This window comes from Bos taurus, chromosome Y (genome assembly GCF_002263795.3).
Source record: "Bos taurus isolate L1 Dominette 01449 registration number 42190680 breed Hereford chromosome Y, ARS-UCD2.0, whole genome shotgun sequence".
NCBI classification, from domain to species: Eukaryota; Metazoa; Chordata; class Mammalia; order Artiodactyla; family Bovidae; genus Bos; species Bos taurus.
Window position 1 is genome coordinate 42,400,512 of NC_082638.1, and position 576,716 is coordinate 42,977,227.

At 41.4% G+C, this 576,716-nt stretch overlaps 1 pseudogene; it reads right to left on the reverse strand.

Annotated features, from left to right (window-relative positions):
• Positions 1-368,188: 368,188 nt before the first annotated feature.
• On the reverse strand, positions 368,189-377,372 carry LOC132344548 (uncharacterized; annotated as a pseudogene).
• Positions 377,373-576,716: the final 199,344 nt, after the last annotated feature.

Sequence of the window (576,716 nt, forward strand, 5' to 3'; positions counted from 1 at the left end):
TGGGAATTCTCAAAAGGTATTCCCTGCTACACAACGACTTGTACCTGCTCCGTCAGGCCATTTCCACATAGTCAACAGCAGTCCTCTCCCAGGATCCCTCTAAATCCCTTCTTAATTCCTTTTCACTCAGGTATGTCTGGAACCCACATGGGACACTCTGGTGAGCAGGGCATTCTGCTATTTGATGCTGTGGGAGAACTATTGCCCTTGCAGAAGTATTATTTGTGATCCATTTATTGAGAGAGTTGCATTTCACATCTGCCTACATTTCTGCCTTCTTGGAACTTCTAAGTTTTTCCTGGAAAGCTCAATTATTATTTTTTCCTTGACAGAAAAACATGAAACATTAGTTGCCATGAATCAATCTGTTTGATGGGACATTGCTTACGTACACACGTAACTGGTACTACTTTGACTTTCAATATGCAATCAAGCATATTGTGTTGTCTTTTTTTCTTTCCCCCTTGGAAATTTCTCTTAATGAGGAATTGTCATCAGCATGAAGAAATGCAGAACTTTCCACATAAAATATAATAGCAAAATTGGGCTCAAAAAGGCAGCACTTGAATATCTCTAGCTATTTTTTGAACGTTCCTGACATTTTCCCAGCGTACAAATGTCTAACTTCAGATCTCAAAGCGCAATTCCATTCAGTAGATATCAAAGGTGAGACTTCCATGGGCATAATTTAATTATTGTATAATAAGACGGCAAGTTCATAGGAAATTACCAGTTGGTACTTGACTACTTGAAAAAAGAGAGAAAACGACAGCAATGACCAAAAAATAAAATTGAAAAAAAAACAAAACAAAACAGGAATGTGTAGTTAGTTATTTAATTATAAGAGGTACACATGAATTGATGTTTGTATCAGAGAATAAGCAAGGAGATAGCATACAATCATCTATATCTGCTTAACTGTCTCTGCTAATGACTTGGACACTGTGGATCACACACAAACCAAAAAAAAGAAAGAAAGAAAGAAAGAAACATAATTTTGTAAAATTCTTAGAGATAAGAATACAAGAATACCTTATATGTCTCCTGGGAATCGTGTATGCTAGTAAAGGTGCAGCAGTTAGAATTGGACAGGGGACAATGAACTAATTCAAAATTGGGAAAGGAACAAGTCAAAGCTATATATTGTTGTCCTGATTATTTAACTTCTGTGCAGAGAACACCATGAAAAAATAAAAATCTAGATGAATCTCAAGTTAGAAACCGAATTTATGTTGGAGATATGAATAACCTTAGTTATCCCAGTGACAACACCAAAATGACAGAAGAAATATAATAATTAAGGCGCCTCTTGATGAAAGTATTATCTGTTTCAAATATAGACATCTGAAATGAGATAGTCCTACATAAAAGATGAAATTCTCAGTTTCACATATGAAAACCTAGATAAAGATTTCAGGGTGTGAAACATGAAATTCTCCATTATTCACATATACAAATCTGGAGAAAGATTTTCCAACATAAAATACGAATTCTCTGTACATCATACATGAATGTACGGACACGAAATATTCTGCAGAAAATGTGGAATTTTTTTACATTAGAGTTATGAAAATATGGATGCAGATTCTTTGACAGGAAATACAAAAATGTCTGTTTCACATATCCACACATGGTCACATGAAACATGAATTTTTTCATATTTGTCATTTGAAAATATTTGTGAGGTCTTTCCTTCATGAAATATTGAATACTGTCTATTTCACATTTGAAAAACCTGTGTTAATTTTCCTACAAGAAATATAGAATTTTCCCACAGATTTTCATGCTTGGGCTCTGAAATTCTCTATCTTTTCATCAAGAATGTTTGGAAGGTATTCTGATATGAGATTCGGAATTCTGTGTATTTCCCATTTGACAATCTGGGGAGAAATGTTCTCATATGAAATATAAATTCTCAATTGTTCACATGTGAAACATTTTCCAGATTTGTACACATGAAAGAGAATTTCCCGTCATTCAGAAATTAAGATCTGAGCTAAACCGCAAACATCAAACAGCTATATTTCATGTATATCCTGAATACCATATAGAGTTTTCTGTATTTCTTTGATAAAAATCTGGGTGAAGATTTCCCTATAAGAAATAGGGAATAATATATTTTACACATGTAAAATCAAAACCCTTATGATTAGACAGTGGAATTGATAAATAGATGCAGGGGATTCTATCTGACAGATGAGTGCCTGAAGACCTATGGATGGAGGTTAGTGATATCGTATAGGAAAAAGTGATCAAGACCATCCACATGAAAAAGAAATGAAAAATGGTAAAGTTACGAGGCCTCACAAAGAGCTGAGAAGAGGAGCGAAGCTAAACAAAAAGGAGAAAAAGAAAACAATAACCCTGTATCAGATCAGATCAGATCAGTCACTCAGTCGTGTCCGACTCTTTGTGACCCCATGAATTGCAGCATGGCAGGCCTCTCTGTCCACCACCAATTCCCGGAGTTCACTGAGAGGAGACAGCAAAAGAGACACAGATGTATATAACTGTCTTTTGGACTCTGTGGGAGAGGGAGAGGGTGGGATGATTTGGGAGAATGGCATTGAAACATGTATAATATCATATATGAAATGAGTCACCAGTCCAGGTTCCATGCACAATACTGGATGCTTGGGGCTGGTGCACTGGGATGACCCAGAGGGATGGTATGGGGATGGAGGAGGGAGGAGGTTTCAGGATGGGGAACACATGTATACCTGTGGAAGATTCATTTTGATATATGGCAAAACTAATATGATATTGTAAAATTAAAAAATAAAATAAAATAAAGCAAACCTTAGAGGGAAAAATGAACATTCACAGTGTTGTGTAACTATTGACACTATTTCTGGAATGTTTTCATCATTCTTCCTGCCAGCCATGTTAAAGGACAATTTTGCAACACCTATAAATGTTTTTATTTTATTTTAAAATGCAAAATATTTTGATTCATTGTTTTAATCAATTTGGAACATGTGTTCAAATAGAAAATAAATGTTAACTGCTTCCTCTCAATCTGTATTTATATAATAATAAATCTGGATAGCACATAAAAAGAAAAGAAAAGAAAATTATACACATTTGGATGAAGATCCCCAAAGAATTGCAAGGAGAGGTAAAACCACCCTCAGTTATCAATGTCAATAAATAAAGCAAATCAATAGAACTGGAAAGTCTACTGATCTCTTCAAGAAAATCACAGATACCAAGGGAAAATGTCATGCAATCATGGGCACAATAAAGGACAGAAATGGTATGGATGTAGCCAAAACAGAAACTGTTAAGAAGAGGTGGGAAGAATACATGGAGGAAATGTGCACAAAAGATCTTCATGACCCAGTTAAGCACGATGGTGTGATCGTTCACCTGAGGACCCGATGTCCTGGAATGTGAAGTCTAGTGGGACTTAGGAAGCATAACGACAAACAAAGCTTGTGGAGGTGATGGAATTCAGTTGAGATATTTCAAATTCTAAAAGATGATGATATGAATGTGCTGCCCTCCATATGCCAGCAAATTTGGGAGACTCAGTAGTGGCCAGAGGACTGGAAATGGTCAGTTTTCATTCCAACCACAAAGAAAGGCAATCCAAAGAATGTCCAAACTACCACTTAATTGCACATGTCTGACACACTTGCCCAGAACTGCTCAGAATTCCCCAAGCCAGGCTTCAACAGAATGTGAACCATGAGCTCCCAGATGTTCAAGCTGGATTTATAAAGGGCAGAGGAACCCGAGATTCAATTGTCAACACCCGTTGGGTCCTCCAAAAGGCAAGAGAACTCCAGGAAAGCAGCTACTCTTATTTGACTATGCCAAAGACTTTGACTGACACAACAAAACGACACACACACACAAAGTCACATCAAAACGTGGAATATTCTTCCAAACATCGGAATACATGCCTCCTGAGAATTCTTACATCCATGTAAATAAAATAAATATTTATCAACTTGGAAAATTTTCTCAGTCAATAGGAAAGGTGAATTATGATAGTAGTGCAGGTTATAGAATGTTGTTGAGTAATGTGTAGAGCATTTGATTGGTTATTACATTTCTTTATTGATAATTCAGTAAGCACTTAAAATGTGTCATTTTCAGGCTCTATGTTTCAGCTGTTGTGAAAGATACATAAAGAGGGTAGACCCAAAACACATTGAAGATATCTGTACTCTCCTTCGTAGGAGGGCAAACAGTAGTTCCTTCCAACCGCAAGAAATAGTTGAGACAAAGTTGTTAGAAGGGGCTTAGCATAAGGTAAGGTAAGGTTAGGTAAGTCACTTCAGTTGTGTTTGACTCTAGGCGACCCCATAGACGGCAGCCCAACAGGCCCCCACATCCTTGGGATTCTCCAGGCAAGAACACTGGAGTGGGTTGCCATTTTCTTCTCCAATGCATGAAAGTGAAAAGTGAAAGTGAAGTCGCTGAGTCGTGTCCGACTCTTAGCGACCCCATGGACTGCAACCTACCTGGCTCCTCTGACCATAGGATTTTCCAGGCAAGAGTACTGGAGCGTGGTGTCATTGCCCTCTCCGAGGGCTTAGCATGACTGAAAATAATTTGTGATTGTAGCTTCAGAAGAGAAAGATAATGAAATGACTAAGGAAAACAGATATCATGTCTTCCAAGAACTTTGTAACCATGCTGATGTGCTGCAGTAATGACCAGGAATTTATTCTGTCTCTATGGGGACAGATAAGCAACATCTAAACATGCATTTGAAATTATAGGGTGGAATCTTGGTGTCAGGAAATAGAGACATGGCTTAAGGACAGCAGCGCAAAAATGACCCTATAGAATACCACTTGTAAAGTACATAACTTGTGCTGACCATGGGCCAGTCACTGATTATATCATGCTATCTTTTCTATCACAGTGATGGTATAATTGTGATCATGATTTTGGATGTACTACAATATCTATATTTTCAGGGACAAAATTAATTTCTATAATGAAAACAATCTGCTGTCTAATCTTTAAGACTCTACCAGTACCTAATAGAATATAATATGTGAATGTGCTGAAGATCATACTGTGTATTTTTATTTATCTAATTTTATTTGCATCTCTTTCTTCACCCATACCATCCTAATTTAGACACCCCTTCATTTCAGCAGGGATGATTTCAGAAATCACTTTACATCCATTACCTCTTTTCCCTTGCTTCTCATTTTCTTGCTTACAAATATTATATCAGGTGTCATTTACCTAGGATGCATAACGAATGCTTTCTTGAACTGAAGCGTTTGGAATACCATGCAGTAAAATAGTAAACCAATGAACTAAAGCCTCATTTTCTCTTCTTTGTTTAAAAATTGAAAATGAAACTATGAAGATGAACATGTAAATTTATTGTTCAAATACAGGAATGGTAGGTATTTGTTGACATCTCCCAAAGTAACGTTCAATCTTCCTTAGGCTCCATAATCTGACACGTATTTGGTAGGTCAGTTTTAATTAGCATGGTTTCCATATAATGGTGATTGTTGATGAGTTGACTTGAAAGAGAGGAAGCAGATGTGTAAGTGCTTGTTGGCACTGAGAACCACGAGTTGCCTGTCTCTTGCAGGTTAGGAAAAGGATTGTCATGGCCTGACATATCGCTATGCCTGACTGGAAATTTAGAAGGCTCCACCATCAGTCCAGAATAAGTGCTCTGTAATGGGGATACAATGTGGTTCTGAGAAGTAGATGTAGTTGTAGTAGCAAAGTCCTCAATGGGGCCATTTACTTGAGTGTAGCTGCTATGTGAATGCCAATTAAAAATGCTCAACTTTTTTAAAACAGCAGGTTGATTTACCAAAATCTGTTCTGTTTGTCTAACCGATATTGGTGATGGGTGGTTAGGTAAGTCACATGGAGATAGGGCATTTGTATTAGTGACAATCTGGATGGTATGAGGCTTTTGTATGAAAGGCACAGGTAAACTTGTGGAGGCTGAAAATGCGCTCTCTCTACTAATTTCTGGAATAAATTCAGAGTTACGATCATCTTCGTTGACACTTGTTTTAACATGCTTCTTGTTATCTTGCACTAATGAAGATATTTGAGACACATTATTAATCCCAACTCTTCTTTCTCTTCTTTGCACTCTTAATAAAAGTTGAGGATGACCTCTTTTGAAATTTGGATTATAGTAGGTCTGTAACTAAAATCAAAGGATTACATTATTTAGTTTCTTTATAAACCAAGGTAAAACTGACAAGCAAAGCTAAGTTATAAAAATGTATTCCTTTAATGAAACCAACTAAATAGCATCAAATAAAACACCTCCATTAGTAGTTTAACAGGTAACATGTTAGAAAGAATATGATCCTCAATGAAAAATATATTTTATATATACAGTAAATACCACTTTAAGTTGCTTCAGGACTTATATCTGGTTTCACAGTGCTAGGAAAGTTTGTCAAACATCCAATATTTTAACATATCCAGCTGTTCTCAACTTCAAAAAATAAAACTTTTTAACGATTTGTTAGCTCAAGTTTAAATTCGGTTTTAGCTACATATGTAAATGCGCTTTCTAGGTCACATGATTTCATCTTACATATTGCCAATAAGTGAAAATGTTGGAATACCTTACTCAAAAGAGAGATGTTGTTTTCTTCTTCCAGAAAGACAGGTAGTGAAGCAGATCTTTGAAAAGTTTGTCGCTTTTTACTAAATCCATAAAGGTTAAGCTGTCGAATTAAACTCTTCATACTCTTGGTTTCAAATATTCTGAAAGGTGCCTTTCTTTCCAAGACTTCTTTCTTAAAGAGTTCTTCGTGGATCACTATACATGTGCCTCTCTCATCCCACCAAATAGATTCAAACTGATCACTTTCAACTATATTCCAAAGTTTTTGTGGAAAGGTGAGTGAAAGAAAATTAGTCACCTCATCTGTTTCAGATACAGAATATTTGTAGCATGGCCTTTTTATCACAAGATCCTCAGACAAAGCCTGAAAAGCATATTCTTCAATCATAGATCTCAAAACTGAGTCCCTAGTAAGTGTATAATCATACAAAGATCTAATGGAGGTTTCTGAATCAGTTGATTCATCCTTAGGAGGCCCATCTTGAATTTCTGAAGGTATATGTGCCATCTCAGAGAAATCTTTCTTCAGATCCTTTTCTCATTTGTCTGATTTTACTGACCACTACTTCAAAAATTGCTTGGCTGGCCAACAGAGAGAAACTCTCTAGACCATCGCAGAGGTCCTCAAAGTCAAAAGGCTGTGACATCACAAAATCACTTGTCTCCTAGCAATCAAAGGGTAGCTGTGACATCACAAAATCACTGGTCTCCTAGCCATTGAAAGGTGATGTTCAGCTAGGGTTTACTTCAGCATCAACTTAAAAATACAGCCTGCTTACAGAAATAGTAACCCAAACCATGAAGCATGCAAAATCTCATTCCTAAAGAATTTTTACACAGAAAAATCACATCAATAAATCTACTTGGTTTCTGAAATACAAGTGATTTATCACCCTTCTATACACACATTTTTCATATTCAGTACTGTTACCCAAGCAAAATTGGTCTACTGGCCTCTGCAATAAAATCTTTTAACTGTCTGGTTTCAACTACTCTGTGGTCTCTGTACTTAACTTTCAGCCTGGCTGGGGCTTTGGCATCTCTAAAACTGTTCATAGGATAATGCTCAGGATGTTATTGATGGCCCTTGAGGAGGAACTAAAGACCCTTGAATTTGACTAATGGCTAAATCATTATTATTCTCTATCACTTGATTATTATCCTTAGATTCTGTCTTTTCTAGCCTCACTGTTTAAAATTACTTTTTTTTATTGTTTTGTGTGTATTTTATTTTATTATTTTTTATTTGATTTTTTAACTTTACAATATTGTCCTGGTTTTGCCATACATCAACATGAATCCGCCACAGGTATACATGTGTTCCCCATCCTGAAACCTCCTCCCTCCTCCCTCCCCATACCATCCCTCTGGGTCGTCCCAGCACACCAGCCCCAAACATCCAGTATCGTGCATCGAACCTGAACTGGTGACTCGTTCATACATGATATTATACATGCTTCAATGTCATTCTACCAAATCATCTCACCCTCTACCTCTCCCAAGAGTCCAAAAGACTGTTCTATACATCAGTGTCTCTTTTGCTGTCTCATATACAGAGTTATTGTTACCATCTTTTAAATTCCATATATATGTGTTAGTATACTGTATTGGTGTTTTTCTTTCTGGCTTACTTCACTCTGTAAAATAGGTTCCAGTTTCATCCACCTCATTAGAACTGATTGAAATTTATTCTTTTTAATGGCTGAGTAACACTCCATTGTATATATGCACCACAGCTTTCTCATTCATTCATCTGCTGATGGACATCTAGGTTGCTTCCATGTCCTGGCTACTAGAAACAGTGCTGCGATGAACATTGGGGTACACGTGTCTCTTTCAATTCTGGTTTTCTCAGTGTGTATGCCCAGCAGTGGGACTGCTGGATTATAAGGCAGTTCTATTTCCAGTTTTTTAAGGAATCTCCACACTGTTCTCCATAGTGGCTGTACTACTTTGCATTCCCAGCAACAGTGTAAGAGGGTTCCCTTTTCTCCACATCCTCTCCAACATTGATTGCTTGTGGACTTTTCGCACCCATTCTGACTGGTGTGAAATTGAACACCAGGAGGTCTACAATCTCCTACCTCTTTCTCTCGGTTTTCATACTTTTCAGTCTTCAGAAGGGACTGCTTAGAACACGAAAGGAAATAAAGTGTTGGACTTAGAACTCAATCATAAATGTGACAGAAAATCTCAGTTGCAGGTTCGATTTCTTTTTCAGGTTTTCCAGCTCTTGGAGTGTTTCAATCAGCAACAACTTTGGCTATTTCCTGCTGAGATGGAGCCTGGAGTTGGAAATAATTCTGAAATCTAAGTTTGGCATCAATATTTTCTCTTATGAAAATATACTTCTATATTTTATATATGATATATATGTATATATAAGTCTATATCTGTCTATTTTTGTCAAAACTGGACAAAAATTTGAAAATTGGTAGATCTTTATTAAAAGCAGAGAGGTGAGTGATATAAAAGAGTCCTCATATTTTACATTCAGCCAAGAAAACATATTTTGAAGTATTTCTGCTTACATATATTCAACAACCGAGTCGACTTTTTAATCATTCTTCATTTGGGTTTTAATTTTTTTCCATTTCTATTAAATCTAACAGGAGTTAAAAGCCATTGCACCTTTTTTATACACACACTCATACACACAGGTGTATATATGTCAAAATATAATTTTATGCAACACTATTTAGGTGGCCAAACTCATTGCTTGCTCCCAAGATCTTAAATAAACTGTTTGGGAAGCCTTACATTACTTAATAATTTTCTGGCTGAACAATTCAGATCCTGTTGCTGAAAAGCTCTCCTTTAATCTCGCTCATCTTCCACAATTCTTTCTGTAATAAGAGGTAGGGCTCATACTTATGGGGACACCTTGAACGCATAAAATCACAACTCTCATTTACTTAGATATATTGTTCAAAGAACGCTGTTGCTCTCCTCACATTGGACACAACTTTATTTTATTTATTTTCAATATAAATATATGTATTTTAATTGGAATCTAATTGCTTTACAATATTGTACTGGTTTTGCCATACATAAATATGAATCTGCCACAGGTATACATGTGTGCCACCTCCCTCCTCATATCATCCCTCCTGGTTATCCCAGTGCACCAGCCCCAAGCATCCTGTATCATGCATTGAACCTGGACTGCCAGTTTGGTGACCTATGTTATTATACATGTGTCAGTGCCATTCTCCCAAATCATACCACCCTAGCCATCTCCCAGAGCTCAAAAGACTGTTTTATACATCTGTGTCTTTTTTGCATTCTCGCATACATGGTTATCATTATCATCTTTCTAAATTCCACATATATGTGTTAGTTTATTCTATTGGTGTTTTTCTTTCTGGCTAACTTCATTCTGTATAATAGGCTCCAGTTTCATCCACCCCATTAGAACTGACTGAAATGTATTCCTTTTAATGGCTGAGTAATACTCCATTATGTATATATCCCACAGCTTTCTTATCCATTCATCCACTAATGGACATCTAGGTTGCTTCCATGTCCTGGCTATTAGAAACAGTGCTGTGATGAACATCGGGGTACACATGTCTCTTTCAATTCTGGTTTCCTTGGTGTGTATGCACAGCAGTGGGATTGTTGTGTCTTATGGCAGTTCTATTTGAAGGTTGTTTTTTTTTTTTTAAAGAATCTAAACAGTGTTCTCCATAGTGGCTGTACTAGTTTGCATTCCCACCAACAGTGTAAGAGGGTTCCTTTTTCTCCACACCTTATCCAGCATTTATTGCTTGTAGACTTTTGGAGCACAACCAATCTGACTGGCATGAAAAGGTACCTCATTGTGGTTTTGATTTTCATTTCTCTGAAAATGAGTGATGTTGAGCATCCTTTCATGTGTTTGTTAGCTATCTGTATGTCTTCTTTGAAGAAATGTCTGTTTAGTTCTTTGGCCAATTTTTTCATTGAGTCGTTTATTTTCCTGGAATTGAGCTTCAGGAGTTGCTTGTATATTTTTGACATTAATTCTTTGTCAGTTGCTTCAGTTCAGTTCAGTTGTTCAGTCATGTCCGACTCTTTGCGACCCCATGAATTGCAGCACGACAGGCCTCCCTATCCATCTCCAACTCCTGGAGTTCAACAAACTCACGTCCATCGACTCGGTGATGCCAACCACCATCTCATCCTCTCTCGTCCTCTTCTCCTCCTGACCTCAATCCCTCCCAGCATCAGAGTCTTTACCAGTGAGTCAAATCGTCACAGGAGGTGGCCAAAGTACTGGAGTTTCAGCTTTAGCATCATTCCTTCCAAGGAACACCCAGGACTAAACTCCTGTAGGATGGACTGGATGGATCTCTTACATCAAGAGTCTTTTCCAGCACTACAGTTCAAAAGCATCAATTCTTCCATGCTCAGCTTTCTTCACAGTCCTACTCTCACATCCATACATGACTACAGGAAAAACCATAGCCCTGACTAGATGGACCATTGTTGGCAAAGTAATGTCTCTGCTTTTGAATATGCTATCAAGGTGGGTCACAACGTTCCTTCCAAGGAGTGTCTTTTAATTTCATGGCTGCAGACACCAACTGCAGTGATTTTGGAGCCCCCCAAAATAAAGTTTGACACTGTTTCCCCATCTATTTCCCATGACATGATGGGACCAGTTGCCATGATTTTCATTTTCTGAATGCTGAGCTTGAAGCCAACTTTTTCACTCTCCTCTTTCACTTTGATCAAGAGTCATTTTAGTTCCTCTTCACTTTCTGCCAGAAGGATGGTATCATCTGCATATCTGAGGTTATTGATATTTCTCTTGGCAATCTTGATTCCACCTTGTGCTTCCTCCAGCCCTGTGTTTCTCATGATGTACTCTGCATATAAGTTCAATAAGCAGGGTGACAATATACAGCCTAGACATACTCCTTTTCCTATTTGAAACCAGTATGTGTTCCATGTACAGTTCTAACTGTTGCTTCCTGACCTGCATATAGGTTTCTCAAGAGTCAGGTCAGGTGGTCTGGTATTCCCATCTCTTTCAGAATTTTCCACAGTTTATTGTGATCCACACACTCAAAGGCTTCCACATAGACAATAAAGCAGAAAGAGATGAATTTCTGGAACTCTCTTGCTTTTTCAATGATCCAGCAGATGTTGGCAACTTGATCTCTGGTTCCTCTGCCTTTTGTAAAACCAGCTTGAACATCTGGAAGTTCACAATTCACATATTGCTGAAGCCTGGCTTGGAGAATTTTGAGCATTTCTTTACTAGCATGTGAGATGAGTGCAATTGCATGGTGATGTGAGAATTCTTTGGCATTGCCTTTCTTTGGGATTGGAATGAAAACTGACCTTTTCGAGTCCTTTGGCCACTGCTGAGTTTTCCAAATATGCTGCCATATTGAGTGCAGCACTTTCACAGCATCATTAAAAGGGGCCAATAGCTCTAAATAGACATTTCTTTAAAGAAGACATATGGATGTCTAATAAACACATGAAATATGCTTAACATCATTCATCATTAGATAAATGAAAATTAAAATTGTAATGAGCAGTCATCTCACACTGTTCAGAGTGGCCATCACCAGAAATTCTACAATCAAGAAATCCTGGAAAGGCTGTGGAGAAAAGTTAACCCTAATACACTGTTGCCCGTAACACAAACTGGTACAACCTGTATTCAGAACAGTTTGGAGATTCCTTGAGAAACTTGGACTAGACCTGTCATATGACCCAGAAACCCCACTTCTTTGCATATACCCAGAGGGAATTAGGATGGAACATAACACATGTACCCCAATGTTTATTGAAATTGCCTTTACAATAGCTATGGCATGGAAGTAATCTAGATGCACATCAGCAGATGAATATATAAGGAAGTTGTGGTATATATACAAACGAAATATTACTCAGCTACAGAAAGGCATATATTTGTGTAACTTTTAATGAGGCAGTTCAACCTACAGCCTATTATTCAGAGTGAAAAAAGTTAGAGAGAGGCAAATATTGCTCATTAATGCATATAAATTGGATTTAGGAAGACAGTAACAATAACCCTACCCACGTGGAGGCTAGTAAAGAAGACCCACATATAAATAACTCTTAGACTGGGATGATTTGAGAACATAGCATTGGAACAGGTATATTACCATATATAAAAGAGATGATCAGTGCAAGTTCAGCATATGAAAGATGCACCCAACTCTTGTGCTGTGGAAGAACCCAGAATCATGGGGTAATAAGGAAGGTTTGAGTTGTGTTCAGGATAGGGAGATACATATTTTCATGTGGCTGGTTCATGTTGATCTATATGTCAAAAACCATCACAGTAATACATAGTAATTCTATTCCAATTAAATAAATCATTTTTGTAAAAAGAAATTAGAAGAAATTTTAAAAAATGCATTTAGAAGTAGCATGGACATAATCCAGAATACAACCTCAACAGTTGTTTTATACCTACTCAAGAAAGTGCTGTGATGAACATTGGGGCAGCACTGTTTATAATAGCCAGGACATGGAAGCAACCTAGGTGTCCATCAGCAGATGAATGGATAAGAAAACTGTGGTACATATACACAATGGAGTATTACTCAGCCATTAGAAAGAATAAATTTCAATCAGTTCTAATGAGGTGGATGAAACTGGAGCCTATTATACAGAGTGAAGTAAGCCAGAAGGAAAAACACCAACACAGTATACTAATGCATATATATGGAATTTAGAAAGATGATAACAATAACCCTGTGTACGAGACAGCAAAAGAGACACTGATGTATAGAACAGTCTTATGGACTTTGTGGGAGAGGGAGAGGGTGGGAAGATTTGGGAGAATGGCATTGAAACATGTAAAATATCCTGTAAGAAATGAGATGCCAGTCCAGGTTCGATGCACGATACTGGATGCTTGGGGCTAGTGCACTGGGACGACCCAGAGGGATGGTATGGGGAGGGAGGAGGGAGGAGGGTTCAGGATGGGGAACACATGTATACCTGTAGTGGATTCATTTTGATATTTGGCAAAACTAATACAATTATGTAAAGTTTAAAAATAAAATAAAATTAAAAAAAAAAAAAAAAAAAAGAAAGTGGACTTAGGGCCCTTCCCCCCAGCCCATGACCCGCCTCCGGCCCCCGCCCTCCAAGTCCAACCTCCTATCTGTTTAATAAGAAGGCGCCTGTGTCTGGCAGAGCTGGTGTGAGACGAAGAGTCAATCCTTCCCAGCCACCGGGATAATCAAGAGTTTGGCGGGACCTTCAAGCACACACCGAAATAGTGAGGAGCCAGATGAAAAGCACAGACTCTGGCGCTGAAATGGATTAATAAGGAACTTAGTGATTTGGCCCGTGACCCTCCAGCACAATGTTCTGCAGGTCCAGTTGGGGATGATATGTTTCATTGGCAAGCCACAATTATGGGACCTAATGACAGCCCTTATCAAGGCGGTGTATTCTTTTTGACAATTCATTTTCCTACAGACTACCCCTTCAAACTACCTAAGGTTGCATTTACAACAAGAATTTATCATCCAAATATTAACAGTAATGGCAGCATTTGTCTCGATATTCTAAGATCACAGTGGTCTCCTGCTTTAATTATTTCTAAAGTTCTTTTATCCATTTGTTCACTGCTATGTGATCCAATCCCAGATGACCCCCTAGTACCAGAGATTGCACGGATGTATAAAACAGACAGAGATAAGTACAACAGAGTATCTCGGGAATGGACTCAGAAGTATGCCATGTGATGCTTAAAGTCAGACTAACCTGCATTATAGCTGGAATAAAATTTAAATTACTGTTTTTTTTTTTTTTCTTATCTGGCTGCTCCCCTATCAGACCTCATCTTTTTTAATTTTATTTTTTGTTTACCTCCCTCCATTCATTCACATGCTCATCTGAGAAGACTTAAGTTCTTCCAGCTTTGGACAATAACTGCTTTTAGAAACTGTAATGTAGTTACAAGAGAACAGTTGCCCAAGATTCAAAATTAAAAAAAAAAAAAAATGGAGCATGTGTATTATGTGGCCAATGTATTCACTCTAACTTGCTTATGAGACTAAAACCATTCCTCACTGCTCTAACATGCTGAAGAATCATCTGAGAGGGAGGGAGATGGATGCTGAGTTGTCACATCAAAGGAAGCAGCATTATTCTAACAGCGTCCATTCTTTTTTAAGCCTTCCACTGTTAGAGATTTGAGGTTACATGATATACTTTATGCTCATAACTGATATGGCTGGAGAATTGGTATTGAATTTATAGCATTAGCAGAACAGAAAATGTGATGTATTTTATGCATGTCAATAAAGGAATGACCTGTTCTTGTTCTACAGAGAATGGAAATTGGAAGTCAAACACCCTTTGTATTCCAAAATAGGGTCTCAAAACATTTTGTAATTTTCCTTTAAATTGTTAGGAGGCTTGGAGCTATTAGTTAATCTATCTTCCAATACACTGTTTAATATAGCACGGAATAAATGATGCAAGTTGTCAATGGATGAATGACCAACTAATAGCTCTGCTAGTAATTGATTTATTTTTCTTCATTAAAGTTGCATAAACCAAAAAACAAAACAATAAAGAAAGAAAGAAAGTGGACATAGGAGGGGCAGACCATGTGTGCTGGTATAGAGGCTGAAAGTCAAAGAAGATAAGCTTGAGATTGCAACTATGTTTTTGCAGCATGACCTCAGTATCATAGTCTAAGTAGTGGAAGATGCATGTGGCAGAATGCAAGCTTAGTAGATCGGCATGCCTACTCTGGAACAGAGGTTCAGTAGGAGTTAAATGCATGCACTTGAGCGTCGTTTCAGGAGTGACGGTATATGTGTTTCAGAGTGAAGATAAATAGGTGCAGCAAAAGTGCTCTAAAATGTTGGGAAATACTTGTAAGAAGGCAGGTTCAGAGTGGAAGCTCAGTATTTGTGTGACTAATGTTATAGACTTAGACTTAAATTGAAGAAAGTAGAGAAGACCACTAGATGATTCAGTTCAGTTCAGTCGCTTAGTTGTGTCCGACTCTTTGTGACCCCATGAATCGCAGTATGCCAGGCCTTCCTGTCCATCACAAACTCCCGGAGTTCACTCAGACTTATGTCTATCGAGTCAGTGATGCCATTCAGCCATCTCATCATCTGTCGTCCCCTTCTCCTCCTGCCCCCAATCCCTCCCAGCATCAGAGTCTTTTCCAATGAGTCAGCTCTTCACATGAGGTGGCCAAAGTACTGGACTTTCAGCTTCAGCATCATTCCCTCCAAAGAAATCCCAGAGCTGATCTCACTCAGAATGGATTGGTTGGATCTCCTTGTAGTCCAAGGGATTTTCAAGAGTCTTCTCCAACACCAGAGTTCAAAAGCATCCATTCTTTGGTGCTCAGCCTTCTTCACAGTCCAAGTCTCACATCCATACATGACTACTGGAAAAAGCCTAGCCTTGACTAGATGGACCTTTGTTGGCAAAGTAATATCTCTGCTTTTGAATATGCTATCAAGTTTGGTCATAACTTTCCTTCCAAGGAGTAAGCATCTTTTAATTTCATGGCTGCAATCACCCTCTGCAGTGATTTTGGAGCCCCCCCCCCAATAAAGTCTGACACTGTTTCCATTGTTTCCCCATCTATTTCCCATGAAGTGATGGGACTGGAGGCCATGATCTTTTTTTTTTTTTTTCCCTGAATGTTGAGCTTTAAGCAAACTTTTTCACTCTCTACTTATGATTCAGGTATGACCTAAATCAGATCCCTTATGATTATATAGTGGACGTGACAAAAGATTTAAGGGAATAGATTTGATAGAGTGCCTGAAGAACTACAGATGGAGGTTCATGAAATTGTACAGGAGGCAGTGACCAAGAACATCCCCAAGAAAAGTAATGCCAAAAGGCGAAATGGTTGTCTGAGGAGGCCTTACAAATAGTTAAGTAAAGAAGAGAAGCAAAAGGCAAAGGAGAAAAGGGAAGATATACCCATATGACTGCAGATTACCAAAGAATAGCAAGGAGAGATAAAAAAGCCTTCCTCAGTGATCAATGCAAAGAAATAGAGGAAAACAATAGTTGGGAAAGACTAGCGATCTCTTCAAGGAAATTAGCGATACCAAGGGAATATTTCATGCCAAGATGGACACAATAAAGGACAGAAATTGTATGGACCTAAAAGAAGCAGAAGATATTAAGAAGAGGTAGCGAGAATCTATACAGAAAAGATTGAAGAACTATACAGAAAAAATCTTCATGATCCAGATAATCATGATGATGTGATCACTCACCTAGAGCCAGACATCCTGAAACATAAAGTCAAGTCAGCCTTAGGAAGCATCAATACAAACAAAGCTCGTGGAGATATGGAACCCCAGTTGAGCGATTTCAAATCCTAAAAGATAGTTCTGTGAAATTGCTGAATTCAATGTGCCAGCAAATTTGGAAAATTCAGCAGTGGCAACAAGACTGGAAAAGGTCAGTTGTTCCCGTATATGTATTTTAGAGCTTGTTCTCTGTAGTGGTGAAATGTGTCCCACAAAGTGTTAGACAGGACTGAAGCAAACGAGTGCAAAATGTTGCAAGTTTTTTTTTTTTGTTTTGTTTTCACCTGTGGCAGCTTTTCTCCAGTGAGAGTTAATTGTGAAAGTGGAGCAGGTGCTTGGCTTTCAAGGACCCTGGTGGTGCCAAGTGTACAGGGTTCAGGGACACAGAACTGACTAGACCACAGGAGTTATGACCCTATCAGAGTCTTTTTTTGAGCTTCTTGTAGCTGGCGATCAGAAGGCCTCTTTTGCCAGTCTTTCTCCCTAGTTCCACCCATTGAGGCACTTAGAAGGCTTCATTGCCTGGAATCCTTCCCTGTTGTTCAATGTGTCAGCACATAGAGATACCTCCCTGGCTGGGGTCCTACTCTGTAGATCAGTGCATCAGGCACTTAAAGAAGCATCGTGAGTAGGGTTCGACTCTAGTTTTGTGCATCAGGCACTTAAAGGAGCACCTGGGTGGTGTCCTGCTCTGTATTTCAGTGTGTTCAGCATTTGATGGGTCAGCCTCACTATTGTAGTAACTGCTGATGCTATCATGTGGAGAGAGAGAGGCTATGGTGATTGCTCCACCCCCATACATGTGACTCAGTGATATCGCCTTGCTTCCTTGGCTGCCTGGCTTTCCTCCACAGGCGTATCCTAGCACAGTTTCCTCCCTCACAGCCCCTCTCTCCATCTCGCCACAGTAAACAGCAGCCTTCGCCCAGGAATCGCTCCAGAATCCCTCAATTGCAGCTCCCAGCCACTGTGCCTTTCAGGAGACACATATCCTTGGCTGGGGTATGTACAGCTGTAGCAAGGACTCACTGATTCTCATTACATCTAGTTATCCACAGATCAGTTGTCTCACTCTCAGCTTTAAATGTTTATTCTATGATTCAGACAAGCCCCCCAATATGGGATTAGACCCCTCCTTCACCCACTCAGGGCTGATTCAGTCCTAATAAGACTCATGATTTTCCCCCCAGTTCTTTCATCCTACTGAGTTTTGCGTGGTTCTATATATTCTTTTCCACTGGTCAGGCACTCCTGTCTGCTTTCAGCTGATGTTTTGATTACTTGTCTGTGTCTGAAGGTGTATGCCTGATGTATCCACAGAGAGATGTATTCCACATCTACCTACAGCTCCACCATCTTGTTCTCTCATCTCAAGATAGTTTTAGAGCACAGAATCCACAGTGGCAGTAGGTGTGCTATAAAATGTGAGTTCAGACATACACCTGAGGGCAAGCTTAGTGATTTTAGCACAGCTGATCTAAAGCATTGATTTACTATTGGCCAGACACATGGCTCAAATATTATGAAAATTATTTATGGTGTGCCAATTCTAGAGCACAAGATCAGTCGTTGTGTAACATTTGCTGTAGAATGCAAGTTCAGTTGTGGAAAGAGGTATGCTCCACAATGCAACTGAGACGTTTTAGTCATCTTGTGGTAGAGTACATGCTCAGTAATGGTAGGAACTGTGCTCTAGTGTTCATTCAGTAGTGGCTGGAAGCATGTTGCCATTGCCAATGGGATAGCTTCAGACAGCCTGTTCTAAAATGCAAGCACACTAGTGGCAGAATGTATGCTCCAGATTGCAAGCTAAGTAGTTTCAGTACTTCTATGCTAGAGCTCAGACACAGTAGTGATGTATGCAGGCTGCAAACTGCCATCCTACTATTTGTATCATGTCCGCTCTAGAATACAGTCTTAGTACTGGTGGGGAGAATCCTCAAAAGTACAATCTCAGGAGACAAAGAACAAGTTCTCTAAAGCAAAGATTCAGTATTCGAACCATACTTGCTCTAGATCATGGTTCTGTATTACCAGGGGTGTGTCTAAAGTGTGCTTCAATGTTGAGATGCATGCTGAAGAGCTAAGTTCAGCAGATGAAGCATGCCTGCATTACATGTGCTTCAGAGTGTTGTCTCAGGAGTTGCAGTACACTTGCTTAAGAGTGCACACTCAGTAAGTGAGGGACATATTCTCTTGAACGCTGGGTTTTTATTTTTGGATGCATATCCAGAGATCAAACTGAGAAAATGTGATATGCCTGTTCTGCCACACAAGCTCAGTAGTGGGAAGATAAGTCCTCAACAGTGCAAGCACATGGGTTGTGGCATATGTGTGTTGTGACACATGATCAATTGAGGCAGGAAATATGAAGTATACACCAAGTCTCTAGTTGTGGAAGATCATCCATAGATGTAGCTGTGGAACACAGGTACACTACTCACAACTTATACAGTCTAGAGTGCTGGATGGCTAGCAGCATAATGGCTGATATAAAATGCCACTGGAGTGATGGTTGCACACACCTTCTAGAGCAATACTTCAGGGAAGTGACTTTAATGCTTCAGAATTCAAAGTCACTAGTGGTGACACAGTTGATCTAGAATGACGGTTCACTCGTGGGTAGGATATGTGTTTTATAATGCAACCTCCACTTTCCTGGAATAGGTCCTCCAGAGTGCAAATTCAGTAGCTGGGACACATGCTCTAGAGTACAGGAAGAAGAGTTTGGGGAAATATGCAACAGCGGGCAAGCCAAGTCATTGGCAAATTTCAGCTGCAGAGTGTGGGATCACTACTTTAAGCTCACAGGCCATGGGGCAAGATTAGTAGTAGTGGAACTCATGGTCTATAAGGCAGGCTCAGCAGTGATTAAATAGTGTAACAGGGTGCAAAATCAGTAGCTGAACCGCTTACAAGTGGCAAGACACATGCTTCAGAGTGCAAAATTAGTATTGGCCACACACATGCTCTAGGCCACATGCTCACTAGCTGTGCCATGCCTGCTTAGTGTAAGGACTCAGAAGTCACAGGTGTGCTATAGTACTAGGATTGATACTGCCGGGATGCATGATTCAGTGTGCAGGTGTGTAGCTCAGGCATTCTTACTCTACAGCATAGTCTCTGTAGTGTCAGAACATTGGCTCTTGAAGGCACACACAGTCATGATGGGAGATATGTTCCTGAGTAAACCGCAGTAGTGCAAAACCCATGATAAAATGTGTGCACTCTGTAGTCATGAGAGCTGTACTCCCAATTGCAAGTTCAGTTACTATGGAATGTGTGAAACTAGAGCATGTTCTCTGCAGAGCCCGGATGCCTGCCCTTGAACTCATGCTCAGTAGAGGTGTACCATGTCCTCCAGTGTTCAAACTCACTATGTCCATAGGAGTGCTGGCTCAGGTGTGTCCAGAAGTAAACAAACATCAGAGTGCAAGTTCAGTAATTGTTTAGGCACACCTGAACTACAGCGCAGGTTGAGTAGTGGCCTGACTTACCTATAAAGCAACAAGCTAATTATTGTGATTTTTATTGTTTAGAGTGAAAATTCAGCAGGCAATGAACTCTTGTTCTGGAAGGCAATTTCAGTAGTGCAGGGATGCAGAATCCAGAGTGTAATATACCAAAAGTGTATGTGTACTTCCAACAGGCATGTTTTAGGGACAGGCTCAGTAGTGGCAGGCCATATTCTCAATAACCCGGGTTCAGGAGTGATGGGATGTATGCTCTACTGTGCAGTCTCAGTGACAGCAAGGCACTTGTTCTAAATTTTGTCAATAATCTCAATAGTGGCAGAAAGGGTGATCCAGATTAGAAACTAAGTAGTTCTAGCGTGCGTCCTCTGATGGTGGTCTCAGTATTGACAAGCGCATATTCCAGAGTGCAAAAGTCTTGTTTGTAGCATGTGTGCTTTGAAATCGGAGAAGGAAATCGCAACCCAGTCCAATATTCTTGCCTGGAGAATTCCATGGACAGAGGAACCTGCTGGGCTGCTCTCCATAGGTTCGTACGGAGTCGGACAAGACTAAAGCGACTTAGCATGCATACATGCATTGGAGAAGGAAGTGGCAACCCCCTCCAGTATTCTCGTCTGGAGAATCCCAGGGATATGGAAGCCTGGTGGGCTGCTGTCTATGTGGTCACACAGAGTCGGACACTACTGAAGTGACTTGGCGGCAGCAGCAGCAGTGGTTTGAAATCAGGGGTCAGTAGTTGTGAAAAGCTTCTTGCATTTTCAGTTGTTACGGCATCCCAGGTCCAGAGTGCAGGCACACTTGGTTATGATACTTATGCTCTAGAGTTGTAATGTATGTTCCAGAGTGCAAGCTAATTAGTATACCTGTTCTAATTCAATTCTCAGTAAAAGCAGAATGCAAAGTCCTGATTTCAACCTCAGTAGTTGCTGCATGCATAATCAGAAGTAGTGCTTCATACACTCATGAGTGCCAGATCATGAGCTGCAGCATAATTGTCACAGAGTGGGGCACAAGTAGTTGCTGGATGCATACTACAGAGGGTGAGCTCAGTAGCTTCGTTACATGCATGTTTCACACTGTGAGCTCAATAGTACTCGATGGTACTACATTGAGAGTATTCCTACTTTAGAGTACTTGCTTAACAGGGGCAGAATGCATACCTTTGAATATAAACTCGGTAGACTCGTCCTAAGGTGACAGTGACATATGAGAAGGAGTTCAATTTTTCCCCAGTAAATACCTCAACGGATTGTCAGGATATGGAGTAACTTTCACTAAACCATTTCTATATGCTGGCAGAGGACACCAGAAAGGCCAATCAATTTGCTCATAATGAGGGAGGAGAAGAGATAAACAAGAAAAGAGAGACAAAGGATTTAGGGATAGAGACTGATTCTAGAACCAGATACGCAACAATGGACTGGTTCTGAATTGTAACCCTGCTTATTTAAATTAGATGAAGAGCACATCGTGTGAAATGCCAGACTGGATGAAGCACAAGCTGGAATCAAAATTGCTGGGAGAAATAGCAATAACCTGAGATACATAGATGACAAAACCCATATAGCAGAAAGTGATGAGGGACTAAAGAGCCTCTTGATGAAAGTGAAACAGGAGAGTGCAAACGCCAGCTTAAAACTCAACATTCAAAAATTAAGATCATGGCTTCTGGCCCCATGATTGAGAGATTTCACTTTTCACTTTCCTGCATTGGAGACGGAAATGGCAGCCTCCAGTGTTCTTGCCTGGCGAACCCAAGGGGCAGGGGAGCCTGGTGGGCTGACGTCTATGGGGTCACACAGAGTCGGACACGACTGAAGTGACTTAGCAACAGTAGCAGCCGCAGATGGGGAAACAATGGAAAGGCTGAGAGACTTTATTGTCTTGGCTTCAAAATCACTGTAGATGGTGGCTGCAGCATAAAATTAAAAGATACTTGCTTCTTGAAAGAAAAGCTATGACCAACATAGGCAGGATATTTAAAAACAGAGATATTACTTTGCCAACAAAAGTCTTTCTAGTCCAAGCTATAATTTGTCCAGTAGTCATATATGGATGTGAGAGTTGGACTATACAGAAAGCTGAGCCCTTAAAAATTGATGCTTTTGAAGTGTGGTGTTGGAGAAGACTCTTGAGAGTCCCTTGGAGAGCAGGGAATAAAATTAGTAAGTAAGACATTCAGTCCTGAATATTTATTGGAAGCACTGATGCTAAAGCTGAATTTGGCCACCTGATGCAAATAACTGACTCTTGCAAATGACCCCAGTGTTGAGAAAGATTGAAGGCAGGAGAAGAAGCAGAAGACAGGATGAGATTGAGTCCATCACTAACTCAATGGAGATGAGTTTGAGCAAGCTATGGAAGTTCGTGATGAACAGAGGAGTCTGGTGTGTCACAGTCCTTGGGGTTACAAATAGTTGGACATGACTGAGAAACTGAACTGAACTTGTGTTGGGGAGAGAGAGTCAATTCCTATGCAGATTGATAAGAAGTCTGGCCTACCCAAAGAAGAGAAAGATATCTGGATTCTTGAGGAGGAGGTAGGGTTCTGGAATTCTCAAGGAGGAGAATTGCTTGCTTGTTTGTTTTTCTCTATATTCATTAGTCTTAGTCACAGAAAATGTTTTGTTTTGTTTTTTCTTTAAACCTTGAAATGATGATTACACAGCAAACAATTCAGTTTAAACTCTGTAATTAGAATTATATAGCAACAGTGTATCATGCTTGAGGACAGTTTCTCCTCCCTGAAAACCTTCTGACCAATCCTTATATTTTAGAAGCTATATTATGGGAGTGGGTCTGGTAGGATCTTTCTATTGTTAACTTCTAATCCTGTTATCCTAAAATATAAATTGTGGGAGTAGGTCTGGTAAAATTTTCACAAATTTCAGACATGCTTTTGATGTATTATAATAACTAAATTAAAATGTATGTAACTCCCTGGCTAACACTAGCAAGGGGGGCATTCTCTGGCCCCCTTCTGATGTCCATGTCAGAAGCTTTCTCTGTTCCTTTTCTTACTTTAATAAAACTCTGATATACAAGAACTCTTGAGTGATCAAGCCTGGTCCTTAGTCCTGAAGTTAAATCTTCTTCTCAGAGATCATGAATCCAGCACTATCCATCTTAAGCTTTTAGAGAAGGAGAAGTTTCCATACCACAGGAAACCCTCTCAGAGGTTGATTCAGTGGACCTCTTTGGAATCTCAGAGGGTGGTATAGCCACCCCACACCACCCCAAATCCAGCACTATCCACCTTAAGCTTTTAGAGAAGGAAAAGTTTCCATACGACAGGAAACCCTCTCAGAGGTTGATTCAGTGGGCCTCTTTGGAATCTCAGAGGGTGGTATAACCACCCCACACCACCATCTCAGAATTCAAGCCAAAAAAGCAATTTTTAGTGGGGAATTGCCTCACAGTCTCGTGTCCACCCACAGTGAGTGGGGGCTTTGTACAGGGGCGCCCTCTGCATCTTCAGTCCTTAGAATAAAGATGGGGTTTGAATGCTCTACAGACACTCTGAGAGAACTAATGTGATGTAGCAGGCGGAAGCACATAATGCCAGAGAGAGAAAAATAAACAAAGAAAAGGAATGTTCCCACGGGAAGGCTCTAAGACCACACTGCAACCCCTGACATGCTTACAGAACAGACTATGCCCTAGTATTTACTGAAGGAGAGCACACTAGCTTTCCTTATGGACCTCCCAGGAGGCAAAAATTCAGAATGTTGACAACCAGAGGCAGAAGGCCATAACCTTTTAGGCCCAGGAGACTGCATCTCCTGCCAAGCTGTGAGCAGACTCTATTCATGAGCAGCCACTAACCATGACTTCCTGAGATCTGGGACAGTTTATGGCTACCAAGAGTGTCATAACCTGAGAGCAACTCCTCTGAGGAGATGCACAGCTCACCATGCATGGACTGTATCCTTGTGGAGTATCTGAGAAACTGACCAGAATGAACCTGAGCAGTGCACGAAAAACATGGTCCACCAGGAACTATGACATCACAGCTATCCTGAAAACCTGAGTGGCTCTCTGGAAGAGTGTACTCTGGAACATTCTGGAACCTGAGCAGCATGGACCTGGAAAGTGCATTAGACAAAGGGCCCACCCGGGACTATGCTCTGGCAGAACACCAGGCCACTTTGGCCTGGGAATAGCAGGAGATGCATGGCTCAACTGGGACTGGGCATTCATAGAACACCCAGAAATATGAGCAGCTTGGGCCTTGGAAGTGCAGGAGACAAAGAACCCACCTGGGACTGTGCCCCAAACAGAGAACTGGGGAGTCTGGACTGCTTGGGCCTGGGAAGAGCAAGAGATACATGGTTCAACTGCGGCTGAGCCTTCATACAACACCTGGGAATCTGAGCAGCTTGGACCTGGGAAGTGCAGGAGACACACGGCCAACCTGGGACTTCACGCCTAGCACAGGATGGACCCTAGGTAGCTTGGGCCTGGGAAGTGCGTGAGATCCATGGCCCTTCTGTAACTGTGCCCTCAAGGGACACCCAGGAGCTTGAGTGGCTGGATCTGAGAAGTGTACATCACCTTGGACTTTGGCAGACCCTGTGCTGTCCATTCACAACAAAGGCTACCCACAAATCCCAGTGGTATTTGTTTGCAGTGTTCCTGCCTCTCCACAGCAAAACAGAGCAAATGACCCTGAATAAGGGTCTATTGTCACCTCTTCCTATCAGGGCTCAGATTAGACACTGAAGAGACTTGCAAGCAGAGGAGGCCAGCCTAAGTAAAGATAAGACAGGGGAACCACTCAAGAAGTGGCAGGTGCAACAGATTAAAATTAAGCAGCAAAATTGCATTTAAGGACAATTGTGGACTTTGAGAAAAAGTGCAAGCTAGAACAAGGGATAACCTGACACTGAACTGACCCCAGAATATTTTTTCTAATTTTTGTGTTCAATTATGTTGCAGTTTATTTTATATTGTACATTTGGGAGTTCAAATTCTAGTCTAGGTTTTTTAATTTTTGCTTTCTGGAATTTGTTATGCATTTTGTAGTATTAAGAGTCTATTTTTTAATATCCATTTTCACTCAGGGATTTGATTACAGGCTTAATTGCTCTCTTTCCTTTTGACTTTCTTTTCTCCTCCTGATCACCTCTATCTAGCTCTTCCCTCTTCTTTTCTATATATAATGCTGTGGATCTCTTTGACTTTCCAGGATGTGGAGTTATTTCACCACTAACATGGGGTTTTGTCTTCTGTGCAATGTTGAAAGTGTAGTCTTGAGGTTACTGCAAGAGGGGGACCAAAAACCAGAGGCAGGTAGCTCAGCTCCAGAACTTTGGATCATCATAGAACCCCTGGCCCCAGGGAAGAGTGATAGACAAGATCCCATCCAAAAGGATACATGCCTACACTGAAAGCAAGCTCCATCCAAGAGCAGCAAGCTCCAGTGCAAGACAACCCATGCTAATCTTCCAGCAAAACAAGAACACACTCAAGAAAATTACAAGGCACTCTTCTAAATTCAGTCATTCAGTTGTGTCTGACTCTTTGCAACCCCATGGACTGCAGCACACCAGGCCTCCCTGTCAATCACCAACTCCCAAAGTTTACTCAACTCATGTCCACTGAATCAGTGATGCCATCCAACCACCTCATCCTCTGTCATACCTTTCTCCTCTGGACCTCAATCTCTCCCAGCATCAGGGTCATTTTAAATGAGTCAGCTCTTTGCATCTGGTGGCCAAATTATTGGAGTTTCATCTTCAGCGTCAGTTCTTCCAATGAATATTCAGGACTGATCTCCTTTAGGACGGACTTGTCGGATCTCCTTGAAGTACAAGGGCCTCTCAAGAGACTTCTCCGACAATACAGTTCAAAAGCATCAATTCTTTGATGCTCAACTTTTTTTTTTTTTTTCAAATTTTATTTTATTTTTAAACTTTACATAATTGTATTAGTTTTGTCAAATATCAAAATGAATCCACCAGTGGTATACATGTGTTCCCCATCCTGAACCCTCCTCCCTCCTCCCTCCCCATTCCATCCCTCTGGGTCGTCCCAGTGCACTAGCTCCAAGCATCCAGTATAGTGCATCGAACCTGGACTGGCATCTCGTTTCATAAATGATAGTCCAACTCTCACATCCATACATGACTACTAGAAAATCCATACCTTTGACTAGACAGACCTTTGTCGGCAAGATAATGTCTCTGTTTTTCAGTATGCTGTCTAGGTTGGTCATAACTTTCCTTCCCAGAAGTAAGCATCTTTGAATTTCATGGCTTCAATCACCATCTGCAGTGATTCTGGAGCCCTTCAAAAGAAAGTCAAACATTGATTGCCCTTCAATTTGCCATAAAGTGGTGGGATCAGATGCCATGATCTTAGTTTTCAGCTTTAAGCCAACGTTTCACTCTCCTCTTTTGATTTCATTAAATGACTCTTTAGTTCTTCCCTTTCTGCCATAAGGGTGGTGTCATCTGCATATCTGAGGTTATTTCTCCTGGAAAACTTGATTCCAGCTTGTGCTTCATCCAGCACAGTGTTTCTCATGAGGTACTCTGCATAGAAGTTAAATAAGCAGAGTGACAATATACAACTTTGACATATTCCTTATCCTATGTGAAGCTAGTCATTCCATGTCCCGTTCAAACTGCTGTTTTCCAGCTTGCATAGAGGCTTCTCAAGAGGCAGGTCAGGTGCTCTGGTATTCCCATCTCTTTCAGAATTTCCCAACATTTATTGTAATCCACACAGTCAAAGTCTTTGGAATAGTCAATAAAGCAAAAGTAGATCTTTTTCTGGAACTCCCTTGCTTGATTGATGATCCAGTGGATGTTGGCCATTTGATCTCTGTTTCCTCTGACTTTTCGAAAACCAGCTTAAACAGCTTGAAGTTTACGGTTCATGTATTGCTGAAGCATGGCTTGGAGAATTTTTAGCATTACTTTACTAGCATGTGAGATGAATGCAAATGTGCAGTAGTTTGAGCATTCTTTGGCATTGCCTTACTTTGGGATTGGAATGAAAACTAACCTTTTAAAGTCCCGAGCCACTGCTGAGTTTTTCAAATTTGCTGACATATTGAGTGCAGCACTTCCATAGCATAATCTTTTAGGATTTTAAATAGCTCAACTGCAATTCTGTCACTCCCACTAACTTTGTTCATAGTGATGCTTCTTAAGGCCCACTTGACTTCACATTCCAAGATGTCTGGACCTAGGTGAGAGATCAGATCATCATGATTATTTGGATTGTGAAGATCTTTTATGGACAGTTCTTCTGTGTAATCTTTGCCAACTCTTCTTAATATCTGCTGCTTCTGTTGGGTCCATACCATTTCTGTCCTTATTGTGCCTATCTTTGCATGAAATATTCCCTTGGAACCTCAAATTTTCTTGACGTGATCTCTAGTCTTTCCCATGCTATTACTTTCCTCTATTTCTTTGCACTGATCACTAAGGAAGGCTTTCTTATCTCTCCTTGCTATTCTTTGCAACTCTATATTCAAATGGCTATATCTTTCCTTCTCTCCTTTGCCTTTCCCTTCTCTTCATTTCACAGCTATTTGTAAGGCTTCCTCAGGCACCCATTTTGAGTTTTTGCATTTCTGTTTTCTTGGGGATGATCTTGATACCTGTCTCCATCCATGGTTCATCAGGCACTCTATCACACCTAGTCCCTTAAATTTATTTCTCACTTCCACTGTATAATCATAAGGGATTTGATATAGGTAATTCCTGAATGGTCTAATGGTTTTCCTTACTTTTTTCAATTTAAGTCAATATGTGGAAATAAGGATTTCCTGATCTGAGCCACAGTTAGCTCCTGGTCTTGTTTTATGCTCTCTAGGAGGAGTAAGCATCTTTTAATTTCATGGCTGTAGTCACTATCTGCAGTGATTTTGTAACCCCCCACCTCCCCAAAATAAAGTCTGCCACCATTTCCTCTGTTTGTGCATATATTTTCCATGAAGTGATGGGGCAGGACGCCATGATTTCAGTTTTCCTAATGTAGAGCTTTAAGCCTACTTCTTCGCTTTCCTCTTTTATTTTCATCAAGAGATTGTTCACTTTCTCTTCACTTTCTGCCATAAGGGTGGTTTCATCTGCATATCTGAAGTTATTGACATTTCTCCTGGCAATCTTGATTCCAGTTTTTGTTTCTTCCAGCCCAGCATTTCTCTGCATAGAAGGTAAATAAGCAGTGTGACAATATGTAGCCTTGAGGTACTCCTTTTCCTATTTGGAACCGGTCTGTTATTCAATGTCCAGTCCTAACTGTTGCTTCCTGACCTGCATACAGGCTCCTCAAGAGGCAGGTCCGGTGGTCTGGTATTCCCATCTCTTTCAGAATTTTCCAGTTCATTTTGATCCACACAGTCAAAGGCTTTTGCAGAAGTAGATGTTTTCCTGGAACTTGCTTGTTTTTTCAAAGATCCAGCAGATGTTGGGAATTTGATCTCTGGTTCCTCTGTATTTTCTAAAACAAGCTTGAACATCTGGAAGTTAACACTTGATGTATTGCTGAAGCCTGGCTTGGAGAATTTTGAGCATGACTTTGCTAGCATGTGAGATGACTGCAACTGTAGGGCAGTTTGAGCATTCTTTGGCATTCCCTTTCTTTGAGATTGGAATGAAAACTGACCTTTTCCAGTCCCGAGCCACTGCTGAGATTTTCAAATTTCCTGGCATATTGAGTGCATCACTTCCACAGCATCATCTTCTAGGATTTGAAATAGCTCAACTGGAATCAAAGCCATAATAGAACCCCCTAATTCTCTCATGAACACTGCATTGCCTCTCAGAAAAAAATGAGATCCACAGCCATCTTCTATAACAACAATAAAATAATTCCTTCAACTAGAAAACCTTCACAATCCACTGGTCCCACCACATTCACTGGGAGGAGTCTAACCAATTAACAGCAATGATGACCCTCCCGTTTGCAGAAAATAGACCTCAAAGACAGCCATCTAAACAACATGAAAAGACAGAGACATATCCAGCAGGTGAAGGAACACAATAAAAGTCAACAAATCAATGAAAGAGGAGGAGATAAGAAGTCTACAGGAAAAACAATTCAGCATAATAATAGTCAAAGTCTTGGAAATAAATGGAGCTACAGAAAAATAGACTTTAGACATGTATTGAGAAGATCAAAGGGGTGTTTTAAAAGGACCTAGAAGAAGTAATGAATAGTCAATCAATAATGAACAATGCAATAACTGAGATAGAAATCACCCTGTACAACAAAAACAGTAGAGTAACTGAAGCAGAAGAAGGACTAAGTGAGCTGGAAGATAGAATGTTGGAAATAAATGAAGCAGAACAGGAAAAAAAAAAAAATAGAGAAATGAAGACAGCCTCAGAAACTTCTGGGACAATGTTAAATGCCCCACATTTAAATCATAGGTTTCTTGGAGAAAGAAGACAAAAGGAAAGGGCATGAGAAAATATTTGAGGAGAAAATAGCTAAAAACTTCCCTGAAATAGGAAAGGGAATAGACATCTAAGATGAAAAACCCCAGAGTGTTCCACAGGGATAAATCCAAGACAAAACATATCAAAATACACATTAATCAAAATAAAAACAAACAAATAAATATACACAATGAACAAATATTCAAGGAAACAAAGGAATAACAACAAATAACATAGACGGGAATCCCCATAAGCATAACAGCTGATCTTACCCTAGAAACTCTTCAGCTTAGAAAGGAATGGCAAGATATACTTAAAGTGATGAAAGGCAAAAACCTACATCCAAGATTACTCTATTCAACAAGGATAGCATTCTAATTCAAAAGAGGAGTCAAAAGCTTAACAGACAAACAAAAGCAATTAGAATTCAGAACCACCAAACCAGCACTTCAGGAAATGCTGAAGGATCTTATCTAGATTGGAAACAGAAAAGCTTTACAAAATAAATCCACAAAAATATATAGTAAATGGTAACAAGATCATACTTAGCAACAACTACCTTAAACATAAATGGGCTAAAAGCTCCAATGAAAATACAAAGACTGGCTGAATGAATATAAGAATATACTGCCTGCAAGAAAACCACCTCATAATTAGGGACACGTACAGAGTGAAAGTGATGACCAGGAAAAAGCTATTTTGTGAAAATGGAGAGCAAAAGAAAGTGGGAGAAGCAATACTCATATCAGATAAATGGGCTTTAATCAAAGACCACTATAGGAGACAAAGAAGGTTGCATTACCTAATAATCAAGGTATCAATCCAAGAAGAAGCTATATGCACCCCATGTAGGAGCTCCTCAATACAAGGGACAAATGCCAACAACTATTAGAGCAGAAATAGACACTAACCAATAGTATTGGGTGATTTTAATACTTCACTCATAACATGGACAGATCATCCGGACAGAAAATCAATAAGGAAAACTCATGTTTTAGATGATACATTAGACCAGTTTGACCTAATTGATATCTACAGGGCATCCCACCCCAAAAGAATAGATTTCACTATTTTCTCCTTATTCTCAAGTGCAAATGGAACATTATCTTAAGACAGATCACATCCAAGGTCACGTCTAACCTTGGTAAACTTCAAAAAATTATATTTTCAAGCATATTTTCTGATCACAATGTTGTTAGATCAGATATCAACTACAGGAGAAAAACATAGAGGAAACACAAATAATTTGGAGGCTAAACAGCTGCTGCTGCTAAGTCACTTCAGTCGTGCCTGATTCCGTGCGACCCCATAGACGGCAGCCCACCAGGCTCCCCCGTCCCTGGGATTCTCCAGGCAAGAACACTGGAGTGGGTTGCCATTTCCTTCTCCAATGCATGAAAGTGAGAAGTGAAAGTGAAGTCGCTCAGTCGTGTCCGACTCTTAGCAATGCCATGGACTGCAGCCTTCCAGGCTCCTCCGTCCATGGGATTTTCCAGGCAAGAGTACTGGAGTGGGGTGTCATTGCCTTCTCCAAAACAGAAGAAAATTCAAATTTGAATTCAATAAAATTCAGAGATTTTTATGAAAAAAAAAAAAAAAACTCTGCCAAAGTAGTCATAGATGGAACATACCTCAACATAATGAAAGCCTAATATGACAAAACCACTTCAAACATTATTATCAATAATGAAAAACTTGAAACATTTCCTTTAAAATCAGCATTAAGACAAGGGTGCCCATACTCATCACTACTAGTTTTGGAAATTCTAGCCACACTTTTCAAAGAAGAAAAAGATATAAAAAGAATCCTGATTGGAAAAGAAGAGGTAAAACTCTCTATATTTGCACATGATATTATCCTTTACACAGAAAACCCAAGAGATGCCACCAGAAAATTACTGGAGTTAATCAATGAATAGAGTAAATGTGCAGGGTATAAAATTAATACACAGAAACCCTTATATTCCTATACACTAACAATGAAAATTCAGAAAGAGAAATTAAGGAATAATCCTGTTCATCATTGCAATGAAAGGAATAAAATAACTAGAAATAAATTTGCATAAAAAGACAAAGGGCTTCCCTGATAGCTCAATTGATAAAGAAGCTACCTTCAATGTCGGAGACTCCTGTTCAATTCCTGGGTCAGGAAGATCCCCTGAAGAAGGGATAGGCTACCCACTGTAGTATTCTTGGGCTTCCTTTGTGGCCTAGCACGTGAAGAATCCTCCTGCAATGTGTGAGACCTGCACACAATGTGTTTGAGCCTTGGGTTGAGAAGATCCTCTGGTGAAGGGAAAGGCTATCTATTCCAGTAACCTGGCCTGAAGAATTACAAATTCCATACACTGTATGATCCATGGGATTGCAAAAAGTCAGACATGACTAAGCAACTTTCACTTACCCAGAGAGATACAAAATAAGCATTGATGAAAGAAAGCAAAACACATATAGATGGAGAAACATACCATGTTCTTAGATTGGATTAATTGATATAGTTAAGATGGAGAAACATACCATGTTCTTAGATTGGATTAATTGATATAGTTAAAATGAGTATACCACCCAAAACAATCAATAGATTCAATGCAATACCTACAGTATTTTTCATAAAACTAGAACAAATTATTTTATGATTTGCATGGAAACACATAAGACTTTGAAGAGACAAAGCAATTTTGAGAAAGAAGAATGGAACTAGAAGAGTCAAACTTTCTGATAAGACTACACCACAAAGATATCAAGAGAGTATGAAACTTGCACAAACATAGAAATACAGACCAATGGAACAAAATATAAAGTCCAAAGATAAATTCATGCACCCATTATCTTTGACAATGGAGGCAAAAATATGCAACCGAAAAATATATTTTCTTCAAAAAGTGTTACTGGGAAAACTGGACAGCTATGTGTAGAAACTAGAACAGTATCTAACATCATGTTCAAAATAAACTCAAAATGGATTACAGATGTAAATGTAAGACCAGAAAATATGAAACCCTTAGAGTAAAACATAGGTATAACCACTCTAAAATAAGACACAGCAAGATCCTCTATGACCCATTGCCTAGAGTAAAGGAAATAAAAACAAAATTTAAAAAAAAGCAACCTAATTAAGCTCTATAGCTTGTGTACAATGAGGAAACTATAATTAAGGTGAATATGTAGCCTTCAGTTTTATGTGATTATGGTTTCAGTGTATCTGTCCTCTGATGCCCTCTTGCAACACCTACCATCTTTTTTGGGTTTCTCTTACCTTGGTCATGGGGTATCTCTTCACGGCTGCTCCAGCAAAGCGCAGCCATTGCTCCTTACCTTGGATGAGGGGTATCTCCTCACGGCACCTATCCTGAAATTGAACATGGAATAGCTCCTCTAGGCCCTCCTGAGCCCACGCAGCCACTGCTCCTTGGGCCTGGGGTTACTCATCTGAGCTGCTGCCCCAGCTTTGGGTATGGGGTAGCTGCTCTTGGCTGCTCTTGTGCTGTCGCAGCCTTGCACTGTCCGCCACAGCCCCTGACCTCTGACACGGTTTAGGTCCTCCCTGCTGTGCCCCTGACCTTTGACACGGGTAAGCTTCTCTTGGCTACAGCCCCTGACCTCGGACATGGGGTAGCTCCTCCCAGCCATCGCCCCTGACCTCAGACGTGGGGTAGCTCCTATGGGCTGCTCCAGCGCTGTTGTAGCCTTGCTCTCTCAGCTGTTGGCCCTGACCTCGGACATGGGGTAGCTCCTCTGGGCTGCTCCTGCGCTGTTGCAGCCTTGGAATCTTGGCCACCGTCCCTGACCTTGGACATGGGGTAGCTCCTCCCTGCCACCGCCCCTGACCTCAGACGTGGGGTAGCTCCTCTCAGCTATCCCTGCACCTTCGCAACCTGGCACCCTTGGCTGCTGTCCCTGACCTCGGACGTGGGGTACCCTCTCCGCCATGCTCTGTGCGCCATTGCAACTGCCGGTGCTCTGTGCCATGCCCATGGGGCCGCCCAAGATGGACGGGTCATGGTGGAGAGGTTTGACAGAATGTGGTCCACTGGAAAAGGGAAAGGCAAACCACTTCAGTATTCTTTCTTTGAGAAACCCATGAACAGTATGAAAAGGCAAACTGATAGGATAATGAAAGAGAAACTCCCCAGGTCAGTAGGGGCCCAATATGCTACTGGAGAGATCAGTGGATTACTAACTCCAGAAAGAATGAAGGGATGGAGCCAAAGCAAAAAAAAAAAAATACCCAGTTGTGGATGTGACTGGTGATAGAAGCAAGATACAATGCTGTAAAGAGCAATATTGTATAGGAACCTGGAATGTCAGGTCCATGAATCAAGGCAAATTGGAAGCTGTCAAACAAGAGATGGCAAGAGTGAACATGAACATTCTAGGAATCAGCGAACTAAAATGGATTGGAATGGGTGAATTTAACTCAGATGACCACTATATCTACTACTGTGGGCAGGAATCCTTTAGAGGAAATGGAGTAGCTATCATGGTCAACAAAAGAGCCAAAAATGCAGTACTTGGATGCAATCTCAAAAACGACAGACTGTTCTCTGTTCATTTCCAAGACTAACCATTCAATATCACAGTAATCCAAGTCTAGGCCCCAATCAGTAATGCTGAAGAAGCTGAGGTTGAACGGTTCTATGAAGACCTATGAGACCTTTTAGAACTAATAATCAAAAAAGATGTCCTTTTCATTATAGGGGACTGGAATGCAAAAGTTGGAAGTCAAGAAACACCTGGAGGAATAGGCAAATTTGGCCTTGGAATACAGAATGAAGCAGGGCAAAGACTAATAGAGTTTTGCCAAGAAAATGCACTGGTCATAGCAAACACCTTCTTCCGTCAACACAAGAGAAGACTCTACACATGGACACCACCAAATGTTCAACACCGAAATCAGATTGATATTCTTTGTAGCCAAAGATGGAGAAGCTCTATACTGTCAACAAAAACAAGACCAGGAGCTGACTGTGGCTCAGATCATGAACTGCTTATTACCAAATTCAGACTTAAATTGAAGAAAGTAGGGAAAACCACTAGTTCATTCAGGTATGACCTATATCAAAATTACTTATGATTATACAGTGGAAGTGAGAAATAGATTTAATGGAGTAGATCTGATAGATAGAGTGCCTGAAGAACTATGGACAGAGGTTCGTAACATTGTACAGAAGACAGGGATCAAGACCATCCCCATAGAAAAGAACTGCAGAAAAGCAAAATGAGTGTCTGAGTAGGCCTTACAAATAGCTGTGAAAAGAAGAGAAGGAAAAATCAGAGGAGAAAAGGAAAGATAGAAACATCTGAATGCAGAGTTCCAAAGAATAGCAAGAAGAGATAAGAAAGCTTTCCTCAGCGATCAATGCAAATAAATAAGGAAAACAAGAGAATGGGAAAGACTAGAGATCTCTTCAAGAAAATTAGAGATACTAAGGGAACATTTCATGCAAAGATGGGCTCGATAAAGGACAGAAATATTATGGACCTAACAAAAACAGTAGATATTAAGAAAAGGTGGCAGGAATACACAGAAGAACTGTAGAAAAAAAAAAAAAAAAAAGCTTCTGCACAACAAAGGAAACTATAAGCAAGGTGAAAAACCAACCTTCAGAATGGGAAAAATAATAGCAAATGAAGCAACTGAAAAACAACTAATATCAAAAATATAGAAGCAATTCCTATAGCACAATTTCAGAAAAATAAATGACCTAATCAAATAATGGGCCAAAGAACTAAATAGGCATTTCTCCAAAGAAGACATACAGATGGCTAGCAAACACATGAAAAGATGCTCAACATCACACATTATCAGAGAAATGCAAATCAAAACGACAGTGAGGTACCATTTCATGCCAGTCAGAATGGTTGCGATCCAAAAGTCTGCAAGCAATACATACTGGAGACGGTGTGGAGAAAAGAGAACCCTCTTACACTGTTGGTGGGAATGCAAACTAGTATAGCCACTATGAAGAACAGTGTGGAGATTCCTTAAAAAACTGGAAACAGAACTTCCTTATGACCCAGCAATCCCACTGCTGGGCATACACACCAAGGAAACCAGACTTGAAAGAAACATGTGTTCCCAAATGTTCATCACTGCACTGTCTCTAATAGCCAGGGCATGGAAGCAACCTACATGACCATCAGCAGACAAATGGATAAGAAAGCTGTGGTACATATACACAATGGAGTATTACTCAGCCATTGAAAATAATACATTTGAATCAGTTCTAATGAGATGGATGGAACTGGAGCCTATTATACAGACTGAAGTAACCCAGAAACAAAAACACCAGTACAGTATACTAATGCATATATATGGAATTTAGAAAGATGGTAATGATAACCCTGTACGTGAGACAGCAAAAGAGACGCACATGTATAGAACAGTCTTTTGGACTCTGTGGGAGAGGGAGAGGGTTGGATGATTTGGAAGAAATACTATACATTGAAACATGTATAGTATCATATATGAAACAAATCACCAGTTCAAGTTCGATGCAGGATACTGGTTGCTTGGGACTGGTTGCACAATACTGGTTCACGGGGACGACCCAGAGGGATGGTACATGGTGGGAGAAGGGAGGGGGGTACGGGATGGGAACACGCGTATACCTGTGGTGGATTCATGTTGATGTATAGCAAAACCAATACAATATTGTAAAGTAATTTAACTCCAATTAAAATAAATATATGTATACTACAAATTAAAAGATCTTCACGACCAAGATAATGACTATGGTATGATCATTCACCTAGTGCCAGACATCCTGGAATGTGATGTCAAGTGGGCTTTAGAAAGCATCACTATGAACAAAGCTAGTAGAGGTGATGGAATTCCAGTTGAGCTACTTCAAATCCTGAAAGATGATGCTGTGAAAGTGCTGTAGCAATATGCCAGCAAATTTGGAAAACTCAGCAGTGGCCACAGGACTGGAAAAGGTCAGTTTTCATTCCAATCCCAAAGGAAGGCAATGCCAACAAATGAGCAAACTACCACACAATTGCACTCATCTCATACGCTAGTAAAGTAATGCTCAAAATTCTCCAAGCCAGGCTTCTGCAATATATGAACCATGAACTTCCATATGTTCAAGCTGGTTTTAGACAAGGCAGAGAAACCAGAGATCAAATTGCCAACATCCGCTGGATCATCAAAAAAGCAAGAGAGGTCCAGAAAAGCATCTAATTCTGTTTTATTGACTGTGCCAAAACCTTTGACTGGGTGGACCACAATAACCTGTGGAAAATTCTGAAAGAGATGGGATTACCAGAGCACCTGACCTGCCTTGGATAAATTTATACGCAGGTCAGGAAGCAACAGTTAGACCTGGACATGGAACAACAGACTGTTTCTAAATAGGAAAAGGAGTACATCAAGGCTGTATATTGTCACCCTGCTTATTTAACTTGTAGGCAGAGTACATCATGAGAAATGCTGGGCTGAAAGAAGCACAAGCTAGAATCAAGATTGCCAAGAGAAATATCAATAACTTCAGATATGGAGATGACATCACCCTTATGGCAGAAAGTGCAGAGGAACAAAAAAGCCTCTCGATGAAAGTGATAGTGGAGAGTGGAAAAAGTTGACATAAAGCTCAACATTCAGAAAACGAAGATCATGGCATCTGGTCCCATCACTTTATGGAAAATAGATAGGTAAACAGTGGAAACAGTGTCAGACTTTATTTTTCTGGGCTGCAGATGGTGACTGCAGCCATGAAATTAAAAGACACTTACTCCTTGGAAGAAAAATTATGACCAACCTAGATAGTATATTGAAAAGCAGAGACATTACTTTGCCAACAAAGGTCCGTCTAATGGTGGCTATGGTTTTTCCAGTGGTCATGTATGTATGTGAGAGTTGGACTGTGAAGAAAGCTGAACGCTGAAGAACTGATGCTTTTGAACTCTGGTGTTGGAGAAGACCCTTGAGAGTCTTTTGGACTCCAAGGAGATCCAACCAGTGCATTGTGAAGGAGATCAACCCTGGGGTCTCTTTGGAAGGACTGATGCTAAAGATGAAACTCCAGTACTTTGGCCACCTCATGTGAAAAGTTGACTCATTCGAAAAGACTCTGCTGCTGGGAGGGATTGGGGGCAGGTGAAGAAGGGGACAACAGAGGATGAGATGGCTGAATGGCATCACTGACTCGATGGACCTTGAGTCTGAGTGAACTCCGGGAGTTGGTGATGGACAGGGAGGCCTGGTGTGCTGTGATTCATGGCTTTGCAAAGAGCCGGACACATCTGAGTGACTGAACTAAACTGAACTGTCGCCTTCAGAATTGGGAGAAAATAATAGCAACTGGAAAACAAACAAAAAAATTAATCTCCAAAATATGCAAGCTGCTCAAGTATCTCAATACTCAGCTACAAATACTACTCAGAAAAACAAACCAAAGAAGATATACAGATTACTAAGAGACACAGAAAAGCTGCTCAGCATCACTCATCATAAAAGAAGTGCAAATCAAAACCACATTGAGGTATCATTTCACACTGGTCAGATTGGCCATGATTAAAATGTCTACAGTGTAATTGCTGCAGAGGCTGTGGAGTAGAGGGAACCTTTTTAAATTGTTGATGGGAATGCAAACTGGCACAACCTTTATAGAGTACTTTGTGGAAACTCCTTAGAAAGTTGAAAATAGAAGTGCCATATGACCCAGCAATCCCACTCTTGGGCATGAACCTCAAGGAAACTAGAATTGAAAGAAACACAGTATTCTAGTGTTTACTGAAGCACTGTTTACAATAGCTAGGACATGGAAGTGACCAAGAGGTCCATCAGCAGATGAATGATTAAGGACATTTTGCTACATATGCATATGAAATATTACTCAGTAATAAGAAGTCATGCATTCGAGTCAGTTCTAATGAGGTGGAAGCGTGTGAAACCTATTACACAAAGTGAAGGAACTAAGAAAGAGATAGACAAAGCTGTATATTAATTCATATATGTGGAATTTATAAAGATGGCCTATACGCAGGCCAGGAGAAGAGACAAATATCTAAAGAACAGACTTTTGGACTCAGTGAGAGAAGGTGAAGGTGAAGATTTGAGAACATAGCATTTAAATGTGTACAGTGCTATATGTAAAAAATAGATGACCAGTGTGAGGTTTTATAACATGGGTGCTATATAATACCCATGTCACAACTTCTGAACTTGCAATCTAATACATGCATCAACCACCAATGAGCCCACATTCTAGTGCACATCATGCACGTTCTGAGCTTGCAGCCTGGAGCTCTCATTTTCAACCCCACGATCCAGGGTAGGCTCGTAGTAACTGCTGAATTTTCACTTTCGGGGAGGCATCACAAACTTATTAAACCCACATTCTAGTGCAAACATGCTGCATCTTGAACCTGAACTCTGGAGCAGGCATCTTGCCACTACTAATACTGTTTATCATCATCTACTCTTTCACTGTCATGACATGCTTCCGTTGCTTCTTCATCTCCTCTGGTCAACACACTGAGTTGTTTATCATCATCCAGTGTTTACTTCAGTCCTGTAACCTGTTTTGAGTGCTTGTTCAACCCACTCCAGGTCAAATATATCTAGTATTCAATGCTGCGACAGGTTATGTGTTTCTTCATCCTCCTCTGTTTAAACACACTGTAATTTACCACCCTTTGCGTTTCAGTTCTGTGACATGCTTCTATCCACTCCAGGTCTAACAGAGTCAGTAGATTATCATCATCCAATGATTTAACTGTGGAACATTCCACAAGTCTTCTTCATGCACCCCATGTCAAACATACCCAGTAGCTTATCACCATCCCGTGTTTCAGTGCAGTGACATGATGTAAGTGTTTCTTCATTTTCTCCAGGTAAAGCACACTCAATAGTTTGTCACCAATGTTTCACCTGTGACATGATTCTTCTTAATTTATTTAGTTGGCTGTGTTGGGTCATAGTTGTGGCACGTAAGATAGTCCTTGAGACAAGCCAACTCTCACCATGGCATGCAGTCTCTGGAGTGTGAGAACTTCAGTGTTTGCAGCTGTGCAGGTTTAGTTACTCTGTAGCATATGGGATGTTAGTTTCCCAGTCAGCAATTGAACCTTCATCCCCTACACTTCAAGGTGGATGCTTAACCACTGAACCACCAGGAAAGGCCCTGTGACATGCTTTAAGTGCTTGCTTTTACACCCTGTATCAAAAAGACACATTGTTTGATGGGATTATATCACCATCCAGGGTTGCAAAGCATTTGGCATGCTTCAAGAACTTCTTCATCCACATTGGTCAAACACAACCAGGTGTTTATCACCATGCAGCACCATTCCATGCAATGTGCTTCCTCATTGATTACTCGTTGAACACTTCCAATAGATTATCATGATCTACTGTTTCAGTGCAATGACACCTCAAGTTATTCTTCACGCACCCTGGGTCAAACACATCCAGTTGTATATCTCCATCCAGTGTTTCTTCATCCAGTGAAAGCTGTGACATGCTTTCAGTGTTTCTTTATCCACCCCAGGTCAAACGTACTCAGTAGCTTATCATTATCCACACTTTAAAGAGGTGATTCAGCCGCATCTTGGTCCACCTGACCTAAAATAGACTCATCAGCTTATCACCTTTTGTTTTTCACTGCTGTCACAAGTTCAAGTGCATCTTTATCAAACACACCAGTAGTTTATCACCATCCAGTATTTCCAAGCTCTGACACAACTGCTTTATCATCCAGACTATAAAAATACATCCAGTAGCTTATCAACGTCAGTGTTTCAGTGCTGTGATGTGATTCAAGTGCCTATTCATCCACACTCTGGAAATACACACTCTGTAGTTTATTACCATACAGTGCTCAGTGCCTTGACATGTGACATGCTCCAAATGTTTCTTTGTCCACCTGGTGTCAAATACTCAATAGTGTATCAACATCTATATTTCAGCATATGCTTCTTTGTCAATCCTGGCCCATCACTTCTAGGAGTTTACCACCTTCAGGGTTTCAGTGCTGTGATATACTTCATGTGCTTCATCCTCTCCTGTAAAACATACTCATTTGTGTATCACCATCCCGTATTCAGTAGAGTGATATGCTTCAAGTGCTTAATAGTCCATATCAGTCAAACGTTCCCAGCATTTTATCATTCGCCAAGGTTTCAGGGCTGTAACTTGTGGCATATATTAGGTGTTTATTTGACTCCCAGAGGTCAAACTCAACAAGTGTTTTTTCACCATTCAGTCTATCAGTGCTGTGACATACACCAGTGATTCCTTATCTACTCTGGGTTAATACACAAATCCATTCTTTCAGTGCTGATTAATTCACAAGGCTTCCTCATCTATCCTATTTCAAATACATACAGTCGTTTATCAACATCCAGTGTTTAAGTGCTGTGACACACTTCAGGTGCTTCCTTATTTACCCATGACTGATGTTTTTTGGTCACACAGCCATGTCCAGCTCTTTGCAACCCCATGAACTACAGCACACCAGGCTTCCCTGTCCTTCACTATCTCCTGGAATTTGCTCAAATTCATGCCCATTGAGACAGTTATGCCAACATTCAACTATTTTATTCTCTGTCACACCCATCCCCACCTGCTTACAATCTTACCCAGCATTAGTGTCTTTTCTAATGATTTGGCTCTTTGCATCAGGTGGCCAAAGTATTGCAACTTCAACATCAGTCCTTCAAATTAGTAGTCAGTGTTGATTCTCTTTAGAACTGACTGGTTTGAACTCTTTGCAGTTCAAGGGACTCAAGAGTCTTCTCCAGCACCACAGTTCTAAAACATCAATTATTTGGCATTCAACCTTCTTTATGGTTCAGATCTCACATCCATGCACGACTACTGGGTAAAACCATACCTTGATTATATGGACCTTTGCCAGAAAAGTGATGTCTCTGGTTGCATATGCTGTCTAGGTTTGTCATAGCTTTTCGTCCAAGAAGCAAGTGTCTTTTAACTTCATGGCTTGAGTTACCATGCACAGTGATTTTGGAACTACAAAAATAAAAATCTGTCACAGTTTCCCTTGTGTCTTAATCTATTTGCTATCAAATACTTTGGCCATCTCACATGAAGAGTTGACTCATTGGAAAAGACTCTAATGCTGAGAGGGATTGGGAGCAGGAGGAGAAGGGTACGACAGAGGATGAGATGGCTGGATGGCATCGCTGACCCGATGGACATGAGTCTGAGTAAACTCCGGGAGCTGGTGATGGACAGAGAGGCCTGGCATGCTGCAATTCATGGGGTCACAAAGAATTGGACATGACTGAGTGACTGAACTGAACTGGACTGATGGGACTGGACGACATGATCTTAGTTTATTGAATGTCGAGGTTTAAGCCAGCTTTTTTAATTCTCACTTTCATCTCAGCAAGGAGCTCTAATTCCTATTCTGCTTTCTGTCATCCGCATGTCTGAGTTTATTGATATTTCTCCCAGAAATTTTGATTCCAGCTTGTGCTTCTTCCAGTCTGACATTTTGCATGGTATACCTTGCAGGTAAGTTCAAGACAGTCTTGATGTACTCCTTTACCAATTCTGAACAAGTCCTTTGTTCCTGCCTGATTCTGTTACTTCTTGACCTGCATACAGGTTTCACAGGAACCAGGTAATGTGGTCAAGTATATACATCTCTTTAAGAATTTTCCACATTTTCAGTGACCCTCGTATGCAAAGTCTTTAGCATAGTGAGTGAAGCAGAAGTAGATCATTTTCTGGAATTCCATGCTTTGTCTATGATCCAGTGAATGTTGGCAATTTGATCTCTGATTCCTCTGCGTTTCCTAACCCTATTTGTACATTTGAAAGTCCTCAGTTCACATATTGTTGAAAACTAGATTGAGGAATTTTGAGCATTACATTGCCAGCATATGAAATGAGCACGATTGTGCAGTAGTTTGAGCATTCCATCACAATTCCCCTCTTTGGGATCAGAGTGAAACTGACCTTTTCCTGTCCTGTGGTCATTGATGATTTTTCCAAATTTCCTGGCACATTGAGTGCAGCATTTTAACAGCATTATTGTTATTGTTTTAATTTGAAATAGATCAGATCAGTCGCTTAGTCGTGTCCAACTCTTTGCGACGCCATGAATCGCAGCACGCCAGGCCTCCTTGTCCGTCACCAACTTCCGGAGTTCACTGAGACTCTCGTCCATCAAGTCAGTGATGCCATCCAGCCATCTCATCCTCTGCTGTCCCCTTCTCCTCCTGCCCCCAATCCCTCCCAGCATCAGAGTCTTTTCCAATGAGTCAACTCTTCGCATGAGGTGGCCAAAGTACTGGAGTTTCAGCTTTAGCATCATTCCTTCCAAAGAAATCCCAGGGCTGATCTCCTTCAGAATGGACTGGTTGGATCTCCTTGCAGTCCAAGGGATTCTCAAGAGTCTTCTCCAACACCACAATTCAAAAGGATCAATTCTTCGGTGCTCAGCCTTCTTCACAATCCAACTCTCACATCCATACATGACCACAGGTAAAACCATAGCCTTGACTAGAGGAACCTTTGTTGGCATAGGTAAGCTTCAATTCTATCACCTCGACTAGTATTGTTTGTGGTCATTCTTCCTAAGATCCACTTGACTTCACACTCCAGGTTGTCTGCTCTATGTGAGTGATCACACCATTATGGTTATCTAGATGATTAAGTGGAGAAGGCAATGGCACCCAGCAGCAGGTGATTAAGACCTTTCTTTGATACAGTTCTCTTATACTCTTGCCAACACTTCATCACATTTTCTGCTTCTGCTAGGCTCATACCACTTCTGTCCTTGATTGTGCCCATGTTTGCAAGAAATATTCCCTTTGTGTCTCTAAGTTCCTTGGCAAGATTTCTAGCCTTTCCTATTCTATTGTTTCCTCTATTTTTACTGGCCTTATACACACACAATATCATATCCCCATTCAGTGTTTACATTCAGATATGCTTCAAGTGTTTTTTAATCCACTCCAGAAGAATGTAGTGTGATAGTTTATCAACATCCTTTTTTTCTGTATTGTGACATGTTTTGAGCCTCCTTCATTCCCTCCAGGTAAAACACACCCTATAAATTATCATCATTCATTGATGCTGTGCTATTACAGACTTGAAGTGTCCATTTGTCTGATTGAGTCAAACACTCCCTGTAGTTTACCACTATCCAGTGTTCCAGTACTGGGGCATGCCTCATGTACTTCGTTATCCTCTCCAAATAAAATATGGTCAGTAGCTTATCACAATTACTGTTTCGGTTCTATGATGAGTTTCAAGTCCTTCTTTAATTCATTCTAGATAAAACACATTCAGAAGTTTACCATGGTCCCAAGTTTTACTCTGTGTCATGCTTCCAGTTTCTCTTCATTCAACATGTATCAAACACACTCAATAGTTTATCACCATCCAGTGTTTCCGTGCTGTTTACTGCTTCAACTGTTTCTTCATTCTCTGAAGAAAATACACAACCAATAATTTATCACAATCCAGTGTGTTAATTCTGGTATATGTTTCAAAAGATCCTTTGTCCACCCAAGGTTGACCGCGCTCTTAGTTTATCACCATCCCTGGATTCAGTGCTGTTACATACTTTCATCAATTTTTCAACTACCACAGGTCATCATACACAATGATTTATCACGATCCAGTTTCAGAGTTGTGACATGCTTCATGTGCTTCTTTCCCTATACAAGAACAAAGAAAGACCGCCTAAAGTGTGAACATACAGTGTTTCAGTCGTGAAACATACTTCAAGTGGTTCTTGATTCACTCCACGTTAAATGCAGCATATAGGTTATCGACATTCATTGTTTCAGTGCTATGACACATTTCACTGGCTGCTTCACTAACTCCCGGTCAAACACATTCAGCATTTTACCACTATCTAGGGTTTCAGATCTGTGACATGCTTCAAGTGCTCCTGAAACTACTCAAGGTCAAATGCATTCAGTAGCTTTGTTGTTGCTGGTTGTTATTTGTTGTTCAGTCACTCAGTCATCTCCAGCTCTTCGTAATCCCATGGACTGCAGCATATCTCGCCTTTTTGTCCTTCACCATCTCCCGGAGCTTGTTCAAACTCAAATTCAATGGGTCAGTAATGCCATCCGACCATTTTGTCCTCTTCCATCTCCTTCTCCTGCTCCAATCTTTTCCAGCATCAGAGTGTTTTCCAATGAGTTGGCTCTTCACATTAGATAGCCATAATATTAGGGCTTCTGCCTCAGCATCAGCCCCTCCAGTGAATTTTCAGGATTGATTTCCTTTAGGGTTGACTGGATTCATTTCCTTGCAGCCCAAGGGACTCACAGGAGTCTTCTCCAAGATTGCAGTTCAAAAGTATCAATTCCTTAATGTTCAGCCTCCTTTATGGTATGTCTTGCTTTGGCACATGACTACTGAAAAATACAAAAACATAGCTCTGACTATATGGGTCCTTGTTGGCAAAGGAATGCCTCTGCTTTTTTACATGCAGCATGGGTTTGTCACAGCTTTTACAAGAAATAAGTGTCATTTAATTTCATAGCTTCAGTCACCATCTGCCATGGTTTTGGAGTCCACAAAAACAGAAGTCTGTCACTGTTTCCATTGTTTTTCCATCTATTTGTATAAAGTGATAGCATTGGATGCCATGATCTAAGTATTTTGAATGTTGAGCTTTAAGCCAACTTATTCAATCTCCCATTTTACTTTCATCAAGAGGCTCTTTAGTTCTTCTTATCTTTCTGCCATAAGGGTGGTGTCCTCTGCATATTTGAAGTTATTGATATTTCTCCATCAATCTTGATTCCACCTTGTGATTCCTCCAGCACAATGTTTCTCATTATGTATTCTATGTAGAAGTTAAATAAGCAGGGTGACAATTATACAGCCTTGAGGTACGCCTTTTCCTATTTGGAACCAGTCTGTAGTTCTATTTCCAGTTCTAACTGTTGCTTCCTGACCTGCATACAGGTTTCTTAAGAGGCAGGTCAAGTGGTCTGGTATTCCCATCTGTTTCAGAATTTTCCAACATTTATTGTAATCCACACAGTCAAAGTCTCAATAAAACATAAACAGATTTCTTCTGGAACTGTCCTGGTTTTTCAGTGATCTGGTGGTTGTTGGCAATTTGCTCTTGGTTCCTCTGCCTTTTCGAAAACCAACTTGTATATCTGGAAGTTCACGATTAATGTATCACTGAAGCATGGCTTGGAGAATTTTGAGCATTAATTTAGTAGCGTGTGAGAAGAGTGCAGTAGTTGGAGAATTCTTTGACATTGTCTTTCTTTGGGATTGGAGTGAAAACTGACATTTTTCTGTCCTGTGGTCAGTGCTGAATTCTCCAAATTTGGTGGCATGTTGAGTACAGAACTTTCATAGCATCATCTTTTGGGATTTGAAAGAGCTCAACTGGAATTCTATCACCTCCACTACCTTTCTTTTTAGTGATGCTTCCTAAGGCCCACTTGAGTTCACATCCCAGGATGTCTGGCTCTAGGTGAATGATCACACCATTGTGATTATCTGGGTCATGAATATCTTTTTTGTACAGTTTTTTCTGTGTATTTTTGCCACCTCTTCTTAAAATCTTCTGCTTCTTTTAGGCCCATACCATTTCTGTCCTTTATTGAGCCCATTTTTGCATGAAATGTTTGTTTGGTATCTCTAATTTTTTTGAGGAGACCTCTAGTCTTTTCCATTCTATTGTTTTCCTATATTTCTTTGCTTCAATGGGTGTGGCACAATTCAAATGCTTCTTTTTCCACTCTGGCCAGTCATAGCCAATATTTTGTATGAACCAGTGTCCAGTGCTGTGACATATGACTGATTTCAATTCATCAGTGAAGTGAGTAAAAAAAAAAAAAAAAAACCTCCAGGAGTTTATCAACACAGTGTTTCATGACTGCCACTGGATTCGAGTACTTCTTCACCCACTCCAGGTTAACATAGTCATTTATCACCATCCATTGCTTCACTACACTGACATGTTTCAAATGCTTCTATATTAATCCTGGTGCAAAATTTCTAGTAGTTATAAACAGCCAGTGTTTTAGTTTTGGAGCATGACCCAATGGCTTCTTCATTCTCACCCATAAGCCAAAGTCTAGTGTTTACATACTGTGACATGCTTAAAGAGCTTCATCATCCACCCTAGATCTAGACAGTCAGCATTTCATCATCATACCAGCATTTTAGTGGTGTTACATGATTTTAAATTTTGTTTCCCCACACTGAGGCATACACAGCCAGTACTTCATCATCCTCCAGTGTTTCAGGCTTTGATAAAATTAAATGTGTTCTTGGTCCCACTGACATCAATATACTTACCATTGATTACCATCTGGTTACACTGTTGTGACATAATGTCAACTGCTTCTTCATCCATTCCTGTGTCAAACAAACCCAGTAGTTTTTTCCCCATCTAGTGTTAGTGTTCAATACTATGAAATGATTTCTGGAGTCTCTGTGTCCATCCCACCTCAAACATAGTCAGTATTATCAATCAATGCTTCAGTGATGTCACATGCTTCAAGTGCTTTCTTCATTCACTCCATATCAAGTACTTTCAGTCATTTATAAGCATCCAATGTTTCAGTTGTGTGACATGCTTCAACTATTTCTCTAAACCACTTGAGCTGAAACATACCCAATATCTTATGACCATCCAGTGTTTCAGTGCTGTGACATGCTTCAAGTGCTTCTTCTACTCCATGTTAAACACAAGCAATAGTTTATCACCATCAATTGTTTCAGTTCTGTAACATTCTTTAAGTCTTTTTCCATGTACTCTGCTTCAAATACACTGGGCAGTTGTTCACCATCAAGTATTTAGTTCTATGATATGTTTCAACGTTTTCTGTACCTACCAATTCATACACACTCATAAATTTATCACCATCCTGTGTTTTAGGGCTGTCATATGGTTAAATGAGTCCCCATCCCCACCCCAGGTCAAACACACCCAGTATTGATCAACATACAGCCTTTCAGCTATGTGATACATTTCAAGTGTTCTATGATCCAATCTTGGAAGATACATCCAATAATTTATCGAATTCCAGTGTTTCAGTGCTCTGAAGTTTTTAAGTGTTTCTGCATCCAAATAGCTCAGGCATGATTAATAGATTATAACCATCACTGTTTCAGTTTTATGACATGACTTGAGTACATCTTCATCTACTTTACACTCAATAATTACCACCATCCTGTAAATCAGAGGTAAAATATTCTTGGAATGCTTCTTTGTCTACTGTGGGTCAAACACACCTAGTAGTTTTTCACCATTCAGTGTTTCAGTGCTGTGACGACTTCCACTGCTTCTTCGTGTACTACAGGTCATCGCACCAAGTATCTTGTAACTACGAGCTTGCACTCTAGAGAACATATCTCTCCACTACTGAGACTGAATTGTAGAGCATGCATCTCACAATTACTAAGACCCCATTCTAAGTGCACATGACACTTCTGCAGTGCCTAAACTCTGGAGGAAATGTGATGACAGTATTGTCACACAGTATTGATCCTGTATTCTAGAACACACATCTTACCAGAACACACTGAACCAGTGTTCTACAGCAGGCTTAGCACAACTACTTAGCTTCCATTCTGGATGTATCATCCTACCTCTACTGAGTCACTACTATATGGCATACGTGACCCAACTTCTGAGTTTGCACTATGGAATACACATTATGCCACCACTGAGCCAGCTCTAGTGTACACATGACAAAGTACTGATCCCCACGTCAAAGGGCAATGCCGAACATTATTCAAAGTACTGGACAATTGTGCTCATTTCACATACAAAGCAAGACAATGCTCAAAATTCTTTGAGCTAGGCTTCAAAGTATGTGATCCAATACACTGGATTTAGAAAAAGCAGAGGAATGAGGGCTTATACTGTCCAGCTCCATGGCCTACTAGAAAAAGTAGGAAGTCAAGAGATACCTGGAGTAACAGGCAAGTTTGACCTTGCAGTACACATGAAGCAGGGCAAAGACTAACAGAGTTTCCTAAGAGAACTCACCACTCATAGCAAACACCCTCTTCCAACAACACAAGAGATGAGTCTAGAGATGGTCAGTGCTGAAATCAGATTATGTTCTTTGCAGCTGAAGATGGAGAAGCTCTATACATTCAGCCACAACAAGACTGAGCAGTGACATGGCTCAGATCATGAATGCCTTTAAGCAAAGTTCAAACTTAAATTGAAGAGAGTATGAAAAACCCCTAGACCATTTGGGTTTGACTGAAATCAAACCCTTATGATTACACAGTGGATGTGACAAATCAAATTGAAGGATTTGATCTTATAGACAGACTACAGGGAGAATTATGGACCAAGTGTCATGACATTCTGCACGAGACAGTGATCAAGAGCATACTTAAGAAAGATAAATTCAAAAAGGCGAAAGGGTTGTCTGAGGAGCCCTTACAAATAGCTTAGAAAAGAAGAGAAGCTAAAGGCATAGGAGAACAAAAAAGATAATCTATTTGAATCCAGTTTCCCAAAGAACACCAAGGAGAGACAAGAAAGCCTTCCTCGGCGGTCAGTGCAAAGAAATAGAGAAAAACAATAGGATGTCAAAGAACAGGTATCGCCTCAAGAATGTTACAGATACCAAGGGAACATTTCATGCAAAATTGGCACAATAAAGGAGAGAAACAATATGGACCTGACAGAAGCAGAATCTCTTAAGAAGTGGTGGCAAAAATACGCAGAACTGTACCAAATAATAATAATAAGAAGAAGATCTTAATGACCCAGTTAGCTGTGATGGTGTCTTTACTCACCTAGAACCAGACATCCTGGAATGTGAAATCAAGTAGCCCTTAGTAAATCACTATGAACAAAGTTACTAGAGGTGATGGGTTTCCAGTCGTGCAGTTTCAAGTCCTGTCAGATTATACCATTAAAATCCTGCACTCAATATGCCAGAAACTTTGGAAAACTCGGCATTGGCCACAGAACTGGAAAAGGTTAGTTTAAAGTCCAATCCCAAAGAAAGGCTATGCCAAAGAATGTTCAAACTACAACACAATTACATGTATCTCACATGCAAGCAGAGTGATGCTCAAAGTTCTCCAAGCCAGGCTTCAACAGTACGTGAACCCAGAATTTCCAGATGTTAAGGGTGGGTTTAGAAAAGTCAGAGGAACCAGAGATCAAATTGCCAGCATCCATTGGATCAGAGAAAAAGCAAGGGAGTTCAAGATACACATCTACATCTGATTTGGACTATGCCAAAGGTTTTGACTGTGTGGATGACAACAAACTATGGAAAATTCTTGAAAAGATGCAAATATCAGATCTCTTTAGCTGCCTCCTGAGAAATCTGTAGGCAGATTAAGAAGCAAGAGCTAGAACTGGACATGGAACAATGCACTAGATTCAAATTGGGAAAGGAGTACATCAAGGCTGTATATTGCCATGTGGCTTATTTAACTTATATTCAGAGCACATCATGTGAAATGCCAGGCTGGATGAAGCCCAAACTAGAATCAGGATTGCCTGGAGAAATATCAATAACCTCAGATATGCACTTGACACCACATATATGACTGAAAGTGAAGAATAACTAAGGAGCCTGCTGATGAAAAGAAAGAAGAGAGTGAAAAAGCTGGCTCATAACTCAACATTGAAAAAATGAAGATCATGGCATCTGGTCCCATCACTTCATGTCAAATAGGGAAAACATGGAGAAAATGGAAACAGTGATAGACTTTATTTTCTCAGGCTCCAAAATCACTGCAGATGCTGACTGCAGCCATGAAATTAAAAGGTGCTAGATCCTTGGAAGAAAAGCTGTAACCATCTAAAGAGCATATTCAAAAGCAGAGGCATAACTTTGCAATTATGGGAGAGTTGAACTATACAGGAAACTGAGCATGGAATAATCAATGCTTTTGAATTGTGGTGTTGGAGAATACTCTTGTGAGTCCTTTGGACTGCAAGGAGATCAAAGCAGGCAATCCTGATAGAACTCAGCTCTGAATATTCATTGGAAGTACTTTTGCTGAAGCTGAAACTCTGATACTTTGGCCACCTGATGCAAAGAAATGACTATAGGAAAAGGCCCTGATGCTGGGAAATCTTTAGGGGAGAAGGAGAAGGGCCTAACAGAGGATGAGATGGTCAGATGGTACAACTAATTTGATGCACATTAGTTTGAGCAAACTCTGGGAGTTAGTGATAGATAGTAAGGCCTCGTGGTGTTGCAGAGAGTTGCTATGACTGAGCAACTGAACAACAGGAGAATAATACATTTCAGTAAGAAGTGAAGACACAACTTTCAAGAAGTTACTCAGAGAAAAATTATCAATCCACTGCTCATACAGCCATTTTTACTGCTATTGAAACAAGTTTTTCCATATTTAAATGTGACTTTCCTGAAGCATGTGAATTCTGTTTTTGTTTTTTAATCTCAGAGAGGTGTATTGATGAAATCATGATACACAGAGAAATGTCAGTTCTCACAGATTCCCTTAATAAAATCATGATGTACTTAAGGAGTTAGCGGTTTTTTTTCCATAGGAATGAAATTTTTTGATGAGTAACTTTTTAATTCTTTAGAAAACATTAATTACTATGATCAAATTAGTTTGGAATATTTGTAGTCTTTCCTTCAGTTTCAGAAGATACTACAGCCCTAATAATAATGCAGGATTTTCCAACTGAAATCCTGAAACAGAATAGCTCACCACATTCTAAAAGCACTGCTACCCCTATAAAGCTAACAACAGTATTTTTCACAGAGCTAGAACAAATAATATTTCACAATTCATATGGAAATACAAAAAAACTGGAATAGTCAAAGCAATGTTGACAAAGAAGAATGGAACTGGAAGAATCAACCTGCCTGACTTCAGGCTCTACTACAAAGCCACAGTCATCAAGACAGTATGGTACTGGCACAAAGACAGAAATATAGATCAATGGAACAAAATAGAAAGCCCAGAGATAAATCCACGCATATATGGACACCTTATCTTTGACAAACGAGGCAAGAATATAAAATGGATTAAAGGCAATCTCTTTAACAAGTGGTGCTGGGAAAACTGGTCAACCAACTACTTGTAAGAGAATGAGATTAGAACACTTTCTAACACCCTACACACAAAAAGACACAAAATGGATTAAAGATCTAAATGTAAGATCGGAAACTATAAAACTTCTAGAGGAGAACATAGGCAAAACACTCTCCGACACAAATCACAGCAGGATCCTCTATGACCCACCTCCCAGAATATTGGAAATAAAAACAAAAATAAACAAATGGGACCTAATTAAACTTAAAACCTTCTGCAGAACAAAGGAAACTACTAGCAAGGTGAAAAGACAGCCTTGAATGGGAGAAAATAATAGCAAATGAAGCAACTGACAAACAACTAATCTCAAAAATATAGAAGCCACTCTTGCAGTGCAATTCCAGAAAAATAAATGACCCAATAAAAAAATGGCCAAAAAAACTAAATAGACTTTTCTCCAAGAAGACATACAGATGGCTAACAAACACATGAGAAGATGCTCAACATCACTCATTATCAGAGAAGTGCAAATCAAAACCACAATGACGTACCATTTCACACCAGTCAGAATGGCTATGATCCAAACACCTACAAGCAATACATGCTGGAGAGGGTGTGGAGAAAAGGGAACCCTCTTACACTGTTCGTGGGAATGCAAACTAGTACAGCCACTATGGAGAACAGTGTGGAGATTCCTTAAAAAACTGGAAATAGAATGGCCATACGACCCAGCGATCCCACTGCTGGGCATACACACCGAGGAAACCAGAATTGAAAGAGACACGTGTACCCCAATGTTCATTGCAACACTATTTATAATAGCCAGGACATGGAAGCAACCTGGATGACTGTCAGCAGATGAATGGATAAGAAAGCTGTGGTACATATACACGATGGAGTATTACTCAGTCATTAAAAATAATACATTTGAATCAGTTCTAATGAGGTGGATGAACTGGAGCCTATTATATAGAGTGAAGTAAGCCAGAAAGAAAAATACCAATACAGCATACACATGCATATATATCGAATTTAGAAAAATGGTAATGACAACAGTGTAAGCGAGACAGCAAAAGTGACACAGAGGTATAGGACAGTCTTTTGGACTCTGTGGGAGAGGGAGAGGGTGGGATGATTTGGGACAATGCCACTGAAACATGTTTAATATCACATATGAAATGAGTCACCAGTCAAGGTTTCATGCATGATACTGAATGCTTGGGGCTGGTGCACTGGGACGACCCAGAAGGATGGATGACCCAGAAGGGTAGGGTGGAGGGGCGGGTGGGTTCAGGATGGGAACATGTGTATACCTGTGGCGGATTCACGTTGATGCATGGAAAAACCAATGCAATATTGTAAAGTAATTAACCACCAATTAAAATAAATAAATTTATATAAAAATAATAAAAGCACAGTAGAAAACTGTTAAGTTTCTATTAAAATCAGTGAGCATTATATCCAAATTAAAGAATGGCAAAAACAACTTGAAGAACATCACTAAAGCCTGCTGAAAGAAATACAGTACAGGGTTAATGGTATGCAAGTTTAGGGTACACAAAACTTGAACTATAGTAATGGAAAATATATTAAAAGTTTCCTAGTGTGTGGGCAGAATGAGAAGTCTCCTCAGAAACTAAAACAAAGAAAACAAATCTTCACATTCTTTTAGAAAATCCAAATTGCTTCAGAAGGAAATATAAAGACACAGAAGAGAGAGCTAACAGCTTAAGTAGATCTATGTATGCTCGAATTATATAAGCAACATTATGTTTCATAGGCTTTTAGGCATTCATACCACAAATTTGAACTCTGATGGTTGGGATACCCTTACATCTCATCTTGGTGAACTATTGCATAGAATATTTTTATTTTGTGGCAAATTTGTTTTAATCAGTATTGTTCTATCATGTTTTAAAAAATAAGTATTTTTGTGCTTTCAACATTCAAGGTACATTTGCTTGTTGCTGCATATATGTAACTACACTTCTATGTTAAACAAACTCACTTTTTTAAGGAACTTATTTATTTTATTATTTTTTAAATTTTATTTATTTTGGCGGGGCCAGGTATTCATGGATGTTCAAGGGCTTTTTCTAGCTGAGGCAAGTGGTATGGTGCACTTTGATATGGTGCATAGCCTTCCCATTGTGATGGTTTCTTTTGTTGCAGAACACTGGCTCTAGTTTTGGCACATGAGCTCATGAGTTGTGGCCCATGAGTTTAGTTACACTTCGGCATGTGGGATCCTCCCAGACAAGGATCACTGGGAAGCTGACTATTAACCAATGGATCACTAGGGTAGTTCTGAACAAACCCAGACTCTGCAGGCTAGAAGTTTGTTCTACTTATCTACTTAAGTTGTACTTATCTATCTTAAGTAGATACTGTGTTGCTTTGGGGGATTCTCCTGGTGGCTCAGTGGTAAAGAATCCACCTCCCAATGTGGATGACCCAACTTTGAGAAATCCCTGAGTTGGAAAGATAGATCTTCTGGAAGAGAGAATGGAAACCAACCTCAGTATTCTTGCCTGGGTAATCCCACGGGCAGAGAAGCCTGGTAGTCTATGGTCCATGGAGATGAAAAAGAGAAGGAAATTACTTAGCAACTAATCACGACCACCACCACTATATTGTTTTGGGAGATAAAGTAAATAATTTGTTTAAAAGACCTTTTCCTGGAATGTCTGAAAAGTAGTCAGTGTTTTTGATTATTCAAACTATGCATAACTAAAAGGCATTTATTTTTATTGTGTGTAAAAATCTTTTCAATATTGACCGTGATTTTTTATAATGTATTGCCAGAGAATTTAGCCAGTCATTATATACATTTATTTAGCTCTCTTTTGAAGCCATGTCTTACAACAGCAACTGATTTCAATTATGTTCTTGCTTTAATATTCATCTTGAATTAGATTTTTTTTTCATTTTTTTTCATTTTTGCAAGCAGCATTTCAGTAGATTTAAATCATTTATTTAATCATTTAATATCTTCACTACAACAACTATCCTCTAAAAAGGGAAATGACACTCCATTTCTCCTGTGATTTTATAGGGACAAGAGAGTAGTAAAGTTCATTGCTTAATGTATTTTTTTCAGGGTTAAAATACTCTAAGGCAGACCTCCAAACTTCAAGCTTTTTGAGCATTTTTAAAAAATCTATTTTGGTTTCTGGTCTGCTTAGTCTCACAGTTATGTCTGACTTTTTGTGACCTCTGGACTATAGCCCATCAAGCTCCTCTGTCTATGGGGGTTTTCCAGGCAAGAATACTGGAGTGGGTTGTCAGGCCACTCTTCCAGCAGATCTCTTATAGCAGGTGAATTTTTTACTATCTGCACCTCCAAGGAAGCCTAAAGAATATGGGAGTGAGTGACCTGTTGCTTGTCCAGATAATCCTTCCAAACCAGAAATCAAACTGCATTGCAGCAGATTGTTAAGCAGGTGACCTACCAGGGAAGCCCTAGTTTCTGCTTAAAAGTTCCAATTGTCATTCCTTATTATGTGGACTCACTGATCATATGTCATGATTAAGTAAGAGATAACTTTCAGTACAACGTTTCATACTTGAAGTCAAACACATTTTTTTTCCTTTGAAGGAAATTATACCATATTGATGAAAATACCCAACAAATTATATACTAAAATTGGAAAAAATATTCAAACAAACTCAAGGGCCATAGCCTGGTAAATGGTCTTTCATACAGTTTTAAGAGGAGTGTTCTGAAGCTGTAGGGGCAGAGCCAGTACACACAGAAATTTCTTTAAAGTGGAAAATACATGAGTGAAACATATATCGTGGTAAAAAGGATCCTGTTAACCACAAAATACAAATATGGCAAGCAGTGATGTTAGTGTTTTCCTAGGCAAGAATCTGGAATCATTAAACTTCTTAATTATCTTAACTGACTAGGAACACACAACTCCAAAGCACAGAAATGCACAATCTCATTTTCGTATCCTGATTTTCCAGAGGGTACACTGATGACAGACAACTACAGTAGATTTTTACCTCCCCATTCAAGTGAATACCCAGTGACTATTCTCCATGGTTAAAGCAGATGTACAATATTTGCTTCACAGGTCAAAAATAGGGTGTCTAGCATAAAGTTCAAGCAAAATTATATCTAGCTAGAATGTTCACTAATGCTTAAATAGGTGAAAAGGTCTTCCATCACTATGAAAAACAATACTAAACATTTTATTTCCGAAGAGAAGGTATTTTTGTTCGTTTGTTTGTTTGCAGTAACTTTAAACTTTATTCCATCACTCCAACATTGGATACACAGACTAGGGGCTCTACTACCGCCACCACCAGTCCCTAGCTTACTGGACCTAAATATTTCAAAGAGAGGGATCTCTAATGAACCACAAGAGGTTCCTGTCTCCCAAACACAAGAACGTTTGTCCAGGTCCTCTGATAGATATATAACCTTTCTCTTTAATTCCTCCACCACTTGTATTACGCTAGATTTCTAACAGAAGCATCCTGATGGAATTTGTTTCTCCAAGAAGGAAGACAACGGATACAATTTAAGTGAAGAAATGGTCAGGCAAGAGCACTTATTAACAGGTAGCAGAAGTCTGTTCAGTAGTATGAGTTAGCTCAAGCGGTTTCTAATTAGGGAAATGCACGCAGTCTTCATTACATTGACACATCTCGTTTCAAGCTCAGCGCGGTGTTCTCCAAAAATATATCATTCTTTACTGGCATCGGACACAGCGTCCCTCACAGTGTTGAGTACCAGGAAGTCAGTTGGTTTGGACTACACGTGCTCCGTAGGGCAGAAGAGACTGTGCTTGGGGGATAGGCCGGTAGCGTCATGCGCGAGAAAAGTGACGTTTACACCGTAACACCAGCCGGGTTGCCATTTTGTTGCTGCTAAGAGTGGCCGCGTGCCAATCTCTCCCGAGTTCTCAATTCAGAGAGTGTAACTTAGTACCTTGGAAGCCTCGGAGGATTATCTGGCAGCGGAAGCAGCACAGGAAGCTGCTTGGAAACAGTGAGCCTGCTGCTACAGCTCTGCCCAAGAATAAAGGTAATGACTCAGTTTCCAGGAACCACTGATTGCTCAGCCACCATCAGTGGTATTTCCTCCTCCTTCTGGTTGGCTGATGTTTTTGAGTGAACTGCACAGTCCGCATAGGGGCGAGAAGCTGCTCGTGCTTCCTCTCGCTCTGTTCACATAGCGGTATAATTTTCTCTCCCTTTTTGTCAATTTTACACCGCGGGTAAAATACTATTAGTTTGGGATTCATGCCAGTTTAACTGCAGGTGCGTTAGTAAACTGGCAGAAGCCTACTTTTGGTCAGTGGAGGCTTCGCCCCTCTGGCCTTCATCCCTTCCCAGAACTCTCCCTTAGCTGTTGTTTATGACACCCTGATTTTTTCTTTTGCAACTGTTAAATATTTGTCTATACTTTACTTTGTGGACAGTTCGCTACTGGTGAAAATAACTGCTTCTTTGTAAGTGAAGTGAAGTGAAGTGAAGTGAAGTGAAGTTGCTCAGTCGTGTCCAACTCTACAACCCCATGGACTGTAGCCTACCAGGCTCCTCGGTCCATGGGAGTTTCCAGGCAAGAATACTGGTGTGGGTTGCCATTTCTTTCTCCAGGGAATCTTTCTGACCAAGGGATGGAACCCAGGTCTCTCACATTGTAGGCAGATGCTTTACCATCTGAGCTCCCAGGAAAGGGTAAATCCATGTTGCATGTTTAGGTTCATGTCTGCCGGTTTACTTTCCTCTACCTGTCACAAACCTTAACCATTTTTTTTAGAAGGCACACATATCCCAACGTGTTCAGCCTTCTTTTCTCGTAAAATCGATGCTGGCACTATGCGTTTCTACTTATCTTTATTCTGAGGCAGACAGTTCATAAATAATCAGATTTGACAATAACTTTACTTGTAACTTCCAAAACGGTACTTCTAAGCTAATTGAAAGAGGGCAGTGGGACAGTTATTCCTTGAATTCTCCTTTTTACAGACCTGAGTTCTGCTTGGGTCATGGTTAATATCCTTGAAATGCCTCCTGGAAAACTGTAACTGCAAGGAATGAGAATACATCCTTCAGAATAGGACCATATTTCACATTCCACAACAAATCTCTCTTCATAATTCATTCCTTGCACTTCATTTTAGCTTTCAAGGCTTACTTAACCTTTGTCATATTCGGTCACACTTCTTTGCCTTTGACTTCAGTGCTCTCTAGAGTCCCCAAACTGACTGGTACAGCCTTTCTCTAGCAAATGTGTTGCTGCTAACTATTCAGGGAAACTCTAAGAATGTCTTTTTCAGAATGTGTTAGGTAAATTACAAACCACTTCCACTTTTTTTTCCCCTAATTTAATTAACTTTTAACTTACAAATGAGTATACATTTCCATACATTCCTTGTTTCCTCCTCTGTTTCTAGGAATGAAGTTTCAGGTGCCCATGTTGGCTTGTGTATTCTATAAGAGACTAGTAATTATTTTATGAAAGCAGAATTACCACAACTTGGTGCTTAGTAGATGTTCAACACATTTTTGTTAATGTTATCTTCCTCAGTTTCATTGCAGCCGTGGGTAACTCCCCCTTCCATCTGAGGGAATTTTAAACCAGCTGCTTCCTCTCAGGCCAAACTGAAGACATTTTGACATATGATTTTTCAGTTTTCATTGCTTTATAAATATATGGACTATTTTGGTTTATTAATTTGCAAATGAATTGTAGAAGGGAATGTATAGAACCCGGGTTTAATTGGAAAACATGGATAATAAAAAATGCTACAGGTTATCTCTGGTAATGGGTTATGTGGTTGATTATGTATTTATCTGCTAAGGGATTTAGAAGAAAGCCATCAGCAAATTTGTACGTGGCTAATCAGTAACAAATTAGGTTAAATTGTAAATCTCTTTTGAGGTCTGTTAATATTTTGCTGCTATTTAAATGATAATCTGTTTGTTTCCCTGTTTATATAAAGTTTAACAGCTTATGTTAGCTTGTTTGATGAGTTTGTAAACTATTATACAGATAATTAGATCTCAATATTTATTCACATTTTAATCACTGAAGTAAAGGAGGCAGAAACAGGTGCAAGGTTAAGGGAAACAAATGTGAAAAAAAGATACTTCGTATTTAAAGAAGATGGTCAAAACAAGAATTCTTTAGCTATTTATACCTTTTATAATAATGTGAATTTCAGAGTTTAATCTGAAACCTACCTTAGTGAAAGTCCTGAGGAGTTGTCTCATAATCTCACTCTTTTTTTTTTTTTTAATCTAAATGCTGTTATTTGCTTTTATATATATATATATATTTGCTTATATATATAATATATTATATATATATATATATTTTTTTTTTTTTTTTGCTGTACTGGGCTTTCATTACTGTGGATGGGCTTTTCATTATTGTGGATGGACTTTTCTCTAGTTGTGGGGAACAGGGGCTTCTCTGTAGTTGCAGTGCACAGGATTCTCATTGGGGTACACTCTCTGCTTGTGGAGCATAGGCTCTAGGGAGACCAGGCTTCAGTAGTTGCAGCACGTGAGCTCAACAATTGCAGCTTCCAGGCTGTAGAACACAGGCTCAGTAGCTGTGGCACAGGGGCTCAGATGTTCTGAGGCATGTGGATTCATCCTGGAGCAGGGATCAAACTGGTGTCTGCTGTATTGGCAGGTGGATTCCCTACCACTGAGCCACCACCAAAGCCCCACATAGCTCCATCTTTTCCCCATTTTCATTGTCATACATTTTACCAGAATTTCTTTATTAAATAATTCATTTTACACTGTTTCTCATGGATGCTTAATGGCATTTCTGTAAACAAAGTGTTCTGTTTTTATTCTATGGAAAAAGATGGTATAACTGAGAATGAATTTTAAGGTTTAGAGCAGAGTAAGGATGTCTTCCAACATTGAAAATTCCCTACCATCGTAATATTTTTCAATAGACTATGAGACATCCGTGCCAAGACCTCAGACCATCAGTGCTACAATGTCACTAGTGCATGATCATATTTAATAAAGTAACCGAATAACTGACTCTTAAGTAAGTGCAGACTAAACTAAGAGTAAACTAATTGACTGAAGTACCTACATTTTTCCTTTTAATGAAAATTTAAGCCTACAGAAACGTTGAAATGTGAGCACAAATCCCATATGTTTTTCACTTAGACTCACTAATCTTTAATGTTTTCTTTTTGTACTTTTTTTCTGTACATGAACATTTTCCTTCTGACATTTTAAACTTTGTTATAGGCAGGTCTAGATATTTAGTTATAGACTTTAGCCCTAAATATTTCATCTCCTAAGAGCGAAGCCTTTCTTTATATAATTCCAGGAGAATGGTTACAAGAAATTTAACCTTACAATTCTCTTGTCACCTAGTAAACCATAACCTTGACTAGACAGACCTTTCTTGGCAAAGTAATGTCTCTGCTTTTTAATATGCTATCTAGTTTGGTCATAACATTCCTTCCAAGGAGTGTCTTTTCATTTCATGGATGCAGTCACCATCTGCAGTGATTTTGGAGCCACCCAAAATAAAGTTTGTCACTGTTTCCACCGTTTCCCCATGTATTTCCCATGAAGTGATGGGACCAAATGCCATAGTGTTAGTTCTCTGAATGTTGAGCTTTAAGCCAAGTTTTTCACTCTCCTATTTCACTTTCATCAAGAGGCTTTTTAGTTCCTCTTCACTTTCTGCCATAAGGATAGTGTCACATGTATATCTGAGGTTATTGATATTTCTTCAGGCAATCTTGATTCCAGCTTGTGCTTCTTCCAGCCCAGGGTGTTTCTCATGATGTACTCGCATAGAAGTTAAATAAGCAGGGTGACAATATACAGCCTTGGTGTACTCCTTTTCCTATTTGGAACAAGTCCATGTTCCATGTTCAGTTCTAACTGTTCCTTCCTGACCTGCATATAGGTTTCTCAAGAGGCAGGTCAGATGGTCTGGTATTATCACTTCTTGACCAACATAGATAGCATATTAAAAAGCAGAGACATTACTTTGCCAACAAAGATTCGTCTAGGCAAGGCTATGGTTTTTCCAGTGGTCATGTACGGAAGTGAGAGTTGGACTGTGAAGAAAGCTGAGCGCTGAAGAATTGATGCTTTTGAACTGTGATGTTGGAGAAGATTCTTGAGAGTCACTTGGGCTGCAAGGAGATCTAACCAGTTCACCTTAAAGGAGATCAGTCCTGGGTATTCATTGAAAGGACTGATGCTGAAGCTGAAACTCCAATATGTTGGCCACCTTATGCGAAGATTTGACTCATTGGAGAAGACCCTGATGCTGGGAGGGATTGGGGGCAGAAGGAAAAGGGGATTACAGAGGATGAGATGGTTGGATGGCCTCACCGACTCTATGAACATGAGATTGGGTAAACTCCGGGAGTTGGCAATGGGTAGGGAGGACTGGTGTGCTGCTATGCATGGGGTCGCAAAGAGTCAGACATGACTGAGCGACTGAACAGAATTGCACTGAAGTACTTTTCTAGAAATGTTGATTGTGCTTAGTCATGTCTGATTCTTTTTTGAAATCATGGATTGTGCCCCACCTGGCTCCTGTCTCCATGGGATTTGCAGGAATAATACTGGAATGCGTTGTCCTTTTATTCTCCATGGGATCATCCTGGCCCGGAAGTCAAATGCGTGTCTCCTTTGTCTCTTGCATTTGCAGGTGAATTCTTCATGGCCCAGCCACTGGGGAAACCTGTTTGTTTTTTTTGTTTGTTTGTTTGTTTTTTTTTTTTTGTATAGCCACTAGCCATATGTGGATGTTGAAATGAATGGAAATTTAAATATTGTTCAATTCACATGTATACTTTTCTCTTAATTGAAAATTCTATTCTTCATTGTAGAGCTGGTATATAAACTCCATTCACATTTGTCCATTTGTTTCAGTAATTTACAGCACTTCTTAACAAAGCCTTGCAGTTATTCCTGCATACTGAAAGCCATTAAACCCACACACAACACACACACACATACACACACACTAACACACAAGCACAAATAATTTATTATTTGGAACATGATGTGTGGCTAAAGATAATCTGGTCCTTGAACTTCATATTTTTCCTTACATTAGAAGTGTGTTTTCATGGCCAATTTTTAACTTATCGTCTTCTTTTCTTTGCTATTTTCTTTTGTGTAGTAGTCCTGAGTACTAAGCTAGGTTCATGGCCTTTTATCCAAGGAACTCTCTAGCATGTGAATCCCATTACTTTTCAGGATAATTACAGATTAGACTAGGAGCTCTTTGGTCGAGTTGTTATTCAGTTGATAAGTCATATCTATGACTCTGTGGGACCCCATGAACTGCAGTACACTAGGATTCCCTGTCCTTCACTGTCTCCCTGAGTTTGGTCAGACTCATATACCTTGAATCCTGTGATACCATCCAACCATCTCATCTTCTGTTGTCCTCTTCTCTTGCCCTCCTGCTTTCCCTGCATCAAGGTCTTCTCCTTTCAGTCAACTCTTTGCATCAGGTGGCCAAAGTATTGGAGCTTTGGCAGCAGATCTTGCAGTGAATGTTCAGGGTTGATCTCCTTTAGGATTGACTTCTTTGATCTCCTTGCCATCCAATGGACTCTCAAGAGTCTTCTCCAGAACTTCCAGTGAAAAGCTTCAACTCTTCAGTGTCCAGCCTTCTTTATGTTCCCAACTGTCACATCCATACGTGACTACTGGAAGAACTAGATATTTGACTATACAGACCTTTGTCAACAACGTTGTAGCTGCATTTAACATGTTGTATAGAGTTGCCATAGCTTTTCTTCCAAAGAGCAGTTCAGTTCAGTCACTGAGTTGTGTCCGACTCTGTGATTCCGTGGACTGCAGAATGCCAGGCCTCCCCGTCCATCACCAACTCCTGGAGTTTACCCAAACACTTGTTCATTAAGTCGGTGATGCCATTCGTCCATCTCACGCTCTATCGTCCCCACCTCCTGCTGCCCTAAATCTTTCTCAACATCAGAGTCTTTTCAAATGAGTCAGTTTTTTTGGCATCAGGTGGCCATGTATTGAAGTTTCAGCTTCAACATCAGTCTTTCCAATGGACGGCCAGGACTGATCTCCTTTAAGATGAACTGATTGGATGGCCTTGAAGTTCAAGGGACTCTCAAGGCTCTTCTCCAACACTAAGTAAGAAAGCATCACTTTGTTGGCACTCAGCTTTCTTTAGAGTCCAACTCTCACATCCATACATGACTACTGGAAAAACCATAGCCTTTACTAGAAGGAACTTTGTTGGCAAAGTAATGTCTCTGTTTTTTAATATGCTGTCTAGGTAAGTCATAACTTTCATTCCAAGTAAGTGTCCTTTAATTTCATTGCTGCAATCACCATCAGCAGTGATTTTGGAGCCACCCATAAAATAAAATGTCAGCCACTGTTTCCCCATGTATTCCCCATGAAGTTATGGGACCAGATGCCATGATCTTAGTTTTCTGAATGTTGAGCTTTAAGCCAACTCTTTCACTCTCCTCTTTCACTTTCATGAAGAGAATCTTTAGTTCTTCTTCACTTTCTGCCATAAGGGTGATGTCATCTGCATACCTGAGGTTATTGACATTTCTTCCAGCAATCTTGATTCCATCTTGGGCTTCATCCAGCCCAGCATTTCTCATGATGTACTCTGCATAGAAGTTAAATAAGCAGGGTGAAAATAGACAGCCTTGAGGTACTCCTTTTTCTATTTGGAACCGGTCTGCTGTTCCATTTCCAGTGCTAACTTGCTTTCTGACCTGCATACAGATTTCTCAAGAGGCAGGTCAAGAGGGCTGGTAATCCCATGTCTTTCAGAATTTTCCACAGTTTATTGTGATCCACAGAGTCAAAGGCTTTGGCATAGTCAATAAAGCAAAAATAGATGCTTTTCTGGTACTTGCTTGCTTTTTCAATGGTCCTGTAGATGTTGTCAACTTGATCTCTGGTTTCTCTGCCTTCTTGAACACCAGCTTGAACATCAAGAAGGTCATGGTTCACATATTGCTGAAGCCTGCCTTGGAGAATTTTGAGCATTACCTTTCTAGTGTGTGAGATGAATGCATTTGTGCGGTAGTTTGAGCATTCTTTGGCATTACCTTTCTTTGGGATTGGAATGAAAACTGACCTTTTCCAGTCCCCTGGCCACTGCTGAGTTTTCCAAATGTGCTGGCATATTGAGTGCAGCACTTTCACAGCATCATCTTTCAGGATTTGGGATAGCTCAACTGGAATTCCATCACATCCACTAGCTGTATTCGTAGTGATGCTTTCTAAGGCCCACTTGACTTCACATTCCAGGATGTCTGGCTCTAGGTCAGTGATCACACCACTGTGGTTATCTGAGTCCTGAAGATCTTTTTTGTACAGTTCTTCTCTGTATTCTTGCCATCTCTTCTTAATGTCTTGTGCTTCTGTTAGGTCCATACCATTGCTGTCCATTATCGACCTCATAACATGATAGACCATCTTATTTAGTAACTTTGGCACATTTATTGATCATATTGTTTTAAAGTTCTTTCAACCCTAATTTTTTGGATTAAAAAAAACAGTTTTTTCTCTTGAATCATTCTTTTCCAGTTAGTGATTTGGGTCCTGAATTGATGTAGATTGGTAACTAGATGGCTATATTTGTGTGGATGAATTATTTTCATTTGTTTAAAATAACTAAAAATTCCCAGAGTGATTTGTGAATACAAGTAATTTATGTGACAAAGAACTATGCTTTTGTAATTTTAAAAGACTTTAGTTGAGGTAAAATTACTGTATATATATTTTTTTGACTTTTAATTATTTTATTTATTTTTTCTCTAATTTTATTTTATTTTTAAACTTTACATAATTGTATTAGTTTTGCCAAATATCAAAATGAATCCACCACAGGTATACATGTGCTCCCCATCCCAAACCCTCCTCCCTCCTCCCTCCCCATACCATCCCTCTGGGCCGTCCCAGTGCACCAGCCCCAAGCATCCAGCATCATGCATCGAACCTGGACTGGCAACTCGTTTCCTACATGATATTTTACATGTTTCATTGCCATTCTCCCAAATCTTCCCACCCTCTCCCTCTCCCACAGAGTCCATAAGACTGTTCTATACATCAGTGTCTCTTTTGCTGTCTCGTACACTGGGTTATTGTTACCATCTTTCTAAATTCCATATATATGCGTTAGTATACTGTATTTATGCTTTTCCTTCTGGCTTACTTCACTCTGTATAATAGGCTCCAGTTTCATCCACCTCATTAGAACTGATTCAAATGTATTCTTTTTAATGGCTGAGTAATACTCCATTGTGTATATGTACCACAGCTTTCTTATCCATTCATCAGCTGATGGACATCTAGGTTGCTTCCATGTCTTGGCTATTATAAACAGTGCTGCGATGAACATTGGGGTACACGTGTCTCTTTCCCTTCTGGTTTCCTCAGTGTGTATGCCCAGCAGTGGGGTTGCTGGATCATAAGGCAGTTCTATTTCCAGTTTTTTAAGGAATCTCCACACTGTTCTCCATAGTGGCTGTACTAGTTTGCATTCCCACCAACAGTGTAAATTACTGTATATTTTAATAGACTACATTAGAAAATTTGACCCAAACTGAACTGCCTAACTTTAGTTTTGCTTAATATACTCTAACTATCTATAACTAGACTTTGTCTCATGGACATGAACACACACACACATCATACACATATACCTGCACATACACACAAGACACACACACACACCACATGTCTGTAGTTTTCCCCCAATCCTTAGCAGATAGTTTTCACACGCTGTGTGAATTGTATTTTTTGTATCACGTTAAGTATGGCTTAACATCAAACACTATTGTTTGTTTGTATTTTAAATGTAATATACTGTGAGTTTTATTTTATAGATTTGGATAAATACTTCAGATATTATATTGATTGGTCTTTGAGACTATCAGGTAACAATTACATTTAAATTTATAATGTTCTTGAATTTAAAATCATTAATATCATTATTTCACTGATGTGATAAAATGCATTTGACCTGTCCTGGCCAGTTATGATTCTCATCCTTCTGGCATCAAAATTTGTTATGATCCACTTATGTTTAAGATGATAGGATTCTAGCTGACTTACGGTATATGTGTTCTATGGGAAGACTGGTTGTTTCTTATCTTATTTTAATACAATATGCAATACATATTCTCTTATAATTTTAGATAAATACTACAGCTCATCACTCTGTCCTCATTTAAAGTCCAAGTGTATTTAAAGATCTGTGCTAGGTTTTCAGGGTTTATGCTGCAGGCTGACTTTTTCAGTTTTCTGTAGTAAAACGAAGATATCTTTGTATTTTATGAAATATATTTCACAGAGCTAGAGTATTCATTTTCCATTCAATTTTTTAAATTTAATTTTTGATATTACTGCAGCTTGTGGGATCTTAGATCCCCAGTCAGGGATTGAATCCAGAATACTGCTGTGAAAGCCCTGAGTCCTAATCTTTGGACCACCAGAGGACTCCCTACAGTTTTGTTTTTTAAATATTTTTTGAAATGAGACCTTTGCTGAAATAAGAACAGTAGCATATGACAGTGATTTTCATTAGTATTCTCTTTCATCAAAAGAAAAAAAAATAGTAAGTTTATATTGGGTTCTCAGTTATGATTTTTAAATTTAAAGATATCAGATCCAAGTTTGAGAAACCACTGTTGTAGATGATGCAATTAAATAAGGCAAAACCTCTATCTCCAAAAAATGTGGGGTTTTTTTGGCTCATATGACAAAGCTAAGACATAGACTATGTCTTTTTAAGTGTAAGTTATAAATCTGAAATAAATATTTACAGAAATACTTGGTAGTGGCCCAATATGGTCTTAATGTTTGAAATATGACTTGTGAAATAGAAATCCTTTAGATTTCTGGGTCAAACCCATCACTTGTGCTTAATTAAATTTTGAATGAAATAATTGCTGTTTCTCTCTATTCTGTTATCAGGTCATGTTTTCTGTAAATACCTAAGACTTTCTGATTTGTAAAGTTTCAGTCTTTTGTTTCCTTGTTGATTTTTTTTTTGTTGTTGTTGTTGTTGTTCTATTAGTGATTTACCGTGACAGTTTGAAGTCAACCACTCCACTTTTCATGTCCACTGGTTTTCTTTTAAATAATCTGTATATCCTGATTCTCTAGTGAAATATTCTTGACAATTATATTGTTTCTTGTATTCTTTTTATCTATACTACCTGATGTAAAGTCTCTGTTAAGTCCAGCCTCTGGGCTTTCTGAGCCATGCTTTGTATTACCTACTTATTTCCTTATGTGACCAGACACATCCTATTTCTTTGTGTGTCTCATGTTTTGTTGTTGTTGTTGTTGAAAACTAGAAAATGCAGATATAACATGGTGAAATGGGACATCAGATTTCTTGTCCCAGAGCTTTTACTTGTTGTCATTTGTTGGATGATTTCTGAAACAGATTCTGTATGGTATGTATTTTTTCCTTGTGTGTGACCACTGAATGCTTGTTTATAACCTAGCAGACAGCCTATGTTTGAGGTTTCATTAAAAACCAGCAGCCCTCTCAACCTCTGTTTTTAGGCTCTGTGCAAGGTGGGGCGTACCTTTAATACTCAGCCAGGCAACTGATGATAGTTCTTCTTTTCATTTCAGGCTTGTGCAGAAAATCCAGGTCACTCAAAGCTGAGAGATTAGGAGCATCCCTGAACTTTGATGAGTTTGTATTCAGTCCTGATTCCACATATAAATGAGGTCCTGCAGTGTTTGCTTTCTCTGTGTGACGTGTTTCTCTTAGCAGACTACTCTCCAGGTTCATCCATGTTGTTGCAAATGGCAGGATTTATCTACCTTGGCTGTTAAACCCTTATTAGTCATATCACTTGCAAATATTTTCACCAGTCTGGTACACTGTCTTTTTTGTTGTTGTTGTTGACAGTGTCCTTTTCTGTGCAAAATCAATTTAGTGTGATATAGTTTCACTTACTAGGTTTTGCTTGTGTTGCTTATGGGTTTGGTGGCCTATAGCAAAATCAAAGAGCAAGAGTGGCATTTAGTAGTTGTACAATGTGTTTTCTTGCAGTAGTTTTATAGTTTCAGCTCTGTGTTTAAATCTCTGATCTATTTCAGGGTAATTTTAGGTAGATTCTAGTGTAAGAAAGGGGGGTCTACTTTTATGTTAAGTATTGTTTTTCCAGTCCTGTCTATTGGAGAGGATGTGTTTTCTACACTGTGATCTTGGTTCCCTTCATAAGTGTTAGTTGGGTGGTTTTGAAAAATTGTATTTCTGAGTGCTCTGTTTTGTTCCAGGACCTGCATTACTGGTGGAATCCCAGTGCCATATTGTTTGAACAGTTGTGTTTCAAAAGCAGGAAGTATGTGTCCTCAAGCTTTATTCTTTCTTTCTTTCTTTTATTATAATTGTTATTATTATTATTTATTTATTTTACTTTACAATATTGTATTGGTTTTGCCATACATCAACATGCATCCGCTATGGGTGTACACATGTTTCCCATCCTGAATCCCCTCCCACCTGCCTCCCAATACCATCCCTCTGGGTCATCCCAGTGCACCAGCCCCAAGCTTCCTGTATCCTGCATCACCTGGACTGACGATTCGTTTCTTATAGGATATTATACATGTTTTAATGCCATTATTCCAAATCATCCCCTCTCCCTCTCCCACGGGATCCAAAAGATTGTTCTATACATATGTGTCTCTTTTGCTGTCTTGCATACAGGGTTGTTGTTACCATCTTTCTAAATTCTATATATATGCATTAGTATACTGTATTGGTGGTTTTCTTTCTGGCTTATTTCACTCTGTATAATAGGCTCCAGTTCCATCTGCCTCTTTAGAACTGATTCAAATGTATTCTTTTTAATGGCTGAGTAATACTGCATTGTGTATATGTACCACAGCTTTCTTATCCATTCATCTGCTGATTGACCTCTAGGTTGCTTCCATGTCCTGGCTATTAGAAACAGTGCTGCAATGAACATTGGGGTACACTTGTCTCTTTCTATTCTGGTTTCCTCAGTGTGTATGCCCAGCAGTGGGATTGCTGGGTCATAAGGCAGTTCTATTTCCAGTTTTTGAAGGAATCTCCACACTGTTCTCCGTAGTGGCTGTACTACTTTGCATTCCCACCAACAGTGTAAGAGGGTTCCTTTTTCTCCACATCCTCTCCAGCATTTATTGCTTGTAGACTTTTGGATCACAGCCATTCTGACTGAAGTGAAATGGCACCTCATTGTGGTTTTGATTTGCATTTCTCTGATAATGAGTGATGTTCAGTATCTTTTCATATGTTTGTTAACTCTCAAGATTGCTTTGGCGGTTTGGATTGTTTGAGGTTCCATATAACTTTGTCTGGGGAAAAATAATGCTACTTGAATTGTTATAGGAATTACATGGAATATGTACATTACTTTGGGTAATATGGATGCATTAATATTACAACAGATTTAAGTATATCCATTTTATATCCTGATGTTTTACTCATTTTTTTTTTTTTTGTCATTTATATGTTTTGTTATCTGGAACATCCATTGATAACCTTTCTATTTTTGTATTTGATAACTAAAAACATAGAATCTGTCCATAAAACTGTATCATTTTCATGTCCATTTATTTTGGATTAACTACATAGAAACCTGTAAATGGATCAAATAATAGTTAATTCCCAGTTAAATTCTCTGTTTGATGGGCAGTGTAACCACAATTATATTAATCCCTTAAGCCACAAATAGCTCTTCTGATTTTTAATCTGTTGTGGGTAATTACAAACCCTTGCTACTCAAATCATAATCTAAAGATAATAGCAGCATCACTACTCTATGGAATTGTATAAGCAGGTTATTAGCTTATCTCTTCACTACTGAGTTACACTCAGAGTTTTAACAAAATACGTATGTGTTTTTGGTGCACATTATAGTTTGAGAAGTGTTGGTTTGTATTCCACTGCAGTTTTATGACTGATATTTTCAGTTGTCTTTCTTTAGGCCTTTTCTAGGTTAGTTGTAAGCATTCATAATGTTTTCCTCTGTCAGTGACTCAGCTTCTTTAAAATGGAGAAAAGTGAACCCCCTAAAAGGCAGTAATTCTCAGGCATATTTACATCATAAACACACAAAGAGTTCACTTCAGGCCTGTCAGGTTTTAGGAAGATAACGGTATCTTTTTTTAAAGCACCACAGAGAATTCAAATCGGTAAGATACTCGAACAACTATGGGTTATAGAAAGGTTTCTCTTGGGTAATAATACCACTTTCAGTTTGAACTACAGTGTTAGAGTGTGAACAAGACCGCATTGCCACCCCACATGTTTCCTTTTCTTTCTTTGATTCAGTGCATTGTATTCATAACTTTCCTAGTCTATACTTTTTTTGGTCATGCATGCAAACTTCATCATGAGGATTGTGTGTGTGTGTGTGTGTGTGCAGATGACACAAGGAAGGTGAGAGAATAGTGAGGATTTTCTTAAGTGTGTTTAATTTGAAAGGAATTTATGAGACAACTGATGATTCTTTGCCTAACCAGTTTTGATCCTTCCTTGTTTTTCTCCAAGGACCACAAAGCTGATGTAATTTTAAAGTACAAAGCAGATGAAGTTAGAAATCTGAAGGCTTATGGAGAGCTTCTGGAATATGGTAGTTAATATCAAAGTTATTACATTTCCCTGTCTTCTCATAGTGTTTGCTACTTAGTATTTAGGTGAAACAGTCATTTCAGAATTCTCTCTTTTCTGTATTTTTTCATAGATGCTTAAATTTGCTTTAAGTAGGTATTAAATACTTCAGAATATTAACAACATAGTAATGGATTCTCTTCCTAATATATGTTCCTTTGGTGGGGAATTAAAAAGCTCACAAGTCCTAGACTTGTACATAATAATTGTTAAAGGAATGCCTCTTTTACACTCTTAAAAGTAATTCTTAAGAGATGATACCTGTTTTCAGCTAATCAAGGAAAACATTTATGATACTGGTATTGATGTTTCGGAAAAGAGTATTCAGTTTTCTCATGGAGCTTTGTGGACAGTGTTTCTGAATCCCTTTTATTTCTTAGAGACAAAAGTATTTTATTCGTCCTCTAGTAAGCTTGGAAAAATTAAAATAAGTTTCTACTAACAACAAAGAGGAAGTGTACTAAACTCACATTTTGAACATGATAGCAATTTTTAAAAATTCTTTTACAGTGTATTTTATTATATAAAGTTATGAGGTTTTTTGTTTTGTTTTGGGGGTGGGGCTTCCCTTGTAGCTCAGTTGGTAAAGAATCTGCCTGCAGTGCAGGAGACCTGGGTTCGATCCCTAGGTTGGGAAGATCCCCTGGAGAAGGAAATGACAACCCACTCCAGTATCTTTACCTGGAAAATCCCTTGGCAGAGGAGCCTGGTGGGCTGCAATCCATGGGGTTGCAAAGAGTCGGGCACAACGGTGCAACTAACACACTAATACCTGAGTTTTTGAGTAAGAGTGAAGATTCTGATGACATATAGGCCTTTTAATAAATACTAAGATAATTGGGAATCAGATAAATACTTACTTGGCAGTGAACTTCTTTTAGCGGTTTCATTGTGAGTTTGTTCCCTGTGATATGTTTGTAGTTAGGAAGATTTTTCTGGAATAAAACCGTTGAACCAAAGATTGATTAAAAGCAGTTTCTTCTACAGTTCAGTGTTTTAGTATTTAGAACTTTAGTATTTAGTATTGAGAAAACTATCTGGTTGGTGTCCTTAACTTCAGTTCAAAAGGATTGATTTTCTAAGTAGTGTAAAGAAGATACCTTATGTATTATTACAAGAATTAATTTTTTTCTGTAGATCAGATGTTCTTGTCACATCTGAATTGAACTCAGTTGTCTGAAGATCATTCTACAGTTTGAATTTTGGTCATCACCTTTTAGAAGAGTAAAAAACTACAGTATGAATATAGTTTAAAGCACACTGTGCCTTAATTAAACAACGGTGTATTTTCATTGTTTTAAAGTATCATATTTCTTTTAAAAAGTAATGAGGCTGAATTATTTTGAGGAAAATGTTAACTCTTGGTTCTTTCAATAAAATGGAACTTAGGTGTAAAGACCAAAATATCTGCTGTGAATACACTGGGAAGAAAGAAAGAAGTGAAAAGATTCCTCTCCTGTTTTACCTCCAGTAAACAGATGTTTTGAATAAATTGTCTCACCATCATAAGACGAGTATGAACTCGTCTGTTTGGGAGTCTTTCTATATATTCCACTTATTTAGATATTTTCTTGAGATTTTTGATAGAATTTAAGGAAAGCAGAAATATGCATTTGAGGTTAATAAAAGGGGTTTTCTTACAGACACTGCCCAAGTGTTTTACACCATTTGCTAACATCTATTCTTTTCATCATTTTGTGTTGCCACTACCATAAGAAGGGCGTTTCCAGAGTGAAGCTTTCAGAAGACAGAGTGGAGTCATAATTTTCACTTCATGTGATTAGAAGTTGCAGACTTTCTATACTAAGTAATCCTCAGTTTTCTTAACATTGAAAGTTTTGATCTGTTTGTTGAGAGTGTTTTTACTTAGCATTTTAAATATTTCTCAAGTACAACAACCATTAAGGATAAAATAACTAGATGATCCTTTACAGATAAAATAGATTTTATGTCATTTCATTCTCTAAAGTTATATGTGTTGTAACCAAATAGTGCTGAATTTGATAAATCATATAATTATGTTGTTTGAGTGAAAATCTAATTTCATAACTAAATTCTATAAACTAAGACCTTCATAAATGTATCCCTTAGCTGACATAAGGGAAAGGAAGGAAGAGCCACTGAAAAATTCGAGAAAGTGTTGCACGCAGTGTATTTTGTCCTTACTCTTTGTCACTGGTGCGTATTTGTGTGTGTGTATTTTCCTGCATGTTTAGATACTACCCTTGCTTTTTAACAATGTGCTTTGAATATATCCTCTGTAGTAAGACGAAATGAAGTTCAGGGCTAGTTCATTAAAGTCAATACAATTATACTCGTTTGTAGTGAGAGACCATTCATCAAGTAATTTATGAAACACATTTCTTCTGAGAATTTATACGGAATACACATTTAGCTGGTTTCTCTAAAATAAAAACAGGGGAGTAAACCCTCAGAGGGTTTCATTTCACTTTGCTAGAGTTTTCTTTCCCAAGTTTATAAGCTGAGTGTATACATAAATAAATCCAAGAAAAACTTCATACATAAATAAATCCAAGAAAAACTTCACCGATGTGGTCTGTGGTGTTTCATCTGTGGAGGTCCTCAACCCTTATATGCTGAATGTATTTGAGATGGAGGATTAGTTTTAGTATGCTGAAGAAAAATCTTGAGAAGTTGACTTCATGGATAAACAAAACTTCCTGGATAGTTAATCTTTTGACATATCTTTCTTCAACCCTTTGCCAAAAATTTCAGAATCTGCACACATGACAACATGAAAAACTTTCTCTGTGGACAAACACATACAGGTTTGTCCAAAGATTTAATCTACACTTAAATTGTGTTCGTTAGTTGTCATGGTTCGACTGTTGTACACTTGTTTTGTTGTTGTTGTTTGTATCTTCCTAAAAATTGTATACTGATGCCCTAACCCCAGAAGATGATAGTATTGGGAAGCAGGCCCTCTGGGATGTCCTTTTGCCACCATAGAGGAACTGTTGGGAAAGGAATCTCTCCGTGTATGAAGGAGACCTCAGAGGGCTCGCCATGAACACAGGCAGCAAGAACCCAGCAGTTTGCAAATCAGAGGAGGATCTACACCAGAACCCTAACCCTACCAGCACACTGATCCTAGACTTACCACAACTGGAAGTGAAACTTTCCATTGTTGAGAAGCCAGTTTGTAGTATTTTGACGTAAGAACTTGAATGAAGTGACACACTGGTGACAACACATTTTATTCTCACTGTTTAGTAACTGTGAGGCATAGTGTTTCATCTTGAGTTGCTTATGTGCAATTTTCCATGGAACAATTATTTTGATGCACGTCATGTAGAAATGGTATAGGTACATTTTTGTCAGGCCTAGAAACTTTATTCAGAATTGATTGCCCCACTTTAATTGGTGCTAAAAAGTGAGTGATGTCTTTTGTTTCCTCTCCAGTCACTTGAAACATTCTGTAAGATGCCCTGGAGGAGAGTACAAAGTAATATTTTAAAGGAAACTTAGCAGTTCTGTTTCATAGGATGTTAGAATATTGGAACACGGCCCTTGGCATCAAAATGTGACACTGCCCTCATTCAAATCAGACATTGTTACATACGTTCAGAAGATATGCTGTACCATGGACTCCCAACACTGAAATTTCAGAAAGCAACCCTTTCATTTTTTTAAATTATTTTAATGGGAAGATACTCAATTTACAATATTGGGTTAGTTTTTGCCTTACATCAACAAGAGTCAGTCACCGGTACATACGTGTTCCCGCATCCAGAACCTTCCTCCCACCTCACTCCCCAGACTATTGTTCTTTGTTGTTCCAGAGCACTGGCTTTGGGTGCCCTGCATCATGCACTGAACTTGCACCAGTTATCTGTTTACGTATGGTCATGTACATGTTTCAATGCTATTCTCTCAAATCATCCCACCATTGCCCTCTCCACAGACTCCAAAAGTCTGTTCTTTCCATCTCTGCCTCTTTTTCTGCCCTGCATGTAGGATCATCGTGACGATCTCTCCAAATTGCATACATGTGCATTCCTACACAGTATTTGTATCTCTCTTTCTGACTTTACTTCATTCTGTAGAACAGGCTCCTGTTTCACTCACCTCTCTAGAATGGACTAAAATGCATTCTTTTTCACAGCTGAGTAATAGTCCATCGTGTATATATACCACCACTTTCTTATCCATTCATCTGCAGTGGATATCTAGATTGCTTCCATGTCTTAGCTACTGTAAATAGTTGTGGGACGAATATTGGTGTACACATATCTCTTTCAGTTCTGCTTTCCTTGGGGTGTATGCAAGCAGTGGGATTGCTGGGTCATATGATGGTTCTATTTCCAGGTTTTTAAGAAATCATATGGTTTATTGTGGCTATACCAATTTTCATTCCTACCAACAGTGCAAGCTGGTCAGTTTACCACTCCCTCTCCAGTGTTTCTTGTTTGAAAGTTTGGGTGATGGTCATTGTGACCAGTGTGAGATGACATCTCATTCTGGTATTGACTTTCATCTCTCTGATAATGAGAGATGTTGACCATCTGTCCTGTGTTCATTCAGATCAGATCAGATCAGTCGCTCAGTCGAGTCTGACTTTCTGCGACGCCATGAATCACAGCACGCCAGGCCTCCCCTGTCCATCACCAACTCCCGGAGTTCACTGAGACTCACGTCCATCGAGTCAGTGATGCCATCCAGCCATCTCATCCTCTGTCATCACCTTCTCCTCCTGCCCCCAATCCCTACCAGCATCAGAGTCTTTTCCAATGAGTCAACTCTTCGCATGAGGTGGCCAAAGTACTGGAGTTTCAGCTTTAGCATCATTCCTTCCAGAGAAATCCCAGGGCTGATCTTCTTCAGAATGGACTGGTTGGATCTCCTTGCAGTCCATGGGATTCTCAAGAGTCTTCTCCAACACCACAGTTCAAAAGCATCAATTCTTCGGCACTCAGCCTTGTTCACAGTCCAAATCTCACATCCATACATGACCACAGGAAAAACCATAGCCTTGACTAGACGAACCTTTGTTGGCAAAGTGATGTCTTCTCTTGAGAAATGTCTATTTAATTCTTCTGCCCACTTTTTGATCGGGTTGTTTGTTTTTTCTGGTATTGAGTGCATGAGCTGCTTGCATATGTGGGAGATTAACTCTTGGGCAGTTGTTTGATGTGTTGTAATATGCTCCAGTTCTGAAGCCTGTCTTTTCACCTTGCTTATAATTTCCTTCATTCTGCAGAAGCTTAGAAGTTTCAGTCAGTCGCTTTCATTTCCTTCTGTTTTTATTTCTATTACTCTTGGAGGTGGAACATAGAGGAGAAGATCTTGCTGTGATTTCTGTCAGAGAGTTTTCTGCCCATGTTTTTCTCTAAGAACTTTATAGTTTCTGGTCTTCCACTTAGGTTTTTAATCCATTTTGCATTTATTTTTCTGTGTGCCATTAAAAAACATTTCATTCTTTTAATGTGGTTGACCTGTTTTCCCAGAACTGCTTGTTCACGAGGTTCTCTTTTTCCCATTGCATATTTATGGCCCCTCTGTCAAAGACAAGGTGGCCGTGGGTGTGTGGCTTCATCTCTGGACTTCCTATTTTGCTCTGTTGATCTGTATTTCTGTCTTTGGCCCAGTATCTTACTATTTTGATGACTGTAGATGTGTAGTATAGTCTGAAGTCAGGAAGTCTGATTCCTCCGTTTCCATTGTTTCTCAAGAGTTATTAACTCATTGGAGGTCTTTTGTGTTTCCACACAAATTGTGAAATTATTTGTTCTAATTCATTGAAAAACACCATTGGTGTTTTTATAGGGATTCCATAGTTGAATCCAAGAATATCAATGGTGAATGAATGTACCAATAGATTGCATTGAGTTGTATACTTACTGATGGTCACTATATTGATTCTTCTAATACAAGAACATGGTATACTTCTTCATCTACTTGTGCTATCTTTGATTTCTTTCAACATGGTTTTAGAGTTTTATGTACCAGGTCCTTGCTTTCTTTGGAGGAATATATTCCTAAATATTTGAGTCTCTTCATTGGATCGTGAATGAGATACTTTTCCTTAAGTTCTCTTTCTCCTTTTTCATTGCTGGTGTATCAGAATGAAAGCGATTCCTGAGTATATATTTTGTATTCTTCAGCTAACTCTATTCATTGATTAGCTCGAGTAATTTTCTGCTGGCATCCTTAGTGTTCACTGTGTGGAGGGTCATGCCATCTTCTAACAGTAATAGTTTGTTTGTGTTCAATCTGTATTCCTTTTATTTGCTTTTCCCCTGATTGTTATGTCTAGGACTAATTTAAAAACTAATTCCAATGTGTTTTTCACCTCAGAAAAGCTTACTGATGAAATTACTAAGCACTGAGGAATCTCAATTCTACCAGATTCCCACAATAGAATCATGAAGATCTTCAGGAGTTAGGGGTAATTTTTTGGGCAGCAGGGAAGCAGAAACTGTTTAAGTCTTTAGAAAAATGTATCATAATCAAATTAGTCGGAATATTTGTAGTCTTTCCTTCAGTTTCAGAAAACTCTACATCCCTAAGTGTAATGCAGGGCTTTCTAACTGAAACCAAGAAACTCACCAAGACCTCACCAAACTCTAACAGTGCAAATTAGAAAAGTTGTGTTACTGTGCTGTTAAAATTTGTGAGCTTTATAGCCAAATTAAGAATTTAACCTTCAAGATGGTTGTGCTAAAGATCCTGCTAAAACAGGTGTGGCCACAGGGCAAGGGAAGAGGGAAGGTATGGGTGACCCTTGAATGAAGTGTGGTCTGGGGAAGAGGCAGGCTCCAAAGGCACAGCTGAGAAGAGTCCGGCAGGGCCACACCTGTAAGTGCCACAGCCATGACTTTGGGTGTGTCCCTCAGGCCTGCATCTGAGGAGGAGCAGCACCCGAGTCCAGAAATGACCAGAGACAGTACACCAGAGCAGCCTCGGCAGACAGTTATTGTTGTAAATGTGGATGATCCCGGGAAATATCTGAGAGAGCGGGAGTCCCACTACCCATGCCCGTCAGTCAGAATCCCTGTGTTTGCACTCACTAGTGCAGTGAAAAGGCACAAGGTGGAACTGGAAGGGGCTGCTGTTCTCATCTGCTGAGAGTGCCAGACCAATTCAGACACACACCTACCATCCGTTGTGAAGACAGGACACAGGTCAAACACTCAGGGCTTTCTTGTTGAAGGCACACACACACACACACACACACACACACACACACACACACAGGCACATTACCCCCTTGCTTGAGGACACAGTGTGCAACAGGGACTGCAAATCCTGACCAGTTAAGCAGTGACATGACACTACCCAGCACACACAAGTCAGGAGGAGGACAGTAGGTGTGAGAAACAGCCCCTGGTTGGGGGATGCAGACCACCTCAGATGCAAAACACCAGAGGGGACACGGAGCAATGAATGTGTCTGATGGTATGGCAGGGCCGGAGGCATCAGTGTTGGCTGGGCAAGTGGAAGAACCCAGCATCGTTGGAAACTCCTGTTCCAGTGTGCTTCTTCTACCCAAGACTAGGACTGTTGCTATTGGATCTTCTGGCCCAGCATGTGCCCTGAATGGCTCCTTGACCTAAAGCAGATTATGAACCACCCTCAAGTTTCTGTCATGATCAGCAACCAAGATAAAGACTTTCTTAGCTACAAGATTGAAGGTCAGTGAGGGGGACTGAGGATGGGTGGGTATGGGACCTGGCAGGGAGTAGGAGGATCGTGTTAGCCATGTTCCTGCACTGTGAGACTTTGCAGAGGCATCGTGGAAGCTGTTAATGCCTACCTGGGTGACAAGCTGAGGCACCTAGCAGCTTGCACCTTTACCCTCGTCCCTATCCTGCCAGGTGCAGATGCAGAACCATCCAAAATCCCGCTGCATGCTGATCTTTTCATTTGGGGACAAATCCTACTTCTGGAACACGATGATCGTTAAGGAGTATTACCTTGACATCATTGGTAAAACGTGGCTCCAGGGTGGTGAGTGTAGGTGTGTAAGGAGGTGAATGATCCACCTGCAGAATCCACCCTTGTGTTCGCTTTCTGGAGGTTATAGGGCACGATATTCCACTCCAGTCCACTGGTACTGGGACTGTGAATGAGGAGCACAAGCCACAGGCTAGAAATCAGGAGCCTTAAATTTCTCAGCTGGTTGTCAGGCGACTACTGCCCAGAATCGAACAGGATTGCTGAGGTGCGGTTGCTTTGGGCTTGCATACAGGTGACGATTGATGTTGGAGTTCTTGGATGCTCACGGGTGGGTTGCGGGCCTGGTCAGCCCTGGACTGATCTTGCTTGTGCCTCCAGCAGATCATTGACAAAGACGTGTGGACGACCCTGTGAAGTATTACCCTAGGAAGGAAGTTTCTGCCATGAGGAGTAACTGGCAGAAACACATGTGGTGAAGGGGTCTGGAGGTGGGCCCTGTAGTGACAGCCATGTAGTGGCCGGGACACTGTCCTTTCCCAAATGGGGATGACTCAGGCACATGCAAGCTGTCTGTGGAGCCAGATTCTGGGCCATGCATGTGGCAGATGACCTGCTGAGACTGGGGGCTTGGGGACTCGGTGTGTCCGTGAGTGAATCAAGTCTCCTTCAATTTAACTGTGGTTGCAGTGCAAGAGGCCTAGGTGATACTACTAGAGGCAGGGTGAATTAAGTATATTTGTCAGAATCATCCTTCCGTGGGTGCTGCCATCCCCCAGCCTCCTGTTGCTCACCGAGTTTAAGATTGCCTGGGCCTACACTCCTGCACCTTACCCTGGGAAGGCCTGTCATTGCAAGGGCATCCTCTCCAGGGTCCCAGTGCACCTCTGTGCTGACTTTGGGATCTTCTGTGATTTTGCACATCCACCAATCAGTGTCTCACCATGACCACACTTGCTGCACTGGAAGAGGCTTCAGGCTGCCTTCAGAAAATAGGGAAGTGTTCGGGGAGGAGGTGGACAGAGAGCTCCAAGTGCAGGACGTGGTGCCTACTGATGCCATCTCAGACATTGCTGGACATGGGCATCTTCAGCTCCTGAAACACCTATGTTCCCTGTTTGTGTTTGTGTCCCCATATCGAGCCTGTGTGTGTATACACATGTGTGCTTGTGTCGCCTGTGTGTGTGTGTGTGTGTGTGTGTGTGTGTGTCTCCAGCCCAGGGAAAAAACAGAGATAAACGCGACAGGAGAGGAAATGCCAAGCAATCAGAAGAGGAGGCACAAGGCGTCCCCAGTGTGAGGGTGATTGATCGCCCTATCTCCGCAGGACCCTGTCCAGGATGGGAATGAGGAAAGGATGGTCAGAGATAACTCAGGACCTTGGCTCCAGAAGTGCGCAATGAGACAAAATGCAAAAACACGCTCACTATTTCTCCGTGTTCTTCTATGTGTTTGGACCAGGAAGAGCGGGTGCATGGTCTGTGGATTCACCCAGGGCATATCAGGTGGGGTGGGCCTTTAAAACCACCGCCTGTGGAGCCCACAGTTTGTGGGGACATAGGCCGTCCTGTGGAAATGGTGGATGTGGATACAGAGGACCTGGGATGTTGAGGAGGCTAAGGTCTTGCTGAGAAGGACAGAGACTCGAAGGAGAAAGAGGCACAGATTGATGTACTGGAGACTTGTTCCGCACATGTGAGAAGGAGACCCAGGAAGGTCCTGGGCGAGTGCTTGCCAGGATCAGCCCATCAGCCAGCACCCTCTCTCCATGAGGGTGGCACACACTGGCACAATGTAACACAAAATGCGAGACATGCTAAGGTAGGCTGTCCGTGCAAAACCACAGGCATCCTAGGAGAGACAAGGCGAGAGCGTGGCATGCCTTCAGTCACTTCTAGCCTCCCTGGCTGTGCAGAACGGCGAAGAAAGTGCAGGTGTTGATGTACGTGTGTGCTCCTCTGCCGGGGTATGCCAATGAGGGAGGGAAAAGGGAGGAAGCAAGGATGGTGGGCTTATTGCATGTCTCATAGGAACTCGAGAGAGTGGGATACAGGGAAGCCCCTGGGGCAGTTCGGGGCCTGCTGGTTTTCAGGGTCCAGGGGAAAGGCAATAGCAGTCCTGCCAAAGATACCCCATGGCTCGTGCAGAAAGCCCTGATATAAATTCCCTCTTTCTTCTGGGTCTTTCCCTTGGCTTTGGGCGCCTAAGGGGCAAAGGTGAGTGTCTGCACCTGGGGGACGATTTTGGCAGTCTCTCTGGATCACAATCTCTGATTTTGTTGTAGGCAATCTGCACCAGGTGACACTCAGAGGGAAGCTGCATTCCAGGTGACAGTCTTGGATGTCCATGTGCCCAACCAAGGACTGGCTTCCTTGGCACGTGGGCTCTATAGGTAAGCAGGGATGCCTGGCTGTAGGGAGTCCTACCAGGGCTTAATGAACCCAATGAAAGAGAGTATTTGCATTTAGCAAATCAATGAGGCCTGGTTGGAATCAAGCCCTCTTGGTGTTTTTGAGATAGAAAAGCTGCTTTCTGCCCAAGGGAGGGATGAGCTGTGGGCCCAGAAAGGGCAGGATTCCCAGATCATCATCTGTTTGGGGACTCCATGGGTCTGGGTAGGAATAAACAGAAGGGACCACCTGTAGGAATGCCACCTTACCATTATGGCTCGGGTTTCATGCCTTGTATCAGAAGAGACCATCTATCTATGTGCACCTTCTTCACAACATTGGATCAAACCCAAGCCTGTCAAAGCCTCTGGGGGCCCTTGGAGGCTCGGGCATCTCTTTGGCCTTTTCCTGCTAAAGGGAGGTAGCTCTTGGAGGCACAGTTAGACAGGTGAACACAGAAAGCTACACAGGTAGAAAGAACAGTGGGCCTCACTCAGACTGTTGGGGGTGGTAGGCTAGCAATAGGAACACAACATTGACCAGGAATGACCTAGATAGGAACACACTGAGAAAGCAGTTCTCCAAGTCAGCTGAGCCCAGACGTCCTTGTTTTCTGGTCTCCTGAAAGAATGCACAGGCAATGGATCAGGCCAGCGTGACTGGTACTGTGAAGCTGTCCAAGGTGATGGGAGAATGCAGAAAGCAGGCACAGCTCATTCAGCTCTCCAGGGCGAGCATTTCCAACCCTGCCTGATGCTTTGCAGATCGGTCCCTGTCAGGAGCAAATGCCAAAATTTTGTAACCTTTGAGGCTAAGTCACAGAGCTGGAAGTGCAACCTCACATGTTCAATGAGAAAGTGAAAGAAAATAACCAGGACAAAAATATAGGGTGCTTACCAAATTTGATGCTTCTGGACAAGAAAGTTTGTACTTCTACATATGTGCAATTCCTCTTAGGGATGTTGGTGTGTACACAAGCATGTGTGTGCATATGTGCATGAAAAGCACCTGATGGTATGTTTGTGAGTATGAGGTGTAGAAACTGACCTAACCAGGTGATGGAAGTTGGATAGCGAAACCGTGAAGGTCATAGGGAAAGTACATACTCTGGCCATCAGAAGCACTGGAGCCAGGGTACCAATCCCTGTTATCTCACTGAGTGAGCAATTTCCAAGTGGAATTACAGTGGTGCACCCAGGATGCCTTGCAGAAAGGAGAGGCAGAAAGAAAGTGCCTGGGGGTGACCAGTGAGAGTGCCGAGGATCTGAGACACAGAACAGGCTGCAATCCCAAGACACAGAAGCCATGGTGGGTGATCCCACAGCCCCTTGGACATGCAGCAACAAGGGCCTTTCTATCCTTATCAAACTCTGGGATTTCTTTCCCTGACATTGCCATGAGACACATAGACACCAGCCCTGGTACATACACAAAAGGATTGCCCCAAACAGTGCTGTGCCAGAAGCAGAGATAAAGAGACACAAAGTGAGCTCTGTACCCTAAGGCTGTGGTGTCCCTGAACAATAGAGATCAACTGCTGCAAACGGTGGGGTTTTTCCCTTCTCCCCTAGCATCTGGACAGCATCAGGTACTCTATCCCATGGAGAAAAGTATCCAGCCACTTGGAGCCCCTGTCTATCATTTGGATACTCATGGAGAGCTCCCAGTTATTGAAGGTCCTGTGGGACACAGGAGTGTGTTGTTCAGATTGTGGAGCAGGAACCCGTGGTTGGAATTTCCAGATCCAGGTCAATGACAGCGCCTGAGGTAGTGGCAGATGCAAAACCTGCTAGCTCCCTAGAGCAGAATCTGGCCATATGGTGCAGCTGGAGCCCAGGAACCGCAGAAGATGTCCTCCGGTCTAGGGGTGTGTCCATAAGGGTGCCGTCCAGTACCCTCTCAGCCATTGGTCTAGATTTGGGCCAGCAGCATGTGCGCGGCTCACAGCCTAGGGCCGTGCCTGTTTGGCTGATGTACCAGAGCTTATTCACCCGGTCCTGGGCTCACCACCACCCCTTTCTTCAGCCTCAGGCCACCCCAGACACACCAGCCACTGCCTCCCGATCATACCTCTCACTCCCCACCCCGAAAAAACAAGTGGGTCCCACAGGTTTATTGCAGCCTGGGCCGCCATTGCACACAACTTGCTTTGGTGCTCTTATGTCCCATCCTTTCACATCTGACCCAGTCTGGGGTCATGGCCAGGACCAAGAATAGCACGAGAGGTGGTCAGAGGAATGCGGGAGAGTCTTGGGACCCCGGACCTACTTAGTTGTGAGCCCAGATGCTCAGGGAGATGGGGCCCTGCAGCCTGCCCTTGTGATGCTGTGCACGGCTGCGACCCTGCAGCCACCAGTTGCAACAGCAGGCGACAATGCGACCCACGTCAGCGTGGAGGTGGCAGGGGATGGCGGGGCCCTGGTGGACAGAGACGTGGCGGGGATCAGGCGGGTGTTCCAGCTGCTTGTGGAAGACATCATGGAGGAGGTGGAGGTTTTGGCTGATGAGGAGCAGCAACGGGGGTCCTCGCAAGACCTGAAGGAGAAGGTGTTAGAGGATCAGGGCAAGGAATTGCCTGGAGCCCCAGTGAACTTCTGGCACTAGATGCGCTGCAGGCGCTGGCCACCCTGCAAGTGGAACTGAGCTCTGACCATGAGAAAAACTGCAGGGGCTATGTTTCATTCATGTGCAAGAGCCATCAGAGGAGGAAGCATGACTTGGCTCAGAGGAGTGCCATTATCCAGGGCATCTCTGGTTTCTGGGCCAAAGTGGTATCCTTTCTGCTGCTCCTTGGGGTCTGCTGCTCAGGAGGAGGAGGAGGTGCAGAAGCAGGAGCAGGAGGATGGTGGGGACGAGGGCGCAGGATGGGTGCTGATGGACCCTGTAGGAAGTGTGGTACTGGGCAATTGGCAGGCTCCAAAGGCACAGCTGAGTAGAGTCCAGGCAGGGCCACACCCCTGAGTGTCGCTGCCATGAATTTGTGTGTCTACTTCAGGCCTGCAATTGAGGAGGAGCAGCTCCAAGGCCTCTAAGTCAGGAATGACCAGAGACAGTACACCAGAGCAGCCTTGGCAGACAGTTATTGTAAATGTGGATGATCCCGAAAATAACTGAGACTTGGGAGTCACACACACGTACACACAGACACACAGACACATACTCAAACACACACTAACTCCTTTGCTTTTGGACACGATTTGTTTCAATGACTGTAAGTCTGACCATGTAAGCAATGACATGCCACTACTCAGCATACACAGGTCTGAAGAAGAGTAGGGATCAGAAACAGCCCCTTCTTGGGGAATGCAGACCACCTCAGATACAGAACACCACAAGGAACCCAGAGCCATGAGCGTGCCTGATGGTATGGCAGGGCCTGAGGACATCAGTGGTGGCTGGGCAAGCAGAAGTGCCCAAAATCCTTGATGATGCCTGTTCCAGTGTCCTTCCACCCCAGACTAGGGCTGATGTTCCTGGCTCTCCTTGGCTTAGCATGTGGCCGATATGGCTCCTTGACCTAAAGCAGATTATGAACCACCCTTAAGTTTCTGTCATGATCAGCGACCAAGATAAAGACTTTCTCAGCTACATGATCGACTTGAAGTTCAGTGAGGGAGACTGAAGATGGGTGGGTATGGGACTTGGTGTGGAGTGAAAGGATCATGTTATCCATGTTCCTACAATGTGAATGTTTGCAGAGGCTTCGTGGAAGCTGTTAATGGGAGGCAAGCTGAGGTCCCTAGAAGCTTGCACCTTTCTCTTCTGCCTATCCTAGCATGTACAGGTGTGAGCCATCCCCGGTCCCACAGCAATCTGATCTTTTCCTTTCGGTACCAACCCTACTTCTTGAACACAGTGATCATTAAGAAGTATTACCTTGACATCACTGGTAAAACGTGGCTCCTGGGGTGATGAGTGTGGGTGTGCAAGGGTGTGCATGATTCACCTATGGGGGTCCACCACACCCGTCTCCCCTGTCTTTCTTCAGGGTAAAGGGCACATCATTCCACACCAGTCCATTGGTTCTGGGACTTTGAACAGGGAGGACTCAGCCACAGGCTGGTCACCAGGAGCCTTAATTTTCTCAACTGGTTGTCAGGCCACAACTGCCCAGAATCAAACAGGATTGTTGAGGTGGACTAGTTTTGGTCCTGCATACAGTTGATGATTGATGTTGGAGTTCTTGGCTGCTCATGGGAAGGTTCGGGTCCTGGTCAGCCCAGAGGTGACATTCCTCGTGTTGCCACCAGATCATCAGCTAAGACGAGTGGGACGATCCCCTGAAGTACTACCCCAGCAGGGAAGATTGTTCCATGAGTGCTAACTGACAGAGACACATGTGGTAAAGGGTCTGGAGGTGGGCCGTGAAGGGACAGCCATATTGGAGCCGTGACACTGTCCTTCCCCAAATGTGGATGCTCAGGCTCATGCAAGCTGACTGAGGAGCATGGATTTGGGCCATGCATGTAGGAGGTGGCCTGCTGAGACTGGGGCCTGGGCATTCAGTGTGTCCGTGAGTGAAACGAGTCTCCCTCAAATCAGCTGTGGTTGCAGCATGAGACTCCTAGGTGATACTACTAGAGGCAGGGTGAAGTAAGTATCTTTTTCAGAATCATCCTGCTGTGGGTCCTGCCATCACCCGGCCTCCTGTTGCTCACTGAGTTTGACATTGCCTGGGCCCTTCATTCCCGCCCCTTAACCTGGGAAGATCTATCATTGAAAGGGTATTCTCTCTGGGATCCAAGTGCACCTGCGTGCTGACTTTGGGATCTGTGAATTTCCACATGCACCACTTGGTGGCTCACAAGCACCACACATGCTGCGCTGGAAGACGCTTCAAGCTACCTTGGGAAAATATGAAAGAGCTCGTGGAGGAGGTGAACAGGGAACCACAAGAGCAGGGCATGGTGCCTACCGACTACATCTCTGACATTGCAGAGACAACCCACCCTTAGACTGGGGACGCCTCATTCCTCCACGTATGGTAACTTGGCACCTCCTCTCCTGTCACCTTTATCTGTGTGTCTTCTCTGGGCCACACACACAAACACATACACACACTCACAAACACAGCCGACATAAGCACATGCGTGTATACACACACATGCTTGGCATGGAGACACAAACACAATCAGGAACACAGGCTTCTGAAACACCTGTGTTTCCTGATTGCATTTGTGTTCCTGTGCCGAGCATCTGTGTGTATACATGTATGTGCTTGTGTCGGCTGTGTTTGTGTGTGTGTGTGTGTGTGTGTGTGTGTGTGTGTGTGTGTGTGTGTGTGTGTGTGTGTGTGTCTGGCCCAGGGCAGACACAGAGATGAAGGCGACAGGAGAGGAGGTGCTGAGCAACCATAAGAGGAGGCACGAGGCGTCCCCAGTCTAAGGGTGGTTGGTCACCGTATCTCTGCAGTACCCTGTACAGGATGGGAACGAGGAAAGGATCGCCAGTAATAACGCCAGACCATGGCTCCAGAAATCTGCAATTAAACGAAACACAAAAACAAGCTCATCATTTCTACCATGTTGCTGTGTGTGTTTGGACCGGGAAGAGGGGGTGCATGGTCTGAGGATTCACCCAGGACAAATCAGGTGGGGTAGGGCTTTGAAACCACTGGCTATAGAGCCCTCAGTCCGCGGTCACATGGGGCAGGCCTTTGGAAATGGTGGATGTGGCTACGGCAGGACTGGGATGGTGAGGAGGCTAAGGTCCTGCAGAAAAGGGCAGAGACCTGAAGGAGAAAGAGCCACAGATTGTCTGCTGCACTGGAGACTTGTTCCACACACGTAAGTAGAACCGAAAAGGTCCTGGGCCTGTGCTGCCCAGGATCAGCCCAAAAGCCAGCACGCTGTCTCCATGAGGGTGGCACACAATGACACGATATGACACAAAACGCAAGATACGCTAAGCTAGGCTATCCGTGCAAAACGACAGGCATCCTAGGAGAGACAGGGTGTGAGTGTGGCATGCCTCCAGACACTTCCAGCCTCCCTGGCAGTGCAGGTAGGCAAAGAAAGTGCAGGGGTGAGTGTACGTGTGTGGCCCTCTGCCGGGATGTGCCTGTGAGGGAGGGAACAGGGAGGAAGCAAGGGTGGTGGGCTTATTGCATGTCCCAAGGGAACTCCGGGGAGTGGGAGAGGGGGAAACCCTGGGGGCAATTTGAATCCTGCTGGTTTTCAAGGTCCAGGGTCTAGGCAATAGCGGTCCTGCCAAAGATACCCCATGGTGTGTGCTGAAAGTCCTGACGTGAATTCCTTCTTTCCTCTGGGGTCATGCCCCTGACTGTGGGGTTTAGAGGGGCAAAGGTGTGCGTCTGCCTCTGAGGGAGGATTCTGGCTCTCTCCCTGGAGCAGATTCTCTGATTTTGTCATAGGGGATTTGCACCAGGTGACACTCAGAGGGATCCTGCCTTCCAGGTGACTGTCTTGGATGTCTTTGGGCCCAACCAGGGACAGGCTTCATTGGCACTTCGGCTGTGTAGGCAAGCATGTATACCTGATTGTATGAAGACCTACCTGGGCCTAATGAGAGCAACTGAAAGGGAGTCTTGGCATTTAGTCAATCAGTGAAGTCTGGGTGGTTCTAACACTCTTGGTGCTAAGGTACAGAGTCAGAAGTGCAACCTGAGATGAGCAAGTGAAAGAAAATAACCAGGACAAAGAAAGTTGGGTGCTTACCAAAGTTCATATTCCTGGAGAAGAAAGCGTGTACTTCTGCATATGTGCAAATTTCCTCTCAGGGATGTTACTGTGTACATGCACATGCACACAAAGAACCACCTGCCAGTACGCTTATGAGTATGAGCTGTCGGAAGTGACCTAACCAGGTAATGGGAGTTGAATAGCAAAGCATGAACGTCATAGGGAAAGACTCCACCTAGACTCCAGCCAGCAGAAGCACTGAAGCCAGTGTACCAATCTCTGTTATCTCACCGAGCAAGCAAGTTCTAAGTGGAATCAGAATGGTGCACCAAGGATGCCTGGCAGAAAGGAGAGGCAGGAGGAAAGTGCCTGTGGGCGACCAGTGAGAGTTCAAAGATTCCAAGACACAGAACAGACAGCAACCTCAGACAAAGAAGCCAAAGTGGGTGACCACACAACCCCTTGACCACCTGGCTACAAGGGCCGTTCTGTCCTTCTGAAGTGCCAGGCATACTAGGCTTTCCTTTTTCCTGTGCTTTCAGTGATGGACCAGAAGTGCAGCATCAGGACCTGCTACCTGCAGAGTCTTCCAGTTTGAAACATTACTAATTGTACTCTTTGCAGAACACATATATTGGTATCAGGATTATAGGATGGTTGGCTTAGCTTGATCCTCTTACTGCTTCCGGCCCCACAGGCTTGGGCGACAAGGCAGGCTTTGGTGTGTTCGCACATGGAGAACAGAATCACATTTGCCAGGAGCCAATACGGGAGACCCCATGCATGACAAAGGTCATGCAAAGAATACCTGACAGACAAAGGCGGATCAGGACTCGAGGGATTCCCTGGACCTGCTCAAGCATCCGCCCGAAACCAAAATCTATCTGTCTGCTGTTTACTATATTATGCCTTTCATCAGTTCTTCTGACATTAACAGGGTGCTCTCCAAGACCATCATTCTCTGAAGAAAATCAACTTAAAGCTCTAGTTAATAAGTCTCCTGGGCTTGAAAGGAGCATTTTAATTCTAACCCCTCTGTTCCTGTTTTAGCTTTCTTGGCAGTTTTATCCACACTCTTTTATCTAATGCACATGATTGTTCACAACACCCCAAGCATAACCTTCGAGTGATAAAACAGTGTTATTAGAATAATACTGCATTGTTGAGCCAATGTTTCCTTCCGAGTTTCCTTGTCCTTTACCCAATTTGCACCTGGAAGTGCATTAGCTAATATAGTTGGTATGTAAGAAAAACAAGCAGTAGCCTTGGTATTAGCAACATAAGACATGCATTGGAGAAGGAAATGGCAACCCACTCCAGTGTTCTTGCCTGGAGAATTCCAGGAACTGAGGAGCCTGGTGGGCTGCCATCTATGGGGTCACACAGAGTTGGACATGACTGAACTGACTTAGCAGCAGTAGCAGCACAGAGTTGGAAGTGCAACGTGACATGATTAATGAGCAAGTGAAAGAAAACAACCAGGACAAAGAAAGTTGGGTGCTTACCAAAATTCATGTTCCTGGAGAAGAAAGCTTGTATTTCTGCATATGTGCAAGTTTCCTCTCAGTGATGTTACTGTGTACACACGCATGTGTGCACATAGAAGTCCCTGCCAGTACGCTTGTGAGTATGAGCTGTCAGAAATGACATGGCCAGGTGATGGAAGTTGGATAATGAAAACATGAAGGTCTTAGGGAAAGGTACATAGACTCTGGCCAGCAGAAGGACTGAAGCCAGGGAATCGATTCCCATTATCTCACTGAGCAAACACACTCTAAATGGAATCACAGTGGTGCACCCTGGATGCCTGGCAGAAAGGAGAGGCAGGGGGAAAGAGCCTAGAGAGTGGGCCGAGGAAAGGCCACTACACCTGCGGTTTATGAAAAGTAGAAAATGTACCTAATGACCTGGAAGGAGAAACTGTATCTTATTTATTGAGATATCTAGCCAAGGAGAATTCCAGCCAAACAGCCAAAAGTGCTTCCTGGTTTCTTATTGCTGCCTATAGTAAAATATGAAGGGAAATTTTAAAAATAAATAAATAAGAGAAGGACTATTTAAAAAATAAGACAGAACTTGCTGATTTGGAAATATTCCAGTCTTTTAAGATGACAGAAGATGCTAAAATAAATGGCTCTCAAGCAAGGTCATTTCCAGGGCACTGAGATAAGATGGTCTAAATATAACATTTTACATCACCTATAGGTCATTCTTATTATTTTTTTTTAAATAAAGGTTGTCTAAAGATGAGTGTGACTGTAAAATTCTTTGTTAAGCCTCAGAAAGCTGGAAGGGGATGCTTCATGACATTATTTAGGCAGGCCAATGCCCTCCAAAGAGTTTAGGGGTGTCACTCAGAGATCATTTCAGTCATACAATAAGACTTCTACCAAGTTTCAGGGTGTTATCCCTCAGCTATCTCAGTAGAAAACCAAGACAGAGGAGGACTTTTTATGAAAACATGTGATTGTGGCTTTAGAGTGGGTGCTTTGCCATGAACACCAGTAAGATTATCAGGAGGCACACCAAGATTTTAAGATAACATATATATATATGTTCAGCTTGGACTGAAAGAACTAGAAATAGTACAAAATAAGAGAGCTCTGGACTTCTACCTTCGACAAGCAGGAAGCAGGCTAGGGAGACTGTTTCACTGTAACCATATACTAGCCACCTTTCATGCAATGGAATCATATCAGAGGGCAGAATTAAAAATTCAGAGACTGAAGCCTAGGAAGTTTCCAGGCCTTAAATCCTAATCAAAGGACTGCCAATAAGAACCCGTGGGATTTCAGAACTGCTACTATTGACTCCCACTCCCCTGCCCTTTCTGGAACTGGAGTGTCTATAAAGGTTATCTATGCCTGACCCAGCACTGTATGTTGGTTGTGAAAGTGAGCAGATTAACTCAACTCTTTTGTTCACAGATCATCAGATCTAGAGGAATTACACTTGTATAATTTGATCTGGTGTGTTTGAGAAGACTTGAGAGTCTAGTGGACTACAAGGAGATCAAACCAGGCAATCCTAAAGTAAATCAGTCCTGCATATTCATTGGAAGGACTGATGCTGAAGCTGCAGTTCCAATACTTTGGCTACCTGATGTGAAGAACTGACCCATTGGAAAAGAGCCTAAGGGGGGAAATATTGAAGGCAGGAGAAGGGGACAGCAGAGGATGAAATGGTTGGATGGCATCACCTACTCAATGGACTTGAGTTTGAGCAAGCTCCTGGAGTTGATGGTGGACAAAGAAGCCTAGCATGCTGCAGTCTATCGGGTCACAAAGAGTAGAACACAACTGAGCGACTGAACACGTGAGATATTGCACAAGTAGACCCTGATCCATATCTGAAACTGACTTAGATGACAAGGTCCTGAACTACAACTTAATGTTACAGTGCATAAATTATTTGAAAGCATTGGCAGGAAAAAGCATTTTGGACATACAAGTATGTAAACAATTTTGTGGCCATGTGGGTACCACGTGGTTTTAAAGGATGTCCACAAGTCCTTTCTTTCAAGGGTGGATCTTTATACTCCCCTTCACATGTGGGCTGGACTTAGTGGCTCACTTCTAATGTTAGAATATTGTAGAAATGAAAATGAAGTGTCTGAGACTAGGTCATAAAAGACACTGCAGCCTCCTTGCTCATCCTCTTGGATCACTCTAGAAGGCAGTTTAGTAGTATCTTGACAACACTCATGTAACCCAGTAGAGAGGCCCATGTGAAAGAACTGAGGCTTTCTCCCAATAGCCAGAATGGAAACTGGTTTCAACAGCTATGTGAGGAAGCCATCTTGGAAGGAAATCCACCAGCCCATGTCAAGGCTTCAGATAATGACAATCTCATGAAACCCTGAGCCAGAACACTCAACTGAATTACTCCTGGATTCCTTTCAGCAGCAGTATGAGATAATATTGTTTTAAGCTGTTAGTTTGGGGTAATTTGTTATGTAGCAGTAGTTCATTAATGCACTGCCAACCTTGGGCCGTGTATTTATCCCGGGGTGCCTGCCCATTTAGTCCAATCTACGTCAGAATCTGCTAGTTCAGTTTAGAAAACATACCTCACCCTTGATCTGACCACTCTCAGTATCAGATCAAATTCCTTATCACTCACCTCAATATCTTATCAGCCTTGCCTAGCCTCAGCAATGATCTTCTCAGTTGAACCAGAATCCACCCTCACCCTTATGGCCCTCTTAATAAGTTTCCATTCACTGACACCCACTCTGTTGTTGTTGTTCATTGCAGTCTCCCAGTCTCTGTTTGCAATCCCATGGACCCACCCTGTTCCATAGCTATAAATCCTAGTTGTGTCCCTACTGGAGTCAGACTTAAGCTCAATGTCTCTCCCCGTATTATAAGACCCAGCTGTAGTACTCTTACTTTGAATAAAGTTTTTCTTACCACTTTTAGTAAGTGTTATGAATAATTTTTTAACATTTCCAAGTTCTGTTAGTACGGATTATTCTCAAAGGAACACTTTTATACCTTTACTTTTTATAGTATATTCATTTGGGAAACAAATTTTTAGAATTAAAGCATTTCATGTTTTTACCATACAAACAGAAAATAGCTTTTAAAATACATTTATATATTCTAAAAAAATTTTAGTAATCCGAAAAGGATGTGTATATAGACATGTCAGTGTATATACACATATACCCTCAGAGCTCCAAGGAAAACTTAATTCTCAGTAAACTATAAATTAAAACATTCAGCCTGCAAAGAGTGAAATCTTTGGAATTAACTTGCCAAAAAATCGTAGAGAATGAAATATTCGTTTAAAAAATGTATACATAAAAATATTTGGGATTTAGATAAAATTTGCTATTTAAATAAAGTTAGGTCAAGCCCTAAACCATCTATTTAAAAAAAAAGAAAGAAAGACTCTGCATCATGTAAAAACCTACATTGGAAAAGAACCTAAAAAAGAATAGATATGTATCTGTATAATTAAATCACTGTGATATACATCTGAAACACAACATTGTAAATCAAATATATTTCCATGAAAATTTGTAAAGAAAGCTTTTAAAATACAAGGTTATAAGGAAAAAATCTAAAGAAAGTAGAAGGTATATATGAATTGAAACAAAAATAGAAAACAACAAAAATAAATCTCGTTGGGATAATAAAACAAGAGCTGCTTCTTGGAAAAACAAAATCAGAAACACTGATACAACTGTGGCAATCTAATAAGGGGAAGAGGAGGTTAATTCCAATACTAGAAATGAGAAACGGAATGTGGTTCTGAAAGGATAATGTTCAAAGGATAATGTTCAAGTCTGAATGGAATTACTTTTGTTTCAGGAAAGATCCAGTAAAGCAAAAACCTGGGGAAAGAAAGAAAGAGGAAGAGAGTCAGGGGAAGAAAGGAAGAAAAGGAAAGAAAGGGAAAAGAAAGAAAAGGAAATGTCTCAACAGATGTTGTAAACTCTCCAATAAAACAATTCTCTTTAAAATCTAAAAACAGAAATAGAAATTCATTAAGCCGTAGCCTCATTGCACTTGATGGTACTAAGAAGAAGAAAACCCATTTACACATCACTGTTTAGAATTTCTGGCAAACACAATATGATTATTTAAAAAAATAGAAATAGAAATATGCCATGTTATTTGTAAAAATATGGACAGCAGAAATATTTTTGTAAAAAACATTTTATTTCTATAAATAGTAATTTTACTTAGAATGTTTTGGCAACATTAATAAAACAATAAATTTTACCTGAAAGAACAAGCAAAGTAGACCATGGAAATTCCCAAAAGCAATTACAAAATAGTGATCTTGACAGATATTCAAACATTTGTAAACAAAACAAAGTGTCATTGCCTGAAAAAAATACAGAGATATCAACAGAAAAACAGAGGAAGCTCCTGAAAGAACTCAACTCGCTATTAACCATATTTTATTTGCAGGCACAGAAACTGACTCAAGTTAATTCTAAGAAGCAAAGCCCTGATGTTATTATCTCTTCTCAGTTTGTGTGTGTGTGTGTGTGTGTGTGTGTGTGTGTGTGTGTGTGTGTGTAAAGTAGGAAATTTAGGCTGGAGAGGTAAGAAGAGGGTAGAGACTTAAAGTGCCTTTAAGGAGGAGGAGGAAATGAAGAGGGTTGAGGATTTCATTGTGTGATTTGAACAGCACTGGTGAAGCTCAAACAAGGGAGGTAGCAAGCCATGCAGGCCTAGGGGAAGAGCATTTCCAGAAGAACAGCAGTTGCAAAGTTTTTGGATTGGGAAGAAATGTATTTGCTTAAGGAAAAGCAAGGCCAGTGTTGTCAAAAACAGGGCACCAGTGGGGAAAATAGTAGAGTAGAACGACAGAGAATGGAAGAGAGGAATTAGTCAGGGACCATATCACTGGGACCTTTTTATTTGGCAATAAGTACAACTTGTACTCCTTAGGAGCATACTTCAGAGCAAACAACAGTAACTGTATTCAAAATACTAAGCAACAATAAAAACATATAAAGAAAACATTTCATATTTTTACTATAGAAATAGAATAAAGGAGATAATAATGCAATGGTCTGTACATTTATTTATACATAGAGTTTTCACCTGACACCAGGACACACACACACACACACACACACACACACACACGCACACACACACACACACGCACACACACTTTATACACCTAAAAGTGGTTTAAGCTGACATTTAGCAAAGTGCGTGGGCCCAAGCAAATTAACTGGAAAGGCCTAGTAATATATTCAAAGTGCAAATCAATCAATGAAGCATTGAATAAATAAATACAATCTACTTGTATTTGAATTTACACTCAGGAAATTACCTAAAACGGAGACAATAGACTTACTACAGCTTAGTCATCTGTAGTCCATCCACTTCATGTCTGAGACGGATGCTAACACCTTGGTGATTACCACTTTCCAGCATTTTGTGAAAGCTTAGAGCATTTAAATAAATTGTGGAGGGGGAAAACAAAAGAGTGGGGAGAGACAAAGAGGAGGAGAAAGGAAGAGGAAACGGAGAGATTTCTCCGGGCATAGATATACAGCCAGGATCCCAGGTTCCTTGAATGGTGCACAGAGATTGCTAGGTACCTGTGCCAAAAGTGGAGAAGGTATGGCATTCAACTCGAGGAGGAGACTCAACTCCAGGAACCCACGGAGGAAGACAAGTGTGCTGATGTTCAGGAACCAATACTTAGAGGGTACACCACAGGTCTGTGAAAGAGCTCTTGGAGACCCCCAGAAAAAAGGTTTCCACAAGTATAATCACAGACTAGATAGTTGGATAGAGTAGAGGAAGGATAATAACTCTATCACCTGATAATTACTGAAATAAACGAGAAAATTCCTGACACACAGACTGTGTCAAGTAAGACTGAAAATCAGTATTAGTTTGATAAAATGGTAAATTACACACACAAAGAATTAACTGTTAACTGCAATACATTCGTGTTCAAGGCAAGATAAGATACAAAACTGAAATCTTCACATGTTCAACTAGGGTAAGATACATGTAACTGGAAAAGGTAAGGAAAAGTTCTATAGAGGGTTTAATCACCCTGGACCCTTTGTATCCACTACATTTACTATTCTCACACAACTCCATTGTAGCTTAAGGGTAAGAGAACTAAATTTAGCCCAATTCATAAACTGAACAGATTCCCTGTGTTTGATCCTTTTCAGTTAAAACTATGGGTCCAGTGCAAATCAAACTGGATGTCAAGGCTTTTTTACTTGGGAATCTTAACTGGCTTTATTACTGTGACTGAGACAGATATGGCTACTTCACTGTGGCTAAAGGCTAGCCAAATGGGAAAGGGGATGGAATGAATCCAATTCCCCTTTTGATCACTCAACAGGAGGTCCACAGGCACCAGGTCCCATTCTCTTAACTATCTGTGCTTCTCCAACTGCAGTCAATGATAACACAGGGCCTGCTTGATGCTTGCAGGGGCCTCTCACCAAACACAGGCATTTAAATGGTTGGCTTCCTTGAGATGTCCCTGGGCTAGGTAAAGACACTCTGAGACAGTGTTCCTTCTGCCTTGGCTCCATGGCTGGAGTGAATGCATACCTCTTCCTCCAAAGGGACAAGGAGCCACAGCTCTGCATTGACTAAATCCCATGTCTGGTCCCAACTCACATCATAGCTTCTCCATCAACTTCTCCACACCAGGCTTTTGGATCCAGGGCCCTAGATCAGCAAAACAGAGGCACTTCAGAGAGTTCAGCACCACAAGGGACCATACCATAACAAAGCCATTCTAATCTGGCTATACGAACTCTTCCATATTTTCCCAAGGCAGCTTGAAGCTGCTTCCAGTGCAGCGTGTATGGTGGTGGTGAGATGCCGAGTGGTGAATGTGGAAATTCACAGAAGATCCCAAAGTCAGCACAGAGGTGCACTGGGAGCCTGGAGTGGACACCCTTTCAATGATATGCCTTCCCAGGGTAAGAGGAAGGAGTGAAGTGCCCAAGCAATCTCAAACTCAGTGAGTAACAGGAGCCAGGGGATGGCAGGACCTGTGGAACAATGATTCTGAAAAAAGATACTTAATTCACCCTCCCTCTAATTGTATCACCTGGACTTTGGCACTGCAACCACAGCTAATTTGAGGTACACTTGCTTCACTCATGGACACACCGAACCCCCAAATCCACAGTCTCAGGAGGTCACCTGCACATGTCCGACCCAAATTCAGGCTCCACAGCCAGCTTGCATGAGTCTGAGCATCCCGATGGGAAAGGACAGTGTCCTAGATACTACACGACTCTCCCTTCAGGGCCCACCTCCACACCTCCTCTCCACATATGTTTCTGTCAGTTACGCTCATGGAAGAACCTTCCTCCCCAGGGTACTATTTCAGGGGATCATCCCACACATCTTTGCTGATGATCTGCTGGCACAAAGAGTAAGGTGAACCAGCAACCAAGAATTCCATAATCAGTCATTAACTGTGCAGGTCTCAAACCACCACTCCTCAACAATCCTGTTCGATTCTAGGCAGTTTTGGCCTGACAATCAGCTGAGAAAGTTAAGGCTCCTAGTGTCCAGCCTGTGGCAGGGTTCTCCCCGTTTGAAGCCCAAGAATCAGTCGACAGGAGTTGAATGACCTGCCCTATACCCTGCAGAAGACAGGGGAGATGGGTGCGGATCCCACAGGTGGATCATCCACACCCTTGCACACCCACACTCTTCACCCCGGGAGCCATGTTTTACAAACAATGTCAAGGTAACCATACGTAGTGGTCACCGTGCTCAAGAAGTAGGGGTGGTCCTGAAAGGAGAAGATCACCTTGCAGTGGGACCATGGATGGCTCTGCAACTGCACCTGCCAGGGTAGGGAGGAGGGAAAAGTTTCCTGCTCCTCCTCCTCCTCCTCCTGAGCAGTGGACTCCAAGGAGCAGCAGAAAGGATACAGCTATGGCCCAGAAGCAAGGGATGCCCTGCAAAATGGCGCTCCTCCGAGCCAAGTCAGGCTTCCTCCTCTGATGGTTCTTGCTCATGCACCGAAAGTAGGCCCCACAGTTTTTCTCATGCTCAGACCTCAGTTCCACCTTCAGGGTGGCCAGTGCCTGCAATTCATCTTGCCCCGGAAGCTCAGTCGATCTCCCAGGCCTTTCCTGGCCCTGTTCCTCCACCATCTTCTCTTCAGCTCCTGGGAGGACCCCTATTGCTGCTCTTCATCTGCCAGAATTTCCACCTCCTCCATGATGTATTCTACAGGCAGCTGGACCCCCTGCCCAATACCCGCTGCATCTCCATCCACCAGGGGCTCAGTGTCTTCCACCGCCTCCAACCTGAAGAGGGTGGCCTCTTTACCTGGCATTACAACTGGTAGCTCCAAGGTCCCAGCCACGAAAAGCATCAGGAAGGCAGGCCATGGGCCCCAGCACCCTGAACACCAGGGCTTACAACTAAGATGGCCTGGGGCCCCAGGACACTCCTGCATTCCTCTGAACGCCTCTGACGCTCCTCTTGGCCCTGGTCGCGAACCCAGGCTGGGGCAGATACAAAGGGATGGGTCATAATAGCACAACAAGTGGTGCACAAATGCGGATCAGGCTGCAGTAATCCTGTGGGACCCACTAGCTCTTTGGGCGCACAGAGTGAGGGGGATGGTAGGGAGGTGGGGCTGGTGTGTGTAGGGTGGACTGAGGCTGAAGAATGGGTTGGCAGACAGCACAGGACATAGTGAAAGGGCCCTGGGGAGATCAGCCAATAGGCGGGGCACAAGGCTATGAGCCATTCTCTGGCTGCTGGCCCAAATTAGTGCAAAGGCTGAGAGTGTGGTGGGCGGCACCCTTATGGACATGTTCCTAGACCAGACGGCATCTTCGACGGTCCCTGGGCTCCAGCCCACCGATGTGAAATATTCTGCTCCAGGGGGGTAGTGGGTTTTGCATCTGCCACTAGCCCAGGCGCAGTCATTGATCAGGCTCTGGAAATTCCAACCACAGGTTCCTGCTCCACAGTCCAAACAACACACTCCCGTGTCCCTCGGGCCCGTTAATAACTGGGAACTCTCCCTGAGTATCCAAAGGTTAAGCAGGGGCGCCACGTGCCTGGATACTTTTCTCCATGGGATAGAGAACCTGTTGCTGTCCGGATGCTAGAGAAGTAGGGAAAAACCCCACTGTTTGCTACAGTTGATTTTCACTGTTCAGGGACACCAGAGCCTTAGGGTACAGAGCTCAATCTGTGTCTCTTTATCTCTGCTTCTGGTATAGCACTGTTTTGGGCAATCTTTCTATGTGTGTACCAAGGGCTGGTGTCTGTGTGTCTCCGTCTCTCCATGTTGTGCTGTTGCTGTCTGGCACTCTCTGGACACCAGCGCTCATATGAGAAGCTAATCCATGGCGTGAAGGCAAGCTCTTCTCCTTCTTAGTGAGTTGCACCAATGGGAGATCCAATTTTTTTAGTCCACGCGTTCAGATAGTTCTTTCTCAAACTTGAAAGCCAACAGTCGGTGGTCAATGCTGAACTGCAGAAGGGGCTTGGACCTTCCTTCCTTTGCTGGACAGATGTGAATGCTGCACAGGCCTGAGGTGGCTTGGCCACTCTTGGCACAGATTGAGAAATGGGGCATGCTCTCCTGGCATAAGGGAACTCCATGAACATCACTTGAAAACCTGCCAGGCAGACGGTAAGGACAGCTCCCCTTTAAGTTCCACGACCCACCGGTGCCAGAGACATGCATGGCTACCCATTTACCCTATCAAGGCCCTTTCAACTTGTGCCGGTGTCCAGCCCCAGCACCATTCAGGGATACCCTCAGGAAAAATGGTGTCAGCAAGAGAGAAAAGTAAAGGAGAGAAAAAGAGGCTGATATTCCCTGGTTTACACAGAAAGCCAATAAACCCCTTACACAGGACTTGCTGTGTTCACAGAGGCCACAGGCGCCCTCTAAATGGAGCGAAGATGCAGAGCGCCTTCTCTATTGGGTTTTAGATGCCCAGGCAAAAAAGTGAACTCAGAGAGCCTCTGTGCTCACGGGAATCTGCCTGAGAAAAAGAGAGAAAGAGAAAGAAAGAATGTCTCGGGGAGACTCAGCTTAGGTGAAATGGGTCTGCAGCTTTATTTTCAAAAGGGGCTTTTATACCCCGAGTTACACATTTCCAGGAGTGAAAGATACAAAGTCATGCAGAATCAGCTCAACATTCCATCAGTTTTACCTTTAACGAAACCAGGACATTTTCTGCATAACTTTCCCCCAAAAAGGGTCTTATGTTATGTACATTATCTTCTGGCCCTGTGGCCTGTTAACATTTTGTGACTCTTTCTTGATAAAGTTTGGTCAACCAGAAAACCTGATTTCCCTTTATCTTTCCAGTTTGCAGTCCCCCTCAGGAAACAGAGTTACATTCTCATGAAGCAAAGGTGCAGTGGGTTACAACAAAGAAAGTACTTATTAACTCAAGGGTTTTATGTTGCTAATACCAAGGCTACTGCTTGTTTTTCTTGCATACCAACTATACTAGCTAATGCACTTCCGGCTGCACACTGGGTAAAGGACAAGGAAACTTGGCAACAAACATTGGCTCAACAATGCAGTATTATTCTAATAAAGCTTTTTTTTTTTTTTTAATAACTCGAAGGTTAGGCTTGGGGTGTTGTGAACAATCATGTACGTTAGTTACAAGAGTGTGGATAAAACTGCCAAGCAAGCTTAAATAGTAACAGAGGGGTTAGAATTAAAATGTTCCTTTCAAGCCCAGGAGAACTATTAACTAGAGCCTTAAATTGATTTTCTTCAGAGAAAGGTGGTCGGGGAGAGCCCCCTGTTAATGTCAAAAGAATTGGTGAAAGGCATGATATAATAAACAGTAGACAGACAGATTTTGGTTTCGGGACAGATGGTTTAGCAGGTCCAGGGAATCCCTCGAGTCCTGATCTGCCTTTGCCTGTCAGATCTTCTCCGCATGACCTTTGTCATGGGTGGGATCTCCCGTTGTGGCTCCTGACATCTCTCCTTTTTGTATTTTTTAAAACAGCCAGATGTAACTCAGTCGCGAGCTTCTGAGTACTCTGACAAAGAGTTCTGACAATACAAGGAAGAATAATTATGAGAAGCAGAATTAGAGTGGCCACAGCGGCATAGCTAAAAATCGTAGACAGAATGTTGTTTTCCTGAAATAAGGTTTGAAAATGTATGAAAAATGGTCATTTGCTGCTCCTGTGGCAGTAAAATCCAATCGGGAATGTCCCATGGTCTTTATCTTAGTGTGAAGTTTTCCTAAATCTACACTAATGCTGGAGCTATTCCATATCCCCGAAATATGATTTCTTATTTTCTCCCAGTTATAATCTGTCTCGTTTATTTTCAGGTGTGTTACAAAAATCCACAGGTAGTTGGCATGATAGGACAAGGACAATTTTTCTTTAATGCCTGTAATTCAGTCCCAATATGCATTACAACTTCCTCCAGGGCATCTACCTCCATTTCTAGTTTCCTATCTATAACTTCCTGACAAAGCTAAAGAGCCATTTTTAGACATGAATGTGAATGTGAACGTGAAGTCGCTCAGTCGTGTCTGACTCTTTGTGATGCCATGGACTGTAGCCTACCAGGCTCCTCTGTCCATGGGATTTTTCCAGGCAATTTTAGACATAATATTAACATATTGAGCAGTATGCACTTTTTAAGTCAATGATATTGACGCCACAGTGACAGAAGTAATTGCAGTTATTAAAGCTGATATTCTCAAGAAAAGCAAGCTCACAAACCTTCACGATCACATCAAATCTTGTAATCGTTGCAACACAGCAAGACTGCAGTTATCATACCAATAAGTGATTACAGTCACCGGCACTATAAGATAGGGTGGACTTTGCAACACTGCAAAAGAGCAAACATTATATTGAGGGTTCAAACAAGATGAGAGCATACATTGTTCACAAGATACTATGTTAGGTCCACCTGAATAATTTATTTGAATATTAAGTCCTTTGGAGTCATTAGTGAAGAGAAAAACATAGGGAGAGGGTAGGCAAGCTAAAATAAAATAAGTAGACTCATTTTTTGGTCGGGATAGGGTTACATCAATTTGCCAGAGAGCATTAGGCTTAAGGCCTCGGAGATTTACTCCTAACGGTGGATATGGATTAAATAGTGGGCAATTTGAACATAACTTAACTCTTTGTCTAGCTGTTTCTTTTAGGGATATGAAATTCATACCTTAAACCAGCTGCATTTTGATGGTGAATTTTGTGAGAATTTTTGGCTTTGTCCATCTTTTTCTGTAAGTTTAAAGCAATTAATTTAGTCAATGCATCTGCCAAAGCATTTCCTTCATGTAAAGGGCCAGACAAGCCAGAATGGGCTCTAATATGTCCCACAAAATATTTGTTATCTCTGTGTTTAATCTTTTTCTGTAAATCAGATAACAAGGAGAATATGGTAGTTTTTTTTTTTTTTTTTTTTGAATATTAACAGTCCCTATATGAGGAAACAACCCTACAATATATTGGGAGTCAGTCAAAAAATTGAAGGTGTGGTCTCTTAAATGTTGAAGAGCCCAAATAACTGTTCATAACTCAGCTCTCTGGACAGATGTCTCTTCAGTTACCTGAACATGGGATATTTTATCAATAATTGTGTCTGCTTTAACGTTAGAGGAATCATCTGTGAAAACTAAAATTGTCCCTTCTAAAGGTTAAAGTCCAGCAATGGTAGAGACGTCTGCTCCAGTATCTAACAACCCTATTTCATTTCCTTGAATTAAAAGGTCTTTTGAAGGCCTAGAAGCTGTAATTTCCTGAACCCAAAAAGCTAGATCACTAGATCCAAATACTCTGTGGCCTCTAGCTTGAGAAGTCAAGTTTTTTACCTTTCTGATAATAACTTAAAAGCAAAAGCTGTGTTATTCTTTGACCTTTATTAATTTGCACAGTTTTGGTAAGTGGCAAGATCAAAACTTTAATTTCCCCAATATAATCAGAACCTACTACAACAGGCACCAGTGAAATTCCTTGAAAAGACAGCGAGCAACGCCCAAGCACAAATCGTACAATACCCTCAGGTAGGGGGCCAGCCACTCCCGTTGCAATTGGAGTAACCAGCATGTCCGGGGTTAATATTGTTGTTAAAACCCCTTACCATTCCGCTTCTCTCCTAGCCTGGGTGAGGCCCCCCTGAGGGGTTTTCTCCAAGGAGTATGCTCTGCATATTGTGTATGCGTATGCTTTAATAGTTCTGTTGTGCAAAACACTTTTTATCTTCTTCAGCTTTAGACAAGACCTTTGCAGGCTTTGGGAGGCGCAAACGGAAGGTGGCGGCGATCACCTTAAATCAGAAAGTGGTAGATAAGTCTTTAAAGGTTTGTGCAGAGGGGGAGGGGGCTCACCAGGGCGCCTGACCGTAGGGTCCTGTAAGCCCCCTCCTGTTCATCAATGGCAGAAAATATGATCTGCGCAAAAGTGGAGACCCACCACCGACCGCTATAGCCTCCCATATGGGCTGTCTAACAGCCTCATGACAAGGGTCCAGGACATTTCTAATCATGTTTCACAGAGCAAACGCATCTAAAGGAATATTTTCTGGCCTATGCAAAGTATAAAACAAACATAGAAATTTAGACAGTCTTCCTGTGGTTTTTTTAATGCCTCTATTGGCCAACATGTGAAGTAATACTTCAATAAACATTTGTCTATTCTTAGATGCAGAGAAACCTATTTTTCTAGATAATATTCTTATTCATTCTGTACCCTCTTCACCCTGCTGGCAGTTAGGCAGGTACAATCCTAACCGCCCCACATTATGGTCTCAAATTATTTACTCTTCAGATTTATGAGCATGATCTAAAGCATCCTTAATCATATTAAAAAGAGAAAGGGTGTCAGTGGTTACCTTTGCTGGGCAATGCAAAGTGTAATAAATTTTTACCTGTTTCCCTACATTTTCCCAGGTATCTAGGTTATCAGTGCCCTCTTCTGGAAATCAAAGACATTGCTCTTGTACAAATGTAAAAAAAGGATTGAATACTAGCCTTCTTAACTTTAATTCCTCTTTTATTTAACAATTGCAAGATTACTCCTATAAAGGGTTGTTGTTCTTTTGATTTGTTGTTACCCGTGTCAGTGATTTCTGTCTTCAAGGAAAGATTCAACACTACCCACTCTTCCTCACCCTACCTATCTTATGCAAAGTGGTTTGCAGCACCCTAAGTGGAGTCCTAGCCATCCCCAAAACTGGACAATGGGGAGACTTAACTTCAGGTTCCTGTTCTGGGCGCCACTTGCTGGGGTCCAGCCCCAGCAGGATTCAGGGATACCCTCAGCAAGAGAGAAAGTAAAGGAGAGAAAAAGAGGCTGATACTCCTTGGTTTACACAGAAAGGCAATAAAGCCCCTGACACAGCACTTGCTGTGTTCATGGAGGTCACAGGCACCCTCTCGATGGAGCAAAGTTGCAGAGCACCTTCTCGATTGGGTGTTAGAAGCCCGGGCAAAAAGAGAGAACGTAAAGGAGAGAAAAAGAGGCTGATATTCCTTGGTTTACACAGAAAGGCAATAAAGCCCTTGACACAGCACTTGCTGTGTTCATGGAGGTCACAGGCACCCTCTCGATGGAGCGAAGTTGCAGAGCACCTTCTCGATTGGGTGTTAGAAGCCTGGGCAAAAAAGTGAACTCAGAGAGCCTCTGTGCTCTAGGGAATCTGGCTGAGAAAAAGAGAGAGAGAGAAAGAGAGAGAGAGAGGAGAGAAAGAATGACACAGGGGAGACCCAGCTTAGGTGAAACGGGTCTTGCAGCTTTATTTTCAAAAGGGGCTTTTATACTCTGAGTTACATATTTCCAGAAGTGAAAGATACAAAGTCATGCAGAATCAGCTCAACATTCCATCAGTTTTACCTTTATCGAAACCAGGACATTTTTTGCAAAGCTTTCACAAACAAGGGTCTTATGTTATGTACATTATCTTCTGGCCCCATGGCCTGTTAACATTTTGTGACTCTTTCTTGATAAATGTTGGTCAACCTGAAAACCTACTTTCCCTTTATCTTTCCAGTCTGTAGTCCCCCTCAGGAAACAGAGTTACATTCTTATGAAGCAAAGGTGCAGTGGGTTACAACAAAGAAAGTACTTATTAACTCAAGGGTCTTATGTTGCTAATACCAAGGCTACTGCTTGTTTTTCTTGCATACCAACTATATTAGCTAATATCCTCCCAGGCGCAAATTGGGTAAAGGACAAGGAAATTCGGGAGGAAACATTGGCTCAACAATGCAGTATTATTCTAATAAAGTTTTTTTTTTTTTTTTTTTTTACCCAAACATTATGCTTGGGGTGTTGTGAACAATCATGTGCATTAGTTACAAGAGTGTAGATAAACCTGCCAAGGAAGCCAAAATAGTAACAGAGGGGTTAGAATTAAAATGTTCCTTTCAAGCCCAGGAGACTTATTAACTAGAGCCTTACATTGATTTTCTTCAGAGAAAGGTGGTCGGGGAGAGCCCCCTGTTAATGTCAAAATAATTGGTGAAAGGCATAATATAGTAAACAGTAGAGACAGATTTTGGTTTCGGGCAGATGCTTGAGCAGGTCCAGGTAATCCCTCGAGTCCTGATCCACCTTTGCCTGTCAGGTCTTTTCTGCATGACCTTTGCATGCATGGGATCTCCTGAGGTGGTTCACAGCAAATGTGGTTCTGTTCTCCATGTGAGAACACACCCAAGCCTGCCTAGTTGCCCAAGCCTGTGGGGCCAGGAGCAGTAAGAGGATCAAGCTAAGCCACCCATCCTGTAGTCCTGATACCAATATATGTGTTCTGCAAAGAGTTCAATTAGTGATGTTTCAAACTGGAAGACTCTGCAGGTAGCAGGTCCTGATGCTGCACTTCTGGTCCATCACTGAAAGCACACAAAAAAGGCAAACCTTACTCATGCTCATGGCAAGGTCAGGGAAAGTATGCCTGGCACTTCAGAAGGACAGAACGGCCCTTGTAGCCGGGTGGTCAAGGGGTTGTGTGGTCACCCACTTTGGCTTCTTTGTCTGAGGTTGCTGATTGTTCTGTGTCTTGGAATCTTTGAACTCTCACTGGTCGCCCACAGGCACTTTCCTCCTGCCTCTCCTTTCTGCCAGGCATCCTTGGTGCACCATTCTGACTCCACTTAGAACTTGCTTGCTCAGTGGGATAACAGAGATTGGTACCCTGACTTCAGTGCTTTTGCTGGCTGGAGTCTAGGTGGAGTCTTTCCCTATGACGTTCATGCTTTGCTATTCAACTCCCATTACCTGGTTAGGTCACTTCCGACAGCTCATACTCATAAGCGTACTGGCAGGTAGTTCTTTGTGTGCATGTGCATGTACACAGTAACATCCCTGAGAGGAAATTTGCACATATGCAGAAGTACACGCTTTCTTCTCCAGGAACATGAACTTTGGTAAGCACCCAACTTTCTTTGTCCTGGTTATTTTCTTTCACTTGCTCATCTCAGGTTGCACTTCTGACTCTGTAACTTAGCACCAACTGTGTTAGAACCACCCAGACATCACTGATTGACTAAATGCCAAGACTCCCTTTCAGTTGCTCTCATTAGGCCCAGGTAGGTCTTCATACAATCAGGTATATCTGCTTTCCTAACAGCCAAGGTGCCAAAGAAGCCTGTCCCTGGTTGGGCCCAAAGACATCCAAGAAAGTCACCTGGAAGGCAGGGTCCCACTGAGTGTCACCTGGTGCAAATCCCCTATGACAAAATCAGAGAATCTGCTCCAGAGAGAGAGAGCCACAATCCTCTCTCAGATGCAGATGCACACCTTTACCCCTCTAGACCCCAGAGCCAGGGGCATGACCCCAGAGGAAAGAAGGAATTCACGTCAGGACTTTCAGCACACACCATGGGGTATCTTTGGCAGGACCGCTATTGCCTAGACCCTGGACCCTGAAAACCAGCAGGCTTCAAATTACCCCCAGGGGCTTCCCCATCTCCCCTCCCCCGAGTTCCCTTGGGACATGCAATAAGCCCACCACCCTTGCTTCCTCCCTGTTCCCTCCCTCACAGGCACAACCCAGCGGAGGGCCACACACGTACACTAGGCCCTGCACTTTCTTTGCCTACCTGCACTGCCAGGGAGGCTGGAAGTGCCTGGAGGCATGCCACACTCACATCCTGTCTCTCCTAGGAGGCCTGTCATTTTGCACAGACAGCCTGCCTTAACTTATCTTCCATTTTGTGTCACATTGTGTCAGTGTGTGCCACTGTCATGGACATAGCATGCTGGCTTTTGGGCTGATCCTGGGCAGTACAGCCCAGGACCTTTCCAGTTCTCCTTACGTGTGTGGAACAAGTCTCCAGTGCAGCAGACAATCTGTGGCTCTTTCTCCTTCAGGTCTCTGCCCTTTTCTGCAGGACCTTAGCCTCCTCACCATCCCAGTCCTGCCATAGCCACATCCACCATTTCCAAAGGCCGGCCCATGTGACCACAGGCTGAGGGCTCCAAAGCCAGTGGTCTCAAAGCCCTACCCCACCTGATTTGTCCTGGGTGAATCCTCAGGCCATGCACCCCCTCTTCCCGGTCCAAACACACACAGCAACATGGTAGAAATGATGAGCTTGTTTGTGTTTGGTTTAATTGCAGATTTCTGGAGCCATGGTCTGGAGTTATCACTGGCCATCCTTTCCCCGTTCCCATCCTGTACAGGGTACTGCAGAGATACGGCGACCAACCACCCTTAGACTGGGGACGCCTCGTGCCTCCTCTTTTGGTTGCTTGGCACCTCCTCTCCTGTCTCCTTCATCTCTGTGTCTGCCCTGGGCCAGACACACACACACACACACACACACACACACACACACACACACACATAAACACAGCCGACACAAGCACACACATGTATACACACAAATGCTCGGCACAGGAACACAAATGCAAACAGGAAACTCATGTGTTTCAGAAACCCGTGTTCCCTGATTGTGTTTGTGTCTCCGTGCCGAGCATGTGTGTGTATACACGCATGTGCTTATGTCGGCTGTGTTTGTGAGTGTGTGTGGTTGTGTGTGTAGCCCAGGGAAGACACAGAGATGAAGGTGACAGGAGAGGAGGAGCCTAGTTACCATAAGTGGAGGCATGAGGTGTCCCCAGGCTAAGGGTGGGTGGTCTCTGCAATATCAGGGATGTAGTCGGTGGGCACCATGCCCTGCCCTTGTGGCTCCCTGTTCATGTCCTCCACGAGCTCTTTCCTGTTCACCTCCTCCACGAGCTCTTTCATATTTTCCCAAGGTAGCCTGAAGCCGCTTCCAGCGCAGCATGTGTGGTGCTTGTGAGCCACCAAGCGGTGCATGTGGAAATTCACAGAAGAACCCAACGTCAGCACACAGGTGCACTGGGATCCCAGACAGGATGCCCTTTCAATGATAGACCTTCCCAGGTTAAGGGACAGGAATGAAGGGCCCAAGCAATGTCAAACTCAGTGAGCAACAGGAGGCCAGAAGATGGGAGGACCCACAACAGGATGATTCTGAAAAAGAAACTTACTTCACCCTGCCTATAGTAGTATCACCTAGGAGTCTTATGCTACAACCACAACTGATTTGAGGGAGACTTGTTTCACTCACAGACACACTGAATGCTCAGGCCCTAGCCTCAGCAGGCGACCTGCTATATGCATGGCCCAAATTCATGCTCCTCAGCCAGCTTGCATGAGCCTGAGCATCCCCATTTGGGAAAGGACAGTGTCACGACTCCAACATGGCTGTCCCTTCACGGCCCACCTCCAGACCCTTTACCACATGTGTCTCTGTCAGTTACCACTCATGGAACAATCTTCCCTGCTGGGGTAGTACTTCAGGGGATCACCCTACTCGTCTTAGCTGATTATCTGGTGGCAACACGAGGAATGTCACCTCTGGGCTGACCAGGACCCGAACCTTCCCATGAGCAGCCAAGAACTCCAACATCAAGCATCAACTGTATGCAGGACCAAAACTAGTCCACCTCAACAATCCTGTTTGATTCTGGGCAGTTGTGGCCTGACAACCAGTTGAGAAAATTAAGGTTCCTGGTGACCAGCCTGCAGCTGGGTCCTCCCTGTTCAAAGTCCCAGAACCAATGGACTGGTGTGGAATGATGTGCCCTTTACCCTGAAGAAAGACAGGGGAGACAGGTGCGGATCCCGCAGGTGAATCATGCACACCCTTGCACACCCACACTCATCACCCCAGGAGCCACGTTTTATCAGTGATGTCAAGGTAATACTCCTTAATGATCACTGTGTTCAAAAAGTAGGGGTTATACCTAAAGGAAAAGATCAACTTGCTGTGGGACCAGGGATGGCTCGCACCTGTACCTGCTAGGATAGGGAGAAGAGAAAGGTGCAAGCTTCTAGGGACCTCAGCTTGCCTCCCATTAATGAGAGAGTCATTTACTAGGCAGGTTGATAGGGAGTCTAGGGGTCCCCAGAGAGGGGTCTGGAATTCTCAAGGAGGAAAAAAGGACAAACTTTTTTTCTTTCTCCACATTCCTTAGGATTATATACCAATAATGTATCCTGCCTAAGGACAGTCTTTGGATTCAACCTTCTGTTATTTTAAAAAGTTAATTATGGGAGTATACCTGGTCTTTACAAGGATGTATCTTGCCTGAGGACAGTGTTATCTTAAAATGTAAATTATGGGAGTAGGTCGGAGGAGGTCTTTACAACCTCCAGACATTCTTTGGATTATATAACCTCATTATTAACACTAGCAAGCGGGTACTCTTTCTGCCCCCTTCTGATGCCTATGTCAGAAGCTTTCTCTATCTCCTTTATACTTTAATAAAACTTTACTACACAAAAGCTCTGAGCGATCAAGCCTCGTCTCTGGCCCCGGATTGAATTCTTCTCCTCCGGGGGCCAAGAATCCCGGTGTATTCGCGTGATTCAACAACAACCTTTCATCTTGGGGGCTCGTCCGGGATCCGTCAGGACAAGGTAAGGATGCTTGGAGCTTTAGTTCTTTGTTCTCTTGGCGAACACGTTTTCTGCTGTGCTTTACTAACTCTACCGTGTGCTTGTGTGAATGAATGGCATGCCCTGCGTGAAACAAGTAAGGAGCTCTGCTCTGCGGTTCCACGGTGATCTCATAGGGCTTATGGCAGAAACCTGTCGGGGCGTTATACCGACATGCCAATGCCAAGAGGCACCCAATGTCTCCTTCGGGAACCGACCAGAAATGGGCAAAGTGTGTGGACCGAACTCTCCTTTCTCGGTCAAACTTTTCGGTCTCTTTGACCATTTCATAACTCCTTGGGAATTAGAAGTACTAACCTAATCTATCGGATCATAGACTTTCAAGGGACTTGTGATATATACTGTTACTGTGTACTGTGGCTTAGGTCCCAAACTTGGATTCGTAGTCAAGAAAGTGTCTAGCCTCGCTAGGAATCGAAAGTTCGGAAGCTAGATGGAGCTCTAGCTCCCAGAACATCTCTGAGGTTAAAGGTTACTCAGATTGGGACTGCGATGTGTTTTTTTTTTTTTTTCTTTGGTAATGCCGGCTCTTAGTGGATCAGAGGAGGCTGTTATACTGGTGTGGTGATGCTTGGAAAGAACATCTCAGTTTTATGTTCGCGTCGGTCTTATTGTGGTCAAGAAATACTCAGGGTCGTGCACAGGCACTCAGGTGACGAATGTTTCCCACAATGGTCTTAGCTTGGGAGGCATTCCGGAAGGTTACTCTGATTCACCCCGGGTGACATCAGAGACAAGCAAGGTTAAGGGTGAAGAGCTGGACGTCAAGTAGGGATGCTATCAAGTCTACCCCTGGTACATCCCCACCCCATCTCGGTGGTAGAACCGGGAGGGACGAGTACGGCGCCTGCGTCGGTAAGGGACAGACTAAGTCCGACCAGGAAGGAAAAGCTTTTGGTGTAAGGTCTGTCTACACCCCCATCTAGAGCAGGGAGGGACGCCTCCGGTAGAAAAAATGGCGCTGGTCGCTTTTTTCTCTCTTACAGATGGGAGCTAACAATTCCAGCCTCACTCCTTTGAACTGTATCCTGAAAAACTGGGATAGATTTGATCCCCAGGGCTTAAAGAAGACACACCTGGTCTTCCTATGTGATACTGCATGGCCACGGTATCCATTGGAGGACGGCGAACGGTGGCCAGTTGGAGGGTCTCTTAAGTATAACACTGTTCTACAATTAGACAGGTTCTGTAAGGAACAAGGGAAATGGGTAGAAGTAGCATATGTGTTGCCCTTTTTCTCTCTGCGAAATATGCCAGACTTATGTCCTAAGGGTATAGATTTGGGTGTGAAACCTTCAGCTCCCCCCTATCCTCTTCCTTTGCCCCCGTACCTGGGACTCCAAACTGGGATTCAAACTGCCCACATGGAGGTCCAAACAACTCCTGTCTCAGTACGACCTCAGACTACTCTGGTTTCAGTAGAAACTCAGACCATCGAAGTAAGAGATGAGATGGAGGACAGGAGACAAAGAGAAGAAGAAAAACAGGTTTCTCCAATCTATCCCTGAGATCATATGCGCAGAGCAGCCAGAGAGACTGAGGAACAGCCACACAAGCTGTTGTCTCTTTATGAAACACCCACCAGGAGAAATAGTCTGTGAGAGTTAATAAGCCTTTTTCTTATCAAGAAATACAAAGAATCAAGGAGGATCTGGGAGACTATTTAGAGGACCCAGAAAAATATATTAGAGCTTTTAAAGGTGTTACTCTGCTTTATGACCTCACTTGGAAGGATGTGATGTATATCTTGGGACAAACGCTGACTCCTGAGTCAAAGACTGGAGTTTTGGGAAAAGCGGTTGCTTATGGAGATGAGTGGCTTGGTAATGAATCAGTAGGGAAGAGGGAGAACAAGATAGCGGCCCTCCCCACTGGGAATCAGGCAGTCCCAACTATAGAACCAGACTGGGACTACAACACAGCTAAAGGAAGATGGGATCAGAGTCATTTTGTTAGATGTATTCTTGAAGGACTTAGGCAGGCGCGTTCTAAGCCTTTAAACTATGGCAAATTGGCAGATACAGAACAGGAGGAGAAAGAAGCTCCTGGTAAATTCCTAGATAGACTGAGAGAAGGCCTTCGCAGATTCACTGAGATTGATCCCGAAAGTGAAGAGGGAAAAGTGATCTTAAAAGATAGATTTCTTACTCAGTCGGCTCCAGATATCCGCCGTAAGCTATTAAAACAGGCGTATGGACCAAATCAGTCTTTAGATACTCTGTTACAACTGGCTCAGACAGTCTATTATGGTAGGGAATATGAGGAAAAGAAAGAAAGGCAAAAAAAGACAAAGGAAAAGGCGGAAGCCTTCGCCATGGCTATGAAAAACGTTCTTAAACAGCCTGAGAAAAATGCCCAGAGGGGCCCAGGTGAAAAGGGATGGGCTTGCTACTGCTGTGGAAAGGAGGGGCACCTCAAGCGGGATTGCCCTCAGGCATCTAAGCCGCCCCCGGCTCCATGTCCGGTCTGCAAAGGACCACACTGGAAGAGAGACTGCCCCCAGAGGTGTAGGTCTCCAGGGTCGGACTCTCAAGACAATCAGGACTGAAGGTGCCCGGGGGTCCCCACACAAGCTCTTGTCCTAATTACACCTGAGGAACCCCGGGTATTAATAGTTGTGGGGGGCCAATCCGTCGATTTCCTTTTAGATACTGGGGCAACTTATTCTGTGCTTACTGAAGCCCCTGGCCCACTTTCTTCCCGATCCGCTTCCGTAATGGGACTGTCTGGACGAGCCAAAAGATATTATTTCAGTTATTCTTTATCTTGCAACTGGGATTCTGTGCTGTTTTCACACGAGTTTCTGATTGTGCCAGAATCTCCCTCACCCCTTTTGGGAAGGGATATACTGAGCAAGGTCCATGCCTCTGTTTTCATGAATATGGAGCCCTCCCTTTCTCTCCCTTTAGTTGAACAAAATGTAAATCCTAGAGTATGGGCTGATGGAAAATCTGTGGGTCGAGCACAAAATGCTATTCCTGTAGTTGTTAAGCTCAAAGACCCACACGTATTTCCACATAAGAAGCAGTATCCACTGAAACCTGAAGTTAAGGAAGGGTTAAAACCCATCATCGAAAATTTAAAGGAGCAGAGACTATTAATTCCCTGTAACAGTCCTTGCAACACTCCTATTTTGGGTATAAAGAAATCGAATGGTAAATGGAGACTAGTTCAAGACTTACGAATAATAAATGAGGCTGTAGTTCCTTTACACCCCGTGGTGCCTAATCCTTATACTCTATTGTCTGAAATTCCTGAACGGGCCAAATATTTCTCAGTAATTGATTTAAAGGATGCCTTCTATTCAGTGCCTTTGGCGGAAGAAAGTCAATTCCTATTTGCCTTTGAAGACCCTACGCAGCCAGCTTCTCAGTTAACCTGGACAGTTTTGCCCCAGGGATTTCGTGACAGTCCTCACTTATTCGGACAAAGTTTGTCACGAGATTTACAAAACTTTAATAGCTCTGAAGCAGTGGTGTTACAATATGTAGATGATATTTTGCTCTGTGCTGAGACAGAGGAAGCTTGTTCGCGAGCCTCAGAAGATTTCTTAAACTTTCTGGCAGGCTGTGGTTACAAGGCATCAAGAGAAAAGGCTCAGCTTTGTCAACAATCGGTTAGATATCTGGGCCTAATCATATCAGAAGGGACTAGGGCCATAGGCCCTGAGAGAATTAAACCTATACTAAATCACCCCCTACCTATGACTTTAAGACAATTGAGAGGATTTTGGGGAATCACAGGTTACTGTCGCATTTGGATTCCGGGTTATGGGGAACTTGCTTGGCCTTTATATAAACTTATAGCTGAAACTCAGCAGGCCCAAACTGACAAACTGGTTTGGTCTCCAGAAACTCAAAAGGCTTTTAAGGTGCTTCAGACTGCTCTCCTGCAAGCTCCAGCTCTGAGCTTGCCCACAGGGTCAGAATTTAATTTGTTTGTCACTGAAAGAAAAGGTGTGGCATTGGGAGTTTTGACACAACCCCGAGGGCCTCACCAGCAACCTATTGCTTATCTAAGCAGATAATTAGTTGTAGTTTCTTGTGGGTGGCCCCACTGCCTAAGAGTAATTGGGGCAGCGGCTTTATTAGCACCTGAAGCTTTAAAAATAATTAATGGACGAAACCTTACTGTACTGACTTCTCATGATGTGAGTGGAATCTTAAATTCTAAGGTTAATATTTGGATGACAGACAGTAGGCTTCTTAAGTATCAGTCATTGTTGTTAGAAGGACCAGTAACTAAGCTTAAAGTTTGTGGAAATTTAAATCCTGCCACTTTCCTTCCTGAGAAGGAAAATGAAACACCTGATCACGATTGTTCTCAATTCCTAACTTTAAACTATGCAGCTCGGGAGATCTAAAGGATACCCCATTAGACAATCCTGACATGGAAATATTTACAGATGGCAGTTCTTTTGTTCAGGATGGAAAGCGTAAAGCGGGTTATGCCGTGGTGACTGCTGAACAGGTTTTAGAAGCAAAATCTCTCCCCCAGGAAACTAGTGCTCAGTTAGCGGAGCTTGTGGCCCTGACCCGAGCTCTAGAGTTAAGCAAAGGGCAGCGGATGAGCCTGATAATCTATGTGAGTCTACTTCTGCTGACTCCAAATATCCTGAGTCTGCCATTGGATCCTCAAGACAATGTCTTCTTGTCCTGGGCTCACTCCTATGCTGCATTCCACAATCCGTCTAACTGCTGGGTCTGCGGAGCGCTCCCCTCTTCGTCAGTGGAAGGCTTCCCGTGGTGGACATCCCCACTTCAAGATAAAGACTTTCTCCAAGTCTGTGAATACCTTCAACAACAATCACGTGCGATGCCTCTTCTTCATCTGATGACATCTACTAACCCTAAAATGGACTGGTGCAACACTTTGTACTCTAACTATGGACATAATGTGACTTTTAATTTTGATTATACATTGTCTCGGTTCAATGACTATTTTGCTACATATAAGGAAAATAGGTCTAGATCTAATGGTTTTTTACCTGACATTTATCAAATATGGGATGAGGTTACATGGCTAACTCCTGAAAAAGGACATTTAATATCTACTGCCTCTATATGCTGGGAACAAACAGAGCCATCCCCAAAAGTTAGCCAACAACTTAATTACAATGATTGGAAACAAATGGGATATTTGTCTCAGGAAACATGCAATGTAATCATTCCCGTGTTTTCCAATCCCAGTTCAGGTTCTCCCTTTGTCTGGCCAGGCACGAATTGGGACTGGATATCTCAGTCACGCTGGCTTGCTCCAAACGGGACTTATTGGATATGTGGCTCTTACCTATGGGCATGGCTCCCCCCTGGTTGGATAGGGAGGTGCACCCTGGGTCTAGCCTTTACTCATGGCTTTATATTTTCAGAGCTTCCAGAAAAGCCTGCTAATTTACCCCACCTTAGAACTCGGTGGGCAAGGTCTGTATTTTATTGGTATGATTATTTGGCTGCAGCGTTTGTTCCCTCTTTGGGAACTACAGATGTTATGTTACGAGTGGATGCTTTGACTAATTTTACTCAACAGGCATTACAGGATTCTCAAAAGGCTATTTCAGCTCTTAATGCTGAACAAGCACAAATTAGAAAGGTGGTTTTACAAAACAGATTGGCTCTAGATATTCTGACAGCTGCACAAGGAGGAACTTGTGCCATTATTCATACCCAATACTGTACATATATACCTGATATGAGCACGAATGTTACTCATTTTACTAACCACATGAACAAGATGATTAGGGCCATGGACACTCCTGAAGCCTCAATTGCTTCACTTTGGAAAACGTTAACTAATTCCCCATGGTGGACAACTATCTTAATTACAATAATTCTGGTTGTTTTGTTCTTGTTGTTTGCTCCCTGCATCTGTAATTGTATAACTGGATTTATTTCTAGCCGCATGAAAGCTTTTAAGTTACAAATGGTTGCTCAAACTCCTGCTACTGCTGTAGCTTCCTCCAGCTACTATTTGGGGCCCCTGGATCAGATATCCTCAATATGAGGATTAGGAGAATATGTTGCCTCACCAATTTAGGGACAGCGCCCCTTATCAGCTTGGAAGCAGTTATGGAACGAGAACGACGCCCCTTTTCCCTAGGCAACATAATTCTCCTAAAAGAAAAGGGGGGAATGAGAGAGTCATTTCCTAGGCAGGTTGATAGGGAGTCTAGGGGTCCCCAAAGAGAGAGGGGTCTGGAATTCTCAAGGAGGAAAAAAGGACAAACTTTTTTTCTTTCTCCACATTCCTTAGGATTATATACCAATAATGTATCCTGCCTAAGGACAGTCTTTGGATTCAACCTTCTGTTATTTTAAAAAGTTAATTATGGGAGTATACCTGGTCTTTACAAGGATGTATCTTGCCTGAGGACAGTGTTATCTTAAAATGTAAATTATGGGAGTAGGTCGGAGGAGGTCTTTACAACCTCCAGACATTCTTTGGATTATATAACCTCATAATTAACACTAGCAAGCGGGTACTCTTTCTGCCCCCTTCTGATGCCTATGTCAGAAGCTTTCTGTATCTCCTTTATACTTTAATAAAACTTTACTACACAAAAGCTCTGAGCGATCAAGCCTCGTCTCTGGCCCCGGATTGAATTCTTCTCCTCCGGGGGCCAAGAATCCCGGTGTATTCGCATGATTCAACAACAACCTTTCATTAACAGCTTCCACGAAGCATCTCCAAACTCTCACAGTGTAGGAACATGGATAACATGATCCTCCCACTCCCCACCAAGTCCCATACCCACCCATCTTCAGTCTCCCTCACTGACCTGCAAATTGATCAGGTAGCTGAGAAAGTCTTTATCTTGGTCGCTGATGATGACAGAAACTTGAGGGTGGTTCATAATCTGCTTTAGGTTAAGGAGCCATATTAGCCACATACTAGGCCAAGAAGAGCCAGGAACATCAGCCCTAGTCTGGGGTGGAAGGACACTGGAACAGGCATCGTCAAGGATGCTGGAATTCTCAAGGAGGAAAAAAGGACAAACTTTTTTGTGGCTTGCCCAGCCACCACGGTTGTCCTCAGTCCCTGCCATACCATCAGGCACGCTCATGGCTCTGGGTTCCTTGTGGTGTTCTGTATCTGAGGTGGTCTGCATTCCCCAAGAAGGGGCTGTTTCTGATCCCTACTCTTCTCCAGACTTGTGTATGCTGAGTAGTGGCATGTCATTGCTTACGTGGTCAAACAACTTGCAGTCGTTGTAACAAATCATGTCCGAAAGCAAAGGAGTTGGTGTGTGTTTGTGTATGTTTATGTGTGTGTGTGTGTGTGACTCCCATGTCAGTTATTTTTGGGATCATCCACATTTATAATAACTGTCTGCTGAGGCTGCTCTGGGGTACTGACTCTGGTCATTCCTGACTTAGAGGCTTCGGAGCTGCTCCTCCTCAGATGCAGGCCTGAAGTAGACACACAAAGTCATGACTGCAACACTCACAGGTGAGGCCCTGCCTGAACTCTACTCAGCTGTGCCTTTGGAGCCTGCCAATTGCCCAGTACCACACTTCCTTCAGGGTCCACCAGCACGCATCCTGCGCCCTCGCCCCCACCCATCCTCCTGCTCCTGCCCCTGCACCTCCTCCTCCTCCTGAGCAGCAGACCCCAAGGAGCAGCAGAAAGGATACCACTTTGACCCAGAAGCCAGGGATGCCCTGGATAATGGCACTCCTCTGAGCCAAGTCACACTTCCTCCTCTGATGGCTCTTGCACATGAACTAAACTTAGGCCCTGCAGTTTTTCTCATGGTCAGAGCTCAGTTCCACTTGCAGGGTGGCCAGAGCCCGAAGCGCATCTAGCGCCAGAAGTTCATTCAGGCCTCCCGGCCGTTGCTGGCCTTGTTCCTCTAATATCTTCTCATCCAAGTCTTGGGAGGACCCCTGTTGCTGCTTCTAATCAGCCAAAACCTCCACCTCCTCCATGATGTCTTCCACAAGCAGCTGGAACATCCGCCTGATCTGCGCCATGTCTCTGTCCACCAGGGCCGAGGTCCTGTCCAGCAGGTCCCCTGCTGCCTCCACACTGAAGAGAGTGGCATCTTCGCCTGGTGTGACAACTGGTGGCTGCAAGGTCGCAGCCATGCACAGCATCACAAGGGCAGGCTTCAGGGCCCCATCCCCATGAGCACCCGGGCTCACAATTAAGAAGGTCTGGGGTCCCAGGACACTCCGACATTCCTCTGACCACCTCTCATGCTCTTCTTGGCCCTGACCATGACCCCAGGCTGGGTCAGATATGAAAGGATGGGACATAAGAGCACCAAAGCAAGTGGTGTGCAATGGCGGCCCAGGCTGCAAAAAACCTGTGGGGCCAACTTGCTTTTTAGGGGTGGGGAGTGAGAGGCATGGTCGGGAGGCAGTGGCTGGTGTGTCTGTGGTGGACTGAGGCTGAAGAAAGGGGTGGTGGTCAGCCCAGGACGGGGTGAACAGGCTCTGGTACATCAGCCAAACAGGCACTGCCCTAGGCTGTGAGCCACGCACATGCTGCTGGCCCAAATCTAGACCAATGGCTGAGAGGGTACTGGACGGCACCCTTATGGACATGCCCCTAGACCGGAGGACATCTTCCGCGGTTCCTGGGCTCCAGCTCCACCACGTGGCCAGATTCTGCTTTAGGGAGATAGCAGATTTTGCATCTGCCGCTACCCCAGGTGCTGTCATTGACCTGCATTTGGAAATTTCAACCACGGGTTCCTGCTCCGCAATCTGAACAACACACTCCTGTGTCCCACAGGACCTTCAATAACCGAGAGCTCTCCCTGAGTATCCAAATGATAGACAGGGGCTCCAAGTGGCTGGATACTTTTCTCCATGGGACAGAGTACCTGTTGCTGTCCAGATGCTAGCGGAGTGGGGAAAAACCCGACGGTTTGCAACAGTTGATCCCCATTGTTCAGGGACACCAGAGCCTTAGGGTACAGAGCTCACTCTGTGTCTCTTTATCTCTGCTTCTGGCATAGCACTGTTTTGGGCAATCCTTCTATGTATGTACCAGGGCTGGTGTATATGAGTCTCTGTCTCTTTAAGTGGTGCTGTTCCCCTTTGCCACTGTCTGGACACCAGCACTCATACAAGAAGCTTATCCTTGCCGTGAAGGCAAGCCCTTCTCCTCCTGAGTGATTTGCACTAACCTGAGATCAGACTTTTTTTTTTTTTTTTAATGTATTTAAGAAAACAAGAGCTGCTTCTTGGAAAAACAAAATCAGAAACACTGATACAACTGTGGCAATCTAATAAGGGGAAGAGGAGGTTAATTCCAGTACTAGAAATGAGAAATGGAATGTGGTTCTGAAACGATAATGTTCAAATCTGAGTGGAATTACTTTTGTTTCAGGAAAGATCCAGTCAAGCAAAACCCTGGGGAATGAAAAGGAAGGAAAGAAAGAGGAAGAGAGTCAGGGGAAGAAAGGAAGAAAAGGAAAGGAAGGGAGAAAGATAGAAAAGGAAATGTCTCAACAGATATTGTAAACTTCCCAATAAAACAATTCTCTTTAAAATCTAAAAACAGAAATAGAAATTCATTAAGCCATATCCTCATTGCCCTTGATGGTACTAAGAACAAGAAAACCCATTTACACATCAGTGTTTAGAATTTGTGGCAAACACAATACGATTATGAAAAAAAAAAAATAGAAATATGCCATGTTATTTGTAAAAATATGGACAGCAGAAATATTTTTGTAAAAAACATTTTATTTCTATAAATAGTAATTTTACTTAGAATGTTTTGGCAACATTAATAAAACAATAAATTTTACCTGAAAGAACAAGCAAAGTAGACAAGGAATTCACAAAGGGCAATAACAAAATTGTGATCTTGACAGATATTCAATACATTTGTAAACAAAACAAAGTGTCATTGCCTGAAAAAAATACAGAGGTATCAACAGAAAAACAGAGGAAGCTCCTGAAAGAACTCAACTCACTATTAACTATATTTTATTTGCAGGCACAGAAACTGACTCAAGCTAATTCTAAGAAGCAAAGCCCTGATGTTATTATCTCTTCTCAGTGTGTGTGTGTGTGTGTGTGTGTGTGTGTGTGTGTGTGTGTGTGTAAAGTAGGAAATTTAGGCTGGAGAGGTAAGCAGAGAGTAGAGACTTAAAGTGCCTTTAAGGAGGAGGAGGAAATGGAGAGGGTTGAGGATTTCATTGTGTGATTTGAACAGCACTGGTGAAGCTCAAACAAGGGAGGTAGCAAGCCATGCAGGCCTAGGGGAAGAGCATTTCCAGAAGAACAGCAGTTGCAAAGTTTTTGGATTGGGAAGAAATGTATTTGCTTAAGGAAAAGCAAGGCCAGTGTTGTCAAAACCAGGGCACCAGTGGGGAAAATAGTAGAGTAAAACGACAGAGAATGGAAGAGAGGAAGTAGTCAGGGACCATATCACTGGGACCTTTTTATTTGGCAATAAATACAACTTGTACTCCTTAGGAGCATACTTCAGAGCAAACGACAGTAACTGTGTTCAAAATACTAAGCAACAATAAAAACATATGAAGAAAACATTTCATATTTTTACTATAGAAATAGAATAAAGGAGATAAGAATGCAATGGTCTGTACATTTATTTATACATAGAGTTTTCACCTGAGACCAGGATACACATACACACACACACACACACACACACACACACACACACACACACTTTATACACCTAAAAGTGGTTTAAGCTGACACTTTGCAAAGTGCTTTGGCCCAAGAAAATTAACTGGAAAGGCCTAGTAATATATTCAAAGTGCAAACCAATCAATCAAGCATTGAATAAATAAATACAATCTACTTGTATTTGAATTTACACTCAAGAAATTACCTCAAATGGAGACAATAGGCTTACTCTAGCTTAGTCATCTGTAGTCCTTCCTCTTCCGTTCTGAGATGGATGCTAATACCTTGGTGATTACCACTTTCCAGGGTTCTGTGAAAGCTTAGAGCATTTAAATAAATTGTGGAGGGGGAAAAATAGTGGGGAGAGACAAAGAGGAGGAGAAAGGAAGAGGAAATGGAGAGATTTCTCCTGGCATAGGTATACAGCCAGGATCCCAGTTTCCTTGAATGGTGCACAGAGATTGCTAGGTAACTGTGCCAGAAGTGGAGAAAGTATGGCATTCAACTCCAGGAGGAGACTCAACTCCAGGAACACACAGAGGAAGCCAAGTGTGCTGATGTTCAGGAACCAATATTTAGAGGGTACCCTGCAGGTCTGTGAAAGAGCTCTTGGAGACCGCAAGAAAAAAGGTTTCCACAAGTATAATCACAGACTAGATAGATGGATAGAGTAGCGGAAGGATAATAATTCTATGACGTGATAATTACACAAATAAATGAGACAATTCCTGCACATCAGACGGTGTCAAGTAAGACTGAAAATCAGTATTAGTTTGATAAAATGGTAAATTACACACACAAAGAATTAGCTGTTAACTGCAATACATTCGTGTTCAAGGCAAGATAAGATACAAAACTGAAATCTTCACATGTTCAACTAGGGTAAGATACATGTAACTGGAAAAGGTAAGGAAAAGTTCTATAGAGGGTTTAATCACCCTGGACCCTCTGTATCCACTACATTTACTATTCTCACACAACTCCATTGTAGCTTAAGGGTAAGAGAACTAAATTTAGCCCAATTCATAAACTGAACAGATTCCCTGTGTTTGATCCTTTTCAGTTAAAACTATGGGTCCAGTACAAATCAAACTGGATGTCAAGGCTTTTTCACTTGGGAATCTTAACTTGCTTTACTTTTGTGACTGAGACAGATATGGCTACTTCACTGTGACTAAAGGCTAGCCAAATGGGAAAGGGGATGGAATGAATCAAATTCCCCTTTTGATCACTCAACAGGAGGTCCACAGGAACCAGGTCCCATTCTCTTAACTATCTCCGCTTCCCCAACTGCAGTCAATGATAACACAGGGCCTGCTTGATGCTTGCAGGGGCCTCTCACCAAACACAGGCATTTAAATGGTTGGCTTCCTTGAGATGTCCCTGGGCTAGGTAAAGACACTCTGAGACAGTGTTCCTTCTGCCTTGGCTCCATGCCTGGAGGGAATGCATACCTCTTCCTCCAATGGGACAAGAAGCCACAGCTCTCCACTGACTAAATCCCATGTCTGGTCCCAACTCACATCATAGCTTCTCCATCAACTTCTCCACACCAGGCTTTTGGAGCCAGGTTATCTTAGATCAGCACAACAGAGGCACTTCGGAGAGTTCAGCAGCACAAGGGAACATACAATAACAAAGCCATTCCAATCTGTCTATATAGTTAATATTGAGATAGTCAAGGCATGAAAACAGTTGAAAATTACGTTGCTAAAACACTCTACAGATTATACGTATAGCAGAGCTTTCAAACTTACAAATAACATGAAATACCAAAATAGGCTGTTACTTTTCCTTTCGCCACCTCTCTCGTTCTCTCTCTCTCTCACACACACACACGCACACATACTTTTTAGTGCTAAGACAACTGTATGAAAAACAGGTAATATATTTTTAAATAACATCTCAATATTCAAACAAAACTATACTTCATGTATTTAAAACAAAAACACATAAATTACGCATTGGTTTCTCTGTATTTATTATTGAATAATGCTATAGTTGAATTTTTTGTTTTTAATGGAGTTTATAACTTTGAAATACTTGCTTCAGACTTACTTAAAGTAGACTTAACCGGGTTTTTTTGACCTCCTACTTTTAGATTTGGGGGGTGATGGTTCAGAATCAGATGCGTTCACAGTAATGGATGCTACTTCCACCAATCCTGGTTGAAGGGGTTCCAGTGATACCTGAATAACAACTTTTGTTTCAGGAGGTAATCCTTCTAGCTGCTTAGGCTTCTTAAACATTTGATGACACTGGGTCTTGTGCTCCCTTTTCTCTTTACAAGTTAAAAATTGTAGCCGACATTTGGAACACTGGTGAAAACGCTTTGCCCAGTGCTGTTTATAATGACATATGTATAGTGCTTCAGTTTTAAAAATTTGGAGACAAAAGGGGCAAAGTAAATTCTTAGTGTTACCATGGTATGCTCTGAAATGTGCATCCACATCTGCAAAGAATGATGATCTGTAACTGCAAACCTGGCATACATAGGGCATTTCACCAGGCTTATGATTATCTTTCATGTGCTGTAAGAGAATCTGATCTGCCTCAAAGGACAATTCACAGATTTTACAGACTGTGCAGGGCTCCTGGGAAGTGTGGACACTTTCAATATGACACTGCAGCTGGAAGGGCGTAGGAAACTGGCGGTGGCAGTGCTGGCAGGTGGTGTGGTATTTCCAGCTGTCACCTCTCAGCCTCTCAAGTTCCAAATGGTGCTTCATGTGATTCATAAACTCAACATTTTTTAGAACCTTCAAGCAGCTGTGGCATTTAAAGGCTGTGTGAGTTTTTGGTTCTGGCTGCCCATCTCCTATATGCTGTCCATAGTAGAAGTCACGAAGTAACACAATCAGATTGCCTTCTGTGGGATCAGCAAACTTATTTTGACTTGATACACTTGGAAAGTCAGTTTTTGTCAATACATTTCCCCCTACAGGACTTACAGGCTTGCAATGAACATTGTCCTTTGGAAAAGCTGTTGGACAAGGTTCTCCACTCTGAACATGGCTTAATGAGTTATGAACACTGTCTGGTGTGCTTTGCTGAGTAGTCACTGTATGAAAAGTACCTGAAAGGGACAAAGCTAAAGAATGTTCTCCTATAACTCCATCACTGAGTGTAGGCCTTTTGGGACTTGTGCTATTTGTTTCAGAAGTGGAAAGTCGCTTTGATACACGAGGACTTTTATCCATATCTCCTGCAGAAACTGCTGTTTCTACTGGATGCTGCAATGAACTTGTGAAGGTAATCAAAGGAGAACATAACTCTGAAAAGCTATTAGGCATTATTTGTGGTGAAATATTTTTAGAATCCGCTTTGGACAAAGGCTCAATAATAACAGGACTATCTGTTGATCTTGATTCAGAGACAGAAAGTGGCAAGACAGTCTTTGCTTCTGATGTAGGAGTCACATGACTAACAGGCTGTAATTTCTGAGCATTATCTTTCCTGAAGTGACCATACCTATTTCTCCTTGAACAAGAACCTGGGGTAACTCTGTTCAGTATGTTTGAAATGACTGGTTTTGAATTTGAGGTCATCCCAACAAAGATCACATCATCATCCTCATGTACATGTTCCACTCCAACCAAGATGAGTTCAGCATCTTCATCATTTACTAGTTTGGTTTCTCCCTCGCTTTTCTGTGGTTCTGGCTCTTGTTCTTCTTCACATGACATCCATGGTGGTTCCATATTTTAAATACTTTTTTGTTCTTGGAGGGTGTGACCACAAGTCCCAGTGCTTCCTTTAAATAAACTGCCACCTAGGTATAAATATACTACATATTAGTTAAGTACAGAAAAATGTGCTATTTGGTTATCTCCAAAACTCTATGGTAGTTATAAACACCCTTATCTTACAAATAAAGATACTGAGCATCAAAGAGACTAAATGAAAGATGAATAACCTATGACTACAAGTCTACATGACTCAAGAATAATAGCTTTGTTCCATGTTGATTTTAATCTCTTCTAAGTAAAAAAAAAAGAAAGAAAAAGAAAAAACCGAATACCACCACTGATCATTAGGAGAAATCACATGTAAAGCACGAGTATTTTTACAACTGCACTATTGTACAGTGTTTAGAAACATGGACTTTGGAGTCAAAGAAGATTAAGCTGGAATTCTAAGTTAATCACACACCAGCTGCATCTTTTTGGGCAAATTTATAACTTTTAAATGTGTTTCCGCAGCTTAAAGACAAACATGCTTATTTCTTAGACTTAAGGTTAAGCTCTTTTTAAAAAGCGTCAGCTATTTAATGGCATCTTGTTTTGTAGTAAAATTGGAAAAAAAGTTATCTTAAATGCACATTACAACTGATTCACACATACTAATTTCATAAATGTTAATACAGAAAATAGGTAGCAAATTCAAATATAAAGTATCTATACACAGTTAACAAACAGCATAATTCAATGTCAAGCACTTAACACAGGCCTAGAAAATTGAGAATGAACTCTCTTGATAATCTCACCCCCAAAGCCACACTTATACATCCTAAATTTCTTCCTCTAATCCTGACTAAATTTAAATCCAACAATGCTTCATCCTTCATTCCACATTTCTCTTCCCCACATATCAGGCAAAGTCATGACAGTATTTCACTAATACCAATATCAGACAGAGACATCAAACACACACACACACACACACACACACACACAACGGATATTCTGTATGAATACAGATGCAAGAGTCCTCAACAAAATACTTGCAAACAAAACCTAACAACATATAAAAAAGATTATATACCATGATCACGTGGGATTTATGGAGGTATGCAAAGTTGGTTCATTATATGAAAGTCAATCGACATTATGCCATTTTAACACAATAAAGGACAAAAAACACATCTGCCTGCAGAAAAAGCATTTCCCTGAATCTAGCACCTTTTCATAATAGGGGTTAAAGTAAACCACTTAATAACTAAGAACAGAAGAGAACTTTCTCAAAGGGTACCTGTAAACGACCCACAGCTAAATCATACTTAATAATGAAACAATGAAAGCTTTCCCTATAAGATTGGGAACAACATAAGGAAGTCTATTCCACACTTTGGTTCAATATTATACTGGCAGTTCTATAACCAGAGCAATCAGGTAAGAAAAAGGAATTGTTGTTGTTGCTTAAAACAAACAAACAAACAAACAAAAAAACAGCCTTCAGAATGGAAAGGAAAAAGTCAAAGTATATTGGAGATACCATACTTTTATATATAGAAAATCCCAAAGAAACCACAGGTATTAGAATTAATAAAAAGCTTGAAGAATATAAGATAAATATTTTAAAAGTCAATCACATTTCTATACAGTAGCAACAAATGTTCTGAAAATGAAGTCAAGTAAACACTTGACTCTACATTAGCATTAAAAATAATACTTAGGATGTCAGAAAGAGAAAGACAAATATCATATGGTATCACTTACATGTGGACTATAAACTATAACACAAATGAACTTATCTGTGAAACAGAAACAGACTCACAGACATAGTGAGCAGACTATGTGATTACCAAGAGAGGAAGGGTGGGGGAGGCATAGATTGGGAGCTGGTGACTAGCAGATGCAAACTATAATGTTAATATATAGAATAGATAAAAAAAGATCCTACTGTGTAGCACAAGGAACTATATTCATAATTTGTGATAAACAGTAATGGGAAAGGATATGAAAAAAATTGTTCGTGCATGTGTGTGTGTTTACATATGAAGGAAAGGAAAGGTAAAAGGAAGGAAAGGAAAGGAAAACTCTTGGCAAGTATGTACAGAAACTGGACCTTGTGTGTTATGGATAGATTTTAAAATGGTGCAACTGCTACAGAAAACAGTCTAAAGCCTCCTCAAAAAATTAAAAATAGAACTACCACATGATTCATCAATTCCACTTCTGAATATAAATTCAAAAGAAGTTAACATGGGGTCTTGAGATATTTGCATAGCCATGCTCAAAGCAGCACTAATCACAATAACTAAGAGGTGGAAGCATCTAAACATCTATCAAATGTGATACATACATATAATGGAATATTATTAAGCCATATAAAGGAAATTCTGCCCCAAGCTACAACTTCATGATCACTTAAGACATCAAGCCAAAGGAAATAAGCCAGTCATAAAAAAGACAAAAGTGTATGTTTCCACTTATACGAAATATCTAATATAGTCAAGCAATAGAAAGGAACAAAGTGGAATGATGGAGTCCAGGGTCCATGGAAACAGGGAAGAAAAGAGGAGTTGTTGTTTAATGGGACAGGTGATGGGTACAGAGTTTCAATTTTGCAAGATGAAAAGGTGTAGAGATCTATTTCATAGCAATGTGATAAGGAATTCCATGATATTTCAGAGGTTAGGACTCCAAACTTTCCTATTAGGGGCCTGGGTATGATTCTCAACCAGGAAACTGTCATTTAAGCTGCATAGAACAGCTAAAAAAATGACAACAACAACAACAAAACAACACTGTGACTCTGTGTGTGTGTGTGTGTGTGTGTGTGTACTTGTGTGAGTTGCTCAGTCGTGTATGACTCATTGTGTCCCCATGGACTGTAGCCCACCAGGCTCCTTTGTCGATGGGATTCTCCAGGCAAGAATACTGGAGTGGGCTGCCATTTCTTTCTCCAAAAAGGCTGATGAAATTGTGTGAAATACTTAGCACGTAAAAATGGTTAAACTGGTAAAAATTTAAGTTAGATGTTTGGTTTTTTTACAACAATTAAAAAAAAAATCTAACAACCAGGAAAATAATTTGAATGGACTTTTCACCAAATATGATATGCAAATGGCCAACAATCACAAAAAATACTGCTTAACATGATTGAAAGTGAAAGAAAGTGAAGTCACTCAGTCATGTCCGACTCTTTGTGACCCCATGGATGGTAGCCTATAACGCTCCTCCATCCATGGGATTTTCCAGGCAAGAATGCTGGAGTGGATTGTCATTTCCTTCTCCAGAGGATTTTCCCAACCCAGGAATCGAACCCAGGTCTCCTGCATTGCAGGCAGACATCTTACCTTCTGAGCCACCAAGGAAGCCCGTAACAAAATGCAAATCAGTCTCAGTGAGATACTACTTCACACCTATTAGGTTGCTGCTGCTGCTAAGTCGCTTCAGTCCTGTCTGACTCTGTGCGACCCCATAGACGGCAGCCCACCAGGCTCCCCTGTCCCTGGGATTCTCCAGGTAAGAACACTTGAGTGGGTTGTCATTTCCTTCTCCGATGCATGAAAGTGAAAAGTGAAAGTGAAGTCGCTCAGCCGTGTCTGACTCTTAGTGACCCCATGGACTGTAGCCCACCAGGCTACTCCATCCATGGGATTTTCCAGGCAAGAGTACTGGAGTGGGATGCCATTGCCTTCTCCTACCATTAGGTTGGCTGTAATCAAAAAGAGGAATAATAACAAGTGCTGCAGAGGATGTGGAGAAAAGGAATCTTCATATATTGTTGATGTAATTGCTGTAAAATAGTACAATCACTTTGGAAAAGTGGTTTGTCAGTACCTCAAAAATTAATATAGAGTAGCCATATGATCCAGAAATTTCACTCTTTTGTATATATCCATAAAAAATGAAAATGTTGAGTCCATGCAAAAACAGTGTTCACAGCAACATTATTCACAATAGCCACAAAGAATACACCATCCAAATATTATCCATTAGTTGATGAATGGATAAATAAATGGTGGTATATGCTCACAATGGACTACAGGTAAGCCACATACCATATTGATATACCATATTCAGCCATAAAAAAAAAAAAAATGTGCTGCTATACAGCCAAGAAATGGATGAATCTTGAAAATACACAAACTAGGGGACTTTCCTGGAGATCCAGTGTTTAAGACTCTGCACAGGTTCCATCCCTGGGCTAGGAACTAAGATCCCACATGCCACATAGCTAGATAAATAAATATTTGAAAAGAAAACATGGCATCTGAATAAAGCCAGACACAAAGGTCACACATTGAATTGGAAGAACTTTACATAGAAGAGAAGCAGGAAAGACAAGCATTCTATAATCCAAATGAAACATTTTTTTTCCCCAGGGAGGAGGAAATGAACTGCTCTAATAAAGGCTGCCAATAAATTAAATAAAATAACAACCTCGGGCTCTACTACAAAGCCACAATCATCAAGACAATATGGTACTGGCACAGAGACAGAAATATAGATCAATGGAAAAAAAACCAGAAAGCCCAGAGGTAAACCCACACACCTATGGACACCTTATCTTTGACAAAGGAGGCAAGAATATACAATGGAGAAAAGACGATCTCTTTAACAAGTGGTGCTGGAAAACTTGTCAATCACTTGTAAAAGAATGAAAGCAGAACACTTTTTGGAGAAGGCAATGGCACCTGACTCCAGTACTCTTGCCTGGAAAATACCATGGACAGAGGAGCCTGGAAGACTGCAGTTCATGGGGTCGCTAAGGGTCAGCCATGACTGAGTGATTTCACTTTCACTTTTCACTTTCATGCACTGGAGAAGAAAATGGCAACCAACTCCAGTGTTCTTGCCTGGAGAATCCCAGGGCCTGTGGAGCTTGGTGGGCTGCCGTCTATGGGGTCGCACAGAGTCGGACACGACTGAAGTGACTTAGCAGCAGTAGCAGAACACTTTTTAACACCATACACAAAAATAAACTCAAAATGGATTAAAGATCTAAACATAAGACCAGAAATTATAAAACTCCTAGAGGAGAACATAGGCAAAACACTCTCCGACATACATCACAGCAGGATCCTCTATGACTCACCTCCTAGAGTATTGGAAATAACAGCAAAAATAAACAAATGGGACCTAATTAAACGTAAAAGCTTCTGCACCACAAAGGAACTATTAGGAAGGTAAAAAGACAGGCTTCAGAATGGGAGAAAATAATAGCAAATGTAGCAACTGAAAAACAGCTAATCTCAAAAATATACAAGCAACTCCTGCAGCTCAATTCCAGAAAAATAAACAACCCAATCAAAAATGGGCCAAAGAACTAAATATACATTTCTCCAAAGAAGACATACAGATGGCTAACAAACACATGAAAAAATGCTCAACAATCACTCATTATCAGAGAAATGCAAATCAAAATCCACAATGAGGTACCATGTTATGCCAGTCAGAATGACTGCAATTCAAAAGTCTACAAGCAATACATGCTGGAGAGGGTGTGGAGAAAAGGGAACCCTCCTACACTATTGATGGGAATGCAAATTAATACAGCCACTATGGAGAACAGTGTGGAGATTCCTTAAAAAAAATAAGAAAAAAAAAAAAACCTGGAAATAGAACTGCCATACAACCCAGTGATCCCACTGCTGGGCACACACACTGAGGAAACCAGAATTGAAAGAGACATGTGTACCCCAATGTTCATCGCAGCACTGTTTCTAATAGCCAGGACATGGAAGCAGCCTAGATGACCATCAGCAGATGAATGAATCAGAAAACCATGGTACATATAAACAATGGAGTATTACTCAGCCATTTAAAAGAATACATTTGAATCAGTTCTAATGAGGTGAATTAAACTGGAGCCTATTATAAAGACTGAAGTAAGCCAGAAAGAAAAACACCAATACAGTATACTAACACATATATATGGAATTTAGAATGATGTAACAACAACACTGTATGCAAGACAGCAAAAGAGACACAGATGTATAGTGTTTTGGACTGTGTGGGAGAGGGAGGGGAGAATGATTTGGGAGAATGGCATTAAAACATGTATAATATCATATTCGAAATGAATCACCAGTCCAGGTTGAATGCAGGATACAGGAGGCTTGGGGCTGCTGCACTGGGATGACCCAGAGGAATGGTATGGGGTGGGAGGTGGGAGGAGGGTTCAGGATGGGGAATACGTGTACACCCATGACGGGTTCATGTTGATATGGCAAAACCAATACAATATTGTAAATTTAAAATAATAATAATAATAATAAAATTTTTTAAAAATAAAAAAAAATAAAAATTGACCACTGAGTTAAACATTTGGAATTCACTGGTGACCTTGACAAGAGTGGATTTAAAGGAAAATGAGAGAAATGGAGATAAAAAATTCTACAAACAACTCTGCAGAAGTCCATAATAAGAAAACATAAAATAAAAAAAAGCAGAAGCAGGATGTGTCACAAAAGACAAGTTTTTAATGAGAGGTGACATTATAGTCAGTCTGTTTGCTGATGGGAACCGTCCAGAGAAACAGAAAACTTAATCCAGGACAAAGAAGAGACTTGCTAGAATATCACTGAATAAACAAGAATTGAGTAGAAAATGGCAACCCACACCAGTACTCTTGCCTGGAAAATCCCATGGACGGAGGAGCCTGGTAGGCCACAGTCCTGGGGTTTTCGAAGAGTCAGACAGGGCTAAGAGACTTCACTTTCACTTTTCACTCTCAGGAATTGGAGAAGGAAATGCCAACCCACTCCAGTGTTCTTGCCTGGAGAATCCCAGGGCTGGGGGACCCTGGTGGGCTGCTGTCTATGGGATTGCACAGAGTCAGACATGACTGAAGTGACTTAGCAGCAGAAGCAGCAGCACACAAGAAGTGAACACAAGCCAAATAATTTGCTCACAGTAACAAGACTGAGATCATATGCAGAAAGGCTGTCATGGTGGATTAATGGGTATGGTCACCAGCCTTCAAGATGACCCTGTGAATCACATGTCCTGATATTCCCACCCCTATGTAGTTCTCTCTCAAACTATCACAGGGTTGACCTGTGAGACTAAGCAAATACAGAAGTGAAGATGTGTAACGTCTGAAAAAAGACTGCACTTTATAATGGATGCAAGTTCTTTCCTGAATCACTCATTCTGGGAAAAGACAGCAGCCTCCACACGAGCAGCCCCTTGGAGAGGCCCACAGAAGGAGGAACTGAGGCCTCATGAGTACAGCCAAGTAAGAGAACTTACATTCAATAAGCCAAGATTTCAGAGGTTGCCAAACCAGATAAAAGCTTGACTACCACCTCAGGAGGGACCCTGAGGCTAAACTACCCAACTGGATTCTAGACCAATAGATATCAAGTGTAAGTTTTTTCAAACTATTCAATTTTGAGATAATATGTACAACACAAACAGTTCGAGGTATAATATCATTCACATCATACTTACACACAGAAGAGTTCTCCTATAAATATGGTAAAACTTAAAAAACACAAAACAAACCAAAACACCTAAAAACAGGAGTTGCCTGGCAGTCCAGTGGTTTGATTAGGACTCAGCCCTCTCACTGCCAGGATCCTGTGTTCGATCCCTGGTTGGGGAACTAATATCCTATGAAGCCACATGTTGTGACCAAAACCAAACATGCTGTCAAGTTCAAAGCTGTACCAGCAATAGATAACTATGCAACAGAGCTGTAGGCACAAGTTGCTGGGCATAAAGCTACCTATCATCTTGTTTACTGGCATGAAATGAACTCAGATGCTCCCCCACCCCCATCCAGTGGAGTTCAATTACTTAATGAAATAAAGCTCTTACAGGTGCAAAAATGAGCAAGTAATCCCATGTAAACATGTTAAATCACAACACATTTTCTTTGAATGAACCACTTTATTCATTTGGCCGTGCTGCTTGGCTTGTGGGGTCCCAGTTCCCTGACCAGAAGTTAAATCCAGACCACTGCAGTGAAAGCCAAGAATCCTAATCTCCAGGCCACAAGGGAATTCCCATACCTTCATTACTTTGCTTTTGTAGCTAAAACCTTAGGATATGTGCATTGCCCCATTTTAGCCTCACCAAGTGGTAGGAGTCAGCTCTACACAGCTTAAAACCCATGGTGCTCTTACTTTTTTTTTCTTTCAAGAATGCAGGAGAAAGCAAGCCAGTAGCCTCCCTGCCTGCTTTTAATGTTTCAACTCAGAGAGCTTCAGAGTGACCTGAAACCATGATTGCCCTGAAGTCACCACCCGCAATCAGGGTCAGCTAATCCCCAGGAGAACTCTCTCTCCACAGCAACATGTCAGCCCATGAATGAAAGGAGAAAAACGGAAGGCAAGAAAGACACAACTTTGTTCCTTATTGTAAAAATGTCTGTCACCTTACCTCAGGGGCACATTGAAAACCTGAGTGCCCTTCCCAGGCAGGAGAAGGTCACATCCTGGGGTCGGGCAGAGGGAAAGGTCAGGGTGAGTCACCTCTTCCTGAAACATTCTATCCCCCAGGCCCTACCTGGTCCTACCCTACAGATGCTGACCAGGTGTCTCACACTCAACCAGAGCAAGTGATTGAACTCCTCTTCCCTGAGCTTCTTCCTCCCACCTCCCTTCTCTCAGTAACAAACAAACAAACAAACAAACAAATACCTCATCTGCCACCTTTCCGAACCAAAGGCCTGAATCTCGGGGCCCCCAGGGACAGGGGCAGCCCTGGAGTCCGAGGAGAGGCAGAGCAAACAGGAAAACGACCAAAGCGCCGCGGCAGTGGAGAGGCCACTAGATTGATTTTTTTTTTTTTTTTTTTTTTGCTGTGCCCGCCTGACTGTGTCTGGTTGCAGAACCGGGTTGGGCCCGAGTCATAAACCCGCGTGAAGATTTGTATATGTGTGTGTGTTTAAATATATTAAGTTCCACAGGAGACCTGGGAGGGGCGGGGGGCTGGGGGTATGACAGGCCCTTTCCGCGAGCTGGCTTGTCCCACCCCTAGGACAGGAAGGCTGCTGGAGAGCTGCTCCCACCCAGACTAGAGAGGGGAGAGGGCGAAAGGGGCCTGGGGCCTGTAGGCCCGGCCTCAAGCTCCCTTGGCCCTCAGAGGCCGTCCCGCCGAGCAAGGCCCCGCCAGATTGGGGATCTGAGAAACCCTTCCCTGGGCACTCTGGCACCGCTTTGGCCGCACCAGGCCCCAGTCCTTACCGGTCCCCGTGGGCGGCGATGCCAGAACTGCCGGCAGCTCACCTGCACCTAAACAGTCCCTGGGTTAAGTCTGAGGAGGCAGGCCCGAGGGAACAATGCCTCCTCAGGCCTGGGACGCCGCTTCAACTGCCGGCGTGTCCGCTGCCAAGGACGATTGGTTGCCAGGTGTTGACGCCTGCAATCGGATTGGCCGCTAGGCCGAGTTCCGCGCATGCGCGCGCGGTGGCCCCCTCTGGAGGCAACTGCTGGGGGCGTAGTCAGGCTGAACCTGAATCTGAAGTGTCTTGGGTCTGTCAAGATTGCGCAGCTCACCAAAGGGGAAAAAAGAAAATAGATTGCACAGTCGCCAGGGCACAGGGCTGAGAACGACCTCCGAGTCTACCAGGGGACTTCAATGATGGTGTCTAGCACTCACAGCCCTCAGGGGTGACCTGCCCCTTGCTTAAGAAACTTGACCTTGACCGTACACCTGGATCTTGAAGCCCCTTCTCTTGGAATTCCATTTTGCTCAATGCAGGGCAGCCTGCCCCCGATTTTGCACAGCTAGAGTGAGCTGAGCCGAGAAGACAACGGCAACCCACTCCAGTACTCTTGCCTGGAAAATCCCATGGACGGAGGAGCCTGGTAGGCTGCAGCGCATGCGGTCGCTAAGAGTCGGGCACGACTGAGCGATTTCACTTTCACTTTTCACTTTCATGCATTGGAGAAGGGAAGGGCAACCCACTCCAGTATTCCTGCCTGGAGAATCCCAGGGACAGAGGAGCCTAGTGGGCTGCTGTCTATGGGGTCGCACAGAGTCAGACGGGACTGAAGCGACTTAGCAGCAGCCTAGTGAGCTGAGAATGAGCTTTACTTCTTTTTCTTTTTCTTTTTTTTTAATTTTAGAGCCTACACTTTTTAATGGCTGAGGAAAACCGAAAAGCATATTATTTTCTGACGTGAAAATTGTGTGAAGTTCAATTTTTGGTGTCCTTAAAGTTGAAACAGGGACTTACCAGTTCCTTTGGTTATTGTCTATGACTGAAAACTTGATCAGTCGTCAAAGATCATATTCGCAAAGCCTAAAATAGTTCTTTTTGGGCCCTTTACAGAGTCTTTTTAAAATGCTCTGTTCTGCTGGAAGTCTCCTAGTAGTCATATGGGGGAATAAAGTCTTGGTTTTGTTACAATATTTTCTTCTCTATTATATTCATTTTTCATTCTTTATTAATTGCATTCCTTCTTATCGCTATAAGTTTGTTCTGTTGCGCATCTTTACAACTTTTTGAGATAGTTATTTGTAACTCTCATTTCTCTTATATGTAATGCTATAAGTTTACTTTAATTTGTTGTTGTTGTTGTTCAGTCTGTCAATCATGTAGGACTCTTTGCAACCCCATGCACTGCACGCAGCACACCAGGCTTCGCTGTCCTTCACTATCTCCTGGAGTTTGCTCAGACTCGTGTCCATTTAGTTGGTGATACTATCCAACCATCTTATCCTTTGCTGCCCACTTCTTCCTGCCCTCAGTCTTTCCCAGCATCAAGGTCTTTTCCAATGAGTTGGCTTTTCACATCAGGTGGCCAAACTATTGGATCTTCAGCTTCAGCATCAGTCCTTCCAGTGAATATTCAGAGTTGATTTCCTTTACGATTGACTGCTGAATCTTGCTGTCCAAGGGACTCTCAAGAGTCTTCGCCAACACCACAGATCAAGAGCATCAATTCTTTGGCACTCAGCCTTCTTTATGATCCAACTGTCACATCCATACATGACTGCTGGAAAAACCATAGCTGTGACCAGATGGACTTTGTCAGCAAAGTAATGTCTCTGTGTTTTAATATGCTGTCCAGGTTTGTCATAGCTTTTCTTCCAAGGAGCAAATATCTTTTAATTCTGTGGCTGCAGTCACCACCCACAATCATTTTGGACCCCAGGAAAATAAAGTCTGTCACTGTTTCCATCGTTTCTCCATACAACTTTAACTGTGTCTCACAATTTTTGCTGCATAGTTTGTTCATTATCATTCACTTCAAGTATATCTTAATATTCTCTTCTTAAGACAAAGATTATATATTGTATGGGCTTCCCTGGTACCTCAACTGGGAAAGAACTTTCCAGCCAATGCAGGAGACACAAGAGGCCTGGGTTCGATCCTGGGTCAGGAAGATTCCCCTGGAGAAAATAATGGCAATCTGCTCCAGTAGTCTTGCCTGAAAATTCCATGGAGATATATATTATGGATTAATGTAGTTAGTGATATTTTCCAAATGAATGGCATTTTAAAAGATGTTTCTTTGTCAATTTCTCATGATTGCATATGGTCAGATCACACAATATAAATATTATTGATCCTTTGTATTTGAAGATTTCAATTCAGTTAAGTGTACCATACTTTAGATTTCCATTCCAGTGAAGTCAAAATGAAGAGGGTGTGATGTAGACAAAATACTTGCAATGTCTAAAATATATATCTGTGAAATGACCTCCATTAAGCCTCACAATTATTCCAGCATCTTTCAGTAGGGTACCTTTAACTAAGTTCCAGGTTTTATGCAAATTTTACCAGCTTTTCCAAAAATGTTCTTTTCCAGTTTCATATTCCCATACAGGATACTGAACTGCATGAGGATATATAGCCAAAAGCTACAGATACCTCCCTTAGTTTACTCTGGTCTATAGCAGTTTCCTAAACTTTCCTTGCTTTACATGACTTTTGACAATTCTCAGGAGTCCTTCAGGGACAGGCATTTTGCACAATGACTCTCAATATGGGTTTGATATGTTTCTCCTGGTTGCACTGGGGTTTATATATTTTTAGAACTATACCTCCAAGGCAAAATATCTTTCTTATCACTTCCCATCAAGGATTCATACTATCAATATGACTTACCACTAGTTCCTCTGCTATAAAGTTATCTCCTTCCCTCTGACATATTCTGTTCTTTAGAAACAAGTCACTAAACCCAGCCTACACTTGGGGAGGGGCATGGACTCTCATCTTGAGGAAAATATCTAAGAGAAACACAAGTTCCTGAGTATACAAATTAATTGAAACTCATTTATAAGGAAGATCTTGTTCTTCTAGCCATATCTTTTCATTTTAAATTAATTTAATTAAATTAAAGTAAAGATTTAAGAGGTTTCCCAGGTGGTGCTAGTGGTAAAGAACTTGCCTCCCAATGCAGGAGATGTAAAAGACACCCAGGTTCAGGAAGATCCCCTGGAAAGGGAAATGGCGACCCCTGCCCATATTATTGCCTGGGTAATCCCATGGAGAGAGGAGCCTGGCAGGCTACACTGATGAGGTCACAAAGAGTCAGACAGGACTGAAGCTGCTGAACACACACAAAGATTTAATACCTCAGTCACACTAGCTACATTTTAACATCTCCAAAGTGGCATATTAGACAAGGACATAGAAAACATATTCATTGAGAATTCCCTAGTGATCTGGTTGTTAGGGCTTTGTGCTTCCACTGCAGGGGGCAGAGATTCCATCCCTGGTTGAAGATCTAAATCCCTTAATCCTCACAGCAAAGCCAAAAAAAAAATCCTACCAGGTGAACACTCCATCTGAAAATTCAGATAAAGGATATAAACAGGTAACCTCAGAGAAGAGAAACATATGCATTTATATATGTGAAAAGCTTGTTGTCCTTATTAGGGCATACATGTAACAATTATTTAAAAGTTTTCTATTGCTGCAGAAACTTCTGGGAATAGCACTGACTTAGATCATTGTTTTGCCAACCTTTCTTCTTTTCAAATGTAATGCACATTAACACATGAAACTGCTTTATCTCCATCTCAAAAATTTTCTGTTTTCAATATCATTCAGCTTAAGTATTTTATTTTTCCCATAACAATTTCTCTCAGGACCAGTAAGTTATTCAGGTTCAGAAGCAGGAGTAGGAGGAGCCTAAACCACAATATTAAAGAAGCTTGTGAGTTACAGATGGAGAAGGTAATGGCACCCCACTCCAGTACTCTTGCCTGGAAAACCCCATGCTCAGAGGAGCCTAGTAGGCTGCAGTCCATGGGATCCCTAAGAATCTGACATGACTGAGCGACTTCACTTTCACTTTTCTCTTTCATGCATTGGAGAAGGAAATGGCAACCCACTCCAGTGTTCCCAGGGATGGGGGAACCTGGTGGGCTGTGCGACCTATGGGGTTGCACAGAGTCAAACACGACTGAAGTGACTTAGAAGCAGTAGTGAATTACAGAGGTGCCACTTTTGCACTTTGGGTTCCTGGCAATCCTTAATCTATCCTCAGCCTGGGTGAAGTTATATTGCTTCATTTTCAAACTTTGGGAGTTATTTCCTCCGTATTTATCTTTCTAGGTTTTTGTTTGGCCATGCCATGGAACCTGTGGGATCTTAGTTCCATAACCAGGGTGTTGAACCCTGGCCATTGGCAGTGAAAGCATCAAGTCCTAACCACTGAACCACCAGGGAATTCTCATATCTTTTTCTTTCTTTCTTTCAAATATTTATTCATTTACTTGGCTGTGCTTGGTTTTAGTTCCAGCACAAGGACTCTTCAGTCTTCACTGTAGCATGTGGGAGGCAGGATTTTTAACTGTCACATGCAGTATTTCTAGCAGCAGTATGTGGGATCTAATGCCCTGACCAGGGAATGAATTTGGACTCCCTAATGGGGGAGCACTGAGTCTTACTACTGGACTACAGAGATGTCCTTCCCATGGTCAAACCCAGGTCTCCCACATTACAAGTGAATTCCTTACTGTCTGAGCCACTGTAGCTTTGACTATAACAACTTTGGTCAGCAGAGTGATGCCTTTGCTTTTTTTTGATGCTATCTATGTTTGTCATAGCTTTTCTTCCAAGGAGCTAGCTACTTTTAATTTTGTGGTTACATTCACCATCCACAGTGATTTTGGAGTTCAAGAAAATAAGATCTGCTGTTATTTTCACTTTTTCTCCATTTGTTTGCCATGAAGTGATGGGACCAGATGTCACAATGTTCATTTTTTGAATATTGAGTTTTAAGCCTGCCTTTTCACTCTCCTCTTTCCCTGTCATCAAGAGGATCTTCATTTTCTGTTATTAGTGTGGCAGCATCTGCATGTCTGAGGTTGTCGCTATTTCTCCCAGAAATCTTGATTCCAGATTGTGCTTCATCCAGCCCAGCATTTTTAATGATGTACTCTGCATATAAGTTAAATAAGTAGGGCAACAGTACACAATCTTGACATACTCCTTTCCCTATTCAGAACCAGTCTCTTGTTCCATGTCCAGTTCTAACTGTTGCTTCTTGACCTGCATACAGATTTCTCAAAAGGCATGTCAGATGGTCTGGTATTCCCATCTCTTTAAGAATTTTCCAGAGTTTGTTGTGGTCCACACAGTCAAAGGTCTCATCACTTCATGGCAAATAGACGAGGAAACAAAGAATCAGTGACATACTTTATTTTCTTGAGCTCCAAAATCACTGCAGATGGTGACTGCAGCCACGAATTTAAAAGATGCTTGCTCCTTGGAATAAAAGCTGTGACAAACCTAGATGGCATATTAAAAAGCAGAGACATTACTTTGCCAACAAAGGTCAGTGGAGTCAAGGCTATGGTTCTTCCACTAGTCATGTATGGATGTGAGAGTTGGACCATAAAGAAGCCTGAGCACCAAAGACTGGACACTTTTGAACTGTGATGTTGGACAAGACTCTTGAGAGTCCCTTGGACTGGAAGGAGATCCAACCAGTCAATCCTAAGGGAAATCAACCCTGAATATTCAGTGGAAGAACTGATGCTGAATGTCCAATACTTTGGCCTCCTGATGGGAAGAGTCAACTCATTGGGAAAAAAACAAACAAACAAACAAACCTGATACTGGGAACTATTGAAGGCAGGAGCAGAAGGTGTGACAGAGGACACGATGGTTGGATGGCATCAGCAACCCAACGGAACGAGTTTGAGCAAGCTTCGGGAAATGGTGATGGACAGGGAAGCCTGGCATACTGAAGTTCATAGGGTCACAGGGAGTCAGACACGACTGAGAAACTGAACAACAAAAGCCAGGCAGGGTCTCTATGTACAGCTGGATGAACCTCAATAGGGCTTTTTTGAATTTCTGGAGGTGGGTAGAACTTAATTTTTAGCCAGATCCCTTGCTGCAACACGTCTGGAATATTTTGTGTTTGTAGTCAATCTTCTTTGTAGTTTTTCTGGGTGACACTTGGGAGTCAGTGTTCCTCACAATGATGGATGCTGTCTCTCTCAGTCCCAGCTGAACTGAAGTTTGGATCATGACCTCTGTTTCAGGAGGCAACCCTCAAAATTGCTCTGGCTTTTTGAAAGACTGATGATTCTTTGTTTGGTGCTCCGTCTTTTCCTTCATTTTCAAACACTGTAGCCAGCACTTGGAATATGGAAAGACCCTCTTATTTCAGTGCCTCCAAGTGTGATTTATGAAGAATGTCACCAGTTTGAAAATTTCGAAGCAAAACAGACAAAGCAAATTGTTCATGTTTCCATGCCATATTCTAAAACGTACCTCTACATTGGCCAAGGCTGACAGTCTGTAATTGCAAACACGGCACACATAGGGCATTTTGCCAGGTTTGTGACTGTCCTTCATGTGCTATAAGAGAACCTGATCTGTTTTGAAGGACAATTCACAGATATAACAGACCGTGGAGGGCTCCCGGGAAGCATGGACACTTTCAATGTGACACTGCAACTGGAACAGGGTGGGAAACTGGTGGTGGCAGTGCTGGCAGGTAGTGTGGATTTCCCAGCTGTCACCCTTCTGCCTCTCCAGGTCCAGATGGTTCCTCACATGGGTCATAAACTTGACATTTTTTAGAACTCTCAAGCAACTGAGGCATTTAAAGACTGTGTGAGTCTTCTGTTCTGACTGCCCATCTCTTGTATGCTGTCCATAGTAAAAGTCATCAAGTAACATGATCAGATTTCCTTTCATGGGATCAACAGTCTTGCTCTGACTTGCAAGAGTCAAAAAGTCCGTTTTCTCCAGCCCATCCAACTACATGTTCTGTCTGGATCCATAAGACTGAAGCATGCCTGGTCATTTGCATGAGTCTGTGAAAATGATGCCCCGCGGTGAACATGGCTCGGTGAGGTCAGGAGACCTTCCAAGGTCATAATCGTGTCCTTTGTAGGAGAAATACCTACAGGGGCCATGGTGGAGGCAGGTCCCCCTGGGATTCCATTGCTGAGTTTGGGTCTTTTGGGATTCCCACTGTTACATTTTACATCTGAAGTGGGACATTGCTTTGAATTAAGAGGACTTTCATCCTTGCCTGCTATTGAGAGACTAGCTCCAGATAGACAATGAGGCCGCAGAGAGAGCAATTCTGAATTGTGAAGCACAGCTTCCAGAGAGCTCATTTTATAATCAGGTTTAGATGAAGGCTCGAAAATAACAGGACTGTTTTTTCCTCCCCATTCAGACTGAGAAGCTAATGATACAGCCACTGGTTCTGATGCTGGGGTCCTGAGATTTGCAGGTTGCAATGTGCAGGAGGGATCTGGACTCACGTGGCCCTTCTTTCTTCTTGAAGATGCATCCCTGGTCACTCTGTTCAAAATGTTAGAAATGACTGGCTTTGAACTTGAAATCACTCTGACAAAGAGAGTTTCAGCATCCTCATTGACATGCTGCACTCCAACAAAGATGACCTCAGCATCATCATTATCCTCATCTCTGGGTTTGGACCCTGCGGTCTTTGTCTCGGGTTGTGGTCATGCTTGTGCTTCCTCACATAGGAAGAGATGGGCCATTTTACAATCACTTTTGGCTTCAAGTGGCCCCTTCCAGTGTTTTTTCCACCTAAAGGCAACCACAGAACAAGGTCATCCCCTCTGATCTCAGGTGTCACTTTCTGTAGTTTCAGTTAACCCTCAGTTGTTCACTGAAAATATTAAATGGAAAACTCCAGAAATACATAACTCATAAGTTTTAAATTGCATGTCATTCTGAGGAGTAGGATTGGAATCTCACACCATCCTGCTTCCTCCTGCCCAGAAATGTGAATCGAACTTAGTCCTGCACATCTCACCCATTTGTCACTCGGTTACCACAATGACTGTTGAGATGTCACAGAGCTTGTGACCAAGTCACCCTTATTTTACTCAATAATGGCCCCAAACCGTAAGTGGAGTGATGTTGGTTATTTAGACATGCCAGAGAGAATCCTTTAAGTGCTACCTTTAAGTGAAAAGATCAAAGTTCTCAATTTGATATAAAAAGAAAAAAAAGTATGCTGAGGTTGCTAATATCTGTGGTGAATGTGAAGCAGAGAAAAGAAATCTGGGTTAGTTTTGCTGTCAAACTGCAAACTGCAAAAGGTATGGCCACAGAGCATAGTGCATAGTTAGGGTGAAAAAAAAATCACGAAATTAGTTCAGTAATATATTTTACATAGAGACTACATTCACAAAACTGTTATAAAAATATGTTGTTATAATTGTTCTATGTTATTATTACACCTTCCCTGGTGGCTCAGATGGTAAAGTGTCTGCTACTATTCAGGAGACCTGGGTTCCATCCCTGGAGAAGGAAATGGCAACCCAATCCAGAATTCTTGCCTGGGAAATCCCATCACAGAGGAGCATAGTAAGCTGCAGTCCATCAGGTTGCAAAGAGTTGGACACGACTGAGCAACTTCACTTTCACTTTCCTGTTATTATTAGGAAGTTGCCAATCTCTTACTGTTCTTTTATAAAATAAACTGCATCACAGGTATGTTTGTATAGAAAAACCATTGTGTATATAGGGTTTGATACTATGTGTGGTTACAGATGTCCACTGGGGGTCTTGGAACTTATTCTCTGCAGATAAGTGGTGATGATTATATTTCTTCCAAAAGACAAAATCAGTACCTGATTTAATCATCAGCTGAAACATTGAGATAACTATTAACACCCTTAGACATAAGGAAACATCTCAAACTCAGTTAAGTGACATGATCATTTTAAACTTCCTTCTCCAGACCCTACTTTTGCCTTGTCTCCCCATAGTGGCCCCAGTGCTCCTGTTAAACTCTACAGGAGAGCTGGTAGGCACCACTTTGCTTATAGATCTCCAATCTCACTCAGAAATGCTGACCAACATAAAATGTCCAAAAAAGCCCCCAGCTGTCCCTTGGGGGTGCCCCTCACTCCCTCCATTCTCTGAGTCCAGAAGGCACCAGACTCTATACATGGATCAAAAATATATAAAAAAAAAAAATTCCAGAAAGTTCTCATAGCAAAACTTGAACCTGCCTCATGCTGGCAACTATATATACATATACATACACACACATACATACATACATACAAAATACATACATATGCATATATACACATACATGTATATGCATATACATATATGTGTATATATATAGCATGTACATTGTACTTGAAACTATTTACACAGCATTGGCATTGTATTAGGTATTACAAGGAATGTGGAGATGATTTAAACTATGTGGGAGCATCCCCTTAAGTTACGTGCAAAGACTATACCATTTTATATAAGGAACTTGAGCATCCATGGATTTTGGTATCTGTGGGTGCAGGGTTCCCAGACCCAATCTCCCAAGGGTACCAAGGAGAGAGGACAGGGCCTTCTCAGGACTTCTGCTACTCCCCCTGCCTTGGACACTGTCTCAAGTACTGTCACCCAACTCCTGACCTGCTTCAGTCCACAATCTCTGCCAGGCTTCCCTGACCCTGATGTCAGAAATCACAGCCTCCCCCAACTCACATGCCATATTCAACTCCAGAGCTATTGGGTTGCTGTATTGTTGTTTCTAGAACAAGTTCTGGTGTCTGTCAGTGCTACATGTCTGCTGCATAAATAAACAGTAGCTGTTATGAATACAATCTTTATCTGTACCACAGGCTTGACCCACTAATTCCTGGCTCCCCAGGTTCTTACACTTGATCTTAGCAAAGAAGCTGACAAGCAATTTCTCCAAGCATTTAATGAATTCCAAATCTTAATGAATTAAAAGTATCATGCAAGGGAGAAAGTCAGCCAGTATGTAGTTGGATGCTGACAGGGGCAGTAGTGGTCATTGAAATAAAAGGTTTGTAACACAATTTCTCTCCATATAATACATTTGTTGATAGCTTCCATGCTGTTAACACGTTTCATTGACATTAAGGGACATTCTACAGTTTACATTTGACCATTTCTGATACCAGATCACATTTCATCAGCAGCATATTATAGTTTGTTTGGTTGTGTATAAATGATAGCCCTAGCGGTAAAGGTCTCTCCTGACAATGCAAAAGATGTAAGAGATGCAGGTTCCATCTCTGGGTCAGGACGACCCCCTGGAGGAGGGCATGGCAACCCACTGCAGTATTCCTGCCTGAAGAATCCTATGGACAGAGGAGCCGGGTGGGCTACAGTCCATAGCGTTGCTGCTGCTGCTGCTGCTACTAAGTGGCTTCAGTCGTGTCCGACTCTGTGTGACCCCAGAGACAGCAGCCCACCAGGCTCCACTGTCCCTGGGATTCTCCAGGCAAGAACACGAGTGGGTTGCCATTTCCTTCTCCAATGCATGAATGTGAAAAGTCAAAGTGAAGTCGCTCAGTCGTGCCCGACTCCCAGCGACCCCATGGACTGCAGCCCACCAGGGTCCTCCGTCCATGAGATTTTCCAGGCAAGAGTACTGGAGTGGGGTGCCATTGCCTTCTCCAAGTCCATAGTGTTGCAAGGAGTCAAACATTACTGAAGCAACTGAACACACACACATACATATGTATATATGTGTATATTTTATAGTGGTATGAAAAATAATTCTGTGGGACTTCCCTGGTGATCCAGTATTTAAGACTCCTCACTTCCAGGCCAGGGTCATGGCTTCAATCCCTGTCAGAGACCTATGATCCCACATGCCACTGGGTGTGGCAGAAAAACAAAAAAAAAAGAAAAGGAATAATGCTGCATTTTACAGCTGATGTCATCTTAGATTTAATGGAAATTTCTGTTTTTCATAAGCAGAATCCAGCCTACTAAATTCATGTCACAAGTCACTAATGGGATGCTAGCTGCATTATATAGGCAAATGGTTTAAACAGGAATTTACAAATTGGCTTGCTTCCTGTTTGCTTTTTCTCCCAACCAGCAAGCTAAGAATGATTTTTAGGTTTTAGTTTTTTTTTTTTTTTTTAACTTTTAAAAATATATTTAATATTTTTACATTTTTTTAATTTGGGGGCAAACAAAGGAATATTTTGCGATATGTGAAAATTATAGGATATCTAAATTTCAGTGTCACAAATAAAGTTTTATTGGAACACAGCCATGATCATTTGCTGCTGCTGCTGCTGCTAAGTCACTTCAGTCGTGTCCGACTCTGTGTGGCCCCATAGACAGCAGCCCACCAGGTTCCCCTGTCCCTGGGATTCTCCAGGCAAGAACACTGGAGTGGGTACCCGAGGCTATTTCACTCTGCTAATGGCAGAGACTGCATTGGCGCTTAATGCCCGTTTACTCTCTAGGCCTTTACAGAGCAATTTTGCACACTCATGGCTGTAGAGAACAAAATGAAGCATTCCAAACCCCATGGCTCACCAGCTCCTGAAGTCCAGTTGACTCAGTGCAGCTAAACACTTCTTATTCTGAGTCCCACTGGAGGATGAAGCTGGAGTATCTCTGTCTCCACGCCCCAGAAAGATTTCTCTGGAAATATCAGCACTGCTTCCTGTGTCCAGTGTCCATGAAACTCCTACCTGGCTCTCCAAAAGCCTTTTCTCAGTGAGGCTGGATCAGGAGATTCCAAGCCTTTGAAAGCCCATTCTAATCCAATCCATAGTATCCAAATGGTGCTCCAATCAGGTTTCTGAGCCAGTTTTTCCCCATGGGATCTTTCAACTAGAAACCTTTCTACCAAATTGTTAATGAGAGGAAAGAATGTGGGTGCGGCTGCAGGGCCCCACCCAGGGGCTGTTTTCCAGGTCTCAGGGTGGTGAGAGTCCCCACTTCCCTCTCTGGCATCCAGAGGCCCACCATCTTATCTCCAGTTTATCTGCATCTTTAGTTATTTGGGATTCAATAGCTTAAGGGCAGGGGAAGGTGGTCCACATAGCTATTCCAACAGAGCTCGGGCTGGTATCAGGAATGGAAAAATCAGGGGTTCACCTCCAATACCAGAAAATTCTCCAGCTGCAAACAGCAAACCCCTGTCCTCTTCTGGGAGCAAGGGTGGTGGGTTGGGGGCGTGTGGGCATGGTGAGGAGAGCAGAAAGCAAGCTTACTCCCAAATGATCTGCACTTGAAGACTCAGCACCTGCTGGATTTCAGGGGTCCTCACTGTGGATCTTCATGCTGAACCCCAGGAGCTTTTTCTAGGCAGGGGCTCATGCTTTCTTAAACCAGGTCAGGGGTGTCAGGTCACACCCTGGTCCCCATCCTTCTGCCTTCCTCACTCACTCCCCGTCTTCTCTCTCCTTCCCCTTTGCACCACCAAGATTATATCTCAAGCTTTCCTTCCCACTGCCTTTACAACCCTGTGCACACAGATACATAGAGGGAGGGAGGGTTTCAGAGTAGAAATATGTGTATTTCCATTCCTTATAAGGTAACAGAGTCACTGAATTAGAACAAAAATGAACTTCACTGATGAACGTGATCTCAAGTGTTGTAACCAGATATAACATCAAAAACACTGTTCTTATCAAATCAACATGTGTTCACCTTAAATTTACACAATATGTGTCCATTACATCTCAATGAAGCAGGGGAAAAAAATACAGAACCGACCATTAGAAAGAGCTCGTTTTAGACTCTTTTAAGACGGTTGATGGTGAGTGCTGTGCCTAGTTGCTCAGTTGTGTCTGACTTCTTGCGACCCCATAGACTGTAGCCAGCCAGGCTCCTCTATCCATGGACTTCTCCAGGCAAAAATGCTGGATTGCCTTGCCATGGCCTTCTGCAATGTTGGTGAGTATCAAAACCCAAGGCTAGGGACTTCCCTCGTGGTCCATGGGTTGAGAATCTGCCTTCCAATGTAGGGAATGTGCGTTTAATACATGGTGGTTAAGATCCCATATACCAGAGGGCAGTAGAAAGGACAAAGGATCCTGCATGCCATGACTAAGACTCGAGGCAGCCAAATAAATGAATAAAAATATATATATTTTTGAACTCTATGCTCTTTACATTCTTCTGGATGTATTTGTAAGCATGATATTAACAGTTTTATTTATTTATGGATACACCATGAGACTTCCTGCAGGATCTTAGTTTCCTGACCGGGGACTGAACCCAGATCACCAGAGTGATAGCATTGAGCAGTAAACGCTGGTTTGCCAGGGAATTCCTAGTTTGATTACTTAAAGGGTTTATTTTTATTGTATGCCCAAAGGTACATCCTTTGCTGTGTTTACACTTACAATAAAAACATTTTGGATGTCAATTTTAAAATGTTTGCAAAAACTTAGGGGAAAGGAAGGAAAATGTTGACTACATATTTATGCTTCTAGGCTTCCCTAATGGCTCAGACAGTAAAAAGTCTGCCTGCAGTAGAGGAGACCGGAGTTTGATCCCTGGTTCAGGAAGATCTCCTGGAGAAGGGAATGGCTATCCACTTCAGTATGCTTGCCTCGAGAATTCCATGGATAGAGGAGCCTGGGGAACTACTATCCATGGGTTTGCAAAGAGTCAAACACAACTGGATGACTAACACTTTCATTTTCATATGCTTCTAAAGATTGTTCAAATCTCAGAATCACCTGGGACATTATTAAACATAGAGATTCCAGGGCTGCATATCATACCTAAGAAACTAAAATTGCCTGAGGAGGGGGCCTGGGCATCTGAAAGTTCAATGTTTGCCTCACTTGATTCTGATGTGACGTGAGTCCCAGGGTGTAAAATCATCCAATACTTTGGGAAAGATTGATCTCTGGTGGTTCAGCAGTTAAGAATCCACCTGTTAATGCAGAAGACCTGGTTTCAATGAAAGGGTTGGAAAGATCTCCTGGAGGAAGAAATGGCAACCCAGTCCAGTATTCTTGCCTGGGAAATACCATGGACAGAGGGGCCTGGCAGGCTACAGTCTATGGGGTCACAAAAGACTCAGACACAACTTAGCAACTAAACCACAACAGTGAAAGTGAAAGTTCCTCAGTCGTGTCTGACCCTTCCTGACCCCATGGACTATATACAGTCCATGGAATCGTCCAGGCTAGAATACTGGACTGGGTAGCCTTTCCTGTCTCCAGGGGATTTTCCCAACCCAGGGATCAAACTCAGGTCTCCCACATTGCAGGCAGATTCTTTACCAGCTGAGGCACAAGGGGAACCCAAACAACAGTAAAAACATGCTTAAAATATCCAAGAATCTACTCCTTCAGGAGACCCTGAGGGTTGAGGGTCAGGAATTAATTTTTTCTTCATGTGACACACTGAGCACCTGCCTTGGGAGAAGCGTGTTATTGGTAATTCAATAAACCAATCAGATGTTGTACCTTGAGCTGGGAGCTTCATCCTCCCCACCACTCTTCAGAGATTCTAGGACCTCCACACTCTGTCCTGGGGCTTCTGGATGTCCTTCGTACTAAAGGAAGTTAGGGTATAAGCAAAGCTCAGAGATCTGGATCCAAACTTCTCAGTTTGGGCCACACTTGCAAATCTCCTGGGCTGTGCTTTGTAACCCTCAGTGAATCTAAGGATTTCCCTACGTGTCTTGTGTAAAAACATATTCTCGTCCAACAGTTGTGAGTGGGGCCTGAGAGTCTTGCGTTTCTCACAAACTCCAGGTGTTGCCCAGGCTGCTTAAGGTGTCCATATTAAACAGTGAGTACTAGAGAGTTTTGAAAAGTACTGATTGATTTTGAAAAGTTCTGGTTGATTTTGCCGATCTTACTCCATACCCACAGAATAAGTATCTCCAGGAATGGGACCAGGGAGTCAACGTTACTAAGCGTCTCAGATATTTGTAAGGAGCAGGTAGGGTGCAACGTGAAGCTACACCACAATGTGTAGCCAGGCACATCACCCTACCATCAACCCTGTTTTGGGCTTCATTGTGTCCTACAAAATCCATATGTTGAGGGGACTTTCCCAATGATCCAGTGGCTAAAGCTCTCCACTCCCAGTGCAGGGGGCTGGACTTCAGTCCCTGGTCAGGGAACTAGATCCCACGTGCTGCCAGGAAGTCCAAAGACCCCACATGCCACAACTAACAATTGGTGCCATCAAATAAATTAATTCATTTAAAAAATTATCTGTAGAAGTCCTATCCCCCTACACTTTGGAATGTGACTATATTTGTAGATGATATTCTTAACAAGGTAGTTAAACTCAACGAAGGCACTAGGGTAAGCCCTAGTCCAATCTGATGGTTCTCTACATAAAAAGAGAGAGCAGAATTCCCTGCAAGGCCAGTGGTTAGGGCTCAGAATTTTCACGGCCAAGGGCCCCATTTCAATCCCTGGACTGGAAACTAAGACCCAGAAGTGAAGCAGCATGGCCAGAAAAAAAAAAAAAAAAAAGGAAATTAGGACACACAAGACATCAAGGATGCATGGACATAAAGGGACAGGAGGACACAAGAATGCAGCTGTTTGTGCATCAGGGAAAGAGATCTCCCGAGAAACCACACTGTCAACACCTTGATCCTGGACTTCTAGCCTCCAGAACTGGGAGAAAACAATTTCCTGTTGTTTAGGTCTCTTGTATATCTTGTGGCCACCTTAGTACATTAATGCGTTCTTTAGATCAGGAGTCCCTGGAGAGGGCTCACCTCAAGGACAGGTGGGGAGTATGCAGGTGATGACTCAGCTCCCAGGTGACTTCTAAACATCAACAAATGCCCACCCACCCAGATTTTCCAGGACACAGCCTGCTCCTGTGGACCCCTTCTTGCAGACCACTGCTGCTAAAAGTCCCCACCCAACTCTCGTTCTGGCCCCAACTTTCTTTACTTCTCTCCTAGACTGTGAGGGACAGAGCCTTGAGAACAGAGCAAGGCCTGTGCTCAAACCATCCTGGTTGTGAAGGGGAGTATGTGTTTTAACAAAAAATAAAAAAAAAAAAAAAAAAGGAAGAAAACCCATAACTGTCTAGCATAAGCTTAACACTGGATGTACAGAAAAGCGTTCACATGTTATGTTAGGAAGAAGCAGAGGACATGATTTCAACCTTTTCTTCAGGGAAGGTTTCCAGGAAGGAGGACAGCATGCTTTCTGTAGATGGGTTGAGAGCAGATGAATTTATTGGAAGGCCTTTGGGTCTGTAGCCAGGAAAGGAATATGAGTGGGGAGGGGGTATGTCGTCCTTCAGTTCTCTCTACCTCCAGAAGTTTCTATGATATGGGCCATGGTCACAGGGCTCCCAGAGATCAGGGAGAGAGGGATGTTTTGTGACTTCACCCAAGCCTCACCCATAGAAGGCTGCCTCTCAGCAGCCAACGTCAGACTTCTGGGCCATCTGCCAGGCTCAAGAAATGACCTACTAGGAACTCTCTGGTAGTCCTGGAGTGGTTAGGACTCTGCACTTTCACTGCTGAGGGCAGGGATTCTATACATAGTTGGGGAACTAAGATCCTGCAAGCTGCACTGGCTGGCCAACAATAGAAAACAAACAAACAAACAAACAAAAGACAGACATGACCTTTCCCACCTTTCCTTCCATAGACAACCCCAAGGCTGAGTCCAGTTCAGGTCCATTGCTGTGGTCAAGGAGGAAGCTCCCTTGGGCTTGTGGCTGTGGAGTGACATGTGGTCAGCCTGAGCATCCACCAACAGGGCTGGGCATCTCACACCAACTGAGAACCTGGTACCCAGTAGGAGGTCAGGCCCTCAGGACACATGCTGGTGCCTGCTGACTACAGATCAGGGCTGTGTGAGAAGTGGACTCTACAAGGTGGCCAGAAGGCACACCTTTCAGGAGAGCACTAATCCAGGTGGCCAGACTCTTCCCACTTCCTCCGTCTCTAGGGGAGAACTTGGCGCTTCCATTGTTCTCACAAATGTTTTCCTCTTCTACTCCCCCTGGAACAGCTTTATCTCAAGAAATTGTTGTTGTTCATTTGCCCAGTTGTATCTGCAACTCCATGAACCACAGTGTGCCAGACCTCCCTGTCCCTCACCATTTCCTGAAGTTTGCCCAAGTTCGTGTCCATTGCATTGGTGATGCAATCCAGCCATCTCATTCTCTGTCACCCTTTCTCCTTCAGGCCATCTCCACATAGCCAACAACAGTCCTCTCCCAGGATGGCACTCTAAATCCTGTGTCCAGCTTCCAGACCCCATGCACACTGGTTGAGCTGCATTGCAGTTTGGGCCATATAGAGCCACGACACACATTATCTGTGTAACTTTTGCTCTATATAAATAATATTTCATCAGCTGTCTTACCTTGCTTCCTTTCAGTCCAAAGCAATTTACCCTTTACTGAAGGGGCTTGCCTCATTCTGGAAATCTCTTCCCTGCTTCTCCATCTCCCACCACAAGGCTCAGGTTTTGTTTTGCTTCCTCTTATACTTCTTTTCCCATCTTAATTCCTTCCCACCCAGGTATGTCTGAAACCCACATGGAACACTCTGGGGACTAGGGTCTTCTGCTAGTATTTATCTGATGCTCTGGGAAAACTATTGACCATGTAGAAGTGTTACTTCTGATCTATACATTGAGAGAGGTGTATTTCATATACTTCTACATTTCTGCCTTCTTTGAACTTCTCAGTGTTTCCTGGAAAGCTCTATTATTCTTTTTCCTTGACAGCAAAACATGAAACATTAGTGGACATGAATTACTCTGTTTGATGGGACGTTGCTTACGTACACACGTAACTGGTATTACTTTGACTTCCAACATGCAATCAAGCACATTTGTTGTTGTTGTTGTTTTCCCCCTAGAAAATTTCTCTTAATGATAAATTGTCATCAGCATGAAGAAATGCAGAACATTCCACATAAAATATAATAGCATAACTGGGCTCAAAAAGTCAGCACTTTAATATATCTAGCTATATTTTGAATGTTCCTGACATTTTCCCAGAGTACCGATGTCTGATTTCAAATCTCAAAGCTTAATTCCATTCAGCGAGTCTCAAGGGTCAGAGACTGCCATGGGCATAATTTAATTCCTGTAGAATAAGTTGGCAAGTTCATACTTGACTTGACTACTTGGTACTTGACTACTTGATAAAGAGAGAAAACAACAATAACAACAATGACCAAAAAATAAACAAACAAAAAAACACAGAAATGTGTAGTTAGTGATTCAGTCATAACAGGTACACATAAATTGATGTATAGACTATACAATCATCTATATCTGCTTAATTGTTTCTGCTAATGACTTGGACACTGTGAATCACACACAAACCATTGAAAAAGAAAAGTAATTTTGGAAAATTCTTAGAGAAAAGAACATCAGAATTCCTTACCTGTCTCCTGGGAAATGTGTACGCTATTAAATTTGCAACAGTTAGACCTGGACACGGGACAATGAAGTGATTCAAAATCGGGAAAGGAATAAGTCAAAGCTATCTAGTGTTGCCCTGGTTATTTGACTTCTGTGCAGAGGACCTCATGAAAAAATAAAATCCTAGATGAATCTCAAGCTAGACACAAAATTTATGTGGGCGATATGATAACTTAGTTATCCAGATGACAACACCCAAATGACAGAAGAATAATAGGAATTAAGGCGCCTCTTGATGAAGGTATTATCTGTTTCAAGCACAGACATCTGAAATGACATAGTCCTTCATAAAAGATGAAATTCTCAGTTTCACATTTGAAAATCTAGATGTATCTTCCGGAATGTGAAATATAAAATTCTCTATTAGTCACATATACAAATCTGGGGACAATTTTTCCAACTTGAAATGTGGAATTCTCTGTACATCTCACATGAAAGTATACATACAATATTTTCTTATTAAAATGTGGAATTTTTCACATTAGAGATATGAAAATCAGGATGCAGATTCTTTGACAGGAAATATGAAAATGTCTATTTCACATATCAAAATATGGTCACAGGATTTCTCACATGAGATATGGAATTTTTTCATATTTCTCATTTGAAAATCTTTGTGCTGTCTTTCCTTCATGAAATATTGAATACTGTCTACTTCACATTTGAAAAAAGTGCATTCATTCTCCTACAAGAAATGTAGAATTTTCCCACAGATTTTCATGCTTGAGCTCTGAAATTCTGTATATTTCCATCAAGAAAGCTTGAATGAAGGTCTTCTGATATGAGACTTGGAATTCTGTGTATTTCACATTTAACAATCTGGGGAGAAATGTTCTCATATGAAATATGAAATCTCGACTATTCACATATGAAACTTTTTCTAGATTTGTACACATGAAACCTATATGCAGGTTAGGAAAAAACAGTTAGAACTGGACATGGAACAACAGACTGGTTCCAATTAGGAAAAGGAGGATCGCAAGCCTATATATTGTCACCCTGCTTATTTAAATTACATGCAGAGTGCATCATGTGAAACAGTGGGCTGGAAGAAGTGCAAGCTGGAATCAAGATTTCTGGGAGAAATATCAATAACCTCAGATATACAGATGACACCACCCTTATGGCAGAGAAGAGGAACTAAAAAGCCTCTAGAAGAAAGTGAAAGAGGAGAGTGAAAAAGTTGGCTTAAAGCTCAACATTAAGACAACGAAGATCATCGCATCTGGTTCCATCACTTCATGGGAAATAGATGGTGAAACAGTGGAAACAGTGTCAGACTTTATTTTTGGGGGCTGCAAAATCACTGCAGATGATGACTGCAGCCATGAAATTAAAAGACGTTTACTCCTTGGAAGAAAAGTTATGACCAAGCTAGATAGCATATTCAAAAGCAGAGACATTACTTTGCCAAGAAAGGTTCGTCTAGTCAAGGCTATGGTTTTTCCAGTCTTCATATATGGATGTGAGAGTTGGACTGTGAAGATTGCTGAGCACTGAAGAATTGATGCTTTTGATCTGTGGTGTTGGAGAAGACTCTTGAGAGTCCCTTGGACTGCAAGGGGATCCAACCAGTGCATTTGGAAGGAGATCAGCCCTGGGATTTCTTTGGAAGGACTGATGCTACAGCTGAAACTCTAGTACTTTGGCCACCTCATGGGAAGAGTTGACTCATTGGAAAAGACTCTGATGATGGGAGAGATTGGGGACAGAAGGAAAAGGGGATGACAGAGTATGAGACGGTTGGACGGCATCACTGACTCGATGGAAGTGAGTTAGAATGAACTCCGGGAGATGGTGATGGATAGGGAAGCCTGGCATACTGCAATTCATGGGGTCGCAAAGAGTCAGACATGACTGAGTGACTGAACTAAACTGAACTGAGCTGTACACATGAAATAGAGAATTTTCAATGAATCAGAAATTGATATCTGAGCTAAAACATCAAATAGGTACAGCTATATTTCATGTATTTCCTGAATAACAGAAAGAGTTCTCTGTATTTCTTTGAAAAAAGTCTGGGTGACGATTTCTCTGCATGAAATAGGGGATTAGCATATTTTACAGGTGCAAAATCAAAACGCTTATGATTATACAGTGGAAGTGATAAATAGATTCAGGGGATTCTATCTGATAGACAGAGTGCCTGAAGACCTATGGGTGGAGGTGTGACATTGTACAGGAATCAGGGATAAAGACCATTCCCATATAAAAGAAATGCAAAATAACAAAGTGATAAGGCCTTACAAAGATCTGAAAAGACCAAAGACGCTAAACAAAAACGAGAAAATGAAAACAATACCCATTTGAATGCAGAGTCCCAAAGAATAGCAAGGAGAGATTAAACCTTCCTCAGTTATCAATACCAGTTCATACAGGAAATAAATAGAATGGGAAATCCTACAGATCTCTTCGAGAAAATCAGAGATACCAAGGGCAAATTTCATGCAAAGAGGGGCACAATAAAGGACAGAAATGGTACGGATGTAACAGAAGCAGAAGCTATTAAGAAGAGGAGGGAAGAATACACAGATGAAATATGCACAAAAGATCTGAATGATCCAGTTAAGCACAATGGTGTGATCACTCACCTAGAGCCAGACGTCCTGGAATGCAAAGTCAAGTCGGACTTTAGAAGCATAACTACAAACAAAGCTCGTGGAGGTGGTGGAATTCAGTTGAGCTCTTTCAAATTCTAAAAGATGATGTTGTGAGTGTGCTGCCCTCTATATGCCAGCAGATTTGGAAGACACAGCTGTGGCCAGACCACTGGAAAAGTTCAGTTTTCATTCCAACTGCAATAAAAGGCAATCCATCGAGTGTGCAAACTACTACTTAACTTCACTCATCTCACACATTCGCAAAGTACTGCTCAAAATTCCCAAAGCCAGGCTTCAATAGAATGTGAACCATGAGCTTCCAGATGTTCAAGCTGGATTTAGAAAGGTCAGAAGAACCTGAGATCAAATTACCAACACCCATTGGGTTATCAAAAAAGCCAGAGGAGGAGGAGCCAATATGGCGGAGGAGTAGGACGGGGAGAACACTTTCTCCCCCACAAATTCATTAAAAGAGCATTTAAACGTCGACTAAATTCCACAAAACAATTTCTGAATGCCGGCAGAGGACATCCGGCACCCAGAAAAGCAATCCAACTCTTCGAAAGGAGGTAGGAAAAAATATAAAAGACAAAAAAAGTGACAAAAGAGGGAGGGATGGAGTTCCGTCCCGGGAAGGGAGTCTTAAAAAGAGAAGTTTCCAAACACCAGGAAACCTTCTCACTGCCGAATCTGTGCCGAGCTTTGGAAGCACAGAGGGCAACATAACAGGAAGAAAAAATAAATAAACAATTAAAACTCGAAGATTGCGAGTCCTACGGTAACTCCCCCAGCGGAGAAGCAGCGTAGACGCCTGCACGCGCCATTAACAAGCGGGGCTGGACAGGGAGGTGCAGCACGGGCTGGCATCGCTTAGAGTAAGAATCTGGCCTGAATACCCTGAGCACTATCTGAGCAAAATAATTTGGGCGAGCAAACCAGACTGTGGGATATCTACCACGTGAAAAGCCAGCCCCAACCTAAGACACTGCCAGGCCCGCGCATGGAACAAAGAATTGATCAGAGATAGCCGGCTGCAGACCTTCCCCCTCTGGTGACAGGCAGCCAGAGCCGGAAGGGGGCAATCGCAGCCCCAGAGAGACATTATCTATAAAACTGTAAGCAGGCTTCTTTGCTAACTAAAACTTCTTGGGGGTCTGGACGGTTAACATCTGCCTGAGAAGGTGCGCCGGTTTTATACCCAGATAACCGAGTGGCGGGGAGGCGATAAGTCGCAGCATTGGCGCTCACCAAACACCTCATCACTTGAGCTGCTCATTCCAAACTCATTCTATGAGGCTACCATCACCCTAATACCAAAACCTGACAAAGATCCCACAAAAAAAAAGAAAACTACAGGCCAATATCACTGATGAACATAGATGCAAAAATCCTAAACAAAATTCTAGCAATCAGAATTCAACAACATATTAAAAAGATCATACACCATGACCAAGTGGGCTTTATCCCAGGGATGCAAGGATTCTTCAATATCCGCAAATCAATCAATGTAATACACCACATTAACAAATTGAAAAACAAAAACCATATGATTATCTCAAAAGATGCAGAGAAAGCCTTTGACAAAATTCAACACCCATTTATGATAAAAACTCTCCAGAAAGCAGGAATAGAAGGAACATACCTCAACATAATAAAAGCTATATATGACAAACCCACAGCAAACATTATCCTCAATGGTGAAAAATTGAAAGCATTTCCTCTAAAGTCAGGAACAAGACAAGGGTGCCCACTTTCACCATTACTATTCAACATAGTTTTGGAAGTTTTGGCCACAGCAATCAGAGCAGAAAAAGACATAAAAGGAATCCAAATTGGAAAAGAAGAAGTAAAACTCTCACTATTTGCAGATGACATGATCCTCTACATAGAAAACCCTAAAGACTCCACCAGAAAATTACTAGAACTAATCAATGATTATAGTAAAGTTGCAGGATATAAAATCAACACACAGAAATCCCTTGCATTCCTATACACTAATAATGAGAAAACAGAAAGAGAAATTAAGGAAACAATTCCATTCACCATTGCAACGGAAAGAATAAAATACTTAGGAATATATCTACCTAAAGAAACTAAAGACCTATATATAGAAAACTATAAAACACTGGTGAAAGAAATCAAAGAGGACACTAATAGATGGAGAAATATACCATGTTCATAGATTGGAAGAATCAATATAGTGAAAATGAGTATACTACCCAAAGCAATTTATAGATTCAATGCAATCCCTATCAAGCTGCCAACAGTATTCTTCACAGAGCTAGAACAAATAATTTCACAATTTGTATGGAAATACAAAAAACCTCGAATAGCCAAAGCGATCTTGAGAAAGAAGAATGGAACTGGAGGAATCAACCTACCTGACTTCAGGCTCTACTACAAAGCCACAGTTATCAAGTCAGTATGGTACTGGCACAAAGACAGAAATATAGATCAATGGAACAAAATAGAAAGCCCAGAGATAAATCCACGCACATATGGACACCTTATCTTTGACAAAGGAGGCAAGAATATACAATGGATTAAAGACAATCTCTTTAACAAGTGGTGCTGGGAAATCTGGTCAACCACTTGTAAAAGAATGAAACTAGAACACTTTCTAACACCATATACAAAAATAAACTCAAAATGGATTAAAGATCTCAACGTAAGACCAGAAACTATAAAACTCCTAGAGGAGAACATAGGCAAAACACTCTCTGACATACATCACAGCAGGATCCTCTATGACCCACCTCCCAGAATATTGGAAATCAAAGCAAAAATAAACAAATGGGACCTAATTAAACTTAAAAGCTTCTGCACAACAAAGGAAACTATTAGCAAGGTAAAAAGACAGCCTTCAGAATGGGAGAAAATAATAGCAAATGAAGCAACCGACAAACAACTAATCTCAAAAATATACAAGCAACTCCTCCAGCTCAACTCCAGAAAAATAAATGACCCAATCAAAAAATGGGCCAAAGAACTAAATAGACATTTCTCCAAAGAAGACATACAGATGGCTAACAAACACATGAAAAGATGCTCAACATCACTCATTATCAGAGAAATGCAAATCAAAACCACTATGAGATACCATTTCACACCAGTCAGAATGGCTGTGATCCAAAAGTCTACAAATAATAAATGCTGGAGAGGGTGTGGAGAAAAGGGAACCCTCTTACACTGTTGGTGGGAATGCAAACTAGTACAACCACTATGGAGAACAGTGTGGAGATTCCTTAAACAACTGGAAATAGAACTGCCTTATGATCCAGCAATCCCACTGCTGGGCATACACACTGAGGAAACCAGAAGGGAAAGAGACACGTGTACCCCAATGTTCATTGCAGCACTGTTTATAATAGCCAGGACATGGAAACAACATAGATGTCCATCAGCAGATGAATGGATAAGAAAGCTGTGGTAAATATGCACAATGGAGTATTACTCAGCCATTAAAAAGAATACATTTGAATCAGTTCTAATGAGGTGGATGAAACTGGAGCCTATTATACAGAGTGAAGTAAGCCAGAAGGACAAACACCAATACAGTATACTAACGCATATATACGGAATTTAGAAAGATGGTTACGATAACCCTGTATACGAGACAGCAAAAGAGACACTGATGTATAGAACAGGCTTATGGACTCCGTGGGAGAGGGAGAGGGTGGCAAGATTTGGGAGAATGGCATTGAACCATGTGAAATGTCATGTATGAAATGAGATGCCAGTCCAGGTTCAATGCGCGATGCTGGATGCTTGGGACTGGTGCACTGGGATGACCCAGAGGGATGGTATCGGGAGGGAGGAGGGAGGAGGGTTCAGGATGGATTTTCTTTTAAAAATAAATAAAAAAATAAATAAAATAAAATATTTGATACAAAAAAAAAAAGAAAAAAAAAAGCCAGAGAGCACCAAAAAAACATCTACTCCTTTTTGACTATGCCAAAGACTTGTTTGTGTAGATCACAACAAAACATTTTAAATTCTTCTAAACATGGGACTACTAGAGTATGTTATATGCCTCCTGATAAATCTGTATGCAGCTCAAGAAGCAACAGTCAGAAAAGGAAATGGAACAACAGACAGGTTCTGAGTTGGGAAAGGAATATTTCAAGGCTGTACTGTCAACCTCTTTATTGAACTTACATGAAGAGTTCATCACACAAAATGCCAGACTGAATGCAACAGGGTTTGGAATCAACTTTGCTGGGAGAAATATCAATAACATCAGATATGCAGATGACACGATTCATGTGGCAGAACATGGAAAGAACTACGGAGTCTCTTGAGGAAAGTAAAAGAGGAGAGTGATTAAGGTGACTTAAAACTCAACATTCAAAATGAGATTCATGGCATCTGGTCCCATCACTTCGTGACATAAAGATGGGAAACCAATGGAAACAGTGAGAAACTATTTGGGGGGAGCAGGTTCCAAAATCACTGAAGATGGTGACTCTGTTCAGGAAATTAAAATATGCTTTCTCCTTAGAAGAAAAGTTACAACCAGGCTGGACAGCACATTATAAAGCAGACAAAGGTCAGTCTAGTCAAAGCTATGTAAAGAGATGAGAATTGGACCTAAAGAATCTTGACCTCCAAGGAATCGATGCTATTGATATGTGGTGTTAGAGAAAACACTTGAGAGTCCCTTGGACTGCAAGGAAATGAAAGGAGTCAATTCTAAAGGAAATCAGTTCAGAATATTGATTGGAAGGGCTGATGCTGGAACTGGATCCTGGATATTTTGGCCACCTGAAATGAAAGGCTGACTCATTGGGAAAGAACCTGATGCTGAGAAAGATTGAAGGCTGGAGGAGAGGGTGACGACAGAAGATGAAATGCATGGTGGCATCAGGGAATCAGTGGTTATGGGTTTGAGCAGGCTCTATGAGTTGGTGATTGACAGGGAAGCCTGTCATGCTGCAATCCATGGGATCAGGAAGAGTCGGACTTAATGATACTCACCAAACTTACTTAGGTTCTCAGCGAAATGAAAATGGTAAAGAACTCTCTTACCCATCAATTGATAATCCTCACAGATTCCTAATGCCCCCTAAGATTTTTAACTGTTTCTTCAGAGATTCAGCAAGGATGGCCATTCTTTCCATTATATGGGTAAATATCCCCTAGGAAATAATGGAAGGGGCATAATTTACAGAAAGTTGTAGAAGAAAGTACACACATCAGCAAGTCAGCATGACCTTGTCAAAAACTTATAGTATGATCCTTTAATCCTTCACACTGATTTCCTTCTGAAACCTGATGATAGGACCTCACCAATCCTGAGGAATGGTCATTGCAAAGGGATGTTATCTAGAACAATTTCTGCCTATTACTTTAGTGATGACACAAAGCAGGCACATTATGGTAATCATGCCTCCGTTAACCTCCCCTAACCAAGACAATAGGCTGCACTAGCCATTGGGGAGCTTACAGGATCACAAGGTCTCCTGTAAATGGTTGGAGCCACCTGGGCCTTTCCCACAGAGGGTTTGCAGGTATGATGAGGTCCCCTTTCCATGGCAAAAATTCTTATCTATGGCCACCAGTCTTACTGCCAGTCCTCTGGATTTGTGAGAACCCCACAAGACCAACTCTAGCTTGCAAAGTATACATCTGCTTAAAAAACAAACAAAAGGATAAAATCCAGTCCAAACTGAAGTGCCTAAGGATAATCAAATGGTCCTCAGTTCTATGAAGGGCCATTAGGGCCACAAAAGCACGGGTCCAGGCAAGTTCATTGTTAACACCTGCAGCCCTTCAAAGGACGTGTCCTGGTAATGGATAAAGATTGTAGATTGTAAGTCCTCTACCAATTTGAGAAATTGTGTCAACAAGACCTCTGAACCTCCCATCTTAGCTAAGCCTAAAAGACGGAATATGTGCATATCAGGCCCAAGGCACATTCAACTGGGAATATTTGGAGGTAACAGTACCAGATATAGGACACTATAGAGAAGGTGTACACAAAAATGAAATAAGAAAAAAAAAAAAGCCTTTTGTGCCAGTTTCAGACTGAAAATGTGCATTTCCCAGATGACCAAGTGAACAGGATTCAAGTCAGTAATAACACTCAACGTAGCCACATGTCAATGCAGATTCCCACTAGGTAACTTCAGAAGCTTCTGTGCAGGCCAGTCTTCAGCCTCTGCTTTCCATTCATAAATTGTGTTCATTCAATCAGCAGACAGTATGAAATATAGGCAATGGGTAGGCACTCAAGGAAGATGATGAAGACTGTAAGAACAAAGTATCTTTCCAGGGTAAGGGACAGACAACACCACAGGTTGGTGATAAGATGGAGGAAGTTGGAGAGGAGAATGGAGGGCAGATTTCAGATCTAGCTTCTGGACATTTAGGGTGATGGCAGCTGCCCCAGACCTGGCTGCAAGCCTTGAGGAGATATTTCCAAATGTAATAAATTAATGTGGTCTCTGTCCTCTATGAGCTTTTACAACCTTAAAGCCTCAGCCTATGATACTATACCAAGTAGAGAGTCATAGCTCAGAAATTCAAGATATTAATTTAGGAAGGGTGTGTGAGACTTGAAGGAGATGTGTTCTATCAGACATGTTCTAACATTTAGCATAATTAACTGGGCTTGAGCCAGGACTTACTTATATGCATGTAGACTGCTATCTTCGGAAAATTCCCATTATGAGATCATATAACCTGATATCTGGGATTTCACTTTCTTGGTGAGTACTTCTCCACTTATGAAAAAGGAAGATAGCACTAGTTTAGAAGGTACATCTTTGTATTAGGACTTTTCTATCAATTTCCCAACTCTACCAATTGTTCTAGGTAACTTCCTGACAGTAGGAAATATGGACAACTATATAGTATCTCCTCCTGCCATACTAGAGGCACTATAGTAAGTGTAAAGACAGATAACACACAAAAGTACATTTACAGCTCATGATTCTTTGCTAATTTTCTTTTCAGTTGATGTATCCATAGGTGTGAGTGGGGTATTAAAGTCCCCTATTATAATTGTGGTACTGTGAATTCCCCCTTTTCTACTTCCTTGCATTTGCCTTGCATCTTGAGGTGCTCCTAAATGGCACAATGGACTAGTTACACCTAATTGTTATATATAGGCATTACACTCATTAGTAATGGAATCATGTTTTTTTCCAGTGCAATCCTGAGCCCACATCTTGGTCCCTGCACAAAAGCAGGCTGTATCCTTCCCATGTTCAAGCCCTGAGAAACATTCCTGAGCCCACATCTCTGTCACTGCACTGAACTAGGCTGGGTCCAGCACTTGCTCAAACCCCTGGAAAATACTCATGAGTCCACATCTCGGTCACTGCACTGAACCAGTCTAGGTTCTGCCCTAGTTAGTCCCCTGACACATACCTCTGAACCAACATCTCGGGCTCTGCCCTGAAGCAGGCTGGTCCTTCCCATGTTCAAGCCCCGACAAATGCTCCTGAGCCAAACTCTTGGTCACTGCACTGAACTAGGCTCGGTCCTACACTTGTTCATGACCCCGGCAAACACTGCTGCGCCCAAATCTCCTGCCCTGCACATGATCCAGTCTGTGTCTTGCCCTTGTTAGATTCCCCCAACACATACACCTGAGCCCACATCTCAGTCCCCGCACTGAAGCAGGCTGAGTCCTGCCTTTGTTCAAGCCTCCGGCAAACAACCGTGAGCCCACAACTCGCTCCCTGCCCCTGAAATTAGGTTTGTCTTGCTCTTGTTCAATCCCCCAGAAAACACTCCTGATCCCACATCTCACTCCCTGCCCTGAACCCGCCAGGGTCCTGCCCTTGTTCAAGACCCCGACAAATACTCCTGAACCTACATCTTGGTTCATGCACTGAACCAGTCTAGGTCATGCCCTTGTTAGATCCACCAACACATACTGCTGAGCGCACATCTCAGTCCCTGCACTACACTAGGCTGGGTCCTGCCCTTGTTTAAGACCCCAACAAACACTCCTGTATCCATATCACATCCCCGGCCCTGAACCAGTCTAGGTCATGCCCTTGTTAGATCCCCCAACACATACTCCTGAACCCACATCTCGGTCCCTGCACAAAAGCAGTCTGGGTCCTGCCCTTGTTGAAGACCCTGACAAACACTCCTGAGCCTGCATCTCAGTCCCTGCACTGAACTAGGCTGGGTCCTTCCCTTGTTCAAACCCCCGACAAACATTCCAGAGCCAACATCTCTGTCCATGCACTGAACCAGGATGGTTCCTGCTTTTGTTCAAGCCCCCGGCAAACAATCCTGAGCCGACACCTAGCTCCCTGACCCTGAACTAAGGTGTGTCCTCCCCTTGTTCAACTCCCTGCCCCCCAGGAAACACCCCTGATCCAACATCTCACTCCCTGCACTGAAGCCACCTGGGTCCTACCCTTGTTCAAAACCCTGACAAATACTCTGGAACTCACATGTCAGTCCCTGAACTGAAGCAGATGAGTCCTTGCCCATGTTCAAGCCACAACAAATACTCCTGAGCCCACATATCACTCACTACAATGAACTAGGCTGGGTCCTACACTTGTTGAAGACCCTGACAAACACTCCTGAGCCTGCATCTCAGTCCCTGCACTGAACTAGGCTGGGTCCTTCCCTTGTTCAAACCCCCGACAAACATTCCAGAGCCAACATCTCTGTCCATGCACTGAACCAGGATGGTTCCTGCTTTTGTTCAAGCCCCCGGCAAACAATCCTGAGCCGACACCTAGCTCCCTGACCCTGAACTAAGGTGTGTCCTCCCCTTGTTCAACTCCCTGCCCCCCAGGAAACACCCCTGATCCCACATCTCACTCCCTGCACTGAAGCCACCTGGGTCCTACCCTTGTTCAAAACCCTGACAAATACTCTGGAACCCACATGTCAGTCCCTGAACTGAAGCAGATGAGTCCTTGCCCATGTTCAAGCCACAACAAATACTCCTGAGCCCACATATCACTCACTACAATGAACTAGGCTGGGTCCTACACTTGTTCAAGACCCTGACAAACACTCCTGAGCCCACATCTCGGTCACTGCACTGAACGAATCTGCTGCTACCACTGCTAAGTCTCTTCAGTTGTGTCCGACCCTGTGCGACCCCATACATGGCAGCCCACCAGGCTCCCCCATCCCTGAGATTCTCAAGACAAGAACACTAGAGTGGGTTGCCATTTCCTTTTCCAATGCATGAGAGTGAAAAATGAAAGTGAAGTCCGTCAGTCGTGTCCAACTCTTAGTGACCCTGTGGACTGTAGCCCACCAGGCTCCTCCATCCATGGGATTTTCCAGGCAAGAGTACTGGAGTGGGGTGCCATTGACTTCTCCGACTGAACGAGTCTAGGTCCTGCCATTGTTCGATCCCCCAACACATACTCCTGAACCCACATCTCGGTTTCAGCACTGAACTAGGCTGGGTCCTGACCTTGTTCAAACCCCCAACAAACACTCCTGAGCGTGCATCGCGGTCCATGCACTGGGTCCTGCCCATGTTCAAATCCCCGACAAACACTCCTGAGCCAACATCTCCATCCCTGCACTGAATCAGGATGGTTTCTGCCTTTGTTCAAGCCCTGACAAACAATCCTGAGCCAACAACTCGCTCCCTGCCCCTGAACTAAGGTGAGTCCTCCCCTTGTTCAAACCCCCAGAAACACTACTGAGCCCTCATCTCACGCACAGCACTGAACCAGGCTGGGTCCAGACCTTGTCAAAACCCCCGGCAAAAACTCCTAAGCCCACATCTCAGTCCCTGCACTAAAATAGGCTGGGTCAAGCCCTTGTTCAAACCCCTGACAAACACTCTTGAGCCTGCATCACCGTCCCTGCACTGAACTAGGCTGTGTCCTGCACTTGTTCAAGACTCTGACAAACACTCCTGAGCCAACATCTTGGTTCCTGCACTGAACCAGGATAGTTCCAGCATTTGTTCAAGTCCCGGCAAACAATCCTGAGCTGACAACTCTCTCCCTGCCACTGAAGTAAGGTGTGTCCTCCCCTTGACCAATACCCCAGGCAACACTACGATCCCATATCTCACTCACTGCACTGAAGTTCGCTGGTCCCTGCCCTCATGCAAATCCCTGACAAACACTCCTGAGCCAACATCTCCATCCCTGCACTGAACTAGAATGGTTTCTACTTTGTTCAAGCCCCAAGAAAAACATCCTGAGCTGACAACTCGCTGCCTGCCCCTGAACTAAGGTGTGTCCTCCCCTTTTTCAATCCCTCTGGAAACACTCCTGTACCGGCATCTCACGCCCTGCCTTGAAGCCGCCCGATTCCTGCCCTTATTCAAGACTTTGATAAATGCTCCTGAAACCACATTTTGGTCCCTGCACTGAAGCAGGTGGGTCCTGCCCACGTTGAAGGTCTAACAAACACTTCTGAGCCCATATCTCGCTCTCTACACTGAACTGGGCTGAGTCCTACACTTGTTCAGATTAGATCAGTCGCTCAGTCGTGTCCGGCTCTTTGCGAACCCTTGAATCTCAGTATGCCAGGCCTCCCTGTCGAACACCAACACCCGGAGTTCACTGAGACTCACGTCCATCCAGTCAGTGATGCCATCCAGCCATCTCATCCTCTGTGGTCCCCTTCTCCTCCTGCTCCAATCCCTCCAAGCATCAGAGTCTTTTCCAATGAGTCAACTCTTCGCATGAGGTGGCCAAAGGACTGGAATTTAAGCTTTAGCATCATTCTTCCAAAGAAATTCCAGGGCTGATTTCCTTCAGAATGGACTGGTTGGATGTCCTTGCAGTCCAAGGGACTCTCAAGAGTCTTCTCCAACACCACAGTTCAAAAGCATCAATTCTTTGGCGCTCAGGCTTCTTCACAGTCCAACTCTCACATCCATACATGACTACAGGAAAAACCATAGCCTTGACTACACGAAATTTTGTTGGCAATATAATGTCTCCGCTTTTGAATATGCTATTTAGGTTGGTCATAACTTTCCTTCCAAGGAGTAAGCGTCTTTTAATATCGTGGCTGCAGTCACCATCTGCAGTGATTTGGAGCCCAGAAAAATAATGTTTGCCTCTGTTTCCACTGTTTCTTCATCTATTTCCCATGAAGTGATGGGGCTGGAGGCCATGATCTTCGTTTTCTGAATGTTGAGCTTTAAGCCAACTTTTTCACTCTCCACTTTTACTTTCATCAAGAGTCTTTTCAGTTTCTCTTCACTTTCTGCCACAAGGCTGGTGCCATCTGCATATCTGAGGTTATTAATATTTCTCCTGGCAATCTTGATTCCAGCTTGTGTTTCTTCCAGTCCAGCGTTTCTCATGATGTACTCTGCATGTAAGTTAAATAAACAGTGTGACAATATACAGCCTTCGCATATTCCTTTTCCTATTTGGAACCAGTCTGTTGTTCCATGTGCAGTTCTAACTGTTGCTTCCTGACCTGCATACACATTTCTCAAGAGGCAGATCAGGTGGTCTGGTATTCCCATCTCTTTCAGAATTTTCCACAGTTTATTGTGATCCACACAGTTGTTCAAGACCCTGACAAACACTCCTGTGCCAATATCTTGTTCCCTGCACTGAACTAGGCTGGGTTCAGCACTTTCTGAAGTCCCCTGCAAATACCTCTGAGCCAACATCCTGGTCCCTGCACTGAAGCAGACGGGGTCCTGCCCTTTTTGAAACACCTGACAAACACTCCTGAGCCCACACATCAGAAACTGCACTGAACCAGGCCAGAAACTACACATGTTCAAGCCCCCAACCAACTGTTCTGGGCCTGCATCTGACTCAAAGGCTGGTTTCTGGTCTTATTTAAGCCCGCAGCAAGCAATCCTGAGCCCACAAATCGCTCCCTGTCCCTGATCTAAGGTGTGTGCTCCCCTTGTTCAATCCACCAGGAAACACTACTGAGCCTGCATCTCACTCACTGCCCTGAACAAGGGTGGGTCCCACCAAAGTTCAAGCCATGACAAATACTGTTGTGCCAACATCCCAGTCTCTGCACCAAACCAGCTGTTTCCTGCCCATATCAACCATGGCAAACACTCCTAAGACCACATCTTGGTTCCTGCACTGATAGCGGCTGAGATCCTGGCCATATTCAAGCCTAGACAAACACTCCTGACCCCATTTCTCGCCCCTGAACTGAACTAGGCTGTGTCCTACACATGTTCAAGACCCTGACAAACACTTCTTGGCCTTCATCTGACTCTCAGGCTGATCTCCTTCACTACACTGAACTAGGCTGTGTCCAGCACTTGCTGAAACCCGTGGGAAACACTCCTGAGCCCATATCTGGGTCCCTTCTCTGAACCAGGCCAGGTCCTGCCCTTGTTCAAGCACTCAAAAAACACTCCTGAGCCCACATCTCGATCCCTGCACTGATCGCGGCTGGATCCACCCCTTGTTCATCCCAACAGACACTCCTGAGGCCACATCTCAGTCGCTCCAATGAACCAGGCTGGGTCCTACCTTTGTTCAAGCCCCCAACAAACACTCTTGAGCCCACATCTCAGTCCTTGCACTGAATCAGGTGGGTCCTGCCCATATTCAAGCTCTTTGTAGAATGCATATATCATATATCAGGACTATAGGATGGCTGGCTTAGCTTGGTCCTCTTGCTGCTTCAGGCCCCACAGGCTTGTGTGATAGGGCAGGCTGGGATGTGTTCTCACATGGAGAACAGTACCACTTTGAAAGGGCCTCAATAGGGTAAATGGCAGACGTGCATGTCTCCGACACCGGTGAGTCATGGAACTTAAGGGGAACTGTCTTTAGAGTCTCCCTGGCAGGCATTCGAACAAGGTTCAGGGAGTTCCCTCATGCCAGCAGAGCGGGCCCCATTTCTCCCTCTGTGCAAAGTGTGGCCAAGCCACCTCAGGCCTGTGCAGTGTTCACATCTGTCCAGCGAGGGAGGGAGGGTCGCACGTCCAATTCTGCAGTTCAGCAGTGACCGCCCACTGTTGGCTCTCAAGGTTGAGAAAGCACTCTCCGAACGTGTGGACTAAAACCGTCTAATCTCCCATTGCTGCAACTCACTCAGGACGCGAAGGGCTTGCAAAGGATAAGCGTCTTTTCTGAGAGCTGCTGTCCAGAGAGTGGCAGACGGCAACAGCACTACTTAGAGAGACAGAGACACACAGACATCAGTGCCTGGTACACACACAGAAGGATTGTCCAGAACAGTGCTATGCCGGAAGCAAAGATAGAGAGACAAAGAGCGAGCTCTGCACCCTAAACCTCTGGCCTCCCTGAACAGTGGAGATCAATGGTAGCAAATGTTGCGGTTTTTCCCTACTCCCCTAGTATCAGGACAGCAACAGGCTCTCTGTCCCATGAAGAAAAGTATCCAGCCACTTGGCACCCCTGCATATCCTTTGGATAGTCAGGGAGAGCTCCCAGCTATTGCCTGTCCCAGGGGACACAGGAGGGTATTGTTTGGATTGTGGAGCAGGAACCCGTGGTTGGAATTTCCAGGGCCAGGTCAATGACAGCACCTGGGGCTACCCCAGCCACATGCAAAACCCTCTACAATCCTGGTGCAGAATCTGGCCATGTGGGGGCACTGGAGCACAGGAACCGCAGAAGATGCCCTCCGGTCTAGGGGCATGTCCATAAGGGTGCCGCCCACTACCCTCTCCGCCCTTGGTCTAGATTTGGGCAAGGAGCCTGTGCTTGGCTCACAGCCTAGGCTCCTGCCTGTTTTCCGCTGATGTCCCAGGGCCCGTTCACCCTGGCCTGGGCTGTCCGGCACCCCTTTCCTTGGCCTCACGCCACCCCCAACACACCACTCCCCACCTCCCGACCATCCCCCTCACTCCCCGCCCCCAAAGAGCTAGTGGGTCCCACAGGTTCACTGCAGCCTGGGCCACCATTATGCACCATTCTCTGTGCTGTTATATCGTGTCCCTTCACATCTGCCCCAGCTTGGGCCAAGAGGAGCGTGAGAGGCGATCAAAGGAAGGTGGGAGCGTCCTGGGACCCTTAGCTGTGAGCCCCAGTACTCAGGGAGAAGCCCCCACCCCTCATCCCGCGACCTGCCATCCTGATGCTGTGCGCAGCTGGAACCTTGCAACCACCAGTTGTCACGCCAAGTGAAGAGGCCATCCTCTTTAGGGTGGAGGCAGTGCAAGACAGCGAGACCCTGGTGGACGGAGACGTGGCAGGGATCCGGCGGGAGTTCCGGCTGCTTGCAGAAGACATCATGGAAGAGGTGGAGGTTGTGGCAGATGAGGAGCAGAAACAGTGGTCCTCCCAGGAGCTGGAGGAGAAGACGGTGGAGGAGCAGGGCCAGGACAGGCCGGGAGGTCCGAGTGAGCACCAGGCGCTAGATGTCCTGAAGGCACTGGCCGCCCTGCAGGTGGAACTGAGCTCTGAGTGTGAGCAAAACCACAGGGCCTACCATCAGAGGAGGAAGTATCACTTGGCTTGGGGGAGTGCCATCATCCAGGGCATCCCTGGCTTCTGGGCCAAAACTGTATCCTTTCCACTGCTCCTTTGGGTCCACTGCTCATGAGGAGGAGGAGAAGGGGCAGGAGCAGGAGGAGGGGGAGGGGGCGAGGGCACAGGAAGGGCGCTGGAAGCCCCTGAAGAAAATGTGGTCCTGGGCAATTGGCAAGCTCCAAAGGCCCAGCAGAGTACGGTCTGGGCAGGGCTACAGATGTACGTGTTGCAGCCATGCCTTTGAGTGTCTCCTTCAGGCCTGCATCTGAGGAGGAGCAGCACCTGAGGCCTCCAAGTCAGGAATGACCAGAGATGGTACACAAGAGCAGCATCTGCACAGCTATTGCTGTAAATGTGGGTGATCCTGGCATATAGCTGAGACATGTGAGTCATTCACATACACACACAACACACACACACGTACACACACACACACACACACACAACCCCTTTGCTTTCAAACACGGATTGTCACAGGACTGCAAATCTGACCATGTAAGCAGTGACATGCCACTACCAAGCATACACAGGTCTGGAGGAGAACAGTAGCTGTCAGAAACCAGTCCCTGCTCGGAGAATGCAGACCACCTCAGACGCACACCACCACAAGGGGCCCAGAGCCATGAGCGTGTCTGATGGTATGGCAAAGCCTGATGACATCAGGGGTGGCCAGGTAACAGGCAGTGCCCAGCTCCTTGCAGATGCCTTTTCCAATATCTTTGTTCCACCCCAGACTAGGACTGATGCTCCTGGCTCTTCTTGGCCTGGCATGTAGCTCCCTGAATGGCTCCTTGACCTAAAGCAGATTATGAGCCACCCTCAAGTTTCCGTCATGATCAGCGACCAAGATCAAGACTTTCTCGACTACATGATCGACTTGAAGATCAGTGAGGAAGACTGAGGAAGGATGGGTATGGGACCTGGCAGGGAGTGGGAAGATCCTGTTAGCCATGTTCCTGCACTGTGAGACTTTGGAGAGGAGTCATGGACGCTGTTAATGCCTGCCTGGGAGGCAAGCTGAGGCCCCTAGAAGTTTGCACCTTTTCCCTCCTCCCTATCCTGGCAGGTGCAGGTGCGGAGCCATCTGCAGTCCCACTGCAAGCTGATCTTTTCCTTTCAGGACAACCCCTACTTCTTGAACACCATGATCATTAAGGAGTATTACCTTGACATCACTGGTAACACGTGGCTCCCAGGGTGATGAGTGTGGGTGTGCAAGCATGTAGATGATCCACCTGTGGAGTCCACCCCAGTCTCCCCTGTCTTTCCGCAGGGAACAGGGCATGTCATTCCACTCCAGTCCACTGGTTCTGGGACTTTGAATGGGCATCCCCCAGCCACAGTCTGGACACCAGGAGCCTTAATTTTCTCAACTGGCTGTCAGGCCACAATGGCCCAGAATTGAACACGATTGCTGATGTGGGGTTGCTTTGGGCCTGCACACAGGTGATGATTAATGTTGGAGTTCTTGGCTGCTCATGGGAGGGTTCAGGGCCTGGTCAGCCCTGGGTTGACCTTGCTCGTGTTGCCAGCAGCTCATCAGCAATGACATGTGGGACAATCCCCTGAAGTACTACCTCGGGGAGGATGATTCTTCCATCAGAGATAACTGACAGAAACACATGTGGTGAGGCGGTCAGGAGATAGGCCCTGAGGGACAGCCTTATCGTAGCTGGGACACTATCCTTTCCCAAATGGGGATGCATTTGGGATGCATCTCTCCTAGGATGCAAAACCACAGGCATCCTAGGAGAGACAGGATTTGAGTGTGGCATGCCTCCAGGCACTTCCAGCCTGCCTCCCTGGCAGTGCAGAAAGGCGAGGAAAGCACAGGTGGTTGTACGTGTTTGACCCTGTGCCCGGATGAGCCTGTGGGGGAGGGAATGGAGTGAGCAAGGAGTAATTGCATGTCCCAAAGAACCTCAGGAGAGTGGGAGACAGGGAAGCCCCTGGGGGCAGTTCGGGGCCTGCTGGTTTTCAGGGTCCAGGGTCTAGGCAATAGCAGTCCTGCCAAAGATACGCCATGGTGGGTGCTGAAAGTCCTGACGTGAAGTTCTTCTTTCCTCTGGGGTCTTGCCACTGGCTTTGGGGGCCTGAGGGGCAAAAGTGTGCGTCTGCATCTGAGAGAATTCGAGCAGTCTCGCTGAAGCAAAATCTCCGATTATGTCATAGGGGACCTGAAACCAGGTGATGCTCAGAGGGAAGCTGCGTTCCAGGTGACCGTCTTGGATGCTCCTGGGCCCAAATGGAGGCTGGCTTCCTTGGCATGTGGGCTGTGTAGGCAAGCAGAGATGTGTGACTGTAGGGAGTCCTACCTGGGCCTAATGAGAGCAACTGGAAGAGAGTCTTGACATCTAGCAAATCACTGTGGCCTTGGTGGTTCAAGCCGTCTTGGTGCCTTTGAGATAGAAAAGCTGCTTTCCGCCCAAGGGAGGCATGAGCTGTGGGCCCACAAAGGGAAGGTTTTGCAGGGCATCATCTGTTTGGGGACTCCATGTGCATGGGTAGTGTTAAACAGAAGGGAGGACGTGTAGGAATGCCACCTTACCTTTATGGCCTCAGGTTCCAATCTTTGTATCTGAAGAGACCCTGTATCCATGTGCACCTTTCTCACAACATTGGATAAGACCCAGGCCTATCACAGTCTCTTGGGGCTCTTGGAGGCTCAGGCGTCTCTTTGGCCTTTTCCTGCTACATGGAGATAGCCCTTGGGGGCACATGTAGACAGGTGCACACATAAAGCTACACAGATAGGAAGAACAGAAGGCCTCACTCAGAATGTTGTTGTCCATAAAGGGTGGTAGGCTAGCAAGAGGGGCACAACATTGACAAGGAATGACCTAGATAGGTGCACACCGAGAGAGAGGTTCTCCAAGTCAGCTGAGCCCAAAGGTCCTTGTTTTCTGTCCCCACATGGATCAGGCCAATGTGACTGGTACTGTGAAGCTGTCCAAGGTGATGGGAGAATGCAGAACGCAGGCGCATGTCATACAGCTGTTCATGGCAAGTGCTTCCAACCCTGCTTGCTGCTCTGCAGGTCGGTCCGTGTCACTGGCAAATGCCAAGATTTTGTAACCTTTGAGGATAAGTCACAAAGTTAGATGGAGAAGGCAATGGCACCCTACTCCAGTACTCTTGCCTGGCAATTCCCATGGACAGAGGAGCCTGGTATGCTGCAGTCCATGGGGTCACAAAGAGTCGGACATGACTAAGCGACTTCCCTCTAACTTTTCACTTTCATGCGTTGGAGAAGGAAATGGCAACCCACTCCAGTGTTCTTGCCTGGAGAATCCCAGGACGGGGGAGCCTGGTGGGCTGCTGTCTATGGGGTCACACAGACTCAGACTTGACTGAAGTGACTTAGTAGCAGTAGCAGCACAGAGTTAGAAGTGCAAGGTGACATGATTAATTAACAAGTGAAAGGAAACAACCAGGAAAAGAAAGTTACTTTTTGTTTGTGAGCACAAAGGTACTTAACAAAATTCATATTCCTAGAGAAGAAAGCTTGTAGTTTTGCACGTGTGCGTTTCCTCTCAGGGATGTTACTGTGTACACGCACATGTGTGTGCACACATGGGCATAGAAGTCCCTGCCAGTGTGCTTGTGAGTATGAGCTTCCGGAATTGACCTAGCCAGGTGATGGAAGTTGGATAGCAAAAACATGAAGGTGTTAGAGAAAGGTACATATGCTCTGGCCAGCAGAAGCACTGAAGCCAGGGATTCGATCCCCGTTATCTCACTGAGCAAACACGTTCTAAGTGGGATCACAGGGGTGCACCCAGGATGTCTGGCAGAAAGTAGAGGCAGGAAAAAAGAGCCTGGGGAATGTGCAGAGAAAAGTCCACTATATCTGCAGTTTATGAAAAGTAGAAATGTACCAGGAAGGAGAAACCGTACTTAATTAACTGAGATATCTAGCTAAGGAGATTTCCAGCCAAACAGCCAAAAGTGCTTCCTGGTTTCTTCTTGCTGCCTATAGTAAAATATAAAGGGAAATTAAAAAAAATATATTTAAGAGAAAATATTAAAAAATAAGACAGAACTTGCTGAATTGGAAATTTTCCAGTCTTTTAACATGGCAGAGGATGCTAAAATTAATGGCTCTCAAACAAGGTTCTATCCAGGGCATTGAGATAAGGTGGTCTAAATATAACATTTTATAACACCTATACATCAATTCTTATTTATTTATTTATTTTTAATAAACGTGGTCTAAAGATGAGTGAGTGTAAAATTCTTTGTTAAGCCTCAGAAAGCTGGAAGGGGATGCTTCATGGCATTATTTAGGCAGGCCAATGCCTTCCAAGAGTTCAGAGGTGTCACTCAGAGACATTTCAGTCACACAATAAGACTTGTACCAAGTTTCAGGGTGTTATCCCTCAGCTATCTCAGCAGAAAACCGAGACAGAGTAGGCCTTATTATGAAGACATGTGTGATGGTGGCTTTGGAGTGGAGTGCTTTACCATGAAAACCAGTAAGATTATCAGGAGACACACCAAGTTTTTAAGATAACATATTTAAGTTCAGCTTGGACTGAAAGGACCAGCAATAGTACAAAATAAGAGACCTCTGAACTTCTACCTTTGACAAGCAGGAAGCAGGCTAGGGAGACTGTTTCACTGTAACCATATACTACCCACCTTTCCTGCAATGGAATCATGTCAGAGGGCAGAATTAAAAATTCAGAGACTGAAGCCTAGGAAGTTTCCAGGCCTTAAATCCTAATCAAAGGACTGCCAACAAGAACCCGTGGGATTTCAGAACTGCTACTGTTGACTCCCATCTCCCCTCCTCTTTCTGGAACAGGAGTGCCCATGAAGGTTATCTATGCCTGACCCAGCACTGTATGTTGGCTGTGAAATGAGCAGATTAACTCATCTCTTTTGTTCACAAATCATCAGGTCTAGAGGAACTACACGTGTATAATTTGAACTGATGTGTTGGAGATGACTTGAGAGTCTCCTGGACAGCAAGGAGATCAAAATAGTCAATCCTAAAGTAAAGCAGTCCTGAATATTCATTGGAAGGACTGATGCTGAAGCTGCAGCTCCAATACTTTGGCAACCTGATTCTAAGAACTGACGCATTAGAAAAGACCCTGATGCGGGAAAGATTGAAGGCCGGGGAAGGGGACAGCAGAGGATGAGATGGTTGGATGGCATCACCAGCTCAATGGACTTGAGTTTGAGCATGCCTCTGGAGTTGATGGTGGACAGGAAACCCTGGTGTGCGGCAGTCCATCAGGTCGCGGTCCATATCTGGACTTGACTTCGATGACAAGGTCCTGAACTTCAAGTTAATGCTATAATGGATAAATTATTTGAAAGCATTTGCAGGAAAATGCATTTTGGACATACAAGTATGTAAACAATTTGTGGCCATGGGTGTACCATGTGGTTTTAAAGTATGTCCACAAATCCTTTCCTTCAAGGGTGGTCCTTATACTCCCCTTTACATGTAGGCTGGACTTAGTGGCTCACTTCTAATGTTAGAATATTGTAGAAATGAAAATGAAGTGTCTGACTATGACTCTTTAAGTCACAAAAGGCACTGCAGCCTCCTTGCTCATCCTCTTGGATCACTCATTCTGGAAGCCAGCTTAGTCGTATCTTGAGAACACTCAGGTAGCCCAGTAGAGAGGCCCATGGGAAAGAACTGAGGCTTTCTCCCAACAGCCAGCAAGGAAACTGGTTTCAACAGCTATGTGAGTAAGCCATCTTGGAAGGAAATCCACCAGCCCATGTCAAGGCTTCAGATGACGACAATCTCATGAAACCCTGAGCCAGAACCCTCAACTGAATTACTCCTGGATTCCCAACTTTCAGCAGCAGTATGAGATAATATTGTTTTAAGCTGTTGCTTTGGGATAATTTGTTATGCAGCAGTAGTTCGTTAATGCACTGCCAACTTTGTCTCATGTCTTTATACCGGGGCGCCTGTCCATTTAGTCCAATCTAAGCTAGATTCTGCTACTTCAGTTTAGAAAACATACTTCACCCTTGATCTGACCACCCTCAGATCAGATCAAATTCTTTATCACTCACCTCAATATCTTATCAGTCTTGCCTAGCCTCAGCAATGATCGTCTCAGTTGAGCCAGAATCCACCAGCACCCTTATGGTCATCTTAATAAGTTTCCATCCACTGACACCCACTCTGTTGTTGTTCATTGCTTTTCAGTCTCCCAGTCTCTCTTTGCTATCACATGAACCCACCCTGTTCCTTAGCTATAAATCCCAGCTGTGTCCCTGCTGGAGTCAGGCTTAAGCTCACTCTCTCTCCCGTATTATAAGACCCCCGCTGTAGTACTCTTACCTTGAATAACATTTTTCTTACCACCTTTAGGAAGTGTTATGAATCATTTGTTTAACATTTCCAGGTTCTGTTAGTAGGGATTATTCTCAAAGGAATAGTTCTATACCTTTACTTTTTATACTATATTCCTTAGGGGAACAAATTTCTAGAATTAAAACATTTCATGTTTTTACCATACAAACAGAAAATATCTTTTAAAATATATTTATATATCTTTAAAAAATGTAGTAATCTGAAAAAGATGTGTATATAGACATGCCAGTGTATATACACACATACCCTCAGACCTCCAAGGAAAACTTAATTCTCAGTAAACTATAAATTAAAACATTCACCTGCAAGTAGTGAAATCTTTGGAATTAATGTGCCAAAAAATCATAGAGAATGAGATTTTAATTTAAAAAATGTATACATAAAACCATTTGGGATTCAGACAAAATAGGTTATTTAAGTAAAGATAGGTCAAGCCCTAAACCATCTAGTAAAAAAAAAAGAAAAAAGAAAGCAAGAAAGGAAATAATCTCATGTAATAACCTATAATGAAAAATAACCTAAAAAATAGGCATGTATATGCATAACTAAATCACTCTGATATACATCTGAAACACAACATTGTAAATCAAATATATTTCCATAAAATTTGTAAAGAAAGCTTTTACAATGTATGATTATAAAGAAAAAATCCTAAAGAAAGTAGAAGGTATATATGAATTGAAACAAAAATAGAAAACAACAAAAATAAAACTTGTTGGGATAATAAAACAAGAGCTGCTTCTTCGAAAAAAAAAAATCAGAAACATTGATACAACTGTAGCCAATCTAATAAGGGGAAGAGGAGGTTAATTCCAATACTAGAAATGAATGACACATGGAATGGGATTTTGAGATGGTAATATTCAACACTGAGTGGAATTACTTTTGTTTCAGGAAAGGTCAAGTCAAGCCAAAACTGGGAAAAGAAAGGGAAGGAAAGAAAGAGGAAGACAGGCATGGGAAGAAAGGAAGAAAAGGAAAGTAAGGGAGAAAGAAAGAAAAGTAAATGTCTCAACAGATGTTGTAAATATCCAATGAAATAATTCTCTTTAAAATCTAAAAACAGAAACAGAAATTTATTAAGCCATATCCTCATTGCCTTTGATGGTACTAAGAACCAGAAAACCCATTTACACATCACTGTTTAGAATTTCTGGACACCACAATAAGATTGTTTAAAGAAAAGAAACAAACAAAAAAAATGCTATATTATTTGTAAAAAGATGGACAACAGAAATAATTTTTTAAAAAACATTTTATTTTTATAAATAGTAATTTTACTGACAATGTTTTGGCAACATTAATAAAACAATAAATTTTACCTGAAAGAACAAGCAAAGTAGACAAGGAAATTCACCAAAAGCAATAACAAAATAGTCATCTTGACAGATATTCAATACATTTGTAAAAAAAAAACAAAGTGCCGTTGCCTGAAAAAAATATAGAGATATCAAAAGAAAAAGAGAGGAAGCTCCTGAAAGAACTCAACTCAGTATTAACTGTCTTTGTTCTGCAGGCACAGAAACTTACTCAAGTTAATTTTACGAAGCAAAGCCCTGATGTTATTATCTCTTTTCAGGTTTTGTGTGTGTGTGTGTGTGAAAATCTAGGAACTTTAGGCTGGACAGGGAAGACGAGTGTAGAGACTTAAAGTGTCTTTAAGGAGGAGAAGGAAAAGGAGAGGTGTGAGGATTTCATTGTGTGGTTTGAACAGCATTGGGGAAGCTCAAACAAGGGATGTAGCAATGTTCTTCTTCTGGGAAGAGCATTCCCAGAAGAAGAGCATTTGCAAAGTCTTTGGATTGGGAAGAAATGGAATTTGCTTAGGGAAAGCAAGGCCAGTGTTGTCAAAAACAGGGCAGCAGTGGGGAAAATAGTAGAGTAGAATGACAGAGAATGGAAGAGAGGAAGTAGTCAGGGACCATATCACTGGAAACTTTTCATTTGGCAATAAATACAACTTGTACTCTTTAGGAGCATACTACAGAGCAAACAACAGTAACAGTATTGATAATCCTAAGCAACAATAAAAACATATAAATAAAACATTTCATATTTACTATAGAAATAGAATAAAGGAGATAAGAATGCAATAGTCTGCACATTTATACATAGAGTTTTCACCTGAGACCAGAAGACAAACACACACACACACACACACACACACACTCGTTATACAACTAAAAGAAGTTTAAGCTGACACTTAGCAAAGTGCTTTGGCCCAAGCGAACTAACTGGAAAGGCCTGGTAAAATACTCAAAGTGCAAACCAATCAATCAAGCATTGAGTAAATAAATACAATTTACTTGTATTTGAATTTACACTCAGGAAATTACCTAAAATGGAGACAAGAGACTCACTACAGCTTAGTCATCTGTAGTCCTTTCTCTTTTGTTCTGAGAGGGATGGTAACCCCTTGGTGATTATCACTTTCTAGCATTTTGTGAAAGCTTAGAGGATTTAAATGAATTGTGGGGAGGGGCAGAAAGAGTGGGGAGAGACAAAGAGGAGGAGAAAGGAAGAGGAAATGGAGAGATTTCTCTTGACATAGGTCTACAGCCAAGATTCCAGGTTCCTTGAATGGTGCACAGAGATTCTAGATATCTGTGCCAGAAGTGGAGAAGGTATGGCATTCAACTCCAGGAGGAGACTCAACTCCAGGAACCCACAGAGGAAGCCAAGTGTGCTGATGTTCAGGAACCAGTACTTAGAGGGTACACCACAGGTCTGTGAAAGAGCCCTTGGAGATCACACAAAAAAAGGTTTCCACAAGTATAATCACAGACTAGGTAGTTGGATAGAGTAGAGGAAGGATGATAACTCTATGACCTGATAATTACTGAAATAAATGAGAAAATTCCTGCACATCAGACTGTGTCAAGTAAGATGGAAACCCAGTATTAGTTTGATAAAATGGGAAATTACACAAAGAATTAGCTGTTAACTTTAATACATTCCTGCCCAAGGCAAGATAAGATACAAAAGTGAAATTGTCACGTTAAACTAGGGTAAGACACATGTAACTGGAAAAGGTAAGGAAAAGTTCTATAGAGGGTTTAATCACCCTGGACCCTTTGTATCCACTACATTTACTCTTCTCGGACAACTCCTTTGTAGCTTAAGGGAAAGAGAACTAAACTTAGCTCAATTCATAAACTGAAAAGATTCCCTGTGTTTGATCCTTTTCAGTTAAACCTATGGGTCCAGTACAAATCAAACTGGATGTCAAGGCTTTTTTCTTTGGGAATCTTAACTTGCTTTACTATTGTGATGGAGACGGATAGGGCTACTTCACTTTGACTAAAGGCCAGCCAAATGGGAAAGGAGATGGAATGAATCAAATTCTGATCACTCAACAGGAGGTCCACAGGCACCAGGCCTCATTCTATTAACTATCTCTGCTTCTCCAACTGCAGTCAATGATATACAGGGCCTGCTTGATCCTTGCAAGTGCCTCTCACCTAACAGGCATTTTAGTGGTTGGCTTCCTTGACATGTCCCTGGGCTAGGTTAAGACACTCTGAGACAGTGTTCCTTCTGCCTTGGCTCCATGCCTGGAGTGCATGCATGCCTCTTCCTCAACTGGGACAAGAAGCCACAGCTCTCCACTAACTAAATCCCGTGTCTGGTCCAAACTCACATCATAGTTTCTCCATCAACTTCTCCACATCAGGCTTTCGGAACCATTTTATCTTAGAACAGCACAACAGAGGCACTTCGGAGAGTTCAGCAGCACACAGGACCATACCATAACAAAGCCATTCCAGTCTGGCTATATAGTTAATACTGAGATCTTCAAAGCATGAAAACAGTTGAAAATTTCATTGCTAAACACTCTACAGATTATATGTATAGTGGAGAAGGCAATGGCACCCCACTCCAGTACTCTTGTGGGAAAAATCCTACAGATGGAGGAGCCTGGTGGGCTGAAGTCCATGGGGTTGCTAAGAGTCGGGCACGATGGAGTGACTTCACATTCACTTTTCATTTTCATACATTCGAGAAGGAAATGGCAACCCACTCCAGTGTTCTTGCCTGGAGAATCCCAGGGACAGGGTATCCTGGTGGGCTGCTGTCTATGGGGTCGCACAGAGTCGAACATGACTGAAGCAACTTAGCAGCAGCAGTAGCAGCAGCAGCAGAGCTTTCGAACTTGCAAATAACATGAAATACCAAAATACGTTGTTACTTTTCCTTTCTCCACCTCTCTCTCTCTCTCTCTCACACACACACACATAATTTTTACATGTTAAAACACTTATATGAAAAACAGGTACTATATTTTTAAATAACATCTCAATATTTAAACAAAGCTGTACTTCATGTATTTAAAACAAAAACACATAAATTACACATTGGTTGCCCTATATTTGATATTATTGAATAATTCTAAAATTTGAATTTTTTGTTTTTAATGGGGTTTTTAACTTTGACTGAAATACTTGCTTCAGACTTACTGAAAGTAGAATTAACGGGGTTTTTTTGTTTTTTTTTTTTTTTTTGGCCTCCTACTTTTAGATTTGGGAGATGATGGTTCAGAATCAGATGTGTTCACAGTATTGGATGCTACTTCCACCAATCCTGTTGAAGGGGTTCCGGTGATACCTGAAAAAAAACTCTTGTTTCAGGAGGTAATCCTTCTAGATGCTTAGGCTTCTTAAACATTTGATGACACTGGGTCTTGTGCTGTCTTTTCTCTTTAAAAGTTAAAAAGTGTAGCCTACATTTGGAACACTGATGAAAACTTTTCCCAGTGCTGTCTATAATGACATATGTATGGTGTTGCAGTTTTAAAAATTTGGAGACAAAACGGGCAAAGTAAACTCTTAATGTTACCATGGTATGCTCTGAAATGTGCATCCACATCTGCAAAGAATGATGATCTGTAACTGCAAACCTGGCATACATAGGGCATTTCACCAGGCTTATGATTATCTTTCATGTGCTGTTAGAGAACCTGATCTGTCTCAAAGGACAATTCACAGATTTTACAGACTGTGCAGGGCTCCTGGGAAGTGTGGACACTTTCAATGTGACACTGCAGCTGGAAGGGAGTAGCAAACTGGCAGTTGCAGTGCTGGCAGGTGGTGTGGTATTTCCAGCTGTCACCTCTCTGCCTCTCAAGCTCCAAATGGTGCTTCATGTGATTCATAAACTTGACATTTTTTAGAACTTTCAAGCAGCTGAGGCATTTAAAGGCTGTGTGAGTTTTTGGTTCTGGCTGCCCATCTCCTATATGCTGTCCATAGTAGAAGTCACAGAGTAACACAATCAGATTGCCTTCTGTGGGATCAACAATCTTGTTTTGACTTGCTACACTTGGAAAGTCAATTTTTGTCAGTCCATTTGACCCTAAAGGGCTTATAGGTTTGCAATGGACATTGTCCTTTAGAAAATGTGTTGGATAAGATTCTCCATTCTGAACATGGCTTAATGAGGTATGAACACTGTCTGGTGTGCTTTGCTGAGTAGTCACTCTTTGAAAAATATCTGGAGGGCACAAAGCTAAAGAATGTTCTCCTATAATTCCATCACTGAGTTTAGGCCTTTTGGGACTTGTGCTATTTGTTTCAGAAGTGGAAAGTCACTTTGATACATGAGGACTTTTATCCATAGCTCCTGCATAACTGCTGTTTCTACTGGATGCTGCAATGAACTTGTGAAGGTAATCAAAGGAGAACATAACTCTGAAAAGCTATTAGGCACTATTTGTGGTGAAATATTTTTAGAATCTGCTTTGGACAAAGGCTCAATAATAATAGGACTATCTGTTGATCTTGATTCAGAGACAGAAAGTGGCAAGACAGTCTTTGCTTCTGATGCAGGAGTCACATGATTAACAGGCTGTAATTTCTGAGCATTATCTTTCCTGAAGTGACCATACTTTTTTCTCCTTGAACAAGAATCTGGGGTAACTCTGTTCAGTATGTTTGAAATGACTGGTTTTGGATTTGAGGTCATCCCCACAAAGATCACATCAGCATCTTCATTTACATGTTCCACTCCAAAAAGATCAGTTCAGCGTGTTCATCATCTACTTATTTGGCTTCTCCCTTGCTTTTCTGTGGTTCTGGCTCTTGTTCTTTTTCACGTAACATACATGGTCGTTCCATAATTTAAGTACTTTTTTTTTTATTCTTGGAGGATGTGGCCACAACTCCCAGTGCTTCCTTGAAATAAACTGCCACCTAAGTATAAATATACTACATATTATTTAAGTACAGAAAAATGTGCTATTTGTTTGTCTCCAAAACTCTAAGGTAGTTATAAACACCCTTATCTTACAGATAAAGACATTTAGCATCAAAGAGACTAAACGACAGCTGAAAAACCTATGGCTACAAGTCTACATGACTCGAGAATCGTAGCTTTGTCCCATGTTGATTTTAATATTTTCTATTTAAAGAAAGAAAGAAAGAAAAAAAAAACCACCACTGATCATTAGGTGAAATCACATGTAAAGGACAATTTTTTTACAAAAGCACTATTTTACAGTGTTTAGAAATATGGACTTTGGAGTCAAAGAAGATTAAACTGGAATTCTAAGTTAACCACACACCAGCTGCATCTTTTTCAGCAAATGTATAATTTTTAAATGCGTTTCCGTATCTTAAAGACAAACAAGCTTATTTCCTAGACTTAAGGTTAACAACTCCTTTTTTTAAAGCATCAGCTATTCAATGGCATCTTGTTTTGTAGGAAAACTGAAAAAAAAAAAAAAAAACCCTTATGTTAAATGCACATGACAACTGATTCACAAATACTAATTTCATAAATATTAATACAGAAAATAAGGCACAAATTCAAAGTATATAGTATCTCTACATAGTTAACAAACAGCATAATTGGATGTCAAGCACTTAACACAGGCCTATGAAATTGAGAATGAACTCTCTTGATAATCTCACCCCAAATCCACACTGATACATCCTAAATTTCTCCCTCTAATCCTGACTAAACTTAAATCCAACAATGCTTTATCCTTCACTCCACATGTCTCTTCCCCATATAGCAGGCAAAATGAGGTCAGTATTTCTCTAATACCAAGATCAGACAGAGACATCACACACAGACACACAACCAATGTCCCTTATGAATACAGATGCAAGAGTCCTCAACAAAACACTGGCAAAAAAACCCTAACAACATATAAAAAAGGTTATATGCCATGATCACGTGGGATTTATGCAGGTATGCAAAGTTGGTTCATTATATGAAAGTCAATCGACATTATGCCATTTTAATACAATAAAGAACAAAAAACATATCTGCCTGCAGAAAAAGCATTTCCCTGAGTGTAGCACCTATCCATAATAGGGGTTAAAAACACTTAATAACTAAGAACAGAAGAGTACTTTCTCAATCAAAGGGTACCTGTAAAAGACCCACAGCTAACATCATATTTAATAATGAAAAACTGAGAGCTTTCCCCCTAAGATTGGGAACAACACGAGGAAGTCTATCCCACACTTTGGCTCAATATTATACTGGCAGTTCTATAACCAGAGCAATCAGGTAAGAAAAGGAATTATTGTTTTTGTTGTTTAAAAAAAAAAAAAAAAGCCTTCAGAATGGAAAGGAAAAAGTCAAAGTATATTGGAGATAACATACTTTTATATATAGAAAATCCTGAAGAAACCACAAGTATTAGAAGTAATAAAAAGCTTGCAGAATACAAGATAAATATTTAAAAAATCAAGCAGATTTCTATACAATAGAAATAGCAACAAACATTTTGAAAATGAAATTAAGTAAACACTTGACTGTACACTAGCATTAAAAAGAATACTTAGGATGTCAGAAAGAGAAGGACAAATATCATATGGTATCACTTACATGTGGACTCCATAATATGATACAAACGAACTTATCTATGAAACAGAAACAGACTGAGAGACATAGAGAGTAGACTATGTGATTACCAAGAGGGGAAGGGTGGGGGAGGCATAGATTGGAGCTGGTGATGAGCAGATGCAAACTATAATGTTAATATATAGAATAGATAAACAAGATCCTACTGTATAGCACAAGGAAATATATTCATAGTTTGTGATAAATAATGATGGAAAAGGATATGGAAAATATTGTGTGGGCATGTGTGCATATTTACATATGAAGGAAAGGAAAGGTAAAAGGAAAGAAAGGAAAGGACAACTCTTGGCAAGCACGTACAGAAAGTGGATCCTTGTGTGTTATGGGTAGATTTTAAAATGGTGCAACTGCTACAGAAACCAGTATAAAGGCTCCTCAGTAAATTAAAAATAGAACTACCATATGATTCAGCAATTCCACTTCTGGATATAAATTAAAAAGAAGTTAACATGGGGTCTTGAGATATTTGCACAGCCATGCTCAAAGCAGCGCTAATCACAACATCTAAGAGTTGGGAGCATCTAAACGTCCATCAAATGTGATATATACATACAATGGAATATTATTTAGCCATATAAAGGAAATTTTGCCACATGCCACAACATGCATGATTCTTCAAGACATCACCTAGAGGAGAACATAGGCCAAACACTCGCTGACATACATCAGAGCAGGATCCTCTATGACCCACATCCCAGAATATTGGAAGTCAAAGCAAAAATAAACAAATGGGACCTAATTAAACTTAAAAGCTTCTGCACAACAAAGGAAACTATAAGCAAGGTGAAAAGGCAGCCTTCAGAATGGGAGAAAATAATAGCACATGAAGAAACTGACAAACAACTAATCTCAAAAATATACAAGCAACTCCTACAGCTCAATTCCAGAAAAATAAATGACCCAATCAAAAAATGGGCCAAAGAACTAAATAGACATTTCTCCAAAGAAGACATACAAATGGCTAACAAACACATGAAAAGATACTCAACATCACTCATTATCAAAGAAATGCAAATCAAAACCACTATAAGGGACATTTTCACTCCAGTCAGAATGGCTGTCATCCAAGTTTACAAGCAATAAATGCTGGAGAGGGTGTGGAGAAAAGGGAACCCTCTTACACTGTTGCTGGGAATGCACACTAGTACAGCCACTATGGAGAACAGTGTGGAGATTCCTTAAAAAACTCGAAACAGAACTGCCATATGACCAGCAATTGCACTGCTGGGCATACACACTGAGGAAAACAAAATTGAAAGAGGCATGTACCCCAATGCTCATTGCAACAGTATTTCTAATAGCCAGGTCATGGAAGCAACCTAGATGTCCATCAGCAGATGAATGGATAAGAAAGCTGTGGTATATATACCCAATGGAGTATTACTCAGCCATTAAAAAGAATACACTTGCACCAGTTCTAATGAGGTGGATGCAACTGGAGCCTATTATACAGAGTGAAGTAAGCCAGAAAGTAAAAGCACCAATACAGTATACTAACACATATATATGGGATTTCAAAAGATGTAACCATAACCCTGTATACGAGACAGCAAAAGAGACAAAGATGTATAGAACAGTCTTTTGGACTCTGTGGGAGGGGAAGAGGGTGGAATGATTTGGGAGAATGGCATTGAAACATGTATAATATCGTATATGAAACGAGTCGCCAGTCAGGTTTGATGCATGATACTGGATACTTGGGGCTGGTGCACTGGGACAACCCAGAGGGATGGTATGGGGAGGGAGGAGGGAGGAGAGTTCAGGATTGGGAACATATGTATACCTGTGGTGGATTCATTTTGATATATGGCAAAACCAATACATTATTGTTGTTAAAAAATAAATAAAAAATAAATTCACTTAAAAAATAAAACATCCAGCCAAAGGAATTAAGCCAGTCATAAAAAAAGACAAATACTGTAAGTTTCCACTTATATGAAATATCTAACATAGTCAAGCAATAGAAAGGAACAAAGTAGAATGATGGAGTCCAGGATCTAGGGAAACAGGGAAGAAAAGAGGAGTTGTTGTTTAATGGGACATGTGATGGGTATAGTTTCAATTTTGCAAGATGAAAAGGTGTAAAGATATGTTTCTTAACAATATGATAAGGAATTCCATGATAGTTCAGAGGTTAGGACTCCACGCTTTCCTATCAGGGGCCTGGGTAGGGTTCTCAGCCAGGAAACTGTCATTCAAGCTGCATAGCACAGCGAAAACTATGACAACAACAATAAAACAACACTGTAACTGTATGTGTGTGTGTGTGTGTGTGTGTGTGTGTGTGTATTAGTTGCTCAGTCATGTATGAGTCTTTGCTTTCACATGGACTGTTGCCCATCAGGCTCCTTTGTCCATGGGGTTCTCCAGGCAAAAATACTGGAGTGGGTTGCCATTTCTTTCTCCAAAAAGGCTGATGAAAGTATGTGAAATACTTAGCATGTAAAAATGGTTAAAATGGTGAAAATTTAAGTTAGATTTTTTTTTTACAACAATTAAAAACTTTTAACAACCAGGAAAAGAATTTGAATAGACATTTCACCAAAAATACTGCTTAACATGATTGAAAGTGAAAGAAATTAAGTCGCTCAGTCCTGTCCGACTCTTTGCGACCCCATGGACTGTCGCCTATCAGGCTCCTCCATCCATGGGATTTTCCAGGCAAGAGTGCTGGGGTGGATTGTCATTTCCTTCTCCAGGGGATCTTCCTGACCCAGGTCTCCTGCATTGCAGGCAGACACTTTACCTTCTGAGCCACCAGGGAAGCCCTTAGCAAAATGTAAATCAGTTTCATTGAAATACTACTTCACACACATTAGCTTGGCTATAATCAAAACCAGGAAAAATAACAAGTGCTGCAGAGGATGTGGAGAAAACGAATCTTCATATATTGTTGAAAAATGTTGAAAATATACTGCTGAAATATATTGTTGAAAATATATTGCTCTAAAATGGTACAACCACTTTGGTTTGTCAGTACCTCAAAAATTAAATATATAGTAGCCATATGATCCAGAAATCTCACTCTTTTGTATATATATATATATAAAAAAAATCCCTGAAACTATTAAGTCCATTCAAAAACAGTGTTCCCAACAGCATTACTCACAAGAGCCACAAAGAATACACGATCCAAATATTATCTATTAATTGATGAATGGATAAAAAATCGTGGTAATTGTTCACAATGGAGTTCATGTAAGCCATATACCATATTGATGTACCATATACAGCCATTAAAAAAATGCATTGCTATACAGCCAAGAAGTGGATGAATCTTGAAAATACACAAACTAGGGGACTTCCCTGGAAATGTTTAAGTGTTTAAGACTATGCACAGTTTCCATCCCTGGGCAGGGAACTAAGATCCCACATGCCACATAGCTAAATAAATAAATATTTTAAAAGAAAATGTGACATCTGAATAAAGCCAGACACAGAGGTCACACATTGCATGTGGGAGAACTGTAGGTAGAAAAGAAGCAGGAAAGAGAAGCATTCTGTAACGCAAATGAAACATTTTTTTCCAGGGAGGAGGAAATGCACTGCTCTGATAAAGGCTGTCAATAAATTAAATAAAATAACAACTAAAAATTGACCACTGAGTTAAACATTTGGAATTCACTGTTGTCTTTGACAAGAGTGAATTTAAAGGAAAATGAGAGACCTGGAGATAACAGATTCTACAAACAACTCTGCAGAAGTCTAGCATAAGCAAATATGAAATAAAAAAAGCATAGGCGATGTGTCACCAAAGGACAGATTTTTAATGAGAGGTAAGATTATAGTCATTCTGTTTGCTGATGGGAACCATCCAGAGAAACAGAAAACTTAATCCAGGACAAAGAAGAGACTTGCTAGAATATCACTGAATAAACAAGAATTGAGGTGGCAAGAATACACAGAAGAACTGTACAAAAACAGATCTTCATGACCCAGATAATTAGGGTGGTGTGATCACTGACCAAGAGCCAGATATCCTGGAATGTGAAATGAAGTGGGCCGTAGAAAGCATCACTATGAGAACAGCTAATGGAGGTGATGGAATTCCATTTGAGCTATTTCAAATCCTGAAAGATGATGCTGTGAAAGGTTTCACTCAATATGCCAGCAAGTTTGGAAAACTCAGCAGTGGCCAAAGGACTGAAAAGGGTCAGTTTTCATTCCAATTTCAAAGAAAGGCAATGCTAAAGAATGCTCAAACTACTGCACAATTACACTCATCTCACATGCTAGTAAAGTAATGCTCAAAATTCTCCAAGTCAGGGTTCAGTAATATGTGAACCGTGAACTTCCTGATGTTCAAGCTGGTTTTAGAAAAGGCAGAGGACCCAGAGATCTAGTTGGCAACATCCGCTAGATCATGAAAAAAACAAGAGTTCCAGAAAAATACATTTATTTCTACTTGATTGACTATGCCAAAGTCTTTGACTGTGTGGATCACAATAAACTGTGGAAAATTCTGAAAGAGATGGGAATACCAGACCACCCGACCTGCCTCTTGAGAAATCTGTATGCAGGTCAGGAAGCAACAGTTAGAACTCATCATGGAACAACAGACTGGTTCCAAATAGCAAAAGAGTAAGTCAAGGCTGCATATTGTCACCCTGCTTATTTAACTTCTATGCAGTGTGATATCATGAGAAACTCTGGAGTGGAAGAAGCAAAAGCTGGAATCAAGATTGCAGGGAAAATTATCAATAACCTCAGATATGCAGATGATACCACCCTTATGGCAGAAAGTGAAGAGGAGCTAAAAAGCCTCTTGATGCAAGTGAAAGTGGAGAGAGAAAAAGTTGACTTAAAGCTCAACATTCAGAAAATGAAGATCATGCCATCCGGTCCCATGTACTTCATGGCAAATAAATGGGGAAACAGTGGAAGCAGTGTCAGATTTATTTTGGGGGGATGCAAAAGCACTGCAGATGGTGACTTCAGCCATGAAATTAAAAGACACTTACTCCTTGGAAGGAAAGTTATGTCCAACCTAGATAGCATATTCAAAAGCAGAGACATTACTTTGCCAAGAAAGGTCCATCTAGTCAAGGCTATGGTTTTTCCTGTGGTCCTGTATGGATGTGAGAGTGGGACTGTGAAGAAGGCTGACCACTGAAGAATTGATGCTTTTGATCTGTGGTGTTGGAGAAGACTCTTGAGAGTCCCTTGGAAATAGATCCAACAAGTCCATTCTGTAGGAGATGAGTCCTGGGAATTCTTTGGAAGGAATGATGCTGAAGCTGAAACTCTAGTACTTTGGCCACCTCATCCAGAGTTGACTCATTGGAAAAGACTCTCATGCTGGGAGGGATTGGGGGCAGGAGGAAAAGGGGACGACAGAGGATGAGATTGCTGGATGGCGTTACTGACTCGATGAACCTGTCCGAGTAAACTCCGGGAGTTGGTGATGGACAGGGAGGCCTGGCGTACTGCTATTCATGGGGTCACAAAGAGTTGGACATGACTGAGCGACCGAGCTGAATTGACCCTTAGAAAATGGCCAGGTATGGCATGCCAACAAACAAACAAACAAACAAACAACAACAACAACAAAAACGGGCGCAAACCACATGTCAGGAAGGAAACATCAACAGGTAAATACTTAGTCAATGCTTAGAAAAAAGCCTCTGGAAATGTGCCTCATTTGCTCTATTATCAGTGAATTGAAAACTTAAACTGCAAGGTAGTATCACTAATGGGAAACCAAAAAGGCCATTATCCAAAAGTCTACAGACAAGACAGAGTAGAGCAATGTTAGTAAAGGGGAACCCTGTATGCCATTGGTGGGAGGTAAGGTAAGTGCTCAGAGACTTTATAAGCATGGCTGCCAAAGTACCTAGGAATCACAAAATGATGTAGATGATGTCATATGTCAGCTCCACTTCCAGAGTATTTGAGCAATCAACAGATCGTGAAAAACACACACAACACCACCACTTCCACAAACAAACCCTGGATCAGCTGTCACAATGCCCAAGAGATGAAAGGAAAGAGAATCGCTGGCTGCAAATTAAAAGAGAAACATATGGGACATAGAGACACAATAAATATGAGTCTGACATTATGAAAATCCAAAAAAAAAAAAAGCCATTTGCAGGAATATGCAGAAACCTAGAGCGAATCACAGTAAGTAAAGAAAGGCAGATTAAAGAGATATTACAACATATGCCTTCCAGAAGGGATTAAAAAACATATTGATGGGATGAGTACCCAAGGAAAAGTGAAATGGACTTACACTCCTGGTAAGAAAATTACAGTTGGCAAAGGGTTTTGGTGGGTGAGAGGCCAACAGGTCAAGGCTGGAATAGACTTATACCCACAAATACCTATGCAGTTCATAATCCACATGGACCTCCTGTATCAAGAGATATGTACTCAATAGATTCCAAAAGATACCTCTGACAATAACCAGAGCTAAATTCCTCCAAGTGTCTATGGAAAGGAAGGTGGAACTGTTTCTATGCAACAACTACAACGGTTTTAATAGTCTTAAAAAATATATAGCTTCGCTTAAAAAAAAAAAAAAAAAAAAGATCAAAGAGTAAACAACCAAAACTTTTGGTGACTACCTGTGTCTCATTTTACTCTCATTTACAACCAGACTTGGGAATAACACAGAGGCTGCTGTTACCATGGGTACAAGAGGAGGGAATGAAGAAATGCTGTCACCTTGTGGACATTTTCTCTAACAGCAACCTTAAAATGCTTGCTGATGGCCACAATATTCACAAGGGTGCTGAGCTCTAACTGATATCCACCCTTAACAAATTTTCAGGGTTCACAGAGGGGAAAATAAGTAAAGTAAACTTGGGAGAAGCTAACAGGAAGAGGATATGAACAGCTAAACATAATTCCGTGTTTCTTTAAAAAAGCACATGACACATAGGGTGAATTCTAAGAGATACAGACATCTAAACTCTGAGGACATTATCACCTCCGCCTGAGCATGGAAAAGGGCCACTGTCAAATCCTGGACATGGCATCAATGGCAGAGTAGGATTAGTACAGTGGACGCTTTAAGGTAATGCTTTAATGGACCTGGTAAGAGCCACTATGGACATGACTAGAAAGGTGCACTCCCATGAAAGAAAAATAAATAAATAAAGAGGTCATGACAGCATGGTAAATCAGATCCTCTCCTGCAGTATTTCAGACATGAACAGATTTCAAACACCACACACCCCAAACTAGATCCTGCTGCATCATTCAGAACATCAAAGCAATGAAAGGTAAGACAGTGTACTTGGATAGAGGAATGGATAAAGAAGTGTGATATAGGTCTGGAATGAAGCTTCAATCAGGACTGAAATTTGAAAGTAGGCCCTCTTCACCGATAGAGAGAAATCCAGAGATCATCACACTAAATGAAGGAACATTTCAAGAAATATCATGGGATACATTGGAGTGGTGGGATACAGAAATCCACTGCAGTGTGTGCCCACACAAATGTGATGTGGACACCCAAACTGGCAAGAAACTTATGGTAGCCAAGGACCTTGGTGGATGGAAGGGATAAATCTGGAACTTGGTATTAATTTCTTCCCACAGATACATATTAAATACAAAATCCGTATAAACCTATTGCAGCAAGAGTGGTAGACAAAACAATTTCTAATAATATGTAGGGAAAAGCAAGCACCGCTGAATACATAATGTCATCTCAGTGTTTCAGAACAAGAATCTGTACATGTAAAACCAACTCATCCTTGTCTTCAACTTAAAGAAAATATGAGCACTTACTTCAAAGATCCAAAAGTGAGGATACATCAGGTTTCATGGCATCCTTTGGCTCATTCTGCTCTAATGTACTCCCAGGCCTGACAAAAACTCTCAGACATCACAGGCCATCCTAAAAAGGAGCAAATAATAAAGCCTTGCAGCATAGAGTTTTCTCTGTAACAGCAGCCTTAAAACTATCACTGATGGACATCTGATATACAAAAGGTCCTATTGCTGGACTTGATACGACACCTACCCTTGAACATGACAGTAGTCACTCATCAAAAAAAAAAAATAAGTGAAACAGAAATACAGGACACTCCTAAGAAGAAAATATCAACATTTAAATACAGCTCAAACTGCTTGGAAAAAAAAAAAAAAAAAAACAGACACTTCATATTCCAAAGGCTTCTGAGCTTTAAATATATGTCTTTAGAGGAGAACGTAGACAAAATTCTCTCTGACATACATCACAGCAGGATCCTCCATGACCCACCTTCCAGAATATTGGAAATAAAAGCAAAAATAAACAAATGGGACCTAATTAAACTTAAAAGCTTCTGTACAACAAAAGAACTATAAGCCAGGTGAAAACACAGCCTTCAGAATGGGAAAAAAAATAATAGCAAATGAAGCAACTGACAAACTAAACTCAAAAATATACAAGCAACTCCTACAGCTCAATTCCAAAAAATAAATGACCCAATAAAAAAATGGGCCAAAGAACTAAATAGACATATCTCCAAAGACATACAGATGGCTATGAAACACATGAAAAGATGCTCAGCATCACTCATTATTGGATAAATGCAAATCAAAACCACAATGAGGTACCACTTCACACCAGTCAGAATGGCTGCGATCCAAACGTCTACAAGTAGTAAATGCTTGAGAGGATGTGGAGAAAAGGGAACCCTTTTACACTGTTGGTGGGAATGTAAACTAGTACGGCCACTATGGAAAACACTGTGGAGATTCCTTAAAAAAAAAAAAAAAACTAGAAATAGGACTGCCATATGACCTAGCAATCCCGCTGCTGGGCATACACACTGAGGAAACCAGAAGGGAAAGAGACACGTGTACTCCAATGTTCATTGCAGCACAGTTTCTCATATCCAGGACATGGAAGCAACATAGATGTCCACCAACAGATGAATGGATAAGAAAGCTGTGGCATATATACACAATGGAGTATTACTCAGCCATTAAAAAGAATACATCTGAAGCAGTTCTAATGAGGTGAATGAAAGTGGAGCCTATTATGCAGAATGAAGTAAGCCAGAAAGAAAAACACCAATACAGTATACTAACACATATATATGGAATTTAGAAAGATGGTAATGACAACCCTGTATGCGAGATAGGTAAAGAGACACAGATGTATGGAACAATATTTTGGACCCTGTGGGAGAGGGAGTGGGGGATGATTTGCGAGAATGGCATTAAAACATGTATAATATCATATTAGAAATGAATCGCCAGTCCAGGTTCCATGCAGGATAAGAGAAGCTTGGGGCTGGTGCACTGAGATGACCCAGAAGGATGGTATGGCTAAGGAGGTAGGAGGGGGTTCAGGATGGGGAAAATGTGTACACCTGTGGTGGATGCATGTTGATGTATGGCGAACAACTACAATAGTGTAAAGTAAAAAATAATAAGAATAAAATAAATAAATACATAAATACAGAAATGAAAACAAAAAACCAAAATTGCTAACTCTTTTGTGTGGATGAAAAATGTCAAACAGCACACCATATCTGGAAGAAAATACCAACAGGTAAATACAGTTCTCAGTATTTATTTAAAAGCACATAAAATACACTCATTATAGTGAATTACTAAGAACTCTTTTAGCTTCACCTTTTTGTGATCCCGGAGACCATAGCCCAACAAGTTCCTCTGTCCTTGCAATTTTCCAGGCAAGAATTCTGGAGTGAGTTGCCATTTCCTCCTCCAGGGGATCTTCCCAAATCACATCTCCTTTGACTCCTGCCTTTGCTGAAAGATTCTTAACAACAGTGCCACCTGAGAAGCCCAGTGTATTACATAGATAATCCAACTATGCTAATGAGTTATCACCTCTGAGTAGTGAAAAAGTACCAAATACTATACAGAGAAGACATGGTAGAGAAACATTGTTAAAGGGGAATCTTTATGGTACTAGTGAGATATATTTGGTAGGAGTCATTATAAATGTCACTACTAAGTGCCCTTTATTTTTTTTTAATTTAATTTTATTTTTCAATTTTACAATATTGTACTGGTTTTGCCAAATATTGAAATGAATTTGCCACAGGTATATATATGTGTTCCCCATCCTGAACCCTCCTCCCTCCTCCCTCCCCATACCACCCCTCTGGGTCGTCCCAGTGCACTATCCCCAAGCATCCAGTATTGTGCATCGAACCTGGACTGGTAACTCGTTTCATACATTATATTTTACATGTTTCAATGCCAGTCTCCCAAATCTTCCCACCCTCACCCTCTCCCACAGAATCCAGAAGACTGTTCTATACATCTGTGTCTCTTTTGCTGTCTCCTATACAGGGTTACTGTTAACATCTTTCTAAATTCCTTATATATGCATTAGTAAACTGTATTGGTGTTTTTCTTTCTGACATACTTCACTCTGTATAATAGGCTCCAGTTTCAACCACCTCATTAGAACTGAATCAAATGTATGATTTTTAATGGCTGAGTAATACTCCATTTTGTATATGTGCCACAGCTTTCTTATCCATTCATCTGCTGATGGACATGTAGGTTGTTTCCATGTCCTGGCTATTATAAACACTCCTGCTATGAACATTGAGGTACACGTCCCTCTTTCCCTTCTGGTTTCCTCAGTGTGTATGGTGAGCAGTGGGATTGCTGGATCATAAGACAGTTCTATTTCCAGTTTTTTAAGGAATCTCCACACTGTTCTCCATAGTGGCTGTACTAGTTTGCCTTCCCACCAACAGTGTAAGAGGGTTCCCTTTTCTCCACACCCTCTCCAGCATTTATTTCTTGTAGGTGTTTGGATCGCAGCCATTCTGACTGGTGTGAAATGGAACCTCATAGTGGTTTTGATTTGCATTTCTCTGATAATGAGTGATGTTGAGCAACTTTTCATGTGTTTGTTAGCCATCTGTATGTCTTCTTTGGAGAAATGTCTATTTAGTTCTTTGGCCCATTTTTTTATTGGGTCATTTATTTTTCTGGAATTGAGCTGTAGGAATTGCTTGTATATTTTTGAGATTAGTTGTTTGTCAGTTGCTTCATTTGCTATTATTTTCTCCCATTCTGAAGGCTGTCTTTTCACTTTGCTTATAGTTTCCTTTGTTGTGCAGAAGCTTTAGAATTTAATTAGGTCACATTTGTTTATTTTTGCTTTTATTTCCAATATTCAGGGAGCTGGGTCATAGAGGATCCTGCTGTGATGTATGTCAGAGAGTGTTTTGCCTATGTTCGCCTCTAGGAATTTTATAGTTTCTGGTGTTACATTTAGATCTTTAATCCATTTTGAGTTTATTTTTGTGTATGGTGTTAGAAAGTGTTCTAGTTTCATAGTTTTACAAGTGGTTTACCAGTTTTCCGAGCAGCACTTGTTAAAGAGATTCTCCTTAATCCATTGTATATTCTTGCCTCCTTTGTCAAAGATAAGGTGTCCATATGTGCGTGGATTTATCTCTGGGCTTTCTATTTTGTTCCACTGATCTATAATTCTGTCTTTGTGCCAGTACCATACTGTCTTGATGAGTGTGGCTTTGTAATAGAGACTGAAGTCAGGTAGGTTGATTCCTCCAGTTCCATTCTCTTTCTCAAGATAGCTTTGGCTATTCGAGGTTTTTTTTTTTTTTTTTTTTTGCATTTCCATACAAATTGTGAAATTATTTGTTCTAGCTCTGTGCAGAATACGGTTGGTAGCTTGATAGGGATTGCATTGAATCTATAAATTGCTTTGGGTAGTATAGTCATTTTCACTATATTGATTCTTCCAATCCATGAACATGGTATATTCCCCCATCTATTAGTGTCCCCTTTGATTTCCTTCACCAATGTTTTATAGTTTTCTATATATAGGTCTTTAGTTTATTTAGGTAGATATATTCCTAAGTATTTTATTCTTTCCGTTGCAATGGTAAATGGAATTTTTTCCTTAATTTCTCTTTCTGTTTTCTCATTATTAGTGTATAGGAATGCAAGGGATTTCTGTGTGTTGATTTTATATACTGCAACTTTACTGTAATCATTGATTAGTTCTAGTAATTTTCTGGTGGAGTCTGTAGAGTTTTCTATGTAGAAGATCATGTCATCTGCAAATAGTGAAGAGTTTTACCTCTTCTTTTCCATTTGGATTCCTTTTATTTCTTTTTCTCCTCTGATTTCTGTGGCCAAAACTTCCAAAACTCTGTTGATTATTAATGGTGAAAGTGGGCCCCCTTGTCTTGTTCCTGACTTTAGAGGAAATGCTTTCACTTTTTCACCATTGAGGATAATGTTTGCTGAAGGGTTTGTCTTATATAGCTTTTATTATGTTGAGGTATGTTCCTTCTATTCTTGCTTTCTGGAGAGTTTTTATCATAAATGGATGTTGAATTTTGTCAAAGGCTTTCTCTGCATCTTTTGAGATAATCATATGGTTTTTGTTTTTCAATTTGTTAATGTGGTGTATTATATTGATTGATTTGAGAATATTGAAGAATCCTTGCATCCCTGGGATAAAGCCCACTTGGTCATGATGTATGATCTTTTTAATGTGTTGTTGGATTCTGATTGCTGGAATTTGTCTTTTCAAGAATACGAGAGACTGAGCATATGACCTGGCAGCTCCACTCCTAAGAGTATGTATTAAAACAAAACAAAACAGATTTTGAAAAAAAACAAGTAACTCAACCATGTACTGCAGGGAGATCAACAACATCCTATAATGGCACCACACTCCGGTACTCTTGCCTGGAAAATCCCATGGACGGAGGAGCCTGGTAGGCTGCAGGGCATGGAGTCGCGAAGAGTCAGACAGGACTGAGCGACTTCCTTTTCACTTTCTACTTTCATGCATTGGAGAGGAAATGGGAACCCACTCCAGCGTTCTTGCCTGGAGAATCCCAGGGATGGGGGAGCCTGGTGGGCTGCCGTCTTGGGGTCTCACAGAGTAGGACACAATGAAGCTGCTTAGCAGCAGCATGAGCATACATGAAAAATCAGGCTTCCCTTGTGGCTCAGCTGGTAAAGAATCCACCTACAAAGCAGGAGACATGGTTTCGACCCCTGGGTGGGAAGATCCCCTGGATAAGGAAAAGGCTACCTACTCCAGTATTCTGGCCATGGGCTGTATAATCCATGTGGTCGCAAAGAGTCGGACATGACTGAGTGACTTTCACTACCACTACTATACCTGAAAATCAAGAAACTGATGCAGCCACTATTGAAAACAGTAACCAGGTCTTTTATAATAATTATAATTATTTTTCCTTAAGGGTAATTGCTTTTCAGAGTTTTGTTGCTTTCTTTCAAACCTCAACATGAATCAGCCATATGTATACATATATTCCTTCCTTTTGAACTACCTGCCCATTATCTCCTTCCTTGGTATAGAGTTTTTTAATACTCTAAAAATACAGTTACTATATGATCCAACAATAACACTTCTGGGCATATATCCATTAAGATGAAAACTCCTATCAGAAAAGTGATATGCACAACAGTGTTTATAGTAGCACAATGTACAGTAGCAAAGACATGCAAACGACCTTAAGGCATTTAAATATGTGAGTGGATAAAGACAGATATATTATGCATACAATGGAATATTATCCATAAGAAAGAACGAAATAATGCTATTTTTTCCAACATGGATGGACCTAGAGATGATCATACTAAATAAGTCAGAGAAAGACAAGAGGAGCTTAGGTGGGTTCAGCTCACCTTGACACATCCTTTGGACCTCAGTTGATGGGAGATCTTCATCTTTTCGTCCTGTGTATCTAGACTCAGCTGTTCCAAGAATGATGCTAAAACTGAAACTCCAGTGCTCTAGATCCTTCCCAGTCACCTTAGTAATTTTGAAGACTTGCAGTGGTCGACTTCAGAGCCCCTGAGTACCCCTATATATACCCTTCCCCAGGTGGCCACACCCTTACACTTTATGAGGTCAGCAAGCCACTTGCACAGCCAATGGAGGCCCTGGTGAGCCTTGACCTCACAAAGCCTCATCCTGACACCTCTAGGGGAGTATGGGGAGCAAGTCAGAAAGCGTTGACCTCTCCCGATTCTTTTAACCACACCCTCTAGCTTCCTAGAGTTTTGGGCCACCTTTAAAATTTCTTATTTTACATGTTCTTTGTCCAGAAGCTTAAAAGGGAAAATTTACATAACTTTTTTTGTAGTAAAACTCCTGCATGACTGAATAGAAAATAAACACGGAATTATAAAATGACAATTGAGAAATATTTGGAAGACAGCTGACAAATGACTCATTTACCTCATTTATGCAGAGTCCAAACTTAAAATAAGAAAAGATGAAAAACCCAATAGAAGAGAATTGTGAAATAAACAATAATTAAAAAAAAAAAAACATACAAATTACCCTCCCCCGAAAAAAGGAAAATTACCAAAAATCAGGAAGAAATGTCATACCTACCTGGTAATAAAATAAATGCAAACGAAAACAATAATGGATTATGATTTCTCACCATGAAAACTGCCAAAGTTCAATGACAAAGTTGAAATATACCAAATTTTTCCTCCAAATGGAGGATGACAAATTGGAAAAGGAGTGTTTCAGCAGTGTTGTGAGCGCATAGTGTGACGCAACTTTCTGAAGGACAATATGACATTATCTAGTAAATTTATAAATACATAGAGCCACTTGGCAAGACCCTGTTTGGAATGTCCATTTCAGAAATATTTCTGCAATTTCACCTAGATTATATATCTAATGCTCATTGAAAAAATAATTTTTTCCCCCATCATCCTAGATAATTTCTTTGGTATACTTCCCCACACTGTCTTTCCCCATGCAACCCCTGTTCTCAGTTCTGTTATTGTAGATTACATCTGCTTCTTTTAGAACATCCTTTAAATGGAGCCTAGAGTATGTACACATATACACATGTAGTTGCTTAACAATGTTGTGTTACATTCTGCCGTACACAAATCACACTAGGTGTACAAGTGTATAAACATAACCTCTTTCATTTAATTTTCTTCTAAATTTAGGTCATCACAGAGCATGGAGGGCAGTTCCCTGTGCTACACAGATAGTTCCCATTAGTTATCAAGGCATTATTTTCAAAAATATGCAAATGGCTACGTAGCCCAGTATCAAAAACAAACAAACAAACAAAAAACACCTTCGTAACAAAACAGGCAGATCTAAATAGTCATTTCCCAAAAGAAATCATACAGATGATGAAAAAACACTTGAAAAGAGGCTACGTTCAGGTTAGACACTCAGTCGGGTCTGACTCTTTGCGACCCTATGGACTTCAGTACTCCAGGCCTCGCTGTCCATCACCAACTCCCGGAGTCTTCCAAACTTAGGTCCATTGAGGCAGTGAAGCCATCCAACTATCTCATCCACTGTCGTCCCCTTCTCTGTCTGCCCTCCATCTTTCCCAGCATCAGGGTCTTTTCAAATGAGTCAGCTCTTCACATCAGGTGGCCAAAATATTGGAGTTTCAGCTTAAACATCAATCCTTCCAATGAACACCAGGACTGATCTCCTTTATAATGGACTGATTGGAACTCTCTGTAGCCCATGGGACTCTCAAGAGTCTTCTCCAACACCACAGTTCAAAATTATCACTTCTTCAGTGCTCAGCTTTCTTTACAGTTAAACTCTCACATCCATACAGGACTACTAGAAAAAAACATAGCCTTGACTAGATGGACCATCGTTGGCATAGTAATGTCTCTGCTTTTTAATAAGTTGTCTAGGTTGATCATAACTTTCCTTTCAAGGAGTAAGTGTCTTTTAATTTCATGGTTTCAGTCATCACCTGCAGTGATTTTCAAGCCCCCCAAAATAAAGTCAGCCACTGTTTCTGCCATTTCCCCATCTATTTGCCATAAAGTGATGAGACCATGATCTTCATTTTCTGAATGTTGAGCTTTAAGCCAACTTTTTCTCTCTTCTTCCACTTTCATCCAGAAGCTCTTTAATTCTTCTTCACTTTCTGCCTGCAGAAAGGGTGGTGTCGCCTGCATATGTGAGGTTATTGATATTTCTCCCAGCAAACTTGATTCCAGCTTGTGCTTCCTCCAGCACAGGGTTTCTCATGATGTACTCCACATATGAGTTAAATAAACACGACAACAATATACAGCCTTGATGTGCTCCTTTCCCACTTTGGAACCAGTTTGCTGTTTCATGTCCAGTTTTCACTCTTGCTTCTTGACCTGCATACAGATTTGTCAAGAGGCAGGTTAGGTAGTCTGGTATTTCCATCTCTTTGAGAATTTCCTACAGTTTATTGTTATTCACACACTCAAAGGCTGTGGCATAGTCAATAAAGAATAAATAGATGTTTTTCTGGAATTCTCTTGCTTTTTCACGATCTGACAGATGTTGGCAATTTGATCTCTTGTTCCTCTGCCTTTGTTGAAACCTCCTTGAACATCTGGAAGTTCATGGTTCACGTATAGCTGAAGCCTGGCTTGGAGAATTTTGAGCACTACTTTACTAGTGTGTGAGATGAGTGTAATTGTTCTGTAATTTGAGCGTTCTTTGACATTGCCTTTCTTTAGGTTTGGAAGGAAAACTAATGTTTTCCAGTCCTGTGGCCACTGATGAGTTTTCCAGATTTACTGGCATATTGAGTGCAGAACTTTCCAGCAGCATCTTTGAGAATTTGAAATAGCTCAACTGGAATTCCATCACCTCCACTAGCTTTGTTTGTAGTGTGGCTTCCAAAGGCCCACTGGACTTCATATTCCTGGATGTCTGTCTCTAGGTGAGTGATCAGACCATTGTGATTAAATGGGTCTTGAAGATATTTTTGGTACAGTTCTCCTCTTAGTGTTTTCTGCTTCTGTTAGGTCCATATCATTTCTGTCGTTTATTGAGCCCATCTTTGCATGAAATGTTCCCTTGGTATCTCTAATTTTCTTGAAGAGATCTCTAGTCTTTTCCATTCTTTATTTCCTTCTATTTCTTTGCACTGATCACTGAGGAAGGCTTTCTTATCTCTACTTGCTATTCTTTGGAACTCTGCATTCAAATGGATATAGCTTTTCCTTCTTCCTTTGCTTTTGGCTTCTCTTCTTTTCACAGCTATTTGTAAGGCCTCCTCAGACAGCCATTTTACTTCTTTGCATTTCTTTTTCTTGTCTTGGGGATGGTCTTGGTTCCTGTCTCCTGTACAGTGTCATGAACTCCATCCATAGTTCATCATCACTATTCATTAGAGAAATACAAATCAAAACTACAATGTGGTATTCCTTCACACCAGGCTGAATAGATAGCAACTAAAATTCTACAAGCAATAATTCCTGGAGAGAATGTGGGAAAAAAGGGAACAATCTTGCACTGTCAGTGGGCATGTAAATTGGTACTGCTACTATGGTGAAGAGTATTGCTGCTCCTTTAAAAACTAAAACATATAATCACCTTATGACCTACTCCTGGGCATTTTTTCTGGAAAAAACCTTAAAACCAAAAGATTGATGCACCCTAATGTTCATTACAGTATTATTTCCTGGAGGCACGACATGCAACATTTTTTAATTATAGAAAAAACGGAAAAAGGGAAAAAAAGAATTAAAAAAGTATAAAGCAAGCAGTCTCTAAAGATGTGGTCAAATTACTCAGTATTTGTAAAAGGAAAATCTTCAGTATAAGTAAACAAAGCAAGAACCACATATCAGAACCAAGTTATATGTTAAAATTCAAATAACAGAAAGTATTTTATAGTGAAAGAACTAACACACCCTGATATTTTATCTCTCCAGCTCAGGAACTCAGAATTACTTTTTTTTGTTTTTAAATAAATTTTATTTTATTTTACAATATTGTATTAGTTTTGCCAAATATCAAAATGAATCCACCACAAGTATACCTGTGTTCCCCATCCTGAACCCTCCTCCCTCCTCCCTCCCCATACCCTCCCTCTGGGTTGTCCCAGTGCACCAGACCCAAGCATCCAGTATCATGCACTGAACCTGGACTAGCAACTCATTTCATACATGATATTATACATGTTTCAATGCCATTCTCCCAAATCTTCCCACCCTCTCCCTCTCCCACAGAGTCCATAAGACTGATCTATACATCAGTGTCTCTTTTGCTGTCTCGTACACAGGGTTATTGTTACCATGTTTCTAAATTCCATATATGTGTGTTAGTATACTGTATTGGTGTTTTTCTTTCTGGCTTACTTCACTCTGTATAATAGGTTCCAGTTTCATCCATCTCATTAGAACTGATTCAAATGTATTCTTTTTAATGGCTCAGTAATACTCCATTGTGTATATGTACCACAGCTTTCTTATCCATTCATCTGCTGATGGGCATCTAGGTTGCTTCCATGTCCTGGCTATTATAAACAGTGCTACGATGAACATTGGGGTACATGTGTCTCTTTCCCTCTGGTTTCCTCAGTGTGTATGCTGAGCAGTGGGTTTGCTGGATCATAAGGCAGTTCTATTTCCAGTTGTTTAAGGAATATCCACACTGTTTTCCATAGTGGCTGTACTAGTTTGCATTCCAACCAACAGTGTAAGAGGGTTCCCTTTTCTCCACACCGTCTCCAGCATTTATTGCTTGTAGACTTTTGGATCACAGCCATTCTGAGTGGTGTGAAATGGTACCTCAGAGTGGTTTTGATTTGCATTTGTCTGATAATGAGTGATGTTGAGCATCTTTTCATGTGTTTGTTAGCCATCTGTATGTATTCTTTGGAGAAATGTCTATTTAAGGAACTCAGAATTCTGAGCGAGTAGTAAATGAGATCATGGGCGATTTCTTTCTTTCTTTCTTTTTTTTCTAGGAAAGTAACATTTTCTGTTATGATCATGTATGAATTTTTTAATAAAGTTATAAAGTATATTTTTTAATATGTGAATAATGCATCTGGATTTTATAAATTTCATTCATAAGCATTCTTCTATTTCTCCATGAGATGGCAGTATAACCACAGTAAATATTTCTTCATACACATTTATATATATGAGTGAATACATTCGGATTTTATAAATTACATTCATTATCATTTTTCTATTTCTGCTTGAGAGGGCATCATATGCATCCGTTCAGTTCAGTTCAGTCGTTCAGTGGTGTCCGACTCTTTGGAACCCATGAATCGCAGCACGCCAATCCTCCCTGTCCATCACCAACTCCCAGAGTTCGCTCAGACCCACGTCCATTGAGTCAGTGATGCCATTCAACCATCTCATCCTCTGTCGTCCCCTTCTCCTCCTGCCTCCCATCCCTCCCAGCATCAGAGTCTTTTCCAATGAGTCAATTCTTTGCATGAGGTGGCCAAAGTACTGGAGTTTCAGTTTTCACATCATTTCTTCCAAAGTAATCCCAGGGCTGGTCTCTTTCAGAATGGACTGTTTGGATCTCCTTGCAGTTCAAGGGACTCTCAAGAGTCTTCTCCAACACCAGAGTTCAAAAGCATCAATTCTTCGGCGCTCAGCTTTCTTCACAGTCCAACTCTCACATCCATACTTGACCACTGGAAAAACCATAATCTTGACTAGATGGATTTTTGGTGGCAAAGTAATGTTTCTGCTTTTCAATATGCTATCTAGATTTGGTCATAACTTTTCTTCCAAGGAGTAAGCGTCTTTTAATTTCTTGGCTGCAGTCATCATTTGCAGTGATTTTGGAGCCACCAGAAATAAAGTCTGACACTGTTTCCACTGTTTCCCCATCTATTTCCCATGAAGTGATGGGACCGAATGACATGATCTTCATTTTCTGAATGTTGAGTTTTAAGCCAACTTTTTCCCTCTCCTCTGTCACCTTCATCAAGAGCATAGTAAACATTTATTCATACGCACATATACATATGAGAGTATACATCAACATTTTATGAATTACATTCATAAGTATTCTATGTCGAAACATAAGCACAATGAATATTTTTTCATACCCACATATACTCTGGAGAGTCTCTTGGATTGCAAGGAAATCAATTCAGTCAATTCTTAAGGGTATTACTGTTGGATATACACTGGAAGGACTGATGCTGAAACGTCAATACTTTGGCTACCTTATCTGAAGAACTGACTCATTGGAAAGGCCCCTGATGCTGAGAAAGATTGAAAGCAAGAGGAGAAGCAGACAACAGAGGATGAGATCATTGGTTCACATCACCCACTCGGTGCATCTGAGTTTAAGCAGGCTTGGGTAGTAGGTAATTGGACAGGGAAGCATGGCATGCCACAGTTCATGGAGTCGAAAAGAGTTGGACTCGACTGGGCAAATTAAGTGAAGTGACAGATACATATAAAATCCTTATACAGACTCAAAATGGACATACTATACCAAGAGTGATTTATAAGCACTTTTTAATAATATATTTTAGAAAATAACCATAGATGAATAGCTCTATGTATGGTTAAAAAGATACAGGAATATGTACAGTTACAACAATAAGGCCATTTGAGTCAACATGCAAGGTCTGAGAGCTGATCATACTAAATGAAGTGAGGCACACAGGGAAACATACATACCAAATAATATCATAATATCCAAATGTGGAATCTAAGATATGACACAAATGAACATATGTATGAATCAGAAAGACACTCATAGACATAGAGAATAGACTTACAGCTTCAGGGCAGAGAGAATTGGGGGAGAAATGGAGTAAGAGACTCGGGTTAAGAGATAGAAAACAAATTATATGGAATGGATTGACAAATTCCTACTCTAGAGCACAGAGGACTACATTCAGTATCCAATTATAAATCATAATGAAATGTGATTTAAAAAGGCATATATATATATATATATATATATATATATATATATGTATATAAATCATATATATATAAATTATATATATATGTCTTCCCTGGCAGTCCACAGGTTAAGACTGCAGATTTCCACTGCAAGGGATGCAGGTTCAAACCCTGGTCAGGGAACTAATTCCACTTGCTGCACAGTTAAGCCAAAAAAAAAAAAAAAAAACAAGAGAGACAGATTAAATAAAAGAATGCGTGTGTGTGTATATATATATATATGTATCTCCACACTCAACGTATACATATGTAAATATATGTCTATAACTGAATCACTTTGCTGTAAAGCAGAAATTAACACAAAATTATAAATGGACTATACTTCAGTTCAAAAGTAGCATGACTGAGGAAAGAAAAGATTGCTATATTTCATTGTGTGTAAAGTTAGTATCCAAAGAAAATTGCTGTATACAAACACGGCTGACTACTTAATGGCAGGCTTGCTGAGATACTTAAGGAGACACATATTGAAATACACCAAGGAAAAAGATTGATTGTTGATTGGAAAGAGGGATGGACAAATGGATAGATAGGTGACAAAGAAAGTATGATAAATCGGTTACAAAACCAGGCTTCTATGTATGCTGTGTAAAAGAGACACACCTGAAACCAAGGGGCATATACAGAGTGAAAGTGAAGGGCTGAGAAAAGGTATTTCATGCAAAATGTGAGCAACAGGAATCAGGAGTAGCAATACTCATATCAGACAAAATAGACTTTGAAATAAAGGGTGTGGAAAGAGACAAAGAAGGCCACTACATAATGGTCAAAGGATCAATCCAAGAAGAAGATATAACAATTATAAATATATATGCACCCAACATAGGATCACTCAATACGTAAGGCAAATGCTAACAAGTATGAAAGGGGAAATTAAAAACAACACAATAATAGTGGGAGACCTTAAGACCCTACACACACCTATGGATAGATCAACCAAACAGAAAATTAGCAAGGAAACACAAACTTTAAGTGATACAATGGATCAGTTAGACCTAATTGATTTCAAAAGAACGTTTCACGCCAAAGCAATGAATTTCACCTTTTTCTCAAGTGCACATGGAACATTCTCCAGGATAGATCACATACTGTGCCACAAATCTAGCCTTGGTAAACTGAAAACAAAAATCAAAATCATTTCAAGCATCTCTTCTGATCACAAAGCAGTAAGATTGCATGTCAACTACAGGGGGAAAGAAACCATGACAAATAGAAACATATGGAGGGTAAACAACGTGCTTCTGAATGACCGACATATAACAGAAGAAATCAGAAATGAAATGCAAATATGCATAGAAACAAATGAAAATGAAAACACAACACATACAAATAGCTGTGAAAAGAAGAGAAGAGAAAAGAAAAGGAGAAAAGGAAAGATATAAACATCTGAATGCAGAGTTCCAAAGAAAAGCAAGAAGAGAAAAGAAAGCCTTTTTTCAGCGATCAATGCAAAGAAATAGAGGAAAATAACAGAATGGGAAAGACTAGGGATTTCTTCAAGAAAATAAGAGATACCAAAGGAACATTTCATGCAAACATTGGCTCGATAAAGGACAGAAATGGTATGGACCTAACAGAAGCACAAGATATTAAGAAGAGATAGCAAGAATACACAGAAGAACTGTACAAAAAAGATCTTCATGACCCAGATAATCACGATGGTATGATCACTGACCTAGAGCCAGACACCCTGGAATGTGAAGTCAAGTGGGCTTTAGAAAGCATCACTACGAACAAAGAGAGTGGAGGTGATGGAATTCCAGTTGAGCTATTCCAAATCCTGAAAGATGATGCTGTGAAAGTGCTGCAGTCAATATGCCAGCAAATTTGGAAAACTCAGCAGTGGCCACAGGACTGGAAAAGGTGAGTTTTCATTCCAATCTGAAAGAAAGGCAATGCCAAGGAATGCTCAAACTACAGCAAAATTGCTTTCATCTCACACACTAGTAAAATAATGCTCAAAATTCTCCAAGCCAGGCTTCAGTAATATGGGAACCATGAACATCCTGATGTTCAAGCTGGTTTTAGAAAAGGCAGAGGAACCAGAGACCAAATTGCCAACATCTGCTGGATCATGGAAAAAGCAAGAGAGTTCCAGAAAAACCTCTATTTCTGCTTTATTGACTATGCCAAAGCCTTTGACTGTGTGGATCACAATAAACTGTGGAAAATTCTGAGAGAGATGGGAATCCCAGACCACCTGATCTGCCTGTTGAGAAATTTGTATGCAGGTCAGGAAGCAACAGCTGGATCTGGACATGGAACAACTGACTGATTTTAAATAGAAAAAGGAAAAAAATAAATAGAAAAAGGAGAACGTCAAGGCTTTATATTGTCACCCTGTTTATTTAACTTCTATGCAGAGTAAATCATGAGAAACGATGGACTGGAAGAAACACAAGCTGGAATCAAGATTGCCGGGAGAAATATCAATAACCTCAGATATGCAGATGACACCACCCTTACGGCAGAAAGTGAAGAGGAACTCAAAAGCCTCTTGATGAAAGTGAAAGTGGAGAGTGAAAAGGTTGGCTTAAAGCTCAACATTCAGAAAACGAAGATCATGGCATCCGGTCCCATCACGTCATGGGAAATAGATAGGGAAACAGTGGAAACAATGTCAGACTTTATTTTTTGGGCTCCAAAATCACTGCAGATGGTTACTGCAGCCATCAAATTAAAAGACACTTACTCCTTGAAAGGAAAGTTATGACTAACCTAGAGAGCATATTCAAAAGCAGAGACATTCCTTTACCAAAAACATTCGTCTAGTCAAGGCTATGGTTTTTCCTGTGGTCATGTATGGATGTGAGAGTTGGACTGTGAAGAAGCCTGAGTGCCGAAGAATTGATGCTTTTGAACTGTGGTGTTGGAGAAGACTCTTGAGAGTCCCTTGGACTGCAAGGAAATCCAACCAGTGCATTCTGAAAGAGATCAGCCCTTGGATTTCTTTGGAAGGAATGATGCTAAAGCTGAAGCTCAAGTACTTTGGCCCCCTCATGCGAAGACTTGACTCATTGGAAAAGTCTCTGATACTGGGAGGGATTGGGGGCAGGAGGAGAAGGGGAAGACATAGGATGAGATGGCTGGATGGTATCACTGACTCCTTGGGCGTGAGTCTCAGTGAAATCCGGGAGTTGGTGATGGACAGGAAGACCTGGCATGCTGCGATTCATAGGGTCGCAAAGAGTTGGACATGTCTCAGCGACTGATCTGATCTGATCTGATCTGAAGGGAAAGGTTCATAGAAATACAAACTTACCCTAAGAAACAAGAGAAACCTCAAATAAATGACCTAACTTTACACCCAAATCAACTAGAAAAAGAAGTGAAGAATCCCAGGGTTAGAAGAAGGAAAATGTAATAATAACAATTAGGTGGTATACTCGTTTTCACTATATTGATTCTTCCAATCCATGAACATGTTATATTTCTCCATCTATTAGTGTCCACTTTGATATGTTTCACCAGTCTTTTATAGTTTTCTATGTATAGGTCTTTAGTTTCTCTAGGTAGATACATTCCTAAGTATTTTATTCTTTCCATTGCAATGGTGAATGGAATTGTTTCCTTAATTTCTCTTTCTGTTTTCTCATTATTAGTGTATAGGAATGCAAGGGATTTCTGTGTGTTGATTTTATATCCTGCAACTTTACTGTAATCATTGATTAGTTCTAGTAATTTTCTGGTGGAGTCTTTAGAGTTTTCTATGTAGAGGATCATGTCATCTGCAAATAGTGAGAGTGTTACTTCTTCTTTTTAATTTGGATTCCTTTTATGTCTTTTTCTGCTGTGATTGCTGTGGCCAAAACTTAAAAAACTATGTTGAATAGTAATGGTGAAAGTGGGCACCCTTGTCTTGTTCCTGACTTTAGAGGAAATGCTTTCAATTTTTCACCATTGAGGATAATGTTTGCTGTGGTTTTGTCATATATAGCTTTTATTATGTTGAGGTATATTCCTTCTATTCCTGCTTTCTGGAAAGTTTTTATCATAAATGGATGTTGAATTTTGTCAAAGGCTTTCTCTGCATCTTTTGAGATAATCATATGGTTTTTATTTTTCAATTTGTTAATGTGGTGTATTATATTGATTGATTTGAGGATATTGAAGAATCCTTGCATCCCTGGGATAAAGCCCACTTGGTCATGGTGTATGATCTTTTTAATGTGTTGTTGGATTCTGATTGCTAGAATTTTGTTAAGGATTTTTGCATCTATGTTCATCAGTGATATTGGCCTGTAGTTTTCTTTTTTTGTGGGATCTTTGTCAGGTTTTGGTATTAGGGTGATGGTGGCCTCATAGAATGAGTTTGGAAGTTTACCTCCCTCTACAACTACCCAAAGCAACTTATAGATTCAATGCAATCCCTATCAAGCTACCAACGGTATTCTTCACAGAGCTAGATAAATAATTAAACAATTTGTATGGAAATACAAAAAAAAAAAAAAAAAAAAACCTCAAGTACCCAAAGCTATCTTGAGAAAGAAGAATGGAACTGGACGAATCAACCTACCTGACTTCAGGCTCTACTACAAAGCCACAGTTATCAAGACAGTATGGTTCTGGCACAAAGACAGAAATATAGATCAATGGAACAAAATAGAAAGCCCAGAGATAAATCCATGCATATATGGACACCGTATCTTTGACAAAGGAGTCTATAATATATAACGGATTAAAGACAATCTCTTTAACAAGTGGTGCTGGGAAATCTGGTCAACCACTTGTAAAAGAATGAAACTAGAACACTTCTAACACCATACACAAAAATAAACTCAAAATGGATTATAGATCTAAACATAAGACCAGAAACTATAAAACTCCTAGAGGAGAACGTAGGCAAAACACTCTCTGACATACATCACAGCAGGATCCTCTATGACCCACCTTCCAGAATATTGGAAATAAAAGCAAAAATAAACAAATGGGACCTAATTAAACTTAAAAGCTTCTGCACATCAAAGAAAACTATTAGCAAGGTGAAAAGGCAGCCTTCAGAATGGCAGAAAATAATAGCAAATGAAGCAACTGACAAACAACTAATCTCAAAAATATACAAGCAACTCTTACAGCTCAACTCCAGAAAAATAAATGACCCAATCAAAAAATGGGCCAAATAACTAAATAGACATTTCTCCAAAGAAGACATACAGATGGCTAACAAACACATGAAAAGATGCTCAACATCACTCATTATCAGAGAAATGCAAATCAAAACAACTATGACGTACCATTTCACACGACTCACAATGGCTGTGATCCAAAAGTTTACAAGCAATAAATGCTGGAGAGGGTGTGGAGAAAAGGGAACCCTCTTACACTGTTGCTGGGAATGCAAACTAGTACAGCCACTATGGAGAACAGTGTGGAGATTCCTTAAACAACTGGAAATAGAACTGCCTTATGATCCAGCAATCCCACTGCTAGGCATACACACCGAGGAAACCAGAATTGAAAGAGACACATGTACCCCAATGTTCATAGCAACACTGTTTATAATAGCCAGGACGTGGAAGCAACCTAGATGCCCATCAGCAGATGAATGGATAAGAAAGCTGTGGTACATATACACAATGGAGCATTACTCAGCCATTAAAAAGAATAAATTTGAATCAGTTTTAATGAGGTGGATGAAACTGGAGCCTATTATACAGAGTGAAGTAAGCCAGAAAGAAAAACACCAATACAGTGTACTAAAGCATATATATGAAATTTAGAAAGATGCTAACAATAACCCTGTGTATGAGACAGCAAAAGAGACACTAATATATAGAATAGTCTCATGGACTCTGTTTCAGAGAGAGAGGGTGGGAAGATTTGGGAGAATGGCATTGAAACATGTATAATATCATGTATGAAATGAGTTGCCAGTCCAGGTTCGATGCACGATACTGGATGCTTAGGCCTAGTGCACTGGGATGACCCAGAGGGATGGTATCGGGAGGGAGGAGCGAGGAGGGTTCAGGATGGGAAACACAGGTATACCTGTGGCGGATTCATTTTGATATTTGGCAAAACTAATACAATTTGTAAAGTTTAAAATAAAATAAAATTAAAAAAAAAACAATTAGGGCAGAAATACATGAAAAAAAGCAAAGGAAACTATAGCAAAACTCAGCAAAATAAACGCTGGTTCTTTGAGAAGATAAATAAAATAGACAATCCATTAGCAAAACTCATCAAGAAAGAAAGGGGAGATAATCAAATCAACAAAATTTGAAAGGAAAATGGATAAATCACAGCAGACAACACAGAAGTACAAAGGATCATAAAAGACTACTATCAGCAGCTATAGGACAATAAAATGGACAACTTGGAAGAAATGAACAAATTCCTAGAAAAGTATAATAATCCAAAACTGAACCAGGAAGAAATAGATAATCCCAACATACCCATCACAAGCATGGAAAGCAAAACTGTAATCAAAAATCTTCCATCGAACAAAAACGAAGCTCAGGACCAGATGACTTATTCACCCTCATGGTTACCCTGGACAGCTGGAGAGAACAAGAGAGGGAGCACAGAAAGCCACTTGTTTGGGGAAGAGTGTGAAGATGGATAGGAACGATAGTTTCAGGAAAAGTGTGACCAGAGAAGGGCTATGTGCCAGGCCAGTAGAGGGCAGGGGGTCTTATGGGGCGGTGTCAATGGGCAAGAGGAGCTTGGATGGGTGCAACTCACTTTGACACTTTTGTGGACCTCAGTTGACAGGAGGTCTTCATCTTTTCCTCCTGGTTGCCTGAAGTCAGCTGTTCCATAAGTGCTCTAGAGCCTTGTGGCTTCTGAGTCTCTTTAGTCATTTTGAAGACTCCCAGTGGTCTGCTCCAGAGCCCCTGAGCACACCTCTATATACCCCTCCCTAGGGTCCACAGCATTATGCTTTATGAGATCAGCAACTCACTTGCCCAGCCAATGGTGGCCCTGGCTGAGAATTGACATCACAAAGCGCAATCCTGATACCTCTAGGTTAGAATGGGGGGCAACTCAGATGATTTGATGGGGGGGGGAATGCATCACTTTTAATGGCCCTTAGGAGCCCTCCAAACTCACCTGTCATCCTCATCTCTCTAAGTCAACTCTGTTGTGTCACAAGGCAGGGAGCATGTGTCTCCTCCAAACCTTGACCCACAGCCACAGAACCGAGGCTTTGATTCTGTTCTCTCCCACATTTCACCATCATCTAGATTGTAATATCTTGCCTAAAGTTCCTCCATGATAATTAGGCTGTATTGAAGTGTCTGTGGAAATGAGAATCATCCCACTTTCCTCCTACAGTTCAGTTCAGTCTCTCAGTCGTGTCTGACTCTTTGAGAGGTGGTCTTAAAGCACTTTCAAGACCATTTAATTCTGGGCCACCTCCCAGAAGCTTTTTCCATCCCACCTCCTTTGTTCTAGATTCCATTCAGACACTGCTGTCTTCAGACTGTGAGACTGCACTGAATACACTTGCCCTTTGTCCACATGGAGCTGTCTTGCTTCAAGTCTTCGACTCATGGTCACCTCACTATGTGTAAAAAAAATGGTTCCCCAAAGACGTGCACATGAATGTTCATAGCAGTCTTATTTCTAATAGTCAAAAAGTTGAGATGAACAAGATGGCAGAGTGGTAGTTGCAGGAGGAATACACCTCTCTCCTTGGACACATCAGGAATACATCTTCAGACACAGAAGTGCTTGCAGAACACCAGCTGAGAGCTGACAGGAGTACCTGACCAGTGGAAAAGAATGTATAGAACCACAAAACTTGGTAGGATGAAGGAACTAGGGGGAAAAACAGGAGTGTTAATAGGTCTGAACCTGCCCTTGGTGGGTGGGAGAATTGAAGTAGGTTTCCACTCCCCACATTGGAGTAATTGTTTGGATCAGAGGAGAAACAGTTAAGGCTGAGAATGAATCAGCTGATCTGTGGCAGCCTACACCAATACATACAATGTATGACATAGCAGAATCCATTGGTTTTTGTCCCCTTAAGAGTGTAGCATTCGTTAAACATTTGAAAATCCATCAGGATAAAGCAACTTACTAAAGAACTGAAAATGATGATACAGTAGGGTCATCTCGATAAATGCTGAAAAATAATTTGATAAAATCTAATATCCCTGGGTTGGGAAGATTCCCTGAAGTAGGGATTGGCTACCCACTTCAGTATTCTTAGGCTTTTCTGGCAGGTCAGCTCTTAAAGAAAGTGCCTGGCATCTCAGAGATCTGGGTCCATCCTTGGGTTGGGAAGATCCCCTGGAGGAGAGCATGGCAACACATTCCAGTATTCTGGCCTGGAGAATCCCCAAGGCCAGAGGAGCCTGTTCGGCCTACACTTCATGGGGTTGCAAAAACCTGGACACAACTCTGTGACTGAGCACTTTCTGTATAAAATATTTTAGCAAACTAGAAATAGAAGTAGAAATAGAAATAGAATTGGAGGAGGCAATGGCACCCCACTCCAGTACTTTTGCCTAGAAAATCCCATGGATGGAGGAGCCTGGTAGGCTGCAGTCCATGGGGTCGCTAAGAGTCAGACACGACTGAGTGACTTCACTTTCACTTTTCACTTTCATGCATTGGAGAAGGAAATGGCAACCCACTCCAGTGTTCTTGCCTGGAAAATCCCAGGGACTGGAAGCCTGGTGGGCTGCCGTCTATGGGGTCACACAGAGTTGGACAGGACTGAAGCGACTTAGCAGCAGCAGAAATAGAAGACTTCCTCAACCTTATGAAAGTACTACACTATCACTAACATCACACTTTATGGTAGAACACTGAGTGTTTTACTTCTAAAATCACAATCAACAGAAAGATGTCCACTCTCATTATATTGAATTTCTGTCCGTGAAGTCATATTAGGAAATGATTGAAAAGCTATCCAGTTTGGAAAAGAAGAATAAAGCTGTTTTTATCTGTTGGTGACATCTATGTAGAATATCCAATGAAATCTACAGGAACAGAATACCTAAAACTAAGAATTAATTTAAGCAATGTCACAAGATATACAGATGATATATAAAATTTAATTATTTGCTTTCCTATATAGTAGGCCAATTTAAAATTAAAATAAAAAATAATAACAGTCACATTGAAGTCAGAAAAACTTAAGAATCAGACAGAATATATGAAACACACCAATGCAAAAATGGACAAAAGATTTGAACAGGAAATTCACTAGATAATGATATACAGATGGCAAGTAAGCATGCAGGGCACACCGAAAGTATGGCTCTCATGAGAGACACAGAAGAACAAGTGTGATGAGGAAGTGAAAATATTTGAACATTCATGCACTGCTTATGGGAATACAAAATAGTACACCATGGTGGAAAACAGTTTGGAAGTTCCTTCAAAAGTTAAATATTGGGTTACCATATGTCCCAGCAATCCCTTTCTTAGGTTTATACCAGCAAGTATGAAAAAAAAAAAAAAAAACCCAAAGAAGTGCACATGAATGTTCATAACAGTCTTATTTCTAGTAGTCCAAACGTTGAGATGAACAAAATGGCTGAACAGTAGCTGGAAGTGGAGTACATTTCACTCCACGGATATATCAAGGACACACCTTCAGACACAGAAGTGTGTGCAGAACATCAACTGAGAGCTGACAGGAGTACCTGACCAGAGGAAAATAATAAATAGAACCACAAAACTCGGTAGGGTGAAGGAACTAGGGGTGGGGGGAACAGGAATGTTAATAGGCCTGGACCTGCCCTCGGTGGGTGGGAGAACTCTAAGTCGGTGTCCGACCCCCACCTGGGATCAACTGTCTGGATCAGAGGAGAACTATTTTAGGCTGAGAGTGAAACAGTTGATCTGTGGTAGCCTAAATGGAATGAGAATCAGACAGTCCTTGCCACAGTCATACACACCCCAGACAGGGACACAGGTCCCATAGAAGGGACAGCAGTTGGGATCTGGATTTTGCAGATTGTGGAGCAATCCCAGGGGAAGGGCTGCTATTGACTGCAGAGAGACGGACTGATGGGATGTGAGGAAGGAGATCGGGTTGGAAATGCTTGTGGAGGAACACCAGGCCCCATGGAAGCAAGGGGATCCTACTGGGTCAATCATAGTGGGTGGAGCCCTCACCATAGTCTCTTTCTCCCCATACACCAGCATAGGCAGCTGAACAATAGAGAGGCTGGCCAATCAAGTGCCTGACTTACTGAGCTGCAGACTAGGACCCCACCCTGGGGCCCCATCTATGTGCCTGATGCTCCAAGCAACAGAAAAGTACCCCAGGCAAGGGAGCCCTCTAAGTGCCTGAAAGAGTGGAGCTATGGAGGAAGAGTGGCAAAAGAGGCCTCCTTATCACCAGCTACAAGAGGCTGGTGAAAAGACTCTGATAGGGTCAAAACTTCTGCGGCAGAGGAGGTCATTGTCCCTGCACAGTTATCGCTACCACGGTCCCCAGAAATCAAGAAGCTATGCCAAGTTCATGCTCAATGCTCGCTGGGGCGGAGCTGCTACAGGCCAAAAAAGTCTTGTGTCTATGGATACCTGGTCACTTCGGTTCAGTTCAGTTCAGTCGCTCATTCCTGTCCCACTCTTCGCGACCCCATGAATCGCAGCACGCCAGGACTCCCTGCCCATCACCACCTCCCGGAGTTCACCCAGATCCACGTCCATAGAGTCAGTGACGGCATCCAGCCATCTCATGCTCTGCTGTCCCCTTCTCCTTCTGCCCCCAATTCCTCCCAGCATCAGAGTCTTTTCCAATGAGTCAACTCTTCTCAAGAGGTGGCCAAAGTACTGGAGTTACAGCTTCAGCATCATTCCCCCAACGAAATCCCAGGGCTCAATTGCTTCAGAATGGACTGGTTGGATCTCCTTGCAGTCCAAGGGACTCTCAAGAGTCTTCTCCAACACCACAGTTCAAAAGCATCAATCCTTAGGCGCTCAGCCTTCTTCACAGTCCAACTCTCACATCCATACATGACCGCAGGAAAACCCATAGCCTTGACTAGACGGACCTTTGTTGGCAAAGTAATGTCTTTGCTTTTGAATATGCTATCTATGTTGGTCATAACTTTCCTTCCAAGGAGTAAGTGTCTTTTAATTTCATGGCTGCAGTCACCATCTGCAGTGATTTTGGAGCCCCCCAAAATAAAGCCTGACACTGTATCCATTGTTTCCCCATCTATTTCCCATGAGGTGATGGGACCGGATGCCATGAACTTCGTTTTCTGAATGTTGAGCTTGAAGCCAACTTTTTCACTCTCCACTTTCACCTTCCTCAGGAGGCTTTTTAGTTCCTCTTCACTTTGTGCCATAGGGCGGTGTCATCTGCGTATCTGAGGTTACTAATATTTCTCCCAGCAATCTTGATTCCCCCTTGTGTGTCTTCCAGTCCAGGGTTTCTCATGATGTACTCTGCATAGAAGTTACATAAGCAGGGTGATAATATACAGCTTTGACGTACTGCTTTTCCTAATTGGAACCAGTCTGTTGTTCCACGTCCAGTTCTAACTGTTGCTTACTGACCTTCATAGAGGTTTCTCAAGAGGCAGGTCAGGTGGCCTGGTATTCCCATCTCTTTCAGAATTTTCCACAGTTTATTGTGATCCACACAGTCAAATGCTTTGGCATAGTCAATAAAGCAGGAATGGAGGTTTTTCAGGAACTCTCTTGCTTTTTCCATGATCCAGCAGATGTTGGCAATTTGATCTCTGGTTCCTCTGCCTTTTCTAAAACCAGCTGGAACATCAGGAAGTTCACAGTTCACGTATTGCTGAAGCCTGGCCTGGAGAATTTTGAGCATTACTTTACTAGCATGTGAGGTGAGTGTAACTGTGCAGTACTTTGAGTATTCTTTGGCATTGCCTTTCTTTGGGATTTGAATGAAAACTGACCGTTCCAGTCCTGTGGACACAGGCTGAGTTTTCCAAATTTGCTGCCATATTGAGTGCAATACTTTCACAGCATCATCTTTCAGGATCTGAAATAGCTCAACTGGAATTTCATCACTTCCTCTAGCTTTGTTCGTAGTGCTGCTTTCTAAGGCCCACTTGATTTTACATTCCAGGATGTCTGGCTCTAGGTCGGTGATCACATCATCGTGATTATCTGGATCATGAAGATGTTGATTGTTTAGTTCTTCTGTGTATTCTTGTCATCTCTTCTTAGTATCTTCTGCTTCTGTTAGGTCCATGCCATTTCTGTCCTTTATCGAGCCCATCTTTGCATGAAATGTCCCTTTGGTATCTCTAATTTTCTTGAAGAGATCTCTAGTCTTTCCCATTCTGTTGTTTTCCTCTATTTCTTTGCATTGATCACTGAGGAAGGCTTTCTTATCTCTTCCTGCTATTCTTTGGAACTCTGCATTCAGATGCGTATATCTTGCCTTTTCTCCTTTGCTTTTCGCTTCTCTTCTTTTCACAGCGATTTCTAAGGGGTCCCCAGACAGCCATTTTGCTTTTTTGCATTTCTTGTCCATGGGGATTGTCTTGATCCCTGTCTCCTGTACAATGGCATGAGCCTCATTCCATAGTTCATCAGGCACTCTATCTAACAGGTCTAGGCTCATAAATCTGTTTCTCACTTTCACTGTATAATCATAAGGGATTTGATTTAGGTCATACCTGAATGGTCTAGTGGTTTGCCCTACTTTCTTCAATTTCAGTCTGAATTTGGTAATAAGGAGTTCATGATCTGAGTCACAGTCAGCTCCTGGTCTTGTTCTTGTTGACTGTATAGAGCTTCTCCATCTTTGGCTGCAAAGAATATAATCAATCTGATTCCGGTGTGGACCATATGGTGATGTCCATGTGTAGAGTCTTCTCTTGTGTTGTTGGAAAAGGGTCTTTGCTATGACCAGTGCATTTTCTTGGCAAAACTCTATTAGTCTTTGCCCTGCTGCATTCCGTATTCCAAGGCCAAATTTGCCTGTTACTGCAGGTGTTTCTTGACTTCCTATTTTTGCATTCCAGTCCCCTACAATGAAAAGGACACCTTTTTTGGGTATAGTTCCATAAGGACTTGTAGGTCTTCATAGAACCGTTCATCTTCAGCTTCTGCAGCATTACTGGTTGGGGTCTAGACTTGGATTACTGTGATATTGAATGGTTTGCCTTGGAAACGAACAGAGATCATTCTGTCGTTTTTGAGATTGCATCCAAGTACTGCATTTCGGAATCTTTTGTTGACCATGATGGCTACTCCAGTTCTTCTGAGGGATTCCTGCCTGCAGTAGTAGATATAATGCTCATCTGAATTAAATTCACCCATTCCAGTCCATTTTAGTTCGCTGATTCCTAGAATGTCTACATTCACTCTTGCCATCTCTTGTTTGACCACTTCCAATTTGCCTTGATTCATGGACCTGACATTCCAGGTTCCTATGCAATATTGCTCTTTACAGCATCAGACCTTGCTTCTGTCACCAGTCACAACTGCAACTGGGTATTGTTTTTGCTTTGGCTCCATCCCTTCATTCTTTCTGGAGTTATTTCTCCACTGATATCCAGTAGCATATTGGGTCCCTACTGACCTGGGGAGTTCCCCTTTCAGTATCCTATCATTTTGCCTTTTGATACTGTTCCTGGGGTTTTCAAGGCAAGAATACTAAAGCGGATTGCCATTCCCTTCTCCAGTGGACCACCTTCTGTCAGATCTCTCCACCATGACCCGCCCGTCTTGGGTTGCCCCAGGGGCATGGCTTAGTTTCTTTGAGTTAGACAAGGCTGTGGTCCTAGTGTGATTAGATGGACTAGTTTTTTTGTGAGTATGGTTTCAGTGTGTCTGCCTTCTGATGCCCTCTTGCAACACATACCAACTTACTTGGATTTCTCTTACCTTGGGTGTGGGGTATCCCTTCACGGCCGCTCCATCAAAGCGCAGCCACTGCTCCTTAACTTGGAAGAGGGGTATTTCCTCACTGCCGCCCTTAGTGTCCAACTGCTTGTGACATTGTAGACTGTGGCTTGCCAGGCTTCTTTCTCAGGGAAGGGGCTTCTACATGCAAAAATACTGGTACATATGGGCCAGTACTGGTTGACATACCCTTCTAGAGCACTATATGTCCTGCTGCCCTAGCCACCAACTCCTCTGAGTCCCTGATGCAGCCAGAACCACTATGACCCAAGCAGTTGCATCTCCACATCTGGCCCCCTCACAGGGGCAAACCCAAGTCCTCCAGGACAGTCTCAAGAGCAAACCCCAGTGGATGATTCACATTGAAAAGTGGGAATAAAACCACAATTGGAACCCAGGGGCAGTGTTGTTAAGGAAGAAGACCCAAAACCTTCCTACCACCTGTACAAGCTGCAGATTAAATCCACATAGCTGTGAAAAGAAGAGAAGAGAAAAGCAAAGGAGAAAAGGAAAGATATAAGCATCTGAATGCAGAGTTCCAAGGAAGAGCAAGAAGAGATAAGAAAGCCTTCCTCAGGGAGCAATGCATAGAAAAGGAGGAAAACAACAGAATGGGAAAGACTAGAGATCACTTCAAGAAAATTAGAGATATCAAGGGGGGATTTCATGCAAAGATGGGCTCGATAAAGGACGGAAATGGTATCGACCTAACAGAAGCAGAAAACATTAAGAAGAGATGGCAAGAATACACAGAAGAACTGTACAAAAAAGATATTCACGACCCAGATAATCACGATGGTGTGGTCACTGAACTAGAGCCACACCTTGTGGAACATAAAGTCAAGTGGGGCTTAGAAAGCAGCATTACGAACAAAGCTAGTGGAGGTGATGGAATTCCAGTTGAGCTATTTCAAATCTCAAAGGATGATGCTGTGAAAGTGCTGCACTCAATATGCCAGCAAATTTGGAAAACTCAGCAGTGGCCACAGGACTGGAAAAGGTGAGTTTTCATTCCAATCCCAAAGAAAGGCAATGCCAAAGAATGCTCAAACTACCTCAGAATTGCACACACCTCACACACTAGTAAGGTAATGCTCAAAATTCTCCAAGCCAGGCTTCAGCAATACATGAACTATGAACTTCCTGATGTTCAAGCTGGTTTTAGAAAAGGTAGAGGAACCAGAGACCAAATTGCCAACATCTGCTGGATCATGGAAAAGCAAGAGAGTTCCAGAAAAACCTCTATTTCTGCTTTATTGCCTATGCCACAGCCTTTGCCTGTGTGGATCACAATAAACTGTGGAAAATTCTGAAAGAGATGGGAATACCAGACCACCTGACCTGCCTCTTGAGAAATCTGTATGCAGGTCAGGAAGCCACAGTTAAAACTGGATATGGAACAACAGACTGGTTCCAATTAGGAAAAGGAGTACGTCAAGGCTGTATGTTCTCACCCTGCTGATTTAACTTCTATGCAGAGTACATCATGAGAAACCCTGGACTGGAAGAAACACAAGATGGAAAGAAGATTGCCGGGAGAAATGTCAATAGCCTCATATATGCAGATGACACCACCCTTATGGCAGAAAGTGAAGAGGAACTGAAAAGTCTCTTGATGAAATGAAAGTGGAGAGTGAAAATGAAGATCATGGCATCCGGTCCCATGTACTTCATGGGAAATAGATGGGGAAACAGTGGAAAGAGTGTCAGATTTTTTTTTCCCCCCTTCTGGGGCGGGGGGGGGGGGCGGGGCGGTGTTGGTGGGGCAGGGCTCCAAAATCACTGCAGATGATGACTGCAGGTATGAAATTAAAAGACGCTTACTTCTTGGAAGGAAAATTATGACCAACCTAGATAGCATATTCAAAAGCAGAGACATTACTTTGCCAACAAAGGTCCGTCTAGTCAAAGCTATGGTTTTTCCTGTGGTCATGTATAGATGTGAGAGTTGGACGGTGAGGAAGGCTGAACACTGAAGAATTCATGCTTTTGAACTGTGGTGTTGGAGAAGACTCTTGAGAGTCCCATGGACTCCAAGGAGATCCAACCAGTCCATTCTGAAGGAGATCAGCCCTGGGATTTCTTTGGAAGGAATGATGCTAAAGCTGAAACTCCAGTACTTTGGCCCCCTCATGCGAAGAGTTGACTCATTGGAAAAGACCCTGATGCTGGGAGGGATTCGGGGCAGGAGAAGGGGACGACAGAGGATGAGATGGCTGGATGGCATCACTGACTCGATGGACGTGAGTCTGAGTGAACTCCGGGAGTTGGTGATGGACTGGAGGCCTGGCGTGCTGCGATTCATGGGGTCGCGAAGAGTCGGACACGACTGAGCGACTGAACTGAACTGAATAATATATAAAAAGACACTGATAACTGCCACAAAAGGAAACGTCCTAGTTCCGATAGTTGTGAACATTGGAGACAAAAAAACGTATAGGAGTAGGACCGGATTAGAATGAGCTCCCCCCAAATCAGGTTCAGAGTTCAGCACAGTTTTGGAGGGCATCCTAGGGAGGTGAGGTGGACTGCAATTTTAGCGGGTGAAAGGACTCTGAGAGCAATGACTAAAGAAAAACCTGTATTATTCTCATGTTTTGACTTGCTCTGTAGATTCTTTAGGATTTTTGTTTGTGTGGTTGGTTTCAATTCCTTCCCCTCGCCCACGGTGTAGTTGCCAATTTCATTGGCACTATGAAATCTAATGAAGCTTTTGAGCCTTATTTTTCTTCGGTCACATTTGTATTGCTGTTATAAATCTCTGTCTCTATATACAGCTTTTGAAATTCTGTGGAGTTTCCTTTTCTCTCTCTCTCTCTCTTTTTCATTTTTTACCTATTATTATTTTTTCTACATTTATTATTTGTTTACTTTTCCTACTGTTCTTTTCCCCTTGCAGTTAATCTTTAATGTATATAAATCTTTTCAGTTCAGTTCAGTTCAGTGGCTCAGTTGTGCCTGACTCCTTGTGACCCCATGAACCACAGCACGCCAGGCCTCCCTGTCCATCACGAACCCCCGGAGTCCAACCAAACCCATGTCCATCGAGCTGATGATGCCATCCAACCATCTCATCCTCTGTTGTTCGCTTCTCCTCCTGCTCTCAATCTTTCCCAGCATCAGGGCCTTTTCCAAAGAGTCAGCTCTTCGCATCAGGTGGCCAAAGTATAGGAATTTCAGCTTCAACATCAGTCCTTCCAATGAACACCCAGGACTGAACTCCCTTAGAATGGACTGGTTGGATTTACTTTCAGTCCAAGGGACTCTCAAGAGTCATCTGTATCTGTATTTAACTCTGCATATGTATTTTTTCCTTTCTTTCCTTTTCTCTCAATATATTTGTTAGTTTTATTTTCATTTTTTTATTCTCCAATTGGCACCTTGCTCTAGTTTTGTTTCCCAGTTTGTGCTTCAGGTGGTTCTATTCTGGTATGTATGTGTATATATATATATATATATATATATATATATATATATATATATATAAATTTTTTTTTTCCTTTGTTCACCAGGTCAATCAATCTATTGTACTTAATTTTGCTGGAATGTTTTGATTTTGCTGGTGGGTGTATATGTACATGTGTCTATTCAGTCATACTTTTTACTCTTGTGATAAACCTCTGCTTCTACGTTGGATTTTTACAGTTCTTTGGAGGAGTCCTTGTTTTCCCATTTATTTTTGATTTTTTAATTATTTTCTATTTTTATTGTTTTAAATTTTAGTTTTTTAAACCTATTATATTTATTCCATTGTTTGCCTTTCCTCTGTTCTTGTCCCCTTGCAGTTAAACTTTAAACAAACCTTGTTCATCTACCTCTATTGAAACTTCGATATCTATTCTTTCTTTCTTTTCTTTCCTTCCTTTCCTCTCAACATTTTGTTAGTTTTATTTTCAGTGCTTTCATTCCCACTTGGGACTTTGCTTTAGATTTCTTTTCCAGCTTGTGCACTCGTTAGTTTTGTGCTTAACTGGTAGATATCATTTTTGGTTTCCGTTGTTTGCTAGGTCAGTCTATTGTAGTTTATTTTTGTTGAACTGTTTGGATTTTGCTGATGGTTGTAAATGTGTATATTCCCACATATTGGAATATATGTGTATACTCCTTTATTTTAATTATTATTTGTGTGACAGTGTAACTGCCATTTGTCAGGGGTTCCCCTTTGGTTTCTCTTTTTTTTTTTTTGCATATTTATTTTAATCTAAATTAATGCCATAACAAACCACCTGTTGTAACGGTGTTCCTGGTCAATGATCCAGCCCCGAGCATTTGGAGTGGGAGCACTGACTCCAAGACCCTATACAACCGGAGAACTCCTAACCTTAGGGAGTATCAATTACTGAGAACTCACTCACGCAAACTAAACCACTTGAATACAAGACCTAGAATCACCTAACCACCAATCAGGACAACCTAACCACCAATCAGGACAACCCAACCCAGTGTAGGACACCTCATCCAAACAGCAAATAGGACAAAAATAGAAACCCAGTCGTCAGCAGACAGGATTACCCTTCTCAATCAGCCCTGCACATCAGAAGGAAAAGAAAGAAAAAAAAAAAACAACTCAGCACCAATCTCACCCAATGCAAAGCTTACACAAACCATTGGACCAAACTTAGGAGTGCAGAAACTAAAAGGAAGAAAGAATGCAAATTTGAAGGCTGGCAAAAGGAGACCTCAAACACAATAAGACCTTTTTAAAAATGAAGAAATGACAAAGAAATGCTGCAGAAACAAAGGAACAAACTGGACACACAGAAATTTAAACAAATGAAGAGGAAATAGGCAAACTGCCTGAAAAACTATTCAGAATAATGATAGTAAAGATGATCAAAAACTTTGAAAATGACATGGAGACAATGCAAGAATCAATGAGCAAACCCCTAGTTGAATTGAAGAATAAGCAAAAAATAAATTGAAAAATAAATAGAGAGACAAACAACAATTACTGAAATTAAAAATACTCTAGAAAGAATCAAGAGCAGGGTATCTGAACCAGAAAATGGATCAGTGTGTTGAAAGACAAAATGGTGGAAACAACTGCGGAAGGGCAGAATAAAGTCAAAAGAATGAAAAGAACTGAGGATAGTCTCAGAGACCTCTTGGACAATGTTAAATGCACCAAGATTCAAATTATAGGGGTCCCAGAAGAAGAGAGAAAAATAAAGGGTATGAGAAAAGTTTAGAGGAGATTATACTTGAAAAACCCCCAACATGGAAAAGGAAATAGTCAATCAAGTCCAAGAGGTGCCAAGAGTCCCATTTGTGATAAACCCAAGGAGAAACAGCCCTAGACATATACTACGCAAACTAAGGAAGATGAAACACAAAGAAAGAATATTAAAAGTAGCAAGTTAAAAGTAAGAAGTAACATCCAATGGAAACCCCATATGTTTCACAGCTGATCTTTCAACAGAAACTCTGCAGGCCAGAAGAGAATGGCATGGCATATTTAAAGCACTGAAAGAGAAAAATCTACAGCCAAGATTACTGTACTTGGCAAGGATCTCCTTCAAAATTGATGGAGAAATCAAAGATTTTCAGATGAGCCAAAGGTAAGAGAATTCTTTATCACAAAACCAGCTTTACAACAAATGGTAAAGGGACTTATATAGTCAAGAAATACAAGAGAAGAAAAAAGAAATACAAGAGAACAAAACCGACCCCAAACATTTAAGAAAATGGCAATAAGAGCACTGCTGCTGCTGCTGCTAAGTCGCTCCAGTCCTGTCCGACTCTGTGCGACCCCATAGACGGCAGACCACCAGGCTCCCCCGTCCCTGGGATTCTCCAGGCAAGAACACTGGAGGGGGTTGCCATTTCCTTCTCCAATGCATGCAAGTAAAAAGTGAAAGGGAAGTCGCTCTGTCATGTCGAACTCTGTGTGACCCGATGGACTGCAGCCTACCAGGCTCCTCCGTCCATGGGATTTTCCAGGCAAGAGTACTGGAGTGGGGTGCCATTGCCTTCTCCGAATAGGAGCACATATGTCAATAATTATTCTAAATATAAATGGATTAAATGTTCCAACCAAAAAGCCCAGACTGGCTAAATGGATACATAAACAAGACCTCGGGGTGGGGGCGTGGTCCTAAGATGGCAGAGGAATAAGATGGGGAGACCCCATTCTCCCCAACACATTCATCAAATGATCATTTGAACGCTGAGCAACTTCCACAAAACAATTTCTGAATGCTGGCAGAGGACACCAGGTACCCAGATAGGCTGCTCATTGTCTTTGAAAGGAGACCAAAGATTGAGCAAATACCAAAGCAGAACTAGCCGGCTGTCTCCAGGCCCCTCCCCCAACAAGAGGCAGACAGCCATGTGTGTGGCAGCCAGAACCAGAAGGCAAGGGGCGACCTCAGCCTCAGAGACCGGCATTCTCCACCAAACTGTGAGCAGGCTGCCAGTTTCTAACCATGTCTTCCTGGAGTCCTGGATGGTTGACATCTGCCAGGAGAGTTGCAGCTTGAGATCAGCTCCGCAGAGGAGATACATGATACACCTGAGGCAGTGTTCTCATGGCACACCCAGGAAACTGAGCGGCCTGGACCCAGTAGGTAATTAAGATGCATGGCCCACTTGGGACAGTGCGTTGGCCAAGCACCTGGTCGCCTGAGCTGCTGGGACCTGGGAAGGGCACAAAACGCACGTGCATCTGAGTCTGTGACTTTGCGGTGTACCTAAAAACCTGAACCTGAGCAGCTTAGACCTGGGAATTGCAGGAAATGCAGGGCCCACATTGGGCAGTACCCCTGAAGAGCAATCTGGAACCTGAGCAGTGTACACGTGGAAAACACACACCACCATGATCTTGGGAAAGCCCAGTGTGTTCCATACACTGCAAGCACTTTCCCAAAATACACATCAACATTATTTGTTTGCAGTGTTCCTCCCTCCCTACAACTCAACTGAACAAGTGAGCCGAAATAAGTGACCACCTTTGCCCGCTTGTGCCAGGGCAGAAATTACACACTAAAGAGACTTGCAAAGAGAGAAAGCCAAAATAAATAAAGAAAAGGGAACCCCTCTGGGAGTGAGAGGTGCAACAGATTAAAACCCTGTAGTTAATATTGACTAAGCATAGGAAGGGGCTTATAGATCTTGTAAAGAAATGCAAGCTGGAACAAGGAATTATCTGAAACTCAACTGAACCCACACTGCCCACAATGGCCCAGAGAAATTCCTAGATACAGTTTTTCTATTATCAACCTTCTAATTTTTTAAAATTATTTATTATTTTTTCCTTCTTACTTTTTTTTTTTTAAATTTTACAATACTGTATTGGTTTTGCCATACATCCACATGAATCTGTCATGGGTGTACACGTGTTCCCCATCCTGAACCCCCCTCCCACTCCCTCCCTGTACCATCCATCTGGGTCATCCCAGTACACCAACCCCAAGCATCCTGTAACCTGCATCAAACCTGGGCTGGCGATTCGTTTCTTATATGATATTATACATGTTTCAATGCCATTCTCCCAAATCGTCCAACCCTCCTCCTCTCCCACAGAGTCCAAAAGACTGTTCTATACATCTGTGTCTCTTTTGCTGTCTCACATCCAGGGTTATCGTTACCATCTTTCTAAATTCCATAGACATGTGTTAGTATACTGTATTGGTGTGGGTTTTTTTTTTTTTTTTTTTTTCCTTTCTTTCTTTCTGGCTTACTTCACTCGAGATAATAGGCTCCAGTTTCATCCACCTCATTAGAACTGATTCAAATGTATTCTTTTTAATGGCTGAGTAATACTCCACTGTGTATACGTACCACAGCTTTCATATCCATTCGTCTACTGATGGACATCTAGGTTGCTTCCATGTCCTGTCTATTAGAAACAGTGCTGTGATGAACATTGTGGTACACGTGTCTCTTTCAATTCTGGTTTCCTTGGTGTGTATGCCCAGCAGTGGGATTACTGGGTCATAATTAATCCTTTAATTTTCAATTTTACAACCTATTACCTTGCAAAATATGACCCTATTTTTAAAGCATATTTCATATTTTTAAATATATTTTGTGATTGATTGTGTTTTGTATTTTTAATATTGTATTTCAGAGAGTCTACCCTCTCCTCTAGATTTTTTTTTTTTACTTAAATTAATTTACTTGTTTTAACTGGAGGCTAATTACTTTACAAAATTGTAGTGGTTGTTGCCATACATTGACATGAATCAGCCATGGGTGTATCAGTTCAGTTCAGTTCAGTTGCTCAGTTGTGCCTGACTATTTGCGACCCCACGCGCTGCAGCATGCCAGGCCTCCCTGTACATCAACAACTGCTGGAGTCTACCCAAACCCATGTCCATGGAGTCGGTGATGCCATCCAAACATCTCCTCTGCTGTCCTCTTCTGCCCTCAGTCTTTCCCTGAATCAGGGTCTTTTCAAATGAATCAGGTGGCCAAAATATTGAAGATTCAGCTTCAAAATCAGTCCTTCAAATGAACACCCAGGACTGATCTCCTTTGGGATGGACTGGTTGGGTCTCCTTGCAGTCCAAGGGACTCTCAAGAGTCTTCTCCAACGCCACAGTTTAAAATCATTTATTCTCGGGAGCTCTGCTTTCTTTATAGTTGAACTCTCATATCCATACATGACCATGGGAAAAACCATAAGCTTGACTAGATGGACCTTTGTTGACGAAGTAATGTCTCTGGGTTTCAATATACTGTCTAGGTTGGTCATAACTTTCTTTCCAAGGTGTAAGTGTCTTATAATTTCATGGCTGCAATCACCATCTGCAATGATTTTGGACCCCTCCCTCCTCTCAAAGTATGACGTCAGCCACTGTTTCCCCATCTATTTGCCATGAAGTGATGGGACTGAATGCCATTATCTTAGCTTTGTGAATGTTGAGCTTTAAGCCAATCTTTTCAATCTGCTCATTCTCTTTCATCAAGAGGCTCTTTAGTTCTTCTTCACTTTCTGTCAAAAGGTGGTGTCATCTGCATATCTGAGTTATTGATATTTCTTCCGGCAAACTTGATTCCAGATTGTACTTCCTCCAGCCCAGCGTCTCACATGATGTACTCTGCATATAAGTTAAGTAAGCAGGGTGACAATATACAGCCTTGACCTACTCCTTTTCCTATTTGGAACCAGTCTGTTATTCCATGTTCAGTTGTAACTGTTCCTTCCTGACCTGCATACAGGTTTCTCAAGCGGCAGGTTACGTGGTCTGCTAATATATACCATGGGTGTATACCCATGGATGTATGTGCGTGCCTAATCCTGAACCCCCTCCAATCTCCCTCCCCATCTCATTCCTCAGGATTGTCCCAGTGCACTGGCCCTTGGCACCCTGTCTCATGCACCAAACCTGGACTGGCCTTCTATTTCACATATGGTAATATGCATGCTCCGCTTCTATTCTCCCAAATCATCCCACCCCTAGCTTCTTCCATAGAGTCCAAAAGTCTGCTATTTATATCCGTGCCTCTTTTGCTCTCTCACATGTAGGGTCCTCATTACTATCTTTCTAAATTTTATACATATATATATATAATATATATTGTGTATGGATACCATATAATATTTATATATATATATTTATATATATAATATATATATATATAATATATATAATATAATTTATAATATAATATATAATATACTATATAATGTATAATATAGTGTATGGATGTTTTTCTTTCTGACTTGCATCACTCTGTATCATAGGATCCAGTTTCATTCACCTCATTAGAACTGATTCAAATGCACTCTTTTAAATAGCTGAGTAATATTCCACTCTGTATATGTACCAAAGCTTTACTATCCATTCATCTGCTCATGGATATCTAGGTAGCTTCCATGTCCTAAACATGAAAACACTGCTGTGATGATGAACATTGGGGTAGACGTGTCTCTTTCAATTCTGGTTTCCTCAGTGTGTATGCCCAGGAGTGGGTTTCCTGGGTCACATGACAGTACTAGTTCCAGCTTTTTAAGGAATCTACACAGCGTCCCCCATACTGGCTGTACTAGTTTGCATTGCCTCCAACACTGTAAGAGGATTCCCTTTCTTCTGCAGTCTGTTCAGCATGTATTGTTTGTCGACGTTTTGATAACAGCCATTCTGACAGGTGTGAGATGGTACAACATTGTGGCTTGATTTCCATTTCTGTGATAATGAGTGATGTTGAGCATCTTTTCATGTGTTTCTTAACCATCTGTATGTCTTCTTTGGAGAACTGTCTGTTGAGTTCTTCAGCCTAATTTTTGATTGGGCCATTAATTTTTTCTGGTGTTGAGTTGCATGAGCTTCTTGTATATTTTTGAGTTTCACTTAGTCAATTGCTTCATTTAGTATCATTTTCTCCCGTTCTGATGACTGTCTTTTCACCTTCCTTGTTTCCTTCATTGTTCAGGAGCTTTTAAATTTGATTCGTTCCATTGGTTTATTTTTGCTTTTATTTACATTACTCTGGGAGGTGAGTCATAGAAGGTCCTGCTGTGATTTATGTCAGAGACTGTTCTGTCTATATTTTCCTCTAGAAGTTTTACAGTTTCTGGTCTTTCATTTAGATCTTTAATCCATATTTAGTTTATTTTTGTGTATCATTAGAAAGTATTCTAGAGTCATTATTTTACAGGTGGTTGGCCAGCTTTTCCAGTGCCACTTGTTAAAGAGATCGGTCTTTTCTCCATTGTATATTCCTGAGTCCTTTGTCGAAGATAAAGTGACCATAGGTGCATGGATTTATCTCTGGGCTTTCTATTTTGTTCCATTGGTCTATATTTCTGTCTTGGTGTCAGTAACATATTGTCTTGATAACTGTAGCTTTGTACTATAGTCTGCAGTCATGCAGGTTGATTCCTTCAGTTCCATTCTTCTTTCTCAAGATTGCTTTGGCTATTCGAGGTTTCCCCCCCCCCCCCCTTCATACAAACTGTGCAATGATTTGTCCTAGTTCTCTGAAAAACACTTTTGGTAGGTTGATAATTACTTTAAATGTAAACAGATTAAATGTTCCAACCAAAAGACACAGACTGATTGAATGGATACAATAACATGACCCATATATATATGCTGTCAACCAGAAACCACCTTCAGATGCAAAGACACATATAGACTGAAATTGAGAGGATGGAAAAATACATTCTATGCAAATGGAAAGCAAAAGAAAGCTGGAATATTAATCCTGATATCAGACAGGCCTTAAAATAAGAATACTATAAAAAATAAGGAAAGACACTACACTACGATAAAAGGATCAATCCAAGAGGGAGACATAACAGTTGTAAACATCTATGCACTGAACACTTTATTGCCGAATTTTACCTTAAATTGAAGAAACTAGCGAAAATGACTAGATGATTCAGGTATGAACTAAATCAAATCCCTTATGTTTATACAGTGGAAGTGACAAATAGATTCAAGACAGAATATTGAAGATTCAAGACAGAATCAAGATAGACAGAATGCCTGAAGAACTATTGATGGAGTTTTGTGACAGTGTACAGGAGGCAGTGATCAAGACCATACCCAAGAAACACAAATGCCAAAAGTCAAAATGGTTCTCTGAGGAGGCCTTCCAAATAGCTGAGAAACGAAAAGAAGCAAAAGACAAAGGAGAGAGGGAAATATATACCCATTTGAATGAAGAGTTCCAAAGAATTGCAAGTAGAGATAAGAAAGCCTTCCTCAGCAATCAACAAAAAGAACAGAGGGAAACAATAGAATGGGAAAGACTAGAGATCACGTCAAGGAAATTAGAGATACTAAGGGAGCATTTCATGGAAAGATGGGCACAATAATGGACAGAAGTGGTACGGACATAAGAGAAGCAAAAGATATTAAGAATTGATGGTTTTTCCACTGCCATTTAGTCTCTTTGATGCTAAATGTCCTTATCTGTAAGATAAGGGTGTTTATAACTCCCCTAGAGTTTTGGAGATAAACAAATAGCACATTGTTCTGTACTTAGCTAATATGTAATATATTTATACTTAGGTGGAAGTTTATTTAAAGGAAGCACTGGGACTTGTGGCCACATCCTCCAAGAATAAAAGAAAAAAAGTACTTAAAATATGGAACGACCATGTATGTGAAAAAGAACAAGAGCCAGAACCACAGAAAAGCGAGGGAGAAACCAAACAAGTAGATGATGAAGATGCTGAACTGATCTTGTTTGGAGTGGAACATGTAAATGAAGATGCTGATGTGATCTTTGTGGGGATGACCTCAAATTCAAAATCAGTTGTTTCAAACATACTGAACAGAGTTACCCCAGGTTCTTGTTCAAGGAGAAAAAAGTATGTTCACTTCAGGAAAGATAATGCTCAGAAATTACAGTGTGTTAGTCATGTGACTCCTGCATCAGAAGCAAAGACTGTCTTGCCACTTTCTGTCTCTGAATCAAGATCAACATATAGTCCTATTATTATTGAGCCTTTGTCCAAAGCGGACTATAAAAATATTTCACCACAAATAGTGCCTAACAGCTTTTCAGACTTATGTTCTCCTTTGATTACCTTCACAAGTTCATTGCAGCATCCAGTAGAAACAGCAGTTACTGCAGGAGCTATGGATAAAATTGCTCATATATCAAAGTGACTTTCCACTTCTGAAACAAATAGCAATAAATCCCAAAAGGCCTAAACTCAGTGATGGAATTATAGGAGAACATTCTTTAGCTTTGTCCCCTCCAGGTATTTTTCAAACAGTGACTACTCAGCAAAGCACACCTCAGTAAGCCATGTTCAGAATGGAGAATCTTGTCCAACACATTTTCCAAAGGACAATGTCCATTGCAAGCCTATAAGTGCTTTAGGGTAAAATGGACTGACAAAAATTGACTTTCCAAGTGTAGCAAGTCAAAACAAGATTGTTGATCCCACAGAAGGCAATCTGATTGTGTTACTCTGTGATTTCTGTATGGACAGCATATAGGAGATAGGCAGCCAGAACCGCAAACTCACACAGCCTTTAAATGCCTCAGCTGCTTGAAGGTTCTAAAAAATGTCAAGTTTATGAATCACATGAAGCACCATTTGGAGCTTGAGAGGCAGAGAGGTGACAGCTGGAAATACCACACCACCTGCCAGCAGTGCAACTGCCAGTTTCCTACTCCCTTCCAGCTGCAGTGTCACATTGAAAGTGTCCACACTTCCCAGGAGCCCTGCACAGTCTGTAAAATCTGTGAATTGTCCTTTGAGACAGATCGGGTTCTCTAACAGCACATGAAAGATAATCATAAGCCTGGAGACATGCCCTATGCATGCCAGGTTTGCAGTTACAGATCATCATTCTTTGCAGATGTGGATGCACATTTCAGAGCTTACCATGGTAACATTAAGAATTTACTTTGCCCCTTTTATCTACAAATTTTTAAAACTGCAACACCATACATATGTCATTATAGACAGCACTGGGAAAAGTTTTCATCAGTGTTCCAAATGTCAGCTACACTTTTTAACTTTTGAAGAGAAAAGACAGCACAAGACCCAGTGTCATCAAATATATAAGAAGCCTCAGCATCTAGAAGGATTACCTCCTGAAACAAGAGTTTTTATTCAGGTATCACTGGAACCCCTTCAACAAGATTGGTGGAAGTGGCATCCATTACTGTGAACACATCTGATTCTGAACCATCACCCCAAATCTAAAAGTAGGAGGTCAAAAAAAAAAACAAAAAACATTAATTCTGCTTTCAATAAGTCTGAAGCAAGTATTTCAGTCAAAGTTAAAAACCCCATTAAAAACAAAAAATTCAAATTATAGAATTATTCAATAATATCAAATATAGGGAAACCAATGTGTAATTTATGTGTTTTTATTTTAAATACATGACGTACAGCTTTGTTTAAATATTGAGATGTTATTTAAAAATATAGTACCTGTTTTTCATATAAGTATTTTAACATGTAAAAATTATGTGTGCGTGTGTGTGTGTATGTGAGTGTGAGAGAGAGAGAACGAGAGAGGTGGAGAAAGGAAAAGTAACAATGTATTTTGGTATTTCATGTTATTTGCAAGTTTGAAAGCTCTGCTGCTGCTGCTACTGTGCTGCTAAGTTGCTTCAGTCATGTTCGACTCTGTGCGACCCCATAGACAGCAGCCCACCAGGCTACCCTGTCCCTGTTATTCTCCAGGCAAGAACACTGGAGCGGGTTGCCATTTCCTTTTCCAATGTATAAAAACGAAAAGTGAATGTGAAGTCACTCAGTCGAGCCCAACTCTTAGCAACCCCATGGACTTCAGCCCACCAGGCTCCTCCATCCGTAGGATTTTTCCTGCAAGAGTACTGGAGTGGGGTGCCATTGCCTTCTTCACTATACATGTAATCTGTAGAGTGTTTAGCAATGAAAATTTCAACTCTTTTCATGCCTTGAAGATCTCAGTATTAACTATATAGCCAGATTGGAATGGCTTTGTTATGGTATGGTCCTGTGTGCTGCTGAACTCTGTGAAGTGCCTCTGTTGTGCTGTTCTAAGATAAAATGGTTCCAAAAGCCTGATGTGGAGAAGTTGATGGAGAAACTATGATGTGAGTTTGGACCAGACACGGGATTTAGTTAGTGGAGAGCTGTGGCTTCTTGTCCCAGTTGAGGAAGAGGCATGCATGCACTCCAGGCATGGAGCCAAGGCAGGAGGAACACTGTCTGAGAGTGTCTTTACCTAGCCCAGGGACATCTCAAGGAAGCCAACCATTAAAATGCCTGTTAGGTGAGAGGCACCTGCAAGGATCAAGCAGGACCTGTGTATCATTGACTGCAGTTGGAGAAGCAGAGACAGTTAAAGAATGAGGCCTGGTGCCTGTGGACCTCCTGTTGAGTAATCAAACGGGGAATTTGATTCATTCCATCTCCTTTCCCATTTGGCTGGCCTTTAGTCAAAGTGAAGTAGCCCTATCAGTCTCCATCACAGTAGTAAAGCAAGTTAAGATTCCCCAAGAAAAAAGCCTTGACATCCAGTTTGATTTGTACTGGACCCATAGTTTTAACTGAAAAGGATCAAACACAGGGAACCTTTTCAGTTTATGAATTGAGCTAAATTTAGTTCTCTTTCCCTTAAGCTACAAAGGAGTTATCTGAGAATAGTAAATGTAGTGGATACAAAGGTGATTAAAGCCTCTATAGAACTTTTCCTTACATTTTCCAGTTACATGTGTCTTACCCTAGTTTAAACATGTGACGATTTCAGTTTTGTATCTTATCTTGCCTTGGGCATGAATGTATTAAAGTTAACAGCTAATTCTTTGTTTAATTTCCCATTTTATCAAACTAATACTTGGTTTCTGTCTTACTTGACACAGTCTGATGTGCAGGAATTTTCTCATTTATTTCAGTAATTATCAGGTCATAGAGTTATCATCCTTCCTCTACTGTATCCAACTACCTAGTCTGTGATTATACTTGTGGAAACCTTTTTTCGTGTGATCTCCAAGGGCTCTTTCACAGACCTGTGGTGTACCCTCTAAGTACTGGTTCCTGTGTTTCAGCACACTTGGCTTCCTCTGTGGGTTCCTGGAGTTGAGTCTCCTCCTGGAGTTGAATGCCATACCTTCTCCACTTCTGGCACAGATATCTAGAATCTCTGTGCACCATTCAAGGAACCTGGAATCTTGGCTGTAGACCTATGCCAGGAGAAATCTCTCTGTTTCCTCTTCCTTTCTCCTCCTCTTTGTCTCTCCCCACTCTTTCCCCCCTGCCCCGACCCACCTCCACAATTCATTTAAATCCTCTAAGCTTTCACAAAATGCTAGAAAGTGATCATCACCAAGGGGTTACCATCCCTCTCAGAACAAAAGTGGAAGGACTACAGATGACTAAGCTGTAGTGAGTCTCTTGTCTCCATTTTAGGTAATTTCCTGAGTGTGAATTCAAACACAAGTAAATTGTATTTATTTACTCAATGCTTGATTGATTGGTTTGCACTTTGAATATTTTACTAGGCCTTTCCAGTTAGTTTGCTTGGGCCAAAGCACTTTGCTAAGTGTCAGCTTAAACCGCTTTTAGGTGTATAAAGAGTGTGTGTGTGTGTGTGTGTGTGTCTTCTGGTCTCAGGTGAAAACTATGTATAAATGTGCAGACTATTGCATTCTTATCTCCTTTATTCTATTTCTATTGTAAAAATATGAAATGTTTTATTTATATGTTTTTATTGTTGCTTAGGATTATCAACACTGTTACTGTTGTTTGCTCTGTAGTATGCTCCTAAGGAGTACAAGTTGATTTACTGCCAAATGAAAAGTTTCCAGTGATATGGTCCCTGACTACTTCCTCTCTTCCATTCTCTGTCATTCTACTCTACTGTTTTCCCCACTGCTGCCCAGTGTTTGACAACACTGGCCTTGCTTTCCCTAAGCAAATTCCATTTCTTCCCAATCCAAAGACTTTCCAAATTCTCTTCTTCTGGAAATGCTCTTCCCCTAGGCCAGCATGGCTTGCTACATCCCTTGTTTGAGCTTCACCAATGCTGTTCAAATCACACAATGAAATCCTCACGCCCCTCCTTTTCCTTCTCCTCCTTAAAGGTACTTTAAGTCTCTACACTCTTCTTCCCTGTCCAGACTAAACTTCCTAGATTTTCACACACAGACACACATACACACAAAACCTGAAAAGAGATAATAACATCAGGGCTTTGCTTCGTAAAATTAACTTGAGCAAGTTTCTGTGCCTGCAGAACAAAGATAGTTAATACTGAGTTGAGTTCTTTCAGGAGCTTCCTCTCTTTTTCTATTGATACCTCTCTATTTTTTTCAAGCAATGACACTTTGTGTTTTTTTACAAATGTATTGAATATCTGTCAAGATGACTATTTTGCTTTGCCTTTGGTGAATTTCCTTGTCTACTTTGCTTGTTCGTTCAGGTAAAATTTATTGTTTTATTAATGTTGCCAAAACATTGTCAGTAAAATTACTATTTATAAAAATAAAATGTTTTTTTAAAAATTATTTCTGCTGTCCATCTTTTTACAAATAACATAGCATTTTTTTGTTTGTTTCTTTTTTTTAAATAATCTTATTGTGTTGTCCAGAAATTCTAAACAGCGATGTGTAAATGGGTTTTCTGGTTCTTAGTACCATCAAAGGCAGTGAGGATATGGCTTAATGAATTTCTGTTTCTCTTTTTAGATTTTAAAGAGAATTGTTTCATTGGATATTTACAACATCTGTTGAGACATTTACTTTTCTTTCTTTCTCCCTTACTTTCCTTTTCTTCCTTTCTTCCCATGGCCGTCTTTCTCTTTCTTTCCTTCCCTTTCTTTTCCCAGGTTTTGGTTTGACTTGACCTTTCCTGAAGCAAAAGTAATTCCACTCAGGGTTGAATATTACCGTCTCAGAATCCCATTCCATGTGTCATTTCTAGTATTGGAATTAACCTCCTCTTCCCCTTATTAGATTGGCTATAGTTGTATCAATGTTTCTGATTTTTTTTTTTAAGGAGCAGCTCTTGTTTTATTATCCCAGCAAGTTTTATTTTTGTTGTTTTCTATTTTTGTTTCCATTCATATATACCTTCTACTTTGTTTAGGATTTTTTCTTTATAATCATATACTTTAAAAGCTTTCTTTACAAATTTTATGGAAATATATTTGATTTACAATGTTGTGTTTCAGATGTATATCAGAGTGATTTAATTATGCATAAATATATCTATTTTTTAGGTTATTTTTCATTATAGGTTATTACATGAGGCTATTTCTTTTCTTTCTTTCTTTTTTTTTTTTTTCTTTAACTAGATGGTTTTGGGCTTGACCTAACTTTATTTAAATAACCTATTTTGTCTGAATCCCAGATGGTTTTATGTATACATTTTTAAAATTAAAATTTCATTCTCTATGATTTTTGGCACATTAATTACAAAAATTTCACTACCTGCAGGCTGAATGTTTTAATTTATAGTTTACTGAGAATTAAGTTTTCCTTGGAGGTCTGAGGGTATGTGTGTATATACACTGGCATGTCTATATACACATCCTTTTCAGATTACTACATTTTTTAAAGATATATAAATGTATTTTAAAAGATATTTTCTGTTTGTACGGTAAAAACACGAAATGTTTTCATTCTAGAAATTTGCTCCCCAAAGGAATATAGTATAAAAAGTAAAAGTATAAAACTATTCCTTTGAGAATAATCCCTACTAACAGAACCTGGAAAAGTTAAACAAATGATGCATAACGCTTCCTAAAGGTGGTAAGAAAAACGTTATTCAAGGTAAGAGTACTACAGCTGAGGTCTTATAATACGGGAGAGAGATTGATTTTAAGTCTGACTCCAGCAGAGACACAGCTGGGATTTATAGCTAAGGAACAGGGTGGGTCCATGTGATAGCAAAGAGAGACTGGGAGACTGAAAAGCAATGAACAACAACAGAGTGGGTGTCAGTGGATGGAAACTTATTAAGACGACCATAAGTGTGCCGGTGGATTCTGGCTCAACTGAGAGGATCATTGCTGAGGCTAGGCAAGACTGATAAGATATTGAAGTGAGTGATAAAGAACTTGATCTGATCTGAGGGTGGTCAGATCAAGGGTGAAGTATGTTTTCTAAACTGAAGTAGCAGAATCTAGCTTAGATTAGACTAAATGGACAGGCACCCCGGTATAAAGACATGAACCAAAGTTGGCAGTGCGTTAATGAACTACTGCTGCATAACAAATTATCCCAAAGCAACAGCTTAAAACAATATTATCTCATACTGCTGCTGAAAGTTGGGAATCCAGGAGTAATTCAGTTGAGGGTTCTGGCTCAGGTTTTCATGAGATTTTTGTCATCTGAAGCCTTGACATGGGCTGGTGGATTTCCTTCCAAGATGGCTTACTCACATAGCTGTTGAAACCAGTTTCCTTGCTGGCTATTGGGAGAAAGCCTCAGTTCTTTCACATGGGCCCCTGGGCTACCTGAGTGTTCTCAAGATATGACTAAGCTGGCTTCTAGAGTGAGTGATCCAAGAGGATGAGCAAGGAGGCTGCAGTGCCTTTTATGACCTACAAAGGCATAGTCAGACACTTCATTTTCATTTCTACAATATTCTAACATTAGAAATGAGCCACTAAGTCCAGCCAACATGTAAAGGGGAGTATAAGGTCCACCCTTGAAGGAAAGGACTTGTGGACATACTTTAAAACCCATGGCCACAAATTGTTTACATACTTGTATGTCCAAAATGCATTTTCCTGCAAATGCTTTCAAATAATTTATCCATTATAGCATTAACTTGAAGTTCAGGACCTTGTCATCTAAGTCAGGTCCAGATATGGACCAGGGTGCACTTGGGCACTATCTCAAGTGTTCAGTCACTCAGTTGTGTGCTACTCTTTGCGACCCGATGGACTGCTGCACGCCAGGGTTTCCTGTCCACCATCAACTCCAGAGGCGTGCTCCAACTCAAGTCCATTGAGTTGGTGATGCCATCCAACCATCTCATCCTCTGCCGTCCCCTTCTCCGGCCTTCAATCTTTCCCACGTCAGGGACTTTTCCAATGCGTCACTTCTTCGCATCAGGTAGCTAAAGTATTGGAGCTGCAGCTTCAGCATCAGTCCTTCCAATGAATATGCAGGAATGCTTTACTTTAGGATTGACTGGTCTGATCTCCTTGCAGTCCATGAGACTCTCAAGTCATCTCTAACACATCAGTTCAAATTATAAAAGTGTAGTTCCTGTAGACCTGATGATCTGTGAGCAAAAGAGATGAGTTGATCTGCTCATTTCACAGCCAACATACAGTGCTGGGTCAGGCATAGATAACCTTCATAGACACTCCTGTTCCAGAAAGGGGAGGGGAGATAGGAGTCAACAGTAGCAGTTCTGAAATCCCACAGGTTCTTGTTGGCAGTCCTTTGATTAGGATTTAAGGCCTGGAAACTTCCTAGGCTTCAGTCTCTGAATTTTTAATTCTGCCCTCTGACATGATTCCATTGCATGAAAGGTGGATAGTATATGGTTACAGTGAAACAGTCTCCCTAGCCTATTTTCTGCTTGTCGAAGGTAGAAATCCAGAGGTCTCTTATTTTGTACTATTGCTGGTCCTTTCAGTCCAATCTGAACTTAAATATGTTATTTTAAAAACTTGGTGTGTCTCCTGATAGTCTTACTGGTTTTCATGGCAAAGCACCCCACTCCAAAGCCACCATCACACATGTCTTCATAATAAGGCCTAGTCTATCTTGGTTTTCTGCTGAGATAGCTGAGGGATAACACCCTGAAACCTGGTAGAAGTCTTATTGTGTGACTGAAATGATCTCTGAGTGACACCCCTAAACTCTTTGGAGGGCATTGGCCTGCCTAAATAATGCCATGAAGCATCCCTTTCCAGCTTTCTGAGGCTTAACAAAGAATTTTACAGTCACACTCATCTTTAGACCACCTTTATTAAAAATAAATAAAGGAATAAGAATTGATGTATAGGTGCTATAAAATGTTATGTTTAGACCACCTTATCTCAATGCCCTGGATAGAACCTTGCTTGAGAGCCATTAATTTTAGCATCCTCTGTCATGTTAAAAGACTAGAAAATTTCCAATTCAGGAAGTTTTGTCTTATTTTTTAATAGTCTTTCTCTTAAATATATATTTTTTTAATTTCCCTTTATATTTTACTATAGGCAGCAAGAAGAAATCAGGAAGCACTTTTGGCTGTTTGGCTGGAAATCTCCTTAGCTAGATATCTCAATTAATTAAGTACAGTTTCTCCTTCCTGGTACATTTTCTGCTTTTCACAAACTGCAGATGTAGTGGACTTTTCTCTGCACACTCCCCGGGCTCTTTTTTCCTGCCACTACTTTCTGCCACACATCCTGGGTGCACCCCTGTGATCCCACTTAGAACGTGTTTGCTCAGTGAGATAAAGGGGATCGAATCCCTGGCTTCAGTGCTTCTGCTGGCCAGAGTTTATGTACCTTTCTCTAAGATCTTCATGTTTTTGCTATCCAACTTCCATCACCTGGCTAGGTCAATTCTGGAAGCTCATACTCACAAGCATACTGGCAGGGACTTCTATGCGCATGTGAGCACACACATGTACGTGTACACAGTAACATCCCTGAGAGGAAACTTGCACACGTGCAGAATTACAAGCTTTCTTCTCTAGGAATATGAATTTTGGTAAGCACCTTTGTACTCACAACGAAAAAGTAACTTTCTTTGTCCTGGTTGTTTCCTTTCACTTGTTAATTAATCATGTCACCTTGCACTTCTAACTCTGTGCTGCTACGGCTGCTAAGTCACTTCAGTCAAGTCTGAGTCTATGTGACACCATAGATGGCAGGCCACCAGGCTCCCCCGTCCGGGGGATTCTCCAGGCAAGAACACTGGAGTGGGTTGCCATTTCCTTCTCCAATGCATGAAAGTGAAAAGTGAGAGGGAAGTCGCTTAATCATGTCCGACTCTTCGCGACCCCTGCATAGGACTGCAGCCTCTCAGGCTCCTCTGTCTATGGGAATTGCCAGGCAAGAGTACTGGAGTGGGGTACCATTGCCTTCTCCATCTAACTCTGTGACTTATCCTCAAAGGTTACAAAATCTTGGCATTTGCTAGTGACACGGACTGACCTGCAGAGCAGCGAGCGGGTTGGAAGCACTCGCCATGAACAGCTGTATGACATGCGCTTGCGTTCTGCATTCTCCCATCACCTTGGACAGCTTCACAGTACCAGTCACATTGGTCTGATCCATGTGGGGACAGAAAACAAGGACCTTTGGGCTCAGCTGACTTGGAGAACCTCTCTCTCGGTGTGCACCTATCTAGGTCATTCCTTGTCAATGTTGTGTCCCTCTTGCTAGCCTACAACCCTTTATGGCCAACAACATTCTGAGTGAGGCCTTCTGTTCTTTCTCTCCGTGTAGCTTTCTGTGTGCTCCTGTCTACATGTGCCCCCAAGTGCTAACTCCATGTAGCAGGAAAAGGCCAAAGAGCCTCCAAGAGCCCCAAGAGACTGTGATAGGCCTGGGTCTTATCCAATGTTGTGAGAAAGGTGCACATGGATACAGGGTCTCTTCAGATACAAAGATTGGAACCTGAGGCCATAAAGGTAAGGTGGCATCCCTACACGTCCTCCCTTCTGTTTAACAGTACCCATGAACACGGAGTCCCCGAACAGATGATGCCCTGCAAAACTTTCCCTTTCTGGGCCCACAGCTCATGCCTCACTTGGGCAGAAAGCAGCTTTTCTAGCTCAAAGGCACCAAGAGGGCTTGAACCACCCAGGCCACAGTGATTTGCTAAATATCAAGACTGTCTTTCAGTTGCTCTCATTAGGCCCAGGTAGGACTCCCTACAGACACGCATCTCTGCTTGCCTACACAGCCCACATGCCAAGGAAGCCAGCCCCAAGTTGGGCCCAGGAGTGTCCAAGACGGTCACCTGGAATGCAGCTTCCCTCTGAGTGTCACCTGGTTTCAGATCCCCTATGACTAAATCAGAGATTTTGCTTCATCGAGACTGCTCAAATTCTCTCAAATTCAAATGCACACTTTTGCCCCTCAGGCCCCCAAAGCCAGTGGCAAGACCCCAGAGGAAAGAAGGAATTCTTGTCAGGACTTTCAGCATGCACCATGGGGTATCTTTGGCAGGACGGCTATTGCCTAGACCCTGGACCCTGAAAACCAGCAGGCCCCGAACTGCCCCCAGGGGCTTCCCTGTCTCCCACTCTCCTGAGGTCCTTTGGGACATGCAATTACTCCTTACTCACTCCGTTCCCTCCCTCACAGGCTCATCTGGGCAGAGGGTCAAACACGTACAACCACCTGTGCTTTCCTCGCCTTTCTGCACTGCCAGGGAGGCAGGCTGGAAGTGCCTGGAGGCATGCCACGCTCACATCCTGTCTCTCCTAGGATGCCTGTGGGTTTGCAGGTACAGCTTACTTTAGCATGTCTCGCATTTTGTGTCACAGTGTGTGCCACACTCAGGGAGGGAATGTGCTGGCTGATGGGCTGCTCTGGGCAGCACTGGCCCAGGACCTTTCCAGTTCTCCTTCTCACATGTGTGGAACAAGTCTCCAGTGCAGCAGGCAATCTTAGCCTTCTCACCATCCTGGGTCTTGCCATAGCCACATCCACCATTTCCACAGGCCAGCAGTGTTCCCCCAGACTCAGGGATCCATAGGCAGTGGTTTCAAAGTCCCACCCCACCTGATATGCCCTGAGTGAACCCTCAGACCATGAATCCCTTTTCCCAGTCCAAACACACACAACAACACAGTAGAAATGGTGAGCGTGTTTTGTGTTTGGTCTAATTGCAGATATCTGGAGCCATGGACGGGAGTTACCACTGGCCATCCTTTCTTCATTCCCATCCTGGACAGGGTCAGTGCAGAGATACGGAACAAACCACCTTCAGACTGGAAAGGCCTCGTGCCTCCTCTTCTGGTTGCTCAGCACCTCCTTTCCTGTCGCCTTCATCTCTGCATCTGCCCTGGGCTGGATACACAAAAACACACACATAAACACAGCCAACACAAGCACATGTGTGTATACACACATGCTTGGCATGGGGACACAAATGCAAACAGGGAATGCAGGTGTTTCAGGAGCTGAAGACACCCATGTCCAGCAATGTCAGAGATGGTGTCAGTCGGCATCATGTCCTGCCTTTGCGGCTCCCTGTCCACCTCTTCCCAAATTCATCCGATTTTCCCAAGGCAGCCTGAAGCCACTTCGAGCTCAGCATGTGTGGTGGTGGTGGTGAGATCCAAGTGGTGAATGTGGAAATTCACCCAAGATCCCAAAGTCAGCACACAGGTGCATTGGGACCACTGAGAGGATGCCCTTTCAATGATAGGCCATTGCAGGGTAAGGGGCGGGAGTGAAGGGCCCAGTTAATCTCAAACTCAGTGAGCAGCAGGAGGCTGGAGGATGGCAGGACCCAGGGACGGATGATTCTGACACAGACCCTTAATTCACCCTGCCTCTAGGCCTCTAGAGGAATAGGGTATCACCTAGGTATCACCTAGGACTCTCGAGCTGCAACCATAGCTGACTTGAGGGAGACTTACTTCACTCACAGACACACCGAATCCCCCATGCCCCCAGTCTCAGCAAGTCACCTGCTACATGCATAACCCAAATGCCCGCTCTGCAGCCAGCTTGCATGAGCCTGAGCATCCCATTTGGGAAAGGATAGTGTCCCGGCTACGATAAGGCTGTCCCTCAGGGCCTACCTCCAGACCCCCTCACTATATGTGCTTCTGTCAGTTATCTCTGATGGAAGAACCTTCCTCCCTGAGGTAGTACTTCAGGGGATCATCCCACACATCATTGCTGATGAGCTGCTGGCAACCCGAGCAAGGTCAACCCAGGGCTGACCAGGCCCCGAACCTTCCCATGAGCAGCCAAGAACTCCACCATCAATCATCAACTTTGTGCAGGCCCAAAGCAACCCCACATCAGCAATCCTGTTCGATTCTGGGCCATTGTGGCCTGAAAGCCAGTTGAGAAAATTAAGGCTCCTGGTGTCTAGACTGTGGCTGGGGGATCCCCATTCAAAGTCCCAGAACCAGTGGACTGGAGTGGAATGACATGCCCTGTACCCTGGGGAAAGACAGGGGAGACTGGGGTGGACTCCACAGGTGGAGCATCTACATGCTTGCACACCCACATTCATCACCCTGGGAGCCACGTTTTACCAGTGATGTCAAGGTAATACTCCTTAATGATCATGGTGTTCAAGAAGTAGGAGTTGTCCTGAAAGGAAAAGACCAGCTTGCAGGGGGACTGCAGATGGTTCCGCACCTGCACCTGCCAGGATAGGGAGGAGGGGAAAGGTGCAAACTTCTAGGGGCCTCAGCTTGCCTCCCAGGCAGGCATTAACAGCTTCCACGACGCCTCTCTAAAGTCTCACAGTGCAGCAACATGGCTAACAGGATCCTCCCACTCCCCGCCAGGTCCCATACCCACCCTGCCTCAGTCTCCCTCACTGACGTTCAAGTCTATCATGTAGCGGAGAAAGTCTTGATCTTGGTTGCTGATCATGACGGAAACTTGAGGGTGGCTAATATTCTGCTTTAGGTCAAGAAGCCATTCAGGGAGCTACATGCCAGGCCAAAAAGAGCCAGGAGCATCAGTCCTAGTCTGGGGTGAAACAAGGATACTGGAAAAGGCATCTGCAAGGAGCTGGGTACTGCCTGTTACCTGGCCACCACTGATGTCATCAGGCTTTGCCATACCATCAGACAGGCTCATGGCTCTGGGCCCCTTGTTGTGGTGTGCATCTGAGGTGGTCTGCATTCTCCAAGCAGGGGCTATTTCTGACCACTACTGTTCTCCTCCAGACCTGTGTATGCTGGGTAGTGGCATGTCACTGCTTACATGGTCAGATTTGCAGTCCTGTGACAATCCGTGTTTGAAAGCAAAGGGGTTGTGTGTGTGTGTGTGTGTGTGTGTGTGTGTGTACGTGTGTATGTATGTGTGTGTGTGTTGTGTGTGTGCATATGAATGACTCACGTGTCTCAGCTATATGCCAGGATCACCCGCATTTACAGCAATAACTGTGTGCCGATGCTGCTCTGGTGTACCATCTCTGGTCATTCCTGACTTGGAGGCCTCAGATGCTGCTCCTCCTCAGATGCAGGCCTGAAGGAGACACTCAAAGGTATGGCTGCAACGTGTACATATGTAGCCCTGCCCGGATCCTACTCGGCTGGGCCTTTGGAGCTTGCCAATTGCCCAGGACCACATTTCTTTCAGGGGTCTCCAGTGCCCTTCCTGTGCCCTCGCCCCTCCCCCTCCTCCTGCTCCTGCCCCATCTCCTCCTTCTCATGAGCAGTGGACCCAAAGGAGCAGCAGAAAGGATACAGTTTTGGCTCAGAAGCCAGGGATGCCCTGGATGATGGCACTCCCCCAAGCCAAGTGATGCTTCCTCCTCTGATGGTAGGCCCTGTGGTTTTGCTCACACTCAGAGCTCAGTTCCACCTGCAGGGCGGCCAGTGCCTTCAGGACATCTAGCACTTGGTGCTCACTCGGGCCTCCCGGCCTGTCCTGGCCTTGCTCCTTCACCGTCTTCTCCTCCAGCTCTTGGGAGGACCACTGTTCCCACTGCTCATCTGCCACAGCTTCCACCTCTTCCATGATGTCTTCTGCAAGCAGCTGGAACTTCCACCCGATACCTGCCACGTCTCCGTCCACCAGGGTCTCGCTGTCTTGCACTGCCTCCACCCTAGAGAGGATGGCTTCTTCACCTGGCGTGACAACTGGTGGTTGCAAGGTTCCAGCTGCACACAGCATCAGGACGGCAGATCCAGGGATGAGGGGTGGGGGTTTCTTCCTGAGTACTGGGGCTCACAGCTAAGAAGGTCGGGGGTTCCAGGACACTCCCGCCTTCCTTTGATTGCCTCTCACGCTCCTCTTGGCCCAAGCTGGGGCAGATGTGAAGGGACACGATATAACAGCACAGACAATGGTGCATAATGGCGGCCCAGGCTGCAGTAAACCTGTGGGACCCACTAGCTCTTTGGGGGTGGGGAGTGAGGGGGATCGTCGGGAGGCGGGGATTGGTGTGTTGGGGATGGCGTGAGGCCAAGGAAAGGTGTGCCGCACAGCCCAGGCCAGGGCGAACGGGCCCTGGGACATCAGCGGAAAACAGGCAGGAGCCTAGGCTGTGAGCCACGCACAGGCTCCTTGCCCAAATCTAGACCAAAGGCGGAGAGGGTAGTGGGCGGCACCCTTATGGACATGCCCCTAGACCGGAGGGCATCTTCTGCGGTTCCTGTGCTCCGGTGCCCCGACGTGGCCAGATTCTGCCCCAGGAATGTAGAGGGTTTTGCATATGGCTGGGGTAGCCCCAGGCGCTGTCATTGACCTGGCTCTGGAAATTCCAACCACGGGTTCATGCTCCGCAATCCAAACAATACACTCCTGTGTCCCCCAGAACCGGCAATAACTGGGAGCTCTCCCCGACTATCCCAAGGATATGCAGGGGTGCCAAATGGCTGGATACTTTTCTTCATGGGACAGGGAGCCTGTTGCTGTCCTGATGCTAGGGGAGTAGGGAAAAAACCCCAAATTTGCTACAGTTGATCTTCACTGTTCAGGGAGACCAGAGCCTTAGGGTGCAGAGCTCACTCTTTGTCTCTCTATCTTTGCTTCCGGCATAGCACTGTTTGGGGCAATCCTTCTCTATGTGTACCAGGGGCTGATGTCTGTGTGTCTCTGTCTCTCTAAGTAGTGTTGTTGGCGTCTGGCACTCTCTGGACAGCAGCTCTTAGAAAAGACGCTTATCCTTTGCAAGCCCTTCGCGTCCTGAGTGAGTTGCAGCAATGGGAGATTAGACGGTTTTAGTCCACACGTTCGGAGAGAGCTTTCTCAACCTTGAGAGCCAACAGTGGGCGGTCACTGCTGAACTGCAGAATTGGACGTGCGACCCTCCCTCCCTCGCTGGACAGATGTGAACACTGCACAGGCCTGAGGTGGCTTGGCCACACTTTGCACAGAGGGAGAAATGGGGTCCGCTCTGCTGGCATGAGGGAACTCCCTGAACCTTGTTCGAATGCCTGCCAGGAAGACTCTAAAGACAGTTCCCCTTAAGTTCCATGACTCACCGGTGTCGGAGACATGCATGTCTGCCATTTACCCTATTGAGGCCCTTTCAAAGTGGCACTGTTCTCCATGTGAGAACACATCCCAGCCTGCCCTGTCACCCAAGCCTGTGGGGCCTGAAGCAGCAAGAGGACCAAGCTAAGCCAGCCATCCTATAGTCCTGATATATGATACATGCATTCTACAAAGAGCTTGAACACGGGCAGGACCCACCTGATTCAGTGCAAGGACTGAGATGTGGGCTCAAGAGTGTTTGTTGGGGGCTTGAACAAAGGCAGGACCCAGCCTGGTTCATTGGAGCGACTGAGATGTGGCCTCAGGAGTGTCTGTCTGGATGAACAAGGGGTGGATCCAGCCGCAATCAGTGCAGGGACCGAGATGTGGGCTCAGGAGTGTTTTTCGGGTGCTTGAACAAGGGCAGGACCCGGCCTGGTTCAGAGAAGGGACCCAGATATGGGCTCAGGAGTATTTCCCATGGATTTCAGCAAGTGCTGGACCTAGCCTAGTTCAGTGTAGGGAACGAGATCAGCCTGAGAGTCAAATGCACGCCAAGGAGTGTTTGTCAGGGTCTTGAACATATGTAGGACCCAGCCTAGTCCAGTTCAGGGGCAAAAAATGGAGTCAGGAGTGTTTGTCTGGGCTTGAATATGGGCAGGACCCAGCCGCTATCAGTGCAGGAACCAAGATGTGGTCTTAGGAGTGTTTGTCGTGGTTGATATGGGCAGGAACCAGCCTGGTTTGGTGCAGGAACCGGGATGTTGGCTCAGCAGTATTTGTCATGGCTTGAACTTTGGAGGGACCCACCCTGGTTCAGGGCAGCGAGTGAGATGCAGGCTCAGTAGTGTTTCCTGGGGAATTGAACAAGGGGAGCACACACCTTAATTCAGGGTCAGGGAGCAATTTGTGGGCTCAGGATTGCTTGCTGGGGCTTAAATAAGACCAGAAACCAGCCTTTGAGTCAGATGCAGGCCCAGAACAGTTGGTCAGGGACTTGAATATGTGCAGTTCCTGGCCTGGTTCAGTGAAGTTTCTGATGTGTGGGCTCAGGAGTGTTTGTCAGGGGTTTCAACAAGGGCAGGACCCAGCCTGCCTCAGTGCAGGGACCAGGATGTGGGTTCAGGAGCATTTGCAGGGGACTTCTGCAAGTGCTGAACCCAGCCTATTTCAGTGCAGGGAACAAGATATTGGCACCGGAGTGTTTGTAAGGGTCTTGAACAAGTGTGTGGATCACAGTAAAGTGTGGGAAATTCTGAAAGAGATGGGAATACCAGACCACCTGATCTGCCTCTTGAGAAATTTGTATGCAGGTCAGGAAGCAAGAGTTAGAACTGGACATGGAACAACAGACTCATTTCAAATAGGAAAAGGAATACCCCAAAGCTGTATATTGTCACACTGTTTATTTAACTTACATGCAGAATACATCATGAGAAACGCTGGACTGGAAGAAACACAAGCTGGAATCAAGATTGCCGGGAGAAATATTAATAACCTCAGATATGCAGATGACACCACACTTATGGCAGAAAGTGAAGAGGAACTGAAAAGCCTCTTGATGAAAGTGAAAGTGGAGAGTGAAAAAATTGGCTTAAAGTTCATCATTCAGAAAATAAAGATCATGGCCTCCAATCCCATCACTTCATGGGAAATAGATGAAGAAATAGTGGAAAAAGAGGCAAACATTATTTTTCTGGGCTCCAAATCACTGCAGATGGTGACTGCAGCCATGAAGTTAAAAGATGCTTACTCCTTGGAAGTAAAGTTATGACCAACCTAGATAGCATATTCAAAATCAGTCTAGTCAAGGCTATGGTTTCTTCTGTAGTCATGTATAGTTGTTAGAGTTGGACTGTGAAGAAGGCTGAGCACCTAAGGATTGATGCTTTTGAACTTTGGTGTTGGAGAAGACTCTTGAGAGTCCCTTGGACTGCAAGGAGATCCAACCAGTCCATTCTGAAGGAAATCAGCCCTGGGATTTCTTTGGAAGAATGATGCTAAAGCTGAAACTCCAGTCCTTTGGCCACCTCATGCGAAGAGTTGACTCATTGGAAAAGACTCTGATGCTTGGAGGGATTGGGGGCAGGAGGAGAAGGGGACCACAGAGGATGAGATGGCTGGATGGCATCATTGACTCGATGGACGTGAGTCTCAGTGAACTCCTGGAGTTGGTGTTCGACAGGGAGGCCTGGCGTGCTGAGATTCATGGGGTCGCAAAGAGCCAGACATGACTGAGCGACTGATCTAATCTTAACAAGTGTAGGACTCAGCCCAGTTCAGTGTAGGGAGCGAGATGTGGGCTCAGAAGTGTTTGTCAGGGCTTCAACGTGGGCAGGACCCACCTGCTTCAGTGCAGGGACCGAAATGTGGCTTCAAGAGCATTTATCAAAGTCTTGAACAAGGGCAGGAACCAGGCGGCTTCAAGGCAGGGCGTGAGATGCGGGTACAGGAATGTTTCCAGGGGGATTGAAAAAGGGGAGGACACACCTTAGTTCAGGGGCAGGCAGCGAGTTGTCAGCTCAGGATGGTTTTGTGGGGGCTTGAACAAAGTAGAAACCATTCTAGTTCAGTGCAGGGATGGAGATGTTGGCTCAGGAGTGTTTGTCAGGGATTTGAATGAGGGCAGGGACCAGCGTACTTCAGTGCAGTGAATGAGATATGGGCTCGTAGTGTTTCCTGGGGTATTGGTCAAGGGGAGGACACACCTTACTTCAGTGGCAGGGAGAGAGTTTTCGGCTCAAGATTGTTTGCCGGGGCTTGAACAAAGGCAGGAACTATCCTGGTTCAGTGCAGGAACCAAGATGTTGGCTCAGGAGTAGTTTGTCAGGGTCTTGAACAAGTGCAGGACACAGCCTAGTTCAGTGCAGGGATGGTGGTGGAGGCTCAAGAGTGGTTGTCGGGGAGGTTGAACAAGGGCTTGACCCAGCCTATTTTAGTGCAGGTACTGAGATGTGGGCTTAGGAGTTTTTGTCAGGGATTTCGACAAGGTCTGGACCCAGCCTGGTTCAGTGCAGTTCGTGAGATGAGGGCTTAGTAGTGTTTCTGGGGGTTTGAACAAGGGAAGGACTCACCTTAGTTCAGGGGCAAGGAGCGAGTCGTCGGCTCAGGATTGTTTGTCAGGGCTTGAACAGAGGCAGAAACCATCCTGATTCAGTGCAGGGATGGAGATGTTGACTCAGGAGATTTTGTCAGGGAGTTGAACATGGGCAGGACCCAGCCTAGTTCAGTGCATGGACTGAGATGCATGCTCAGGAGTGTTTGTTGAGGGTTTGAACAAGGGCAGGACCCAGCCTAGTTCAGTGCAGTGACCGAGATGCAGGCTCAGGAGTGTTTTTTGTGGGTTTGAACAAGGGCAGGACCCAGCCTAGTTCAGTGCTGAGACCGAGATGTGGCCTCAGGAGTATGTGTAGGGGGATCGAACAATGGCAGGACCTAGACTCGTTCAGTCGGAGAAGTCAATGGCACCCCACTTCAGTACTCTTTCCTGGAAAATCCCATAGATGGAGGAGCCTGGTGGGCTACAGTCCACAGGGTCACTAAGAGTTGGACACGACTGACCGACTTCACTTTCACTCTCATTCTTGGAAAAGGAAATGTCAACCCACTCTAGTGTTCTTGTCTTGAGAATCTCAGGGATGGGGGAGCCTGGTGGGCTGCCATATATGGGGTCGCACAGAGTCGGACACAACTGAAGAGACTTAGCAGTGGTAGCAGCAGACTCGTTCAGTGCAGTGACCGAGATGTTGGCTCAGGAGTGTTTGTCAGGGTCTTGAACAAGTGTAGGACCCAGCCTAGTTCATTGTAGTGAGTGATATGTGGGCTCAGGAGTATTTGTCGTGGCTTGAACATGGGCAAGAACCCATCTGCTTCAGTGCAGGGACTGACATGTGGGTTCCAGAGTATTTGTCAGGGTCTTGAACAAGGGTAGGGCCCAGGCGGCTTCAGTGCAGGGAGTGATATGTGGGATCAGGGGTGTTTCCTGGGGGGCAGAGAGTTGAACAAGGGGAGGACACACCTTAGTTCAGGGGCAAGGAGCTAGGTGTCGGCTCAGGATTGTTTGCCAGGGGGCTTGAACATGGACAGTGCATGGACAGAGATGTTGGCTCTGGAATGTTTGTCGGGAGTTTGAACAGGGGCAGGACCCAGCCTAGTTCAGTGCAGGGACTGAGATGCAGGCTCAGGAGTGTTTGTCAGGGTCTTCAACAAGGGCAGGACCCAGACTGCTTTCGTGCAGGGACCGAGATGTGGGTTGAGGAGTATGTGTTGGGGGATCTAACAAGGGCATGATCTAGACTGGTTCAGTGCTGGGGATGTGATATGGACACAAGAGTGTTTGTTGGGGTCTTAAACAAGGGCAGGACCCAGCCTAGTTTAGTGCAGGGACTGAGATGTGCGCTCAGCAGTATGTGTTGGTGGATCTAACAAGGGCATGACCTAGACTGGTTCAGTGCACGAACTAAGACGTAGGTTCAGGAGTATTTGTCGGGGGTCTCAGAGCAGGGAGTGAGATGAGGGATCAGGAGTGTTTTCTGGGGGATTGAACAAGGGCAGGACAGACCTAATTTCAGGGGCAGGGAGGGAGTTGTGGGCTCACGGTTGTTTGCCGGAGGCTTGAACAAAAGGCAGGACTCAGCCTGCTTCAGTGCGGGGACTGAAATGTGGGCTCAGGTGTATGTGTTGGGGGATCTACCAAGGGCAAGACATAGACTGGATCTTGTGCAGGGCATGAGATTCAAGTGTAGGAGCGAGCCTAGTTCAGTGCAGTGACCGAGAGGTTGGCTCAGGAGCATTTGTCGGGGCTTGAACATGGGAAGGACCAACCTGCTTCAGGGCAGGGCCCGAGATGTTGGTTCAGAGGTATGTGTCGGGGGACTAACTAAGGAAGAACCTAGACTGGTTAGGTGCAGTGACCGAGATGTGGACTCATGAGTATTTTCCAGGGGTTTGAGCAACTGCTGGACCCAGCCTAGTTCAGTGCAGTGACAGAGATGTGGGCTCAGGAGTGTTTCTCACGGTTTGAACATGGGAAGGATACAGCCTGCTATTGTGCAGGGACCAAGACTTGGGCTCAGGACTGCACTGGAAAAAGGTGATTTCATTACTAATGAGTGTAATGCCTATGTATAACAGTTAGGTGTAACTAGTCCATTGTGCCATTTAGGAGCACCTCAAGATGCAAGGCAAATGCAAGGAAGTAGGAAAGGGGGAATTAACAGTACCACAATTATAATGGGGGACTTTAATACCCCACTCACACCTATGGATACATCAACTGAAAAGAAAATTAGCAAAGAATCATGAGCTATAAATGTACTTGTGTGTGTTATCTGCCTTTACACTTACTGTAGTGCCTCTAATATGGCAGGAGGAGATACTATATAGTTGGCCATATTTAGTAGTGTCAGGAAGTTACCTAGAACAATTGGTAGAGTTGGGAAATTGATAGAAAAGTCCTAATACAAAGATGTACCTTCTAACTAGTGCTATCTTCCTTTTTCTTAAGTGGAGAAGTACTCACCAAGAAAGTGAAATCCCAGATATCAGGTTATATGATCTCATAATTGGAATTTTCCTAAGATAGCAGTCTACATGCATATAAGTGAGTCCTGGCTCGAGCCCCGTTAATTATGCTAAATGTTAGAACATGTCTGATAGAACACATCTCTGACAAGTCTCACACACCCTCCCTAAATTAATATCTCTTGAATTTCTAAGCTATGACTCTCTACTTGGTATAGTATCATAGGCTGAGGCTTTAAGGTTGTAAAAGCTCATAAAGGACAGAGACCACATTAATTTATTACATTTGGAAATATCTCATCAAGGCCTGCAGCCAGGTCTGGAGCAGCTGCCATCACCCTAAATGTCCAGAAGCTAGATCTGAAATCTGCCCTTCATTCTCCTCTCCAACTTCCTCCATCTTATCACCAACCTGTGGTGTTGTCTGTCCCTTGCCCTGGAAAGATACTTTGTTCTTACAGTCTTCATCATCTTCCGTGGGTGCCTACCCATTGCCTATATTTCATACTGTCTGCTGATTGAAAGAACACAATTTATGAATGGAAAGCAGAGGCTGAAGACAGGCCTGCACAGAAGCTTCTGAAGTTACCTAGTGGGAATCTGCATTGACATGTGGCTACGTTGAGTGTTATTAGTGACTTGAATCCTGTTCACTTGGGCATCTGGGAAATGCACATTTTCAGTCTGAAACTGGCACAAAAGGCTTTTTTTTATTATTTCATTTTTGTGTACACCTTCTCTATAGTGTCCTATACCTGGTACTGTTACCTCCAAATATTCCCTGTTGAATGTGTCTTGGGCCTGATATGCACATATTCTGTCTTTTAGGCTTGGCTAAGATGGGAGGTTCAGAGGTCTTTTTGACACAATTTCTCAAATTGGTAGAGGACTTACAATCTACAATCTTTATCCATTACCAGGACATGTCCTTTGAAGGGCTGCAGGTGTTAACAATGAACTTGCCTGGACCCGTGCTTTTGTGGCCCTAATGGCCCTTCATAGACCTGAGGACCATTTGATTATCCTTAGGCACTTCAGTTTGGACTGGATTTTATCCTTTTGTTTGTTTTTTAAGCAGATGTATACTTTGCAAGCTAGAATTGGTCTTGTGGGGTTCTCACAAATTCAGAGGACTGGCAGTAAGACTGGTGGCCATAGATGAGAATTTTTGCCATGGAAAAGGTGACCTCATCACACCTGCAAACCCTCTGTGGGAAAGGCCCAGGTGGCTCCAACCATTTACAGGAGACCTTGTGATCCTGTAAGCTCCCCAATGGCTAGTGCAGCCTATTGTCTTGGTTAGGGAAGGTTAACGAAGGCATGATTACCATAATGTGCTTGCTTTGTGTCATCACTAAAGTAATAGGCAGAAATTGTTTTAGATAACATCCATTTGCAATGACCATTCCTCAGGATTGGTGAGGTCCCATCGTCAGGATTCAATTGATGGGTAAGAGAGTTCTTTACCATTTTCATTTTGCTGAGAACCTAAGTAAGTACGGTGAGTATCATTAAGTACTTAGTCCAGTCCGACTTCTGACCCCATGGATTGCAGCATGCCAGGCTTCCCTGTCAATCACCAACTCATAGAGCCTGCTCAAACCCATAACCACTGATTCCATGATGCCACCAAGCATTTCATCTTCTGTCGTCACCCTCTCCTCAAGACTTCAATGTTTCTCAGCATCAGGTTCTTTCCCAATGAGTCAGCCTTTCATTTCAGGTGGCTAAAATATCCAGGATCCAGTTTCAGCATCAGCCCTTCCAATCAATATTCTGAACTGATTTCCTTTAGAATTGACTCCTTTCATTTCCTTGCAGTCCAAGGGACTCTCAAGTGTTTTCTCTAACACCACATATCAATAGCATCGATTCCTTGGAGGTCAAGATTCTTTAGGTCCAATTCTCATCTCTGTACATAGCTTTGATGAGACTGACCTTTGTCTGCTTTATAATGTGCCGTCTAGCCTGGTTGTAACTTTTCTTCTAAGCAGAAAGCATATTTTAATTTCCTGAACAGAGTCACCATCTTCAGTGATTTTGGAACCTGCTCCCCCCAAATAAAGTTTCTCAGTGTTTCCGTTGGTTCCCCATCTTTATGCCATGAAGTGATGGGACTAGATGCCATGAATCTCATTTTGAATGTTGAGTTTTAAGTCACCTGAATCACTCTCCTCTTTTACTTTCCTCAAGATACTCTGTAGTTCTTTCCGTGTTCTGCTACATGAATCATGCCATCTGCATATCTGATGTTATTAATATTTCTCCCAGAAAACTTGATCCCAAACCCTGTTTCATTCAGTCTGGCATTTTGTGTGATGAACTCTTCATGTAAGTTCAATAAAGAGGTTGACAGTACACCTTGAAATATTCCTTTCCCAACTCAGAACGTGTCTGTTGTTCCATTTCCTTTTCTGACTGTTACTTCTTGAACTGCATACAGATTTATCAGGAGGCATATAACATACTCTAGTAGTCCCATGTTTAGAAGAATTTAAAATGTTTTGTTGTGATCTACACAAACAAGACTTTGGCATAGCCAAAAAGGAGTAGATGTTTTCTGGTGTTCTCTTGCTTTTTTGATAACCCAACGTGTGTTGGTAATTTGATCTCAGGTTCTTCTGACCTTTCTAAATCGAGCTTGAACATCTGGAAGCTCATGGTTCACATTCTATTGAAGCCTGGCTTTGGGAATTTTGAGCAATACTTTGCGAATGTGTGAGATGAGTGCAGTTAAGCAGTAGTTTGCACATTCGATGGATTGCCTTTTATTGTGGTTGGAATGAAAACTGAACTTTTCCAGTCATCTGGTCACAGCTGTGTCTTCCAAATCTGCTGGCATATGGAGGGCAGCACACTCACAACATCATCTTTTAGAATGTGAAAGAGCTCAACTGAATTCCATCACCTCCATGAGCTTTGTTTATAGTTATGCTTCTAAAGTCTGACTTGACTTTGCATTCCAGGACGTCTGGCTCTAGGTGAGTGATCACACCATTGTGCTTAACTGGGTCATGAAGATCTTTTGTGCATATTTCATCTGTGTATTCTTCCCTCCTCTTCTTAATAGCTTCTGCTTCTGTTACATCCGTACCATTTCTGTCCTTTATTGTGCCCCTCTTTGCATGAAATTTGCCCTTGGTATCTCTGATTTTCTCGAAGAGATCTGTAGGATTTCCCATTCTATTTATTTCCTCTATTAACTGGTTTTGATAACTGAGGAAGGTTTTATCTCTCCTTGCTGTTCTTTGGGACTCTGCATTCAAATGGGTATTGTTTTCATTTTCCCGTTTTTGTTCAGCGTCTTTGGTCTTTTCAGATCTTTGTAAGGCCTCATCACTTTGTCATTTTGCATTTCTTTTATATGGGAATGGTCTTTATCCCTGATTACTGTACAATGTCACGCCTCCACCCATAGGTCTTCAGGCACTCTGTTTATCAGATAGAATCCCCTGAATCTATTTATCACTTCCACTGTATAATCATAAGTGTTTTGGTTTTGCATGTGTAAAATATGCTAATCTCCTATTTCATGCAGAGAAATCTTCACCCAGACTTTTTTCAAAGAAATACAGAGAACCCTTTCTGTTATTCAGGAAATACATGAAATATAGCTGTACCTATTTGATGTTTTAGCTCAAATATCAATTTCTAATTCATTGAAAATTCTCTATTTCACGTATACAGTTCAGTTCAGTTTAGTTCAGTCACTCAGTCGTGTCTGACTCTTTGCAACCCCATGAATTGCAGTATGCCAGGCCTCCCTGTCCATCACCATCTCCCGGAGTTTATTCTAACTCACTTCCATCGAGTCAGTGATGCTGTCCAACCATCTCATCCTCTGTCATCCCCTTTTCCTTCTGTCCCCAATCTCTCCCATCATCAGAGTCTTTTCCAATGAGTCAACTCTTCCTATGAGGTGGCCAAAGTACTGGAGTTTCAGCTGTAGCATCAGTCCTTCCAAAGAAATCCCAGGGCTGATCTCCTTCCAAATGCACTGGTTGGATCTCCTTGCAGTCCAAGGGACTCTCAGGAGTCTTCTCCAACACCACAGATCAAAAGCGTCAGTTCTTCAGCGCTCAACAATCTTCACAGTCCAACTGTCACATCCACATATGACCACTGGAAAAACCATAGCCTTGACTAGATGAACCTTTCTTGACAAAGTAATATCTCTGCTTTTGCATATGCTATCTAGCTTGGTCATAACTTTTCTTCCAATGAGTAAGTATCTTTTAATTTCATGGCTGCTCATTATCTGCAGTGATTTTGGAGCCCCCAAAAATAAATCTGACATTGTTTCCACTGTTTCACCATCTATTTCTCATGAAGTGATGGGACCAGATGCCATGATCTTTGTTTTGTTAATGAGCTTTAAGCCAACTTTTTCACCCTCCTCTTTCACTTTCTTCTAGAGGCTTTTTTGTTCGTCTTCTCTTTCTGCCATAAGGGTGGTGTCATCTGCATATCTGAGGTTACTGATATTTCTCCCAGCAATCTTGATTCCAGCTTGCACTTCTTCCAGCCAAATGTTTCTCGTGATGTACCCTGCATATAATTTAAATAAGCAGGGTGACAATATATAGGCTTGCGGTCCTCCTTTTCCTAATTGGAACCAGTCTGTTGTTCCATGTTCAGTTCTAACTGTTTCTTCCTGACCTGCATATAAGTTTCATGTGTACAAATCTAGAAAAAATTTCGTAAGTGAATAATCAAGATTTCATATTTCATATGAGAACATTTCTCCCCAAATTGTTATATGTGAAATACACAAAATTCCAAGTCTCATATCAGAAGACCTTCATTCAAGCTTTCTTGATGGAAATATAGAGAATTTCACAGCTCAAGCATAAAAATCTGTGGGAAAATTCTGCATTTCTTGTAGGAGAATGAATGCACTTTTTTCAAATGTTAAATAGACAGTATTCAATATTTCATGAAGGAAAGACAGCACAAAGATTTTCAAATGAGAAATATGAAAAAATTCCATATTTCATGTGAGAAAAACCTGTGACTATATTTTGATATGTGAAATAGCCATTTTTGTATTTCCTGTCAAAGAATCTGCATCCCGATTTTCATATCTCTAACATGAAAAATTCCACATTTTACACAGAAAATATTGTATCTATACTTTCATGTGAGAATTCCACATTTCTAGTTGGAAAAATTGTCCCCAGATTTGTATATGTGACTAATAGAGAAATTTATATTTCACATTCTGAAATATGCATCTAGATTTTCATATGTGAAACTGAGAATTTCATATTTTGTGAAGGACTATGTCATTTCAGATGTCTGTACTTGAAACAGGTAATACCTTCATCAAGAGGTGCCTTAATTCCTATTATTCTTCTGTCATTTGGGTGTTGTCATCTGGATAACTAAGTTATCATATCGCCCACATAAATTTTGTGTCTAGCTTGAGATTCATCTGGGATTTTATTTTTTCATGATGTCCTCTGCACAGAAGTCAAATAACCAGGGCAACACTAGATAGCTTTGACTTATTCCTTTCCCGATTTTGAATCACTTCATTGTCCCGTGTCCAGGTCTAACTGTTGTAAATTTAAGAGCGTACACATTTCCCAGGAGACAGGTAAGGGATTATAGTATTCTTTTCTCTAAGAATTTTCCAAAATTACTTTTCTTTTTTAATGGTTTGTGTGCGATTCACAGTGTCCAAGTCATTAGCAGAAACAATTAAGCAGATATAGATGATTATATAGTCCATACATCAATTCATGTGTACCTGTTATGACTGAATCCCTAACTACACATTTCTGTGTTTTTTTGTTTGTTTATTTTTTGGTCATTGTTGCTATTGTCATTTTCTCTCTTTATCAAGTAGTCAAGTACCAAGTAGTCAAGTCAGTATGAACTTGCCAACTTATTCTACAGGAATTAAATTATGCCCATGGCAGACTCTGACCCTTGAGACTCACTGAATGGAATTAAGCTTTGAGATTCAAAATCAGACATCGGTACTCTGGGAAAATGTCAGGAACATTCAAAATATAGCTAGATATATTCAAGTGCTGACTTTTTGAGCCCAGTTATGCTATTATATTTTATGTGGAAAGTTCTGCATTTCTTCATGCTGACGACAATTCATCATTAAGAGAAATTTTCTAGGGGGAAAACAACAACAACAACAAATGTGCTTGATTGCATGTTGGAAGTCAAAGTAATGCCAGTGACATGTGTACGTAAGCAACGTCCCATCAAACAGAGTAATTCATGTCCACTAATGTTTCATGTTTTGCTGTCAAGGAAAAAGAATAATAGAGCTTTCCAGGAAACACTGAGAAGTTCAAAGAAGGCAGAAATGTAGAAGGATATGAAATACACCTCTCTCAATGTATAGATCAGAAATAATACTTCTACATGGTCAACAGTTTTCCCAGAGCATCAGATAAATACTAGCAGAAGACCCTAGTCCCCAGAGTGTCCCATGTGGGTTTCAGACATACCTGGGTGGGAAGGAATTAGGATGGGAGAAGGAGTATAAGAGGAAGCAAAACAAAACCTGAGCCTTGTGGTGGGAGATGGAGAAGCAGGGAAGAGATTTCCAGAATGAGGCAAGCCCCTTCAGTAAAGGGTAAATTGCTTTGGACTAAAAGGAAGCAAGGTAGAACAGCTGATGAAATATTATTTATGTAGAGCAAAAGTTACACAGATAATGTGTGTCGTGGCTCTATATGGCCCAAACTGCAATGCAGCTCAACCAGTGTGCATGGGGTCTGGAAGCTGGACACGGGATTTAGAGAGCCATCCTGGGAGAGGACTGTTGTTGGTTATGTGGAGATGGCCTGACGGAGCACGTATGAGTAGTTGTGTAGCAGAAAATGCCTTTTGAGAAATCACAAACTGCCAAAGAGGCAGGACCTTACTGCTGTGTCACACTCAGGAGGTAGAGATACCTTTGTAGCCACTCCTCTTCCTGCCTGTTAACACCTACTACAAGGCAATAGAGAAAGACCAGTCAGAAGTACTACTCATGCTTCTGCAAAAACACGCTAGATAATGATCCCATTAAGGCCAAATCTCTTCTGCCCGTGGCTGCTGGCTCCTATTCATAATTGGCACCACCAGGGTTCCAGCACTCCAAGCAGCTGTACCACATCCTGTGCTCACCCAGGCAGGCCCCGGTGTGCCACGAGTTTCTCAGGGCAGACTCCTTTGGTGACCACATGTGAGGAAGGACAAAAATTACACCAGAGACCCAGGGATAGAGCCATTAAGCAAGAGGATTGGAAACCTTCCAACCAGTTGTGCACGCGGCAAATTAAATATACATGATTAATGACACAGACCCTGTATCTATGGAATACATCAAAAGATGAGAAGAGGCCAAAGGAAAGAAAATGCCCAGGATCAGGAGTATACTAACACATGTATATGGAATTTATTTATTTATTTTTTTTTAATTCTTCCAATTTTATTTTATTTTTAAACTTTACATAATTGTATTAGTTTTGCCAAATATCAAAATGAATCCACCACAGGTATACAAAAGATGGTAACGATGACCCTATATGTGAGACAGCAATATAGACATAAATGTACAGAACGGTATTTTGCACTCTGTAACCTAGATAGCATATTCAAAAGCAGAGACACTATTTTTCCAACAAAGGCTCGTCTAGTCAAGGCTATGGCTTTTCCTGTGGTCATGTATGGATGTGATAGTTGGACTGTGAAGAAGGCTGAGCACAAAAGAATTGATGCTTTTGAACTCTGGTGTTGGGGAAGATTCTTCAGAGTGCCTTGGACTGCAAGGAGATCCAACTAGTCCATTCTGAAGAAGATCAGCCCTGGGATTTCTTTGGAAGGAATGATGCTAAAGCTGAAACTCCAGTTCTTTGGTCACCTCATGTGAAGAATTGACTCATTGGAAAAGGCTTTGATGCTGGCAGGGATTGGGGGCAAGAGGAGAAGGGGACGACAGAGGATGTGATGACTGGATGGCATCACTGACTAGATGGACATGAGTCTGGGTGAACTCCGGGAGTTGGTGATGGACAGGGAGGCCTGGCGTGCTGCAATTCATGGGGTCACAAAGAGTCGGATATGACTGAGCAGCTGATTTGATCTGATCTGATCTGAAGAGAAGGCGAGGGTGGGATGATTTTAGAGGTTAGCATTGAAAAATGTATATTATGATATGAGAAACAGATCTCCAGTTTGGATTTGATACATGAGAGAAGGTCCTCAGGGCTGGTGCACTGGGATGATCCTGAGGGATGGGATGGGGAGGGATGTGGAAGGAATGTTCATATCAGGAACACATGTAAACACATGGCTGATTCATGCCAGTGTATGGAAAACCAACTACAATATTTTATTTTATTTTATTTTTGCTTCCATGTTCTGGCTATTATAAACAGTGCTGCGATGAACATTGGGGTACACGTGTCTCTTTCCCTTCTGGTTTCCTCAGTGTGTATGCCCAGCAGTGGGATTACTGGATCATAAGGCAGTTCTATTTCCAGTTTTTTAAGGAATCTCCACACTGTTCTCCATAGTGGCTGTACTAGTTTGCATTCCCACCAACAGTGTAAGAGGGTTCCCTTTTCTCCACACCCTCTCCAGCATTTATTATTTGTAGACTTTTGGATTGCAGCCATTCTGACTGGTGTGAAATGGTACCTCATAGTGGTTTTGATTTGCATTTCTCTGATAATGAGTGATGTTGAGCATCTTTTCATGTGTTTGTTAGCCATCTGTATGTCTTCCTTGGAGAAATGTCTATTTAGATCTTTGGCCCATTTTTTTGATTGGGTCGTTTATTTTTCTGGAGTTGAGCTGTAGGAGTTGCTTGTATATTTTTGAGATTAGTTGTTTGTAAGTTGCTTCATTTGCTATTATTTTCTCCCATTCTGAAGGCTGTCTTTTCACCTTGCTAATAGTTTCCTTTGATGTGCAGAAGCTTTTAAGTTTAATTAGGTCCCATTTGTTTATTTTTGCTTTGATTTCCAATATTCTGGGAGGTGGGTCATAGAGGATCCTGCTGTGATGTATGTCAGAGAGTGTTTTGCCTATGTTCTCCTCTAGGAGTTTTATAGTTTCTGGTCTTACGTTGAGATCTTTAATCCATTTTGAGTTTATTTTTTTATATGGTGTTACAAAGTGTTCTAGTTTCATTCTTTTACAAGTGGTTGACCAGATTTCCCAGCACCACTTGTTAAAGAGATTGTCTTTAATCCATTGTATATTATTGCCTCCTTTGTCAAAGATAAGGTGTCCATTTGTGCGTGGATTTATCTCTGGGCTTTCTATTTTGTTCCATTGATCTATATTTCTGTCCTTCTGCCAGTACCATACTGTTTTGATAACTGTGGCTTTGTAGTAGAGCCTGAAGTCAGGTAGGTTGATTCCTCCAGTTCCATTCTTCTTTCTCAAGATCGCTTTGGCTATTCAAGGTTTTTTGTATTTCCATAAATATTGTGAAATTATTTGTTCTAGCTCTGTGAAGAATACCGTTGGTAGCTTGATAGGGATTGCATTGAATCTATAAATTGCTTTGGGTAGTATACTCATTTTCACTATATTGATTCTTCCAATCCATGAACATGGTATATTTCTCCATCTATTAGTGTCCTCTTTGATTTCTTTCACCAGTGTTTTATAGTTTTCTATATATAGGTCTTTAGTTTCTTTAGGTAGATATATTCCTAAGTATTTTATTCTTTTCGTTGCAATGGTGAATGGAATTGTTTCCTTAATTTCTCTTTCTGTTTTCTCATTATTAGTGTATAGGAATGCAAGGGATTTCTGTGTGTTGATTTTATATCCTGCAACTTTACTATAATCATTGATTAGTTCTAGTAATTTTCTGGTGGAGTCTTTAGGGTTTTCTATGTAGAGGATCATGTCATCTGCAAATAGTGAGAGTTTTACTTCTTCTTTTCCAATTTGGATTCCTTTATTTCTTTTTCTGCTCTGATTGCTGTGGCCAAAACTTCCAAAACTATGTTGAATAGTAATGGTGAAAGAGGGCACCCTTGTCTTGTTCCTGACTTTAGAGGAAATGCTTTCAATTTTTCACCATTGAGGATAATGTTTGCTGTGGGTTTGTCATATATAGCTTTTACTATGTTGAGGTATGTTCCTTCTATTCCTGCTTTCTGGAGAGTTTTTATCATAAATGGGTGTTGAATTTTGTCAAAGGCTTTCTCTGCATCTTTTGAGATAATCATATGGTTTTTATTTTTCAATTTGTTAATGTGGTGTATTACATTGATTGATTTGCGGATATTGAAGAATCCTTGCATCCCTGGGATAAAGCCCACTTAGTCATGGTGTATGATCTTTTTAATGTGTTGTTGGATTCTGATTGTTAGAATTTTGTTTAGGATTTTTGCATCTATGTTCATCAGTGATATTGGCCTGTAGTTTTCTTTTTTTGTGGGATCTTTGTCAGGTTTTGGTATTAGGGTGATGGTGGCCTCATAGAATGAGTTTGGAAGTTTACCTTCCTGTGCAATTTTCTGGAAGTGTTTGAGCAGGATAGGTGTTAGCTCTTCTCTAAATTTTTGGTAGAATTCAGCTGTGAAGCCGTCTGGACCTGGGCTTTTCTTTGCTGGAAGATTTTTTATTACAGTTTCAATTTCCGTGCTTGTGATGGGTTTTTTAAGGTTTTCTATTTCTTCCTGGTCGAGTTGTGGAAAGTTGTACTTTTCTAAGAATTTGTCCATTTCTTCCTCGTTGTCCATTTTATTGGCATATAATTGTTGATAATAGTCTCTTATGATCCTTTGTATTTCTGTGTTGTCTGTTGTGATCTCTCCATTTTCGTTTCTAATTTTATTGATTTGATTTTTCTCCCCTTGTTTCTTGATGAGTCTGGCTAATGGTTTGTCAATTTTATTTATCCTTTCAAAGAACCAGCTTTTGGATTTGTTGATTTTTGCTATGGTCTCTTTTCTTTCTTTTGCATTTATTTCTGCTCTAATTTTTAAGATTTCTTTCCTTCTACTAACCCTGGGGTTCTTCACTTCTTCCTTTTCTAGTTGCTTTAGGTGTAGAGTTAGGTTATTTATTTGACTTTTTTCTTGTTTCTTGAGGTGTGCCTGTATTGCTATGAACTTTCCCCTTAGGACTTCTTTTACTGTGTCCCACAGGTTTTGGGTTGTTGTGTTTTCATTTTCAATCGTTTCTATGCAAATTTTGATTTCTTTTTTAATTTCTTCTGTGATTTGTTGGTTATTCAGCAGCGTGTTGTTCATCCTCCATATGTTGGAATTTTTAATAGTTTTTCTCCTGTAATTGAGATCTAATCTTACTGCATTGTGGTCAGAAAAGATGCTTGGAATGATTTCTATTTTTTTGAATTTACCAAGGCTAGCTTTATGGCCCAGGATGTGATCTATCCTGGAGAAGGTTCCATGTGCGCTTGAGAAAAAGGTGAAATTCATTGTTTTGGGATGAAATGTCCTATAGGTATCAATTAGGTCTAACTGGTCTATTGTATCGTTTAAAGTTTGTGTTTCCTTGTTAATTTTCTGTTTAGTTGATCTATCCATAGGTGTGAGTGGGGTATTAAAGTCTCCCACTATTATTGTGTTATTGTTAATTTCTCCTTTCATACTTGTTAGCATTTGTCTTACATACTGCGGTGCTCCTGTGTTGGGTGCATATATATTTATAATTGTTATATCTTCTTCTTGGATTGATCCTTTGATCATTATGTAGTGGCCTTCTTTGTCTCTTTTCACAACCTTTGTTTTAAAGTCTATTTTATCTGATATGAGTATTGCTACTCCTGCTTTCTTTTGGTCCCTATTTGCATGGAAAATCTTTTTCCAGCCCTTCACTTTCAGTCTGTATGTGTCCCCTGTTTTGAGGTGGGTCTCCTGTAGACAACATATGTAGGGGTCTTGTTTTTGTATCCATTCAGCCAGTCTTTGTCTTTTGGTTGGGGCATTCAACCCATTTACGTTTAAGGTAATTACTGATAAGTATGGTCCCGTTGCCATTTACTTTATTGTTTGGGGTTCGAATTTATACACCATTTTTGTGTTTCCTGTCTAGAGAATATCCTTTAGTATTTGTTGTAGAGATGGTTTGGTGGTGCAGAATTCTCTCAGCTTTTGCTTGTCTGAGAAGCTTTTGATTTCTCCTTCATACTTGAATGAAATCCTTGCTGGGTACAATAATTTGGGCTGTAGGTTATTTTCTTTCATCATTTTAAGTATGTCTTGCCATTCCCTTCTGGCTTGAAGAGTTTCTATTGAAAGATCAGCTGTTATCCTTATGGGAATTCCCTTGTGTGTTATTTGTTGTTTTTCCCTTGCTGCTTTTAATATTTGTTCTTTGTGTTTGATCTTTGTTAATTTGATTAATATGTGTCTTGGGATGTTTCGCCTTGGGTTTATCCTGTTTGCGACTCTCTGGGTTTCTTGGACTTGGGTGATTACTTCCTTCCCCAGTTTAGGGAAGTTTTCAACTATTATCTCCTCAAGTATTTTCTCATGGTCTTTCTTTTTGTCTTCTTCTTCTTCTGGAACCCCTATGATTTGAATGTTGTAGCGTTTAATATTGTCCTGGAGGTCTCTGAGATTGTCCTCATTTCTTTTAATTCGTTTTTCTTTTATTCTCTCTGATTCATTTATTTCTACCATTCTATCTTCTAATTCACTAATCCTATCTTCTGCCTCTGTTATTCTACTATTTGTTGCCTCCAGAGTGTTTTTAATTTCAATTATTGCATTATTCATTATATATTGACTCTTTTTTATTTCTTCTAGGTCCTTGTTAAACCTTTGTTGCATCTTCTCAATCCTTGTCTCCACGCTATTTATCTGTGATTCCATTTTAATTTCAAGATTTTGGATCAATTTCACTATCATTATTCGGAATTCTTTATCAGTAGATTCCCTATCTCTTCCTCTTTTGTTTGGTTTGGTGGGCATTTATCCTGTTCCTTTATCTGCTGGCTATTCCTCTGTCTCTTCATCTTGTTTAAATTGCTGAGTTTGGGGTGTCCTTTCTGTATTCTGGCAGTTTGTGGAGTTCCCTTTATTGTGGCTTTTCCTCACTGTGTGTGGGTTTGTACAGGTGGCTTGTCAAGGTTTCCTGGTTAGGGAAGCATGTGTCGGTGTTCTGATGGGTGGAGCTGTATTTCTTCTCTTTGTTCAGTCGCGCTGTGGGGAGGGAGGGAGGGATGCTGCAAACAAATAACACTGGCGTGCGCTCGCAGTGCCTCAGCTACACTGGGTCTGCCCCCACTCATGGCCTGTGTAGCCTCCCTGCCCACACTGCTCGGGCTCTAGGTTGTTCCGCTGGGAACAATCCGAGGCTGGCCCTGGGCTGCATGTACCTCCTACGTCCAAGCCGCTCAGGTTCAGGCGCTCGGGCAGTCCTCAGAGGCGCAGACTCAGTTGGGCCTGATTTTTGTGCTCTTCCCAGGTCCGAGCAGCTCAAGTGATGAGGTGTTTGGCGAGCGCCAATACTGCGACTTATCGCCTCCCAGCCACTCGGTTATCTGGGTATAAAACCGGCGCACCTTCTCAGGCAGATGTTAACCGTCCAGACCCCCAAGAAGTTTTAGTTAGCAAAGAAGCCTGCTTACAGTTTTATAGATAATGTCTCTCTGGGGCTGCGATTGCCCCCTTCTGGCTCTGGCTGCCTGTCACTGGAGGGGGAAGGTCTGCAGCCAGCTATCTCTGTTCAGTTCTTTGTTCCCTGCACGAGCCTGGCGGTGTCTTAGGTTGGGGCTGGCTTTTCGCGTGGTAGATATCCCACAGTCTGGTTTGCCAGCCCAGATTATTTCTCTCAGATAGTGCTCAGGGTATTCAGGCCAGATTCTTACTCTAAGCGATGCAGCCCGCGCTGCGCCTCCCTGCCCAGCCCCCGCTTGCTAATGGTGCGTGCAGGCGTCTGCGCTGCTTCTCTGCTGGGGGAGTTACTGTAGGACTCGCAATCTTCGAGTTTTAATTGTTTATTTTTTTTTTCTCCCCGTTATGTTGCCCTCTGTGCTTCCAAAGCTCGGCACAGATTCGGCAGTGAGAAAGTTTCCTGGTGTTTGGAAACTTCTCTCTTTTTAAGACTCCCTTCCTGGGACGGAACTCCGTCCCTCCCTCTTTTGTCTCTTTTTTTGTCTTTTATATTTTTTCCTACCTCCTTTCGAAGAGTTGGATTGCTTTTCTGGGTGCCGGATGTCCTCTGCCGGCATTCAGAAGTTGTTTTGTGGAATTTACTCGACGTTTAAATGCTCTTTTGATGAAGTTGTGGGGGAGAAAGTGTTCTCCCCGTCCTACTCCTCCATCATCTTAGACTAGTCTCCAATATTTTAAAGTAATTAGGCCCCAATTAATATAAATGAAATTTAAAAATATATATATACTTTAAAAAAAGCCTGCTGGGTTTCTCCAGTGATCCTGTGGGTTTAGAATTTCCCTGCCAATGCAGGGGACGTGGGTTCGATCCTTGGTCTGAAGATATGGCACATGCTACCAAAGTAGATAACCCTTTTTGCCCCAACTACCTAATCTGGGCGTCCTAGGGCTTCTGTTTGCAATAGAAGGGAGTACCATGAGACACTAGCTAACTGCAATGAAGAGTAGTCCCCAACTACTGTAACTTGAGAAACTTTGTGCACAGCAATGAAGAAAGTGCAGCCATAAATAAATAAATAATTTCTAAAAAATATAAATAAATTCTAGATTTTTAAATTTCTTTCATATAATATGAATTCCCTGTATTTCATTGAATATCCAGATGTTGGATTGACTGCTTGAAATATGGAATTCCTATCTTTCAAATACTAAAATCAAGGGTACTATTCCTACATGAAATATAAATTCTCTATATTTCACATATAAGAATTTTGGTGTAGATTTTCCTATATGAGTCTCTAAATTTCACATAGGAAAACATAGGTGTCAATTCTATTTGAAAGTTGCTATTCTCTATAATTCACTTTTGAAATTCAGGATGATTATGCTTCCTACTGCACATGTGGAATTCCTTAATTTTGTATGAAAATTTGAATGTAGATTTTCATAGATAAACAATGCAAATTTCTGCATTTCAAATTTTTACCACTGAAGCTATCACGGAACTTTAATAGTTTAGGAAAACATCCAAGATTTTCTAAAATTACCACCCAAAAGAGATGCCCTTTTCATGATAGCTGACTGTGATGTAAAACAGGAAGTCAGGAGATACATGGGTAACAGGCAAGTTTGGACTTGGGTATAAAATGATGCAGAACAAAGGCTAAATGCAGTTTTTCAAATACAAAGGTTAAACATAGAAAGACGACAGTGTTCCTGGTCTCCAAAATCATTGGGGACAGTGATTACAGCCACGAAAATAGGACACTCTAGCTCCACGGAAGAAAACCTATGATAAACCTAGATACAATGTGCTGAGAAGCAGAGACATCATTTTGTTGACAAAGGTCCGTTTAGGCAAAGCTGGTTTTTCCTTCCCCCCACCCCCAGGCAAAGCTAGTTTTTCCTCCCCCCGCCCCCTCAGGGGATATGTATGGATGTCCATCTTGTGTGAGCCTACAAAGCATGGCTTAGTTCCACTGAGTTAGACAAGCCGGGGTTCATGTGATAGATTGGTTAAGTTTCTGCGATGGTGGTTTCAGTGTTTCTGCCCCCTAATGCCCTCTCTCAGCACCTACCATCTTACTGGGATTTCTCTTACCTTGGATGTGCAGTATCTCTTCACTCCTGCTACTGCAAAGTACAGCCGCTGCTCCTTACCTTGGACGTGGGATATCTCCTCCTGACTGCTGGCTGTTCCAGTGCCACAGAGCCACAGCTCGCTGCTCTAGTGAATTAGGAAAACTCAGTAATGGCCACAGGAATGGAATGTCAGTTTGCATTCCAATCCCAAAGAGAGGTAATGCCAAAGAATACTCAAACTACAACACAATTGCCTTCATCTCATGCACTAGTAAAGTAATACTCAAAATTCTCCAAGGTAGGCTTCAACAATATGTGAACTGTGAACTTCCAGATGTTCAAGCTGGTTTTGGAAAAGACAGAGGAACTAGAGATTAAATTGCAAACATCTGCTGGATCTCTGAAAAAGCAAGAGAGTTTCAGAAAAACATCAATTTCTGCTTTATTGACTATGCCAAAGACTTTGACTCTATGGATCACAACAAACTGAAAAATTCTACAAGAAATGGGAGTATCAGACCACCTGGGCTGTCTCTTGATAAATCTGGATGCAGGTCAGTAAGAAACATTTAGAACAAGGCATAGAAGAGCAGGCTGGTTCAAATAGGAAATGGAGTAAGTCAAGGCTGTATTGTCACCCTGCTTATTTAATTTATATGCATAATACATCATGAGAAACACTGGGTTGTATGAAGTACAAGCTGGAATCAAGCTTGCACCAAGAAATATCAATAAATATAAACATGCAGATGACACCACCCTTATGACAGAAAAAACGGAAGATCTAAAAGTCTCTTGATGAAAGTGAAAAAGAGAGAAAAAATGACTTAAAATTCAACATTCAGAAAACTAAGATCATGGTATCTGGTCCCATCACTTCATGCCAAATAGATAGGGAAACAATGTTAGACCTTATTTATTTTATTGGTGGATGGTGGGTCCAAATCACTGCAGATGGTGACTGTATCCATGAAATTAAAAGATGCTTCCTCTTTGAAAGAAAATTTATGAGCAACCTACACTGTCTATTAAAAAGCAGAGACATTACTTTGCCAACAAATGTCTGTCTAGTCAAGGCTACTGTTTCTCCAGTAGTCATATATGAATGTGACAGTTGGACTATATAGAAAGCTGAGAAGAATAAATGATGCTTTTGAACTGTGATTTTGGAGAAGACTCTTGAGAAACCCTTGGACTGCAGGAGATCCAATCATTCCATCTTAAAGAGTTCAGTCCCTGGATGTTCATTTGAAAAACTGCTGTTGAAGCTGAAATTCCAATACTTTGCCCAACTGATAAGAAGAGCTGACTCATGGGAAAAGACCCTGATGCTGGGAAAGATTGAGGGAAGGAGGACAAGGGGATGACAGAGGATGAAATGGTTGGATGGCATAGCAGACTCAATGGGCATGAGTTTGTGTAGACTCTGGGAGTTGGTGATGGACAGGGAGACCTGGACTCCTGTGGTCCATGTGGTCACAAAGAGTTGGATATGATTGCGAGAATGAACTGAACTGATCTGAGCCGATGTATGGATGTGAGAGTTCGACTATAAAGAAGCCTGAGTATCAAAACTGAGGTTTGAACCCTGTCCTGAAGGCAACTACTGAGAGTCCCTTGAACAGCAGGAGTTCAACCCAGTCAATCCTAAAAGAAACTAACTGTAAATGTTCATTGGAAGGTCTGATGCTGAAGCTCAAGCTCCAATATTTTGGCTAAAGGACTCATGAGAAAAGACTGCCACTCTAACTTGTCATGAAACATTATTGGCTCTAATGTGGGAAAGACTGAGTGAAGGAGAAGAAGGCAACAGAAGTTGAGTTGCTTGGACGTCCATCCTGGAATCTCTTGACTCAACAAAGGTGAGTCTGAGCAAAGTGTTGGAAACAGGGAAGGGTTGGGAAGGCTGCAGTGATGCTGTCCACGGTGTTACAGTGTTGGAACTGGCCAGTCAACTGAAAACCAGCAAAAACTCTGTCTCATATATGTCAATCAGGAGGAGATTTTTGTACCTGAAATATGGAATTTTCTATATCCCCTTAGAAAAATTAAATGCTTCTTTATGAATTACGAATATCTCTCCATTTCATTTATGAAAATCTGGGTGGATATTTCACTTCTTAATCTATGAGAGATTCAATTATTCAGGAAGCAAATTTTAATACAACGATGTTTACATGTAATACAGAGTATTGTACATTTCAAATGTGAAAATGAGGGTATACACGTCCTTATGGGACATGCCATTAGAAAATCTGGGTGTCCATTTTCCTATATTAAAGATGAAATTCTCCGTATTTCCAGGACCAAAAACTGAGCACAGTTTTTGTTACATGAAATATGCAATTGTTTCTATTTCCCTTTTGAAAATATAGCTTTGAACTTTGCAGTATGATAGATGAAATCTGTGGAATTCATGCACTAAAAGGTGGGTCCTTGATAATTTAACATGAATTATGGAATGCACGTTATTTCATGTATAAAAATCAAGGCACATACTTTCTTGCATGAAATATGGTATTCTCAACTGAATGTTAAAGTTTAATACCAAACAAAATTCTGTAAAATAATTGTCCATCAGTTAAAAATATATACTAACAAAGTTGCTTAAAACATAGTATTCCTTATATTTTTTATTTCGCCATCTAGATTAGATGTTTCTAACTGAAATAGGAAATTCTCTATATCTCATGTATGTAAATCTGCAAGCAGGGTCTCCAATATGCGGTAGTGAATTCTCTATATTTGACGTAAGAAAAACTGCTGAGGAATCTTGGACATGGCAAAGTCGGATTTTTGTTCCTTTCACATGTGGAAACCAGGCCACAATTTGTCTTATAAGATATGAACTGTACATATTTCAGATATGAAAATTTGAATGAAGCAATTTTACATGAAATATACATTTAGTCAAAGCCTTTGTTTATCCAGAAGTCATGTATGGAGGTGAGAGATGAACTATAATGTAAGGTGAGCAGGAAAATTAATGCTTTTGAACTGTGGTGTTGGAGAGGGCTCTTGAGAGTCTCTTGGATGGCTAGGAGAAATCCAACCAGTCCATCCTAAAGGACATCAATCCTGAATATTCTTTGCAAGGACTGGGGCTAAAGGTGAAACTCCAATACTTTGGTCACACGATGTGAAGAACTGACACATTGGAAAGGATCATGATGCTGGGAAAGGTTCAAGGCAGGAGGAGGAGGGACAACACAGGATGAGAAGATTGGATGGAATCACTGAATCAATGGATATGAGACTGAGTAAACTTAGTGAGATGGTGACCAACAGGGATTCCTGGCAAGCTCCAGTTTATGTGGAGCTTGTTCAAATCAACAAAGATCTGAACATGATTGAGCCACAAAACTGAACCAAACATGGCCCTGTCCATCAGAACAAGAATCAGATTCCCCCTCAGTTAGTCTTTCCCATAAGGAAGTTTCCACAAGCCTCTTATTCTTATTCATCAGAGGGTAAAGAGAATGAAAATCATAATCACAGAAAACTATCCAAACTGATCACATGGTCCATAGCCTTGTCTAACTCAATGAAACTATGAGTCATGGGTGTAGGGCCACCCAAGATGGACGGGTCATGGTGAAGCGTTCTGACAAAACGAGGTCCTTGGAGAAGGAAATGGAAAACCTCTTCAGTATCCCTGCTTTGAGAAAGCCGTTAGCAGGATGCTATGGCAAAATATACCATACAGAAAGAAGAACTCCCAAGGGTGGCAGGTGCCTGATATGCTACAGGAGATCAGTTGAGAAGAAACTACAGAAAGAAAATTCTTGTTCCATGAAGGCATGGAACCAGAGAAAAAACAGCACCCAGTTGTAGATATGACTGGTGATGGAATGAAGTCCGATGCTATAAGGAGTAATGTTGCCATATAACCCAGCAATCCCACTGCTGTGCATACACACTGAGGAAACCCGAATTGAAAGAGCCACGTGTACCCCAATGTTCATCACAGCACTGTTTCTAATAGCCAGGACATGGAAGCAACCTAGATGACCATCAGCAGATGAATGGGTAAGAAAGCTGTGGTACAAATACACAATGGAGTATTACTCAGCCATTAAAATGAATTCATTTGAATCAGTTCTAATGAGGTGGATGGAACTGGAGCCTATTATACAGAGTGACATAAGCCAGACAGAAAAACTCCAATACAATATACTAATGCATATATATGGAACTTAGAAAGATGGTAATGATAACCCTGTATGGGAGAGAGCAAAAGAGACACAAATGTGTAGAACAGCCTTTTGGGCCCTGTGGGAGAGGGAGGGGGGGATGATTTGGGAGAATGGCATTGAAACATATATAATATCATATAAGAAAAGAACTGCCAGTCAAGGTTCGATGCAGGATGCAGGATACATGAAGCTTGGGGCTGGAGTACTGGGATGACCCAGAGGGACGGTATGGGGAGGGAGGTGGGAGGGGGATTCAGGATGGGGAACATGTGTACACCCGTGGCGGATTCATGTTGATGTATGGCAAAACCAGTACAATATTGTCAAGTAATTAGCCTCTAATTAAAATAAATATATTTAAATTTAAAAAGAGTAATGTTGCATAGGAACCTGGAAGGTTATGTCCATGAATTACGGAGAATTGCAAGGGGTCAAACAGGGGGTGCCAAGAGTGAGCATCAACATTTTAGGAATCAGTGAATTAAAATGGACTGGAATGGGTGAATTTGACTCAAATGACCACTATGTCTACTACTGTGGGCATGAAGCTCTTAGAAAAAATGGAGTAGTGGCCATAGTCAACAAAGAGTCTGAAATGTAGTACTTGGAGGCAATCTCAAAAATGATAGAATGATCCCTGTTCATTTTCAAAATGAAATTCTATGCCACTAATTCTATGCCACTATAAGTAATAGTAATGTTGAAGGAAATGAAGTAATAGCTTTTTCTATGAAGACCTACAAAAACTTATAGAACATACATGCATAAAATATGTCCTTTTCATCACAGGGAAATGGAATTCAAAATAGGAAGTCAAGAGACACCAGGAGTAGCACGCAAATATGGCCCTGGAGGACAAAATGAAACCACTGAAAAGAAACAGAGTTTTGCCTAGGGAACACACGGCTCATACAAAGCACTCACTTCCAAGAACACCAGAGAAGACTCTACACAAGGACATTGCCAGATGCTCATACTGAAATCAGATTGATTCTTTTATTTGTGGCCAAACATGGAGTAACTATATACACTCAGCAAAACAAGACTGGGATCTATTGTAACTCAGATCATGACCTCCTTGTTGCCAATTTCAGGCTTAAATTGAAAAAAAAAGTGGGGAAACCACTAGAATTTTCAGGTAGAACCTAAATCATAACCCTTTTGATTACACAGTGAAAGTGACAAATAGATTCAAGAGATTAGATCTGATAGAAAGGGTTTCTGAGTAACTATGGACAGAGGTTTGTGAAAGTGTACAAAAGGCAGTGATCAAGACCATCCTCAAGAAAAAAAAAAAAAAAAAAAACTGCAAAAAGCCAAAATGGGTGTCTGAATATACCTTACAAGTTACTGAGAAAAGAAGAGAAGCGAAAGCAAAGGAGAAAGACAAAGATATATCCATGTGAATGCAGAATTACAAAGAAGAGGAAGGAGAGATAAGAAAGCTGACTTTAGTGAAGAATGCAAAGAAACAGAGGAAAATAATGTAATGGCAAAGACAAGATATGTTCAAGAAAATTAGAGATACCACGGGAACATTCCATGCAAAGATGGTCGAAATAAAGAACAGAAGTGGTACTGACTTAACAGAAGCAGAATGTATCAAGAAGAGGTGTAAATAATACACAGAAGAACTATACAAAAAGGATCTTCAATATCCAGATATCCACGATGATCGCTCACCTAGAGCCAGACATCTTGGAATGTGAAATCAAGCCATCCTTATGAATCATCACTATGGAGAAAACTAGTGGAGCTGATGGAATTCCAGTAGACCTATTTCACAGACTAACCGATGATTCTATGAAAGTGCTACATTCAATATGCCAGGACATTTGAAAAACTCACCAGTTGAAACAGGACTGGAAAATATCTGTTTTCGGTCCAATCCTAAAGAAAGGCATTACCAAAGAATGTCCACTATCACACATTTTCCCCCATGTCAAATGGGAGAGAAGTAATGCTCAAAATTCTCCAATCTGGGCTTCAGCAGTTCCTGAACAATGAGCTTCCACATGTTCTAGCTGAATTTAGAAAAGTGTGAGGAACAAAAGATCAAATTGCCAACAACCATGGGGTCATCAAAAAAGTAAGATATAAAAAAAAAAGACCTGTTTCGTTCTTTATACAGAAGCCTTTGACTGAGGGGATCAGAAAAAATTGTTAAATACATGCAAAGTGCTGGGAAAACCGACCACCTGACCTGCCTCCTGAGAAATCTGTATCCAGGTGAAGAAGCAACAGGCTATGGAGCAACAGGGTGCTTTCAAATAAGGAAAGGATTATACCAAGGCTGTATATTGTCACCCTGCTTATTTAATTTCAATGCAATGTGCAACATGAGAAATGCCAGGCTGTATGAAGCACAGGCTTTAAATAATACTGCTGGGAGAAATATCAATAAACTCAGAGAAGTAGACGACATCAGCCTTATGGCAGAAAATGAAGAAGAACTAAAGAGCTTCTTGATGAAAATGAAAGAGAAGAGTGAAAAATCTGGCTTAAAATCTCAATATTCAAAGAACTAAGATCATGACTTCTGATACAATCACTGATTAGTAAAGGGATGGAGAAACAATGGAAAGAGCAAAAGACATTATTTTGGTGGGTCCAAAATTGCTTCAGATGTTGACTTCATCATGAAATTAAAACATTCTCCTTGGAAGAAAGCTATGACCAAACTAGACAGCATACTGAAAAGCAGAGACATTGCTTTGCCAACAAAGGCTCACATAGTCAAAGATACGGCTTTTCTAGCAGTCATGTATGGATGTGAGATTTGGAGTCTAAAGATAGCTGAAGGTGGAAGAATCGATGCTTTTAATCTGTGCTTTTGGTGGAGATTCTTAAGGGTCTCTTGGCCTTAAGGTGGCTAAAGGAAATCGTTTCTGATTATTCATTGGAAGGGCTGATTTTGAAGGTGAAACTCCAATAATTTGGCCACCTGATTCAAATAAATGACGCATTTGAAAAGACCCTGACGCTTGGAAAGATTGAAGGCAGGAGAAGAAGAGGATGACAGAAGATGAGGTGGTTGGATGGAATCACCTACTCGATGGACACGAGTTTGGGTATGCTCAAGGAATTGTTGATGGACAGGGAAGCATGGCATGCTGCAGTCCGTGGGGTCGCAGAGTTGGACAAGATCCAGAAACTGAACTGAACTAAACACAAATGTAGAATCACCTATATTTTTACATGCCAATATAACGATGCTGGATTTACCACATGATATATTGCATTTCTTTTTCACTTCATGAAAATATGGAAGCTGTTCTTCTTACATGAAAGGTGGAATTCTCTCCACCTCATGCATGAAAATCTGGGCGGTGGTTCTCTACCATTAAATGTGGACATATGTATATTTCACATATGAAAACCATGGCACTGAAGATTTGAATCTTCGATCTGAAGATAAGAAGAACCCGTATGAAATTTCAATTCTATTTCACAAATGAAAATCTGGACACCACTGTTTCTTCATAGAGAGTGTTTGCATTTCTCAAACATATATCAAAACAAAGAGTTTGTTTGATGAAATATGTAATGTTCTGTATCAGCTGTATCACAACTTAGGTGCAAATTTTCCATCTAGAATTTTGGACTTCTACGGGAGAAAGTCAAGTGGAACTCAAAAGCCTCTTGATGAAAGTGAAAGAGGAGAGTGAAAATGTTGCCTTAAAGCTCAACATTCAGAAAACTAAAACCATAGCATCTGGCCCCATCAGTTCATGGGAAATAGATGGGGAAACAGTGGAAACAGTGTCAGACTTTATTTTGAGGGGCTCCAAAATCACTGTAGATGGTGATTTCAGCCATGAAATTAAAAGACGCTTACTCCTTGGAAGAAAAGTTATGACCAACCTAGATAGCATATTGAAAAGCAGAGACATTACTTTGTCAACAAAGTTCCATCTAGTCAAGGCTATGGTTTTTCCAGTAGTCATGTACGGATGTCAGAGTTGGACTGTGAAGAAAGCTGAGTCCTGAAGAATTGATGCTTTTGAACTGTGGTGTTGGAGAAGACTCTTGAGAGTGCCTTGGACTGCAAGGAGATCCAACCAGTCCATTCTAAAGGAGATCAGTCCTGTTTACTTTGGAAGGAACGATGCTAAAGCTGAAACTCCAGTGCTTTGCCCACCTCTTGTGAAGAGTTGGTTGACTCATTGGAAAAGACTCTTATGCTGGGAGGGATTGAGGGCTGGAGGATAAGGGGAAGACAGAGGATGAGATGGCTGGATGGCATCACCCACTCAATGGACTTGAGTTTGAGTGAACTCCAGGAGTTGGTGATGGACAGGGAGGCCTGGCGTGCTGCAATTCATGGGGTCGCAAAGAGTCAGACACAACTGAGTGACTGAACTGAACTGAACTGATATAGTATTTGAGATCAGAATGGAGATTTTACCATAAAAACCTGGAAATCTCTATATTTCATACAAAGAACGGGTTCTGCAGCTACAGAAACACCTATGTTTCCTGTTTACCTGTTTCCTGTGTCTTGAATATTAATTTGTGTCTGTATATGTGAGATTGTTGACTCTTTTCTGTATATTTTTCTGCGTGGTTGTGTGTTCTTCCACAGTTGATGAAGAGATGAAGCTGACAGATCACAAGATGTGTAAGAAGAAGAAGGATCTCTCTTCATTTCCAAGACAAACCATTCAACAGCACAGTAAACCAAGTCTGTGTCCTGACCAGTTATGCTGAAGTAGCTGAAGTGGAACATTTGTATGAAGACTTGAAAGACCATCTAGAACTAACATCCAAAAAAAGACATCATTTTCCCCATAGAGGAATGGAATGCAAATGTAGAAAATCAAGAGATACCTGGAATAACAGACAAATTTGGCATTGGAGTGCAAAAGGAATCCAGTCAAAGTCTAACAGAGTTCTTCCAAGAGACCACACAACATATAGCACGCACCCTGGTCCACCAACACAAGAGAAGACTCTACTCATGGATTCACCGTAAGTTCAGGACTGACATCACATTGCAGCCAAAATGGAGAAGCAATATGTAGTCAGCAAAAACAGGATGGTGACCTGACTATGGCTCAAATCATGAATTCCTTATTGCCAAATTTAGACTTAAAATTTTAAAGTAGAGAAAAACATTAGACTATTCAGGTATAACCTACGTCAAATCCCTTAAGAAAGGCTTCCTCAGTGATCAATGCAAAGACATAGAGAAAAATAATAGAATGGGTATGACTTGAAGTCTCTCTAAAAAATTAGAGATACCGAGGAAATATTTCATGCAAAGTTGGTCAAAATAAAAGACAGAAACTTCACGGACCTAATGGAAGCAGAAGATATTAAGAAGAGGTGGCAAGAATACACAGATCAGATCAGTCGCTCAGTCGTGTCCCCATGAATCACAGCACCCCATGCATGCCAGGCCTCCCTGTCCGCACCAAATCCCGGAGTTCACTCAGACTCACGTCCATCGAGTCAGTAACACCATCCAGCCATCTCATCCTCTGTCGTCCCCTTCTTCTCCTGCCCCCAATCCCTCCCAGCATCAGAGTCTTTTCCAATGAGTCAACTCTTCACATGAGGTGCCCAGAGTACTGGAGTTTCAGCTTTAGCATCATTCCTTCCAAAGAAATCCCAGGGCTGATCTTCAGAATGGACTGGTTGGATCTCCTTGCAGTCCTAGGGACTCTCAAGAGTCTTCTCCAACACCACAGTTCAAAAGCATCAATTCTTCAGCGCTCACAGAAGAACTGCACAAAGAAAGTACTCATGAACCAGATAGCCAAAATGACCACGCACCTAGAGCCAGACATCTTAGAATGTGAAGTCAAGGAGTCCTTATGAAGCATCCTTATGAACAACGCTTGTGGAATTGATGGAATTCTACTTGAGTTATTTCATAGCTATGGGAATGCTTCATTCAATATGCCAGCAAATTTGGAAAACTCAACAGTGGACACAGAACTGGGAAAGTTCATCCAATTCCATAGACAGGCAATTCCAAAAACTGTTCACACAACCATACAATTGTCCTCATCTAAAACGGAAGCAAAGTAATGTTCAAAATTCTCCAAGCCAGGCTTCAACAGTACATGAACCATGAAATCCCCGATGTTCAAGCTGGATTTAATAAAGGCAGAGGAACTAATAATCAAATATCCAATATGTGTGGGGTTATCAAAGTGACAAGAGAGCTCCAAAGGTGGGGAAAATCTATTTCTTCTTCATTGTTTATACCAAAGCTTTTGACTGTGTGGATCAAAACAAACTGGAAAATTCTTAAACTGATAGGAATACCGGATCACCTTACCTGCCTCCAGGAAATCTGTTTCAGCTCAAGAAGCAACAGTTAGAACTGAATGTAAAACAACTGAATGCTTCTCAAAAGGAAAAGGGTATGACAAGGCTGCATACTGTCACCCTGCTTATTTAAATTGTATGTAATGTTCACTTCAATAGTTCAGTGGTGTCCAACTCTTTGTGACCCCATGAACCACAGCATGCCAGGCCTCCTTGTCCGTGACCAGCTCCTTGAGTTTACCCACTCATGTCAATTGTGGGTAAACTTGACTCATCTCATCCTCTGCCATCCCTTTATCTTCCTGCCCTCAATATTTTGAAGTATCAGAAGCTTTTCCATGAGTCAATTGTTTGCATCAGGTGGCCAAAGTATTTCAGTTTCAGCTTCAACATCAATCCTTCCAATGAAAGCCCAGGACTGATCTCCTTTAGGATGTACTCATTGGACCTCCTTGCAGTCCAAGGCACTTTCAAGACTCTCCTCTAACATCACATTTCAAAAGTATCAATTCTTGGTTCTTAACTTTCTTTATAGTCCAAATAACACATCCATACATGAGTACAGGAAAAACCATAGCCTTGACTAGACAGACCTTTGTTGGCAAACTAATGTTTCTGCTTTTTAATATGTTGTCTAGGTTGGTGATAACTTTCCTTCCAAGGAGTAAGCATTTTTAATTTAATGGCTTCAATCATCATCTGAAGTGATTTGGAGACGCACCACCAAAAATAAATAAATAAATAAAAATTAAAATAATGTCAGGCATTCTTTCCACCCTTTCCCATTCTATTTGGCATGAAGTGATGGGGCCAGAGTCCATGATCTTAGTTTTTGTAAATGCTGGCGTTTAAGCCAAATTGTTCACTCTCCTCATCACTTTAATCAAGAAGCTCTTTAGTTGTTCGTCACTTTCTGCCCTATGTGTGGTGTTGTCTTCGTATCTGACATTATTGATATTCCTTCCAGCAATCTTGCTTCCAGCTTGTGTTTCTTTCAGCCTAGCTTTTCTCATGATGTACTCTACATTTAAGTTAAATAAGTAGGGTGACAATATACAGCCTTGGCATACTCCTTTTCCTATTTGGAACCAAAATGCTGTTCCATCTCCAGCTCCAGCTGTTGCTTCCAGACCTGCATACAAGTTTCTTAGGAGTCAGGTCAGGTGGTCTGGTATTCCCATCTCTTTCAGAATTTTCCATAGTTTATTGTGATCCCACAGTCAAAGGCTTTGGCATAGTCAAACAAGCAGAAATAGATATTTTTCTGGAACTCTCTTGCTTTTTTGATGATAGTAGCTGCTGCTACTGCTGTTAAATCACTTCAGTCGTGTCTGACTCTGTGTGACCACATAGACGGCAGCCCACCAGGGTCCCCCATCGCTGGGATTCTCCAGGAAAGAACACTGGAGTGGTTTGCCATTTCCTTCTCCAATACCTGAAAGTGAAAAATGAAGTCGCTCAGTCGTGTCTGACCCTCGGTGGCCCCATGGACTGCAGCCTTCCAGGCTCCTCCATCCATGGGATTTTCCAGGCAGGAATACTGAGGTGGGGGTGCCATTGCCTTGATGTTGGCAATTTGATGTCTGGTTCGTCTGCCTTTTCTAAAACCACTTTAAACATCTAGGACTTCATGGTCACACATATCGAACTCTGGCTTAGAGAATTTTGAGCATTATTTACTAGTGTGTGAGTTGAGCGCAATTGTGCGATAGTTTGAGCATTCTTTGGCATTGGCTTTCTTTGGGATTGGAATGAAAGCTGACTGTTTCCAGTCCTGTGACCACCGCTGAATTTTCCAAATTTGCTAACATATTGAGTGCAAAACTTTCACAGCATCATCTTTTAGGATTTCTCATAGCTGAACTGGAATTCCATCACCTCCACTGGCTTTGTTAATAGTGATGTTTCCTAAGGCCCACTTGACTTCTCATTCCAGGATGTCTGGCTCTAGGTGAGACTAAGTGATAACACCATTGTGATTATCTAGGTCATGAAAATGGTTTTTGTATAGTTCTTCTGTGTATTCTTGAGACCTCTTAATATCTTCTGCTTCTGATAGGTCCATACCATTTCTGTTCTTTATTGAGGCCATTTTGGCAAGAAATGTTCCCTTGGTATGTCTAATTTTTTGAATAGACTCTAGTCTTTCCCATTCTATTGTTCTCCTCTATTTCTTTGCATTGATTGCTAAGGAAGACTTTCTAACACTCCATGATATTCTTTGTAACTCTGCATTCAAATAGATAAATCTTTCCTTTTCTCCTTTGCTTTTGTCTTGTCTTCTTTAACAGTTCTTTGTAAGGCCTCCTCAGACGGCCGCTTTGCTTTTTTTTTTTTTCCTTTTTCTTTGTGCTGGGGATGGTCTTGATTTCTGTTCCCTGTACAATGTCACAAACCTCCGTCCATAGTTCTTATGTCGTGTACAACATGCTAAATGCCAGGCTTGAAGAAGCACAAGCATGAATCAAGAATGCTGGGAGAAATATCAACAGCCTCAGATACTTAGACGAAATCACTCTTATGGCAAAAAGTGAAGAAATGTAAAGAAGCTCTTGATGAAAATGAAAAAGAGTGGAAAATGTGGTTTAATACTCAACATTCAAAAAGTAAGATCATGATAACTGGTCTCATCATTGCTTAGCAAATGGATGGAGAAACAATGAAAATACCAAAAGACTTTATTTTGGGGGGCTCCAAAATTATTGGAGATTGTGACTGCGGCCATGAAATTAAACGGTACTTACTGTTTGGATGAAAAGCCGGGAACTACCTAGACAACATATTCAAAAACAGAGACATTGTTTGCCAGCAAAGGTCCACCTGGTCAAAGCTATGGTTTTTCCAGAGGTCATGACTGGAAAGACAGCTGAGCATGGAGGAATTGATGCTTTTATTTATTTATTTATTTATTTATTTTTTCGGTGAACAAGGCCCACACTTTATTTTCCAAAGTAGTTTTTATACCTTAAGTTATGCATAGAGGATAATGGGGGAAAGGGTAGAGTCATACAGTAAGCCAGGCTTTCTTCCTGCAAACTTATCATATGCAAAAGTTTAGGTGATTTGCATCATCTTCTGGCCCAGAGGACTGTTAACATTTTAAGATCATTTCTTCAGAAAACTTATTTTTCTCTGAAGGTGATTAGTCAGGTGCCACCATCCAAAAGCATTAGATAAAGTTGCATTCCTATAGGGTAAAGGTGTGGTGGGCTACAACAAGAAAAATAATTAACTCAAGGGTCCAAGGTTACAAACATTAAAGCTACTACTTACACCAATTATATTAATAAATACACTGCCAGGGACACAGCAGGTAAGGGATATGGAAACTTAGCAACAAACATTGGCCTAACAAGTGAAAAACCCTTCACCAATACAATTTCTTTCTTTCTTTTTTTTCCTTTTTTTGAAATTTTTTTTTTATTTTTTAAACTTTACATAATTGTATTAGTTTTGCCAAATATCAAAATGAATCCGCCACAGGTATACATGTGTTCCCCATCCTGAACCCTCCTCCCTCCCCATACCGTCCCTCTGGGTCATCCCAGTGCACCAGCCCCAAGCATCCAGTATCGTGCATCGAAGCTGGACTGGCAACTCGTTTCATATGAAAGGAATTGATGCTTTTAAAATGTGGTGTTGGTGAAGACTCTTGAGAGTCACTTCCACTGCAAGGATGTTAAAGTAAATCAGTCCTGAATATACATTGGAAGCACTAATCCTGAAGCTGAAACTTCAATAGTCTGGCCCTTGATGTGAAGAATGGACTCATTGGACAAGACCCTGATGCTGGGAATCATTGAAGGCAATAAGAGAAGAGGATGACAGAGGATTAGATGGTTAGATGGCATCATCAACTTGATGGACATGAGTTTACAGAGGTTCTGGGTGTTGGTGATAGACACGGACACGTGACATGCTGCAGTCCATGGGGTCATTAAAGTTGAACACGACTGAGAGACTGAACTGAACTGATCTCAAATGTAGAAGTACCTATATTTTTACATGCAAATATAGTGATGCTTGTTTTCCTCCATGATATATCACAGTTTTTATCTCACTTTATGAAAATCTTGAACCTCTTTTTCTTATGTGAAATTTGGACTTGTCCATCCTTCATATCTATCTAGATGGTGGTTTTCTACCATTAAATGTGAAGTTCTGGATATTTCACATAGGACAATCTTGGCAGTGGTTTCTGAAGATATGGAAAACCCTTATGAAAATGGAATTATCTCTATTGTACAAATGAAAATCTGGGCACCCCTTTTTTTAAGTGAAGTAAGGAGTTTGCTGTATTTCTAATAATATATACCAAAACAAAGGATTGATTCCATGAAGTGGGGAATGGTTTGAATGTACTGCATGAAAACCTAGGTGCTAAGTCTCCATCATGGACTTGGACTTCTCTATACTTCATATTTCAGCTTAGAATGGAGATTTTCCTATAAGAAAATGGAAATAGCTGTATTTCATATGAAGCACTGGAAACATCTATATTCACTGTTTGCTTATGTTTCCACGTGCCTTAAACATTTGTGTGCCTACCCACATGAGCTTGTTGCCCAGGTTTGTGTGATTTTCTGTGTGGATTGTGTCCAACCACAGCTGACAGAAATGAATGTTACAGACCGTGAGATATGGAGCAAGCAGAAGGCTGCACCAGGCATCCACAGAGTGTGGGAGACTGGCCCATGCATCTCTGAGGTCGTCCTGTTCAAGACAGGAATGAGGAAAGAATGGCCAGTGACAACACAGAACAGTGTGTTCACAAATTTGGGTTTACATCAAGAGACATAAAGAAGCTCACAGTGTCTGCTGTGTTGATGTGTGTGTGTACATAAAATGTATGTGGAAGGCTTGAGGACTCATCCAGTGTAAATCCAGTGGTGTGGGGCTTTTAAAGCATAACCTGTGGACCTTTCAGTCTATGATAACTGGGCTGGCCTGTCGAAATGGTGGATATGGCTATAACTGGATCTAAGTCTGTGAAGAGGTGAAGGTCCTTCAGAAAAGAGTAGAGACTGGAAGGAGGAGGAACAGAAAGATAAAATACTGCACTGGAGAAGTTTTAAATATTAGAGGAAGGCTCTGGGATAGTGCTGCCTTGGGTCAGCCCATCAAAAAGCACATTCTCTCTTTACACGTCACAAATAATATCATCATGTGAGACAAATGACATGATAAGGTAGGATTCTTCATTGTGAAAAGACAGACATCCTAGAAGAGAGGAGGTGACCTTCGCTCTGTCCATGGGCTTCTAGCCTATCTGACAGTGCAGAAAGGTGAAGAAATTTCAGAGGTGGGATGTAGACATTTTGCCCTTTGCCGGTTTGTGCCCAAGAGTAAGTGAGGATGGCAAAGTAGAAGGGTGTGAATTCATCTTTTCCTGTGAGAGATCCAAAATTACAGCTTTCTGCTGAATGATCATTGACAGGAGAATGTTGGGTCCCACCAAAAATAACAACAACAACAACAACAACAACAACAATAAAAAGACATGTCCATGGCAAAGGAAAAGACCCAACAAGATTGTAGAAGGGGTGAATTTCCATTTAAAATCAATACTTACCAGCCACACTGAGAGTGCTCAATAAAAAATTTTGTGCACCTATACCCAAGGAACGCACAAAGACAGAGTCAGAACTGCTTTTGAGTGATTGAGTGTCTCTTGCAGAAGCATGGGTCAGCAATGGCCTAACATGGAAGAGAGGCTCTGTCTGCTACAGACCTTGTTCATGCAGTTTGTGATATAAGCCCTCTCAGAGGAGGTAACCTTTCAACCCACCAAAAAGTGGCCTAGTGCACAATCCACAAATTGCAGGATAATTATTCTAAAGAATTTCTTGTACAGGTAAGGAAGTTTTAGGACCACTAGAGATTTCTCAACCTGCGGATCTGGCAAAGGGATTGAGAACCCTCAGGGAATTTGACTTTGGAGGCCAATTGATTTAATTATAGAACTTCCACAGGACTGAAACAGACTGTTGGAGGGCACAAACAAAACCTTGTGTCCACCAGGAGCCAAGAGTAAGGGCAGTGTCCCCACAAAAGACTGAGTCAGACTTGCTTGTGAGTGTCTAGGAGTCTCCAGCAGAGGCATGGTCCAAGAATGGGATGCAGCAAGGTGGTGGGCATTGAATACAAGAGTGCCTGCTCAAGTCCTTTTGAAGAAAGGACTCCTACCGATTACTTTCATTACTCATACCATAATTAGGCCTGAACAGGGCCTAGGTTCACTCACAGTCTGTCTCTCCCATCAGGAAGTTTTCACAAGCCTTCTTATCCTTATCCATCAGAGGGCAGACAGAATGAAAACCACAATCACAGAAAACTAACCTAATTGATCAAATGGATCACAGCCTTGTCTACCTCAATGAAACTATGAGACATGCCACGTAGGGCCACCCAGGATGGATTGGACATGGTGGAGAATTCTGGCAAAATATGGTTCATTGGAGAAGGGAAATGGAAAAGCACTTCAGTATTCTTGCTTTGAAAACCCCATGAACAATATGATAAGCCAAAAAATAGGACACTGAAAGGTAAACTCTCCAGGTTTGTCGGTGTCCTCTATGCTTCTGGAAATCACTAAAAAAGAAGAGATGGAGCCAAAGGAAAAACAACACATAGTTGTGGATATGACTATGGATAAAAGTACAGTTTGATGCTGTAATGAACGATATTTCATAGGAACCTAGAATGCTAGGTCTATGAAGGAAGGTAAATTGGAGTGGTCAAACAGAAGATGACACGTGTGAACATCAGACTTTCAGGATTCAATGAATTAAAATTCACTGCAATGGACGAATATAATTCAGAGGACCATTCAAAAGCCCGACAGTTTATACAAGTGCACATTTATATAAACACAGGCATTGAGATAAAGCCTTATATTCCTCTTAATTATTTCAGAGTAGAAAGTGAAACTATGAAGGTGAAGATGTAAATTTAATATTGAAATAAGAGAAATGTAGGAATTTGTTGGCATCACCAACATAAATTTTAATCTACAATATCCTGCATGATCAGGTTCCTACTTGGGAGATCAGTTGTAATTAGTAATTATATGAAAGAAATTATATGTAATTATATGAAAGATGGCTGATGAGTTGACCTTGAAAGAGAAGTAGTAAATGCATCAGTATTGTTTGCACTGGGAACCATGCCTCCCAGTTGCAGTTTAGGGAAAATATCTTCATGGGCTGACATATTGCTGTATCTAACTGTAAAGGTACAAGGCTGATCATCAGTCAAAATCATGTATCTGCAAAAGAGATATGATGTGGTACTGAGAAACAGAAATAGTCATAGTAACAAAATTCTCCCTGTGACCGTTTGCTTGATTGTAGTTGCTCTGTGAATGCTGATGTAAAAAGATCAACAGATTTTAAACATCAGTTTGATCTATCACACTTTGCTCTTTCAGTCTAACTGACATTGATGATGAAGAAAAAAATCACTTTGAGTTGGGACACTTGCACTAGCAACTATGTGGCTTGTAGAAGAATTTCGTATGAAAGACACACTTAGAATTGTGAAGGCTGAAAATACACACTCTCCTCTAGTTTCAGGAAGAATCCAGGAGATATGATCATCCACATTACTCCTTCTTTTAGCATGCTTCATCTTGTAATCTCAAACTAATGAAGGTACTGGAGAGATATTTTTAGTGCCAACTCTTCTTTCCATTCTTAGTAAAACTTGGGGATAGTATCGCTTAACATTTGGATTATGAGATAACTTCAACTAAAACCAAAGAAGAACATTATTAGTGACCTTTCAAACCAAGGTAAAATAGAGAAACAGCCAGACTCAAAATATCGTTCCTTTAAACATACAAAGATAATAGCCTCAAATAATACACCTCCAGTAATAGTTTTAAATATTTAAATATTTGAATTATTTCCTCATGTAACAATATATTATATATCCACACCATATACTCCTTTAAGTGCTTCAGGATTTCTCTCTGGTTCCAAGTTGCTAGGGGAACTTAAAACTTAAATTTGTTACACTTAAAATGTCTTAATATCCAGCTCTTCTCAACTTGAGAAGGATAGAAAAATATTTCAGCAGCATATTATCTCAATTTTAAAGTCAGTTTTAGCTACCTTTGTTAACACAGTTAAACTGTCACTATATTTTAAAAATATATATTTCCTATAATAATTGAAATTTATGGAGTGCCTTACTCAAAACAGAGACTTCTTTTTCTCCTGCCAGACGGTCAGCTAGTGAAGCAGATCTTTGAAAAAGCCATCACATTTTACAGGTGCTTGGAGTTTTGGAACCCTGGTGGTGTCAGTTTTTCTGAGAAGCCAGCAATCACAGGCAGAAATGATATGGCGCTAATGCGATCATCTTCTAGCTTGTGGTGGCAGAAGCATGGGTGGTAGTTCTGGCTAGTCTTTTCTATCATCTGATAGTAGGTCTTAGTATGTGGCAAGAGGGGAAAATTCAATACTCTCACCACCTCGCTGGGTGACTTGAGCCCTAAGGTCCTGCTTCTTTGTCAGTTTGGGAATTTTCAAAAGCCATTCCTTTCTACACACCTTGTCATCACAGATCCAACATTCCATCTCCACATAGTCAAAAACCAACCCTCCCAGGTAGGCTTTCTAACCTCATGTTTCATCTTCCAGGCCCTATGCACACTACTTGACCTGCATTGCAGTTTGGGGGATGCAGGACCACACAACACATTCTCTATTTGATTCTTACTCTAGACAAACTAAATGTCATCATCTTCTTCACCTTGCTTCCTTTCAATCAAAAGAAATTTAAGTTTAGTGAGGTGACTTATCTGAATCCTCAATCTATTCCTTGCTTCTCCAAATCCTAACCCAGGATACATATTTGTTTCTATTTGTCTCGTCCTCCTTCTCCCATCTTCCCTCCGTTCTTTTCAGTTATGTCTACTTTTCATATAGTCTCTCTTAAGCAAGATCGTCTGCTAATATTCATTTGATGTTCTGGAGGAACTGTTGCCTTTGTAGAAGGGTTATTTGTGATGCTTCCATGGAGAGAGTTGCACTCAATGTGCTCTTTTATTTTCTGTCAAATCAGAAGTTTTGATTTCCTTTCTAGACAAATTAGGTAATTCTTTTAGACATGCTGGTGAAACAACAAATTTGCTTGACATAAATTAATCTGTCTGATGGGAAGCTACATACATACTCACATAATTGGTACTTCACTAACATGAACATTCCAATAAGCACATTTATTTTTCCTAAAATTTCTGCTAATGAGAAATTCTCATCAACATGAGGAAACATAGTTTTTTCCAGATAAGTGATTGTACAGGAATTTTTCTCAAAATCAGTCAGTTCCTGAAAATATCTAGCTATTTATCAAAATGTCCTGACGTTTTCCCAGAGCACAGATTCATTCTGTCCTGGAAACTTAGTTGTTTTACAGAGGTGTCAAAGGCCAGAGACTGGCATGATAATAATTTAATTCTTGTATAAGAAGGTGGCAAATGCCCAGGAACGTAAAAATATGTAGATGATAGCTTGAAAAAGAGAGACTGAGGGAAAAAAAAAAATATATATATATATATATATATAAAAGAGAACAGGCAGGTATAGTTAGTTGTACTCATGTAATATTAATAGGTAAACCTTAAATTGAGTTTGGATCATAGAAAAAAGCAAGGGGGCTTCATAAAGTCATCTACATCTACTTTATTATCTCTTACTGGCTTAGACTGTGTGTGAAAATGAGGTCATTCAGTCGTGTCTGACTCTTTGTGACCCCATGGACTGTAGCCTACCATTTCCTTCTCCTGGGGATCTTCCAAACCCAGGTACCAAACTGGTTCTGCCCCATTGCAGGCAGATGCTTTATCATCTGATACACCAGGGAAGACCTTTGACTGTGAGGGTCACAACAAATTGTGGAAAATTCTTAAGGAGATAAGAATACCAGACTACTGTCCCTGTTTCCACGGAAGGCTGGAGGCAAGTCAAGACACAGGAGTTGGAATTGGACAAAGAACAATGAACTGGTACAAAATAGGGAAGGAAATGCTGTGCTATGCTAAGTCACTTCAGTCGTGTCCGACTCTATGTGACCCCATAGACGGCAGCCCACCAGGCTTCCCCGTCCCTGGGATTCTCCAGGCAAGAACACTGGAGTGGGTTGCCACTTCCTTCTCCAGGAAATGGAGAAGGAAATACATCAAGGCTATATATTTTCATCCAGCTTATTTGACTTATGTGCAGAGTACTTCATGGAAAGTAACTTGCTGAAAGAATCTGAAGTGGGAAACAAAATTACTGTGAGAAGTATGAATAACCTTAGTTTTAAGATGACAACATATAAATGGCTGAAAAACACTAGGAACTAAAGGTGAAAGGAGAAATTGAGAAAGCTGAATTAAAACTCAATACAAAAGCAGACACAAAACATAAGATCATGGAATTTGGCCCCATCATTTTGAGATATTTTAATGAGATACAATTGAATTAGTGACAGGTTTCACTTTCTTGATCTCTGATATGACTGCGTGATGTGACTGAAACCATGAAACAAAAAGGCACTTGCCCATTGGATGAAAAGCTATGACCAATCTCAAAACCATATTACAAAGCTGAGAGATTATTGAAAAAGGCCTGAATGGTCAAAGTTGATTTTCAGGAGTAATGTATGGAGGAGTGAGCAGGAACACAAGAACTGACTGCCAAAATATAGATGCTTTACAACAGGAGGGCTAGAGAAGACATGTTGAGAATGGAGTTCAAACTAATAAAGTGTGAAGGAAATGATTTCAGATTATTCTCAGAAGGACTGATGCTGCACATGAAGAGCCAATATATCAGCCTCTTGAAGCCAAGAGCAAAATCACTGGGAAGAAACTGATGCTGGGAAAGATTGAGCACAGGAGAAGAAGGAAACGACAGAGGGTGAGATGGCTGAAAAGCATTGTTGACTCAAAGGTCATGGGTTCGAATACAACTCTGGGAGATTTGAATGGCAGGTGAGCCCTGGGTTCTTGCTGTACATGGAGTCACAAGAGTCTGACAAGTCTGAGTGACTGAACAACATCAAAAAGTTAGAACTGGCAATGCTTGGGACATGGTTCAGATTGCATGTTAAGTCTGTCATTGTAATTGGAATGATAAGTGAGATTTGGGACATTTAGAAAGAACACAGCTCTTGTCAGTTTCCTTGTTTTCCTCCCTCATATTGTACTTCCCACAATGTCTTTTTAAAGCTTCCCAGAGAAGGAGAACACCGGCGGTGTCATATGATATCCTGAGATGGAAACCTTATCCCACCTGCCACTTGGATCTATAAGCTTGGCCTTAGGCAGAAGCAGACATTGTCTGTAAATACCTGGTAGAGCTGTCCATCTTCTGATGTGTTAACAGGAATGGTATGTGATCTTAAGGGTTATCTCTAAGTTAAGCACACTTATAGCTTCTCAATCAACCTCTCTTATCCTGGGAGAAGCATCTTTGAGTTGTTTATCCTAGTTGCCCTTAGGAATGCTTACAAGGGGTTCCGTTACTGAGCATGGAAGTATGTAGGAGACTGGATCCATTTTTGACTTTTACGCTTGGCTTCTGTGTAAATAGACCATTCCCCTTAATGTCAGTTTTTGACTTCAGATAAAGGTTGAGGATTGTGGAAATGTGTGAATGCATGTGAATGTCCCATAAAACTGAGGACATGGAGTACACAGTTTTCCTCTTTGAATCAGATCTCAAGGCTTCTGGCTTAATAGATTTGTACTATCAGTGCATCTCAAATATTCATAAAATGTTTATATGATGACTGCCACACAGATTTGAAGCTGGAACTCCTGTATTGTCATCATCTTAGTAGTGTAGTTGGGCTTGGACATTTAAGGTATTATGTAAGAAGTATGTGGGCTATGTTATAACTTCCTTCTATTTTAACTGTCTGTCAGATACTCTTGGGAAGGGGGAAATCAATGTCAACCATGTGGGAATAGAATTATAGATTTCATCCTTAGGTTCTTTGATGCCTAAGAGTATTCTTTGTTATTGGTGAGTGTCCAGCCTCCTGTAGGAAGGTAGTATCCTATTATAGGAAGGCCTGGTTGAAACTTCAGGCATCTACTGAGCCTTCTCTGGTACTGCCATATTAGCAGGTTTGTGTTTTGTTATTGCCAGACATAATAAACATCTAAGGTCCCATTAAATTTTTGCTAGGTGATTGGGAGAGTACCATAGTTTGTACAAAAGTTAGGATGGAGTAGCTTGGTTATTACTGAAATGCTTTCAACTTCTGAAACTCAGCCAGTTGTCTTGAGCTTTTTGGCATTTATTATTATTATTATGTTTATTTTTTACTTTACAATATTGTATTGGTTTTGTCATACATCAACATGTGTCTGCCAAGGGTGTACATGTGTTCCCCATCCTGAACCCTCCTTCTAGTTCCCTCCCCATACCATCCCAGTGGTCATCCCAGTGCACCAGCCCCAAGCTTCCTGTATCCTGCATCAAACCTGGACTGGCAATTCATTTCTTATATGATATTATACATGTTTCAATTTGAATCCATTCTAGTGAGGTGGATGAAACTGGAGCCTATTATACAGAGTGAATTAAGCCAGAAAGAAGGACACCAACACAGTATGCTTCTAAGTCACTTCAGTCATGTCCGACTCTGTGTGACCCCATAGACAGCAGCCCACCAGGCTCCGCCATCCCTGAGATTCTTCAGGCAAGAATCCTGGATGGATTGCCATTTCCTTCTCCAATGCATGAAGGTGAAAAGTGAAAGTGAAGTCTCTCCATCGTGTCTAATTCTTAGCGATCCCATAAACTACAGCCTACCAGGCTCCTCCCTCCATGGGATTTTCCAGGCAAGAGTACTGGAGTGGGGTGCCATTGCCTCTCCACAGTATACTAAGGCATATATATGGAATTTAGAAAGATGGTAATGACAACCCTGTATGTGAGACAGGAAAAGAGACACAAATGTATAGAACAGTCTTTTGGACTCTGTGGGAGAGGGAGGGGAGGGATGATTTGATTGGGCATTTTAATTTGTGCCTCTTTATATTTTTGAATTAGCCATTTCTTCAGCCGAAATCTCTAACATAAAAGTCCAAAGGAGAACCTAGACATACACTCACAAACACATTTTTAATCTGATGTGCACACACACACACAAGCACAGTCTCAGTCTTATATACTCAAAACACAATTATGAAAGGAAAATAAAACCAAAGGACTCACAGAAGGAAACCTACGAACTGCACAGAGTTCTCTGATATTTGTTTTTAGGCTTAAGGTTGGAAGTTATTTTGTAGTTGAATGATTTCAGTCTAGTGACATTTTAAGTCAGAATGCTTTGCTATACATAACGTTGTTCTGGATCCCATGGGATCTTAGAATATTTTGCATGTAAAACTTCTGTGATTTGCTAAAATGAAAATAATGCAGGGTAACAATGTGGAAGTCATTTTGACCTCGTTAGGCCCTGCAGTTACAATTTTGCTTGTTATATTTTAAGCATCCAATTTCATCCTCTAACCTTCTCCATCCAATATTTCTACTTTTTGCCTCAATTTGCTGTATTTACCTCACTTACATTTTTGTTTTTACTTTTACAATTTTCAGTTCAGTTCAGTTCAGTTAAGTCTCTCAGTCATGTCCGATTCTGCAACCCCATAAATCGCAGCAGGCCAGGACTCCCTGTCCATCACCAACTTCCAGAACTCATTCAAACTCACATCCATCGAGTTGGTGATGCCATCCAGCCATCTCATCCTCTGTCGTTCCCTTTTCCTCCTGCCCTAAATCCCTCCCAGCATCAGAGTCTTTTCCAATGAGTCAACCCTTCCCATGAGGTGGCTAAAGTACTGGAGTTTCAGCGTTAGCATCATTCCTTCCAAAGAACACACAGGGCTGATCTCTTTTAGGATGGACTGGTTGGATCTCCTTGCAGTCCAAGGGACTCTCAAGAGTCTTCTCCAACACCACAGTTCAAAAACATCAATTCTTTGGCTCTCAGCTTTCTTCACAGTCCAGCTCTCATTTCCATACATGGCCACTGGAAAAACCATAGCCTTGACTAGATGGACTTTTGTTGGCAAAGTAATGTCTCTATTTTTCAATATGCTCTCTGGGTTGGTCCAAACTTTCCTTCCAAAGAGTAAGTGTCTTTTAATTTCATGACTGCAGTCACCATCTGCAGTGATTTTGGAGCCCCCAAAAATAAAGTCTGACACTGTTTCCACTGAAACCATTTCCATTGTTTAACAATGAAAGTCTGAATCTGTTTCCATTGTTTTACAATTTTAGGCACCAATTATAAGGTAAATGCATAAAGGAAAGAAAATTTGAATTCATGTACAATGTTTCCCTAATGTATTGAGCTATTTTCTTTATTCTTTTGAGAATTAAAGGCACCAATATGTTGAAGCCATCTGGGAATTGATCATCAAGGTAAAGGATCATTTACCAGGCTTCTTTTGATCAGACAATTGAAGTACAGTTTACTAATATGCTCTCATGAAGGAACAAAAACAGCAGCTTTTCAACATGATATGTTGAATATCCTTATCCATGCCTCTTCCAAGTTATGACAGAGGATGACATGAATTAATCCTGTTCTTTTTGAGAAGGACCTGCCACTCAAAGCAGAGCATGAAAAGAAGATAAAAGGGACTGAGAAGGATTAGTCAGTACAAGGCAATGAAATGGAAGATGGAATTGCCTTTAAGGTGATATTGTACAAAGCATGCAAATTTGACTACATAGTAAGACACCTGAAATTTAAAACAAGGCTATTGGACTTTGGTCTTGAAATGATTACTAAGGACACCAATTTCAATAACTCTTACAATGGCTCCAAAATGCTCACCTCTCTAAAGCATAGTATTCTCTCTTACATTTAGCAAAACATTTCAGTGAAAGAAAAAGAGTGTGATTTTTCTACCACTCCCTTAACTACACAGATATTCGACAGATTTCACTGTCCGTTAGCTGCAAGAATGAGAACGTTGAACTTAGCTTGGTGTTGTCCTATGGGGGTTACCATACCAAAACAGGGACATGACTTGATGTTCCCACTGCCATCTGAAGGAATGACCACAAATTTGAGATTGCCAATATTTCTAGGTAGTCTTCATGACAGTGTGGATAGTCCAACAAGCAGGGACTCTGTTCAGAGTATTTCAAACTGAAATATATTTAGGATCCACCATTGATTTTGATCCTTGCTTACTCCATGACTTTTCTAGATTATTAAAATAAATGATTCCTTTTCTTCTTCTCCTCCCACCCCTTTGGATACATGTCTCTGTAACTACTACTGCATTTTAGGGAACTGTGGACTGAAACAACATGCTTAGAATGGGTTATTGTAGACTGTAAATTTCATAAAAGCAGCAATCATTTTATAATTTGAATTCCCACATTTAACATTCATGTAAATACAATAAATAGGTATCAACTTGTAATAATTTCTCAGCAAATAGGAAAGGTGAATTATGATAAGTGCACGTTATAGGATGCTGTTAAGTAATGTGTAGAGCATTGATTGGTTATTACATTTCTTTATTGATAATTTAGTAAGTGCTTAAAATGTGTCATTTGCAGGCTCTAAGTTTCACCTGATGTGAAAGATACATTAAAAAATGAGAGTAGACATAAAACACATTGAAGACATGATATCTGCGCTCACCTTGGTAGGAGGGCAAACAGAAGTTCCTTCCAACCCCAAGAAAGAATTGAGGCAAAAATCTGAGAAGGGTCTTAGCATGACTGAAAATAGTTTGTGTGATTGTAGCTCTAGAAGAGAAAGATAATGAAATTACTAAGGAAAATATATCATGTCTTCAAAGAACTTGTTGACCATGCTGATGTGCTGCAAACACCATCAGGAATGTATCTGTCTCTGTGGGGACAGATAAGCAACATTGAAACATGTCTTAGGAAATATAGAGTGGATCTTGGTGTCAGGAAATAAAGGCATGCCTTAAGGACAGTAGAGCAGAAATAACCCTACAGCATACCACCTGTAAACTATATATCTTGTGCTTACCATGGGACAATCACTGATTATGTCATGTTATCTTTGGTACACAGTCATGGTATAATGGTGATCATGATTTTGGACATGCTACACTGTCTATATTTCAAGGATGAAATGACTTTCTATAATGAAGAAAATCTGCTGTCTAACCTTTTAAGACTCTACCAGTAACTAATAGAATATAAGGTAACTGTGAACACACTAAGGTACATCCTGTGTATTTCCATTTTTCTGATTTTATTTGCATCTCTTCCTTCACCCATGCCATCCTAATTGAGCCACCCATTCATTTCAGCAGGGATGATTTCAGAAATCACTTTACATCCATTATCTATTTTCCCTTGGTTCTCTCTCTCTTTTTTTTTTTTTTTTTTTTGCTTACAAACATTAGATCAGGTGTCATTTACCTAGGATGCATAACAAATTTTGTCTTGAACTGTAGAGTTTATAAAACCATGCAGTAAAATAGCCAGCCATTTGAACTAAAGCATAATTTTACTCTTCATTGTTTGAAAATAGAAAATGAAACTATGAAGATGAATATGTAAATTTATTGTTGAAATGCAAGAATTTTAGGTATTTGTTGACATCTCCCAATATAAAGTTCAATCTTCTTTAGGCTCCATAATCTGACACTTATTTGATAGGTCAGTTTTAATTAGCATAGCTTTCATCTGATGATGATTGTTGATCAGTTGACTTGAAAGAGAGGAGGCAGATGTATAAGCGATCATTGACATTGAGGACCATGAGTTGCCTGTCTCTTGCAGGATAGGAAAAGGGCTGTCATGTGCTGACATATTGCTATATGTGACTGGAAATTTAGAAGATTCCACCATCAGTCTGGAATAACTGATTTGTAATGGAGACACAATGTGGTTCTGAGAAGTAGATGTAGTTGTAGTAGCGAAGTCCTCAACGTGGCCATTTACCTGAGTGTAGCTGCTTTGTGAGTGCCAATTAAAAATGCTCAGTGTTTTAAAAACAGCAGGTTGATCTACTACAATCTGGTCTGTTTGTCTAAGTGATATTGGTGATGGGGAAGCTAAGTCACATGGACTTACAGCGCTTGTATTAGCAAATATCTGGCTGCTATGAGGCTTTGGTATGTATGGCACATTTAAAGTTCTGGAGGCTGAAAATGCACTCTCTCCACTCGTTTCTCAAAGAAAGTCAGAGTTATGATCATCTTTGTTGACCCTTGCTTTAACATACGTCTTGTTATCTTGAACTAATGAAGATATTAGAGACACATTATTAATTCCAAGTCTTCTTTGCATTCTTACTAAAAGTTGGGGATGGCCTGTTTGGAATTTGATTTATAGTAGGTTTGTAACTAAAATCAAAGAAAAACTTATTTAGTTTCTTTATAAACCAAGGTAAAACTGACAATCAAAGCTAAGCTATAAAAAATTATTCCTTTAATGACACCAATTAAATAGCATCAAATAAAACACCTCCATTAGTAGTTTTAACAGGTAATATGTTAAAAGCAATTATGCTCAACTAAAAATATGTTGTATATATACAGTAAATACCACTTTAAGTGGCTTCAGGACTTGTATCTGGTTTCACATTGCTAGGAAAGTTTTTTAAACATCCAATATTTTAACCTCCAGCTGTTCTCAACTTCAAAACAAAAATTTTTTAAAAAGTTTACTATCTCAATTTCTTTCTTTCTTTTTTTTTTTTTTTTTACATTTCACGTGTTTCAATGCCATTCTCCCAAAACTTCCCACCCTCTCCCTCTCCCACAGAGTCCATAAGACTGCTCCATACATCAGTGTCTCTTTTGCTGTCTCGTATACAGGGTTATCATTACCATCTTTCTAAATTCCATATATATGCGTTAGTATACTGTATTTATGTTTTTCCTTCTGGCTTACTTCACTCTGTATAATAGGCTCCAGTTTCATCCACCTCATTAGAACTGACTCAAATGTATTCTTTTTAATGGCTGAGTAATACTCCATTGTGTATATGTACCACAGCTTTCTTATCCATTCATCTGCTGATGGACATCTAGGTTGCTTCCATGTCCTGGCTATTAGAAACAGTGCTGAGATGAACACTGGGGTACACGTGTCTCTTTCCCTTCTGGTTTCCTCAGTGTGTATGCCAAGCAATGGGATTGCTGGATCATAAGGCTGTTCTATTTCCAGTTTTTTAAGGAATCTCCACACTGTTCTCCATAGTGGCTGTACTAGTTTGCATTCCCACCAACAGTGTAAGAGGGTTCCCTTTTCTCCACACCCTCTCCAGCATTTATTATTTGTAGACTTTTGGATCGCAGCCATTCTGACTGGCGTGAAATGGTACCTCATAGTGGTTTTGATTTGCAATTCTCTGATAAGGAGTGATGTTGAGCATCTTTTCATGTGTTTGTTAGCCATCTGTATGTCTTCTTTGGAAATGTCTATTTAGATCTTTGGCCCATTTTTTGATTGGGTCATTTATTTTTCTGGAGTTGAGCTGTAGGAGTTGCTTGTATATTTTTGAGATTAGTTGTTTGTCGGTTACTACATTTGTTATTATTTTCTCCCATTCTGAAGGCTGTCTTTTCACCTTGCTAATAGTTTCCTTTGATGTGCAGAAGCTTTTAAGTTTAATTAGGTCCCATTTGTTTATTTTTGCTTTTATTTCCAATATTCTGGGAGGTGGGTCATAGAGGATCCTGCTGTGATGTATGTCAGAGAATGTTTGCCTATGTTCTCCTCTAGGAGTTTTATAGTTTCTGGTCTTACGTTGAGATCTTTAATCCATTTTGAGTTTATTTTTGTATATGGTGTTAGAAAGTGTTCTAGTTTCATTCTTTTACAAGTGGTTGATCAGATTTCTCAGCACCACTTGTTAAAGAGATTGTCTTTAATCCACAGTATATTCTTGCCTCCTTTGTCAAAGATAAGCTGTCCATATGTGCATGGATTTATCTCTGGGCTTTCTATTTTGTTCCATTGATCTATATTTCTGTCTTTGTGCCAGTACCATACTGTCTTGATAACTTTGGCTTTGTAGTAAAGCCTGAAGTCAGGTAGGTTGATTCCTCCAGTTCCATTCTTCTTTCTCAAGATCGCTTTGGCTATTCAAGGTTTTTTGTATTTCCATACAAATTGTGAAATTATTTGTTCTAGCTCTGTGAAGAATAATGTTGGTAGCTTGATAGGGATTGCATTGAATCTATTAATTGCTTTGGATAGTATACTCATTTTCACTATATTGATTCTTCCAATCCATGAACATGGTATATATCTCCATCTATTAGTGTCCTCTTTGATTTCTTTCACCAGTGTTTTATAGTTTTCTATATATAGGTCTTTAATTTCTTTAGGCAGATATATTCCTAAGTATTTTATTCTTTTCGTTGCAATGGTGAATGGAATTGTTTCCTTAATTTCTCTTTCTGTTTTCTCATTATTAGTGTATAGGAATGCAAGGGATTTCTGTGTGTTGATTTTATATCCTGCAACTTTACTATAATCATTGATTAGTTCTAGTAATTTTCTGGTGGAGTCTTTAGGGTTTTCTATGTAGAGGATCATGTCATCTGCAAATAGTGAGAGTTTTACTTCTTCTTTTCCAATTTGGATTCCTTTTATGTCTTTTTCTGCTCTGATTGCTGTGGCCAAAACTTCCAAAACTATGTTGAATAGTAATGGTGAAAGTGGGCACCCTTGTCTTGTTCCTGACTTTAGAGGAAATGCTTTCAATTTTTCACCATTGAAGATAATGTTCGCTGTGGGTTTGTCATATATAGCTTTTATTATGTTGAGGTATGTTCCTTCTATTCCTGCTTTCTGGAGAGTTTTTATCATAAATGGGTGTTGAATTTTGTCAAAGGCTTTCTCTGCATCTATTGAGATAATCATATGGTTTTTATTTTTCAATTTGTTAATGTGGTGTATTACATTGATTGATTTGCGGATATTGAAGAATCCTTGCATCCCTGGGATAAAGCCCACTTGGTCATGGTGTATGATCCTTTTAATGTGTTGTTGGATTCTGATTGCTAGAATTTTGTTTAGGATTTTTGCATCTATGTTCATCAGTGATATTGGCCTGTAGTTTTCTTTTTTTGTGGCATCTTTGTCAGGTTTTGGTATTAGGGTGATGGTAGCCTCATAGAATGAGTTTGGAAGTTTACCTTCCTCTGCAATTTTCTGTAAGAGTTTGAGCAGGATAGGTGTTAGCTCTTCTCTAAATTTTTGGTAGAATTCAGCTGTGAAGCCGTCTGGACCTGGGCTTTTCTTTGCTGGAAGATTTTTTTATTACAGTTTCAATTTCCGTGCTTGTGATGGGTCTGTTAAGGTTTTCTATTTCTTCCTGATCGAGTTTTGGAAAGTTGTACTTTTCTAAGAATTTGTTCATTTCTTCCTCGTTGTCCATTTTATTGGCATATAATTGTTGATAATAGTCTCTTATGATCCTTTGTATTTCTGTGTTGTCTGTTGTGATCTCTCCATTTTCATTTCTAATTTTATTGATTTGATTTTTCTCCCTTTGTTTCTTGATGAGTCTGGCTAATGGTTTGTCAATTTTATTTATCCTTTCAAAGAACCAGCTTTTGGATTTGTTGATTTTTGCTATGGTCTCTTTTGTTTCTTTTGCATTTATTTCTGCTCTAATTTTTAAGATTTCTTTCCTTCTACTAACCCTGGGGTTCTTCATTTCTTCCTTTTCTAGTTGCTTTAGGTGTAGAGTTAGGTTATTTATTTGACTTTTTTCTTGTTTCTTGAGGTGTGCCTGTATTGCTATGAACTTTCCCCTTAGGACTGCTTTTACTGTGTCCCACAGGTTTTGGGTTGTTGTGTTTTCATTTTCATTCGTTTCTATGCAAATTTTGATTTCTTTTTTGATTTCTTCTGTGATTTGTTGGTTATTCAGCAGGGTGTTGTTCATCCTCCATATGTTGGAATGTTTAATAGTTTTTCTCCTGTAATTGAGATCTAATCTTACTGCATTGTGGTCAGAAAAGATGCTTGGAATGATTTCTATTTTTTTGAATTTACCAAGGCTAGCTTTATGGCCCAGGATGTGATCTATCCTGGAGAAGGTTCCATGTGCGCTTGAGAAAAAGGTGAAATTCATTGTTTTGGGATGAAATGTCCTATAGGTATCAATTAGGTCTAACTGGTCTATTGTATCGTTTAAAGTTTGTGTTTCCTTGTTAATTTTCTGTTTAGTTGATCTATCCATAGGTGTGAGTGGGGTATTAAAGTCTCCCACTATTATTGTGTTATTGTTAATTTCTCCTTTCATACTTATTAGCATTTGTCTTACATACTGCGGTGCTCCCGTGTTGGGTGCATATATATTTATAATTGTTATATCTCCTTCTTGGATTGATCCTTTGATCATTATGTAGTGACCTTCTTTGTCTCTTTTCACAGCCTTTGTTTTAAAGTCTATTTTATCTGATATGAGTATTGCTACTCCTGCTTTCTTTTGGTCCCTATTTGCATGGAAAATCTTTTTCCAGCCCTTCACTTTCAGTCTGTATGTGTCCCCTGTTTTGAGGTGGGTCTCCTGTAGACAACATATGTAGGGGTCTTGTTTTTGTATCCATTCAGCCAGTCTTTGTCTTTTGGTTGGGGCATTCAACCCATTTACGTTTAAGGTAATTACTGATAAGTATGATCCCGTTGCCATTTACTTTATTGTTTGGGGTTTGAATTTATACACCATTTTTGTGTTTCCTGTCTAGAGAATATCCTTTAGTATTTGTTGTAGAGATGGTTTGGTGGTGCAGAATTCTCTCAGCTTTTGCTTGTCTGAGAAGCTTTTGATTTCTCCTTCATACTTGAATAAAATCCTTGCTGGGTACAATAATCTGGGTTGTAGGTTATTTTCTTTCATCATTTTAAGTATGTCTTGCCATTCCCTCCTGGCTTGAAGAGTTTCTATTGAAAGATCAGCTGTTATCCTTATGGGATTTCCCTTGTGTGTTATTTGTTGTTTTTCCCTTGCTGCTTTTAATATTTGTTCTTTGTGTTTGATCTTTGTTAATTTGATTAATATGTGTCTTGGGATGTTTCGCCTTGGGTTTATCCTGTTTGGGATTCTCTGGGTTTCTTGGACTTGGGTGATTACTTCCTTCCCCAGTTTAGGGAAGTTTTCAACTATTATCTCCTCAAGTATTTTCTCATGGTCTTTCTTTTTGTCTTCTTCTTCTTCTGGAACCCCTATGATTTGAATGTTGTAGCGTTTAATATTGTCCTGGAGGTCTCTGAGATTGTCCTCATTTCTTTTAATTCGTTTTTCTTTTATTCTCTCTGATTCATTTATTTCTACCATTCTATCTTCTAATTCACTAATCCTATCTTCTGCCTCTGTTATTCTACTATTTGGTGCCTCCAGAGTGTTTTTAATTTCATTTATTGCATTATTCATTATATATTGACTCTTTTTTATTTCTTCTAGGTCCTTGTTAAACCTTTGTTGCATCTTCTCAATCCTTGTCTCCAAGCTATTTATCTGTGATTCCACTTTAATTTCAAGATTTTGGATCAATTTCACTATCATTATTCGGAATTCTTTATCAGGTAGATTCCCTATCTCTTCCTCTTTTGTTTGGTTTGGTGGGCATTTATCCTGTTCCTTTATCTGCTGGCTATTCCTCTGTCTCTTCATCTTGTTTAAATTGCTGAGTTTGGGGTGTCCTTTCTGTATTCTGGCAGTTTGTGGAGTTCTCTTTATTGTGGCTTTTCCTCGCTGTGTGTGGGTTTGTACAGGTGGCTTGTCAACGTTTCCTGGTTAGGGAAGCTTGTGTCGGTGTTCTGATGGGTGGAGCTGTATTTCTTCTCTTTGTTCAGTCGCGCTGTGGGGAGGGAGGGAGGGATGCTGCAAACAAATAACACTGGCGTGCGCTCGCAGTGCCTCAGCCACACTGGGTCTGCCCCCGCTCTCGGCGCGTGTAGCCTCCCTGCCCACACTGCTCGGGCTCTAGGTTGTTCCTCTGGGAACAATCCGAGGCTGGCCCTGAGTTGCATGTACCTCCCTGGTCCAAGCCGCTCAGGTTCAGGCACTCGGGTAGTCCTCAGAGGCGCAGACTCAGTTGGGCCTGAGTTTTGTGCTCTTCCCAGGTTCGAGCAGCTCAAGTGATGAGGTGTTTGGCGAGCACCAATACTGCGACTTATCGCCTCCCCGCCACTCGGTTATCTGGGCGTAAAACCGGCGCACCTTCTCAGGCAGATGTTAACCGTCCAGACCCCCAAGAAGGTTTAGTTAGCAAAGAAGCCTGCTTACAGTTTTATAGATAATGTCTCTCTGGGGCTGCGATTGCCCCCTTCCGGCTCTGGCTGCCTGTCACTGGAGGGGGAAGGTCTGCAGCCGGCTATCTCTGTTCAATTCTTTGTTCCGTGCACGGGCCTGGCGGTGTCTTAAGTTGGGGCTGGCTTTTCGCGTGGTAGATATCCCACAGTCTGGTTTGCTAGCCCAGATTATTTCGCTCAGATAGTGCTCAGGGTATTCAGGCCAGATTCTTACTCTAAGCGATGCAGCCCGCGCTGCGCCTCCCTGCCCAGCCCCCACTTGCTAATGGCGCGTGCAGGCGTCTACGCTGCTCCTCCGCTGGGGGAGTTACTGTAGGACTCGCAATCTTCGAGTTTTAATTGTTTATTTATTTTTTCTTCCTGTTATGTTGCCCTCTGTGCTTCCAAAGCTCGGCACAGATTCGGCAGTCAGAAGGTTTCCTGGTGTTTGGAAACTTCTCTCTTTTTAAGACTCCCTTCCCGGGACGGAACTCCGTCCCTCCCTCTTTTGTCTCTTTTTTTGTCTTTTATATTTTTTCCTACCTCCTTTCAAAGAGTTGGATTGCTTTTCTGGGTGCCTGATGTCCTCTGCCGGCATTCAGAAGTTGTTTTGTGGAATTTACTCGACGTTTAAATGCTCTTTTGATGAATTTGTGGGGGAGAAAGTGTTCTCCCTGTCCTACTCCTCCGCCATCTTGGCTCCTCCTCCCTATCTCAATTTCAAATTCGTTTTAGCTACATATGTGAACATGCTTTCTAGGTCACATGATTTAATCTTATGTATTGCTAATAAGTGAAATTTTTGGAATACCTTGCTCAAAAGAGAGATGTTTTCTTCCAGAAAGTCCGCTTGTGAAGCAGATCTTTGAAAAGTTTGTTGCTTTTTATTAAACCCATAAAGGTTAAGCTGTCAAACTAAACTTTTCATACTGTTGGTTTCAAATATTCTGAAAGGCTCCTTTCTTTTCAAGACCTTTTTCAAAAGTTCTTCACTGATCACTATACATACACCACTCTCATCCTACCTAATAGATTCCAGCTGATAATTTGCAACTATACTCCAAAGTTTTGTGGAAATGTGAAAGAAAATCATTCAGCTCATCTGTTTCAGAGACAGAATTTGTGTAGCATAGCCTTTTTATCACAAGATCCTCAGACAAAGCCTGAAAAGCATATTCTTCAATCATAGATCTCAAAACTGAGTCCCTAGTAAGTGTATAATCATACAAAGAAGATCTAACGGAGGTTTCTGAACCAGTTGATTCATCCTTAGGAGTCCCATCTTTAATTTCTGAAGAAATATGTGCCATCTCAAAGAAAGTCTTTCTTCAGATATTTTTCTCATTTGTCTGATTTTACACACTGCAACTTCAAATGCTGCTTGGCTGGCCTACAGACCTCTCTAGACCATCACAGAGGTCCTCAAAGTCACCTAGCAGTTGAAGGGTAACTGTGACATCACAAAGTCACTGGTCTTCGAGCAATTGAAGGATAATGTTCAACCAGTGCTTACTTCAGCATCAACTTAAAATACACACTGCTTACAGAAATACTAACCAAAGCCATGAAGGCTGCAAAACCTCATTCCTAAAGAATTTTTACACAGAAAAATCATATCAATAAATCTACTTGAAATCTGAACTAAAAGCGATTTATCGTCCTTCTAGACACACATTCTTAATATTCATTACTGTTACCCATGCAAACTTGGATCTACTCGCTACTGTGAAGTAAAATCAATCAACTGACTGAGTTACAGTGAAAGCATGTGTTTATTGTAGGACTGAGCAAGGTTTCCTAGCAGTCTTTGGTGCTTCAAAGACCCAAATTCACAAATACTTTCAGGGGAAGGATTTTAATGACTGATCACACACCTGTGATCAGTTTTGGGGCATTGTACTAATGGCCTGTTACTGAGGATATTGGGAGTCAACATCATCGACCGTCTGCTTCCAACTACTCTGTGGTCTATGTACGTACATTTCAGCCTGGTTGGAGCTTTAACATCTCTAAAACTGTTCACAGTGTATTGCTCAGAATGTTATCTATGGCCTTTGAGGAGGAACTAAAGACCTTTCTGCTACGTCTGCTACATCACCTCAGTCGTGTCCGACTCTGTGTGACCCCATAGACGGCAGCCCACCAGGCTCCCCTGTCTCTGGGATTCTCCAGGGAAGAACACTGGAATGGGTTGCCATTTCCTTCTCCAATGCATGAAAGTTAAAAGTGAAAGTATCATTACTATCTTCTGTTGCTTGATTATTTTCCTTAATTTCTGGCTTTTCTAGCTTCTCTGATTAAAATTACTCTTGGAAAATGAGGAGGTCTACAGGCTTCCCAGCTCTTGAACTGTTTGAGTCAGCAACAACTTTGGCTATTTCCTGTTGACCTGGAGCATGGAGTTGGAAATAATTCTGAGATCTAAGGTTGGTATCAACATTTTCTGCAATGGAAACATATCTATTTTATATAGATATTTGTATATCTATATACATAAATATGCATATAAATAGGTATATCTGCTGTCATTTCAGACGTGTCCAACTCTGTGTGACCCCACAGACGGCAGCCCACCAGGCTCATCTGTCCCAGGATTCTCCAGGCAAGAACATTCGAGTGGGTTGCTATGTCCTTCTCCAATGCATGAAAGTGAAAAGTGAAAGGGAAGTCACTCAGTTGTACCGATCTATTTGTGACACCATGGACTGCAGCCTACCAGGCTCCTCCATCCATGGGATTGGCCAGGCAAGAGTAATGGAGTGGGGTGCCGTCACCTTCTCATATATATATAAATATATATATATATTTTTCTATATCTGAGTATTTTTTCATTAAACCTGGGCAAACTTTTGAAAATTGGTAGGTATTTATTAAAAGGAGAGAGGGGAGTGGTATAAAAGAGTCCTTATATGTTAGATGTAGCCAATAAAACATATTTTGAAGTATTTCCACTTACATATATTCAATAACTGAGTAGAGTCTTGAGTCATTCTGCATTTGGGTTTTAATTTTTCCATGTTGTTATACCTAATGGGAATTAAAAGTCAATGTAATTTTTTTATACCCAAACTCATACACACATGGGTATGTATGTGGATATGTCAAAATAAAATTTTAGGCAACATTATTCAGGTGGCCAAACACTTTGCTTGCTCCCAAGATCTTAAATGAACTGTTTGGGAAGCCCAACATTGCTTAATAAATTACTGGCTGAATGCTTTAGATACTGTTGCTGAAAGGCTCTCCTTTAATCTAGTTCGTCTTCCACTATTGTTTCTGTAATAAGAGATGGCGTTCTTACATATGAGGAAACCTTGAGGCCATACAATTGTTACTCTCATTTGCTTAGAGATATTGTTTGAAGAAAGCTGTTGTTCTCCCCACATTGGATACAATTTTAAACATTCAAGTCTGTAATAACATAGGAACATGTTGGAACCACATGCACAATGGTCAACTAGCTGGATTTAGGATAACAGCTACCCACTTAATGGCTAAAAGAGATGCCAAGGGCATTGTGCATAGATCATAGACAGGCTCTTCTGACTAGCTGAACACTGAAATTATATGAGGTGTACATCAAAATTACTTCTCCATAATTCAGTATGTAAAGTTTTCTTTCATCACTTTCAACTTCTGGTAACAAATATTTCAATAGAAATCACTGATGATCAAATTTTATCTTGCTTCATGCCACCGGGGTTCAGCTTCCTGCCCCCATCCACATCATTTATCTTGTTCCTTGTCCTCCTTTGTATTTTTGAGGTAGCCACATTAGATAAAATCTAACAAGATAACAAAAATAGTCTCAATATATTATGTTAATGGAAAAATATATTATAGGCTGTGTATTTTGCAATATTTTACCCAGTTGTCACAGAATTATGGCACAAATGCTCTAACAGGCAACTTAAAACCAGCAGTATAATATATAATAAGTAACTATCATAGAATATTCTCAGAAAACAATTTCTTTTTTTTTAATTTTATTTTATTTTTAAACTTTACATAATTGTATTAGTTTTGACAAATATCAAAATGAATCCACCACAGGTATACATGTGTTCTTATTCAAAACATTGAGGGAAAACAAAGGTACAAGAATACAGTAATTCTCAGTGTTCATAGGAAAACATAGGGTAAACAGTACATTTGAATTCTCTGCTGCTGCTGCTAAGTTGCTTCACTTGTGTCTGACTCTGTGTGACCCCAGAGATGGCAACCCACCAGGCTCACCAATCCCTGGGATTATCCAGGCAAGAACACTGGAGTGGGTTGCCATTTCCTTCTCAGTATTACACAAAGTAAGATCATGACATCCGGTCCCACACTTTCATGGGAAATGGAAGTGGAAAAGACAGAAGCAGTGACAGATTAGCTCTTTTGGCTCTAAATTCACTGCAGATGGTGATGGAAGCTATAAAATTAGAAGACAATTTCTTCCTGGAAGAAAAGCTGTCACAAATTTAGAAAGCATGTTAAAAAGTGAAGACATGACTTGATCAATGGAGGCACTTTGAGTCACATCTATGGTCTTTCCAGTAGACATGTACAGATGTGAGAACACCAAACTGCTCTGCTAGGAATGACTTGTGTGTATCCATTGAATTGCAAGGACATAAATCCAGTCAAACATAAAGGAAATCAACTCTGAAGAAGAATTAGAATCACTGATGCTGAAGATGAGTCTTCAAAGCTTTGGCCACCTGAGCAAAGAAATGACTCACTGGAAAAAAAAAAAAAAAAAAAACTGATTCTTAGGAAACAATGAAATCAGGAGGATACATGGGTGAGAACGAAGGAGAAGGTTGTATAGCTTCACCCATTCAATGAATATGATTTCAGGCAGACCCTGGGTGATGCAGAGGGCAGAAAGCCCTTGTGTGCAGTCCAAGGGGTCACAGAGAGTAAGACATGGCTTTGTGACTGAATAACAACAAGATTTCAGTTAATAAAATGGATCTTCCAGGGTCATGGTGGAGGTCTCATAATGTTAGAGGAATAGGAGGCACAGTACACTTTCTCCTCCACAAATCCATCAAAGGATCGACTGCACATGGACCAACTTCCAGAAATCAACTTGAACGATGTTGATGGTCCCTAGAAACCAAGAAATGAAAACCCATCTCTTAAAAAGGAGGTAGGACAAAATAAGAGATGGACATGAAGAAAAGGTTTTAGGGAATGAGACTCCCCTTGGAGAGGGAATCGTAAAGGAGGAAAATTAAAACAAGATAGGAAACCCTCTCTCAAAAGTGTCAGTGGGAGGAAAAAGAAAAAAAGAAAAAAACAGAACCAGGGGAAAAAGAACAAAAACACAGATTACGCCAATAAATGCAATTACTAGCCAAAAAGTCACTCAGATTCTTCTGTCCACAGTCATACATGAGGTCTGGGAGGAGACCTGTGGTGTATCAAACACAGTATTGTTAGAACCAGGATTTAGTGCCCTGAGGACAATCTGATGGAGCTAATGTGACAAAGAACATAAACCATGGGAAAACTAGAGACAGCCATTTTAGAAAGGACTTTTCCTACAAGAAGGCTCTAAGTCCACATAGTGAACCATGGCACACTCACAGACCAGAAAACTAGAAAATACCAAAGAAGACCAAGCTAGCTTCCATTGAAGACCCTTTCCTCAATGGAGGTAGAGAGGAATGTATATGACTGCCAGAGGCAGAAGCAAATAGGTTACTAGTAACTTGGTCCTACAGACATCCCCTACCAAGCTCTAAGCTGGTTGAAATTTGCTAATGATGAATTCCTGAGTTCATGGACAGTTCACATAGGCCGGGATCATGACAGCCTGGGGTCAGCTATCCGGAAGAGACACATGGAACACCTGAGGCTGTGGGCTCTGGCACAGGTAGCAAACTGTGTGGTTGAGACCAGAGAGCTGCATAAGGCATGGGCCACCTAGGACTGTGTCTTGTCCTCCAACCAGCTACCTGAGATTTTTGACTTGTGAAGAGCAAAAAGCACCGAGCAAATCATGGTCATTGCCCTTGCTGAGCACCTAAGTGCCTGACTGGCTGGGAAGTGCATGAAACACACGACCCACTTGGGACCATGCCCTCACGTATCAACAGGGAGGCTGTGCAGTGTGGACCCAGGAAGAACATGTCACATTTGTCAGTGGCAAGCCCAATGTGGCCAATCCACCTCAAGCACCCACATATCCCAGAGGTATTTGTTTTCAGTGTCCCACCTCACCGCCAAAACACCGAGCAAGTGAGATCAAATAAGAGGCTACCACACCCTCGTTTCATGTTGAAAGCCAGATATGGAGAGGCTTTCAAATAAAAGAAGGAAATATAAACAAAGGAGCATAAACCAACCCAGAAGTGATAGGTTCAACAGCATAAATCTTCAATTAATGCCAATTAATTCAATTAATGTTCAACTGAGGTACAATAGTAGAATTTGACAACAAGTACAAGCTTCAACTAGGGACCATCTGACACTGTACTGACACCAAAAAGCAAAATTTTTTTTTTAATTCTGAGATCTATTTCTATATGATTTCTTTAACTTTTAACAATGCTAGGCCTTTTTAATACCCTAAACTTTTATTTCTGTTAACTATTATTACCTTTCAAATAAAAACAACACGTCTTTGTTTTAAACACTTGTTATATATATATAAGAATGAATTCGACCTCCGTTTTCTTTTCTTGTACTATTTAAATGAGTCTAATTTTTATTCTTGGTTCTTAACTTTTGCTTTCCAAAAATGGTTATCAATGTTGTAACTTTAGGAACACAATTTTTAGGATCAGATTTCACTTATGAGGGCATCAGATTTCAGACACGCTGAAACCATAATCTCAAAAACCTAGCCAATTTTGTCACATGGACTGCAGCCTTGTCTAACTCAATGAAAGTAAGCCATGCCCTGTGGTGCCACCCAGGATGGGCGAGTAATGGTGGAGAGTTCTGACAGAATGTGGTCTATGGAGAAGGGAATGGCAAACTACATCAGTATTCTTGTCTTGAGAACACCATGAACAGTATGAAACACATGATAGGATAACTGAAAGAGGAAATCCCCGGGTCGGTTGGTAGGTATCCAATATGCTACTGGAGATCAGTGGAGACGTAACTGCAGAAAGAAAGAAGGGATGAAGACAAAGCAAAACTAATATCCAGATATGGGTGTGACTGGTAATAGAGGCAAGGTCTGATGCTGTAAAGAGCAATATTACATAGGAAATTGGAATGTCAGTTCCATGAATCAAGGCAAACTGGAAGTGATCAAACCGAAGATGATAAAAGTGAACGTCAACATTCTAGGTATCAGCGAACTAAAAGGGACTGGAATGGGTGAATTTAACTCAGATGACCATTATATCTACTACTGTGAACGGGAATACCTTAGAAGAAATGGAGGAGCCAGCATGGTCAACAAAAGAGTCTTACATGCAGTACTTAGATGGAATCTCAAAGATGAAAGAATGATCCCTGTTCGTTTCCAAGGCAAACCATTCAATATCACGGTAATCCAAGCCTTTGCCCCAATGAGAAATGCTGAAGAAGCTGAAGTTGAATGGTACTGTGAAGACCTGCAAGACCTTTTAGAACTAATATCCAAAAAAGATGTCCTTTTCATTAAAGGGGACTGGAATGTAAAGGTAGGAAGTCAAGAAATACTTGGAGTAACAGGCAAATTTGGCCTTGGAATACTGAATGAAGCAGGGCAAAGGCTAATAGAGTTTTTCCAAGAGAACACACTGGTCATAGCAAACACCCTCTTCCAACAACACAAGAGAAGATGGTCAACACCAAAATCACCAAAATCAGATTAATTCTACCTTTGCAGCCAAAGATGGAGAAACTTTATAAAGTCAGCAAAAACAAGAATGGGAGCTGACTGTAGCTCAGATCATGAACTCCTTTATTGCCAAATTCAGACTTGAATTAAAGAAAGTAGGGAAAACCACTAGACCATTCAGGTATGACCTGTCAAATCCCTTATCATTATACAGTGAAATATAGATTTAAGGGACTAGATCTAATAGACAAAGTTCCTGATGACCAATGGATGGGTATTTATGACACTGTACAGGAGACAGGGACTAAGACCATCCGTGTAGACACGAAATGCAAAAATGCAAAATGGCTGCCTGAGGGGGCCTTACAAATAGCTGTGAAAAAAAGAGAAGCAAAAAGCAAAGCAAAGAAAAGATATATGTATCTGAAAGCAGAGATCCAAAAGAATAGCAAACAGAGATAAGAAAGCCTTCCTCAGAGATCAATTCAAAGAAATAGAAGAAAACAACATAATGGGAAAGACTAGAGTTCTCTTCAAGAAAATTAGATACAAAGGGAATATTTCATGCAAAGATGGGTTCAATAAAGGGAAGAAATGGTAAGGATCAAACAGAAGCAGAAGATATTATGGAGAGGTGGCAAGAATACACAGGGAAATTGTACAAAAATGACTTTCAAGACCCAGATAATCACAATGGTGTGATCACTCACCTAGAGCCAAACATCCTGGAATGTGAAATCGAGAGGGCCTTAGAAAGCCTCACTATGAACAAAGCTAGTGGAGGTGATAGAATTCCAGTTGAACTATCTCAAATGTTGAAAGATAATGCTGTGAAAGTGCTGCACTCAATATGCCAGCAAATGTGGAAAACTCAGCAGTGGCCACAGGACTGGAAAAGGTCAGTTTTCACTCCAATTCCAAAGAAAGGCAATGACAATGAATGCTCGAACTTCTTCACAGTTGCACTTATTTCACACGCTAGTAAAGCAATGCTCAAATTTCTCCAAGCTAGGCTTCAGCAATATGTGAACTGTGAACTTCCAGATGTTCAAGCTGGTTTTAGGAAAGGCAGAGGAACCAGAGATTGCATTGCCAATATCCGATGGATCATCAAAAAAGCAAGAGAGTTCCAGATAAACACCTATTTCTGCTTTATTGACTATGCCAAATCCTTTGACTGTGTGAATCACAATAAACCGTGGAAGATTCTGAAAGAGACGGGTATACCAGACCACCTGACCTGCCTTGGAGGAACCTATATACAGGTCAGGAAGCAACAGTTAGACCTAGGCATGGAACAACAGACTGGTTTTGTATATGAAAAGGAGGACATCAGGCTTTGTATTATCACCTGCTTATTTAACTTGTAGGCAGAGTACATCATGAGAAACGCTGGGCTGAAAGAAGCACAAGCTGGAATTCAGATTACCGGGAGAAATATCAATAACCTCAGATTTGCAGATGACACCAACCTTATTGCAGAAAGTGAAGAGGAACTAAAACGTCTCTTGATGAAAGTCAAAGAGAAGACTGGAAAATTTGGCTTAAAGCTCAACATTCTGAAAACGAAGACCATGGCATCTGGTCCCATCACTTCATGGGAAATAGATGGGGAAACAGTGGAAAGATTGTCAGACTTTACTTTTTTGCGGCTCCAAAACCACTGCAGATGGTGATTGCAGCCTTGAAATTTAAACACGCTTACCCCTTGGAAGGAAAGTTATGCCCAACCTAGATAGCATATTAAAAATCAGTGGCATTACATTGCCAACAAAGTTTGTCTAGTCAAGGATCTGGTTTTTCTAGTGATCATGTATGAATGTGAGAGTTGGACTGTGAAGAAAGCTGAGTGCTGAAGAATTGATGCTTTTGAACTGCGGTGATGGATAAAATTTTTGAGAGTCCCTTGTACTGCAAGGAAATCCAGCCTGTCCATCCTAAAGGAGATCAGTCCTGGGTGTTCATTGGAAGGACTGATGCTAAAGCTGAAATTCCAATACTTTGCTCACTCATGCAAAGTGTTGACTCATTGAGAAAGACCCAGATGCTCGGAGGGAATGGGGTCAAGACGAGAATGGGACTACAGAGGATGGAAGGCTGGATGGCATCACCGAATCAATAGACATGAGCGTGAGTGAACTCAGTGAACAGGTAGCCCTGGTGTGCTGCGATTCATGGGGTTGCAAAGAGTCGGTGATGAAGGACCAACTGAACTTAACTGAGAAAGGAGGATATAAATGAAACAGAGTGTGGTGGGGGGAAAAAAATGAAAGAAAGAAGGAAAGCAGGAAAAGGTCTGATGTAGCAATGATAGATGCCCCACAATGAGAAATGTAGGTGTCTAGATGGAGAACACCAAAACTAAAAGGGTTGGGGTACATGGAAAATCTTGAGGAAATAAAAGTTGGAATCACCCTTAAATGAGTCAAGACGCAAGAATTGGATCGGGCATGGACAAATTGACCACTTCAAAAGTGAAAGAAGAGTGACAAATCTCTTTACTGTCACTTGCTTACGTGAATCATATGCAGAATATACTATTTAAATACCAGTTGAGTGAATCAAAAGCTGGCATCAAAGTGGCTGGGAGAAACAGCAAAACACTCACATATATAGATGTTAACGCAAAAACAAAGAGAAAGTGAAGAGGAAATAAAGAGCCTTTTCATGAGGGTGAATGATTAGAGTGAAAAACTGTGCTGAAAACTCTACATTCATAAAAACAAAGATAAGGGCATCTGGTACAATCACTACTTGCAAAATAGAAGGGGTAAACATGTGGAAACAGTGACAAGCTTAATTTTCTTGAGCTTCAAAATTACTAGGAATGGTGACTGCAGTTATCAAATTAAATGTCACTTGCTTTTGGATGTAAAAGTTATGACAAACCTAAGCATTGCATTATAAAGAAAACACACCACTTTACTAAATTGTCAGTAAATAAAAAATGTCAATTATGGTAAGAGTGGAGACTCTCGGATGTTTTTGAGTAACTTATATGGCTTTTGATTGCTAATTTATTTAGCATCTTTTCATTGTTAATTCAGTAAGTACTTAAAATACATCATTTGGCAGGCACTATGTCTTAGCTGATGTGCAAGATACATAAGGAAACTTGTGTAGACATGAAACACATAGAAGAATTGAATATCTGTGATTAACTTGGTAGGAAGGAAGACAGTTTCTTTCCAATCCCAAACAATGCTTAGGAAAAATTGTGAAAAGTGGCATATTATGACTGAAAATATTTTGCCTAATGTATCTCTAGAAATTCAATAAAAACATAGATAATGAAGCTACGAAGGGAAACACAACATGTCTTCCAAGAACTGATTACCGTGCTGAGATGCTGCATTCGCCACAAGGATTTAAGTCTGTCTTTGGAGGAGCAGGAAAGCAACATCAAAATATCCACTAAGAAATATAGGTGGTGTCTTGGTGGGAGAAAATAAAGGCATAATATAAAGAGAGTAGAGCAAGAATGACCTTTTATAATACTACTTGTAAAATGCCTAACTTTTGCTGACTTTGGTGTAATCTTTGAATATATCAGTCATGTTATGATAGTGATCGTGATTTCTGAGTAGGCTGCATCTATACTGTCAAGTATGAAACATATATTTATATATATTTTCAATGAATAAAACCTGCTGTTTAAACTCTTAGCTTTCTTCCCAATAATGGACATAAAATAATAAAACTGAAAAAGCACTAAAGTATATACTGTTCATTTGCTTTCTCTAAATGGGATTTGTATTGTTCCTTCTCCCATATCATCCTATCAGCCTTTGGCTGATCTCCACATTTCCTTGCCCCAGCCATTTATGAGATAACTATTCCAAACAACCTCGGAGAAGAACAGGCCCACTTAAGACAGTGGCTTTCCAAATATATGCCTATATATATATTTACTCTTGTCTTGGGTTAGTGCAGCAGCTCACTAATCTGACTGCTGCCCTTTCTCACCTTATTAAAGGTGATCTGTTCCTGTAAAGTGCTGGTCTCATTCTTTTTCTGAACCTTGCCTTCTCTGACTCCCTTATGCTACAGACAAACTGAATGGTTGACAGGTACATAAGATGCATGACCTACCCTGGAGGTGCCTTTCCTGCCATCCAGATGCCTGAGCAGTTTGGAACAGGGAAGGAAACAATGCACATAGCCAATTGAGTTCAGTGCCCTTGAAGATCACCTAGGAGCCTGAGTGGCTTAGACTTGGGATGTGCATGAAACACAGGGAACACTTTGGGCAGTGCCATCGCAGATTACCCAGGAACCTGAGCTGGGTGGACTGAGGAAGTACATGTCACCTATGACAGTGGCAAGCCCACTGTGCTCCATCCACCTTAAGCACCCTCACCCACATATTCTACAGGTGGTTTTTTTTTTTTTTTTTTTCAGTGTGCTCCTCCTCATCATTGTACCACTGATACAAATAAGGGCCTGCTGTCCCCTTGTGTTATGGTGCAAACTAGTCTTGTGTAAGCATGTCACAGAAGAGAATTGCAAAATGAGGAAGTAAAAATAAGCAAAGAAGGGTGAACTAGCCCAGAAGTGACAGAAGCTACAGATTGAAACTCTGAAGCTAATGTAGAAACTGTGCAATTCAAGGACAGCAATAGTATTGGACAACAAGTAGAAGCAGGAAAAAGAGATTGTCTGACACTGATCTGGCACCACTAAACTCACAACAATTTCTCTAGAGAAATTGGTAGATTATTCTTTACTGTTTTCATGTTTTTTAATTAAACACTCTTTTGTTCCTTATCATTCCCTTTAATCTCATTTCTATATACCACAATATAAATGTTTGATAATTATTTTGACTTCTAAATTTTCTCCAGTAATCATAGGAGTTTAAATCCTATTCTAGGTTCTTAATCTTTGATTTTGAAACTTTTTATTAATAAATGTTTATCCTTTAGGAATTCTGTATTTGGAATCTATTTTCACTTATTAATTTAATTCCCAGTTGATTGCACTCTTGCCTTTTTACTCTCCCTTTACTCCTCCTAGAAACCTTTATCTCCCTCCTCAGTTTGCTCTGATCCATATAACTCTGTCAATTCCTTTAACTGTTTTTGATTATGGAAAATTGCTTCACCATCAACCTTGGGTTTTCTCCTCTGTTCTGAGGATGCAGAATTCTTAATGTGACTGTAACTCAGCACCAAAACGCAGAGGCCATGAAGTTAATCCAGAGCTTTAGATCATTGTTGAACTCCTGACACCAATGAACTTTAAAAAAGAAGCAAAGTCAAAAGGTTCCATGCCTACATGGAAATGAAGCCCCAAGCTGAAACCAGCAATTTCAGTGCAAGACAACTCACACCTATTCTCCAGCAAAGCAGCAACACAAAAATGAACATTATAAAAGGTACTACCTGAAGCTGTACCAAACCCACAGACACCACAATGCACATTACAGGACAATTCATTGCATTTCATAGAGAAGTGATCCAGCACCACCTGACAGACCACAGGCACACAATATCCCAAACATTAAAGCTTGAAAACTTACAGGTTCAGTCCCACCCACAAAGATCAGATTCCACCACAAACTGGATCCAAAATGCTGTGGCCTGCAGAAAGGGGACCAAAACCACTGCAATCTAAACCAAATGAAGCTTTTAAGTTTAATAAGGTCCCATTTGCTTATTTTTGCTTTTATTTCCAATATTCCGGGAGGTGGGTCATAGAGGATCCTGCCGTGATGTATGTCGGAGAATGTTTTGCCTATGTTCTCCTCTAGGAGTTTTATAGTTTCTGGTCTTACGTTTAGATCTTTAATCCATTTTGAGGGGCCTAATTAAACTTAAAATATTCTGCACAACAAAGGAAACTATAAGCAAGGTGAAAAGACAGCCTTCAGAATGGGAGAAAATAATAGCAAATGAAGCAACTGACAAACAACTAATCTCAAAAATATACAAGCAACTCCTACAGCTAATTCCAGAAAAATAAACGGCCCAATCAAAAAATGGCCCAAAGAACTAAATAGACATTTCTCCAAAGAAGACATACAAATGGCTAACAAACACATGAAAAGATGCTCAACATCACTCATTATCCGAAAAATGCAAATCAAAACCATAATGAGGTACCATTTCATGCCAGTCAGAATGGCTGTGATCCAAAAGTCTACAAGCAATAAATGCTGGAGAGGGTGTAGAGAAAAGGGAACCCCCTTACACTGTTGGTGGGAATGCAAACTAGTACAGCCACTGTGGAGAACAGTGTGGAGATTCCTTAAAAAGCTGGAAATAGAACTGCCTTATGATCCAGCAATCCCACTGCTAGGCATACACACCCAGGAAACCAGAATTGAAAGAGACACGTGTACCCCAATGTTCATAGCAACACTGTTTATAATAGCCAGGACACAGAAGCAACCTAGATGCCCATCAGCAGATGAATGGATAAGCAAGCTGTGGTACATATACACAATGGAGTATTACTCAGCCATTAAAAAGTACATTTTTTTTCTCAGTTTTCTGAATGTTGAGCTTTATTTATTTTTTTTAAACTTTACAATATTGTATTAGTTTTGCCAAATATCAAAATGAATCCACCACAGGTATACCTGACTTCCCCATCCTGAACCCTCCTCCCTCCTTCCTCCCCTACCCTCCCTCTGGGTCGTCCCAGTGCACCAGCCCCAAGCATCCAGTACCATGCATCGAACCTGGACTGGCGACTCGTTTCATACATGATATTATACAGGTTTCAATGCCATTTTCCCAAATCATCCCACCCACTCCCTCTCCCACAGAGTCCAAAAGACTGTTCTATACATCTGTGTCTCTTTTGCTGTCTCGTACACAGGGTTATTGTTACCATCTTTCTAAATTCCATATATATGTGTTAGTATACTCTATTGGTGTTTTTCTTTCTGGCTTACTTCACTCTGTATAATAGGTTCCAGTTTCACCCATAATCAGTTCTAATGAGATGGAAAATACATGGGGAAACAGTGGAAACAGTGTCAGACTTTATTTTTTGGAGGGCTGCAAAATCAATACAGTTGGTGATTTGCAGCCATGAAATTAAAAGACGCTTACTCCTTGGAAGGAAAATTGTGCACCACCTAGATAACATATTCAAAAGCAGAGACATTACTTTGCCAACAAATGTCCGACTAGTCAAGGCTATGGTTTTTAAAGTGGTCATGTATGGATGTGAGAGTTGGGCTGTGAACAAAGCTGAGCACCAAAAAATCGATGTTTTTCAACTGTGGTGTTCAAATGACTCTTGAGACTCCCTTGGACTGCAATGAGATCCAACCAGTTCATTCTAAAGGAGATCAGTCTTGGGTGTTCATTGAAAGGACTGATGCTAAAGCTGAAATTCCAATACTTTGGCCACCTCGTGCGAAGAGTTGACTCGTTGGAAAAGACTCTGATGCTGGGAGGGATTAGGGGCAGGAGGAGTAGGTGATAACAGAGGATGACATGGCTGGATGGCATCACTGACTCGATGGACATGAGTTTGAGTGAACTCCAGGAGTTGGTGATGGATAGGGAGGCCTGAAATGCTGTGATTCATGGGGTCAGACACAACTGACTGAACTGAACCGAACTGAGAAAGGAGGGAATAAAGAAAACACAGTGGCATGTGTAAATATATATTTTTTTAAAGAAGGAAAAATTAAAAGCTATGATAATTCTTAGACAGTATTAAATGCCATACTGTGAGGATATCCACATGGGAAAGACCACAAAAAAAGAAAAAAAGAAAGAAAGAAAGGAAAGGAAAAAAGAAAAAAAAAAAAAGGTGTTGGGGTGCTTGAGAAAATTCTTCAAGAGATAAAAGTTGAAAACCTCCATTAAATGGGCAAGGAAATAGCTCCTTGAGTCCCAACACAGCATGTCCCAACAAACAGGATGAACCCAAAGTGAAATATCCCACAACAATATTTTAACCAAACACTGAAAATTTAAACACAAAAAAAAACAAACATTAAGAGCAGCGAGAGTAAAGACATAAATATACTGTCAGATTCCCATAAAGACAGCAGCTGAACTTTCAATAGAAACTCTTCAGGCCAGTAGAGCATGGTAGAACATTCTCAAAATTAGGAACAAGCCAAAACCAACACCAACACGGATCTTATTCAGATATGAAGGAGAAATCAAATGGTTTAAGCAAAAGTTTTAAGCAGTCATTAACATGAAACTGCTAAACTCTTAATGATGTGGTGAAACTGGGACACTGAGTTCATATGTCATCAGATTTGCAAAACTCATCAGTGGACATGAGTTTGGAAAAAGACAGTTTTCATTCACACCAAAGGTAGGTAAGGCCAAAGAATGTTTAAACAAGCATGCGCGGTTGCTCCTTTCACATGTTAGCTGGGTAAAACTCAAAATTCTACAGCAGTACATAAACTAAGAACTTTCAAGGGGAAAGCTCGACTTGGAAACAATACCTGAACCAGAGAACAATTTGGAAACATTCATTGGATCCTAGAGGGAACCAGGAATTTCAGAAAATCATTTACTTCTGCTTCAGTGACTCCACTAAAGACATTGACTGTGTATATCACAGTAAACTGTGAACAGTTTGAAAGAGACAGGAATCATGGACCTTCTAACCTGTCACATGAGAAATGTGTATGCCGTTCAAGATGTAAGAGTTGGAACAAGACATGGAAAAATTGATCAGTATAAACCTGGGAAAGGTGAGTGACAAGACTGCATATTATCAGTCTTCTTATGTGAAATATATGCAGACTATACTATTCAAAAGGCCAGGCTGGGTGGATAATAAACTAGAATCAATGTTTCTGGGATAAACTTCAACAACCTTAGAAAGACAGATAGAAACACTGTAAAAAGAGAAGGTGAAGAGGAGCTAAAGAGGGTCTTGCTAAGGATGAATGAGGAGTGTAGAAACCTCGCTGAGAACTCAATAGTCAAATGAACAACACAAGGTGTCTGGTCCCATCACGACTTGGCAAATAGAAGGGGAAAACATGGAATAAGTGATAAACTTAATTTTCTTGGGCTCCAAAATCACTGCGAATGGTGACTGCAGGCATGAAATGAAGAGATATTTTCTTCCTGGAGAAAAAACTATGGAAAAACCTTGACCTTGTATTAAAAAGAAGAAAGATGAGCTTATTAACAAAGGTCTCCTCAGTCACAAACCCCTATCGTTTATCCATTAGTCATGTAAAGGTGTGAGAATTGGAATCTAAAGAAGGCTGAGAGCTCGAGAACTGATGCCTTCAAACAGTGATGTTGGAGAAAACTCTTAGGGGTCCCTTGAACTGCCAACAGATCCCGCCAATCAATCCACAAGGAAACCAACCCTGGATATACATCTGAAGCACTCATACTGAAGCTGAAAGTCGAGGATTTTGCTAAACTAATTCAAAGAACCAACTCTGGAAAACACCATGACACTGGGAAAGACTGAGGACAGGAGGAGAAGGTGCTGATAGAGGATGAGATGTTTGGAGGGCATCACCAGTTCAATGGACATGTGTTTGAGCAAACTATGGGAAACACTGAAAGAGAGGGAGGCCTGCTGTGCTACAGTCACAAAGGGTTGGACATGACTCAATGAATGAACAACAGCAATTAAAATATCTAGAACTACTTCTAGGCTAACAGAGTTTGGCCAGGAGAATGCACTGGTCATAGCAAACACCCTCTTTCAACAACACAAGTGAAGACTCTAACATGAACATCACCAGATGGTCAACACCAAAATCAAATTGATTCTATTCTTTCCAGTCAGAGATGGAGAAGCTCTATACAGTCAGCAAAAACAAGATCAGGAGCTGACTGTGGCTCAGATCATGAACTCCTTATTACCTAATTCAGACTTAAATTCAAGAAAGTAGGGAAAACCAAACTCTGATAGCCTTTTCCCTGCTTTATTCTGTATTAAAGGCTAAATTTGCCTGTTATCACAGGTGTTTCTTGACTTCCTACTTTTGCATTCCAGTCCCTTATAATGAAAAGAATTTCTTTTCGGTTGTTAGTTCTAAAAGGTCTTGTGGTTCTTCATAGAACCATTCAACTTCAGCGTCTTCAGCATTTCTGGCTGGTGCATAGGCTTGGGTTACTGTGATTTTGAATGGTTTGCCTTGGACAAACAGAAATCATTCTGTCGTTTTTGAGATTGCATCCAAGTACTGCATTTTGGACTCTTTTGTTGACCATGATGGCTACTCCATTTCTTCTAAGGGATTCCTGCCCACAGTAGTAGATATCATGGTCATCTGAGTTACATTCACCCATTCCAGTCCATTTTAATTTGCTGATTCCTAGAATGTCGATGATCACTCTTGCCATCTCCTGTTTAACAACTTCCAATTTGCCTTCATTCATGGACCCATATTCCAGGTTTCTATGCAATATTGCTCTTTGATGCATCGGACCTTGCTTCTGTCACCAGTCACATGCACAACTGGGTATTGTTTTTGCATTGGCTCCATGTCTTCATTCTTTCTGGAGTTCTTTCTCCACTCATCTCCAATAGCATATTGGGCACCTACCGACCTGAATAGTACAGGTTTAAAAGAAACTGGTCCTAAGGGCTTATTTACAAACAATGGGATAACCAATTCAACTTCTTCTTCTTCTTTTTTTTTATTAATCTGTTCGTTTTTTTTTTCCCCCAGTATATAAAATTGGTTTAGTCACTCTGTTATTCCAGCAATTTGACTGCTTCACATAGTTTGAGACTCTTATTGACAGATATTCCTGTTGTAAATACCCAAATTCCTCCTTTTTTAGTATGTTTAGTAGCAATGGCATCTTATTCATTCTCATTTCAGTAACTAAATCTGCTCTTTTCGTTTTTTAGTTTACCTAATATTCTTTTTACTATCTTTGTTTCATGTTCAATTTTCTGTATTCTTTTTCTATTAACTTAAAACCATACTAATATTTGTTCATTTCCTCTTTCTTCTTTCTGTGAAATTAGATTTTTTCCCCAGCTTTTAAAGAAGGCATTACCTTCTCCCCAGAATTGAAGAGCTTTCTTTTTATGTAACCTTAAATATATGTGGGTTCTTCTTCTGCTGTATCTGATGACTTTCTACATTGGGTTTTCATTTTAAATCACCTTAGAATATGTTCCCATTTCCCGTGTGAGTTATTCTTCGCCTCATCGAGCCCTTCAGAATGTGTTGTTTAATTTTCCATGCATTCAGTTCAGTCGCTCAGTCATGTCCGACTCTTTGTGACCCCATGGATTGCAGCACACCAGGCCTCCCTGTCCATCAAAAACTCCCAGAGTTCACTCAAACTCACATCCATTGAGTCAGTGATGCCATCCAGCCATCTCATCCTCTGTCGTCCCCTTTTCTTTGTGCCCCCAATTTATCTCAGCTTCAGTAGTTTCCAGAGTCAACTCTCGAATGAGATGGCCAAATTACTGGAGTTTCAGCTTTAGCATCATTCCTTCCAAAGAACACCAAGGTCTGATCTCCTTTAAAATGGACTGATTGGACTCCTTGCAGTCTATGGGACTCTCAGGAGTCTTCTCCAATGCCACAGTTCAAAAGTGTCAATTCTTTGGCGCTAAGCTTTCTTCACAGCACAGCTCTCACATCCATACATAACTACTGGAAAAACCACAGTTTTGACTAGACGGTCCTTTGTTGGCAAAGTAATGTTTCTGCTTTTGAATATGCTATCGAGGATGGCCATAACTTTCCTTCCAAGGAGTAAGCGTCTTTTAATTTCATGGCTGCAATCACCATCTGCGGTGATTTTGCAGCACCCTCCCCCCCCCCCCCCCGCCCCAAATGAAGTATGACTCTGTTTCCACTGTTTTCCCATCTATTTCCCATGAAGTGATGAAAACCGATGCCATGATCTTAGTTTTCTGAATGTTGGCCTTTAAGTCAACTTTTTGAGGTATGACCTAAATCCAATCCTTTATGATTATATAGTAGAAGTGAGAAATAAATTTAAGGGACTAGATCGGATAGAGTGCATGATGAACTATGGACAGAGGTTTGTGACATTGTACAGGAGACAGGTATCACGACTATCCTCATGGAAAAGAAATGCAAAACAGCACAATAGGTGTCTGTGGAGGCCTTAAAAATAGCTGTGAAAAGAAGAGAAGTGAAAAAGAAAGGAGAAAAGGAGTGATATAAGCATCTGAATGCAGTGTTCTCAAGAGTAGCAAGGAGAGATAAGAAAGCCTTCCTCAGCGATCAATGCAAAGAAATAGAGGAAAGCAAAAGAATGGGAAAGACCATCCCCTCAAGAAAATTAGCAATACTGAAGGAACATTTCATGCAAAGATGGGTTCTATAGAGGACAGAAATTTTACGGACCTAAAAGACTCAGAAAATATTAAGACAAGTGGCAGGAATACAGACTAGAACTGTACAAAATAGATCTTCAAGACCCAGATATTCACGATGGTGTGATCGCTCACCTAGAGCCAGACATCCTGGAATGTCAAGTCAAATGGGCCATAGAAAGAATCACTCCGAATAAAGCTAGTGGAGGTTATGGAATTCTAGCTGAGCTATTACACATCCTGAAAGATGATGCTGTGAAAGTGCTGAACTCAATATGCCAGCAAATTGGAAAACATAGCAGTGGCCATGGGACTGAAAAAGATCGGTTTTCATTCCAACCCCAAAGAAACACAGTGCCCAATAATGCTCAGATTACCACACAATTACACTCATCTCACGTTCTAGTGAAGTAATGCTCAAAGTTCTCCAAGCCAGGTTTCATTAATACATGAACCGTGAACTTCCAGATGTTCAAACTAGTTTTAGAAAATGCAGAGGAACCAGAGATCCAAATGCCAACAATCTTGGATCATTGAAAAAGCAAGAAGGTTCCAGAAAATTAAAAACAAACAAACCAAAAAACACCTATTTCTGCTTTATTGACTATGCCAAAGCTTGGATTGTGTGGATCACTATAAACTGTGGAAGATTCTGAAAGAGATGGAAATACCAGACCACCTGGCCTGCCTCTGGAGAAACCTATATGCAAGTCAGGAAGCAACAATTAGAAATGGACATGGAACAACAGGTGGGTTCCAAATAGAAAGAGGAGGACGTCAAGGTTGTATATTGCCACCCTGCTTATTTGACATGAATGCAGAGTACATCATGAGAAACTCTAGGCTGGAAGAAGCAGAAGCTGGAATCCAGATTGCCAGGAGAAATGTCAATAACCTCAGATATGCAGATAACACCACACTTATGGCAGAAAATGAAGAGGAAGTGTCAAGCCTCTTGATGAAAGTGAAACAGGAAAGTGAAAAACTGGGCTTAAAGCACAACATTCTCCAACGAAGATCATGGCATCTGGTCCCATCACATCATGGGAAATAGATGGGGAAACAGTGGAAACTATGTCAGGCTTTATTTTTGGAGCTCCAGAATCACTGCAGATGGTGATTGTAGCCATGAAATTAAAAGACATTTACTCCTTGGAGGGAAAGTTATGTCCAACTTAGATCTCATTTTAAAAAGCAGAGACATTACTTTGCCAATGAAAGTCCATCTAGTCAAGGCTATGTTTTTTCCAGTGGTCATATATTGATATGAGAGTTGGACTGTGAAGAAAGCTGAGTACCAAAAAATTGATGCTTTTGAACTGTGGTGTTGGAGGAGACTCTTGAGAGTCCCTTGGACTGCAAGCAGATCCCACCAGTCCATCCTTAAGGAGACCAGTCTTGGGTGTTCTTTGGAAAGACTGATGCTAAAGCTGAAATTCCAGTATTTTGGCCACCTCACGTGTAGAGTTGACACATAAAAATCTCTGATGATGGGAGGGATTTGGATCAGGAGGAGAAGGGAACGACAGAGGATGAGATGGCTGGATGGCATCATCGTCTCGATGAACTTATGTTTGCCTGAACTCCAGGAGTTAGTAATGGACAGGGAGGCCTGGTGTGGTGTGATTCATGGGGTGACAAAGATTCGGACACGGGCCTGTGACTGAAATGAAATGAGTAAATTAACTGTTTTGTTGTTGTTGTTGTTGTTGAACATGTCATTGGTAATATATGAAAGGAACAAGTGTAATACATACATACATACCCGTTCAAGTGATATTTCATGTGTTACGTCACTACATTCCTGTCTGACACTCTGTATCACACAGACTGTCACCATAATGTATCCTCAATGCATGGGATTCTCAAGGTGAAAAAGTAGGAATGGGTTGCCATCCTTAGTTCCAGGAGATCTTCCCAACTCAGATCGAACCTGCCTGTCTTATGACCTCTATGTTAGAAGACAGATTCCTTAGTACTAATACTACCTGGGCAACCATTAGCTTATATATGGCTACACATATACATGCATATGTATATGTTGAAAGTTTGGGTATATAATTTTGCTGTCTACAGGTAGCAGTATATATTTTGCAGGAGGTATATAACTGCAGGTATGTCCTTTTGCAGGATCTAATGGTTTGCTAAAAGTGGTTTCACTTACATTCATGTCAGAGAATTATATAATTTCCCTTGTGACTTACCCTTTGAAATATTGGTTCTTTAAGAATATCTTGTATAATTTTTCATACACTGACAAATTTGCAAACACATATCCCATTTTTCAATTTTAGCTTCACATCTTGGTTTTCAGAGAATATACTTGGTATTATGTAAAATACTAAGACTTGTTTTATGCCTTAATGTGAAGCATATTTTTGAGAATATTCCAAAGAAAGTTCAGGTACAATTGAAAATATCACACACACACACACACACACACACACACACACACACACACAGTATGTGTTTATATGCCTATTTGAACATATCAGTGTAGGTACATAATTTTAAATATATATATATATTTTTACCCTTCTTTGATCTTGAAGTGTTTTGGGTCATGTTCCTCAGATTTATAGTTTGCTTTCAGTCTCCTGTCTTTTTGGGATTTATACTAAACCTGTATTAGGTATTTTCACATTACTTTAGGTCCTCTGACTCTGATGCTGGGAGGGATTGGAGGCAGGAGGAGAATGGGGTGACAGATGATAAGATGGCTGGATGGCATCACTGACTCGATGAACGTGAGAGATGGTGATGGACAGAGAGGCCTGGCGTGCTGCGATTCATGGGGTCGCAAAGAGTTGGACATGACTGAGCGACTGAATTGAACTGAATTGAACTGATGTCCTATTCAGGCAGAAGCCCACAGTCAACTTCTTTGAGAGTGTAAGAATCTTTCTAGAGACAGTATCTTTCTGAGGTTGTAGAGAATAGAGCACACTGTGAACCAAGAAATTTGCCAGCCATATCAGTAAACAAATGATGCTGCAGGCATCAAGTCATAAGCCCTTGAATCTATCCATAAACGTAAAACCTGGGGGAACTCTTGATGAAATGAGTTTGCCCACTATCAAGTCCTTAGTTACTGCACTTGAAGCTAGTGTGGCCTGAAGAACTGACTTGAGACAGAAAGAATAGATACTAGCCCTAGTTAAGGTGATTGTCAAAGGAATTATTTCAAGGAGCCCAGATTCTTGCATCTACCATAGGTAGAAAATATTTAAATCCATTCACTTGAGGTGTCCAGTTTTTCTTTCGTTAACCATAATATTCAGACATTCTCCATACCTGATCATTGTACCAAAATTTCTGTAAAACTTGGATCCTCCTATCCTTCGTTAGAGCAGTCTTTTTGCGATACTTGAGAAGTCGCTTCTCATGATTAAATCCTTCTTAGAATGAAAGGCTTGATGAAGAAAACATAATTCTCCACTTTTGAACTATGCATTTTTCCCATTAGGTAGCACACATTCTAGAACTGCAATATAAGGGATTCTTGTGCAGCACCTCACTGTTAACCTATGTTTACTAATTCCTACTTCCCAAAGTTTTGAAAGTCAAAGGTCAGCTATTACTTGGGGCTGGTGCACTGGAATGACCCAGAGGGATGGTATGAGGAGGGAGGTGGGAGGAGGGTTCAGGATGGGGAATACATGTATACCTGTGGCGGATTCATTTTGATATATGGCAAAGCCAATACAATATTGTAAACTTAAAAAATAAAATTAAATTTAAAAAATAAAATTAAACTTGAGGGGATTCATGGTTTCATAAACCGGTGACATCAGTTTATGAAAATATATAACCATATATGTTTACTTTACTTTTAGAAAGCCGTTCTTTACTTTTAGAAACAATGGAAAATTAGGGAAGTGAAGGGACACAAGTATAGAGTCTGAATTTATTCTGCCCAACATAGCTCTGCATTTAAGTTTGTCTTTTTTTTTTTTTTTTGCTTTTTCTTTGCCTATACATACTAAAGCCATCCTGGGTACACATTTTAATTGACATGCAGTGATGCTTTACTTGTCACTAGCACAAATTAGACAAAGACTGATTTTCTTTCCTTACAATGTTGTGTTGGTGTCTGCTGCCCAGCAAAACAAATCAGTTATTAGTAAATACAGGTGAGCCTCCCTTTTGAGCAGTCCTCCAATCTCCCACTTGGGGCTCCTCTCCTACTCCAAAACCAATTCCACTAGAGCACTGCATAGCAATAGCTATCTACTACATACTTGGTATGTCCTTCCTGCACTGTGTCCACAAGTCTGTTTTCCATGACTGCATCTCTTCCTACACTCCAAATGGTTTACTCAGCATCTGTTTTCTGGATTCCACTTAAATGCATTAATATGCACACACATATATTTATTACTTCTTTATTTGGTTGCCACAAACCTCAATCGCTCTGTGTGGAATTCAATTCCATGACCAGGGATCAAACCTGGGACCCCTGCATAGGGATCATGGTGTCTTAGCCACTGGACCAACAGGGCATTCCCCTGTTGTTGTTTTTTTTTAAATGATGGCCATTTGTAATGGTGTGAGGTGATACGTTGTTGTACTTTTGATCTGTGTGCCTTTGTTAAGTTGAGGTTGTTTTTTCTATGTTCAGTTTTTGAAGAGCTTCTATCACAAGCACTTGTTGAATTATTTCAAAAACTTTCACCAGCTATTGAGGTAATCATATGGTTTTAAACCTTGACTATACATTGATATGCAACTATTGAAGAATGTTTCCATATCTTGAATAAACCCCACACTTAATTATGGTGTCCAATCCTTTTACGGTATTGGTGGAATTTTTTGCTCATATTTTGGTAAGGATGTTTGCCTCTGTTCATCTATGAGATATTAGTCTCTAACTTTCTTTTTCTGTGTTATTTCGGAGTTGGTATCAGGGTGATGGTGAACTTGTAAGATGACTTCTGGGTTTTCCGTCCACTCTAGAGTTTTGGAAGCGTTTCAGAAGTGCATGTGCCAGCAGTTCTCTGACTGATTCATAAAATTTCCCTGTGAAGCTTTCTGGAGTTTAAGTTTGCCAACTGGAAATTTTTTCATCACAGTTTCAATCTTAGTGCTTGTAATTGCTCTGTTCATATTTTCTGTTTTGTTTTGTTTTTTTCAGCTAAAAAAAATTTAGCTGAATTTCTTAGTATTTGTCCATGGCTCAAATTCTAAATTTTATTGACTTATAGTTGTTTGCTGTAGTCCCTTATGACTCTTTGTTATTTCTGTTATATCAGTCATAATGTCATCCTTTGTCATGTCAAATTGATGGATTTGTTGTCCTCTTTGTCTTGATAAGTCTGTATCATGATTTGTCTATTTTACTTCTCCTCTCCAAGAGACCCTTTTTAGTGATACTGATTTTGGCTATTTTTTTTATCATTTCTTTTTTTTTTAATTTCTGCTTTGATTTTTATCATTTTTTCCCCTTCTATTCACTTTGGGGAATTTTGCCTGATTTTTCTTCTTTCTCTAAATGCTTTAGATTGTAGGTTATGTTGATTACTTGAGATGTGTAGAATTTATCAACTTCACTCTTTTACTGCTTTAGCATGCTCCATAACTTTTGGATAATCATGTTTTTAATATTATTTTCTTCTAAGATTTTTCTTTCATTTTCTCTCACATTTCATGAGTGATCTCTTGGCCATGTACAGTTGTATTTATTCATCTACATGGATTCATGTTTCTCACAGTCCTCACCTGCAAATTCTGCTATGTAAATCATAACGTTGTGGTTAAAAAAAAAAAGATTAATACCATTACCACTATCTCAAATTTATCAAGGCTTGATTTGAGATCCATTTTGTGATATATCTTGAAGATATTTTATTTTCACTTAAGAAAAAATGTGTATTCTGCTCTGCTTCAGTGAAATGTACTATACGTATCAATTAACTTTGTCTGGTCTCGTGTGCCTTTGAACACTTGTGTTTCATTTTAAACTTTATTTCTAAATTGGAGGATAGTTTCTTTCCAGTGTTGTGTTGGCTTCTGCTGTACAACAGTGTGTATTAGCATATAGGAGGCCAAAGTCTTTTTTTGTGTGTGTGTTGTTGATTGTCTGTTACTTATTCATTTTTCTAGTCCCTATAGAAATGTTTATCGTCTTTTCCCCATTCCATTTCTAGAATGTTTTATCACCTTTACTACCACAACATCCAAGTTATTTTCAAGGAGCCTGCCTACTTTTTCTTTCATTATGTTTTGAGTTTTTACCACATTCCTTTGCCTACAACATATTTCTCTGACTTCACATTTCCCTACTGCGTTCCTCATCATTTCTTCCCAAACTTCTGCGTAATAGTTATTGCTCCTCGTCTCCACTCCAAGTTGATAAAATTAGTTGAGTGTCTAGTGTGGGCTTTGCAGTTGGAGAGACTGACAACTATGTTCTTGAATCTGCAGTTGAGTCTTCCGTCTCTAATGGTGATACCATATCTGTTCATGTCATTTGTAGATGTCTATAGAATTAGTCTGACATTAGGCAGTCTATTTGCTGAAGATTGGTTGCGTTTTTCTGTCTTGCTTGTTGTGTAGTGTGAGGCATCAGCCCTGGGTTGTGTAGGCAGTTGGGTGCAGTACATCTGAGATTAAGAAAGAGGCCTTCAACGAGACTGTCACCAGTTAATAATCAGTGTAGACAGGAATTCTCTAGTGTCCCATGATCCTGGTCTCAGTGTGAAAGGTTGTAATGGAATGCAAAGAGCTGGGATTCTTGGCCTCCAGAGGAGAGGAATTCAATCTGGGGCCAGAGATAAGGCTGGATCACTCAGAGCTTTGTATAATAAAATTTTATTAAAATATCAATGAGATAGAGAAAACTTCTCATATAGGCATCAGGATGGGGCAGAAAGAGTACCCTCCTGCTAGTCTTCAGCTGGATATTATATAGTCACTAGTAGTCTGTTAATGAAAGAAAGGAATGTTTTAAAACTCAGAGTGGTACCAGGCCCCCTCACACATAAGATGCATTTTGGGATAATCTTGGCGTCAGATGATTCATCCCGGGCCATAAAATGATTGTCTTGAAGAAGGATAGATTACCATACAAATGATTCATTTACATAGATTAGGGAAATACTATCTGAGTATGACATACTGGTTTTTCAAGTAGGTTCTGAGCCATTAGGAGGAACTGACTTAAGAACAGAGTTTGGGGTAAAAGCATAGTACATTAGCATAGTTTAAGACAAACATTTCCATAAGAAAAATGCATTGGTTATCTCAAGGTTTGAGAATAGTTAACTTCAGATGAAACCAGGTGTCATTCTGGCAATATAACATTTTAAGAGAAACCTCCTTTTAAATTTGTATAAAGACAGAAAAAAAAAATATTGCTAGTTTGTTTCCTCCTGCTACTTAAGAGAGATAAAAATGTCTGATACTTTCAGGCCAAATCCTTCATTTGGAGACCCCAGCCTTCCTGCCTGTTACCCTCTCAGATGATGACAGCAGAAAATATCAGGCCCAACTTATGCCCAGAGAACTACAATACCATAGTGATAGATTGAGGAGATTACAAAAGTAACATAGATAAATGGTAAATAAATAAGTAAAAGGTGCCACAAGCAATAAACACTACAGAGAAGACAACAGATTCATAATGAGAGCCAATCAAGTAAATCTCAAGGCAAAAAACACCACCAGAGTAGAGTGCCAACTGAAAAATAAAGAAAGCAAATCTGACAAGAAGAGCAGGACAGCCCCCACAGAATAACAGAAAACCACAGTTAATATAGAAATGCATACCCATGTTAAAGAATGAAGTGATGCAACAGCAACTAAAGGCACAGAAAATAGGAAACCAAAGTAAAAGTAGAAATAGCTATACAAAAAATAAAAATATAGTTGAAATAATCTTCAAGATCAAATCAATGTGTAGTAACAAAGAAGCATACAACTGAGAAAAATAGTGCACAAACAACACAACAATTCAATGCATCAAAAGAATAATACATATTTCCTTGTGTCTCATCTGTGAGTGTCCTAGTGCTCAACATGGGCCAGAGGACAATTACACCTCTTTGGGAAGTTCTCCAAAGATGGAGAGAACTGGATTCTGGATATCTCTAAGGGCACCTCAGACTCAAAACTGCTATAATTCCTGTGCGTTCTTATAGCTGCCTGAGCCTGGGCATTTTTTTTTTTTTTTTTTGACCTCTTCTCAGCTTTGGATGTAATCCGTAGACACAGGGTCTGCATCATTAATCCTGTGTATTTAATCTGCAGCATGCACAACTGGATGGAAGATTCATAATCCTCTTTCTTAATGGCTCTGTCCCTGGGCCTCAGGTGTAAATTTCATCCTTGCTCACATGTGGTCACCAAATGTGTCTGACTTGAGACACTTGTGGTGCACTGGGGTCTGCCATGATGAGCACAGAAGGTTAAGGTACAGCTGCTTGGAATTCTGGAAACATGGTGGTGCTAGTTATGAATAGGAGCCAGCAGCCATAGGCAGAAGAGGTTTTGCCTGAATGGGATCCTTTTCTAGCCTGTGTTTGCAGGAGCATGAGTGGTACTTCTGCTGGTCTTTCTCTATTGCCTTATAGTAGGTGTTAACAGGTGGGAAGGTGAGGCACTACCAAGGTATCTCTGCCTCCTGAGTGTGACACAGTACAGTTGCTTTGGCAGTTTGGGAATTCTCAAAAGGTATTCCCTGCTACACAATGACTCGTACCTGCTCCATCAGGCCACTTCCACATAGTCAACAGCAGTCCTCTCCCAGGATCCCTCTAAATCCCTTCTTAATTCCTTTTCACTCAGGTATGTCTGGAACCCACATGGGACACTCTGGTGAGCAGGGTCTTCTGCTATTTGATGCTGTGGGAGAACTATTGTCCTTGCAGAAGTATTATTTGTGAACCATTTATTGAGAGAGTTGCATTTCACATCTGCCTACATTTCTGCCTTCTTGGAACTTCACAGTTTTTCCTGGAAAGCTCAATTATTATTTTTTCCTTGACAGAAAAACATGAAACATTAGTTGCCATGAATCAATCTGTTTGATGGGACATTGCTTACGTACACACGTAACTGGTACTACTTTGACTTTCAATATGCAATCAAGCATATTGTGTTGTCTTTTTTTCTTTCCCCCTTGGAAATTTCTCTTAATGAGGAATTGTCATCAGCATGAAGAAATGCAGAACTTTCCACATAAAATATAATAGCAAAATTGGGCTCAAAAAGGCAGCACTTGAATATCTCTAGCTATTTTTTGAACGTTCCTGACATTTTCCCAGCGTACAAATGTCTAACTTCAGATCTCAAAGCGCAATTCCATTCAGTAGATATCAAAGGTGAGACTTCCATGGGCATAATTTAATTATTGTATAATAAGATGGCAAGTTCATAGGAAATTACCAGTTGGTACTTGACTACTTGAAAAAAGAGAGAAAACGACAGCAATGACCAAAAAATAAAATTGAAAAAAAAAAACAAAACAGGAATGTGTAGTTAATTATTTAATTATAAGAGGTACACATGAATTGATGTTTGTATCACAGAATAAGCAAGGAGATAGCATACAATCATCTATATCTGCTTAACTGTCTCTGCTAATGACTTGGACACTGTGGATCACACACAAACCAAAAAAAGAAAGAAAGAAAGAGAGAAACATAATTTTGTAAAATTCTTAGAGATAAGAATACAAGAATACCTTATATGTCTCCTGGGAATCGTGTATGCTAGTAAAGGTGCAGCAGTTAGAATTGGACAGGGGACAATGAACTAATTCAAAATTGGGAAAGGAACAAGTCAAAGCTATATATTGTTGTCCTGATTATTTAACTTCTGTGCAGAGAACACCATGAAAAAATAAAAATCTAGATGAATCTCAAGTTAGAAACCGAATTTATGTGGGAGATATGAATAACCTTAGTTATCCCAGTGACAACACCAAAATGACAGAAGAAATATAATAATTAAGGCGCCTCTTGATGAAAGTATTATCTGTTTCAAATATAGACATCTGAAATGAGATAGTCCTACATAAAAGATGAAATTCTCAGTTTCACATATGAAAACCTAGATAAAGATTTCAGGGTGTGAAACATGAAATTCTCCATTATTCACATATACAAATCTGGAGAAAGATTTTCCAACGTAAAGTACGAATTCTCTGTACATCATACATGAATGTACGGACACGAAATATTCTGCAGAAAATGTGGAATTTTTTTACATTAGAGTTATGAAAATATGGATGCAGATTCTTTGACAGGAAATACAAAAATGTCTGTTTCACATATCCACACATGGTCACATGAAACATGAATTTTTTCATATTTGTCATTTGAAAATATTTGTGAGGTCTTTCCTTCATGAAATATTGAATACTGTCTATTTCACATTTGAAAAACCTGTGTTAATTTTCCTACAAGAAATATAGAATTTTCCCACAGATTTTCATGCTTGGGCTCTGAAATTCTCTATCTTTTCATCAAGAATGTTTGGAAGGTATTCTGATATGAGATTCGGAATTCTGTGTATTTCCCATTTGACAATCTGGGGAGAAATGTTCTCATATGAAATATGAATTCTCAATTGTTCACATGTGAAACATTTTCCAGATTTGTACACATGAAAGAGAATTTCCCGTCATTCAGAAATTAAGATCTGAGCTAAACCGCAAACATCAAACAGCTATTTTCATGTATATCCTGAATACCATATAGAGTTTTCTGTATTTCTTTGATAAAAATCTGGGTGAAGATTTCCCTATAAGAAATAGGGAATAATATATTTTACACATGTAAAATCAAAACCCTTATGATTAGACAGTGGAATTGATAAATAGATGCAGGGGATTCTATCTGACAGATGAGTGCCTGAAGACCTATGGATGGTGGTTAGTGATATCGTATAGGAAAAAGTGATCAAGACCATCCACATGAAAAAGAAATGAAAAATGGTAAAGTTACGAGGCCTCACAAAGAGCTTAGAAGAGGAGCGAAGCTAAACAAAAAGGGGAAAAAGAAAACAATAACCCTGTATCAGATCAGATCAGATCAGTCACTCAGTCGTGTCCGACTCTTTGTGACCCCATGAATTGCAGCATGGCAGGCCTCTCTGTCCATCACCAATTCCCGGAGTTCACTGAGAGGAGACAGCAAAAGAGACACAGATGTATATAACTGTCTTTTGGACTCTGTAGGAGAGGGAGAGGGTGCGATGATTTGGGAGAATGGCATTGAAACATGTATAATATCATATATGAAATGAGTCATCAGTCCAGGTTCCATGCACAATACTGGATGCTTGGGGCTGGTGCACTGGGATGACCCAGAGGGATGGTATGGGGATGGAGGAGGGAGGAGGTTTCAGGATGGGGAACACATGTATACCTGTGGAAGATTCATTTTGATATATGGCAAAACTAATATGATATTGTAAAATTAAAAAATAAAATAAAATAAAGCAAACCTTAGAGGGAAAAATGAACATTCACAGTGTTGTGTAACTATTGACACTATTTCTGGAATGTTTTCATCATTCTTCCTGCCAGCCATGTTAAAGGACAATTTTGCAACACCTATAAATGTTTTTATTTTATTTTAAAATGCAAAATATTTTGATTCATTGTTTTAATCAATTTGGAACATGTGTTCAAATAGAAAATAAATGTTAACTGCTTCCTCTCAATCTGTATTTATATAATAATAAATCTGGATAGCACATGAAAAGAAAAGAAAATTATACACATTTGGATGAAGATCCCCAAAGAATTGCAAGGAGAGGTAAAACCACCCTCAGTTATCAATGTCAATAAATAAAGCAAATCAATAGAATTGGAAAGTCTACTGATCTCTTCAAGAAAATCACAGATACCAAGGGAAAATGTCATGCAATCATGGGCACAATAAAGGACAGAAATGGTATGGATGTAGCCAAAACAGAAACTATTAAGAAGAGGTGGGAAGAATACATGGATGAAATGTGCACAAAAGATCTTCATGACCCAGTTAAGCACGATGGTGTGATCGCTCACCTGAGGACCCGATGTCCTGGAATGTGAAGTCTAGTGGGACTTAGGAAGCATAACGACAAACAAAGCTTGTGGAGGTGATGGAATTCAGTTGAGATATTTCAAATTCTAAAAGATGATGATATGAATGTGCTGCCCTCCATATGCCAGCAAATTTGGGAGACTCAGCAGTGGCCAGAGGACTGGAAATGGTCAGTTTTCATTCCAACCACAAAGAAAGGCAATCCAAAGAATGTCCAAACTACCACTTAATTGCACATGTCTGACACACTTGCCCAGAACTGCTCAGAATTCCCCAAGCCAGGCTTCAACAGAATGTGAACCATGAGCTCCCAGATGTTCAAGCTGGATTTATAAAGGGCAGAGGAACCCGAGATTCAATTGTCAACACCCGTTGGGTCGTCCAAAAGGCAAGAGAACTCCAGGAAAGCAGCTACTCTTATTTGACTATGCCAAAGACTTTGACTGACACAACAAAACAACACACAAACAAAAAGTCACATCAAAACGTGGAATATTCTTCCAAACATCGGAATACATGCCTCCTGAGAATTCTTACATCCATGTAAATAAAATAAATATTTATCAACTTGGAAAATTTTCTCAGTCAATAGGAAAGGTGAATTATGATAGTAGTGCAGGTTATAGAATGTTGTTGAGTAATGTGTAGAGCATTTGATTGGTTATTACATTTCTTTATTGATAATTCAGTAAGCACTTAAAATGTGTCATTTTCAGGCTCTATGTTTCAGCTGTTGTGAAAGATACATAAAGAGGGTAGACCCAAAACACATTGAAGATATCTGTACTCTCCTTCGTAGGAGGGCAAACAGTAGTTCCTTCCAACCGCAAGAAATAGTTGAGACAAAGTTGTTAGAAGGGGCTTAGCATAAGGTAAGGTAAGGTTAGGTAAGTCACTTCAGTTGTGTTTGACTCTAGGCGACCCCATAGACGGCAGCCCAACAGGCCCCCACATCCCTGGGATTCTCCAGGCAAGAACACTGGAGTGGGTTGCCATTTTCTTCTCCAATGCATGAAAGTGAAAAGTGAAAGTGAAGTCGCTGAGTCGTGTCCGACTCTTAGCGACCCCATGGACTGCAGCCTACCTGGCTCCTCTGACCATAGGATTTTCCAGGCAAGAGTACTGGAGCGTGGTGTCATTGCCCTCTCCGAGGGCTTAGCATGACTGAAAATAATTTGTGATTGTAGCTTCAGAAGAGAAAGATAATGAAATGACTAAGGAAAACAGATATCATGTCTTCCAAGAACTTTGTAACCATGCTGATGTGCTGCAGTAATGACCAGGAATTTATTCTGTCTCTATGGGGACAGATAAGCAACATCTAAACATGCATTTGAAATTATAGGGTGGAATCTTGGTGTCAGGAAATAGAGACATGGCTTAAGGACAGCAGTGCAAAAATGACCCTATAGAATACCACTTGTAAAGTACATAACTTGTGCTGACCATGGGCCAGTCACTGATTATATCATGCTATCTTTTCTATCACAGTGATGGTATAATTGTGATCATGATTTTGGGTGTACTACAATATCTATATTTTCAGGGACAAAATTAATTTCTATAATGAAAACAATCTGCTGTCTAATCTTTAAGACTCTACCAGTAACTAATAGAATATAATATGTGAATGTGCTGAAGATCATACTGTGTATTTTTATTTATCTAATTTTATTTGCATCTCTTTCTTCACCCATACCATCCTAATTTAGACACCCCTTCATTTCAGCAGGGATGATTTCAGAAATCACTTTACATCCATTACCTCTTTTCCCTTGCTTCTCATTTTCTTGCTTACAAATATTATATCAGGTGTCATTTACCTAGGATGCATAACGAATGCTTTCTTGAACTGAAGAGTTTGGAATACCATGCAGTAAAATAGTAAACCAATGAACTAAAGCCTCATTTTCTCTTCTTTGTTTAAAAATTGAAAATGAAACTATGAAGATGAACATGTAAATTTATTGTTCAAATACAGGAATGGTAGGTATTTGTTGACATCTCCCAAAGTAACGTTCAATCTTCCTTAGGCTCCATAATCTGACACGTATTTGATAGGTCAGTTTTAATTAGCATGGTTTCCATATAATGATGATTGTTGATGAGTTGACTTGAAAGAGAGGAAGCAGATGTGTAAGTGCTTGTTGGCACTGAGAACCACGAGTTGCCTGTCTCTTGCAGGTTAGGAAAAGGATTGTCATGGCCTGACATATCGCTATGCCTGACTGGAAATTTAGAAGGCTCCACCATCAGTCCAGAATAAGTGCTCTGTAATGGGGATACAATGTGGTTCTGAGAAGTAGATGTAGTTGTAGTAGCAAAGTCCTCAATGGGGCCATTTACTTGAGTGTAGCTGCTATGTGAATGCCAATTAAAAATGCTCAACTTTTTTAAAACAGCAGGTTGATTTACCAAAATCTGTTCTGTTTGTCTAACCGATATTGGTGATGGGTGGTTAGGTAAGTCACATGGAGATAGGGCATTTGTATTAGTGACAATCTGGATGGTATGAGGCTTTTGTATGAAAGGCACAGGTAAACGTGTGGAGGCTGAAAATGCGCTCTCTCTACTAATTTCTGGAATAAATTCAGAGTTACGATCATCTTCGTTGACACTTGCTTTAACATGCTTCTTGTTATCTTGCACTAATGAAGATATTTGAGACACATTATTAATCCCAACTCTTCTTTGCACTCTTAATAAAAGTTGAGGATGACCTCTTTTGAAATTTGGATTATAGTAGGTCTGTAACTAAAATCAAAGGATTACATTATTTAGTTTCTTTATAAACCAAGGTAAAACTGACAAGCAAAGCTAAGTTATAAAAATGTATTCCTTTAATGAAACCAACTAAATAGCATCAAATAAAACACCTCCATTAGTAGTTTAACAGGTAACATGTTAGAAAGAATATGATCCTCAATGAAAAATATATTTTATATATACAGTAAATACCACTTTAAGTTGCTTCAGGACTTATATCTGGTTTCACAGTGCTAGGAAAGTTTGTCAAACATCCAATATTTTAACATATCCAGCTGTTCTCAACTTCAAAAAATAAAACTTTTTAACGATTTGTTAGCTCAAGTTTAAATTCGGTTTTAGCTACATATGTAAATGTGCTTTCTAGGTCACATGATTTCATCTTACATATTGCCAATAAGTGAAAATGTTGGAATACCTTACTCAAAAGAGAGATGTTGTTTTCTTCTTCCAGAAAGACAGGTAGTGAAGCAGATCTTTGAAAAGTTTGTCGCTTTTTACTAAATCCATAAAGGTTAAGCTGTCGAATTAAACTCTTCATACTCTTGGTTTCAAATATTCTGAAAGGTGCCTTTCTTTCCAAGACTTCTTTCTTCAAGATCCCCCTTCATCCAACTCTTTTTGATTGTTCATTGTTTCTGAAATATTCCCCTTCACTGCCTCATGTTGGAATATTACACTTTGGTCATATTTTCTTGTATCTTGAAGTGTAATCCTGTGTCATAAAATCATCCTTCTAATGTATACAGTTCTTTGATTTTTAGTGCACTTTCAAGTTTGTTCACTTTTTACTACTATCTACTTCCAGAACGTCTTCATCAGCCCACGAAGAAATCTACACCTTCTAGCTCTCACTCTCCTTTCCTTCCTCTCAAGCCTGGCAACTGCTCATATTCTTTTTGATTCTATGTGGTTTCCTATTATTGGCCTTGCATATAAAGAGAATCATGCTCTGTGTGTGTGTGTGCTTCCTGTTAGGTTTATTTTCTTCAGTAAAATATTTTCAAGTTTCATCCATGTTGTTACATGTGTTAGAATTTTGTTTCATTATGTGGCGGAATAGCATTTCATGTTATGGATATAATACACTTTGGCGATCCATTTTTCAGAAGGATGAACACTGGCTTGTTTCTACTTTTCAGCTGATATGACTAATGACACTATAAACATTCCTGTCAATCCCTTTCAAGACAGCCCTCATTACCAAATATCAGCTTTTTCCCATTCTCCAGCCACATATCATCCAAGGACATTTCACTGATTTTGTGACTTCATCACATTGTCTAAATAGTGTACTCTTTTCTGAATTATGTTTATTTTATTTATTTAAGATTTTTTTTAGTACATTAAAGGTCACAGAAATAAAATCAATGATTGCTTTGTATTCCCTAAACTATATGGTACTAGTATTTGTAAAGGTAGTGGTTTCTAAATATTTATTATTATGCATTTTTCACTATCAAATGAAGACCAGAGAATAATTGCAAGGATAAAAACATACTTGCTTTGGGAATTTTTCTATGTATATAGATCATATGAGTGAAGATGTCTCATTTTAAAAATTGTCCAAGGTGATGATTATTTTTTTTTTTGCATTTCTTTTTTTATTTATTTTACTTTTTAACTTTAAAATATTGTATTGGTTTTGCCATATATCAACATGAATCTGCCACAGGTAAATCAACAGAGATCTATTATTTTTCTTAAAATAATTTGTTTACTATTTTTATATTAGTTATGTACAAAATTGGAAAAAAAAACATATCTTGGATGTTAAAAAAAAAAAAAAAGAGTTCTTCGTGGACCACTACATGTGCCTCTCTCATCCCACCAAATAGATTCAAACTGATCACTTTCAACTATATTCCAAAGTTTTTGTGGAAAGGTGAGTGAAAGAAAATTAGTCACCTCATCTGTTTCAGATACAGAATATTTGTAGCATGGCCTTTTTATCACAAGATCCTCAGACAAAGCCTGAAAAGCATATTCTTCAATCATAGATCTCAAAACTGAGTCCCTAGTAAGTGTATAATCATACAAAGATCTAATGGAGGTTTCTGAATCAGTTGATTCATCCTTAGGAGGCCCATCTTGAATTTCTGAAGGTATATGTGCCATCTCAGAGAAATCTTTCTTCAGATCCTTTTCTCATTTGTCTGATTTTACTGACCACTACTTCAAAAATTGCTTGGCTGGCCAACAGAGAGAAACTCTCTAGACCATCGCAGAGGTCCTCAAAGTCAAAAGGCTGTGACATCACAAAATCACTTGTCTCCTAGCAATCAAAGGGTAGCTGTGACATCACAAAATCACTGGTCTCCTAGCCATTGAAAGGTGATGTTCAGCTAGGGTTTACTTCAGCATCAACTTAAAAATACAGCCTGCTTACAGAAATAGTAACCAAAACCATGAAGCATGCAAAATCTCATTCCTAAAGAATTTTTACACAGAAAAATCACATCAATAAATCTACTTGGTTTCTGAAATAAAAGTGATTTATCACCCTTCTATACACACATTTTTCATATTCAGTACTGTTACCCAAGCAAAATTGGTCTACTGGCCTCTGCAATAAAATCTTTTAACTGTCTGGTTTCAACTACTCTGTGGTCTCTGTACTTAACTTTCAGCCTGGCTGGGGCTTTGGCATCTCTAAAACTGTTCATAGGATAATGCTCAGGATGTTATTGATGGCCCTTGAGGAGGAACTAAAGACCCTTGAATTTGACTAATGGCTAAATCATTATTATTCTCTATCACTTGATTATTATCCTTAGATTCTGTCTTTTCTAGCCTCACTGTTTAAAATTACTTTTTTTTATTGTTTTGTGTGTATTTTATTTTATTATTTTTTATTTGATTTTTTAAGTTTACAATATTGTACTGGTTTTGCCATACATCAACATGAATCCGCCACAAGTATACATGTGTTCCCCATCCTGAAACCTCCTCCCTCCTCCCTCCCCATACCATCCCTCTGGGTCGTCCCAGCACACCAGCCCCAAACATCCAGTATCGCGCATCGAACCTGAACTGGTGACTCGTTCATACGTGATATTATACATGCTTCAATGTCATTCTACCAAATCATCTCACCCTCTACCTCTCCCAAGAGTCCAAAAGACTGTTCTATACATCAGTGTCTCTTTTGCTGTCTCATATACAGAGTTATTGTTACCATCTTTTAAATTCCATATATATGTGTTAGTATACTGTATTGGTGTTTTTCTTTCTGGCTTACTTCACTCTGTATAATAGGTTCCGGTTTCATCCACCTCATTAGAACTGATTGAAATTTATTCTTTTTAATGGCTGAGTAACACTCCATTGTATATATGCACCACAGCTTTCTCATTCATTCATCTGCTGATGGACATCTAGGTTGCTTCCATGTCCTGGCTACTAGAAACAGTGCTGCGATGAACATTGGGGTACACGTGTCTCTTTCAATTCTGGTTTTCTCAGTGTGTATGCCCAGCAGTGGGATTGCTGGATTATAAGGCAGTTCTATTTCCAGTTTTTTAAGGAATCTCCACACTGTTCTCCATAGTGGCTGTACTACTTTGCATTCCCAGCAACAGTGTAAGAGGGTTCCCTTTTCTCCACATCCTCTCCAACATTGATTGCTTGTGGACTTTTGGATCGCACCCATTCTGACTGGTGTGAAATTGAACACCAGGAGGTCTACAATCTCCTACCTCTTTCTCTTGGTTTTCATACTTTTCAGTCTTAAGAAGGGACTGCTTAGAACACGAAAGGAAATAAAGTGTTGGACTTAGAACTCAATCATAAATGTGACAGAAAATCTCAGTTGCAGGTTCGATGTCTTTTTCAGGTTTTCCAGCTCTTGGAGTGTTTCAATCAGCAACAACTTTGGCTATTTCCTGTTGAGATGGAGCCTGGAGTTGGAAATAATTCTGAAATCTAAGCTTGGCATCAATATTTTCTCTTATGAAAATATACTTCTATATTTTATATATGATATATATGTATATATAAGTCTATATCTGTCTATTTTTGTCAAAACTGGACAAAAATTTGAAAATTGGTAGATCTTTATTAAAAGCAGAGAGGTGAGTGATATAAAAGAGTCCTCATATTTTACATTCAGCCAAGAAAACATATTTTGAAGTATTTCCGCTTACATATATTCAACAACCGAGTCGACTTTTTAATCATTCTTCATTTGGGTTTTAATTTTTTTCCATTTCTATTAAATCTAACAGGAGTTAAAAGCCATTGCACCTTTTTTATACACACACTCATACACACAGGTGTATATATGTCAAAATATAATTTTATGCAACACTATTTAGGTGGCCAAACTCATTGCTTGCTCCCAAGATCTTAAATAAACTGTTTGGGAAGCCTTACATTACTTAATAATTTTCTGGCTGAACAATTCAGATCCTGTTGCTGAAAAGCTCTCCTTTAATCTCGCTCATCTTCCACAATTCTTTCTGTAATAAGAGGTAGGGCTCATACTTATGGGGACACCTTGAACGCATAAAATCACAACTCTCATTTACTTAGATATATTGTTCAAAGAACGCTGTTGCTCTCCTCACATTGGACACAATTTTATTTTATTTATTTTCAATATAAATATATGTATTTTAATTGGAGTCTAATTGCTTTACAATATTGTACTGGTTTTGCCATACATAAATATGAATCTGCCACAGGTATACATGTGTGCCACCTCCCTCCTCATATCATCCCTCCTGGTTATCCCAGTGCACCAGCCCCAAGCATCCTGTATCATGCATTGAACCTGGACTGCCAGTTTGGTGACCTATGTTATTATACATGTGTCAGTGCCATTCTCCCAAATCATACCACCCTAGCCATCTCCCAGAGCTCAAAAGACTGTTTTATACATCTGTGTCTTTTTTGCATTCTCGCATACATGGTTATCATTATCATCTTTCTAAATTCCACATATATGTGTTAGTTTATTCTATTGGTGTTTTTCTTTCTGGCTAACTTCATTCTGTATAATAGGCTCCAGTTTCATCCACCCCATTAGAACTGACTGAAATGTATTCCTTTTAATGGCTGAGTAATACTCCATTATGTATATATCCCACAGCTTTCTTATCCATTCATCCACTAATGGACATCTAGGTTGCTTCCATGTCCTGGCTATTAGAAACAGTGCTGTGATGAACATCGGGGTACACATGTCTCTTTCAATTCTGGTTTCCTTGGTGTGTATGCACAGCAGTGAGATTGTTGGGTCTTATGGCAGTTCTATTTGAAGGTTGTTTGTTTGTTTGTTTGTTTTTTAAGAATCTAAACAGTGTTCTCCATAGTGGCTGTACTAGTTTGCATTCCCACCAACAGTGTAAGAGGGTTCCTTTTTCTCCACACCTTATCCAGCATTTATTGCTTGTAGACTTTTGGAGCACAACCAATCTGACTGGCATGAAAAGGTACCTCATTGTGGTTTTGATTTTTATTTCTCTGATAATGAATGATGTTGAGCATCTTTTCATGTGTTTGTTAGCTATCTGTATGTCTTCTTTGAAGAAATGTCTGTTTAGTTCTTTGGCCAATTTTTTCATTGAGTCGTTTATTTTCCTGGAATTGAGCTTCAGGAGTTGCTTGTATATTTTTGACATTAATTCTTTGTCAGTTGCTTCAGTTCAGTTCAGTTCAGTTGTTCAGTCATGTCCGACTCTTTGCGACCCCATGAATTGCAGCACGACAGGCCTCCCTATCCATCTCCAACTCCTGGAGTTCAACAAACTCACGTCCATCGACTCGGTGATGCCAACCACCATCTCATCCTCTCTCGTCCTCTTCTCCTCCTGACCTCAATCCCTCCCAGCATCAGAGTCTTTACCAGTGAGTCAAATCGTCACAGGAGGTGGCCAAAGTACTGGAATTTCAGCTTTAGCATCATTCCTTCCAAGGAACACCCAGGACTAAACTCCTGTAGAATGGACTGGATGGATCTCTTACATCAAGAGTCTTTTCCAGCACTACAGTTCAAAAGCATCAATTCTTCCATGCTCAGCTTTCTTCACAGTCCTACTCTCACATCCATACATGACTACAGGAAAAACCATAGCCCTGACTAGATGGACCATTGTTGGCAAACTAATGTCTCTGCTTTTGAATATGCTATCAAGGTGGGTCACAACGTTCCTTCCAAGGAGTGTCTTTTAATTTCATGGCTGCAGACACCAACTGCAGTGATTTTGGAGCCCCAAAAAATAAAGTTTGACACTGTTTCCCCATCCATTTTCCATGAAATGATGGGACCAGTTGCCACAATTTTCATTTTCTGAATGTTGAGCTTGAAGCCATCTTTTTCACTCTCCTCTTTCACTTTGATCAAGAGTCATTTTAGTTCCTCTTCACTTTCTGCCAGAAGGATGGTATCATCTGCATATCTGAGGTTATTGATATTTCTCTTGGCAATCTTGATTCCACCTTGTGCTTCCTCCAGCCCTGTGTTTCTCATGATGTACTCTGCATATAAGTTAAACAAGCAGGGTGACAATATACAGCCTAGACATACTCCTTTTCCTATTTGGAACCAGTATGTGTTCCATGTACAGTTCTAACTGTTGCCTCCTGACCTGCATATAGGTTTCTCAAGAGTCAGGTCAGGTGGTCTGGTATTCCCATCTCTTTCAGAATTTTCCACAGTTTATTGTGATCCACACACTCAAAGGCTTCCACATAGACAATAAAGCAGAAACAGATGAATTTCTGGAACTCTCTTGCTTTTTCAATGATCCAGCGGATGTTGGCAACTTGATCTCTGGTTCCTCTGCCTTTTGTAAAACCAGCTTGAACATCTGGAAGTTCACAATTCACATATTGCTGAAGCCTGGCTTGGAGAATTTTGAGCATTTCTTTACTAGCATGTGAGATGAGTGCAATTGCATGGTGATGTGAGAATTCTTTGGCATTGCCTTTCTTTGGGATTGGAATGAAAACTGACCTTTTCGAGTCCTTTGGCCACTGCTGAGTTTTCCAAATATGCTGCCATATTGAGTGCAGCACTTTCACAGCATCATTAAAAGGGGCCAATAGCTCTAAATAGACATTTCTTTAAAGAAGACATATGGATGTCTAATAAACACATGAAATATGCTTAACATCATTCATTATTAGATAAATGAAAATTAAAATTGTAATGAGCAGTCATCTCACACTGTTCAGAGTGGCCATCACCAGAAATTCTACAATCAAGAAATCCTGGAAAGGCTGTGGAGAAAAGTTAACCCTAATACACTGTTGCCCGTAACACAAACTGGTACAACCTGTATTCAGAACAGTTTGGAGATTCCTTGAGAAACTTGGACTAGACCTGTCATATGACCCAGAAACCCCACTTCTTTGCATATACCCAGAGGGAATTAGGATGGAACATAACACATGTACCCCAATGTTTATTGAAATTGCCTTTACAATAGCTATGACATGGAAGTAATCTAGATGCACATCAGCAGATGAATATATAAGGAAGTTGTGGTATATATACAAATGAAATATTACTCAGCTACAGAAAGGCATATATTTGTGTCACTTTTAATGAGGCAGTTCAACCTACAGCCTATTATTCAGAGGGAAAAAAGTTAGAGAGAGGCAAATATTGCTCATTAATGCATATAAATTGGATTTAGGAAGACAGTAACAATAACCCTACCCACGTGGAGGCTAGTAAAGAAGATCCACATATAAATAACAGACTCTTAGACTGGGATGATTTGAGAACATAGCATTGAAACAGGTATATTACCATATATAAAAGAGATGATCAGTGCAAGTTCAGCATATGAAAGATGCACCCAACTCTTGTGCTGTGGAAGAACCCAGAATCATGGGGTAATAAGAAGGTTTGAGTTGTGTTCAGGATAGGGAGATACATATTTTCATGTGGCTGGTTCATGTTGATCTATATGTCAAAAACCATCACAGTAATACATAGTAATTCTATTCCAATTAAATAAATCATTTTTGTAAAAAGAAATTAGAAGAAATTTTAAAAAATGCATTTAGAAATAGCATGGACATGATCCAGAATACAACCTCAACAGTTGTTTTATACCTACTCAAGAAAGTGCTGTGATGAACATTGGGGCAGCACTGTTTATAATAGCCAGGACATGGAAGCAACCTAGGTGTCCATCAGCAGATGAATGGATAAGAAAGCTGTGGTACATATACACAATGGAGTATTACTCAGCCATTAGAAAGAATAAATTTCAATCAGTTCTAATGAGGTGGATGAAACTGGAGCCTATTATACAGAGTGAAGTAAGCCAGAAGGAAAAACACCAATACAGTATACTAATGCATATATATGGAATTTAGAAAGATGATAACAATAACCCTGTGTACGAGACAGCAAAAGAGACACTGATGTATAGAAGAGTCTTATGGACTTTGTGGGAGAGGGAGAGGGTGGGAAGATTTGGGAGAATGGCATTGAAACATGTAAAATATCCTGTAAGAAATGAGATGCCAGTCCAGGTTCGATGCACGATACTGGATGCTTGGGGCTAGTGCACTGGGACGACCCAGAGGGATGGTATGGGGAGGGAGGAGGGAGGAGGGTTCAGGATGGGGAACACATGTATACCTGTAGTGGATTCATTTTGATATTTGGCAAAACTAATACAATTATGTAAAGTTTAAAAATAAAATAAAATTAAAAAAAAAAAAGAAAGTGGACTTAGGGCCCTTCCCCCCAGCCCATGACCCGCCTCCGGCCCCCGCCCTCCAAGTCCAACCTCCAATCTGTTTAATAAGAAGGCGCCTGTATCTGGCAGAGCTGGTGTGAGACGAAGAGTCAATCCTTCCCAGCCACCGGGATAATCAAGAGTTTGGCGGGACCTTCAAGCACACACCGAGATAGTGAGGAGCCAGATGAAAAGCACAGACTATGGCGCTGAAATGGATTAATAAGGAACTTAGTGATTTGGCCCGTGACCCTCCAGCACAATGTTCTGCAGGTCCAGTTGGGGATGATATGTTTCATTGGCAAGCCACAATTATGGGACCTAATGACAGCCCTTATCAAGGCGGTGTATTCTTTTTGACAATTCATTTTCCTACAGACTACCCCTTCAAACTACCTAAGGTTGCATTTACAACAAGAATTTATCATCCAAATATTAACAGTAATGGCAGCATTTGTCTCGATATTCTAAGATCACAGTGGTCTCCTGCTTTAATTATTTCTAAAGTTCTTTTATCCATTTGTTCACTGCTATGTGATCCAAACCCAGATGACCCCCTAGTACCAGAGATTGCACGGATGTATAAAACAGACAGAGATAAGTACAACAGAGTATCTCGGGAATGGACTCAGAAGTATGCCATGTGATGCTTAAAGTCAGACTAACCTGCATTATAGCTGGAATAAAATTTAAATTACTGTTTTTTTTTTTTTTTCTTCTTATCTGGCTGCTCCCCTATCAGACCTCATCTTTTTTAATTTTATTTTTTGTTTACCTCCCTCCATTCATTCACATGCTCATCTGAGAAGACTTAAGTTCTTCCAGCTTTGGACAATAACTGCTTTTAGAAAGTGTAAAGTAGTTACAAGAGAACAGTTGCGCAAGATTCAGAATTGAAAAAAAAAAAAAATGGAGCATGTGTATTATGTGGCCAATGTCTTCACTCTAACTTGCTTATGAGACTAAAACCATTCCTCACTGCTCTAACATGCTGAAGAATCATCTGAGAGGGAGGGAGATGGATGCTGAGTTGTCACATCAAAGGAAGCAGCATTATTCTAACAGCATCCATTCTTTTTTAAGCCTTCCACTGTTAGAGATTTGAGGTTACATGATATACTTTATGCTCATAACTGATATGGCTGGAGAATTGGTATTGAATTTATAGCATCAGCAGAACAGAAAATGTGATGTATTTTATACATGTCAATAAAGGAATGACCTGTTCTTGTTCTACAGAGAATGGAAATTGGAAGTCAAACACCCTTTGTATTCCAAAATAGGGTCTCAAAACATTTTGTAATTTTCATTTAAATTGTTAGGAGGCTTGGAGCTATTAGTTAATCTATCTTCCAATACACTGTTTAATACAGCACTGAATAAATGATGCAAGTTGTCAATGGATGAATGACCAACTAATAGCTCTGCTAGTAATTGATTTATTTTTCTTCATTAAAGTTGCATAAACCAAAAAACAAAACAATAAAGAAAGTGGACGTAGGAGGGGCAGACCATGTGTGCTGGTATAGAGGCTGAAAGTCAAAGAAGATAAGCTTGAGATTGCAACTATGTTTTCTTTCTACCTGTGTAGCTTTCTGTGTTCACCTGTCTAACTGTGCCTCCAAGAGCTACCTCCCTTTAGCAGGAAAAGGCCAAAGAGATGCCCGAGCCTCCAAGGGCCCCCAGAGTCTTTGACAGGCCTGGGTGTGATCCAATGTTGTGAAGAAGGTGCACATAGATAGATGGTCTCTTCTGATACAAGGCATGAAACCCGAGCCATAATGGTAAGGTGGCATTCCTACAGGTGGTCCCTTCTGTTTATTCCTACCCAGACCCATGGAGTCCCCAAACAGATGATGATCTGGGAATCCTGCCCTTTCTGGGCCCACAGCTCATCCCTCCCTTGGGCAGAAAGCAGCTCTTCTATCTCAAAAACACCAAGAGGGCTTGATTCCACCCAGGCCTCATTGATTTGCTAAATGCAAATACTCTCTTTCATTGGGTTCATTAAGCCCAGGTAGGACTCCCTACAACCAGGCATCTCTGCTTACCTACACAGCCCAAGTGCCAAGGAAGCCAGTCCTTGGTTGTGTACATGGACATCCAAGACGGTCACCTGGAATGCAGCTTCCCTCTGAGTGTCACCTGGTGCAGATTGCCTACAACAAAATCAGAGATGGTGGTCCAGAGAGACTGACAAAATCCTCCCCTAGGTGCAGACACTCACCTTTGCCCCTCAGGCCCCCAAAGCCAAGGGAAAGCCCCAGAAGAAAGAGGGAATTTATGTCAGGGCTTTCTGCACGAGCCATGGGGTATCTTTGGCAGGACTGCTATTGCCTTTCCCCTGGACCCTGAAAACCAGCAGGCCCCGAACTGCCCCCAGGGGCTTCCCTGTCTCCCACTCTCTTGAGTTCCCATGGGACATGCAATAAGCCCACCATCCTTGCTTCCTCCCTGTTCCCTCCCTCATAGGCACACCCCAGCAGAGGAGCACACACATACACCAACACCTGCACTTTCTTCGCCTTTTTGCACTGCCAGGGAGGCTGGAAGTGCCCAGAGGCATGCCACGCTCACACCTTGTCTCTCCTAGGATGCCTGTGGTTTTGCATGGACAGCCTACCTTAGCATGTCTCACATTTTGTGTCACATCGTGCCAATGTTTGCCACCTTCATGGAGAGGGTGCCGGCTGATGGGCTGATCCTAGCAAGCACTGGCCCAGGACCTTCCCGGGTCTCCTTCTCACGTGTGTAGGACAAGTCTCCAGGACAGCAGTCAATCTGTGCCTCTTTCTCCTTTGAGTCTCTGTCCTTCTCAGCAAGACCATAGCCTCCTCAACCATCCCAGGCCCTCGGTATCCACATCCACCACTTCCACAGGCCAGCCCATATCCACACAGACTGTGGGCTCCACAGGTGGGGGTTTTAAAGCCCCACCCCACCTGATTTGCCCTGGGTGAATCTGCAGACCATGCATCTGCTCTTCTCGTCCAAACACATACAAGAACATGGTAGAAATGGTGAGTGTGTTTTTGTATTTCATCTCATTGCAGATTTTTGGAGCCAAGGTCCTGAGTTATCTCTGGCCATCCTTTCCTCATTCCCATCCTGGACAGGGTCACTGCGGAGATAGGGCGACCTACCACCCTCAGACTGGGGACACCTTGTGCTGCCTCTTCTGACTGCTTGGCTCTTCCTCTCTTGTCGTCTTTATCTCTGCTTTTTCCCTGGGCCGGACACACACACACACACACACACACACGCGCGCGCAAACACAGGCGACACAAACACACACATGTATACATACACAGGCTTGATATGGGGACACAAACGCAAACAGGGAACACAGGTGTTTCAGGAGCTGAAGACTCCCGTGTCCAGCAATGTCAGAGATGACATGAGTAGGCACCATGTTCTGCACTTAGAGCTCTCTGTCCACCTCCTCCCCAAGCACTTCCATATTTTCTGAAGGCAGCCAGAAGCCTCTTCCAGTGCAGCAAGTGTGGTCATGGTGAGACACTGATTGGTGAATGTGCAAAATCACAGAAGATCCCAAAGTCAGCACATAGGTCCGCTGGGACCCTTGAGAGGACGCCCTTTCAATGATAGGCCTTCCCATGGTAAGGTTAAACTCAGTGAGAAACAAGAGGCCGGGGGATGGCAGGACCCACGGAAGGATGATTCTGACAAAGACACTTAATTCACCCTGCCTCTAGTAGTATCACCTAGGACTCTCACACTGCAACCACAGCTAAATTGAGGGAGTCTTGCTTCACTCATCGACACACTGAGTCCCAAAGCCCCAGGTCTCAGCAGGTCATCTGCTACATGCATGACCCAAAATCTGGCTCCACAGATAGCTTGCATGTGCCTGAGCATCCTCACTTGGGAAAGGACAGTGGCCCAGCACTACACTACAGGGCATACCTCCAGACCCCTTTCATCACATGTGTTTCTGTCAGTTACCACTCATTCCAGAACCTTCCTTCCTATTATAATATTTCACATGATCGTCCCCCACATCTCCACCAATGATCTGCTGGCAGCACAAGCAAGATCAGCCCGGGGCTGTCCAGGGCCCCAACCCTCCCGTGAGCATCCAAGAACTCCAACATCAATCGACACCTGTATGCAGGCCCAAAGCAAACCCACCTCAGCAATCCTGTTTGACTCTGGGCAGTAGCGGCCAGACAACCAGTTGAGAAAGTTAAGGCACCTGATGTCCAGCCTGCGGCTTGTGCTCCTCATTCAAAGTCCCAGAACCAGTGGACTGGAGTGGAATAACGTGCCCTATAACCTGCAGAAAGACAGGGGACACAGGGGCGGATTCCACAGGTGGATCATCCACCTCCTTACACACCTACACTCACCACCCTGGAGCCACATTTTACCAGTGATGCCAAGGTAATACTCCTTAATGATCATCGTGTTCCAGAAGTAGGAGTTGTCCCAAAAGGAAAAGATTGGCTTGCAGTGCGACCTTCTCTGCACCTGCACCTGCCAGGATAGGGACAAGGATAAAAGTGCAAGCTTCTAGGTGCCTCAGGTTGCCTCCCAGGCAAGCATTAAAAACTTCCATGATGCCTCTCCAAAGTCTCACAGTGCAGGAACATGGCTAACACGATCCTCCCACTCCCCACCAGGTCCCATACCCACCCATAATCAGTCTCCCTCAATGACCTTCAAGTCGATCTTGTAGCTAAGAAAGTCTTTATCTTGGTTGCTGATCATGATGGAATTGAGGGTGCTTTAGGTCAAGGAGCCATTCAGGCCACATGCTGGTCCAGAATATCCAATAGCAACAGCCCTAGTCTTGGTTGGAAGAAGCACACTGGAACTGAGTTTCCAAGGATGCTGGGTACTTCCACATGCCCAGCCAGCAGTGATGTGCTCAGGTCCTGCCATACCATCAGACAAGCTCATGGCTCCATGTTCCCTGTGGTGTTCTGCATCTGAGGTGGTCTGTATCCCCTAACCAGGGGCTGTTTCTCACAGCTACTGTACTCCTGACTTGTGTGTGCTGGCAATTGTCATGTCACTGCTTACCTGGTCAGGATTTAGCAGTCCCTGTTGCACACTGTGTCTTCAAGCAAGGGGGTGGTGTGCATGTGTATATGTGTGTGTGTGTGTGTGTGTGTGTGTGTGTGTGTGTGTGTGTGTCTGTGTGTGTCTTCAGCAAGAAAACCCTGGGTCTCTGACCTGCTCCCTGTCTTCACAATGGATGGCAGACATGTGTCTGAATTCGTCTGGCACTCAGAGCAGATGAGAACAGCAGCCCCTTCCAGTTCCACCTTGCTTGTGGGCCACCTCATGCCTTTGCACTGCTCTAGTGAGTGCAACTACAGTGGGTCTGACTGATGGGTATGGGTCTTGGGACTCCCGCTCTCTCAGCTATTTCCTGGGATCATTCATATTTACAACCATAACTGTCTCTGGTGGCTGCTCTGGTGTACTGTCTCTGGTCATTCCTGACATACAGGCTTCGGGTGCTGCTCCTTCTCAGATGCAAGCCTGAGGGAGACCCCCAAACTCATGGCTGTGACACTTACAGGTGTGGCCCTGCCAGATTCTTCTCAGCTGTGTCTTTGGAGCCTGCCTCTCCCCCGGACCACACTTCATTCAAGGGTCTCCCACACCTTCCCTCTTCCCTTGCCCTGTGGCCTCACCTGTTTTAGCAGGATCTTTAGCACAACCATCTTGAAGGTGTTTTTGCCATTCTTTAATTTGGCTATAAAGCTCACAAATTTTAACAGCACAGAAACACAATTTTTCTAATGTGCTCTGTTACAGTTTGGTGAGCTCTTGGTGAGTTTCTTGGTTTCAGTTAGAAAGCCCTGCATTACTCTTAGGGCTGTAGAATCTTCTGAAACTGAAGGAAAGACTACAAATATTCCAGGCTAAATTGATTATGATACATTTTTCTAAAGACTTAAACAGTTTCTGCTTCCCCACCTCCCAAAAAATTACCCCTAACTCCTTAAGATCTTCATGATTTTATTGTGGGAATCTGGTAGAATTGAGATTTCTCAGTGCTTTGTAATTTCATCAGTAAGCTTTTCTGAGGTAAAAAACACATTGGAATTAGTTTTTAAATTAGTCCTAGACACAGCAATCAGAGGAGAAGGAAATAAAAGGAATACAGATTGGAAAAAAACAAAAAAACAAACAACAACAACAAAAAAAACTATTCCTGTTAAAAGATGGCATGACCCTTCACACAGCGAATACTAAGGATGCCAGCAGAAAATTACTCGAGCTAATCAATGAATAGAATATAGCTGAAGAATACAAAATTAATCCTCAGGAATTGCTTTCATTCTGATACACCAGCAATGAAAAATGAAAAAGAGAACTTAAGGAAAGTATCTCATTCACCATCCAATTAAGAGACTCAAATATTTAGGAATATATTCCCCCAAAGAAAGTAAGGACCTGGTACAGAAAACTATAAAACCAAGTTGAAAGAAATCAAAGATGGCACAAATTGATGAAGAAGTATACCGTATTCTTGGATCTGAAGAATCAATATAGTGACCATCAGTATACAACCCAAGGCAAGCTATTGGTACATTCATTCACCATTGATATTCTTGGATTCAACTGTGGAATCCCTATAAAAACACCAACGGTGTATTTCACTGAACTAGAACAAATAATTTCACAATTTGTGTGGAAATGCAAAAGATCTCCAATGAGCAAATCACTCTTGAGAAACAATGGAAATGGAGGAATCAGCCTTCCTGATTTCAGACTATACTACAAAGCTACAGTCATCAAGATAGTACGGTACTGGGCCAAAGACAGAAATACAGATCAACGGAACAAAATAGGAAGTCCAGAGATGAAGCCACACACCCACGGTCATCTTGTCTTTGACAGAGGGGGCATAAATATGCAATGGAGAAAAGACAGCCTCTTGAACAAGCAGTTCTGGGAAAACAGGTCAACCACATTAAAAGAATGAAATGTTTTCTAATGGCGTACACACAAATAAAGGCAAAATGGATTAAAGACCTAAGTGGAAGACCAGAAACTATAAAGTTCTTAGAGAAAAACATAGGCAGAAAACTCTCTGACAGAAATCACAGCAAGATCTTCTCCTCTATGTCCCACCTTCTAGAGTAATGGTAATAAAAACAGAAGGAAACAAAAGCGACTGATTGAAACTTCTAAGCTTCTCCAGAGTGAAGGAAACTATAAGCAAGGTGAAAAGACAGCCTTCAGAACTGGAGCAAATTACAACACATCAAACAACTGCCCAAGAGTTAATCTCCCACATATACAAGCAGCTCATGCAACTCAATACCAGAAAAACAAAGAACCCGATTAAAAAGTGGGCTGTAGAAATAAATAGACATTTCTCCACAGAAGATATGCAGATGGCTAATGAACACAGGACAAATGCTAAACATCACTCATTATCAGGGAGATGAAAGTCAATACCACAATGAGATGTCATCTTACACTGGTCATAATGACCATCACCCAAAGTCTCAAATAAGAAACTCTCGAGAGGGAGTGGAAAGGTAACCAGCTTACACTATTGGTAGGAATGAAAACTGGTATAGCCACAATAAATCGTATGATGTCTAAAAAACTTGGAAATAGAACCGTTGTATGACCCAGCAATCCCACCGCTTACATACACCCCAAGGAAAGCAGAACTGAAAGAGACGCTTGTACACCAACATTCATCCCACGACTATTTATGATAGCTAGGACATGGAAGCAATCTAGATAGTCAATGCAGATGAATGGACAAGAAAGTGGTGGTATATCTATACGATGGACTATTACTCAGCTGTGAAAAGGAATGCATTTGTGTCCATTCTAAAGAGGTGGGTGAAACAGGAGCCTGTTCTACAGAATGAAATAAAGTCAGAAAGAGAAATACAAATACTGTGTAGCAATGCATATGTGTGTAATTTGAAGAGATGGTCACAATGATCCTACATGCTGGGCAGCAAAAGAGACAGAAATGGAAAGAACAGACTTTGGGGCTCTGTGGAGAGGGCAATGGTGGGATGATTTGAGAGAATAGCACTGAGACATGTACATGACCATACGTAAACAGATAACTGGTGCAAGTTCAGTGGATGATGCAGGGCACCCAAAGCCAGTGCTCTGGAACAACAAAGGACAATAGTCTGGGGAGTGAGGTGGGAGGAAGGTTCTGGATGCGGGAACACATGTGTACTGCTGACTGACTCTTGTTGATGTAAGGCAAAAACTAACCTGATACTGTAAATTTAATATCTTCCACTAAAATAATTTGAAAAAATGAAAAGGTTGCTTTCTGAGGTTTCAGTGTTGGGAGTACATGGTACAGCATATCTTCTGAACCTATATAACAATGTCTGATTTGAATGAGGGAAGTATCAGATTTTGATGCCAAGGACTGTGTTCCAATATTCTCAAATCCTACAAAACAGAACTGTTAGGTTTCCATTAAAATAGTACTTTGTGCTCCCCTTCAGGACATCTTACAGAATGTTTCAAGTGACTGGAGAGGAAACAAAAGAGATTACTCACTTTTTAACACCAATTAATGTGGGACATTCAATTGGAATAAAGTTTCTAGGCCTAACAAAAATGTACCTATACAATTTCTACATGACATGCATCAAAATAATTCTTCCATAGAAAATTACACATAAGCAACTCAAGAGGAACACTGCCTCATAGTTACTAGACAGTGAGAATGAAACATGTTGTCACCAGTGTGTCACTTCATTCAAGTTCTTACGACAAAATACTACAAACTGGCTCCTCAACAATGGAAAGTTTCATTTACAGTCATGGGAAGTCTAGGATCAGTGTGCTGGTAGGGTTAGGGTTCTGGTGTAGATCCTCCTCTGATTTGCAAACTGCTGAGTCCTTGCTGCCTCTGCTCATGGCGGGCCCTCTGAGGTCTCCTTCATACGTGGAGAGATTCCTTTCCCAACAGTTCCTCTATGGTGGCATAAGGACATCCCAGAGGATCTGCTTCCCAATACTATCATCTTCTGGGGTTAGGGCATCAGTATACAATTTTTAGGAAGATAAAAACAAACAACAACAACAAAACAAGCATACAACAATCAAATTTCCAGTTCTAACTTTCTTCCTGGCCTGCATACAGATTTCTCAAGAGGCAGGTCAAGTGGTCTGGTAATCCCATCTCTTTGAGAATTTTCCACAGTTTATTGTGATACACAATACACAAGTCAAAGGCTTGGCCATAGTCAATAAAGCTGAAGTAGATGGTTTTCTGGAACTTGCTTGCTTTTTTGATCATGCTGCAGATGTTGGCAACTTGATCTCTTGTTTTTCTGTCTTCTTGAAAACCAGCTTGAACATCAGATAGTTCACAGTTGAAGTATTACTGAATCCTGACTTGGAGAATTTTGAGCATTACTTTTCTAGTGTGTGAGAAGAGTGCATGTGTGCGGTAGTATGAACATTCTTTGGCATTACCCTTCTTTGGGTTTGGAATGAAAACTGACATTTTCCAGTCCCCTGGCCACTGCTCAGTTTCCCAAATTTGCTGGCATAATGAGTGCAGCACTTTCATAGCATCATCTTTTAGGTTTTGAAATAGATTAAGGGGAATTCCATCACCTCCACTACCTTTGTTCATAGTCATGCTTCCTAAGGTTCATCACATTCCAGGATGTCTGGCTCTAGGTGAGTGGACATTCTATCATGATTATCTGTGTTATGAAGATCTTTTTTGTACAGTTCTTGTATGTATTATTGCCACCTCTTCTTAATATCTTCTGCTTCTCTTAGGTCCATACCATTTCTATCCTTTATTGTGCACATCTTTGCATGAAATATTTCCTTAGTATCTCTAATTTTCTTGAAGTGATATCTAGTCTTTTCCATTCTATTGTTTTCCTCTATTTCTTATCTGAGGAAGCTTGAGACAAAAAGTCAATGTGGGTATATATTTTACTTTAATACAAAACTTACCTTTGTGAATTCTTGAAGACTTCAAAAATAGTGATTTATGTGACAATATAAATCCATAAAATTAGAAAATCCTCGATAACTTTCATAATAGGATTTATATTTAGAAAGAATGATTTGTGACACCTAGGCTGGATTTATGCCAGATATGTTTGCACTTGAGGAAACAGACAAATTCTGTGTATGAAACAAATGTCCTAGACTCTTAACAAAAATATTAACCCATGAAAGAAAAAAAGAAAATTATTTTTAAGACAAAATGACTCTAATTGCTAATTAACTATATAGAAAAGGCAGAGGAACCAGAGATCAAATAGCCAACATCTGCTGGATCATGGACAAAGCAAGAGAGTTTCAGAAAAAAAAAAATTATTTCTGCTTTATTGACACTGCCAAGCCTTTGACTGTGTGGATCACAATAAACTGTGGAAAATTATGAAAGAGATAGGAATACCAGACCACCTGACCTGCCTCTTGAGAAATCTGTATGCAGGTCAGGAAGCAACAGTTAGAACTGGACATGGAACAACAGACTGGTTCCAAATAGGAAAAGGAGTACATCAAGGCTGTATATTGTCACCCTGCTTATTGAACTTCTATGCAGAGTACATCATGAGAAACACTGGACTGGAAGAAACACAAGCTGAAATCAAGATTGCCAGGAGAAATATCAATAACCTCAGATATGCAGATGACACCACCCTTATGGCAGAAAGGAAAGATGAGCTAAAAAACTTTTGAGGAAAGTTAAAGAGGAGACTGAAAATGTTGGCTTAAAGCTCACCATTCAGAAAATGAAATTCATGGCATCCGGTCCCATTGCTTCAGGGGAAATAGAGGGGGAAACAGTGGAAAGAGTGTCCGACTTTATTTTTTGGGCTCCAAAATCACTGCAGATGGTGACTGCAGCCATGAAGTTAAAAGATACTGACTCCTTCGAAGGAAAGTTATGACCAACCTAGACAGCATATTAAAAAGCAGAGACATTACTTTGCCAACAAAGGTCCGTCTAGTCTAGTCTATGGTTTTTCCAGTGGTCATGTATGGAGGTGAGAGTTGGACTGTGAAGAAAGCTGAGTGCCAAATAATTAATGCTTTTGAACTGTGGTGTTTGAAAAGACTCTTGAGAGTCCCTTGGACTGCAAGGAGATCCATCTAGTCCATTCTGAAAGAGATCAGCCCTGGAAATTCTTTGGAAGGAATGATGCTAAAGCTGAAACTCCAGTCCTTTGGCCATCTCATGCAAAGAGTTGACTCATTGGAAAAGACTCTGATGCTGGGAGGGATTGGGGGCAAGAGAGAAGGGGACTAGGGAGGATGAGATGGCTGGATGGTATCACTGAATCGATGCACGTGAGTCTGAGTGAACTCCGGGAGTTGGTGATGGACAGGGAGGCCTGGTGTGCTGCTATTCATGGGGTCCCAAAGAGTCGGACATGACTGAGTGACTGAACTGAACTGAACTGAACTGATAGTGTATGGTCCAGTGTAAGACTTGGATTTGTAACAACAGCTGTAGGTCCTGTTAGGAACATTTGAAATTGAAACATGATAGACCATCTTATTTAGTAACTTTGGCATATTTATTGATCACTTTGTTTAAAAATTCTTTCAACCCTAATTTTTTGGATTAAAAAATCCTTTTGTTCTCTTGAGTCATTCTTTTCCAGTTAGTGATTTGGGGCCTGAACTGATGTAGATTGGTAATGGATGGCTATATTTGTGTCAATGGGTTATTTTCATTTGTTTAAAATAACTAAAAATTCGCAGAGCGATTTGTGAATAAAAGGAATTTATGTGACAAAGAACTATGCTTTTGTAATTTTAAAAGACTTTAGTTGAAGTAAAATTATTGTATTTATTAATAGACTAAATTAGAAAATTTGACCCAAACTGAACTGCCTAACTTTAGTTTTTGCTTAATATATTGTCTCTATCTATAACTAGACTTTGTCTCATAGGCATGAACACACACACACACATCATATACACATACCTGCACAGGCACACAAGACACATACACACCCCCATACACACCCCACACATCTGTAGTTTTCCCCTAAACCTTAGCAGACAGTTTTCACACAGTCTGTGAACTGTACTTTTTGTATCATGTTAAGTATGGCTTAACACCAAACACTATTTTTTGTTTGTATTTTAAATGTAATATACTGTGAGTTTTATTTTATAGATTTGGATAAATACTTCAGATATTATATTGATTGGTCTTTGAGACTATCAGGTAACAACTACACTTAAATTTATATTGTTCTTGAATTTAGGAATCATTAATATCATTATTTCTCTGATGTGATAAAATGCATTTGACCTGTCCTAGCCAGTTATGATTCTCATCCTTCTGGCATCAAAATTTGTTACGATTCACTTATGTTTAAGATGATAGGATTCTGGCTGACTTACGGTATATGTGTTCTCTGGGAAGACTGGTTGTTTCTTTTCTTATTTTAAATATAATATGCAATACATATTCTCTTATCATTTTGGATAAATACTACAGCTCATCATTCTGTATTCATTTAAAGTCCAAGTGTATTCAAAGCTTCGTGCTAGATTTTCAGGGTTTATGCTGCAGGCTGACTTTTTCAGGTTTCTGTAGTAAAACAAGAAGATATCATTGTATTTTATGAAATATATTTCACAGAGCTAGATTATTCATTTTCCTTTCAATTTTTTTTCTTTAATTTTTGACAGCACTGCAAGCTTGTGGGATCTTAGTTCCCCAGTCAGGGATTGAATCCAGAATACTGCTGTGAAAGCCCTGAATCCTAATGTTTGGACCACCAGAGGACTCCCTCCAGTTTTACATTTTAAATATTTTTGAAAAATGACTTTTGCTGAAATAAGAACAGTAGCATATGACAATGATTTTCATTAGTATTCTCATTCATCAAAAGAAAAAAGTATTAGTAAGTTTATATTGGGTTCTCAGTTATGATTTTAAAATTTAAAGGTCTCATTTCCAAGTTTGAGAAACCACTGCTGTAGATGATTCAATTAAATAAGGCAAAACCTCTATCTCCAAAAAGGTTTTTTGGGGCTTATAGGAGAAAGGTAAGACATAGACTAGAGCTTTTAAAGTGTAAGTTATAAATCTGAGATGGATACTTAGAGAACTACTTGGTAGTTGCCCACTATTATCTCAATGTTTGAAATATGACTTGTGAGACAGAAATCCTTCTGATTTCTGGGTCAAACCCATCACTTGTGCTTAAGTAAATTTTGAGTGAAATAATTACTGTTTCTCTCTATTTTGTTATCAGGTCATGTTTTCTGTAAATACCTAAGACTTTCTGATTTGTAAAATTTCAGTCTTCTCTTTCCTAGTTGATTTTTTGGTGTGGTTGTTCTATTAGTGATCTACAGAGACAGTTTGAAGTCAGCCACTCCACTTTTCATCTCCACAGGTTTTCTTTTAAAGAATCTGTATGTCCCGGTTCTCTAGTGAAATATTCTTGACAATTTAAATACACACACATGAACACACACACACACACGCATATTGTTTCTCGTATTCTTTTTATCTATACTACCTGATGTAAAGTCTCCGTTAAGTCCAGCTTCTAGGCTTTCTGAGCCATGCTTTGTATTAAGTACTTATTTCCTTATATGTGACCAGACACCTTCTCCTATTTCTTTGTGCATCTCGTGTTTTGTTGTTGTTGAAAACTAGAAAATGCAGATATAACATGGTGAGATGGAACATCAGATTTCTTCTCCCTGAGCTTTTTCTTGTCATCATTTGTTGGATGATTTCTGAAACAGATTCTGTATGGTATGTATTTTTTCCTTGTGTGTGGCCACTGAATGCTTGTTTATAACCTAGCAGAAAGCCCATGTTTGAGGTTTCATTAAAAACCAGCAGACCTCTCAACCTCTGTTTTTAGGCTCAGTGCATGGTGAGGCATACCTTATATACTCAGCCAGGCAACTGATAATCCTTCTCTTCATTTCAGGCTTGTGCAGAAAATCCAGGTCACTCAAAGCTGAGCAATTAGGAGCATCCCTGAACTTTGATGAGTTTGTGTTCAGTCCTGATTCCACATATAAATGAGGTCCTGCAGTGTTTGCTTTCTCTGTGTGACTTGTTTTTCTTAGCACACTACTTTCCAGGTTCATCCATGTTGTTGCAAATGGCAGGATTTATCTACCTTGGATGTTAATCCCTTATCGGTCATATCATTTGCAAATATTTTTACCGACCTAGTACACTGTCTTTTGTTGTTGTTGACAGTGTCCTTTTCCGTGAAAAATCTATTTAGTGTGATATAGTTTCACTTACTAGGTTTTGCTTGTGTTGATTATGGGTTTGGTGTCCTATACCAAAAGCAAAGAGCAGGGTGGAATTTGGTAGTTGTACACTGTGTTCTCTTGTAGTAGTTTTATGGGTTCAGCTCTGTGTTTAAATCTCTGATCTATTTCAGGGTAATTTTAGGTAGATTCTAGTGTAACAAAGGGGGTCTACTTTTATGTTAAGTATTCTGTTTCCAGTCCTGTCTCTTGGAGAGGATGTGTTTTCTACACTGTGATCTTGGTTCCTTTCATAAGTGTTAGTTGGGTGGTTTTGAAAAATTGTATTTCTGAGTGTTCAGTTTTGTTCCAGGATCTGCATTACTGCTGGAATGTCAGTGCCATATTGTTTGAACAGTTGTGTTTCAAAAGCAGGAAGTGTGTGTCCTTGAGCTTTATTCTTTTTTATTTATTTTATTATTATTGTTATTATGTTTTTAATTTACAATATTGTATTGGTTTTGCCATACATCAACATGCATCTGCCACGGATATACACGGGTTCCCCATCCTGAAACCCGCTCCCACTTCCCTCCCCATACCATCCCTCTGGGTCATCCCAGTGCACCAGCCCCAAGCTTCCTGTATCCTGCATCAAACCTGCACTGGCGATTAATTTCTTATATGATATTATACATGTTTTAATGCCATTCTCCCAAATCATACCCCCTCCATCTCCCACAGGGTCCAAAAGACTGTTCTATACATCTGTGTCTCTTTTGCTGTCTTGCAAACAGGGTTGTCATTACCATCTTTCTAAATTCCATATATATGTGTTATTATATTGTATTAGTGTTTTTCTTTCTGGCTTACTTCACTCTGTATAATAGGCTCCAGTTCCATCCACTCATTAGAACTGATTCAAATGTATTATTTTTAATGGCTGAGTAATATTGCATTTTGATATGTACCACCACTTTCTTATCCATTCATCTTCTGATGGACATCTACGTTGCTTCCATGTCCTGGCTATTAAAAACAGTGCTGCGATGAACATTGGGGTACACATGTCTCTTTGAATTCTGGTTTCCTTGGTGTGTATGTCCAGCAGTGGGATTGCTGTGTCGTATCGCAGTTCTAGTTCCAGTTTTTAAAGGAATCTCCACACTGTTCTCCATAGTGGCTGTACTAGTTTGCATTCCCAACAAGAGTGTAAGAGGGTTCCCTTTTCTCCACACCCTCTCTAGCACTGGTCAACGACTTATGAAAGAATGAATCTAGAACACTTTCTAACACCATACACAAAAATAAACTCAAAATGGATTAAAGATCTAAACCAGAAACTATAAAACTCCTAGAGGAGAGCATAGGCAAAACCTTTCCATTTTTTGTATTTGCTGACTAAAAACATAGAATCTGTCCATAAAACTGTATCATTTTCATGTCCATTTATTTTAGTTTAACTTCATATAACCCCACAAATGGATCAAATGATAGTTAATTCCCAGTTAAATCCTCTGTTTGATGGGTGGTGTAACCACAATTATATTAATCCCTTAAGGGATTAAAATATAACTGTAAAGTGATAGCCACAAATAGCTCTTCTGATTTTTAATCAGTTGTGGATAATTACAAACCCTTGGTACTCACATCATAATCTAAAGATAATAGCAGCATCACTACTCTATGGAATTGTATGAGCAGGTTATTAGCTTATCTCTTCACTACTGAGTTACACTCAGAGTTTTAACAACATACCTATGTGTTTTTGGCACACATTGTAGTGTGAGAAGTGTTGGTTTGTATTACACTGCAGTTTTATGACTGATATTTTCAGTTGTCTTTCTTTAGGCCTTTTCTAGCTTAATTGTAAGCATTCAGAATGTTTTCCTCTGTCAGTGACTCAGCTTCTTTAAAATGGAGAACAGTGAACTCCCTAAAATGCAGTAATTCTCAAGCATATTTGCATCATAAACACACAAAAACTTCACTTCAGGCCTCTCAGGTTTTAGGAAGATATGGTATCTTTGTTAAAAGCACCACAGATAATTCAAATCGGTAAGATACTCTAAGAACTATGGGTTATAGAAAGATATCTCTTGGGTAATAATACCACTTTCAGTTTGAACTACAGTGTTAGAGTGTGGACAAGGACTGCATTGCCACCCCACCTGTTTTCTTTTCTTTCTTTGATTCAGTGCATTGTATACATAACTTTCCTAGTCTATACTTTATTTGGTCATGCATGCAAACTTCATCACGAGGATTGTGTGTGTGTGCAGATGACAGAGGAGGTCTAAGTGTGTTTAATTTGAAAGGAATTTATGAGACAAATGATGATTCTTTGCATAACCAGTTTTGATGCTTCCTTGTTTTTCTCCAAGGACCACAAAGCTGATGTAATTTTAAAGTACAATGCAGATGAAGCTAGAAATATGAAAGCTTATGGAGAGCTTCAGAAATATGGTAGTTAATATCAAAGTTATTACATTTCCCTGCCTTTTCATAGTATTTGCTACTTAGTATTTAGGTGAAACGGTCGTTTCAGAATTCTCTTTTCTGTATTTTTGCAAAGATGCTTAAATTTGCTTTAAGTAGGTATTAAATACTTCAGAATATTAACAACTTAGTAATGGATTCTCTCCCTAATATATGTTCTTTTGGTGGGGAATTAAAAAGCTTACAAGTCCTAGACTTGTACATAATAATTGTTAAAGGAATGCCTCTTTTACACTCTTAAAAACAACTCTTAAGAGATCATACCTGTTTTCAGCTAATCAAGGACAACATTTATGGTACTGGTATTGATTTTTTTTGGAAAAGAGTATTCAGTTTTTCTTAGTGTATAGAGTACTGTTGTGGAGCTTTGTGGACAGTGTTTTTAAATCCCTTTTATTTCTTAGAGACAAAAATATTTTATTCTTCCTCTAGTAAGTTTGGGAAAATTAAAATAAGTTTTTAGTAGAAAAAAAAGAGGAAGTGTACTAAACTCACATTTTGAACATGATAGCATTTTTTTATTCTGTTACAGTGCATTTTATTATATAAATTTTGAGGTGTTTTGTTTGTTTTGTTTTGTTTTTGTTTTGTTTTTTTGCTTCCCTTGTAGCTCAGTTGGTAAAGACTCTGCCTGCAGTGCAGGAGACCAGGGTTCGATCCCTGGGTTAGGAAGATCCCCTGGAGAAGAAAGTGACAACCCACTCCAGTATTCTTGCCTGGAAAATCTCATGGACAGAGAAGCCTGGTGGGCTGCAGTCCATGGGGTCGCAAAGCGTTGGGCACTACTGAGTGACTAACACATTAACATGAGTTTTTGAGTAAGAGTGAAGATTCTGATGATGTATAGGTCGTTTAAGAAATACTAAGGTAATTGGGAATCAGATAAATACTTACTTGGCAGTGAACTTCTTTTAGCGGTTTCATTGTGAGTTTGTTCTCTGTGATATTTGTGTAGTTAGGAAGATTTTTCTGGAATAAAACTGTTGAATCGAAGATTTATTACAAGTAGTTTCTTGTACAGTTCAGTGTTTTAGTATTAATCCAGTATTATTTCCTTAAATAGACAATTAATCTAATAACATCTTGATTTTATATCTTTAAGAGTATGCTCTTACTCTTTTTAGCTGAACTTGATGAAACAGACACCTTTGATCCTGAAGATGATGATGAAATCTAGTTTAAGGACCCCGAAGGTGAGGATGAAGACATTAACTCCAGGCTGGACCATGTGTATGTGTGCTTTTTACTGTTTTATATATGAAAGTAGTCAATTCTCTCACCGTCTTTGGTCTCAGAAGGTTGAACATTGAATTGAATATATATTGAGGATTATGTATCCATGATGGAGAAGGCAATGGCAACCCACTCCAGTACTATTGCCTGGAAAATCCCATGGACAGAGGAGCCTGGTAGACAGTAGTCAATGGGGTCGCTAAGAGTCGGACACGACTGAGCGACTTCACTTTCACTCTTCTCTTTCATGCATTGGAGAAGGAAATGGCAACCCACTCCAGTGTTCTTGCCTGGAGAATCCCAGGGACGGGGGCGCCTGGTGAGCCACCGTCTATGGGGTCACACATAGTCGGACACGACTGAGCAGCAGTAATAATCCATGAATTTGAATATTCATTAATATTCAGAAACCAGCTTGGCAACCTTCCTAAATTTTCTAAAACTTTATAATTCTTTGGATCCTCTTTTTTTTTTTTTTTTTTTAATCAGTTAGGTCTGACACTGGGTACTCCATAATGACACTTTATTAGACAAGGGGGTCTACAGTGATAGTAGTAAGAAGTTTAACAGGCAGTTTTAAAATGTATCATCTCCCAAGGCTGGTATATTAAAAGAGGAAAAGCAAACTGCAGCCATCTTGCTGAAGTATTGGAATTCCAGTGTACTCCAAAGCATTCTTAAAATGAAGGCCTGTTTTGTTGCCCATGGATTTAGAGGTTACATTAATTGTCTGGTATCACTCTAGGACAAACGTTTGGTTTGGAATTTGTGGGAAATGGTTGTTTATCTTGGTAAGGAAATAGTGATGGTAGGAGTTTAAATGCCTCACTTTTCTGCTATGGACGTATTTAAGTAAACATTTTATTGATTTGTATCTCTTGATTAGACAGGCATATCAAGTAATTGGAATGACAGTATGGCTTATACTCTTGTAAGCCCTGTTAGACTTCTTCTTATTCTTTTGGTACTTCTGTAGTAAAAATGCACTGTAGAAACCAAACACGCAAAAGAATCAATGAGTGTTTGATTGAAAAAGCAGAAGTTTAAAATTCCAGGAGCAGATTTTACGAAGTCTAAATTGTATCACTGACCTAGAACACTGATTTCAAGATCTTTCAGTCACCAACATTCTTATGAAGAGCATTTTCAGACACTCAAAGTGAATTTTAATTTGAAGTGAGCAATCACATATTCACCAAGATTATACAGTTTACAATCTTCTACTCAGTGTGTCCCATCTATCCTGTTCATATCAGTCCATATTATTCGTTGATGGATTTCCAAATCATTTAAGAAATAAAACCAAGACACTACCCTGGTGGTCTAGTGTTTTAAGATTCTCACTGCAGGGTTCATGAGTTCAATTCATGGTTGGAAAAGAATGGTTCGCATCCTGCGGTGTCATGGTCACAAATAACAATGAAAACCCTAGTTGTTTCAGATTACTCACAACATGAATTAGAACAGCTGAATATGTATCTTTAATAGTGAAACTGTTACCAGAATTTTTTTAACCATATTTTACAGATTTTTAAAAATATCATAATATTCTACTGAAGTGAAAGTGAAGTTGCTCAGTCGTGTCTGACTGTTTGTGACCCCGCAGACTGTAGCCTCCCAGGCTCCTCCGTCTGTAGGATTCTCCAGGCAGGAATACTGGAATGGGTTGCCATTTCCTTCTCCAGGAGATCTTCCTAACCCAGGAATGGAACTCGGGTCTGGATTGCAGGCAGACATTTTACCTTCTGAGCCACCAGGGAAGCCTAATACTCTACTGATGTTATAATGCATTCTAAAGCACATGAGAACTATGAAATGAAAAAAGATTAGAAAAATATTGTTGAAATATCATTAAATGTTTTGAAAATTTCCCTGTTCCACTTTTGCTATCATTTATCAGAGGCTCTAAAAATGTAACATACCTTTTTATTTTATGAATTTATGATGTTTTTGTCATCATCTTTTATGTATTTGGAGTTATGAATTATGTAAATGTTAAAATGAACATCTTAAAGACGTCAGTTAAATCTTGGCTTTAAAAAAAAGGCACTTTTATTTGAAAAAGTGGACCCCAGGTTTTATGAATCAGTTGCACATCAGAAAGTATAAAACGATTATATACAAAGAAAGAATCCAGTAATGAAATGCATATTAAGATGTCTATTTAGTGATGACTTTGTAGTTTATATGTCATTTGTAATACTGACAATGGATTTCATAGAAGTGCTCTCCTCTCTCTCTAACATTTTGTTCAGTTTTTCCAGAGATTCCTTGTGGCTAAGTTAATACTGTGGAGGTACAACTGACAGTTATTTTCTGTGGTAAGAATGTAAAATGCACCAGTGGCATAGTATGTTATTTGAGACCTGAAGGTTGTCACCACTGAGCTGGAGTTGAAAGCAAGGGATCTAACCAAAGGGAACACGTGAATACCAAGCCCCACAGAAGAAGGAAAAGAGAATAGCTTTCTGGAGCTGTGACTAAGCAGCTCAGTTGGGGAAAAGACTAAAGACAATAGTAATGAAAAAAGTCTGCGTTAGTTTGGAGATTTTGTTTATCTTTATAAGTTTTATGTCAGAATCCCAGTTCTTGCCAAAGTCAGTTATCCCGGTGATTTACTAGAGTGCCACTCTTGTGATGAATTGAGTCAGAAGAATTTGATTGATTACCACCTTCTCTCTTTATGAGGAAATAAGATGCCAAACTCCAATTAAAATGAATGCTGTTGCTGCTGCTGCTTGTAAGACGATTCAGTAGTGTCTGACTCTGTGTGACCCCATAGATGGCAGCCCACCAGGCTCCTCTGTGCTTGGAATTCTCCTGGCAAGAATAATGGAGTGGGTTGCCATTTCCTTCTCCAGTGCATGCATGCATGCATCCTAAGTCGCTTCACTCGTGTCTGACTTTGTACAATCCTATGGAGAGCAGCCCTCCAGGCTCCTCTGATCACAGGGTTCTTCAGGCAAGAATACTGAAGTGGGTTACCATTTTCTTCTCCCATTAAAATGAATGTTTATTTAAAACATTAAAAAAAAAAGAATAGCGTGTATAACATGTGATGTTCTCATGTCAATCATAGAGATTTGGTGAAAACAGGAATTGAGAAAACAATCTGGTTGGTGTCCTTAACTTTAGTTCAAAAGGACTGATTTTCTAAGTAGTGTAAAGAAGATCCCATATGTATTATTAAAAGAATTAATTTTTATGTAGATCAGGTGTTCTTGTTACTTACAGATCTGAATTGAACTCAGAGGTCTGAGCATCGTGCTACAGTTTGAATTTTGGTCATCACCTGTGAAAAAGAGTAAAACTTCAATATGAATGTTGTTTAAAGCACACTGTACCTTAAATAAACAACGGTGTGTTTTCATTGTTTTAAAGTATCATATTTCTTTTAAAAACGAATGAGGCTGAATTATTTTGAGGAAAATGTCAACTCTTGGTTCTTTCAATATAATGGAACTTAGGGGTAAACCCAAAATATCTGCTGTGAAAACACTGGGAAGAAAGAAAGAAGAGAAAAGATTTCTCTCCGGTTTTGCCTCCAGTCAGTCACCAGTACACATGTGTTCCCACATCCAGAACCTTCCTCCCACCTCACTCCCCAGACTATTGTTCTTTGTTGTTCCAGAGCACTGGCTTTGAGTGTCCTGCATCATGCACTGAACTTGCACCGGTCATCTGTTTACGTATGGTCATGTACATGTCTCAGTGCTATTCTCTCAAATCATCCCACCATTGCCCTCTCCACAGACTCCAAAAGTCTGTTCTTTCCATCTCTGTCTCTTTTGCTGCCCTGTATGTAGGATCATCGTGACCATCTCTCCAAATTGCATACATATGCATTCCTACACAGTATTTGTATTTCTCTTTCTGACTTTTCTTCATTCTGTAGAACAGGCTCCTGTTTCACTCACCTCTCTAGAATGGACTCAAATGCATTCTTTTTCACAGTTGAGTAATAGTCCATCGTGTTTATATACCACCACTTTCTTATCCATTCATCTGCAGTGGATATCTAGATTTCTTCCATGTTCTAGCTATTGTAAATAGTCGTGAGATGAATATTGGTGTACATGTGTCTCTTTCAGTTCTGCTTTCCTTGGGGTGTATGCAAGCAGTGGGATTGCTTTGTCATGCTGCTCCTGCTAAGTCGCTTCAGTCATATCCAACTCTGTGAGACCCCATGGACTGCAGCCTACTAGGCTTCTCCATCTATGGGATTCTCCAGGCAAGAACACTGGAGTGGGTTGCCATTTCCTTCTCCAATGCATGAAAGTGGAAAGTGAAAGTGAGGTCCCTCAGTCATGTCTGACTTTTAGCGACCCCATGGACTGCAGCCTACCAGGGTCTTCCATCCTTGGAATTTTCAAGGCAACAGTACTGGAGTGAGGTGCCATTGCCTTCCCCCTGCTGCGTCATATGACAGTTCTATTTCCAGGTTTTTAAGAAATCATATGGTTTATTGTGGCTATACCAGTTTTCATTCCTACCAACAGTGTAAGCTGGTTACCTTTCCACTCCCTCTCCAGGGTTTCTTGTTTGAGACTTTGGGTGATGGTCCTTGTGACCAGTGTGAGATGACATCTCATTATGGTATTGACTTTCATCTCTCTGATAATGAGTGATATTGAGCATCTGTCCTGTGTTCATTAGCCATCTGTATATCTTCTCAGGAGAAATGTCCTATTTAGTTCTTTTGCCCACTTTTTGATCGGGTTGTTTGTTTTTCTGGTATTGAGTTGCATGAGCTGCTTGTATATGTGGGAGATTAACTCTTGGGCAGTTGTTTGATTTGTTGTAATTTGCTCCAGTTCTGAAGGCTGTCTTTTCACCTTGCTAATAGTTTCCTTCACTCCACAGAAGCTTAGAAGTTTCAATCAGTCACTTTTGTTTCTTTCTATTATTTCCATTACTCTTGGAGGTGGGACATGGAGGAGAAGGTCTTGCTGTGATTTCTGTCAGAGAGTGTTCTGCCTATGTTTTTCTCTAAGAACTTTATAGTTTCTGGTCTTCCACTTACGTGTATAATCCACTTTGCATTTATTTTTGTGTGTGCCATTAGAAAACATTTCATTCTTTTGATGTGGTTGACCTGTTTTCCCAGAACTGCTTGTTCAAGAGGTTGTCTTTTCTCCGTTGCATATTTATGCCCCCTCTGTCAAAAATGAGGTGGCCGTGGGTGTGTGGCTTCATCTCTGGACTTCCTATTTTGTTCCGTTGATCTGTATTTCTATCTTTGGCCCAGTACCTTACTATCTTGATGATTGTAGCTTTGTAGTATAGTCTGAAGTCAGGAAGGCTGATTCCTCCATTTCCGTTGTTTCTCAAGATTGATTTGCTCATTGAGGTCTTTTGTGTTTCCACACAAATTGTGAAATTATTTGCTCTAGTTCAGTGAAAATCCCCGTTGGTGTTTTTTATGGGGATTCCACAGTTGAATCCAAGAATATCAATGGTGAATGAATGTACCAATAGATTGTCTTGGGTTGTATACTCATGGTCACTGTATTGATTCTTCTGATCCAAGAATATGCTATACTTCTTGATCTATTTGTGCCATCTTTGATTTCTTTCAACATGGTTTTATAGGTTTCTGTACCACGTCCTTGCTTTCTTTGGGGGAACATATTCCTAAATCTTTGAGTCTCTTCATTGGATGGTGAATGAGATACTTTCCTTAAGTTCTATTTCTCATTTTTCATTGCTGGTGTATCAGAATGAAAGTGATTCCTGAGTATTAATTTTGTATTCTTCAGCTATACTCTATTCATTGATTAGCTCGAGTAATTTTCTGCTGGCATCCTTAGTGTTCACTGTGTGGAGGGTCATGCCATCTTCTAACAGTAATAGTTTGTTGCCAATCTGTATTCCTTTTATTTCCTTTCCCCCTGATTGCTGTGTCTAGGACTAATTTAAAAACTAATTCCAATGTGTTTTTCACCTCAGAAAAGCTTAATGATGAAATTACAAAGCACTGAAAAATCTCAATCCTACCAGATTCCCACAATAAAATCATGAAGATCATCAGGAGTTCGGGGTCATATTTTGGGTGGTGGGGAAGAAGAAACTGTTTAAGTCTTTAGAAAAATGTATCATACTCAAATTAGTCCGGAATATTTGTAGTCTTTCCTTCAGTTTCAGAAGATTCTATGGCCCTAAGAGTAATGCAGGGCTTTCTAACTGAAACCAAGAAACTCATCAAGAGCTCCCCAAACTCTAACAGTGCACATTAGAAAAATTGTGTTACTGTGTTGTTAATATTTGTGAGCTTTATAGCCAAATTAAAGAATGGCAAAAACACCTTCAAGAGGGTTGTGCTAAGCATCCTGCTAAAACAGATGAGGCCACAGGGCAAGGGAAAAGGGAAGGTGTGGGAGACCTTTGAATGAAGTGTGGTCCGGGGGAAAGGCAGGTTCCAAAGGCACAGCTGAGAGGGGTCTTGCAGGGCCACACCTGTAAGTGTCACAGCCATGACTTTGGGTGTCTCCCTCAGGCCTGCATTTGAGAAGAAGCAGCACCCGAGACCTCTAGGTCAAGAATGACCAGAGACAGTACACCAGAGCAGCCATCAGAGACAGTTATTGTTATAAATGTGGATAATCCTGGGAAATAGGTGAGAGTGGGGGTGTCCTAAGACCCATGACCGTCAATCAGAGCCCCTGTAGTTGCACTCATTATTGCAGTGCAAAGGCACCAGGTGGTCCACATGCGAGGTGGAACTGGAAGAGGCTGCTGTTCTCATCTGCTCTGAGTGCCAGACAAATTCAGATACATGCTTGCCATCCGCTGTGAAGACAGGGAGCAGGTCAAAGACCCAGGACTTTCTTGCTGAAGACACACACACATACACACATACATACCCATGCATACCACCCCCTTTTTGGAAGACACAGTGTGCAACGGGGACTGCAAATCCTGACCAGGTAAGCAGTGACATGACACTACCCAGCACACACAAGTCAGGAGGAGTACAGTAGCTGTGAGAAACAGCCCCTGGTTGGGGAATGCAGAATACCTCAGATGCAGAACACCACAGGGACATGGAGCCATGAGCGTGTCTGATGATATGGCAGGGCCTGAGCACATAGTGCTGGGAGTTGAAGAACCCAGTCCTTGGAAACTCCTGTTCCAGTGTGCTTCTTCCACCCAAGACTAGGGCTGTTGCTATTGGATCTTCTGGCCCAGCATGTGGGCTGAATGGCTCCTTGACCTAAAGCAGATTATGAACCACTCTCAACTTTCCATCATGATCAGCAACCAAGCTAAAGACTTTCTTAGCTACAAGATCAACTTGAATGTCAGTGAGGGAGGTTGAGGATGGCTGGGTATGGGACCTGGTGGGGAGTGGGAGGATCATGTTAGCCATGTTCCTGTGCTGTGAGACTTTGGAGAGGCATCATGGAAGCTGTTAATGCCTGACTCGGAGGCAATCTGAGGCACCTAGAAGCTTGTACCTTTACCCTTTTCCCTATCCTGGCAGGTGCAGGTGCAGAGACATCCAACGTCCCGCTGCAAGCTGATCTTTTCCTTTTGGGACAACTCCTACTTCTGGAACATGGTGATCATTAAGGAGTATTACCTTGACATCACTGGTAAAACGTGGCTCCAGGGTGGTGAGTGTAGGTGTGTAAGGAGGTGGATGATCCACCTGTGGAATCCGCCCCTGTGTCCCCTGTCTTTCTGCATGTTATAAGGCAAGTTATTCCACTCCAGTCCACTGGCTCTGGGACTTTGAATGAGGAGCACAGGCTGCAGGCTGGACATCATGTGCCTTAACTTTCTCAACTGGTTGTCAGGCCACAGAATCGAACAGGATTGCTGAGGTGGGGTTGCTTTGGGGCTGCATACAGTTGGCAATTGATGTTGGAGTTCTTGGATGCTCACAGGAGGGTTGGGGGCCTGGTCAGTCCTGGGCTAATCTTTCTTGTGCTGCCAGCAGATCATTGGGAAAGATGTGGGGGATGATCCTGTGAAGTAGTACCATAGGAAGGAAGGTCCTGCCATTAGCGGACCACAGAAACACATGTGATGAAGGGGTCTGGAGGTGGGCCCTGTAGGGACAGCCGTGTAGTGGCCGGGACACTGTCTTTTCTCAAATGAGGATGCTCAGTCGCATGCAAGCTGTCTCTGGAGCCAGATTTTGGGTCATGCATGTAGCAGATGATCTGCTGAGACCGGGGCTTAGGGACTCAGTGTGTACTTGAGTGCAGCAAGTCTCCCTCAATTTAGCTGTGGTTGCAGTGCGAGAGTCCTGGATGATACTACTAAAGGCAGCGTGAATTAAGTATCTTTGTCAGAATCATCCTTTTGTGGGTCCTGCCATCCCCTGGCCTCCTTTTGCTCACAGAGTTTATGATTGCCTGGGCCCTACACTCAGGCACCTTACCTTGGGAAGGCCTATCATTGAAAGGACGTCCTCTCCAGGGTCCCAGTGCACCTGTGTGCTGACTTTGGGATCTTCTGATTTTGCACATCCACCGATCAGCGTCTCACCATTACCACACTTGCTGCATTGGAAGAGGCTTCAGGCTGCCTTCGGAAAATACGGAAGTGCTCAGGGAGGAGGTGGACAGAGAGCTCCAAGTGCAGGACGTGGTGCCTACTGATGCCATCTCTGATACTGCTGGACACATGGGCGTCTTCAGCTCCTGAAACACCTGTGTTCCCTGTTTGTGTTTGTGTCCCTGTATCGAGCCTGTGTGTGTATACACGTGTGTGCTTGTGTCACCTGTGTTTGCGTGCGTGTGTGTGTGTGTGTGTGTGTGTGTGTGTGTGTGGCCCAGGGAAATATCAGAGAAAAAGGCTACAGGAGAGGAAATGCCAAGCAATCAGAAGACGAGACACAAGGCACCCCCAGTTTGAGGGTGGTTGGTCGCCCTATCTCTGCAGTGACCCTGTCCAGGATGGGAATGAGGAAAGGATGGCCACTGATAACTCAGGACCTTGGCTTCAGAAATCTGCCATGAGATGAAATACAAAAACACACTCACCATTTCTACCGTGTTCTTGTATGTGTTTGGACCAGGAAGAGTGAGTGCATGGTCTGTGGATTCACCCAGGGCAAATCAGGTGGAGTGGGGCTTTAAAACCACCGCCTGTGGAGCCCACAGCCTGTGGGGACATGGGCTGGCAGGTGGAAATGGTGGATGTGGATACAGAGGACCTGGGATGGGTGAGGAGGCTAAGGTCTTGCTGAGAAGGACAGAGACCCGAAGGAGAAAGAGGCACAGATTGACTTGTGTACTGGAGACTTGCTCTACACATGTGAGAAGGAGACCTGGGAAGGTCCTGGGCCAGTGCTTCCCAGGATCAGCCCATCAGCCAGCACCCTCTCTCCATGAGGGTTTCACACACTGGAACGATGTGACACAAAATGCGAGACATGCTAAGGTAGGCTGTCGTGCAAAACCACAGGCATCCTAGGAGAGACAACATGTGAGTGTGGCATGCCTCCAGGCACTTCCAGTCTCCCTGGCAGTGCAGAAAGGCGTAGAAAGTGCAGGTGTTTTACGTGTGTGCTCTTCTGCCGAGGTGTGCCTATAAGGGAGGGAACAGGGAGGAAGCAAGGATGGTGGGCTTATTGCGTGTCCGAAGGACCTCATGAGAGTGGGAGACAGGGAAGCCCCTGGGTGCAGTGTAGGGCCTGCTGGTTTTCAGGGTCCAGGGGAAAGGCAATAACGCTCCTGCCAAAGATACCCCATGGCTTGTGCTGAAAGTCCTGATATAAATTCCTTCTTTCCTCTGGGTCTTTCCCCTGGCTTTGGGGACCTGAGGGCAAAGGTGTGTGTTTGCACCTGGGGGAGGATTTTGGCAGTTTCTCTGGAGCATAATCTCTGATTTTGTCGTAGGGGATCTGCACCAGCTGACACTCAGAAGGAAGCTGCATTCCAGGTGACCGTCTTGGATGCCCCTGTGGCCAACCAAGGACTGGCTAACTTGGCACGTGGGCTGTGTAGGTAAGCAGGGATGCCTGACTCCAGGGAGTCCTACCTGGGCTTAATGAACCCAATGAAAGAGAGTATTTGATTTAGCAAATCAATGAGGCCTGGGTGGAATCAAGCCCTCTTGGTGTTTTTGAGATAGAAAAGCTGCTTTCTGTCCAAGGGAGGCATGAGCTGTGGGCCCAGAAAGGGCAGGATTCCCAGATCATCATCTGTTTGGGGACTCCATGGGTCTGGGTAGGAATAAACAGAAGGGACCACCTGTAGGAATGCCACCTTACCATTATGGTCTCGGGCTTCATGCCTTGTTTCAGAAGAGACCCTCTATCTATGGGCACCTTCTTCACAACATTGGATCACACCCAGGTCTCTCACAGACTCTGGGGGACCTTGGAGGCTCAGGCATCTCTTTGGCCTTTTCCTGTTAAAGGGAGATAGTGCTTGGAGGCACAGGTCTTTTCCTGCTAAAGGGAGATAGTGCTTGGAGGCACAGGTAGACAGGTGCACACAGAAAACTACACAGGTAGAAAGAACAGGGGACCTCACTCAGAATGTTGATGTGGTAGGCTAGCAATAGGGACACAGTTTTGACCAGGAATGACTTAGAAGGGGCACACTGAGAAAGCAGTTCTCCAAGTCAGCTGAGCCTAGACGTCCTTGTTTGCTGGTCCCCTGAAAGAATGCACAGGCAATGGATCAGGCCAGTGTGACTGGTACTGTGAAGCTGTCCAAGGTAATGGGAGAATGTAGAATGCAGGCAGAACTCATTCAGCTGTCCAGGGCGAGCATTTCCAACCCTGCCTGAAGCTCTGCAGATCGGTCCTTGTCAGGAGCAAATGCCAAAATTTTGTAACCTTTGAGGCTAAGTCAAAGGGTTAGAAGTGTAACCTGACAGGATCGATGAGAAAGTGAAAGAAAATAATCAGGACAAAGAAAGTCAGGTGCTTACCAAAATTGATGTTCCTGGAGAAGAAAGTTTGTATGTCTGTATATGTGCAAGTTTCCTCTCAGGGATGTTAATGTGTGCACACGCATGTGTGTGCATATATGCATGAAAAGCGCCTGACAGTATGCTTGTGAGTATGAGGTGTAGAAACTGACCTAACCAGGTGATAGAAGTTGAATAGGGAAAACATAAAAGCCATAGGGAAAGGTACATGCTCTGGCCATCAGAAGCACTGGAGCCGGGTTGTCAATCCCTGTTATCTCACTGAGTGAGCAACTTCTAAGTGGAATCACAGTGGTGCACCCAGGATGCCTGGCAGAAAGGAGAGGCAGGAAGAAAGTGCCTGGGGGTGACCAATGAGAGTGCAGAGGATCCGAGACACAGAACAGGCTGCAATTCCAATACACAGAGGTCATAGTGGGTGACCCCACAGCCCCTTGGACATGTAGCTACCAGGGCGTTCTATCCTTCTAGAACACTGGGCTTTCTTTCCCTGTCCTTGCCATGAGCATGAGCACCCCGTGCCTTTTTTTTGAGGTTTCAGAAATGGACCAGCACTGCAGCATAAGCACCTGCTACCTGCATAGTCTTCCAGTTTGAAAAATCACTCTTTGTACTCTTTGAAGAAGGTATATATCGGGAGTAAGGACTATAGGATGGATGGATTAGCTTGATCCTCTTGCTGCTCCTGGCCCCACAGGATTGGCCTATTGGGCAGGCTGGTACGTGTTCTTACATGGAGAACAGAACCATTTTGAAACGACCTTGGTAGGGTAAATGGGCAGACGTGCATGTCTCGGGCACCAGGAAGTCCTGGAACTTAACAGGGAGTTGTCCTTAGCATCTCACTGGTAGGCGTTTGAACAAGGTTCAGGGAGTTTCCTCATGCCAGCAGAGCATGCCCCCATTTCTCCCTCTGTGCAAAGTGTGGCCAAGACGCTGCAGACCTGTGCAGTGTTCACATCTGTCCAGTGAGGGAGGGAGGATAAACCGGCCCCTTCTGAGGTTCAGCAGTGACCGCCCACTGTTGGCTTTCAAGTTTGAGAAAGTACTGTCTGAAAGTGTGGACTAAAAATGTCTGATTTTGTACACCCGTGGTGGACTCATGTTGATGTATGGCAAAACCAATATAATATTGTAAAGTAATTAGCCTCTACTTAAAATAAATAAATTTAAATTAAAAAAGAGTCTGATCTCCCGTTAGTGAAACTCACTCAGGAGGAGAAGGGCTTGCCTTCATGCCAAGGATAAGCTTCTCGTATGAGTGCTGGTGTCCAGACAGTGGCAAAGGGTAACAGCATCACTTAAAGAGATGGAACTACATAGACACCAGCCCTGGTACACACACAGAAGGATAGCCCAAAACAGTGCTATGCCAGAAGCAGAGATAAAGAGACACAGAGCGAGCTCTGTACCCTAAGGTTCTGGTGTCCCCGAACAATGCAGATCAACTGTTTCCTCTCAGGGATGTTAATGTGTACACACGCAAATGGTACTCCTACTCCCGTAGCATCCGGACAGCAACAGGTACTCTGTCCCATGGAGAAAAGTATCCAGCCACTGGATCTTTTGGATACTCAGAGCGAACGCCCAGTTATTAAAGGTTATTAAAGGTCTTGTGGGACCCAGGAGTGTGTTTTTCGGATTGCGGAGCAGGAACCCGTGGTTGGAATTTCCAGATCCAGGTCAATGACAGCCCCCGGGGAAGCGGCAGATGCAAAACCTGCTAGCTCCTTGGAGCAGAATCTGGCCACGTGGTGGAGCTGGAGCCCAGGAACCAGGAAAGATGCCCTCCAGTCTAGGGGCATGTCCATAAGGGTGCCGTCCACTACCCTTTTGGCCATTGGTCTAGATTTGGGCCAGCAGCCTGTGCGTGGCTCACAACCTAGGGCCCTGCCTGTTTGGGTGATGTCCCAGGGCCCGTTCAGCCTGTCCTGGGATGTCCACTACCCCTTTCTTCAGCCTCAGGCGACCCCAGACACACCAGCCCCTGCCTCCCAACCATGCCTCTCACTCCCCACCCCGAAAAAGCAAGCGGGCCCCACAGGTTTACTGCAGACTGGGCCTCCATTGCACACCACTTGCTTTGGTGCTATTATGTCTGTCCTTTCGCTTCTGACAGCCAGGGGTCATGGCCAGGGCCAAGAGGAGCGTGAGAGGTGGTCATAGGAAGACGGGAGCGTCCTGGGACCCTGGACCTTCTTAGTTGTGAGCCCAGGTGTTCAGGGGGATGGGGCCCCGCAGCCTGCCCTTGTGATGCTATGCACAGCTGGGACCTAGCAGCCACCAGTTGTCACACCAGGCGAAGATGCCACCCTCTTCAGGGTGGAGATGGCAGAGGATGGCAGGGCCCTGGTGGATGGAGATGTGGTGGGAATCAGGCGGGTGTTCCAGCTGCCTGTGGAAGACATCATGGAGGAGGTAGAGGTTTCAGCTGATGAGGAGCAGCAACAGGGATCCTCCCAGGAGCTGGAGGAGAAGATGTTGGAGAAGCAGGGCCAGGAAAGGCCTGAATGAGCTTCTGGTGCTATATGTGCTACAGGCGCTGGCCGCCCTGCAAGTGGAACTGACGTCTTAGCATGAGAAAAACCGCAGGGCCTATGTTTGTTTCATGTGAAGAGCCATCAGAGGAGGACTTGGCTCAGAGGAGCGCCACCATCCAGGGCATCCCTGGCTTCTGGGACAAAGTGGTATCCTTTCTGCTGCTCCTTGGGGTCTACTTAGGAGGAGGAGAAGGAGGTGCAGAGGCAGGAGCAGGAGGAGGGGTGGGGGCGAGTGCTGGTGGACCCTGAAGGAAGTGTGGTACTGGGCAATTCGCAGGCTTCAAAGGCACAGCTGAATAGAGTCCTGGCAGGGCCACACCTGTGAGTGTCGAAGCCATGACATTGTGTGTCTACTTCAGGCCTGCATCTGAGGAGGAACAGCTCCGAGGCCTCTAAGTCAGGAATGACCAGAGACAGTACACCAGAGCAGTCTCAGCAGACAGTTATTGTTGTAAATGTGGATGATCCTGAAAATAACTGAGACATGGGAGTCACACATACACACACACAGACACACATACACATAGGCAAACACACACCAACACCTTTGCTTTCAGACACGATGTGTTACAACGACTGCATGTCTAACCATGTAAGCAGTGACATACCACTACCCAGCATACACAGGTCTAGAGAAGAGTAACAATCAGAAACAGTCTCTGCTTGGGGAATGCAGACCACCTCAGATGCAGTACACCAAAAGGAACCCAGAGCCATGAGCGTGTCTGATGGTATGGCAGGGCCTGAGGACATCAGTAGTGGCTGGGCAAGCAGAAGTGCCCAGCATCCTTGACGATGCCTGTTCCAGTGTCCTTCTTCCACCCCAGACTAGGACTGTTGTTCCTGGATCTTCTTGGCCTAGTATGTGGCCTAAATGGCTCCTTGACCTAAAGCAGATTATGAACCACCCTCAAGTTTCTGTCATCATCAGCGACCAAGATAAAGACTTTCTCAGCTACATGATCGACTTGAAGGTCAATGAGGGAGACTGAGGACAGGTGGGTATGGGACTTGGTGGAGAGTGGGAGGATCATGTTTTCCATGTTCCTACACTGGGAGAGTTTGGAGAGGCTTCATGGAAGCTGTTAATGGGAGGCAAGCTGAGGCCCCTAGAAGCTTGCACCTTTTCCCTTCTCCCTATCCTAGCAGGTACAGGTGCGAGCCATCTCTGGTCCCACAGCAAGCTGATATTTCCTTTTTGGGACCACCCTTACTTCTTGAACAACAGTGATCATTAAAGAGTATTATCTTGACATCACTGGTAAAACGTGGCTCCTTGGGTGATGACTGTCAGTATGAAAGGGTGTGGATGATTCACCTGCGGGATTCGCACCCTTCTCCCCTATCTTTCTGCAGGGTAAAGGGCACATTGTTCCACACCAGTCCATTGGTTCTGGGACTTTGAACAGGGAGGAGCCAGCCACAGGCTGGTCACCAGGAGCCTAAACTTTCTCAACTGGTTGTCAGGCCACAACTGCCCAGAATCAACAGGATTGCTCAGGTGGAGTTGTTTTGGTCCTGCATACAGTTGATGATTGATGTTGGAGTTCTTGGCTGCTCATGGGAAGGTTCGGGTCCTGGTCAGCCCAGAGGTGACATTCCTCGTGTTGCCACCAGATCATCAGCTAAGACGAGTGGGACGATCCCCTGAAGTGCTACCCCAGGAGGGAAGATTCTTCCATGAGTGGTAACTGACAGAAACACATGTGGTAAAGGGTCTGGAGGTGGGCTGTGAAGGGACAACTGTGTTGGAGCCGTGACACTGTCCTTTCGCAAATGGGGATGATCAGGCTCATGCAAGCTGGCTGAGGAGCATGGATTTGAGCTATGCATGTAGCAGGTGGCCTGCTGAGACTTGGGTCTGGGCATTCAATGTGTCCGTGAGTGAAACAAGTCTCCCTCAAATCAGCTGTGGTTGCAGCATGAGACTCCTAGGTGGTACTACTAGAGGCAGGGTGAATTAAGTATCTTTTTCAGAATAATCCTGCTGTGGGTCCTGCCATCACCCGGCCTCCTGTTGCTCACTGAGTTTGACATTGCCTGGGGCCTTCATTCCCGCCCCTTAACTTGGGAAGGTCTATCATTGAAAGGGCATCCTCTCTGGGATCCCAGTGCACCTGTGTGCTGACTTTGGGATCTTCTGTGAATTTCCACATGCACCACTTGGTGGCTCACAAGCATCACACATGCTGCGCTGGAAGTAGCTTCAGGCTACCTTGGGAAAATATGGAAGAGCTCGTGGAGGAGGTGAACAGGGAAGAGCTCGTGGAGGAGGTAAACAGGGAAGAGCTCGTGGAGGAGGTGAACAGGGAGCCACAAGGGCAGGGCATGGTGCATACCGACTACATCTCTGACATTGCAGAGACCACCCACCCTTAGACTGGGGACACCTCATGCCTCCACTTATGGTAACTAGGCTCCTCCTCTCCTGTCACTTTCATCTCTGTGTCTTCCCTGGGCTACACACACAAACACACACACTCACAAACACAGCCGACATAGGCACATGCGTGTATACACACACATGCTCGGCACGGAGACACAAACACAATCAGGGAACACGGGCTTCTGAAACACATGAGTTTCCTGTTTGCATTTGTGTTCCTGTGCCGAGCATATGTGTGTATACATGTGTGTGCTTGTGTCGGCTGTGTTTATGTGTGTGTGTGTGTGTGTGTGTGTGTCTGGCCCAGGGCAGACACAGAGATGAAGGAGACAGGAGAGGAGGTGCCAAGCAACCAAAAGAGGAGGCACGAGGCGTCCCCAGTCTAAGGGTGGTTGGTCGCCGTATCTCTGCAGTACCCTGTACAGGATGGGAACGGGGAAAGGATGGCCAGTGATAACTCCAGACCGTGGCTCCAGAAATCTGCAATTAGACCAAATATAAGACAAGCTCACCATTTCTACTGTGTTGTTGTGTGTGTTTGGACCGGGAAGAGGGGATGCATGGCCTGAGGATTCACCCAGGACAAATCAGGTGGGGTAGGGCTTTGAGACCACTGGCTTTGGAGCCCTCAGCCTGTGGTCACATGGGCCGGCCTTTGGAAATGGTGGATGTGGCTATGGCAGGACTGGGATGGTGAGGAGGCTAAGGTCCTGCAGAAAAGGGCGGAGACCTGAAGGAGAAAGAGCCACAGATTGTCTGCTGCACTGGAGACTTGTTCCACACACGTAAGGAGAACTGGAAAGGTCCTGGGCTGTACTGCCCAGGATCAGCCCAAAAGCCAGCATGCTATGTCCATGAGAGTGGCACACACTGACACAATGTGACACAAAATGGAAGATAAGGTAAGGCAGGCTGTCTGTGCAAAATGACAGGCCTCCTAGGAGAGACAGGATGTGAGCGTGGCATGCCTCCAGGCACTTCCAGCCTCCCTGGCAGTGCAGGTAGGCAAAGAAAGTGCAGGGCCTAGTGTACGTGTGTGGCCCTCCTCTGGGTTGTGCCTGTGAGGGAGGGAACAGGGAGGAAGCAAGGGTGGTGGGCTTATTGCATGTCCCAAGGGAACTCGGGGGAGGGGAGATGGGGAAGCCCCTGGGGGTAATTTGAAGCCTGCTGGTTTTCAGGGTCCAGGGTCTAGGCAATAGCGGTCCTGCCAAAGATACCTCATGGTGTGTGCTGAAAGTCCTGACGTGAATTCCTTCTTTCCTCTGGGGTCATGCCCCTGGCCCTGGGGTCTAGAGGGGTAAAGGTGTGCATCTGCATCTGAGAGAAGATTGTGGCTCTCTCTCTCTGGAGCAGATTCTCTGATTTTGTCATAGGGGATTTGCACCAGGTGACACTCAGTGGGACCCTGCCTTCCAGGTGACTGTCTTGGATGTCTTTGGGCCCAACCAGGGACAGGCTTCTTTGGCACTTTGGCTGTTAGGAAAGCAGATATACCTGATTGTATGAAGACCTACCTGGGCCTTATGAGAGCAACTGAAAGGGAGTCTTGGCATTTAGTCAATCAGTGATGTCTGGGTGGTTCTAACACAGTTGGTGCTAAGTTACAGAGTCAGAAGTGCAACCTGAGATGAGCAAGTGAAAGAAAATAACCAGGACAAAGAAAGTTGGGTGCTTACCAAAGTTCATGTTCCTGGAGAAGAAAGCGTGTACTTTCTGCATATGTGCAAGTTTCCTCTCAGGGATGTTACTGTGTACATGCACATGCACACAAAGAACCACCTGCCAGTACGCTTATGAGTATGAGCTGTCGGAAGTGACCTAACCAGGTAATGGGAGTTGAATAGCAAAGCATGAACGTCATAGGGAAAGACTCCACCTAGACTCCAGCCAGCAGAAGCACTGATAACAGTTCCTGTTATCTCACCGAGATAGCAAGTTCTAAGTGGAGTCAGAATGGTGCACCAAGGATGCCCGTCAGAAAGGAGAGGCAGGAGGAAAGTGCCTGTGGGCGACCAGTGAGAGTTCAGAGGTTCCAAGACACAGAACAGGCAGCAACCCCAGACACAGAAACCAAAGTGGGTGACCACACAACCCCTTGACCACCCGGCTACAAGGGTCTTTCTGTCCTTCTGAAGTGCCAGGCATACTTTCCCTGACCTTGCCAAGAGCATGGGCAAGGTTTGCCTTTTTCCTGTGTTTTCAGTGATGGACCAGAACTGTAGCATAAGGACCTGCTACCTGCAGAGTCTTCCAGTTTGAAATATTACTAATTGTACTCTTTGCAGAACACATATATTGGGTATCAGGACTATAGGATGGATGGCTTAGCTTGATCCTCTTATTGCTTCCCTCCCCACAGCCTTGGGCGACAAGGCAGGCTTGGGTGTGTTCTCACATGGAGAACAGAATCGCATTTGCTGGGAGCCACCACGGGAGACCCCATGCATGACAAAAGTCATGCAGAGAATATCTGACAGGCAAAGGCGGATCAGGACTCGAGGGATTCCCTGGACCTGCTCAAGCATCTGCCCCCAAACCAAAATCTGTCTGTCTACTGTTTACTATAGTATGCCTTTCATCAGTTCTTCTGACATTAACAGGGTGCTCTCCCTGACAATCATTCTCTGAAGAAATTCAACTTAAGGCTCTAGTTAATAAGTCTCCTGGGCTTGAAAGGAGCATTTTAATTCTAACCCCTCTGTTACTATTTTAGCTTGCTTGGCAGGTCTATTCATACTCTTGTATTTAACGCACATGATTGTTCACAACAAAACCCAAGTATAACCTTTGAGTGATAAAACAGCATTATTAGAATAATACTGCATTGTTGAGCCAATGTTTCCTTCTGAGTTTCCTTGTCCTTTACCCAATTTGCACCTGGGAGTGCATTAGCTAGTATATTGGAATGCAAGAAAAACAAGCGGTAGCCTTGGTATTAGCAACATAAGACTCTTGAGTTAATAAGTTTGTTCTTTCTTGTAACCCACTGCACCTTTGCTCCATAAGAATGTAACTCTGTTTCCTGACGGGGAAAGAATGTAACTCTGTTTCCTGAGGGGGACTGCAGACTGGAAAGATAAAGGGAAAGCAGGTTTTGAGGTTGACCAACATTTATCAAGAAAGAGTTGCAAAATGTTAACAGGCCACAGAGCCAGAAGATAGTGTACATAACATAAGACCCTTGTTTGTGAAAAGCTTTGCAAAAACTGTCCTGGTTTCGATAAAGGTAAAACTGATGGAATGTTGAGCTTATTCTGCATGACTTTGTATCTTTCACTTCTGGAAATGTGTAACTCAGGGTATAAAAGCCCCTTTTGAAAATAAAGCTGCAGACCCGTTTCACCTAAGCTGGGTCTCCCCGTGTCATTCTCTCTCTCTCTCTCTCTCTCTCTCTCTCTCTCTCTCTCTCTCTCTCTCTCTCTTTCTCTTTCTCTCTATCAGCCAGATTCCCTAGAGCACAACGGCTCTCTGTGTTAACTTTTTTGCCCGGGCTTCTAAGACCCAATCTAGAAGGTGCTCTGCGTCTTCGCTCCATCGGGAGTGCGCCTGTGGCCTCCATGAACAGAGCGAGTGCTGTGTTAGGGGCTTTATTGGCTTTCTGTGTAAACTAAGGAATATCAGCCTCTTTTGCTCTCCTTTACTTTCCCTCTTGCCAATGCCGTTCATCCTGAGAGTATCCCTAAATCCTGCTGGGGCTGGACCCTGGCAAATGGCACCCAGAACAGGAACCTGAAGGTAAGTCTCCCCATTGTCCAGTTTTTGGAACGGCCAGGGTCCCACTTAGGGTGCTGCAAACCCCCTTGCATACGATAGGTAGTGTGAGGAAGAGTGGGTAGTGTTGAATCTTTCCTTGAAGACAGAAATCACTGACACGGGGAACAACGAATCAAAAGAACGACAGCTCTTTATAGGAGTAATCTTGCAATTGTTAAATAAAAGAGGAATTAAAGTTAAGGTTAGTATTCAATCATTTTTTACGTTTGTACAAGAGCAATGTGTTTGGTTTCCAGAAGAGGGCACTGGTAACCTAGATACTTGGGAAAATGTAGGGAAACAGGTAAAATCTTATTACACTTTTGCATTACCCAGAAAAAGTAACCACTGACACCCTTTCTCTTTGGAATATGATTAAGGATGCTTTAGATCCTGCTCATAAATCTGAAGGGTAAATAATTTGAGACCGTAATGTGGGGCGGTTAGGATTGTACCTGCCTAACTGCCAGCAGGGTGAAGAGGGTACAGAATGAATAAGAATATTCTCTAGAAAAATAGGTTTCTCTGCATCTAAGAATAGACAAATGTTTATTGAAGTACTACTTCACATGTTAGCCCATAGAGACATTAAAAAAAGCACAGGAAAACTGTCTAAATTTCTACATTGTTTTATACTTTTCATGGGCCAGAAAATGTTCCTGTAGATGCTTTGCTCTGTGAAATATGATTAGAAATGTCCTGAACCCTTGTCATGAAGCTGTTAGACAGCCTATGGGCGAGGCTATAGTGGTCGGTGGTGGGTCTCCACTTTTGTGCAGATCATATTTTCTGCCGTTGAAGAACAAAAAGGAGACAGACTGTGCTCTACCTCCCGAGGAAGGAGGGGGCTTACAGGATCCTATGGTCAGGCGCCCTGGTGAGCCCCCTCCCCCTCTGCACAAACCTTTAAAAACTTATCCACCACTTTCTGATTTAAGGTGACTGCCGCCACTTCCATTTGTGCCTCCCAAAGCCTCCGAAGGTGTTGCCTAAGGCTGAAGAAGATAAAAAGTTTTTTGCACAACAGAACTTTTAAAGCAGACACATACACAATATGCAGAGCATGCTCCTTGGAGAAAACCCTCAGGGGGGCCTCACGCAGGCTAGGAGAGAAGTGGAATGGTAAGGGGATTTAACAACAATATTAACTCCGGACATGCCTGTTACTCCAATTCCAATGGGAGTGGCTGTCCCCCTACCTGAGGGTATTATAGGATTAGTGTTTGGGCGTAGCTCGCTTTCTTTTCGAGGAATTTCACTGGTGCCTGTTGTAGTAGATTCTGATTATATTGGGGAAATTTAAGTTTTGATCTTGCCACTTGCCAAAACTGTGCAAATTAATAAAGGTCAAAGAATAGCACAGCTTTTGCTTTTAAGTTATTATCAGAAAGGAAAAAAAAAAAAAAAACTTGACTTCTCAAGCTAGGGGCCACAGAGTATTTGGATCTAGTAATCTAGCTTTTTGGGTTCAGGAAATTACAGCTTCTCGGCCTTCAAAAGACCTTTTAATTCAAGGAAATGAAATAGGGCTGTTAGATACTGGAGCAGACGTCTCTTGCATTGCTGGACTTCCACCTTTAGAAGGGACAATTTTAGTTTTCACAGATGATTCCTCTAATGTTAAAGCAGTCACAATTATTGATAAAATATCCCATGTTCAGGTAACTGAAGTGACATCTGCCCAGAGAGCTGAGTTATGAACAGTTATTTGGGCTCTTCAACATTTAAGAGACCACACCTTCAATTTTTTGACTGACTCCCGATATACTGTAGGGTTGATTCCTCATATAGAGACCGCTAATATCCCCCCAAAATAAAACTACTATATTCTCCTTGTTATCTGGTTTACAGAAAGAGATTAAACACAGAGATAAGAAATACTTTGTGGGACATATTAGAGCCCATTCTGGCTTGTCTGGCCCTTTACATGAAGGAAATGCTTTGGCAGATGCATTGACTAAAGTAATTGCTTTAAACTTACAGAAAAAGATGGACAAAGCCAAAACTTCTCACAAAAGTCACCATCAAAATGCAACTGGTTTAAGGTATGAATTTCATATCCCTAAAAGAAACAGCTAGACAAATGGTAAAGTTATGTCCAAATTTCCCAATATTTAATCCATCTCCACTGTTAGGAGTAAATCTCCGAGGCCTTAAGCCTAATGCTCTCTGGCAAATTGACGTAACCCTATCCCGACCAAAAAATGAGTCTACTTATTTTATTTTAGCTTGCCTACCCTCTCCCTATGTTTTTCTCTTCACTAATGACTCCAAAGGACTTAATATACAAATAAATTATTCAGGTGGACCTAACATAGTATCTTGTGAACAATGTACTCTCTCATCTTGTGTGAACCCTCAATATAACGTTTGTTCCTTTGCAGTGTTGCGAAGTCCACCCTATCTTATGGTGCCTGTGACTGCACTCACTTATTGGTATGATAACTGTGGTCTTGCTGTGCTGCAACAATTACAAGATTTGATGTGATCATGACTGTTTGTGAGCTTGCCTTTCTTGAGAATATCAGCTTTAATAACTGCAATTACCTCTGTCACTGTGGCGGCAATATCATTGACTCAAAAAGTGCATACTGCTCAATATGTTAATACTATGTCTAAAATTGCCTGGAAAATCCCATGGACAGAGGAGCCCGGTAGGCTACAGTCCATGGGGTCGCAAAGAGTCGGACACGACTGTGTGACTTCACGTTCACGTTCTCGTTCACGTTCATGTCTAAAAATGGCTCTTTAGCTTTGGCAGGAAGTTATAGATAGGAAACTAGAAATGGAGGTAGATGCCCTGGAGGAAGCAGTAATGCATATTGGGACTGAATTACAGGCATTAAAAGTAAACCTGTCACTGTCCTGTCATGCCAACTACTGGTGGATTTGTGTAACACCCATGAAAGTAAACGAGACAGATTATAACTGGGAGAAAATTAGAAATCATATTTCGGGGGTATGGAATAGCTCCAGCATTAGTTTAGATTTAGGCAAACTTCACACTCAGATAAAGACCATGGAACATTCCCATTGGATTTTTCCACCTCAGGAGCAGCAAATGACCTTTTTTCTTATATTTTTGAACCTTATTTCAGGAAAAAAACATTCTGTCTACTATTTTTAGCTATGCTGCCGTGGCCACTCTAATTCTGCTTCTCATAATTATTCTTCCTTGTATTGTCAGAACTCTTGGACAGAGCACTCAGAAGCTCGTGACTGAATTACATCTGGCTGTTTTAAAAAAATAAAAAAAGGAAAGATGCCAGGATCCAGGAGAAGATCTGACAGGCAAAGGCGGATCAGAAGTCAAGGGATTCCCTGGACCTGCTCGAGCATCTGCTCCAAAACCAAAATCTGTCTCTCTACTGTTTACTATATTATGCCTTTCACCAATTCTTTTGACATTAACAGGGGGTTCTCTCCAACCACCTTTCTCTGAAGAAAACCAACTTAGGGCTCTAGTTAATAAGTCTCCTGGGATTGAAAGGAACATTTTAAATCTAACCCCTCTGTTACTATTTTAGCTTGCTTTGCAGTTTTATCCACACTCTTGTAACTAATGCACATGATTGTTCACAACACCCCAAGCATAACCATCGAGTGATAAAAAAGAAAAGCTTTATTAGAATAACACTGCATTGTTGAGGCAATGTTTGCTATCGAGTTTCCTTGTCCTTTACCCAATGTGCACCTGTAAGTGCATTAGCTAGTATAGTTGGTATGCAAGAAAAACAAGCAGTAGACTTGGTATTAGCAACATAAGCCTCTTGAGTTAATAAGTACTTTCTTTGTTGTAATCCACTGCACCTTTGCTCCATGAGAATGTAACTCTGTTTCCTGAGGGGGACTGCAGACTGGAAAGATAAAGGGAAAGCAGGTTTTCAGGTTGACCAACCTTTATCAAGAAAGAGTCACAAAATGTTAACAGGTCACAGGGCCAGAAGATAATGTACATAACATAAGACCCTCTTTGGGGGAAAGTTATGCAGAAAATGTCCTGGTTTCGATAAAGGTAAAACTGATGGAGTGTTGAGCTGATTCTGCATGACTTTGTATCTTTCACTCCTGGAAATGTGTAACTCAGGGTATAAAAGCCCCTTTTCAAAATAAAGCTGCAGACCCGTTTCACCTAAGCTGGGTCTCCCGGTGACATTGTTTCTTTCTATTTCTCTCTTTTTCTCAGGCAGATTCACTTGAGCCCAGAGGCTCTCTGAGTTCACTTTTTTTGCCAGGGCTTCTAAAACCCAATCGATAAGGCACTTTGCATCTTCGCTCCATTCAGAGGGCGCCTGTGGCCTCTGTGAACAGAGCAAGTCCCGTGTCAGGGGCTTCATTGGCTTTCTGCGTAAACCAGGGAATATCAGCCTCTTTTTCTCTCCTTTACTTTTCTCTTGCTGGCACCGTTTTTCCTGAGGGTATCCCTGGATGGTGCTGGGGCTGGACCCTGGCACACGTTGAAAGGGCCTCAATAGCGTACATGGGCAGACGTGCATGTCTCTGGCACCGGTGGGTCGTGGAAGTCATAGGGGAGCTGTCCTTACTGTCTCCCTGGCAGGTATTCGAGTAATGTTCAGGGAGTTCCCTTATGCCAGGAGGGCATGCCTCATTTCTCCATCTGTGCAAAGTGTGGCCAAGCCACTTCAGGCCTGTGCAGCATTCATATCTGTCCAGCAATGGAAGGAGGGTCGCCAGGCCCCTTCTGCAGTTCAGCAGTGACCACCCACTGTTAGCTTTCAAGTTTGAGAAAGAACTATCTGAACGCGTGGACTAAAAAAATCGGATCTCCCATTGGTGCAACTCACTAAGGAGGAGAAGGGCTTGCCTTCACGCCATGGATAAGCTTCTCATATGAGCACTGGTATCCAGAGTGTGCCAGACAGCAACAGCGCCACGTGGAGAGATGCAGACACACAGACACCAGCCCTTGGTACACACATAGAAGGATTGCCCAAAATAGTGCTATGCCAGAAGCAGAGATAAAGAGACACAGATTAAGCTCTGTACCCTAAGGCTCTGGTGTCCCTGAACAGTGGAGATCAACTGTAGCAAACAGTGGGGTTTTTCCCTACTTCCCTAGCATCCAGACAGGAACAGGTTCTCTATCCCATGGATTAAAGTATCCAGGCACGTGGTGCCCCTGCTTATCCTTTGATACTCAGGGAGAGTTCCCAGTTATTGACGGGCCCGAGGGACACAGGAGTTTGGTGTTTGGACTGTGAAGCAGGAACCTGTGGTTGGAATTTCCAGAGCCTGGTCAATGACTGTGCCTGGGCTAGCAGCAGATGCAAAACCCACTACCTCCCTGGAGCAGAATATGCCTCGTGGGTGGGCTGCAGACCAGGAACCGTCGAAGATGCCATCTGGTCTAGGGATGTGTCCGTAAGGGTGCCACCCACCACGCTCTCAGGCTTTGCACTAATTTTTGGCCAGCAGCTCGAGAGTGGCTCACCACCTAGGGCCCCGCCTATTTGGCTGATATCCCCAGAGCCTGTCCACCATGTCCTGTGCTGTCTTCCAACCCATTCTTCAGCCTAAGGCCACCCCACACACACGAGCTCCCATCTCCCTACCATCCCCCTCACTCCCTGCCCCCAAAGAGCTAGTGGGTCCCACAGGATTACTGCAGCCTGAGCCACATTTGTGCACCACTTGTTGTGCTATTATGACCCATCCCTTCGTATCTGCCCCAGCCTGGGCTTGCGACCAGGGCCAAGAGGAGTGTGGGAGGCGGTCAGAAGAATGCAGGAGTGTCCTGGGACCCCAGACCATCTTAGTTGTAAGCCCTGGTGTTCGGGTTGCTGGGGCCTGTGGCCTGCCATCCTGATGCTTTGCGCGGCTGGGACCTTGGAGCCACTAGTTGTAATGCCAGGCAAAGAGACCACCCTCTTCAGGTTGGAGGCAGTGGACGACAGTGAGCCCCTGGTGGACGGAGATGCGGCAGGGATCGGGCGGGGGTTCCAGCTGCCTGCAGAAGACATCATGGAGGAGGTGGAGGTTGTGGCAGATGAAGAGCAGCAATAGGGGTCCTCCCAGGAGCTGAAGAGAAGATGATGGAGGAGCAGGGCCAGGAAAGGCCCAGGAGATCAACTGAGCTTCTGGGGCAAGATGCACTGCAGGAACTGGCCGCCATGAAGGTGGAACTGAGGTCTGAGCATGAGAAAAACTGCAGGGCCTACTTTCAGTTCATGCGCAAGAACCATCAGAGGAGGAAGCCTGACTTGGCTTGGAGGAGTGCCATCATCCAGGGCATCCCTTGCTTGTGGGCCATAGCTTTATCCTTTCTGCTGCCCTTGGAGTCCGCTGCTCAGGAGGAGGAGGAGGTGCAGAAAACTTTTCCCTCCTCCCTACCCTGGCAGGTGCAGTTGCAGAGCCATCCATGTTCCCCCTGCAAGGTGATCTTCTCCATTCAGGACCAACCCTACTTCTTGAGCACAGTGATCACTAAGTATAGTTACCTTGACATCGTTGGTAAAACATGGCTCCCAGGGTGAAGAGTGTGGGTATGCAAGGGTGTGAGATCCGCACCCATCTCCCCTGTCTTCTGCAGGGTATAGGGCACATCATTCCACTCCTGTCGACTGATTCTGGGGCTTCGAATGGGGAGCACCCAGCCACAGGCTGGACACCAGGAGCCTTAATTTTCTGAGCTGGTTGTCAGGCCAAAACTGCTTAGAATCGAACAGGATTGCTGAGGTGTGGTGGTTTGAGACCTGCACAGTTAACGATTGATTATGGAATTCTTGGTTGCTGGCTCACCTTACTCATTTTGCCAGCAGATCATCAGCAAAGATGTGTGGGATGATCCCCTGAAGTAGTACCCTGGGGAGGAAGGTTCTTCCATGAGCGTAAGTGACAGAAACATATGTGGAGAGGAAGTGTGGAGGTGGGCCCTGAAGGGACAGTCGTGTAGTATCTAGGACACTGTCCTTTCCCAAATGGGGATGCTCAGACTCATGCAAGCTGGCTTTGGAGCCTGAATTTGAGTCGTGCATGTGCAAGTGACCCCCTGAGACTGTGGATTTGGGGATTCGGTGTGTCCATGAGTGAAGCAAGTGTACCTCAAATCAGCTGTGGTTGCAGTGCCAAAGTCCAGGTGATACTATTAGAGGGAGGGTGAATTAAGGGTTTTTTTTTTTGTTTTTTTTTTTTTCAGAATCATTCTTCCATGGGTCCTGCCATCCCCTGGCTCCTGTTACTGTTACTCCTGTTACTCCAGGGTCCCAGTGCACCTGTGTGCTGACTTTGGGATCTTCTGTGAATTTCCACATTCACCACTCGGCATCTCACCACCACCACACATGCTGCGCTGGAAGCAGCTTCAAGCTGCCTTGGGAAAATACAGAAGAGTTCGGGGAAGGTGGACAGGGAGCTCCAAGGGCAGGACATGGTGCCTACTGTCACCATCTTCGACATTGCAGGACTCAGTTGTGTTAACCTTCTGAAACACCTGTGTACCTTGTTTGTGTTTGTGTCCCATGCTGAGCATGTGTGTGTACACATGCATGTGCTTGTGTCGGCTGTGTTTATATGTGTGTGTATGTGTGTGTGTGTGTGTGTGTGTGTGTGTGTGTGTGTGTGTGTATGTGTGGCCCAGAGCAGATGCAGAGATGAAGGCTACAGGAGACAAGGTGCTGAACAACCATAAGAGGAGGCAGGAGCGTCCCCAGTCTGAAGGTGGTTTGTCACTGGATCTCTGCAGTGACCCTGTCCAGGGTGGGAACAAGAAAAGGATGGCTAGTGATAACTCCAGACCGTGGCTCCAGATATCTGCAATTAGGCCAATTACAAAACACACTCACCATTACTACTATGTTGTTGGGTGTGTTTGGACTAGGAAGAGGGGGTGCATGGTCTGAGGATTCACAAAGGGCCAATCAGGTGGGGTGGGGCTTTGAAACCCCTGCCTGTGGGGCCTTCAGTCTAGGGGGCCATGGCCGGCCTATTGAAATGGTGGACGTGGTTATGGCAAGACCCAGGATGGCGAGGAGGCTAAGGTCCTGCCGAGTTGAGCAGATACCTGAAGAAGAAGGGCATAGATTGCCTGCTGCACTGGAGACTTGTTCCACACATGTGAGAAGGAGAACTGGGAAGGTCCTGGGCCAGTGCTGCCCAGGAGCAGCCCATCAGCCAGCACACTCCCTCCCTGAGAGTGGCACAAACTGCGACACAAAACGCGAGACATGCTAAAGTAAGCTGTACCTGCAAAACCACAGGCATCCTAGGAGAGACAGGGTGTGTGTGTGGCATGCCTACAGGCACTTCTAGCCTGCCTCCCTGGCAGTGCAGAAAGGCAAGGAAAGCGAAAGGGGGTGTAAGTGTCTGACCCTCTGCCCGGATGAGCCTGTGAGGGAGGAAACGGGGAGGGAGCAAGGAAGGTGAGCTAATTGCATGTCCCAAGGGACCTCAGGAGAGTGGGATACAGGGAAGCCCCTGGGGGCAGTTAGAGGCCTGCTGCCCTCCAGGGTCCAGGGTCTAGGCAATAGCTGTCCTACCAAAGATACACCATGGTGTGTACTATAAGTCCTGACGTGAACTCCTTCTTTCCTCTGGGGTCTTGCCTCTGACTCTGGGGGCCTGAGAGGCAATAGTGTGTGTCTGCATCTGAGAGAGGATTCTGGAAGTCTTGCTGGAGCAAAAGCTCTGATTTTGTCGTAGGGGATCTGCACCCGGTGACACTCAGAAGGAAGCTGCCTTCCAGGTGACCATCTTGGATGCCCCCGGGCCTAACTGGGGACTGGCTTCTTTGGCACGTGGGCTGTGTAGGCAATCAGAGATGCATGCCTGTAGGGAGTCCTACCTGGGCCTGAGAGCAACTGAGAGTTTTGGCATTTAGCAAATCACTGTGGCTTGGGTGTTTCAAGCCCTCTTGGTGCATTTGAGATAGAAAGCTTCTTTCTTCCCAAGGGAGGCATTAGCTGTGGTCCCAGAAAGGGAAGGTTTTCCAGGGCATCATCTGTTCGGGGACTCCGTGTGCATGGGAAGTGTTAAACAGAAGGGAAGACGTGTAGCGAGACCACCTTACCTTTATGGCCTCAGGTTCCATTCTTTGTATTGGAAGAGACCCTGTATCCATGAGCATCTTCACAACATTGGCTCAGACCCAGGCCTATCACAGTCTCTTGGGGCTCTTGGAGGCTCAGGCGTCTCTTTGGCCTTTTTCTGCTATATGGACATAGCACTTGGTGGCACAGGTATATAGGTGCACATAGAAAGTTACACTGATAGGAAGAACAGAGAGCCTCACTCACAATGTTGTGGGCCATAGCGGGTGGTAAGCTAGCAAGAGGGCCACAACATTGACAAGGAATGACCTAGGTAGGTGCACACCGAGAAAGCGATTCTCCAAGTCAGCTGAGCCCAGAGGTCCTTGTTTTCTGGTCCCCTGAAGGAATGCACAGGCAATGGATCAGGCCAACGTAGAGACTGGTACTGTGAAGCTGTTCAAGGTGATGGGAGAATGCAGAACACACACTCATGTCATACAGCTGTTCATGGCGAGCGCTGCAGGTCGATCCCTGTCATAAGCAAATGTCAAGATTTTGAAACCTTTGAGGATAAGTCACAGAGTTAGATGGAGAAGGCAATGGCACCCTACTCCAGTACTCTTGGCTGGGAATTCCCATGGACGCAGGAGCCTGTTAGGCTGAAGTCCTTGGGGTCGAGAAGAGTCGGACATGACTGAGCAACTTCTCTTTCAATTTTCATTTTCATGCATTGGAGAAGGAAATGGCAACCCACTCTAGTGTTCTTGCCTGGAGAATCCCAGGAACTGGGGAGCCTGGTGGGCTGCCATCTATGGGGTCACACAGAGTTGGACATGACTGAAGTGACTTACCAGCAGTAGCAGCACACAGTTAGAAGTGCAAAGTGACATGATTAATGAGCAAGTGAAAGAAAACAACGAGGACAAAGAAAGTTGGGTGCTTACCAAAATTCATGTTCCTGGAGAAGAAAGCTTGTATTTCTGCATATGTGCAAGTTTCCTCTCAGGGATGTTACTGTGTACACACACATGTGTGCACATAGAGTTCCCTGCCAGTACATTTGTGAGTATGAGCTGTCGGAATTGATCTAGCCAGGTGATGGAAGTTGGATAGCGAAAACATGAAGGTCTTAGGGGAAGGTACATAGACTCTGGCCAGCAGAAGGACTGAAGCCAGGGAATCAATCCCCGTTATCTCACTGAGCAAACAAGTTCTAAGTGGAATCACAGTGGTGCACCCTGGATGCCTGGCAGAAAAGAGAGGCAGGGGAAAGAGCCTGGAGAGTGGGCAGAGGAAAGGCCACTACACCTGCAGTTTATGAAAAGTAGAAAATGTACCTAATGACCTGGAAGGAGAAACTGTATCTTATTTATTGAGATATCTAGCCAAGGAGAATTCCAGCCAAACAGCCAAAAGTGCTTCCTGGTTTCTTCTTGCTGCCTATAGTAAAATATGAAGGGAAATTAAATGAATAAATAAATAAATATGAGAAAGACTATTTAAAAATAAGACAGAACTTGCTGATTTGGAAATTTTCCAGTCTTTTAAGATGTCAGAAGATGCGAAAATTAATGGCTCTGAAGCAAGGTCATATACAAGGCATTGATATAAGATGGTCTAAATATAACATTTACATCATGTATAGGTCATTCTTCTTATTATTTTTTTTAAATAAAGGTTGTCTAAAGATGAGTGTGACTGTAAAATTCTTTGTTAAGCCTCAGAAAGCTGGAAGGGGATGCTTCATGGCATTATTTAGGCAGGCCAATGCCCTCCAAAGAGTTTAGGGGTGTCACTCAGAGATCATTTCAGTCAAACAATAAGATTTCTACCAAGTTTCAGGGTGTTATCCCTCAGCTATCTCAGCAGAAAACCAAGACAGAGAAGGACTTTTTATGAAAACATGTGTGATTGTGGCTTTCGGGTGGAGTGCTTTACCATGAAAACCAGTAAGATTATCAGGAGACATACCAAGATTTTAAGATAACATATTTAAGTTCAGCTTGGACTGAAAGGACCAGCAATAGTACAAAATAAGAGAGCTCTGGACTTCTACCTTTGACAAGCAGGAAGCAGGCTAGGGAGACTGTTTCACTGTAACCATATACTACCCACCTTTCCTGCAATGGAATCATGTCAGAGGGCAGAATTAAAAATTCAGAAACTGAAGCCTAGGAAGTTTCCAGGCCTTAAATGCTAATCAAAGGACTGCCAAAAAGAACCCGTGGGATTTCAGAACTGCTACTATTGACTCCCACTCCCCTCCCCTTTCTGGAACAGGAGTGTCTATAAAGGTTATCTATGCCTGACCCAGCACTGTATGTTGGCTGTGAAAGTGAGCAGAATAATTCATCTCTTTTGTTTACAGATCATCAGGTCTAGAGGAACTACACTTGTATAATTTGATCTGATGTGTTGGAGAAGACTTGAGAGTCTAGTGGACTACAAGGAGATGAAACCAGGCAATCCTAAAGTAAATCAGTCCTGCATATTCATTGGAAGGACTGATGCTGAAGCTGCAGTTCCAATACTTTGGCTACCTGATGTGAAGAACTGACCCATTGGAAAAGAGCCTAATGGGGGAAATATTGAAGGCAGGAGAAGGGGACGGCAGAGGATGAGATGGTTGGATGGCATCACCAACTCAATGGACTTGAGTTTGAGCAAGCTCCTGGAGTTAATGGTGGACAGGGAAGCCTGGCGTGCTGCAGTCCATCGGGTCGCAAAGATTAGAAAACAACTGAACGACTGAACACTTGAGATATTGCACAAGTAGACCCTGATCCATATCTGAAACTGACTTAGATGACAAGGCCCTGAACTACAAGTTAATGCTATAATGGATAAATTATTTGAAAGCATTGGCAGGAAAATGCATTTTGGACATACAAGTATGTAAACAATTTTGTGGCCATGTGTGTACCATGTGGTTTTAAAGGATGTCCACAAGTCCTTTCTTTCAAGGGTGGATGTTTATACTCCCCTTCACATGTGGGCTGGACTTAGTGGCTCACTTCTAATGTTAGAATATTGTAGAAATGAAAATGAAGTGTCTGAGACTAGGTCATAAAAGACACTGCAGCCTCCTTGCTCATCCTCTTGGATCACTCTAGAAGCCAGCTTAGTAGTATCTTGACAACACTCATGTAACCCAGTAGAGGGGCCCATGGGAAAGAACTGAGGCTTCCTCCCAACAGCCAGCAAAGAAACTGGTTTCAACAGCTATGTGAGTAAGCCATCTTGGAAGGAAATCCACCAGCCCGTGTCAAGGCTTCAGATGACGACAATCTCATGAAACCCTGAACCAGAACACTCAACTGAATTACTCCTGGATTCCTTTCAGCAGCAGTATGAGATAATATTGTTTTAAGCTGTTAGTTTGGGTAATTTGTCATGTACCAGTAGTTCATTAATGCACTGCCAACTTTGTGCCATGTCTTTATCCCGGGGCGCCTGCCCATTTAGTCCAATCTAAGCTGTTAGTTTGGGGTAATTTGTTATGCAGCAGTAGTTCATTAATGCACTGCCAACTTTGGGCCATGTATTTATCCCGGGGCGCCTGCCCATTTAGTCCAATCTAAGCCAGAATCTGCTAGTTCAGTTTAGAAAACATACCTCACCCTTGATCTGACCACCCTCAGTATCAGATCAAATTCCTTATCACTTGCCTCAATATCTTATCAGCCTTGCCTAGCCTCAGCAATGATCCTCTCAGTTGAGCCAGAATCCACCCTCACCCTTATGGCCCTCTTAATAAGTTTCCATTCACTGACACCCACTCTGTTGTTGTTGTTCATTGCAGTCTCCTAGTCTCTATTTGCAATCCCATGGACCCATCCTGTTCCATAGCTATAAATCCTAGTTGTGTCCCTACTGGAGTCAGACTTAAAGCTCAATCTCTCCCGTATTATAAGACCCAGCTCTAGTACTCTTACTTTGAATAAAGTTTTTCTTACCACTTTTAGTAAGTGTTATGCATAATTTTTTAACATTTCCAAGTTCTGTTAGTAGGGATTATTCTCAAAGGAATAGTTTTATACCTTTACTTTTTATACTGTATTCATTTGGGGAAACAAATTTTTAGAATTAAAACATTTCATGTTTTTACCATACAAACAGAAAATAGCTTTAAAATACATTTATATATACTAAAAAAAATGTAGTAATCTGAAAAGGATGTGTATATAGACATGTCAGTGTATATAAACACATACCCTCAGAGCTCCAAGGAAAACTTAATTCTCAGTAAACTATAAATTAAAACATTCAGCCTGCAAAGAGTGAAATCTTTGGAATTAACTTGCCAAAAAATTGTAGAGAATGAAATATTAGTTAAAAAATGTATACATAAAAATATTTGGGATTTAGACAAAATTTGCTATTTAAATAAAGTTAGGTCAAGCCCTAAACAATCTATTTAAAAGAAGAAAGAAAGAAAGACTCTGCATCACGTAATAACCTATATTGGAAAAGAACCTAAAAAAGAATAGATATGTATCTGTATAATTAAATCACGGTGGTATACATCTGAAACACAACATTGTAAATCAAATATATTTCCATTAAAATTTGTAAAGAAAGCCTTTAAAAGACAAGGTTATAAGGAAAAAGTCGTAAGGAAAGTAGAAGGTATATATGAATTGAAACAAAAATAGAAAACAACAAAAATAAAACTTGTTGGGATAAGAAAACAAGAGCTGCTTCTTGGAAAAACAAAATCAGAAACACTGATACAACTGTGGCAATCTAATAAGGGGAAGAGGAGGTTAATTCCAGTACTAGAAATGAGAAATGGAATGTGGTTCTGAAACGATAATGTTCAAATCTGAGTGGAACTACTTTTGTTTCAGGAAAGATCCAGTCAAGCAAAACCCTGGGGAAAGAAAGGGAAGGAAAGAAAGAGGAAGAGAGTCAGGGGAAGAAAGGAAAAAAAGGAAAGGAAGGGAGAAAGATAGAAAAGGAAATGTCTCAACAGATATTGTAAACTTTCCAATAAAACAATTCTCTTTAAAATCTAAAAACAGAAATAGAAATTCATTAAGCCATATCCTCATTGCCTTTGATGGTACTAAGAACAAGAAAACCCATTTACACATCAGTGTTTAGAATTTGTGGCAAACACAATAAGATTATGAAAAAAAATAGAAATATGCCGTTATTTGTAAAAATATGGACAGCAGAAATATTTTTGTAAAAAACATTTTATTTCTATAAATAGTAATTTTACTTAGAATGTTTTGGCAACATTAATAAAACAATAAATTTTACCTGAAAGAACAAGCAAAGTAGACAAGGAATTCACAAAGAGCAATAACAAAATAGTGATCTTGACAGATATTCAATACATTTGTAAACAAAACAAAGTGTCATTGCCTGAAAAAAATACAGAGGTATCAACAGAAAAACAGAGGAAGCTCCTGAAATAACTCAACTCACTATTAACTATATTTTATTTGCAGGCACAGAAACTGACTCAAGCTAATTCTAAGACGCAAAGCCCTGATGTTATTATCTCTTCTCAGTTTGTGTGTGTGTGTGTGTGTGTGTGTGTGTGTGTGTGTGTGTGTGTGTGTGTAAAGTAGGAAATTTAGGCTGGAGAGGTAAGAAGAGGGTAGAGACTTAAAGTGCCTTTAAGGAGGAGGAGGAAATGGAGGGGGTTGAGGATTTCATTGTGTGATTTGAACAGCACTGGTGAAGCTCAAACAAGGGAGGTAGCAAGCCATGCAGGCCTAGGGGAAGAGCATTTCCAGAAGAACAGCAGTTGCAAAGTTTTTGGATTGGGAAGAAATGTATTTGCTTAAGGAAAAGCAAGGCCAGTGTTGTCAAAAAACAGGGCACCAGTGGGGAAAATAGTAGAGTAGAATGACAGAGAATGGAAGAGAGGAAGTAGTCAAGGACCATATCCCTGGGACCTTTTTATTTGGCAATAAATACAACTTGTACTCCTGATGAGCATACTTCAGAGCAAACAACAGTAACTGTGTTCAAAATACTAAGCAACAATAAAAACATATAAATAAAACATTTCGTATTTTTACTACAGAAATAGAATAAAGGAGATAAGAATGCAATAGTCTGTACATTTATTTATACATAGATTTCTCACATAAGATCAGAACACACACACACACACACATTTTATACAACTAAAAGTGGTTTAAGCTGACACTTTGCAAAGTGTTTTGGCCCAAGAAAATTAACTGGAAAGGCCTAGTAATATATTCAAAGTGCAAACCAATCAATCAAGCATTGAATAAATAAATACAACCTACTTGTATTTGAATTTACACTCAAGAAATTATCTAAAATGGAGATAATAGGCTTACTATAGCTTAGTCATCTGTACTCCTTCCTCTTCCGTTCTGAGATGGATGCTAATACCTTGGTGATTACCACTTCCCAGGGTTTTGTGAAAGCTTAGAGCATTTAAATAAATTGTGGAAGGGGAAAAAATAGTGGGGAGAGACAAAGAGGAGGAGAAAGGAAGAGCACATGGAGAGATTTCTCCTGGCATAGGTATACAGCCAGGATCCCAGGTTCCTTGAATGGTGCACAGAGATTGCTAGGTAACTGTGCCAGAAGTGGAGAAAGTATGGCATTCAACTCCAGGAGGAGACTCAACTCCAGGAACACACAGAGGAAGCCAAGTGTGCTGATGTTCAGGAACCAATATTTAGAGGGTACCCTGCAGGTCTGTGAAAGAGCTCTTGGAGACCGCAAGAAAAAAGGTTTCCACAAGTATAATCACAGACTAGATAGCTGGATAGAGTAGAGGAAGGATAATTATTCTATGACCTGATAATTACTGAAATAAATGAGACAATTCCTGCACATTAGACGGTGTCAAGTAAGACTGAAAATCAGTATTAGTTTGATAAAATGGGAAATTACCCACACAAAGAATTAGCTGTTAACTGCAATACATTCATATTCAAGGCAAGATAAGATACAAAACTGAAATCTTCACATGTTCAACTAGGGTAAGATACATGTAACTGGAAAAGGTAAGGAAAAGTTCTATAGAGGGTTTAATCACCCTGGACCCTTCGTATCCACTACATTTACTATTCTCAGACAACTCCATTGTAGCTTAAGGGTAAGAGAACTAAATTTAGCCCAATTCATAAACTGAACAGATTCCCTGTGTTTGATCCTTTTCAGTTAAAACTATGGGTCCAGTACAAATCAAACTGGATGTCAAGGCTTTTTTACTTGGGAATCTTAACTTGCTTTACTTTTGTACTTTTACTTTTGTGACTGAGACAGATATGGCTACTTCACTGTGACTAAAGGCTAGCCAAATGGGAAAGGGGATGGAATGAATCAAAATTCCCCTTTTGATCACTCAACAGGAGGTCCACAGGAACCATGCCTCATTCTATTAACTATTTCTGCTTCCCCAACTGCAGTCAATGATAACACAGGGCCTGCTTGATGCTTGCAGGGGCCTCTCACCAAACACAGGCATTTAAATGGTTGGCTTCCTTGAGATGTCCCTGGGCTAGGTAAAGATACTCTGAGACAGTGTTCCTTCTGCCTTGGCTCCATGCCTGGAGGGAATGCATACCTCTTCCTCCAATGGGACAAGAAGCCACAGCTCTCCACTGACTAAATCCCATGTCTGGTCCCAACTCACATCATAGCTTCTCCATCAACTTCTCCACACCAGGCTTTTGGAGCCAGGTTATTGTAGATCAGCACAACAGAGGCACTTCGGAGAGTTCAGCAGCACAAGGGAACATACAATAACAAAGCCATTCCAATCTGGCTATATAGTTAATATTGAGATAGTCAAGGCATGAAAACAGTTGAAAATTATGTTGCTAAAACACTCTACAGATTATATGTATAGCAGAGCTTTCGAACTTACAAATAACATGAAATACCAAAATAGGCTGTTACTTTTCCTTTCGCCACCTCTCTCGTTCTCTCTCTCTCACACACACACGCACACATACTTTTTAGTGCTAAGACAACTGTATGAAAAACAGGTAATATATTTTTAAATAACATCTCAATATTCAAACGAAACTATGTTTCATGTATTTAAAACAAAAACACATAAATTACACATTGGTTTCTCTGTATTTATTATTGAATCATGCTATAGTTGATTTTTTTGTTTTTAATGGAGTTTATAACTTTGAAATACTTGCTTCAGACTTACTTAAAGTAGAATTAACTGGGTTTTTTTGACCTCCTACTTTTAGATTTGGGGGGTGATCGTTCAGAATCAGATGCGTTCACAGTAATGGATGCTACTTCCACCAATCCTGGTTGAAGGGGTTCCAGTGATACCTGAATAACAACTTTTCTTTCAGGAGGTAATCCTTCTAGCTGCTTAGGCTTCTTAAACATTTGATGACACTGGGTCTTGTGCTCCCTTTTCTCTTTACAAGTTAAAAATTGTAGCCGACATTTGGAACACTGGTGAAAACGCTTTGCCCAGTGCTGTCTATAATGACATATGTATAGTGCTTCAGTTTTAAAAATTTGGAGACAAAAGGGGCAAAGTAAGTTCTTAGTGTTACCATGGTATGCTCTGAAATGTGCATCCACATCTGCAAAGAATGATGATCTGTAACTGCAAACCTGGCATACATAGGGCATTTCACCAGGCTTATGATTATCTTTCATGTGCTGTAAGAGAATCTGATCTGCCTCAAAGGACAATTCACAGATTTTACAGACTGTGCAGGGCTCCTGGGAAGTGTGGACACTTTCAATGTGACACTGCAGCTGGAAGGGCGTAGGAAACTGGCGGTGGCAGTGCTGGCAGGTGGTGTGGTATTTCCAGCTGTCACATCTCAGCCTCTCAAGTTCCAAATGGTGCTTCATGTGATTCATAAACTCAACATTTTTTAGAACCTTCAAGCAGCTGTGGCATTTAAAGACTGTGTGAGTTTTCGGTTCTGGCTGCCCATCTCCTATATGCTGTCCATAGTAGAAGTCACGAAGTAACACAATCAGATTGCCTTCTGTGGGATCAGCAAACTTATTTTGACTTGATACACTTGGAAAGTCAGTTTTTGTCAATACATTTCCCCCTAAAGGACTTACAGGCTTGCAATGAACATTGTCCTTTGGAAAAGCTGTTGGACAAGGTTCTCCACTCTGAACATGGCTTAATGAGTTATGAACACTGTCTGGTGTGCTTTGCTGAGTAGTCACTGTATGAAAAGTACCTGAAAGGGACAAAGCTAAAGAATGTTCTCCTATAATTCCATCACTGAGTGTAGGCCTTTTGGGACTTGTGCTATTTGTTTCAGAAGTGGAAAGTCGCTTTGATACACGAGGACTTTTATCCATATCTCCTGCAGAAACTGCTGTTTCTACTGGATGCTGCAATGAACTTGTGAAGGTAATCAAAGGAGAACATAACTCTGAAAAGCTATTAGGCACTATTTGTGGTGAAAGATTTTTAGAATCCGCTTTGGACAAAGGCTCAATAATAATAGGACTATCTGTTGATCTTGATTCAGAGACAGAAAGTGGCAAGACAGTCTTTGCTTCTGATGTAGGAGTCACATGACTAACAGGCTGTAATTTCTGAGCATTATCTTTCCTGAAGTGACCATACCTATTTCTCCTTGAACAAGAACCTGGGGTAACTCTGTTCAGTACGTTTGAAATGACTGGTTTTGAATTTGAGGTCATCCCAACAAAGATCACATCATCATCCTCATGTACATGTTCCACTCCCACCAAGATGAGTTCAGCATCTTCATCACTTACTAGTTTGGTTTCTCCCTCACTTTTCTGTGGTTCTGGCTCTTGTTCTTCTTCACATGACATCCATGGTGGTTCCATATTTTAAATACTTTTTTGTTCTTGGAGGGTGTGACCACAAGTCCCAGTGCTTCCTTTAAATAAACTGCCACCTAGGTATAAATATACTACATATTAGTTAAGTACAGAAAAATGTGCTATTTGGTTATCTCCAAAACTCTATGGTAGTTATAAACACCCTTATCTTACAAATAAAGATACTGAGCATCAAAGAGACTAAATGAAAGATGAATAACCTATGACTACAAGTCTACATGACTCAAGAATAATAGCTTTGTTCCATGTTGATTTTAATCTCTTCTAATTAAAAAAAAAAAAGAAAGAAAAAGAAAAAACAGAATACCACCACTGATCATTAGGAGAAATCACATGTAAAGCACGAGTATTTTTACAACTGCACTATTGTACAGTGTTTAGAAACATGGACTTTGGAGTCAAAGAAGATTAAGCTGGAATTCTAAGTTAATCACACACCAGCTGCATCTTTTTGGGCAAATTTATAACTTTTAAATGTGTTTCCGCACCTTAAAGACAAACATGCTTATTTCTTAGACTTAAGGTTAAGCTCTTTTTAAAAAGCGTCAGCTATTTAATGGCATCTTGTTTTGTAGTAAAATTGGAAAAAAAGTTATCTTAAATGCACATTACAACTGATTCACACATACTAATTTCATAAATGTTAATACAGAAAATAGGTAGCAAATTCAAATATAAAGTATCTATACACAGTTAACAAACAGCATAATTCAATGTCAAGCACTTAACACAGGCCTAGAAAATTGAGAATGAACTCTCTTGATAATCTCACCCCCAAAGCCACACTTATACATCCTAAATTTCTCCCTCTAATCCTGACTAAACTTAAATCCAACAATGCTTCATCCTTCATTCCACATTTCTCTTCCCCACATATCAGGCAAAGTCATGACAGTATTTCTCTAATACCAATATCAGACAGAGACATCAAACACACACACACACACACACACACACACACACACACACACACAACGGATATTCTGTATGAATACAGATGCAAGAGTCCTCAACAAAATACTTGCAAACAAAACCTAACAACATATAAAAAAGATTATATACCATGATCATGTGGGATTTATGGAGGTATGCAAAGTTGGTTCATTATATGAAAGTCAATCGACATTATGCCATTTTAACACAATAAAGGACAAAAAACACATCTGCCTGCAGAAAAAGCATTTCCCTGAATCTAGCACCTTTTCATAATAGGGGTTAAAGTAAACCACTTAATAACTAAGAACAGAAGAGAACTTTCTCAAAGGGTACCTATAAACGACCCACAGCTAAATCATACTTAATAATGAAACACTGAAAGCTTTCCCTATAAGATTGGGAACAACATAAGGAAGTCTATTCCACACTTTGGTTCAATATTATACTGGCAGTTCTATAACCAGAGCAATCAGGTAAGAAAAATGAATTGTTGTTGTTGCTTAAAACAAACAAAAAAACAGCCTTCAGAATGGAAAGGAAAAAGTCAAAGTATATTCGAGATACCATACTTTTATATATAGAAAATCCCAAAGAAACCACAGGTATTAGAATTAATAAAAAGCTTGAAGAATATAAGATAAATATTTTAAAAGTCAATCACATTTCTATACAGTAGCAACAAATGTTCTGAAAATGAAGTCAAGTAAACACTTGACTCTACATTAGCATTAAAAATAATACTTAGGATGTCAGAAAGAGAAAGACAAATATCATATGGTATCACTTACATGTGGACTATAAACTATAACACAAATGAACTTATCTGTGAAACAGAAACAGACTCAGAGACATAGTGAGCAGACTATGTGATTACCAAGAGAGGAAGGGTGGGGGAGGCATAGATTGGGAGCTGGTGACTAGCAGATGCAAACTATAATGTTAATATATAGAATAGATAAAAAAAGATCCTACTGTGTAGCACAAGGAACTATATTCATAATTTGTGATAAACAGTAATGGGAAAGGATATGAAAAAAATTGTTTGTGCATGTGTGTGTGTTTACATATGAAGGAAAGGAAAGGTAAAAGGAAGGAAAGGAAAGGAAAACTCTTGGCAAGTATGTACAGAAACTGGACCTTGTGTGTTATGGATAGATTTTAAAATGGTGCAACTGCTACAGAAAACAGTCTAAAGCCTCCTCAAAAAATTAAAAATAGAACTACCACATGATTCATCAATTCCACTTCTGAATATAAATTCAAAAGAAGTTAACATGGGGTCTTGAGATATTTGCATAGCCATGCTCAAAGCAGCACTAATCACAACAACTAAGAGGTGGAAGCATCTAAACATCTATCAAATGTGATCATACATATAATGGAACATTATTAAGCCATATAAAGGAAATTCTGCCCCAAGCTACAACTTCATGATCACTTAAGACATCAAGCCAAAGGAAATAAGCCAGTCATTAAAAAAGACAAAATGTATGTTTCCACTTATACGAAATATCTAATATAGTCAAGCAATAGAAAGGAACAAAGTGGAATGATGGAGTCCAGGGTCCATGGAAACAGGGAAGAAAAGAGGAGTTGTTGTTTAATGGGACAGGTGATGGGTACAGAGTTTCAATTTTGCAAGATGAAAAGGTGTAGAGATCTATTTCATAGCAATGTGATAAGGAATTCCATGATATTTCAGAGGTTAGGACTCCAAACTTTCCTATCAGGGGCCTGGGTATGATTCTCAACCAGGAAACTGTCATTTAAGCTGCATAGAACAGCTAAAAAAATGACAGCAACAAAAACAAAACAACACTGTGACTCTGTGTGTGTGTGTGTGTGTGTGTGTGTGTGTGTGTGTGTGTGTACTTGTGTGAGTTGCTCAGTCGTGTATGACTCATTGTGTCCCCATGGACTGTAGTCCACCAGGCTCCTTTGTCGATGGGATTCTCCAGGCAAGAATACTGGAGTGGGCTGCCATTTCTTTCTCCAAAAAGGCTGATGAAATTGTGTGAAATACTTAGCACGTAAAAATGGTTAAACTGGTAAAAATTTAAGTTAGATGTTTGGTTTTTTTACAACAATTAAAAAAAAGAATCTAACAACCAGGAAAATAATTTGAATGGACTTTTCACCAAATATGATATGCAAATGGCCAACAATCACAAAAAATACTGCTTAACATGATTGAAAGTGAAAGAAAGTGAAGTCACTCAGTCATGTCCGACTCTTTGCGACCCCATGGATGGTAGCCTATAACGCTCCTCCATCCATGGGATTTTCCAGGCAAGAATGCTGGAGTGGATTGTCATTTCCTTCTCCAGAGGATCTTCCCAACCCAGGAATCGAACCCAGGTCTCCTGCATTGCAGGCAGACATCTTACCTTCTGAGCCACCAAGGAAGCCCGTAACAAAATGTAAATCAGTCTCAGTGAGATACTACTTCACACCTATTAGGTTGCTGCTGCTGCTAAGTCGCTTCAGTCCTGTCTGACTCTGTGCGACCCCATAGACGGCAGCCCACCAGGCTCCCCTGTCCCTGGGATTCTCCAGGTAAGAACACTTGAGTGGGTTGTCATTTCCTTCTCCGATGCAGGAAAGTGAAAAGTGAAAGTGAAGTCGCTCAGCCGTGTCTGACTCTTAGTGACCCCATGGACTGTAGCCCACCAGGCTACTCCATCCATGGGATTTTCCAGGCAAGAGTACTGGAGTGGGGTGCCATTGCCTTCTCCTACCATTAGGTTGGCTGTAATCAAAAAGAGGAATAATAACAAGTGCTGCAGAGGATGTGGAGAAAAGGAATCTTCATATATTGTTGATGTAATTGCTGTAAAATAGTACAATCACTTTGGAAAAGTGGTTTGTCAGTACCTCAAAAATTAATATAGAGTAGCCATATGATCCAGAAATTTCACTCTTTTGTATATATCCATAAAAAATGAAAATGTTGAGTCCATGCAAAAACAGTGTTCACAGCAACATTATTCACAATAGCCACAAAGAATACACCATCCAAATATTATCCATTAGTTGATGAATGGATAAATAAATGGTGGTATATGCTCACAATGGACTACAGGTAAGCCACATACCATATTGATATACCATATTCAGCCATAAAAAAAAATGTGCTGCTATACAGCCAAGATATGGATGAATCTTGAAAATACACAAACTAGGGGACTTTCCTGGAGATCCAGTGTTTAAGACTCTGCACAGGTTCCATCCCTGGGCTAGGAACTAAGATCCCACATGCCACATAGCTAGATAAATAAATATTTGAAAAGAAAACATGGCATCTGAATAAAGCCAGACACAAAGGTCACACATTGTATCTGGAAGAACTGTACATAGAAGAGAAGCAGGAAAGACAAGCATTCTATAATCCAAATGAAACATTTTTTTTTCAGGGAGGAGGAAATGAACTGCTCTAATAAAGGCTGCCAATAAATTAAATAAAATAACAACCTCAGGCTCTACTACAAAGCCACAATCATCAAGACAATATGGTACTGGCACAGAGACAGAAATATAGATCAATGGAAAAAAAACCAGAAAGCCCAGAGGTAAACCCACACACCTATGGACACCTTATCTTTGACAAAGGAGGCAAGAATATACAATGGAGAAAAGACGATCTCTTTAACAAGTGGTGCTGGAAAACTTGTCAATCACTTGTAAAAGAATGAAAGCAGAACACTTTTTGGAGAAGGCAATGGCACCTGACTCCAGTACTCTTGCCTGGAAAATACCATGGACAGAGGAGCCTGGAAGGCTGCAGTTCATGGGGTCGCTAAGGGTCAGCCATGACTGAGTGATTTCACTTTCACTTTTCACTTTCATGCACTGGAGAAGAAAATGGCAACCAACTCCAGTGTTCTTGCCTGGAGAATCCCAGGGCCTGTGGAGCTTGGTGGGCTGTCGTCTATGGGGTCGCACAGAGTCGGACACGACTGAAGTGACTTAGCAGCAGTAGCAGAACACTTTTTAACACCATACACAAAAATAAACTCAAAATGGATTAAAGATCTAAACATAAGACCAGAAATGATAAAACTCCTAGAGGAGAACATAGGCAAAACACTCTCCGACATACATCATAGCAGGATCCTCTATGACCCACCTCCCAGAGTATTGGAAATAACAGCAAAAATAAACAAATGGGACCTAATTAAACGTAAAAGCTTCTGCACCACAAAGGAACTATTAGGAAGGTGAAAAGACAGGCTTCAGAATGGGAGAAAATAATAGCAAATGTAGCAACTGAAAAACAGCTAATCTCAAAAATATACAAGCAACTCCTGCAGCTCAATTCCAGAAAAATAAATAACCCAATCAAAAAATGGGCCAAAGAACTAAATATACATTTCTCCAAAGAAGACATACAGATGGCTAACAAACACATGAAAAAATGCTCAACAATCACTCATTATCAGACAAATGCAAATCAAAATCCACAATGAGGTACCATGTTACGCCAGTCAGAATGACTGCAATTCAAAAGTCTACAAGCAATACATGCTGGAGAGGGTGTGGAGAAAAGGGAACCCTCCTACACTATTGATGGGAATGCAAATTAATACAGCCACTATGGAGAACAGTGTGGAGATTCCTTAAAAAAAAATAAGAAAAAAAAAAAAAAACCTGGAAATAGAACTGCCATACAACCCAGTGATCCCACTGCTGGGCACACACACTGAGGAAACCAGAATTGAAAGAGACATGTGTATCCCAATGTTCATCAAAGCACTGTTTATAATAGCCAGGACATGGAAGCAACCTAGATGACCATCAGCAGATGAATGGATCAGAAAGCTATGGTATGTATAAACAATGGAGTATTACTCAGCCATTTAAAAGAATATATTTGAATCAGTTCTAATGAGGTGAATTAAACTGGAGCCTATTATAAAGACTGAAGTAAGCCAAAAAGAAAAACACCAATACAGTATACTAACACATATATATGGAATTTAGAATGATGGTAACAACAACACTGTATGCAAGACAGCAAAAGAGACACAGATGTATAGAGTAGTGTTTTGGATTCTGTGGGAGAGGGAGGGGAGAATGATTTGGGAGAATGGCATTAAAGCATGTATAATATCATATTCGAAATGAATCGCCAGTCCAGGTTGAATGCAGGATACAGGAGGCTTGGGGCTGCTGCACTGGGATGACCCAGAGGAATGGTATGGGGTGGGAGGTGGGAGGAGGGTTCAGGATGGGGAATACGTGTACACCCATGGTGGGTTCATGTTGATATGGCAAAACCAATACAATATTGTAAATTTAAAATAATAATAATAATAATAAAATTTTTTAAAAATAAAAAAAAAATAAAAATTGACCACTGAGTTAAACATTTGGAATTCACTGGTGACCTTGACAAGAGTGGATTTAAAGGAAAATGAGAGAAATGGAGATAAAAAATTCTACAAACAACTCTGCAGAAGTCCATAATAAAAAACATAAAATAAAAAAAAGCAGAAGCAGGATGTGTCACAAAAGACAAATTTTTAACGAGAGGTGACATTATAGTCAGTCTGTTTGCTGATGGGAACCGTCCAGAGAAACAGAAAACTTAATCCAGGACAAAGAAGAGACTTGCTAGAATATCACTGAATAAACAAGAATTGAGTAGAAAATGGCAACCCACACCAGTACTCTTGCCTGGAAAATCCCATGGACGGAGGAGCCTGGTAGGCCACAGTCCTGGGGTTTTCGAAGAGTCAGACAGGGCTAAGAGACTTCACTTTCACTTTTCACTCTCAGGAATTGGAGAAGGAAATGCCAACCCACTCCAGTGTTCTTGCCTGGAGAATCCCAGGGCTGGGGGACCCTGGTGGGCTGCTGTCTATGGGATTGCACAGAGTCAGACATGACTGAAGTGACTTAGCAGCAGAAGCAGCAGCACACAAGAAGTGAACACAAGCCAAATAATTTGCTCACAGTAACAAGACTGAGATCATATGCAGAAAGGCTGTCATGGTGGATTAATGGGTATGGTCGCCAGCCTTCAAGATGACCCTGTGAATCACATCTCCTGATATTCCCACCCCTATGTAGTTCTCTCTCAAACTATCACAGGGTTGACCTGTGAGACTAAGCAAATACAGAAGTGAAGATGTGTAACGTCTGAAAAAGACCGCACTTTATCCTGGGTGCAAGTTCTTTCCTGAGTCACTCATTCTGGGAAAAGACAGCAGCCTCCACACGAGCAGCCCCTTGGAGAGGCCCACAGAAGGAGGAACTGAGGCCTCATGAGTACAGCCAAGTGAGAGAACTTACATTCAATAAGCCAAGTTTTCAGAGGTTGCCAAACCAGATAAAAGCTTGACTACCACCTCAGGAGGGACCCTGAGGCTAAACTACCCAACTGGATTCTAGACCAATAGATATCAAGTGTAAGTTTTTTCAAACTATTCAATTTTGAGATAATATGTACAACACAAACAGTTCGAGGTATAATATCATTCACATCATACTTACACACAGAAGAGTTCTCCTATAAATATGGTAAAACTTAAAAAAACACAAAACAAACCAAAACACCTAAAAACAGGAGTTGCCTGGCAGTCCAGTGGTTTGATTAGGACTCAGCTCTCTCACTGCCAGGATCCTGTGTTCGATCCCTGGTTGGGGAACTAATATCCTATGAAGCCACATGTTGTGACCAAAACCAAACATGCTGTCAAGTTCAAAGCTGTACCAGCAATAGATAACTATGCAACAGAGCTGTAGGCACAAGTTGCTGGGCATAAAGCTACCTATCATCTTGTTTACTGGCATGAAATGAACTCAGATGCTCCCCCACCCCCATCCAGTGGAGTTCAATTACTTAATGAAATAAAGCTCTTACAGGTGCAAAAATGAGCAAGTAATCCCATGTAAACATGTTAAATCACAACACATTTTCTCTGAATGAACCACTTTATTCATTTGGCCACGCTGCTTGGCTTGTGGGGTCCCAGTTCCCTGACCAGAAATTAAATCCAGACCACTGCAGTGAAAGCCAAGAATCCTAATCTCCAGGCCACAAGGGAATTCCCATACCTTCATTACTTTGCTTTTGTAGCTAAAACCTTAGGATATGTGCATTGCCCCATTTTAGCCTCACCAAGTGGTAGGAGTCAGCTCTACACAGCTTAAAACCCATGGTGCTCTTACTTTTTTTTTCTTTCAAGAATGCAGGAGAAAGCAAGCCAGTAGCCTCCCTGCCTGCTTTTAATGTTTCAACTCAGAGAGCTTCAGAGTGACCTGAAACCATGATTGCCCTGAAGTCACCACCCGCAATCAGGGTCAGCTAATCCCCAGGAGAACTCTCTCTCCACAGCAACATGTCAGCCCATGAATGAAAGGAGAAAAACGGAAGGCAAGAAAGACACAACTTTGTTCCTTATTGTAAAAATGTCTGTCACCTTACCTCAGGGGCACACTGAAAACCTGAGTGCCCTTCCCAGGCAAGAGAAGGTCACATCCTGGGGTTGGGCAGAGGGAAAGGTCAGGGTGAGTCACGTCTTCCTGAAACATTCTATCCCCCAGGCCCTACCTGGTCCTATCCTACAGATGCTGACCAGGTGTCTCACACTCAACCAGAGCAAGTGATTGAACTCCTCTTACCTGAGCTTCTTCCTCCCACCTCCCTTCTCTCAGTAACAAACAAACAGACAAACAAATACCTCATCTGCCACCTTTTCAAACCAAAGGCCTGAATCTCGGGGCCCCCAGGGACAGGGGCAGCCCTGGAGTCCGAGGAGAGGCAGAGCAAACAGGAAAACGACCAAAGCGCCGCGGCAGTGGAGAGGCCACTAGATTGATTTTTTTTTTTTTTTTTGCTGTGCCCGCCTGACTGTGTCTGGTTGCAGAACCGGGTTGGGCCCGAGTCATAAACCCGCGTGAAGATTTGTGTATGTGTGTGTGTTTAAATATATTAAGTTCCACAGGAGACCTGGGAGGGGCGGGGGGCTGGGGGCATGACAGGCCCTTTCCGCGAGCTGGCTCGTCCCACCCCTAGGACAGGAAGGCTGCTGGAGAGCTGCTCACACCCAGACTAGAGAGGGGAGAGGGCGAAAGGGGCCTGGGGCCTGTAGGCCCGGCCTCAAACTCCCTCCTGGGCCCTCAGAGGCCGTCCCGCCGAGCAAGGCCCCGCCAGATTGGGGATCTGAGAAACCTTTCCCTGGGCACTCCGGCACTGCTTTGGCCGCACCAGGCCCCAGTCCTTACCGGTCCCCGTGGGCGGCGATGCCAGAACTGCCGGCAGCTCACCTGCACCTAAACAGTCCCTGGGTTAAGTCTGAGGAGGCAGGCCCGAGGGAACAACGCCTCCTCAGGCCTGGGACTCCGCTTCAACTGCCGGCGTGTCCACTGCCAAGGACGATTGGTTGCCAGGTGTTGACGCCTGCAATCGGATTGGCCGCTAGGCCGAGTTACGCGCATGCGCGCGCGGTGGCCCCCTCTGGAGGCAACTGCTGGGGGTGTAGTCAGGCTGAACCTGAATCTGAAGTGTCTTGGGTCTGTCAAGATTGCGCAGCTCACCAAAGGGGAAAAAAGAAAAACAATAGATTGCACAGTCGCCAGGGCACAGGGCTGAGAACGACCTCCGAGTCTACCAGGGGACTTCAATGATGGTGTCTAGCACTCACAGCCCTCAGGGGTGACTTGCCCCTTGCTTAAGAAACTTGACCGTACACCTGGATCTTGAAGCCCCTTCTCTTGGAATTCCATTTTGCTCAATGCAGGGCAGCCTGCCCCCGATTTTGCACAGCTAGAGTGAGCTGAGCCGAGAAGACAACGGCAACCCACTCCAGTACTCTTGCCTGGAAAATCCCATGGACGGAGGAGCCTGGTAGGCTGCAGCGCATGCGGTCGCTACGAGTCGGGCACGACTGAGCGATTTCACTTTCACTTTTCATTTTCATGCATTGGAGAAGGGAAGGGCAACCCACTCCAGTATTCCTGCCTAGAGAATCCCAGGGACAGAGGAGCCTAGTGGGCTGCTGTCTATGGGGTCGCACAGAGTCAGACGGGACTGAAGCGACTTAGCAGCAGCCTAGTGAGCTGAGAATGAGCTTTAATTCTTTTTCTTTTTTTTTTTTTTTTTTTTAATTTTAGAGCCTACACTTTTTAATGGCTGAGGAAAACCGAAAAGCATATTATTTTCTGACGTGAAAATTGTGTGAAGTTCAATTTTTGGTGTCCTTAAAGTTGAAACAGGGACTTGCCAGTTCCTTTGGTTATTGTCTATGACTGAAAACTTGATCAATCGTCAAAAATCGTATTCGCAAAGCCTAAAATAGTTCTTTTTGGGCCCTTTACAGAGTCTTTTTAAAATGCTCTGTTCTGCTGGAAGTCTCCTAGCAGTCATATGGGGGAATAAAGTCTTGGTTTTGTTACAGTATTTTCTTCTCTATTATATTCATATTTCATTCTTTATTAATTGCATTCCTTCTTATCGCTATAAGTTTGTTCTGTTGCGCATCTTTACAACTTTTTGAGATAGTTATTTGTAACTCTCATTTCTCTTATATGTAATACTATAAGTTTACTTTAATTTGTTGTCGTTGTTGTTCAGTCCGTCAATCATGTAGGACTCTTTGCAACCCCATGCACTGCACGCAGCACACCAGGCTTCGCTGTCCTTCACTATCTCCTGGAGTTTGCTCAGACTCATGTCCATTTAGTTGGTGATACTATCCAACCATCTCATCCTTTGCTGCCCACTTCTTCCTGCCCTCAGTCTTTCCCAGCATCAAGGTCTTTTCCAATGAGTTGGCTTTTCACATCAGGTGGCCAAACTATTGGATCTTCAGCTTCAGCATCAGTCCTTCCAGTGAATATTCAGAGTTGATTTCCTTTACGATTGACTGCTGAATCTTGCTGTCCAAGGGACTCTCAAGAGTCTTCGCCAACACCACAGATCAAGAGCATCAATTCTTTGGCACTCAGCCTTCTTTATGATCCAACTGTCACATCCATACATGACTGCTGGAAAAACCATAGCTGTGACCAGATGGACTTTGTCAGCAAAGTAATGTCTCTGTGTTTTAATATGCTGTCCAGGTTTGTCATAGCTTTTCTTCCAAGGGGCAAATATCTTTTAATTCCGTGGCTGCAGTCACCACCCACAATCATTTTGGACCCCAGGAAAATAAAGTCTGTCACTGTTTCCATCGTTTCTCCATACAACTTTAACTGTGTCTCACAATTTTTGCTGCATAGTTTGTTCATTATCATTCACTTCAAGTATATCCTAATATTCTCTTCTTAAGACAAAGATTATATATTGTATGGGCTTCCCTGGTACCTCAACTGATAAAGAACTTTCCAGCCAATGCTGGAGACACAAGAGGCCTGGGTTCGATCCTGGGTCAGGAAGATTCCCCTGGAGAAAATAATGGCAATCTGCTCCAGTAGTCTTGCCTGAAAATTCCATGGAGATATATATTATGGATTAATGTAGTTAGTGATATTTTCCAAATGAATGGCATTTTAAAAGATGTTTCTTTGTCAATTTCTCATGATTGCATATGGTCAGATCACACAATATAAATATTATTGATCCTTTGTATTTGAAGATTTCAATTCAGTTAAGTGTACCATACTTTAGATTTCCATTCCAGTGAAGTCAAAATGAAGAGGGTGTGATGTAGACAAAATACTTGCAATGTCTAAAATGTATATCTGTGAAATGACCTCCATTAAGCCTCACAATTATTCCAGCATCTTTCAGTAGGGTACCTTTAACTAAGTTCCAGGTTTTATGCAAATTTTACCAGCTTTTCCAAAAATGTTCTTTTCCAGTTTCATATTCCCATACAGGATACTGAACTGCATGAGGATATATAGCCAAAAGCTACAGATACCTCCCTTAGTTTACTCTGGTCTATAGCAGTTTCCTAAACTTTCCTTGCTTTACATGACTTTTGACAATTCTCAGGAGTCCTTCAGGGACAGGCATTTTGCACAATGACTCTCAATATGGGTTTGATATGTTTCTCCTGGTTGCACTGGGGTTTATATATTTTTAGAACTATACCTCCAAGGCAAAATATCTTTCTTATCACTTCCCATCAAGGATTCATACTATCAATATGACTTACCACTAGTTCCTCTGCTATAAAGTTATCTCCTTCCCTCTGACATATTCTGTTCTTTAGAAACAAGTCACTAAACCCAGCCTACACTTGGGGAGGGGCATGGACTCTCATCTTGAGGAAAATATCTAAGAGAAACACAAGTTCCTGAGTATACAAATTAATTGAAACTCATTTATAAGGAAGATCTGGTTCTTCTAGCCATATCTTTTCATTTTAAATTAATTTAATTAAAGTAAAGATTTAAGAGGTTTCCCAGGTGGTGCTAGTGGTAAAGAACTTGCCTCCCAATGCAGGAGATGTAAAAGACACCCAGGTTCAGGAAGATCCCCTGGAAAGGGAAATGGCGACCCCTGCCCATATTATTGCCTGGATAATCCCATGGAGAGAGGAGCCTGGCAGGCTGCACTGATGAGGTCACAAAGAGTCAGACAGGACTGAAGCTGCTGAACACACACAAAGATTTAATACCTCAGTCACACTAGCTACATTTTAACATCTCCAAAGTGGCATATTAGACAAGGACATAGAAAACATATTCATTGAGAATTCCCTAGTGATCTGGTTGTTAGGGCTTTGTGCTTCCACTGCAGGGGGCAGAGATTCCATCCCTGGTTGAAGATCTAAATCCCTTAATCCTCACAGCAAAGCCAAAAAAAAAAAATCCTACCAGATGAACACTCCATCTGAAAATTCAGATAAAGGATATAAACAGGTAACCTCAGAGAAGAGAAACATACACATTTATATATGTGAAAAGCTGGTTGTCCTTATTAGGGCATACATGTAACAATTATTTAAAAGTTTTCTATTGCTGCAGAAACTTCTGGGAATAGCACTGACTTAGATCATTGTTTTGCCAATCTTTCTTCTTTTCAAATGTAATGCACATTAACACATGAAACTGCTTTATATCCATCTCAAAATTTTTCTGTTTTCAATATCATTCAGCTTAAATATTTTATTTTTCCCATAACAATTTCTCTCAGGACCAGTAAGTTATTCAGGTTCAGAAGCAGGAGTAGGAGGAGCCTAAACCACAATATTAAAGAAGCTTGTGAGTTACAGATGGAGAAGGTAATGGCACCCCACTCCAGTACTCTTGCCTGGAAAACCCCATGGACAGAGGAGCCTGGTAGGCTGCAGTCCATGGGATCCCTAAGAATCTGACATGACTGAGCGACTTCACTTTCACTTTTCTCTTTCATGCATTGGAGAAGGAAATGGCAACCCACTCCAGTGTTCCCAGGGATGGGGGAACCTGGTGGGCTGTGCGACCTATGGGGTTGCACAGAGTCAAACACGACTGAAGTGACTTAGAAGCAGTAGTGAATTACAGAGGTGCCACTTTCACACTTTGGGTTCCTGGCAATCCTTAATCTATCCTCAGCCTGGGTGAAGTTATATTGCTTCATTTTCAAACTTTGGGAGTTATTTCCTCCGTATTTATCTTTCTAGGTTTTTGTTTGGCCATGCCACGGAACCTGTGGGATCTTAGTTCCATAACCAGGGTGTTGAACCCTGGCCATTGGCAGTGAAAGCATCAAGCCTAACCACTGAACCACCAGGGAATTCTCATATCTTTTTCTTTCTTTCTTTCAAATATTTATTCATTTACTTGGCTGTGCTTGGTTTTAGTTCCAGCACAAGGACTCTTCAGTCTTCACTGTAGCATGTGGGAGGCAGGATTTTTAACTCTCACATGCAGTATTTTTAGTAGCAGTATGTGGGATCTAATGCCCTGACCAGGGAATGAATTTGGACTCCCTAATTGGGGAGCACTGAGTCTTACTACTGGACTACAGAGATGTCCTTCCCATGGTCAAACCCAGGTCTCCCACATTACAAGTGAATTCCTTACTGTCTGAGCCACTGTGGCTTTGACTATAACAACTTTGGTCAGCAGAGTGATGCCTTTCCTTTTTTTTTAATGCTATCTATGTTTGTCATAGCTTTTCTTCCAAGAAGCTAGCTACTTTTAATTTTGTGGTTACATTCACCATCCACAGTGATTTTGGAGTTCAAGAAAATAAGATCTGCTGTTATTTTCACTTTTTCTCCATTTGTTTGCCATGAAGTGATGGGACCAGATGTCACAATGTTCATTTTTTGAATATTGAGTTTTAAGCCTGCCTTTTCACTCTCCTCTTTCCCTGTCATCAAGAGGATCTTCATTTTCTGTTATTAGTGTGGCAGCATCTGCATGTCTGAGATTGTTGCTATTTCTCCTAGAAATCTTGATTCCAGATTGTGCTTCATCCAGCCCAGCATTTTTAATGATGTACTCTGCATATAAGTTAAATAAGTAGGGCAACAGTACACAATCTTGACATACTCCTTTCCCTATTCAGAACCAGTCTCTTGTTCCATGTCCAGTTCTAACTGTTGCTTCTTGACCTGCATACAGATTTCTCAAAAGGCATGTCAGATGGTCTGGTATTCCCATCTCTTTAAGAATTTTCCAGAGTTTGTTGTGGTCCACACAGTCAAAGGTCTCATCACTTCATGGCAAATAGACGAGGAAACAAAGAATCAGTGACAGACTTTATTTTCTTGAGCTCCAAAATCACTGCAGATGGTGACTGCAGCCACGAATTTAAAAGATGCTTGCTCCTTGGAATAAAAGCTGTGACAAACCTAGATGGCATATTAAAAAGCAGAGACATTACTTTGCCAACAAAGGTCAGTGGAGTCAAGGCTATGGTTCTTCCAGTAGTCATGTATGGATGTGAGAGTTGGACCATAAAGAAGCCTGAGCACAAAAGACTGGACACTTTTGAACTGCGATGTTGGACAAGACTCTTGAGAGTCCCTTGGACTGGAAGGAGATCCAACCAGTCAATCCTAAGGGAAATCAACCCTGAATATTCAGTGGAAGAACTGATGCTGAAAGTCCAATACTTTGGCCTCCTGATGGGAAGAGTCAACTCATTGGGAAAAAAAAAAAAAACAAACAAACCTGATACTGGGAACTATTGAAGGCAGGAGCAGAAGGTGTGACAGAGGACACGATGGTTGGATGGCATCAGCAACCCAACGGAACGAGTTTGAGCAAGCTTCGGGGAAATGGTGATGGACAGGGAAGCCTGGCATACTGAAGTTCATAGGGTCACAGGGAGTCAGACACGACTGAGAAACTGAACAACAAAAGCCAGGCAGGGTCTCTATGTACAGCTGGCTGAACCTCAATAGGGCTTTTTTGAATTTCTGGAGGTGGGTAGAACTTAATTTTTAGCCAGATCCCTTGCTGCAACACGTCTGGAATATTTTGTGTTTGTAGTCAATCTTCTTTGTAGTTTTTCTGGGTGACACTTGGGAGTCAGTGTTCCTCACAATGATGGATGCTGTCTCTCTCAGTCCCAGCTGAACTGAAGTTTGGATCATGACCTCTGTTTCAGGAGGCAACCCTCACAATTGCTCTGGCTTTTTGAAAGACTGATGATTCTTTGTTTGGTGCTCTGTCTTTTCCTTCATTTTCAAACACTGTAGCCAGCACTTGGAATATGGAAAGACCCTCTTATTTCAGTGCCTCCAAGTGTGATTTATGAAGGATGTCACCAGTTTGAAAATTTCGAAGCAAAACAGACAAAGCAAATTGTTCATGTTTCCATGCCATATTCTAAAACGTACCTCTACATTGGCCAAGGCTGACAGTCTGTAATTGCAAACACGGCACACATAGGGCATTTTGCCAGGTTTGTGACTGTCCTTCATGTGCTATAAGAGAACCTGATCTGTTTTGAAGGACAATTCACAGATATAACAGACCGTGGAGGGCTCCCGGGAAGCATGGACACTTTCAATGTGACACTGCAACTGGAACAGGGTGGGAAACTGGTGGTGGCAGTGCTGGCAGGTAGTGTGGATTTCCCAGCTGTCACCCTTCTGCCTCTCCAGGTCCAGATGGTTCCTCACATGGGTCATAAACTTGACATTTTTTAGAACTCTCAAGCAACTGAGGCATTTAAAGACTGTGTGAGTCTTCTGTTCTGACTGCCCATCTCTTGTATGCTGTCCATAGTAAAAGTCATCAAGTAACATGATCAGATTTCCTTTCATGGGATCAACAGTCTTGCTCTGACTTGCAAGAGTCAAAAAGTCCGTTTTCTCCAGCCCCTCCAACTACATGTTCTGTCTGGATCCATAAGACTGAAGCATGCCTGGTCATTTGTGTGAGTCTGTGAAAATGATGCCCCGCAGTGAACATGGCTCAGTGAGGTCAGGAGACCTTCCAAGGTCATAATCGTGTCCTTTGTAGGAGAAATACCTACAGGGGCCATGGTGGAGGCAGGTCCCCCTGGGATTCCATTGCTGAGTTTGGGTCTTTTGGGATTCCCACTGTTACATTTTACATCTGAAGTGGGACATTGCTTTGAATTAAGAGGACTTTCATCCTTGCCTGCTATTGAGAGACTAGCTCCAGATAGACAATGAGGCCGCAGAGAGAGCAATTCTGAATTGTGAAGCACAGCTTCCAGAGAGCTCGTTTTATAATCAGGTTTAGATGAAGGCTCGAAAATAACAGGACTGTTTTTTCCTCCCCATTCAGACTGAGAAGCTAATGATACAGCCACTGGTTCTGATGCTGGGGTCCTGAGATTTGCAGGTTGCAATGTGCAGGAGGGATCTGGACTCACGTGGCCCTTCTTTCTTCTTGAAGATGCATCCCTGGTCACTCTGTTCAAAATGTTAGAAATGACTGGCTTTGAACTTGAAATCACTCTGACAAAGAGAGTTTCAGCATCCTCATTGACATGCTGCACTCCAACAAAGATGACCTCAGCATCATCATTATCCTCATCTCTGGGTTTGGACCCTGCGGTCTTTGTCTCGGGTTGTGGTCGTGCTTGTGCTTCCTCACACAGGAAGAGATGGGCCATTTTACAATCACTTTTGGCTTCAAGTGGCCCCTTCCAGTGTATTTTCCACCTAAAGGCAACCACAGAACAAGGTCATCCCGTCTGATCTCAGGTGTCACTTTCTGTGGTTTCAGTTAACCCTCAGTTGTTCACTGAAAATATTAAATGGAAAACTCCAGAAATACATAACTCATAAGTTTTAAATTGCATGTCATTCTGAGGAGTAGGATTGGAATCTCACACCATCCTGCTTCCTCCTGCCCAGAAATGTGAATCGAACTTAGTCCTGCACATCTCACCCATTTGTCACTCGGTTACCACAATGACTGTTGAGATGTCACAGAGCTTGTGACCAAGTCACCCTTATTTTACTCAATAATGGCCCCAAACCGAAAGTGGAGTGATGTTGGTTATTTAGATATGCCAGAGAGAATCCTTTAAGTGCTACCTTTAAGTGAAAAGATCAAAGTTCTCAATCTGATATAAAAAGAAAAAAAATGTATGTTGAGGTTGCTAATATCTGTGGTGAATGTGAAGCAGAGAAAAGAAATCTGGGTTAGTTTTGCTGTCAAACTGCAAACTGCAAAAGGTATGGCCACAGAGCATAGTGCATAGTTAGGGTGAAAAAAAAAATCACGAAATTAGTTCAGTAATATATTTTACATACAGACTACATTCACAAAACTGTTATAAAAATATGTTGTTATAATTGTTCTATGTTATTATTACACCTTCCCTGGTGGCTCAGATGGTAAAGTGTCTGCTACTATTCAGGAGACCTGGGTTCCATCCCTGGAGAAGGAAATGGCAACCCAATCCAGAATTCTTGCCTGGGAAATCCCATCACAGAGGAGCATAGTAAGCTGCAGTCCATCAGGTCGCAAAGAGTTGGACACGACTGAGCAACTTCACTTTCACTTTCCTGTTATTATTAGGAAGTTGCCAATCTCTTACTGTTCTTTTATAAAATAAACTGCATCACAGGTATGTTTGTATAGAAAAACCATTGTGTATATAGGGTTTGATACTATGTGTGGTTACAGATGTCCACTGGGGGTCTTGGAACTTATTCTCTGCAGATAAGTGGTGATGATTATATTTCTTCCAAAAGACAAAATTAGTACCTGATTTAATCATCAGCTGAAACATTGAGATAACTATTAACACCCTTAGACATAAGGAAACATCTCAAACTCAGTTAAGTGACATGATCATTTTAAACTTCCTTCTCCAGACCCTACTTTTGCCTTGTCTCCCCATAGTGGCCCCAGTGCTCCTGTTCAACTCTACAGGAGAGCTGGTAGGCACCACTTTGCTTATAGATCTCTAATCTCACTCAGAAATGCTGACCAACATAAAATGTCCAAAAGAGCCCCCAGCTGTCCCTTGGGGGTGCCCCTCACTCCCTCCACTCTCTGAGTCCAAAAGGCACCACACTCTATACATGGATCAAAAATGTAAAAAAAAAATTCCAGAAAGTTCTCATAGCAAAACTTGAACCTGCCTCATGCTGGCAACTATATATACATATACATACACACACACACATACATACATACAAAATACATACATATGCATATATACACATATATGTATATGCATATACATATATGTGTATATATATATAGCATGTACATTGTACTTGAAACTATTTACACAGCATTGGCATTGTATTAGGTATTACAAGGAATGTGGAGATGATTTAAAGCATGTGGGAGCATCCCCTTAAGTTACGTGCAAAGACTATACCATTTTATATAACTTGAGCATCCATGGATTCTGGTATCTGTGGGTGCAGGGTTCCCAGACCCAATCTCCCAAGGGTACCAAGGAGAGAGGACAGGGCCTTCTCAGGACTTCTGCTACTCCCCCTGCCTTGGACACTGTCTCAAGTACTGTCACCCAACTCCTGACCTGCTTCAGTCCACAATCTCTGCCAGGCTTCCCTGACCCTGATGTCAGAAATCACAGCCTCCCCCAACTCACATGCCATATTCAACTCCAGAGCTATTGGGTTGCTGTATTGTTGTTTCTAGAACAAGTTCTGGTGTCTGTCAGTGCTACATGTCTGCTGCATAAATAAACAGTAGCTGTTATGAATACAATCTTTATCTGTACCACAGGCTTGACCCACTAATTCCTGGCTCCCCAGGTTCTTACACTTGATCTTAGCAAAGAAGCTGACAAGCAATTTCTCCAAGCATTTAATGAATTCCAAATCTTAATGAATTAAAAGTATCATGCAAGGGAGAAAGTCAGCCAGTATGTAGTTGGATGCTGACAGGGGCAGTAGTGGTCATTGAAATAAAAGGTTTGTAACACAATTTCTCTCCATATAATACATTTGTTGATAGCTTCCATGCTGTTAACACGTTTCATTGACATTAAGGGACATTCTACAGTTTACATTTGACCATTTCTGATACCAGATCACATTTCATCAGCAGCATATTATAGTTTGTTTGGTTGTGTATAAATGATAGCCCTAGCGGTAAAGGTCTCTCCTGACAATGCAAAAGATGTAAGAGATGCAGGTTCCATCTCTGGGTCAGGACGACCCCCTGGAGGAGGGCATGGCAACCCACTGCAGTATTCCTGCCTGAAGAATCCTATTGACAGAGGAGCCGGGTGGACTACAGTCCATAGCGTTGCTGCTGCTGCTGCTGCTACTAAGTGGCTTCAGTCGTGTCCGACTCTGTGCGACCCCAGAGATGGCAGCCCACCAGGCTCCACTGTCCCTGGGATTCTCCAGGCAAGAACACGAGTGGGTTGCCATTTCCTTCTCCAATGCAGGAAAGTGAAAAGTGAAAGTGAAGTAGCTCAGTCGTGCCTGACTCCCAGCGACCCCATGGACTGCAGCCCACCAGGGTCCTCCATCCATGAGATTTTCCAGGCAAGAGTACTGGAGTGGGGTACCATTGCCTTCTCCAAGTCCATAGTGTTGAAAGGAGTCAAACGTTACTGAAGCAACTGAACACACACACATACATATGTATATACATGTATATTTTATAGTGGTATGAAAAATAATTCTGTGGGACTTCCCGGATGATCCAGTATTTAAGACTCCTCACTTCCAGGCCAGGGTCATGGCTTCAATCCCTGTCAGAGACCTATGATCCCACATGCCACTGGGTGTGGCAAAAAAAAAAAAAAAAGAAAAGGAATAATGCTGCATTTTACAGCTGATGTCATCTTAGATTTAATGGAAATTTCTGTTTTTCATAAGCAGAATCCAGCCTACTAAATTCATGTCACAAGTCACTAATGGGATGCTAGCTGCATTATATAGGCAAATGGTTTAAACAGGAATTTACAAATTGGCTTCCTTCCTGTTTGCTTTTTCTCCCAACCAGCAAGCTAAGAATGATTTTTAGGTTTTAGGTTTTTGGTTTTTTTTTTAATTTTTAAAAATCTATTTAATATTTTTACATTTTTTTAATTTGGGGGCAAACAAAGGAATATTTTGTAATATGTGAAAATTATATGATATCTAAATTTCAGTGTCACAAATAAAGTTTTATTGGAACACAGCCGTGATCATTTGCTGCTGCTGCTGCTGCTAAGTCACTTCAGTCGTGTCCGACTCTGTGTGGCCCCATAGACAGCAGCCCACCAGGTTCCCCTGTCCCTGGGATTCTCCCGGCAAGAACACTGGAGTGGGTACCCGAGGCTATTTCACTCTGCTAATGGCAGAGACTGCATTGGCGCTTAATGCCCGTTTACTCTCTAGGCCTTTACAGAGCGATTTTGCACACTCATGGCTGTAGAGAACAAAATGAAGCATTCCAAACCCCATGGCTCACCAGCTCCTGAAGTCCAGTTGACTCAGTGCAGCTAAACACTTCCTATTCTGAGTCCCACTGGAGGATGAAGCTGGAGTATCTCTGTCTCCACGCCCCAGAAAGATTTCTCTGGAAATATCAGCACCGTTTCCTGTGTCCAGTGTCCGTGAAACTCCTACCTGGCTCTCCAAAAGCCTTTTCTCAGTGAGGCTGGATCAGGAGATTCCAAGCCTTTGAAAGCCCATTCTAATCCAATCCATAGTATCCAAATGGTGCTCCAATCAGGTTTCTGAGCCAGTTTTTCCCCATGGGATCTTTCAACTAGAAACCTTTCTACCAAATTGTTAAAGAGAGGAAAGAATGTGGGTGCAGCTGCAGGGCCCCACCCAGGGGCTGTTTTCCAGGTCTCAGGGTGGTGAGAGTCCCCACTTCCCTCTCTGGCATCCAGAGGCCCACCATCTTATCTCCAGTTTATCTGCATCTTTAGTTATTTAGGATTCAATAGCTTAAGGGCAGGGGAAAGTGGTCCACACAGCTATTCCAACAGAGCTTGGGCTGATATCAGGAATGGAAAAAAGCAGGGGTTCTCCTCCAATACCAGAAAATTCTCCAGCTGCAAACAGCAAACCCCTGTCCTCTTCTGGGAGCAAGGGTGGTGGGTTGGGGGCAGGTGGGCATGGTGAGGAGAGCAGAAAGCAAGCTTACTCCCAAATGATCTGCACTTGAAGACTCAGCACCCGCTGGATTTCAGGGGTCCTCACTGTGGATCTTCATGCTGAACCCCAGGAGCTTTTTCTAGGCAGGGGCTCATGCTTTCTTAAACCAGGTCAGGGGTGTCAGGTCACACCCTGGTCCCCATCCTTCTGCCTTCCTCACTCACTCCCTGTCTTCTCTCTCCTTCCCCTTTGCACCACCAAGATTATATCTCAAGCTTTCCTTCCCACTGCCTTTACAGCCCTGTGCACACAGATACATAGAAGGAGGGAGGGTTTCAGAGTAGAAATATGTGTATTTCCATTCCTTATAAGGTAACAGAGTCACTGAATTAGAACAAAAATGAAGTTCACTGATGAACGTGATCTCAAGTGTTGTAACCAGATATAACATCAAAAACACTGTTCTTATCAAATCAACATGTGTTCACCTTAAATTTACACAATATGTGTCCATTACATCTCAATGAAGCAGGGGAAAAAATACAGAACTGACCATTAGAAAGAGCTCGTTTTAGACTCTTTTAAGACGGTTGATGGTGAGTGCTGTGCCTAGTTGCTCAGTTGTGTCTGACTTCTTGCGACCCCATAGACTGTAGCCAGCCAGGCTCCTCTATCCATGGACTTCTCCAGGCAAAAATGCTGGATTGCCTTGCCATGGCCTTCTGCAATGTTGGTGAGTATCAAAACCCAAGGCTAGGGACTTCCCTCATGGTCCATGGGTTGAGAATCTGCCTTCCAATGTAGGGAATGTGCGTTTAATACATGGTGGTTAAGATCCCACATGCCAGAGGGCAGTAGAAAGGACAAAGGATCCTGCATGCCATGACTAAGACTCGAGGCAGCCAAATAAATGAATAAAAATATATATATTTTTGAACTCTATGCTCTTTACATTCTTCTGGATGCATTTGTAAGCATGATATTAACAGTTTTATTTATTTATGGACACACCATGAGACTTCCTGCAGGATCTTAGTTTCCTGACCGGGGACTGAACCCAAATCACCAGAGTGATAGCACTGAGCAGTAAATGCTGGTTTGCCAGGGAATTCCTAGTTTGATTTACTTAAAGGGTTTATTTTTATTGTATGCCCAAAGGTACATCCTTTGCTGTGTTTACACTTACAATAAAAACATTTTGGATGTCAATTTTAAAATGTTTGCAAAAACTTAGGGGAAAGGAAGGAACATGTTGACTACATATTTATGCTTCTAGGCTTCCCTAATGGCTCAGACAGTAAAAAGTCTGCCTGCAGTAGAGGAGACCGGAGTTTGATCCCTGGTTCAGGAAGATCTCCTGGAGAAGGGAATGGCTATCCACTTCAGTATGCTTGCCTCGAGAATTCCATGGATAGAGGAGCCTGGGGAACTACTATCCATGGGTTTGCAAAGAGTCAAACACAACTGGGTGACTAACACTTTCATTTTCATATGCTTCTAAAGATTGTTCAAATCTCAGAATCACCTGGGACATTATTAAACATAGAGATTCCAGGGCTGCATATCATACCTAAGAAACTAAAATTGCCTGAGGAGGGGGCCTGGGCATCTGAAAGTTCAATGTTTGCCTCACTTGATTCTGATGTGACGTGAGTCCCAGGGTGTAAAATCATCCAATACTTTGGGAAAGATTGATCTCTGGTGGTTCAGCAGTTAAGAATCCACCTGTTAATGCAGGAGACCTGGTTTCAATGAAAGGGTTGGAAAGATCTCCTGGAGGAAGAAATGGCAACCCAGTCCAGTATTCTTGCCTGGGAAATACCATGGACAGAGGGGCCTGGCAGGCTACAGTCTATGGGGTCACAAAAGACTCAGACACAACTTAGCAACTAAACCACAACAGTGAAAGTGAAAGTCCCTCAGTCGTGTCTGACCCTTCCTGACCCCATGGACTATATACAGTCCATGGAATCGTCCAGGCTAGAATACTGGACTGGGTAGCCTTTCCTGTCTCCAGGGGATTTTCCCAACCCAGGGATCAAACCCAGGTCTCCCACATTGCAGGCAGATTCTTTACCAGCTGAGGCACAAGGGGAACCCAAACAACAGTAAAAACATGCTTAAAATATCCAAGAATCTACTCCTTCAGGAGACCCTGAGGGTTGAGGGTCAGGAATTAATTTTTTCCTCATGTGACACACTGAGCACCTGCCTTGGGAGAAGCGTGTTATTGGTAATTCAATAAACCAATCAGATGTTGTAGCTTGAGCAGGGAGCTTCATCCTCCCCACCACTCTTCAGAGATTCTAGGACCTCCACACTCTGTCCTGGGGCTTCTGGATGTCCTTCATACTAAAGGAAGTTAGGGTATAAGCAAAGCTCAGAGATCTGGATCCAAACTTCTCAGTTTGGGCCACACTTGCAAATCTCCTGGGCTGTGCTTTGTAACCCTCAGTGAATCTATGGATTTCCCTACGTGTCTTGTGTAAAAACATATTCTCGTCCAACAGTTGTGAGTGGGGCCTGAGAGTCTTGAGTTTCTCACAAACTCCAGGTGTTGCCCAGGCTGCTTAAGGTGTCCATATTAAACAGTGACTACTAGAGAGTTTTGAAAAGTACTGATTGATTTTGAAAAGTTCTGGTTGATTTTGCCGATCTTACTCCATACCCACAGAATAAGTATCTCCAGGAATGGGACCAGGGAGTCAACGTTACTAAGCGTCTCAGATATTTCTAAGGAGCAGGTAGGGTGCAACGTGAAGCTACACCACAATGTGTAGCCAGGCACATCACCCTACCATCAACCCTGTTTTGGGCTTCATTGTGTCCTACAAAATCCATATGTTGAGGGGACTTTCCCAATGATCCAGTGGCTAAAGCTCTCCACTCCCAGTGCAGGGGGCTGGGCTTCGGTCCCTGGTCAGGGAACTAGATCCCACGTGCTGCCAGGAAGTCCAAAGACCCCACATGCCACAACTAACAATTGGTGCCATCAAATAAATTAATTCATTTAAAAAATTATCTGTAGAAGTCCTAACCCCCTACACTTTGGAATGTGACTATATTTGTAGATTATATTCTTAACAAGGTAGTTAAACTCAATGAAGTCACTAGGGTAAGCCCTAGTCCAATCTGATGGTTCTCTACATAAAAAGAGAGAGAGAATTCCCTGCAAGGCCAGTGGTTAGGGCTCAGAATTTTCACTGCCAAGGGCCCCATTTCAATCCCTGGACTGGAAACTAAGACCCAGAAGTGAAGCAGCATGGCCAGAAAAAAAAAAAAAAAAGAAATTAGGACACACAAGACATCAAGGATGCATGGACATAAAGGGACAGGAGGACACGAGAATGCAGCTGTTTGTGCATCAGGGAAAGAGATCTCCCGAGAAACCACACTGTCAACACCTTGATCCTGGATTTCTAGCCTCCAGAACTGGGAGAAAACAATTTCCTGTTGTTTAGTTCTCTCGTATATCTTGTGGCCACCTTAGTACATTAATGCGTTCTTTAGATCAGGAGTCCCTGGAGAGGGCTCACCTCAAGGACAGGTGGGGAGTATGCCGGTGATGACTCAGCTCCCAGGTGACTTCTAAACATCAACAAATAACCACCCACCCAGATTTTCCAGGACACAGCCTGCTCCTGTGGACCCCTTCTTGCAGACCACTGCTGCTAAAAGTCCCCACCCAACTCTCGTTCTGGCCCCAACTTTCTTTACTTCTCTCCTAGACTGTGAGGGACAGAACCTTGAGAACAGAGCAAAGCCTGTGCTCAAACCATCCTGGTTGTGAAGGGGAGTATGTGTTTTAACAAAAAAAAAAAAAGGAAGAAAACCCATAGCTGTCTAGCAGAAGCTTAACACAGGATGTACAGAAAAGCCTTCACATGTTATGTTAGGAAGAAGCAGAGGACATGATTTCAACCTTTTCTTCAGGGAAGGTTTCCAGGAAGGAGGACAGCATGCTTTCTGTAGATGGGTTGAGAGCAGATGAATTTATTGGAAGGCCTTTGGGTCTGTATCCAGGAAGGGAATATGAGTGGGGAGGGGGTATGTCATCCTTCAGTTCTCTCTACCTCCAGAAGTTTCTATGATATGGGCCATGGTCACAGGGCTCCCAGAGATCAGGGAGAGAGGGATGTTTTGTGACTTCACCCAAGCCTGACCTATAGAAGGCTGCCTCTCAGCAGCCAACGTCAGACTTCTGGGGCATCTGCCAGGCTCAAGAAATGACCTACTAGGAACTCTCTGGTAGTCCTGGAGTGGTTAGGACTCTGCACTTTCACTGCTGAGGGCATGGATTCTATACATAGTTGGGGAACTAAGATCCTGCAAGCTGCACTGCCTGGCCAACAATAGAAACAAACAAACAAACAAAAGAAAGACAGACATGACCTTTCCCACCTTTCCTTCCATAGACAACCCCACGGCTGAGTCCAGTTCAGGTCCATTGCTGTGGTCAAGGAGGAAGCTCCCTTGGGCTTGTGGCTGTGGAGTGACATGTGGTCAGCCTGAGCGTCCACCAATAGGGCTGGGCATCTCACACCAACCGAGAACCTGGTACCCAGTAGGAGGTCAGGCCCTCAGGACACATGCTGGTGCCTGCTGACCTACAGATCAGGGCTGTGTGAGAAGTGGACTCTACAAGGTGGCCAGAAGGCACACCTTTCAGGAGAGCACTAATCCAGGTGGCCAGACTCTTCCCACTTCCTCCGTCTCTAGGGGAGAACTTGGCGCTTCCATTGTTCTCACAAATGTTTTCCTCTTCTACTCCCCCTGGAACAGCTTTATCTCAAGAAATTGTTGTTGTTCATTTGCCCAGTTGTATCTGCAACCCCATGGACCACAGTGTGCCAGACCTCCCTGTCCCTCACCATTTCCTGAAGTTTGCCCAAGTTCGTGTCCATTGCATTGGTGATGCAATCCAGCCATCTCATTCTCTGTCACCCTTTCTCCTTCAGGCCATCTCCACATAGCCAACAACAGTCCTCTCCCAGGATGGCACTCTAAATCCTGTGTCCAGCTTCCAGACCCCATGCACACTGGTTGAGCTGCATTGCAGTTTGGGCCATATAGAGCCACGACACACATTATCTGTGTAACTTTTGCTCTATATAAATAATATTTCATCAGCTGTCTTACCTTGCTTCCTTTCAGTCCAAAGCAATTTACCCTTTACTGAAGGGGCTTGCCTCATTCTGGAAATCTCTTCCCTGCTTCTCCATCTCCCACCACAAGGCTCAGGTTTTGTTTTGCTTCCTCTTATACTTCTTTTCCCATCTTAATTCCTTCCCACCCAGGTATGTCTGAAACCCACATGGAACACTCTGGGGACTAGGGTCTTCTGCTAGTATTTATCTGATGCTCTGGGAAAACTATTGACCATGTAGAAGTGTTACTTCTGATCTATACATTGAGAGAGGTGCATTTCATATCCTTCTACATTTCTGCCTTCTTTGAACTTCTCAGTGTTTCCTGGAAAGCTCTATTATTCTTTTTCCTTGACAGCAAAACATGAAACATTAGTGGACATGAATTACTCTGTTTGACGGGACGTTGCTTACGTACACACGTAACTGGTATTACTTTGACTTCCAACATGCTATCAAGCACATTTGTTGTTGTTGTTGTTTTCCCCCTAGAAAATTTCTCTTAATGATAAATTGTCATCAGCATGAAGAAATGCAGAACATTCCACATAAAATATAATAGCATAACTGGGCTCAAAAAGTCAGCACTTGAATATATCTAGCTATATCTTGAATGTTCCTGACATTTTCCCAGAGTACCGATGTCTGATTTCAAATCTCAAAGCTTAATTCCATTCAGTGAGTCTCAAGGGTCAGAGACTGCCATGGGCATAATTTAATTCCTGTAGAATAAGTTGGCAAGTTCATACTTGACTTGACTACTTGGTACTTGACTACTTGATAAAGAGAGAAAACAACAATAACAACAATGACCAAAAAATAAACAAACAAAAAAACACAGAAATGTGTAGTTAGTGATTCAGTCATAACAGGTACACATAAATTGATGTATAGACTATACAATCATCTATATCTGCTTAATTGTTTCTGCTAATGACTTGGACACTGTGAATCACACACAAACCATTGAAAAAGAAAAGTAATTTTGGAAAATTCTTAGAGAAAAGAACATCAGAATTCCTTACCTGTCTCCTGGGAAATGTGTACGCTATTAAATTTGCAACAGTTAGACCTGGACACGGGACGATGAAGTGATTCAAAATCAGGAAAGGGATAAGTCAAAGCTATCTAGTGTTGCCCTGGTTATTTGACTTCTGTACAGAGGACATCATGAAAAAATAAAATCCTAGATGAATCTCAAGCTAGACACAAAATTTATGTGGGCGATATGATAACTTAGTTATCCAGATGACTACACCCAAATGACAGAAGAATAATAGGAATTAAGGCACCTCTTGATGAAGGTATTATCTGTTTCAAGTACAGACATCTGAAATGACATAGTCCTTCATAAAAGATGAAATTCTCAGTTTCACATTTGAAAATCTAGATGTATATTCCAGAATGTGAAATATAAAATTCTCTATTAGTCACATATACAAATCTGGGGACAATTTTTCCAACTTGAAATGTGGAATTCTCTGTACATCTCACATGAAAGTATACATACAATATTTTCTGCATAAAATGTGGAATTTTTCACATTAGAGATATGAAAATCAGGATGCAGATTCTTTGACAGGAACTATGAAAATGTCTATTTCACATATCAAAATATGGTCACAGGATTTCTCACATGAGATATGGATTTTTTTCATATTTCTCATTTGAAAATCTTTGTGCTGTCTTTCCTTCATGAAATATTGAATACTGTCTATTTCACATTTGAAAAAAGTGCATTCATTCTCCTACAAGAAATGTAGAATTTTCCCACAGATTTTCATGCTTGAGCTCTGAAATTCTGTATATTTCCATCAAGAAAGCTTGAATGAAGGTCTTCTGATATGAGACTTGGAATTCTGTGTATTTCACATTTAACAATCTGGGGAGAAATGTTCTCATATGAAATATGAAATCTCGACTGTTCACATATGAAACTTTTTCTAGATTTGTACACATGAAACCTATATGCAGGTTAGGAAAAAACAGAACTGGACATGGAACAACAGACTGGTTCCAATTAGGAAAGGAGGACCGCAAGCCTATATATTGTCACCCTGCTTATTTAAATTACATGCAGAGTACGTCATGTGAAACAGTGGGCTGGAAGAAGTGCAAGCTGGAATCAAGATTGCTGGGAGAAATATCAATAACCTCAGATATACAGATGACACCACCCTTATGGGAGAGAAGAGGAACTAAAAAGCCTCTAAAAGAAAGTGAAAGAGGAGAGTGAAAAAGTTGGCTTAAAACTCAACATTAAGAAAACGAAGATCATGACATCTGGTCCCATCACTTCATGGGAAATAGATGGTGAAACAGTGGAAACAGTGTCAGACTTTATTTTTTGGGGCTGCAAAATCACTGCAGATGATGACTGCAGCCATGAAATTAAAAGACGCTTACCCCTTGGAAGAAAAGTTATGACCAAGCTAGATAGCATATTCAAAAGCAGAGACATTACTTTGCCAAGAAAGGTTCGTCTAGTCAAGGCTATGGTTTTTCCAGTCTTCATATATGGATGTGAGAGTTGGACTGTGAAGATTGCTGAGCACTGAAGAATTGATGCTTTTGATCTGTGGTGTTGGAGAAGACTCTTGAGAGTCCCTTGGACTGCAAGGGGATCCAACCAGTGCATTTGGAAGGAGATCAGCCCTGGGATTTCTTTGGAAGGACCGATGCTACAGCTGAAACTCTAGTACTTTGGCCACCTCATGCGAAGAGTTGACTCATTGGAAAAGACTCTGATGATGGGAGAGATTGGGGATAGAAGGAAAAGGGGATGACAGAGGATGAGACGGTTGGATGGCATCACTGACTCGATGGAAGTGAGTTAGAATGAAGTCCGGGAGATGGTGATGGATAGGGAGGCCTGGCATACTGCAATTCATGGGGTGGCAAAGAGTCAGACACGACTGAGTGACTGAACTAAACTGAACTGAACTGTACACATGAAATAGAGAATTTTCAATGAATCAGAAATTTATATCTGAGCTAAAACATCAAATAGGTACAGCTATATTTCATGTATTTCCTGAATAACAGAAAGAGTTCTCTGTATTTCTTTGAAAAAAGTCTGGGTGAAGATTTCTCTGCATGAAATAGGGGATTAGCATATTTTACAGGTGCAAAATCAAAACGCTTATGATCATACAGTGGAAGTGATAAATAGATTCAGGGGATTCTATCTGATAGACAGAGTGCCTGAAGACCTATGGGTGGAGGTGTGACATTGTACAGGAATCAGGGATAAAGACCATTCCCATATAAAAGAAATGCAAAATGACAAAGTGATGAGGCCTTACAAAGATCTGAAAAGACCAAAGACGCTGAACAAAAACGGGAAAATGAAAACAATACCCATTTGAATGCAGAGTCCCAAAGAACAGCAAGGAGAGATAAAACCTTCCTCAGTTATCAATACCAGTTCATAGAGGAAATAAATAGAATGGGAAATCCTACAGATCTCTTCGAGAAAATCAGAGATACCAAGGGCAAATTTCATGCAAAGAGGGGCACAATAAAGGACAGAAATGGTACGGATGTAACAGAAGCAGAAGCTATTAAGAAGAGGAGGGAAGAATACACAGATGAAATATGCACAAAAGATCTGCATGATCCAGTTAAGCACAATGGTGTGATCACTCACCTAGAGCCAGACGTCCTGGAATGCAAAGTCAAGTTGGACCTTAGAAGCATAACTACAAACAAAGCTCGTGGAGGTGGTGGAATTCAGTTGAGCTCTTTCACATTCTAAAAGATGATGTTGTGAGTGTGCTGCCCTCTATATGCCAGCAGATTTGGAAGACACAGCTGTGGCCAGACCACTGGAAAAGTTCAGTTTTCATTCCAACCGCAATAAAAGGCAATCCATCGAATGTGCAAACTACTACTTAACTTCACTCATCTCACACATTCGCAAAGTACTGCTCAAAATTCCCAAAGCCAGGCTTCAACAGAATGTGAACCATGAGCTTCCAGATGTTCAAGCTCGATTTAGAAAGGTCAGAAGAACCTGAGATCAAATTACCAACACCCATTGGGTTATCAAAAGAGCCAGAGAACACCAGAAAAACATCTACTCCTTTTTGACTATGTCAAAGACTTGTTTGTGTAGATCACAACAAAACATTTTAAATTCTTCTAAACATGGGACTACTAGAGTGTGTTATATGCCTCCTGATAAATCTGTATGCAGCTCAAGAAGCAACAGTCAGAAAAGGAAATGGAACAACAGACAGGTTCTGAGTTGGGAAAGGAATATTTCAAGGCTGTACTGTCAACCTCTTTATTGAACTTACATGAAGAGTTCATCACACAAAATGCCAGACTGAATGCAACAGGGTTTGGAATCAACTTTGCTGGGAGAAATATCAATAACATCAGATATGCAGATGACACGATTCATGTGGCAGAACATGGAAAGAACTACGGAGTCTCTTGAGGAAAGTAAAAGAGGAGAGTGATTCCGGTGACTTAAAACTCAACATTCAAAATGAGATTCATGGCATCTGGTCCCATCACTTTCTGGCATAAAGATGGGAAACCAACGGAAACAGTGAGAAACTATTTGGGGGGAGCAGGTTCCAAAATCACTGAAGATGGTGACTCTGTTCAGGAAATTAAAATATGCTTTCTCCTTAGAAGAAAAGTTACAACCAGGCTAGACAGCACATTATAAAGCAGACAAAGGTCAGTCTAGTCAAGGCTATGTAAAGAGATGAGAATTGGACCTAAAGAATCTTGACCTCCAAGGAATCGATGCTATTGATATGTGGTGTTAGAGAAAACACTTGAGAGTCCCTTGAACTGCAAGGAAATGAAAGGAGTCAATTCTAAAGGAAATCAGTTCAGAATATTGATTGGAAGGGCTGATGCTGGAACTGGATCCTGGATATTTTGGCCACCTGAAATGAAAGGCTGACTCATTGGGAAAGAACCTGATGCTGAGAAAGATTGAAGGCTGGAGGAGAGGGTGACGACAGAAGATGAAATGCTTGGTGGCATCATGGAATCAGTGGTTATGGGTTTGAGCAGGCTCTATGAGTTGGTGATTGACAGGGAAGCCTGTCATGCTGCAATCCATGGGATCAGGAAGAGTCGGACTTAATGATACTCACCGTACTTACTTAGGTTCTCAGTGAAATGAAAATGGTAAAGAACTCTCTTACCCATCAATTGATAATCCTCACAGATTCCTAATGCCCCCTAAGATTTTTAACTGTTTCTTCAGAGATTCAGCAAGGATGGCCATTCTTTCCATTATATGGGTAAATATCCCCTAGGAAATAATGGAAGGGGCGTAATTTACAGAAAGTTGTAGAAGAAAGTACACACATCAGCAAGTCAGCATGACCTTGTCAAAAACATATAGTATGATCCTTTAATCCTTCACACTGATTTCCTTCTGAAACCTGATGATAGGACCTCACCAATCCTGAGGAATGGTCATTGCAAAGGGATGTTATCTAGAACAATTTCTGCCTATTACTTTAGTGATGACACAAAGCAGGCACATTATGGTAATCATGCCTCCGTTAACCTCCCCTAACCAAGACAATAGGCTGCACTAGCCATTGGGGAGCTTACAGGATCACAAGGTCTCCCGTAAATGGTTGGAGCCACCTGGGCCTTTCCCACAGAGGGTTTGCAGGTATGATGAGGTCACCTTTTCCATGGCAAAAATTATCATCTATGGCCACCAGTCTTACTGCCAGTCCTCTGGATTTGTGAGAACCCCACAAGACCAACTCTAGCTTGCAAAGTATACATCTGCTTAAAAAAACAAACAAAAGGATAAAATCCAGTCCAAACTGAAGTGCCTAAGGATAATCAAATGGTCCTCAGCTCTATGAAGGGCCATTAGGGCCACAAAAGCATGGGTCTAGGCAAGTTCATTGTTAATACCTGCAGCCCTTCAAAGGACATGTCCTGGTAATGGATAAAGATTGTAGATTGTAAGTCCTCTACCAATTTGAGAAATTGTGTCAACAAGACGTCTGAACCTCCCATCTTAGCCAAGCCTAAAAGACGGAATATGTGCATATCAGGCCCAAGGCACATTCAACTGGGAATATTTGGAGGTAACAGTACCAGATATAGGACACTATAGAGAAGGTGTACACAAAAATGAAATAAGAAAAAAAAAAAGCCTTTTGTGCCAGTTTCAGACTGAAAATGTGCATTTCCCAGATGACCAAGTAAACAGGATTCAAGTCAGTAATAACACTCAACGTAGCCACATGTCAATGCAGATTCCCACTAGGTAACTTCAGAAGCTTCTGTGCAGGCCTGTCTTCAGCCTCTGCTTTCCATTCATAAATTGTGTTCATTCAATCAGCAGACAGTATGAAATATAGGCAATGGGTAGGCACTCAAGGAAGATGATGAAGACTGTAAGAACAAAGTATCTTTCCAGGGCAAGGGACAGACAACGCCACAGGTTGGTGATAAGATGGAGGAAGTTGGAGAGGAGAATCGAGGACAGATTTCAGATCTAGCTTCTGGACATTTAGGGTGATGGCAGCTGCCCCAGACCTGGCTGCAGGCCTTGCGGAGATATTTCCAAATGTAATAATAAATTAATGTGGTCTCTGTCCTCTATGAGCTTTTACAACCTTAAAGCCTCAGCCTATGATACTATACCAAGTAGAGAGTCATAGCTTAGAAATTCAAGAGATATTAATTTAGGAAGGGTGTGTGAGACTTGTAGGAGATGTGTTCTATCAGACATGTTCTAACATTTAGCATAATTAACTGGGCTTGAGCCAGGACTTACTTATATGCATGTAGACTGCTATCTTCGGAAAATTCCCATTATGAGATCATATAACCTGATATCTGGGATTTCACTTTCTTGGTGAGTACTTCTCCACTTATGAAAAAGGAAGATAGCACTAGTTTAGAAGGTACATCTTTGTATTAGGACTTTTCTATCAATTTCCCAACTCTACCAATTGTTCTAGGTAACTTCCTGACAGTAGGAAATATGGACAACTATATAGTATCTCCTCCTGCCATACTAGAGGCACTACAGTAAGTGTAAAGACAGATAACACACAAAAGTACATTTACAGCTCATGATTCTTTGCTAATTTTCTTTTCAGTTGATGTATCCATAGGTGTGAGTCAGGTATTAAAGACCCCCATTATAATTGTGGTACTGTTAATTCCCCCTTTCCTACTTCCTTGCATTTGCCTTGCATCTTGAGGTGCTCCTAAATGGCACAATGGTCTAGTTACACCTAATTGTTATATATAGGCATTACACTCATTAGTAATGGAATCATGTTTTTTCCCAGTGCAGTCCTGAGCCCACATCTTGGTCCCTGCACAAAAGCAGGCTGTATCCTTCCCATGTTCAAGCCCTGAGAAACATTCCTGAGCCCACATCTTGGTCACTGCACTGAACTAGGCTGGGTCCAGCACTTGCTCAACCCCCTGGAAAATACTCATGAGTCCACATCTCGGTCACTGCACTGAACCAGTCTAGGTTCTGCCCTAGTTAGTCCCCTGACACATACCTCTGAACCAACATCTCGGGCTCTGCCCTGAAGCAGGCTGGTCCTTCCCATGTTCAAGCCCCGACAAATGCTCCTGAGCCAAACTCTTGGTCACTGCACTGAACTAGGCTCGGTCCTACACTTGTTCATGACCCCGGCAAACACTGCTGCGCCCAAATCTCCTGCCCTGCACATGATCCAGTCTGTGTCTTGCCCTTGTTAGATTCCCCCAACACATACACCTGAGCCCACATCTCAGTCCCCGCACTGAAGCAGGCTGAGTCCTGCCTTTGTTCAAGCCTCCGGCAAACAACCGTGAGCCCACAACTCGCTCCCTGCCCCTGAAATTAGGTCTGTCTTGCTCTTGTTCAATCCCCCAGAAAACACTCCTGATCCCACATCTCACTCCCTGCCCTGAACCCGCCAGGGTCCTGCCCTTGTTCAAGACCCCGACAAATACTCCTGAACCTACATCTTGGTTCATGCACTGAACCAGTCTAGGTCATGCCCTTGTTAGATCCACCAACACATACTGCTGAGCGCACATCTCAGTCCCTGCACTAAACTAGGCTGGGTCCTGCCCTTGTTTAAGACCCCAACAAACACTCCTGTATCCATATCACATCCCCGGCCCTGAACCAGTCTAGGTCATGCCCTTGTTAGATCCCCCAACACATACTCCTCAACCCACATCTCGGTCCCTGCACAAAAGCAGTCTGGGTCCTGCCCTTGTTGAAGACCCTGACAAACACTCCTGAGCCTGCATCTCAGTCCCTGCACTGAACTAGGCTGGGTCCTTCCCTTGTTCAAACCCCCGACAAACATTCCAGAGCCAACATCTCTGTCCATGCACTGAACCAGGATGGTTCCTGCCTTTGTTCAAGCCCCCGGCAAACAATCCTGAGCCGACACCTAGCTCCCTGCCCCTGAACTAAGGTGTGTCCTCCCCTTGTTCAACTCCCTGCCCCCCAGGAACCACCCCTGATCCCACATCTCACTCCCTGCACTGAAGCCACCTGGGTCCTACCCTTGTTCAAAACCCTGACAAATACTCTGGAACCCACATGTCAGTCCCTGAACTGAAGCAGATGAGTCCTTGCCCATGTTCAAGCCACAACAAATACTCCTGAGCCCACATATCACTCACTACAATGAACTAGGCTGGGTCCTACACTTGTTCAAGACCCTGACAAACACTCCTGAGCCCACATCTCGGTCACTGCACTGAACGAATCTGCTGCTACCACTGCTATGTCTCTTCAGTTGTGTCCGACTCTGTGCGACCCCATACATGGCAGCCCACCAGGCTCCCCCATCCCTGGGATTCTCAAGACAAGAACACTAGAGTGGGTTGCCATTTCCTTTTCCAATGCATTAGAGTGAAAAATGAAAGTGAAGTCCGTCAGTCGTGTCCAACTCTTAGTGACCCTGTGGACTGTAGCCCACCAGGCTCCTCCATCCATGGGATTTTCCAGGCAAGAGTACTGGAGTGGGGTGCCATTGACTTCTCCGACTGAACGAGTCTAGGTCCTGCCATTGTTCGATCCCCCAACACATACTCCTGAGCCCACATCTCGGTCTCAGCACTGAACTAGGCTGGGTCCTGACCTTGTTCAAACCCCCAACAAACACTCCTGAGCGTGCATCGCGGTCCATGCACTGGGTCCTGCCCATGTTCAAATCCCCGACAAACACTCCTGAGCCAACATCTCCATCCCTGCACTGAATCAGGATGGTTTCTGCCTCTGTTCAAGCCCCGACAAACAATCCTGAGCCAACAACTCGCTCCCTGCCCATGAACGAAGGTGAGTCCTCCCCTTGTTCAAACCCCCAGAAACACTACTGAGCCCTCATCTCACGCACTGCACTGAACCAGGCTGGGTCCAGACCTTGTCAAAACCCTCGACAAAAACTCCTAAGCCCACATCTCAGTCCCTGCACTAAAATAGGCTGGGCCAAGCCCTTGTTCAAACCCCCGACAAACACTCTTGAGCCTGCATCACTGTCCCTGCACTGAACTAGGCTGTGTCCTGCACTTGTTCAAGACTCTGACAAACACTCCTGAGCCAACATCTTGGTTCCTGCACTGAACCAGGATAGTTCCAGCATTTGTTCAAGCCCCGGCAAACAATCCTGAGCTGACAACTCTCTCCCTGCCACTGAAGTAAGATGTGTCCTCCCCTTGACCAATACCCCAGGAAACACTACGATCCCATATCTCACTCACTGCACTGAGTTCGCTGGTCCCTGCCCTCATTCAAATCCCTGACAAACACTCCTGAGCCAACATCTCCATCCCTGCACTGAACTAGAATGGTTTCTACTTTGTTCAAGCCCCCAGAAAAACATCCTGAGCTGACAACTCACTGCCTGCCCCTGAACTAAGGTGTGTCCTCCCCTTTTTCAATCCCTCTGGAAACACTCCTGTACCCGCATCTCACGCCCTGCCTTGAAGCCGCCTGGTTCCTGCCCTTGTTCAGGACTTTGATAAATGCTCCTGAAACCACATTTTGGTCCCTACACTGAAGCAGGTGGGTCCTGCCCACGTTGAAGGTCTAACAAACACTTCTGAGCCCATATCTCGCTCTCTACACTGAACTGGGCTGAGTCCTACACTTGTTCAGATTAGATCAGTCGCTCAGTCGTGTCCGGCTCTTTGCGAACCCATGAATCTCAGTATGCCAGGCCTCCCTGTCGAACACCAACACCCGGAGTTCACTGAGACTCACGTCCATCCAGTCGGTGACGCCATCCAGCCATCTCATCCTCTGTGGTCCTCTTCTCCTCCTGCTCCCAATCCCTCCAAGCATCAGAGTCTTTTCCAATGAGTCAACTCTTCGCATGAGGTGGCCAAAGGACTGGAATTTCAGCTTTAGCATCATTCTTCCAAAGAAATTCCAGGGCTGATTTCCTTCAGAATGGACTGGTTGGATCTCCTTGCAGTCCAAGGGACTCTCAAGAGTCTTCTCCAACACCACAGTTCAAAAGCGTCAATTTTTTGGCGCTCAGGCTTCTTCACAGTCCAACTCTCACATCCATACATGACTACAGGAAAAACCATAGCCTTGACTAGACGAAATTTTGTTGGCAATATAATGTCTCCGCTTTTGAATATGCTATTTAGGTTGGTCATAACTTTCCTTCCAAGGAGTAAGCGTCTTTTAATATCGTGGCTGCAGTCACCATCTGCAGTGATTTGGAGCCAAGAAAAATAATGTTTGCCTCTGTTTCCACTGTTTCTTCATCTATTTTCCATGAAGTGATGGGGCTGGAGGCCATGATCTTCGTTTTCTGAATGTTGAGCTTTAAGCCAACTTTTTCACTCTCCACTTTTACTTTCATCAAGAGTCTTTTCAGTTTCTCTTCACTTTCTGCCACAAGGCTGGTGCCATCTGCATATCTGAGGTTATTAATATTTCTCCTGGCAATCTTGATTCCAGCTTGTGTTTCTTCCAGTCCAGGGTTTCTCATGATGTACTCTGCATGTAAGTTAAATAAAAGTGTGACGATATACATCCTTCGCATATTCCTTTTCCTATTTGGAACCAGTCTGTTGTTCCATGTGCAGTTCTAACTGTTGCTTCCTCACCTGCATACACATTTCTCAAGAGGCAGATCAGGTGGTCTGGTATTCCCATCTCTTTCAGAATTTTCCACAGTTTATTGTGATCCACACACTTGTTCAAGACCCTGACAAACACTCCTGTGCCAATATCTTGTTCCCTGCAGTGAACTAGGCTGGGTTCAGCACTTTCTGAAGTCCCCTGCAAATGCTCCTGAGCCAACTACCTGGTCCCTGCACTGAAGCAGACGGGGTCCTGCCCTTTTTGAAACCCCTGACAAACACTCCTGAGCCCACACATCAGAAACTGCACTGAACCAGGCCAGAAACTACACATGTTCAAGCCCCCGACCAACTGTTCTGGGCCTGCATCTGACTCAAAGGCTGGTTTCTGGTCTTATTTAAGCCCGCAGCAAGCAATCCTGAGCCCACAAATCGCTCCCTGTCCCTGATCTAAGGTGTGTGCTCCCCTTGTTCAATCCCCCAGGAAACACTACTGAGCCTGCATCTCACTCGCTGCCCTGAACAAGGGTGGGTCCCTCCAAAGTTGAAGCCATGACAAATACTGTTGTGCCAACATCCCAGTCCCTGCAACAAACCAGGCTGTTTCCTTCCCATATCAACCATGACAAACACTCCTAAGACCACATCTTGGTTCCTGCACTGATAGCGGCTGAGATCCTGGCCATATTTAAGCCCAGACAAACACTCCTGACCCCATTTCTCGCCCCTGAACTGAACTAGGCTGGGTCCTACACATGTTCAAGACCCTGACAAACACTCCTTGGCCTTCATCTGACTCTCAGGCTGATCTCCTTCACTACACTGAACTAGGCTGGGTCCAGCACTTGCTGAAACCCGTGGGAAATACTCCTGATCCCATATCTGGGTCCCTTCTCTGAACCAGGCCAGGTCCTGCCCTTGTTCAAGCACTCAAAACACACTCCTGAGCCCACATCTCGGTCTCTGCACTGACCGCGGCTGGATCCACCGCTTGTTCATCCAGACAGACACTCCTGAGGCCACATCTCAGTCGCTCCAATGAACCAGGCTGGGTCCTGCCTTTGTTCAAGCCCCCAACAAACACTCCTGAGCCCACATCTCAGTCCTTGCACTGAATCAGGTGGGTCCTGTCCATGTTCAACCTCTTTGTAGAATGCATATATCATATATCAGGACTATAGGATGGCTGGCTTAGCTTGGTCCTCTTGCTGCTTCAGGCCCCACAGGCTTGTGTGATAGGGCAGGCTGGGATGTGTTCTCACATGGAGAACAGTACCACTTTGAAAGGGCCTCAATAGGGTAAGTGGCAGACGTGCATGTCTCCGACACCGGTGAGTCATGGAACTTATGGAGAAATGTCTGTAGAGTCTCCCTGGCAGGCATTCGAACAAGGTTCAGGGAGTTCCCTCATGCCAGCAGAGCGGGCCACATTTCTCCCTCTGTGCAAAGTGTGGCCAAGCCACCTCAGGCCTGTGCAGTGTTCACATCTGTCCAGCGAGGGAGGGAGGGTCACACGTCCAATTCTGCAGTTCAGCAGTGACCGCCCACTGTTGGTTCTCAAGGTTGAGAAAGCACTCTCCGAACGTATGGACTAAAACCGTCTAATCTCCCATTGCTGCAACTCAGTCAGGACCAGAAGGGCTTGCAAAGAATAAGCGTCTTTTCTGAGAGCTGCTGTCCAGAGAGTGGCAGACGGCAACAGCACTACTAAGAGAGACAGAGACACACAGACATCAGTGCCTGGTACACACACAGAAGGTTTGTCCAAAACAGTGCTATGCTGGAAGCAAAGATAGAGAGACAAAGAGCGAGCTCTGCACCCTAAACCTCTGGTCTCCCTGAACAGTGGAGATCAACGGTAGCAAATGTTGGGGTTTTTCCCTACTCCCCTAGTATCAGGACAGCAACAGGCTCTCTGTCCCATGAAGAAAAGTATCCAGCCACTTGGCACCCCTGCATATCCTTTGGATAGTCAGGGAGAGCTCCCAGCTATTGCTGGTCCCAGGGGACACAGGAGGGTATTGTTTGGATTGTGGAGCAGGAACCCGTGGTTGGAATTTCCAGGGCCAGGTCAATGACAGCGCCTGGGGCTACCCCAGCCACATGCAAAACCCTCTACAATCCTGGTGCAGAATCTGGCCACGTCGGGACACTGGAACACAGGAACCGCGGAAGATGCCCTCCAGTCTAGGGGCATGTCCATAAGGGTGCCGCCCACTACCCTCTCCGCCCTTGGTCTAGATTTGGGCAAGGAGCCTGTGCTTGGCTCACAGCCTAGGCTCCTGCCTGTTTTCCGCTGATGTCCCAGGGCCCGTTCACCCTGGCCTGGGCTGTCCGGCACCCCTTTCCTTGGCCTCACGCCACCCCCAACACACCACTCCCCACCTCCTGACCATCCCCCTCACTCCCCGCCCCCAAAGAGCTAGTGGGTCCCACAGGTTCACTGCAGCCTGGTCACCATTATGCACCATTGTCTGTGCTGTTATATCGTGTCCCTTCACATCTGCCCCAGCTTGGGCCAAGAGGAGCATGAGAGGCGATCAAAGGAAGGCGGGAGCGTCCCAGGACCCTTAGCTGTGAGCCCCAGTACTCAGCGAGAACCCCCCCCCCTCATCCCGTGACCTGCCATCCTGATGCTGTGCGCAGCTGGAACCTTGAAACCACCAGTTGTCACGCCAAGTGAAGAGGCCATCCTCTTTAGGGTGGAGGCAGTGCAAGACAGCGAGACCCTGGTGGACGGAGACGTGGCAGGGATCCGGCGGGAGTTCCGGCTGCTTGCAGAAGACATCATGGAAGAGGTGGAGGTTGTGGCAGATGAGGAGCAGAAACAGTGGTCCTCCCAGGAGCTGGAGGAGAAGATGGTGGAGGAGCAGGGCCAGGACAGGCCGGGAGGTCCGAGTGAGCACCAGGCGCTAGATGTCCTGAAGGCACTGGCCGCCCTGCAGGTGGAACTGAGCTCTGAGTGTGAGCAAAACCACAGGGCCTACCATCAGAGGAGGAAGCATCACTTGGCTTGGGGGAGTGCCATCATCCAGGGCATCCCTGGCTTCTGGGCCAAAACTGTATCCTTTCCGCTGCTCCTTTGGGTCCACTGCTCATGAGGAGGAGGAGAAGGGGCAGGAGCAGGAGGAGGGGGAGGGGGCGAGGGCACAGGAAGGGCGCTGGAGGCCCCTGAAGAAAATGTGGTCCTGGGCAATTGGCAAGCTCCAAAGGCCCAGCAGAGTAGGGTCTGGGCAGGGCTACAGATGTACGTGTTGCAGCCATGCCTTTGAGTGTCTCCTTCAGGCCTGCATCTGAGGAGGAGCAGCACCTGAGGCCTCCAAGTCAGGAATGACCAGAGATGGTACACAAGAGCAGCATCTGCACACAGTTATTGCTGTAAATGCGGGTGATCCTGGCATATAGCTAAGACATGGGAGTCATTCACATACACACACAACACACACACACGTACACACACACACACACACACACACACACACAAAACCCCTTTGCTTTCAAACACAGATTGTCACAGGACTGCAAATCTGACCATGTAAGCAGTGACATGCCACTACCCAGCATACACAGGTCTGGAGGAGAACAGTAGCGGTCAGAAACCAGTCCTTGCTTGAAGAATGCAGACCACCTCAGATGCACACCACCACAAGGGGCCGAGAGCCATGAGCGTGTCTGATGGTATGGCAAAGCCTGATGACATCAGGGGTGGCCAGGTAACAGGCAGTACCCAGCTCCTTGCAGATGCCTTTTCCAATATCCTTGTTCCACCCCAGACTAGGACTGATGCTCCTGGCTCTTCTTGGCCTGGCATGTAGCTCCCTGAATGGCTCCTTGACCTAAAGCAGATTATGAGCCACCCTCAAGTTTCCGTCATGATCAGCGACCAAGATCAAGACTTTCTCGGCTACATGATTGACTTGAAGATCAGTGAGGAAGACTGAGAAAGGATGGGTATGGGACCTGGCAGGGAGTGGGAAGATCCTGTTAGCCATGTTCCTGTGCTGTGAGACTTTGGAGAGGAGTTGTGGAAGCTGTTAATGCCTGCCTGGGAGGCAAGCTGAGGCCCCTAGAAGTTTGCACCTTTTCCCTCCTCCCTACCCTGGCAGGTGCAGGTGCGGAGCCATCTGCAGTCCCGCTGCAAGCTGATCTTTTCCTTTCAGGACAACCCCTACTTCTTGAACACCATGATCATTAAGGAGTATTACCTTGACATCACTGGTAACATGTGGCTCCCAGGGTGATGAGTGTGGGTGTGCAAGCATGTAGATGATCCACCTGTGGAGTCCACCCCAGTCTCCCGTCTTTCCGCAGGGAACAGGGCATGTCATTCCACTCCAGTCCCCTGGTTCTGGGACTTTGAATGGGCATCCCCCAGCCACAGTCTGGACACCAGGAGCCTTAATTTTCTCAACTGGCTGTCAGGCCACAATGGCCCAGAATTGAACACGATTGCTGATGTGGGGTTGCTTTGGGCCTGCACACAGGTGATGATTAATGTTGGAGTTCTTGGCTGCTCATGGGAGGGTTCAGGGCCTGGTCAGCCCTGGGTTGACCTTGCTCGTGTTGCCAGCAGATCTTCAGCAATGACATGTGGGACGATCCCCTGAAGTACTACCTCGGGGAGGATGATTCTTCCATCAGAGATAACTGACAGAAACACATGTGGTGAGGTGGTCAGGAGATAGGCCCTGAGAGACAGCCTTATCGTAGCTGGGACACTATCCTTTCCCAAATGGGGATGCTCAGGTTCATGCAAGCTGGCTGCAGAGCCAGAATTTGGGTTATGCATGTAGCAGGTGACTTGCTGAGACTGGGGGCATGGGGGACTCAGTGTGTCCGTGAGTGAAGTAAGTCTCCCTCAAGTCAGCTATGGTTGCAGCACAAGAGTCCTAGGTGATACCTAGGTGATACCCTATTCCACTAGAGTCCTAGAGGTAGGGTGAATTAAGTGTCTGTGTCAGAATCATCCGTCCCTGGGTCCTGCCATCCTCCAGCCTCCTGCTGCTCACTGAGTTTGAGATTAACTGGGCCCTTCACTCCCGCCCCTTACCCTGCGATGACCTATCATTGAAAGTACATCCTCTCGGTGTTCCCAGTGCACCTGTGTGCTGACTTTGGGATCTTGGGTGAATTTCCACATTCACCACTCGGATCTCACCACCACCACCACACATGCTGCACTCGAAGTGGCTTCAGGCTGCCTTGGGAAAATCCGGATGAATCTGGGGAGGAGGTGGACAGGGAGCCCCAAAGGCAGGACATGGTGCCGACTGACACCATCTCCAACATTGCTGGACATGGGCGTCTTCAGCTCCTGAAATACCTGTGTTCCCTGTTTGCATTTGTGTCCCTATGCCAAGCATGTGTGTATACACGCATGTGCTTGTGTTGGCTGTGTTTCTGTGTGTTTGTGTGTATCCGGCCCAGGGCAGATGCAGAGATGAAGGCGACAGGAGAGGAGGTGCTGAGTAACCAGAAGAGGAGGCACGAGGCGTTCCCAGTCTGAAGGAGTTTGTCGCCATATCTGTGCACTGACCCTGTCCAGGATGGGAATGAAGAAAGGATGGCCAGTGATAACTCCTGACCATGGCTCCAGATATCTGCAATTAGACAAAACACAAAACACGCTCACCATTTCTACTGTGTTGTTGTGTGTGTTTGGACCAGGAAAAGGGATTCATGGTCTGAGGGTTCACTCAGGGAAAATCAGGTAGGATGGGGCTTTTAAACCACTGCCTGTGGAGCCCTGAGTCTCGGGGGCCATAGCTGGCCTGTTGAAATGGTGGACATGGCTGTGGCAAGACCCACGATGGTGAGGAGGCTAAGGTCCTTCCGAGTTGGGCAGAGACGTGAAGGAGAAAGAGGCACAGATTGCCTGCTGCACTGGAGACTTGTTCCACACATGTGAGAAGGAGAACTGGGAAGGTCCTGGGCCAGTGCTGCCCAGGAGCAGCCCATCAGCCAGCACACTCCCTCCCTGAGGGTGGCACACACTGTGACACAAAACGGGAGACATGCTAAAGTAAGCTGTACCTGCAAAACCACAGGCATCCTAGGAGAGACAGGATGTGAGTGTGGCATGCCTCCAGGCACTTCCAGCCTGCCTCCCTGGCAGTGCAGAAAGGCGAGGAAAGCACAGGTGGTTGTATGTGTTTGACCCTCTGCCCGGATGAGCCTGTGAGGGAGGGAACGGAGTGAGCAAGGAGTAATTGCATGTCTCAAAGGACCTCAGGAGAGTGGGAGACAGGGAAGCCCCTGGGGGCAGTTTGGGGCCTGCTGGTTTTCAGGGTCCAGGGTCTAGGCAATAGCAGTCCTGCCAAAGATACGCCATGGTGGGTGCTGAAAGTCCTGATGTGAAGTTCTTCTTTCCTCTGGGGTCTTGCCACTGGCTTTGGGGGCCTGAGGGGCAAAAGTGTCCGTCTGCATCTGAGAGAATTCGAGCAGTCTCGCTGAAGCAAAATCTCTGATTTTGTCATAGGGGATCTGAAACCAGGTGATGCTCAGAGGGAAGCTGCGTTCCAGGTGACCGTCTTGGATGCTCCTGGGCCCAAATGGAGGCTGGCTTCCTTGGCATGTGGGCTGTGTAGGCAAGCAGAGATGTGTGACTGTAGGGAGTCCTACCTGGGCCTAATGAGAGCAATTGGAAGAGAGTCTTGACATCTAGCAAATCACTGAGGCCTTGGTGGTTCAAGCCGTCTTGGTGCCTTTGAGATAGAAAAGCTGCTTTCCGCCCAAGGGAGGCATGAGCTGTGGGCCCAGAAAGGGAAGGTTTTGCAGGGCATCATCTGTTTGGGGACTCCATGTGCATGGGTAGTGTTAAACAGAAGGGAGGACGTGTAGGAATGCCACCTTACCTTTATGGCCTCAGGTTCCAATCTTTGTATCTGAAGAGACCCTGTATCCATGTGCACCTTTCTCACAACATTGGATAAGACCCAGGCCTATCACAGTCTCTTGGGGCTCTTGGAGGCTCAGGCGTCTCTTTGGCCTTTTCCTGCTACATGGAGATAGCCCTTGGGGGCACATGTAGACAGGTGCACACATAAAGCTACACAGATAGGAAGAACAGAAGGCCTCACTCAGAATGTTGTTGTCCATAAAGGGTGGTAGGCTAGCAAGAGGGGCACAACATTGACAAGGAATGACCTAGATAGGTGCACACCGAGAGAGAGGTTCTCCAAGTCAGCTGAGCCCAAAGGTCCTTGTTTTCTGTCCCCACATGGATCAGGCCAATGTGACTGGTACTGTGAAGCTGTCCAAGGTGATGGGAGAATGCAGAACACAGGCGCATGTCATACAGCTGTTCATGGCAAGTGCTTCCAACCCTGCTTGCTGCTCTGCTGGTCGGTCCGTGTCACAGGCAAATGCCAAGATTTTGTAACCTTTGAGGATAAGTCACAAAGTTAGATGGAGAAGGCAATGGCACCCTACTCCAGTACTCTTGCCTGGCAATTCCCATGGACAGAGGACCCTGGTAGGCTGCAGTCCATGGGGTCGCGAAGAGTCGGACATGACTAAGCGACTTCCCTCTCAATTTTCACTTTCATCCATTGGAGAAGGAGATGGCAACCCACTCCAGTGTTCTTGCCTGGAGAATCCCAGGACGGGGGAGCCTGGTGGGCTGCTGTCTATGGGGTCACACAGACTCAGACTTGACTGAAGTGACTTAGCAGCAGTAGCAGCACAGAGTTAGAAGTGCAAGGTGACATGATTAATTAACAAGCGAAAGGAAACAACCAGGAAAAGAAAGTTACTTTTTGTTTGTGAGCACAAAGGTACTTACCAAAATTCATATTCCTAGAGAAGAAAGCTTGTAGTTCTGCACGTGTGCATTTCCTCTCAGGGATGTTACTGTGTACACGCACATGTGTGTGCACACATGGGCATAGAAGTCCCTGCCAGTGTGCTTGTGAGTATGAGCTTCCGGAATTGACCTAGCCAGGTGATGGAAGTTGGATAGCAAAAACATGAAGGTGTTAGAGAAAGGTACATATGCTCTGGCCAGCAGAAGCACTGAAGCCAGGGATTCGATCCCCGTTATCTCACTGAGCAAACACGTTCTAAGTGGGATCACAGGGGTGCACCCAGGATGTCTGGCAGAAAGTAGAGGCAGGAAAAAAGAGCCTGGGGAATGTGCAGAGAAAAGTCCACTATATCTGCAGTTTATGAAAAGTAGAAATGTACCAGGAAGGAGAAACTGTACTTAATTAATTGAGATATCTAGCTAAGGAGAATTCCAGCCAAACAGCCAAAAGTGCTTCCTGGTTTCTTCTTGCTGCCTATAGTAAAATATAAAGGGAAATTAAAAAAATATATTTAAGAGAAACTATTAAAAAATAAGACAGAACTTGCTGAATTGGAAATTTTCCAGTCTTTTAACAAGACAGAGGATGCTAAAATTAATGGCTCTCAAGCAAGGTTCTATCCAGGGCATTGAGATAAGGTGGTCTAAATATAACATTTTATAACACCTATACATCAATTCATATTTATTTATTTATTTTTAATAAACGTGGTCTAAAGATGAGTGTGAGTGTAAAATTCTTTGTTAAGCCTCAGAAAGCTGGAAGGGGATGCTTCATGGCATTATTTAGGCAGGCCAATGCCCTCCAAAGAGTTCAGGGGTGTCACTCAGAGACATTTCAGTCACACAATAAGACTTGTACCAAGTTTCAGGGTGTTATCCCTCAGCTATCTCAGCAGAAAGCCAAGACAGAGTAGGCCTTATTATGAAGACATGTGTGATGGTGGCTTTGGAGTGGAGTGCTTTACCATGAAAACCAGTAAGATTATCAGGAGACACACCAAGTTTTTAAGATAACATATTTAAGTTCAGCTTGGACTGAAAGGACCAGCAATAGTACAAAATAAGAGAGCTCTGAACTTCTACCTTCGACAAGCAGGAAGCAGGCTAGGGAGACTGTTTCACTGTAACCATATACTACCCACCTTTCCTGCAATGGAATCATGTCAGAGGGCAGAATTAAAAATTCAGAGACTGAAGCCTAGGAAGTTTCCAGGCCTTAAATCCTAATCAAAGGACTGCCAACAAGAACCCGTGGGATTTCAGAACTGCTACTGTTGACTCCCATCTCCCCTCCTCTTTCTGGAACAGGAGTGTCCATGAAGGTTATCTATGCCTGACCCAGCACTGTATGTTGGCTGTGAAAGTGAGCAGATTAACTCATCTCTTTTGTTCACAGATCATCAGGTCTAGAGGAACTACACTTGTATAATTTGATCTGATGTGTTGGAGATGACTTGAGAGTCTCCTGGACTGCAAGGAGATCAAACTAGTCAATCCTAAAGTAAAGCAGTCCTGAATATTCATTGGAAGGACTGATGCTGAAGCTGCAGCTCCAATACTTTGGCAACCTGATTCCAAGAACTGACGCATTAGAAAAGACCCTGATGCAGGAAAGATTGAAGGCCGGGGAAAGGGACAGCAGAGGATGAGATGGTTGGATGGCATCACCAGCTCAATGGACTTGAGTTTGAGCATGCCTCTGGAGTTGATGGTGGACAGGAAACCCTGGCATGTGGCAGTCCATCGGGTCGCAAAGAGTAGGACACAACTGAATGACTGAACACTTGAGGTGCACCAAGTGCACCCTGGTCCATATCTGGACTTGAATTCGATGACAAGGTCCTGAACTTCAAGTTAATGCTATAATGGATAAATTATTTGAAAGCATTTGCAGGAACATGCATTTTGGACATACAAGTATGTAAACAATTTGTGGCCATGGGTGTACCATGTGGTTTTAAAGTATGTCCACAAATCCTTTCCTTCAAGGGTGGTCCTTATACTCCCCTTTACATGTAGGCTGGACTTAGTGGCTCATTTCTAATGTTAGAATATTGTAGAAATGAAAATGAAGTGTCTGACTATGACCCTTTAAGTCACAAAAGGCACTGCAGCCTCCTTGCTCATCCTCTTGGATCACTCACTCTAGAAGCCAGCTTAGTCGTATCTTGAGAACACTCAGGTAGCCCAGTAGAGAGGCCCATGGGAAAGAACTGAGGCTTTCTCCCAACAGCCAGCAAGGAAACTGGTTTCAACAGCTATGTGAGTAAGCCATCTTGGAAGGAAATCCACCAGCCCATGTCAAGGCTTCAGATGACAAAAATCTCATGAAACCCTGAGCCAGAACCCTCAACTGAATTACTCCTGGATTCCCAACTTTCAGCAGCAGTATGAGATAATATTGTTTTAAGCTGTTGCTTTGGGATAATTTGTTATGCAGCAGTAGTTCATTAATGCACTGCCAACTTTGGCTCATGTCTTTATACCGGGGCGCCTGTCCATTTAGTCCAATCTAAGCTAGATTCTGCTACTTCAGTTTAGAAAACATACTTCACCCTTGATCTGACCACCCTCAGATCAGATCAAATTCTTTATCACTCACCTCAATATCTTATCAGTCTTGCCTAGCCTCAGCAATGATCATCTCAGTTGAGCCAGAATCCACCGGCACCCTTATGGTCGTCTTAATAAGTTTCCATCCACTGACACCCACTCTGTTGTTGTTCATTGCTTTTCAGTCTCCCAGTCTCTCTTTGCTATCACATGGACCCACCCTGATCCTTAGCTGTAAATCCCAGCTGTGTCCCTGCTGGAGTCAGGCTTAAGCTCACTCTCTCTCCCGTATTGTAAGACCCCCGCTGTAGTACTCTTACCTTGAATAACATTTTTCTTACCACCTTTAGGAAGTGTTATGAATCATTTGTTTAACATTTCCAGGTTCTGTTAGTAGGGATTATTCTCAAAGGAATAGTTCTATACCTTTACTTTTTATACTATATTCCTTAGGGGAACAAATTTCTAGAATTAAAACATTTCATACATTTTTACCATACAAACAGAAAATATCTTTTAAAATATATTTATATATCTTTAAAAAATGTAGTAATCTGAAAAGGATGTGTATATAGACATGCCAGTGTATATACACACATACCCTCAGACCTCCAAGAAAAACTTAATTCTCAATAAACTATAAATTAAAACATTCACCTGCAAGAAGTGAAATCTTTGGAATTACCGTGCCAAAAAATCATAGAGAATGAAATTTTAATTTAAAAAATGTATACATAAAACCATTTGGAATTCAGACAAAATAGGTTATTTAAGTAAAGATAGGTCAAGCCCTAAACCATCTAGTAAAAAAAAAAAAGAAAGAAAAGAAATAGTCTCATGTAATAACCTAAAATGAAAAATAACCTAAAAAATAGACATGTATATGCATAACTAAATCACTCTGATATACATCTGAAACACAACATTGTAAATCAAATATATTTCCATAAAATTTGTAAAGAAAGCTTTTAAAATGTATGATTATAAAGAAAAAATCCTAAAGAAAGTAGAAGGTATATATGAATTGAAACAAAAATAAAAAACAACAAAAATAAAACTTATTGGGAAAATAAAACAAGACCTGCTTCTTCGAAAAAAAAAAAAAAAATCAGAAACATTGATAATACTGTAGCCAATCTAATAACGGAAGAGGAGGTTAATTCCAATACTAGAAATGAATGACACATGGAATGGGATTTTGAGATGGTAATATTCAACCCTGAGTGGAATTACTTTTGTTTCAGGAAAGGTCAAGTCAAGCCAAAACCTGGGAAAAGAAAGGGAAGGAAAGAAAGAGGAAGACAGTCATGGGAAGAAAGGAAGAAAAGGAAAGTAAGGGAGAAAGAAAGAAAAGTAAATGTCTCAACAGATGTTGTAAATATCCAATGAAACAATTCTCTTTAAAATCTAAAAACAGAAACAGAAATTTATTAAGCCATATCCTCATTGCCTTTGATGGTACTAAGAACCAGAAAACCCATTTACACATCACTGTTTAGAATTTCTGGACACCACAATAAGATTATTTAAAAAAAAGAAACAAACAAAAAAAATGCTATGTTATTTGTAAAAAGATGGACAGCAGAAATAAGTTTTTAAAAAACATTTTATTTTTATAAATAGTAATTTTACTGACAATGTTTTGGCAACATTAATAAAACAATAAATTTTACCTGAAAGAACAAGCAAAGTAGACAAGGAAATTCACCAAAGGCAATAACAAAATAGTCATCTTGACAGATATTCAATACATTTGTAAAAAAAAACAAAGTGCCATTGCCTGAAAAAAATATAGAGATATCAATAGGAAAATAGAGAAAGCTCCTGAAAGAACTCACCTCAGTATTAACTATCTTTGTTCGGCAGGCACAGAAACTTACTCAAGTTAATTTTACGAAGCAAAGCCCTGATGTTATTATCTCTTTTCAGGTTTTGTGTGTGTATGTGTGTGTGTGTGTGTGTGTGTGTGTGTGTGTGTGTGTGTGTGTGTGTGTGTGAAAATCTAGGAACTTTAGGCTGGACAGGAAAGACGAGTGTAGAGACTTAAAGTGTCTTAAAGGAGGAGAAGGAAAAGGAGGGGTGTGAGGAGGATTTCATTGTGTGATTTGAACAGCATTGGGGAAGCTCAAACAAGGGATGTAGCAATGCATTTGCAAAGACTTTGGATTGGGAAGAAATTGAATTTGCTTAGGGAAAGCAAGGCCAGTGTTGTCAAAAACAGGGCAGCAGTGGGGAAAATAGGAGAGTAGAATGACAGAGAATGGAAGAGAGGAAGTAGTCAGGGACCATATCACTGGAAACTTTTCATTTGGCAATAAATACAAGTTGTACTCTTTAGGAGCATATTACAGAGCAAACAACAGTAACAGTATTGATAATCCTAAGCAACAATAAAAACATATAAATAAAACATTTCATATTTTTACTATAGAAATAGAATAAAGGAGATAAGAATGCAATAGTCTGCACATTTATACATAGAGTTTTCACCTGAGACCAGAAGACAAACACACACACACACACACACACACACACACACACACACACACACACTCGTTATACAACTAAAAGCAGTTGAAGCTGACACTTAGCAAAGTGCTTTGGCCCAAGCGAACTAACTGGAAAGGCCTAGTAAAATATTCAAAGTGCAAACCAATCAATCAAGCATTGAGTAAATAAATACAATTTACTTGTGTTTGAATTTACACTCAGGAAATTACCTAAAATGGAGACAAGAGACTCACTACAGCTTAGTTATCTGTAGTCCTTCCTCTTTTGTTCTGAGAGGGATGGTAACCCCTTGGTGATTATCACTTTCTAGCATTTTGTGAAAGTTTAGACAATTTAAATGAATTGGGGGGGGGCGGGCAGAAAGAGTGGCGAGAGACAAAGAGAAGGAGAAAGGAAGAGGAAATGGAGAGATTTCTCTTGACATAGGTCTACAGCCAAGATTCCAGGTTCCTTGAATGGTGCACAGAGATTCTAGATATCTGTGCCAGAAGTGGAGAAGGTATGGCATTCAACTCCAGGAGGAGACTCAACTCCAGGAACCCACAGAGGAAGCCAAGTGTGCTGATGTTCAGGAACCAGTACTTAGAGGGTACACCACAGGTCTGTGAAAGAGCCCTTGGAGATCACACGAAAAAAGGTTTCCACAAGTATAATCACAGACTAGGTAGTTGGGTAGAGTAGAGGAAGGATGATAACTCTATGACCTGATAATTACTGAAATAAATGAGAAAATTCCTGCACATCAGACTGTGTCAAGTAAGATGGAAACCCAGTATTAGTTTGATAAAATGGGAAATTACACAAAGAATTAGCTGTTAACTTTAATACATTCCTGCCCAAGGCAAGATAAGATACAAAAGTGAAATCATCACGTGTTAAACTAGGGTAAGACACATGTAACTGGAAAAGGTAAGGAAAAGTTCTATAGAGGGTTTAATCACCCTGGACCCTTTGTATCCACTACATTTACTCTTCTCAGACAACTCCTTTGTAGCTTAAGGGAAAGAGAACTAAATTTAGCTCAATTCATAAACTGAAAAGGTTCCCTGTGTTTGATCCTTTTCAGTTAAAACTATGGGTCCAGTACAAATCAAACTGGATGTCAAGCCTTTTTTCTTTGGGAATCTTAAGTTGCTTTACTACTGTGATGGAGACCGATAGGGCTACTTCACTTTGACTAAAGGCCAGCCAAATGGGAAAGGAGATGGAATGAATCAAATTCCCCTTTTGATCACTCAACAGGAGGTCCACAGGCACCAGGCCTCATTCTATTAGCTGTCTCTGCTTCTCCAACTGCAGTCAATGATACACAGGTCCTGCTTGATCCTTGCAGGTGCCTCTCACCTAACAGGCATTTTAGTGGTTGGCTTCCTTGACATGTCCCTGGGCTAGGTTAAGACACTCTGAGACAGTGTTCCTTCTGCCTTGGCTCCATGCCTGGAGTGCATGCATGCCTCTTCCTCAACTGGGACAAGAAGCCACAGCTCTCCACTAACTAAATCCTGTATCTGGTCCAAACTCACATCATAGTTTCTCCATCAACTTCTCCACATCAGGCTTTCGGAACCATTTTATCTTAGAACAGCACAACAGAGGCACTTCACAGAGTTCAGCAGCACACAGGACCATACCATAACAAAGCCATTCCAATCTGGCTATATAGTTAATACTGAGATCTTCAAGGCATGAAAAGAGTTGAAAATTTCATTGCTAAACACTCTACAGATTATATGTATAGTGGAGAAGGCAATGGCACCCCACTCCAGTACTCTTGTGGGAAAAATCCTATGGATGGAGGAGCCTGGTGGGCTGAAGTCCATGGGGTTGCTAAGAGTCGGGCACGACGGAGTGACTTCACATTCACTTTTCATTTTCATACATTCGAGAAGGAAATGGCAACCCACTCCAGTGTTCTTGCCTGGAGAATCCCAGGGACAGGGTATCCTGGTGGGCTGCTGTCTATGGGGTCGCACAGAGTCGAACATGACTGAAGCAACTTAGCAGCAGCAGTAGCAGCAGCAGCAGAGCTTTCGAACTTGCAAATAACATGAAATACCAAAATACGTTGTTACTTTTCCTTTCTCCACCTCTCTCTTTCTCTCTCTCTCTCACACACACACACACAATTTTTACATGTTAAAACACTTATATGAAAAACAGGTACTATATTTTTAAATAACATCTCAATATTTAAACAAAGCTGTACTTCATGTATTTAAAACAAAAACACATAAATTACACATTGGTTGCCCTATATTTGATATTATTGAAAAATTCTAAAATTTGAATTTTTTGTTTTTAATGGGGTTTTTAACTTTGACTGAAATACTTGCTTCAGACTTACTGAAAGTAGAATTAACGGTTTTTTTTTTTTTTTTTGCCTCCTACTTTTAGATTTGGGAGATGATGGTTCAGAATCAGATGTGTTCACAGTAATGGATGCTACTTCCACCAATCCTGTTGAAGGGGTTCCAGTGATACCTGAAAAAAAACTCTTGTTTCAGGAGGTAATCCTTCTAGATGCTTAGGCTTCTTAAACATTTGATGACACTGGGTCTTGTGCTGTCTTTTCTCTTTAAAAGTTAAAAAGTGTAGCCTACATTTGGAACACTGATGAAAACTTTTCCCAGTGCTGTCTATAATGACATATGTATGGTGTTGCAGTTTTAAACATTTGGAGACAAAAGGGGCAAAGTAAACTCTTAATGTTACCATGGTAAGTTCTGAAATGTGCATCCACATCTGCAAAGAATGATGATCTGTAACTGCAAACCTGGCATACATAGGGCATTTCACCAGGCTTATGATTATCTTTCATGTGCTGTTAGAGAACCTGATCTGTCTCAAAGGACAATTCACAGATTTTACAGACTGCAGAGGGCTCCTGGGAAGTATGGACACTTTCAATGTGACACTGCAGCTGGAAGGGAGTAGGAAACTGGCAGTTGCAGTGCTGGCAGGTGGTGTGGTATTTCCAGCTGTCACCTCTCTGCCTCTCAAGCCCCAAATGGTGCTTCATGTGATTCATAAACTTGACATTTTTTAGAACTTTCAAGCAGCTGAGGCATTTAAAGGCTGTGTGAGTTTTCGGTTCTGGCTGCCCCATCTCCTATATGCTGTCCATAGTAGAAGTCACAGAGTAACACAATCAGATTGCCTTCTGTGGGATCAACAATCTTGTTTTGACTTGCTACACTTGGAAAGTCAATTTTTGTCAGTCCATTTGACCCTAAAGGGCTTATAGGTTTGCAATGGACATTGTCCTTTAGAAAATGTGTTGGACAAGATTCTCCATTCTGAACATGGCTTAATGAGGTATGAACACTGTCTGGTGTGCTTTGCTGAGTAGTCACTGTTTGAAAAATATCTGGAGGGGACAAAGCTAAAGAATGTTCTCCTATAATTCCATAACTGAGTTTAGGCTTTTTGGGATTTGTGCTATTTGTTTCAGAAGTGGAAAGTCACTTTGATACATGAGGACTTTTATCCATAGCTCCTGCATAACTGCTGTTTCTACTGGATGCTGCAATGAACTTGTGAAGGTAATCAAAGGAGAACATAACTCTGAAAAGCTATTAGGCACTATTTGTGGTGAAATATTTTTAGAATCTGCTTTGGACAAAGGCTCAATAATAATAGGACTATCTGTTGATCTTGATTCAAAGACAGAAAGTGGCAAGACAGTCTTTGCTCCTGATGCAGGAGTCACATGATTAACAGGCTGTAATTTCTGAGCATTATCTTTCCTGAAGTGACCATACTTTTTTCTCCTTGAACAAGAATCTGGGGTAACTCTGTTCAGTATGTTTGAAATGACTGGTTTTGAATTTGAGGTCATCCCCACAAAGATCACATCAGCATCTTCATTTACACGTTCCACTCCAAAAAGATCAGTTCAGCGTGTTCATCATCTACTTATTTGATTTCTCCCTTGCTTTTCTGTGGTTCTGGCTCTTGTTCTTTTTCACGTAACATACATGGTCGTTCCATATTTTAAGTACTTTTTTTTTATTCTTGGAGGATGTGGCCACAAGTCCCAGTGCTTCCTTGAAATAAACTGCCACCTAAGTATAAATATACTACATATTATTTAAGTACAGAAAAATGTGCTATTTGTTTGTCTCCAAAACTCTAAGGTAGTTATAAACACCCTTATCTTACAGATAAAGACATTTAGCATCAAAGAGACTAAATGACAGCTGAAAAACCTATGACTACAAGTCTACATGACTCGAGAATCGTAGCTTTGTCCCATGTTGATTTTAATATTTTCTATTTAAAGAAAGAAAGAAAGAAAAAAAAAAACCCACCACTGTTCATTAGGTCAAATCACATGTAAAGGACAATTTTTTTTACAAAAGCACTATTTTACAGTGTTTAGAAATATGGACTTTGGAGTCAAAGAAGATTAACCTGGAATTCTAAGTTAACCACACACCAGCTGCATCTTTTTCAGCAAATGTATAATTTTTAAATGTGTTTCCGTATCTTAAAGACAAACAAGCTTATTTCCTAGACTTAAGGTTAACAACTCCTTTTTTTAAAGCATCAGCTATTCAATGGCATCTTGTTTTGTAGGAAAACTGAAAAAAAAAAAAAACCCTTATCTTAAATGCACATTACAACTGATTCACAAATACTAATTTCATAAATATTAATACAGAAAATAGGGCACAAATTCAAAGTATATAGTATCTCTACATAGTTAGCAAACAGCATAATTCGATGTCAAGCACTTAACACAGGCCTAGGAAATTGAGAATGAACTCTCTTGATAATCTCACCCCAAATCCACACTGATACATCCTAAATTTCTCCCTCTAATCCTGACTAAACTTAAATCCAACAATGCTTTATCCTTCACTCCACATGTCTCTTCCCCATAAGCAGGCAAAATGAGGTCAGTATTTCTCTAATACCAAGATCAGACAGAGACATCACACACAGACACACAACCAATGTCCCATATGAATACAGATGCAAGAGTCCTCAACAAAACACTGGCCAAAAAACCCTAACAACATATCAAAAAGGTTATATGCCATGACCACGTGGGATTTATGCAGGTATGCAAAGTTGGTTCATTATATGAAATTCAATCGACATTATGCCATTTTAATGCAATAAAGAACAAAAAACATATTTGCTTGCAGAAAAAGCATTTCCCTGAGTCTAGCACCTATCCATAATAGGGGTTAAAAACACTTAATAACTAAGAACAGAAGAGTACTTTCTCAATCAAAGGGTACCTGTAAAAGACCCACAGCTAACATCATACTTAATAATGAAAAACTGAGAGCTTTCCCCCTAAGATTGGGAACAACACGAGGCAGTCTATCCCACACTTTGGCTCAATATTATACTGGCAGTTCTATAACCATAGCAATCAGGTAAGAAAAAGGAATTATTGTTTTGGTTGTTTAAAAAAAAAAAAAAAAGCCTTCAGAATGGAAAGGAAAAAGTCAAAGTATATTGGAGATAACATACTTTTATATATAGAAAATCCTGAAGAAACCACAAGTATTAGAAGTAATAAAAAGCTTGCAGAATACAAGATAAATATTTAAAAAATCAAGCAGATTTCTATACAATAACAACAAACATTTTGAAAAAGAAATTAAGTAAACACTTGACTGTACACTAGCATTAAAAAGAATACTTAGGATGTCAGAAAGAGAAAGACAAATATCATATGGTATCACTTACATGTGGACCCCAAAATATGGTACAAACGAACTTATCTATGAAACAGAAACAGACTGAGAGACATAGAGAGTAGACTATGTGATTACCAAGAGGGGAAGGGTGGGGGAGGCATAGATTGGGAGCTGGTGATGAGCAGATGCAAACTATAATGTTAATATATAGAACAGATAAACAAGATCCTACTGTATAGCACAAGGAAATATATTCATAGTTTGTGATAAATAATAATGGAAAAGGATATGGAAAATATTGTGTGGGCATGTGTGTGTATTTACATATGAAGGAAAGGAAAGGTAAAAGGAAAGAAAGGAAAGGACAACTCTTGGCAAGCACGTACAGAAAGTGGATCCTTGTGTGTTATGGGTAGACTTTAAAATGGTGCAACTGCTACAGAAAACAGTATAAAGGCTCCTCAGTAAATTAAAAATAGAACTACCACATGATTCAGCAATTCCACTTCTGGATATAAATTCAAAAGAAGTTAACATGGGGTCTTGAGATATTTGCATAGCCATGCTCAAAGCAGCACTAATCACAAAATCTAAGAGTTGGAAGCATCTAAACGTCCATCAAATGTGATATATACATACAATGGAATATTATTTAACCATATAAAGGAAATTTTGCCACATGCTACAACATGCATGATCCTATAAGACATCACCTATAGGAGAACATAGGCCAAACACTCGCTGACATATATCACAGCAGGATCCCCTATGACCCACATCCCAGAATATTGGAAGTCAAAGCAAAAATAAACAAATGGGACCTAATTAAACTTAAAAGCTTCAGCACAACAAAGGAAACTATAAGCAAGGTGAAAAGGCAGCCTTCAGAATGGGAGAAAATAATAGCACATGAAGAAACTGACAAACAACTAATCTCAAAAATATACAAGCAACTCCTACAGCTCAATTCCAGAAAAATAAATGACCCAATCAAAAAATGGGCCAAAGAACTAAATAGACATTTCTCCAAAGAGGACATACAAATGGCTAACAAACACATGAAAAGATACTCAACATCACTCATTATCAGAGAAATGCAAATCAAAACCACTATAAGGGACATTTTCACTCCAGTCAGAATGGCTGTCATCCAAGTCTACAAGCAATAAATGCTGAAGAGGGTGTGGAGAAAAGGGAACCCTCTTACACTGTTGCTGGGAATGCAAACTAGTACAGCGACTATGGAGAACAGTGTGGAGATTCCTTAAAAAACTCGAAACAGAACTGCCATATGACCCAGCAATCGCACTGCTGGGCATACACACTGAGGAAAACAAAATTGAAAGAGGCATGTACCCCAATGCTCATTGCAACAGTATTTCTAATAGCCAGGCCATGGAAGCAACCTAGATGTCCATCAGCAGATGAATGGATAAGAAAGCTGTGGTATATATACCCAATGGAGTATTACTCAGCCATTAAAAAGAATACATTTGCACCAGTTCTAATGAGGTGGATGCAACTGGAGCCTATTATACAGAGTGAAGTAAGCCAGAAGGTAAAAGCACCAATACAGTATACTAACACATATATATGGGATTTCAAAAGATGTAACCATAACCCTGTATACGAGACAGCAAAAGAGACAAAGATGTATAGAACAGTCTTTTGGACTCTGTGGGAGGGGAAGAGGGTGGAATGATTTGGGAGAATGGCATTGAAACATGTATAATATCATATATGAAACGAGTTGCCAGTCCAGGTTTGATGCATGATACTGGATACATGGGGCTGGTGCACTGGGACAACCCAGAGGGATGGTATGGGGAAGGAGGAGGGAGGAGAGTTCAGGATTGGGAACATATGTATACCTGTGGTGGATTCATTTTGATACATGGCAAAACCAATACATTATTGTTGTTAAAAAATAAATAAAAAATAAATTCACTTTAAAAATAAAACATCCAGCCAAAGGAATTAAGCCAGTCATAAAAAAAGACAAATACTGTAAGTTTCCACTTATATGAAATATCTAACATAGTCAAGCAATAGAAAGGAACAAAGTAGAATGATGGAGTCCAGGATCTAGGGAAACAGGGAAGAAAAGAGGAGTTGTTGTTAAATGGGACAGGTGATGGGTATAGTTTCAATTTTGCAAGATGAAAAGGTGTAAAGATATGTTTCTTAACAATATGATAAGGAATTCCATGATAGTTCAGAGGTTAGGACTCCACGCTTTCCTATCAGGGGCCTGGGTAGGGTTCTCAACCAGGAAACTGTCATTCAAGCTGCATAGCATAGCGAAAACTATGACAACAACAATAAAACTACACTGTAACTGTGTGTGTGTGTGTGTGTGTGTGTGTGTGTGTGTGTATTAGTTGCTCACTCATGTATGAGTCTTTGCTTTCACATGGACTGTAGCCCATCAGGCTCCTTTGTCCATGGGGTTCTCCAGGCAAGAATACTGGAGTGGGTTGCCATTTCTTTCTCCAAAAAGGCTGATGAAAGTATGTGAAATACTTAGCATGTAAAAATGGTTAAAATGGTGAAAATTTAAGTTACATTTTTTTTACAACAATTAAAAACTTTTAACAACCAGGAAAAGAATTTGAATAGACATTTCACCAAAAATACTGCTTAACATGATTGAAAGTGAAAGAAATTAAGTCGCTCAGTCGTGTCCGACCCTTTGCGACCCCATGGACTGTCGCCTATCAGGCTCCTCCATCCATGGGATTTCCAGGCAAGAGTGCTGGGGTGGATTGTCATTTCCTTCTCCAGGGGATCTTCCTGGCCCAGGAATCAAACCCAGGTCTCCTGCATTGCAGGCAGACACTTTACCTTCTGAGCCACCAGGGAAGCCCTTAGCAAAATGTAAATCAGTTTCATTGAAATACTACTTCACACACATTAGCTTGGCTATAATCAAAACCAGGAAAAATAACAAGTGCTGCAGAGGATGTGGAGAAAACGAATCTTCATATATTGTTGAAAAATGTTGAAAATATACTGCTGAAATATATTGTTGAAAATATATTCCTCTAAAATGGTACAACAACTTTGGTTTGTCAGTACCTCAAAAATTAAATATATAGTAGCCATATGATCCAGAAATCTCACTCTTTTGTATATATATATAAAAAAAAAAAATCCCTGAAACTATTAAGTCCATTCAAAAACAGTGTTCCCAACAGCATTACTCACAAGAGCCACAAAGAATACACCATCCAAATATTATCTATTAATTGATGAATGGATAAAAAATCGTGGTAATTGTTCTCAATGGAGTTCATGTAAGCCATATACCATATTGATGTACCATATACAGCGATTAAAATGCATTGCTATACAGCCAAGAAGTGGATGAATCTTGAAAATACACAAACTAGGGGACTTCCCTGGAAATGTTTAAGTGTTTAAGACTATGCACAGTTTCCATCCCTGGGCAGGGAACTAAGATCCCACATGCCACATAGCAAAATAAATAAATATTTTAAAAGAAATGTGACATCTGAATAAAGCCAGACACAGAGGTCACACACTGCATGTGGGAGAACTGTAGGTAGAAAAGAAGCAGGAAAGAGAAGCATTCTGTAACGCAAATGAAACATTTTTTTCCAGGGAGGAGGAAATGCACTGCTCTGATAAAGGCTGTCAATAAATTAAATAAAATAACAACTAAAAATTGACCACTGAGTTAAACATTTGGAATTCACTGTTGACTTTGACAAGAGTGAATTTAAAGGAAAATGAGAGATCTGGAGATAACAGATTCTACAAACAACTCTGCAGAAGTCTACCATAAGCAAATATGAAATAAAAAAAGCATAGGCGATGTGTCACCAAAGGACAGATTTTTAATGAGAGGTAACATTATAGTCATTCTGTTTGCTGATGGGAACCATCCAGAGAAACAGAAAACTTAATCCAGGACAAAGAAGAGACTTGCTAGAATATCACTGAATAAACAAGAATTGAGGTGGCAAGAATACACAGAAGAACTGTACAAAAACAGATCTTCATGACCCAGATAATTAGGGTGGTGAGATCACTGACCAAGAGCGAGATATCCTGGAATGTGAAATGAAGTGGGCCGTAGAAAGCATCACTATGAGAACAGCTAATGGAGGTGATAGAATTCCATTTGAGCTATTTCAAATCCAAAAAGATGATGCTGTGAAAGTGCTGCACTCAATATGCCAGCAAGTTTGGAAAACTCAGCAGTGGCCAAAGGACTGAAAAAGGTCAGTTTTCATTCCAATTTCAAAGAAAGGCAATGCTAAAGAATGCTCAAACTACTGCACAATTACACTCAGCTCACATGCTAGTAAAGTAATGCTCAAAATTCTCCAAGTCAGGGTTCAGTAATATGTGAACCGTGAACTTCCTGATGTTCAAGCTGGTTTTAGAAAAGGCAGAGGACCCAGAGATCTAGTTGGCAACATCCGCTAGATCATGAAAAAAACAAGAGTTCCAGAAAAATACATTTATTTCTACTTGATTGACTATGCCAAAGCCTTTGACTGTGTGGATCACAATAAACTGTGGAAAATTCTGAAAAAGATGGGAATACCAGACCATCTGACCTGCCTCTTGAGAAATCTGTATGCAGGTCAGGAAGCAACAGTTAGAACTCATCATGGAACAACAGACTGGTTCCAAATAGCAAAAGAGTAAGTCAAGGCTGTATACTGTCACCCTGCTTATTTAACTTCTATGCAGTGTGATATCATGAGAAACTCTGGAGTGGAAGAAGCAAAAGCTGGAATCAAGATTGCAGGGACAATTATCAATAACCTCAGTTATGCAGATGATACCACCCTTATGGCAGAAAGTGAAGAGGAGCTAAAAAGCCTCTTGATGCAAGTGAAAGTGGAGAGAGAAAAAGTTGACTTAAAGCTCAACATTCAGAAAATGAAGATCATGGCATCCGGTCCCATGTACTTCATGGCAAATAGATGGGGAAACAGTGGAAGCAGTGTCAGATTTATTTTTGGGGGATGCAAAAGCACTGCAGATGGTGACTGCAGCCATGAAATTAAAAGACACTTACTCCTTGGAAGGAAAATTATGTCCAACCTAGATAGCATATTCAAAAGCAGAGACATTACTTTGCCAAGAAAGGTCCATCTAGTCAAGGCTATGGTTTTTCCTGTGGTCCTGTATGGATGTGAGAGTGGGACTGTGAAGAAGGCTGACCACTGAAAAATTGATGCTTTTGATCTGTGGTGTTGGAGAAGACTCTTGAGAGTCCCTTGGAAATAGATCCAACAAGTCCATTCTGTAGGAGACGAGTCCTGGGAATTCTTTGGAAGGAATGATGCTGAAGCTGAAACTCCAGTACTTTGGCCACCTCATCCAGAGTTGACTCATTGGAAAAGACTCTGATGCTGGGAGGGATTGGGGGCAAGAGGAAAAGGGGATGACAGAGGATGAGATTGCTGGATGGCATTACTGACTCGATGAACCTGTCTGAGTAAACTCCGGGAGTTGGTGATGGACAGGGAGGCCTGGCGTACTGCTATTCATGGGGTCACAAAGAGTTGGACATGACTGAACAACCGAGCTGAATTGACCCTTAGAAAATGGCCAGGTATGGCATGCCAACAAACAAACAAACAAACAACAACAACAACAAAAACGGGCGCAAAACCCATGTCAGGAAGGAAACATCTACAGGTAAATACTTAGTCAATGCTTAGAAAAAAGCCTCTGGAAATGTGCCTCATTTGCTCTATTATCAGTGAATTGAAAACTTAAACTGCAAGGCAATATCACTAATGGGAAACCAAAAAGGCCATTATCCAAAAGTCTACAGACAGGAAAGAATAGAGCAATGTTAGTAAAGGGGAACCCTGTATGCCATTGGTGGGAGGTAAGGTAAGTGCTCAGAGACTTTATAAGCATGGCTGCCAAAGTACCTAGGAATCACAAAATGATGTAGATGATGTCATATGTCAGCTCCACTTCCAGAGTATTTGAGCAATCAACAGATCGTGAAAAACACACAGAACACCCCCACCTCTACAAACATACCCTGGAGCAGCAGTCACAATGCCCAAGAGATGAAAGGAAAGAGAATCGCTGGCTGCAAATTAAAAGAGAAACATATGGGACATAGAGACACAATAAATATGAGTCTGACATTATGAAAATGCAAAAAAAAAAAAAAAAAAAGCCATTTGCAGGAATATGCAGAAACCTAGAGCTAATCACAGTAAGTAAAGAAAGGCAGATTAAAGAGATATTACAACATATGCCTTCCAGAAGGGATTAAAAAACATATTGATGGGATGAGTACCCAAGGAAAAGTGAAATGGACTTACACTCCTGGTAAGAAAATTACAGTTGGCAAAGGGTTTTGGTGGGTGAGAGGCCAACAGGTCAAGGCTGGAATAGACTTATACCCACAAATACCTATGCAGTTCATAATCCACATGGACCTCCTGTATCAAGAGATATGTACTCAATAGATTCCAAAAGATACCTCTGACAATAACCAGAGCTAAATTCCTCCAAGTGTCTATGGAAAGGAAGGTGGAACTGTTTCTATGCAACAACTACAACGGTGTTAATAGTCTTAAAAAATATATAGTTTCGCTTAAAAAAAAAAAAAAAAAGAGTAAACAACCAAAACTTTTGGTGACTACCTGTGTCTCATTTTACTCTCATTTACAACCAGACTTGGGAATAACACAGAGGCTGCTGTTACCATGGGTACAAGAGGAGGGAATGAAGAAATGCTGTCACCTTGTGGACATTTTCTCTAACAGCAACCTTAAAATTCTTGCTGATGGCCACAATATTCACAAGGGTGCTGAGCCCTAACTGATATCCACCCTTAACAAATTTTCAGGGTTCACAGAGGGGAAAATAAGTAAAGTAAACTTGGGAGAAGCTAACAGGAAGAGGATATGAACAGCTAAACATAATTCCGTGTTTCTTTAAAAAAGCACATGACACATAGGGTGAATTCTAAGAGATACAGACATCTAAACTCTGAGGACATTATCACCTGCGCCTGAGCATGGAAAAGGGCCACTGTTAAATCCTGGACATGGCATCAATGGCAGAGTAGGAGTAGTACAGTGGACGCTTTAAGGTAATGCTTTAATGGACCTGGTAAGAGCCACTATGGACATGACTAGAAAGGTGCACTCCCATGAAAGAAAAATAAATAAATAAAGAGGTCATGACAGCATGGTAAATCAGATCCTCTCCTGCAGTATTTCAGACATGAACAGATTTCAAACACCACACACCCCAAACTAGTTCCTGCTGCATCATTCAGAACATCAAAGCAATGAAAGGTAAGATAGTGTACTTGGATAGAGGAATGGATAAAGAAGTGTGATATAGGTCTGGAATGAAGCTTTAATCAGGACTGAAATTTGAAAGTAGGCCCTCTTCACCGATAGAGAGAAATCCAGAGATCATCACACTAAATGAAGGAACATTTCAAGAAATATCATGGGATACATTGGAGTGGTGGGATACAGAAATCCACTGCAGTGTGTGCCCACACAAATGTGATGTGGACATCCAAACTGGCAAGAAACTTATGGTAGCCAAGGACATTGGTGGATGGAAGGGATAAATCTGGAACTTGGTATTAATTTCTTCCCACAGATACATATTAAATACAAAATACGTATAAACCTGTTGCAGCAAGAGTGGTAGACAAAACAATTTCTAATAATATGTAGGGAAAAGCAAGCACCGCTGAATACATAATGTCATCTCAGTGTTTCAGAACAAGAATCTGTACATGTAAAACCAACTCATCCTTGTCTTCAACTTAAAGAGAATATGAGCACTTACTTCAAAGATCCAAAAGTGAGGATACATCAGGTTTCATGGCATCCTTTGGCTCATTCTGCTCTAATGTAATCCCAGGCCTGACAAAAACACTCAGACATCACAGGCCATCCTAAAAAGGAGCAAATAATAAAGCCTTGCAGCATAGAGTTTTCTCTGTAACAGCAGCCTTAAAACTATCACTGATGGACATCTGATATACACAAGGTCCTATTGCTGGACTTGATATGACACCTACCCTTGAACATGACAGTAGTCACTCATCAAAAAAAATAAATAAATAAATAAGTGAAAAAGAAATACAGAACACTCTTAAGAAGAAAATATCAACATTTAAATACAGCTCAAACTGCTTGGAAAAAAAAAAAAAAACAGACTCACTTAATATTCCAAAGGCTTCTGAGCTTTAAATATATCTGTCTTTAGAGGAGAACATAGACAAAATACTCTCTGACATACATCACAGCAGGATCCTCCATGACCCACCCCCCAGAATATCGGAAATAAAAGCAAAAATAAACAAATGGGACCTAATTAAACTTTAAAGCTTCTGTACGACAAAAGAACTATAAGCCAGGTGAAAGCACAGCCTTCAGAATGGGAAAAAAAATAATAGCAAATGAAGCAACTGACAAACTAAACTCAAAAATATACAAGCAACTCCTACAGCTCAATTCCAAAAAATAAATGACCCAATCAAAAAATGGGCCAAAGAACTAAATAGACATTTCTCCAAAGAAGACATACAGATGGCTATGAAACACATGAAAAGATGCTCAGCATCACTCATTATCAGATAAATGCAAATCAAAACCACAATGAGGTACCACTTCACACCAGTCAGAATGGCTGCGATCCAAACGTCTACAAGCAGTAAGTGCTTGAGAGGATGTGGAGAAAAGGGAACCCTTTTACACTGTTGGTGGGAATGTAGATTTGTATGGCCACTATGGAGAACACTGTGGAGATTCCTTAAAAAAAAAAAAAAAAAAAAACTGGAAATAGGACTGCGATAGGGCTTAGCAATTCTGCTGCTGGGCATACACACTGAGGAAACCAGAAGGGAAAGAGACACATGTACTCCAATGTTCATCGCAGCACAGTTTCTCATACCCAGGACATGGAAGCAACATAGATGTCCACCAGCAGATGAATGGATAAGAAAGCTGTGGCATATATACACAATGGAGTATTACTCAGCCATTAAAAAGAATACATCTGAAGCAGTTCTAATGAGGTGAATGAAACTGGAGCCTATTATGCAGAATGAAGTAAGCCAGAAAGAAAAACACCAATACAGTATACTAACACATATATATGGAATTTAGAAAGATGGTAATGACAACCCTGTATGCGAGATAGGTAAAGAGACACAGATGTATGGAACAATCTTTTGGACCCTGTGGGAGAGGGAGTGGGGGATGATTTGCGAGAATGGCATTAAAACATGTATAATATCATATTAGAAATGAATTGCCAGTCCAGGTTCCATGCAGGATAAGAGAAGCTTGGGGCTGGTGCACTGAGATGACCCAGAAGGATGGTATGGCTAAGGAGGTAGGAGGGGGTTCAGGATGGGGAAAATGTGTACACCTGTGGCGGATGCATGTTGATGTATGGCGAACCACTACAATAGTGTAAAGTAAAAAATAATAAGAATAAAATAAATAAATACAGAAATACAGAAATGAAAACAAAAAACCAAAATTGCTAACTCTTTTGTGTGGATGAAAAAATGTCAAATAGCACACCATATCTGGAAGAAAATACCAACAGGTAAATACAGTTCTCAGTATTTATTTAAAAGCACATGAAATACACTCATTATAGTGAATTACTAAGAACTCTTTTAGCTTCACGTTTTTGTGATCCTGGAGACCATAGCCCAACAAGTTCCTCTGTCCTTGGAATTTTCCAGGCAAGAATTCTGGAGTGAGTCACCATTTCCTCCTCCAGGGCATTTTCCCAAATCACATCTCCTTTGACTCCTGCCTTTGCTGAAAGATTCTTAACAACAGTGCCACCTGAGAAGCCCAGTGTATTACATAGATAATCCAACTATGCTAATGAGTTATCACCTCTGAGTAGTGAAAAAGTACCAAATACCATACAGAGAAGACATGGTAGAGAAACATTGTTAAAGGGGAATCTTTATGGTACTAGTGAGATATATTTGGTAGGAGTCATTATAAATGTCACTACTAAGTGCCCTTTATTTTTTTTTTTTAATTTAATTTTATTTTTCAATTTTACAATATTGTATTGGTTTTGCCAAATATTGAAATGAATTTGCCACAGATATATATGTGTTCCCCATCCTGAACCCTCCTCCCTCCTCCCTCCCCATACCACCCCTCTGGGTCGTCCCAGTGCACTAGCTCCAAGCATCCAGTATTGTGCATCGAACCTGGACTGGTAACTCGTTTCATACATGATATTTTACATGTTTCAATGCCAGTCTCCCAAATCTTCCCACCCTCTCCCTCTCCCACAGAGTCCAGAAGACTGTTCTATACATCTGTGTCTCTTTTGCTGTCTCCTTTACAGTGTTACTGTTAACATCTTTCTAAATTCCTTATATATGCATTAGTAAACTGTAGTGGTGTTTTTCTTTCTGACGTACTTCACTCTGTATAATAGGCTCCAGTTTCATTCACCTCATTAGAACTGATTCAAATGTATTATTTTTAATGGCTGAGTAATACTCCATTGTGTATATGTACCACAGCTTTCTTATCCATTCATCTGCTGATGGACATCTAGGTTGTTTCCATGTCCTGGCTATTATAAACACTGCTGCTATGAACATTGCGGTACACGTCCCTCTTTCCCTTCTGGTTTCCTCAGTGTGTATGGTGAGCAGTGGGATTGCTGGATCATAAGTCAGTTCTATTTCCAGTTTTTTAACGAATCTCCACACTGTTCTCCATAGTGGCTGTACTAGTTTGCATTCCCACCAACAGTATAAGAGGGTTCCCTTTTCTCCACACCCTCTCCAGCATTTATTTCTTATAGGTGTTTGGATCGCAGCCATTCTGACTGGTGTGAAATGGTACCTCATAGTGGTTTTGATTTGCATTTCTCTGATAATGAGTGATGTTGAGCATCTTTTCATGTGTTTGTTAGCCATCTGTATGTCTTCTTTGGAGAAATGTCTATTTAGTTCTTTGGCCCATTTTTTTGATTGGGTCATTTATTTTTCTGGAATTGAGCTGTAGGAATTGCTTGTATATTTTTGAGATTAGTTGTTTGTCAGTTGCTTCATTTGCTATTATTTTCTCCCATTCTGAAGGCTGTCTTTTCACCTTGCTTATAGTTTCCTTTGTTTTGCAGAAGCTTTAGAATTTAGTTAGGTCACATTTGTTTATTCTTGCTTTTAATTCCAATATTCAGGGAGGTGGGTCATAGAGGATCCTGCTGTGATGTATGTCAGAGAGTGTTTTGCCTATGTTCTCCTCTAGGAGTTTTATAGTTTCTGGTATTACATTTAGATCTTTAATCCATTTTGAGTTTATTTTTGTGTATGGTGTTAGAAAGTGTTCTACTTTCATTGTTTTACAAGTGGTTGACCATTTTTCCCAGCAGCACTTGTTAAAGAGATTCTCCTTAATCCATTGTATATTCTTGCCTCCTTTGTCAAAGATAAGGTGTCCATATGTGTGTGGAATTATCTCTGGGCTTTCTATTTTGTTCCATTGATCTATAATTCTGTCTTTGTGCCAGTACCATACTGTCTTGATGAGTGTGGCTTTGTAAAAGAGACTGAAGTCAGGTAGGTTGATTCCTCCAGTTCCATTCTCTTTCTCAAGATAGCTTTGGCTATTTGAGGTTTTTTTTGCATTTCCATACAAATTGTGAAATTATTTGTTCTAGCTCTGTGCAGAATACGGTTGGTAGGTTGATAGGGATTGCATTGAATCTATAAATTGCTTTGGGTAGTATAGTCATTTTCACTATATTGATTCTTCCAATCCATGAACATGGTATATTCCCCCATCTATTAGTGTCCTCTTTGATTTCCTTCACCAATGTTGTATAGTTTTCTATATATAGGTCTTTAGTTTCTTTAGGTAGATATATTCCTAAGTATTTTATTCTTTCCGTTGCAATGGTAAATGGAATTGTTTCCTTAATTTCTCTTTCTGTTTTCTCATTATTAGTGTATAGGAATGCAAGGGATTTCTGTGTGTTGATTTTATATCCTGCAACTTTACTGTAATCATTGATTAGTTCTAGTAATTTTCTGGTGGAGTCTTTAGAGTTTTCTATGTAGAGGATCATGTCATCTGCAAATAGTGAGAGTTTTACCTCTTCTTTTCAATTTGGATTCCTTTTATTTCTTTTTCTCCTCTGATTGCTGTGGCCAAAACTTCCAAAACTCTGTTGATTATTAATGGTGAAAGTGGGCCCCCTTGTCTTGTTCCTGACTTTAGAGGAAATGCTTTCACTTTTTCACCATTGAGGATAATGTTTGCTGAAGGGTTTGTCTTATATAGCTTTTATTATGTTGAGGTATGTTCCTTCTATTCCTGCTTTCTGGAGAGTTTTTATCATAAATGGATGTTGAATTTTGTCAAAGGCTTTCTCTGCATCTTTTGAGATAATCATATGGTTTTTGTTTTTCAATTTGTTAATGTGGTGTATTACATTGATTGATTTGAGGATATTGAAGAATCCTTGCATCCCTGGGATAAAGCCCACTTGGTCATGATGTATGATCTTTTTAATGTGTTGTTGGATTCTGATTGCTGGAATTTGTCTTTTCAAGAATGCGAGAGACTGAGCATATGACCTGGCAGCTCCACTCCTAAGAGTATGTATTAAAACAAAACAAAACAGATTTTGAAAAAAAACATGTAACTCAACCATGTACTGCAGGGAGATGAACAACATCCTATAATGGCAACACACTCCGGTACTCTTGCCTGGAAAATCCCATGGACGGAGGAGCCTGGTAGGCTGCAGGGCATGGAGGCGTGAAGAGTCAGACAGGACTGAGCGACTTCCTTTTCACTTTCTACTTTCATGCATTGGAGAGGAAATGGGAACCCACTCCAGCGTTCTTGCCTGGAGAATCCCAGGGATGGGGGAGCCTGGTGGGCTGCCGTCTTGGGGTCTCACAGAGTAGGACACAATGAAGCAGCTTAGCAGCAGCATCAGCATACATGAAAAATCAGGCTTCCCTTGTGGCTCAGCTGGTAAAGAATCCACCTACAAAGCAGGAGACATGGTTTCGACCCCTGGGTGGGAAGATCCCCTGGAGAAGGAAAAGGCTACCTACTCCAGTATTCTGGCCATGGGCCATATAATCCATGTGGTCGCAAAGAGTCGGACATGACTGAGTGACTTTCACTACCACTACTATACATGAAAATCAAGAAACTGATGCAGCCACTATTGAAAACAGTAAACAGGTCTTTTATAATAATAATTATTATTTTTCCTTAAGGGTAATTGCTTTTCAGAGTTTTGTTGCTTTCTTTCAAACCTCAACATGAATCAGCCATATGTATACATATATTCCTTCCTTTTGAACTACCTGCCCATTATCTCCTTCCTTGGTATAGAGTTTTTTTATACTCTAAAAATACAGTTACTATATGATCCAACAATAACACTACTGGGCATATATCCATTAAGATGAAAACTCCCATCAGAAAAGTGATATGCACAACAGTGTTTATAGTAGCACAATGTACAGTAGCAAAGACATGCAAACGACCTTAAGGCACTTAAATATGTGAGTGGATAAAGACAGATATATTATGCATACAATGGAGTATTATCCATAAGAAAGAACGAAATAATGCTATTTTTTCCAACATGGATGGACCTAGAGATGATCATACTAAATAAGTCAGAGAAAGACAAGAGGAGCTTAGGTGGGTTCAGCTCACCTTGATACATCCTTTGGACCTCAGTTGATGGGAGATCTTCATCTTTTCCTCCTGGGTATCTAGAGTCAGCTGTTCCAAGAATGATGCTAAAACTGAAACTCCAGTGCTCTAGAGCCTTCCCAGTCACCTTAGTAATTTTGAAGACTCGCAGTGGTCTACTTCAGAGCCCCTGAGTACCCCTATATATACCCTTCCCCAGGTGGCCACACCCTTACACTTTATGAGGTCAGCAAGCCACTTGCACAGCTAATGGAGGCCCTGGTGAGCCTTGACCTCACAAAGCCTCATCCTGACACCTCTAGGGGAGTATGGGGAGCAAGTCAGAGAGCGTTGACCTCTCCCGATTCTTTTAACCACACCCTCTAGCTTCCTAGAGTTTTGGGCCACCTTTAAAATTTCTTATTTTACATGTTCTTTGTCCAGAAGCTTAAAAGGGAAAATTTACATAACTTTTTTTGTAGTAAAACTCCTGCATGACTGAATAGAAAATAAACACGGAATTATAAAATGACAATTGAGAAATATTTGGAAGACAGCTGACAAATGACTCATTTACCTCATTTATGCAGAGTCCAAACTTAAAATAAGAAAAGATGAAAAACCCAATAGAAGAGAATTGTGAAAAAAACAAGAATAATTAAAAAAAAAAACAAAAACATACAAATTACCCTCCCCCGAAAAAAGGAAAATTACCAAAAATCAGGAAGAAATGTCATACCTACCTGGTAATAAAATAAATGCAAACGAAAACAATAATGGATTATGATTTCTCACCATGAAAACTGCCAAAGTTCAATGACAAAGTTGAAATATACCAAATTTTTCCTCCAAATGGACGATGACAAATTGGAAAAGGAGTGTTTCAGCAGTGTTGTGAGCGCATAGTGTGACGCAACTTTCTGAAGGACAATATGACATTATCTAGTAAATTTATAAATACATAGAGCCACTTGGCAAGACCCTGTTTGGAATGTCCATTTCAGAAATATTTCTGCAATTTCACCTAGATTATATACCTAATGCTCATTGAAAAAAAAATTTTTTTCCCCCATTAATCTAGATAATTTCTTTGGTATACTTCCCCACACTGTCTTTCCCCATACAACCCCTCTTCTCAGTTCTGTTATTGTAGATTACATCTGCTTCTTTTAGAACATCCTTTAAATGGAGCCTAGAGTATGTACACATATACACATGTAGTTGCTTAACAATGTTGTGTTACATTCTGCCGTACACAAATCACACTAGGTGTACAAGTGTATAAACATAACCTCTTTCATTTAATTTTCTTCTAAATTTAGGTCATCACAGAGCATGGAGGGCAGTTCCCTGTGCTACACAGATAGTTCCCATTAGTTATCAAGGCATTGTTTTTAAAAATATGCAAATGGCTACGTAGCCCAGTATCAAAAACAAACAAACAAACAAAAAACACCTTCGTAACAAAACAGGCAGATCTAAATAGTCATTTCCCAAAAGAAATCATACAGATGATGAAAAAACACTTGAAAAGAGGCTACGTTCAGGTTAGTCACTCAGTTGGGTCCGACTCTTTGCGACCCTATGGACTTCAGCAGGCCAGGCCTCACTGTCCATCACCAACTCCCGGAGTCCTCCAAACTTATGTCCATTGAGGCAGTGAAGCCATCCAACTATCTCATCCACTGTCGTCCCCTTCTCTGTCTGCCCTCCATCTTTCCCAGCATCAGGGTCTTTTCAAATGAGTCAGCTCTTCACATCAGGTGGCCAAAATATTGGAGTTTCAGCTTAAACATCAGTCCTTCCAATGAACACCAGGACTGATCTCCTTTATAATGGACTGATTGGAACTCTCTGGAGACCATGGGACTCTTAAGAGTCTTCTCCAACACCACAGTTCAAAATCATCACTTCTTCAGTGCTCAGCTTTCTTTACAGTTCAACTCTCACATCCATACAGGACTACTAGAAAAAACAGCCTTGACTAGATGGACCATCGTTGGCATAGTAATGTCTCTGCTTTTTAATAAGTTGTCTACGTTGATCATAACTTTCCTTTCAAGGAGTAAGTGTCTTTTAATTTCATGGTTTCAGTCATCACCTGCAGTGATTTTCGAGCCCCCCAAAATAAAGTCAGCCACTGTTTCTGCCATTTCCCTATCTATTTACCATAAAGTGATGAGACCATGATCTTCATTTTCTGAATGTTGAGCTTTAAGCCAACTTTTTCTCTCTTCTTTCACTTTCATCAAGAAGCTCTTTAATTCTTCTTCACTTTCTGCCTGCAGAAAGGGTAGTGTCGCCTGCATATCTGAGGTTATTGATATTTCTCCCAGCAAACTTGATTCCAGCTTGTGCTTCCTCCAGCACAGGGTTTCTCATGATGTACTCCACATATGAGTTAAATAAACACGACAACAATATACAGCCTTGATGTGCTCCTTTCCCACTTTGGAACCAGTTTGCTGTTCCATGTCCAGTTTCCACTCTTGCTTCTTGACCTGCATACAGATTTGTCAAGAGGAGGGTTAGGTGGTCTGGTATTTCCATCTCTTTGAGAATTTCCTACAGTTTATTGTTATTCACACACTCAAAGGCTTTGGCATAGTCAATAAAGAATAAATAGATGTATTTCTGGAATTCTCTTGCTTTTTCACGATCTGACAGATGTTGGCAATTTGATCTCTTGTTCCTCTGCCTTTGCTGAAACCTCCTTCAACATCTGGAAGTTCATGGTTCATGTATAGCTGAAGCCTGGCTTGGAGAATTTGGGCACTACTTTACTAGTGTGTGAGATGAGTGTAATTGTTCTGTAATTTGAGCATTCTTTGACATTGCCTTTCTTTAGGATTGGAAGGAAAACTAATGTTTTCCAGTCCTGTGGCCACTGATGAGTTTTCCAGATTTACTGGCATATTGAGTGCAGAACTTTCACAGCAGCATCTTTGAGAATTTGAAATAGCTCAACTGGAATTCCATCACCTCCACTAGCTTTGTTTGTAGTGTGGCTTCCAAAGGCCCACTGGACTTCATATTCCAGGATGTCTGTCTCTAGGTGAGTGATCAGACCATTGTGATTAAATGGGTCTTGAAGATATTCTTGGTACAGTTCTCCTCTTAGTGTTTTCTGCTTCTGTTAGGTCCATATCATTTCTGTCGTTTATTGAGCCCATCTTTGCATGAAATGTTCCCTTGGTATCTCTAATTTTCTTGAAGAGATCTCTAGTCTTTTCCATTCTTTATTTCCTTCTATTTCTTTGCACTGATCACTGAGGAAGGCTTTCTTATCTCTACTTGCTATTCTTTGGAACTCTGCATTCAAATGGATATAGCTTTCCCTTCTTCCTTTGCTTTTGGCTTCTCTTCTTTTCACAGCTATTTGTAAGGCCTCCTCAGACAGCGATTTTACTTTTTTGCATTTCTTTTTCTTGAGGATGGTCTTGGTTCCTGTCTCCTGTACAGTGTCATGAACCTCCATCCATAGTTCATCATCACTATTCATTAGAGAAATACAAATCAATACTACAATGTGGTATTCCTTCATGCCAGGCCGAATAGATAGCAACAAAAATTCTACAAGCAATAATTCCTGGAGAGAATGTGGGAAAAAAGGGAACAATCTTGCACTGTTAGTGGGCATGTAAATTGGTACTGCCACTATGGTGAAAAGTATTGCTGCTCCTTTAAAAACTAAAACATATAATCACCTTATGACCTACTCCTGGGCAATTTTTTCTGGAAAAAACTTTAAAACCAAAAGATTGATACACCCTAATGTTCATTACAGTATTATTTCCTGGAGGCACGACATGCAACATTTTTTAATTATAGCAAAAACGGAAAAAAGAAAAAAAAAGAATAAAAACAGTATAAAGCGGTCCAGTTTCATTCTTTTACAAGTGGTTGACCAGATTTCCCAGCACCACTTGTTAAAGAGATTGTCTTTAATCCATTGTATATTCTTGCCTCCTTTGTCGAAGATAAGGTGTCCGTATGTGCGTGGATTTATCTCTGGGCTTTCTATTTTATTCCATTGATCAATATTTCTGTCTTTGTGCCAGTACCATACTGTCTTGATAACTGTGGCTTTGTAGTAGAGCCTGAAGTCAGGTAGGTTGATTCCTCCAGTTCCATTCTTCTTTCTCAAGATCGCTTTGGCTATTCGAGGTTTTTTGTATTTCCATACAAATTGTGAAATTATTTTTTCTAGCTCTGTGAAGAATACTGTTGGTAGCTTGATAGGGATTGCATTGAATCTATAAATTGCTTTGGGTAGTATACTCATTTTCACTATATTGATTCTTCCAATCCATGAACATGGTATATTTCTCCATCTATTAGTGTCCTCTTTGATTTCTTTCAAAAGTGTTTTATAGTTTTCTATATATAGGTCTTTAGTTTCTTTAGGTAGATATATTCCTAAGTATTTTATTCTTTCTGTTGCAATGGTGAATGGAATTCTAACACCATACACAAAAATAAACTCAAAATGGATTAAAGATCTAAACGTAAGACCAGAAACTATAAAACTCCTAGAGGAGAACATAGGCAAAACACTCTCCGACATACATCACAGCAGGATCCTCTATGACCCACCTCCCAGAATATTGGAAATAAAAGCAAAAATAAACAAATGGGACCTAATTAACCTTAAAAGCTTCTGCACATCAAAGGAAACTATTAGCAAGGTGAAAAGACAGCCTTCAGAATGGGAGAAAATAATAGCAAATGAAGCAACCGACAAACAACTAATCTCAAAAATATACAAGCAACTCCTACAGCTCAACTCCAGAAAAATAAACGACCCAATCAAAAAATGGGCCAAAGAACTAAATAGACATTTCTCCAAAAAAGACATACAGATGGCTAACAAACACATGAAAAGATGCTCAACATCACTCATTATCAGAGAAATGCAAATCAAAACCACTATGAGGTACCATTTCACACCAGTCAGAATGGCTGCGATCCAAAAGTCTACAAATAATAAATGCTGGAGAGGGTGTGGAGAAAAGGGAACCCTCTTACACTGTTGGTGGGAATGCAAACTAGTACAGCCACTATGGAGAACAGTGTGGAGATTCCTTAAAAAACTGGAAATAGAACTGCCTTATGATCCAGCAACCCCACTGCTGGGCATACACACTGAGGAAACCAGAAGGGAAAGAGACACGTGTACCCCAATGTTCATCGCAGCACTGTTTATAATAGCCAAGACATGGAAGCAACCTAGATGTCCATCAGCAGATGAATGGATAAGAAAGCTGTGGTACATATACACAATGGAGTATTACTCAGCCATTAAAAAGAATACATTTGAATCAGTTCTAATGAGGTGGATGAAACTGGAGCCTATTATACAGAGTGAAGTAAGCCAGAAGGAAAAACATAAATACAGTATTCTAACGCATATATATGGAATTTAGAAAGATGGTAACAATAACCCTGTGTATGAGACAGCAAAAGAGACACTGATGTATAGAACAGTCTTATGGACTCTGTGGGAGAGGGAGAGGGTGGGAAGATTTGGGAGAATGACATTGTAACATGTAAAATATCATGTAAGAAACGAGTTGCCAGTCCAGGTTCGATGCACGATACTGGATGCTTGGGGCTGGTGCACTGGGACGACCCAGAGGGATGGTATGGGGAGGGAGGAGGGAGGAGGGTCCAGGATGGGGAACACATGTATACCTGTGGTGGATTCATTTTGATGTTTGGCAAAACTAATACAATTATGTAAAGTTTAAAAATAAAATAAAATTAAAACCAAAAAAAAATAAAATAATAAAAATAAATAAATAAATAAATAAATCCAGCTTGAACATCTAAAAAAAATAAAATAAAATAAAATACATGACAAAGGATTAACATCTTTAATATAGGAAGAATTCTTATTAGTAATTAAAAGACACAGATGTATAGAACAGTCTTTTGGACTCTGTGGGAGACGGGATGGGGGGGATGATTTGGGAGAATGGCATTGAAGCATGTATATCATATAAGAAACGAATCGCCAGTCCAGGTTTGATGCAGGATACAGGATGCTTGGGGCTGGTGCACTGGGATGACCCAGAGGGATGGTATGGGGAGGGAGGTGGGAGAGGAGTTCAGGATTGGGAACACATGTACACCTGTGGCGGATTCATGTTGATGTATGGCAAAACCAATATTGTAAAGTAATTAGCCTGTAATTAAAATAAATAAATTTAAATTTAAAAAAAAGCAAAAAAAAAAAAAAAGTATAAAGCAAGCAGTCTCTAAAGATGTGGTCAAATTACTCAGTATTTGTAAAAGAAAAATCTTCAGTATAAGTAAACAAAGCAAGAACCACATATCAGAACCAAGTTATTTGCTAAAATTCAAATAACAGAAAGTATTTCATAGTGAAAGAACTAACACACCCTGATATTTTATCTCTCCAGCTCAGGAACTCAGAATTACTACTTTTTTTTTTTTAATAAATTTTATTTTATTTTACAATATTGTATTAGTTTTGCCAAATATCGAAATGAATCCACCACAGGTATACCTGTGTTCCCCATCCTGAACCCTCCTCCCTCCTCACTCCCCATACCCTCCCTCTGGGTTATCCCAGTGCACCAGACCCAAGCATCCCAAGTATCATGCACTGAACCTGGACTAGCGACTCATTTCATACATGATATTATACATGTTTCAATGCCATTCTCCCAAATCTTCCCACCCTCTCCCTCTCCCACAGAGTCCATAAGACTGATCTATACGTCAGTGTCTCTTTTGCTGTCTCGTACACAGGGTTATTGTTACCATGTTTCTAAATTCCATATATGTGTGTTAGTATACTGTATTGGTGTTTTTCTTTCTGGCTTACTTCACTCTGTATAATAGGTTCCAGTTTCATCCATCTCATTAGAACTGATTCAAATGTATTCTTTTTAATGGCTCAGTAATACTCCATTGTGTATATGTACCACAGCTTTCTTATCCATTCATCTGCTGATGGGCATCTAGGTGTGCTTCCATGTCCTGGATATTATAAACAGTGCTGCGATGAACATTGGGGTACATGTGTCTCTTTCCCTTCTGGTTTCCTCAGTGTGTATGCCGAGCAGTGGGATTGCTGGATCATAAGGCAGTTCTATTTCCAGTTGTTTAAGGAATATCCACACTGTTTTCCATAGTGGCTGTACTAGTTTGCATTCCAACCAACAGTGTAAGATAGTTCCCTTTTCTCCACAACTTCTCCAGCATTACTGCTTGTAGACTTTTGGATCGCAGCCATTCTGCGTGGTGTGAAATGGTACCTCAGAGTGGTTTTGATTTGCATTTGTCTGATAATGAGTGATGTTGAGCATCTTTTCATGTGTTTGTTAGCCATCTGCATGTATTCTTTGGAGAAATGTCTATTTAAGGAACTCAGAATTCTGAGCGAGTAGTAAATGAGATCATGGGCGATTTCTTTCTTTTTTTTCTAAGAAATTAACATTTTCTGTTATGATCATGTGTTAATTTTTTAATAAATTATACAGTATATTTTTCAATATGTGAATAATGTATCTGGATTTTATAAATTTCATTCATAAGCATTCTTCTGTTTCTCCATGAGATGGCAGTATAACCACAGTAAATATATGAGTGAATACATTCGGATTTTATAAATTACATTCATTATCATTTTTCTATTTCTGCTTGAGAGGGCATCATATGCATCCGTTCAGTTCAGTTCAGTCGTTCAGTGGTGTCCGACTCTTTGGAACCCATGAATCGCAGCAGGCCAGTCCTCCCTGTCCATCATCAACTCCCAGAGTTCGCTCAGACCCACGTCCATTGAGTCAGTGATGACATTCAACCATCTCATCCTCTGTCGTCCCCTTCTCCTCCTGCCTCCCAACCCTCCCAGCATCAGAGTCTTTTCCAATGAGTCAATTCTTCGCATGAGGTGGCCAAAGTACTGGAGTTTCAGTTTTCACATCATTTCTTCCAAAGTAATCCCAGGGCTGGTCTCTTTCAGAATGGACTGTTTGGATCTCCTTGCAGTTCAAGGGACTCTCAAGAGTCTTCTCCAACACCAGAGTTCAAAAGCATCAATTCTTCGGCGCTCAGCTTTCTTCACAGTCCAACTCTCACATCCATACTTGACCACTGGAAAAACCATAGTCTTGACTAGATGGATTTTTGGTGGCAAAGTAATGTTTCTGCTTTTCAATATGCTATCTAGATTTGGTCATAACTTTTCTTCCAAGGAGTAAGTGTCTTTTAATTTCTTGGCTGCAGTCATCATTTGCAGTGATTTTGGAGCCCCCCCAAATAAAGTCTGACATTATTTCCACTGTTTCCCCTCTATTTCCCATGAAGTGATGGGACCGAATGACAGGATCTTCATTTTCTGAATGTTTAGTTTTTAGCCAACTTTTCCCCTCTCCTCTGTCACCTTCATCAAGAGCATAGTAAACATTTATTCATACGCACATATACATATGAGAGAATACATCAACATTTTATGAATTACATTAATAAGTATTATTCTATGTCTCCAAAAGACGAAACATAAGCACAATGAATATTTTTTCATACCCACATATACTCTGGAGAGTCTCTTGGATTGCAAGGAAATCAATCCAGTCAATCCTTAAGGGTATTACTCTTGGATATTCACTGGAAGGACTGATGCTGAAACGTCAATTCTTTGGCTACCTTATATGAAGAACTGACTCATTGGAAAGGCCCCTGATGATGAGAAAGATTGAAAGCAGGAGGAGAAGCACACAACAGAGGATGAGATCATTGGTTCACATCACCCACTCGGTGCATCTGAGTTTAAGCAGGCTTGGGTAGTAGGTAATTGGACAGGGAAGCATGGCATGCCACAGTTCATGGAGTCGCAAAGAGTTGGACTCGACTGGGCAAATTAAGTGAAGTGACAGATACATATAAAATCCTTATACAGACTCAAAATGGACATACTATACCAAGAGTGATTTATAAGCACTTTTTAATAATATAATTTAGAAAATAACCATAGATGAATAGCTCCATGTATGGTTAAAAAGATACAGGAATATGTACAGTTACAACAATAAGGCCATTTGAGTCAACATGCAAGGTCTGAGAGCTGATCATACTAAATGAAGTGAGGCACACAGGGAAACATATATACCAAATAATATCATAATATCCAAATGTGGAATCTAAGATATGACACAAATGAACATATGTATGAATCAGAAAGACACTCATAGACATAGAGAATAGACTTACAGCTTCAGGGCAGGGAGAAATGGGGGAGAAATGGAGTAAGAGACTGGGGTTAAGAGATAGAAAACAAATTATATGGAATGGATTGACAAATTCCTACTCTAGAGCACAGAGGACTACATTCAGTATCCAATTATAAATCATAATCAAATGTGATTTAAAAAGGCATATATATATATATATATATAATATATATATATTATATATATATATATATATATATATGTCTTCCCTGGCAGTCCAGTGGTTAAGACTGCAGATTTCCACTGCAAGGGATGCAGGTTCAAACCCTGGTCAGGGAACTAATTCCACTTGCTGCACAGTTTAGCAAAAAAAAAAAAAACAAGAGAGAGATTAAATAAAAGAATGTGTGTGTGTGTGTATATATATATCTCCACACTCAACGTATACATATGTAAATATATGTCTATAACTGAATCACTTTGCTGTAAAGCAGAAATTAACACAAAATTGTAAATGGACTATACTTCACTTCAAAAGTAGCATGACTGAGGAAAGAAAAGATTGCTATATTTCATTGTGTGTAAAGTTAATATCCAAAGAAAATTGCTGTATACAAACACGGCTGACTACTTAATGGCAGGCTTGCTGAGATACTTAAGGAGACACATACTGAAATGCACCAAGGAAAAAGATTGATTGTTGATTGGAAAGAGGGATGGACAAATGGATAGATAGGTGACAAAGAAAGTTGATAAATCGGTTACAAAACCAGGCTTCTATGTATGCTGTGTAAAAGAGACACACCTGAAACCAAGGGGCATATACAGAGTGAAAGTGAAGGGCTGAGAAAAGGTATTTCATGCAAAATGTGAGCAACAGGAATCAGGAGTAGCAATTCTCATATCAGACAAAATAGACTTTGAAATAAAGGGTGTGGAAAGAGACAAAGAAGGCCACTACATAATGGTCAAAGGATCAATCCAAGAAGAAGATATAACAATTATAAATATATATGCACCCAACATAGGAGCACTCAATATGTAAGGCAAATGCTAACAAGTATGAAAGGGGAAATTAAAAACAACACAATAATAGTGGGAGACCTTAAGACCCTACACACACCTATGGATAGATCAGCCAAACAGAAAATTAGCAAGGGAACACAAACTTTAAGTGATACAATGGATCAGTTAGACCTAATTGATTTCAAAAGAACGTTTCACGCCAAAGCAATGAATTTCACCTTTTTCTCAAGTGCACATGGAACATTCTCCAGGATAGATCACATACTGGGCCACAAATCTAGCCTTGGTAAACTGAAAACAAAAATCAAAATCATTTCAAGCATCTCTTCTGATCACAAAGCAGTAAGATTGCATGTCAACTACAGGGGGAAAGAAACCATGACAAATAGAAACATATGGAGGGTAAACAACGTGCTTCTGAATGACCGACATATAACAGAAGAAATCAGAAATGAAATGCAAATATGCATAGAAACAAATGAAAATGAAAACACAACACATACAAATGGCTGTGAAAAGAAGAGAAGAGAAAAGCAAAGGAGAAAAGGAAAGATATAAACATCTGAATGCAGAGTTCCAAAGAAAAGCAAGAAGAGAAAAGAAAGCCTTTTTTCAGCGATCAATGCAAAGAAATAGAGGAAAATAACAGAATGGGAAAGACTAGGGATTTCTTCAAGAAAATAAGAGATACCAAAGGAACATTTCATGCAAACATTGGCTCGATAAAGGACAGAAATGGTATGGACCTAACAGAAGCTGAAGATATTGAGAAGAGATGGCAAGAATACACAGAAGAACTGTACAAAAAAGATCTTCATGACCCAGATAATCACGATGGTATGATCACTGACCTAGAGCCAGACACCCTGGAATGTGAAGTCAAGTGGGCTTTAGAAAGCATCACTACGAACAAAGAGAGTGGAGGTGATGGAATTCCAGTTGAGCTATTCCAAATCCTGAAAGATGATGCTATGAAAGTGCTGCACTCAATATGCCAGCAAATTTGGAAAACTCAGCAGTGGCCAGAGGACTGGAAAAGGTGTTTTCATTCCAATCTGAAAGAAAGGCAATGCCAAAGAATGCTCAAACTACGGCAAAATTGCTTTCATTTCACACGCTAGTAAAATAATGCTCAAAATTCTCCAAGCCAGCTTCAGTAATATGCGAACCATGAACATGCTGATGTTCAAGCTGGTTTTAGAAAAGGCAGAGGAACCAGAGACCAAATTGCCAACATCCGCTGGATCATGGAAAAAGCAAGAGAGTTCCAGAAAAACCTCTATTTCTGCTTTATTGACTATGCCAAAGCCTTTGACTGTGCGGATCACAAAAAACTGTGGAAAATTCTGAGAGAGATGGGAATCCCAGACCACCTGATCTGCCTGTTGAGAAATTTGTATGCAGGTCAGGAAGCAACAGTTAGATCTGCACATGGAACAACTGACTGATTCTAAATAGAAAAAGGAAAAAAAAAATAAATAGAAAAAGGAGAACGTCAAGGCTTTATATTGTCACCCTGTTTATTTAACTTCTATGCAGAGTACATCATGAGAAACGATGGGCTGGAAGAAACACAAGCTGGAATCAAGATTGCCGGGAGAAATATCAACAACCTCAGATATGCAGATGACACCACCCTTATCGCAGAAAGTGAAGAGGAACTCAAAAGCCTCTTGATGAAAGCGAAAGTGGAGAGTGAAAAAGTTGGCTTAAAACTCAACATTCAGATAACGAAGATCATGGCATCCGGTCCCATCACGTCATGGGAAATAGATGGGGAAACAGTGGAAACAATGTCAGACTTTATTTTTTGGGCTCCAAAATCACTGCAGATGGTTACTGCAGCCATCAAATTAAAAGACACTTAGTCCTTGAAAGGAAAGTTATGACTAACCTAGAGAGCATATTCAAAAGCAGAGATATTCCTTTACCAAAAACATTCGTCTAGTCAAGGCTATGGTTTTTCCTGTGGTCATGTATGGATGTGAGAGTTGGACTGTGAAGAAGCCTGAGTGCCGAAGAATTGATGCTTTTGAACTGTGGTGTTGGAGAAGACTCTTGAGAGTCCCTTGGACTGCAAGGAAGTCCAACCAGTGCATTCTGAAAGAGATCAGCCCTTGGATTTCTTTGGAAGGAATGATGCTAAAGCTGAAGCTCAAGTACTTTGGCCACCTCATGCGAAGACTTGACTCATTGGAAAAGTCTCTGATGCTGGGAGGGATTGGGGGTAGGAGGAGAAGGGGAAGACATAGGATGAGATGGCTGGATGGCATCACTGACTCCATGGGCGTGAGTCTCAGTGAAATCCGGGAGTTGGTGATGGACAGGAAGACCTGGCATGCTGCGATTCATAGGGTCGCAAAGAGTTGGACATGTCTCAGCGACTGATCTGATCTGATCTGATCTGAAGGGAAAGGTTCATAGAAATACAAGCTTACCCTAAGAAACAAGAGAAACCTCAAATAAATGACCTAACTTTACACCCAAATCAACTAGAAAAAGAAGAAGTGAAGAATCCCAGGGTTAGAAGAAGGAAAATGTAATAATAACAATTAGGTGGTATACTCGTTTTCACTATATTGATTCTTCCAATCCATGAACATGTTATATTTCTCCATCTATTAGTGTCCTCTTTGATATCTTTCACCAGTGTTTTATAGTTTTCTATGTATAGGTCTTTAGTTTCTCTAGGTAGATACATTCCTAAGTATTTTATTCTTTCCATTGCAATGGTGAATGGAATTGTTTCCTTAATTTCTCTTTCTGTTTTCTCATTATTAGTGTATAGGAATGCAAGGGATTTCTGTGTGTTGATTTTATATCCTGCAACTTTACTGTAATCATTGATTAGTTCTAGTAATTTTCTGGTGGAGTCTTTAGAGTTTTCTATGTAGAGGATCATGTCATCTGCAAATAGTGAGAGTGTTACTTCTTCTTTTTAATTTGGATTCCTTTTATTTCTTTTTCTGCTGTGATTGCTGTGGCCAAAACTTGAAAAACTATGTTGAATAGTAATGGTGAAAGTGGGCCCCCTTGTCTTGTTCCTGACTTTAGAGGAAATGCTTTCAATTTTTCACCATTGAGGATAATGTTTGCTGTGGTTTTGTCATATATAGCTTTTATTATGTTGAGGTATGTTCCTTCTATTCCTGCTTTCTGGAGAGTTTTTATCATAAATGGATGTTGAATTTTGTCAAAGGCTTTCTCTGCATCTATTGAGATAATCATATGGTTTTTGTTTTTCAATTTGTTAATGTGGTGTATTATATTGATTGATTTGAGGATATTGAAGAATCCTTGCATCCCTGGGATAAAGCCCACTTGGTCATGGTGTATGATCTTTTTAATGTGTTGTTGGATTCTGATTGTTAGAATTTTGTTGAGGATTTTTGCATCTATGTTCATCAGTGATATTGGCCTGTAGTTTTCTGTTTTTGTGGGATCTTTGTCAGGTTTTGGTATTAGGGTGATGGTGGCCTCATAGAATGAGTTTGGAAGTTTAACTCCCTCTACAACTACCAAAGCAACTTATAGATTCAATGCAATCCCTATCAAGCTACCAACGGTATTCTTCACAGAGCTAGATAAATAATTAAACAATTTGTATGGAAATACAAAAAACCTCGAATAGCCAAAGCAATCTTGAGAAAGAAAAATGGAACTGGAGGAATCAACCTACCTGACTTCAGGCTCTACCACAAAGCCACAGTTATCAAGACAGTATGGTTCTGGCACAAAGACAGAAATATAGATCAATGGAACAAAATAGAAAGCCTAGAGATAAATCCATGCATATATGGACACCGTATCTTTGAAAAAGGAGTCTATAATATATAACGGATTAAAGACAATCTCTTTAACAAGTGGTGCTGGGAAATCTGGTCAACCACTTGTAAAAGAATGAAACTAGAACACTTCTAACACCATAAACAAAAATAAACTCAAAAAGGATTATAGATCTAAACATAAGACCAGAAACTATAAAACTCCTAGAGGAGAACGTAGGCAAAACACTCTCTGACATACATCACAGCAGGATCCTCTATGACCCACCTTACAGAATATTGGAAATAAAAGCAAAAATAAACAAATGGGACCTAACTAAACTTAAAAGCTTCTGCACATCAAAGAAAACTCTTAGAAAATTGAAAAGGCAGCCTTCAGAATGACAGAAAATAATAGCAAATGAAGGAACTGGCAAACAACTAATCTCAAAAATATACAAGCAACTCTTACAGCTCAACTCCAGAAAAATAAATGACCCAATCAAAAAATGGGCCAAATAACTAAATAGACATTTCTCCAAAGAAGACATACAGATGGCTAACAAACACATGAAAAGATGCTCAACATCACTCATTATCAGAGAAATGCAAATCAAAACCACTATGACATACCATTTCACACGACTTACAATGGGTGTGATCCAAAAGTTTACAAGCAATAAATGCTGGAGACGGTGTGGAGAAAAGGGAACCCTCTTACACTGTTGCTGGGAATGCAAACTAGTACAGCCACTATGGAGAACAGTGTGGAGATTCCTTAAAAAACTGGAAATAGATCTGTCTTATGATCCAGCAATCCCACTGCTAGGCATACACACCGAGGAAACCAGAATTGAAAGAGACACATGTACCCCAAAGTTCATAGCAACACTGTTTATAATAGCCAGGACATGGAAGCAACCTAGATGTCCATCAGCAGATGAATGGATAAGAAAGCTGTGGTACATATACACAATGGAGTATTACTCAGCCACTAAAAAGCATAAATTTGAATCAGTTTTAATGAGGTGGATGAAACTGGAGCCTATTATACAGAGTGAAGTAAGCCAGAAAGAAAAACACCAATACAGTGTACTAAAGCATATATATGAAATTTAGAAAGATGCTAACAATAACCCTGTGTATGAGACAGCAAAAGAGACACTGATATATAGAACAGTCTTATGGACTCTGTTTCAGAGAGAGAGGGTGGGAAGATTTGGGAGAATGGCATTGAAACATGTATAATATCATGTATGAAATGAGTTGCCAGTCCAGGTTCGATGCACGATACTGGATGCTTGGGGCTAGTGCACTGGGATGACCCAGAGGGATGGTATCGGGAGGGAGGAGGGTGGAGGGTTCAGGATGGGAAACACAGGTATACCTGTGGCGGATTCATTTTGATATTTGGCAAAACTAATACAATTTGTAAAGTTTAAAATAAAATAAAATTAAAAAAAAAAAACAATTAGGGCAGAAATACATGAAAAAAAGCACAGGAAACTATAGCAAAACTCAGCAAAATAAACGCTGGTTCTTTGAGAAGATAAATAAAATAGACAATCCATTAGCAAAACTCATCAAGAAAGAAAGGGGGGATAATCAAATCAACAAAATTAGAAAGGAAAATGGATAAATCACAGCAGACAACACAGAAGTACAAAGGATCATAAAAGACTACTATCAGCAGCTATAGGACAATAAAATGGACAACTTGGAAGAAATGAGCAAATTCCTAGAAAAGTATAACAATCCAAAACTGAACCAGGAAGAAATAGATAATCCCAACATACCCATCACAAGCATGGAAAGCAAAACTGTAATCAAAAATCTTCCATCGAACAAAAACGAAGCTCAGGACCAGATGACTTATTCACCCTCATGGTTACCCTGGACACCTGGAGAGAACAAGAGAGGGAGCACAGAAAGCCACTTGTTTGGGGAAGAGCGTGAAGATGGATAGGAACGATAGTTTCAGGAAAAGTGTGACCAGAGAAGGGCTATGTGCCAGGCCAGTAGAGGGCAGGGGGTCTTATGGGGCGGTGTCAATGGGCAAGAGGAGCTTGGATGGGTGCAACTCACCTTGACACTTTTGTGGACCTCAGTTGACAGGAGGTCTTCATCTTTTCCTCCTGGTTGCCTGAAGTCGGCTGTTCCATAAGTGCTCTAGAGCCTTGTGGCTTCTGAGTCTCTTTAGTCATTTTGAAGACTCCCAGTGGTCTGCTCCAGAGCCCCTGAGCACACCTCTATATACCCCTCCCTAGGGTCCACAGCATTATGCTTTATGAGATCAGCAACTCACTTCCCCAGCCAATGGTGGCCCTGGCTGAGAATTGACATCACAAAGCGCAATCCTGATACCTCTAGGGCAGAATGGGAATGGGTGGCAACTCAGATGATTTGATGGGGGGGGGGGGGGGAAATGCATCATTTTTAATGGCCCTTAGGAGCCCTCCAAACTCACCTGTCATCCTCATCTCTCTAAGTCAACTCTGTTGTGTTACAAGGCAGGGAGCATGTGTCTCCTCCAAACCTTGACCCACAGCCACAGTACCGAGGCTTTGATTCTGTTCTCTCCCACATTTCGCCATCATCTAGATTGTAATATCTTGCCTAAAGTACCTCCATGATAATTAGGCTGTGTTGAAGTGTCTGTGGAAATGAGAATCATCCCACTTTTCTCCTACAGTTCAGTTCAGTCTCTCAGTCGTGTCTGACTCTTTGAGAGGTGGTCTTAAAGCACTTTCAAGACCATTTAATTCTGGGCCACCTCCCAGAAGCTTTTTCCATCCCACCTCCTTTGTTCTAGCTTCCATTCAGACACTGCTGTCTTCAGACTGTGAGACTGCACTGAATACACTTGCCCTTTCTCCACATGGAGCTGTCTTGCTTCAAGTCTTCGACTCATGGTCACCTCACTATGTGTAAAAAAAATGGTTCCCCAAAGACGTGCACATGAATGTTCATAGCAGTCTTATTTCTAATAGTCAAAAAGTTGAGATGAACAAGATGGCAGAGTGGTAGTTGCAGGAGGAATACACCTCTGTCCTTGGACACATCAGGAATACATCTTCAGACACAGAAGTGCTTGCAGAACACCAGCTGAGAGCTGACAGGAGTACCTGACCAGTGGAAAAGAATGTATAGAACCACAAAACTTGGTAGGATGAAGGAACTAGGGGGAAAAACAGGAGTGTTAATAGGTCTGAACCTGCCCTTGGTGGGTGGGAGAACTGAAGTAGGTTTCCACTCCCCACATTGGAGTAATTGTTTGGACCAGAGGAGAAACAGTTAAGGCTGAGAATGAATCAGCTGATCTGTGGCAGCCTACACCAATACATACAATGTATGACATAGCATAATCCATTGGTTTTTGTCCCCTTAAGAGTGTAGCATTCGTTAAACATTTGAAAATCCATCAGGATAAAGCAACTTACTAAAGAACTGAAAATGATGACACAGTAGGGTCATCTCGATAAATGCTGAAAAATAATTTGATAAAATCTAATATCCCTGGGTTGGGAAGATTCCCTGAAGTAGGGATTGGCTACCCACTTCAGTATTCTTAGGCTTTTCTGGCAGGTCAGCTCTTAAAGAAAGTGCCTGGCATCTCAGAGATCTGGGTCCATCCTTGGTTTGGGAAGATCCCCTGGAGGAGAGCATGGCAACCCATTCCAGTATTCTGGCCTGGAGAACCCCCAAGGCCAGAGGAGCCTGTTCGGCCTACACTTCATGGGGTTGCAAAAAGCTGGACACAACTCTGTGACTGAGCACATTCTGTATAAAACATTTTAGCAAACTAGAAATAGAAGAAGAAATAGAAATCGAATTGGAGGAGGCAATGGCACCCCACTCCAGTACTTTTGCCTAGAAAATCCCATGGATGGAGGAGCCTGGTAGGCTGCAGTCCATGGGGTCGCTAAGAGTCGGACACGACTGAGTGACTTCACTTTCACTTTTCACTTTCATGCATTGGAGAAGGAAATGGCAACCCACTCCAGTGTTCTTGCCTGGAGAATCCCAGGGACTGGAAGCCTGGTGGGCTGCCTTCTATGGGGTCGCACAGAGTTGGACAGGACTGAAGCGACTTAGCAGCAGCAGAAATAGAAGACTTCCTCAACCTTATGAAAGTACTACACTATCACTAACATCACACTTTATGGTAGAACACTGAGTGTTTTACTTCTAAAATCACAATCAACAGAAAGATGTCCACTCTCATTATATTGAATTTCTGTCCGTGAAGTCATATTAGGAAATGATTGAAAAGCTATCCAGTTTGGAAAAGAAGAATAAAGCTGTTTTTATCTGTTGGTGACATCTATGTAGAATATCCAATGAAATCTACAGGAACAGAATACGTAAAACTAAGAATTAATTTAAGCAATGTCACAAGATATACAGATGATATATAAAATTTAATTAATTGCTTTTCTATATAGTAGGCCAATTTAAAATTAAAATAAAAAATAACAATAGTCACATTGAAGTAAGAAAAACTTAAGAATCAGACAGAATATATGAAACACACCAATGCAAAAATGGACTAAAGATTTGAACAGGAAATTCACTAGATAATGATATACAGATGGCAAGTAAGCATGCAGGGCACACCGAAAGTATGGCTCTCATGAGAGACAGAGAAGAACAAGTGTGATGAGGAAGTGAAAATATTTGAATATTCATGCACTGCTTATGGGAATACAAAATAGTACACCATGGTGGAAAACAGTTTGGAAGTTCCTTCAAAAGTTAAACATAGGGTTACCATATGTCCCAGCAATCCCTTTCTTAGGTTTATACCAGCAAGTAAGAAAAAAAAAAAAAAAACCAAAGACGTGCACATGAATGTTCATAACAGTCTTATTTCTAGTAGTCCAAACGTTGAGATGAACAAAATGGCAGAACAGTAGCTGGAAGTGTAGTACATTTCACTCCACGGATACATCAAGGACACACCTTCAGACACAGAAGTGTGTGCAGAACATCAACTGAGAGCTGACAGGAGTACCTGACCAGAGGAAAATAATAAATAGTACCACAAAACTCGGTAGGGTGAAGGAACTAGGGGTGGGGGGAACAGGAATGTTAATAGGCCTGGACCTGCACTCGGTGGGGGAGAACTCTAAGTCGGTGTCCGACCCCCACCTGGGATCAACTGTCTGGATCAGAGGAGAAATATTTTAGGCTGAGAGTGAAACAGTTGATCTGTGGGAGCCTAAATGGAATGAGAATCAGACAGTCCTTGCCACAGTCATACACACCCCAGACAGGGACACAGGTCCCATAGAAAGGACAGCAGTTGGGATCTGGATTTTGCAGATTGTGGAGCAATCCCAGGGGAAGGGCTGCTATTGACTGCAGAGAGACGGACTGATGGGATGTGAGGAAGGAGATCGGGTTGGAAATGCTTGTGGAGGAACACCAGGCCCCATGGAAGCAAGGGGATCCTACTGGGTCAATCATAGTGGGTGGAGCCCTCACCATAGTCTCTTTCTCCCCATACACCAGCATAGGCAGCTGAACAATAGAGAGGCTGGCCAATCAAGTGCCTGACTTACTGAGCTGCAGACTAGGACCCCACCCAGGGGCCCCATCTATGTGCCTGATGCTCCAAACAACAGAGAAGTACCCCAGGCAAGGGAGCCCTCTAAGTGCCTGAAAGAGTGAAGCTATGGAGGAAGAGTGGCAAAAGAGGCCTCCTTATCACCAGCTACAAGAGGCTGGTGAAAAGACTCTGATAGGGTCAAAACTTCTGCGGCAGAGGAGGTCATTGTCCCTGCACAGTTATCGCTACCACGGTCCCCAGAAATCAAGAAGCTATGCCAAGTTCATGCTCAATGCTCGCTGGGGCGGAGCTGCTACAGGCCAAAAAAGTCTTGTGTCTATGGATACCTGGTCACTTCAGTTCAGTTCAGTTCAGATCAGTTCAGTTCAGTCGCTCATTCCTGTCCCACTCTTCGCGACCCCATGAATCGCAGCACGCCAGGACTCCCTGCCCATCACCACCTCCCGGAGTTCACCCAGATCCACGTCCATAGAGTCAGTGACGGCATCCAGCCATCTCATGCTCTGCTGTCCCCTTCTCCTTCTGCCCCCAATTCCTCCCAGCATCAGAGTCTTTTCCAATGAGTCAACTCTTCTCAAGAGGTGGCCAAAGTACTGGAGTTACAGCTTCAGCATCATTCCCCCAAAGAAATCCCAGGGCTCAATTGCTTCAGAATGGACTGGTTGGATCTCCTTGCAGTCCAAGGGACTCTCAAGAGTCTTCTCCAACACCACAGTTCAAAAGCATCAATCCTTAGGTGCTCAGCCTTCTTCACAGTCCAACTCTCACATCCATACATGACCGCAGGAAAACCCATAGCCTTGACTAGACGGACCTTTGTTGGCATAGTAATGTCTTTGCTTTTGAATATGCTGTCTATGTTGGTCATAACTTTCCTTCCAAGGAGTAAGTGTCTTTTAATTTCATAGCTGCAGTCATCATCTGCAGTGATTTTGGAGCCCCCCAAAATAAAGCCTGACACTGTATCCATTGTTTCCCCATCTATTTCCCATGAGGTGATGGGACCGGATGCCATGATCTTCGTTTTCTGAATGTTGAGCTTGAAGCCAACTTTTTCACTCTCCACTTTCACCTTCCTCAGGAGGCTTTTTAGTTCCTCTTCACTTTGTGCCATAGGGCGGTGTCACCTGCGTATCTGAGGTTACTGATATTTCTCCCGGCAATCTTGATTCCCCCTTGTGTGTCTTCCAGTCCAGGGTTTCTCATGATGTACTCTGCATAGAAGTTACATAAGCAGGGTGATAATATACAGCTTTGACGTACTGCTTTTCCTAATTGGAACCAGTCTGTTGTTCCACATCCAGTTCTAACTGTTGCTTACTGACCTGCATAGAGGTTTCTCAAGAGGCAGGTCAGGTGGTCTGGTATTCCCATCTCTTTCAGAATTTTCCACAGTTTATTGTGATCCACAAAGTCAAAGGCTTTGGCATAGTCAATAAAGCAGGAATGGAGGTTTTTCAGGAACTCTCTTGCTTTTTCCATGATCCAGCAGATGTTGGCAATTTGATCTCTGGTTCCTCTGCCTTTTCTGAAACCAGCTGGAACATCAGGAAGTTCACAGTTCACGTATTGCTGAAGCCTGGCCTGGAGAATTTTGAGCATTACTTTACTAGCATGTGAGGTGAGTGTAACTGTGCAGTACTTTGAGTATTCTTTGGCATTGCCTTTCTTTGGGATTTGAATGAAAACTGACCGTTCCAGTCCTGTGGACACAGGCTGAGTTTTCCAAATTTGCTGGCATATTGAGTGCAATACTTTCACAGCATCATCTTTCAGGATCTGAAATAGCTCAACTGGAATTTCATCACTTCCTCTAGCTTTGTTCGTAGTGCTGCTTTCTAAGGCCCACTTGATTTCACATTCGAGGATGTCTGGCTCTAGGTCGGTGATCACATCATCGTGATTATCTGGATCATGAAGATCTTGATTGTTTAGTTCTTCTGTGTATTCTTGTCATCTCTTCTTAGTATCTTCTGCTTCTGTTAGGTCCATGCCGTTTCTGTCCTTTATCGAGCCCATCTTTGCATGAAATGTCCCCTTGGTATCTCTAATTTTCTTGAAGAGATCTCTAGTCTTTCCCATTCTGTTGTTTTCCTCTATTTCTTTGCATTGATCACTGAGGAAGGCTTTCTTATCTCTTCCTGCTATTCTTTGGAACTCTGCATTCAGATGCGTATATCTTTCCTTTTCTCCTTTGCTTTTCGCTTCTCTTCTTTTCACAGCGATTTCTAAGGGGTCCCCAGACAGCCATTTTGCTTTTTTGCATTTCTTGTCCATGGGGATTGTCTTGATCCCTGTCTCCTGTACAATGGCATGAGCCTCATTCCATAGTTCATCAGGCACTCTATCTAACAGGTCTAGGCTCATAAATCTGTTTCTCACTTTCACTGTATAATCATAAGGGATTTGATTTAGGTCATACCTGAATGGTCTAGTGGTTTGTCCTACTTTCTTCAATTTCAGTCTGAATTTGGTAATAAGGAGTTCATGATCTGAGTCACAGTCAGCTCCTGGTCTTGTTCTTGTTGACTGTATAGAGCTTCTCCATCTTTGGCTGCAAAGAATATAATCAATCTGATTTCGGTGTTGACCATATGGTGATGTCCATGTGTAGAGTCTTCTCTTGTGTTGTTGGAAAAGGGTCTTTGCTATGACCAGTGCATTTTCTTGGCAAAACTCTATTAGTCTTTGCCCTGCTGCATTCCGTATTCCAAGGCCAAATTTGCCTGTTACTGCAGGTGTTTCTTGACTTCCTATTTTTGCATTCCAGACCCCTACAATGAAAAGGACACCTTTTTTGGGTGTAGTTCCATAAGGACTTGTAGGTCTTCATAGAACCGTTCATCTTCAGCTTCTGCAGCATTACTGGTTGGGGTCTAGACTTGGATTACTGTGATATTGAATGGTTTGCCTTGGAAACGAACAGAGATCATTCTGTCGTTTTTGAGATTGCATCCAAGTACTGCATTTTGGAATCTTTTGTTGACCATGATGGCTACTCCAGTTCTTCTGAGGGATTCCTGCCTGCAGTAGTAGATATAATGCTCATCTGAATTAAATTCACCCATTCCAGTCCATTTTAGTTCGCTGATTCCTAGAATGTCTACATTCACTCTTGCCATCTCTTGTTTGACCACTTCCAATTTGCCTTGATTCATGGACCTGACATTCCAGGTTCCTATGCAATATTGCTCTTTACAGCATCAGACCTTGCTTCTGTCACCAGTCACATCCGCAGCTGGGTATTGTTTTTGCTTTGGCTCCATCCCTTCATTCTTTCTGGAGTTATTTCTCCACTGATATCCAGTAGCATATTGGGTCCCTACTGACCTGGGGAGTTCCCCTTTCAGTATCCTATCATTTTGCCTTTTGATACTGTTCATGGGGTTCTCAAGGCAAGAATACTGAAGCGGATTGCCATTCCCTTCTCCAGTGGACCACCTTCTGTCAGATCTCTCCACCATGACCCGCCCGTCTTGGGTTGCCCCAGGGGCATGGCTTAGTTTCTTTGAGTTAGACAAGGCTGTGGTCCTAGTGTGATTAGATGGACTAGTTTTTTTGTGAGTATGGTTTCAGTGTGTCTGCCTTCTGATGCCCTCTTGCAACACACACCAACTTACTTGGATTTCTCTTACCTTGGGTGTGGGGTATCCCTTCACAGCTGCTCCATCAAAGCGCAGCCACTGCTCCTTAACTTGGAAGAGGGGTATTTCCTCACTGCCGCCCTTAGTGTCCAACTGCTTGTGACATTGTAGACTGTGGCTTGCCAGGCTTCTTTCTCAGGGAAGGGGCTTCTACATGCAAAAATACTGGTACGTATGGGCCAGTACTGGTTGACATACCCTTCTAGAGCACTATATGTCCTGCTGCCCTAGCCACCAACTCCTCTGAGTCCCTGATGCAGCCAGAACCACTATGACCCAAGCAGTTGCATCTCCACATCTGGCCCCCTCACAGGGGCAAACCTAAGTCCTCCAGGACAGTCTCAGGAGCAAACCCCAGTGGATGATTCACATTCAGAAGTGGGAATAAAACCACAATTGGAACCCAGGGGCAGTGTTGTTAAGGAAGAAGACCCAAAAACTTCCTACCACCTGTACAAGCTGCAGATTAAATCCACATAGCTGTGAAAAGAAGAGAAGAGAAAAGCAAAGGAAAAAAGGAAAGATATAAACATCTGCATGCAGAGTTCCAAGGAAGAGCAAGAAGAGATAAGAAAGCCTTCCTCAGGGAGCAATGCATAAAAAAGGAGGAAAACAACAGAATGGAAAAGACTAGAGATCACTTCAAGAAAATTAGAGATACCAAGGGGGGATTCCATGCAAAGATGGGCTCGATAAAGGACGGAAATGGTATCGACCTAACAGAAGCAGAAAACATTAAGAAGAGATGGCAAGAATACACAGAAGAACTGTACAAAAAAGATATTCACGACCCAGATAATCACGATGGTGTGGTCACTGAACTAGAGCCAGACATTGTGGAACATAAAGTCAAGTGGGGCTTAGAAAGCAGCATTACGAACAAAGCTAGTGGAGGTGATGGAATTCCAGTTGAGCTATTTCAAATCTCAAAGGATGATGCTGGGAAAGTGATGCACTCAATATGCCAGCAAATTTGGAAAACTCAGCAGTGGCCAAAGGACTGGAAAAGGTGAGTTTTCATTCCAATACCAAAGAAAGGCAATGCCAAAGAATGCTCAAACTACCTCAGAATTGCACACACCTCACACACTAGTAAGGTAATGCTCAAAATTCTCCAAGCCAGGCTTCAGCAATACATTAACTATGAACTTCCTGATGTTCAAGCTGGTTTTACAAAAGGCAGAGGAACCAGAGACCAAATTGCCAACATCTGCTGGATCATGGAAACGCAAGAGAGTTCCAGAAAAAACCTCTATTTCTGCTTTATTGCCTATGCCACAGCCTTTGCCTGTGTGGATCACAATAAACTGTGGAAAATTCTGAAAGAGATGGGAATACCAGACCACCTGACCTGCCTCTTGAGAAATCTGTATGCAGGTCAGGAAGCCACAGTTAAAACTGGATATGGAACAACAGACTGGTTCCAATTAGGAAAAGGAGTACGTCAAGGCGGTATGTTCTCACCCTGCTTACTTAACTTCTATGCAGAGTACATCATGAGAAACCCTGGACTGGAAGAAACACAAGATGGAAAGAAGATTGCCGGGAGAAATGTCAATAGCCTCATATATGCAGATGACACCACCCTTATGGCAGAAAGTGAAGAGGAACTGAAAAGTCTCTTGATGAAATGAAAGTGGAGAGTGAAAATGAAGATCATGGCATCTGGTCCCATGTACTTCATGGGAAATAGATGGGGAAACAGTGGAAAGAGTGTCAGATTTTTTTTTTTTTTTGGGGGGGTGGGGGTGTTGGTGGGGCAGGGCTCCAAAATCACTGCAGATGATGACTGCAGGTATGAAATTAAAAGACACTTACTTCTTGGAAGGAAAATTATGACCAACCTAGATAGCATATTCAAAAGCAGAGACATTACTTTGCCAACAAAGGTCCGTCTAGTCAAAGCTATGGTTTTTCCTGTGGTCATGTATAGATGTGAGAGTTGGACGGTGAGGAAGGCTGAACACTGAAGAATTCATGCTTTTGAACTGTGGTGTTGGAGAAGACTCTTGAGAGTCCCATGGACTCCAAGGAGATCCAACCAGTCCATTCTGAAGGAGATCAGCCCTGGGATTTCTTTGGAAGGAATGATGCTAAAGCTGAAACTCCAGTACTTTGGCCCCCTTATGCGAAGAGTTGACTCATTGGAAAAGACCCTGATGCTGGGAGGGATTCGGGGCAGGAGAAGGGGACGACAGAGGATGAGATGGCTGGATGGCACCACTGACTCGATGGACGTGAGTCTGAGTGAACTCCGGGAGTTGGTGATGGACTGGAGGCCTGGCGTGCTGCGATTCATGGGGTCGCGAAGAGTCGGACACGACTGAGCGACTGAACTGAACTGAATAATATATAAAAAGACACTGATAACTGCCACAAAAGGAAACGTCCTAGTTCCGATAGTTGTGAACATTGGAGACAAAAACCGTATAGGAGTAGGACCGGATTAGAATGAGCTCCCCCCAAATCAGGTTCAGAGTTCAGCACAGTTTTGGAGGGCATCTTAGGGAAGTGAGGTGGACTGCAATTTTAGCGGGTGAAAGGACTCTGAGAGCAATGACTAAAGAAAAACCTGTATTATTCTCATGTTTTGACTTGCTCTGTAGATTCTTTAGAATTTTTGTTTGTGTGGTTGGTTTCAATTCCTTCCCCTCGCCCACGGTGTAGTTGCCAATTTCATTGGCACTATGAAATCTAATGAAGCTTTTGAGCCTTATTTTTCTTCGGTCACATTTGTATTGCTTTTATAAATCTCTGTCTCTATATACAGCTTTTGAAATTCTGTGGAGTTTCCTTTTCTCTCTCTCTCTCTCTTTTTCATTTTTTAAACCTATTATTATTTTTTCTACATTTATTATTTGTTTACTTTCCCTACTGTTCTTTTCCCCTTGCAGTTAATCTTTAATGTATATAAATCTTTTCAGTTCAGTTCAGTTCAGCGGCTCAGTTGTGCCCGACTCCTTGTGACCCCATGAACCACAGCACGCCAGGCCTCCCTGTCCATCACCAACCCCCGGAGTCCAACCAAACCCATGTCCATTGAGCTGATGATGCCATCCAACCATCTCATCCTCTGTTGTTCGCTTCTCCTCCTGCTCTCAATCTTTCCCAGCATCAGGGCCTTTTCCAAAGAGTCAGCTCTTCGCATCAGGTGGCCAAAGTATAGGAATTTCAGCTTCAACATCAGTCCTTCCAATGAACACCCAGGACTGATCTCCCTTAGAATGGACTGGTTGGATTTATTTTCAGTCCAAGGGACTCTCAAGAGTCATCTATATCTCTTTTTAACTCTGCATATGTATTTTTTCCTTTCTTTCCTTTTCTCTCAATATATTTGTTAGTTTTATTTTCATTCTTTTATTCTCCAATTGGCACCTTGCTCTAGTTTTGTTTCCCAGTTTGTGCTTCAGGTGGTTCTATTATGGTATGTATGTGTATATATATATATACATGTGTATATATATATATGTGTATATATATATATATAATTTTTTTTTCCTTTGTTCACCAGGTCAGTCAATCTATTGTACTTAATTTTGCTGGAATGTTTTGATTTTGCTGGTGGGTGTATATGTACATGTGTCTATTCAGTCATACTTTTTACTCTTGTGATGAACCTCTGCTTCTACATTGGATTTTTACAGTTCTTTGGAGGATTCCTTGTTTTCCCATTTATTTTTGATTTTTAAATTATTTTCTATTTTTATTGTTTTAAATTTTAATTTTTTAAACCTATTATATTTATTCCATTGTTTGCCTTTCCTCTGTTCTCGTCCCCTTGCAGTTAAACTTTAAACAAACCTTGTTCATCTACCTCTATTGAACTTTGCATATCTATTCTTTCTTTCTTTTCTTTCCTTCCTTTCCTCTCAACATTTTGTTAGTTTTATTTTCAGTGCTTTCATTCCAACTTGGGGCTTTGCTTTAGATTTCTTTTCCAGCTTGTGCACTCGTTAGTTTTGTGCTTAACTGGTAGATATCATTTTTGGTTTCCGTTGTTTGCTAGGTCAGTCTATTGTAGTTTATTTTTGTTGAACTGTTTGGATTTTGCTGATAGTTGTATATGTGTATATTCCCATATATTGGAATATATGTGTATATTCCTTTATTTTAATTATTATTTGTGTGACAGTGTAACTGCCATTTGTCAGGGGTTCCCCTTTGGTTTCTCTCTTTTTTTTTTTTTTTGATATTTATTTTAATCTAAATTAATGCCATAACAAACCACCTGTTGTAACGGTGTTCCTGGCCAATGATCCAGCCCCGAGCATTTGGAGTGGGAGCACTGACTCCAAGACCCTATACAACCGGAGAACTCCTAACCTTAGGGAGTATCAATTACTGAGAACTCACTCACGCAAACTAAACCACTTGAATACAAGACCTAGAATCACCCAACCACCAATCAGGACAACCCAACCCAGTGTAGGACACCTCATCCAAACAGCAAATAGGAAAAAAATAGAAACCCAGTCATCAGCAGACAGGATTACCCTTCTCAATCAGCCCTGCACATCAGAAGGAAAAGAAAGAAAGAAAAAAAAAAACAAAAACAAAAATTAAGCACCAATCTCACCCAATGCAAAGCTTACACAAACCATTGGACCAAACTTAGGAGTGCAGAAACTAAAAGGAAGAAAGAATGCAAATTTGAAGGCTGGCAAAAGGAGACCTCAAACACAATAAGATCTTTTTAAAAAGGAAGAAATGACAAAGAAATGCTGCACAAACAAAGGAACAAACTGGACACACAGAAATTTAAACAAATGAAGAGGAAATAGGCAAACTGCCTGAAAAACTATTCAGAATAATGATAGTAAAGATGATCAAAAACTTTGAAAATGACATGGAGACAATGCAAGAATCAATGAGCAAACCCCTAGTTGAATTGAAGAATAAGCAAAAAATAAATTGAAAAATAAATAGACAAACAACAATTACTGAAATTAAAAATACTCTAGAAAGAATCAGGAGCAGGGTATCTGAACCAGAAAATGGATCAGTGTGTTGAAAGACAAAATGGTGGAAACAACTGCGGAAGGGCAGAGTAAAGTCAAAAGAATGAAAAGAACTGAGGATAGTCTCAGAGACCTGTTGGACAATGTTAAATGCACCAAGATTCAAATTATAGGGGTCCCAGAAGAAGAGAGAAAAATAAAGGGTATGAGAAAAGTTTAGAGGAGATTATACTTGAAAAACCCCCAACATGGAAAAGGAAATAGTCAATCAAGTCCAAGAGGTGCCAAGAGTCCCATTTGTGATAAACCCAAGGAGAAACAGCCCTAGACATATACTAAGCAAACTAAGGAAGATGAAACACAAAGAAAGAATATTAAAAGTAGCAAGTTAAAAGTAAGAAGTAACATCCAATGGAAACCCCATATGTTTCACAGCTGATCTTTCAACAGAAACTCTGCAGGCCAGAAGAGAATGGCATGCCATATGTAAAGCACTGAAAGAGAAAAATCTACAGCCAAGATTACTGTACTTGGCAAGGATCTCCTTCAAAATTGATGGAGAAATCAAAGCTTTTCAGACGAGCCAAAGGTAAGAGAATTCTTTACCACAAAACCAGCTTTACAACAAATGGTAAAGGGACTTATATAGTCAAGAAATACAAGAGAAGAAAAAAGAAATACAAGAGAACAAAACCGACCCCAAACAATTAAGAAAATGGCAATAGGAGCACTGCTGCTGCTGCTGCTAAGTCGCTTCAGTCCTGTCCGACTCTGTGCGACCCCATAGACGGCAGCCCACCACGCTCCCCCGTCCCTGGGATTCTCCAGGCAAGAACACTGGAGGGGGTTGCCATTTCCTTCTCCAATGCATGCAAGTGAAAAGTGAAAGGGAAGTCGCTCTGTCATGTCGAACTCTGTGTGACCCCATGGACTGCAGCCTACCAGGCTCCTCCGTCCATGGGATTTTCCAGGCAAGAGTACTGGAGTGGGGTGCCATTGCCTTCTCCGAATAGGAGCACATATGTCAATAATTATTCTAAATATAAATGGATTAAATGTTCCAACCAAAAAGCCCAGACTGGCTAAATGGATACATAAACAAGACCTCGGGGTGGGGGCGCGGTCCTAAGATGGCAGAGGAATAAGATGGGGAGACCCCATTCTCCCCAACACATTCATCAAATGATCATTTGAACGCTGAGCAACTTCCACAAAACAATTTCTGAATGCTGGCAGAGGACACCAGGTACCCAGATAGGCTGCTCATTGTCTTTGAAAGGAGAACAAAGGATTGAGCAAATACCAAAGCAGAACTAGCCGGCTGTCTCCAGGCCCCTCCCCCAACAAGAGGCAGGCAGCCATGTGTGTGGCAGCCAGAACCAGAAGGCAAGGGGCGGCCTCAGCCTCAGAGACCGGCATTCTCCACCAAACTGTGAGCAGGCTGCCAGTTTCTAACCATGTCTTCCTGGAGTCCTGGATGGTTGACATCTGCCAGGAGAGTTGCAGCTTGAGATCAGCTCCCCAGAGGAGATACATGATACACCTGAGGCAGTATTCTCATGGCACACCCAGGAAACTGAGCGGCCTGGACCCAGTAGGTAATTAAGATGCATGGCCCACTTGGGACAGTGCGTTGGCCAAGCACCTGGTCGCCTGAGCTGCTGGGACCTGGGAAGGGCACAAAACGCACGTGCATCTGAGTCTGTGACTTTGCGGTGTACCTGAAAACCTGAACCTGAGCAGCTTAGACCTGGGAATTGCAGGAAATGCAGGGCCCACATTGGGCAGTACCCCTGAAGAGCAATCTGGAAGCTGAGCAGTGTACACGTGGAAAGCACACACCACCATGATCTTGGGAAAGCCCAGTGTGTTCCATACACTGCAAGCACTTTCCCAAAATACACATCAACATTGTTTGTTTGCAGTGTTCCTCCCTCCCCACAAGTCAACTGAACAAGTGAGCCGAAATAAGTGACCACCTTTGCCCCCTTGTGCCAGGGCAGAAATTACACACTAAAGAGACTTGCAAAGAGAGAAAGCCAAAATAAATAAAGAAAAGGGAACCGCTCTGGGAGTGAGAGGTGCAACAGATTACAACCCTGTAGTTAATATTGACTAAGCATAGGAAGGGGCTTATAGATCTTGTGAAGAAATGCAAGCTGGAACAAGGAATTATCTGAAACTCAACTGAACCCACACTGCCCACAACGGCTCCAGAGAAATTCCTAGATATAGTTTTCCTATTATCAGCCTTCTAATTTTTTAAAATTATTTATTATTTTTTCCTTCTTACTTTTTTTTTTTTTTAATTTTACAATATTTTATTGGTTTTGCCATACATCCACATGAATCTGTCATGGGTGTACACGTGTTCCCCATCCTGAACCCCCCTCCCACTCCCTCCCTGTACCATCCTTCTGGGTCATCCCAGTACACCAACCCCAAGCATCCTGTAACCTGCATCAAACCTGGGCTGGCGATTCGTTTCTTATATGATATTATACATGTTTCATTGCCATTCTCCCAAATCATCCAACCCTCCTCCTCTCCCACAGAGTCCAAAAGACTGTTCTATACATCTGTGTCTCTTTTGCTGTCTCACATCCAGGGTTATCGTTACCATCTTTCTAAATTCCATAGACATGTGTTAGTATACTGTATTGGTGTGGGTTTTTTTTTTTTTTTTTTTTCCTTTTCTTTCTTTCTGGATTACTTCACTCGATATAATAGGCTCCAGTTTCATCCACCTCATTAGAACTGATTCAAATGTATTCTTTTTAATGGCTGAGTAATACTCCACTGTGTATACGTACCACAGCTTTCTTATCCATTCGTCTGCTGATGGACATCTAGGTTGCTTCCATGTCCTGGCTATTAGAAACAGTGCTGTGATGAACATTGTGGTACACGTGTCTCTTTCAATTCTGGTTTCCTTGGTGTGTATGCCCAGCAGTGGGATTGCTGGGTCATAATTAATCCTTTAATTTTCAATTTTACACCCTATTACCTTGCAAAATATGACCCTATTTTTAAAGCATATTTCATATTTTTAAATATATTTTGTGATTGATTGTGTTTTGTATTTTTAATATTGTATTTCAGAGAATCTACCCTCTCCTCTAGATTTTTTTTTTTTTACTTAAATTAATTTACTTGTTTTAATTGGAGGCTAATTACTTTACAAAATTGTAGTGGTTGTTGCCATACATTGACATGAATCAGCCATGGGTGTATCAGTTCAGTTCAGTTCAGTTGCTCAGTTGTGCCCGACTATTTGCGACCCCACGCGCTGCAGCATGCCAGGCCTCCCTGTACATCAACAACTGCTGGAGTCTACCCAAACCCATGTCCATTGAGTCGGTGATGCCATCCAAACATCTCCTCCTCTGCTGTCCTCTTCTGCCCTCAGTCTTTCCCTGAATCAGGGTCTTTTCAAATGAATCAGGTGGCCAAAATATTGAAGATTCAGCTTCAAAATCAGTCCTTCAAATGAACACCCAGGACTGATCTCCTTTGGGATGGACTGGTTGGGTCTCCTTGCAGTCCAAGGGACTCTCAAGAGTCTTCTCCAACGCCACAGTTTAAAATCATTTATTCTCGGGAGCTCTGCTTTCTTTATAGTTCAACTCTCATATCCATACATGACCACGGGAAAAACCATAAGCTTGACTAGATGGACCTTTGTTGACGAAGTAATGTCTCTGCGTTTCAATATACTGTCTAGGTTGGTCATAACTTTCTTTCCAAGGTGTAAGTGTCTTATAATTTCATGGCTGCAATCACCATCTGCAATGATTTTGGACCCCTCCCTCCTCTCAAAGTATAACGTCAGCCACTGTTTCCCCATCTATTTGCCATGAAGTGATGGGACTGAATGCCATTATCTTAGCTTTGTGAATGTTGAGCGTTAAGCCAATCTTTTCAATCTGCTCATTCTCTTTCATCAAGAGGCTCTTTAGTTCTTCTTCACTTTCTGTCAAAAGGTGGTGTCATCTGCATATCTGAGTTATTGATATTTCTTCTGGCAAACTTGATTCCAGATTGTACTTCCTCCAGCCCAGCGTCTCACATGATGTACTCTGCATATAAGTTAAGTAAGCAGGGTGACAATATACAGCCTTGACCTACTCCTTTTCCTATTTGGAACCAGTCTGTTATTCCATGTTCAGTTGTAACTGTTCCTTCCTGACCTGCACACAGGTTTCTCAAGCGGCAGGTTACGTGGTCTGCTAATATATACCATGGGTGTATACCCATGGATGTATGTGCGTGCCTAATCCTGAACCCCCTCCCATCTCCCTCCCCATCTCATTCCTCAGGATTGTCCCAGTGCACTGGCCCTTGGCACCCTGTCTCATGCACCAAACCTGGACTGGCCTTCTATTTCACATATGGTAATATGCACGCTCCGCTTCTATTCTCCCAAATCATCCCACTCCTAGCTTCTTCCATAGAATCCAAAAGTCTGCTATTTATATCCGTGCCTCTTTTGCTCTCTCACATGTAGGGTCCTCATTACTATCTTTCTAAATTATATATATATATATGTTAATATAGTGTATGGATGTTTTTCTTTCTGACTTGCATCACTCTGTATCATAGGATCCAGTTTCATTCACCTCATTAGAACTGATTCAAATGCACTCTTTTAAATAGCTGAGTAATATTCCATTCTGTATATGTACCAAAGCTTTACTATCCATTCATCTGCTCATGGATATCTAGGTAGCTTCCATGTCCTAAACATGAAAACACTGCTGTGATGATGAACATTGGGTTAGACGTGTCTCTTTCAATTCTGGTTTCCTCAGTGTGTATGCCCAGCAGTGGGTTTCCTGGGTCACATGACAGTACTAGTTCCAGCTTTTTAAGGAATCTACACAGCGTCCCCCATACTGGCTGTACTAGTTTGCAATGCCTCCAACACTGTAAGAGGATTCCCTTTCTTCTGCAGTCTGTTCAGCATGTATTGTTTGTCGAAGTTTTGATAACAGCCATTCTGACAGGTGTGAGATGGTACAACATTGTGGCTTGATTTCCATTTCTGTGATAATGAGTGATGTTGAGCATCTTTTCATGTGTTTCTTAACCATCTGTATGTCTTCTTTGGACAACTGTCTGTTTAGTTCTTCAGCCTAATTTTTGATTGGGCCATTAATTTTTTCTGGTATTGAGTTGCATGAGCTTCCTGTATAGTTTTGAGTTTCACTTAGTCAATTGCTTCATTTACTATCATTTTCTCCCGTTCTGATGACTGTCTTTTCACCTTCCTTGTTTCCTTCATTGTTCAGGAGCTTTTAAATTTGATTCGTTCCGTTGGTTTATTTTTGCTTTTATTTACATTACTCTGGGAGGTGAGTCATAGAAGGTCCTGCTGTGACTTATGTCAGAGACTGTTCTGTCTATATTTTCCTCTAGAAGTTTTACAGTTTCTGGTCTTTCATTTAGATCTTTAATCCATATTTAGTTTATTTTTGTGTATCATTAGAAAGTATTCTAGAGTCATTATTTTACAGGTGGTTGGCCAGCTTTTCCAGTGCCACTTGTTAAAGAGATCGGTCTTTTCTCCATTGTATATTCCTGAGTCCTTTGTCAAAGATAAAGTGACCATAGGTGCGTGGATTTATCTCTGGGCTTTCTATTTTGTTCCATTGGTCTATATTTCTGTCTTGGTGTCAGTAACATATTGTCTTGATAACTGTAGCTTTGTACTATAGTCTGCAGTCATGCAGGTTGATTCCTTCAGTTCCATTCTTCTTTCTCAAGATTGCTTTGGCTATTCGAGGTTTTTTTTTTGTTTTGTTTTGTTTTGTTTTTTTCCCCTTCATACAAACTGTGCAATGATTTGTCCTAGTTCTCTGAAAAACACTTTTGGTAGGTTGATAATTACTTTAAATGTAAACAGATTAAATGTTCCAACCAAAAGACACAGACTGATTGAATGGATACAAAAACATGACCCATATATATATGCTGTCAACCAGAAACCACCTTCAGATGCAAAGACACATATAGACTGAAATTGAGAGGATGGAAAAATACATTCTATGCAAATGGAAAGCAAAAGAAGGCTGGAATATTAATCCTGATATCAGACAGGCCTTAAAATAAGAATACTATAAAAAATAAGGAAAGACACTACACTATGATAAAAGGATCAATCCAAGAGGGAGACATAACAGTTGTAAACATCTATGCACTGAACACTTTATTGCCGAATTTTACCTTAAATTGAAGAAACTAGCGAAAATGACTAGATGATTCAGGTATGAACTAAATCAAATCCCTTATGTTTATACAGTGGAAGTGACAAATAGATTCAAGACAGAATATTGAAGATTCAAGACAGAATCAAGATAGACAGAATGCCTGAAGAACTATCGATGGAGTTTTGTGACAGTGTACAGGAGGCAGTGATCAAGACCATACCCAAGAAACACAAATGCCAAAAGTCAAAATGGTTCTCTGAGGAGGCCTTCCAAATAGCTGAGGAACGAAAAGAAGCAAAAGACAAAGGAGAGAGGGAAATATATACCCATTTGAATGAAGAGTTCCAAAGAATTGCAAGTAGAGATAAGAAAGCCTTCCTCAGCAATCAACAAAAAGAACAGAGGAAAACAATAGAATGGGAAAGACTAGAGATCACGTCAAGGAAATTAGAGATACTAAGGGAGCATTTCATGTAAAGATGGGCACAATAATGGACAGAAATGGTACAGACATAAGAGAAGCAAAAGGTATTAAGAATTGATGGCAACAATGCACAGAAGAATTATACAAAAAAGATCTTCATGATGCAGATAACCAGGATAGTGTGATCACTCACCTAGAGCCAGACATCCTGGAATGTGAAGCCAAGTGGATCTTAGGAAGCAAAGCTAGTGGAAGTTATGGAATTCCAGTTGAGCTATTTGAAATCCTAAAAGACGATGTTGTGAAAGTACCATGCAATATGCCGGCAAAGTTTCAAAGCTCGGCAGTGGCCACCGGACTGGAAAACGTCAGTTTTCATCCCAGTCTCAAAGGAAGGTAATGCCAAAGAATGCTCAAACAACCACACAGTTGCACTCATCTCACATGCTAGTAGAGTAATGCTCAAAATTCTCCAAGCCAGGCTTCAACAGTATGTGAACTGTGAACTTCCAGATGTTAAAAGTGGACTTAGAATAGGCAGAGGAACCAGAGATCAAATTGCCAACATCCACTGGATCATGGAAAAAGCAAGAGTTCCAGGAAAAACATATATTTCTGCTTTATTCAATATGCCAAAACCTCTGAGTGTGTGGGTCAAAATAAACTGTGGAAAATTCTAAAAGAGATGGGAGTACCAGGCCACCTGACTTGCCTCCTGAGAAATCTGTGTGCAGGTCAAGAAGCATCAGTTAGAACTGAACATGAAACAACAGACTGGTTGCAAGTCGGGAAAGGAGTATATCAAGGCTGTATTTCATCACCCTGCTATTTAACTTACAAGCAAAGGACATCATGCTAAATGCCAGGCTGGATGAAGCACAAGCTGGAATCAAGCTTGTCAAGAGAAATATCAGTAATCCCATATAGGCAGATAACACCACCCTTATGGCAGAAAGTGAGGACCTAAAGAGCCTCTTGATGAAAGTGAAAGAGGAGAGTGGAAAAGTTGGCTTAAAACTCAACATTCAGAAAACTAATATCATGGCATCCAGGCACATACCTTCATGGCAAGTAGATCAGGAAACAATGGAAATAGTGCCAGACTGTTTTTCGCAGTTGGGGAGGCAAATCACTACAGATGTTGATTGCAGCCATGAAATTCAAAGGTGCTTGCTCCTTGGAAGTCACGCTATGACTTACTTAGAAAGCATTAAAAAGCAGAGACATTATTTTACCAACAATCAACCAATGTGTCAAAGCAATCCTTTTTGCAATAGTCATGTACTGATGTGAGAGTTGGAGGAGAAGGAAAGCTGAGTGCCTAAGAATTCATCCTTTGGAACTGTGGTGTTGGAGAAAACTCTTGAGGATATCAAAGCAGTCAATCCCAAGAAAATCAGTCCTGAACATACATTGAGATGACTGAAGCTCCAATACTTTGGCAACCTGATGCAAAGAAGTAACTCATTTGAAAAGACCCTGATGCTGGAAAAGATCGAAGGCCAGAAGAGAAGGGGACGATAGAAGACGAGATAGTTGGATGGCATCCTCAATGCACATGAGTTTTAGCAAGCTCTGGAAGTTGGTGATGGACAGGGACAGGGAAGCCTGGTGTGATGTTTTACCATAAAGTATGATGTTAGTTATACAGTGTATTACCGTCATCAGGTTGAGGAAGTTTTCTATTTCTAGTTTGCTAAGAGTTTTTATACAGAATGTGTTCAGTCACTCAGATCTGTCCAGCTCTTTGCGACCCCATGGAGTTTAAACCCAAATGGTTCCTCTGGTTGAGGATTCTCCAGGCAAGAATATTGAAGTTGGTTGCCGTGCCCTCTGCCAGGGCATCGTCCCAACCCTGGAATAGATATCAGACTTTATCAAATTATTTTTCAGCGTTTTTCGAGATGACCCTACTGTGTTTTATTTTTTGTCCTTTAGTACTTTGAATTACACTGATTGATTTTAAAATGTTTAACCAATCCTGCATTCTTAGGGGACAAAAATTAATAGATTATGCTGCGTTGTCTTTGTATATATTGGCATAGTCTGCGCTTCACTCTGAACACTTTCTGTTGCTACGTCTTCAAGTGCACAATTTTCTCCTGCTGTCCTGTCTAATCTGTCATTTATTCTATCAACTGTGTTTGCCATCTGACGCTACAGTTTTCCTATCTACAAGATGGAATTGGTCTACTTTATTATTTGCATGTCTCTACTTAATTTTACAAAATGCAAAAAACACAGTCATTCCAATATTTTAATGTCTCTGTCGGCAAGGTCTTAAATCTATGCCGCTTCTGGGTCAGTTTGATTTCTCAAGGGAAATTTAATATGATTTTTTCTTACCTTAGTGAGATTAAATATCTTTTTAATGTGGTTAGTGTATAGTCCCATATCTTTCTTGTCAAATGGCTGCTCATGTCTTTTAAACATCTCTGAATAAAGTGTACATCTTTCTTAGAAAATGTTGGCTCGTGTGTTTTTCACATTTTTCTATCATTCTTTAGGTTCTTTGCTATAAAATTTTAACAGCCATCTTTTGGGTTTGTTTATGGTGCTTTTTTTTTTTTTTTTTCCTACCTCTTAAATTTTTAAGCAGTGTCATGCATCCAGGGTGAATAAGGAACCAGTGTACACCAGGAAGTGAGCACTTCACAGGAAACCCAGGAAGTCCCACTAAGACAAAAAACTGTGTACCCCAGGGCACACCTCAGGCTGGCTGACCCTGCTTGTCAATTAGGAACACAAGGACTGAGATGAAGCCGACACCTCATTCCCCTTTCCTCCAGAGGCAAGCACCTCAGTGAGAGACCTTGGGAACCAGACGGGGATACATGATTACACAGTGTTCCTTCCAGGAAGCTGGAATCTTGTCGTAGCTCTTCATGGAAATGAATTCCAGCATGGTCTCAATGGTGACGTAAGCAGCAATGGAGGTACCAGCTGGAAAACAAGATGAGAAAAGAGATTTGTAAGGGCACATGTTGAGAAAGCCCTTTCCAGATGAGGCTCACACAATCTGAGCAAGCACCGCCCCTTCGGGGGAATACTAATCACTCAAAGGTCGTCATTTCTTTCTTGGGATGCCTCATCCCCATCACCCTGTAGAAACCCAAACTTGGGTATTACACCTAACGAGGTGAGCATGAGTCCTAGATTGAAACTAGACAGCTCCAAGTGGACCAATAGCAAAAATATTCAGTGCATTCTCACAGCCTGAAGACAGGGGGTTCAGACTGGAAACTAGAAAAGTGAGGACAGCTATGTGCAAACTGAGCAAAGGAAGTGGGATGGAAAAGATTCCTGGTAGGTGGTCCAGAATTAAATGGTGCTCAACGTGCTTTAAGAACACCTTATAGGAGGAAAGTAGAATGATTCTCTTTTCCACAGAAACTTCGATAGAACCTAATTATCATGGAGGAATTTTAGGCAGGATATTAAAAACTAGATAATGGTGAAATGTGAGAGAGAAAAGAATGAAAGCCTGAATACTGTGGCTGTGGGCCAAGGTTTGGAGGAGATCCAGTCTCCCTGCCATGTGGCCCTTCATGAAGACTTAGAGAGATGAGGATGGCAGGCGAGTTTGGAGGGTTCCTAAGGCCATTAAAAATGCTACCTTTCCCCCACGAAATCATCTGAGTTGCTCTCCATCCTCCCCTAGAGTTGACAGGATCGGGCTTTGTGATGTGAATGTCCACTCAGGGCCACCATTGGCTGGGGAAATGAGTTGCTGACCTCATAAAGCATAAGGCTGTGGCCCCCTGGGAGGGGTATGCATAGGGCTGCTCAGGGGCTCTGGAGCAGACCACTGCGAGTCTTCAAAATGACTAAGGTGACTGGGAAGCCACAAGGCTCTAGAGAAGTTGTGGAACAGCAGACTAGATACCCAGGAGGAAAAGATGAAAAGCTCCTGTCAACAGATGTCCAAAGAAGTGTCAAGGTGAGCTGAACCCATGCAAGGTCCCTTTGCCCATTGAGACCGCCCCATAAGACACCTCCCCTTGTCCTTGCCAGGCCCTTACCCCTTCTCCTCCCACACCCCTTCTCCTGAAGCCATTGTTCCCATCCATCTTCGCCCTCTTCCCCAAACAAACCGCCACTCTGTACTCCCTTTTTTTGTTTTCTCCAGGTGGCCAGGGTAACCATGAGGGTGAATAAGCCATCTGGTCCTGAGCTTATTTTTTCTTGTGGTTGGAAGCTTTTTGATTGCAGTTTTGCCTTCTATGTTCGTGATGGGTCTGTTGAAATTATCTATTTCTTCCTGGTTCAGTTTTGGAAGGTTATACTTTTCTGAGTATTTGTCCATTTCTTCTAAGTTGTCCATTTTATTGTCATATAGCTGCTGATAGTAGTCTCAGGATCTTTTCTATTTCTGTGTTGTCTGTTGTGGTTTTTCCATTTTCATTTTAATTTGTTGAATTGATTCTTCTCCCTTTCTTTCTTGATGAATCTGGCTAATGGCTTGTCTTTTTTTTTTTTTTTTTCTTTTTTAATCTTCTTAAAGAACTGTCTTCCTTTCGCTGATTTTTGTAACAGTTTCCTTTCTTTTTCACTTATTTCTTCCCTAATTTTTATGATTTCTTTCCTTCTGCTAACCCCGGGGTTCTTCATTTCTTCTTTTTCTCATTGCTTTAGCTGGGACGTTAGGTCATTTATTTGAGGTTTCTCTTGTTTCTTCAGATAGGCTTGTATTTTTATGAATCTTCCCCTTAGCACTGCTTTCTGAATCCCATTGGTTTTCATTTCATTTTCATTCATATCGTGTTTTCATTTTTGTTTGTATCTATGCATATTTTCATTTCTTTTCTGATTTCTTCTGTTATATGTTGGTTATTCAGAAGTGTGTTGTTCAGCCTCCATATGCTTGTATTTTTAATAGTTTTATTTTTCCTGCTGTTGTAGGTTGTTTAGTCGCTCAGTCGTTTCCGACTCTTGTGGCCCCATGGACTGTAGCCTGCCAAACTCCTCTGTCCGTGGAACTCTCCAGGCCAGAATACTGGAGTTGGTTGCCATTTCCTTCTCCAGAGAATCTTCCCAACTCAGGAATCGAACCTGGGTCTGCTGCATTGCAGGCAGATTCTTTGCTGACTCAGCTGCAACATCTAATCTTACTGCATTGTGATCAGAAATGATGCTTGAAATGATTTCATTTTTGTTTTCTTTTTCTAATGTACCAGGGCTAGATTTATGCGATCTATCCTGGAAATGTTCCATGTGCACTTGAGAAAAAGGTGAGATTCATTGTTTTGGGGTGAAGTGTCCTATAGATATCAATTAGGTCTAACCGGTCCATTGTATCATTTGAAGTTTGTGTTTCCTTGCTGATTTTCTGCTCGGTTGATCTATACATACATGTAACTGGGATATGAAAGTCTCCGACTATTACTACATTACTTTTAATTTCCTTTTTCAAATTTGTTAGCATTTGCCTTACGTACTGCGGTACTCCTATGTTGGGTACATAGGTATTTATAGAAGAAAAGGAGAGAGATAAACATCTGAATGCAGAGTTCCAAAGAATAGCAAGAAGAGATAAGAAAGCCTTCTTCAGCGGTCAATGCAAAGAAATAGAGGAAAACAACAGAATAGGAAAGACTAGGGAATCTCTTCAAGAAAATCAGAGATACCAAAGGAACCTTTCATGCAAACCTTGGCTCGATAAAGGACAGAAATGGTATGGACCTAACAGAAGCAGAAGATATTAAGAAGAGATGGCAAGAATACACAGAAGAACTGTACAAAAAAAGATCTTCACGACCCAGTTAATCACGATGGTGTGTTCACTGACCTAGAGCCAGACATCCTGGAACGTGAAGTCAAGCGGGCCTTAGAAAGCAGCACTACGAACAAAAATAGTGGAGGTGATGGAATTCCAGTTGAGCTATTCCAAATCCTGAAAGACGATGCTGTGAAAGTGCTGCACTCAATATGCCAGCAAATTTGGAAAACTCAGCAGTGGCCACAGGACTGGAAAAGGTGAGTTTTCATTCCAATCCCAAAGAAAGGCAATGCCAAAGAATGCTCAAACTACCACACATTTGCACTCATCTCACACACTAGTAAAGTAATGCTCAAAATTCTCCAAGCCAGGCTTCAGCAATATGGGAACCGTGAACTTCCTGCTGTTCAAGCTGGTTTTAGAAAAGGCAGAGGAACCAGAGATCAGATTGCCAACATCCGCTGGATCATGGAAAAAGCAAGAGTGTTCCAGAAAAGCATCTATTTCTGCTTCATTGACTATGCCGAAGCCTTTGCCTGTGTGGATCCCAATAAACTGTGGAAACTTCTGAAAGAGATGGGAATACCAGACCACCTGATCTGCCTCTTGAGAAATTTGTATGCAGGTCAGGAAGCAACAGTTAGAACTGGACATGGAACAACAGACTGGTTCCATATAGGAAAAGGAGTCCGTCAAGGCTGTATATTGTCAACCTGTTTATTTAACTTACATGCAGAGTGCATCATGAGAAACGCTAGGCTGGAAGAAATACTAGCTGGAATCAAGATTGCCGGGAGAAATATCAATAACCTCAGATATGCAGATGACACCACCCTTATCGCAGAAAGTGAAGAGGAGCTAAAAAGCCTCTTGATGAAGGTGAAAGTGGAGAGTGAAAAAGTTGGCTTAAAGCTCAACATTCAGAAATCGAAGATCATGGCATCTGGTCCCATCACTTCATGGGAAATAGATGGCGTGACAGTGGAAACAGTGTCAGACTTTATTTTTCTGGGCTCCAAAATCACTGCAGATGGTGACTGCAGTCATGCAATTAAAAGACGCTTACTCCTTGGAAGGAAAGTTATAACTAACCTAGATAGCATATTCAAAAACAGAGACATTCCTTTACCAACAAAGGTCCATCTAGTCAAGGCTATGGTTTTTCCTATGGTCATATATGGATGTGAGAGTTGGACAGTGAAGAATGCTGAGTGCCTAAGGATTGATGCTTTTGAACTGTGGTGTTGGAGAAGACTCTTGAGAGTCCCTTGGACTGCAAGGAGATCCAAGCTGTCCATTCTGAAGGAGATGAGCCCTGGGATTTCTTTGGAAGAATGATGTTAAAGCTGAAACTCCAGTACTTTGGCCACCTCTTGAGAAGGATTGACTCATTGAAAAAGTCTCTGATGCTGGAAGGGATTGGGCGCAAGAGGAGAAGGGGACGACACAGGATGAGATGGCTGGATGGCTTCACTGACTCGATGAACGTGAGTCTCAGTGAATTCCGGGAGTTGGTGATCTACAGGGAGGCCTGGCGTGCTGCGATTCCTGGGGTTGCGAAGAGTCAGAAACAACTGAGCGACTGATCTGATCTGATCTGATATCTTCTTCTTGTATTGATGCTTTGATCATTATGTAGTGGCCTTCACTTTCTCATTTCACAGGCTTTATTTCAGTCTATTTTATCTGATATGAATATAGCTACTCCTGCATTCTTTCGGTCTCCACTTGCATGAAATACCTTTTCTCAGCACTCCACATTCAAGCTATATGTGTACCTTGGCTTCAGGTGGTTCTCTTGTAGAGAGCATATAAAGGAGTCTGGTTTGGTAACCATTTTACAATACTTCCTTTGTCACCTACCTATCCATTTGTCCATCCCTCTTTCCAATGCACAGCCGATCTTTTTCCTTGTTGCTTTTGTTTTAAATTGCAGACATCAGTATGTGTCTCCTTAGATATTTCAGCAAGCCTGCCATTAAGTAGTGAGCCGAATTTGTTTACAGCAATTTTCTTTGGATACTAATTTTAGATACAATGATATATAGCAATATTTTCTTTTCACAGTCACGTTACTTTTTAACTGAAGTATAGTTGATTTACAACATTGTGTGAATGTCTGTTTTACAGAAAAGTGATTCAGTTATGCACATATATACGTGTAAATGCATTGTGTGTACACACACACACACACACACACACATATATATACACATTCTTTTATTTAATCTTTATGTATGTATGCATTTATTTATTTATTTATTTTTACTACACTGTAGTGCGTGTGATTAGTTCTATAACCAGGATTTGAACATATATCCACTGCAGTGCAAGTGTGGAATCTTTACTGCTGGACTGCCAGGGTTCCCCCATATATATTTGTTTTCATTATAAGTTATCATGGGGTACTGAATATATTTCTCTGTGTTCTACAGTAGAAACTTGTCAATCCATTCCATGTACTCTAGTTTATATCTCCTCCCCCCAATCTCTTAGTCCATTGCTCCCCCAATTCTCTCTGCCTTGGAAGCCTCAAGTCTGTTATATATGTCCATGAGCTTGCATCTGTTGCATACACATGTTCATTTGTGTCATATCTTAGATTCTACATTTGAATGATATAATTTGGTATTTGTCTTTCTCTGTGTGCCTTATTTCATTTAGTATGATTATCTCTCGGGCCATGCATGTTGACTCAAATGGCCTTATTTTTGTAGTTGTACATTTTCTTGTATCCTTCTAACTATACATAGAATTATTCATCTGTGATTAATTTCCTGTATATATTTTTTAAATGAGTGTAGTACACCACTCTTGGTATAGTACATCCATTTTGAGTCTGTATTAGGATTTTATATGGATATGTCAGTCACTTCAATTCAATTGCTCAGTTGTGTCCGATGGTTTGGAACCCCATGGACTGTAGCATGCCCCGCTTTCCCTGTCAATCACTAACTCCGGGAGCTTGTGTCTCCTTCCTTCTCAGCTTTATTATAGTTCGTATTTCTTGTTTGACGAATCTGTACAGAGTTTCCTTTGTTGTGGCTGTACTGACTCTTGCTCCCTTACATCGATACACAGAGGCAGTCAGCAGTGTTTATTTTCTCTGACCTGCTCTCAGAAGTGTGTACGACATCACTCTTGCTAAGTCGGTCCCTGTAGATTATGTATGTGACAGGTATTTGTGGGAATCCATGAATTTCAGCCTACCAATATAAGCCTTCCAGGGAGTTCCATTTTACCTCGGTTGGGGTACTCACTACCAGCAATATTGTCTGTCCTATGTGAAACGTAAATTCTGTAACACAACTCTCATCTGCCCTTCTTCAGTGACTCTGATTATCACAATTGTCTGTACCTCTGACAAGGTCATTCTTCCCTTGTTTCAATGCTTGAGTCATATTCCGTCATGAACCCCTACCCCATTCCTTTATCTGTTCATCTCTCTGTTCCCGTGTACTTCCTTTAATTTCATCTCTGGGCATTGGGAATCCTGCTGCAGTGCATGCTCTTGGGCATGTGGTTTTCAAAGTCTGTGTATTTCTGAAGTATCATAGGAGTGGAGAAGCCCTGTCATATTTTCTTTTCTTTTTTTTTTTTATAAAGCCACGTGGACAGTGATTCTTATACTGGCTCCTCCCGCTGATATACCCTCACTACTATAAAAGGATCCCGCTGACTAATGTTAATCTACCATTTCTGGCCTGGTCTGTTTTCCACGGTGGCCTTTTTCACTGGTCAGAGTTGATATCTTGTGGCAGTTTGTATCTCTGATAAGAAACCTTGTGGAGTACTATTCATGGGCTTTTTGCTTTTAGAAAGCACTTTGAGTTGTATTTTCCTGTTGATACTTTCTTCCTGAGAGTGTTCCAGTTGTGTGTGTGTGTGTGTGTGTGTGTGTTTATTTATTTAATTTTGGGTATGTGACCTTGACATGTTCAAGGGTGGGTGTCCTGTCACGTCCAGAGGCCTTGTGAATATCAGATGTCCATCAGCGATAGTTTTGATGCTGCAGTTGCAGAGAAAATCTTCCATGCTGAAGGGTTTCTTTATTCTGTCCTATTTTAGGATGGTCTGTGCCGCCTGAGAGTTTTACTCAGGCCTGGTTGTATATTAAAGTAGAAAGAGCCAGAGGATGCCGGCAAACCTGGTGACTGCTCACACTTGGTGACTGCTCACACTTGGATTTTATTTTAAGTAAAAGTCAATCCTTGATTGACAAGGACACATTTGTTTTACTTGTACAGATTCTTGTTCCATGGGACTGAGAATACTAGATATTCAGCTGTGCTTGTTTTCACCTACATGTTATTAGAACGAGTCTCATCTACCACTCTTGCTGAACTAGGTTTGCATGGATTCTGTATGTTATATGTATCTCTGGGAAGAAATTAGTACCAATTTCCAGATGTATCCCTTCCATGCAACCAGGGTCCTCTGCTATCCATAAATTTCATGCCAGGTTGGATGCTCACATCACCTTTGTGCGGGTGCTAACTGCTCTGGATTTTTGTATAGCAATTGTCCGTTGCATCCCATAATGTTTCTTGAGTCGACTCTCCTTCACTCAGTGTGATGATCTCTGGGTTGATCTCTCTCTCTGAAGACGGCCTATGTTCATATTTCAATGCTTGATTCAAAAATCATTCTAGACCTGTATCATGTTTGTTTATCCATTGCTCTCTCCAGGTATGCTAACTTTACTTTCATCTCTTCAATGTTCTGAATGGTGCCACGGGAGGTTTGGGGTGTGTTGTGTGCAAAATCTCTTCATTTCTGAAATATTCCAGGAGAGGATCTGATTAATCAAACTGTCTCTACCTCTTTATATATTTATTTATTTCTCTCTCATGGGAGTGCACTTTTCTAGTCATGCTCATATGACTCTTACCAAGTCTATCCCACCAGTACTCTAAACTGTCCACTGTAGTAATGTTACTCTACCATTGATACCATGTCCAGCTTTTGACACTTGAGCATGTTCCATGCTCATGCAGAGGTGATAATGTCCTCACAACTTCGATGTTTATGTCTCTTAGAATTCACCCAATGTGCAAATTGCCATGTGCTTTCTTAAATAAACATGGAATTGTGTTTACCTGTTCACATGCTCTTCCTGTTAGCTTCTCCTGTGTTTACGTTATTTTTCCCCTTAGGTGAGCTCTGGTAATTTCTCATGGGTGGGTATCAGTTGGAGCTCAGCACCCTTGTGAATAGTGTGTCCATCAGCAAGCATTTTAAGGTTACTGTTAGAAAAAAAAAAAATGTCCACAAGACGCCAGCATTTCTTCATGCCCTGCTCTTGTTGCTCTGGTAACAGAAGCCTCTGTGGTTATCCCAGACCTGCTTGTAAATGAGAGTAAAATAAGAAAGAGGAAGCCACCCAAAGCTTTTGTCTCTTGAGCCTTTAAGATTTTTTACTATAAGTAAAGTTTTATTTCTTACTTAAGACTATTTACTCCATTGTAATTATTGCAGGTAAACAGTTTCTCCTTCCCTTCCACAGACAACTGGAGGTATTCTGCTGCAGTTATTGTCACCTATTTTTTTCAGAATCTGAAAAAATCAACAGGATCTGTTGAGGACATGTCTCTTGATACAGGAGGTCTGTGTGGATTATGAATTGCATAGGTATTCAGGGGAATAAGTCTATTGCAGCCTTCACCTTTCAGCTTCTTACGCATTGACACCATTTGCTAGCTGTAAGTTTCTTACCAGGAGTGTAAGTACATTTCACTTTTGTTTGGATACTAATGTTAACCTACATTTGTCAGGGGCTTGAACAAGAGAAGGACCCAGCCTGGTTCATGGCAGGGACAGAGATGCTGACTCAGGAGTATTTGTTGGGGGTTTGAACAAGGTCAGGACTCATCCTGGTTCAGTGCAGGGAACTACATTGAACTACACTGGGCCCTGCCCTTGTTCAAGCCCGGACAAACACTTCTGAGCCCTCATCTCGTTATGTGCACTGAACTAGCTGGGTCCAGCATTTGCTCAAGCCCCTGGAAAATGCTCCTGAGTCCACCTCTTGGTCACTGCACTGAATGAATCTAGGTCCTGCCATTGTTAGATCACCCAACAAATAATCCTGAACCCACAGGTTAGTCCCTGACCTGAAGCAGATGCTTTCTGCTCTTGTTCAAGCCCCGACAAACACTCCTGAGCCTACATATCAGCCCCTGCACTGAACTTGGCTGGGTTTTGCCCTAGTTGAAGACCCCGACAAACACTCATGAGCCCATATCTTGGTCACTGTTTGGAAAAAGGCCGGGTTCTTCCCATGTTCAAGCCGCGCGAAACACTCCTGAGTCCACATCTCATTCCCTGTACTGAACTAGCTGGGTCCAGCATTTACTCAAGCCTCCGCAATATGCTCCTAAGCCCACCTCTAGGTCACTTCACTGAAGAAGTCTAGGTCCTGCCCTTGTTATATACCCCAACACAGACTCCTGAGCCCACGTCTTGGTCCCTGCTTTGAAGAAGGCTGGGTCCTTCCCATATTCAAGCTGCGGGAAACACTCCTGAGCCCACATCTCATTACCTGCACTGAACTAGGCGGGGTCAAGCACGAGATCAAGCCACTGGCAAATGCTCCTGAACCTACATCTCGGTCATTGCACTGAACGAGTCTAGGTCCTGCCCTTGTTAGATCCCCCAACACATACTCCTCAGCTAAAATCTTGGTCCCTGCCCTGAAGCAGGCTGTGTTCTTTCCATGTTCAAGTCCCCAACAAATATTCCTGAGCCCGCCTCTCTGTCTCTGCACTAAATTGGCTGGGCCCTCCATTTTCAAAACCCCAACAAAACACTCCTGAGCCTGCATCTCAGTCTCTGCACTGAGCTAGCCTCGGTCCTATCCTTGTTCAAGACCCTGATTAATAATCTGAGCCAACAGCTCGGTCCCTGCACTGAACTACGATGGTTTCTGCCTTTTAGCAGGGCTGCTGAAAATACTCCTGATCACACCTCTCTGTCACTGAACTGAACGAATCTAGGTTCTGCCCTCGTTAGTCTCCCAACACATAATCCTGAACCCACATAAGGATCCCTGCACAAAAGCAGGTTGGGTGCTCCCAATGTTTAAGCCCCGAGAAACACTCCTGATCCTGCAATTCGGTCCCTGCACTGAACCAGGGTGAGTTCTGCCTTTGTTCAAACCCCCAACAAATACTCCTGAGTCAGCATCTCTGTCCCTGCCATGAACCAGGCTGGGTCCTTCTCTTGTTCAAGCCCCTGACAAATGTAGGTTAACATTAGTATCCAAACAAAAGTGAAATGTACTTACACTCCTGGTAAGAAACTTACAGCTAGCAAATGGTGTCAATGCGTAAGAAGCTGAAAGGTGAAGGCTGCAATAGACTTATTCCCCTGAATACCTATGCAATTCATAATCCACACAGACCTCCTGTATCAAGAGACATGTCCTCAACAGATCCTGTTGATTTTTTCAGATTCTGAAAAAAATAGGTGACAATAACTGCAGCAGAATACCTCCAGTTGTCTGTGGAAGGGAAGGAGAAACTGTTTACCTGCAATAATTACAATGGAGTAAATAGTCTTAAGTAAGAAATAAAACTTTACTTATAGTAAAAAATCTTAAAGGCTCAAGAGACAAAAGCTTTGGGTGGCTTCCTCTTTCTTATTTTACTCTCATTTACAAGCAGGTCTGGGATAACCACAGAGGCTTCTGTTACCAGAGCAACAAGAGCAGGGCATGAAGAAATGCTGGCGTCTTGTGGACATTTTTTTTTTTTTTCTAACAGTAACCTTAAAATGCTTGCTGATGGACACACTATTCACAAGGGTGCTGAGCTCCAACTGATACCCACCCATGAGAAATTACCAGAGCTCACCTAAGGGGAAAAATAACGTAAACACAGGAGAAGCTAACAGGAAGAGCATGTGAACAGGTAAACACAATTCCATGTTTATTTAAGAAAGCACATGGCAATTTGCACATTGGGTGAATTCTAAGAGACATAAACATCGAAGTTGTGAGGACATTATCACCTCTGCATGAGCATGGAACATGCTCAAGTGTCAAAAGCTGGACATGGTATCAATGGTAGAGTAACATTACTACAGTGGACAGTTTAGAGTACTGGTGGGATAGACTTGGTAAGAGTCATATGAGCATGACTAGAAAAGTGCACTCCCATGAGAGAGAAATAAATAAATATATAAAGAGGTAGAGACAGTTTGATTAATCAGATCCTCTCCTGGAATATTTCAGAAATGAAGAGATTTTGCACACAACACACCCCAAACCTCCCGTGGCACCATTCAGAACATTGAAGAGATGAAAGTAAAGTTAGCATACCTGGAGAGAGCAATGGATAAACAAACATGATACAGGTCTAGAATGATTTTTGAATCAAGCATTGAAATATGAACATAGGCCGTCTTCAGAGAGAGAGATCAACCCAGAGATCATCACACTGAGTGAAGGAGAGTCGACTCAAGAAACATTATGGGATGCAACGGACAATTGCTATACAAAAATCCAGAGCAGTTAGCACCCGCACAAAGGTGATGTGAGCATCCAACCTGGCATGAAATTTATGGATAGCAGAGGACCCTGGTTGCATGGAAGGGATACATCTGGAAATTGGTACTAATTTCTTCCCAGAGATACATATAACATACAGAATCCATGCAAACCTAGTTCAGCAAGAGTGGTAGATGAGACTCGTTCTAATAACATGTAGGTGAAAACAAGCACAGCTGAATATCTAGTATTCTCAGTCCCATGGAACAAGAATCTGTACAAGTAAAACAAATGTGTCCTTGTCAATCAAGGATTGACTTTTACTTAAAATAAAATCCAAGTGTGAGCAGTCACCAAGTGTGAGCAGTCACCAGGTTTGCCGGCATCCTCTGGCTCTTTCTACTTTAATATACAACCAGGCCTGAGTAAAACTCTCAGGCGGCACAGACCATCCTAAAATAGGACAGAATAAAGAAACCCTTCAGCATGGAAGATTTTCTCTGCAACTGCAGCATCAAAACTATCGCTGATGGACATCTGATATTCACAAGGCCTCTGGACGTGACAGGACACCCACCCTTGAACATGTCAAGGTCACATACCCAAAATTAAATAAATAAACACACACACACACACACACACACACAACTGGAACACTCTCAGGAAGAAAGTATCAACAGGAAAATACAACTCAAAGTGCTTTCTAAAAGCAAAAAGCCCATGAATAGTACTCCACAAGGTTTCTTATCAGAGATACAAACTGCCACAAGATATCAACTCTGACCAGTGAAAAAGGCCACCGTGGAAAACAGACCAGGCCAGAAATGGTAGATTAACATTAGTCAGCGGGATCCTTTTATAGTAGTGAGGGTATATCAGCGGGAGGAGCCAGTATAAGAATCACTGTCCACGTGGCTTTATAAAAAAAAAAAAGAAAAGAAAATATGACAGGGCTTCTCCACTCCTATGATACTTCAGAAATACACAGACTTTGAAAACCACATGCCCAAGAGCATGCACTGCAGCAGGATTCCCAATGCCCAGAGATGAAATTAAAGGAAGTACACGGGAACAGAGAGATGAACAGATAAAGGAATGGGGTAGGGGTTCATGACGGAATATGACTCAAGCATTGAAACAAGGGAAGAATGACCTTGTCAGAGGTACAGACAATTGTGATAATCAGAGTCACTGAAGAAGGGCAGATGAGAGTTGTGTTACAGAATTTACGTTTCACATAGGACAGACAATATTGCTGGTAGTGAGTACCCCAACCGAGGTAAAATGGAACTCCCTGGAAGGCTTATATTGGTAGGCTGAAATTCATGGATTCCCACAAATACCTGTCACATACATAATCTACAGGGACCGACTTAGCAAGAGTGATGTCGTACACACTTCTGAGAGCAGGTCAGAGAAAATAAACACTGCTGACTGCCTCTGTGTATCGATGTAAGGGAGCAAGAGTCAGTACAGCCACAACAAAGGAAACTCTGTACAGATTCGTCAAACAAGAAATACGAACTATAATAAAGCTGAGAAGGAAGGAGACACAAGCTCCCGGAGTTAGTGATTGACAGGGAAAGCGGGGCATGCTACAGTCCATGGGGTTCCAAACCATCGGACACAACTGAGCAATTGAATTGAAGTGACTGACATATCCATATAAAATCCTAATACAGACTCAAAATGGATGTACTATACCAAGAGTGGTGTACTACACTCATTTAAAAAATATATACAGGAAATTAATCACAGATGAATAATTCTATGTATAGTTAGAAGGATACAAGAAAATGTACAACTACAAAAATAAGGCCATTTGAGTCAACATGCATGGCCCGAGAGATAATCATACTAAATGAAATAAGGCACACAGAGAAAGACAAATACCAAATTATATCATTCAAATGTAGAATCTAAGATATGACACAAATGAACATGTGTATGCAACAGATGCAAGCTCATGGACATATATAACAGACTTGAGGCTTCCAAGGCAGAGAGAATTGGGGGAGCAATGGACTAAGAGATTGGGGGGAGGAGATATAAACTAGAGTACATGGAATGGATTGACAAGTTTCTACTGTAGAACACAGAGAAATATATTCAGTACCCCATGATAACTTATAATGAAAACAAATATATATGGGGGAACCCTGGCAGTCCAGCAGTAAAGATTCCACACTTGCACTGCAGTGGATATATGTTCAAATCCTGGTTATAGAACTAATCACACGCACTACAGTGTAGTAAAAATAAATAAATAAATAAATGCATACATACATAAAGATTAAATAAAAGAATGTGTATATATATGTGTGTGTGTGTGTGTGTGTGTGTACACACAATGCATTTACACGTATATATGTGCATAACTGAATCACTTTTCTGTAAAACAGACATTCACACAATGTTGTAAATCAACTATACTTCAGTTAAAAAGTAACGTGACTGTGAAAAGAAAATATTGCTATATATCATTGTATCTAAAATTAGTATCCAAAGAAAATTGCTGTAAACAAATTCGGCTCACTACTTAATGGCAGGCTTGCTGAAATATCTAAGGAGACACATACTGATGTCTGCAATTTAAAACAAAAGCAACAAGGAAAAAGATCGGCTGTGCATTGGAAAGAGGGATGGACAAATGGATAGGTAGGTGACAAAGGAAGTATTGTAAAATGGTTACCAAACCAGACTCCTTTATATGCTCTCTACAAGAGAACCACCTGAAGCCAAGGTACACATATAGCTTGAATGTGGAGTGCTGAGAAAAGGTATTTCATGCAAGTGGAGACCGAAAGAATGCAGGAGTAGCTATATTCATATCAGATAAAATAGACTGAAATAAAGCCTGTGAAATGAGAAAGTGAAGGCCACTACATAATGATCAAAGCATCAATACAAGAAGAAGATATCAGATCAGATCAGATCAGTCGCTCAGTTGTTTCTGACTCTTCGCAACCCCAGGAATCGCAGCACGCCAGGCCTCCCTGTAGATCACCAACTCCCGGAATTCACTGAGACTCACGTTCATCGAGTCAGTGAAGCCATCCAGCCATCTCATCCTGTGTCGTCCCCTTCTCCTCTTGCGCCCAATCCCTTCCAGCATCAGAGACTTTTTCAATGAGTCAATCCTTCTCAAGAGGTGGCCAAAGTACTGGAGTTTCAGCTTTAACATCATTCTTCCAAAGAAATCCCAGGGCTCATCTCCTTCAGAATGGACAGCTTGGATCTCCTTGCAGTCCAAGGGACTCTCAAGAGTCTTCTCCAACACCACAGTTCAAAAGCATCAATCCTTAGGCACTCAGCATTCTTCACTGTCCAACTCTCACATCCATATATGACCATAGGAAAAACCATAGCCTTGACTAGATGGACCTTTGTTGGTAAAGGAATGTCTCTGTTTTTGAATATGCTATCTAGGTTAGTTATAACTTTCCTTCCAAGGAGTAAGCGTCTTTTAATTGCATGACTGCAGTCACCATCTGCAGTGATTTTGGAGCCCAGAAAAATAAAGTCTGACACTGTTTCCACTGTCACGCCATCTATTTCCCATGAAGTGATGGGACCAGATGCCATGATCTTCGATTTCTGAATGTTGAGCTTTAAGCCAACTTTTTCACTCTCCACTTTCACCTTCATCAAGAGGCTTTTTAGCTCCTCTTCACTTTCTGCGATAAGGGTGGTGTCATCTGCATATCTGAGGTTATTGATATTTCTCCCGGCAATCTTGATTCCAGCTAGTATTTCTTCCAGCCTAGCGTTTCTCATGATGCACTCTGCATGTAAGTTAAATAAACAGGTTGACAATATACAGCCTTGACGGACTCCTTTTCCTATATGGAACCAGTCTGTTGTTCCATGTCCAGTTCTAACTGTTGCTTCCTGACCTGCATACAAATTTCTCAAGAGGCAGATCAGGTGGTCTGGTATTCCCATCTCTTTCAGAAGTTTCCACAGTTTATTGGGATCCACACAGGCAAAGGCTTCGGCATAGTCAATGAAGCAGAAATAGATGCTTTTCTGGAACACTCTTGCTTTTTCCATGATCCAGCGGATGTTGGCAATCTGATCTCTGGTTCCTCTGCCTTTTCTAAAACCAGCTTGAACAGCAGGAAGTTCACGGTTCCCATATTGCTGAAGCCTGGCTTGGAGAATTTTGAGCATTACTTTACTAGTGTGTGAGATGAGTGCAAATGTGTGGTAGTTTGAGCATTCTTTGGCATTGCCTTTCTTTGGGATTGGAATGAAAACTCACCTTTTCCAGTCCTGTGGCCACTGCTGAGTTTTCCAAATTTGCTGGCATATTGAGTGCAGCACTTTCACAGCATCGTCTTTCAGGATTTGGAATAGCTCAACTGGAATTCCATCACCTCCACTATTTTTGTTCGTAGTGCTGCTTTCTAAGGCCCGCTTGACTTCACGTTCCAGGATGTCTGGCTCTAGGTCAGTGAACACACCATCGTGATTAACTGGGTCGTGAAGATCTTTTTTTGTACAGTTCTTCTGTGTATTCTTGCCATCTCTTCTTAATATCTTCTGCTTCTGTTAGGTCCATACCATTTCTGTCCTTTATCGAGCCAAGGTTTGCATGAAAGGTTCCTTTGGTATCTCTGATTTTCTTGAAGAGATTCCCTAGTCTTTCCTATTCTGTTGTTTTCCTCTATTTCTTTGCATTGACCGCTGAAGAAGGCTTTCTTATCTCTTCTTGCTATTCTTTGGAACTCTGCATTCAGATGTTTATCTCTCTCCTTTTCTTCTATAAATACCTATGTACCCAACATAGGAGTACCGCAGTACGTAAGGCAAATGCTAACAAATTTGAAAAAGGAAATTAAAAGTAATGTAGTAATAGTCGGAGACTTTCATATCCCAGTTACATGTATGTATAGATCAACCGAGCAGAAAATCAGCAAGGAAACACAAACTTCAAATGATACAATGGACCGGTTAGACCTAATTGATATCTATAGGACACTTCACCCCAAAACAATGAATCTCACCTTTTTCTCAAGTGCACATGGAACATTTCCAGGATAGATCGCATAAATCTAGCCCTGGTACATTAGAAAAAGAAAACAAAAATGAAATCATTTCAAGCATCATTTCTGATCACAATGCAGTAAGATTAGATGTTGCAGCTGAGTCAGCAAAGAATCTGCCTGCAATGCAGCAGACCCAGGTTCGATTCCTGAGTTGGGAAGATTCTCTGGAGAAGGAAATGGCAACCAACTCCAGTATTCTGGCCTGGAGAGTTCCACGGACAGAGGAGTTTGGCAGGCTACAGTCCATGGGGCCACAAGAGTCGGAAACGACTGAGCGACTAAACAACCTACAACAGCAGGAAAAATAAAACTATTAAAAATACAAGCATATGGAGGCTGAACAACACACTTCTGAATAACCAACATATAACAGAAGAAATCAGAAAAGAAATGAAAATATGCATAGATACAAACAAAAATGAAAACACAATATGAATGAAAATGAAATGAAAACCAATGGGATTCAGAAAGCAGTGCTAAGGGGAAGATTCATAAAAATACAAGCCTATCTGAAGAAACAAGAGAAACCTCAAATAAATGACCTAACGTCCCAGCTAAAGCAATGAGAAAAAGAAGAAATGAAGAACCCCGGGGTTAGCAGAAGGAAAGAAATCATAAAAATTAGGGAAGAAATAAGTGAAAAAGAAAGGAAACTGTTACAAAAATCAGCGAAAGGAAGACAGTTCTTTAAGAAGATTAAAAAAGAAAAAAAAAAAAAAAAAAGACAAGCCATTAGCCAGATTCATCAAGAAAGAAAGGGAGAAGAATCAATTCAACAAATTAAAATGAAAATGGAAAAACCACAACAGACAACACAGAAATAGAAAAGATCCTGAGACTACTATCAGCAGCTATATGACAATAAAATGGACAACTTAGAAGAAATGGACAAATACTCAGAAAAGTATAACCTTCCAAAACTGAACCAGGAAGAAATAGATAATTTCAACAGACCCATCACGAACATAGAAGGCAAAACTGCAATCAAAAAGCTTCCAACCACAAGAAAAAATAAGCTCAGGACCAGATGGCTTATTCACCCTCATGGTTACCCTGGCCACCTGGAGAAAACAAAAAAAGGGAGTACAGAGTGGCGGTTTGTTTGGGGAAGAGGGCGAAGATGGATGGGAACAATGGCTTCAGGAGAAGGGGTGTGGGAGGAGAAGGGGTAAGGGCCTGGCAAGGACAAGGGGAGGTGTCTTATGGGGCGGTCTCAATGGGCAAAGGGACCTTGCATGGGTTCAGCTCACCTTGACACTTCTTTGGACATCTGTTGACAGGAGCTTTTCATCTTTTCCTCCTGGGTATCTAGTCTGCTGTTCCACAACTTCTCTAGAGCCTTGTGGCTTCCCAGTCACCTTAGTCATTTTGAAGACTCGCAGTGGTCTGCTCCAGAGCCCCTGAGCAGCCCTATGCATACCCCTCCCAGGGGGCCACAGCCTTATGCTTTATGAGGTCAGCAACTCATTTCCCCAGCCAATGGTGGCCCTGAGTGGACATTCACATCACAAAGCCCGATCCTGTCAACTCTAGGGGAGGATGGAGAGCAACTCAGATGATTTCGTGGGGGAAAGGTAGCATTTTTAATGGCCTTAGGAACCCTCCAAACTCGCCTGCCATCCTCATCTCTCTAAGTCTACATGAAGGGCCACATGGCAGGGAGACTGGATCTCCTCCAAACCTTGGCCCACAGCCACAGTATTCAGGCTTTCATTCTTTTCTCTCTCACATTTCACCATTATCTAGTTTTTAATATCCTGCCTAAAATTCCTCCATGATAATTAGGTTCTATCGAAGTTTCTGTGGAAAAGAGAATCATTCTACTTTCCTCCTATAAGGTGTTCTTAAAGCACGTTGAGCACCATTTAATTCTGGACCACCTACCAGGAATCTTTTCCATCCCACTTCCTTTGCTCAGTTTGCACATAGCTGTCCTCACTTTTCTAGTTTCCAGTCTGAACCCCCTGTCTTCAGGCTGTGAGAATGCACTGAATATTTTTGCTATTGGTCCACTTGGAGCTGTCTAGTTTCAATCTAGGACTCATGCTCACCTCGTTAGGTGTAATACCCAAGTTTGGGTTTCTACAGGGTGATGGGGATGAGGCATCCCAAGAAAGAAATGACGACCTTTGAGTGATTAGTATTCCCCCGAAGGGGCGGTGCTTGCTCAGATTGTGTGAGCCTCATCTGGAAAGGGCTTTCTCAACATGTGCCCTTACAAATCTCTTTTCTCATCTTGTTTTCCAGCTGGTACCTCCATTGCTGCTTACGTCACCATTGAGACCATGCTGGAATTCATTTCCATGAAGAGCTACGACAAGATTCCAGCTTCCTGGAAGGAACACTGTGTAATCATGTATCCCCGTCTGGTTCCCAAGGTCTCTCACTGAGGTGCTTGCCTCTGGAGGAAAGGGGAATGAGGTGTCGGCTTCATCTCAGTCCTTGTGTTCCTAATTGACAAGCAGGGTCAGCCAGCCTGAGGTGTGCCCTGGGGTACACAGTTTTTTGTCTTAGTGGGACTTCCTGGGTTTCCTGTGAAGTGCTCACTTCCTGGTGTACACTGGTTCCTTATTCACCCTGGATGCATGACACTGCTTAAAAATTTAAGAGGTAGGAAAAAAAAAAAAAAAAGCACCATAAACAAACCCAAAAGATGGCTGTTAAAATTTTATAGCAAAGAACCTAAAGAATGATAGAAAAATGTGAAAAACACACGAGCCAACATTTTCTAAGAAAGATGTACACTTTATTCAGAGATGTTTAAAAGACATGAGCAGCCATTTGACAAGAAAGATATGGGACTATACACTAACCACATTAAAAAGATATTTAATCTCACTAAGGTAAGAAAAAATCATATTAAATTTCCCTTGAGAAATCAAACTGACCCAGAAGCGGCATAGATTTAAGACCTTGCCGACAGAGACATTAAAATATTGGAATGACTGTGTTTTTTGCATTTTGTAAAATTAAGTAGAGACATGCAAATAATAAAGTAGACCAATTCCATCTTGTAGATAGGAAAACTGTAGCGTCAGATGGCAAACACAGTTGATAGAATAAATGACAGATTAGACAGGACAGCAGGAGAAAATTGTGCACTTGAAGACGTAGCAACAGAAAGTGTTCAGAGTGAAGCGCAGACTATGCCAATATATACAAAGACAACGCAGCATAATCTATTACTTTTTGTCCCCTAAGAATGCAGGATTGGTTAAACATTTTAAAATCAATCAGTGTAATTCAAAGTACTAAAGGACAAAAAATAAAACACAGTAGGGTCATCTCGAAAAACGCTGAAAAATAATTTGATAAAGTCTGATATCTATTCCAGGGTTGGGACGATGCCCTGGCAGAGGGCACGGCAACCAACTTCAATATTCTTGCCTGGAGAATCCTCAACCAGAGGAACCATTTGGGTTTAAACTCCATGGGGTCGCAAAGAGCTGGACAGATCTGAGTGACTGAACACATTCTGTATAAAAACTCTTAGCAAACTAGAAATAGAAAACTTCCTCAACCTGATGACGGTAATACACTGTATAACTAACATCATACTTTATGGTAAAACATCACACCAGGCTTCCCTGTCCCTGTCCATCACCAACTTCCAGAGCTTGCTAAAACTCATGTGCATTGAGGATGCCATCCAACTATCTCGTCTTCTATCGTCCCCTTCTCTTCTGGCCTTCGATCTTTTCCAGCATCAGGGTCTTTTCAAATGAGTTACTTCTTTGCATCAGGTTGCCAAAGTATTGGAGCTTCAGTCATCTCAATGTATGTTCAGGACTGATTTTCTTGGGATTGACTGCTTTGATATCCTCAAGAGTTTTCTCCAACACCACAGTTCCAAAGGATGAATTCTTAGGCACTCAGCTTTCCTTCTCCTCCAACTCTCACATCAGTACATGACTATTGCAAAAAGGATTGCTTTGACACATTGGTTGATTGTTGGTAAAATAATGTCTCTGCTTTTTAATGCTTTCTAAGTAAGTCATAGCGTGACTTCCAAGGAGCAAGCACCTTTGAATTTCATGGCTGCAATCAACATCTGTAGTGATTTGCCTCCCCAACTGCGAAAAACAGTCTGGCACTATTTCCATTGTTTCCTGATCTACTTGCCATGAAGGTATGTGCCTGGATGCCATGATATTAGTTTTCTGAATGTTGAGTTTTAAGCCAACTTTTCCACTCTCCTCTTTCACTTTCATCAAGAGGCTCTTTAGGTCCTCACTTTCTGCCATAAGGGTGGTGTTATCTGCCTATATGGGATTACTGATATTTCTCTTGACAAGCTTGATTCCAGCTTGTGCTTCATCCAGCCTGGCATTTAGCATGATGTCCTTTGCTTGTAAGTTAAATAGCAGGGTGATGAAATACAGCCTTGATATACTCCTTTCCCGACTTGCAACCAGTCTGTTGTTTCATGTTCAGTTCTAACTGATGCTTCTTGACCTGCACACAGATTTCTCAGGAGGCAAGTCAGGTGGCCTGGTACTCCCATCTCTTTTAGAATTTTCCACAGTTTATTTTGACCCACACACTCAGAGGTTTTGGCATATTGAATAAAGCAGAAATATATGTTTTTCCTGGAACTCTTGCTTTTTCCATGATCCAGTGGATGTTGGCAATTTGATCTCTGGTTCCTCTGCCTATTCTAAGTCCACTTTTAACATCTGGAAGTTCACAGTTCACATACTGTTGAAGCCTGGCTTGGAGAATTTTGAGCATTACTCTACTAGCATGTGAGATGAGTGCAACTGTGTGGTTGTTTGAGCATTCTTTGGCATTACCTTCCTTTGAGACTGGGATGAAAACTGACGTTTTCCAGTCCGGTGGCCACTGCCGAGCTTTGAAACTTTGCCGGCATATTGCATGGTACTTTCACAACATCGTCTTTTAGGATTTCAAATAGCTCAACTGGAATTCCATAACTTCCACTAGCTTTGCTTCCTAAGATCCACTTGGCTTCACATTCCAGGATGTCTGGCTCTAGGTGAGTGATCACACTATCCTGGTTATCTGCATCATGAAGATCTTTTTTGTATAATTCTTCTGTGCATTGTTGCCATCAATTCTTAATACCTTTTGCTTCTCTTATGTCTGTACCATTTCTGTCCATTATTGTGCCCATCTTTACATGAAATGCTCCCTTAGTATCTCTAATTTCCTTGACGTGATCTCTAGTCTTTCCCATTCTATTGTTTTCCTCTGTTCTTTTTGTTGATTGCTGAGGAAGGCTTTCTTATCTCTACTTGCAATTCTTTGGAACTCTTCATTCAAATGGGTATATATTTCCCTCTCTCCTTTGTCTTTTGCTTCTTTTCGTTCCTCAGCTATTTGGAAGGCCTCCTCAGAGAACCATTTTGACTTTTGGCATTTGTGTTTCTTGGGTATGGTCTTGATCACTGCCTCCTGTACACTGTCACAAAACTCCATCGATAGTTCTTCAGGCATTCTGTCTATCTTGATTCTGTCTTGAATCTTCAATATTCTGTCTTGAATCTATTTGTCACTTCCACTGTATAAACATAAGGGATTTGATTTAGTTCATACCTGAATCATCTAGTCATTTTCGCTAGTTTCTTCAATTTAAGGTAAAATTCGGCAATAAAGTGTTCAGTGCATAGATGTTTACAACTGTTATGTCTCCCTCTTGGATTGATCCTTTTATCATAGTGTAGTGTCTTTCCTTATTTTTTATAGTATTCTTATTTTAAGGCCTGTCTGATATCAGGATTAATATTCCAGCCTTCTTTTGCTTTCCATTTGCATAGAATGTATTTTTCCATCCTCTCAATTTCAGTCTATATGTGTCTTTGCATCTGAAGGTGGTTTCTGGTTGACAGCATATATATATGGGTCATGTTTTTGTATCCATTCAATCAGTCTGTGTCTTTTGGTTGGAACATTTAATCTGTTTACATTTAAAGTAATTATCAACCTACCAAAAGTGTTTTTCAGAGAACTAGGACAAATCATTGCACAGTTTGTATGAAGGGGAAAAAAACAAAACAAAACAAAACAAAAAAAAAACCTCGAATAGCCAAAGCAATCTTGAGAAAGAAGAATGGAACTGAAGGAATCAACCTGCATGACTGCAGACTATAGTACAAAGCTACAGTTATCAAGACAATATGTTACTGACACCAAGACAGAAATATAGACCAATGGAACAAAATAGAAAGCCCAGAGATAAATCCACGCACCTATGGTCACTTTATCTTTGACAAAGGACTCAGGAATATACAATGGAGAAAAGACCGATCTCTTTAACAAGTGGCACTGGAAAAGCTGGCCAACCACCTGTAAAATAATGACTCTAGAATACTTTCTAATGATACACAAAAATAAACTAAATATGGATTAAAGATCTAAATGAAAGACCAGAAACTGTAAAACTTCTAGAGGAAAATATAGACAGAACAGTCTCTGACATAAGTCACAGCAGGACCTTCTATGACTCACCTCCCAGAGTAATGTAAATAAAAGCAAAAATAAACCAACGGAACGAATCAAATTTAAAAGCTCCTGAACAATGAAGGAAACAAGGAAGGTGAAAAGACAGTCATCAGAACGGGAGAAAATGATAGTAAATGAAGCAATTGACTAAGTGAAACTCAAAACTATACAGGAAGCTCATGCAACTCAATACCAGAAAAAATTAATGGCCCAATCAAAAATTAGGCTGAAGAACTAAACAGACAGTTGTCCAAAGAAGACATACAGATGGTTAAGAAACACATGAAAAGATGCTCAACATCACTCATTATCACAGAAATGGAAATCAAGCCACAATGTTGTACCATCTCACACCTGTCAGAATGGCTGTTATCAAAACTTCGACAAACAATACATGCTGAACAGACTGCAGAAGAAAGGGAATCCTCTTACAGTGTTGGAGGCATTGCAAACTAGTACAGCCAGTATGGGGGACGCTGTGTAGATTCCTTAAAAAGCTGGAACTAGTACTGTCATGTGACCCAGGAAACCCACTGCTGGGCATACACACTGAGGAAACCAGAATTGAAAGAGACACGTCTAACCCAATGTTCATCATCACAGCAGTGTTTTCATGTTTAGGACATGGAAGCTACCTAGATATCCATGAGCAGATGAATGGATAGTAAAGCTTTGGTACATATACAGAATGGAATATTACTCAGCTATTTAAAAGAGTGCATTTGAATCAGTTCTAATGAGGTGAATGAAACTGGATCCTATGATACAGAGTGATGCAAGTCAGAAAGAAAAACATCCATACACTATATTAACATATATATATATATAATTTAGAAAGATAGTAATGAGGACCCTACATGTGAGAGAGCAAAAGAGGCACGGATATAAATAGCAGACTTTTGGATTCTATGGAAGAAGCTAGGAGTGGGATGATTTGGGAGAATAGAAGCGGAGCGTGCATATTACCATATGTGAAATAGAAGGCCAGTCCAGGTTTGGTGCATGAGACAGGGTGCCAAGGGCCAGTGCACTGGGACAATCCTGAGGAATGAGATGGGGAGGGAGATGGGAGGGGGTTCAGGATTAGGCACGCACATACATCCATGGGTATACACCCATGGTATATATTAGCAGACCACGTAACCTGCCGCTTGAGAAACCTGTGTGCAGGTCAGGAAGGAACAGTTACAACTGAACATGGAATAACAGACTGGTTCCAAATAGGAAAAGGAGTAGGTCAAGGCTGTATATTGTCACCCTGCTTACTTAACTTATATGCAGAGTACATCATGTGAGACGCTGGGCTGGAGGAAGTACAATCTGGAATCAAGTTTGCCAGAAGAAATATCAATAACTCAGATATGCAGATGACACCACCTTTTGACAGAAAGTGAAGAAGAACTAAAGAGCCTCTTGATGAAAGAGAATGAGCAGATTGAAAAGATTGGCTTAACGCTCAACATTCACAAAGCTAAGATAATGGCATTCAGTCCCATCACTTCATGGCAAATAGATGGGGAAACAGTGGCTGACGTTATACTTTGAGAGGAGGGAGGGGTCCAAAATCATTGCAGATGGTGATTGCAGCCATGAAATTATAAGACACTTACACCTTGGAAAGAAAGTTATGACCAACCTAGACAGTATATTGAAACGCAGAGACATTACTTCGTCAACAAAGGTCCATCTAGTCAAGCTTATGGTTTTTCCCGTGGTCATGTATGGATATGAGAGTTGAACTATAAAGAAAGCAGAGCTCCCGAGAATAAATGATTTTAAACTGTGGCGTTGGAGAAGACTCTTGAGAGTCCCTTGGACTGCAAGGAGACCCAACCAGTCCATCCCAAAGGAGATCAGTCCTGGGTGTTCATTTGAAGGACTGATTTTGAAGCTGAATCTTCAATATTTTGGCCACCTGATTCATTTGAAAAGACCCTGATTCAGGGAAAGACTGAGGGCAGAAGAGGACAGCAGAGGAGGAGATGTTTGGATGGCATCACCGACTCAATGGACATGGGTTTGGGTAGACTCCAGCAGTTGTTGATGTACAGGGAGGCCTGGCATGCTGCAGCGCGTGGGGTCGCAAATAGTCGGGCACAACTGAGCAACTGAACTGAACTGAACTGATACACCCATGGCTGATTCATGTCAATGTATGGCAACAACCACTACAATTTTGTAAAGTAATTAGCCTCCAATTAAAACAAGTAAATTAATTTAAGTAAAAAAAAAAAAAATCTAGAGGAGAGGGTAGATTCTCTGAAATACAATATTAAAAATACAAAACACAATCAATCACAAAATATATTTAAAAATATGAAATATGCTTTAAAAATAGGGTCATATTTTGCAAGGTAATAGGGTGTAAAATTGAAAATTAAAGGATTAATTATGACCCAGCAATCCCACTGCTGGGCATACACACCAAGGAAACCAGAATTGAAAGAGACACGTGTACCACAATGTTCATCACAGCACTGTTTCTAATAGCCAGGACATGGAAGCAACCTAGATGTCCATCAGCAGACGAATGGATAAGAAAGCTGTGGTACGTATACACAGTGGAGTATTACTCAGCCATTAAAAAGAATACATTTGAATCAGTTCTAATGAGGTGGATGAAACTGGAGCCTATTATATCGAGTGAAGTAATCCAGAAAGAAAGAAAAGGAAAAAAAAAAAAAAAAAACCCACACCAATACAGTATACTAACACATGTCTATGGAATTTAGAAAGATGGTAACGATAACCCTGGATGTGAGACAGCAAAAGAGACACAGATGTATAGAACAGTCTTTTGGACTCTGTGGGAGAGGAGGAGGGTTGGATGATTTGGGAGAATGGCAATGAAACATGTATAATATCATATAAGAAACGAATCGCCAGCCCAGGTTTGATGCAGGTTACAGGATGCTTGGGGTTGGTGTACTGGGATGACCCAGAAGGATGGTACAGGGAGGGAGTGGGAGGGGGGTTCAGGATGGGGAACACGTGTACACCCATGACAGATTCATGTGGATGTATGGCAAAACCAATAAAATATTGTAAAATTAAAAAAAAAAAAAAGTAAGAAGGAAAAAATAATAAATAATTTTAAAAAATTAGAAGGCTGATAATAGGAAAACTATATCTAGGAATTTCTCTGGAGCCGTTGTGGGCAGTGTGGGTTCAGTTGAGTTTCAGATAATTCCTTGTTCCAGCTTGCATTTCTTCACAAGATCTATAAGCCCCTTCCTATGCTTAGTCAATATTAACTACAGGGTTGTAATCTGTTGCACCTCTCACTCCCAGAGCGGTTCCCTTTTCTTTATTTATTTTGGCTTTCTCTCTTTGCAAGTCTCTTTAGTGTGTAATTTCTGCCCTGGCACAAGGGGGCAAAGGTGGTCACTTATTTCGGCTCACTTGTTCAGTTGACTTGTGGGGAGGGAGGAACACTGCAAACAAACAATGTTGATGTGTATTTTGGGAAAGTGCTTGCAGTGTATGGAACACACTGGGCTTTCCCAAGATCATGGTGGTGTGTGCTTTCCACGTGTACACTGCTCAGCTTCCAGATTGCTCTTCAGGGGTACTGCCCAATGTGGGCCCTGCATTTCCTGCAATTCCCAGGTCTAAGCTGCTCAGGTTCAGGTTTTCAGGTACACCGCAAAGTCACAGACTCAGATGCACGTGCGTTTTGTGCCCTTCCCAGGTCCCAGCAGCTCAGGCGACCAGGTGCTTGGCCAACGCACTGTCCCAAGTGGGCCATGCATCTTAATTACCTACTGGGTCCAGGCCGCTCAGTTTCCTGGGTGTGCCATGAGAATACTGCCTCAGGTGTATCATGTATCTCCTCTGGGGAGCTGATCTCAAGCTGCAACTCTCCTGGCAGATGTCAACCATCCAGGACTCCAGGAAGACATGGTTAGAAACTGGCAGCCTGCTCACAGTTTGGTGGAGAATGCCGGTCTCTGAGGCTGAGGCCGCCCCTTGCCTTCTGGTTCTGGCTGCCACACACATGGCTGCCTGCCTCTTGTTGGGGGAGGGGCCTGGAGACAGCCGGCTAGTTCTGCTTTGGTATTTGCTCAATCCTTTGTTCTCCTTTCAAAGACAATGAGCAGCCTATCTGGGTACCTGGTGTCCTCTGCCAGCATTCAGAAATTGTTTTGTGGAAGTTGCTCAGCGTTCAAATGATCATTTGATGAATGTGTTGGGGAGAATGGGGTCTCCCCATCTTATTCCTCTGCCATCTTAGGACCGCGCCCCCACCCCGAGGTCTTGTTTATGTATCCATTTAGCCAGTCTGGGCTTTTTGGTTGGAACATTTAATCCATTTATATTTAGAATAATTATTGACATATGTGCTCCTATTCGGAGAAGGCAATGGCACCCCACTCCAGTACTCTTGCCTGGAAAATCCCATGGACGGAGGAGCCTGGTAGGCTGCAGTCCATGGGGTCACACAGAGTTCGACATGACAGAGCGACTTCCCTTTCACTTTTCACTTGCATGCATTGGAGAAGGAAATGGCAACCCCCTCCAGTGTTCTTGCCTGGAGAATCCCAGGGACGGGGGAGCGTGGTGGGCTGCCGTCTATGGGGTCGCACAGAGTCGGACAGGACTGAAGCGACTTAGCAGCAGCAGCAGCAGTGCTCCTATTGCCATTTTCTTAATTGTTTGGGGTCGGTTTTGTTCTCTTGTATTTCTTTTTTCTTCTCTTGTATTTCTTGACTATATAAGTCCCTTTACCATTTGTTGTAAAGCTGGTTTTGTGGTAAAGAATTCTCTTACCTTTGGCTCGTCTGAAAAGCTTTGATTTCTCCATCAATTTTGAAGGAGATCCTTGCCAAGTACAGTAATCTTGGCTGTAGATTTTTCTCTTTCAGTGCTTTACATATGGCATGCCATTCTCTTCTGGCCTGCAGAGTTTCTGTTGAAAGATCAGCTGTGAAACATATGGGGTTTCCATTGGATGTTACTTCTTACTTTTAACTTGCTACTTTTAATATTCTTTCTTTGTGTTTCATCTTCCTTAGTTTGCTTAGTATATGTCTAGGGCTGTTTCTCCTTGGGTTTATCACAAATGGGACTCTTGGCACCTCTTGGACTTGATTGACTATTTCCTTTTCCATGTTGGGGGTTTTTCAAGTATAATCTCCTCTAAACTTTTCTCATACCCTTTATTTTTCTCTCTTCTTCTGGGACCCCTATAATTTGAATCTTGGTGCATTTAACATTGTCCAACAGGTCTCTGAGACTATCCTCAGTTCTTTTCATTCTTTTGACTTTACTCTGCCCTTCCGCAGTTGTTTCCACCATTTTGTCTTTCAACACACTGATCCATTTTCTGGTTCAGATACCCTGCTCCTGATTCTTTCTAGAGTATTTTTAATTTCAGTAATTGTTGTTTGTCTATTTATTTTTCAATTTATTTTTTGCTTATTCTTCAATTCAACTAGGGGTTTGCTCATTGATTCTTGCATTGTCTCCATGTCATTTTCAAAGTTTTTGATCATCTTTACTATCATTATTCTGAATAGTTTTTCAGGCAGTTTGCCTATTTCCTCTTCATTTGTTTAAATTTCTGTGTGTCCAGTTTGTTCCTTTGTTTGTGCAGCATTTCTTTGTCATTTCTTCCTTTTTAAAAAGATCTTATTGTGTTTGAGGTCTCCTTTTGCCAGCCTTCAAATTTGCATTCTTTCTTCCTTTTAGTTTCTGCACTCCTAAGTTTGGTCCAATGGTTTGTGTAAGCTTTGCATTGGGTGAGATTGGTGCTTAATTTTTGTTTTTGTTTTTTTTTTTCTTTCTTTCTTTTCCTTCTGATGTGCAGGGCTGATTGAGAAGGGTAATCCTGTCTGCTGATGACTGGGTTTCTATTTTTTTCCTATTTGCTGTTTGGATGAGGTGTCCTACACTGGGTTGGGTTGTCCTGATTGGTGGTTGGGTGATTCTAGGTCTTGTATTCAAGTGGTTTAGTTTGCGTGAGTGAGTTCTCAGTAATTGATACTCCCTAAGGTTAGGAGTTCTCCGGTTGTATAGGGTCTTGGAGTCAGTGCTCCCACTCCAAATGCTCGGGGCTGGATCATTGGCCAGGAACACCGTTACAACAGGTGGTTTGTTATGGCATTAATTTAGATTAAAATAAATATCCAAAAAAAAAAAAAGAGAGAAACCAAAGGGGAACCCCTGACAAATGGCAGTTACACTGTCACACAAATAATAATTAAAATAAAGGAATATACACATATATTCCAATATATGGGAATATACACATATACAACTATCAGCAAAATCCAAACAGTTCAACAAAAATAAACTACAATAGACTGACCTAGCAAACAACGGAAACCAAAAATGATATCTACCAGTTAAGCACAAAACTAACGAGTGCACAAGCTGGAAAAGAAATCTAAAGCAAAGCCCCAAGTTGGAATGAAAGCACTGAAAATAAAACTAACAAAATGTTGAGAGGAAAGGAAGGAAAGAAAAGAAAGAAAGAATAGATATGCAAAGTTCAATAGAGGTAGATGAACAAGGTTTGTTTAAAGTTTAACTGCAAGGGGACGAGAACAGAGGAAAGGCAAACAATGGAATAAATATAATAGGTTTAAAAAATTAAAATTTAAAACAATAAAAATAGAAAATAATTTAAAAATCAAAAATAAATGGGAAAACAAGGAATCCTCCAAAGAACTGTAAAAATCCAATGTAGAAGCAGAGGTTCATCACAAGAGTAAAAAGTATGACTGAATAGACACATGTACATATACACCCACCAGCAAAATCAAAACATTCCAGCAAAATTAAGTACAATAGATTGACTGACTTGGTGAACAAAGGAAAAAAAAATTATATATATATATATACACATATATATATATACACATGTATATATATATATACACATACATACCATAATAGAACCACCTGAAGCACAAACTGGGAAACAAAACTAGAGCAAGGTGCCAATTGGAGAATAAAAGAATGAAAATAAAACTAACAAATATATTGAGAGAAAAGGAAAGAAAGGAAAAAATACATATGCAGAGTTAAAAAGAGATATAGATGACTCTTGAGAGTCCCTTGGACTGAAAATAAATCCAACCAGTCCATTCTAAGGGAGATCAGTCCTGGGTGTTCATTGGAAGGACTGATGTTGAAGCTGAAATTCCTATACTTTGGCCACCTGATGCGAAGAGCTGACTCTTTGGAAAAGGCCCTGATGCTGGGAAAGATTGAGAGCAGGAGGAGAAGCGAACAACAGAGGATGAGATGGTTGGATGGCATCATCAGCTCAATGGACATGGGTTTGGTTGGACTCCGGGGGTTGGTGATGGACAGGGAGGCCTGGCGTGCTGTGGTTCATGGGGTCACAAGGAGTCGGGCACAACTGAGCCGCTGAACTGAACTGAACTGAAAAGATTTATATACATTAAAGATTAACTGCAAGGGGAAAAGAACAGTAGGGAAAGTAAACAAATAATAAATGTAGAAAAAATAATAATAGGTTTAAAAAATGAAAAAGAGAGAGAGAGAGAGAAAAGGAAACTCCACAGAATTTCAAAAGCTGTATATAGAGACAGAGATTTATAAAAGCAATACAAATGTGACCGAAGAAAAATAAGGCTCAAAAGCTTCATTAGATTTCATAGTGCCAATGAAATTGGCAACTACACCGTGGGCGAGGGGAAGGAATTGAAACCAACCACACAAACAAAAATTCTAAAGAATCTACAGAGCAAGTCAAAACATGAGAATAATACAGGTTTTTCTTTAGTCATTGCTCTCAGAGTCCTTTCACCCGCTAAAATTGCAGTCCACCTCACTTCCCTAAGATGCCCTCCAAAACTGTGCTGAACTCTGAACCTGATTTGGGGGGAGCTCATTCTAATCCGGTCCTACTCCTATACGGTTTTTGTCTCCAATGTTCACAACTATCGGAACTAGGACGTTTCCTTTTGTGGCAGTTATCAGTGTCTTTTTATATATTATTCAGTTCAGTTCAGTCGCTCAGTCGTGTCCGACTCTTCGCGACCCCATGAATCGCAGCACGCCAGGCCTCCAGTCCATCACCAACTCCCGGAGTTCACTCAGACTCACGTCCATCGAGTCAGTGGTGCCATCCAGCCATCTCATCCTCTGTCGTCCCCTTCTCCTGCCCCGAATCCCTCCCAGCATCAGGGTCTTTTCCAATGAGTCAACTCTTCGCATAAGGGGGCCAAAGTACTGGAGTTTCAGCTTTAGCATCATTCCTTCCAAAGAAATCCCAGGGCTGATCTCCTTCAGAATGGACTGGTTGGATCTCCTTGGAGTCCATGGGACTCTCAAGAGTCTTCTCCAACACCACAGTTCAAAAGCATGAATTCTTCAGTGTTCAGCCTTCCTCACCGTCCAACTCTCACATCTATACATGACCACAGGAAAAACCATAGCTTTGACTAGACGGACCTTTGTTGGCAAAGTAATGTCTCTGCTTTTGAATATGCTATCTAGGTTGGTCATAATTTTCCTTCCAAGAAGTAAGTGTCTTTTAATTTCATACCTGCAGTCATCATCTGCAGTGATTTTGGAGCCCTGCCCCACCAACACCCCCACCCCCCCAAAAAAAAAAAAAAAATCTGACACTCTTTCCACTGTTTCCCCATCTATTTCCCATGAAGTACATGGGACCAGATGCCATGATCTTCATTTTCACTCTCCACTTTCATTTCATCAAGAGACTTTTCAGTTCCTCTTCACTTTCTGCCATAAGGGTGGTGTCATCTGCATATATGAGGCTATTGACATTTCTCCCGGCAATCTTCTTTCCATCTTGTGTTTCTTCCAGTCCAGGGTTTCTCATGATGTACTCTGCATAGAAGTTAAGTAAGCAGGGTGAGAACATACCGCCTTGACGTACTCCTTTTCCTAATTGGAACCAGTCTGTTGTTCCATATCCAGTTTTAACTGTGGCTTCCTGACCTGCATACAGATTTCTCAAGAGGCAGGTCAGGTGGTCTGGTATTCCCATCTCTTTCAGAATTTTCCACAGTTTATTGTGATCCACACAGGCAAAGGCTGTGGCATAGGCAATAAAGCAGAAATAGAGGTTTTTTCTGGAACTCTCTTGCGTTTCCATGATCCAGCAGATGTTGGCAATTTGGTCTCTGGTTCCTCTGCCTTTTGTAAAACCAGCTTGAACATCAGGAAGTTCATAGTTAATGTATTGCTGAAGCCTGGCTTGGAGAATTTTGAGCATTACCTTACTAGTGTGTGAGGTGTGTGCAATTCTGAGGTAGTTTGAGCATTCTTTGGCATTGCCTTTCTTTGGTATTGGAATGAAAACTCACCTTTTCCAGTCCTTTGGCCACTGCTGAGTTTTCCAAATTTGCTGGCATATTGAGTGCATCACTTTCCCAGCATCATCCTTTGAGATTTGAAATAGCTCAACTGGAATTCCATCACCTCCACTAGCTTTGTTCGTAATGCTGCTTTCTAAGCCCCACTTGACTTTATGTTCCACAATGTCTGGCTCTAGTTCAGTGACCACACCATCGTGATTATCTGGGTCGTGAATATCTTTTTTGTACAGTTCTTCTGTGTATTCTTGCCATCTCTTCTTAATGTTTTCTGCTTCTGTTAGGTCGATACCATTTCCGTCCTTTATCGAGCCCATCTTTGCATGAAATCCCCCCTTGGTATCTCTAATTTTCTTGAAGTGATCTCTAGTCTTTTCCATTCTGTTGTTTTCCTCCTTTTTTATGCATTGCTCCCTGAGGAAGGCTTTCTTATCTCTTCTTGCTCTTCCTTGGAACTCTGCATGCAGATGTTTATATCTTTCCTTTTTTCCTTTGCTTTTCTCTTCTCTTCTTTTCACAGCTATGTGGATTTAATCTGCAGCTTGTACAGGTGGTAGGAAGGTTTTGGGTCTTCTTCCTTAACAACACTGCCCCTGGGTTCCAATTGTGGTTTTATTCCCACTTCTGAATGTGAATCATCCACTGGGGTTTGCTCCTGAGACTGTCCTGGAGGACTTAGGTTTGCCCCTGTGAGGGGGCCAGATGTGGAGATGCAACTGCTTGGGTCATAGTGGTTCTGGCTGCATCAGGGACTCAGAGGAGTTGGTGGCTAGGGCAGCAGGACATATAGTGCTCTAGAAGGGTATGTCAACCAGTACTGGCCCATACGTACCAGTATTTTTGCATGTAGAAGCCCCTTCCCTGAGAAAGAAGCCTGGCAAGCCACAGTCTACAATGTCACAAGCAGTTGGACACTAAGGGCGGCAGTGAGGAAATACCCCTCTTCCAAGTTAAGGAGCAGTGGCTGCGCTTTGATGGAGCAGCTGTGAAGGGATACCCCACACCCAAGGTAAGAGAAATCCAAGTAAGTTGGTGTGTGTTGCAAGAGGGCATCAGAAGGCAGACACACTGAAACCATACTCACAAAAAAACTAGTCCATCTAATCACACTAGGACCACAGCCTTGTCTAACTCAAAGAAACTAAGCCATGCCCCTGGGGCAACCCAAGACGGGCGGGTCATGGTGGAGAGATCTGACAGAAGGTGTTCCACTGGAGAAGGGAATGGCAATCCGCTTCAGTATTCTTGCCTTGAGAACCCCATGAACAGTATCAAAAGGCAAAATGATAGGATACTGAAAGGGGAACTCCCCAGGTCAGTAGGGACCCAATATGCTACTGGATATCAGTGGAGAAATAACTCCAGAAAGAATGAAGGGATGGAGCCAAAGCAAAAACAATACCCAGCTGCGGATGTGACTGGTGACAGAAGCAAGGTCTGATGCTGTAAAGAGCAATATTGCATAGGAACCTGGAATGTCAGGTCCATGAATCAAGGCAAATTGGAAGTGGTCAAACAAGAGATGGCAAGAGTGAATGTAGACATTCTAGGAATCAGCGAACTAAAATGGACTGGAATGGGTGAATTTAATTCAGATGAGCATTATATCTACTACTGCAGGCAGGAATCCCTCAGAAGAACTGGAGTAGCCATCATGGTCAACAAAAGATTCCAAAATGCAGTACTTGGATGCAATCTCAAAAACGACAGAATGATCTCTGTTCGTTTCCAAGGCAAACCATTCAATATCACAGTAATCCAAGTCTAGACCCCAACCAGTAATGCTGCAGAAGCTGAAGATGAACGGTTCTATGAAGACCTACAAGTCCTTATGGAACTACACCCAAAAAAGGTGTCCTTTTCATTGTAGGGGTCTGGAATGCAAAAATAGGAAGTCAAGAAACACCTGCAGTAACAGGCAAATTTGGCCTTGGAATACGGAATGCAGCAGGGCAAAGACTAATAGAGTTTTGCCAAGAAAATGCACTGGTCATAGCAAAGACCCTTTTCCAACAACACAAGAGAAGACTCTACACATGGACATCACCATATGGTCAACACCGAAATCAGATTGATTATATTCTTTGCAGCCAAAGATGGAGAAGCTCTATACAGTCAACAAGAACAAGACCAGGAGCTGACTGTGACTCAGATCATGAACTCCTTATTACCAAATTCAGACTGAAATTGAAGAAAGTAGGACAAACCACTAGACCATTCAGGTATGACCTAAATCAAATCCCTTATGATTATACAGTGAAAGTGAGAAACAGATTTATGAGCCTAGACCTGTTAGATAGAGTGCCTGATGAACTATGGAATGAGGCTCATGCCATTGTACAGGAGACAGGGATCAAGACAATCCCCATGGACAAGAAATGCAAAAAAGCAAAATGGCTGTCTGGGGACCCCTTAGAAATCGCTGTGAAAAGAAGAGAAGCGAAAAGCAAAGGAGAAAAGGAAAGATATACGCATCTGAATGCAGAGTTCCAAAGAATAGCAGGAAGAGATAAGAAAGCCTTCCTCAGTGATCAATGCAAAGAAATAGAGGAAAACAACAGAATGGGAAAGACTAGAGATCTCTTCAAGAAAATTAGAGATACCAAGGGGACATTTCATGCAAAGATGGGCTCGATAAAGGACAGAAACGGCATGGACCTAACAGAAGCAGAAGATACTAAGAAGAGATGACAAGAATACACAGAAGAACTAAACAATCAAGATCTTCATGATCCAGATAATCACGATGATGTGATCACCGACCTAGAGCCAGACATCCTGGAATGTGAAATCAAGTGGGCCTTAGAAAGCAGCACTACGAACAAAGCTAGAGGAAGTGATGAAATTCCAGTTGAGCTATTTCAGATCCTGAAAGATGATGCTGTGAAAGTATTGCACTCAATATGCCAGCAAATTTGGAAAACTCAGCCTGTGTCCACAGGACTGGAACGGTCAGTTTTCATTCAAATCCCAAAGAAAGGCAATGCCAAAGAATACTCAAAGTACTGCACAGTTACACTCACCTCACATGCTAGTAAAGTAATGCTCAAAATTCTCCAGGCCAGGCTTCAGCAATACGTGAACTGTGAACTTCCTGATGTTCCAGCTGGTTTCAGAAAAGGCAGAGGAACCAGAGATCAAATTGCCAACATCTGCTGGATCATGGAAAAAGCAAGAGAGTTCCTGAAAAACCTCCATTCCTGCTTTATTGACTATGCCAAAGCCTTTGACTTTGTGGATCACAATAAACTGTGGAAAATTCTGAAAGAGATGGGAATACCAGACCACCTGACCTGCCTCTTGAGAAACCTCTATGCAGGTCAGTAAGCAACAGTTAGAACTGGATGTGGAACAACAGACTGGTTCCAATTAGGAAAAGCAGTATGTCAAAGCTGTATATTATCACCCTGCTTATGTAACTTCTATGCAGAGTACATCATGAGAAACCCTGGACTGGAAGACACACAAGGGGGAATCAAGATTGCCGGGAGAAATATCAGTAACCTCAGATACGCAGGTGACACCGCCCTATGGCACAAAGTGAAGAGGAACTAAAAAGCCTCCTGAGGAAGGTGAAAGTGGAGAGTGAAAAAGTTGGCTTCAAGCTCAACATTCAGAAAACGAAGATCATGGCATCCGGTCCCATCACCTCATGGGAAATAGATGGGGAAACAATGGATACAGTGTCAGGCTTTATTTTGGGGGGCTCCCAAATCACTGCAGATGGTGACTGCAGCTATGAAATTAAAAGACACTTACTCCTTGGAAGGAAAGTTATGACCAACATAGACAGCATATTCAAAAGCAAAGACATTACTATGCCAACAAAGGTCCGTCTAGTCAAGGCTATGGGTTTTCCTGCGGTCATGTATGGATGTGAGAGTTGGACTGTGAAGAAGGCTGAGCACCTAAGGATTGATGCTTTTGAACTGTGGTGTTGGAGAAGACTCTTGAGAGTCCCTTGGACTGCAAGGAGATCCAACCAGTCCATTCTGAAGCAATTGAGCCCTGGGATTTCTTTGGGGGAATGATGCTGAAGCTGTAACTCCAGTACTTTGGCCACCTCTTGAGAAGAGTTGACTCATTGGAAAAGACTCTGATGCTGGGAGGAATTGGGGGCAGAAGGAGAAGGGGACAGCAGAGCATGAGATGGCTGGATGCCGTCACTGACTCTATGGACGTGGATCTGGGTGAACTCCGGGAGGTGGTGATGGGCAGGGAGTCCTGGCGTGCTGCGATTCATGGGGTCGCGAAGAGTGGGACAGGAATGAGCGACTGAACTGAACTGATCTGAACTGAACTGAACTGAAGTGACCAGGTATCCATAGACACAAGACTTTTTTGGCCTGTAGCAGCTCCGCCCCAGCGAGCATTGAGCATGAACTTGGCATAGCTTCTTGATTTCTGGGGACCGTGGTAGCGATAACTGTGCAGGGACAATGACCTCCTCTGCCGCAGAAGTTTTGACCCTATCAGAGTCTTTTCACCAGCCTCTTGTAGCTGGTGATAAGGAGGCCTCTTTTGCCACTCTTCCTCCATAGCTTCACTCTTTCAGGCACTTAGAGGGCTCCCTTGCCTGGGGTACTTCTCTGTTGTTTGGAGCATCAGGCACATAGATGGGGCCCCTGGGTGGGGTCCTAGTCTGCAGCTCAGTAAGTCAGGCACTTGATTGGCCAGCCTCTCTATTGTTCAGCTGCCTATGCTGGTGTATGGGGAGAAAGAGACTATGGTGAGGGCTCCACCCACTATGATTGACCCAGTAGGATCCCCTTGCTTCCATGGGGCCTGGTGTTCCTCCACAAGCATTTCCAACCCGATCTCCTTCCTCACATCCCATCAGTCCGTCTCTCTGCAGTCAATAGCAGCCCTTCCCCTGGGATTGCTCCACAATCTGCAAAATCCAGATCCCAACTGCTGTCCTTTCTATGGGACCTGTGTCCCTGTCTGGGGTGTGTATGACTGTGGCAAGGACTGTCTGATTCTCATTCCATTTAGGCTCCCACAGATCAACTGTTTCACTCTCAGCCTAAAATATTTCTCCTCTGATCCAGACAGTTGATCCCAGGTGGGGGTCGGACACCGACTTAGAGTTCTCCCCCACCGAGTGCAGGTCCAGGCCTATTAACATTCCTGTTCCCCCCACCCCAAGTTCCTTCACCCTACCGAGTTTTGTGGTACTATTTATTATTTTCCTCTGGTCAGGTACTCCTGTCAGCTCTCAGTTGATGTTCTGCACACACTTCTGTGTCTGAAGGTGTGTCCTTGATGTATCCGTGGAGTGAAATGTACTACACTTCCAGCTACTGTTCTGCCATTTTGTTCATCTCAACGTTTGGACTACTAGAAATAAGACTGTTATGAACATTCATGTGCACGTCTTTGGTTTTTTTTTTTTTTTTCTTACTTGCTGGTATAAACCTAAGAAAGGGATTGCTGGGACATATGGTAACCCTATGTTTAACTTTTGAAGGAACTTCCAAACTGTTTTCCACCATGGTGTACTATTTTGTATTCCCATAAGCAGTGCATGAATATTCAAATATTTTCACTTCCTCATCACACTTGTTCTTCTCTGTCTCTCATGAGAGCCATACTTTCGGTGTGCCCTGCATGCTTACTTGCCATCTGTATATCATTATCTAGTGAATTTCCTGTTCAAATCTTTAGTCCATTTTTGCATTGGTGTGTTTCATATATTCTGTCTGATTCTTAAGTTTTTCTTACTTCAATGTGACTATTGTTATTTTTTATTTTAATTTTAAATTGGCCTACTATATAGAAAAGCAATTAATTAAATTTTATATATCATCTGTATATCTTGTGACATTGCTTAAATTAATTCTTAGTTTTACGTATTCTGTTCCTGTAGATTTCATTGGATATTCTACATAGATGTCACCAACAGATAAAAACAGCTTTATTCTTCTTTTCCAAACTGGATAGCTTTTCAATCATTTCCTAATATGACTTCACGGACAGAAATTCAATATAATGAGAGTGGACATCTTTCTGTTGATTGTGATTTTAGAAGTAAAACACTCAGTGTTCTACCATAAAGTGTGATGTTAGTGATAGTGTAGTACTTTCATAAGGTTGAGGAAGTCTTCTATTTCTGCTGCTGCTAAGTCGCTTCAGTCCTGTCCAACTCTGTGCGACCCCATAGAAGGCAGCCCACCAGGCTTCCAGTCCCTGGGATTCTCCAGGCAAGAACACTGGAGTGGGTTGCCATTTCCTTCTCCAATGCATGAAAGTGAAAAGTGAAAGTGAAGTCACTCAGTCGTGTCCGACTCTTAGCGACCCCATGGACTGCAGCCTACCAGGCTCCTCCATCCATGGGATTTTCTAGGCAAAAGTACTGGAGTGGGGTGCCATTGCCTCCTCCAATTCTATTTCTATTTCTTCTTCTATTTCTAGTTTGCTAAAATGTTTTATACAGAATGTGCTCAGTCACAGAGTTGTGTCCAGCTTTTTGCAACCCCATGAAGTGTAGGCCGAACAGGCTCCTCTGGCCTTGGGGGTTCTCCAGGCCAGAATACTGGAATGGGTTGCCATGCTCTCCTCCAGGGGATCTTCCCAAACCAAGGATGGACCCAGATCTCTGAGATGCCAGGCACTTTCTTTAAGAGCTGACCTGCCAGAAAAGCCTAAGAATACTGAAGTGGGTAGCCAATCCCTACTTCAGGGAATCTTCCCAACCCAGGGATATTAGATTTTATCAAATTATTTTTCAGCATTTATCGAGATGACCCTACTGTGTCATCATTTTCAGTTCTTTAGTAAGTTGCTTTATCCTGATGGATTTTCAAATGTTTAACGAATGCTACACTCTTAAGGGGACAAAAACCAATGGATTATGCTATGTCATACATTGTATGTATTGGTGTAGGCTGCCACAGATCAGCTGATTCATTCTCAGCCTTAACTGTTTCTCCTCTGGTCCAAACAATTACTCCAATGTGGGGAGTGGAAACCTACTTCAGTTCTCCCACCCACCAAGGGCAGGTTCAGACCTATTAACACTCCTGTTTTTCCCCCTAGTTCCTTCATCCTACCAAGTTTTGTGGTTCTATACATTCTTTTCCACTGGTCAGGTACTCCTGTCAGCTCTCAGCTGGTGTTCTGCAAGCACTTCTGTGTCTGAAGATGTATTCCTGATGTGTCCAAGGACAGAGGTGTATTCCTCCTGCAACTACCACTCTGCCATCTTGTTCATCTCAACTTTTTGACTATTAGAAATAAGACTGCTATGAACATTCATGTGCACGTCTTTGGGGAACCATTTTTTTTACACATAGTGAGGTGACCATGAGTCCAAGACTTGAAGCAAGACAGCTCCATGTGGAGAAAGGGCAAGTGTATTCAGTGCAGTCTCACAGTCTGAAGACAGCAGTGTCTGAATGGAAGCTAGAACAAAGGAGGTGGGATGGAAAAAGCTTCTGGGAGGTGGCCCAGAATTAAATGGTCTTGAAAGTGCTTTAAGACCACCTCTCAAAGAGTCAGACACGACTGAGAGACTGAACTGAACTGTAGGAGAAAAGTGGGATGATTCTCATTTCCACAGACACTTCAACACAGCCTAATTATCATGGAGGTACTTTAGGCAAGATATTACAATCTAGATGATGGCGAAATGTGGGAGAGAACAGAATCAAAGCCTCGGTACTGTGGCTGTGGGTCAAGGTTTGGAGGAGACACATGCTCCCTGCCTTGTAACACAACAGAGTTGACTTAGAGAGATGAGGATGACAGGTGAGTTTGGAGGGCTCCTAAGGGCCATTAAAAATGATGCATTTCCCCCCCCCCCCATCAAATCATCTGAGTTGCCACCCATTCCCATTCTGCCCTAGAGGTATCAGGATTGCGCTTTGTGATGTCAATTCTCAGCCAGGGCCACCATTGGCTGGGGAAGTGAGTTGCTGATCTCATAAAGCATAATGCTGTGGACCCTAGGGAGGGGTATATAGAGGTGTGCTCAGGGGCTCTGGAGCAGACCACTGGGAGTCTTCAAAATGACTAAAGAGACTCAGAAGCCACAAGGCTCTAGAGCACTTATGGAACAGCCGACTTCAGGCAACCAGGAGGAAAAGATGAAGACCTCCTGTCAACTGAGGTCCACAAAAGTGTCAAGGTGAGTTGCACCCATCCAAGCTCCTCTTGCCCATTGACACCGCCCCATAAGACCCCCTGCCCTCTACTGGCCTGGCACATAGCCCTTCTCTGGTCACACTTTTCCTGAAACTATCGTTCCTATCCATCTTCACGCTCTTCCCCAAACAAGTGGCTTTCTGTGCTCCCTCTCTTGTTCTCTCCAGGTGTCCAGGGTAACCATGAGGGTGAATAAGTCATCTGGTCCTGAGCTTCGTTTTTGTTCGATGGAAGATTTTTGATTACAGTTTTGCTTTCCATGCTTGTGATGGGTATGTTGGGATTATCTATTTCTTCCTGGTTCAGTTTTGGATTGTTATACTTTTCTAGGAATTTGCTCATTTCTTCCAAGTTGTCCATTTTATTGTCCTATAGCTGCTGATAGTAGTCTTTTATGATCCTTTGTACTTCTGTGTTGTCTGCTGTGATTTATCCATTTTCCTTTCTAATTTTGTTGATTTGATTATCCCCCCTTTCTTTCTTGATGAGTTTTGCTAATGGATTGTCTATTTTATTTATCTTCTCAAAGAACCAGCGTTTATTTTGCTGAGTTTTGCTATAGTTTCCTGTGCTTTTTTTCATGTATTTCTGCCCTAATTGTTTTTTTTTTTTTAATTTTATTTTATTTTAAACTTTACAAATTGTATTAGTTTTGCCAAATATCAAAATGAATCCGCCACAGGTATACCTGTGTTTCCCATCCTGAACCCTCCACCCTCCTCCCTCCCGATACCATCCCTCTGGGTCATCCCAGTGCACTAGCCCCAAGCATCCAGTATCGTGCATCGAACCTGGACTGGCAACTCATTTCATACATGATATTATACATGTTTCAATGCCATTCTCCCAAATCTTCCCACCCTCTCTCTCTGAAACAGAGTCCATAAGACTGTTCTATATATCAGTGTCTCTTTTGCTGTCTCATACACAGGGTTATTGTTAGCATCTTTCTAAATTTCATATATATGCTTTAGTACACTGTATTGGTGTTTTTCTTTCTGGCTTACTTCACTCTGTATAATAGGCTCCAGTTTCATCCACCTCATTAAAACTGATTCAAATTTATGCTTTTTAGTGGCTGAGTAATACTCCATTGTGTATATGTACCACAGCTTTCTTATCCATTCATCTGCTGATGGACATCTAGGTTGCTTCCATGTCCTGGCTATTATAAACAGTGTTGCTATGAACTTTGGGGTACATGTGTCTCTTTCAATTCTGGTTTCCTCGGTGTGTATGCCTAGCAGTGGGATTGCTGGATCATAAGACAGATCTATTTCCAGTTTTTTAAGGAATCTCCACACTGTTCTCCATAGTGGCTGTACTAGTTTGCATTCCCAGCAACAGTGTAAGAGGGTTCCCTTTTCTCCACACCGTCTCCAGCATTTATTGCTTGTAAACTTTTGGATCACACCCATTGTAAGTCGTGTGAAATGGTATGTCATAGTGGTTTTGATTTGCATTTCTCTGATAATGAGTGATGTTGAGCATCTTTTCATGTGTTTGTTAGCCATCTGTATGTCTTCTTTGGAGAAATGTCTATTTAGTTATTTGGCCCATTTTTTGATTGGGTCATTTATTTTTCTGGAGTTGAGCTGTAAGAGTTGCTTGTATATTTTTGAGATTAGTTGTTTGCCAGTTCCTTCATTTGCTATTATTTTCTGTCATTCTGAAGGCTGCCTTTTCAATTTTCTAAGAGTTTTCTTTGATGTGCAGAAGCTTTTAAGTTTAGTTAGGTCCCATTTGTTTATTTTTGCTTTTATTTCCAATATTCTGTAAGGTGGGTCATAGAGGATCCTGCTGTGATGTATGTCAGAGAGTGTTTTGCCTACGTTCTCCTCTAGGAGTTTTATAGTTTCTGGTCTTATGTTTAGATCTATAATCCTTTTTGAGTTTATTTTTGTTTATGGTGTTAGAAGTGTTCTAGTTTCATTCTTTTACAAGTGGTTGACCAGATTTCCCAGCACCACTTGTTAAAGAGATTGTCTTTAATCCGTTATATATTATAGACTCCTTTTTCAAAGATACGGTGTCCATATATGCATGGATTTATCTCTAGGCTTTCTATTTTGTTCCATTGATCTATATTTCTGTCTTTGTGCCAGAACCATACTGTCTTGATAACTGTGGCTTTGTGGTAGAGCCTGAAGTCAGGTAGGTTGATTCCTCCAGTTCCATTCTTCTTTCTCAAGATAGCTTTGGCTACTTGAGTTTTTTTTTTTTTTTTTGTATTTCCATACAAATTGTTTAATTATTTATCTAGCTCTGTGAAGAATAACGTTGGTAGCTTGATAGGGATTGCATTGAATCTATAAGTTGCTTTGGTAGTTGTAGAGGGAGTTAAACTTCCAAACTCATTCTATGAGGCCAACATCACCCTAATACCAAAACCTGACAAAGATCCCACAAAAACAGAAAACTACAGGCCAATATCACTGATGAACATAGATGCAAAAATCCTCAACAAAATTCTAACAATCAGAATCCAACAACACATTAAAAAGATCATACACCATGACCAAGTGGGCTTTATCCCAGGGATGCAAGGATTCTTCAATATCCTCAAATCAATCAATATAATACACCACATTAACAAATTGAAAAACAAAAACCATATGATTATCTCAATAGATGCAGAGAAAGCCTTTGACAAAATTCAACATCCATTTATGATAAAAACTCTCCAGAAAGCAGGAATAGAAGGAACATACCTCAACATAATAAAAGCTATATATGACAAAACCACAGCAAACATTATCCTCAATGGTGAAAAATTGAAAGCATTTCCTCTAAAGTCAGGAACAAGACAAGGGGGCCCACTTTCACCATTACTATTCAACATAGTTTTTCAAGTTTTGGCCACAGCAATCACAGCAGAAAAAGAAATAAAAGGAATCCAAATTAAAAAGAAGAAGTAACACTCTCACTATTTGCAGATGACATGATCCTCTACATAGAAAACTCTAAAGACTCCACCAGAAAATTACTAGAACTAATCAATGATTACAGTAAAGTTGCAGGATATAAAATCAACACACAGAAATCCCTTGCATTCCTATACACTAATAATGAGAAAACAGAAAGAGAAATTAAGGAAACAATTCCATTCACCATTGCAATGGAAAGAATAAAATACTTAGGAATGTATCTACCTAGAGAAACTAAAGACCTATACATAGAAAACTATAAAACACTGGTGAAAGATATCAAAGAGGACACTAATAGATGGAGAAATATAACATGTTCATGGATTGGAAGAATCAATATAGTGAAAACGAGTATACCACCTAATTGTTATTATTACATTTTCCTTCTTCTAACCCTGGGATTCTTCACTTCTTCTTTTTCTAGTTGATTTGGGTGTAAAGTTAGGTCATTTATTTGAGGTTTCTCTTGTTTCTTAGGGTAAGCTTGTATTTCTATGAACCTTTCCCTTCAGATCAGATCAGATCAGATCAGTCGCTGAGACATGTCCAACTCTTTGCGACCCTATGAATCGCAGCATGCCAGGTCTTCCTGTCCATCACCAACTCCCGGATTTCACTGAGACTCACGCCCATGGAGTCAGTGATGCCATCCAGCTATCTCATCCTATGTCTTCCCCTTCTCCTCCTGCCCCCAATCCCTCCCAGCATCAGAGACTTTTCCAATGAGTCAAGTCTTCGCATGAGGTGGCCAAAGTACTTGAGCTTCAGCTTTAGCATCATTCCTTCCAAAGAAATCCAAGGGCTGATCTCTTTCAGAATGCACTGGTTGGACTTCCTTGCAGTCCAAGGGACTCTCAAGAGTCTTCTCCAACACCACAGTTCAAAAGCATCAATTCTTCGGCACTCAGGCTTCTTCACAGTCCAACTCTCACATCCATACATGACCACAGGAAAAACCATAGCCTTGACTAGACGAATGTTTTTGGTAAAGGAATATCTCTGCTTTTGAATATGCTCTCTAGGTTAGTCATAACTTTCCTTTCAAGAACTAAGTGTCTTTTAATTTGATGGCTGCAGTAACCATCTGCAGTGATTTTGGAGCCCAAAAAATAAAGTCTGACATTGTTTCCACTGTTTCCCCATCTATTTCCCATGACGTGATGGGACCGGATGCCATGATCTTCGTTATCTGAATGTTGAGTTTTAAGCCAACTTTTTCACTCTCCACTTTCGCTTTCATCAAGAGGCTTTTGAGTTCCTCTTCACTTTCTGCGATAAGGGTGGTGTCATCTGCATATCTGAGGTTGTTGATATTTCTCCCGGCAATCTTGATTCCAGCTTATGTTTCTTCCAGTCCATCGTTTCTCATGATTTACTCTGCATAGAAGTTAAATAAACAGGGTGACAATATAAAGCCTTGACGTTCTCCTTTTTCTATTTATTTTTTTTTCCTTTTTCTATTTAGAATCAGTCAGTTGTTCCATGTCCAGATCTAACTGTTGCTTCCTGACCTGCATACAAATTTCTCAACAGGCAGATCAGGTGGTCTGGGATTCCCATCTCTCTCAGAATTTTCCAGTTTTTTGTGATCCACACAGTCAAAGGCTTTGGCATAGTCAATAAAGCAGAAATAGAGGTTTTTCTGGAACTCTCTTGCTTTTTCCATGATCCAGCGGATGTTGGCAATTTGGTCTCTGGTTCCTCTGCCTTTTGTAAAACCAGCTTGAACATCAGGATGTTCATGGTTCGCATATTACTGAAGCTGGCTTGGAGAATTTTGAGCATTATTTTACTAGCGTGTGGGATGAAAGCAATTTTGCTGTAGTTTGAGCATTCTTTGGCATTGCCTTTCTTTCAGATTGGAATGAAAACTCACCTTTTCCAGTCCTGTGGCCACTGCTGAGTTTTCCAAATTTGCTGGCATATTGACTGCAGCACTTTCACAGCATCATCTTTCAGGATTTGGAATAGCTCAACTGGAATTCCATCACCTCCACTCTCTTTGTTCGTAGTGATGCTTTCTAAAGCCCACTTGACTTCACATTCCAGGGTGTCTGGCTCTAGGTCAGTGATCATACCATCGTGATTATCTGGGTCATGAAGATCTTTTTTGTACAGTTCTTCTGTGTATTCTTGCCATCTCTTCTCAATATCTTCAGCTTCTGTTAGGTCCATACCATTTCTGTCCTTTATCGAGCCAATGTTTGCATGAAATGTTCCTTTGGTATCTCTTATTTTCTTGAAGAAATCCCTAGTCTTTCCCATTCTGTTATTTTCCTCTATTTCTTTGCATTGATCGCTGAAAAAAGGCTTTCTTTTCTCTTCTTGCTTTTCTTTGGAACTCTGCATTCAGATGTTTATATCTTTCCTTTTCTCCTTTGCTTTTCTCTTCTCTTCTTTTCACAGCCATTTGTATGTGTTGTGTTTTCATTTTCATTTGTTTCTATGCATATTTGCATTTCATTTCTGATTTCTTCTGTTATATGTCGGTCATTCAGAAGCACGTTGTTTACCCTCCATATGTTTCTATTTGTCATGGTTTCTTTCCCCCTGTAGTTGACATGCAATCTTACTGCTTTGTGATCAGAAGAGATGCTTGAAATGATTTTGATTTTTGTTTTCAGTTTACCAAGGCTAGATTTGTGGCCCAGTATGTGATCTATCCTGGAGAATGTTCCATGTGCACTTGAGAAAAAGGTGAAATTCATTGCTTTGGCGTGAAACGTTCTTTTGAAATCAATTAGGTCTAACTGATCCATTGTATCACTTAAAGTTTGTGTTCCCTTGCTAATTTTCTGTTTGGTTGATCTATCCATAGGTGTGTGTAGGGTCTTAAGGTCTCCCACTATTATTGTGTTGTTTTTAATTTCCCCTTTCATACTTGTTAGCATTTGCCTTACATATTGAGTGCTCCTATGTTGGGTGCATATATATTTATAATTGTTATATCTTCTTCTTGGATTGATCCTTTGACCATTATGTAGTGGCCTTCTTTGTCTCTTTCCACACCCTTTATTTCAAAGTCTATTTTGTCTGATATGAGAATTGCTACTCCTGATTCCTGTTGCTCACATTTTGCATGAAATACCTTTTCTCAGCCCTTCACTTTCACTCTGTATATGCCCCTTGGTTTCAGGTGTGTCTCTTTTACACAGCATACATAGAAGCCTGGTTTTGTAACCGATTTATCAACTTTCTTTGTCACCTATCTATCCATTTGTCCATCCCTCTTTCCAATCAACAATCGATCTTTTTCCTTGGTGCATTTCAGTATGTGTCTCCTTAAATATCTCAGCAAGCCTGCCATTAAGTAGTCAGCCGTGTTTGTATACAGCAATTTTCTTTGGATACTAACTTTACACACAATGAAATATAGCAATCTTTTCTTTCCTCAGTCATGCTACTTTTGAACTGAAGTATAGTCCATTTATAATTTTGTGTTAATTTCTGCTTTACAGCAAAGTGATTCAGTTATAGACATATATTTACATATGTATACGTTGAGTGTGGAGATACATACATATACATATATATATATATATATATATATATATATATATATATATATATATATATATATATATACACACACACACACACGCATTCTTTTATTTAATCTCTCTCTCTCTTTTTTTTTTTTTTTTGCTAAACTGTGCAGCAAGTGGAATTAGTTCCCTGACCAGGGTTTGAACCTGCATCCCTTGCAGTGGAAATCTGCAGTCTTAACCTCTGGACTGCCAGGGAAGACATATATATATATAATTTATCTATCTATCTATCTATCTATCTATCTATATGTATATATATATATATATATATATATATATATATATGCCTTTTTAAATCACATTTCATTATGATTTATAATTGGATACTGAATGTAGTCCTCTGTGCTCTAGAGTAGGAATTTGTCAATCCATTCCATATAATTTGGTTTCTATCTCTTAACCCCAGTCTCTTACTCCATTTCTCCCCCAATTCTCTCTGCCCTGAAGCTGTAAGTCTATTCTCTATGTCTATGAGTGTCTTTCTGATTCATACATATGTTCATTTGTGTCATATCTTAGATTCCACATTTGGATATTATGATATTATTTGGTATATATGTTTCCCTGTGTGCCTCACTTCATTTAGTATGATCAGCTCTCAGACCTTGCATGTTGACTCAAATGGCCTTATTGTTGTAACTGTACATATTCCTGTATCTTTTTAACCATACATGGAGCTATTCATCTATGGTTATTTTCTAAATTATATTATTAAAAAGTGCTTATAAATCACTCTTGGTATAGTATGTCCATTTTGAGTCTGTATAAGGATTTTATATGTATCTGTCACTTCACTTAATTTGCCCAGTCGAGTCCAACTCTTTGCGACTCCATGAACTGTGGCATGCCATGCTTCCCTGTCCAATTACCTACTACCCAAGCCTGCTTAAACTCAGATGCACCGAGTGGGTGATGTGAACCAATGATCTCATCCTCTGTTGTGTGCTTCTCCTCCTGCTTTCAATCTTTCTCAGCATCAGGGGCCTTCCAATGAGTCAGTTCTTCAGATAAGGTAGCCAAAGTATTGACGTTTCAGCATCAGTCCTTCCAGTGAATATCCAAGAGTAATACCCTTAAGGATTGACTGAATTGATTTCCTTGCAATCCAAGAGACTCTCCAGAGTATATGTGGGTATGAAAAATATTCATTGTGCTTATGTTTCGTCTTTTGGAGACATAGAATACTTATGAATGTAATTCATAAAATGTTGATGTATTCTCTCATATGTATATGTGCGTATGAATAAATGTTTACTATGCTCTTGATGAAGGTGACAGAGGAGAGGGAAAAAGTTGGCTAAAAACTCAACATTCAGAAAATGAAGATTATGTCATTCGGTCCCATCACTTCATGGGAAATAGAGGGGAAACAGTGGAAACAGTGTCAGACTTTATTTTGGGGGGCTCCAAAATCACTGCAAATGATGACTGCAGCCAAGAAATTAAAAGACACTTACTCCTTGGAAGAAAAGTTATGACCAAATCTAGATAGCATATTGAAAAGCAGAAACATTACTTTGCCACCAAAAATCCATCTTGTCAAGACTATGGTTTTTCCAGTGGTCAAGTATGGATGTGAGAGTTGGACTGTGAAGAAAGCTGAGCGCCGAAGTATTGATGCTTTTGAACTCTGGTGTTGGAGAAGACTCTTGAGAGTCCCTTGAACTGCAAGGAGATCCAAACAGTCCATTCTGAAAGAGACCAGCCCTGGGATTACTTTGGAAGAAATGATGCGAAAACTGAAACTCCAGTACTTTGGCCACCTCATGCAAAGAATTGACTCATTGGAAAAGACTCTGATGCTGGGAGGGATGGGAGGCAGGAGGAGAAGGGGACGACAGAGGATGAGATGGTTGAATGGCATCACTGACTCAATGGACGTGGGTCTGAGCGAACTCTGGGAGTTGGTGATGGACAGGGAGGACTGGCCTGCTGCGATTCATGGGTTCCAAAGAGTCGGACACCACTGAACGACTGAACTGAACTGAATGGATGCATATGATGCCCTCTCAAGCAGAAATAGAAAAATGATAATGAATGTAATTTATAAAATCCGAATGTATTCACTCATATATATAAATGTGTATGAAGAAATATTTACTGTGGTTATAATGCCATCTCATGGAGAAATAGAAGAATGCTTATGAATGAAATTTATAAAATCCAGATGCATTATTCACATATTAAAAAATATACTGTATAACTTTATTAAAAAATTCATACATGATCATAACAGAAAATGTTAATTTACTAGAAAAAGAAAGAAAGAAAGAAAGAAATCGCCCATGATCTCATTTACTACTTGCTCAGAATTCTGAGTTCCTTAAATAGACATTTCTCCAAAGAATACATACAGATGGCTAACAAACACATGAAAAGATGCTCAACATCACTCATTATCAGAGAAATGCAAATCAAAACCACTCTGAGGTACCATTTCACACCACTCAGAATGGCTGCGATCCAAAAGTCTACAAGCAATAAATGCTGGAGACGGTGTGGAGAAAAGGGAACCCTCTTACACTGTTGGTTGGAATGCAAACTAGTACAGCCACTATGGAAAACAGTGTGGATATTCCTTAAACAACTGGAAATAGAACTGCCTTATGATCCAGCAATCCCACTGCTCAGCATACACACTGAGGAAACCAGAGGGAAAGAGACACATGTACCCCAATGTTCATCGCAGCACTGTTTATAATAGCCAGGACATGGAAGCAACCTAGATGCCCATCAGCAGATGAATGGATAAGAAAGCTGTGGTACATATACACAATGGAGTATTACTGAGCCATTAAAAAGAATACATTTGAATCAGTTCTAATGAGATGGATGAAACTGGAACCTATTATACAGAGTGAAGTAAGCCAGAAAGAAAAACACCAATACAGTATACTAACACACATATATGGAATTTAGAAACATGGTAACAATAACTCTGTGTACGAGACAGCAAAAGAGACACTGATGCATAGATCCGTCTTATGGACTCTGTGGGAGAGGGAGAGGGTGGGAAGATTTGGGAGAATGGCATTGAAACATGTATAATATCATGTATGAAATGAGTCGCTAGTCCAGGTTCAGTGCATGATACTGGATGCTTGGGTCTGGTGCACTGGGACAACCCAGAGGGAGGGTATGGGGAGGGAGGAGGGAGGAGGGTTCAGGATGGGGAACACAGGTATACCTGTGGCGTATTCATTTTGATATTTGGCAAAACTAATACAATATTGTAAAATAAAATAAAATTTATTTAAAAACAAACAAAAAAAGTAATTCTGAGTTCCTGAGCTGGAGAGATAAAATATCAGGGTGTGTTAGTTCTTTCACTATAAAACACTTTCTGTTATTTGAATTTTAACATATAACTTGGTTTTGATATGTGGTTCTTGCTTTGTTTACTTATACTGAAGATTTTCCTTTTACAAATACTGAGTAATTTGACCACATCTTTAGAGACTGCTTGCTTTATACTTTTTTTATTCTTTTTTTTCTTTTTTCCGTTTTTGCTATAATTAAAAAATGTTGCATGTCGTGCCTCCAGGAAATAATACTGTAATTAATATGAGGGTGCATCAATCTTTTGGTTTTAAGGTTTTTTCCAGAAAAAATGCCCAGGAGTAGGTCATAAGGTGATTATATGTTTTAGTTTTTAAAGGAGCAGCAATACTCTTCACCATAGTGGCAGTACCAATTTACATGCCCACTAACAGTGCAAGATTGTTCCCTTTTTTCCCACAGTCTCTCCAGGAATTATTGCTTGTAGAATTTTTGTTGCTATCTATTCGGCCTGGTGTGAAGGAATACCACATTGTAGTTTTGATTTGTATTTCTCTAATGAATAGTGATGATGAACTATGGATGGAGGTTCATGACACTGTACAGGAGACAGGAACCAAGACCATCCTCAAGAAAAAGAAATGCAAAAAAGTAAAATCGCTGTCTGAGGAGGCCTTACAAATAGCTGTGAAAAGAAGAGAAGCCAAAAGCAAAGGAAGAAGGGAAAGCTATATCCATTTGAATGCAGAGTTCCAAAGAATAGCAAGTAGAGATAAGAAAGCCTTCCTCAGTGATCAGTGCAAAGAAATAGAAGGAAATAAAGAATGGAAAAGACTAGAGATCTCTTCAAGAAAATTAGAGATACCAAGGGAACATTTCATGCAAAGATGGGCTCAATAAACGACAGAAATAATATGGACCTAACAGAAGCAGAAAACACTAAGAGGAGAACTGTACCAAGAATATCTTCAAGACCCATTTAATCACAATGGTCTGATCACTCACCTAGAGACAGACATCCTGGAATATGAAGTCCAGTGGGCCTTTGGAAGCCACACTACAAACAAAGCTAGTGGAGGTGATGGAATTCCAGTTGAGCTATTTCAAATTCTCAAAGATGCTGCTGTGAAAGTTCTGCACTCAATATGCCAGTAAATCTGGAAAACTCATCAGTGGCCACAGGACTGGAAAACATTAGTTTTCCTTCCAATCCTAAAGAAAGGCAATGTCAAAGAATGCTCAAATTACAGAACAATTACACTCATCTCACACACCAGTAAAGTAGTGCTCAAAATTCTCCAAGCCAGGCTTCAGCTATACGTGAACCATGAACTTCCAGATGTTGAAGGAGGTTTCAGCAAAGGCAGAGGAACAAGAGATCAAATTGCCAACATCTGTCAGATCGTGAAAAAGCAAGAGAATTCCAGAAATACATCTATTTATTCTTTATTGACTATGCCACAGCCTTTGAGTGTGTGAATAACAATAAACTGTAGGAAATTCTCAAAGAGATGGAAATACCAGACCACCTAACCCTCCTCTTGACAAATCTGTATGCAGGTCAAGAAGCAAGAGTGAAAACTGGACATGGAACAGCAAACTGGTTCCAAAGTGGGAAAGGAGCACATCAAGGCTGTATATTGTTGTCGTGTTTATTTAACTCATATGTGGAGTACATCATGAGAAACCCTGTGCTGGAGGAAGCACAAGCTGGAATCAAGTTTGCTGGGAGAAATATCAATAACCTCACAAATGCAGGCGACACCACCCTTTCTGCAGGCAGTAAGTGAAGAAGAATTAAAGAGCTTCTTGATGAAAGTGAAAGAAGAGAGAAAAAGTTGGCTTAAAGCTCAACATTCAGAAAATGAAGATCATGGTCTCATCACTTTATTGCAAATAGATGGGGAAATGGCAGAAACAGTGGCTGACTTTATTTTGGGGGGCTCGAAAATCACTGCAGGTGATGACTGAAACCATGAAATTAAAAGACACTTACTCCTTGAAAGGAAAGTTATGATCAACCTAGACAACTTATTAAAAAGCAGAGACATTACTATGCCAACGATGGTCCATCTAGTCAAGGCTATGTTTTTTTCTAGTAGTCCTGTATGGATGTGAGAGTTGAAATGTAAAGAAAGCTGAGCACTGAAGAAGTGATGATTTTGAACTGTGGTGTTGGAGAAGACTCTTGAGAGTCCCATGGGCTCCAGGGAGTTCCAATCAGTCCATTATAAAGGAGATCAGTCCTGGTGTTCATTGGAAGGATTGATGTTTAAGCTGAAACTCCAATATTTTGGCCACCTGATGTGAAGAGCTGACTCATTTGAAAAGACCCTGATGCTGGGAAAGATGGAGGGCAGACAGAGAAGGGGACGACAGTGGATGAGATAGTTGGATGGCTTCACTGCCTCAATGGACATAAGTTTGGAGGACTCCGGGAGTTGGTGATGGACAGCAAGCCCTGGAGTGCTGAAGTCTATAGGGTCGCAAAGAGTCAGACCCGACTGAGTGTCTAACCTGAACGTAGCCTCTTTTCAAGTGTTTTTTCATCATCTGTATGATTTCTTTTGGGAAATGACTATTTAGATCTGCCTGTTTTGTTACGAAGGTGTTTTTTGTTTGTTTGTTTGTTTTTGATACTGGGCTACGTAGCCATTTGCATATTTTTGAAAATAATGCCTTGATAACTAATGGGAACTATCTGTGTAGCACAGGGAACTGCCCTCCATGCTCTGTGATGACCTAAATTTAGAAGAAAATTAAATGAAAGAGGTTGTGTTTATACACTTGTACACCTAGTGTGATTTGTGTACAGCAGAATGTAACACAACATTGTTAAGCAACTACATGTGTATATGTGTACATACTCTAGGCTCCATTTAAAGGATGTTCTAAAAGAAGCAGATGTAATCTACAATAACAGAACTGAGAACAGGGGTTGCATGGGGAAAGACAGTGTGGGGAAGTATACCAAAGAAATTATCTAGGATGATGGGGGAAAAAATTATTTTTTCAATGAGCATTAGGTATATAATCTAGGTGAAATTGCAGAAATATTTCTGAAATGGAAATTCCAAACAGGGTCTTGCCAAGTGGCTCTATGTATTTATAAATTTACTAGATAATGTCATATTGTCCTTCAGAAAGTTGCGTCACACTATGCGCTCACAACACTGCTGAAACACTCCTTTTCCAATTTGTCATCGTCCATTTGGAGGAAAAATTTGGTATATTTCAACTTTGTCATTGAACTTTGGCAGTTTTCATGGTGAGAAATCATAATCCATTATTGTTTTTGTTTGCATTTATTTTATTACCAGGTAGGTATGACATTTCTTCTTGATTTTTGGTAATTTTCCTTTTTTCGGGGGAGGGTAATTTGTATGTTTTTTTAAAAATTATTGTTTATTTCACAATTCTCTTCTATTGGGTTTTTCATCTTTTCTTATTTTAAGTTTGGACTCTGCATAAATGAGGTAAATGAGTCATTTGTCAGCTGTCTTCCAAATATTTCTCAATTGTCATTTTATAATTCCGTGTTTATTTTCTATTCAGTCATGCAGGAGTTTTACTACAAAAAAAGTTATGTAAATTTTCCCTTTTAAGCTTCTGGACAAAGAACATGTAAAATAAGAAATTTTAAAGGTGGCCCAAAACTCTAGGAAGCTAGAGGGTGTGGTTAAAAGTATCGGGAGAGGTCAACGCTTTCTGACTTGCTCCCCATACTCCCCTAGAGGTGTCAGGATGAGGCTTTGTGAGGTCAAAGCTCACCAGGGCCTCCATTGGCTGTGCAAGTGGCTTGCTGACCTCATAAAGTGTAAGGGTGTGGCCACCTGGGGAAGGGTATATATAGGGGTACTCAGGGGCTCTGAAGTCGACCACTGCGAGTCTTCAAAATTACTAAGGTGACTGGGAAGGCTCTAGAGCACTGGAGTTTCAGTTTTAGCATCATTCTTGGAACAGCTGACTCTAGATACCCAGGAGGAAAAGATGAAGATCTCCCATCAACTGAGGTCCAAAGGATGTGTCAAGGTGAGCTGAACCCACCTAAACTCCTCATGTCTTCCTCTGACTTATTTAGTATGATCATCTCTAGGTCCATCCATGTTGGAAAAAATAGCATTATTTCGTTCTTTCTTATGGATAATATTCCATTGTATGCATAATATATCTGTCTTTATCCACTCACATATTTAAGTGCCTTAAGGTCGTTTGCATGTCTTTGCTACTGTACATTGTGCTACTATAAACACTGTTGTGCATATCACTTTTCTGATGGGAGTTTTCATCTTAATGGATATATGCCCAGTAGTGTTATTGTTGGATCATATAGTAACTGTATTTTTAGAGTATAAAAAAACTCTATACCAAGGAAGAAGATAATGGGCAGGTAGTTCAAAAGGAAGGAATATATGTATACATATGGCTGATTCATGTTGAGGTTTGAAAGAAAGCAACAAAACTCTGAAAAGCAATTACCCTTAAGGAAAAATAATATTTATTGTTATAAAAGACCTGCTTACTGTTTTCAATAGTGGCTGCATCAGTTTCTTGATTTTCATGTATAGTAGTGGTAGTGAAAGTCACTCAGTCATGTCCGACTCTTTGCGACCACATGGATTATACGGCCCATGGCCAGAATACTGGAGTAGGTAGCCTTTTCCTTCTCCAGGGGATCTTCCCACCCAGGGGTCGAAACCATGTCTCCTGCTTTGTAGGTGGATTCTTTACCAGCTGAGCCACAAGGGAAGCCTGATTTTTCATGTATGCTGATGCTGCTGCTAAGCTGCTTCATTGTGTCCTACTCTGTGAGACCCCAAGACGGCAGCCCACCAGGCTCCCCCATCCCTGGGATTCTCCAGGCAAGAACGCTGGAGTGGGTTCCCATTTCCTCTCCAATGCATGAAAGTAGAAAGTGAAAAGGAAGTCGCTCAGTCCTGTCTGACTCTTCACGCCTCCATGCCCTGCAGCCTACCAAGCTCCTCCGTCCATGGGATTTTCCAGGCAAGAGTACCGGAGTGTGGTGCCATTATAGAATGTTGTTGATCTCCCTGCAGTACATGGTTGAGTTACATGTTTTTTTTCAAAATCTGTTTTGTTTTGTTTTAATACATACTCTTAGGAGTGGAGCTGCCAGGTCATATGCTCAGTCTCTCGCATTCTTGAAAAGACAAATTCCAGCAATCAGAATCCAACAACACATTAAAAAGATCATACATCATGACCAAGTGGGCTTTATCCCAGGGATGCAAGGATTCTTCAATATCCACAAACCAATCAATGTAATACACCACATTAACAAATTGAAAAACAAAAACCATATGATTATCTCAAAAGATGCAGAGAAAGCCTTTGACAAAATTCAACATCCATTTATGATAAAAACTCTCCAGAAAGCAAGAATAGAAGGAACATACCTCAACATAATAAAAGCTATATAAGACAAACCCTTCAGCAAACATTATCCTCAATGGTGAAAAAGTGAAAGCATTTCCTTTAAAGTCAGGAACAAGACAAGGGGGCCCACTTTCACCATTAATAATCAACAGAGTTTTGGAAGTTTTGGCCACAGCAATCAGAGGAGAAAAAAAAATAAAAGGAATCCAAATTGAAAAGAAGAGGTAAAACTCTCACTATTTGCAGATGACCTGATCTTCTACATAGAAAACTCTAAAGACTCCACCAGAAAATTACTAGAACTAATCAATGATTACAGTAAAGTTGCAGGATATAAAATCAACACACAGAAATCCCTTGCATTCCTATACACTAATAATGAGAAAACAGAAAGAGAAATTAAGGAAACAATTCCATTTACCATTGCAACGAAAAGAATAAAATACTTAGGAATATATCTACCTAAAGAAACTAAAGACCTATATATAGAAAACTATACAACATTGGTGAAGGAAATCAAAGAGGACACTAATAGATGGGGGAATATACCATGTTCATGGATTGGAAGAATCAATATAGTGAAAATGACTATACTACCCAAAGCAATTTATAGATTCAATGCAATCCCTATCAAGCTACCAACCGTATTCTGCACAGAGCTAGAACAAATAATTTCACAATTTGTATGGAAATGCAAAAAAAAACCTCGAATAGCCAAAGCTATCTTGAGAAAGAGAATGGAACTGGAGGAATCAACCTACCTGACTTCAGTCTCTATTACAAAGCCACACTCATCAAGACAGTATGGTACTGGCACAAAGACAGAATTATAGATCAATGGAACAAAATAGAAAGCCCAGAGATAATTCCACACACATATGGACACCTTATCTTTGACAAAGGAGGCAAGAATATACAATGGATTAAGGAGAATCTCTTTAACAAGTGCTGCTGGGAAAAATGGTCAACCACTTGTAAAACAATGAAAGTAGAACACTTTCTAACACCATACACAAAAATAAACTCAAAATGGATTAAAGATCTAAATGTAACACCAGAAACTATAAAACTCCTAGAGGCGAACATAGGCAAAACACTCTCCGACATACATCACAGCAGGATCCTCTATGACCCACCTCCCTGAATATTGGAAATAAAAGCAAAAATAAACAAATGTGACCTAATTAAATTCTAAAGCTTCTGCACAACAAAGGAAACTATACGCAAAGTGAAAAGACAGCCTTAAGAATGGGAGAAAATAATAGCAAATGAAGCAACTGACAAACAACTAATCTCAAAAATATACAAGCAATTCCTACAGCTCAATTCCAGAAAAATAAATGACCCAATAAAAAAATGGGCCAAAGAACTAAATAGACATTTCTCCAAAGAAGACATACAGATGGCTAACAAACACATGAAAAGATGCTCAACATCACTCATTATCAGAGAAATGCAAATCAAAACCACTATGAGGTTCAATTTCACACCAGTCAGAATGGCTGCGATCCAAACACCTACAAGAAATAAATGCTGGAGAGGGTGTGGAGAAAAGGGAACCCTCTTATACTGTTGGTGGGAATGCAAACTAGTACAGCCACTATGGAGAACAGTGTGGAGATTCCTTAAACCTCTGGAAATAGAACTGTCTTATGATCCAGCAATCCCACTGCTCACCATACACACTGAGGAAACCAGAAGGGAAAGAGGGACGTGTACCTCAATGTTCATAGCAGCAGTGTTTATAATAGCCAGGACATGGAAACAACCTAGATGTCCATCAGCAGATGAATGGATAAGAAAGCTGTGGCACATATACAAAATGGAGTATTACTCAGCCATTAAAAATCATACATTTGAATCAGTTCTAATGAGGTGGATGAAACTGGAGCCTATTATACAGAGTCAAGTAAGCCAGAAAGAAAAACACCAATACAGTTTACTAATGCATATATAAGGAATTTAGAAAGATGTTAACAGTAACCCTGTATAGGAGACAGCAAAAGAGACACAGATGTATAGAAGAGTCTTCTGGATTCTGTGGGAGAGGGTGAGGGTGGGAAGATTTGGGAGACTGGCACTGAAACATGTAAAATATCATGTATGAAACGAGTTACCAGTTCAGGTTCGATGCACAATACTGGATGCTTGGGGCTAGTGCACTGGGACGACCCAGAGGGGTGGTATGGGGAGGGAGGAGGGAGGAGGGTTCAGGATGGGGAACACATATATACCTGTGGCAAATTCATTTCAATATTTGGCAAAACCAGTACAATATTGTAAAATTGAAAAATAAAATTAAATTAAAAAAAAAATAAAGGGCACTTAGTAGTGACATTTATAATGACTCCTACCAAATATATCTCACTAGTACCATAAAGATTCCCCTTTAACAATGTTTCTCTACCATGTCTTCTCTGTATAGTATTTGGTACTTTTTCACTACTCAGAGGTGATAACTCATTAGCATAGTTGGATTATGTATGTAATACACTGGGCTTCTCAGGTGGCACTGTTGTTAAGAATCTTTCAGCAAAGGCAGGAGTCAAAGGAGATGTGATTTGGGAAGATCCCCTGGAGGAGGAAATGGCAACTCACTCCAGAATTCTTGCCTGGAAAATTCCAAGGACAGAGGAACTTGTTGGGCTATGGTCTCCGGGATCACAAAAAGGTGAAGCTAAAAGAGTTCTTAGTAATTCACTATAATGAGTGTATTTCATGTGCTTTTAAATAAATACTGAGAACTGTATTTACCTGTTGGTATTTTCTTCCAGATATGGTGTGCTATTTGACATTTTTCATCCACACAAGAGTTAGCAATTTTGGTTTTTTGTTTTCATTTCTGTATTTCTGTATTTATTTATTTTATTCTTATTATTTTTTACTTTACACTCTTGTAGTGGTTCGCCATACATCAACATGCATCCGCCACAGGTGTACACATTTTCCCCATCCTGAACCCCCTCCTACCTCCTTAGCCATACCATCCTTCTGGGTCATCTCAGTGCACCAGCCCCAAGCTTCTCTTATCCTGCATGGAACCTGGACTGGCGATTCATTTCTAATATGATATTATACATGTTTAATGCCATTCTAGCAAATCATCCCCCACTCCCTCTCCCACAGGGTCCAAAAGATTGTTCCATACATCTGTGTCTCTTTAGCTATCTCGCATACAGGGTTGTCATTACCATCTTTCTAAATTCCATATATATGTGTTAGTATACTGTATTGGTGTTTGTCTTTCTGGCTTACTTCATTCTGCATAATAGGCTCCAGTTTCATTCACCTCATTAGAACTGCTTCAGATGTATTCTTTTTAATGGCTGAGTAATACTCCATTGTGTATATAAGCCACAGCTTTCTTATCCATTCTTCTGCTGGTGGACATCTATGTTGCTTCCATGTCCTGGGTATGAGAAACTGTGCTGCGATGAACATTGGAGTACACGTGTCTCTTTCCCTTCTGGTTTCCTCAGTGTGTATGCCCAGCAGCGGGATTGCTAGGTCATATGGCAGTCCTATTTCTAGTTTTTTTTTTTTTTTTTTTTTTTTTAAGGAATCTCCACAGTGTTTTCCATAGTGGCCGTACTAGTTTACATTCCCACCAACAGTGTAAAAGGGTTCCCTTTTCTCCACATCCTCTCAAGCATTTACTGCTTGTAGACGTTTGGATCACAGCCATTCTGACTGGTGTGAAGTGGTACCTCATTGTGGTTTTGATTTGCATTTATCCGATAATGAGTGATGCTGAGCATCTTTTCATGTGTTTCATAGCCATCTGTATGTCTTCTTTGGAGAAATGTCTATTTAGTTCTTTGGCCCATTTTTTTGATTGGGTCATTTATTTTTTTGGAATTGAGCTGTAGGAGTTGCGTGTATATTTTTGAGTTTAGTTTGTCAGTTGCTTCATTTGCTATTATTTTTTTTCCCATTCTGAAGGCTGCGTTTTCACCTGGCTTATAGTTCTTTTGTTGTACAGAAGCTTTTAAGTTTCATTAGGTCCCATTTGTTTATTTTTGCTTTTATTTCCAATATTCTGGAGGGTGGGTCATGGAGGATCCTGCTGTGATGTATGTCAGAGAGTATTTTGTCTACGTTCTCCTCTAAAGACATATATTTAAAGCTCAGAAGCCTTTGGAATATTAAGTGAGTCTGTTTTTGTTTTTTTTTTTTCCCAAGCAGTTTGAGCTGTATTTAAATGTTGATATTTTCTTCTTAAGAGTGTCCTGTATTTCTGTTTCATTTATTTATTTATTTATTTTTTTGATGAGTGACTACTGTCATGTTCAAGGGTAGGTGTCGTATCAAGTCCAGCAATAGGACCTTGTGTATATCAGATGTCCATCAGTGATAGTTTTAAGGCTGCTGTTACAGAGAAAACTCTATGCTGCAAGGCTTTATTATTTGCTCCTTTTTAGGATGGCCTGTGATGTCTGAGTGTTTTTGTCAGGCCTGGGAGTACATTAGAGCAGAATGAGCCAAAGGATGCCATGAAACCTGATGTATCCTCACTTTTGGATCTTTGAAGTAAGTACTCATATTCTCTTTAAGTTGAAGACAAGGATGAGTTGGTTTTACATGTACAGATTCTTGTTCTGAAACACTGAGATGACATTATGTATTCAGCGGTGCTTGCTTTTCCCTACATATTATAGAAATTGTTTTGTCTACCACTCTTGCTGCAATAGGTTTATACGGATTTTGTATTTAAGATGTATCTGTGGGAAGAAATTAATACCAAGTTCCAGATTTATCCCTTCCATCCACCAAGGTCCTTGGCTACCATAAGTTTCTTGCCAGTTTGGATGTCCACATCACATTTGTGTGGGCACACACTGCAGTGGATTTCTGTATCCCACCACTCCAATGTATCCCATGATATTTCTTGAAATGTTCCTTCATTTAGTGTGATGATCTCTGGATTTCTCTCTATCGGTGAAGAGGGCCTACTTTCAAATTTCAGTCCTGATTAAAGCTTCATTCCAGACCTATATCACACTTCTTTATCCATTCCTCTATCCAAGTACACTATCTTACCTTTCATTGCTTTGATGTTCTGAATGATGCAGCAGAATCTAGTTTGGGGTGTGTGGTGTTTGAAATCTGTTCATGTCTGAAATACTGCAGGAGAGGATCTGATTTACCATGCTGTCATGACCTCTTTATTTATTTATTTTTCTTTCATGGGAGTGCACCTTTCTAGTCATGTCCATAGTGGCTCTTACCAGGTCCATTAAAGCATTACCTTAAAGCGTCCACTGTACTACTCCTACTCTGCCATTGATGCCATGTCCAGGATTTAACAGTGGCCCTTTTCCATGCTCAGGCAGAGGTGATAATGTCCTCAGAGTTTAGATGTCTGTATCTCTTAGAATTCACCGTATGTGTCATGTGCTTTTTTAAGGAAACACGGAATTATGTTTAGCTGTTCATATCCTCTTCCTGTTAGCTTCTCCCAAGTTTACTTTACTTATTTTCCCCTCTGTGAACCCTGAAAATTTGTTAAGGGTGGTTATCAGTTAGAGCTCAGCACCCTTGTGAATATTGTGGCCATCAGCAAGAATTTTAAGGTTGCTGTTAGAGAAAATGTCCACAAGGTGACAGCATTTCTTCATTCCCTCCTCTTGTACCCATGGTAACAGCAGCCTCTGTGTTATTCCCAAGTCTGGTTGTAAATGAGAGTAAAATGAGACACAGGTAGTAACCAAAAGTTTTGGTTGTTTACTCTTTGATATTTTTTTTAAGCGAAACTATATATTTTTTAAGACTATTAACACCGTTGTAGTTGTTGCATAGAAACAGTTCCACCTTCCTTTCCATAGACACTTGGAGGAATTTAGCTCTGGTTATTGTCAGAGGTATCTTTTGGAATCTATTGAGTACATATCTCTTGATACAGGAGGTCCATGTGGATTATGAACTGCATAGGTATTTGTGGGTATAAGTCTATTCCAGCCTTGACCTGTTGGCCTCTCACCCACCAAAACCCTTTGCCAACTGTAATTTTCTTACCAGGAGTGTAAGTCCATTTCACTTTTCCTTGGGTACTCATCCCATCAATATGTTTTTTAATCCCTTCTGGAAGGCATATGTTGTAATATCTCTTTAATCTGCCTTTCTTTACTTACTGTGATTCGCTCTAGGTTTCTGCATATTCCTGCAAATGGCTTTTTTTTTTTTTTTTTGCATTTTCATAATGTCAGACTCATATTTATTGTGTCTCTATGTCCCATATGTTTCTCTTTTAATTTGCAGCCAGTGATTCTCTTTCCTTTCATCTCTTGGGCATTGTGACAGCTGATCCAGGGTATGTTTGTGGAAGTGGTGGTGTTGTGTGTGTTTTTCACGATCTGTTGATTGCACAAATACTCTGGAAGTGGAGCTGACATATGACATCATCTACATCATTTTGTGATTCCTAGGTACTTTGGCAGCCATGCTTATAAAGTCTCTGAGCACTTACCTTACCTCCCACCAATGGCATAGAGGGTTCCCCTTTACTAACATTGCTCTACTCTTTCTTGTCTGTAGACTTTTGGATAATGGCCTTTTTGGTTTCCCATTAGTGATACTGCCTTGCAGTTTAAGTTTTCAATTCACTGATAATAGAACAAATGAGGCACATTTCCAGAGGCTTTTTTCTAAGCATTGACTAAGTATTTACCTGTTGATGTTTCCTTCCTGACATGTGGTTTGCACCCGTTTTTGTTGTTGTTGTTGTTTGTTTGTTTGTTTGTTTGTTGGCATGCCATACCTGGCCATTTTCTAAGGGTCAATTCAGCTCGGTCGCTCAGTCATGTCCAACTCTTTGTGACCCCATGTATAGCAGTACGCCAGGCCTCCCTGTCCATCACCAACTCCCGGAGTTTAGTCAGACAGGTTCATCGAGTCAGTAACGCCATCCAGCAATCTCATCCTCTGTCGTCCCCTTTTCCTCCTGCCCCCAATCCCTCCCAGCATCAGAGTCTTTTCCAATGAGTCAACTCTGGATGAGGTGGCCAAAGTACTGGAGTTTCAGCTTCAGCATCATTCCTTCCAAAGAATTCCCAGGACTCGTCTCCTACAGAATGGACTTGTTGGATCTATTTCCAAGGGACTCTCAAGAGTCTTCTCCAACACCACAGATCAAAAGCATCAATTCTTCAGTGGTCAGCCTTCTTCACAGTCCCACTCTCACATCCATACAGGACCACAGGAAAAACCATAGCCTTGACTAGATGGACCTTTCTTGGCAAAGTAATGTCTCTGCTTTTGAATATGCTATCTAGGTTGGACATAACTTTCCTTCCAAGGAGTAAGTGTCTTTTAATTTCATGGCTGCAGTCACCATCTGCAGTGCTTTTGCATCCCCCAAAAATAAATCTGACACTGCTTCCACTGTTTCCCCATCTATTTGCCATGAAGTACATGGGACCGGATGCCATGATCTTCATTTTCTGAATGTTGAGCTTTAAGTCAACTTTTTCTCTCTCCACTTTCACTTGCATCAAGAGGCTTTTTAGCTCCTCTTCACTTTCTGCCATAAGGGTGGTATCATCTGCATATCTGAGGTTATTGATAATTTTCCCTGCAATCTTGATTCCAGCTTTTGCTTCTTCCACTCCAGAGTTTCTCATGATATCACACTGCATAGAAGTTAAATAAGCAGAGTGACAATATGCAGCCTTGACTTACTCTTTTGCTATTTGGAACCAGTCTGTTGTTCCATGATGAGTTCTAACTGTTGCTTCCTGACCTGCATACAGATTTCTCAAGAGGCAGGTCGGGTGGTCTGGTATTCCCATCTCTTTCAGAATTTTCCACAGTTTATTGTGATCCACACAGTCAAAGGCTTTGGCATAGTCAATCAAGTAGAAATAAATGTATTTTTCTGGAACTCTTGTTTTTTTCATGATCTAGCAGATGTTGCCAACTAGATCTCTGGGTCCTCTGCCTTTTCTAAAACCAGCTTGAACATCAGGAAGTTCACGGTTCACATATTACTGAACCCTGACTTGGAGAATTTTGAGCATTACTTTACTAGCATGTGAGATGAGTGTAATTGTGCAGTAGTTTGAGCATTCTTTAGCATTGCCTTTCTTTGAAATTGGAATGAAAACTGACCCTTTTCAGTCCTTTGGCCACTGCTGAGTTTTCCAAACTTGCTGGCATATTGAGTGCAGCACTTTCACAGCATCATCTTTCAGGATTTGAAATAGCTCAAATGGAATTCCATCACCTCCTCTAGCTGTTCTCATAGTGATGCTTTCTACGGCCCACTTCATTTCACATTCCAGAATATCTGGCTCTTGGTCAGTGATCACACCACCCTAATTATCTGGGTCATGAAGATCTGTTTTTGTACAGTTCTTCTGTGTATTCTTGCCACCTCAATTCTTGTTTATTCAGTGATATTCTAGCAAGTCTCTTCTTTGTCCTGGATTAAGTTTTCTGTTTCTCTGGATGGTTCCCATCAGCAAACAGAATGACTATAATGTTACCTCTCATTAAAAATCTGTCCTTTGGTGACACATCGCCTATGCTTTTTTTATTTCATATTTGCTTATGCTAGACTTCTGCAGAGTTGTTTGTAGAATCTGTTATCTCCAGGTCTCTCATTTTCCTTTAAATTCACTCTTGTCAAAGTCAACAGTGAATTCCAAATGTTTAACTCAGTAGTCAATTTTTAGTTGTTATTTTATTTAATTTATTGACAGCCTTTATCAGAGCAGTGCATTTCCTCCTCCCTGGAAAAAAATGTTTCATTTGCGTTACAGAATGCTTCTCTTTCCTGCTTCTTTTCTACCTACAGTTCTCCCACATGCAATGTGTGACCTCTGTGTCTGGCTTTATTCAGATGTCACATTTTCTTTTAAAATATTTATTTATTTAGCTATGTGGCATGTGGGATCTTAGTTCCCTGCCCAGGGATGGAAACTGTGCATAGTCTTAAACACTTAAACATTTCCAGGGAAGTCCCCTAGTTTGTGTATTTTCAAGATTCATCCACTTCTTGGCTGTATAGCAATGCATTTTTTTAATGGCTGTATATGGTACATCAATATGGTATATGGCTTACATGAACTCCATTGTGAACAATTACCACGATTTTTTATCCATTCATCAATTAATAGATAATATTTGGATGGTGTATTCTTTGTGGCTCTTGTGAGTAATGCTGTTGGGAACACTGTTTTTGAATGGACTTAATAGTTTCAGGGATTTTTTTTTTATATATATATACAAAAGAGTGAGATTTCTGGATCATATGGCTACTATATATTTAATTTTTGAGGTACTGACAAACCAAAGTGGTTATACCATTTTAGAGCAATATATTTTCAACAATATATTTCAGCAGTATATTTTCAACATTTTTCAACAATATATGAAGATTCGTTTTCTCCACATCCTCTGCAGCACTTGTTATTTTTCCTGGTTTTGATTATAGCCAAGCTAATGTGTGTGAAGTAGTATTTCAATGAACTGATTTACATTTTGCTAAGGGCTTCCCTGGTGGCTCAGAAGGTAAAGTGTCTACCTGCAATGCAGGAGACCTGGGTTTGATTCCTGGGTCAGGAGGATCCCCTGGAGAAGGAAATGACAATCCACCCCAGCACTCTTGCCTGGAAAATCCCATGGATGGAGGAGCCTGATAGGCGACAGTCCATGGGGTCGCAAAGAGTCGGACAGGACTGAGCGACTTAATTTCTTTCACTTTCAATCATGTTAAGCACTATTTTTGGTGAAATGTCTATTCAAATTCTTTTCCTGGTTGTTAAAAGTTTTTAATTGTTGTAAAAAAAATCTAACTTAAATTTTCACCATTTTAACCATTTTTACATGCTAAGTATTTCACATACTTTCATCAGCCTTTTTGGAGAAAGAAATGGCAACCCACTCCAGTATTCTTGCCTGGAGAACCCCATGGACAAAGGAGCCTGATGGGCTACAGTCCATGTGAAAGCAAAGACTCATACATGACTCAGCAACTAATACACACACACACACACACACACACACATACAGTTACAGTGTTGTTTTATTGTTGTTGTCATAGTTTTCGCTGTGCTATGCAGCTTGAATGACAGTTTCCTGGTTGAGAACCCTACCCAGGCCCCTGATAGGAAAGCGTGGAGTCCTAACCTCTGAACTATCATGGAATTCCTTATCATATTGTTAAGAAACATATCTTTACACCTTTTCATCTTGCAAAATTGAAACTATACCCATCACATGTCCCATTAAACAACAACTACTCTTTTCTTCCCTGTTTCCCTAGATCCTGGACTCCATCATTCTACTTTGTTCCTTTCTATTGCTTGACTATGTTAGATATTTCATATAAGTGGAAACTTACAGTATTTGTCTTTTTTTATGACTGGCTTAATTCCTTTGGCTGGATGTTTTATTTTTTAAGTGAATTTATTTTTTATTTATTTTTTAACAACAATAATGTATTGGTTTTGCCATATATCAAAATGAATCCACCACAGGTATACATATGTTCCCAATCCTGAACTCTCCTCCCTCCTTCCTCCCCATACCATCCCTCTGGGTTGTCCCAGTGCACCAGCCCCATGTATCCAGTATCATGCATCAAACCTGGACTGGTGACTCGTTTCATATATGATATTATACATGATTCAATGCCATTCTCCCAAATCATTCCACCCTCTTCCCCTCCCACAGAGTCCAAAAGACTGTTCTATACATCTTTGTCTCTTTTGCTGTCTCGTATACAGGGTTATGGTTACATCTTTTGAAATCCCATATATATGTGTTAGTATACTGTATTGGTGCTTTTACTTTCTGGCTTACTTCACTCTGTATAATAGGCTCCAGTTGCATCCACCTCATTAGAACTGGTGCAAATGTATTCTTTTTAATGGCTGAGTAATACTCCATTGGGTATATATACCACAGCTTTCTTATCCATTCATCTGCTGATGGACATCTAGGTTGCTTCCATGACCTGGCTATTAGAAATACTGTTGCAATGAGCATTGGGGTACATGCCTCTTTCAATTTTGTTTTCCTCAGTGTGTATGCCCAGCAGTGCAATTGCTGGTCATATGGCAGTTCTGTTTCGAGTTTTTTAAGGAATCTCCACACTGTTCTCCATAGTGGCTGTACTAGTTTGCATTCCCAGCAACAGTGTAAGAGGGTTCCCTTTTCTCCACACCCTCTCCAGCATTTATTGCTTGTAGACTTGGATGACAGCCATTCTGACTGGAGTGAAAATGTCCCTTATAGTGGTTTTGATTTGCATTTCTCTGATAATGAGTGATGTTGAGTATCTTTTCATGTGTTTGTTAGCCATTTGTATGTCCTCTTTGGAGAAATGTCTATTTAGTTCTTTGGCCCATTTTTTGATTGGGTCATTTATTTTTCTGGAATTGAGCTGTAGGAGTTGCTTGTATATTTTTGAGATTAGTTGTTTGTCAGTTTCTTCATGTGCTATTATTTTCTCCCATTCTGAAGGCTGCCTTTTCACCTTGTTTATAGTTTCCTTTGTTGTGCTGAAGCTTTTAAGTTTCATTAGGTCCCATTTGTTTATTTTTGCTTTGACTTCCAATATTCTGGGATGTGGGTCATAGAGGATCCTGCTGTGATGTATGTCAGCGAGTGTTTGGCCTATGTTCTCCTATAGGTGATGTGTTAAAGCATCATGCATGTTGTAGCATGTGGCAAAATTTCCTTTATATGGCTAAATAATATTCCATTGTATGTATATATCACATTTGATGGACGTTTAGATGCTTCCAACTCTTAGATGTTGTGATTAGCGCTGCTTTGAGCATGGCTGTGCAAATATCTCAAGACCCCATGTTAACTTCTTTTGAATTTATATCCAGAAGTGGAATTGCTGAATCATGTGGTAGTTCTATTTTTAATTTACTGAGGAGCGTTTATACTGGTTTCTGTAGCAGTTGCACCATTTTAAAATCTACCCATAACACACAAGGATCCACTTTCTGTACGTGCTTGCCAAGAGTTGTCCTTTCCTTTCTTTCCTTTTACCTTTCCTTTCCTTCATATGTAAATATGCACACATGCCCACACAATATTTTCCATATCCTTTTCCATCATTATTTATCACAAACTATGAATATATTTCCTTGTGCTATACAGTAGGATCTTGTTTATCTATTCTATATATTAACATTATAGTTTGCATCTGCTCATCACCAGCTCCCAATCTATGCCTCCCCCACCCTTCCCCTCTTGGTAATCACATAGTCTACTCTCTATGTCTCTCAGTCTGTTTCTGTTTCATAGATAAGTTCGTTTGTATCATATTATGGAGTCCACATGTAAGTGATACCATATGATATTTGTCCTTCTCTTTCTGACATCCTAAGTATTCTTTTTAATGCTAGTGTACAGTCAAGTGTTTACTTAATTTCATTTTCAAAATGTTTGTTGCTATTTCTATTGTATAGAAATCTGCTTGATTTTTTAAATATTTATATTGTATTCTGCAAGCTTTTTATTACTTCTAATACTTGTGGTTTCTTCAGGATTTTCTATATATAAAAGTATGTTATCTCCAATATACTTTGACTTTTTCCTTTCCATTCTGAAGGCTTTTTTTTTTTTTAAACAACAAAAACAATAATTCCTTTTCTTACCTGATTGCTCTGGTTATAGAACTGCCAGTATAATATTGAGCCAAAGTGTGGGATAGACTTCCTCGTGTTGTTCCCAATCTTAGGGGGAAAGCTCTCAGTTTTTCATTATTAAATATGATGTTAGCTGTGGGTCTTTTACAGGTACCCTTTGATTGAGAAAGTACTCTTCTGTTCTTAGATATTAAGTGTTTTTAACCCCTATTATGGATAGGTGCTACACTCAGGGAAATGCTTTTTCTGCAGGCAAATATGTTTTTTGTTCTTTATTGTATTAAAATGGCATAATGTCGATTGACTTTCATATAATGAACCAACTTTGCATACCTGCATAAATCCCACGTGATCATGGCATATAACCTTTTTTATATGTTGTTAGGGTTTTTTTGCCAGTGTTTTGTTGAGGACTCTTGCATCTGTATTCATAAGGGACATTGGTTGTGTGTCTGTGTGTGATGTCTCTGTCTGATCTTGGTATTAGAGAAATACTGACCTCATTTTGCCTGCTATATGGGGAAGAGACATGTGGAGTGAAGGATAAAGCATTATTGGATTTAAGTTTAGTCAGGATTAGAGGGAGAAATTTAGGATGTATCAGTGTGGATTTGGGGTGAGATTATCAAGAGAGTTCATTCTCAATTTCCTAGGCCTGTGTTAAGTGCTTGACATCGAATTATGCTGTTTGTTAACTATGTAGAGATACTATATACTTTGAATTTGTGCCCTATTTTCTGTATTAATATTTATGAAATTAGTATTTGTGAATCAGTTGTCATGTGCATTTAAGATAAGGGTTTTTTGTTTTTTTTTTTCAGTTTTCCTACAAAACAAGATGCCATTGAATAGCTGATGCTTTAAAAAAAGGAGTTGTTAACCTTAAGTCTAGGAAATAAGCTTGTTTGTCTTTAAGATACGGAAACGCATTTAAAAATTATACATTTGCTGAAAAAGATGCAGCTGGTGTGTGGTTAACTTAGAATTCCAGTTTAATCTTCTTTGACTCCAAAGTCCATATTTCTAAACACTGTAAAATAGTGCTTTTGTAAAAAAAATTGTCCTTTACATGTGATTTCACCTAATGATCAGTGGTGGTTTTTTTTTTTTTTCTTTCTTTCTTTAAATAGAAAATATTAAAATCAACATGGGACAAAGCTACGATTCTCGAGTCATGTAGACTTGTAGTCATAGGTTTTTCAGCTGTCATTTAGTCTCTTTGATGCTAAATGTCTTTATCTGTAAGATAAGGGTGTTTATAACTACCTTAGAGTTTTGGAGACAAACAAATAGCACATTTTTCTGTACTTAAATAATATGTAGTATATTTATACTTAGGTGGCAGTTTATTTCAAGGAAGCACTGGGACTTGTGGCCACATCCTCCAAGATTAAAAAAAAAGTACTTAAAATATGGAACGACCATGTATGTTACGTGAAAAAGAACAGGAGCCAGAACCACAGAAAAGCAAGGGAGAAGCCAAATAAGTAGATGATGAACACGCTGAACTGATCTTTTTGGAGTGGAACATGTAAATGAAGATGCTGATGTGATCTTTGTGGGGATGACCTCAAATCCAAAACCAGTCATTTCAAACATACTGAACAGAGTTACCCCAGATTCTTGTTCAAGGAGAAAAAAGTATGGTCACTTCAGGAAAGATAATGCTCAGAAATTACAGCCTGTTAATCATGTGACTCCTGCATCAGAAGCAAAGACTGTCTTGCCACTTTCTGTCTCTGAATCAAGATCAACAGATAGTCCTATTATTATTGAGCCTTTGTCCAAAGCAGATTCTAAAAATATTTCACCACAAATAGTGCCTAATAGCTTTTCAGAATTATGTTCTCCTTTGATTACCTTCACAAGTTCATTGCAGGATCCAGTAGAAACAGCAGTTATGCAGGAGCTATGGATAAAAGTCCTCATGTATCAAAGTGACTTTCCACTTCTGAAACAAATAGCACAAATCCCAAAAGGCCTAAACTCAGTGATGGAATTATAGGAGAACATTCTTTAGCTTTGTGCCCTCCAGATATTTTTCAAACAGTGACTACTCAGCAAAGCACACCAGACAGTGTTCATACCTCATTAAGCCATGTTCAGAATGGAGAATCTTATCCAACACATTTTCTAAAGGACAATGTCCATTGCAAACCTATAAGCCCTTTAGGGTCAAATGGACTGACAAAAATTGACTTTCCAAGTGTAGCAAGTCAAAACAAGATTGTTGATCCCACAGAAGGCAATCTGATTGTGTTACTCTGTGACTTCTACTATGGACAGCATATAGGAGATGGGGCAGCCAGAACCGAAAACTCACACAGCCTTTAAATGCCTCAGCTGCTTGAAAGTTCTAAAAAATGTCAAGTTTATGAATCACATGAAGCACCATTTGGAGCTTGAGAGGCAGAGAGGTGACAGCTGGAAATACCACACCACCTGCCAGCACTGCAACTGCCAGTTTCCTACTCCCTTCCAGCTGCAGTGTCACATTGAAAGTGTCCATACTTCCCAGGAGCCCTCTGCAGTCTGTAAAATCTGTGAATTGTCCTTTGAGACAGATCGGGTTCTCTAACAGCACATGAAAGATAATCATAAGCCTGGTGAAATGCCCTATGTATGCCAGGTTTGCAGT